At 45.0% G+C, this 404,942-nt stretch overlaps 2 protein-coding genes, 4 long non-coding RNA genes, 1 other non-coding gene and 15 pseudogenes across 26 annotated transcripts, besides 13 other annotated features; 8 read left to right on the top strand and 14 right to left on the bottom strand.

Moving 5' to 3' along the window:
* Positions 1-14,875: 14,875 nt before the first annotated feature.
* On the top strand, positions 14,876-76,141 carry ALG1L1P (ALG1 like 1, pseudogene; annotated as a pseudogene). Of its 4 annotated transcripts, NR_171194.1 has the most exons (7): positions 68,234-68,515; positions 70,867-70,977; positions 71,717-71,838; positions 72,704-72,763; positions 73,661-73,775; positions 74,784-74,856; positions 75,846-76,141. The product of NR_171194.1 is annotated as an ALG1 like 1, pseudogene, transcript variant 1 (transcript). The 4 variants fall into 4 exon arrangements; NR_171196.1 differs by lacking the exons at positions 68,234-68,515; positions 70,867-70,977 and adding an exon at positions 14,876-14,991 and having other exon boundaries at positions 73,658-73,775; NR_171195.1 differs by lacking the exon at positions 70,867-70,977.
* On the bottom strand, positions 21,959-36,235 carry ROPN1B (rhophilin associated tail protein 1B). 4 transcript variants are annotated; one of them, XM_006713513.4, is made up of 8 exons: positions 36,013-36,235; positions 35,262-35,374; positions 34,251-34,296; positions 33,243-33,370; positions 29,733-29,850; positions 28,248-28,409; positions 22,968-23,143; positions 21,959-22,159 (listed from the first exon to the last, which is right to left on the bottom strand). In XM_006713513.4, the coding sequence occupies exons 4-8, from the start codon at positions 33,356-33,358 to the stop codon at positions 22,093-22,095; spliced, it is 639 nt and encodes a 212-aa protein (XP_006713576.1). In that variant the 5' UTR covers positions 33,359-33,370; positions 34,251-34,296; positions 35,262-35,374; positions 36,013-36,235; the 3' UTR covers positions 21,959-22,092. The 4 variants fall into 4 exon arrangements, with proteins under 4 accessions (XP_006713576.1, NP_001295242.1, NP_001012337.1 ...); NM_001308313.2 differs by lacking the exon at positions 35,262-35,374; NM_001012337.3 differs by lacking the exons at positions 34,251-34,296; positions 35,262-35,374.
* On the bottom strand, positions 44,143-47,052 carry FBRSL1P1 (FBRSL1 pseudogene 1; annotated as a pseudogene).
* Positions 68,412-68,912: an enhancer, noted in NCBI's record as "H3K4me1 hESC enhancer chr3:125655344-125655844 (GRCh37/hg19 assembly coordinates)". NCBI's record gives its function as "activates a minimal SCP1, AML or CMV promoter by ChIP-STARR-seq in primed H9 embryonic stem cells {active_cell/tissue: H9 hESC(primed)}" and the evidence as "EXISTENCE:reporter gene assay evidence [ECO:0000049][PMID:30033119]".
* Positions 73,221-73,721: an enhancer, noted in NCBI's record as "H3K4me1 hESC enhancer chr3:125650535-125651035 (GRCh37/hg19 assembly coordinates)". NCBI's record gives its function as "activates a minimal SCP1, AML or CMV promoter by ChIP-STARR-seq in naive H9 embryonic stem cells {active_cell/tissue: H9 hESC(naive)}" and the evidence as "EXISTENCE:reporter gene assay evidence [ECO:0000049][PMID:30033119]".
* Positions 73,722-74,222: an enhancer, noted in NCBI's record as "H3K4me1 hESC enhancer chr3:125650034-125650534 (GRCh37/hg19 assembly coordinates)". NCBI's record gives its function as "activates a minimal SCP1, AML or CMV promoter by ChIP-STARR-seq in naive H9 embryonic stem cells {active_cell/tissue: H9 hESC(naive)}" and the evidence as "EXISTENCE:reporter gene assay evidence [ECO:0000049][PMID:30033119]".
* On the bottom strand, positions 75,389-88,812 carry FAM86JP (family with sequence similarity 86 member J, pseudogene; annotated as a pseudogene). 2 transcript variants are annotated; one of them, NR_024251.1, is made up of 5 exons: positions 88,596-88,812; positions 86,487-86,549; positions 84,508-84,588; positions 80,298-80,447; positions 75,389-76,918 (listed from the first exon to the last, which is right to left on the bottom strand). The product of NR_024251.1 is annotated as a family with sequence similarity 86 member J, pseudogene, transcript variant 1 (transcript). The 2 variants fall into 2 exon arrangements; NR_024250.1 differs by having other exon boundaries at positions 88,694-88,812.
* Positions 88,478-89,068: an enhancer, noted in NCBI's record as "H3K27ac-H3K4me1 hESC enhancer chr3:125635188-125635778 (GRCh37/hg19 assembly coordinates)". NCBI's record gives its function as "activates a minimal SCP1, AML or CMV promoter by ChIP-STARR-seq in naive H9 embryonic stem cells {active_cell/tissue: H9 hESC(naive)}" and the evidence as "EXISTENCE:reporter gene assay evidence [ECO:0000049][PMID:30033119]".
* Positions 88,519-88,718: a silencer, noted in NCBI's record as "silent region_14671". NCBI's record gives its function as "represses an Ori minimal core promoter by ATAC-STARR-seq in GM12878 lymphoblastoid cells {active_cell/tissue: GM12878}" and the evidence as "EXISTENCE:reporter gene assay evidence [ECO:0000049][PMID:35858748]".
* Positions 88,976-102,587, top strand: LOC102723696 (uncharacterized). 8 transcript variants are annotated; one of them, XR_007096051.1, is made up of 6 exons: positions 89,608-89,760; positions 90,646-90,993; positions 94,475-94,611; positions 96,539-96,631; positions 96,853-96,976; positions 97,159-97,938. It is a non-coding gene; the product is annotated as an uncharacterized LOC102723696 (long non-coding RNA). The 8 variants fall into 8 exon arrangements; XR_007096049.1 differs by lacking the exons at positions 89,608-89,760; positions 97,159-97,938 and adding an exon at positions 100,312-102,587 and having other exon boundaries at positions 89,767-90,993; XR_007096048.1 differs by lacking the exon at positions 89,608-89,760 and having other exon boundaries at positions 89,767-90,993.
* Positions 89,279-89,548: a silencer, noted in NCBI's record as "silent region_14670". NCBI's record gives its function as "represses an Ori minimal core promoter by ATAC-STARR-seq in GM12878 lymphoblastoid cells {active_cell/tissue: GM12878}" and the evidence as "EXISTENCE:reporter gene assay evidence [ECO:0000049][PMID:35858748]".
* Positions 89,569-89,618: a silencer, noted in NCBI's record as "silent region_14669". NCBI's record gives its function as "represses an Ori minimal core promoter by ATAC-STARR-seq in GM12878 lymphoblastoid cells {active_cell/tissue: GM12878}" and the evidence as "EXISTENCE:reporter gene assay evidence [ECO:0000049][PMID:35858748]".
* On the bottom strand, positions 95,999-157,190 carry ENPP7P4 (ectonucleotide pyrophosphatase/phosphodiesterase 7 pseudogene 4; annotated as a pseudogene).
* Positions 114,092-114,987: an enhancer, noted in NCBI's record as "NANOG hESC enhancer chr3:125609269-125610164 (GRCh37/hg19 assembly coordinates)". NCBI's record gives its function as "activates a minimal SCP1, AML or CMV promoter by ChIP-STARR-seq in primed H9 embryonic stem cells {active_cell/tissue: H9 hESC(primed)}" and the evidence as "EXISTENCE:reporter gene assay evidence [ECO:0000049][PMID:30033119]".
* LINC02614 (long intergenic non-protein coding RNA 2614) lies at positions 119,336-178,176 on the top strand. Of its 2 annotated transcripts, NR_125395.1 has the most exons (5): positions 119,336-119,533; positions 130,247-130,339; positions 131,568-131,672; positions 133,160-133,340; positions 177,958-178,176. It is a non-coding gene; the product is annotated as a long intergenic non-protein coding RNA 2614 (long non-coding RNA). The 2 variants fall into 2 exon arrangements; NR_125396.1 differs by lacking the exons at positions 130,247-130,339; positions 133,160-133,340.
* Positions 157,084-249,221, bottom strand: LOC112267908 (translation initiation factor IF-2-like). Its single transcript, XM_047449437.1, has 4 exons — positions 248,986-249,221; positions 247,668-247,686; positions 238,595-239,032; positions 157,084-157,160 (listed from the first exon to the last, which is right to left on the bottom strand). Exons 1-4 carry the CDS (start codon positions 249,219-249,221, stop codon positions 157,143-157,145), a joined length of 711 nt encoding a protein of 236 aa, XP_047305393.1. The 3' UTR covers positions 157,084-157,142.
* Positions 189,126-189,897, top strand: SNRPCP11 (small nuclear ribonucleoprotein polypeptide C pseudogene 11; annotated as a pseudogene).
* LOC105374312 (uncharacterized) lies at positions 207,460-230,699 on the bottom strand. Its single transcript, NR_153417.1, has 2 exons — positions 230,506-230,699; positions 207,460-207,638 (listed from the first exon to the last, which is right to left on the bottom strand). It is a non-coding gene; the product is annotated as an uncharacterized LOC105374312 (long non-coding RNA).
* RPS3AP14 (RPS3A pseudogene 14) lies at positions 209,484-210,331 on the bottom strand (annotated as a pseudogene).
* On the top strand, positions 214,861-215,009 carry MIR548I1 (microRNA 548i-1). The gene has a single exon (NR_031687.1). It is a non-coding gene; the product is annotated as a microRNA 548i-1 (primary transcript).
* On the top strand, positions 217,163-217,765 carry RPS24P9 (ribosomal protein S24 pseudogene 9; annotated as a pseudogene).
* Positions 219,119-223,077, top strand: LOC124909424 (uncharacterized). 3 transcript variants are annotated; one of them, XR_007096054.1, is made up of 2 exons: positions 219,119-219,765; positions 222,593-223,077. It is a non-coding gene; the product is annotated as an uncharacterized LOC124909424 (long non-coding RNA). The 3 variants fall into 3 exon arrangements; XR_007096053.1 differs by lacking the exon at positions 219,119-219,765 and adding an exon at positions 221,387-221,716; XR_007096052.1 differs by lacking the exon at positions 219,119-219,765 and adding an exon at positions 221,387-221,716 and having other exon boundaries at positions 222,590-223,077.
* Positions 238,160-238,804: an enhancer, noted in NCBI's record as "H3K4me1 hESC enhancer chr3:125485452-125486096 (GRCh37/hg19 assembly coordinates)". NCBI's record gives its function as "activates a minimal SCP1, AML or CMV promoter by ChIP-STARR-seq in naive H9 embryonic stem cells {active_cell/tissue: H9 hESC(naive)}" and the evidence as "EXISTENCE:reporter gene assay evidence [ECO:0000049][PMID:30033119]".
* Positions 242,140-242,648: an enhancer, noted in NCBI's record as "H3K4me1 hESC enhancer chr3:125481608-125482116 (GRCh37/hg19 assembly coordinates)". NCBI's record gives its function as "activates a minimal SCP1, AML or CMV promoter by ChIP-STARR-seq in naive H9 embryonic stem cells {active_cell/tissue: H9 hESC(naive)}" and the evidence as "EXISTENCE:reporter gene assay evidence [ECO:0000049][PMID:30033119]".
* Positions 247,060-247,260: a silencer, noted in NCBI's record as "peak4810 fragment used in MPRA reporter construct". NCBI's record gives its function as "represses an SCP1 promoter by STARR-seq MPRAs in K562 erythroleukemia cells {active_cell/tissue: K562}" and the evidence as "EXISTENCE:reporter gene assay evidence [ECO:0000049][PMID:32103011]".
* OR7E97P (olfactory receptor family 7 subfamily E member 97 pseudogene) lies at positions 257,314-258,284 on the bottom strand (annotated as a pseudogene).
* On the bottom strand, positions 270,265-270,920 carry OR7E53P (olfactory receptor family 7 subfamily E member 53 pseudogene; annotated as a pseudogene).
* Positions 279,809-280,979, bottom strand: OR7E93P (olfactory receptor family 7 subfamily E member 93 pseudogene; annotated as a pseudogene).
* On the bottom strand, positions 292,334-293,278 carry OR7E29P (olfactory receptor family 7 subfamily E member 29 pseudogene; annotated as a pseudogene).
* On the bottom strand, positions 301,066-302,028 carry OR7E130P (olfactory receptor family 7 subfamily E member 130 pseudogene; annotated as a pseudogene).
* Positions 323,283-324,688, bottom strand: MYLKP2 (MYLK pseudogene 2; annotated as a pseudogene).
* LOC100419966 (uncharacterized) lies at positions 324,312-324,826 on the top strand (annotated as a pseudogene).
* On the bottom strand, positions 325,632-325,840 carry YTHDF3P1 (YTHDF3 pseudogene 1; annotated as a pseudogene).
* Positions 333,555-334,229: an enhancer, noted in NCBI's record as "H3K27ac-H3K4me1 hESC enhancer chr3:125390028-125390702 (GRCh37/hg19 assembly coordinates)". NCBI's record gives its function as "activates a minimal SCP1, AML or CMV promoter by ChIP-STARR-seq in primed H9 embryonic stem cells {active_cell/tissue: H9 hESC(primed)}" and the evidence as "EXISTENCE:reporter gene assay evidence [ECO:0000049][PMID:30033119]".
* Positions 372,030-372,109: an enhancer, noted in NCBI's record as "active region_20434". NCBI's record gives its function as "activates an Ori minimal core promoter by ATAC-STARR-seq in GM12878 lymphoblastoid cells {active_cell/tissue: GM12878}" and the evidence as "EXISTENCE:reporter gene assay evidence [ECO:0000049][PMID:35858748]".

Raw genomic sequence — 404,942 nt, 5'->3', positions numbered from 1 at the left:
CTACTAGGAGAGATAGTCAACATCACACAAGTATTGAAAGTCCAGCTCTGATAAGTCTTGCAAAAGACAAGCATGTGATGCTACTGAAGCATGTAATGAGAGCTAAGATCTATCAAGCATCTTCTGTGTGTCTGGTTGTATCCTAAACATTTGACGTGTAAACTCTGATAACCTCACATTAAGTGATGCAGTACATACCACTCCCATTTGTAGATGACTGAAGCATTGTGAGGCTTCTTAACGTTACCAAAGCCCTATGGCTAGTGAGTGGTGGACTGATTTGAACAGACATTTGGGCTCAGACCCAAGCGATGTGTGTGCCAAAGAGGTTTGACCAACACCGTGTTACAAGATCCTAGAGGTGTTGCTTTTCCAGCCAGAAACCTCTGTGGCCAGTGGTGCCTTTGCCTGAGTTTTGCTCAGGCCCACTGGGCTTGTTCTGTCCACTCGGCCTGGCAGGCTGCGCTCAGCTCACGCTACCAGCCTGGGATCCCACACCTGCCAAGGGTGAGCCAGGCATGGAGTAATGAGGGGTATGTGAGCGAGTGAGCATGAGGTCCAACCACTGCACACAGCCAGGCACCCCAGCTGCTGTGGCAGGGCAGGCAGCTCCAGGCACTGGCACAGGCGCCGGCTCCATGCAAGGCTGCAACTGGATCAGATGTACCACAAGCAGCTTCCACTGCAGTTACCCACATCTGGACAAGGGGAACATGGTGGTGCCCAGAAGCTTGGAGACACCAGGTACCGCAGAGCCCCAAAGAGGGTGTCACAGCTCTGGCCTGGGGAGCTCTAAGGTCTGGGCTCCCAGAAGGGCTACAGCTCTTCTCTCCTTCTCATCGCCTGCCACATGGCAAGTGGGGGGCATGTTTCAGCCCTGTATTACAGCTGTTTGAGTCTTGCCATTCAGCGTGTCCCGAGTTTTTGTCCTGCCTCCAGGAGGAATGAGGTATGCAGACAACTGGAGGGTGAGCAAGACAGAGGGGAGCTTCACCAAGTGACAAAACAGCTCTCAGGAGACCCGGAGTGGGTAGCTGTTTTCCACAGGCAGGTCGTCCCAACAAGTGTGAGTCTGCCTGAGTCCAGGGTTTTTAATGGGCACAGAAGGGAGGAAGTGCATGCTGATTGGTCCATGAATGGCCATGGGTGGGCCTGGAAAAAGCACCATAAGTTCTCACTCCGGGCTGCCAACTCCACCCTGAACTGGCAGCCCGGTCCCCAGGCTTCAGGCCATTCCTGGATCGAAGTGGGGGTTTCAACAAGACCCCACCCCTTTCTGCCCAGGAACCTGTCTGCCTCCTGCTACCGACCTGCTGTCCATGGTATGGTGCCCAGGCTGTTTGTGTCAAAGGGCACCTGCAGGCCTGTGCCAAGCTGCCCCTAACCACCTCCCAGCCTCCCTCCCAAAGGAGGGGACCCAAAGTTGGCACCCAAAGCCCAGAGAGGGGTGAGGCAGTGGTGGGGCTGGCATGTCAATGCCACCCTGAGTGCACACAAATTCGGCTGGGTTATGACAGTATCATCTGGGCTTGGCTTCCACTTTGCTCTGAAATTATAGTGGGTGCCAGGAGTAGGGAGAGGCCAGGGAGTGGGAGCAGGCACTTCTGAGCCTGCAGGGGCAGGGGGGCTTCTGGGGCCCTGAGAGCACAGGGATGCCTGGGTCCAGAGCCACGGCTGGGTGGCTGCAGCTGTGCCCAGGAGCGCAGGGCTCTTGCCCCACCAATTAAGTAGGGCACGGGGCCCTCGCCTGTTCCTGGCTCCTGCCGGCCCCGTGGAGTATGCAAACCCAGCTGTGTCTCCCCCACTGCAGCTGGCATGTTCACATCTGCTGCTCCAGATGGGCCGCCTCTGCCATCAATCCCCCCTCTGAAGAGGTACATCTGCCATTAGGATAGGAACAATGACTGTTCTTAACTGCTTCATGTTGACAAAGGGCATTGTTTTGGGAAAAGTTGCAGTCAAGAGATTCTCTCAGAGGCCTATCTAGGGTCCCCAGTTAAATGGAGCCGTTGTCCGAGACTCCCTTTGAATGACCATTTGGACTTTGATGGCCTGAAGGTGAGAAGAGACAAACCAGGTTATTAGAAGACATGGATCAAAATGAAACAAGGGGATAGGGACAGCTAAAAAATCCCGAGGCTGCCAACACACCCAGATAACTGGTGGCTACAGTTGTAGTATATATAGGTGGCTAAGATTTGGGTGCATGGGGTATGACTCTAGTTAGCTCCTTTTGTCTCTTTCCCCAAAAAGGAGACCTCTGGGTTATGGGCACCCTGTTTATCCAGATGATGATCTGGCACGATTTGCAGGATAATTACCCAGAATTAGAATATTGATCCAGATTTTTACATTACTCATCCCTTTTGTATCTTCTGAGCTGCAGCCAGAGTTCAAGTTCAAAGTCATGAGAATATGGGCCTTAAAGTGACAGGGATGTTAAATGAGAAGTAGATCTGAATTAGTGTCCAGGTGAAAATGGAAGTAAAATTCAAGCACAGTTTCAAGGTCTAGGTCAAGTTAAAGGTTAAGGTAAGTTCTAGGAAATTTCAAGCTTGAATTTCAGTCAGGAGCGATATGAAGGTTAAGTTCAAAGGCCAAGGTCTAAATCAAGTTCAAGTTCAAATCAGAGCTACACTTGCTGTGCATGTGAAGTGGTCCAAAGGTTTTCATCAAAATCAAGGAGAAATTTAAGGTACCGGTCAACTTCAAGTGTGCACATAAGGCTACATCTGGTAGATGGTAATAATAAAAGGATAGGAAGAAAGTCTTAACCGGTCAATAAAAGATCAAAATCAGTGCCAAAGTCAAGTCAAGATTATATTCAACTTTGCAATTAGTGCTGTATATGATCTGGTTATTGTTCAAAAATAGGATGAGTGTTAGAACTACAGCAAAGCTCAAGGTCAAGATTAGTGTCAAGTTAAAGATCAAGTTCCAAATTTGTGCTAGACATGGCCTAGACATAAGGTGGGAAACAGGATTTTGTTTGAGTTGAGATCAAGTCAAGGTCAAGGTAAAATTTAAAGTCAGCATCAAAGGGAAGATCAACACCAATGTCATATAAAAATCAAGGCCAAGTTCAAGTAAATGTGAAAGGAATGTCATCTAGATGGTGGAGAATGAGTGTACAAAGAGTGATTGTCAAGTACACAAAATTTGGTGTCACAGAAGTTAAAGTTAGATGAGAGAACAAATATGCAAAAAGTGACTGCTGGATTACACAGTAAGTGTACATGAGCGGAGGTTCAATAGCACCTAGTAAGTTTGACAGGATTTGTTGAATGACACAGTGAGTGTGCAAAGCATGAAAGTTGTAAGGTGCTGAATGAGTTTAATTTTTTTTTATTATTATACTTTAAGTTCTAGGGTACATGTGCACAACGTGCAGGTTTGTTACTTAGGTATACATGTGCCATGTTTGTTTGCTGCACCCATTAACTCGTCATTTACATTAGGTATTTCTCCTAATGCTATCCCTCCCCCTGCCCCCTACCCCATGACAGGTCCCCGTGTGTGATGTTCCCCGCCCTGTGTCCAAGTGTTCTCATTGTTCAATTCCCACCTATGAGTGAGAACGTGCGGTGTTTGGTTTTCTGTCCTCCTAAGTTCTTTGTACATTCTGGATATTAGCCCTTTGTCAGATGGACAGATTGCAAAAACTTTCTCCCATTCTGTAGGCTGCCTGTTCACTTTGATGCCAGTTTCTTTTGCTGTGCAGAAGCTCTTTAGTTTAATTAGATCCCATTTGTCTATTCTGGCTTTTGTTGCCATTGCTTTTGGTGTTTTAGACATGAAGTCTTCGCCCATGCATGTGTCCTGAATGGTATTGCCTAGGTTTTCTTCTAGGGTTTTTATGGTTTTAGGTCTTAGGTTTAAGTCTTTAATCCATCTTGAGTTAATTTTTGTATAAGGTGTAAGGAAAGGGTCCAGTTTCAGTTTTCTGCATATGGCTGGCCAGTTTTCCTGACACCATTTATTAAATAGGGTATCCTTTCCCCATTGCTTTTGTCAGGGTTGTCAAAGATCAGATGGTTGTAGATGTGTGGCATTATTTCTGAGGCCTCTGTTCTGTTCCATTGGTCTATGTATCTGTTTTAGTACCAGTACCATGCTGTTTTGGTTACTGTAGCCTTGTGGTATAGTTTGAAGTCAGGTAGCATGATGCCTCCAGCTTTGTTCTTTTTGCTTAGGATTGTCTTGGCTATACGGGCTGTTTTTTGGTTCCATATGAAATTTAAAGACGTTTTTTCTAATTCTGTGAAGAAAGTCAATGGTTGCTTGATGAGGAGAGCGTTGAATCTATAAATTACTTTGGGCAGTATGGCCATTTTCACAATATTGATTCTGTCTATCCATGAGCATGGAATGTTCTTCCATTTGTGTCCTCTCTTATTTCTTTGAGCAGTGGTTTGTAGTTCTCCTTGAAGAAGTCCTTCACAGCCCTTGTAAGTTGTATTCCTAGGTATTTTATTCTCTTTGTAGCAGTTGTGAATGGGAGTTCACTCATGATTTGGCTCTCTGTTTGTCTGTCATTGGTGTATAGGAATGCTTTTGATTTTTGCACATTGATTTTGTATCCTGAGACTTTGCTGAAGTTGCTTATCAGCTTAAGGAGATTTTGGGCTGAGACAATGGGGTTTTCTAAATATATAATCATGTCATCTGCAAACAGAAAACTTGACGTCCTCTCTTTCTATTTGAATACACTTTATTTCTTTCTCTTCCTTGATTGCCCTGGCCAGAACTTCCAATACTATGTTGAATAGGAGTGGTGAGAGAGGGCATCCTTGTCTTGTGCCAGTTTTCAAAGGGAATGCTTCCAGCTTTTGCCCATTCAGTATGATATTGGCTGTGGGTTTGTCATAAATAGCTTTCATTATTTTGAGATACATTCCCCATCAATACCTAGTTTATTGAGTTTTTAGCATGAAGGGGTGTTGAATTTTATCGAAGGCCTTTTCTGCATCTATTGAGATAATCATGTGGTTTTTGTCATTGGTTCTTTTATGTGATGGATTACATTTATTGATTTGCATATGTTGAACCATGCTTGCATCCCAAAGATGAAGCCAACTTGATAGTAGTGGATAAGTTTTTTGATGTGCTGCTGGATTCAGTTTGCCAGTATTTTATTGAGGATTTTCACATTGATACTCATCAGGGATATTGGCCTGAAATTTTTTTTTGTTGTGTCTCTGCCAGGTTTTGGTATCAGGATGATGCTGGCCTTATAAAATGAGTTAGGGAGGAGTCCCTCATTTTCTATTGTTTGAAATAGTTTCAGAAGAAATGGTGCCAGCTCCTCTTTGTGCCTGTGGTAGAAATCAGCTGTGAATCTGTCTGATCCTGGGCTTTTTTTTGGTTGGTAGGCTATTAAATAATAAAATAAAAACGTGTTATTGGTCTATTCAGGGATTCAACTTCTTCCTGGTTTAGTCTTGGGAGGGTGTATGTGTCCAGGAGTTTATCCATTTCCTCTAGACTTTCTAGTTTATTTGCATAGAGGTGTTTATAATATTCTCTGATGCTAGTTTGTATTTCTGTGGGATCAGTGGTGATATCCCCTTTATCATTTTTTATTGTGTCTGTTTGATTCTTCCCTCTTTTCTTCTTTATTAATTGGCTACCAGTCTATTTTGTTGATCTTTTCAAAAAAAACAGCTCTTGGATTCATTTTTTAAAGGTTTTTTTGTGTCTCTATCTCCTTCAATTCTGCTCTGATCTTAGTTATTTCTTGTCTTCTGCTAGCTTTTGAATTTGTTTGCTCTTGTTCCTCTAGCTCTTTTCATTGTGATGTTAGAGTGTCGATTTTAGATCTTTCCTGCTTTCTCTTGTGGGCATTTAGTGCTATAAATTTCCCTTTAAACACTGCCTTAGCTGTGTCTCAGAGATTCTGGTATGTTGTGACTTTGTTCTCAGTGGTTTCAAAGAACTTATTTATTTCTGCCTTAATTTCATTATTTCCTAGCAGTCATTCAGGAGCAGGTTGTTCAGTTTCCATGCAGTTGTGTGATTTTGAGTGAGTTTCTTAATCCTGAGTTCTAATTTGATTGCACTGTGGTCTGAGAGACTGTTATGATTTCCATTCTTTTGCATTTGCTGAGGAGTGTTTTACTTCCAATTATGTGGTCAATTTTAGAATTAATGTGATGTGGTGCTGAGAAGAATGTATATTCTGCTGACTTGGGATGGAGAGTTCTGTAGATGTCTATTAGGTATGCTTGTTCCAGAGCTGAGTTCAAGTCCTGAATATCCTTGTTAATTTTCCATCTCATTGATCTAATATTGACAGTGGGGTGTTAAAGTCTCCCACTATTATTGTGTGGGAGTCTAAGTCTCTTTGTAGGTCTCTAAGAATTTGCTTTATGAATCTTGTGCTCCTGTACTGGGTGCATATATATTTAGGATAGTTAGCTCTTCTTGTTGCATTGATCCCCTTATCATTATGCAATGCCCTTCTTTGTCTTTTTTGATCTTTGCTGGTTTAAAGTCTGTTTTATCAGAGACTATGATTGCAACCCCCTTTTTTTTTTCTTTCCATTTTCTTGGTAAAGATTCCTCCCTCCCTTTATTTTGAGCCTATGTGTGTCTTTGCATGTGAGATGGGTCTCCTGAATGCAACACACCGATGGGTCTTGACTGTTTATCCAATTTGCCAGTCTGTGTCTTTTAACTGGGGCATTTAGTCCATTTACATTTAAGGTTAATATTGTTATGTGCGAATTTGATCCTGTCATTATGATGCTAGCTGGTTATTTTGTCCATTATTAGTTAATGCAGTTTCTTCATAGTGTCGATGGTCTTTACAATTTGGTATGTTTTTACAGTGACTGGTACCTGTTGTTCCTTACCATGTTTAGTGCTCCCTTCAGGAGCTCTTGTAGGGCAGGCCTGGTGGTGACAAAATCTCTCAGCATTTGCTTGTCTGTAAAGAATTTTATTTCTTCTACATTTATGAAGCTTAGTTTGGCTGGATATGAAATTCTAGGTTGAAAATTCTTTAAGAATGTTGAACATTGGCCCCCACTCTCTTCTGGCTTGTAGGGTTCCTGCAGAGAGATCCACTGTTGGTCTGATGGGCTTCCCTTTGTGGGTAACCTGACCTTTCTCTCTGGCTGCCCTTAATATTTTTTCCTTCATTTCAACCTTGGTGAATCTGACAATTATGTGTCTTGGGTTGCTCTTCTCAAGGAGTATCTTTGTGGTGTTCTCTCTATTTCCTGAAATTGAATGTTGGCCTGTCTTGCTAGGTTGGGGAAGTTCTCCTGGATAATATCCTGAAGAGTGTTTTCCAGCTTGGTTCCATTCTCCCTGTCACTTTCAGGTAGATCAATCAAACATAGATTTGGTCTTTTCACATAGTCCCATATTTCTTGGAGGCTTTGTTTGTGCCTCTTTATTCTTTTTTCTCTAATCTTGTCTTCTCACTTTATTTCATTAAGTTGATCTTCAATCTCTGATATCCTTTCTTCCACTTGATTGATTCGGCTATTGACACTTGTGTATGCTTCAGGAAGTTCTTGTGCTGTGTTTTTCAGCTCCATCAGGTCGCTTATGTTCTTCTCTAAACTGGTTATTCTAGTTAGCAATTCGTCTAACCTTTTTTCAAGGTTCTTAGCTTCCTTGCATTGGGTTAGAACATGGTCCTTTAGCTCAGAGGAATTTGTTATTACCCACCTTCTGAAGCCTACTTCTGTCAGTTTGTCAAACTCATTCTCCATCCAGTTTTGTTCCCTTGCTGGTGAGAAGTTGTGATCCTTTGGAGGAGAAGAGGCATTCTGGTTTTTGGTATTTTCAGCCTTTTTGCACTGATTTCTCCCCATCTTTGTGGATTTATCTACCTTTGATCTTTGATGTTGGTGACCTTTGGATGGGATCTCTGAGTGGACATGCTCTTCCTGTTTGTTAGTTTTCCTTCTAACAGTCAGGCCCCTTTGCTACAGGTCTGCTGGAGTTTGCTGGAGGTCCACTCCAGACCATTTGCCTGGGTATCACCAGCAGAGGCTGCAGAACAGCAAAGATTGCTGCCTGTTCTTTCCTCTGGCAGCTTCGTCCAGGGAGGCACCTGCCAGATGCCAGCCAGAGCTTTCCTGTATGAGGTGTCTGTCAGCCCCTACTGGGAGGTGTCTCCTAGTCAGGATATGCGGGGGTCAGGCACCCACTTGAGGCAGTATGACCCTTAGCAGAGCTCGAATGCTGTGTTGGGAGATCCACTGCTCTCTTCAGAGCCATCTGGCAGAAACATTTAAGTCTGCTGAAATTGCGCCTACAGGCACTCCTTTCCCCAGGTGCTCTGGCCCAGGGAGATGGGAGTTTTGTCTAAAAGTCCCTGACTGGGGCTGCTGCCTTTTTTTCAGAGATGCCCTGCCCAGAGAGGGCAAATCTGGCAGTCTGGCCACAGCAGCCTTGCTCAGCTGCAGTGGGCTCTGCCCAGTTTGAACTTCCCAGTGGCTTTGTTTACACTGTGAGGGTAAAACCGCCTACTCAAGCCTCAGCAATGGCGGATGCCCCTCCCTGCACCAAGTTCAAGTGTCCCAGGTTGATCTCTGACTGCTGCTGTGCAGGCAGCGAGAATTTCAAGCCAGTGGATTTTAGTTTGCTGGGCTCCACAGGGGTGGGACCACTGAGCCAGACCACTTGGCTCCCTGGCTTCAGCACCCTTTCCAGGGGAGTGAATGGTTTTGTCTCACTGTCTCACTGGCATTCCAGGCACCACTGGGGTATGGGAAAAAACAAACAAACAAACAAAAAACCTTGTGCAGCTATTTCGGTGTCTGCCTAAACGGCCACCCAGTTTTGTGCTTGAAACCCAGGGCCCTGGTGGGGTAGGCACTGGAGGGAATCTCTTGGTCTGCAGGTTGCGAAGACCATTAGGAAAAGTGCAGTATCTGGGCCAGAGTGCACAGTTCCCCAGGTTCAGTCCCTTACAGCTTCCCTTGGGTAGGGGAAAAAATTCCCCGACCCCTGGCACTTCCAGGGTGAAGCAACACCCCACCCTGCTTTGGCTCGCCCTCCGTGGGCTGCACCCACTGTCCAACCAGTCCCATTGAGATGAACCAGGTACCTCAGTTGGAAATGCAGACATCATCCACCTTCTGCATTGATCTTGCTGGGAGCTGCAGACTGGAGCTGTTCCTATTCAGCCATCTTGCCAGCAATCCGATGTCATTTTTTTCTTTTATTCATCTTCTCAAACTGAAACTCTGTACCAATCAAACAGTACCTTTCCATCCCCTCTTCTCCCTGACCCTAACAACTACCATCCTAGTTTCTACGAATTTGACTACTCTAGAAACTATATAAATGGAATAATACAATATTTGTCCTTTTGTGACTGGCTTATTTCACTTAGCATAATGTCTTCAAGCTTCATCTATATTGTAGCATGTGTCAAAATGTTTCTTTCTGAGGCCAAATAATATTCCATTGTATGTATGTACCATATTATTCACTGTTTTAATTAATATGACACATCCTAAAAATCCACAATTAGAATTTAATTCATATATTAAATTTATTTTATGTAAAATGTCAAGCAAACAATACATATTTGCTTAATATGTGTCTACTTAAGGTGTCACCTTAAGTCTACTTAAGGTGAAAAAGAAATTGAGATATTTTATACCAGAAGTAACTACTACACTAAGTTCAGACTATATTAATCCCCTAAACATGTTCTATAGTCCCAAATTCTTTGAAATATACAAGTTAATTCAAGATACAGAACAGAGTTCTTAACTCTGGTTCCTTTTATGTACATTCTTTAGAATGCCTGATTAGACCAGCAAATAAAAACTCTACCTTTCTCTTTATCTACATCTCATTGTCTTAATCTTTCTCTTTAGACTTACATAGCACTGTTGTTTTCTTAATTTTTTTTTTGTTTTAAAAGTGACATGATGCATTACCTTTTGTGTAGAAAAACAGGAAAAAATAGGCATTTGTTTTTACCTGCATCCAATATCTTGGGAGTTATGCCAGAAACAGTTAATCACGGTTGCCTCTGGGGAGAGAAACTGAGTATCTGGGGGACAGAGCAAGAAGGGACACTTTCCATGGTATACTATTTTATATCTTAATAACTTTATATCAGATAAATATAATCTCTATTCAAAATAATTTTAAATAAACATGAGTTAAAGTCCCTGATTCCCCCTAGTTCCACCCTCCAGATGTAGTCACTGTTGGCAGTTTCATTTATAATTTCTCTTGACATATTTACATATTTCATCTCAAGATAGCTTTGAGCAGTAACTACCAAACTTTCTGAAGTTATATATTCTATTATATGCTTGAATATGTGCTCCATCCTTCTAAGAATGTCACTGAGAATACATTTTTTAAAAATTGGGTTGATAAGAGTTATACTTCTTGAGATAACTTGGATTATGATGGAGGGTCATGAAGCCAGCAGTGAGAACCAACAATGTAGGAAATAAGACCTTGTGTAACATCACTCCACTGGTCTCTGTGTCACACTCTCAGGGTCTTTCCCTTTGGTATATCTATGTCAATGTCCTCGCTGGAATTATAATAAAAAATCCAAGCCATGACACTATAATACTACACCCTGGATCGAGTCCAAAAACAACTACCACAATTATTCTTTCAAAAAAAAAAATTTTTTTTTTTGAGACAGAGTTTCGCTCTTTATTTTGCCCAGGCTAGAGTGCAATGGCGCAATCTCAGCTCACCGCAACCTCCACCTCCTGGGTTCAAGCAATTCTCCTACCTCAGCCTCCCGAGCAGCTGGGATTACAGGCATGCGCCACCATGCCTGGCTAATTTTGTATTTTTTAGTAGAGTCAGGATTTCTCCATGTTGGCCAGGCTGGTTTTGAACTCCCGACCTCAAGTGATCCGCCTGCCTCAACCTTCCAAAGTTGCTGGGATTACAGGCATGAGCCACCGCACCCAGCTGAAAAAAAATTTTTTTAAAGTACACTGTCTAAGGTACATGTCTGGCATAACTATAAGATTATATATGGCGTTTCTCAAAAAAATATACACAAGGCTATATTATAGAAAATCTGGTAAAGAAAATTACCCATGATAAAAGCACCTTGAGACAGTAGCTATCATATTGGAACAATTCCTTTCCCTTTTTTTTGTAGTTTCTACTATGAAATAATAGAACAAAGAAGTCCTATATATGCTTCACTCAGATTCCGTGACCCTTGACATTTTCCATTTTCCATGTTCTCTCTCAATATATATACACAGCATTACTTTTTGCCTGAACCATTAGAGTTAAGTTGCAGATATACTACTCCTTTACGCCTAAATAGTTCCTAAAAACAAGGCCATTCTCTAATATAACCACAGTATAATTATCAAAACCAGGAAATTAACATTGATACAGAATTATGATCTAATGTTTAGACCTTATTCGCATGTTGCCAATTATCCCAATACTGTCCTTTACCAAAAAAAAAAAAAAAAAATCCCTCTGGTTCACGCCAAATCCAGGATCACATGTTGCATTAAATTGTCATAGCTCTTTAGTCTCCTTTAATCTATAACAGTTCCTCAGGCTGTCATTCATTGTCTGTTATAACCTTGACATATTTAAAGAGAATAAGCCAGTTATTTTGTACAGTGTCCCTCTGGACATTTAGATTTGTCTGATGTTTACCTATGATTAGACACAGGTCATGCATTTTTGGCAGGAATCCACAAAAGAGGTATGTTCTTCTCAATACAATAAATAGACACATGTCAGTTTGTCCCATTATTGATGATGTAAACTTTATTACCTAAGATGGTGTCTGCCAGGTTTTTTATTGTAGTTTCTACTTTTATCTTTGTAGTTGTTAAGCATTTTGTGAAGAGACACTTTGAGACTATATAGATATCCCAATCATCAAACTTTCACCCCATAGTTTTAGCATCCATTGATGATTCTTGGCTGAATCAATTGTTTGACAAATGGTGATTTTCTACCTATGTAATTCCTTCTACATTTATTAGTTGGCATTCAACTTTAGGGAAGCACTTTTTCTTTCTTCCTTGTTAGTGGGGACTCACTGATTCCTATTTTCTTCAGTGGGTTATGATCCCTTATTATCACTTTATTTTGATGCTCAAATTGTCTCAAATTTGGTCACTGGGAGCCCCTTGAAGTTGACTCCTGTATCATTTTAACATGCCCCCATTACTTTTTGAGCCGTTCCTTACTTTCTACAACAAGGTGCTCCCAGTTCATCTTTTTTTTTTTTTTAATAATTGCCACAAGGGTATTTAAAATGAGATCTACCTTCTCAACAAAATGTAGTATTAACTATAGACATGATATTGTTCAGCAGATCTCAAGAATTTCTTCATCTCACATAAATGTAACTTTATACTCGCTGAATAGCAACGCCATCTCTCTCTTCTAACAGCCCCTAGGAACCACCATTCTATTCTGTTTCTATGAGTTTTAACTATTTTAGATACTTTATATAAGTAAAATCATGCAGTATTTGTCCTTCGGTGACTAGCTTATTTCACTTAGCATAATCTCTTCAAGGTTCATCTCTATTATTGCATATGACAGCTATTTCCTTCTTTTTAAAGGTTGAATAATAGTCCATTGTATGTATATACCATATTTTATCTATTCATCTGTAGATAGACATTTACGTTGTTCCTACATCTTGGCTATTGTGAATAGTGCTGCAATGAACACAAGAGTGCAAATATCTCTTCTATATCCTGATGTCAATTCTTTTGGATAAATGCCCAGAAGTAGAATTGCTGGGTGATATAGTTCTATTTTTAATTTGGTGAGGAATCTCCATATTGTTTTCCATAGTGGCTATACCATTTTACATTCCCACTGACAGTGTACAAGGGTTCCAATTCTTCCAAATCCTTGCCAATACTTGTTTTTGTTTTTGCAATAAGTCATCCTAACAGGTGTTAGGTGATAGCTCATTGTGGTTTTAATTTGCATTTCCTTGATGATTAGTGATGTTGAGCATCTTTTTATATACCTGTTGGTCCTCTGTACGTCTTCTTTGGAAAAATGTCTATTCAAATCCTTTTTTCATTTTTTAACCAGATCATGTGTTGTTCTGCTTTTGAATTACAGAAATTCCTTATATGTATTTTGGATATTAATTATTTATCAGATACATGGCTTGGATTTCTCCCATTCTGTAGATTGCCTTTTCACTCCATTAATCATTTCCTGTGCTGTGCAGAAGCTTTTTAGTTTGATGTATCCATGCTCTTGTTATATTACCCCTGCTCAGCCCTGGAGTTGGTCATTTCTCCAAGACACCATGACTCCTGAGTGGACAGTGGTACTTGGAAACCAAGATCTAGGTAATAGATGTGTTCTTTGCTATTGGGGCTTCCAATCTTTTTTCATATGCATTTTTTACTTAGTCATATTAACTAGATATTTGCAATTTTGAATCTTGTGTTTTCTACTTTTAAATCTTTTTCATATTAATACTCAAAAATGTTTAATGGTTGTATAATATTTCTTTCAGTGGAAATAATATAATATGGTCTTGGTTTGTTTCATATTTTTCATAATTAAAAAAACCTGGAATAAACCTTTCTACCTCTTGAAAATAGCCTTCTCATATTTAGGATTAAAAGGAAAATTATTTGGTGAAAGGTTATTGGCAATTTAATAACTCTTGATACAAACTGCAAAGCTGCCCTCCAAAAGGAGTGTCCTGATCACAATACAGGAGAATCAGTTTGCTTTATTTTACACTTACTTCTATGGGGTTATTATCATTAAACTTTTAATTTTGCTATTTGAGAATCATATAAGCATTTCTTGGTAGTCATATCTCCTACCAAGAAGTACAAGATAATACTGCCCTTGTAGAATGACTTAGAGTGTACTAAGGTCTTTCATTTCCACTTAATCCATACCCTGTTATTATTTCTGTGAGGTAGGAACCTAAATTTCAGGAAAGTGGTTTGTTCAAAGTCATACATCTACTAGGTAAAATGTCTAAAAGAAGAATGGACTCTGGCATCAGCTTTGTGAGTCTGAATCTTGATTCCACAGCTGTGTAACCGTTAGGAAGTTATTTGAACCCTCCAGCCCTCAATTTCCTCATGTGTAAAAGACGGATAATGGTACCTACCTCATAAGGATATTGCGACTATGAAATGGGTTATTCTATGTAATACATAAAAGCACTTAAGAGTAGTATCTGCCACATAAGTCCTATCTAAATGTTAGCTGCTGTTATCATTAAGACGGTGGCAAACTACGTGTTTTCAAAGGAACTAAATTCTGTTGCATGTCTACGCCAATTGTGTGATGGATGTTTTTACCGGGTTCTCTCATTTAACCTTCCCAATTCTTTGAGACAGAATTTTATGCTTGTTTCTGCCTATTTTGCAGCTTAGGAATAGTAAGTTCCGAGAAGTAAAAAGTAGTGGAATCCCAATGTGCAAATACCTGAAGCTAAGAGAGCTTAAGTCACTGGACCCAGCGGCGAAGGCTGGGACTTGAACCCCGGCCTGACCCGAAAGCCGGCGCTCTAGAGGGCTACGACGATTTAAACAGAAACACATCTAGAGACCAAGCGGCTGTGTTACGAAGGTAAGATTAGGTGTTTCCTGCACCTCTGTCCCAGCACTTAAATGTCGCCGCACGGTCTCTTTTTTCGAGCAGAGTTTTACAAGTTTCTGGCCCGAAAACCCCCCTGTCCCTCTCCATCCCCACAGTGGACTCCTCAGGTCCTCAGCCCTCACCCGGCCCAGTTGAGATCCGGACATGACCATCTCTCGCAGCCTCAGAGAAGCCCAGACCGAGGTAAGTGAAGCCTCACAGAAAAAACAACCGCCGTGGGCTCCCGGACCTTCTTGGCCCGCCCCCCGAGCTTCCGCTTCCGGAAAGGATCACGCCGAAGGCCGCACTTCATAGTCTCCGACGCACCTCCAAACCCTTTCTCCTGCTCTAGGCCCAGCGCCTTGGACGTGCACAGTAGATCCCTCCCGGCTTCCCGGCTTCCCGTCTCGTCACCCTCTGGTAGGGGATGGGAGAAGCCAATAGCCGGCAAACGGGGCGGGGGCGAGGCATGGCTGGGGCGGGGCCGGGGCGGAGCCGCCGAGAAAAGGGTTAAGAAGCCGTTCCAGGGCTTGCGGTGGGGGTTCGGGACGAGGACCCGCCAGCGCCAGAGGAAGGGACAGGAGTAGGAGGCGGATAGGTTTCAGAAGGAATTGCGCGCAACTTTTTGGATTTTCGCTCTTTATTTTTAGTTTGGCATCGTGTGCCTTTTGGATGATTTTGTTCTTGATATTCTATAAAAATAAGACCTCCAGGTTGTTATCTTGCGTAGATGTGATGCCAATTTCAGAATTATTCCCTGTGGCCACTGATCTCAGAACGATGCTCGTTAGTTGGGATTTTGGGTTTACTTCCATGCGTACTTGTCTCCTCTTGTGTTGAGGTAATTACTTTTGATGAAGAATGACACAACATTCTTAGTATTGGCATGTGCACTCATTTTAATGAGGATTTTAGTCATTGGTTTTGGGGTTTAGGAATTGGGTTTTGGGTTGATGATTTAAATCAAGTTGAAGAGGGAGAACTCAGTTGATTCCATTTCAACTGTCGCCCAGGCTGGAGTGCTGTGGTGCCATCGCAGCTCAATGCAACCTTCGCCTCCCGGTTTCCAGCGGGATTCTCCTGCCTCAGCCTCCTGAGGAGCTGGGATTACAGATGCGCTCCACCACAGGCGGCTAATTTTTGTATTTTTAGTAGAGACGGGGTTTCACCATGTTGGCCAGTCTGGTCTCGAACTCCTGACCTCAGGTGATCTGCCCACTTTGGCCTCCCAAAGTGCTGGGATTACAGGCGTGAGCCACGATGCCCAGCCTCGTTTCTTTTTAATGGAGAAAAGAGCTACCCTTTAAAAATCTGTTACAATTAATGTCAAAGCCCAGGAACTAAAATATGTCCACCAATATATCACACACTTATCCTGAGTGATTTTAGGAAACTTGAGTATTTCACAGATTTAGTTTTGAATTAGATCAAACTGTGAAAACCTCTCCTTTCCTTCCCCAGCCCTCACATAACTTCATAACTTTCTAACATATTCACCTGAAATTAAGGGGTTTTTTTTTAGTTGTTGGTTTTTAAAAATTCATGTTGACTTTTCTTAATACATGTTTATTTTAGAAAATATAGATAAGCAAAAAAGGAAAAGACCACCCATAACCCCATTGCCCGTGAGTTATCACTCTGAACAGCTTGGTGCATTCCCTTCAAGATTTTTTCCACCTACGTATATATGTATAAATGTATTACAACAATATGAAATAATAGGTATTACTGTAACATGAGTGTTTTCTCTTAATATCTAATCAACATTGTTTCTCATTAATCTACAGTTATAAAATGGCTGCCTGGTGTTCCATGATTCATTTCCCTAGTGTTGGGAATGTTATGCCCCCACCCCACTTTTCATTTTGTTATTTGCTATTATAAATAATGTTGCAGTGAGCTGAGATCTGCAAATGAACTAGAGAGTGGAGAGCAGAGTATTCTAAAGATGTGGAGACAGCATGATGCTGAGAAAGAGAAACCCAGAGAGGCTCTTGCTGCTGAAGTATAGACAGTGGGGATGGAAATGTATGTAGGGCCAGACTATACAGTCCTCATAGGCTACATGATTTGGCTTATTATCCTAAGGCCATTGGGAATATGTAAAAGTTCAAGCAGGGGGCACAGTGAACTGACTGGGGTTTTACAAAGATCCATGGCTGTAGTGTAGAGCAGGAATCTGAAATCTACAGTCCCTGGCTAAATTCAGTCTGCCATTCTTGGATACAGCCTGAGAACAATTTTCACATTTTCAAGTAGTTTTTTTTAAGTGAAAGGAATAATATTTTGTGATGTGAAAAGTTACCTGAAAATCATCTCAGTGTTATAAAGTTTTATTGGAACACAGTCACACTAATGTGTTTACACATTATCTGTGCTACAACTGCCAAAGTTGAGTATTTGTGATAGAGACCACCTAGCCGGCCAAGCCTAAGATATTTACTATCTGTGCCTTTACAGAAGTTTGCTGATCACTAGCATAGAGGATGCTTGAGGGAAAGGCAAGTATGGGTGTGAGCAAGTTCTCTCCTCCTGCATCCATTCTCTGTCCTCCCCTTGGACCGACATCAGTCAGACATGCCCTCCAGCTTCAGGTTCTGTTTAGTCGATAGAAGAGGGAGAGAATGGGATATTCCTGCTATCTCAGCACCATTTGGCTGATGCACTGGCCCTCTGCATCATCAGGGGAGCCCCTGGAGCTCCAGTCTTCTCACACTGTAATAACATGTCCTTCTCTTTGTCTCTTCAGTCTTAGGGATGATAACGGTTTGCTAGTCCCTGGGTGCCTCAACCCCCTTGTTGTTTTCCTTGTCCATTCTGTAAAACTTTTAATTATCTTCAAAACTCTAGATTGTCTTCTGTTCCCTTTGAGGACCAGATTGATAGAAAGTCCAGATGAAATATATTGGTTGCTGGGAGGGGATGAGGGGACCTAAGGGAGGTGGTGGTGAGGGAAAGTGAAGAGGACATATTTGAGAGATGCATAGGAGATAAAATGGAGAGGACTTGGTGATAGAGTTGGAAAGTAAGGCAGGGGGAGGTATTTGTTGACCCTGGTTTCTGGGTTTTGTATCTTGGCAGATGGTGGGAGAGGTCCACATTTAGTAAGGAAGCTTATGAACTCATTTCTCTCCAACATTTTATTATGAAAAAAATGCAAACCAGGAAAGTCATTTTTGGATTTGTTAAATTAGGGAGTACTTTGGCGTCATCCAAGAAAAGATGTCAAGTTAGCTACTGTATAGTTGAGTCTGGAGCGTGGCAAAGATGTGTGGGCTGCAAATACACCTTTCTGAGTTGCCTGTGGCTTCCGAACTTGCTCTCAAATTACTTCCTCAAGAAAGCTTCTCTATCCTGCCCCTGCAAACTAGCTGTGTGCCCCATGCTTCTACGTAGTAGCATCGTTTCTCACAATTATAAACTTGTGTTTAGTTATGTAATGTCTGTCTTCCTAAGTATAATTTAATCTCTCTAAAAGCAGGGACTTCACCTTGTTCAGAGCAGTATCCCCAGTGCCTAGCACAATCCTTGCACTTGTAGGAATTTCTGAATTATTTGTTGAATAAACCAATGAATCAACTATTGTTTGGACTGCTTTGGTGCATTGGGGCTGACAGCTACTTGAATGTCCGAGGCTCGGGATTATCCAGGACTAGCCCTTTGAGCTTGGTCCGGAGGTTTAGTCCTTCTAGTATCATGGATACACAACTCTGCTTGTCTATCCAGTCTTTCATAATTCAGCACATTGAACCAATTACTTTGCCAATTGGCTCACCTCTGAAGTGTGAAAGTCTCTGTTCAGGTTTGACCATGTTCCAGTTTATAGGAAATGACCAAAGTTGAAAGTATATGAAGATCTAAACTAAAAACACCGATTTATGGCCAGGATCTAAGATTCAAAAAGTAAGAGGCTGTGGATAAGAAGTCACATGTTGGGAGCGTGAGCTCAGTTCTGCTTGGAAAGATCTGAGAGACTGTGCTGTTGTCTTTCCTCAAGCCATTTAGTGCTCTCTGGGGCTATTTTGAACCCAAAGGTTCTTGGCCTTTTGAGATAATATACAACTTTGAGAAATTGCTCAAAGCCTTATAATTTTTTCTTCAGAAAAATGCTAATGAGCACATTTTGGAGACATGGTTACATATATAATGTTATCAGAGGCACTCAGGAGCCTCTCCAAGGATTTCAGGTTAAGATTCCTATTCTAACCTAATTCAAAACCAGCCTTCCACATTGGGGTGTCCAGCTCCTTCTGTTGCAGGGCCCTGGTGATCCTGGAAGTAGTTGGTTAACTAGGGATGGTAGGTCCCTGATGGAATAGCATCAAGGAGAGGAAGGGCATGGAGCATAGAGAAAATGGAATTGGGCCATAATCTTTGCATTTCCCACTGAAGCTTATATATCTGCAGTCTTCACTTTAATCAAAATAGCTTAATTTAGGAAAGAAAGAGCCCACTGTTTTTGCTTTATAAAATCCTGATTTTATTGCTTCCTGAAATTTTTTTTAAAGGAGAAATACAAACCATACGTTGCAAGGGCCTTCGTTTGACAGTTTAACTGGGGTCATGCTAGGACTGTATAGATATTGCTGATTATGATAGGAAAGCCAGTGGGATGGGTCTGACAAGGATCTGTTGGCAGCAAGAATCAAGGGACCCCCTTTGGAATGATCCCATCACAAGGAAGAAATGGTTGGGGACAATGTGTCATGTTTGTGAGTCAGTTGTGAATTTTAATACAGCACAATGATGGTCACTTATTGCCCTGCAGACCCTGAAGACTTCTGCGTGACCCAAAGAAAGAAACATTAATAGTGATTAAAAAATGTTAAAACTTTGTTGTATTAAAATATCTGTAAGGCAGTGTAGCAGATGCAGGTGGCTTCTTATTGTGATCATCTATGACTTCCTGGCCGAGAGCCTTTTTCCTGGAGCAAAAGAAGCAAGCTGAGGCAAGCTGGAAAGGCAGAACATTAATTCACCTGGAAGAAGCCCTCAGTCAACGACAGGTGGGGATTATCCAGTGATGGATGAAGAGCTTCCTCACCCTTCGATTGGGATAACTCTGAGATGTGTTCTATGCTGTCTCCCAGAGTTCCCCAGCAGTATTGGAGTACAGGGGTAACTGGCTGGATAACACACCATTTATTAGCTTTCTTCCCATCACTATAATATCTTACTTTTCCTATCCCTATTCCCTGTTCCTGGGATCGCCTCCTAAAGAAACTATTTGCATGTAAATCTCTGTCTCAGGGATTATTTCAGGCTGGGGGTGGGAGGAATCCCATACCTAGACAGGCACTGAGGATATATACAAGGCATCATAGGTTTGGAGTCAGATCTGGATTCAAATTCTTTCTCACCAGTGACATTGAACAACTTAATTTATCTAAGATTGTTTGTTAGAGATAATGACACTGACCTCATAAGGTCATATTGTAAGGAAAAATTTGAGAATGTATAAAGCCGTGTACACAGTGGCTTACACATGGTAAGTGCTTAATAAATGTTGGGTATTATCATTAATACAGTATTTATAATATTGTTAATACAGCATAGCCCAGGTAGAGGGCAAAGCACAAAGCTGTTTTCCATCCTTGGGGTGACTGCAGAAGCAGGTTGATTTGGCAGATGTGCTGTAGATACTGTGTCCCTAGTGAGCAGCTGTGGCATAGCAATATCAATAGCTTAGAGCAAGCATTGCCCCAGTGAGCCAGGGCAGGAGAGGAGGAAGGTGGTGCACACCAAGTGGTGGCTCAAAAGATGAGCAATTGGCAGTGAACAATGGTATTGCCAATTGTGCTTAGTCTCAGTAAGCACGGATAGCTACAGCACCAATAACTTCATGTCTGTGTCTAGTATACACTTGGGTCGTTGGAATTTCATTAGCCTCACTCTTGAGGGATTATGTTCAAGGCTACCAAGACTAAGTTTCTGATTTCAACCTGTTTTCCCAAATGTACAAGGGACTCTTGCTTTTGTTACATTTATGAACCTAATTTGTTATTTTAAGGTCTTTCAAATTGGAGCTGTCTCTTCTGTCCCCCTTTATTCCCTATTTGCAGACAAGACCATATTTCAGTTCTTTGGCCACAGTGAAAGAGAAACTGAGACACCAAGAATCTGAGGCAGGTTAAAGGATTTCACTCGTTCTCTAATCCTGATTAATTACAGTGTCAGGTTTCACCTGTAGTGCTTCAGACTTCTCAAACAGCCTTAGGTTCCAGAGCAGATAGAAATGAGGGGCCACTCACATGTATACATATGTAACAAACCTGCACGTTGTACACATGTACCCTAGAACTTAAAGTATAATTTAAAAAATAAAGAAATGCGGGGCCACTTTGGCTAGGAAGGCAGACAGCAGGTAGCATTAGTTGTTGCCCATCCCCTGCAGGTGCAGCCCAGTGCTATGGGGGAAGAATTTGTTTCAGTCTCTTTTATTGTTTCACTCGAGTCAGAAATCAAGGACCATGGTAACATCCAATCACAATCTCCTCTTACCTTTAGACACTAATAGACAGATTTCTCCTCAATTGATGTAGAGAGACATATGCATGTAACATAACATGATTTTTGACCAAAAGCAACTTTTAAGAGGGGATAGTATTACAAATACAAGGGACTGACCCAGCGACCTTGGCACACCTGACATTAAGAACCAGAATCACAGTCTATTAATCTCATCTGTTTCCTTCGAGAAAGGAAAATGTTTAAGACCTTGTCAGAAGGTCTTAGGCTCATGTAGGGGATTTTCTCTAGTGGGTTCCATGACATCTGTATATGGTTTCAGAAAAATCCATTGACATTGACACTTTCTGGAATACTGTTAGTTCTTCTCAAGGCCATTTGCATGAAAGTAATGTATGTTCATGGCTTTTCTTATGTTAGACTGTGAGCTCCTTGAAGGCAGAATTCAGATATTATTTGTATCTGCTCAGAAGCCAGCATAGTTCCTGGAATGTTGCCATGTTTAGCAAAAAACAAAACAAAACATTTGCTGTTTGTCTGAAATTCAAATTTAACTGGGTGTCCTGTATTTTTTCTGGCAACCCTATTCCTGGCACATAGCTAACCTCAATAAATATTGATGAGTGAGAGGATGAATGAATGACTAACACAGTACCAACAAATGGAGAAATAAACTGGTAAAAACTTCAATTGACCATATAAAAGACACTCATCTAAATTATGCCTAACAATCACAGAACAACACTGTGTCTGGTTAACATACTGCTTTTTAAAATCTGACAGTCTGGCTTTAATGGGAAATGCATTTTCTATCCATGCTTTGTCACCCACTTTTACTCAGGGTCCATGTGGGAAGAATACTAATCTCCTGGTAATGAAGGTGTTTTGTTCCAACAATTTCACATCTTAATTCCGCACATTTCTGATCTCACATGTTTGTTTATTAGTGTGTACCAGTTGTACAAGAAAATTGATTTTAGGTGGTATATGGGTTTATCATTCTGAAGTACAATCACCTCTGTATCTTCCTTTAAAATTGCCAAAATTGTGCTGTTACTCCAGCCAAACCCTGGGGTTTTGGGTAAAGTCATTCACCGTGATTAAACCATCAGGACCAATTCTGTTTGGATAAAGGTATATCTGCAGTTAGTTCATTGACAGTTAATCTTAAGAAAGACAATATGCAAACAACTCTCATTTCACATTAATTCTGCTGTTGCTCCTTTTTCTCTTAACTTTGTTTTTCTGAGACAGGGTCTGGCTCTGTCGTCCAGGCTGGAGTAAGTGATGCAATCTCGGCTCACTGCAACCTCTGCCTCCTGGGCTCAAGCCATTCTCCCAATTAACTGATACAGACACACACCACCACGCCCAGCTAATTTTTGTATTTTTAGTAAAGATGGGGTTTCACCATATTGCCCAGGCTGGTCTTGAACTCCTGAGCTCAAGCCATTCACCCACCCTAGGATTACAGGTGTGAGCCGCCATGACCAGCCCTCTTTTCCTCTTAACTCTTGACTTGCTGCTCCTCCTCTCATCCTCCTCCTCCACTTCTGTTCCACTGGTCATAGCTAAGCATGAGTCAGAGTTACTGGAGGGGCTTATAAATACGCAGATTCCTGGGCTCCACCCCTAACAGTTTATGATTCCATGGGTCTAGGGTGTAGCCTGAGATTCTGCATTTCTAACATGTTCTCAGGTGCCGCTGCCGCTACTGCTAGCCTCAGTAGCACTCAAAGAATTATTGTCCTATATCATTCTTTTCCTTCCTCTTCTCCTTCCCTTTCTCCTTTTCTTTCAGATCGATATTTCATGTCCTCACTTTTCTGTTCCCAGAGCAGTATAATACAATAATCTCACTCTGTCTTGGCCCCATAGATTTGTTTTCCTGGTATTCTTTCACCTCCAATTGGTAAAAGTTAACTTACACTTCCTGTTCAATGTAGTTTAGCATCCTGCTGACATGTGATGCACAGATCTCCCCATCCACTTCGGCAATATACGTGTAGAGAAACTGGAAGGTGCTGAATGGGATTCGGGGCAACCCACCATTGTGGTCACATGATAAGACCTCACACACTATCTTGAGAGTTTTGGTAATAGTCTATAAAAGTTACATAAAATGAGGAGAAAGTTACTCTTCCAGGCAATATTCCTGAGATCCATTTAGATACAAGAAAGAAAACAAAAATATTGCTCTTATAAAATGAAGTGGGAACAATTTAAGATTCTAGAAAGCTTGAAATTTTTACATTCAAATGTCACTAATTCATTCTAAAAAATATTGAGTATTGGGTATCTTTATTTTTCTTTCTTTGTTAGAAGACTACTCAAGGAATTAAATTTATAAATTCCTAAATACTTTAAGATATTTGTTACTTTAGTCTGAATACCCTCACTAAAGGAGGGAAGTTGATTTGCATTCTATATAATTAGAATTATTTCTTATTACCCTCCAATCTTATCTCTAAAGGGCTGAGATAAATGGTCTAGCCTATATACTCCAGCAAGACACAGTAGAGGAGAAGAAGGTAAGAGAAGGATAATTTCCCCAGGAAAATAGAGTCCCAGGAAGATACTGGAAAAAAGGTCTTGAACATCAAGATAAACCTTCCTCCAAAGCATCTGGGTCCATCTAAATAGAATCACCTAGTGCTTTATTTCATTTTACGTAATACTAACCCTTTTATTGCTGGGGAAATATTGGTTGAGAATGAGTGCCAGGAATTTTAACAGAAGGGTTACTACAGAAGCAAACCCTCCTTACAATGAAACTTGAACATTAAAGGAGCATGCTCAGAACTCATCTCATGTCTTTAAATAACCCACCCTTTGAATAAATGTTACAAGCAAAAGAGTTGTGAAATGAAGCTCAGCATACAGATCTTGGTGGTTTACTGAAACTGGTGATGTACGGATCATCCTGACACACTCTTCCAGGGATCAGTGAAAGATCAGTCCTGAGTGGTGACTTAGGGTGAGTGAAAAAGCAGCTGCTGTATCTTCCCACATGATTAGTAGAGGAGACTTGTCCTGCCTTAGCAGTTGATGTCTGCTGTTCTCCTCTCATCCTCTCCCAGAACAGAATGATTGCCTAGATGAGGCTTCTCTAACTGTGGTATGTGTTACCCAGGAGCATAAGTCTATGTCAGGAGGTACTGAGGATGTGAATAAACTCTTCCTTGAGTGATAGTTTTACTTGATGGCAAGTAATTTAAACATAATTTATAATAATTATTAATTTTAATTGAGTTAATATTTAAAATTTGTTTCTTTACATTTAGTAAGCATTGTTATTTTATGAAACAGAATCTTCAATAAACCACACGATGTCAAAAAAAAATGAGTTTGAGGCAGGCCACCTTCCTTTCCTCTCCTCTGTCCCTGGGGGTCCTATCATGGAAATCATTGTGAAACACTGCATCTTCTAGGCACTTCCACTTAATTCAGAGCAGGTGGGAGGGCAGGCATGGGGCTAACAAGTATATATGCGGCTATCTGGGAGGATGGTAAGTCATGCTTGTGAGTGGGAGAATGCTTTGGGGTAGATTTGCAAGCACACTCTGAACTTTATAATTTCCACCCACAGCTCACCCGTTTCTGTAAAAAACAAACAAACAAGCAAACAAAAACAACCCTCTGCACCCCTAATGCTTTGTTCTGTTGCCCTCTCCATGGGGTGGTGGTATGGGCTGAATTGTTCCCCCTAAAATTCATATGTCAAAGCCTTAACCCCAGAACTGGAGAATGCAATTGTATTTGAACATACGACCTTTAAAAAGATAAGTTAAAATGAAGTCAGTAGGGTGTCTTTTTAAGAAGAGGAGTTAGGACATAGAGAGAGCCACCAGACATGTAGGCACAGAGGGACACAGTTCGAGAAGCTGGCCATTTTTAAGCCAAGGAGAAACGTCTCAGAAGAAAGCAGTCCTGCTGACAGCTTGTTCCCAGAACTTCTGTCCTCCAGAACTGAGAGACAACAAATTTCTGTTGTTCAAGCCACCAAGTCATGGCAGCCCTAACAAACTAACATAGGGGCTTTCAACTCTAAACATCATCTTTTATTGATTATTCAAACAATAACCCTTCAAATTCTATTGCCTCGTAAGATTTTTAAATATTTTTAAAGATTTAATAAATGGATGAGTGGATAAATAACTGTACTAGAGCTATTTGGTAAACTGACATAAATCTAAAGGAAACAGATCTTCATTCTCTTGCACAATATTTTTTTGGGGATCCACTTCACAGAGGTAGTCTTTAAACATCTTGCGAGCTTCATTTTCAAAGTCAGAGGTGAAAGCCTTGAAATGTGAATAATTTGCTAAAAAAAAGTCATTCTTTCCAGTGAACATGATTATTTTCTACATACGTGATCTCTTCCTTTTTTAATAATCAGTTCAGTGGAACAGGAGGTGGCATAGGCCAGTCCAGAGGAAGGAGTGCTGAAGGGGGGAGGAATACAGGTCTGTGTGCCATCGCATTCTGAATAATGTGTATTCGACGCAGAGAGCTCAAGATGGAGTAAATGTACCTATTACCTACCGGAGTAAAAATTCCTGTTACTAGACTCTTCTACAAGGAACAAACTGGCTTTTCTAGATGACACAGAGATCCTGTCTTGCCGTTGAATTCGCAAAGGAAAGAGAAACTCTGGGCTTGCCTCTAAGGATATATGAATTAACTAGGATGCAAGGTCTCCACCAGATGGTGACCCCTGACTTAGTCTCAGCTATAATAAAATACCTTAGACTGGGTAATTTATAACAACAGAAATTTATTGCTCACAGTTTTGGAGTCTGGGAAGTCCAAGACCAAGGTGCCAGCAGATTTGCTCTCTGGTGAGGGCCTGTTCCTCATGAATGATGCCTTCTATGTGTCCTCACTTGGTGGAGGGGCAACTTTTATAAGGGCACTAATCCCATTCATGAGGGCTCCACCCTCATGACCTAATCAACTCCCAGAGGCCCTACTTTTAAGGCCATCATCTTGGAAGTTGAGATTTCAATATATGAATTTTGGGAGGACACAAACATTCACACTGTACCACTGACCAACCCCACATTTAAGATCCCAGAAACAGTCCAGCATGATAGAAATGAATATAAGGGTATTGATTACTGGATTCATAGGGCACCCCTTATTTACAGACTTAACCTCCAGGCTGACTTTACCTCTAGGGGTTCTTTGACATGGGGATGATGAGGAGCAAAGTCAGATATGTCAAGGCCTCTTAGAATTGGAGGAGCTCACTGTTATTCAGAGGTAGGCCTGAGGGTGTCTCAGAGGAAGCAGAGAAGTGGGGATAGAATCACAGGATGTCAGAGGTAGATGAATCTCATGGAACATTGAATCCCACCTCCTTGTTTTAGAAGGGAAGTAGAAAGATCCAATTCACCTCATGATTTCCCCTCTCTAGTTTGGGAGGCAGGTACATCAGAAGAAACTTAGCATCTACACGGTGGGCTAAGCAGAGGGAGGGTTGGAATTTGACTTTCCAAAGTCACTCTTTGTTACTCTGAGGTATGGGGATAAGGGAAGGGCTCAGACACATCACACACTGGTGAGGGGCTGTGAAGTAGACCACCAGAGCCAGGGAGCAGATAGCACACCCTGGCGGACTCAAAGAGGCCCTTGACACCATTGAGAACTGAAATGAGCCAGCTCGGGAGGCATCCTCAGACTTTCACCAATCTGGGAGAGACGAGACCAAAAACTTAAGCTGCAAGCAGCTAGCGACCAGACAGATAGGCATTACCATGGAGACCAGAGATGCCAGAGAAGACTGAGGGATGTGAGAAACGACTGCTCTGTGGTCCTCTTTCCATCTACATTCAACTGCCATCTTGGAGAAGAGAGCGTGGTGAGGAAAAACCTGAGATACTGGGAAATGTACCTTTAGGCTGTTTCAGTTACTGCATCAGACTAAAATTTCAGGATTGGATTGAATTTATTTATTTTCTTATTTGACCCTTTGTGGGTGGGGTAGACAAGATCAGAATTAACTGCAGATAAAATTTTAAAGGTACATTTTCCCCCAAAACGTCTCCAAATGTGGTGTGAAAAAAATCTGTAAACCTATGAAAATTTAATAAAATGTGTTCATTTTTTTATCTTCCCGTTTGTGATTTTCCCGTCCTGATTGACAACTCATAGGCCTCTGCTGCTTACTTTCCTTTCCTCCTCAGAGGATAGTGATTTATTCAGTAATAAATGCTATAAAGGACAATGAAGAAAAAAAGCCACAAATGTCCTCTTGTTCACTTCTCTTTAAAGCAATGATAAACATTGTAGGGGAAGCTATAGGAAAAGTTGGACTACAATATTTCTGCTAAATTTTCTCAGAAACAAACGTGTCAAATATGCATTCCAAGCATATTTGAGAAGAACAAGATTATGTTTAGATATGCTGAATGATTCAGACTACCTTTTCATACCATTTGTTTTTGGCAGAGGCAATTATTTTCTCAATAATTTTCAAACTTTTATGTATCTCAGGGATTCTTTTTAAAAACCATGTTTTTGATTCATTTTATTTTAACAATGTTTAACAATGTAAGTCCACATATAAGATACCCAAGCTTTAAATATCTATACATATAAACTGATTTCAACATCTTTGGCTTCAAAACAGTAAAATTGTTTTTCCAATATCAAACAAGTCAAATTTGGAAAAGGCATAAATCTGTATGAACATCCTGTATCCATGGAGATGTCATGACTAAATTCAGAAATAGCCTCATCTCTCTTTGTTTTTGCTTTCTTATGTCTGAGTTCTGCATCCAATTCTGTTTATTACATAGTTTTCTATAAGATTGTACCCCTTTTAAACAGTGTCTATTGATATATATTCTAGGTGTCTGGAAGTCTTTTTCTACAGTCGGCTCTTGGTTGTCTCTGGGAATATGAATGGAAGGAGCAGAGTGAAAATAAATCTGAGGGCAATATTCATAAATAATCCAAGAGCTACACTGTAGTCAACTCTCCCCAGAGCCTGACCACAGTGTTTCCCTCTCTCCTCCTCCCAACCCCTGCCACTGCCTGACGAGCACAGAAATGACCTTGCTTTAGAGAGGAGAAGGACAATAGGAGAAGAGGCATGTTTATCATCAGCCCTGCAGAGTTGACCGCGTGTATAGATGCACTGCCCTTCCAGGCCCAGAGGGAGATTTCCCCTTCAGGAACAAAAAACAGTCAAGCTAACTTACAACTCCCAGAGCGCTGCAAGCAAGGGCTAAAAACTTCAGCCACTCGATCTCCTCCGTGAAGCGACCCACATTCATCACACTATTAAACAGATCTGTTGGGAGATTCACCACTTTCCACATCTGGGCCAGCTCCTCTGCACGGATGATCAGTCTGCCAGCAACCTGCAGGGCAGGGGACAGACACAACACAGAGGTTGTGGGAGAAGTTGAGACAAGGCCCTGAGAAACACCCTGTCCCCAGGCCAGGTCCACATCTCCCAGCACATGGCAAGGGGCGGGAGGGGGTGTTAGGAAGGTAAAGATGGCTCTGTGTGGCAGTTACCTTTGCAAATCCTAGTGAAGAGCATGCTGAAATATAATTTATTAATTGTCAAACTTTAGGTGTCAGAATTATGCAAAAGATATACATTTATATTACATTTTAATTTCTGGTGATGCTTTTATCTGCTATTGTATTCCTAAATTGTTTTATTCCTTATATGACAGATAGAAGAGCCTGAAAACAAAACCAAGGGGTAGAGGGCTTACCTGAGACCACTAATTAACGGTAAAATTAGAACAAGACATAGGTCTGTTTCTTCCCGATTGCACTGAGTTCTTAGCTCTAGACCTCAAGTGCATCCCTCATGCTTTCCCAGGAATGATATGGGGTATGTGGCTGACCCACGGGGATTTGATCTGGCTGCCTAATGTTACTTGATCCCAGGTATTTTAGAGCTCTGTCATGTTCACTGCACAAGGTGCTTGGTGGACAAAAGGAGAGAAGATGACTGGTTGTTGGCCACCAATGCAACAAGAGCACAGATGCCCGATGAAGTGCTCCAACACCTTTCCTGACTGTCTGATTCTAGTGAAATGCTAAGCCTCTGGGACCAAGGTGGTTAGCCAAGCCAGTCCTAAATCACCCCAAACCGCTCTGTCCTGGATCATAAAGCAGGGTTTGGTGGTGCTCAACCATATTTCCTGGGAATTGGCCAAACCACAAACTTTCTCAAGCCGGACCCTCCTCATGCATTCATTCACCAGGCAGCTCCCAGGATGATGTGGCTATGAAGAGGCTCACAGCCTCTCCCTAAAAGCTAAAAGCAATGTCTGGACCTGGGATAACTGGGGAGCTAAAATATGCCCTTCCCCAAACTGTGATTGGCATCATATTATGGTCTTGATCAGTAAGGAGACACTGTCGAGTGACTGAGGACCTGCACTTTTCTGGAGAGACAAGATTAGCATTGCATTGAGCCCCTGTACATTCTGCCAGCTTCAAGGAAATCTGGGATGACCCCACCAATGACTCAGCCTGCAGCCTATTTCAAAATTATTCCCATTTCCCCAAGGGAAGATTTACTTTCAGTCCACGGTTTAGTGTATTTTAGGGTGGTGCTAAGTGGTCAGCTGACTGGCAGGAGAACAGAGGGCTTTCGTCTGTACCCACCCAGCCTCAACACTGTCCCTACATTCTCCTCAATGCTGCAGCAGGGCCCTTACCTGAGAATGCAGGATCTTTAACAGCTCAGGTGTTAGCTCTGCCCAGTTACACAAAGCGACTCGCTCAGACCGCTCTCTCACCGGAGGCGTCTCTCCACGGGACAGGGCCTCAAAATAACTACAAGAAAAAAAGTCAGAGAGTAGGAGGATCCTATACACCAGTGGCCTCTGGCTGTTCTAGCAATCCTTCCCCCTTCTTCTGAGGGAAGGAGGTAGAGAAAGGAACCTTTGTAAAGTGGCTTCTATGTGTCATTGTGTTTAGTTCACTTACATATGGGAAAAGTCTGAATGTGTTACTCTCCACTTAGGGCACAGAGAATGCTTAGAGAATACAAAGCTTTGTTCTTCTCTAAGGATGAGGAAGAACCAAGAAAAGTTTGGGTATGCAATTCCCTGGAGCATATTGGGTTCAGGGTTTTTTTCCAGTCATCTCTGAATGTTTTATACACACAGATATATGTTACATGTGTATATATAATCTTGGGAAGAGAAGTTGGAAGAGAACTAAAAAGTAATGTACGTAAGAAAGGGGAAGGCAGCACAGGAATGGTGGCTACGGCCTGTAATCTGGCAACTGCAGAGCCTGAGCCTGGAGGACCACTGAGCCCAGGAGTTTGAGGAGGCAGCGAACTATAATTGTGCCACTACACTCCAGACTGGGTGACAGAGTAAGACCCCCATCTCTGAAGAAATGAAAAAGGAGGAAAGGGAAGAGATGGAAGCATCCTGGGGTGAATCAGGAAGGATTTCTGGCCGTATGTAGTGAGGCTTGGGGCTTCAAGAGGGAAGGGAGAGAGGGTTGGCAGGGCACTGTGCAAGGCTCAGGAGAGAAGAGAAGCCAAAGAAGGTTTGAGACAACCTTAAGCTATATGGTGCCTGTAAAATAAAACTGTTTCTCCATCTTCCCTCAAAATTTTCAGTGAAATCTGCCTGCTCCTCAATGTTTTGTGGAGTGGACTTTGTTTGGGGGCATTGTGGAACAAGTACTGAGTTCTGTTTCAGGACTGGCATAAGATGAAAAGAGGCTGCCTGCAGCAGGGAATGGACATGAGCCGCTGACATGTGGGTCACCAAAGCAGCATGGCAGGGTCTGTCTCCATCAAAAGCCTGGTTATTGACGATCCATGAACCACAAATTTCTGTTCCGCCCTGCTTTTTTCCCTCCATTACTTCCTCCAGATCCAGGTAGTATGAAAATAATATAGAGGGAATTTTGTAAAAGCCCACTTTAGGGTCAAGCCATACAATGATGGGCTAACGATTGCCTGTCTCTAAGCCACATAGCAAGGCAGAGTGAAAGCTACATGGACTAAAGGAGTAACTGCCGGTCACCACTTGGAGGTCATCAGCAGGAAGGGCACCTTTAACAATGTGCTTGAGAAATCTCTGCACACAGATCAGTGTTGGGGTGGGCGGGGTGTGGGTGCACTGTGACAACAGGAGCAGGGTGTGGACTCAGGCTTTATAAACCAGACTTCCAGACTTGGGTGGTATAAATGGGAGGGACAGAGACACACAGCACCTCATTCCACAGAAGTGCTGCCCGGGTAGAGTAACACTCAGCAGCAACATCTCTGGACTTCTTGTGGAATTGGTTAGACAACATGGAAGCAAAGCTGTAATCATGGATTTCATTCTTTGGGTTATTGAGCTTCATTTGCAAGTGATCAGGTCCATGGTTATACACATATATTGCAAATTTGAGTTGTAACACATGCCTACCAGAGGACAAATAAGTATATGTCCTGCCAATACCTGGTAAGAGGTTTCTTCATTGACAACACATATGTAGGGAAATTCTTACTTGCAATGGATTAAAAACGTATTTTGTCTTGGAAACACTTTGCAGAGTTTTATTCTCTAAAATGCTACAGGTTTTAAGTAAGTCACATACAACCATCTGAGCAGTGCTTTTCATGTCTGGATAGAATGGAGGGGGCTCTTAGGTCATGCCCTCCTTTTTCATTGTGGTTAAACTACAAACTAAGTTTTCATGGATGTCTAAAAAAATTATAGCACGTGATACAATACGAGAGCAAGCAGTCTACAATAGTGGAATGCCTCTTCCATAAATGTCAGGGACAATACTAAGCAATGTCATTTTGCTTACTATAAAACGGCAGCACAAGAACAATCAAATGGGTTTGAAACTAACGTATAAGATAAAGTCTGTCTATCTGACTATGCCAAAATAAATTAGTCTTCTGAAGCTAAAGTTCAATCTTAGAGGCAATATATAAAATTTAGAATGGAAAACTAAACAGGGCTTATTACTAGGCAAAGCAACCCCCATTTATGTTTCTTTTTATGAGCACCACTGGCCTATTTTCCTTCCAATTGTAAAAGCTGCATCCTAATCCAGACCAGGAGCACAACACTGGCCCAGAGACTCCGAAAGGCCCCTCTTAGGTGCCATTTTGTGTCTTCTCAAAGGTGTCCACACTCTCCCCACCATCTGCCCAGGACACCCACTCACAACCTCAGCCTGAGGACATCTTCCCTTCCCCAACTCACTGGCTTTCTCTCAACGGCCTCTCTCACTCTCACTTTCCCACTGAAACCCTCCTAAGCAGGGAATCATCAAACAGTAAAAATAGCCTGAAAATGGTCCGTGAGGTCTAGTTATCTTCCAACTCCTGTCTCAAGTCCTGGTTCCCCAGTTTCAAGCAGGCAAGTTTGTCCAAGGAGCAATTTCATAGCTGAGAGGCTTTCTGTGCAAAGCTACTTCAATCCAGGCCCGCAGCGATTGTTGTGTAAGCTCCATCTACTGAGCAGCCTCTGGAGGTCTCTCCTGAAAGAAGGCACCCGTGTTTGAGGCACACTGTTTTCAGCCATGCCTGAGGACCCCATCACTCTGCCTGGCCTTTCCCCAGAATGCAGTGTGTACTGTGAGGACATCATTATGTTGGCAGAACAAATCAGTTCAGAGAAACACCAAAGAAAATAACAATAATTTCCTCAAAGATACAAAGCCTCTTTGGTTGGGTCCAAGTATGAGTTTTAACAGCAGGGGAGGAAGTGTCTCCTTAAAGGAGTGAACTAGCAGGACTGGTCCCACCCCATCCACCCAGGGCTGTCGCTTCCCTCCCCCGGCTGCACTGCTGCCATCTAGTGGTGAGACAGGAGAATGAAGAAAGGCAGATTAAGCTGCGGAGATTCCCAGCCCTTCTTTCCACCGAGAGTGGGAAAAGGCGTGCAGGGAGGAGGTGGGTGTGCATACGCTGGTGTGACGCGGTCATCTAACTTGCTGCTTGCCCCAGGACACGGCCTATTGACCTGGCGTCCTACTGCTCAATCTGGCTCGCTTAGGGGAGGCATCCCATCCTTGCCCGGCTAGATGTAGTATTTATGTGTGGATTTTAAAGCATCAAAGCAATGCAAGAGCTAAAACAAAGACGATGCCAGTTAGTCCCGACCCCCTGGCTGCAGCCATGACAACCTCCGCGGTTTTACAGGACCCTCTCTCCCCGCCCGTCCTCCAAGAGATGAAGGCGAGAAAGGAGCACGTACTCGGCCCCCCACTGGATGAGGTCCTGCGGCTGCGCCCGAATGGCGGCTTTGGCAAACTCCTTCAGCATTTTCGGCAGCTCCGGCGGGATGCATGTTGGCTTATCTGTCTGAGCCATTGATTGGTTGACCTATTCTCAGGAGAAAAAATACATAAGATGAAAACTTGGACTCATAAGATGAGAGCAATCCTGGACAGGAGGTCACCCAGCCTCTGTTTGACACTCAATTTTGGGGACTCCGCAAGACAAATGCATTCTATTGTTACACAACGGCAAGGTTAGAAAGCCGTCTGCTAACCCCTACTTTTTGTTGTAAATAGTTATATCCTTTACGTAAAAATTACACAGTCCTTTTTTATTTAAAAAGTGGAAGTCAACAAAAAAATCCCTAATGGTATCACCCTAAAATATTGGATGTCTCCTTCCAGAATTTTTCAGTATAAATATATATGTTTGTAAAACAAAAAAATAAGATTATGCAAAACAGCTTATTTACTCAAAAGTATATCATGAACATCTTTGCATGTCATCCAGCTCTTATTAGCTAGGTAAGAATTGTAGCAAAATTTACTCTGAACCCTCTATGAATTAACATTAGGTTATTTCCATATAAAAATAGTCATTAAACAGCCATTTGATGAGCGTCTCTGTTTATAGCTGCATGTTTTTTCAACTCTAATTGTCAGGCGGAAAACTCGTACATTTTCTCTCAAAAAGTTCCAGGACAAATTGAAACAAAACATGAACATCCATAAAATATATACAATTCCATCCACAAATAAACAACAGATCAAAAGATTTTTTTCTGCTTTTAGTAGAGAAAGGGACAGACTAGATATGCTAAAAAGCTGTCCCTCTTCAAAACACCTAGAGGCCAGACAAATCTCAGTACAAGCCTTTCACATTGCCTTGCTGGGCTTGCAGTGAAGTGAGAGAAATCTTCCAGTGGCCAATGAGGTGAGGAAAGGGGAACCCGCAGTGCTGGGCAAATGAAGAAACTAGGGCTCACCTGGGCACATGTAGATGGCAGGAACTTGAAGCTTTGAGATAAATTGCTAGGCAGGGTGGATAGAGACCAAGGATTAGGCTCACAAAAGGCAAATGTCTGGACTAAAGGACTCCCCTTCTGACCTAAACTTGAGACCCGCCCAGGGACTACACCCTCAGCGTGAAAAGGTGTGGCTGAAAATATCTGCCTACAGGCTGGGGTAAGCAACAAAGAAACCTGTCTCCATTGCTGCTTCTAGTCAGGAGAGAAACAGTCCCCCAGGAGTTGGTAGCCACAGACTAGTTCTAAGTTTTCCATTTATACCAACACCAGCATGGCTCGGAAATCCCAAGACAAGAAACTAAAGTGGTCTTAGATTGGTGGGACTTCATGACCTTTTACTTTATTTATGTTCTTTTATTTGGAGGAAAAGGATGATAAAATAATGATTAATTTTAGACTTTGCAAAGTATTAGAAAAGTTTTAACAGTAATAACCACTAAATCTGTACAGAGGAAAAAAGGATTTTTTAAAATTTTTTTAGTATTTATTGATCATTCTTGGGTGTTTCTCGGAGAGGGGGGAAGAAAGGAATTTTTAAAAAACACAAAAAAGCAAACAAAACATGCCTCCCAATGTGAAATGGCAGCCCAACGTATACCTGCCAAGTGCTGAAGAATGTAGGTCTTAAAATAGACTGTATAGTCTTGTTTCAGGGATTTCTCACTTGTTTTTATTGGTATGGGCTAAACAGGGCTTCCATTTCATAAATGAAAGTCTCCATTACATGAATGAAAGGCTCCAGGGCAGAATCTCAGAGGGTTTCTATGAGCGGCTTGGAACCAAGCACAGACAACTGCACATCCCTGTTTGGGTTCGGAATTGGAGGTGGTGGGTTTGGGATGTGGTTACTCTTGTTTGGAATGCATTCTCCTCCTCTTAACAGGTTGATTCTTCCTTTGGAGGTCTGCTTAACCTTCCCTGATTACCCTGTCAGTTCCATTGTACATACCCTTCCAGAGCATCACTTACCTATCCTTAGTGTGATTCTTTGAGTAACATGTGTCTCCCCCAGCAAACTCCACGGCAGGACTGGTCAGTTTTTGCTCACCACACCATCCCAGTGCCTAGCCCAGTGCCTGGAACTTAGTGTTCAATAGGTACTAGTAAAAATGAATGCGTGATAGCAGTCTATGAAGTGCTAGCTATAAAATGAACACGTGATAGGAGTCTATGAAGTGCTAGGTATAAAATAATGCGTGATAGGAGTCTATGAAGTGCTAGGTATAAAATAATATGTGATAGGAGTCTATGAAGTGCCAGGTATAAAATAATGCCTGACAGGAGTCTATGAAGTGCTAGGTATAAAATAATGTGTGATAGGAGTCTATGAAGTGCTAGGTATGCCCATTGGTCCACATGACAATTCACCCAGAGGTATTTTTATATCCCTGTCGCTGATGAAAAAGCAGAGGTGTGGCTCCTCGGTGGAGGGCTCTGATTCCAAACTCTTGAGCCTCCCAACCACTGTCCTCCGGGTAAGAAACCGTATAATAGTATTCTGGGTACAAAATACGCACACAAATTGGCCAGAAAGCCATAATCCCCCACAGTCACATTCTCTTGAAGATCCCCTTGCCTTCCCCTTGCCCTCCCCTTGCCCTGTGAACAAGGAGAGGCTCAGAATCCAGGGGGCGTCCGGCAGGGCTCCTCCCTCAGACCAGCGCAGCCCTCGGGGCGCTCAGAGCCCTGCCCTCCCTCCACTTCCCCTCGGGGTGGCTACCTCAGGCTCGCTCCCAAACCGGCTGTCTGGCTTCAGGCGACACCTGGCGCCTGGCCTCAGGCGAGAGGTGTGGGGAGAGACCGAGTGCCTCCCACCCTTCTTAAGAAGGAGAGCAGTAGAACCTCGGCGGGGAGGGCAGCAGCGGCCGGGGGTGACAGCAGCGGCGGGGCACGACCGCCGTTAGCGTTAGACGTTAGCGCTCCGCCTTCGCCTGGCAAACCCTGCGCGGGCTCCGCTGCCAGGTCACCAGGGGTAGCGCCGGGCGCGACGTCACAGAGCCGCCCCGCCTCTCCTGCAGCGGCGGGTTCCCAGGGTCCCGCTAGGGCGCTGCTAGGGGACGCTGAAAGCTGTTTTGGGCTTTGCTGGTGGTGGAAGGACCAGACGGCCTGGAGGGTTAAGGACTGGGCTGGGGACGTTAGGAAACCCGGGCTGGGGGCGTTGGGGGTGGGGCGGAATGTGTAGCCATTGACGGTGCGCTTTTGTAGGTGAGAGGGCAGAAGTGGAGCTTGATCTTTCGGCTTGTGGAAAGTGGACAGGTGAGAATTCCTCAGGAATCATAGCAACAACACCTCTTACAATGCGTTTTTGGTGCCAGGAATTGTTCTAAGTGCATTACACACATGAACTCATTTCATCCTTACTGTCACCCCATGAGGCAAGTACTATTGTTATCCCCATTTTTACAGATGAGGGAACTGAGCACAGAGAGGTTAAACTTGTCCAAGATGACAGTCAGCAAGTGACAGAGTCAGGATCTGAATCTGGGTTGCGTGGTCCCAGATTCCTCACTCTTGACCTTATAATGCTAAGAAAGGGGCATGGAGTGGATAGGAACAGAGCCTGAGATGCCTGGGGACAACAGGGAAAGATAGAAAATATTTATAGGGTAGAATGTGGTCACTGTGCCAGGGCACTTTTACAAACATGATGACATCAAAGTTTCACAGTAAACTCTGAAGGTAGATATTACCTTCGTTTTAGAAAACAGGCTCAAGGCTTCGAGTAATTTTGCCTGTGATCAAACAGCTGGCAGTAGGGCCCAGGGCCCAACTTGTCTCCAGGTCTTCTGATTTCAAGACTGTTGTTTTTGTTTTGTTTTGTTTTGCTTTGCTTTGTTTTGAGACAGAGTCTCACTCTGTTGCCCAGGTTGGAATGCAATGGGGTAATCATGACTCACTGCAGCCTCAATCTCCTAGGTCTAAGCAATCCTCCCACCTCAGCCTCCCAAGTAGCTGAGACTACAGGTGTGTGCCACCACACCAGGCTAATTTTTATATTTTTATAAACAGGGTTTTGCCGTGTTGCCCAGGCTGGTCTTGAACCCCTGGGCTCAAGTGATCCACCCCCCCTTGGTCACCCAAAGCACTGGGATTACAGGTGTGAGCCACCGCACCTGGCCTCAAGACTGTTCTTTTTAAGCACCCAAAGAGGCAAGAAAAGCCCCATCTTTCTCTGCTACACCCCGTGTCACTTCACACCCATATGAAAGCTGCTCATTGCATCATGTAATCCTTCAGTCCATTTATACTACAGTGTGTATTAGTCTAAATCAATTAATTCACCCAGGGTCTTCAGAGCTTTCTCTGGTTGTGAGATGAAAGCCTTTGTCTCTCCCTAAAGCAATTTTAAGCATCAGTGAACAAGTGGGGGAACTAGATTTTTGGCTTATGCATGCAGAAAGCTTTTCACAGCCTGTTGTCATCCATTTGTAAAGAGGCCACTCTGCTGGCATTTGTCAAAATCCTGCAGGTCCTTGCACACCTGGAGAATCCTGGATGGTCTGGGGACGGCCACTGCCCACAGGGCAAGATCTGGGGATGAAAGAAACCTAGTCACTAGCTATCACCTATCTTTCTGAGGCCTCTGTGGAGGGGCTACCAGGTGTTGGTACAGGCACCTGACCAACAGAGTGTGCCTTAGGTTGGGAGGGGGAGGCTGGAGGCTTGAGGGCTGCAGGTGCATCTTCCAGGATAACAAGAATGCTCTGGCCACTGGAGTCTGTTCTGTTGTATGCACATGAGATGAAGGTGTGCCAATCTCTTCCTGCTTTCATGCTGAGTAAATAATACTGACAGGAATGAATAATAATGATCTTTGTGCAGAAGAACAGGTTTTTCAGACAAAGCACTAACAGCTGGAGATGGAAGATGAAATAAAATAGAATTTTAGAGTAGCAGGTTAAACACAAGGGAGGAATTTCATAGCACTGTCTGACTGAGGTGATTTGATGTCTGTCTGTAGGAGGCCAGGTTGAGAGGCGTAGGTTAGATTATCCTTGATCTATCAGTCAATAAATAACAGGATACAATAAATAACAGGATACAGTCAAGAGAATATAATTTTACAGGGAAACGATAATAACACAATTCAGGAAAGTTGCTTTCTTCTAAAACAGAGGTAAGAGTAGAGAGGGAGGAGCACATAGATGTTACCGGTAGTGGTCCAGCTCTTGGGGTGGATGGTGGGTTCATGGGTGTTTATTATGTTTCAGTAAAAAAATCTGTCTTATATATTACAATAAAAACTTTTATTACATAAAATCTTTTATCAAGTAGGTTACATTGTTTTCTGCTATTTTCTTGTACAAATGAATATCCTTTCTTATCATTTCCCTTGTTCTACTAGATAATTCCCATCAATATACAAACATGCTCTAATTTCTCCCATCATTTTCCTCTTCAGCTTTCACCCATTTCTCTGCTTCCCTTTATTGCCAAGTTCTTTAAAGAGTTGCCCATACCTGCCACCGCTAATTTCTCTCTTCCAAATCTCTTTTTAATCTACTTGAACCAGGCTTTCATCCCCATCACTCCACTGAAATGACTTGTGTCAAGGTCCCCAGTGACATGCTGTTAAATCCAACATCATCTCTCAGCCTCGGCTCAACCTATCAGCAGCATTTGATCCTGTTGATCACTTTCGCATGATTGAAACACTTTCTTTCCTTGGATTCCAGGACATCACACTCTTGGTTTTTCTCCTTTCTCATTGGCTGTTCTTTTGCTTGTTCTTCCTCCTCTCCCTGACACTTTAATCTTGGAGTGCCCCAGGATTTACACTTGGACTTCTCTATCTACATGCACTCTCTTTTTTATCTCATTCAGTTTCATGTTTTGGATATTACATTTATGTCTTCAGCCCTAATCCTTCCCTAAACACCACAGTAGAACATCCAACTGTTTACTCTGCACCACTGGATGTCTAATAGGCTTCTCAGACTTAATACACCCCAACTGCACTCCAAGATTCCTCTCCAAACCAGCTCCTCCAGGCTTCCTCATAGCAAAATATAGCAACTGTAAATTCTAGTTGCCCAGGCTAAAAACCTTGGCATTATCCTTGGCTGCTTTTTCTCTCACACCTTAAATCCAATCAGAGCAAATGCTATTGGCTGTATCTCCATAAGTCATTCAGAATTGGAGCACTTCTCTCCACTTCCATCACCTTGGTCCAAGCAAACCTCATCTCTCACCCGGACCACTACAATGGCTTCCTAACCCATCTCCCTGTTTCCGCCCTTCCCTTCCGATGGTCTGCTCTCATCACAGGTGCCCAATCAAATTACTGAAAACCTAAGACTGATCATGTCATTCCTCTGTTTAGAACCCTCAGTGGCTGCCACATTATGCAAGTAAAAGTCAAAGTAACCCACAGGCCCTTAAACTCTCTGAACCCATCATTTCCTCTTTTCTCCTTCCTCACTTCCCTCCAGCCATGCTGGCCATCTTATTATCCCTCAGAAAGGCCAGACCCTCTCCTGACTCAAGACTTGTGCACTTGCATTTTGTCTGCCTGGAACATGATTTCCTCAGGTATCCACAGGCTTCACTCGTTAGCACCTTTAGTTTTGTATCCAAATGTGACCTTCTAAGGGAGTCTTATCTGACTCTTTTAAGTTGAACACCAATATCCCTTCCAACTCCTCCCTTGCTTTACAATCATTACATACTATGTATTTTTAAATTTTTGTTTTATTGATTTCTCTATATTTTTTCCCTGGAGTGCATGGGATTCTGTTTGTTTTAGTCACTGATGTATTTCGGGAGCCTAGAACAGAATTGTGCACATAATGGGCACCATAAATATTTGTTTACTGAATTAAATTCTCCTTTTTTTCTCTCCTTCCACCTTGCTTCCCTTTCCTTCCTTCTTCTAAGAGGCCCTTCTGAAAAATGATACTTCAGTGTCCATTGAGATTTGCATGTTCAGTATCTTAGGGACCAAAGTTCTATTTGGCCAGGTGACGACCGGTCTGGCACCAGAGAGTGGGAATCCTGACGGTCTTCTCTACCATCTCAGCCTTATACTAAGTATCAACTGTCTCATACTAGCTATGAGCTCAGAAAATCAGTTCTCCCTATCCTGTGTGTCTTATACTGTGGCTCACTTCCCCCAGATCTTAAGTGTGCCATTTCATAGGAGGAAACGAGAGTGACCCTGTCCCACCTGCTGCTTGGATCATGGTGAGGCTGGGGCTGAGCAGTGATGATGGGTACACCATACTCGGGACCTTGGCTCAGGTTCAGCACAATTCTGTGATTTAACTGTGGGGTGTGGTTGTTAGACTCCCCATGGAGCCAATCAACCCTGTGTACATAAACTCCTTTCACATATACATTTGTTTTCTTTTGCTGCATTGCAAATTACCACATACTTAGCAGCTTAAAACAACACAGATTTCTGATCTCAGTTTCCACAGGGCAGGAGTCTGGGTGGGTTAGCTGGGTCCTCCGCTAAGGGTCTTGCCCAGCTAAAACCCAAGTGTTGGCTAGGGCTGTGCTCTCATATGAGCCTTAGGGTCCTCTTCCATATTCATTGGTTGTTGACAAAATTCAGTTCCTTGGGGATGTAGGACTGAAGTCCCTGTTTTCTTCCTGGATTTTGGCCAGGGATTGCTCTCAGCTCCTAGAAGCCACTTTCACGTCGCAGTTCCATGGCCCCGGAATGGCAGTTTATTGATGTTTGCTTTCTTCCAGGCCAGCAGAGGCATCTGTTGTTGTTTCTTTTGTCTGTTTTTTAAGGCTCACCTGATGATGATTAGGTCAGATCCACCCTTTTGACTAACTCAGAGTCAACTGATTAGGGACCTTAATTATATCTGAAAGTTCTCTTTTGCCACATAATATTAATTACAGGGGTGATATCTCCTCATATTCACAGGTCTCACCCACACTTACAGGGGTGATGAGATTATACAGGGCACATACACCAGGGGGTGGAAATGTTGGAGGCCATCTTAGAATCCTGCCTACCACAATATGCCCCTTTGTGAGAGAAAATGATGAGGTTTGTCATCTCTCCTCAGAGTTGGAACCATTGAGACGACAAGCACAGCTACTCATTGTGGTTCTGGATCCCCTCCTCTTCCTGCTACCTCTGTGTGTAGTCTTTTTTCAGAACCTAGGAGAGCAACACCTCCTATAACCACTCAGTTATGAGAAACAAACCACAAAATTCCACATAAATGAAAATGTCTACCTAATCAAAGTCTACTTCTTTAAGGACTTGAGTGATTGAGGGGAAAAAAGGAGAATTTTACCACTGGGAGGTGGGGTGAGTTGTGTGGACAAGGTTCCTCCCTTCTTGACACCTGTGTCTTCTGTGGCCACCCTGATTCTCCTCAGGACTGCCCTAGCCTTTATGGCACCTTTGCATACATTAGAAGGGGGCAGACATAGCCCCTTGGGCATATGGCCTGACAAGCAGGGTAGGAGCTGAACTTCAGCCCACTCTCACCCCTCAGAAAACTGCCTGGTTTTCCTGCCCCCAGAGCCTTCTATTTCTATCCCACATTATTCATCTTCTAAATATCCACAACACTCCTTGCTGCCCACCATCACCAAAAACAACAACAACAACAAACTTCAGTACTTGGTTTTCTATCTTCCCTTCATGAGAACTACTATCCTCCTATGGATACAAGTTTGCCAGCTAGTTCTCTGCGTGGATGACTCAAATCTACACCTAAAGTCTCAACCTCCCTGCTCAACTCAGTCCCTTGTCCAAATGTCCTGGACCTCATTCAAACAAGTTCACAAAGGGCACATCATCTTCCCCAGGGCCAGCCTCAGACATTCATAGTGCTGTCAGTGGAGACATCCTCCTCCCTCTTATCCCACTACAAACCTAAGAATCACCCTTAGCCACTCCCCTCTGCCTCTCCTCACACAGCCCATATGCTTCTCACCTACAGGCACCGTGCCTTTGTCCATTTCTTGCCGGTCTCACTGCTCCACACTGATCTAAGCCCTTAGCATCTTACATTCACCCTGTGTTTCAGTGGTTTTCTGATCACGGTCTCCTCTGTTTCCTCTCCCAGTGGTTCTCAACTTGGGGGTAGTTTTGCATCTCTAGGGTACATGTGGCAATGTGTGATGACATTTTTGGTTATCACAAGTGGGAGTGTGATAATAGCCTGCTGTTAGCATATGGAGGGTAGGGGCCAGGGCTGCTGCTAAACATCCTACAAAGGAGAGGACAGTCCCCCCAACAAATAATTATCCTACCCCAAATGTCAGTTGTGCTGGGATAAAGAAACTCTGACCTATGTCAATTCCTCCAAGCTTCCTGAATGATATAGCCTTACTCTTCTTAAGAAAATGCACTGTGCGCATATTGCCTCCTCACTGGAAAAACATTATTTCCCATTTCCTATATGCACATGTCTACTTCTGCTTAAGATGATCTCCCCCTTCCTTTTCTATGCCAATATATCTTCCCTTTCTCTTAAAGCCTTGCTGGATAGCAAGCCCTCCAGCCTGTGTGCTGGGCTAGCCTCCATTTGTCCTGCTAGGTCCACTCTGCAGTCTTCTCTAACCTGGTGTCTGCACCAGAATTGTGTCGCCTGGGCTTCCTTGCTCTCTAGTAGCTGGATTTGGCCTATTGGAGGTATCAGCAGGTGATCAGACATTGGGTATTTATTTCCCAACTCCCAAACTGAGCTTCTTGCCTTGCCTCCATAGCCTCAGCTACTGTCTAGCACCCCATTTTCCATGGAACCAGTTCTCATTGGCTCCAATAACATCCTTTCCTCCCTTGCCCTTTCAGGTCTAGGGGTGGTAACAGCTTCCCACAATTGCTAGTCCCTAAGTTCACCACTGTGTTTGGTTCACTCAACTCTGCCCATTCTTCAGTAAATATTTCCTTAGTTAAACTCTCTAGTGTGTGCCATCTGCTTCCTGCTGGATCCTCAATGATGCTCAGTCACTTGAGGATTTTCTCCTCTTGGCTCTCATACAAAACTTACAGTTGGGACCACTCCTCTGTCATTCAGCATGTACGCCTTGATATTGCTGTGATCCACTTACATCCAGTATTTTCATGGTTTCTAACCATGTTGCGAACTCCTGTGGGTCAGGGCTATTTAATACAACATTTCCACTCTCTTCACATAGTGTTGTGCTCAATCAATGTTTGCCAATGAAAATTACAATAAAATGCTGCATAAGGGACTCTAAGTAAAACTGGGGATTTCTCTACTGGCTTCCTACCTTGAAACCTGTATTCCGTCCCTTCAAAGCCCCTTGCTGCGTTATGCTATGCCTCGTCTGCAGGGAGCAAATATTCTATGTGCTCCCTACGTCTAAAGCCCGCTGCTGCATCAAACATGTGCTTCATAAATGCCTTTCTGTTCCACGATTCACTTCAATGAGTTTTTATTTAAATATTTAATGACATAGTAAGTGGTGTAAGTACCTCCTTAGGGAATCTTGGTAAAGTACAGGGATGTAATCAAATGGTTTGCAAATTGTACTTATTTATTTATAACTCTAATTTTTTTGTTATAAAAAATGGTGCCATGGCACTTTTTATTTTCTTTAATCAGAAAAATAACCCCTGCACTTCTGGGATGGAGGCCCCAGGTGAGCACCGGAGGAAGGGGCCTGGATGAGCAGGGAGTGAGGGGGCCTGGGGCCCAGGGCCCAGAGCAAATGCTGCACCAGAGCCTGGTCAGGACCCAGGAGGGCCTGAGGGAGTGGGGTCCTCATGAGCAAGTGCTGGGGTCTGGAGGTCAGCAGCTGCCTGGCCTGGAAGCCAGGAACACCCACTTCCTGACACCTGCGGTCGCCCAGCTGGGCGAGATCAGGCCTGCGCGGCCAGGACCTCTGGTCACAATGCAGGGGTTCAGGTGGCCAAAGCTGCTCTCTGGAGGGCCTCTGGCTGCAGCCCACCCAGTTCCCCTGAGGTCTGGAGACTCAGAGCACCCCCATAAAACACCCCCTCCCTTTTGGGCCAGTGGCATGCCTCGGACTCCAGAAGACTTGAGTGGGGCTCCCTCCAGACCAGGGCCTGAGGGGGTGGCAAACCCTGACCACAGATGGGGGGCGTAGAAGGAGCGGGAATGGGCCCAGGGACAGCTTTGTAGTGTGAGGTCTGCCCGACTGCATCTAGGTCAACAGCCAGACAGGATGCTGCAGGGGACTGTGGGGAAGCCAGGAGAAGGTGCTGCCCATCCTGCAGGCTCCCCCTCATCTGGAGACCCTGCGGGCAACCCTTCAGTGTGTGCCCACGGGGGTGGCGGAGGCAGAGTCCTGAGAGTAATGTGGGAGCCTCCGGGCCCCCTGCAGCTCCTGACCCACCAGATGGGCCTGTGTTCCCCCTGTAGCTTGGGGGCCCTGGAGGTGGACACCAGTACCACCTGACTGCCAGAGAGAGGGGCTGGACTGAAACCCACACCTTCACCATTCACCACTGGGCGATTCTGCCTGAGGGCAAGAATTGCATCTTGGCCAAAGGGGTGGGGCCTGTGAAGAGCAAGGCCTGCAGCAACCACCCCCACAGATCCTTCATGCCCAGCACACCACTCACTCTCACACCCACTCTTGCACACAAGCATACACTCACAGGGTGCATACACCATGCTCACGCACTCTACAAAGGTGGCACAGCTGGGACAATCATGCACGGAGACTCAGAGATGCAAGGACAGTACTGGCAATTTAGAGACACAGACGCTGAGGGGCACCTAGCAAGCTCCCGGCCCTCAGGGGCTGTGTTCCCTTCCCAGGGCATGCACACCACAGGCAGCACACGCAGGTGGGGGCACTGTGACACCAGTGGGAGAGGGCATGGTGGGGTGGCAGGAAGATGCCGGGTTCATCTCTCCTCCTGGCGTGGCGGGCCTCTGCCTGATCACTGCACTGCAGGGGCTCCCGCCTCAGGCTGAGCCTCAATTTCCAAAGGCAAACAGCCTGGCCCTGTCTAGAGAAGGCCTCGAGCTAGTCCGGCAAAGCATCTCTGGCCCGAAGGGTGAGGCGGCCTTGGCTCTCGGGGCCCTGCCAAGATGCAGCTCTAACTGGGGTGGCCTGGAAAACGCATCCGGGAAGAGGCCCGCAGGCATCACGCTCCAGGGCTCACAGATGGGGGCTCCAGGGCTCACAGATGGGGGCTCCGGGGCTCACAGATGGGGCCTGACAGACCACCCCAGGGGCACAGGATCGGGTTCGCCGTGACCTCAGGGGCCAGCAGGGATGGCCCAGGACAAGGAGTGAGAGCCGGGGCTGAAGGGGCCGGCACCAGATCCAACAGGGACTGCAGTGGCTGGCACAGGGGCCCCTGAAGAGGCCGGCAGGGTGCGCCTGGGTACCCCAGGAGCGAAGGGCGATCGGGAATGGGGAGCAACGGCTGGGGTTTGCAGGCTTTGTTGGGGTCCATGAGCGGCCGCAGGGACTGGCAGGGCTGCTCCAGGCCCATGAGCCGCCGCTTGGGTGGGCAAGGCTGCTCCACGCCCATGAGCGGCCGCTTCTGCTGCCTTGGCTGTCCCGGGCCCAGGAGTGAAGGCGTGAGTGGGCCCTACAGCTCTGGGGCTTCCACTAACCACTGGGGCTACCTGAGGCGCAGCAGCGACCGCCGGGGCGGCTGGCCTGGCTCAGCAGGGACCTTCGGGGCTGGCCGTACTGACGTGGGGCTAGGAAGGCCCACCGGGGGCAGCAGCACTGTCCTGGGAGGAAACTGGCGGGCCGTCGCCGTGGTCAGAGGGTGTAGAGTGGCCGTGGGGGCTGGTACCCCCGGCACTGGGCTAGCAGTGACCACAGGGGCCGGCTGCGCTGTCCTGAGGATGCCCTACCAGGCTGGCCACAGTGACACGGGCTGGCCCACGGCCGCAGGGGCCGGCAGCGGTGCCACAGGGTCAGCAGAGACCGCAGGCGCCTGCAGCGGTGCCTTGGGGCCAGGAGGAACCGCAGGCGCCGGCAGTAGAGGCAGGGGTCCAGAAGGGACCGTGAGGCCAGGAGGGACCTGGGAGTGCCCAATGCGGCCGGCAGGGCTGAGCCAGGCGTGACTGTTGGGGCTGGCAGAGCTGATCTGGGCCTGGAAGGAGCCGCTGGGGCCGGCAGGGCTGACCGGGGCCCAGAAGTGACCGCCAGTGCTGGCAGGGCTGTTTCAGGCCCCGAAGTGACCGCCAGGGCCAGCTGCGCTGACCCAGGAGTGGCCGCTGGGAGGGCTGGCAGGGCTGCCAGGAGTAGGGCTGGGAGGGACCCCTGGGGCTGGCCGGGCTGGCTGGGCTGGAGCTGTTCCTGGCGCTGGGCGGGGCTCTTCTGGTCCCAGTGGCTAGCTGGGAGCGGCCCCCCTTCTGGGGAGCACACCTGCTTGGAGGACTGCAGCGGGACCTTCCTCGCCCCATGGCAAGCGGGCTCGAGGTCCTGCCGGGGGCTGCCTGCCTCCAGGGTCCGCCTGGTCTCACTCGGCTCCGCAAGGAGGCAGGTTTCCAACTCCCGGGGTTCTTGATAAGGCGACGTTCCCATTTCTCCTTCCGCTCCTGTGGCTCCAGGGCCATATCTTTCTCAGGGCCTCCAGGGTGCTGAAGCTGGGTATGGCGAAGCCGTCCATGACCTCCTCCTCCTGCGAGTTGAACTTCCGGCCGTCGTGGCGCTAGGTGGGTGGGTGGGGGGGCGCGCGGCACGCGTTCTCCTTGCCTGGGCTGGGCTCGGACTCGTTGCCGGATGAGGGGCTCTGGGCGCGGGCGTGGCGGGTGGCCTCCAAGCGCCGGTCACTGTCTCGCTGCGCACGCGCGGGCGCCGGCTCGGAGGGTACCTTGGCCTCCGTGGCGCTGCGTGCGCCCTGTCGGGCCGGTGACCTTGACGCCCAGCGCCTAGCTCGCGGCAGCCGGGCTTCCTCGGCTACGCGGCGCCGCGGGGCTCGGGCCCTGGGCGGAGGCAGGCGGCGGCCCCCTCGCCGGCGGGGCACGCTGGGCGCGGGGTACGGCTCAGCCCCCGCCCGGCGCAGCCTGGGATCGCTGGCGCCCACAGCTGGGCGTATCAGCGGGGGCGGGCCCGGCGCTCAGCGGCCCCAGGCCGCCCCACGCCCCACGCCCCGCCCTGGGGGGGGGGGCGGGGGGCGCCCCATGCGCGCTGGCGCCGTATTCTGGCCTAGCGGGAGGCGGGCTGATGGGCTTCTGGGCGCCTGGCTCATGAGAATATAACTCTAATTTTAAAAGGACCAGGGTTATGAAAGGGATGTTCACATTTCACAGAAATATTATCCTAAGGAATGAGGGACAATTTTTCCTAGGAAAAGGGGGCAATGCCAGATCATTTCATAGAGTTATTGCGTCTTATCCATCAGTATTGTAATGGTTTTTGTGGGAGCAATTTAAAAAGCTTTTTCTATTTTTGCAATCTATCCATCTGACAAAGGGCTAATATCCAGAATCTACAAAGAACTTAAACAAATTTACAAGAAAAAAACAACCCCATCAAAAAGTGGGAGAAGGATATGAACAGACACTTTCAAAAGAAGACATTTATGCAGCCCAACAAACATGGAAAAAAAGCTCATCATCACTGGTCATTAGAGAAATGCAAATAAAAACCACAATGAGATACCATCTCACACTAGTTAGAATGGTGATCATTAAAAAGTCAGGAAACAACAGATGCTGGAGAGGATGTGGAGGAATAGGAATGCTTTTACACTGTTGGTGGGAGTGTAAATTAGTTCAATCATTGTGGAAGACAGTGTGGTGATTCCTCAAGGATGTAGAACTAGAAACACTATTTGACCCAGCAATCCCATTACTGGGTATATACCCAAAGGATTATAAATCATTCTACTATAGAGACACATGCACATGTATGTTTATTGCAGCACTGTTCACAATAGCAAAGACTTAGAACCAACGCAAATGCCCATCAATGATAGACTGGTAAAGAAAATGTGGCACATATACTTCATGGAATACTATGCAGCCATAAAAAAGGACAAGTTCATGTCCTTTGCAGGGACGTGGATGAAGCTGGAAACCATCATTCTCAGCAAACTAACACAAGAACAGAAAACCAATCATAAGTGGGAGTTGAACAATGAGAATGGACACAGGGAGGGGAACATCACACACCGGGGCCTATTGTGGGGTGGGGGGCTAGGGGAGGGATAGCATTCGGAGAAATACCTAATGTAGATGACAGGTCGATGGGTGCAGCAAATCACCATGGCACATGTATACCTATGTGACAAACCTGCACATTCTGCACATGTACCCTAGAACCTAAAGTATAATAATAATTTTTTTAAAAGTTGTTTCTTCTGCTCTCTGCCAAATATGTCTCCATCTGCCTAATTCTACTGTGAGGGTCTCTGTTTTATCTCATGGCTCTGGTTATTTTCATGCCAAAAATCTACACCCAAAGTCTGTTTCCTCTTTACCAGAATGATGAAGAAGATGATTAGAGAGGAATAGTAGACATTTTGGTTCATAATCCACCTTGATGATTTCATGGAAGGGCGTAGAAAATACGAAGCTGAAATATAGGCTAAGTGACCAGGGCCATGTTGTGATTTTTGTGGGCAGTAGGCGCTTTTGCCTTCTTGGACCTTTTCCTCCATTAAAAAAATGAAAAATCATATTTTATGACTGTTTTGGAATAATGACAAACACATGAATATAATATGTTAAAACATCTTGTGTACCCCTAACAGTATTTTGGTCCCTAGCTACTGTGTCTCCTGTGCCTAATGAATGAGTTGGCCCTGTTTGCAAGCAATGGGAAAAGAATGTAGCTTAACTCCTTTCTCAGAGTCTGAAGATACCAAGGTTCCAATATGTTCTGAATGATGGCTGAGTTGGGAGGTTATAATCATAAATAAGGCAAATTCCTGTTCTTCCTCTGAGAGGCTTTGGGGGGCTTTGGAGGGGTTGGCAGCTATGGACCACAAAGCTTGGGCACCTCCCAAACATGGGCTGCTCATCTCTTCACCTTGTCCTAGAGTGACATCACCTTCTCCATATGTGACAGATAGTGTTACAGTCTCTACTCTAGGAGGTCCAGAGTGACTGTCCCCATTCCATAGATGGGGAGCCTCAAGCATGGTGAGATGAGCCTGGGTAGCTTGCTCTTCTGCCTTGATTCAGATTCTAATGCCTTGCTGCTTTCTTGGCAGCAGGAAGGAAACATCTTTAAAATATTTTTTTTCTGACTGTGAAAGTGACACTGGTTTATTATGAAATTTTGAAAAATATAAGAAATTGAGAGATTTTTAAAAAACAACAACTCCCTTGATCCTTCCTCCCAGAGCCAACTACTGCCAACTGCCTCATGAGGTTGTATAAATGGGTGCACCATACCATGGGTGGGATAGGACTATTTGACTTCCCGGGAGCCAGCCCAGGAGTTCCTGTCATTGCTGCTATTTCTGCCTGATGGCACCTCAACTGTAAAATGGCTGGATTTTATAATATCCTCCCCTCAAATGCTTACAAGCTACAATGTTAACTGGAAAAGGCAGATTGCAAAATGTTTATACAGTATGATCTCAATTATGGAGAAACATGCATAAAAAATTGAGGAAGGTAATAGATAATTATATCAACAGTGGTATTAGCTGTCCCTCAGCCATGGGAGCTCCTGTATGGGTGAGGAACAGCTTTTTGGGGAGATGGTAGTTTTCCAGCACCACATAACATCCCCCAGAAGGCAATTTTCTCATTTTCCTTTGAATAAAATTCCTCCTGTTTTCACTCCTTAGAAGAGGGCAAGAGGAACTGTGATGCCTCCATGCCTGAACCTCAGACCTTTGGAGGTTGTTGTCCTCTTTCATCTCCTCTTCCCTGTGCCCACCCATGAAGCAGCAGCTTCTGCAGACTCCTATTTGTATTCGAGGCTAGCAGTGGGTTTTCCCAGCCATCCTCTGGGGAATATGAATCTATTCTCTACATAAAAGCAAAGATACAATTAAAGCTATGCATCAGAGAGCAATGAAGGGAACTAACAACTCCACATTACCATGGAGAGGATGCTATAGAACAAGGTCAGTTTCTGCTAGGAGACTTTTTCTTACTATTGCCACAAATGCAGAAGAACAGCTCCTGGTGCCTCTGCAGCCACTCAAGCCTGGCTTATCCGAGAGTGACGGGCATCTGCAGACAAAATATTTTGTCTTCCTCAGCAGCTTGATCCAGTGTTTTACCATGTTTCCCTTAGCTCATACCTACATCTTGCCTAGTAAAGTCATCATCCCATGTCTGTTTTCCCTGATGAAGACAAGACAGAGAACATTGGCCTGTGCATCTCCACAGGATAACCTTCCAAAACTTGATGCTGGGTTGCTTCTAAAGTGTCTATATCAAGCCCTGAATATTAGCATACTACCAGATTAAGGAACTTTGAGTCTAAATGGTACATTCAATAATTTAATTCAACAACTATTTGTTTGAACATCTACTATGTGCTAAGCAGGAAAGAAATAGTCAAGGGGAACACAGTCTGCACCAGAAGTCATCAGCATGTGCTACATCAGATGCCGTGTTCAAAGATCCCACGTCCTCTTTTGGTTTTTAAAGTGAGCTTTGAAGTCAGATAAACTTGGGTCTAATTCATTTTTTGCCACTTACTTCTTCTGTTACCTAGGCTAAGCTACACAACTTGCATGAGTCTCAGTTTTGTTGCCTATAAAGTGGGGGATAATAATACCTATTTCACAAGTTGTAGAATAAATAAAATTATTTAAGCAAAGCACAATTCCTAAAGTGGAAGTTACTCTGCAAATGTTGCTCCTTCCGTCAGGTTTTATGATTTGGTGATGAGGACATCAGAGATATTGAATGTCATATAAAATTGGTTTTTAATTTGAAAATGTAAATTTTTACATGTATTTTTTATTTTGTGGATTAACTATAATTCCAAATTGGCTTCCCACAAACTCAGGTTATGACTTATCATTTAATATGCTAGTATTCATTTGTTTATCCAACAAATATTTAAATATCTTTTGTGGCACAGTCAATGTATGTGTGGGGAATAAAAACTGCCTTTGATATAAGCTTAGTCCAGACATGATCAGGAAAGGAAATCTACCATGAAGAAAATCCTGTATGGAAGGCATTTTCAGGACAGTAGAAGATGGGTTCAGAGAAGCAGGGCTACCAGCAGAGACACTCCTCAAATGCTAGCAGAAAAAACCCTAACAAATGCCTGACTGCAGAAGAATCCTGGGAGCCTGGATTTGCCTCTCATTCTTGAATTGCATTTATTCTGGGAACTAAGCAGAGTGCTGTGTCAATCTGCTATGAGGGAGGCAGAATTATAAACAGAATATGTGCTAGAAATAGAAAATGAGACGAAAGATGGCATTTTGGGGCTTTCACGACTTCCCCCAGCCCCCCGCCCTCCTTCAGCAGAGGGAGAAGTCATCCAGTTTTGGTGAAGGCAAAAAATTCAAAAGCCATCATTCCAAGAGCAGTGGAAGGAAGGGAGGAAGTAGAAAGTATGAAAGTGGTGAAAAGTATAGAAGTGGGAAGAGTTGAGTGAGATGTGAATAGAGGGGTGGGAGGGTAAGCTGGCCTCCCGGGCAGATGAGAGGAAACCAAAGAGAAAAGCCCAGGGCTAGGACACAGAATGAAGATTTACCCAGCTGGAGAGAAACTTGAAATAACAAGATAGTAACAACACATGGCCAGACAGGGATTGTGTTGGAAAAGAATTAAAAAGCTTAAACCCGGCTGGGTGCAGTGGCTCACGCCTGTAATCCCAGCACTTTGGGAGGCCGAGGCGGGTGGATCACGAGGTCAGGAGATCGAGAGCATCCTGGATAACACGGTGAAACCCCGTCTCTACTAAAAATACAAAAAAATAGCCGGGCATGGTGGCAGGCACCTGTAGTCCCAGCTACTCAGGAGGCTGAGGCAGGAGAATGGCGTGAACCCGGGAGGCGGAGCTTGCAGTGAGCCAAGATGGCACCACTGCACTCCAGCCTGGGCAACAGAGCAAGACTCCATCTCAAAAAAATAAATAAATAAAATAAAAAATAAAAATAGAAAAAGCTTAAACCCTAAAAATGGAATTAGGTGGGAAGGCTAATGTGACTGTGAGATAAAAGACCCAGGCCTGATCAGTAACATTCCCAGGTAGCTCCATTTACCCTTTTCCCCAAAGCAGACCTTGACCTTCAGCTTTCAAGGTGAAACTTGGCCTTCACCTTTCAAGGCGAATATCTTCAAAGGTATTTTTGAATCTGTAATGAGGTGTCATTTCATCAGGTATGGGGAAGTGTTCTAGCTGTGGTTGAGGAAGGCTTAGTGGGAAAAAGTCTTGAAGTTGGAGGTGGGTTCTGGTCCCAGCATTGCCATCAACTAGATATGTGACCTCAAACAAGTCACTTGACTAGCCTCTGTGAGCTGGGTTTGGATATCATCTCATCCATGAACTGCCTGTTTAATCTTGGTCTATTTACTTCCTTTATCTGTAGGCTTTCACAGCTTTCTTCCCTTCAGCAGAAGGAGAAAAGCCATCCATCCAGTTTTGGTGGAGGCAAGAAATTCAGGAGCCATCATTCCAAGTTAAGTGAAAGGGAAGGAGGAAATAAAAAGTATGAAAGTGGTAAAAAGTATAGAGGTGGGAATGCGATGTAAACAGAAGGGTGGGAGGGTAAGCTGGCTTCCTGGGCCTTCATAGCTAGTCTTCATTTTTTTTCAAATCCACAAAATGATGGGTATTAGACTCTATGTTTTAAAAGCTGCTGCCTGATGTAAAGTCCTACACTTTAATACTTGAATGAATACTTAGGGTGAGAGAGAATAGTGACTCCCTAACTGAATTTGTTCTACAATAGGAAACAGCTCTCATGGAGGTCATTCAGCTGAGATGCTGGATGAATTGACAGCTTTAAGTCCTGCTATAGTCAGAATATGTCTCCTCTCCACCTGCCAGAGATCCATGCCTCCCACCATTGCTCTGTTGCAGGGGTACCAACTTTGGATCTGTGCTGCTGGAGTGGGGGAGCTCCCACAGTGTTTGTTCATACAAGAGGGTTTTTAGCAGCTACCCACCCAGAATAATTTGGGAAGAAGGCCTATAGATGCCATAAAATGGAGGTTCCTCAAGGAATTCTCAGGGGAAATGTTACAACAGCACTCTGCCGAGGAGATGAGATGCACCTGGTTATTTTGTAAGTAGAAGGTGTGGAACTGCAGGTATGGTTCTGCTTTGTTGCCCCACAGTGATCAAAGTTTTGCAGCCCAAACAAGGATTTGGGGAAGTCACAGCTCAGAGAACACCCAAGCACATCAATGTTCAAAAGTGTAGTATGAAGTGGTACTGCCCAAACTCATTAATCAGGAACAGCCACGTGGTATATATAGGAACTTGCATTCTTTTACCTTACAGATTACATTATCAATTCACCTTGATGCAATAATGTGTCCTCCCATTGGTCCTTGAGCTTTACTAAGATAGTTTCTTTGGCCAGAGTCCCTTTGAGGTTGCTATAAAGAGAACCCAACTTACCTATGGAGATTCTATTGCTTCTGCTCTGTCTTCTGCTCATCTATTATTTCTCAGCCCTAATGGAACTAGTATGCAAAACACTAGTAGGGAGATAATATTGAATCTTGTCAGCCTTTATAACTTGATCTAGTAAGGTACTCCTCAAATAGCTCAGGTAATCTGTCCCAATATAGTCCTGATTTTCCCCAATCAAATACACTTCTGACAATAGATATGAATTCAGACACTGGGCCACTGAGTCACACTGTCTGGGGGGCATCAGTCTTGGAGGTTAGGAGTCCTGGCCGGGGAAACAGGAGACTGACTATCCTATCATGGATTGTATACAGCACACCCATATGTGGGGATGGATGTGGGTCTTGGTCAGAAACCATCCTTGTGGGAAACCGAGGGCATTCCTAGTAGATGAAGTATCCTCTCTGCTGGGGGTATTTTGTCACAGTGACAAAGTATGGTGTTTTGCAAAGCTAGTTGACTACCGTCACCTCTTAGAAGGAGGTAAACCCATCATAAAGATTGATTGATGGCAGGGTCAGACTGACTATGGCTTACAATTGGAGCTCTGGTTGAGTTAGGGTCTTGCTCCCTAACTCAAACAGAAGTGCAGCCCTGGACAGGTAGCATTAGCATCATCTGGAAGTTCGTGAAAAAGCAGACTTAGGCCTCATGCCAATCCTACTGGATCAAAACTCAATTTGACAAGATTCCCAGGCAATTTATATGCCCATTAAAGTTTAAGAGGCCCTGGGTTAGGGTGCTTCTTTTGAAAAGAAGGTAAGTATCTCTTCTAGAGGCCAGTCATTTACACTGTAGTAAGAAAGCTTAATCGGAATACTTCTCATTTATCCTTTAGCTAAAATATGCCAGAATGGGAATTTTTGTTGCAAGGAGGGAACATCACCAAACCCCCAACTCCTGACCGCTGCTGTAACTTCAGCTCTTACCATGGGGATCTAGCACACAGTAGCATCAACATATCTTTTGTCATTTGGCTGAATAACTCATTCACAATGAGAAAGAATATGTGGCTTTGTGTTTTTCAGTATTTGACTCATGCTCAGGTGTGGTGGGCAGAATAACAGACTACAAATGTCCATGTCATAATCCCTAGAACCTGTGAATATGTTACCTTACACAGCAAAGGGGAGTGGAGGTTGCAGATAAAATTAAGGTGGCTAAGCAGCTGATTTTAAGATAGAGAGAGTGTCCTGGGTGATCCAGGTGGGCCCCATATAATCACAAGTGTCCTGAAAAGTGAAAGAGGGAGGCAGAAGAGAAGGTCAGAGTCAGAGAAGGAGATGTGAGAAGGACTAGCGCTGCCCTTGCTGGCTTTGAAGACAGAGGAGGAGGGCCCTGAGTTGAGAAATGTGAGTGATTTCTAGAAGCTGGAACAGGCAAGGAAACTCTCCTAGAGCCCTCAGAAAAGAATGCAGTGCTACCAACACGTTGATTTTTGCCCAATAAGACATGTGGTAGACTTTTTACCTATGGAACTGTAGGACAATAAATTTATGTTGTTTTAAGCTATTAAGTGTATAGTAATTTGTTATGGCAACAATAGAAAACCTGTAAAACAGGAAACAGTTCCTTTGTTTTGAATGTGAAAAACAGACAAAATGCTAGAATTATGTCTTTTTTTTCTTTTTTATATCTTTTGGAATTCACCTGCACATGTTTGAGGTAATCCTGCTTCTCAGTTCGTGGAATATTATCATTTATTCATAGAAGAACCAACCTTTTTGTGAAAACATTTTTTTAAGGTTTATTGTTTTTTTCCCTTCATCTATCATTCCTAATCCCACTGCCCTCCTTGCACAGGTATCCACTCTAATACATGTAATATAGTTCTTCCAATCCATCCAACAGATGTTTATTTAGATATATGAGCGTCCTTACAAAAATACACAAGGCTGCTTTATGTGTGTGTTTGATAGATAAATGGAATTGTGCTATAAATCCCATTCTGTTTTTGCTTTTTTACTCTTAACTCCATTTTTGAGATCAATCCAGGTTTCTAAATGAAAATATAATTTATTATCCTATTGTATACACAAACTATATTTTACCTGTACATTCCTTGGACATAGACACCTAGGTTGCCTCCAGCAGAGTGATAGTGAAGCTTGTTAGGAACATCTTGTGTTCCCTGGGAAGAATTTCCCCGGGTGTATACCCAGGAGTGGGCTTGGTGGATTTAAGGTGCACAATTGTCCTTCAGAACGGCTGCATCTGCAGTGGGTGAGGGCTCTCTTTCCCCACCTTTTTGCCAATGCTTGGTAATATCTGACTTAAAAAGTGATATGCAATGGGCAACAAATAGCTGTGAAAGGAAGTGCTATATAGATGACTTAGTGGAAACCATGCTGTAAATGCAGAATGAGCAGGGAAAAGTTAAAAAATAATTCTTGGAGGAAGAGCATCTTACCAGCAGGACAGATGTGGCTGGGAAGAGGAAAGCCCTCGAGGCAAGAAGGTTGTGTGTGTGGTTCACCATTGAGTGGTCTTTATCACCAGTGAGATCACCCTTCTTCTGACTACAGCTATCTGGAACTCAGTCTAGTCTATTTCCAGCCTGAGCTTTTTGCTAACCTTCCCCGGACACGTGAGGGACTCTCTTGACTCAGCTTCCAACTCATTCTCTGCTTTAACTTCCTCTTTGCCACTTTACAAATTTGTGTGATTTAATGACTTTTGACAGACACATGCCCCTGGGAAAGCACCATTATTACCACATGAAACATTTCCATCATTCCAAAAAGTTCCTTTGTATATGTTTGCAGTCCATCCTGCCTCCTGCTCTTAGCATCATAGAACTACTGATTTGCTTTCTGTCACTTCAGGGAAGTTCACATTTTCCAGAATTTTATATAAATAGAATTGTTTAGTATGCACTCTTTTGTGTCTGGCTTTTTTCCACTCAGCATAATTATTTTGAGTTTTACTCATTTTATTGACATATCAATAATTTATTTGTTTTTACTGCTGAATAGTATTCTATTGTATGAATATATGGCATTTTGTTTCTCTTGTTGAGGGACATTTGTTTTGGGCTATTATTATTAAAGCTTCTATAGACATTCATATATAAGCTTTTGTGTGGACATATGTTTTAACTTTCTTGGATAAATACTTAGGAGTCCAATGGCTGGGTCATATGACAGGTGTATGTTTAACATTTTAAGAAACTGCTGGCCTGGTGCAGTGGCTCACGCCTGTAATCCCAGCACTTTGGGAGGCTGAGACAGGTGGATCACCTGAGGTCAGGAGTTCAAGACCACCCTGGCCAACATGGTGAAACCCCGTTTCTAATAAAAATACAAAAATTATTACGGTGTGGTGGCACACACCTGTAATCCCAGCTATTTGGGAGGCTGAGGAAGAAGAACTGCTTGAACCTGGGAGGCAGAGGTTGCAGTGAGCCAAGATCGCACCACTGCACTCCAGCCTGGGTGACAAGAGCAAAACTCTGTCTCAGAAAAAAAGAAAGAAAGAAAGAAAGAAACCGCCATACCCTTTTTCAAAGTGGTTGTACCATTTTACATTCTGAACAGCATTATAGGAGAATTCCAGTTGTTTCCACATTCTTGTCAAGGGTTGGTAGGGTCAGTCTTTTAAATTTCTTGCCATTTTAGTGACTGTGCATTGGTATTTCATTGTGGTTTATTTGCATGATGACTAATGCTCAACACCAATTAATCATGTTGAGTACTTTTAATGTGCTTATTTGCCATTCATATATCTTCTTTGGTGAAGTGTCTCTTCAAATATTTTGCCCATTTAAAAATTGTGTTGGTTCTTGTTATTGAATTGTAAGAATTCTTTCTATCCGGATATAAATCCTTTGCCAGATATGTGTATTACAAATGTTTTCTCCTAGCCTTCCACCTCAGCCTCCCAAGTAGCTGGGAATGCAGGTGTGCACCAACACTCAGGTTTTTTTGTTTTTGTTGTTGTTTTTGTTTTTTTTTCTGTAGAGACAGGGTCTTGCCATGCTGCCGAGGCTGCTCTCAAACTCCTGGGATCAAGCAATCCTCCTGCCTCAGCCTCCCAAAGTGCTGACATTACAAGCATGAGCCACTGTGCCTGGCTAACTTTTCATCTTTTAAAGTAGTGTCTTGCAAAGAACAACATTTTAATGAAGTCCAATTTATCAACTTTTTGATTCATTGTCCATGCTTTTTGCATAGTAAGAAATCTTTGCCTGCCTCAAAATTGCAAAGCTTTTCTTCTATGTTTTCTTCTAGAAATAGTTTTAGATTTTTACATCACTTGTGCTTATTCTTAACTTCCTCATTTGGTCTCTTGGATCCTTGGGTCCGTGGAGCTATTCTGGAAGGGTTACTAGTATCTCTTTTTGCTTGTAATGGGAGCAAACCTTAGGACCTAACTGGAGTCCTTTGATTACATCATCAGCCATTTGGGCTTGCAATCACATAAACATACTGAAGAAAATTCCACTAGGAGAGTGTTCTCTCCTACTTAGGTACTATAATAGAGAATAAGACTAGTTATCCTTTTGGGAGCCTAAATTGGATTTATATCCCTCTGAAGAAAAGTAGGTGGAGTGCCAGGAGCTGATTTGGCTAAATGAAGAGGGAAGGTGTTCTTGCTGAAATGCCTGGGGAGAAGAGGGGGATCAGGAGGCAACAAGGTGTCTGTCCCGGATATTTATGATGAGCCAAATTCTAGCAAGTCAAGCAGAAACTGAAGTATGTGATTTCATAACCGATGTTGTGAGACAGAAGAGCACAAAGGTGCTGCATTGGCACCTGGAGGGAAAGTGTCCTAAGGGGGAGGAATAAGACACTTTTCCCCACTTCATGTAGACTCAGCATGATTTTAGCCAGAAAACACTCTGGGAAGTCTAGGGCCACTTTGGCACCATGGGAGTTTGCCCCTCTGGTTGCTCCAAGAACACAGATATTAATGTAGCACAGATATTAATATTAATATTAATTAGCACAGATATAAATGTAGTCACAGAAAGAAAAAGAGGTGAAAAAGAGACAGGTTCTTCAGTGCATGAGAGACTCCCTTTGGGATCTCTCAGAAATGTGGAAGCAGAGGCTATAGCACAAGCCTGGGTTATTGCTAGTAGCAAGACAGAAAATAAGGCTTGGGTAAGCTGTAGTTATAGTTACAATGGAAATGACTGGCCCAAGAGAGTGCTACAGATTACATAGCAGCCACTAAGAAAAAGGACAGGCAGAAGGGGTAGGCAAGACATGTTCTCTGGCTGTTGCAGCCACCAAAAAGCCAGGATACAAAGGCAGGGAGTTATCTGAACTGCCTTCCTGGAGGGTCATGCATTTAGGATCTGACTCATTGACTCTTTTCCTTAATTTTGCTCTGTACATTTCTCTAAGAGGGCTAACCAGTGTCAAGGTTTGATAATATCTGAAATGGTATTCTGGTGCCAAAGTATCATCTCACAAATTATTTAGAAATTGCAAAAGAGAAAATGTACTTTATAATCCAGATATCTGGCAGTTATCCACGTGATCAAATTTAGCATCAGTGACAGTAGGACAACTAGATATTATATACCTCTTGCTGTAATATATTATGAAGTACACAACATCAACTATGAAGGTTTTTTTTTTTGAGATAGGGTTTTGCTCTGTCACCCAGTTTAGAGGGCAGCTGTGCAAAGCTCACTGCAGCTTTGACCTCCCAGTCTCAAGTGATCCTCCCACCTCAGCCTCCCTAGTAGCTGGGACTACAGATGTGTGCCACCATACCTGGCTAATTTTATACATATTTTTTGTGGAGATGTTGTTTCACCATGTTGCACAGGCTGGTCTCGAACTCCTGTGGGAGTTCTGCCTGAAAGTGCTGGGATTATAGGCGTGAGCCACTGTGTCCAAACTATGAAGTATTCTTGCCAAAATAGATTAACCTAAATCTAATCAAGCTTCTAGGTCAGAAGTGTCCAATAGCAATATAATGTCAGCTGCAGCTACATGTAATTTCAAATTTTCTGGTTGCCACCAAAAGCACAAAAAGAAAAAATAGATAAATTGGACTACATAAAGATTAAATACTTCCGTGCATCAAAGGACACAATCAACACAGAGAAAAGGCAAACCACTGAAGGGGAGAAAATATTTGCAAATTGATATTCATAATATGCGAAGAATCCTTACAACTGAACAACTACAAAATAATTAACAGATTGAAAAATGGGGAAAGGAGTTGAATAGACATTTCTCCAAAGAAGATGTACAACTGGTCAATAAACACACAAAAAGACTAATTATGAGGGAAATGCAAATTAAAACCACAATGAGATCAAACACATTAAGTTGGCTATTATAAAAAAAAAAAAAAAAAAAAAAGAAAGTGCCAGGCACAATGATGCTGTAGTCCCAGCACTCAAGAGGCTGAGGTGGGAGAATTTCTTGAGACCAGGAGTTAGAGGCTGCAGTGCACTAAGTGTGAATAGCCACTGCACTCCAACATGTGCAACACAGCAAGACCCCATCCCTAAAATAAAATAAGATAAAATATAAGGCAACAAAAAATAACAAGTATTGGTAAGGATGTGGAGAAATTGGAACCCTCGTGCATTGCTGGTGGGTGTGTAAAAAGGTATGGCTGCTGTGAAAAATGGGATGGCTAATCCTCAAAAAATTAACCACAGAATTACTATATGATCCAGCAACCCCACTTCTGCATATACACTCAAAAGAAGTAGAATCAAAGACTCAAACAGGTATTTGTACCCCCCGTTCATAGCAGCATTATTTACAATAGCCAAAAAGTAGAAGCAATAAAAGTGTTCATCAATGTATGAATGGATAAACAAAATGCGGCATATACATGCAGTGGGATATCATTCAGCTTTAAAAAGGGAGGAAATTCTAACACATGCCACAACATGGATAAACCTAGAAGACATTGTGCTAAGTGAAATAAGTCAGTCACAAAAGCACAAATACGGTGTGATTCTATTTACATGAAGTACCAGAGTTGTCAAATGTATAGAGACAGAAAGTAGAATGGTCGTTGCCAGGGGCTGAGGAGTTAGTATTTTACTGGATGCAGTTTCAGTGGGGTAGATAAAAAAGTTCTGGAGGTGGATGGTGGTGATGGTTACACAACAATCTGACTGTACTTAATGCCACTGAAGTGTACATTTAAAAATGGTTAAAATGGTACGTTTTATGTTATGTGTATTTTGGCACAATGAAAACAGCTATAAAAGGCATTCTTGAAACAACTGGGGATATCTGATATTCTGGAATTATTATTACTTTTCTTAGGTGTAATAAAAGTATTGTGGTTATATACATTATATAAAAAGAGGATAATGTCCTTATTCTTAGGAGATGCTTTCTGAACTATTTGGGGATAAAGTGCTCTGTAATATCTGCTCTGTGAAGACAGACCTTAGGGAGGCTTTTCCTCTTTATTATACTTCAGGCACCATACTTGGCTACCATACTCATCACATGACCCAGCAATTGCCTGGACTTTGCAGGCTCCAGATAGTCTTCCCACATGTTAATCCTCACAACAACCCCAAAGATAGGTCTTATAGATCCCTATTTAGTACGTAGGGAAACGAAAGTTCCGGTGTTTTCCCAGGATCACTTGGTGGTACGTCCCTGCAGGCCAACTGGAACTTGAAGCAAGTGACACAAGCTGGAGACTCTTATTTTCTCTACAGGACTGAAGTTTCAGTAAAGAGTCAGTTAACACAGTGGATTTTTCCAAGACTTTGGGGTTTGAAAGGTCACTGGGACAGGCCAGAAAAGAGGAAGCAGAAAACATATCAATTCTTAGAGTGTGATATGTGAGATTCTTCCAAATGCTCTGTGGTCTGGGTCTATTGCCCCACAGAAGGTAGATGGCATCCTGGATAAGATCAGGTCTTCCAAAGCAGACTCGGGGTTGGAATTTTTGCTCCATCATTTACCAGCCGTGCTACTTGGGGTAAATTACTTAAACAGTCTGAACCTTAGCTTCCTCATCTGTAAAACAGAAATAATAATAATATTTCTCATGGGGCTGCTGTGGGGATAAAATTAGATAATGTACCCAAAGCTCTTCACACAGAAAAGCCTTCCCCTGCTGGATCTCTCATGTACCCCCTGGATTTTCTAGGAGAGTGTGGCTTCTCCAGCAGCTTCTCAAACAGCTGTTGAGAATCACTGTTTGTAATGAGAAATATTATGAATGTGGAGCCAGAAAAAGTCTGACAGCCTTTGTAGCAGGGGGATGAGGAGGAGGTGGTTGTGTGTGTCCTCAGCTCAGTGGTAGGTGCTGGGCATGTGGTAGGAATGAGAAAGTAAAAGTAGCTATTATTAGTAGAATAGTATCTATAACTTTTATTTTTTGGCATAAATTAACAATTTAACAAAAGCCAGACATTATTTTTGTTGGTGCTTTACTAGAAACATTGCTGTTTTCTAATGACTTCTGGTAGTATTTCATTATTATTTTCTCTTTTTGGTTTTATTTTGTGTAAAAGGACTAAGTGAGATGGGTGTTTGCAATTTTTTTCTTTCCAACTGACTAGCTAGTCAATGCTCTTTTGGACCCCAGCCCACCCCCCTGAAAAAAAGGAAAAAGAACAAATTGAGAACTTATGAAACCACAACCCAGAAACCTGAATGTTTTTCATTTTAACTTTTCTTGGAAAAATTTGATGAAAAGCCTGTGCTGTGGTTTTAAACGGCATTGGGATGTCCATCTCCTGTCCCTATTCCCAACCCCCTAAACGTGATTTATATTGCCCTATTTTAAGCTAGTGCAGATTTATGAGACTTTAAACACCATGGATGGAGTTACTGGAGGTTTAAAGGGATTAAGCAGCACCTGGAGGTGTATAAGTTGTTTAAAAGATTTATCAGCATTTCCATGTTAAAATACACTTCTCAAGGATTCTCATATCCTGGATATGAATCTATTTTGGGCAGAGGAGTAAATTTTTAGGATGTCTCATAAATGGAGAAAAAAATCATCCCTCTATCGCTTCTTGCTTTGTTTTTTGTTTTTTTTTATTTTTATTTTTACTTTTTATTATACTTTAAGTTTTACGGTACATGTGCACATTGTGCAGGTTAGTTACATATGTATACATGTGCCATGCTGGTGCGCTGCACCCACTAACTCGTCATCTAGCATTAGGTATATCTCCCAATGCTATCCCTCCCCCCTTCTCCCACCCCACCACAGTCCCCAGAGTGTGATATTCCCCTTCCTGTGTCCATGTGATCTCATTGTTCAATTCCCACCTATGAGTGAGAATATGCAGTGTTTGGTTTTTTGTTCTTGCGATAGTTTACTGAGAATGATGATTTCCAATTTCATCCATGTCCCTACAAAGGACATGAACTCATCATTTTTTATGGCTGCATAGTATTCCATGGTGTATATGTGCCACATTTTCTTAATCCAGTCTATCATTGTTGGACATTTGGGTTGGTTCCAAGTCTTTGCTATTGTGAATAATGCCGCAATAAACATACGTGTGCATGTGTCTTTATAGCAGCATGATTTATAGTCCTTTGGGTATATACCCAGTAATGGGATGGCTGGGTCAAATGGTATTTCCAGTTCTAGATCCCTGAGGAATCGCCACACTGACTTCCACAATGGTTGAACTAGTTTACAGTCCCACCAACAGTGTAAAAGTGTTCCTATTTCTCCACATCCTCTCCAGCACCTGTTGTTTCCTGACTTTTTAATGATTGCCATTCTAACTGGTGTGAGATGGTATCTCATTGTGGTTTTGATTTGCATTTCTCTGATGGCCAGTGATGATGAGCATTTTTTTCATGTGTTTTTTGGCTGCATAAATGTCTTCTTTTGAGAAGTGTCTGTTCATGTCCTTCGCCCACTTTTTGATGGGGTTGTTTGTTTTTTTCTTGTAAATTTGTTTGAGTTCATTGTAGATTCTGGATATTAGCCCTTTGTCAGATGAGTAGGTTGTGAAAATTTTCTCCCATTTTGTAGGTTGCCTGTTCACTCTGATGGTAGTTTCTTTTGCTGTGCAGAAGCTCTTTAGTTTAATTAGATCCCATTTGTCAATTTTGTCTTTTGTTGCCATTGCTTTTGGTGTTTTGGACATGAAGTCCTTGCCCATGCCTATGTCCTGAATGGTATTGCCTAGGTTTTCTTCTAGGTTTTTTATGGTTTTAGGTCTAACGTTTAAGTCTTTAATCCATCTTGAATTGATTTTTGTATAAGGTGTAAGGAAGGGATCCAGTTTCAGCTTTCTACATATGGCTAGCCAGTTTTCCCAGCACCGTTTATTAAATAGGGAATCCTTTCCCCATTTCTTGTTTTTCTCAGGTTTGTCAAAGATCAGATAGTTGTAGATAGGCAGCGTTATTTCTGAGGGCTCTGTTCTGTTCCATTGATTGATATCTCTGTTTTGGTACCAGTACCATGCTGTTTTGGTTACTGTAGCCTTGTAGTATAGTTTGAAGTCAGGTAGTGTGATGCCTCCAGCTTTGTTCTTTTGGCTTAGGATTGCCTTGGCGATGCGGGCTCTTTTTTGGTTCCATATGAACTTTAAAGTAGTTTTTTCCAATTCTGTGAAGAAAGTCATTGGTAGCTTGATGGGGATGGCATTGAATCTGTAAATTACCTTGGGCAGTATGGCCATTTTCACGAATTGATTCTTCCTACCCATGAGCATGGAATGTTCTTCCATTTGTTTGTATCCTCTTTTATTTCCTTGAGCAGTGGTTTGTAGTTCTCCTTGAAGAGGTCCTTCACATCCCTTGTGAGTTGGATTCCTAGGTATTTTATTCTCTTTGAAGCAATTGTGAATGGGAGTTGACTCATGATTTGGCTCTCTGTTTGTCTGTTGTTGGTGTATAAGAATGCCTGTGATTTTTGTACATTGATTTTGTATCCTGAGACTTTGCTGAAGTTGCTTATCAGTTTAAGGAGATTTTGGGCTGAGACAATGGGGTTTTCTAGATATACAATCATGTCATCTGCAAACAGGGACAATTTGACTTCCTCTTTTCCTAATTGAATGCCCTTTGTTTCCTTCTCCTGCCTAATTGCCCTGGCCAGAACTTCCAACACTATGTTGAATAGGAGTCGTGAGAGAGGGCATCCCTGTCTTGTGCCAGTTTTCAAAGGGAATGCTTCTAGTTTTTGCCCATTTAGTATGATATTGGCTGTGGGTTTGTCATAGATAGCTCTTATTATTTTGAAATATGTCCCATCAATACCTAATTTATTGAGAGTTTTTAGCATGAAGGGTTGTTGAATTTTTTCAAAGGCCTTTTCTGCATCTATTGAGATAATCATGTGGTTTTTGTCTTTGGCTCTGTTTATATGCTGGATTACATTTATTGATTTGTGTATATTGAACCAGCCTTGCATCCCAGGGATGAAGCCCACTTGATCATGGTGGATAAGCTTTTTGATGTGCTGCTGGATTCGTTTTGCCCGTATTTTATTGAGGATTTTTGCATCAATGTTCATCAAGGATATTGGTCTAAAATTCTCTTTTTTGGTTGTGTCTCTGCCCGGCTTTGGTATCAGAATGATGCTGGCCTCATAAAATGAGTTAGGGAGGATTCCCTCTTTTTCTATTGATTGGAATAGTTTCAGAAGGAATGGTACCAGTTCCTCCTTGTACCTCTGGTATAATTCGGCTGTGAATCCATCTGGTCTTGGACTCTTTTTGGTTGGTAAACTATTGATTATTGCCACAATTTCAGCTCCTGTTATTGGTCTATTCAGAGATTCAACTTCTTCCTGGTTTAGTCTTGGGAGAGTGTATGTGTCTAGGAATTTATCCATTTCTTCTAGATTTTCTAGTTTATTTGCGTAGAGGTGTTTGTAGTATTCTCTGATGGTAGTTTGTATTTCTGTGGGATCAGTGGTGATATCCCCTTTATCATTTTTTATTGCGTCTATTTGATTCTTCTCTCTTTTTTTCTTTATTAGTCTTGCTAGCGTTCTATCAATTTTGTTGATCCTTTCAAAAAACCAGCTCCTGGATTCATTAATTTTTTGAAGGGTTTTTTGTGTCTCTATGTCCTTCAGTTCTGCTCTGATTTTAGTGATTTCTTGCCTTCTGCTAGCTTTTGAATGTGTTTGCTCTTGCTTTTCTAGTTCTTTTAATTGTGATGTTAGGGTGTCAATTTTGGATCTTTCCTGCTTTCTCTTGTGGGCATTTAGTGCTATAAATTTCCCTCTACACACTGCTTTGAATGCATCCCAGAGATTCTGGTATGTTGTGTCTTTGTTCTCGTTGGTTTCAAAGAACATCTTTATTTCTGCCTTCATTTCATTATGTATCCAGTAGTCATTCAGGAGCAGGTTGTTCAGTTTCCATGTAGTTGAGCGGTTTTGAGTGAGATTCTTAATTCTGAGTTCTAGTTTGATTGCACTGTGGTCTGAGAGATAGTTTGTTATAATCTCTGTTCTTTTACATTTGCTGAGGAGAGCTTTACTTCCAAGTATGTGGTCAATTTTGGAATAGGTGTGGTGTGGTGCTGAAAAAAATGTATATTCTGTTGATTTGGGGTGGAGAGTTCTGTAGATGTCTATTAGGTCCTCTTGGTGCAGAGCTGAGTTCAATTCCTGGGTATCCTTGTTGACTTTCTGTCTCGTTGATCTGTCTAATGTTGACAGTGGGGTGTTAAAGTCTCCCATTATTAATGTGTGGGAGTCTAAGTCTCTCTGTAGGTCACTCAGGACTTGCTTTATGAATCTTGGTGCTCCTGTATTGGGTGCATATATATTTAGGATAGTTAGCTCTTCTTGTTGAATTGATCCCTTTACCATTATGTAATGGCCTTCTTTGTCTCTTTTGATCTTTGTTGGTTTAAAGTCTGTTTTATCAGAGACTAGGATTGCAACCCCTGCCTTTTTTTTGTTTTCCATTTGCTTGGTAGATCTTCCTCCATCCTTTTATTTTGAGCCTATGTGTGTCTCTGCACGTGAGATGGGTTTCCTGAATACAGCACACTGATGGGTCTTGACTCTTTATCCAATTTGCCAGTCTGTGTCTTTTAATTGGAGCGTTTAGTCCATTTACATTTAAAGTTAATATTGTTATGTGTGAATTTGGTCCTGTCATTATGATGTTAGCTGGTTATTTTGCTCGTTAATTGATGCAGTTTCTTCCTAGTCTCGATGGTCTTTACATTTTGGCATGATTTTGCAGCGGCTGGTACTGGTTGTTCCTTTCCATGTTTAGTGTTTCCTTCAGGAGCTCTTTTAGGGCAGGCCTGGTGGTGACAAAATCTCTCAGCATTTGCTTGTCTCTAAAGTATTTTATTTCTCCTTCACTTATGAAGCTTAGTTTGGCTGGATATGAAATTCTGGGTTGAAAATTCTTTTCTTTAAGAATGTTGAATATTGGCCCCCACTCTCTTCTGGCTTGTAGGATTTCTGCCAAGAGATCTGCTGTTAGTCTGATGGGCTTCCCTTTGAGGGTAACCCGACCTTTCTCTCTGGCTGCCCTTAACATTTTTTCCTTCATTTCAACTTTAGTGAATCTGACAATTATGTGTCTTGGAGTTGCTCTTCTCGAGGAGTATCTTTGTGGCATTCTCTGTATTTCCTGAATCTGAACCTTGGCCTGCCTTGCTAGATTGGGGAAGTTCTCCTGGATAATATCCTGCAGAGTGTTTTCCAACTTGGTTCCATTCTCCCCATCACTTTCAGGTACACCAATCAGATGTAGATTTGGTCTTTTCACATAGTCCCATATTTCTTGGAGGCTTTGCTCATTTCTTTTTATTCTTTTTTCTCTAAACTTCCCTTCTCACTTCATTTCATTCATTTCATCTTCCATTGCTGATACCATTTCTTCCAGTTGACTGCATCGGCTCCTGAGGCTTCTGCATTCTTCACGTAGTTCTCGAGCCTTGGTTTTCAGCTCCATCAGCTCCTTTAAGCACTTCTCTGTATTGGTTATTCTAGTTATACATTCTTCTAAATTTTTTTCAAAGTTTTCAACTTCTTTGCCTTTGGTTTGAATGTCCTCCTGTAGCTCAGAGTAATTTGATCGTCTGAAGCCTTCTTCTCTCAGCTTGTCAAAGTCATTCTCCATCCAGCTTTGTTCCATTGCTGGTGAGGAACTGCGTTCCTTTGGAGGAGGAGAGGTGCTCTGCATTTTAGAGTTTCCCATTTTTCTGTTCTGTTTTTTCCCCATCTTTGTGGTTTTATCTACTTTTGGTCTTTGATGATGGTGATGTACAGATGGGTTTTTGGTGTGGATGTCCTTTCTGTTTGTTAGTTTTCCTTCTAACAGACAGGATCCTCAGCTGCACGTCTGTTGGAATACCCTGCCGTGTGAGGTGTCAGTGTGCCCCTGCTGGGGGGTGCCTCCCAGTTAGGCTGCTCAGGGGTCAGGGGTCAGGGACCCACTTGAGGAGGCAGTCTGCCCATTCTCAGATCTCCAGCTGCGTGCTGGGAGAACCACTGCTCTCTTCAAAGCTGTCAGACAGGGACATTTAAGTCTGCAGAGGTTACTGCTGTCTTTTTGTTTGTCTGTGCCCTGCCCCCAGAGGTGGAGCCTACAGAGGCAGGCAGGCCTCCTTGAGCTGTGGTGGGCTCCACCCAGTTTGAGCTTCCCAGCTGCTTTGTTTACCTAAGCAAGCCTGGGCAATGTCGGGTGCCCCTCCCCCAGCCTCACTGCCGCCTTGCAATTTGATCTCAGACTGCTGTGCTAGCAATCAGTGAGACTCCGTGGGCGTAGGACCCTCTGAGCCAGGTGCGGGATATAATCTTGTGGTGCGCCGTTTTTTAAGCCGGTCCGAAAAGCGCAATATTCGGGTGGGAGTGACCCGATTTCCCAGGTGAGTCCGTCACCCCTTTCTTTGACTCGGAAAGGGAACTCCCTGACCCCTTGCGCTTCCCAAGTGAGGCAATGCCTCTCCCTGCTTCGGGTTGCGCACAGTGCACGCACCCACTGACCTGCGCCCACTGTCTGGCACTCCCTAGTGAGATGAACCCGGTACCTCAGATGGAAATGCAGAAATCACCCATCTTCTGCGTCGCTCACGCTGGGAGCTGTAGACCGGAGCTGTTCCTATTCGGCCATCTTGGCTCCTCTCCTTGCTTTGTTTTTTGGGCTGTGCCTGTGCCCCCTCACCTCTCTGTCTTGCATGTCTAGCTAGTTCTGTTTCTGCGGTTTTCCTTCTCTCTGTTCCTGAGCGGTTGATCTCTTAGTGTTTCTCTGTGTTCACAAACTCAGCCTTTGACCTAGGAACCTAACAGCCAGAGGGAGCCTGAAGCTTTCTTGCCTGCCCTTGGCTCCTTGTGGTCCAGGGAGGGCTGCAGTGGGTGGGAATGCCTGACACAGGGTGACTAGTCTCTGTGTTTACACCAGGGGGAGCAATGACTCCGTGGCTGAGAGGGGCTGGCTAGAGTCTGGAGTTTCCAAATGTCCATTCAAGGCAAAACACAATTCCTAGGTAGTTAAATTTAGGAGACTCTGTATTGAATGACCTTGAAAATAGGTTCAGGGCACAACATGGGCACACCGCTTTGTCATATTCTACAAATACTGGGGAGAGCCAACATTCTTCTCATTGCCAATAATTATGCTCATCAGCCTCCACGTCTTGCCTCTCACGTTTCTTCCATGTCCCAGCTCTGCCCACCGTGTTAAATCAGTGTGGATGTAGGGAACATGAACACATTTTAATATCAGCCTAAACCAGACATCACTGGGAAGGAGATTGGAGAAACTAAAACCCTAGAAAAGACAAATCTAATCTATAGTGACAGAAAGCAGACTGGTGGTTGCTTGGGGCCAAGGTAGGGCCAGATTGGCTGAGATGGCACAAGAAAACTTTTTGTGATGTTGAAAGTATGCTATGCCTTGATTGTGGTGATGGTCAGACAGTTATATAAAGCTGTAAACACTCACTAAAATGTACAATGAAAATGGGCATAAACTATGCCTTGGTTTTTAAATGTCTCTGTTGTACATTCACACCAGCCTTTACCTCCGTTAGCACAGACAATAGGAAGCTGTGTGTGAGTCTTAGAATGCTCCCCAATCCAGGGATGGTTGTTCAACCAGCCTATGCCGTGTATCCATAGAGGGCACGGATAATCCAAAGCAGCAGATAAAACACCTAATTAGTTCTAATTGACTCTGGACTTTTTCTGTGCATTTACATTCCCTGAGTACAACCTGACTGACAGGAGCGGGGAGAGTAGGCAGCCAAGAAATGTGGCAGGGGAGGCCAGATTAAACAATTACAAGGGAGGGACAACAAAAGGGTGACTGACCACGCAGATGATAAAGAATTGTTGACTTTGTAATGAGAACCGCACATTGCGCAAAGCAATTGGTGGGGTGGAGCAGATGTGCATTAGAAACGAAACCAACCACCCGGAATGGTCATGGTCTCTGGATAACAGTAGCTTCATCAACTCCGTCTTTTCCACATGTCTAAAATTTTGATATTACTTAAGTCAGGCACACTGCTCTATTCATTCTGACATCTGAATATCCATTTTAAAGTGGGCTAGGCTCACCCAGAGGATGATACAACTAGATTAAGAAAATGAAATGAAGGATGAAAACTCCTGGTTCGTGCTTTCGCCACATCCACAGGAGCAACAGACTAAGACATTCCTCCACACAATAACAGACCCAGGCAGTGCAGAGCCATGTGTGTCTTATCTGTCCTGTTGTCCACAGTCTGGTTTTATCTTAGACCTAGCCTGGTGCAATCCATGTTGTGTATTGGCACTCCACTTAAGTTTCCTGTTTGTAAAAAGCCCCTTTCATTCGGTGATTCCTCAGGGCTTTAGGGGAACTTTCTGGAAACCAGGAAGAAGGAAATAAAGGTTGTTTTACTGAGGATGGGTGACGTTGGGCGCGGGACCCAAATGAGTGGTTTGAGCAGAAAGTAGCCTCCACGCTGGACTAATGCTTGGCAACATAATGGGAAAATTTGGGGAAGCCGGGAGAGGAGGGGGCAGAGTTTCTTTCCCAACCAGCCAGGGGGTCCAGGCAGTTTTGGTCCTAGGACGTCTCCCTGTGCATTCCCAAGTGATTGCAAGGCTTCTTCTTGTCATCGTCTGAGACTTGGATTCCCCAAGCGTCCTTCTTTTCCTGGAGCCTCTGAGTCCTCTATTCCTGAGGCCTTTCTTCAGCCCTCCCAATAGCCCTGCCATGATTTCATTGCAGGGCTGTGACCATCTATGACAAGCCGGCATCTTTCTTTAAAGAGACACCTCTGGACCTGCTGCACCGGCTCTTCATGAAGCTGGGTGGCACTCACTCTCTGTTCAGGGCCTGGTAGGCCTCCCCTCCTCAGCTGCCTTCTCTCCTGCTCGCCACTGCCCTGGCCTCTCCCCTTCTCACTGCAGACCTGGGAACCCACTCATCCAGGGGTTGGCAAACTAAGGCTACAGGCCAGTCTCCTGCTTTTGTAAATCAAGTTTCACTGGGACACAACACACTCATTGCCTTCTGAGTTGTCTACAGCCGCCTTTGAGCTACAATAGCAGAATCACGTTTTGCAACAGAGAACCTGTGGCCTGCAAAGCCTGAAGTATTTACTCTCTGGCCCTTTAAGAAATGTTTGTGGACCCCTACGCTGTCTTACTCTCCTGCCAGTGGGTTCCCAGGCCTGTGGCAGATCTGTGGACCTGTGTGTCCCCTGGGGTGTCTCACGGGGCTAAAGAGGGGACCTTTGTGCAGGTCCACACACCCTAAGGTGGGCCCCTGGGTAAGCTGGGGTGGTGTGGGATGGCGTCCCTGCACGCTCATCTTGAGTCCAGGGGATGACAAGACAGTAAGTCCCGTGGAGAAAAGGAATGAGTCAGTCTTGTTTGCTGTTGTAACCTTAGCACCCAGCAACAATATTAGAGAAAGCAAGCCCAGGCCTCGGATGGCAGGGGTGGCCTGGTGCTGCTGATGTGGCCGGGCACCCCAACCTTTGGGAGCCTGCAGGCCTTGCCACGGCAGGAGATGCCCGTCCTGGGTCCTGGGCCTGCTCTGTGGCCTCTCACAGGCTTTTTTCCTGCTCTTTCAGCTCAGAACCTGAGGACGCAGCCATGGAGCGGTCGGCCTTCATGGAGCTGGATGCTGGGAGCAGGCTGGTGATGCATCTCCGCGAGTGGCCAGCCCTGCTGGTCAGCAGCACGGGCTGGACAGGTCTGCACGACCCCTGGAACACTTGGGGTTGGTGTGACGGGCACCTGGCCAACCTGTGTTCTCCTCACCCCTACCAGTCCTGCATGCCCCCACCCCACCACAGTCTCAATGAGAAGGGGAGGGCATGTGAGCTGGAAGAGGGGTGTCTAGAAACAGGCCCCTGATATTCAATTCTCTTCTCATAGAGGATGAAGACTTCTCCATCCTGCTGGCAGCTTTAGAAAGTAGATGTGTAGCTGCGGTGAGGAGCTCCGGGCTTGTCGGGGGCCACTGAGCTGTGAGCTGCTTGCCTGGCCTGCAGCATGTTGCTGTCCCCGGCCACTGGGTGGGGCAGCCTGGGGACAGCAGGGGTGGTGGAGGTGGGCCGCCCTGAATCCTCAGTTGGGTCATTGAGTGACCAGGCCCTCAGGCTGAAATGCCCCCTCCAGGAGAGTATCTCACAGAGGCTGGTGGCCTCCCCACCAGAGCAGTGCTCTTTCTCCACCTGACCAGGTGACTCTGGCTACTGTTTATTTAAAACGTTTTTTCTGAATGGGCATGGTGGCTCACACCTGTAATCCTAGAACTCTGGGAGCCCGCGGCAGGCAGATTACCTGAGGTCAGGAGTTCGAGGCCAACATGGCAAAACCTGTCTCTACTAAAAATACAAAAATTAGCTGGGTATGGTGGTGGGCGCCTGTAATCCCAGCTACTTGGGAGGCTGATGCACGGGAATTACTTGAACCCAGGAGGCAGAGGTTGCAGTGAGCTGAGATCACGCCACTGCATTCCAGCCTGGGTGACAGAGCAAGAGTCTGTCAGAAGAAAAAAAAAAAGAAATTCTATCAGAAATTCCATGTAGAATTGTTTCTTTTTTTAAACACAGAGTTTGAACAACTTACTCTTGATGGACACAACCTTCCTTCTCTTGTCTGTGTGATAACAGGTACCGCCTAGGACCCTGGGTGTCTGTTTGGTTGGGGGATGGTGGAGGGGGAGGGGCACACAGCCTTTACCCTGTGCTTCCCACGATCTTGTCTCCTTAATCTTCACTGCAGCTCTCTGCTATAGGGTCTTATACTGCTTGACATGGGGGAAACTGAGGCTCAGAGGGTTTCACAGCAGGGCAGGGAGCCCAGATTTGAATCTGTAGATACCAAGCTTTCTACTTTTTCAGTAGTTCCCAAGCATCTTTTTTTTTTGTTGTTGTTACGTCATTGGTGTCTTTTTTTCTTTTTTTCTTTTTTTTTGAGACAGAGTCTCTGTCGCCCAGGCTGGGGTGCAGTGGTGTGATCTTTGCTCACTGCAACCTCCGCCTCTCACATTCAAACAATTCTCATGCCTTAGCCTCCCGAGTAGCTGGGACTACAGGGGCCCACCACACTCAGCTAATTTTTGTATTTTTAGTAGAAACAGGGTTTCACCATGTTGGCCAGGCTGGTCTTGAACTCCTGACCTCAGGTGATCTGCCCGCCTTGGGCTCCCAAAATGCTGGGATTACATACGGGAGGTGAACCTGGGAGGTGGAGGTTGCAGTGAGCTGAGATTGTGCCACTGCACTCCAGCCTGGGTAACAGAGTGAGACTCTGTCTCAAAAGGAAACAAACCAAAACAACAACAACAAAAATAAATTGTGGTTAAGTAGAAAAAGTGTCAACTTACATTTTCAGATGTCCCAGCCAGGCTATGTGGCTGCTTGGCCAGCTTAAGCCACTTGTGCTTGGGGCTGTCGGGGGTCTTATCCGATTTTCACTCCCCTCGGGATGTTGCCTCACTGTGCTGGGAAGATTTGTGTTCCCAGGGCAGAGACCAGCGCTCTGACTGCACCCCTCTTGCCTAGCAGGGTCGGTGGACCTGGGTGTCTGTCTGCACATGTCCTCCAGTGGCCTGGACCTGCCCATGAAGGTGGTGGACATGTTCGGGTGCTGTTTGCCTGTGTGTGCCGTGAACTTCAAGTGGTAGGAGCAGAACCCGAATCTTTCTGGGGATAGCTTCACAGATCCACCGCTGAGGAGGAAACAGTGCAGAGCGAGCTGCCCACAGTGAGGCCCTGCCCCTCGGTCAGTCCAGCACACACTGGAGGCCACGAGGAGGAGCCCTGCGGTTACTGTGGCTGGGCTGAGCCTCACTGAAGTAGTTGCTTCCATTTAGAGCTCATGTTATATTTAGGTTGGTACAAAAGTAATCACGGTTTTTGCCATTAAAGGTGGCAATTACTTCTGCACCAACCTAGTATGAAAGAAAAGCATCCCAAATACTAGAACTCCACTCGGGGCTTTTGCTCCTAGAGTAGAATTGGCGGGAATTGCCTGCAGGCTTACATGGTTTTCTTTGTTTCTTTCTCTCCCACCATGTCCCTTTTGGCCAAGCTCACCTGGTGGGTTTGAATCAGTTAAACGATTGTCATGCTGTGGCCTCACTCCACCCAGCATAGATGGCTGTTTGGAAGGGCGGCGTTAGAGGAGATTCTAGAAGCAGTAGCCCCAGCACAAGCTGAGCCCTTGGCCCCTGCTCAGGAGCTGGCTCCTGGATGGGATTCAGGGATGTGAGCCCCTCATGTGAACTGAGCTCAGGAAATGTCGGGATCAAACCTGGTGCCCTAGAAAAGTCATCTTTTATGTGCTGAGCCAGTCCCCAGGGTGTTGTCTTTACTTGTTCCATGGCCATGGAATTAAGAAAAACATGCAAAAATAATTCTTCAGTCCTTGAAGAGCATCCAGCACAGAAGGTACAAACCCTCCTTAAGGCTCCCTCCTCAAATCAGTTTGTCCATTTTGATGTGCACCCCCCCAGGCCTTTATACCCTTCAGATGCCAAGTCTAAGAACCAGCTCCTGGAAACCACACCCCCTGTTCCAACCCCCAGACTGGCTTGAGCATGCGGTGGTGGGGGGAGCCCAGGTGGGCACCCCAGGGGTCTGGTGTCTTCTCCAGGCAGCTCTCAGGCTCCCTTGGTTCTCTCTGCAGTTTACATGAGCTGGTGAAACATGAAGAAAATGGCCTGGTCTTTGAGGACTCAGAGGAACTGGCAGCTCTGCAGGTAGCCACATCTGCCACCACGCCAGGGTGGGGAGGGTTCTGGAGACTGGCACTGAGCCACACTCCCTGATCCCTGCTTCCCACAGCCAGGGTGGGACCATGTGGGATCTGGCGGAAAAGCTAGGGAGGGAGCAGAGGTCACAGAGGCCGGCCCACTCTGCTGTCCCGTTTCGGTACAGTAGGCTCGGGAAAGTTAGGACACACCCCCACCTGCCCTCTGGATTTATGGAGCTGAGACTCCACAAATGATGCTGGAGCCAGGTGGGCCGGGCTGCAGTTTAGGAAGTGATCAGGATCAGGTAGGTGGGCGGGCAAAGGGAGCTTCTGGGACCAGCCTTGAAAGATGGGTGGAATTCTGCAAAGGTTACTTGTTTCTTATTGCTAAAAGTAATACATCATTCTTGCCAACAGAATGATTGGCAGGATTTTCAGTAAAGGTCCAGGTCAGAAGTCATTTAGACTGGGTCCCCCAGTCTCTGTCAGAACCATGGTACTCTGTTGTGGTGTGAAAGTAGCCACAGATCATCTGTAGATTAAGGGGTGTGGCTTTGTTCCAATAAAACTTTATTTACAAACACAGGCTGTGGGCTGGATTTGGCCTGCAGGCTGTAGTTTGTGATCCTTGATTCAGAGAGTTTAGCAAGGCTGAAAAGAACACCGACACCCCCTTGTTACCCACAGATGGGTGGGACTTGGCCAGAGGCCAAGAGGAGGGTGCTCGCAGGGGAACATACAGCACGTTAGAGGCCGGGAGGTGCTCCAGGGCACCAAGTGTGGGAAAGTGGGACATACGGGGAAGTTTCCAGAAAGCATGATGTCAAGTTGGAGGCGGAGCGCTGCTGGGGCGTGAAGAGTCTCGAGTCCAAGTGAGAGAGTTAGGAACTTGGGAGGGGTTGTTGTTGGGTCGGGGACCTGGGGTCAGCCAGGTGGTGACCTGGGATGGGGTGGGGACAGGCAATGAGGTAAGCTCTGCTCTTTATTTTTTTGCAGATGCTTTTCTCAAACTTTCCTGATCCTGCAGGCAAGCTAAACCAGTTTTGGAAGAACCTGCGGGAGTCGCAGCAGCTCCGATGGGATGAGAGCTGGGTGCAGACTGTGCTCCCTTTGGTTATGGACATACAACTCCTGGGCCAGAGGCTAAAACCCCGGGACCCCTGCTGTCCTTCCCGCAGCTTCTTCTCGGAGTCTCAGGGCAAACCCTTTTGAGCAGCGCCTCCCAGTGGCCAGAAGCTGAAATGACGGCAGTGGTGCCGCCTGGTGAATGAATTGGTTCTGTGACCCGGGAAGCTGTGCTTGGCTCTGATTTCTTTTCCGGAGGCTCGGAAACACTTCCTCTCTTCTTCTGTTCTTCATGCCCCATGCCCCTGCTAGCGTATTACTGTTCTGTGACTTCCCTGTGACCTCTGCAGTACTCCTTATCCTGCGTTTGGTCTCCAGGTGTCACCTTTCTGCCGTGTTCCTAACATTTTGATTCCTGTCTTGAAAAAAGCACCTGCTGCATCGTAAGCCCAGGGATGTGGCAGCTGCAGCGGGCTTGGCTTTGTGAAGAACTGAGTGTGTCCGCGGATGTGGCAGCTGCAGCAGTCTTGGCTTTGTGAGGAACCAAGTGTGTCCAGGGATGTGGCAGCTGCAGCAGGCTTGGCTTTGTGAGGAACCGAGTGTGTCCACATACTTGATACACACGTTTTTATTTGCACAAAGAAAATGCTATTTTTGGAGCCAGAGTTTTCATGTCTGAGTGATGGCGATTTCCTTAAGAACCAGAACTGCTGGCAGAAAGGGAGCACCCACACGCTTAGATAGCCGATGTCTTATTAGAGGGCAGTTTGTAGTTCCTGATTTGGAAATTAACATTCTCCAAACATTCCAGTCCAGTGAAAGTTTTATCAGCTTTCCCATATGAAACCTCTTCCCTTGAGAGTGACTTGATTCTCACAATCCCATTGGAGTCGTGTGTGAGTCCTACAGTGTGAGGTTCAGCATTGCCATCTCCAAGTGCTCTTCATAGGGAAACAGTTTCTGGTCATGACGAGGTTCCACTTCCCATCTGATCCTGGCCTGGCCTGGAAACAGAGCACATGTGTTTCAGGATGGCAGTGTTTGGGGACAGGACATGAGCGTATTGTGTGGGGCTGCTAGGACAGGCCTGGCGGGGTGGGGGGGCGGTGTCCAAGTCAGTTTACTTGGTTCACAGGTTCCCAGGCCCACCCAGGTGCCTAGAATTGGCCTCCAGGATGGGACCAGAAATCTGGTTTTGCATAGAAATGGCTAGCAGCGGGCACCATGCCGCTGTCCACTCTCTACCCGCATCTGCCCCAGCACTTGGCACAGCAGGACAGAAGCAGAGATCTGAACCCACATCTACCTGGCTGCTCCGTCAACCCACTCTTCACAAAGCTTAGAAAGCGGCCAGGCACAGTGGCTCACACCTGTAATCCCAACAGTTTGGGAGGCCAAGGCGGGTGGATCACTTTAGTTCAGGAGTTCGAGACCAGCCTGGCCAACATGGTAAAACCCATCTCTACAAAAATACAAAAATTAGCTAGGCACGATGGCGGGTGCCTGTAATTCCAGCTACTTGGGAGGCTGAGGCAGGAGAATTGCCTGAACCCAGGAAGCGGAGGTTGCAGTGAGCCGAGATTGTGCCACTGCACTCGAGCCTGAGTGACAGAGTGAGACTCCATCTCAAAAAAAAAAAATCACACACAGACACACACACACACACACACACACACAGCTTAGAAGGGGCTGGTGTTCTCATAAGCACAGATGTCTGAAGAGCCGTTAGCCAGAATGATCCTTTTTTTTTTTTTTTTTTTTGAGATACGATCTTGTTTTGTCACCCAGGCTGGAGTGCAGTGGCACAGTCATTGCTCACTACAGCCTCGACTCCTGGGCTCTAGCAATCCTCCCATTTCCTGAGTAGCTGGGATGACAGGTGTGTGCCACCATGCTAGTAATTTTTTTATTTTGTAGAGATGGGGTCCTGAATTCATGGCCTCAAGTGATGCTCCTGCCTCAGCCTCTTTTATTATTTTTTTTTAGACAGAGTTTTACTCTGTTCCCCAGGCTGGAGTGCAGTGGTGCAATCTCAGCTCACTGCAATGCCTCCCAGGTGATTCTCCTGCCTCAGTCTCCCAAGTAGCTGGGATTATAGGCATGCACCACCACGCCTGGCTAATTTTTGTGTTTTTAGTAGAGATGGGGTTTCACCGTGTTGGCCAGGCTGGTCTTGAACTCTTGACCTTAAGTGATCCCCTCACCTCAGCCTCCCAAAGCCTCAGCCTCTTACAGTGTTGGGATTACAGGCATGAGACACTGTGGCCCGGGATGATTTTCAGTCACAGTTTTTTGTTACGAGTGGAAAATGCGTATTTATAAAAATGAAATAGTACAGACATGAACGTGTAGAAGTCTCTATAATCCTGCCATCCAAGGATGGCACCTGTTAACGTGTATATCAGGGATGTCCAATCTTTTGGCCTCCCTGCACCACACTGGAAGAAGAAGAATCGCCTTGGGCCACACATAAAATACACTAATGCTAGCAATAGCTGGTGAGCTAAAAGAAAAAAAAATCACAAAAAAACCTCATACTGTTTTAAGAAAGTTTACAGATTTGTGTTGGGCCGCAGGTTGGACAAGCCTGCTCTATATATATTCCAGGTTTTCCCCTATAGGTATACTTATGTGAAAATGATTATTGTGATAATTTTTTTTTGAGATGAAGTCTTGCTATGTTGCTCAAGGGGGCCACAAACTCCTGGGCTTAAGCCATCCTCCCGCCTCAGCCTCCTGAGTAGTTGGGAATATAGGTACTCATAACCATGTGTGGGTGATTATTATTATTTTTTAAACAAAAATGGGGCTGGGTGCAGTAGCTCATGCCTGTAATCCTAACACTTTGGGAGGCTGAGGCAGCAGATCGCTTGAGGTCAAGAGTTCAAGACCAGCCTGGCCAACATGGCGAAACCTCGACTCTACAAAAAATACAAAAATTAGCCAGGCGTGGTAGCACGCACCTGTAGTCCCAGCTACTCAGGAGGCTGAGATGGGAGGATAGCTTGAACCTGGGAGGTGGGAGGTTGCAGTGGGCCGAGATGGCACCACTGCACTCCAGCCTGGGCAATACAAAGCCAGACTCTGTTTCAAAAAAAAAAAAAAAAAAAAAAGGTGGGTGGGGGCTTCTACTATGTGTGCTGCTTGGCACTGTTTTTTTCACTTAAAAGATATTGCAGGTATTTTTTCACGTAAGTATCTGAAGAAAAACTTCCTTTTTTTTTTTTTTTTTTTGCCTTTTTGAGACAGGGTCTTGCTCTGTTGCCTAGGCTAGAGTGCAGTGGTGAGATCAGGGCTCACTGCAGCCTCCACCTCCTGGGCTCAAGCCATCCTCCCACCTCAGCCTCCCGAGTAGCTGGGACTACAGGTGTGCGCAACCATGCCCGGCTAGTTTCTGTATGTTTTGTGGAGATGGGGTCCCACTATATTGCCCAGGTTGGTCTTGAACTCCTGGTGTCAAGAAGTCCTCCTGCCTTAGCCTCCTAAACTGCTGGGATGACAGGCCTGAGCCCCGCGCCCGGCCAGCCTCCTGTGCGAGGTTGTGAGGGACTCTGTCATGGAACCTAGTGTGTCTTCGTGTGCTGGCTTGTTTGTTGGCTCTGTAGTTAACGGGCTGCCCCACGTGGACAGGCATTGGACCCGTGTCTGTGTGTGCAGGCAGAGGCTCCTGCGCGTGCATCTGTGCACATGGCTGCCAGGAGGGGCTGTGCTCAGGGGGAGCTGGGGCAAAGGCTGGTGGCAATGGGGGGCTTGGGTGTAGTGTGGAGGCACGAGAGCCAGGTGGCCGGGCTGCAGTCTGTGGGAGCTCGGGGGTTGCTTAGCCTCTGTGTGTCCTAGTGTCTTTGTCGGTGAGATGGGACAATGATAGCACACTCTCACAGGTGCTGGGGGCTGACAAATGTCAGGTCTGAGGACAGTGGCTGGCCCACTACGGGGTCAATTCCCCTTCTCTATAGTCACCCTGCTCGTCTTCCATCAACTGGGTGCTCAGGACAGTGGCATGGTGGATCCGCCCGTACAGCCTGTGTTCCAGCGTCCTGCAGGCCACAGCTGTGTCCAGCCCTGACCCCGACTGCCCCTCCCACCACCTCCATTTTATAGATGAGGAAACTGAGGCCCAAGGGCTTAGGGAACCCTGCTCTGAAGCACACAGTAGGGCTGCTGGGCTCAGATCCTCCCTCCCTGTGCTGAGCTGCCCTCCTCCTGCCACAAGCCCCCAGCCCCGAGCCCACCCTGCTCACCGGCCTCTGCCCTAGTTCCCCGCATGGTGTGGGAGTGTGGGGCATCCTAGCTTTTCCCCAGCCCCCAGTTCTTTCACTTCCACTGGAGTCCCGCAGGGACAGCTCGGGGACCATGCAGGCCCGGGTGGGCATGGGGGCTCACCTAGCTCGGTGGTGAACAGCTGGCATGTCTCTGGGTTGCGGACAGTAAAGGCCACATAGACCTCAGGAGCCCGCTGGTGCTCCCGGCAGGCAGCCAGCCTCAGCAGGACCCCGACCAGCAACACGATGGCTTCTGGGCAATACAGCACGTCTACGGTGAAAGTTTCAGGTTACTGAAAGGGACCAGCGGACAGTCCCAGGTCATGCTGACCTCAGCAGCAGGGCGAGCCAGAGAGGCAGTGGTCATATGAGACTATTAGATGCCATTTGACCATTTTGGCCATTAGATGGAAAGGCAATTACTTGGGTGAAAAAGGAGAACCCTTAGTAGAGAAAGCTGCAAAAGACCGAAGCAAAAGAAAAAAATCTCCAGACTCACTGGTGTTCCTTAAAAAACGAGCTCTGGTTCTCAGCCTATCTAGAGGGCTGTGAATGACACAAAGCCTGACCCTGCCATGAACTTCGTGTTTCAGGCGTCTGCCGATTTGTCTGCTGGCTTGCAGGGGTGGGCCTGTGTCCCTGGCCACCGCTGGACCTGTGGTTTTCAGGGCTGGGACCCAGGACAACAGGCACAGCTCTGTTCGACCAGAGAGGAGACTGAGTGTGCTGGCAGGGGCGAGGGGTTTTTGGCGGCCCAGCCAAACACCACCTTCTCTCAAGGGCCCTGTCCTCATCCCAGAAGTGGTTGTTTTCCTCCTGTGGTCTCTGAAAGACACAAGCATGGCTCTGGGACAGAGCCATGTGGTGACGACTGTAACGGGAGTATGCCTGTCTCCAACAAGAGGGCTGTGGCTTGAAGGTCACCTTAAGAGGCACCCCTGTCCTTTGATGTCACCCTGGAGGCCCAGAGTAACTCTTCTGGAAGTTCCATCATGTCCATGCCCGATAGCATCCATTGTTCCCTTTTCCCAGAGCCAAGAGCTGGGTAGAGCTGCAAGGACACCGCCTGCACAGGGTGCCCGGGGCTGGGCATTACCTGCTGCAATGACAACATCTGGCTGGATGGCAGAGAGCTGATGGACCATCGCGATGTCCCAGTCCAGCTGGGCCACTGTCACTCTGGGGCTAAGTTGGCAGTGATGTCTGCCTCTAATGAGAGGCCATTGAGAAGGACATTCCCTCGGAGCTGTTTGAGGACCCGGCTGTGACAGTCGCTGAAGATGTATGCCCGGGGGCGGCACATCTTGCAGATGGCCAGGGCTGTGAGGCCAGCACCACTGCCAAGCTCTAGGACAGTCCTGGCGGGAGGAAAGGGGACCATGTCTGCGACTGCACCAGGGTAAGCCTGCCTCGGTCCCCTGCCCTGCACCCCAAGGTCACCTATGAGTGAAGGCTGCCGGGTTCTCGATGGCCCATTCTGCAAGGTAGAGGGTAGCATCCCATGTGACCAGGCCTGTGATGCCTGGGAGATGATGGCTGTGCTCTAGGAGAGTGTGACTGAGCCTCCTGAGGGCTGCACCAAGAGAGGGCGAGAGAGTCATTCCAGCAATCAGAAGGCAAGTGGCTTAGAAGACAAGTAGCCATCCACCACATGGCTGAATAAACCATGACAGGACCAATCGCCACTCAGCAATGAGAAGCAGCTAACTGTTGACATGCCAACAGCTTGTACAGGCCTCAAGGGTGTCACGTGGCATGAAAGACACTCACCTCAGGCCACACAGGATTCCATTCATTGAACATTCCTGAGACAATGGAATTCTGGCGATGGAGCACAGGTCAGTGGTGGCCAGGGGCCAGGTGTGGCTATGAAGGGGTGGCTGCCTTGTGATGATTCAATATGCTATGTTTTTCCTTTGTGGTTTTCTGTATCTATGTTTTATCTTATTTTTTTTGAGCTCTGTTCCCCAGGCTGGAGTCAGTGGCACAATCTTGGCTCACTGCAACCTCTGCCTCCTGGGTTCAAGCAATTCTCCTGCCTCAGCCGCCCAAGTAGGTACGACTACAGACATGTGCCACCATGTCTGGCTAATTTTTCTACTTTTTTTTTAGACAGAGTTTCACTCTCTTTGCCCAGGCAGGAGTGCAATGGCGCGATCTTGGCTCACTACAACCTCCACCTCCCGGTTTCAAGAGGTTCTCCTGCCTCAGCCTCCCGAGTAGCTGGGATTACAGGCGCCCACTACCACACCCCGCTAATTTTTGTATTTTTAGTAAAGACAGAGTTTCACCATGTTGGCCAGGCTGGTCTCAAACTCCTGACCTCAGGTGATCCACCCGCCTCAGCCTCCCAAAGTGCTGGGATTACAGGCATGAGCCATCACGCCTGAACCTGCCAAGTATTCTTTGAGGACTGGGCACCAGGTCCTTGTGAAGCAGGTAGAGTGTGTCACCTATTGGACAAATGCCCAACGACCCCATGAGACATGCTGTTGTTGTTGCAGTGCTTGATTTACAGACAGGGAAACTGAGGCTAAAGAAGGTTGATGGACCTCATGTCTAAGACTGCAGAATGGGTGAGTCAGGATTTGAACCCACACCCACGTTTTCACTTTGTCTGTGCAGGAAGGGTATCTGGGCTGTGAGGGGGAGGAGGGTACCCTTCTCATACCAGCAAATAGCTCCAGTGGCCCTGAGTGGACTCCTTGGCCATCAGGGTCTCCACCAGCACCTCATACAGCTCGTCCAAAGGCTCCGTGTGGACAGCCTCGTGCTGGGGGCAGACAGAGTGAGAGCTTGTTTGCTTTCGTTCTAATCTGTAAAAATGGCCAGATGATTTTCACCAAGTTTGGAGGGGAGATTTGGGATGGAATGGTGTAATACCGGCCAGCTGGCATATAAAATATTCACTTCGTTGGGCGTGGTGGTGTGTGCCGAATAGTCCCAGCTACTCTAGAGGCTGACATGGGAGGACTGCTTGAGCCCAGGAGTTCGAGGACAGCCTGGGCAAGAGACCTTGTCTCTAAAAAAAAAATTCACTTGGTAGGGAAACCTGGATGGGAGGGCCTTCAATGAGAGGTGTTGAGAGGGTAGAGTTAGGTGTAGTTTAGGGCAGGAGACAAGGATTCCGTGAGAGCTGCCACATGACCATGACAGAGAGCAGGAAAACAAAAGGTGCTTTTAAGTGAGCCCAGGCAGAACTGTGAGGGCGGCCCATGCTGCAGGCTGTGGCTGTCAGCAGGCTGCTTCTCCAGGGCTGGCCCCATCCTAAAATTCACAGGGCAGCAGCAGGGTATACTGGGTGACTGCTGCCCTCTCCTGGTGGCACAGGGCAGACCTGCTGGTGACCACAGATGCACCCTTTTGGGGAGGACTAGGGAGAAAGCAGGTATTGGAGAAGCAGGGGATTGTTTATTTGCTAAAAGTGTGGCCCTTTCACTCAGCAGGTCTGCTACTGCCTACTGAGGAACGGCCTCTCGACATCCTTATGTCGAACCCTGCATGTTTGGGCCCATCTTTAAAATCCACCCTAGGCCAGGTGCGGTGGCTCATGCCTGTAATCCCAGCACAATGGGAGGCCGAGGCAGGCGGACCACCTGAGGTCAGGAGTTCGAGACCAGCCTGGCCAAAATGGTGAAACTCTGTCTCTACTAAAAATACAAAAATTAGCCAGGCATGGTGGCATGTGCCTGTAGTCCCAGCTTCTTAGGAGGCTAGGCACGACAGTTGCTTGAACCCAGGAGGCAGAGGTTTCAGGGAGCCGAGACTGTGCTACGGTAATCCAGCCTGGGCAACACAGTGAGACTGTCTCAAAAAAATAAAGAAGTAAAAAATAAAATCCATCCTGTATCAGTCAGGAAAGAGCTCATTCTAGCAGGATCAATGCAGAGAATTCACCAGAGGAACTAGTTCCAAAGGTATGGCAAGAGCTAAACCTTCCAAGAGGGGCCCATGGGGCAACCCAGAGACAGACAAGAGCAGGAAACTCCAAACCCTTCGGCGGGCAGGACAGAGGGTGTGGGTGAGGGTTCCAGTGCTGTGGGCTGGGCCAGCCTGGTAGGAATGAGAATCCATATGCTGGGAGCTGGGGCCCCAGAGAAGCAGCTGCTGCGGAAACCCCAGGAGGCAGAGTGAGGGAGAGACGCTGACCTCCCCTTCTTCCCGCCCTGCACTGTCTCCCATGGGTCACACGTGGCTGCAGCCAGTCGCCTGGGGAGGCCCCTGCCATGCTGGGGTTTGCAAAGCAGGCCCAGGGCCTGGGAAGGATGGGGGCTCTAGCACGCAGGTGGCTATGCTGTCTGGCTACTGGGCAGACACTGCCCATAACTGACCTTTTTGATGAGTTCTGAGAGAAAGCACCGGGCATACTTGACTGACGGCGGGTGCGTCACACACACAGGATGCTTCACAGTCTACAGCAAAGGACAGAACATTGGTTGCTCGAGAGCCCGTCTTAAGTCTCCTATGAGCTTCAAGCCAACACAACAGAGGGCAAACTCCAGGCTACCCCATCTCTCAGCAAAGATGTATGTAGATGGACACAGCATTCTGGCCCCATGCATCTGAAGTTTGTCTGAAGATATAACCCGTTTCCTAAAAATGCTTCCACTGCAGTGGCACAGGCTGTGGCAGCATTTCTAATGCCCATTCTGAGCGGGAACACAGGGCACGTGGGCCCAAACCACCTCCCTCCCAGGGGAGCCAGTGTGAACCAGGGCTTGCAGTAAGGACAGTCGCCAACTGTCTGGCTCTATGGAAGAGGCGGGAAGGCCCACTCGGCAACTGCTCTCTGGGAGTGTGTGTCCCTGGGGACAGGATGGAGGGGAGGGGACGCTCAGGGTGACACTCCAGCTAAAGCCAAGAGAAGCCAAGTGCAGGATGAGCAAGTTCCAGGCAGTGGCAACAGCTGGTGCAAGCTCTGAGGTGGCCACGGGCTGGCACTTGGAAAGGAGGGCAGAGGGACTGGTGCAGCAGGAGTGGGGACGGTGGGAAAACAGGAGCCTGGAGGGAGAGGGAGGAGACAGTCCGCAGTGCCTGCTGGCCGGGAGGGATGCAGATTCTGCCCAAGGGCAGCAAAGTACCCCACACAATACACAGGCTCTTCAGGCTGGTGCTGGTTTTTCATTTTTTCTGACACAGAGTCTCGCTCTGTTGCCCAGGCTGGAGTGCAGTGGCCTGATCAAGGCTCACCGCAGCCTCTGCCTCCTGGGTTCAAGCGATTCTCCTGCCTCAGCCTCCCAAGTAGCTGGGAATATAGGCGTGCACCACCACGCCCAGCTAATTTTTGTATTTTTAGTAGAGATGGGTTTTTGCCATGTTGGCTAGGCCGGTCTTGAAGTCCTGACCTCAGGTGATCCGTCCACCTCAGCTTCCCAAAGTCCTGGGATTACAGGTGTGAGCCAGTGCACCCAGCCTTGTGCTGGGTTTGAAAGCAGCTATCCCTACATTTCATGCTTCACCACCTACAAGAGTGAGGCTAAGGGTGCAACTCAGAGCAGGGTGCGAGATAACTTCAGGTATCTCCATGCTCGAAGCCCTGACCTACTGTATTGCCCCGAAAGTCTTCCCTGCTGTGGCTGCATCTTTTCCACATGGATAATCTTGGTTCACCTCTAGCACAGGAATTCTTCACTGGGGCTCCTAGGATGGGCTGGTTGGGTGGGGGTGGAGAATGTCTGCCTCCAGAGTTTGTATGGAAAATGTATTCTTCTGGTGCACTTCTTTCTGGGACGGAGTCTACTGCTTTGTCTTTTCAGAAGGGCTCATGGCCCTTCACAGGTGAAGACCCAGGATGCAGGGTGATCTGCACTTGGCCCTCAAGGCCAAGGTCAGGCTGTGGCTGGGCCTGGTGGTGATCCTGCCTCTCACCTGCATGCAGATGCTCTTGAGTCCAAACCCCACCCTGGGCAAAGTAAGGGCCCATTTAGGTCTAGAAGAGACAGGAGTGGGCAGGACAGGCCTCATGAATGCAAAAAAGAAAGTCTCTGAGCATCTACCAAATGCTAGAAGCTGTTTTGCACCTGTCATCTCTGTTTTTGCTGTGGATGGTTTAAAAAACTTTCCTTAGATTTCCCCCTCTCATGCAGATTTTTGTATATTCTGATGTCTTTGTCTAAGTCTTAGATAGAAAATGAAAGAGCTGGAGCTGTCAGAGGTGCCAACACCCACCTGCAGTGCTGACTCAATGTTCAATGTTCTTTGAACAGGGGTGTTTTTAAAGGGTACAAGCACACCTGTGGTTCTTCTCTCAGGTCTTCCGGAGAGATTCAGGAGACAGGGTCATGAGTCCCAGGGACTCTGGGATTCTTACCTTCTGCAAAATATCCCGCAGAAGCTCAGAATCTGATGAGTCTGTTAATTTTGCTTCTAAGCTCTGTGTGGACGGGAGAGAGAGAAATCTCAAGGGCGCATTCACAGGAACATTAAACACGCAATAGAATGTGTTGGCAAAGCGCTGTGTGATCTCTCCCTGGGGACGTGGAGCCAGTTGGAAGTGGAAGCCACAGCAGCTGAAAGCCTGACCTTCAGATGTCACAGGGTGCACCTGGATGAGTCACAGGAAGAAGGCTAGAAGACTGACTCTTGGCCACATTAGTCCTGGCTACTTAGCGGCCACCTGGGTCATGGGCCAGCTCCCTGGTTGCACTGGTCAGCCAGGAATTAACAGGGCAGCCATGGCACCAAGGTTTGATGGGCTTGCCATCTGAGTTTAAGTGGAAATGCAGAATGTGCCCATACCAGCCTGGGTTACATTGTCCTCTCACAGGGGCCTCAAGCCCAGCAGCAAACTTTGGCTCCCGAGTTAGGCAGACTGTCTCAGCTGGTATGTGACACAGGGCAAGGCACTTCATTGCTTCAGAGCTCCTTCCATGCTGTAAAAGGCCTTACAAGACCTGGTCCTAATCCCTCTCTCTGGCCTGTTCTCCCTCACCCCTGGCCCACACTGCTCACTCCACTCCAGCCACACTGGCTGCCTTGCTGTTGTTCCTCAACCACAGCTGGCTTGTTTCCACCACAGGGCCTTTGCATATCCTGTTCCCCAAGCCCTTCCCATGGCTGGCTGCTTCACCACTCAGGCCCCAGTTCAAAAGCCACCTCTTTGGGGAAGGCTTCCCTGATTCCCCGACTTTGGTGACTTTTCTCCCCAGTTGCTCCATTCACCATTTCCCTGTTTTATTGGCTTTAAAGCCACTCTCATCTGGTCTTTTCTTGTTTATTTATTTATTTGTTTATTCTCTGGCTCTCCCATGCAAGCAGAGCCTCATCTGTCATGGGTACTGCTGATCCATGGTGCCTGGCTCACGGAAGGCATTTATTAAACATTTTGAGACTGAATAAAAACACTAGCTAACACCGACATGCATTTACCATGAGCCAGGCACTGATCCACAGGCTTTTGTACTCAACCCTGACAACAACCCTAAGAGGTAGGTATCATTATATCCCCCATTTTATTAATAAGAAAACAACAGCACAGAGAGATGTAGTCACTTGCCCAAGGTCACACAGGGCCAGGGGTTGGGACAGGATTTGAAGCAGGCAGGCTGTCTCCTGGGTCTGAACTCTCAACTACTGCACCCTAATCAAACAATCCCTCTGGTCAAATGTGAGTGATAATAATAGTACCCACCTCATGGGTGTTGAGGGTGAGCCCAAGTTAGCATTCAGCGTGGGCATGTGAACAATTATAGCCAATATTGAATGGAGACCTATGATGCTTTTATGAAGGTTTCTATTTTGGGTTAAAAATGCACAAATTTCTCCTGACCAGAAATGATCTCTGAGTGCTAAATATTTCATATCAATGGAATAACGCAAATGATTAAGCAACACCCCATAAAATTCCAGGGAGGAATATATATCCAAACTGACTCATCCCAGTGAGCTCACTGCACATGAATTACAAATGGGGCCGGGTGCATTAAGCCCCTCTACTGGCAGAAGGGAGGCTGCTGCCTGCCATGTGCCTGTGCTGAGAATGGTAGGTCCCCAGGGAGACGAGAGGCCACCCCCTTCTCTGTCTCTTCCATCACAGGTGTGAGAGCCTCAGAGCATGAGCCGATTCTGTGCAGTTCTCAACATACAGATGAGAACACTGAGGCACGAGGGGACAGCCTGTGACCTGGTCACCGCGCTCAGGAGGACGTGGTTACCCGCGGTCCTGAGGGCGCTGACTTTTTAGAATGGGCGAGGGCAGCTGTGTCCCAGTGACCAGAACGATTACTGCCTTTAAAAAGTCGTGAAAATGATCGTGAACTGTATCCCACAACGAGTGCGCCTCTGCCCCCTAAGACGGTGGAGAGGCCCCCAGCTTATGCCGCCAGCCCGCGGGGCAGGAAGGGTGTGAGCGACTCTGGCCAGGCCCCAGGGATGGGGACCGGGTCGCGCGGACCTGACTGGCGGGAGCCCAGGCACTCACGTGGCGGGCGTGTCGGGGGCTTCTGCACGGAGACCCATCCCGTCTGCCCCTGGACTCCCGCGAGCCCTGCGGGCCTCTCCGCTCGCCCCGCCGCCCACCTGCCAGGGGAAGGAGCGCAGCGCGCGCGCCGCCAGAAAGCGGCGCTGCAAACTCTGCAGCAAGAGTTAGGTCCCAGCGTTCTCCTCGGGCGCCATGACGTGGGCGGGGCCGCAGTGTTGCCGGGAGACCGTGCGGAAGCCGGGCCTGGACTGAAGACGGGGCGGGCCCAGGGCAGTGCGCGGGGGCAGAGAGGGGGCGGGGCCTGCGGGTAGGGTCAGGAGGAGAGTCGTGGGGGCGGCTCTAGGGCGGGGCCAGGATGAGCGTTATGAGGCGGGGGCTTGGGGTGGGGCCAGGATGAGCGTCATGAGGGCGAGGCCTGGGGTAGGGCCAGGATAAGCGTCGTTGGGGCAGGTCCTGGGGAGAGTTCAGGTTGGCGGGTCCTGGGGCGGGGCCAGGACAGGGCGATCCTGGAAGCGGGGCTTCGGAAGCGTCCAGGTTGGAGGCGTCCTGGAGGCGGGGCCTTGCGTGGGGGCAGGATAAGAGTCCTGGAGGCGGGCGTTAGGGTGGGGGTAAACGATGATTGGGTTCAGGAGGCGAGAGTCGGAGCAGAGCCCAGGAGACAGGTCTTAGGGCGGGGCTAAGGCCAGACCCAGAGAAGGGCTCAGGAGGCGGGGCCAGGGCGGGGCGTTGACTATGTCGTAGCACGTTGCCAGGCACTGCTCGAACTCTGGGAGGCGGATCTTAGGACAGGCCGACGTGGGGAGGGGCCCAGGGTCCGGGAGGCGGGGCCGAGTCTAGGCTGCGGGCTGCGCTCAGGAGGCGGGCCCTGGGAGGCGGAGCTTAGGGAGGGTCCGGTGTTGGCAGGGACCAAGGGACTGGGAGGCGGATCGGGGCTGGGCTCAGGGGCCGAGAGGGAGCTGGGCTTGGGGCGGGGCCGAGACGGAGCGAGGGGTCCAGGGTGTGAGAAACGGGGAGGGGTTTGAGGAGGGGATTGGAGTGTGGCTCAAGTTCGGGAGGCGTTACCTGCGGAGGGTTTGAGGCAGGCCCAGGAGCGAGCCCACGGTCTGCCGACGCGGGGCCAGCGGCGGGCCCCAGGATCCGGAGCTTCGGGCGGGGCCGAGTCCAGGTTTGGGGCCCGGGAGGTGGGGCCGGTTAGGGCGAGGGTCCCCGGGATCGTAGTGTCAGGCCTTGGGCCAACGTAGGCACTCGCAGTTCCTCCGCCTTCAGGAAGGTCTTTTTGGCAGGGGCCTTACGGGTGCGCGCTTCGGTCCTGGAGGCGTTATCCTAGCCTCCTCTCCATCAGCGCCACCCGTCTGGGGCCCGATAGGAGGGAGCTTTCTGTCTGTCCCCCAGCCTTTGGACTGTCACCAAACAAGCCATCCGTTCACCAAATACTTATTAAGCGCCTACCATGTGTCTGGCAAGGGAGGTGTAACAGTGAGAAAAACTAGGTGTGGTCCAGGCCCTCCAGGGGCTCAGGGGCTCGTGGAAGAAGTGGACATTGAAGTACTTACCACACAAATGAGCATGAAAGTACAATAGCAATATCTGCCACGAAGGCGAGCAGACAGAGCTAGCAGGGCTTCCAGGAGGAGTTTTGATCTTGCAGGGACAGGAAGGAGGAGTTAGCTCCTGGGGGGCGGGATTGGGGGTGGTGGTGATATAGACGTGGGGACAGAGTGGAAAACAACAAAAATATAATTATTTTAGTTCAAAGTTATTGTGTCTTGAGTTGAAAGGCAGGGCAGTTAGCGACACGGTTCAGATTTCAGTACTGCCCCTGAAATCTGAATTGTGTTCAAAGTCTAAAACGTTTACCTTAGCAAATCCCTCATAAAACTCCATTTGGAAGAGTCCCGAGAGCTAATTTGTTAAGTATACTTGCAGAAGGTAGATGAGGAGACAGATTAAATCTTATTACCTCTTTCAGATGAGAGGCACTTGAGCCCTGCTCAGCCGTGAGAATAAGAGGGGGAATTAATTCTAATTGAATACACTTGTTCTCTCACAGCTGTTGTTCCCCACCAGAACCAAATGAGCGCAAGATCTGACAAAGAAAAAAAAAGGTTCATCTTTTATTCCGCCAAACACTTTCATCTAAATCAAGAGGGTGGGATGTGGTTATTGCTGTGTTTTTAGACAGAATCAACAGTTTCTGGGTCTGAGATATTGCATACACCCTCTCAGTCCCTGTATCCTCAGATGGAGTCACCTGAGAATCCACAGCAAGTCCTAACCGGGGATGGGTCTGGGTGGTTAAGGAAGGTTGGCCTCAGAACTGGGCCAGGGGCACTGCTTTGCTTTTGCTGTTTTGATCAGCTCTCTGCCCGCAGGAGACAAGGAAAACCAATGGGAACAGGTTAGTTACACTCATAAATCCTGGGCTTATTTTATTAACTCACATAATAGCTATTAATTGCCTTTCCTCCAAGGAGCAAAAGGGCATATACGGTCAATGCTATAATAAGTAACACTGTATTATGTTATACTAAAATATTAATAAATCTAGGTTGGTTCAGTCTTTCCTGATTCCATAGATTGGAAGCGGATTGAGGAAGGACCCTAGCGGACCACAGAGCTGAGCCATGCACACAGAAGAAATCTTTTCTTCTTTTTTTTTTTTTTTTTTTTTTTTTTTTGAGACAGAGTTTCACTCTCTTGTTGCCCAGGCTGGAGTGCAATGGCGCAATCTCGGCTCACTGCAACCTCCACCTCCCGGGTTCAAGCGATTCTCCTGCCTCAGCCTCCCAAGTAGTGGGATTACAGGCGTGAGCCACCATGCCGGGCCATGTTTGTATTTTTAGTGGAGACAGGGTTTGAACACGTTGGCCAGGCTGGTCTCAAATACCTGACCTCAGGTGATCCGCCCGCCTCTGCCTCCCAAAGTGCTGGGATTACAGGCATGAACCACCACGCCCGGCCAGAAGAAATCTTTATTTTGGTGTGCGGGCTCGGATGAGGGCCAAATGTCATCTATCTTGGATCTGAATCTGGAAGGATCAAGGCACTGAAGGGATTTTTTTGTTTCAGAGAGTCTCCCTCTGTTGCCAGGCTGGAGTGCAGTGGCATGATCTCGGCTCCTGCAACTTCTGCCTCCCAGGCTCAAGCGATTCTCCTGCCTCAACCTCCCGAGTAGCTGGGACTACAGCCACGCGTCACCACGCCCAGCTAATTTTTGTATTTTTTAGTAGAGACAGGGTTTCACCATGTTGGCCAGGAGTGTCTCAATCTCTTGACCTCATGATCCATCTGCCTTGGCCTCCCAAAGGGCTGGGATTACAGGCGTGAGCCACCATGCCCGGCCTCACTGAAGGGATTTTTTTTAATGTCACGTGGCTCTCACAGGTGCAGTGTGTTCAGGTGCAAGTGAAGATTAGGACTGATGCTTAAAACCAAACGTAAAATTCCAGGTGGTGTTACTATGGGGAAGAGCATTAGGACAATCTGAATGGTTTCAGTTGCAAGAGTGTGCGTATACGTGCAAGAACTACAGTCAAGATTCAACTTCTGGCTTTGAGGGTCTCTTTAATAACAGTAATAACAACCTAAGGCAGTTTAACAGTATGGAATGGTTGCCTTTTAGAAATTAAGCTATGGGCATGGAAGTTCAGTCAGTACATTGAAGTTTTTCCTTTATCTCTCCTATGGTTAATGGTTTCTGCAGAAAAGGACCAATTGATTTCTTTCTAAAACGTTGCTTCAGGGTGTAGGGACCTTTATAGGTCATGTTTCAACTTACAGAAAATTTTATAGTTCAAATATAAATTACGTTCAATGTGGACTTTGTAATAGAATTTAAGGTTAAGTAAAGTTTCTGCTTTCCTTAGGCTGTTTGCAGTGCCCAGCAGGCCCCATGATATTGAGATGGAAGTTATGTTAAAGGAGGAGATCGGTCAGGGATGGGCAGAATAAGGACTATGGGCAGCTCAGGCTAATGATACAATGATTGAGGTGTAGAAAGAGGGCCAGGCACGGGATAACGCCTATAATCTCAGTGCTTTGGGAGGCCAAAGCAAGAGGATCACTTGAGGTCAGGAGAGCAGCCTGGTCAACAGAGTGAGACCTAATCTGTACAAAAAAAAAAAAATAGTTGGGCATGGTGGTGTGCTCCTGTAGTCTCAGCCACTTGGAAGGCTGAGGTCAGGGGATCCCTTGAGCCCAGGAGTTTGAGGCTGCAGTGAGCTATAATGACATAACTGTACTCCAGCCTGGGGGATAGGGTGAGGCCCTGACTCAAAAACAATTGAGTCAGGGAAAAAATTGGAAATCTTAATCCTCCGTAGCCAGGAATGTGACCTTATTTGGAAATAGGGTATTTGTAGATATAATCAAGTAATGATGAGTCATACTGGATTGGGGGCTGCTGGTAAGGAGGCAGATGCAATGACTGGTGTCCTTGTAAAAGGAAAGAATGAGGGCTGGGCATGGTGGCTCATGCCTGTAATCTCAGCACATTTTGGGAGGGTGAGGTGGGCGGATCACTTGAGGTCAGGAGTTCGAGACCAGCCTGGCCAACATGGTGAAACTCCATCTCTACTAACAACACAAAATTAGCACTGCGTGGTGGCGGGCGCCTGTAATCTCAGCTACTCAGGAGGCTGAGGTGAGAGAATCGCCAGAACCTAGGAGGCGGAGGTTGCAGTGAGCCAAGATTGTGCCACTGCACTTCAGCCTGGGTGACAGAGGGAAACTCCATCTCAAAAAAATAAAATAAGAGAGGAGAATGTCAGGTGAAGACAGAGACAGAGGGAGATGGCAGCCATGTGATGAGGGAGGAGAGATTGGAGCGATGCATCTACAAGGAACACCAAGCATTGCCAGCGGCCACCAGAAGCCAGGAGAGGCAAGGAAGTATTCTCTCTTACATGTTTCAGAGGAAGCGAAGCCCGGCCGACACCTTGATTTTGGGCTTCTAGCATCCAGGCCTGCGAGACAATACATTTCTGTTGTTTTCAGCCACATGCAGGGCCCTCGTTGTTGTTATGGTTTTTTTTTTTTTTTTTTTTTTTTTGGAGTTGGAGTTTCACTCTTGTGCCCCAGGCCGGAGTACAATGGCACGACCTCGGCTCTCTGCAACCTCCTCCTCCCAGGTTCAAGCTATTCTCCTGCCTCAGCCTCCTGAGTAGCTGGGATGACAGGCATGCACCACCTTGTCCAGCTAATTTTTGTATTTTTAGTAGAGATGGGGTTTCACCATGTTGGCCGGGCTGGTCTCAAAATCCTGACCTCAAGTGATCCGCCTGCCTCAGCCTCCCAAAGTGCTGGGATTACAGGCATGAGCCACCGTGCCTGGTCTTGTGGATTTTTTTTAGACAAGATCCCGCTGTGTCATCCAGGCTGGAGTGCAGTGGTACAATCTCAGCTCCTGCAGCCTTGACCTCCCTGGGCTCAGGTAATTTTCCCATCTCAGCCTCCAAGTAGCTGGGACTACACGCTTGGCTAATTTTTGTATTTTCTGTAGAGATGGGGTCTTGCTATGTGGCCCAGGCTGGTCTCAAACTCCTTGGGCTCAAGCCATCTGCCTGCCTTGGCCTCCCAAAGTGCTAGGATTACAGGCATGAGCCACTATCCCTGGCCACCCTTGTTAAAAAATAAAGAATTTCAAGATGGTGATGGCAGATTATTAAACCACAGTGGGGACTCTTCTGTGTCCCTGTGGGACTGTCCAGGTTGCAAGCCCATGAATCCGGCCCTGGCTGCTGGGCTCTTGGAGTGCTGGACCTCCCGTGGCATGTGGCAAGGAGTTGTCATGGGTTATCAAGACATATGATGATCAACTACGGGAGACTCAAATACCACTCAGTCCTTTTTCCATTGAATTGCTGTGTATGTCACACTAGTAACAAACAGAACCGCAAGAGCTCCTGTGACAATGCTGAGCCTGATCACTGCGCCTTGCAGAGCAGATGCCCTCTGCACCTCCGCTCCTGTTAAGAAACCAGAGGGTTTTTAATTGTCTGTTCCCATCTAGCCGCTAGTGAGTATTAATTATGGAAATGAAGTGTACATTTAACCCAAGAAAATGCTCACTCTAGAGAAATCTCATAGGGGAAGTCGTTGAAAGCCGATTTACTAAATGACCTCTTCGCCAAATGACCCATTTGCCTAATGACCACTTTGCCAAATGATCAGTTTGCTGAAAGCCAATTCGCTGAAAATCTGTTTGTGGGATGTCCTGCTTATCAGTAACTGACAGTCAGACGCAGATTATCCCAGGCTCCCAGTGGGATGTGGGACAGGGGAGGGGCTACAAAATAGTTGTAGCAAAACTCCAAAACTTAAAAAGAAGAAAAATCCTCCATAATTTGGTGAATTGGTCATTCATTTAATTAGTTTTCTACAAAAGGGACTGCTTTCTGTATGTTCACAAGGAGATCATGGGCAGTGGCTTACAAGAAGAGAAAGGATGTATATCACCCCTGCCCTCCCTTCTTTTCCTTTTTTTTTTTTTTAAGGCAGGAATCGGAGTGCCGTAGTACAATCACAGCTCACTGCAGCCTCAAACTCCTGGGTTCCAGCGATCCTCCCGCCTCAGCCTCCCCAGTAGCTGGGGCTACAGGCATGTGACACTACATCCAGCTAATTTATTGTAGAGACAGGGTCTCACTATGTTGCCCAGGCTGGTCTCAAGCTCCTGGCCCCAAGTGATCCTCCTACCTCATCCTCCCAAAGTCCCAAGTATGAACCACGGTGCCCAGGCCATTACTCCTTTTTGCATGTAATTGCTTTAAGTGCTCGTTAGATCACTGGACAGTATCCAAGTCTCTCCTGGGAAAAGGAAAGATAGCCAGTGTTTGTAAACAACCCACAAAAGAAGGCAACAGCAAATTCTGAGATGATTTTATTCTTCCTTTGTATTACCCAGATTGAAGGGGTTTGAAGTCTTGAGAATTTGCAGTCTCGTTTCAGACTCTCCCCTCTCCTTTTTTCAGTATCGAGTGAACAGCAGGGTTTTGCTCCTCCACTATGAAGAGCTTTCTGTGCTATTGAAGGAGGGCAGATTTCCGTATCTGGAAGGGGCATCTTGGGGGCAGTCTGTACACAGTGATTTCCTTAGGACCGGAAGGATTACAGCCCGACTTTCTCTATAGAGCAACTTCCCTTTGCCTAAAAGGCACTATGTCAAATGTTACCAGCAGGTCGAGGGATTCCCTACCTCCCGTGCTATCTGTTTGGAGCTATTGGAATCTTGTTCCTGGGGCTCCAAAGCTGCTGGGAAACAGGATTGTTCTGCTTGAATTCCCTCCTCCCCACCATGAGACCACTTTTTGATTCTTTTCTATCTCAGGACAGAGCAGACTCTGCTGACAGTTTTCTGGCAGCTGCTTTTGTGTCTCACCTGGCTGCTGGTCATAAGAGCTCATGAGCATTTCCTGGGTGACTGCCAGGGAGCCGTTGTGGGTTTGGGGGTGACTCCCAGGAGCTTACACACGAATGGGTAGATGTGGATGCTGTTAAAAGGCTCGGCCAGGCGATTCCTCTTGAAATCTGGCCCGAAATCTCTGAAGATGGTCTTTATATCCATGAGGACATTATCAAAGCCATGGCTGCCTTTGTTGAAACACATTATAATTCTCTGAAAAATAATAACAATAAAAAAGCCATTTTAGATTCCAATCCGCTGAAAGAAAACTGTCCCTTAGTTAATGTCATGCTTGTTGGATCCATGAAGTCTTTGAGAATTTAAACTACAAGGACACTGCTCTCTGTGGTGGTGGAGGGAATACCAAGGATTTAAAGGTCTTTAAGAAAGAGAATGTAGAAAGCGTACCCATTGGAAACAGCAAGATGATGATAATCGTACTGACAGTAATAATAAGCTCAAATATATGGAGCTTACTATGTATCATGAATTGTTCTGAATGCTTCATAAATATACGTTCCCTCCTTTACCCTCATGGCAGCCCAGTAAAGGCGCCATTCCCCATTTTACAGCTGGGGAAACTGAGTTACAGAGCTTGTCTACACTGAGTCAACAGGAGCAAATGCTAGATCAGGTAATTGAACCCAAGCAATCCGGTTCCAGAGCCAAATAGATGTATTTTTTTATGGTATAAATACACATACATACATTTTTAGGGGAAGGGTGGGGGTAGGATGGGATGAGGATTCTGGGTAATTGCTTGGTAAATGCCAAAAACCTTTCTTGTCTCTCCCTCTTTTCAAATGATAAAGAAATGTCAATTGCAACACTTTTTTTTTTTTTTTTTGAGACAAGGTCTAGCTGGAGTACAGTGATGCAGTCATAGCCCACTGCAGCCTCAAAATTCCTGGGCTCAAGCAATCCACCCACATCAGCTTCCCAAGTAGTTGGGACTACAGGCCCACACTACTATACCCAGGTAATTATTTTAATTTTTGTAGAGATGGCAGGTGGCGGTGAGGGGCGGGCAGTTTTGCTATGTTGCCCAGGCTGGTCTCAAACTCGACCTCAAGTGAACCTCCTGCCTCAGCCCCACAAAGCTCTGGAATTATAGGCATGAGCTACTGTGGCTGGCTACAACACTATTTATTTATATTTTAGACCAACAGATATTCTAGCATATAAGAAATGTGATGCTCTCTGTACATTGAAGAGTTGGTCTAATATTTGGCCTGGTGGATACAGAAATTGCCTGTCTGCTCCGCTCTGGTTGAAGAAACCAGTCCGACTGTCTCTGAGGCTATGGAGCAGTCCATCAAGAATGAAAGCCCTCGGCTGGCACGTTGGCTCACACCTGTAATACCAGCGCTTTGGGAGGCTGAGGCAGGTGGATCACTTGAAGTCACGAATTCGACACCAGCATGGCCAACATGGTGAAACCCTCTCTCTACAGAAAATAGAAAAATTAGCTGGGCCTAGTGACGTGTGCCTGTAATCCCAGCTACTCAGGAGGCTGAGGCAGGAGAATCACTTGATCCTGGGAGGCAGAGCTTGCAGTGGGGAGCTGAGATCACACCACTGCCTTCCAGCCTGGGCGACAGAGTGAGACTCTCTCAAAAAAAAAAAAAAAAAAAAAAAAAAGAAAGTCCTCATGATGGCCTCAAGCACATTGGTCCCTGAAGAGAGTCAAGGAAGGCCCACTTTACTCTGCACTGCAAAGCAGGCAGGTGGACAGGATGAGAAGTGGATTCAGTGAGAGGCATTGACTCAAAGGATTTTCTGCCTAATGGTCGGTTCAGCAGAAGATTAAACTGAGCACAGCATCCTGTTCCCTCAAACTATCTGGTTGGTCAGTGGGGAATGTTCTTGTCTCATTAAATGTCCTCATGCTACTGTCAAGATATCCTGTTACAAAACATCATAAATCAGGTTTACAAATAGGCCAGGTGACTGCGGAATTTCTCCTTGGCAAGGCCTTAGCTATGGGCGTGCGATTGGTGTGCAGTAATCACAGTGTTCCGGGCCACTTGAGGGATAAAATATACCTTAGGTGATAAACCATTATATTTTAATGTGAATATTTCCACCAACATTAAACAGTAACCCCATGAGTTTTCTCATACCTGTTACACTCTGGAGTTGCAACAAGCTAACATGAAGCAAGTTGCAAACAGAATTATCGCATTTGGCCCCTATTCACAGCAAGGGTTCTTCAAGCTGTACCTGGGACAGTCTTCCCTCACATGAGGTTTATAGCATCATTTATTTAATTATTTATTTATTTTTTGAGATGGAGTTTCTCTCTGTCGCCCAGGCTGGAGTGCAATGGTGCGATCTTGGCTCACTGCAACCTCCGCCCCCCCGGGGTTCAAGCGATTCTCCTGCCTCAGCCTCCTGAGTAGCTGGGATTATAGGCACCTGCTACCACGCCTGGCTAATTTTTGTATTTTTAGTAGAGATGGGGTTTCACCATGTTGACCGGGCTGGTCTCAAACTCCTGACCTCAGGTGATCTACCCGCCTCAGCCTCCCAAAGTGTTGGGATTACTGGCGTGAGCCACGGTGCCCGGCTATAGCATCATTTAAACTTTGTTTCTGCCATGAATTGTTAGTTGGTAGTTAACAAAAAATAGACCACCTCATTTATGTCTCACAGTTAGCATTGGTTTTTGTGTTTTCTTTAGGCTTGTCTTTTAACTGTTTTTAAAATTGTGAAACACGGCCTTGTTCTGTTGCTGACGCCAGAGTGCAGTGATACAATCTTGGCTCACTGCAGCCTCAACCTCCTGGGCTCAAGCAATCCTCCCCCTTTAGCCTCCTGAGTAGCTGGGACTACAAACACGGGCCACCACCGCTGGCTAATTTTTAATTTTTTTTTTGAAATGGAGTTTCGCTCTGTCACCCAGCAGGTTGGAGTGCAGTGGCGTAATCTCGGCTCACTGCAACCTCCACCTCTCGGGTTCAAGCGATTCTCCTGCCTCAGCCTCAGCATCCACAACCATGCCTGGCTAATTTTTAAAAAATATTTTTAGTAGCGACAGGGTTTCACCATGTTGGCCAGTCTGGTCTTGAACTCCTGACCTCAAGTGAACCACCTGCCTTGGCCTCCCAAAGTGCTGGGATTACAGGCGTGAGCCACCGCGCCAAGCCTAATTTTTAAATTTTTTGTAGAGACCAGGTTTTGCCATATTGTCTAGGCTGGTCTTGAACTCCTGGGCTCAAGTGATCCTCCTGCCTTGGCTTCTCAAAGTGCTGGGATTACAGGCATGGCCCTTATGCCTGGCTCTTAAAGCTGCTTTTTAATAACAGGCTTACTAAAAGATAATTCACATACCATACAATTTACCCATTTCAAGTGTACAATTTGGCCGGGCATGGTGGCTCACACTTGTAATCCCAGCACTTTGGGAGGCTGAGGTGGGAGGATCGCTTGAACCCAAGAGTTTGAGATGAGCCCGAGCAACATGGCAAAACCCTGTCTCAACCAAAAATACAAAAAAATTAGCTGGGCATGGTGGGTGTGTCTGCAGTCCCAGCTACTGAGGAGGCTGAAGTGGGAGGATGGTTTGAGTCCGGGAGGTGGAGGGTGCAGTGAGTTGAGATTGCACCACTGCCCTCCATCCTCGGCAACAGAGCCAGACCCTGTCTCTAAATAAATAAATAAAGTGTATAATTCAGTGGTTTTTAATATATTCACAGAGTTGTGCAGCCATCACCACCATCAGTTTTAGAGATTTTAATTACCCGAGGAGAAACCCTGTATCTATTAGCAGTCACCCTTTATTTCCCCCTGACTATCCCCACCCCTGGCTCCTGGCAACCATTAATCTACTTTGTTTCTTTGGATTTTCATATTCTGGGCATACATACATATATATGTGTGTGTGTGTGTGTGTGTGTGTGTGTGTGTGTGTATATATAGAATCAGCTACTATTTGTCTGGCTTCTTTCACTTAGCCTAATGGTTTCAAAGTGTATCCAGGTTGTAGCATGAATCAGCTCTTCATTCCATATTTTGGCTGATTAATGTTCCATCCATCACACGGGTAGACTGTACTTGTTTGCCCATTCATCTGTTGTTGATAGGCATTTGTGTTGTTGCCACCTTTTGACAATTATGAATAATTTTGCTACGAGTATCTGTGTGTGTCTTTGTATGAACAGGCTTGCATATTTTTTGATATGGGCAAATGAGTACTAGTGGCGGGAGGCCTTTGTGGTGAATTTTTTGGTGATCTTTGTGTACTCTGTATAATGATCACCCACGCAGGCTTGAGGGCAGCACTAAACCTTAAATTTCTTTCTTTTTTTTAAGATAGGATCTCTCTCTCTCTGCCACCCAGGCCAGAGCGCAGTTGATGCAGGTCAGGGGAGCCCCCCAGTGGAGCATAGTGTGTCCAGAACTGGTGGGTTGTTGGTCTCACTGACTTCAAGAATGAAGCCACGGACCCTCGGGGTGAGCGTCACAGTTCTTAAAGGCGGTGCGTCCGGAGTTTTTTCCTTCTGATGCTCGGATGTGTTCAGAGTTTCTTCCTTCTGGTGGGTTGCTGGTCTCACTGGCTTCAGGAGTGAAGCTGCAGACCTTCAAGGTGAGTGTTACAGCTCACAAAGGCAGTGTGGACCCAAAGAGTCAGCAGCAGCAAGATTTATTGCAAAGAGCAAAAGAACAAAGCTTCCACAGTGTGGAAAGGGACCCCAGTGGGTTGCCACTGCTGGCTTGGGCAGCTTGCTTTTATTCTCTTATCTGGCCCCACCCACATCCTGCTGGTTGGTCCATTTTACAGAGAGCCGATTGGTTTGTTTTACAGAGAGCTGATTAGTCCATTTTGACAGGGTGCTGATTGGTGTGTTTACAATCCCTGAGATAGACACAAAAGTTCTCCAAGTCCCTACTAGATTAGCTAGATAGAGAGTGTCCATTGGTACACTCACAAACCCTGAGCTAGACACAGGGTGCTGATTGGTGTGTTTACAAACCTTGAGCTAGATACAGAGTGCCGATTGGTGTATTTACAATCCCTTAGCTAGACATAAAGGTTCTCCAAGTCCCCACCAGACTCAGGAGCCCAGCTGGCTTCACCAGGTGGATCCCGCACTGGGGCCGCAAGTGGAGCTACCTGCCAGTCCCGCGCCCAGCGCCGGCACTCCTCAGCCCTTGGGTGGTCGATGGGACTGGGCGCTGTGGAGCAGGGGGCGGTGCTCACTGGGGAGGCTCAGGCCTTGCAGGATCCCACAGTGGGTGGTGGGGAGGCTCAGGCATGGTGGGCTGCATGTCCCAAGCCCTGCCCTGTGGAGAGGCAGCTAAGGCCCGGTGAGAAATTGAGCACAGCAGCTGCTGGCCCAGGTGCTAAGCCCCTCACTGCCCAGGGCCGGCGGAACTGGCTGGCCGCTCCGAGTGTGGGGCCTGCCGAGCCCATGCCCACCCGGCACTCGCGCTGGCCCGCAAGCGCCACGCCCAGCCCCGGTTCCCGCCCGTGCCTCTCCCTCTACACCTCCCCGCAAGCTGAGGGAGCCGGCTCCAGCCTCGGCCATCCCAGGAAGGGGCTCCCACAGTACAGCGGTGGGCTGAAGGGCTCCTCAAGTGCTGCCAAATTGGAAGCCCAGGCAGAGGAGACACTGAGAGTGAGCTCCAGGGCTGCCAGAACGCTGTCACCTCTCAATAGCACATGAGGGTTCTTGCCTTTGCCCAGGAAAGAATTCAAGGGCAAGCTGGAGGTATAGAAGAAAACAGCTTTATTGAAGAGGCAGCGTTACAGCCCTGTGACTGCTCCTGTAGGGCAGGGCTACCCTGGAGGTGGAGAGTAGCGGCAGAGAGTTTGCAATCACATTTATACCCACTTTTAATTGCATGCAGATTAAAGGGCAGTTTATGCAGAAATTTCTAGAAAATTGGTAGTAACTTTTGAGTCATTGGGTCATTGCCATGGAAAGGGGCAGTAACTCCCGGGTGTTGCCATGGCAATAGTAAACTCACATGGCACACTGGTGAGCATGTCTGATGGAAAGCTTCTTCTGTCCCAGCCCTGTTTTAGCTAGTCCTCAATTTGGTCTGGTGTCCAAGCCCTGCCTGTGGAGTCAAGTCCTGCCTCCTATCTTACAGTGGCGTGATCATGGCTCACTGCAGCCTCAACACCCCCAGGCTCAAGCAATTCTCCCACCTCAGCCTCCTGAGTTGCTGGGACCACAGGCACGTGCCACTGTGCCCAGCTACATTTTTTTGCATTTTTTGTAGAGATGGTGTTTCACTGTGTTGCCTAGGCTGGTCTCAAACTCCTGGGCTCAAGCAATCTACCGACCTTAGCCTTCTAAAGTGCTGGGATTACAGGTGTGAGCCGCTGCACCCAGCCCAACCTTCCATTTTTAATCTCAAGTCACTTCTTTCTAGGTTTTGATTTCTTCTTTAAAATGGTGGAACTAAGAACATCTATTTTATAGGGTTGTTGGGAAGACAAAAATGAAAGCACTGCTATTCAATGTTTAGTGAAGCACTATGCACAATTTTGAATAATGAAGTTGGTGTTTATTTTTTATTATTTGTTTATTTCTTAGAGACGGGGTCTTGCTCTGTTGCTCAAGCTGGAGTGCAGTGGTGCAATCACAGCTTACTGCAGCCTTGACCTCCTGGGCTCAAGAAATCCTGCCACCTCAGCCTCCTGAGTAGCTGGGACTACAGGCATGCATCGCCATGTCTGGCTATTTATTTATTTGTTTGTTTTTTATAGAGATGGGGTCTCCTTATGTTGCCCGGGCTGGTCTTGAACTCCTCGCTTTAAGCAATCCTCCTGTCTTGGCCTCCCAAAGCACTGAGATTACAGGTGTGAACCACCATGGCCAGCCTTATTTTTATTTTTAAATCAGCCTTGTCAAGTTGAATTGGTCATTAATCTTGTATAATGGTAATTTGGGGCAGCATTGGTTGGGCGGGGGGTGGGGAACATTTAGGACCCTGTGGGCTACAACTCGTAGTGTGTGCACTTATTTTATTTTATTTTATTTAGTTTTGTTTTGTTTTATTATATTATATTTTTTTGAGACAGGGTCTCACTCTGTTGCCCAGACTGGAGTGCAGTAGCATGATCTTGGCTCACTGCAACCTCTGCCTCCCAGGTTCAAGCGATTCTCCTGCCTCAGCCTCCAGAGTAGCTGGAACTACAGATGCACGCCACCACGCCTGGCTAATTTTTGTATTTTTAGTAGAGATGGGGTTTCACCATGTTGGCCAGGCTTGTCTCAAACTCCTGACCTCAGGTGATACCCACCGTGCCTGGCTGTGCACTTATGTTTGATTTTTGCAGAACCACCCTTCCCTAATGGTTGTCTCCTAGTTCCAAAGTGACTTTATTCATTTTAGAATGAACTTACCCCATTGATACTGTAACCACAGTTGGCATACATCATGATTGGCAGAACTTGGTCATGTTTAGCGAGATGGAAGTCTTCTGGAAACTCCTTCTTGTAGACGTGGAGGTCAGGGTGCACATTCTTCAGTGCCTGGTAAAGGGCTTCCTCTTGCCCCAATTTGGTTAGGGGCATCCCAAAGCCACCGTAGCCCACAATATCAAACTTGACACAGTCCCTGAACTTGATGTAGTTGGACAAGGGATCTTGTTGACATTGGGTCTCTTCTTCACGGTGGTCATCCCATGGTCTCATGTGATGATGACGCTGAGGTGCTCTGCAGGCTGTGCTTCTCAGTGGCTCCCACCAGATACCCGATGGTCCTGTTGATTTGCTGAATCATCAACTTCCTGTTCTCTGCCTCTGGCCTGAATCGATGTCCCATGTTATCTGGCTCTCTGTAGTACAGAGTCACAAAGTCAAATTCTTCCTTGGTGAACCAGTTCAATACGGTATCGATGTTCTCCCTCCGCTCTGTCTCCTTGCTGTTCGGGTGAGTGTAGGACTCCACCAGGGACCGCTTGACAGCCTCACCCTCATATTTAGCACCTCCCCTGGAATAGTGGGATGATGCTGCTTTGTTCCCCTGCAAGTACAAGAAGAAAATTCCATCAGGGCCATTTCTCATACCTTTCTCACAATCAGCAAAGCTCGAGTTGTCTACATTTGTACCCCAGTCCAAAGACGTAGAAAATATGTGGTCTTTGGAGTCAGACAAGGTGGAGTTAGATTCTGGGCTTCCCCAGGATCTCATAGCATCTACAACACTGTTAGTTACAAGATGTGCTATTATTTTATGGGCTACTAAGCAGAAAAATGCTGCCAACGAGACCGTGACATTCCAGTGATTGTAAGGTGTATTCCAACTTCAGAGATGGCAAAATGAAAAATGATTCCTTAGAATAGAGGGAGACGGTAATTTCTGAGTTGGTGGTGGTGAATCCGTGCATGTGTGTTTTTTATATATATACACACATATATATACACACACATATGTATAGATATGTGTATATATAGACATACCTATATACATACACATATATATGTGTGTATATATAGTGGTGCAGTGGTACAATCATAGCTCATTGCACCCTTGAACTCCTGGGCTTAAGCGATCCTCCCACCTCAGCCTCTTGTGTAGCTGGGGCCACAGGCATGTACCACCATACCTTTTTTTTTTTTTTTTTTGAGACACGGTGTCACTCTCTCACCTAGGCTGGAGTGCAGTGGCACGATCTCAGCTCGCTGCAACTTCTGACTCCTGGGTTCAAGCAATTCTCTTGCCTCAGCCTCCCAAGTAGCTGGGATTATGGACACGTGCCACTATGCCCAGCTAAGTTTTGTATTTTTAGTTGAGATAGAGTTTTGTCGTGTTGGCTAGGCTGGTTTCGAACCCCTGGGCTGAAGTGATCCACCTGCCTTGGCCTCCCAAAGTGCTGGGATTACATGTGTGAGCCACCGCACCTAGCCCTAATTTTTTTTTTTTTTTTTAGTGTTTGTAGAGATGAGGTCTCGCTAATTTGCCCAGGCTGGTCCTGAACTCCTGGGTTCAAGTAATTCTGCCTCAGCCTCTCAAAGTACTGGGATTACAGGTGTGAGACACCGCTCCTGGCTGGTGGTGAGTTTTAGCATTTTCCAGTGTCTCAGTGTTTCTACCTGTAGAATGCCAAAAAGTAGATGGCATCTTTGCGAGGATTAAGCCAACTAGCTTTTTTTTTTTTTTGGAAACAGAATTTCTCTCTTGTCACCCAGGCTGGAGTGCAATGGCGTGATCTTGGCTCACTGCAACCTCTGCCTCCTGGATTCAAGTGATTCTCCTGCCTCAGCCTCCCAAGTAGCTGGGATTACAAAGCCAGCTAGCTTTAAGATACAGTGTTGGGTATCACATTTTGGCACAAAGCAGGCAATCTTTTCTTTGACCCCAGGTGGGACTAAGCCACCGCAAGCCTTCCCTGGTGTGTGCAGTGAGTGATGAATGCTTTCCTGCTCAGCACCCACTACACAGTGGGCTGGGTCTCATTACTCTGACTCCTCCTTGAGCTTCAGTCCGTGCCTGGTTCTAGATGTATTGACTCAACTCGAGGATCCAGAAGTGGGATGTGGCTCTGGCCTGGCCAGAGGACAGAGGATGCTGCATGCCATGGCTACAGCAACTGGTTCAGTTTGGGCTCATGTCCTAGTCAGAGCCAATGAGATATAATCTTGGGATATCTGCTGGGCTGTTGGGAAAGGGACAGGCTGCCCTGTTCATCCCCATTCCTGATGCTGAGGGATCTGAGAAAATCACTTGTAAAATTTGGGGGTGTTTGGAAGAAGGGGAGACTGATGTCTCCTTCTCTCTACAGGCATCTGATCAGCTACAGAGCTTGACTGACCTACCCAGAGGCAGAATGATATGGTGGTTAAAATTGTGCTCTGGGCCTGTAGGGGTGGGTTGCCTTTCCACACCTGTGGGTGTTCCTCGAAGAGGGGGATGTGTCAGGGTCACAAGACAATTGTGGGGAGAGGGTCAGCAGACAAACACGTGAACAAAGGTCTTTGCATCATAGACAATGTAAAGGGTTAAGTGCTGTGCTTTTAGATATGCATACACATAAACATCTTAATGCTTTACAAAGCAGTATTGCTGCCTGCAGGTCCTACTTCCAGCCTTAAGGCGGTTTTTCCTTATCTCAGTAGATGGAGCATACAATCGGGTTTTATACTGAGACATTCCATTGCCTAGGGACAGGCAGGAGACAGATGCCTTCCTCTTGTCTCAACTGCAAGAGGCATTCTTTCCTCTTTTACTAATCCTCCTCAGCACAGACCCTTTACGGGTGTCGGGCTGGGGGACAGTCAGGTCTTTCCTTTCCTACGAGGCCATATTTCAGACTATCACATGGGGAGAAACCTTGGACAATACCTGGCTTTCCTAGGCAGAGGTCCCTGCGGCCTTCCGCAGTTTTTGTGTGCTTGGGTACTTGAGATTAGGGAGTGGTGATGACTCTTAAGGAGCATGCTGCCTTCAAGCATCTGTTTAACAAAGCACATCTTGCACCGCCCTTAATCCATTCAACTCTGAGTTGACACAGCACATGTTTCAGAGAGCACGGGATTGGAGGTAAGGTCACAGAATCTCAAGGCAGAAGAATTTTTCTTAGTACATAACAAAATGGAGTCTCCTATGTCTACTTCTTTCTACACAGACACAGTAACAATCTGATCTCTCTTGCTTTTCCCCACATTTCCCCCTTTTCTTTTCGACAAAACCACTATCGTCATCATGGCCTGTTCTCGATGGTCGCTGTCTCTTCGGAGCTGTTGGGTACAGCTGCAGACTAACAACAGACAAAACAGGCACACAAGGATTAATATGAGATTTATAATTGTAGTACTTCCGATGGTCTTAAGTGACAGGGTTAAGATTTGCGAGGCCATCAGCAACTCCTGCAATTGCCTCAGTTCCTGGCACTAAATTTAAATGGGCTTTTGATGCTTCAAAAATTTGTTCTTTTAATTTGGAAATGTCTAAAGTGAGATTATCTTCTCTTCCTTGTAGATGGCGTCTAACTATGTCCTAGTGATGCTCAGACTCATTATAAATTTGGGGTGTAATACAAAAATCTGACGTATTCCAGTCACATTGTAACGTGAAACGATGTTCTAAGCTCATGAGTCTGTCTCCTATCCAAATGACAGTTTTTTTAAGATCATTAATTTGATTTGCCAATTTTTGATCAATACTAGATTGTGAATTCCACAATCTTGTAGAATTTTTTTGCCAATCATTAACAAAGTTTACTGACTGAACAGAAGAGTGCAATGCAACTTCTGCTACAGCAGCCGTAGCTGTGACTGCAATTAATCCTATAATCACTGCAATTAAAGTAAAAATGAATCTTTTGGATCTATTTAAAACACCTTTTAATACTTCAGTCAAAATATAGACGCATGGCGAGGCCTCCTACGGTCGGTCCATGGACACAGGGATCCACACGCCCTCTCTTGCTCTCACTAGCAGAATACGGTGTTGCCAATTAAAAGTTGAATCAATGCAAGTAAGCAATCTACAATTTTCACAGGTTATAGTCTGGGAGTCTGGTTTAATAACTATATTTCCTACAACTAGCATATAAGGGGGCTTTACGCAACTTTGTAAAGGAAGTGTTAGACTGGAATTTAGGTCGATAGTATAAAATGGCTTATGATCTCTTGTTTCTAAAGTTTGATTTCCAGACCAAATTCTAATGTGGTGTGAGGCCACAGTAAGCCTCCATAATTCTGGATGTTCAGGACCAGAAACAGGACTTATTATTTTTGGTCTTGGGGTAGAGATTCCTTTTTCTCCTCATTCCTAAGGGTAGAAAGACTGCAATTTTTTATGCTTATGTTTGTCTAAACTTTCTGTTAAGTCGCTATCAACAGCTGGACTCACTTGTGCACTTGGACACGGCTGAGTTTGTCCTGAGCAATTGTGGTAGAATTGACCTCGAGGTGCCTAATCTATAATAGTTCCGAATTCATTGTTTTGTAATATCACCGCACTATTGGCCACACATTCTTCCTAAACTAAAACTTCTGTATTTTTTGATTCTTTGGGAATTTCCTTGAGGCAAGGTTTCCTTTTAGGTCTAAATTTTAATGATCTTTGATAAGAAAAGTCTTGTAAATAATTTACCTGTGGCCTGAGTGACATCCCGCTTACCATGTGATAAGTGAATCTACTGATGGGACTGACAGTAGGTACTTCTACTAACCAATTTTGGACTGCAGGCATTAAACATCCTGGTGCTCTCCCTAGGCAAATAGGAGGATAACGATACCCAATGGAAATATTTATCATCATCCTTTCTTCCTCAGGTTTGGCAGGGCAGCGATCATCTGTGGGGCCAGGTACCCATACACTATCATTAACATATACTTCTATAGGATTATCCATCCATGTGACTGCCCAAATTAAGGGCGGGAAAGGCACTTAGGCCCAGTAGGTATAGTTAGCTGCAGCTGCTCCTGCAGGCATAGGGAGACTTACCACCATTGATACAATCATCAAGGCTGCAAGCAGCATACTCTCTGGGGTTTGTGTCACCTTTGTGTTCTCTAGATATTTTGTAGCTAACTGTGTCAGCTTCTTTAGTTGTGCCCAAGTCGGTGGCTCTGCCTTCTTGGTGGATGGCAACTTCATCTCTTCTTCTGACGTCACCATTTTGTTCATCTTGTGAGTCAACGGTGCTCGATTGTGGTGTCTCCGTCTCCACGGATGTGCTTTTCTTTGCATCTCTGATGAGTTCATTGTAGAACTTCAAATGTCTAGTGGGTATCCAAACAGGAAGCTGATTTTCTCCTGGTGAAACACAAGCAAAACCTCTCCCCCACATTATCACCTTCCTTATTTCCCATGTCTTATTTTTATTATCTTTCCACCAAATTAGTTTTCCTTCATGTGGGCTGTTCTTTTTAGCAGTAAGATGTTGTTCTGCAGAAGTAGTAGTCTAATTTCTATAAATGTTTAAAAAATGTAAAGTATAGAGTGCTAGATTAAGTTGCATCTGAGGAGTGGTACACTCCTTACTGTCTCCCCCTTCTTTTTGTTTAACTAATTGAGTTTTGAGTGTTCTATTAGTTCTTTCAACTATGGCCTGTCCTTGGGAATTATAAGGAATTCTTGTTGTATGTGAAATTTTCCACTGACTTAAGAACTTTTGGAAAGCTTTACTACAATATCTTTGTCCATTGTCAGTTTTGATTTTTTCTGGAACTCCTATTACAGCAAAATAAGACAATAAATGTTTTTTAACATGGGAAGTATTTTCTCCTGTTTGGCAAGTTGCCTATATGAAATGTGAATAAGTATCAACTGTTACATGAACATATGATAATCTTCCAAATGAAGGAACATGCGTGACATCCATTTGCCATAATGCATTAGGACACAGACTTCTGGGATTAACTCCTGCCTCTTGGGTGGGCAGGTGTAAGATTTGACACTGGGTGCAATGTTGTACAATATCTTTTGCCTGTTTCTATGTGACATCAAATTTGTTTTTTAATCCTGCTGCATTTACATGAGTCAAAGCATGAAGTTCTTGTGCTTTTATGAATGCAGATGATACCAGTAAGTCAGCTTGTTCATTTGCTTTAGTCAAAGGCCTTGGTAAATTAGTGTGTGCTCGAATATGAGTAATATAAAATGGGAAATTTCTTTTTCTTACAATTTGTTGTAATAAATTGAATAGCTGGTTTAACTGATCATCCATGCTATATTTAATTAGAGCTGTCTTAACATCCTTTGTAACCTGTACTACATATGCAGAATCTGATATAATATTGATAGGTTGGTCAAAATCTTGTAACACTGTAATGACTGCAACCAACTTTGCTCTTTGAGTCGGTTGATATGGAGTTTTGATTACTCGTTCTTTCGGCCTTGTGTAAGCTGCTTTTCCATTGCTGGAACCATCAGTAAATACTGTTAGAGCATTTTCTAAAGGTTCACATCTGGTAATTTTAGGTAGAATCCAAGTAGTCAATTTTAAGAACTGGAAGATTTTTGTTTTTGGGTAATGATTATCAATAATTCCTACAAAATTAGCAAGACCAATCTGCCATGCACCAGAATTGATAAAGGCTTGTCTAACTTGTTCCTTGGTTAAAGGGACAACTATTTTGTCTGGGTCATTTCCACATAATTTTATTATTCATAATCTTGTCTGACCAATTAATGTAGCTATTTGATCCAAGTACAATGTAAAAGTCTTAACTGTACTGTGAGGAAGGAATGACCACTCCACAAGATCAGTATTTTGAATAATGATGCCTGTTGGAGAATGTGCAGTGGCAAAAATTAAAAGATGGAGTGGGGCTAAGGGATCTATTCTATTTATTTGCGCTGACTGAATTTTTTCTTCCACTAATTTAATTTCTTTTGTTGCCTCTGGGGTTAACATTCTTTTACTATTTAAGTCTGAGTCTCCTCTTAAGATAGAGAACAAATTTGACATGGCATAAGTAGGAATGCCTAGAGTTGGCCGAATCTAATTAATATCTCCTAGCAATTTTTGAAAATCATTTAGTGTTTTTAATGTGTCTTTTCTTATTTCTATTTTTTGTGGCTTAATTTTTCTATTTTCTATCTGCATTCTTAAATAATGAAAAGGAGTAGAGGTTTGGATCTTATCAGATGCTATTGCCAGACCTGCATTGGCAACTTCTGCTTGCAGAAATGTATAACAGTCAATTAATTTATCTTTCGTTTCTGCAGCACATAAAATATCATCAATATAATGAATAATATAACAGTCTGAAAACTTTTCTTTAACTGGTTGAAGAGCTCGACCTACAAAAGTCTGACAAATAGTTGGACTATTAAGCATTCCTTGAGGTAACACTTTCCACTGAAACCTGGTGGCTGGTTCTTTATTATTTATGGCTGGTATAGTAAAGGCAAATTTTTCACAATCTTGCTCCACCAGAGGGATGGTAAAAAAGCAATCCTTTAGATCAATTATAATTAAAGGCCAGTCTTTTGGGATCATGGCCGGAGAGGGCAACCTAGGTTGGAGAGGCCTCATGGGTTGAATTACGGCATTTATGGCCTTTAAGTCAGTTAACATACGCCATTTGCCTGATTTCTTCTGAATTACAAACACAGGAGAATTCTAAGGCAAGAATGAAGGCTCAATATGACCTTTTTCTAACTGTTCATTTGCTAATAAATGTAAAGCCTCCAGTTTTTGTTTTGGTAGCGGCCACTGATTTACCTACACCAATTTTTCTGTTTTCCAAGTTAATGGTATGGGTTTAGGAGGCTCTACAGTGGCCGCCCCTAAAAAGGATACCCTATTCCTTCTCTTTTTTGATTTATTTTAGCCTCAACTGGAACTTTAATGCCATCTTCATTTTTCCTTAGTCCTTTTCCTGGTATATATCCTATCTTGGTCATGATTTTTTGACTCGTGGGGCTATATAATGGAGCGGGCATGGTGATTTCTGCACCCCATTGTTGTAATAAATCTCAACCTCACAGATTAAGAGGAATTGAAGTAATCATTGGCTGAACAGTACTTTCTTGATTATCTGGCCCTAAGCAATGTAAAATCTCAGTACTTTGATACACTTCTGAGGCTGTGCCTATGCCAACAAGTCCTGTAACAGCCTTTTGTTTAGGCCAATTTTTTGGCCACTGATTTAAAGCAATGATGGAGACATCTGCTCCAGTGTCTACTAACCTTTCAAACTGTTTTCCTTGAATAATGGCCTTACACACAGGTCTGTTCTCTGAGACCTGACTTGCCTAATATGCAGCCTTTCCTGTTGGATCAGTGCTTCTAAACCCTCCTATTCTTTTTATTTCACTATTTCCACCCTTAATATATGGCAGGAGTAATAATTGAGCAATCCTGTCTCCTGGACTGGCACCTCAAGGAATTGAAGAGCTAATAACCAATTGAATTTCGCCTTTATAGTCTGAATCAACTACACTAATATGAATTTGAACTCCTTTTAGATTTAGACTTGATCTTCCTAAGATTAGTCCTACAGTCCCCTCAGGCAGTGGGCCATATACCCCTGTGGGGATTTTTTGTGGGGACTCCCTTGGAAGCAGAGAGACTGCTTGTATAGTACATAAATCTACTGCTGCACTGCTGCTTGTGGCGGGGGACAATTGTTGTATTGTGGTAACTGGCTTATTCCTTGAAACACTTGGGACAGGGGGGGTTGTTGTCCCTGAAAACTTTGAGGAACAAATGGCTGAATTGGGAATGCCCCAGTTTGTTGTGGGGCCTGAGGCTGGCCTCTTTGCTCGTTTCCTGACAATGGTTGCCTATTTTTATCAAATTTAGAATGACATTGACTAGCCCAATGTTTTCCTTTTTTACATCTTGGACATAAGTCAGGTGGCTCTCTACCTGTTGTAGTTGCTTGAATAGTTATATTCTGTTTGTTTAAGACTGGGCAATTCTTTTTTAAGTGACCAATTTGACCACAATTATAACATTTTCTTCTAAATGTTCTAACTTGTCCTCCTAAAACAACTCCTGTTATTGCTTGAGCCATAAGCATAGCTTTATGCATATCTCCTCCGATTCCATCACAGGCTTTTACATATTCTGAGATTACATCTGATCCTGTAGGAACCTTTCCTTTTAATGGCTTAATGGCTGATTGACACTTAGGATTGGCGTTTTCATATGCCATCAACTCCACTATGACCTTACGGGCTTTTTCATCGGCAATTGACTTTTGAGCAACATCTTGGAGCCTTGCCACAAAATCAGGGTAGGGCTCTTTCGAACCTTGTCTTACTGTATTAAATGAGGGGCAGGCGCTTCCTGGGTCTTGGATTTTTTCCTAGGCTCTAAGGCAGATAGCTCTAACTTGCTCAATGGCCTCATTTTGCATTAATGCTTGTTGACTAATAGTACTCCAATTTTGACCTGTTCCTAATAGTTGATCTGCATCTATGTTAACTGGAGGATTGGCAGCCCTATTTCTTCGGACCTGTTCTTGTACTCTATCAATCCACCAAGTCTTAAATTGTAAAAATTGAGAGGGTGAGAGAGACGATTTTGCCAGAATCTCCCAATCATAAGGAATGAGTCTATGTCCATGAGCAATGGAATCTAATAATGTCCTCATATAAGGGGAGTTGGGTCCATACTGTTTTACTCCCTCTTTCATATCTTTTAGCATTTTTATCGAAAAAGACTTGTATCTGGCCTCAACTGTGGGAGGCTCTCCCTCTTGGGCTCCTTCTCCAGTTGGCATCGGTTCTAATGTTACTGGGAATTGCCACGCCTCAGTATCTCCTTCCTTTCTTGATTTATCAATAATTTCATGTAATTCACTACCCTGTCTACTAGGTGGTGCCATAGGATTAAGTCTCCTAGTGGGCAGCTGAGGGTATGGCGCCCTGCCCTGTGGTGCTGGGGGCATTCCTGGATATCCATACTGACTTTCTGGGGGTGGCCGATACTGAAGTTCAGCCGGCGGCCAGTATTGATAAGCTTCTGGCGGTTGGGTCTTATTTTCTTTAACCTGCATTTGAGGTTGTAATGTTACAGGCACCTGACCTGCTGGAAGAGGACTTGTGCCTCATGGTTTAGACTCTGATGGCCCCACTAATTCTGGACCTTTTCCTTCTAATTTTAACGTTTCAGGTTATATCACCTCTTGTAATTGATTATAGTCAACATTTTGCGTTGACTGAGCCATTACCGGCTCTGCTACATATTCGCAATGTAAACTTTCCGTTTCTTTCTGGGATTTTTTCCTTGTCTTTTCATTACAATCTATTAAACAGCTTCCAGGGGCATCAGAAACTGAAACGCTATCTTCTTCTGTTTGAAATGGTTCTAAAGCTGCTTTAATAATGGCCCAATCATTCCATACTGTAAGTGGAATGATATTACCCTTCCTACCTGCTTGTTTTAGTTCCTTACCAATTCTTTTCCAATCTTTTAGATCTAAAGTTCCTTGTTCTGGAAACCATGGGCAAAATTGTTCTATTATTTGAAATAGCTTGATTAGATTTTTTGTAGATACTTTAACTCCCCCTCTTTTTAAAAGAATTTTAATAAAGCTGAGATGAGAGGCATATTTACTTTTAATTTTACTTTTAGTTTGCCCCATTATCACCTTAGCTTCTTCTGAGCACACAAGCTTACCGTAAGGCTGACTGTAGACGTACTTGGGATCTCTCGTCGACTTGTCCTCAATGACCACGCTCGAGCGTACCTTCACCCTAGAGAAAAGCCCCACGTTGGGCGCCAGATGTAGGGGTGGGTTGCCCCTCCACACCTGTGGGTGTTCCTCGAAGAGGGGGATGTGTCAGGGTCACAAGACAATTGTGGGGAGAGGGTCAGCAGACAAACACGTGAACAAAGGTCTTTGCATCATAGACAATGTAAAGGATTAAGTGCTGTGCTTTTAGATATGCATACACATAAACATCTCAATGCTTTACAAAGCAGTATTGCTGCCCGCAGGTCCCACCTCCAGCCCTAAGGCGGTTTTTCCTTATCTCAGTAGATGGAGCATACAATCAGGTTTTATACTGAGACATTCCATTGCCTAGGGACAGGCAGGAGACAGATGCCTTCCTCTTGTCTCAACTGCAAGAGGCATTCTTTCCTCTTTTACTAATCCTCCTCAGCACAGACCCTTTACGGGTGTCGGGCTGGGGGACAGTCAGGTCTTTCCCTTCCCATGAGGCCATATTTCAGACTATCACATGGGGAGAAACCTTGGACAATACCTGGCTTTCCTAGGCAGAGGTCCCTGCGGCCTTCTGCAGTTTTTGTGTCCTTGGGTACTTGAGATTAGGGAGTGGTGATGACTCTTAAGGAGCATGCTGCCTTCAAGCATCTGTTTAACAAAGCACATCTTGCACCGCCCTTAATCCATTCAACTCTGAGTTGACACAGCACATGTTTCAGAGAGCACGGGGTTGGGGGTAAGGTCACAGAATCTCAAGGCAGAAGAATTTTTCTTAGTACATAACAAAATGGAGTCTCCTATGCCTACTTCTTTCTACACAGACACAGTAACAATCTGATCTCTCTTGCTGTTCCCCACAGGGCCGAGATCTTGCCACTGCACTCCAGCCTGGGTGACAGAGTGAGACTCCATCTCAAAAAAAAAAAAAGTGTGCTCTGGGCTGGGCGCAGGGGCTTACAACTGTAATCCCAGCACTTTGGGAGGCTGAGGCAGGAGGATCGCTTGAAGTCAGGAGTTTGGGATCAGATCCTATCTCTAGAAAAATGATTTTTAAAAATTAGCTGGGTTGGTGGTGAATGCCTGTAGTCCCAGCTACTCAGGAGGCTGAGGCAGGAAGATTGCTGGAGCCCGGGAGTTCAAGGCTGCAGTGAGCTATGATCAGGCCACTGCACTCCAGTTTGAGGGACAGAGAGAGATCCCATCTCCCTAAAGAACAAAAAAGTGTGCTCTGGTGCCACACTGCCTGGTTAGATCCTTTGTCCACCACTTAGATGCATGTTATATAAATGCTGTCTTCAATTTCCTCATCTGTAACTTGGGGATGATAATGCTGTCCCATGAAGTGGTTGTGGGGACTAAATGTACGTGGGCACATTGGTAAGTATTCAACAAGCTTGATTTTTCCTGGAGAGGGAGAAAGAGCATACAGTGAAGTGGCATGGTCAGGTGCATTGGGGCAAGGATTATTTCCTCTGGCTTCTGCCTCCTGGGAGGTACTAAGGATGGATCTGAAATGTGTCTGCAGACCCCAGAGTTGGGGACTGCAGAGGGAAATTGAGATCAGGGACCCCAGTCTGGCAGAAATGGGTGCAGCATGGGGCATTGGGTTCCTTCCATCAGAGGCATGGGGTGTGTTGCAGACAGTCATGAGATGTGGCTGAATCTTGCAAGGGAGCCACTGTCCTAGGGTTGCTGCTTGAGACAAAGACCACTGTCAGTGGAACCTGGTGACCTTCACCCTTCTGTGTCAGGCTGCAGACAGCAAGAGATGGCAGCAGATTACACCCAACAGGAAAAGGGCCATTGCTATCCCACAGGTTGCCATAGGAGGGGATGATATCTCTTCCCTCTCCTCCTCCAGCAGTGTCAGCTGGGGAAGAGGTGGGTTGGTGTGCACAAAAGAGTAGACCGCAGACCATGCTGCTTCTCCTCCAGTCTGCTGGGGCCCCAAGAGAGTCTGCAGCCCTTGGCCAGGGACCGGCTGACACAGGAGAACAAAAGATCTCAGGCTGGGATAACATGGTGGTGCAGTTCATCCTCTGGAGCTCCCTGTGAGATCAGACTGGAGCCAGTCTCCAGCTGAGACCACATCTCACTTAGCTCCTTCCCTGCCATATCCTGTTTTCCTTACTCCTATCTCCTGAGAGTCCTGAATGAATTACATGCACTCAATCCGTGCCTCAGGCTCTGTTTTTCGGGAACTTGACCTAAGACAGATATCTTAGTACTAAATACTTTGCAAGGCTTCAGAAGCTCTGCTATCCACAGGCAGGTGAGATATTACCTTCCCTACCACCTGGCAGTCATAGTCTATGATGCAACTCAGCTTTGTGGAAGTGCTTCTCTAAAGAACTTCCCCCAATTTAAGATGATCTTAATTTGCTTACTTGTTTACTGTCCATTCAGCTGCTCTAAAATGTGAGCTCCAAATCAGGGACCATGTCTGGTTGGTTACCCATTTCCTGGGACCTAGAACGGGCCTAGCTCAGAGCAGGTGCTCACTATTGATGGAATGCATGTTGAAAGAATGCATGAATCTCATCTCCTTTTGTGGGTGAAAATCTCATCCTATTCTCACTCCTGATTAACTTTCTTTCTTTTTTTTTTTTCAAAACGGAGCCCTGATCTGTCACCCAGGCTGGAGTGCAATGGTGCCATCTCAGCTCGCTGCAACCTCTGCCTTCTGGATTAAAGCAATTCTCCTGCCTCAGCCTCCCGGGTAGCTGGGATTACAGGTGCACACCACCACGCCCGGCTAATTTTTTGTATTTTTAATAGAGACAGGGTTTTGCCATGTTGGCCAGGCTGGTCTCAAACCCCTGACCCTGTGATCTGCCCGATTTGGCCTCCCAAAGTCCTGGGATTACAAACATGAGCCACCGTACCCAGCCACTCTTGATTAACTTAATGGAAATATTTAGAGATTCTTTCTTTTCTGGGTTCTAGAGTCTTCTCTGTAACCTCTGCAGGTAATACATTTTCCTTCCTGATAAAGCATTTCTATGGTTGCTTTCACTTGCAAATCCTCTAATACTTATTTATTCCATTTCTGATTGGCATTAGACATAATTCTCAATTTTTAGTGACAGCACTTTTGTTAACTTACATATAAATCGACTTTGCCTTGAAATGTGACATTGACTAGAAGGACGACACTTCTAACATGTTGTAGAACATAGTTTGACTGGCTAATTTATTATTTAGAAGAAGCTAATATTGCCATTATGAGGGACTTAGGTGGCTCTGAAGAACAAGTTGTATTTCTGATGTTTGCAATGTTAAATCACAGATATTGCCAATGTGAAATAGTTTCCGTATGCTGTGTTCTCAATACACACCTTTTCCAAGGATATCCCAAGCTGTAGTCTTAGGAAACTGTGATTTTTCTTATTTGGTCTCATAGGAATTTGGGGAGCTATGCGGGATCTCCATAAAATGAGCTCCAGAAAGACACATGTGTGCGCGCACACACACACACACACACACACACACTCACACATGTACCGCACCACAATTGAATCTGTTTATTTGGGACCCATGATTATTTTCAACAAACACTTCTGAGAAATAATCTGAACACTTAATTGGATGCAAAAGAGTGAGTATTTACTATTCTACCCTTTAATTAGCATAATCAATGTTTCCAGCAGCAAAAGCAATTGGAAAATCGCTAGTTTTATTAGGTTCATTATTCTCCCTTAGCGTAGTGTGGCATCAGCATGGCTATTATTCTTAAATTGCCTCCTTAAAACAAGGGCTGGTGCTTCTTACAGGCCATTCCTAACTCTTGGGTTTTGTAGAGAGTCCAAAACTCTTTAGAACCTATAATTCAAGGAAAGGCTCCACTTTGGTTTTGCATTTTGTCTGGTCTCTTTGGCTGACAGAATTTATGTCAAAAGGTGCACATGTTTGTGGGAGGCTCATGGACAGCCCATCACGTTTGTGCTTTGGTAGGAAGTACGTGCCATTAAGGGGAAGGAGTTAGTTACTGATTCTAGGGAACAATTGGGTAGAAAGAGATGGACTCCCTGTGTTTGAAATTCAGAACTCAAGCTTGGCTCTAAGTGTTTCCTTGCTTTGCTGTGCTCCAGGGGAGTCCTTGAGCAGAAGGAAGCAAGTTGCCTGAGATTCTTCAAAGCCCGCAGCCCTTTTGGAGGTTAGATGGTTATTCTCAGAGCCTTTATGATGCATAATAAAGACCTAGCTTGGACCAATATTAGGATGAGTTATCTTGCTATTAACATTCTTTTAGGTAGAAGTTGCTGGTCCCATCTTGCTCACAATCCTCCAAAGTTTGAAAGTTATTTTCCAGGAGACTTGGCTTGCACTGAGAGCTGCCCTCCCACCCTCTCTCCAAATTTCCTCTTGGGGGTAGCCTAACAAGGTGCTGTCACAGACCCTTGTCGGCCACGATGACCCCACCCAGACCATCCCTCTGCTGTTTCACTCTTTGATAGTCTCTGGAGCTCTCTGGGGAGGGGTGAGACCTGCCGTCTAGTTTGTATGGTTTGCCCAGGTCTTACAGTCATGGCTGGCTGCCTCTCTCTGAGAACTAGAACTCCTGAACTTGGTGAAAGACCTCAGCCATCGATCATGTTGAATTATCGGGGACACTCATTTGAAATCCGAGCCTGTTCCAGATAGACTCTCTCTCTTTCTGCCCTGACCGTGAGAGAAGCCCTGCTGGACGGTGGAGACACTCGTGGGCTGTGAGCAAGGGATGCAAAGGCTGCCGGGAATCCCATCTTTCCAGCATCATCTGCCAAGGCACATTAGTTCCTGGGTATCTGGATGGGTTCTAGCAGCATTACTGTCATTGAAGGAAAAATTTTAGCCATATTAAAGGTTAATGCAGCAATCTCCACATAGGCTGCCTGGAAGGGAAGCAGGACAAGGTTAGGTTTTCCTTGTGATGGACAGGAGGCAGGCGGCCCTCCCACAGCCCTGCCTGGCAATACAGATGTGTCCCCAAAAGGCACTGGGGGCCAGCTGGAGTGCTATGCCGAGGCGGACTGACCCGGGCCGTGGGTTCACTCTGCTGGCAGCGGTTTCCCGCCAGCTCCTTGCAGAGTTGGCAGATGGCCCAGCCCCACAGCAGGAGCCGGGAATGGCAGAACGAGACACAACAATTTGATATCCACTTGCCAGATGAGCCGGGTGTCATCAGTCGCCTGGCTCTATGCCCAACCTCTTTTTGCATAAACACTTATGGATTCAGCCAAGAGGAAAAGCACTCTGATTATGAATTGAGCAGAAGGAAACAAAGTTCTGCAGATAAACACCAATGAAACAAAAAACCACGAATAAGAAAAATGACAGAAAAGGAGAACCTTCCCAGAATCCTCCTGCCAGTGAACGGTCACCAGAGCAAGAGCATGGAGTCCCTGGGTTTTGAACTGTGAGATAAGGAAGATGATGAAAACCTCCCTAGCAGCCAGGTAAGCACAAGATTCCTGTGAAATCCAGGTCTAAGTGTTTTGACCACAGAAGTAATATTATGTCATAGGTGAGAGCTGTGAGTTGCTGAACCCAAAGTGAGTTCAAATCCGAGTTCTGTCTCCTGCAAACTGTGTGACTTTGAGAAGTTCCAGCACCACTTTGTGCCTTAGTTTTCTCATCTGTTGAATGGGTGTAATCACAGCTCCTGCCTCAGAGTTGTTGTAAATTAATACATGTAAAGCACTGAAATCAGCCTGGTATACAGTAAGTGTTATGAATGTTACTTTCTTGGAAGGACAGAACTTATTTTCATGGTCTAAGCCTGAAAATCTAAAAAATGTGAGAGAAGAGGAAAGAATCTAGAGTGTCACCATGAGGGGGAAAAGTCAACTTGAAGCAGGACAGGGTCATTGACAATTTCCTGTGATTCTACAGCTGCCTTGTACACTATGGTAGCTCCTAGCCACTTGTTTAGATTTTGTGATTTAGAAATGAATTAAGGCTGGGCATGGTGGCTCACACCTGTAATCCCAGCACTTTGGGAGGCCAAGGTGGGCAGATCACCTGAAGTCAGGAGTTCAAGATCAGCCTGGCCAACATGGTGAAATCCCATCTCTACAAAAATACAAAAATTAGCTGGCCATGATGGCGGGTTCCTGTAATCCTAGGTACTCAGGAGGCTGAGGCAGGAGAATTGCTTGAACCTGGGAGATGGAGGTTGCAGTGAGACGAGATTGTGCCACTGCACTCCAGCCTGGGGAATAGAATGAGACTCTGTCTCAAAAAAAAAAAAAATTTTTTTTGTTAAAATAAGAGAAAATTGAAAATTCAGCTCTTCATTCTCACCAGCCACATTTCAAGGGCTCAACAGCCCATGTGGGTGGCTAGCAGCTCCCATGTTGGACAGTGCAGAGTAGAGCAAGTCCGCCATTGCAGAATGTTTGATTGGACAGTGACCGAATAGTCTATTGCAGTGGTCCCCAATTTTTTTTTAGCACCAAGGACCAGTTTCCATGGATTTTTAGGGGGAAGTTTCGGGATGATTCAAGTGCATTACATTTACTGTGTACTTTATTTCTATTGTTATGAACATTATAATATACAATGAAATCATTATACAACTCACCATAATGTAGAATCAGTGGGAGCCCTGAGCTTGTTTTCCTGCAACTAGATAATTCCATCTCAGGGTGGTGGGAGACAGTGACAGATCATCAGGCATTAGATTGTCATAAGGAGCACACAACCTAGATCCCTTCCACATGCAGTTCACACTAGGGTTGGTGCTCCTATGAGAATCTAATGCCACTGCTGATCTGATAGGAGACAGAGATCAGCCAGGGGGATCAGCTGTAAATACAGATGAAGCTTCACTCACTAGCCCGCTGCTCACCTCCTTCTGTGCAACCCAGTTCCTAACAGGCCACAGACCACTACTGGTCAGTGGTCTGGGGGCTGGGGACCTCTGGTCTATTGGATAACACTGGCTTGGAGCATACTGATCATCCAAAGAAGAGCTGAGATGATTTGGCCTCCATTAGTAAGAATGATGGACTTTTTTTTTTTTTTTTTTTTTGTGAGACAGAGTTTCACTCATGTTGCCCAGGCTGGAGTGCAGTGGCACCATCTCAGCTCACTGCAACCTCTGCCTCCCAGGTTCAAGTGATTCTCATGCCTCAGCCTCCCAAGTAGCTGGAATTACAAGTGCCTGCCACCGTGCCTGGCTAATTTTTGTATTTTTAGTAGAGTCGGGGTTTTGCCATGTTGATCAGGCTGGTCTTAAATTCCTGACCTCAAGTGATCCGCCTGCCTTGGTCTCCCAAAGTGCTGGGATTACTGGTGTGAGACACCGCACCTGGCCAGATGGACTTTTTTTGAGCATTTAGTTCCAAGCACCTTCCCTGCACTTTCTCAGTTAATCCTCCCAGTGACTCTTTGAAGCAGGGACTATGACAATCTTCAATTCCCAGATGGAGCAACTCAGGCACAGAAAGCTAGTCATTGGCCACGGTTGCCCAGCTGAGGAAGGATGGAGCCAGCTGAGATCCTGTTCTGGGGATCTAACTCTGCAGCCTGCATTCTGGGCTGTTGTATTCTCCCATGTTGCTATCTGACGAGCACAGCATGGGCTCAGAGTACAGAGAGGAGGAACCAGGTGACAAGGATAGGTCTGGGGTGAAGGCTGGTGCCTTGGGGAAGGAGAGAGAGGCCCCATTCTAAAGGGATGCCATTGGAAGCTCATAGTGATAAAGCAAAGCCGACAGGTTTTGGGGCTGGGAGTTAAACACACAGCTCTGGTTTCTGCCTTTTCACAGTGGTGATGAATGGGCACTGAGACCCTCTCAAGCTAAAGTTGTCATCACTGATCTTCATAGTCTGAAGGTGCATGAAATGGTCAACTTTCTTCCAAAAGGCTTTTATGCCTAAGTCTGTGGTTAGTGTATAAACAGATATTTACTGAAGTCCTGCTGGGTGCAGACACTGTGGCCAGCCCTGAGGCTACAGTCGAGATGAAGCCAGTTTCTGTCCTCATGGAGACCTGTCTATTGATAAGAGAAAGCTCACTGAGCATTGACCCTGTGCCCACTGCTTTTGATGCATCTCTCATTTAATCCTTCTATCAAATCTGTGAGATAAACACATCACCATCATCCCTATTTCACATTTAGGGAAACATATGCTTAGAGAGGGTAAGTAACTTGGTCAAGGTCGCACAGCTTCGAACTCTCATCCCACAGGTGCAGGAATGAGAGGCAGCAGCCAGGGAAGCCAGGGTCTCCGGAAGTCCTTGTCTCTGGGTGGTTATACAGAGAGAGAGAGAGAACACGATTGTCTCAGCAATGGGTCTTCTTCTGAGTCTTGAAGGAGCACTTCCAGAGCCTCTCGGTGTTAAACATCATGTTGTGAATGACTCCGTGAGCTCTGGCCCAGTGATCTTGGGGATAAAGGAGGGGAGGTACAGATAAGCTCTTCGAATGGATGTTGCCGGGGTGTCAGTGTTCTTTGAGGGCACAGACTATGTGTCACCAAGGAAAGAGCCCAGTGCCTTTTCTCATTGCTCAAGAGATTGAAGGGGTAGGAAGAAAAGATGTTAAGTTATAAATACGTTTCAGTTTTGGTACCAGTTGAACCAATTTACGTTTTGAAGAGGAGAGTCTTGCCTACAAAGTGACCCCCCGGGTTTTCCTTCTGCTTATGGAATCCAGGCAATGGGCAAAGAGAAAAAGAAAACTAAGGAATCAGCCAGGTGCAGTGGCTCGTGCTTGTAATCTTGGCACTTTGGGAAGCTGAGGCAGGTGGACTTCTTGAGTTCAGGAGTTCAAGACCAGCCTGGGCAACATAGTGAGACCCCGTTTCTACAAAAAATACAAAAAAGTTGCTGAGCGTGGTGGCATGCACCTGTAGTCCCAGCTACTTGGGAGGCTGAGGTGGGAGAACTACTTCATCCCAGGAGGCTGAGGCTGCAGTGAGCCATGATCGTGCCACTATACTCCAGCCTGGGTGGCAGAGTGAGGCCCTGTCTCAAAAAAAAAAACCCAAAAAGTTAAGAAAAAGAAAACTAGGGAATCTAGACAGAATAAGTTTATATATATAATAAAGAACTGAGCTAGAACTGGGTTGACTGAGTAATTATTTGAATTGCTTTTGACTGAATTTTTCCTATTGCAGTCTACCTTTGTTTTTGTGTGTGTGTGTGGTTTGTTTTGTTTTGTTTTGTTTTGTTTGGTTTGGTTTGGTTTGGTTTAGTTTCGTCTTTGTGTTTTTTTGAGACTGGGCCTTGCTCTGTTGCCTAGGCTGCTGGAGTGCGGTGGCGTGATCTCAGCTCACTGCAACCTCTGCCTTCTGGGTTCCAGCAATTCTTCTGCCTCAGTCTCCCCAGTAGCTGAGACTGCTGGGCATGCACCACCAAGCCAAGCTAATTTTTGTGTTTTTAGTAGAGATGGGGTTTCACCATGTTGGCCAGGCCTGGTCTTGAACTCCTGGGCTCAAGTGATCCGCCTGCCTCGGCCTCCCAAAGTGCTGGGATTACAGGTGTGAGTCCCTGCGCCCAGCTAGAGTCTACCTTTCTTTGAATTCACTGCAGTGCAAAGACTGAGGCATGTGGAACTCCAGGTGTGTATGGGTTACATAGAGATGCTAGGGGCTGATTAAGGAAGGAAAGATATGAGAAGCCTGCAGAGCATGCTTTCCCAGACTGTATGGGCCCTGGGAAAGGAGAAGTGGACAGAAAGGGAACACTGGATGCCCTGGAAGAGAAGATTCATCCAAGTCATCAGGGAAGTTACTAATGCAAGGGAAGAAATGCAGAGACAGGGCCAAACACGCTTCTTCCAAGTCCTTTCTGTCCGCTCAGTCACCTCTATGCTTATTTTTCTTCTTTCCTGTAAATAGTGTCATGCGTTTTCTTCCCATTCCTAGTCACTCCTAGTCAACTAACTCCTCTCTTTACCGTCTTTTCACCAGAACTTGAAACCTCCTCTCCTTCATGTATTAGTGATCATGTTTCTCCATAATACTGCTAGAAAGTAGAATTGAAACCTGGAAACCCTGCATTTGAGTACCAGATCTGCCTCTGCTAGCTATTTGAGAAGTTATTTTTTTCCATTCTTTTTGTTCTTGTTGAAACAGGTTGTCACTCTGTCACCCAGGCTGGAGTGCAGTGGTTCAATATTGGCTCACTGCAGCCTCAACCTCCTGGGCTCAAGCAGTCCTTCCACATCAGCGTCCTGAGTAGCTGGGACTGCAGGTGTGTGCCACCACACCTGGCTAATTTTTAATGGTTTTTTTTTGGTTATTTATTTCTTTTTGTAGAGATGGGGTCTTGCTATGTTGCGCAGGCTGGTCTCAAACTCGTGGGCTCAAGCGATCCTCCTGCCTTGGCCTCAGATAAAATGGGAAAAGTTCCCTTGTCCCCCTCGAAGGGCATGTGATGGGGGTGTGGTTCGCTTCATCAGTGCCCCACTGCTCAAACCTCTAGGGGAGCATACAGACAGGCAGGGAGCCCCATGGCAGGGTCTAGGGGTGAATGTTTGTAGTTGAAGCCCCAGTGGGCGTGTGTTACAGGGTGCTCTTTTAGTTTAGCCGTCCGTAGGTAGCTTGTGTTAGTCGGCTCAATTAGACCCCCACCTTATTGCAAAGACAGAGGGCTCTCTTTGTCCTGGGGTTCTTGCCTTGGTGTACCGGAAGCGGTGTGATCTCAGCTCACTGCAAGCTCCGCCTCCTGGGTTCACGCCATTCTCCTGCCTCAGCCTCCCAAGTGGCTGGGACTACAGGCGCCCGCCACCACGCCTGGCTAATTTTTTTGTATTTTTAGTAGAGATGGGGTTTCACTTTGTTAGCCAGGATGGTCTCGATCTCCTGACCTCGTGATCTGCCCGCCTTGGCCTCCCAAAGTGCTGGGATTACAGGAGTGAGAGTGCAAGGTTTTATTGAGTGGAAGTAGCTCTCAGCAGATGGGGGAGCCAGAAGGAAGATGGTTTTCCCCTGGAGTCAGGTGAGTGGCCCGACTCTTCTCTGACTGTCCCAGCCAAACTCTGCTTGTTGTGCCAGTCAGTGGCCTGCAGTGTGCCGGTGCCTATTGGTGTGTTCCTCTTGACGTGCAGCACCCATGTGTTCCTCCACTGATGTGCTCCTCTCGAAGTCCAGCCGCCTGTGTGTCTGCCTGCTAGGGTCTCAGGGTTTTTATAGGCACAGAATGGGGGTGTGGCAGCCAGGGTGGTCTTGGGAAATGCAACATTTGGGCAGGAAAACAAAAATCCCCATCCTCACCTAGGTCCGTGGGCACAGGCCCTGGGTGGAGCACTAGCCAGCGACAACACCCTCCTCTACCCAGTACTTCCCTTCTTCACTTCCATATCATTTAAAGGGACCACATTCTTCCCTTCCGATCACTTCCCTTCTGTATCACAAAGTGCTGGGATTATAGGCATGAGCCACTGGTCCCAGCCAATTCCGTTCTTTTAATGCAAACTAGAAAATAGGTGTTCAGAAAGGCCTGCCCTATCCACCTCAGGGAGTTGCTATGAAGATCAAATTAGATCATGTGCAACAGAAGTTTAGAAAAGATTCCAAAAGCACTGCACAATGGGAATGTATTTTTAAACTCCACTGAGTGGACTTAAAACTATGTTTTTTACTTTCTTTTTTTTTTGTTTGAGACAGAGTTTCACTCTTGTTGTCTAGGCTGGAGTGCAATGAAGCCATCTTGGCTCACTGCAACCTCCGCCTCCCAGGTTCAAGTGATTCTCTGCCTCAGCCTCCCAAGTAGCTGGGATTACAGGCACCCACAACCATGCCTGGCTAATTGCTTTCTTTCTTTCTTTCTTTCTTTTTTTTTTTTTTTTTGGCTTTTTAGTAGAGATGGGGTTTCACAGTGTTGGCCAGGCTGGTCTCGAACTCCTGACCTTAGGTGATCCACCCACCTTGGCCTCCCAGAGTGCTGGGATTAAGGCTTGAGCCACCGCACCCAACCTGTGTTTCTTTTTTAAGCAAGAAAACAAATGCCTCTCCCCAGCACTCACTAAACCAATCCCTCTTTTTTTTTTTTTCCATAGGATTCTTATCCTTCTTGCCCCAGTGCAAACAATCTATTTTCTTTTGGCCCCTCTGTCCATCTGTGAAAGGGTCAGGCTTTCTAGCTAATCCTTAATCAAATATTTTTGATGACCACAGTCAAGACAGTACTTATTATTTTTTTTTGAGATGGAGTTTCGCTCTTGTTGCCCAGGCTGGAGTGCAATGGCGCAATCTCAGCTCACTGAAACCTCTGCCTCCAGGGTTCAAGAGATTCTCTTGCCTCAGCCTCCCAAGTAGCTGGGATTACAGGTGCACAACACCACGCCCAGCTAATTTTTGTATTTTTAGTAGAGATGGGGTCTCTCCATGTTGGTCAGGCTGATCTCGAGCTCTTGACCTCAGGTGATCTACCCACCTCAGCCTCCCAAGGTGCTGGGATTACAGGGGTGAGCCACCCTGCCCGGCCAAGACAGTGCTTATTAATGCCTGAAATGCATTCAGGAGCACATGAGCTGGCTGTGGCTGTTCTAACAAAGTTCCCCAAATGGGTGGCTCAGGACACCAGAAAGTCATTCTCTCCAGTTCTGGAAGCTTGATGTCTGAAACCCGGCAGGGTCATGCTCCCTCTGAAGGCTCTAGGGATGAATCCTTCCTTGCCTCTTGTGGCTTCTGGTGGCTGCTGGCAATCCTTGGCTTGTGGCCACATCATTCCATTCTCTTCCTTCATTCTCATGTGGCCTTCTCCCCTGTGTGTCTCTGTCTCTTCTTCTCTTCCCGTGAGGATGTCATTATTACTCCATTTAAGGTCCACGCTATTCCAATATGACTTCTTTGTAATTATATCTGCAGTGACCCTATTTTCTTTTCTTTTTTTGAGATGGAGTCTTGCTCTGTTGCCCAGGCTGGAGTTCAGTGGCACAATCTCAGCTTGCTGCAACTCTGCCTCCTGGGTTCAAGTGATTCTTCAGCCTCAGCCTCCAAAGTAGCTAGGGTTACAGGTGCATGCCACCATGTCTAGCTAATTTTTATGCTTTTAGTAGAGACAGAGTTTTGCCATGCTAGCCAGGCTGGTCTCGAACTCCTGACCTCAAGTGATCCTTCTGCCTCAGCCTCCCAAAGTGCTAAGATTACAGGCATGAGCCACCATGCCCCACCCCTATTTTCTAATAAAGTCACATTCTGGGATTCCTGGTGAATGTGAATTTTTGGAGGACAGTATTCAGTCTAGCGAAAGGCAGGGCATCCTCATTTTCTTCCCTACTTCAGAAATAAGGAAGTTAACTTCAATCCTTGGAGAGAGAGAGAGACTTCCTGAGCTTCCAACAATCAATTATCCAAATATTAGTCGCAGAAGAGCACTAAGGGTTGTGCACAGCACGTTGCCAGCCCGTTCTCCGAGTCTCAAGTTTAAGGTGAACGCTAATCCTGAATGAGTTTTAAAATGTGTTTGGCATTTCCTCGTCATTGTAAAATGTTCTCACATCGTGATGGCTGGGCCTTCCCTCTCAGGTGTAATCTGCGAAGTCAGACGTGACATAGCCTGGGTGAGGTGGGCCAAGCTGGGAACTGGGTTAGGAGGGAAGCTGGGGAATGAGCGCCAAGGTCTCAGATCCCAAAATGGCTTTAGCCTGATTCGCCCAGAGGGACCTGGTAAAAAATACACATTCCAGAGCCCACCAAGGACCTAATGAATCAGAATTACCTGGGAAGGAGCCTGGGGAGCTCTGTTTTCAGAAGCAGCCCAGCAGAATCCTACCGTCAGACAGGGCTAGGAAACCGAGCTCAGTCTAGGGCAGTAGTTCCCAAACTCGTCTGTGCTTCAAAAAATACAGATGCTGATGGCCAGGCATGGTAGCTCAGGCCTGTGATCCCAGCAATTTGGGATGCTGAGGCGGGAGGATCACTTGAGCCCAGGAGTTTGAGACCAGCCTGGAGAACATAGGGAGATACTGTCGCTATAAAAAATTAAAAAATTAGCCAGGCATAGTGGTGCCCGCCTGTGATCCCAGCTACCCTGGAGGTTGAAGTGGGAGGGTTGCTTGAGCCCAGGAGTTGGAGGCTGTAGCGAGCTATGATTGTGCCCCTGCACTCCAGCCTGGGTAACAGAGTGAGGCTCTGTCTCAAAAACCAAACAGAACAAAAAACAAAAAACAGATGCTATGTCCCATTCCAGAGGTTGAGGTTTAGTTATTCTGGGGTGGGGTGTGGCCTGGGTTTTAGAACACTTAGAAAATCCCAGGTGATCCTAAAGTGTAGATGAGTTTGGAAAGCACACATCTAAGGCACACTTGAATGGGGGAGCAGTGAGGTGGTGTGGGCTAGCCGGCCAGAACCCAGGGGTGGGGCGGTAGGAACCAGCATAGCAGAGGCCATTAAGGCTGGGAAGCATAGTGTCTGGGGCCCATAACAGTGCTTGAACGTGAATGCTTTAGACCTAAGACAATTGGCTCCTAAATGTGAAAACTGCAAGCCTGAAATGAATGCATGTTTAATGCTTTGCAACATTGTCAAGTGGTTAGCTGCCACTCCGTTCTGAGGGCATGATGCCTGAGATATGCCTGTAATGGAGGTTGATTTTAATGAATTTAATATGGTGTGGAGTGGGACCTTCAAAAGTAAAAATGTCCATTCTAAGTTGGTTGCGGGGGTCTGGGCAAAGGTCTTAAAACACTGTGGTAAACACCCCAATTTTAAAACAGGGCCTTTTTTCCAAGAGACTTTTTGAAAATAGCTCCTATTTTGAGGGGAGGAACCCTGTCAGGAGAGAGCCAGAGTTAAGCCCAGCTGAGAGGGGGTTGGCAGGCAGGGGTCTGCCTGGTCCTCACTGAAGCTTGCTACTCAGGGTGAGCTTCCTAAACCAATGCAGATTTGCTGGCCCACTGAGCCTCCCAGCTGAGAACATGCATTTCAACAAGGTCCTCAGTGCAGCAAAGTTTGAGATATACTGGGCTAGAACACCCAGGGGACACAAAGGTTCTTTGAAAACTAAGGAAAATAGGCAGGGTGTGGTGGCTAATGCCTGTAATCCTTGTATTTTGGGAGGCCAAGGTGGGTGGATCACTTGAGGTCAGGAGTTCGAGACCAGCCTGGACCAACATGGTGAAACACCATCTCTACAAAAGATACAAAAATTAGCCAGGTGCAGTGGCAGATACCTGTAGTCCCAGCTACATGGGGAGCTGAGACAGGAGAATCGATTGAACCTGGGAGGCGGAAGTTGCAGTGGCCCGAGATCGCACCACTGCACTCCAGTCTGGTGACAGAGTGAGACTCCATCTAAAAAAGTAAAAAATAAAATAAATAAAAATAAATACTGGGCTAGAAGACCCAGGAGACCCAAAGATTACCTCAAAACTAAGGAAAATAATCTAGGTCACAAATATATTCTCTTTCTCCTTCTCCCCATTGCCCCCCTCCACCAGTAATCTTTATACACTCAAATAGAGTTGATGTTCTATAATCAATTCTAGTGACTTTTATTTATATTTATTTATTTTAGAGATGGGGGTCTCACTATGTTGCTCAGGCTGGTCTCAAATTCCTGGGCTCAAGTGATCCACACACCTCGGTCTCCCAAAGTGCTGGGATTACAGGAATCAGCCACTGCACCTGGCCATCACTTTTATTTTTGATGTTCAAATTCTAAGCTAATGTCTGTGAGACCATAGATTCTTTTTATGCACTCAATACATTTTTGTGTTTACCTTACATTTTTATTATGGAAAAGATTCTGTTTTTTCCAACTTGTTTCTATTTGATAATGAAGCTCTCTGTGCCTATCACCAGCCTCAGCCGCCATCATCTCATTACCAAGCTGGGTTATTTTGAAGCAAATATCTTCAATATTTAGCCAGTCTTCAAATTTCCCCAACCATCCTAAATGAGTGTTTAGAATAGTTATTTCATTGGAAACAAGGTCAAAACAAGTACATTTTACATTTTTAGGCCAGTCTTGAAAGTAAGGATAAAACCATGTGTGGGGTAGGAGGTGGGACTAGCCTCTCAAGGTGGGGCCTGGATACCAGACCCAATTGAGGACTAGCTAAGACAGATTCCACAATGAATAACACCAGGAGGTGGGAATATTAAGGTCTATTGCAAAGGTTGTCTACCACAATTATTTGATCAACTAGTTATCAACCCTGACTGCAGCTGAGAGAGATTTGTTTTTGCTTTTTTTTTTTTTTTTTTTTCAGAGACAGGGTCTTGTTGTGTTGCCCAGGCTGGACTCAAACTCCTGGGTTCAAATGATTCTTCTGCCTCAGTCTCCCGAGTAGCTGAGACTACAGGTGTGTGCCACTGTGCCCAGCAAGATATTAAAAAATACTTATGCGAGGACACCACTCTAAACCAACTAAATCAGAATCAGATATAGTGAAGTCATTAATCATTTTGCTCCTGGGTCTTTATGACAGTTTTGCTCCTAGGAAACTCCTGGGAATGTGGTAGAGAGAGAGAAAGAGATGGGAAAATAAGATTTTAAGAAGTGTTGCTATGCATTTTGAAAATAGTTTTTCTTTGGTGTTTGTCTTGAGGGACGGCGGTAAACATTTCAATTGCCTTTAAGTATGCTTGCATGCTGGAATGATGGCTCTTTGAATGCGGCATCGAACTGGGATTGGGCCACATGGCAGCCAGCATGAGCCTTTATGCCACATTTATAAAACATGAATGTCATGAGCCCACTCTCAGGGACCTTACAATTTGGAGGATTAGGTCAGATCCACAAGTCTCCTCTATCTCATGGTAAAGGAAACCTGGCATGTAGCAGGAGATGGTGTGAAACAATATCATATTGCATAATCAATATTTGTATTCTTCTTAGCAATATTAAACTTTTTGACCCCCTCCATTGTGTCATCAATCTGCTTAATACAGTTTCTGCTTCAGCGTCGGTTTTTCGGCCTGGCATAAGCTGTTTGAAACCCAGGCACGTACCCTGCCCATCATCTTTGGCCTAGTTAACACCTCCCCTCCCTGAGTGGTGGTTTGGAGAACCTGCTTGTTCCTCATCCCACTGATCCCAAACCCAGGACACCCCACAGCTGCTGACCAGGATTAAACGTAACGGAGATTTAATGCCTTTCTTCTGATTCTCAGGGACTGACATTCATTCACTTAAATACTTGCAGAGTCAGCCAGGCATGGTGGCTCACACATGTAATCCCAGCACTTTGGGAGGCTGAGGTGGGTGGATCACGAGGTCAAGATTTCGAGACCAGCCTGGCCAACATGATGAAACCCCATCTCTACTAAAAATACAAAAATTAACTGGTGTAGCAGTGCGTGCCTGTAATCCCAGCTACTCAGGAGGCTGAGGCAGGGGATTTGCTTGAACCTGGGAGGTGGAGGTTGCAGTGAGCCAAGATTATGCCATTACACTCCAGCCTGGGCAGCAGAGTGAGACTCTGTCTCAAAAAACAAAAAACCCAAAAACTTGCAGAGTGAATTTAAGAAACCATGAAGTCCAGAGTTTGATCCAATCTCTTCCTTTTTCTCTTTCTCAAATATTTTCAGCCAGGTACTATTCTAGATTGTCTTGTGATATTTACAATCTAGGAGAAGGCAGGAGAGAGAACTAAGAACAGAGAGCATGTTCTGAGATGTCTGCTGTGTTTGCAGGTACCTTCCCTCAATTTCCCTACTCATTGGCCATGCTAGAAAGCAGGTCTTGGCGCCATATTTGTACCATGGTACTTCCCCTCCCTATACTCAATTGGTTGGCCAGAAGCCCAATTGTCATTCTCTCTCTCTCTCTCTCTCCCTCTCCCTCTCTCCCTCTCCCTCCCTCCCTCTCCAAGATATCCAGTAACTGACTGATCAGCTGGTGGTGGGTTCTGCTGGCTGCCATGATGGGCCACCAGCAAAAAGGGAAAATTGGTTGTGAGTGAGAGAAGCGGAGATAAGAAAGGCCACAGGGCTGAAAAGAAAGACCATGGGCTGCCGGGTGCTGTGGCTCAAGCTTGTAATCCCAGCACTTTGGGAGGCCAAGATGGGCGGATCATGAGGTCAGGAGATCGAGACCATCCTGGCTCACACGGTGAAACGCCATCTCTACTAAAAATACAAAAAATTAGCCAGGTGTGGTGGCGGGTGTCTGTAGTCCCAGCTAGTTGGGAGGCTGAGGCGGGAGAATGGCATGAACCCCGGGAGGTGGAGCTTGCAGTGAGCTGAGATCGCACTACTGCACTCCAGCCTGGGCGACAGAGCAAGACTGCGTCTCAAAAACAAAAACAAAAAAAAAGGAGACCATGGGCTTCTGAGAGCCAGAAAGAGGCATTTTGGTTTCTGTAACTGCTGTTTCCATTCTCTCATGGCCTCTCATTTATTTCTCGTGCTCATGAGTTTGCCTGTTAGAGATAAGGTATGCTCCTTTCCCTCCAGCTCATGCAAATGGATTTGTTTCTTACAATCATTGTTCCCAGATATGGATGGTGAATGATGCTCTACTAAATGTTGAAAAAAAGCAGAGTGGAAGCACAGAAAAGAGGGCTTCTCTGAGGAGGTGACGTTGGAGCCCGGTTGGAAGGCAGGAGTAAATGTGCACCATGATTTTTTAGGATTAAAACGAAGTATCTCACTGCTTGGGCACATGCAGATAGATGTGATTTAACAATAAACTGTCCCAGTTGTACCCATTGTCAGTTACCTCACCACAGGGATTATGTAGCCCTGAGTTTGCTTAGTGCTTATTTATTTTAGGTTGTTGTTTATCCAAACCTCTTAAATGATATGCGTTTGGAACAAGTGACAGCATCATTCATTGATGTCGTGGACAAACCACTATTTTATTACTCAAGACTGGGTAATTTTAAAGAAAAAGAGATTTAATGGGCTCACAGTTCCATGTGGCTGAAGAAGCCTCCAAATCATGGTGGAAGGCAAAAGGCACATCTTACATGGTGGCAGACAAAAGTGATGAGAGCTATTTTGGTCATTGTTCACTGGCCATAGAATTTACTTCTATATTTTGAACTAAGACAAGAGCCAGGCACACTAGATGGGTACAGGTCTGTCTTTTGTTTTTGATGATGATGATGATGATGATGATGATGATGATGATGAAATGGCTGACATGGTTGATGACTTGCTTTTTCTCATCATCTCAGACTTAGATTTTTGGCTGGACTATTGGCTTGGGATAGATGAAAATCATTCCTTGTATCCCCTGATCTTAAAGTCAAGACTGAACCAGCCTCCAGATGCAAGCCTTCATGGGGCTTCAGATACCATGAGGAATGGGCGTCCCTGCAATATTGTCATGGCTGTCAAAAGTGTTATTGGAGCTGGGCAAGTGGGCGCTCTCCTGACATTCCATCCTGCTTAGATTTCCCATTCAACATCAATCTTATTTCCTTTTTTTTTTTTTTTTTTTTTGACAGAGTCTCACTCTGTCTCCTAGGCTGGAGTGCAGTGGTGGGATCTCGGCTCACTACAATCTCCACCTCCCAGGTTTAAGTGATTCTTGTGCCTCAGCCTCCCAAGTAGCTGGGATTGCGGGTGCACACCATCAAGCCTCTCTCTCTTTTTTTTTTTTTTTTTTTTTTTTTGGATTTTTAATAGAGACAGGGTTTCGCCATGTTGGCCAGGCTGGTCTTGAACTCCTGACCTCAAGTGATCCACCTACCTTGGCCTCCTAAAGTGCTGAGATTACAGGTGTGAGTCACCCTACCTGGCCCCATTTCCTCTTATACCATAAGTCATTGCCTGCAGATGTGTTTTCTCCATTAGTTTGCAAAAGCTTCCTGAGAGTAGGTCTGTGCCTCATTTATTCTGGAATCTTCCTGGCACAAAGCACAGGGCTTTATCCTCAGTAAGCATTCAACAAATGTTTAATTTCATTCAACAGCTCCTCTTACCACTGCCCCCACCTTATTTGCAGGTGGCTAAGTACAATCAGAACAAGTAGGTATCATAAGATTTAGTCCAGAATCAATTTGGGAAGAAATTACTTTAGTGATATGAAAAGAAACCAAGCTATTTAGTCGGAATACTTCTGAGAGTATCCCCTGTCCAAGCATTTGCTGAATTTCGATCTACTAATTTTCAGGTGGAACAGTATGGTTGCAGAGAGTCCATTTGGACATAGATACACTTTCATGCATTCATGTCTTCAACAATAATTTGTGGCCCTACTGTGTTTGTTCACTAACTCCTTCGAAACTACCATATAAGCTATATCTTTATTTTCCTTGTAATTTGGGAGGTCCAGTGCTTCATTAAGCTCACATGCCTGAAACTAATGAAGAAAATAGCTCGTTAACCAGCTAGTATAAAAATAGCCACCAAAACAAGTCAATCACCCACCTTAAATCAGCCCAGTACTCCCATCTTGAGCGGAGAAGCCCATTCTGAATCACAGTCAAGACAGTGATGGAAAAACAGCTCTCTCTGGGTATCAAAACCACGCTCGCCCCAAATCCTCCTCCCCAGAGTTCTACTCATTGCTCACCCACTGAACCCAGAACAAACCAGAAGTGCTTGAAATGAGGACGAGTAGCTCCGTGTACCAATCGGAATTTAAAACAATCAAGTCCTGCTATAGACGTGAGGCTTCTCCCCAGCACCAGCATTCCATGAAGGCAGCCCTTTTCTAGATGGAGAAAACAGAACCTGAAGGCACCCGTTTCCCTAAACTGCTCTCACTCATGTGTAAGTACAAATGAAAAATGCTGACGCTGCTTCTGTTGGCATTGATTTTTAATTATGGCCATGAATAAATCATTTTATCCTTGAACAAGACTTGAGAATGGCCCGAAGGCAGAGGCACGATTCCTTAGGAATTAGGCCAACAGAGAATGGGCTATCTCTCTTCCCACCCCTTCTTTTTTTTTTTTTTTTTTAATACTTTAAGTTTTAGGGTACATGTGCACTTTGTGCAGGTTAGTTACATATGTATACATGTGCCATGCTGGTGTGCTGCACCCACTAACTCGTCATCTAGCCTTAGGTATATCTCCCAATGCTATCCCTCCCCCCTCCCCCCACCCCACCACAGTCCCCAGAGTGTGGTATTCCCCTTCATGTGTCCATGTGATCTCATTGTTCAATTTCCACCTATGAGTGAGAATATATGGTGTTTGGTTTTTTGTTCTTGCGATAGTTTACTGAGAATGATGATTTCCAATTTCATCCATGTCCCTACAAAGGACATGAACTCATCATTTTTTATGGCTGCATAGTATTCCATGGCGTATATGTGCCACATTTTCTTAATCCAGTCTATCATTGTTGGACTTTTGGGGTTCTGCTGACACAGTTTTACCCCAGCCTGCCTTGATGGCCACTGCCACACAAGCTGCATCTGTTCTTTCTTCTGCGCCTTTTGTTACTTCGTTGTTTTTCTTCTTTCTAGTGTAGTGAGCTGAATGGTGGCTTTGCACAAGATATATCCAGATCCTTGTGCCTAGAATCTGTGGAGGTGGCATTATTTGGAAAAAGGGTCTTTGCAGATGTAATTAAGTTAAGGATCTTGAGATGAGATTCTCCTGGAGTATTTTAGGTAGGCTGTACATCTAAAGACAAATGTCCTTATAAGAGGACACTTTTGTCCGGGCACAGTGGCTCATGCCTGTAATCCCAGCACTTTGGGAGGCTGAGGTGAGTGGATCACCTGAGGTCAGGACTTCGAGACCAGCCTGACCAACATGGAGAAACCCCATCTCTACTAAAAATACAAAATTAGCCGGGCATGGTGGCGCGTGCCTGCAATCCCAGCTACTGGGGAGGCTGAGGCAGAAGAGTTGCTTGAACCCAGGAGGAGGAGGTGGCAGTGAGGTGAGGTCATGCCATTGCACTCCAGCCTGGGCAACAAGAGTGAAACTCCATCTCAAAAAAAAAAAAGAAAAATGAAGGACACTGTTTTTCACGTGCATCCGTGTGAAGAGACCACCAAACAGGCTTTGTGTGAGCAATAAAGCTGTTTATTTCACCAGGGTGCAGGCAGGCTGAGTCCAAAAAGAGAGTCAGTGAAGGGAGATAGGGGTGGGGCTGTTTTATAGGATTTGGGTAGGTAAAGGAAAAAGGGGTTGTTCTCTGGCAGGCAGGAGTGGTGGGGGTCACAAGGTGCTCAGTAGGGGAGCTTTTGAGCCAGGATGAGCCAGGAGAAGGAATTTCACAAGATAATGTCATCAGTTAAGGCAGGAACAGGCCATTTTCATTTATTTTGTGGTGGAATGTCATCAGTTAAGGCAGGAACCGGCCATCTGGATGTGTACGTGCAGGTCACAGGGGATATGATGGCTTAGCTTGGGCTCAGAGGCCTGACGTTCCTGTCTTCTTATATTAACAGGAAAAATAAAACGAAATAGTGGTAAAGTGTTGGGACGGCGAAAATTTTTGGGGATGGTATGGAGAAGTAATGGGCGATGTTTCTCAGGGCTGCTTTGAGCGGGATTAGAGGCAGCGTTGGAACCTAGAGTGGGAGAGATGAAGCTGAAGGAATATTTTGTGGTAAGGGGTGATATTGTGGGGTTGTTAGAAGAAACATTTGTCATTTAGAATTATTGATGATGGCTTGGATACAGTTTTGTATGAATTAAAAACTAAACAGAATAAGAGAAGGAGAAAAGCAGGTATTAAAGGACTAAGAATTGGGAGGACCTAGGACATCTAATTAGAGAGTGCCTAAGGAGGTTCAGCATAGCCTTGCCAGCAAAGATTATTTAAGAGTTAAGAGTGGCGGTTTGGGCATAGCACCAGGAGCTATCAGCTGCGATGGCTTGGAGAAACAGTGTAAACTGGCAGTGTAAACAAGAGCAGGGCATGTATGAGTAGTTGAGAACGGTGAATAGGAGTATGACTAGAGAGAAGATAGTAGGGATGACAAGTTTTTTGGGGCACATTCCAAGTTGGTGTGGTGTCTGGAATGAGACTGGGGCCTAATAAAAAGGAGCATCTATACAGGAGCTTAAATGGGCTGTACCTTGTAGCATTCCAAGGACAGGCTTGAATTCTGAGAAGGGAAAGTGGTAAAAGTATTGTCCAGTCCTTTTTAAGTTGGTGGCTGAGATTGGTGAGGTGTGTTTTTAAAAGACCATTAGTCTGTTCTACCTTTCCTGAAGACTGAGGACTGTAAGGGATATAAAGGTTTCACTGAATACTAAGAGCCTGAAAAACTGCTTGGCTGATTTGACTAATAAAGGCCGGTCTACTATTGGATTGTATAGAGGTGGGAAGGCCAAACTGAGGAATTATGTCTGACAGAAGGGAAGAAATGACCGTGGTGGCTTTCTTAGGCCCTGTGGGAAAGGCCTCTACCTATCCAGTGAAAGTGTCTACCTAGACCAAGAGGTATTTTAGTTTCCTGACTCAGGGCACGTTGAGTAAAGCTAATTTGCCAGTCCTGAGTGGGGGCAAATCCCTGAGCTTGATGTGTAGGGAAGGGAGGGGGCCTGAATAATCCCTGAGGAGTAAAAGAATAGCAGATGGAACACTGAGAAGTTATTTCTTTGAGGATAGATTTCCACGCTGGAAAGGAAATGAGAGGTTCTAAGAGGCGGGCTAGTGGCTTGTACTATAGGATAGCCTGCCTTTGCTGGTGTGTGGCAATTAGGCCTGGTGGAACTGCCATCAATAAACTAAGTGTGATCAGGGTGAGAAGCAGGAAAGAAGGAAATGTGGGGAAATGGGGTGAATGTCAGGTGGATCAGAGAGATACAGTCATGAGGGTCAGGTGTGGTATCAGGAATAATGTGAGAGGCTGGATTGAAGTCCGGGCCAGGAACAATGGTAATTGTGGGAGACTCAACAAAGAGTGAGTACAGCTGAAGGAGCCAGGGAGCAGAAAGTATATGCGTCAGGTGTGAGGAAGAAAATAGATTTTGGAAATTATGAGAGCTGTAGAGAGTGAGTTGAGCATAGTTTGTGATTTTAACGACCTCTAAAAGTATTAGGGCAGCAGCAGCCACTGCACAGAGACATAATGGCCAGCCTAAAACAGTAAGGTCAAGTTGTTTGGACAAAAAGGCTACAGGAAGCAATCCTGGTCCTTGTGTAAGAATTTCGACTGCACAGCGCTGCACTTTGGCTGTGTGTAATGAAAAGGGTTGGGATGAGTCAGGGAGAGCTAGGGTAGGGGCAGTCTTTAAAGCTGTCTTCAAGGAACTGAAAGAGGAGTGGGGAAAGGATTTAGGATCTATGGAGTAAGCTAGGTTTCCTTTTTTGAGTTTATATAATGGTTTTGTTAGGGTGGCAATACCAGGTATCTAAAGGCAAAAGTATCCAACCATGCCCAGGAAGGAAAGGAGTTGTTGTTTTGTAGCTGGGGTTGGGGTTTGAGAGATTAGTTGGACACGATCGGCAGGGAGAGCATGTGTGTTTTTATGAGAATTATGCTGAGATAGGTAATAGATAAGGAAGAAATTTGGCCTTGACTGAAGTAATAGGGGCTGTCTGTGAAGCTCTGCGGCAGTACAGCCCAGGTAATTTGCTGAGCCTGATGGGTGTCAGGGTCAGTCCAAGTGAAAGCAAAGAGAGGCTGGGATGAAGGGTGCAAAGGAATAGTAAAGAAAGCATGTTTGAGATCCAGAACAGAATAATGGGTTGTGGAGGGAGGAATTGAGGATAGGAGAGTATATGCATTTGGCACCATGGGGTGGATGGTTTTAGGACAGGTAAAATGGGGGAATTGTAAGGAGAGTTTATAGGCTTTAAAAGGCTATGCTGTAGCAGGCAAGTGATAACAGGCTTTAATCCTTTCAAAGCATGCTGTGGGATGGGATATTGGCATTGAGCGGGGTAAGGGTGATTAGGTTTTAATGAGATGGTAAGGGGTGCATGATCGGTCGCCAAGGAGGGAGTAGAGGTATCTTCTACTTGTGGGTTAAGGTGGGTGGCAATGAGATGTAGCTATAGTCCAGGAATAGTCAGGGAAGCAGATAATTTAGTTAAAGTGTCTCAGCCTAATAAGGGAACTGGGCAGGTGGGGATAACTAAAAAGGAGTGCTTAAAAGAGTATTGTCTAAGTTGGCACCAGAGTTGGGGAGTTTTAAGAGGTTTAGAAGCCTGGCTGTCAATAACCACAACAGTTATGGAGGCAAGGGAAACAGGCCCTTGAAAAGAAGGTAATGTGGAGTGGGTAGCCTCCATATTGATTAAGAAGGGGACGGACTTACCCTCCACTGTGAGAGTTACCTAGAGCATCTGTGATGGTCCTGTAGGCTTCCGAAGTGATCGATCAGGCAGTGTCAGTCTTCAGCTGCTAAGCCAAGAAGATCTGGGAAGGAGTCAGTCAGAGAGCCTTGGGCCAGAGTTCCAGGGGCTCTGGGAGTGGCTGTCAGGTGAGTTGAACAGTCCAATTTCTAGTGGGGTCCCACACAGATGGGACATGGCTTAGGAGGAATCCCGGGTTGTGGGCATTCTTTGGCCAGATTTCTGGCACTAGTAGCAAGCTCCTGGGGGAGGCGGTTCTGGAGGAACACCTGGCCACTGCACTTTAGGCGTTTGGAAGTTCTTGTGTGCTGGAGATGTGGCTGGGGTTTGTCTCACAGTGGAGGCAAGGAATTACAACTCAGAAATATGTTGCTACTTTGCTGCCTCTACTCTATTATTGTACACCTTGAAGGCGAGGTTAATTAAGTCCTGTTGTGGGGTTTGAGGGCCGGAATTTAATTTTCAGAGTTTTATTTAATATTGGGAGCAGATTGGGTAATACAATGTATATTGAGAATAAGACGGCCTTTTGACCTTTTAGGGTCTAGGGCTGTAAAGCATCTCAGGGTTGCTGCCAAATGAGCCATGAACTGGGCTGGATTTTTATATTTGATGAAAAAGAGCCTAAACCCTATCTGATTTGGGATAAAGAAAAAGGAGCATTAACCTTGACTATGCCTTTAGCTCCAGCCACCTTTTTCAGAGGAAATTGCTGGGCAGGTTGGGGAGGGCTAGTCATGGAACGAAACTGTAAGCTGGACCCGGTGTGAGGAGGGGAGGTGATAAAAGGATTATAGGGTGGAGGAGCGGAGGCTGAGGAAGAATTGGGGCCTAGCTTGGCCTGGTGAGGAGGGGAGAGGTCAGATTGGTCTGTAGAAAAGGAAGATTACAAAGACTCAGTGACGCTTGGGGTTGGGACTGAGGGGACAGGTGGGAGGGAAAGAAGGAAGATTTGGGATGAGTTGCACTGGGAACAGACTAGGGAGGGACCGATGTGTAAAAGAATGCCTGGGCATCAGTCACCTCAGACCGTTTGCCCATTTTACGACAAGAATTATCTAGATCTTGTAGGTTGGAAAAATTGAAAGTGCCATTTTCTGGCTATTTGGAACTACTGTTGAGTTTGTATTGGGGTCAAGTGGCATTGTGGAAGAAAATAAGGCATTTAGGTTTTAGGTCAGGTGTGAGTTGAAAAGATTTTAGGTTTTTAACACAGGCTAGGGGAGAAGAAGGGGGAATGGAGGGCAGAAGCTTGCCCATAGTGAAGGAGGCAAGCCTAGAGAAAAGAGAGAGTAGAGACACAGAGAGAAGGGGTGGGGGGTTCTTGCCTTCCCGAAAAGTGGGAAAGGGGTCAGTGTGCAGAAATAAAGGGTTGTGATGCAGAGCTAAGAGGTCAGGGCACAGAAATAAGGGGTTGGGGTGCAGAGATAAGAGGTCAGGTCGTGGAAATAAGGGATTGGGTCACAGAGATAAGAGGTTGGGGCATGGAAATAAGGGATCGGGCCACAGAGATAAGAGGTTGGGGCACAGAAATAAGGGATCGGGGCACTGAGATAAGAGGGGGTTCCTTCCCCTCCCCCAGAAAAGTGGGACTTGCTGCTAAGGGTGAAGGAGAAGGGGTTGAGGGGTTCTTGCCCCTTCCCCCAGAAAAGTGGGACTTGCCACTAAGGGTGAAGGACAAAGGCAGGCATCCCTGCGTGGTCTGACACCTCTGAAACCTGGGTGAATAATCACAGAGGTGTCCCTGCAATGATTAAACACCAAGGAAAAGCTGCCTTCCCTAGTCCGTGACAGGCGCCAGAGTTTTGGGTCCACGGATAAAATGTGTCTCCTTTGTCTCTACCAGAAAATGAAAGGAATTGAAATTAAGAGAAGGGAGAGATTGAAGTGTGGCATCAAGATTGAAAGGAGAAAGAGGTTGAGGGATAGTGAGGGAGGTTGGAGAAGAGAGTAAAAAGAAGCTGCTTACCGGATTGGAAATTGGTGAGATGTTCTTGGGCTGGTCAGCCTGAGGACTTGAGGTTGTAGGTGGATCTTTCTCACAGAGCAAAGAGCAGGAGGACAGGGGATTGATGTCCCAAGGTAGGTCCCCCGATCCGAGTTATGACACCAAATTTCACATGGGTCCGTGTGAAGAGACCACCAAACAGGCTTTGTGTGAACAATAAAGCTGTTTATTTCACCTGGGTGCAGGTGGACTGAGTCTGAAAAGAGTGAGCGAAGGGAGATGGGGTGGGGCCATTTTATAGGATTTGGGTAGGTAAAGGAAAAAGGGGGGTTCTCTGGCAGGCAGGAGTGGGGGTCACAAGGTGCTCAGTAGGGGAGCTTCTGAGCCAGGATGAGCCAGGAGAAGGCATTTCACAAGATAATGTCATCAGTTAAGGCAGGAACTGGCCATCTGGATGTGTACGTGCAGGTCACAGGGGATACGATGGCTTAGCTTGGGCTCAGAGGCCTGACACTCTTCCTCCAGAGGAGGAGACCCATACAGAAGAGGAGAAGAGGAGGAGGCAAGGTGATCACAGAGGCAGAGATTGGATCATGCAGCCACAAGTTGAGGAAATCTAGTAGCCTCTACAAGCTGGAAGAGGCAAGGAATGGATTCTCCCCTAGAACCTCTGAAGGAGCATAGTCCTGCTGACATTTGATTGATTTTGGACTTCTGGCCTCCAGACATTTTTTTTTTCTTTTTTTTTTTAGAAAGAGCCTTGCTCTGTTGCCCAGTCTGGAGTGCAGTTGCACGATCTTGATTCACTGCATCCTCCACTTCCTGGGCTCAAGCCATTCTCTTGCCTCAGCCTCCCAAGTAGCTGGGCTACAGGTGCCTGCCACCATGCATGGCTAATTTTTGTATTTTTAGTAGAGATGAGGTTTTGCCATATTGGCCAGGCTGGTCTTGAATTCCTGGCCTCAGGTGATCCACCCACCTCAGCCTCCCAAAGTGCTGAGATTATTTAGGTGTGAGCCACAGCACCAGGCCCAGACATTGTTTGAAGCCACCCATTTCATGGTTCTTTGCTGCAGTGGTTGTGGAATATGAATGCACTCATGCTGTTGGTTGGACTTTGTTGACCTTGTTTCTGTTATTCCCTGGCAGTTCTACAGGGCCTGGAGCTGATACGAAAAACCTCCCTTCTTTCCCAAATGGTCCCCAGCTTCCCCGTTCACTGAAGGCCCTGCAGTCGGGAACAGTCAGGACTTTGCACCCAGTTGTTGTGGGTGTTTGGCCAACCCTTCCTCTTGTGTGATTCATGGACCTGCAGCATTGCGTCACCTGTGAGCTTTTGGAATTGAAGACTCTCAGGGCTCACCCGGGAGGACCTGCTGGGCCAGAATCTGCATTTTAACAAGATGCCTGGGTGATCTGCATACACGTTCAGATCTGAGAAGTGCTGGTAGGAGAGGCTTTAAGGTGGTAATTAGATCTTTTCTCCACCTACAAGAATCTTAGTTTCTTCATGTTAAATCTATTAACTGTGGCAATGGCATGGGGGTTATAAAACAAAACAAAACAAAACCCTTACATCAAGAATGCACCCTGGTGTGTTATGGATGTGGGTGAAATGAAATGTCTGGAATTTGCTTTAAAATATTGTAAAATAGCAAGAAGGAAAAGAAAAGCGGGAACTGGAATGAGATTGGCGAGATGTTGACAAGTTCTTGCAGTGGGATGATGGGTGAATGGGGGTTCATGGTGCAATTCTCTCCCTGCTTTTTGTGCCTATGGGAAATTTCCATAACGAAAAGTTAGAGGTCAGGCACGGTGGCTAATGCCTGTAATCTCAGCATTTTGGGAGGCTGAGGTGGGTAGATCACTTGAACCTAGGAGTTCAAGACCATCCTGGACAACATGGCGAAACCCCATCTCTACTAAAAATGCAAAAATTAGCCAGGCATGGTGACAACATGCCTGTAGTCATGTTGAGGCACAAGGTCGAGGCATGAGAATCACTTGAACCCAGGAGGCGGAGGTTGCAGTGAGCCGAGATCGCACCATTACACTCCAGCCTGGGCGACAGAGTGAGACTTGGTCTCAAAAAATTTTTTAATTTTCTTTTTTCTTTTATTTTTTGTTTTGAGATGGAGTCTTGCTCTTTTGCCCAGGCTGGAGTGCAGTGGCATGATCTTGGCTCACTGCAAACTCCACCTCCTGAGTTTACTCCATTCTTCTGCCTCAGCCTCCAGAGTAGCTGGGACTATATGAACCCACCACCATGTCCGGCTAATTGTTTGTATTTTTAGTACAGATGGGGTTTCACTGTGTTAGGATGGTCTTGATCTCCTGACCCCGTGATCTGCCCACCTTGGCCTCCCAAAGTGCTGAGATTACAGGCATGAGCCATTGTGCCTGGCCTTAATTTTATTTAATTTTTTTCTTTGTTGAGACAGGATCTCACTCTGTAGCCCAGGCTGGAGTGCAGTGTTGTGATCCCGGTTCACTGCAGCCTCTACCTCCTGTGTTCAAGCAATCCTCCCACCTCAGCCTCCTGAGTAGCTGAGACCACAGGCATGTATCATCACACCTGGCTAGTTTTTTCCCTTTTTCTAGAGGCAAGGTCTTGCTATGTTGCCCAGGCCGGTCTTGAACTCCTGAGCTCAAGCAATCTTCCCGTCTTAGCATGGGAGTAATCCCAAAGTGCTGGGATTACAGGTGTGAGTCACTCTACCCAGCCTCAACTGTTTTTTGTGACTCCACTTTTTCTCCCCCTTGGAAATGAGTAGTCTTTGAGGGAATGTCTTTTTTGTCTCAATCTCTGGTTTCTTTGCTCAGTGCACCTGTGTCTGGCGCTTTGTTGATCTCCAGGCCTTTTTCAGCAGCTTTGTCCCTGGAGAGCAGGATGGCAGCTGATGGCTTCTCAGCATTTTTTAACTCAGTTTAAGATGACTATCAACAACATCTAGTCAGCATCTGTTGCTCTCGGCAGCTGGGACTCTATTTCCTTTCTCTTTCTCCACCTCTCTAACCTCTTTAAGACTCTGGCTTTGTCATGGGTACAGCATCACCTGTGTGGCCCTTAGGCTCTCTTACTTACATGTGATCTGCGTATTATGTCTGGCTTCTCAACCAGGGTGTGATTTTGCTCCCCAGAGAACATGTGCCCATGTCTGGAGAGTTTTGGTTGTTGCAGCTGGAGGAGGTGGTGCTACTGGCATCTAATGGGTAGAGGCCACGGATGCTGCTAAACATCCTACAATGCCCCGGACAACTCCCACTAAGACAAAGTAATGATCCAGCCCCAAATGTCAATAGTGCTGAAAGTGAGAGACCCTGATTCCATCTTAGAGCTTAGAGATCATCCAAGCACATTTGGCCAAATTGTTTTTGCTACTGTCCCATGAAAAAAAGACAGACTCATGACTGATGGCAACATCGATGGGAATTTTGTTTACCTCTTCTTGGTGGACTTTGGGATACCATCACTTACCATTTATGCAAGTTGTACATTGCACACCTCCAGGGGGCGCCACCCACATATTTATGAAAATGCCGCCCCAGGAATTGCACAGTACACAGTCTGTGGCTTATGGCTATAAGCAGTTGCTCTGGTTTTGGGGTTGCCCTGGGGTGCTCTGAAACTGAGAGGAACTTTATTTCTGGCCATTAGAGGCCCTGAGCATGACATTGAGTATCCTTTCAAGAAAGGAGAAAGGTTGAACAGAGAGGACCTCATTTTTATAACTCTTGACCATCATCTAGTTACGGAGCATCCACTTTTCACCCCTGGGCCATATCCATTTGACGGATGTAAAATGATTAAATTATAATATCATGGTTTACACTTTTGATAGCTTCTGCCCGGAACATGGCGGTAAGATCCTCTCATTTTCAATTGATTCATTGGGGGAGAAAATATACACGGCTGCCCTAAGACTTTCTATTACACACCATTTGCTTGACGGGATTTCTTTAGTTTCTGTAGCATAACTTATTCTAACTGGTCCTCAATCACTTTGCAATAAAAAGTGAGATTGTGAAAATGTTCATTGTCATTACCAGTGATGGAGCAGTAAGTACAGAGTTCTGGAGAGGGAAGGAATCGAGAGATTTAAACTAGCGGAATGAGCCGCTCACCCTCAGAATTGCTTTTATTCTTGGTGAGAACTGAGGGGAATTTCGACAGGGTTCAGCGGGACTGCAGGGAGTGGGGCTGGGAGGTGGCTGTTTGCACGTGTGGTCAGCACATCCAGTGAGGGGGTCCATGTACTGTGGGCAGCCCCACAGATGGAGTTGGGATTGCCCTGGACTGAGTACTGGGTCATCAGACTGCAAACTGCCATTCTCAAGACATCGAGTCCCAGGCTGGTGCAGGAGATACATTGCAGTGTGTCAGCCTTTCTTCCATCGCTCCTCTCCAATGACAGTTCCCGATTTTCCACCGAGGAGTCACTAGTACCCCACGGCATGTGTGCGACTGGCCACTCCCCACCCTGATCTGGGGCTGGGGCATGTGGTCCCAGCCTGGATGTCAATATCCTTCCACCACCCTGGCCACAGCGATTGGGTCTGAGAAGCAGATTAGCCAAAGGAGAGACAATCTTGGAAATTTCATGTTCATGCTTAAGAAAGTAAAATGGAAAGCGAGGGGAGGGTGAGGGGTCATTCTGATGATACAGTTTGAGGACCTGGATGTAGCCACACCTGTAGCTGTCAACTCTGTGCCATAGTACTGCTTTTTATTTTTTTTCCTTCAAATTTAAATACTTTCTAGAGGCAAGGTCTTTCTATGTTGCTTGGGCTGGTTTTGAAAAGTCTCTTTTGGGGGGATGCTTTCACTGCTTCACTTCCTTTCTATGACAGCTCAGGGAATCAGAAGACAAGGGAGATGACTTTTTTTTTTTTTTTTGAGACAGGGCTTGCTCTATTGCCCAGGCTGGAGTGCAGTGGTGCAATCACAGCTCACCACAGCCTTGATCTTCTGGAATCAAGCGACCCTCCTGCTTCAGCCTCCTGAGTAGCTGGGCCTGTAGGCGGGTACCACCATGCCCAGCTAATTAATTTTTTTTTTTTTTTTTTTTAAGAAATGAGATCTCAGTATGTCACCCAGGCTGGCCTCAAACTCCTGAGCTCAAGCGATTGCCCTGCCTTAGGTTCCCAAACTTACAGGTGTGAGTCCCCACACCAGTCAACACTGTGGTCTTATGCACCCGGTGTCCCCATAGGCCCTGAGCAATGATCCTCCTGCTTCAACTTCCCGAAATACTGGGATAACAGATGTGAAGCACCATGTGTGGCCCACATAGTATTCTTATGGGTTAAATTGAGTCCTCCTCAAAAGATGTTGAAATCCTAAATTCTTGTAGCTGAGAATGTGATCTTATTTAGAAATACTTATTGCAGGCCGGGCATCGTGGCTCACACCTGTAAACCCAGCACTTTGGGAGGCCGCTGTGGGTGGATCACCTGAGGTCAGGAGTTTGAGACCAGCCTGACCAACATGGAGAAACCCCGTCTCTACTAAAAATACAAAATTAGCTGAGTGTGGTGGTGCATACCTCTAATCCCAGCTACTCAGGGTGCTGAGGCAGGAGAATCACTTGAACCCAGGAGGTGGAGGTTGCATTGAGCTGAGATCATGCCATTGCACTCCAGCCTGGGCAACAAGAGTGAAACTCCGTCTCAAAAAAAAAAAAAGGAAGAAAGAAAGAGGGTTATTGCAGATGCTATTGATTAGGATGAAGTCATCCTGGAGTAGGGATGGCCCTAAGTCAATGACTGGTGTCCTTATAAAAGAGGAGAGGACACGCTGAGTCATGGAGACACAGGGAAGAAGGCCATGGATCAGACAGAAGATTGGACTGATGCGTCTGCAAACCAAGGAACACTGAAAACTGCCAGGAGACCACAGGAAGCTAGGAAGAGGCAAGGCAGGACTCCCTGACAAGTGCAGGAGAGAGTGTGGCCCTGCTGGCACCTCCATTTCAGACTGCTGGCCACCAGAGCCACAAGACAATCAATTTCTCTTGTTTCAAGTCACCCAGCTTGTGGTACTTGGTTGTGGCAGCCCTAGAGAATGAATATAAGTACTTTCTTTTTTTTTTTCTTTTTTTGAGACGGAGTTTCACTCTGTTGCCCAGGCTGGAGTGCAGTGGCGCGATCTCGGCTCACTGCAAGATCTGCCTCCCAGGTTCACGCCATGCTCCTGCCTCAGCCTCCCGAGTAGCTGGGACTACAGGCACCTGCCACCAAGCCCTGCTAATTTTTTGTATTTTTAACAGAGACGGGGTTTCACCGTGTTAGCCAGGATAGTCTCCATCTCCTGACCTCGTGATCCACCTGCCTCAGCCTCCCAAAGTGCTGGGATTACAGACGTGAACCACTGTGCCCGGCTAAATATAAGTGCTTTTAAATTAACTCTCCTCTTCTCTCCATCTTCTTCTAAATCATCATTTTTGCCTGAGCAACAGCTAGGGTCTAATACGGATGTGATGATTCACTTCAAAGTGGGGGAAGCCAGTCCCCATGTGCGCCCAAAGCTCCTGCTGCCTTGGCCCTGGGCTCAGAGACTGGACCATCATTCTGGAGGCTTGCTGAAGATCTGAGACAGGGCAGCATTCTCTGTTGCCTTTAAACAAAGGCTGGTGCTCGCCCAGGCATTTGAGCTCCACCGAGGATCTATTTGGAAGGCAGAATTCTGAGATGACCCCTTAGCTTCTTGCCCTGGATAAATGCCAGGTGTAATCTCCTCTCCCTTGGAGTGTAGGCAGGACCCGTGGCTTGCTTCTAATCTATACCTATGGAAAAGTTGAAGGGATTTTGCAGATGTAACTAAGCCCCTAATCTGTTCGCTTTGAGTTAATCAAAAGGGAGATTATTCAGGGTGGGCCTGACATCTTCAGGTGAGATCTTCAATGAGGGTCTGGAGGAGAGAGACTCCTTCCTCCTGGTTTTTGGCTTTTGTTTGTTTGCTTGTTTTTGAGATGGAGTCTCACTCTGTTGCCCAGGCTGGAGTGCAGTGGCACGATCTCGGCTTACTGCAACTTCTGCCTCCTGGGTTCAAGTGATTCTCCTGCCTCAGCCTCCCAAGTAGCTGGGATTACAGACATGCGCCATCATGCCAGGCTAAGTTTTGTATTTTTAGTAAAGATGGGGTTTCACCATATTGGCCAGGCTGGTCTCGAACTCCTAACCTCGGGTGATCCACCTGCCTCAGCCTCCGAAAGTGCTGGGATTACAGGCGTGAGCCACCACACCCGGCTGGTTTTGAAGAAGCCACATGAGTTCCACAGTTGCATGGAAATAAATTCTGCCAACAACCATGTGAGGTTGGGAGAAGACCCTAAGCCTCATATGAGACACTAATTGCAGCCGACACCTTGATCACAACCTTGTAAGTACCTGAGCAGAGGACCCAGCTGAAGCTGCAACCCCAGACTCCTGACCCACAGGAAAGGAGAGGTAATAGATGGATGTTTTAAGCTGCTAAATTTGTGTTGATTTGTTATGTAGCTTAGAAAATGAATACATCATTCCATTTTTTAAAAATCATAAGCTAATCACACCATTCGATTTTTTTTTTTTTTTTTTTTTTTTTTTTTTTTTTTGAGGCAGAGTCTCACTCTGTCACCCAGGCTGGAGTGCAGTGGTGCAATCTCGGCTCACTGTAACCTCTGCCTCCTGGGTTCAAGTGATTCCCTTGACTCAGCCCCCCAAGTAGCTGAGACTACAGGCATGCACCACCACACCCAGCTAACTTTTGTATTTTTAGTAGAGATGGATTTTCACCATGTTGGCCAGGCTGGTCTCGATCTCCTGACCACAAGTGACCTGCCTGCCTCAGCCTCCCAAAGTGCTGGGGTTACTGACATGAGCCACCGCACCCGGCCCGACACACCATTCAATTTTAAGGAACTTCCAGGTGCTGTGGTCAAGCCCCTCTTGTGTGGCATGGAGGTGGGGAGAGATGGGTTGGAAGATGACTGGATACGGGCACGGAGCTAGGTGGGAAGAGGAAAAGTGTCTTGAAGGAAGTAAGTCCCTTCAGATAAGGGAGGAGGAAGAAGCTTGATCAATATGCAGACTTGCACAGTCCTTCAGTCCTGGGGATATTGGAGGAGAGAAAGGTCTTGCCTTGTATTTGAGAGTTACCATCCCAGGCAGAGGCCCTACTTCCACCTTCTTGCAGGTGGGGCTGGAGTGCAAATACTTAGAGGAGAAATGAACACCCTTTGTAAGCATGTGAAAAGTTTCTGGAGTGGAGAGATGATGAAGCAGGATATTTGGAGTCAACAGCCAATGTTTTTATTTTATTTTTTATTTTTTATCATGCTTTAAGTTTTAGGGTGCATGTGCACAACGTGCAGATTTGTTACATATGTATACATGTGCCATGTTGGTGTGCTGCACCCATTAACTCGTCATTTAACATTAGGTATATCTCCGAATGCTATCCCTCCCCCCTCCCCCCACCCCAAAACAGGCCCCCGTGTGTGATGTTCCCCTTCCTGTGTCCATGTGTTCTCATTGTTTAATTCCCAGCTATGAGTGAGAACATGCAGTGTTTGGTTTTTTGTCCTTGCGATAGTTTGCTGAGAATGATGGTTTCCAGCTTCATCCATGTCCCTACAAAGGAAAGGAACTCATCATTTTTTATGGCTGCATAGTATTCCATGGTGTGTATATGCCACATTTTATTAATCCAGTCTATTGTTGGACATTTGGCTTGTTTCCAAGTCTTTGCTATTGTGAATAGTGGCACAATAAACATACATGTGCATGTGTCTTTATAGCAGCATGATTTGTAATCCTTTGGGTATATACCCAGTAATGGGATGGCTGGGTCAAATGGTATTTCTAGTTCTAAATCCCTGAGGAATCGCCACACTGACTTCCACAATGGTTGAACTAGTTTACAGTCCCACCAACAGTGTAAAAGTGTTCCTATTTCTCCACATCCTCTCCAGCACCTGTTGTTTCCTGCCTCTTTAATGATCGCCATTCTAACTGGTGTGAGATGGTATCTCATTGTGGTTTTGATTTGCATTTCTCTGGCCAGTGGTGATGAGCATTTTTTCATGTGTCTTTTGGCTGCATAAATGTCTTCTTTTCAGAGGTGTTTGCTCATTTCCTTTGCCCACTTGTTGATGGGGTTGTTTGTTTTTGTCTTGTAAATTTGTTGGAGTTCATTGTAGATTCTGGATATCAGCCCTTTGTCAGATGAATAGATTGCAAAAATTTTCTCCCATTCTGTAGGTTGCCTATTCACTCTGATGGTAGTTTCTTTTGCTGTGCAGAAGCTCTTGAGTTTAATTAGATCCTATTTGTCAATTTTGGCATTTGTTGCCATTGCTTTTGGTGTTTTAGACATGAAGTCCTTGCCCATGCCTATGTTCTGAATGGTATTGCCTAGGTTTTCTTCTAAGGCTTTTATGGTTTTAGGTCTAACATTTAAGTCTTTAATCCATCTTGAATTAATTTTTGTATAAGGTGTAAGGAAGGGATCCAGTTTCAGCTTTCTACATATGGCTAGCCAGTTTTCCCAGCACCATTTATTAAATAGGGAATCCTTTCCCCATTTCTTGTTTTTCTCAAGTTTGTCAAAGATCAGATAGTTGTAGATATGTGGCATTATTTTTGAGGGCTCTATTCTGTTCCATTGGTCTATATCTCTGTTTTGGTACCAGTACCATGCTGTTTTGGTTACTGTAGCCTTGTAGAATAGTTTGAAGTCAGGTAGCATGATGCCTCCAGCTTTGTTCTTTTGGCTTAGGATTGACTTGGCAATGTGGGCTCTTTTTTTGGTTCCATATGAACTTTAAAGTAGTTTTTTCCAATTCTGTGAAGAAAGTCATTGGTAGCTTGATGGGGATGGCATTGAATCTATAAATTACCTTCGGCAGTATGGCCATTTTTACAATATTGATTCTTCCTACCCATGAGCATGGAATGTTCTTCCATTTGTTTGTATCCTCTTATTTCGTTGAGCAGTGGTTTATAGTTCTCCTTGAAGAGGTCCTTCACTTCCCTTGTAAGTTGGATTCCTAGGTATTTTATTCTCTTTGAAGCAATTGTGAATGGGAGTTCACTCAGGATTTGGCTCTCTGTCTGTTATTGGTGTATTAGAATGCTTGTGATTTTTGCACATTGATTTTGTATCCTGAGACTTTGCTGAAGTTGCCTATCAGCTTAAGGAGATTTTGGGCTGAGATGATGGGGTTTTCTAGATATACAATCATGTCATCTGCAAACGGGGACAATTTGACTTCCTCTTTTCCTAATTGAATGCCCTTTGTTTCCTTCTCCTGCCTAATTGCCCTGACCAGAACTTCCAACACTATGTTGAATAGGAGCACTGAGAGAGGGCATCCCTGTCTGGTGCCAGTTTTCAAAGGGAATGCTTCGAGTTTTTGCCCATTCAGTATGATATTGGCTGTGGGTTTGTCATAGATAGCTCTTATTATTTTGAGATATGTCCCATCAATACCTAATTTATTGAGTTTTTAGCATGAAGCATTGTTGAATTTTGTCACAGGCCTTTTCTGCATCTAATGAGATAATCATATGGTTTTTGTCATTGGTTCTGTTTATATGCTGGATTATGTTTATTGATTTGTGTATGTTGAACCAGCCTTGCATCCCAGGGATGAAGCCCACGTGATCATGGTCAATAAGCTTTTTGATGTGCTGCTGGATTCGGTTTGCCAGTATTTTATTGAGGATTTTTGCATCGATGTTCATCAGGGATATTGATCTAAAATTCTCTTTTTTTGTTTTGTCTCTGCCAGGCTTTGGTATCAGGATGATGCTGGCCTCATAAAACAAGTTAGGGAGGATTCTCTCTTTTTCTATTGTTTGGAATAGTTTCAGAAGGAATGGTACCAGCTCCTCCTTATACCTCTGGTAGAATTCGGCTGTGAATCCATCTGGTCCTGGACTCTTTTTGGTTGGTAAGCTATTAATTATTGCCTTAATTTTAGAGCCTGTTATTGATCTATTCAGAGATTCAACTTCTTCCTGGTTTAGTCTTGGAAAGGTGTATGTGTTGAGGAATTTATCCATTCCTTCTAGATTTTCTAGTTCATTTGCATAGACGTGCTTATAGTATTCTCTGATGGTAGTTTGTATTTCTGTGGGATTGGTGGTGATATCACCTTTATCATTTTTTATTGTGTCTATTTGATTCTTCTCTCTTTTCTTCTTTATTAGTCTTGCTAGCGGTCTATCAATTTTGTTGATCTTTTCAAAAAACCAGCTCCTGGATTCATGGATTTTTTGAAGGGTTTTTTGTGTCTCTATTTCCTTCAGTTCTGCTCTGATCTTAATTGTTTCTTGCCTTCTGCTAGCTTTTGAATGTGTTTGCTCTTGCTTCTCTAGTTCTTTTAATTGTGATGTTAGGGTGTCAACTTTAGATCTCTCCTGTTTCTCTTGTGGTCATTTAGTGCTATAAATTTCCCTCTACACACTGCTTTGAATGTGTCCCAGAGATTCTGGTATGTTGTGTCTTTGTTCTCATTGGTTTCAAAGAACATCTTTATTTCTGCCTTCATTTCGTTATTTACCCAGTAGTCATTCAGGAGCAGTTTGTTCAGTTTCCATGTAGTTGAGTGGTTTTGAGTGAATTTCTTAATCCTGAGTTCTAGTTTGATTGCACTGTGGTCTGAGAGTTTGTTATAATTTCTGTTGTTTTACATTTGCTGAGGAGTGCTTCACTTCCAAATATGTGGTCAATTTTGGAATAAGTGTGGTGTGGTGCTGAGAAGAATATATATTCTGTTGGTTTGGGGTGGAGAGTTCTGTAGATGTCTATTAGGTCCTCTTGGTGAAGAGCTGAGTTCAATCCCTGGATATCCTTGTTAACTTTCTGTCTCGTTAATCTGTCTAATGTTGACAGTGGGGTGTTAAAATCTCCCATTATTATCATGTGGGAGTCTAAGTCTCTTTGTAGGTCTCTAAGGACTTGCTTTATGAATCTGGGTGCTCCTGTATTGGGTGCAGATATATTTAGGATAGTTAGCACTTCTTGTTGAATTGATCCCTTTACCATTATGTAATGGCCTTCTTTGTCTCTTTTGATCTTTGCTGGTTTAAAGTCTGTTTTATCAGAGACTAGGATTGCAACCCCTGCCTTTTTTTGTTTTCCATTTGCTTGGTAGATCTTCCTCCATCCCTTTATTTTGAGCCTATGTGTGTCTCTGCACATGAGATGGGTTTCCTGAATACAGGACAGTGATGGGTCTTGACTCTTTATCCAATTTGCCAGTCTGTGTCTTTTAATCAGAGAATTCAGCCCATTGACACTTAAGGTTAATATTGTTATGTGTGAATTTGATCCTGTCATTATGAGGTTAGCTGGTTATTTCTCTCGTTAGTTGATGCAGTTTCTTCCTAGCCTCGATGGTCTTTACAATTTGGCATGTTTTTGCAGTGGCTGTAACGGTTTTTCCTTTCCATGTTTAGTGCTTCCTTCAGGAGCTCTTGTAGGGCAGGCCTGGTGGTGACAAAATCTCTCAGCATTTGCTTGTCTGTAAAGTATTTTATTTCTCCTTCACTTATGAAGCTTAGTTTGGCTGGATATGAGATTCTGGGTTGAAAATTCTTCTCTTTAAGAATGTTGAAAATTGGCCCCCACTCTCTTCTGGCTTGTAGAGCTTCTGCTGAGAGATCAGTTGTTAGTCTGATGGACTTCCCTTTGTAGGTAACCCGACCTTTCTCTCTGGCTGCCCTTAACATTTTTTCCTTCATTTTAACTTTGGTGAATCTGACAATTATGTGTCTTGGAGTTGCTCTTCTCAAGGAGTATCTTTGTGGCATTCTCTGTATTTCCCGAATTTGAATGTTGGCCTGCCTTGCTAGATTGGGGAAGTTCTCCTGCATAATATCCTGCAGAGTGTTTTCCAACTTGGTTCCATTCTCCCCCATCACTTTCAGGTACACCAATCAGACGTAGATTTTGTCTTTTCACATAGTCCCATATTTCTTGGAGGCTTTGTTCATTTCTTTATATTCTTTTTTCTCTAAACTTCTCACTTCATTTCATTCATTTCATCTTCCATCACTGATATCCTTACTTACAGTTGATCAAATCAGTTACTGAGGCTTGTGCATTTGTCATGTAGTTCTCTTGCCTCGGTTTTCAGCTCCATCAGGTCCTTTAAGGACTTCTCTGCATTGGTTATTCTAGTTAGCCATTCATCCATATAGTTAGCCATTCATCTAACCTTTTTTCAAGGATTTTAACTTCTTTGCCATGGGTTTGAACTTCCTCCTTTAGTTCGGAGTAGTTTGATCGTCTGAAGCCTTCTTCTCTCAACTCATCAAAGTCATTCTCTGTCCAGCTTTGTTCCATTGCTGGTGAGGAGCTGCATTCCTTTGGAGGAGGAGAGGCTCTCTGATTTTTAGAGTTTCCCATTTTTTCTGCTCTGTTTTTTCCCCATCTTTGCGGTTTTATCTACCTTTGGTCTTTGATGATGGTGATGTACAGATGGGGTTTTTTGTGTGGATATCCCTTCTCTTTGTTAGTTTTCCTTCTAACAGTCAGGACCCTCAGCTGCAGGTCTGTTGGAGTTTGCTGGAGGTCCACTCCAGACCCTGTTAGCCTGGGTATCAGCAGCAGAGGCTGCAGAACAGTGGATATTGGTGAGCTGCAAATGTTGCCGTCTGATTGTTCCTCTGGAAGTTTTGTCTCAGAGAGTACCCAGCCATGTGAGGTGTCAGTCTGCCCCTACTGGGGGGTGCCTCCCAATTAGGCTACTTGGGGGTCAGGGACCCACTTGAGGAGGCAGTCTTCCCATTCTCAGATCTCCAGCTGCATGCTGGGAGAACCACTACTCTCTTCAAAGCTGTCAGACAGGGACATTTAAGTCTGCAGAGGATTCTGCCGCCTTTTGTTTGGCAATGCCCTGCCCCCAGAGGTGGAGTCTACAGAGGCAGGCAGGCCTCCTTAAGCTGCAGTGGGCTCCACCCAGTTCGAGCTTCCCAGCCACTTTGTTTACCTACTGAAGCCCAGGCAATGGCGGTCGCCCCTCTCCCAGCCTTGCTGCCTCCTTGCAGTTTGATCTCAGACTGCTGTGCTAGCAATAAGTGAGGCTCCGTGAATGTAGGACCCTCTGAGCCAGGTGCGGGATATAATCTCCTGGTGTGCCATTTGCTAAGACTGTTGGAAAAGCACAGTATTAGGGTGAGAGTGACCCGATTTTCCAGGTGCCATCTGTCACCCCTTTCTTTGACTAGGGAAGGGAATTCTCTGACCCCTTGCACTTCCCGGGTGAGGCAATGCCTCACCTTGCTTGGGCTCATGCTCAGTGCACTGCACCCACTGTCCTGCACCCACTTTCTGACACTCCCCACTGAGATGAACCAAGTACCTCATTTGGAAATGCAGAAATCTCCTGTCTTCTGTGTCACTCATGCTGGGAGCTGTAGACTGGAGCTCTTCCTATTCGGCCATCTTGGCTCCACCCCCACTATTATGATTCTTACACAGAGTCCTTTGCCTTCCAGCAGCCTCCTCTCCATCCTTTTTAGGTCAGAATCCCTCTATTTTAGTGGCCACTGGGATTCTGAAATGACCAGGTCTTTGTCTCAAAGACCTCACACATGCTGTTCCCTCTGCCTGGAACACTTTTCCTTGCTCTGGTCCCCTGAGATATCTTTCAGCTCAACTGCCCCATGCTCAGAGAGCCCCTTTCTCCCTCTCTAGTTTTAAGCCAGTTTACCCCTGTAGTCTGTGCCTGGAAAACTCGTTTTCCTCCTTGGTGCCTCCCGAGTTGTCCTGGGATGTATGTGCCTGTTAGGGTGTCTGTTGTCTGTCTCCCCGACTGGACTGCATGCTCCTAGTGAGCTGGAGGGACTGGACTAGCACAGGCCAAGTCCCTGGGGCTGGAGGGAGCAGGGCAGAAGGCACAGGCAAAAGGCCTTTGTGATCTGGAGGGAAGTGAAGGAGAGGGAGAGAGATGAGAGAGGCTGGCAGAAGATGGGCCAGGGGCCAGGCTGTGTGGGATCTTTTGGGCCACAGAAAGACATTTGAATTCTCATTTAAGAAAACCAGGACACCATTGGAGGGTATGAGTCACGTCATCTAACTGAGCTCTGTAAATGTTAATATTTTATTATTTTTATACAATTCTTTAAAAGTGATTTTAATTATTTACCTTTTTATTTTTATTACTTTTATTTTTTCTTTTTTTGAGACAAAATCTTGTGCTGTTGCCCAAACTGGAGTACAATGGCATGATCTCAGCTCACTTCAACTTCCACCTCCTGGGTTCAAGTGATTCTCCTGTATCAGACTCCCGAGTAGCTGGGGTTATAGGCGTCTGCCACCAAGCTCAGCTTATTTTTGTATTTTTAGGAGAGACGACGTTTCACCATGTTGGCCAGGCTGGTCTTGAACTCCTGAACTCAGGTGATCCACCCACCTCAGCCTCCCAAAGTGCTGGGATTACAGGGGTGAGCCACCATGCCCGACCTTATTTACTTTTTTAAAAAAGATCAGGCCAGGCACGGTAGCTCATGTCTCTAATCTCAGCACTTTGGGAGGCTGAGGCGGGATGATCACTTGAGGCCAGGAGTTCAAAACCAGCCTAGGCAACATAGTGAGACATCCCCTGCCCCAATCTCTAAAAAAATGAGAAAATTAGGCACGGTGGTTGGTCTGTATCCCCAGCTACTGGGGAGCCTGAGGTAGGCAGGACTGCTTGACACCAGGAGATTGAGGCTCCACTGAGCTGTGACTATGCCATTGAGCTACAGCCTGGGAAACAGAGTGAGACCCTGGAGCCGCCTCAGCCTCCCTAGAGCTGACCGAGCTCTGCTTCTTATTCCAGGAATGACGGACGCTGGGGCTTTGATGGGCACCGGGTGAAATGGGCAGAGTGGCGCTTACCCGGGATGGCGGTGAAGCGGGACCGGGAGGTCATCGTGACAAAGGGTGGCATGAGGTACCTGGCCTTGACGCCCTCCCCGGCTAGACGGTCCAGATTGGGGGTGTCCACATCCTGATCCTAGTCCCAGCGGAAGCCCTGGAAGGAGATCAGCAGCAGCTGTGAGTGCTCTTCCTCCCTGGGACGGGGTGGCTACTCAGTAGGACAGGCGGCAGCAGCTGGAGGGCCCCGAACCCTGTCATCCCATGAGCACCTGTCATGCACTCCTCACAGAGATCGTGGGCTTCTCCCTCTTTAATCCGTTGTTGAACAACGTCCACATTAATAATTCAGCCCAGCTCTGTTGTGGGACAAACAACCCGGAGTGTAGCAAGGTGCCGCATATTTGCAGGACAGGATGAAAGCGTTCTGGAGATGGATGGGGGACATGGCTGTACAATGTGGTGGATGCACTTAACACCACTGAATTTTTCCTTTGAAAATGGCTAAAATAATAGATTTTGTATGTATTTTACCACAATAAAAAAATTAAACTGGCCTGGCGTGGTGGCTTACACCTGTAATCCCAGCACTTTGGGAGGCCGAGGCGGGTAGATCATTTGAGGTCAGGAGTTCGAGCCCAGCCTGGCCAACATGGAGAAACCCCATTTCTACTAAAAATGCAAATATTAGCAGGGCGTGGCGGTACATGTCTGTAATTCCAGCTACTTGGGAGGCTGAGGCAGGAGAATGGCTTGAACCCGGGAGGTAGAGGTTGCAGTGAGCCGGGATTGTGCCACTGCACTCCAACCTGGACGATGGAATGAGACTCCGTCTCCAAAAACAAAAAAAATCAAACCATGTGAAATATTTTGGGCCCTTATACTAATTCCAACATTTTGAAGATCTGGGGAGAACAAACTAGATTGGTGCTTTCCTTGGCTTAGTATGTCCTGTTTTTATAGGGAGAGCAAATTACTGTTCACCAGCACTATTAAAATAGCTACAACAGGATGGGCATGGTGGCTCACACCTGTAATCCCAGCACTTTGGGAAGCTGAGGTGGGAGGATCGCTTGAGCCCAGGAGTTCAAGATGTCAGCCTGGGCAACATGGCGAGACCCTGTCACTACCAAAAATACAACAACAACAACAAAAATAGCTGGGTGTGGTTGCGTGCACCTGTAGTCCCAGCTACTTGAGAGGCTGAAGTGGGAGGATCACTTGTGCCCAGGAGGTTGAGGCTGCAGTAAGCTGTGATTATGCCACTGTACTCAGCCTGGGTGACAGAGTGAGACCCTGTCTCAAAAAAAAAAAAAAAAAAAAAGCTGCAGTGGACTCAGTGATCATGAGCCAGGCACTGTACACATATACATCACCTCATTTAATTTTTTCTCTTGTTTAAAATTATTTTTTCCTCTAATCCCCATGTTGATCAACATTTTCTTAATCCTAGGAATTTATTAGTTGAAAATTTCACATAAGAATTAAAAATTGCCTGGTGTGATGGCTTACATCTGTTATCCCAGCACTTTGGGAGGCTAAGATGAGAGAATCGCTTGAAGCAAGGAGTTTGGGCCAGTCTGGGTAATATAGTGAGAATGCAACTCTATAAAAAAATTAAAAACCCTGGGTGTGGCAGCGTTCACCTGTAGTCCCAGCTACTTGGAAGACTAGGTGGGAGGATTGCTTGAGCCCAGGCGGTAAAGGCAGCAGTGAGCTATGTTTGTGCCATTGCACTACAGCCTGGGTGATGGAGTGAGACTCTATCTCTAAAATAAATGAATAAAATTGTGGTATAATATATGCAACATTTACCATTTTGTGCATCGGAAAGTGTACAATTCAGTGACATTTTGTACATTAATCATGTGCAATTATCACCACTACCTAGTTTCAGGGCTTTTTCAACACCTCAATTGGAAGCCTCATATCCATTCAGCAGTCACTCTGCATACCCCCTCCTGCAGCCCCTGGAAACCTCTCATCTACTTTCTATCTCTGTCGATTGGCTTAGTCTGAACATTGCATATAAATGGAATTGTACAATATATGACTTTTCATGTCTGCTTCTTTCACTGAGCATGTTTTTAACGTTCATCCATATCACAGCATGGATAAGTTTTATTTTCTTTTTAGACACTATCTAAAAAGAAAAAAAAGTTGTAAAACAAAAAAAAGTATATAGGATGGAGATCAGATGTGTCCTGCAAAGCTGATAATAGTTACTATCTAGCACTTTACATAGAAGCTTGCCTACCTCTGAATGATATGCAGGTACAGGGATGACATTTATCTTGGCACTTATAGAAAGACCTGTAAGTTGTATAAAGATGTCATCCTTGGATTTCCAGTAACAAGAAGCGGCAAGACATGACGGTGTGTCCAGGTGTTCAGGCGAAGTTTAGGGATGGTCTTGTTTTGACGAGGTCGGATGTGAGACCCAGATGAGATAACCCCATTTCCCCTGCTGAAATTGCCTGAGAATTTCGTTCCAGTTATTTGTGTGGGTTGATTCTTTCAGTGGGGGGTGGGGTGGGTGAGGAGGTGAAGTGTCAGGGGAGTTCTATTGTGTATTTGCACAACTTGGCTTTCTTTTCACTTGGTGTGGTGTTTTGCTGTATGAGGAATTTCATAGAATTTTGTAATGAGTATGCAGCATAGTGGTTTGAATCCTGCCAGGCTAAGGGTCATATCTCAGCTCTGCATCTCATTATCTCTGATGCCTTGGGGCAGGTCCCATAACTCTCCAAGACTCTGTTCTATATTCCATGGGGTTGTGAGGTTCAGATGAAATAATGCATGCTGGCAGGAATGGTTACTGCTCATGGGATTTCCATGTGCTCCCCATATTCCCCAGACCCCCAGTAGTTAGATGGATCCATGCCAGGGTCCAATGCTCTATAAGTGGAAGTCACTGACATCACCTCTAGTCTACGGCTTTTGAGGGCTTGGGAATAACTATCTCATCCTCTCATCTCCTGGTGCAGTAACTATGGGAGAATCCCTGCATTAAGATGGTAGAATTTCCATTATTCTAGGTCTTTGAGTGGCCATATGGAGCACACCATACCCAGCCAACCCATTGTGGACATGGAATGTAAGAAATCAACCTTGGTTGCTAAGCTGCTGAGACTCTGGGGTTAATTTGTTACTGTAGCATAACCTAGTCCATCCTGACACATGCAGCATGCAAACCACTTACGTTGACCCTTAGCCATGGTAAGTGCTCCACAGATGTTAGTTACTTTTGGTAGGAAGATAGATTGCCTCTGAAAGTTTTGTTAGCTGATCTCATGATGCCAATGTTGCTACTTTGTAATTGGATAAATTGGACTTGGCTCTCCTTCCAGCATGTGGGAGAGACAGATGACTGAGAGACAATAAAGCACTATTATCTTCAGTTTGTGCCCTTGGATACCCTTGGTGGCAATGAACAATGCATGCTCCTCTGAGAAAACTGGACCTAAAGGAGAATGGAAGGTGATACCAGAATTGGGAATGTCCAAGGCCCAAGGCATTCCCTGGTCTGGAGACCACTTTGAGTCCATGGTTGGGAAGATTCTCCAAGGGAACATAAATGCTTTTACTATCTAGTTTGTCTCTTTGAGAATTAAAACTCTTTTTTTTTTTTTCATTCCAGTAGCTTTTGGGGTAGAGTTTGGCTCTTTGAGAATTGCATACTAATTAATTTTAGGGGTGATTTGTACATCATCTCTATATTCCTGAAACACAGTAGAAACAGCCAGCAGTCAGGCAACCATCTACCATGACCATTAAAACATCCCCAAAGTGAAACACCAGATGTGATCTGCTAGATTTAGTGGAGGCGGCTGGCTCGAGAGTTGATTATATTCATTATCGTCACTGTGGTGATTATGGCCACAACATTGTGATGCGTCTTGGTCTTCTTCTGGTGAGTTGCAGTTTGGAAGGAATAAATCCATTGTTCTTTTTTCTTTCTTTTTTTTTTGAGTCTCGCTCTGTCGCCCAGGCTGGAGTGCAGTGGTGCCATGTCAGCGTACTGTAAACTCTGCCTCCCAGGTTCAAGTGCTTCTCCTGCCTCAGCCTCCCAAGTAGCTGGGATTACAGGCGCCCACCACCACACCTGGCTAATTTTTATATTTTTAATAGAGACGGGATTTCGCCATGTTGGCCAGGCTGGTCTTGAACTCCTGACCTCAGGTGATCCACCTGCCTCAGCCTCCCAAAGTGCTGGGATTACAGGTGTGAGCCACCACGCCCGGACCCATTATTCATTTAACCAATATCTATTGAGCACGTTGGGTATGGTGGAGGATGAACTGCAGGGGAGGGGAGGAAGCCTTCTCCTGCCACTATGTTTTCAAGTTGTGCTAATACTCCACCATGGGACATGCAGGCTTGTGGTTCCCAGAGCTCCAGAAGCATCTCCCAACCATACCATCCTGACCCAGGTTCTACTGAAAAATACATGAGTCTAGCAGAGCCATCTCTGACACTTCCCTTCTTTTGAATGGCTGATCTGTCAGTCATGGGGATCCCTTATGAAAGTGCAGTGTGCTTTGTGAAACTTGAGGCTGATCAAAGAATACCATTAAACTTTGTTAAGAAATCTACAGATTGATGACATACGCAGTGGGATGGAGGTGGGGAAATTCCCAAATACATTTTAGAAATTATCTCAGAAGGAGGTAATAGTCAGACTCTTGGTTGCCAGTGACAGAAACTCATCTTACTAGTGTGGAGTGGAAAAGGGATCATGTTTTGGTCTGCACTCCCCAACCCCAACCCCAAGCAGATCCTGAAAGAGGGACAGGATTGCAAGTGGATTATTTAGGAGATGATTCCAGGGAACACCAATAGGGGAGTGAGGAACTGATTCATGACAAGGCAGGAGGCCACACAGGAGGCTTCAGTGAGCAGCTTACCACTCCAGGCAACTAGGATTTGACCCCACTGGGGACCTCTGGGAAGTGATGTGGAATACATTTCAAAGTTGTTCCATCCAGGGGGGGAAATATTGAAGCATTTATAGCCTGGCTCCCATCCGTCACTGGCTGAGGACTGGTCCCAGGGCATCAACTCTCTGGCTTTTCTTTTCTCTTTTTTTGGTGGGGGACATAGTCGTGCTCTGTCACCCAGGCTGGACTGCAATGGCATGATCTCGGCTTACTGCAACATCTGCTTCCCAGGTTCAAACGATTCTCTTGCCTCAGCTTCCTGAGTAGCTGGGATTACAGGCGCCTGCCACCATGCCCTGCTAATTTTTTTATTTTTTGTAGAGACGGGGTTTTGCCACGTTGGTCAGGCTGGTCTCGAACTCCTGACCTCATGATCCACCCGCCTTGGCCTCCCAGTGTTGGGATTACGGGCATGAGTCACTGCACCCAGCTTCTGTGGCTTTTCTGACATATTCCCTGCCTGACTTTGAAAAAACTCTCAAGTGAAAGTCTTGGTTGTATGCAGTAGCAAGCATGGACTAGATTGATAAATACCAAGGGGCCTACCACAAGATCTCTCTTTCAATCTCTGGGTGGAGACACCTCAGAGCTGTCTCTCTATCTCTGTCTCTAGCTTTGTCTGCATACTGGCTTAATTTCTTCTTACTCAAGCCTTTTCTCCATAAGGTGAGATATGTGGCCACAAAAGCTCCTGTATTTCTCACTACACACAGTTCCTGTCATCACAGAGAATGATTAACTTGTTCTGGTTCCAGTTTGGAAAAATATTCAAGGGAAGAATTCTGATTGGCCAATTTAGGCCAGATGTTCATCCCTGGACCAATCAACTGAGGCCAGAGGGGTGGAGTCATATGAGAACATGGCAGCCCCCATGAGAGCCCCGTGACTGGAGTAGGAAGTGTGAGTCTCCATAGAGGGGAGGGCTGCTAGGCTGAAAAGGCAATAGATGTCTGCAGTGAAAGGAATAGATTAGGGGATATATTCTGTTAAACCTGTTAATTGTTAAAAAAAGAAACTTTCAATATACAGTTACAGTGTACGTGAGCCGGTGGCTCACGCCTATAATCCCAGCACTTTGGGAGGCCGAGGTGGGCAAATCAGAGGTCAGGAGTTCGAGACAAACCTGACGAACATGGTGAAACCCTGCCTTGTGCACCTATAATCCCAGCTACTCAGGAGGCTGAGGAAGGAGAATCGCTTGAACCCGGGAGGTGGAGGTTGCAGTGAGCTGAGGTCACGTCACTGCACTCCAGCCTGGGCAACAGAGTGGGACTCCCTCTCAGAAAAAAAAAAAAAAAATGTTACCTTGTTGTTCCTTCAGCATGATTTATTAGAAAGGAAAAACTTACCATATGCATATTTCCTATGCACAGGCTACTGCTATGAATTCAAATTCTTAAATTCCAAAGATTAATTACAATGTTTCTCAAGACACAGAAACTGTGTTAGAATCTGCTTATAATGAGGCTGAAGTTGAGTAAGAATAGAACTGGCATTTAGTACACTACTTTCCTTCTGTGGAGTACTGTCAAGTTTAGGTTCTGCCTGGAAGTAGATGCACCTCAAGGGAGGGTTACATGTAAAGGTGTGTGTGTGTGTGTGTGTGTGTGTGTGTGTGTGGTAGTTTCCGAAGATGGGTACAACTTTCTGCAAACGCTTGTGCAGTGTAATTGAACCAATCTTTCCTTTAAGAGGTAGAGTTTATATTCCTCTACATGAATCTGGGCTGTTTATGACTTGCTTTGGCCAGTGGAATGCTGCCAAAGTGATGGTGACCAATTTCTAGCCGTGAAAGGAAAATAAACCTTGGGCCCCCAAGATCAGTAAGCTAGGCCGGGCTCAGTGGCTCACGCCTGTAATCCCAGCACTTTGGGAAGCTGAGGCGGGCAGATCACCTGAGGTCAGGAGTTCAAGACCAGCCTGGCCAACATGATGAAACCCCCATCTCTACTAAAAAATATGAAAATAAGCCAGGTGTGGTGGCAGGCGCCTGTAATCCCAGCTACTCGGGAGGCTGAGGCAGGGAAAATTGCTTGAACCCTGGAGTTGGAGGTTGCAGTGAGCTGAGATCGCACCACTGCACTCCAGCCTGGGCAACAGAGTGAGACACTGTCCCAAAAAAAAAAAAAAAAAAGTTACTAGCTAAAGAGAAAAGTCAAGCTGGGAACTGCTTAGGGCAAACCTGCCTCCCATTCTATTCAGTCACCCCTTTGCTCACTGAGATAAATGTATATCTGATTGCCTCATTTGGAGAGGCTAATCAGGAACTCAAAAGAATGCAACCATTTGTCTCTTAACTACCTATGACCTGGAAGCCCCCTCTCCGCTTCGAGTTGTCTCACCTTCACCTTCACCTGGAGTTGTCCCGCCTTTCCAGACTGGACCAATGTATATCTTGCACATATTGATTCATGTCTCATGTCTCTCTAAAATGTATGAAACCAAGCTGTGTCCCTACCACCTTAGGCACATGTTGTCAGGACCTCCTGAGGCTGTATCACAGGCGTGCATCCTCAACCTTGGCAAAATAAACTTTCTGAATTAACTGAGACCTCAGATTTTTGGGGTGCATATAGTCTTAGGCCTTGAGAACCCTCTCGTAGTTTCCATATTTTTGCCCTCTTGGATGCTGGCACCAATCAAGCCTTGGCTATCCTGCTTAAAGGGCCATTTGGAGAGGGGCTCTGGAGGGCTAGGGGCCACATGGAGGAAAACAAGGTTCCCCGGCTGACAGGCAGCACCAACTGCCAGGCACACACGTGAGGCTGTCCTGGATGTTCCGCCCACCTGGCCCTCCAGCTGCAGGTAGCCACACAAATGAGCCCAGATTAAACTAGACAGGAAGTCCCCATGCAACTCACAGGGTCATGAGCAATAATGACTTGTGGTGGTTTAAAGTTTCTAATTTTAGGGTGCAATAGGTAACTGAAATAGCCCACAAGGGTGTGAACCTGTGGAGGGTGCATTTCCCACTTGTTGAAGCTTCTCAATTCCCAGGATCCAATCCGGATAAGACTGTTGTTCTCAGTGTCCTTGATGGAAATGGCAATGAACTTTTTGCAGATTGGACCATCTCAGGGGAATCCCAAAGATGGGAAACTATTTTCTTTCTTAGAAACTTCCACACAGCATTGAGCCTTAGGAATTTCTACGAAGGATCTGAAATGAAAAAAAATCTTTTGAAAAGGTATTTGTATAGCTTCACTTCAGCAAGATTCATGGTGGGTGTTAGACTAAGTGCTGGTGTTAAGCCAAACCATGTTTTTCAAAGACTCATCTGGCCTCAAGGTTGGCGGGATCACAGTGGCCTCCCAGGATCTATCACATCCTCAGAAGAGTTGGTTCAACTGGCATGTACCCAGATCTCTTTGAGCTAGTATGATACTCCCTTGAGTCAAAGGCTGCCACATCACATCTCCTTTAAGTCCCCCTAAGTACGACCCCAGAAGCATTGACAAAGTGTGCTATTACTGAAGATTTCAGGAGGACATAAATGAAGAGATTAAACTGCAAGGTACCAAAACTTCCATCTTTGCTGAAGACCCTCATCCAGGCTGGGTGCGGTGGCTCATGCCTGTAATCCCAGCACTTTGGGAGGCCAAGGCAGGCGGATCACCTGAGGTTGGGAGTTCAAGACCAGCCTGATCAACATGGAGAAACCCCGTCTCTACTGAAAATACAAAATTAGCCAGATGTGGTGGCACATGCCTGTAATCCCAGCTACTAGGGAGGCTGAGGTAGGAGAATCCCTTGAACCTGGGAGGTGTAGGTTGCGGTGAGCTGAGATCGTGCCATTGCACTCCAGCCTGGGCAACAAGAGCAAAACTCCATCTCAAAAACAAACAAACAAACAAAAAACCCTTATCCAATGGTCATGCCACTCTATCTGGCCATGTAATTTCTCCTCCTGGCTTTCTGTAGCAACAGCCTTCTGAGGAACCTCACTCTGCCTTACAAAACCCCTTCAACTTGTACCCTTCATCAGCAAAGTAGCTCAACATGTATGCCTCTGGGGGAACTCATCCACATGCCATTTAAGGGTATTTCCAGCAACATCATCTTTACTACCCCAGGACAGCATTTTAGAGTGGATTACGTGCCTGCTAGATGTGTTGTTCTTGAGCGAGCTAGAGAACACGCTACACTTTGAGATGAATTAAGAGTCTGTTTATTTAGCCGGCGGCTAAGAAACGGCTAACGTTTAAAGTTCTCTCGGCTTCGAAGAAGGGGCTAAGATTTTCTTTTATACTTTGGTTTAGAAAGGGGAGGGGGGTCTAGTTAAAACAATTTTACATAAGTAAAGTAGGCAAAAAAGTTAAAAGGATAAATTGTTACAGGAAAGTAAACAGTTCTAGGTCTAGGGCCTTTAAGACTATTATAAGGTGATAGACTCGGGGCTTTGGGCGTTATCAACCAGATGAATTCCTGGGAACTGTGGATATTGCTCACCACAGTATCTTATCAGTTAATTGCATTCTTCGATGTGCTGGGAGTCAGCTTGCACAAGTTAAGTCCTTGAGGAAGGGGCTGCCAGTGAAAGAGCCAAGATGGAGTCTGTCTGGCTCTCTTAGCTAAGGGAGAGTCAATTCAGGTGGAAACAAGGCTAGGTCATTAAAAGAAAGGGAGAGTCTAAAAACAGAGTTAGTAAAAACAAGGTTGGGCATTACATTCCTCATTTGTGTTTTTGGGGAATCAAATCGTTGATTCTTCAGTTATAAAAAGGGGGTTATATTGAGTCTTAAGATACATAAGTTTGACAGAAGCTATGCGTTGTTTTACAAAATTAAGAAACTAATTTAATATACAAGGCCCAAATATTAGACTTATTAGTAGGACGGGGAGGGGGTCTGGCTAACTTAGTAATTAGAGTGGTTAGCTATGGGTTCTAGTTGAACATGCTTTGATACTAGGGGATGTTATTTTCTTGTTCTTGTTGGCGCTTGTCTAGATTTTCTTGCACTTTTTGGCGTGTATCTTTTATGACTAAGAAAGGTGGAGGAACAGTCAAATCAACTTTGTCAGGGTGTTTCTGGAACATAGGGTTACTTAGATCAGTTAAAGATCTGATTGGCTTGGGTGGGCTTTATGAGACTAGGGTTTTTTTGGATGGTGAACATAGACTTAACATTAAATCCTGGGATATAAAATCTTAATCTTCATGACATGCCATGCCATGATACTATTGAGATGAATTAAGGTCATGGACAGTTACAGTAAGAGGATTACAATTTTTTCTAGTACATAATTTAGGATGAGAAGCACGACTTATGGAAACAGTTGAAGATCTGGTTGATCTTTTAGAGTAGGTGGCTAAAGTTACACATGTCTAATCAGGGCAGAAAAACTGATAAGCATCTTGACAGCTAGTGTCAGGGTGATTTCTAGGACAGAGGTAAAAGTCAATATTTTGGAGTCTTTTTTCTGCACTTTTGGAGCTCCTACATTTAGTTTGGCTCTTGGAGTGTCTGAATCTTGCTGCAAGGTCGACACTTCCTGCTCCTGGGACTGACAGATTGTGTTGCTTTTCATGGGTATGGGCTGGCTTTGGGAACAGTACAAATAAATCAACTGCAAAGGAGACTTCCTTGGAGGTACTGGCCTTCCAAGTGGTGTTTGCAAATACACGTCCTGTTGTGAAAGAGGTGAGGAGAAAGGAGTAGGAAGGCACGGAGGATGTAACTGGCAAAAACAAATAAGTGAGGTAGATAAAAAGAATGAATCTAATGGCTTCACCTGACTTAGGTGCAGTTTTAAGGGGCCTGACTTAGGCCTGGGGACTTATGTTTTTAGCTGGGCTCTGTTGGCCTTTTTGATGCGGGAGTGATGAATCTAAGCAGGAAGGCTGTCTACTTTCAGAGCAGTTGGAGTCGTGAGGATGACGGTGTGAGGTCTTTTCTAAGCAGGAGTGAGTCTTTCTTCTTGGAACTTTTTAACAAACACTAGGTCTCCTGGCTGGAATGAATGGCAGGAATTTGTCTGGTCAGGAATTGGATTGGGATGGGCTCCTCGAGCAAGTGGCAGGATGATCTCTTGTACCTGTTGGAGAGACTACAGGTACTGTAATAAATTAGTTTGTGATAATTCTGCTAATTTGGTATCTCTTAGCTTAGGCAAGATAGGCAGCGCCTTCTTATACATGATTTCAAAGGGTGAGAACTTAGCCTAGTAAGGGGTGCACCTTACTTTAAGTAGGGCTAAAGGAAGGAGACTTACTTAATTTACACTGGTTTTTAAGATTAATTTTGTAAGAGTGTTTTTTAGGGTGTGGTTCATGCGTTCTACTTGCCTGGAGCTCTGGGGTTGATAGGCACAATGGAGCTTCTATTGAATGTTTAACGCCTTACTGACTGACTGAGCTATAGGCGAGGTAAAGGCTGCTCTATTATCAGACTTTATAGCAGCAGGCAGCGTATATTGGGGGTTGATTTCATTGCGTAAAAACTTAACTACTGTGTTGGTAGTTTCGTTTTCAGTAGCAAATGCCTTAGTCTATCTGGAGAAGGTGTCTACTAGTACTAGAAGGTATTTGTACTTAGCCCGGTGTGGTTTTACTTCTGTAAAGTCAATTTCTTACTTTTTTCTTGGCGAGTTTTTTCAGAGACAGTGGCCTAGGCTGGGTTTAGGACTTTGTTTGGCATTTACTTGGGCGCAGGTTGTGCACTGGAGAGCTGCTTAATCTGTTAGGCTTTGAAGATGGGGGATCTTAAAATGGCTCCTGAGGAGCTGAGGTAGCTTTGCTCTTTTTAAGTGGGTGGTAGACTGTAGGTGACTGATTAAAGTTTCTTTAAGAGTTCAGGATATGAAGATTCTAGAGTCAGGAAGAATCTACTAACTTTCCTGATTTTTATTGGCTCTGAGATCTGAAGCCAGTTTTTTTTTGTTGTTGTTGAGTATACGGGATTGTCAGGCAGATCTGGCTGTGGAAAGGAGACTATGGGCAGCAAGTTTAGAGGCATGACTGAAGTTGCGCTGCGACCTGAGCTGCTGAATCAGCTTTCTGGTTACTATGGGCAACGGCCGTATTTTCTTTTTGATGTCCTTTGCAGTGGATCACAGCTACCTGCTGAGGTGAGTAGCCTGCCTTCCTGGTAGATGGCTTTACGTACATGCACAGTAGCAAAGGCATACTTGCTGTCACTGTAAATGTTAATACGTTTATTCTACTTTATCGGAGAGCCTGAGTGAGGGTGATCAATTCAGCCTTTTGTGCTGAGGTGTTCGCTGGTAAAGCGTGAGCTTACAACACATCTGTCTCCATGGTAACAGCTGCACTGGCTTTTCATACTTCCTGCTTGAGGAAGCTGCTACTGTCTGTGAACACGGCGGCATCTGCCTTTTCTAGGGGCACATCTTGAAGATCAGATGGGCCAGTTTGGATAGTTTCTAACAGTTCTTGACAGTCATGAGCAGGAATAGTGCAGTCTGGGTCAGGAAGTAGTGTGGCTGGATTGAAACACTTTGTGGGAGAGAAAGTCAAACGAGGCTGATCTAACTGACACTGCAAGATGCGAGCATTTGACATCTATTTGCCAGAAGCACTTCGTAGTAAGGTCTTTACAGCATGAGGAGCTGTAAGGGTTAAATTTTGGCTTAGAGTTAACTTATCATCTTCTTGGACTAGGCTTGCTGTAGCCTCTACGGCTCGCAGACAACTTGGCCATCTAGAGGCCACAGGATCTAGCCTCTTAGATAAATAGGCCACTGGGCGTCTTTAGGGTCTTAAAGCCTGAGTAAGCACCTCTTTAGCAACTCCTTGGTTTTTATGGAGATATTAGGGAGGGCTAAAGCAGGGGCTTCAGTTAATGCTAAATTAACGGGATATTTCATTCTGTACTTCTTGGATAGCCGCCACTAAGATTTTTGTTTGTCTTTTGAATGCTTTATCAGCGGCCTTTTCAGCTGCCTGTGTTGCTTGTTTTTGTTTTTTAACCTTTTGATGGTCAAAAGCTTTTTGGGCTATTTCTAAAAGCTGACTGATATTTATTCTAGCAAATCTTTCTAGTTTTTGGAGTTTCTTTTTTAATATCCGGGGCTGCCTGAGCCACAAATGCTAAATTAAGAGCACGGCTATTTTTGGGAGCTGCCGGGTCAAAAGGGGTGTAAATCCGATAAGCCTCCTGGAGGCGCTCTAAAACGTTCTTGGTGACTTATCGGGCCTTTGGACAACTTCGGTGGTCTTAGACAAGTTTATGGGTTTCTGAGTGGCTCTTTTAATACTTGCGAGGAGATACCGGTGAAAATCGTCTAAAGCTCTCTTTCTACTTGAGGAATTTGGGTCCCAGTTAGGCCGGGTAGAGGGAAAGACCTCCTCAAGGAGGTCTCTAGCTTCTCCTTCCGGTCCATTGGCTGATGTGAGGAAGTACTTTTTGGCTTCTTTTTGGATACGTTCTTTCTTTTCAGAGGTGAAAAGGGTTAAAAGGAGCTGTTGGCAATCATCTTAGGTGGGCGGGTGAGTCCGGAGTACGGACTCTATCAGAGAGGTCAAAGCCTGGGGCTTTTCAGAGAAGGGAGGATTATGGGTTTTCTAATTATATAAGTCAGAAGTAGAAAAAGGGACATAAACTAAGAAGGGGGCTGAGCGCTCGTCACCTGGAGGGACTTGTGCCTCTCTCAGTGGTAGTAGAGGGGCTACTTCTTCCTGTCACGGTCGCGATTGAGAGGCAATGGGTGGCGAGTCTACAGGGGACGTCGTCGAGGAGACATGGGATAACTTTAAGGGAGCAGGCTGGTTGTAAGGCGGTGGGACTGGGTGAGGGAGACTCCCCCCTTCTTCAGAGGGAGGCAGTACAGGAGAAGCCAAACCGGCTGAGGGTCGAGATGAAAAGGCGGTATGGCTTAGGAGGACCTTGGAGGTAGAATTATGAATGGCGCATGAGCGGAGCCATGGAGGGGGCTCCTGACTAAACTTAGCTATTGATCAATGTAGGGAAACTGATCAGGGTGGCTAGGAGTTTTAGTAACAACCGGCCACACAGCTTGAACAATTGTGAGGTTCAATGACCCTTCAGGGGGCCACTGGACTTTAAACTTTGGCCATTTTATTTTGCAGAGTGTCTGGAGCTTGCCTGTTTCAAGGCGGACTTTATAATCCTCTGAGAAACTGAGAGGAAAATTCTGCAGCACACATTGGAGAGGGCTTTAACTTTTACAAGTCTGGGAGGAAGTGTTTCTTTTTTTTTTTTTGAAGGCAATTTAATAAGATTTGAGCATAAATATTAAACCTAACATGGACAGAGAAACTTATTTCTTGGGGGACTGGAGTATTGAAAGAACAGAATCAACATGACTAGAAAGAGCAGAAAAACTACAACAGCTCATACTACTTGCTACATTACTGTAGCTTTAAGATTGAGGGAGGAGGACTAGAGCCAGCCTGAGATCTTCTGGGTCAGTTTGATCTAGGCGTTCTTCTTCTTCTAGATCTGTACTTTAAATACTTCTGGTGTCTTTATGACTTAAAGGCAAATAGCTTAGGCTTAGCTTTTTCTTTTAAGGGTTTAAGGAGTGAGAGCAGAGCAAAGTCATGGAGATGCTGAACTTGCTGTCACACCGGAAAATGAGATGTGCAGGGTAGGGGGCAGGAACGACGCGTAAAGGACTACTCAGATCATTTTTAAGATGGGAGAGTAGCCACAGAGGAACAGAGTAAGAATCTCGATGAAGTAAAGTAGTACGGGTGTGCGTTCTATTTCAGGGCACAGGAAAAGTTACAGAATGACAAAAGAGGTGAGCAAGGAAATCTGCAGGGTGGCTGTTTTGAACTTACTACTGGTTTAGATTAGAGGAGGTCTAATCACTTGGATGTAGGGTGTGACAATCTAAATACTTACAACTTTCATGGTGCTAGAAATCTTAATCAGGCAAATGTTTTTCACTCTTGTTCTTGTAACAACACTTGACTTGCTTCTGGCAGAAAAGACAGGACTGTGGTGGCCAGCCTAAACGATTGATGAGAAATTTAACCTCCTGTGACAAAAAAATCAGCACTAAGGACTTTGAAGAAGTTTTTACTTAGATGTCTTGGGCAATATCAACGTCTTGACATGCAAAACTTTGACAACTACTAACAAGACAGTAGACACTGAACAGAACAATCAACATAAACAATTGACTTTAGGGCATGTAAACAGTTATGAAAGTTTCTTCCTTTTTTTTTTTTTTTTAGACAGACAAGGGGAGGGGGTCCTGTGATGGGATCAGTCAGATGCCTGCCTGGCCGCTCCCCCTGAGGGGACTTGGGCTCCTCTTAGCATTGGCAGCCCGGTATAAACTTCCGGCTCAGATCGAGCTATGCCTGATGCTGTCCTTAAGCCTTAAGAGGTCGCCACGGAATCGCAGGTGAGGGCCCACTTGAACTCCGTAGCTTTCGCCGTGGAGCTACAAACTGGAGGACAAGCGCAAGCCCTTGTCCTCCCTCATTCATTCATTATTCACACAGAGTTTAAAACAGTTTTTTTTTCTTTCTTGGAGATTCTTCAAGAAACTGGAACAAGAGAAAGATGAGAGATAGAAAAAGAGAGCGAGAGAGAGAGTGACCGGTCTGCCAGAAACCAGGACTCAGTCCTCCAGCATCCTGGGATGTGGACTGAGTCAAGGGAGGGCCCCTATCAGGGCCACTTCCCTCCTAGACAGAGACACAGAGGTGCCTAACAGAAAACCAGGGCTCTGCCTTCTAGCGTCCTAGAGAAATGGGCAGAGTCAAAAGAGGGATGCCCTCATAAGGGCCGCTTCCCTCTTACTAGAACTGAAGTCAAATCTGACCTACCTGACCTCAGGGTCAGAAGTTGAGGACTCAGAGGTGGAATTTTTGTGGGCACCCACACGGTAGTCGATCCGCTTTCCTCTGGAAGACGGTCACCTTTCAGGGACCTGAAAATTTTTTTTCAAGTGGCGCCCCCACTACAATCCGGCCGTTCTTCCGGGGGGGGCCGGAGCAAGCCTGGCTCTCGCCTGGTGGCGTTTCTCACTGGGGCCTCCAAATGTTGTACTTGAGCGAGTTAGAGAAAATGCCACACTTTGAGACGAATTATGAGTCTATTTAGCCGGTGGCCAAGATACAGCTAATGCTTAAAGTTCTCTCGGCCCTGAAGAAGGGGCTAGATTTTCATTTATACTTTAGTTTAGAAAGGGGAAAGGGGTCTAGTTAAAACAATTTTACAGAAGTAGGCAAAGAAGTTAAAAGGATAAATTGTTACAGGAAAGTAAACAATTCTAGGTCTAAGGGCTTTAAGACTATTACAAAGTGATAGACGCGGGGCTTTGGGTGTTATCAATCAGACAAATTCCTAGTAACTGCGGATATTGCTCGTCCCACAGTATCTTATCACTTAATTGCATTCTTAGAGGTGCTAAGAGTCAGCTTGCACAAGTTAAGTCCTTGAGGAAGGGGCTGCCAGTGAAAAAGCCAAGACAAAGTCTATCTAGCTCTCTTAGCTAAAAGAAAGTCAATTCAGGTAGAAACAAGGCTAAGTGATTAAAAGAAAAGGAAAGTCTACCAACAAAGTTAGTAAAAACAAGGTTAGGCATTACAGATGGGGTCATCCTTATATTCAGCACAGTGTTTGTTCTGAAACTTCAATGGAGTGCTCCTAGTTTGATAACTTGGGCCATGCCAAATAAATTGAATTTCTCTTTCTTAACAACAGATGTTTGAATACAGCCCCGTGTCCCTCTCTGCTCCTTCCTGCCTTCCTCCTCTCCTCTTCCTTCCATTCCTTTTCAAGAGCAGGCTTTGCAAACTTTCTTGAAAGCATCAGATAGTAAATATTTTACAATTCTTGGGCCATACAGTCTCTTGTAGTAGTTACTCAACTCTGCCACCCATAGCATGAAAGCAGCTGATATAGGTTGAATATGTGTCCCCGCCCAAATCTCATGTTGCAATGTAATACCCAGTTTTAGAGGTGGGGCCTGGTGGGAAGAGATTGGATCATGGGGGTGGATTTCTCATGAATGATTTACCATCATCCCTTTGGTCCTGTCCTTGCAATAGTAAGTGAGTTCTTGCAAGATCTGGTTGTTTACGAGTGTGTAGCACCTCCCTCCTCACTCTCTTGCTCCCACTTCACCTTCTGCCATGATTGTAAGTTTCCTGAGGCCTCCACAGAAGCTCAGCTGATGTCAGTGTTATGCTTCCCTGTACAGTCTACAAAACTGTGAGCCAATTAAACCTCTTTTCTTTATACATTACCCAATCTCAGGTATTTCTTTATAGCATGAGAGAACAGCCTAATCCAGCAGCCATAGACAATATGTAGCAAATGGGCATAACTGTGTTTCAATAAAACTTTATTTACAAAAACATGTGCATGCAGGTCAGATTTGGCCATGGGCCATAGTATCCCAACCCCTGCTCTGGAATATTCTCTTCAGCCTGGATGGACATTTCTAGGTTTTTTGTTTTTTTTTTTTCCAGACAATGTCTCAATGTTGCCCAGGCTGGAGTGCAGTGGTGCAATCTTTGCTCACTGCAACCTCTGCCTCCTGGGTTCAAGCAATTCTCCTGCCTCAGCCTCCCAAGTACCTGGGATTACAGGCACCTGCCACCACACCTGGCTAATTTTTGTATTTTTTAATAGAAATAGGGTTTTACCATGTTGGCCAGGCTGGTCTCAAACTCCTGACATCAGGTGATCCACCCACCTCAGCCTCACAAAATGCTGACATTACAGGCTCCCACCACCACACCTGGCTAATTTTTGTATTTTTAGTAGAGATGTGATTTCACTATGTTGCCCAGGCTGGTCTTGAACTCCTGATCTCAAGTGATCCACCTGCCTCGGCCTCCCAAAGTGCTGGGATTACAGATGTGAGCCACTGCAGCTGCCCTCTAGATTTTTTTTTTTGACCATTGCTTATTTGGTTTGACTTTCATTTTCTTCCCCATTGTGGTAGCCCTTTTCTGAATGTCTGTTAGTTTGTCTGTCTCTCTCCTCTGTAGTCCCTAGAGTCAGATGAACTCCTCTGCAGGTGCAATGGTGTAACACTCTCTAGTGCTGAATTTTGAGCAGGAGAAAGAGAGCAAGAGTGACCAGCACTCTTGGAAACTCTGGCCTCTTGAGAATTTGGTGTCTTCTCTGCAAAGGCTGCAAACCTGTTAACCCACAGGCCAGAGAGAGAGAGAAGCCAGAAGCATGATCTGTTAAGCTTGAGTTTCATATTTGATGCACAGAGATCACTGTTTTTTGATGAGAATTAGAGGGGGAGACACGGCCACAGAGAACAATTTCTATCCCCAGGTGAGGATTCAGGAGATAATTCTGTGAACAGAACTTCCTGAGAACTGAGATGGGGGAAAATCACTGGTGTTAGAAGGGTGAAAAGGTCACTAATTAAGGCTATGACTATGCTCTGAGAGGCGAAAGAAGAAAATGAGACTGCCAGGCATGAATAATGAGAAATCTTTGATGGAATTAGCCATGCAGAGCAGATATTAAATGCATCCTCATTCCTTTCATAGTCAAAAGTTTTTGCTTAAGCTGGATGGGAAAAAGAGAATCCCATTTCACTAAGTATAAAAGAGGGGATTTTAAAGACGGTCTCAGAAGAATAAGATGTGGGGGTTTGGTGAAACTCACCAGAGGCTGAACCCTCTCCAGCATAACACAGGGATTGGGAGGAGTGGGGTGGCATTAGGCCAGGTGCATGGCCCAGTGCTGCTCTCTCTGGACTTTCTGCTCTCTCTGGACTTGTTTGCTAGCTGAGCTCATCCCTTTGCATAATTTTCAGTGCCATTTCTCAGCTTATGAGTCCTGAACTTTTGTCTTGAGGCTAGACTTCTCCTTCAAACAGCAGTCTTAAACACTCAACTTCTTTCTTGTTTTTTCCACTTGTGAACTCATGAACACCTCCATCTTGTTACATCCAAAGCCAAACTCATGGCTTGGAGTGGTAGGTGATGGCTGTAACCCCAGTGCTATGGGAGGCTGAGGCAGGAGGATTACTTGAGGCCAGGAGTTTGAAGCCAGCCTGGAAAACACAGTGAGACTCCCTATCTACCAAAAAAAAAAAAAAAAAAAAAAATTAGCTAGGCATGGTGAAGTGCATCTGTAGGATCTGTAATCCTGCTACTTGGGAGGCTGAGGCAGGAGGATCACTTGAGCCCAGGAGTTTGAGGCTGCAAAGAGCTATGATCGCACCAATGCACTCCAGCCTGGGTGACAGAGCCAGAGACCCTGTCTTAAAAAAAAACCCAAAGCCAAACTCTCTTTTTCCTCCTCCTTCTCCATGGGCTCTGTCCATGCCATCTCTGTTCTGTAAATGGCACCACCCCCTGCTGAGCTGCTCAAGGTGGTCATAACTCATGTGTTGTGCTAACTCTGCTTTTGCCCTCTTCTCCAGTCAGCAAGTCCTGTGATTCTAAACTTTACCCAACTTGTCCACTCTCTTTAACTTCACTGTTGTTATCTTTGCCTAGGGCACTGCTATCCCAGCTGGGCTACAGCAGCAGCCTCCTAACTGGTCTTAACTGGTCCTCTGCACCTACTCTTGATGCTCAGCAATCCATTTCCCACCTGGCAGCTTCAGTGATCTTAAGGTGTCCATTGAGTCTCACCCTTGCCTTTCCTGCCCATGGCACATAGAATAAAATCAAGACCCTGAGTCTTCTGCCTGACCCTGCCGCCTCTCCAGCCCTCTCCTATCTCCTCCCCTTGGCCTACTCTATTTCAGCCACTCTGGCCTCCTTTTGTTTTGTTGGACTTTCAAACCTTTTTCCACAACAGGGCCTTTGCACTTGCTGCTTCAGCCTGGAATGATTTTCCTCTGCACCTCCCCAAATTAGACCATCCTTTAGGTCTCAGCTAAAATGGTGCTTCCACAGAGAGCTCTTTCCTGACCCCTTTATAAAGTGGACTTCCCTGCTCTTCTCCACCTTAACCTCTTATTATTTCTTGTTGTGGGAAGTCAGGGACCCCAAATGGAGGGACTGGCTGGAGCTGTGGCAGAGGAACATAAATTGTGAAGATTTTATGGACATTTATCAGTTCCCAAATAATACTTTTATAATTTCTTATGCCTGTCTTTACTCTCTTAATCCTGTTATATTAATAAGCTAAGGATGTACATCACCTCAGGACCACTGTGATAACTGTGTTAACTGTACAAATTGATTTTAAAACATGTGTGTTTCAACAATATGAAATCAGTGCACCTTGAAAAAGAAGAGAATAACAGTGATTTTTAGGGAAAAAGGGAAGACAACCATAAGGTCTGACTGCCTGCAGGGTCAGGCAAAAAGAGCCATATGTTTCTTCTTGCAGAGAGTCTATAAAAGGATGTGCAGGTAGGAGGGATATCACTAAATTCTTTTCCTAGCAAGGAATATTAATACCCTGGGAAAGGAATGCACTCCTGGGGGGAGGTCTATAAATGGCCGCTTTGGGAATGTCTGTCTTACACAGTTGAGATAAGGACTGAGATACGCCCTGGTCTCCTGTAGTACCCAAAGCCTTACTAGGGTGGAGGAAAACTCTGCCCTGGTAAATCTGTGGTCAGACTGGTTCTCTTGTTTTCTGTTTTCTGTTGTTTAAGATGTTTATCAAGACAATACATGCGCCAATGAACGTAGACCCTTATCAGTGGTTCTGCTTTTGCCCTTTGCTTTGTGATCTTTGCTGGACCCTTATCAGTAGTTCTGCTTTTGCCCTTTGTCCTGTTCCCTCAGAAGCATGTGATCTTTTTTAGACCCTTAGTAGTAGTTCTGCTTTTTGCCCTTTGACGCATGTGATCTTTGTACCTACTCCCTGTTCTTACACTGCCTCCCCTTTTGAAACCCTTAATTAAGAACTTGCTGGTCTGAGACTCAGGGGACATCATGGTCCTACTGATATGTAATGTCACCCCCAGTGGCCCAGCTGTAAAATTCCTCTCTTTGTAGTGTCTCTCTTTATTTCTCAGCTGGCTGACACTTATGGAAAACAGAAAGAACCTACATTGAAATATTGGGGGGCAGGTTCCACCAATACTTCTTTCATGGATTTACTTATTTTTTGTTTGTCTCCCTCTGTATCCTAGAAACTCCTGGAGGGCAGAGCCATGCCTGCCATTTTCATCATTGCATTACCACCACCCAGCACAGTGCCTGGTACAAAAGAGTTGCTCAATAAATAAATCAGGATGAATGGACAAATACACGGATAGGCACTTTGAACTACAGATGAGCTTAAATACTTTGTGTTTTTCTTAGTCAAACATGTGCAATTAAGCATGTGATAAATTATATGATGACCACACCTGTGTCTTGCCTGATGTTCTTTGCAATCACTAAACAAAGTCAATTTTGCCTGTTTTGACAGTTCTGTTTTCAACCTAATGATCCGTTTCTTTTAACTTCTGGCTGTTGGCTTTGTTTGGGTTTGTTAGCCTGACAAAGTGGCAGATATTGGTATTTGCTCTTTTGTTTAAATGTCACGAACTTTAAAAATGCCTTTGCTTTTGGTAAGAAACCCTAGTTAGGACAGTCTAGTGGTCAGGATGATTTGGGTTCTGATGCAGTAACAACAACCCCCAAATCTCAGTGGCTCCATGCGGTGAGGTATTTGTTAGTTTTTGAGACAGGGTCTCACTCTGTCACCCAGACTAGAGTGCAGTGGTGCAATCTCAGCTCACTGCCACCTCTGCCTCCCAGACTCAAGTGATTCTCTGCCTCCTGAGTGGCTGGGATTACAGGCCCGTGCCACTACTGTCTGGCTAATTTTTTTACTTAGTAGAGACAGGATTTCACCATGTTAGCCAGGCTGGTCTTGAACTCCTGACCTCAAATGATCCACCTGCCTTGGCCTCCCAAAGTGCTGGGATGACAGGTGTGAGCCACCATGTCTGGCCACAATGAGGCTTATTCTTGGTCATGTTGCATGTCTGGGCTGTGTTAGGGCATTGTGGGGTGGTCTGTTCATTGTGTTCACTCAGGGATCCAGGCTGACAAAAGCCCCATCTCTGCATGTGTCCTTGATCACCACTTCAGGGGAAAGGGAATGTGCTGGATCACAGAGCCTCTTAACACTTCCACCTGGAGGTGACTCAAGTTGCTCCTGCTCATGGTTCATCGGACAAAACGGATCACAGAGTCATGGGCAACTTCTCTGTGCCTGGAAGGGGAACCAAAATATGAATAGCTACATTGATTTTCCCTAGCTATTACACAGAAGGCCTCATTTAAACACAGTTACTTATTTGTGTTTTGAAGCTAATTGTAGTCCATCAACCTTCACAGAAGATATGTGCACTTCTAAGCTATTATTAAGCACAGTTTTTTTTTTCTTTTGAGACAGAGTCTCACTCTCTTGCCCAGACTGGTGTGCAGTGGCATGATCATGGATCACTGCAACTTCTGCCTCCTGGGTTCAAGTGATTTTCATGCCTCAGCCTCCCAAAGTGCTGGGATTACAGACACCCACCACTGCACCTGGCTAAGTTTTGTATTTTTAGTAGAGATGGGGTTTCACCATGTTGGCTTGGCTGGTCTGGAACTCCTGACCTCAGGTTATCCACCTGCCTTGGCCTCCCAAAGTGCTGAGATGACAGGCGTGAGCCACCGCACCCGGCCTTGAGTATGATTTTTGATTGGGAACGTCAGAGTTACGGTTTTAGTCTGAGGACAGTATGACGTGAAGGTGAAAAGTAGAGCTTGGCTGTGAGTTTGCTGGGATTCCTGTGCTACTTCTACAGTTCTTCGGCTGTGTGACCATCACCTTTGGCAAGTTCCTTTACCTTTCTATGTGTTGGTTTCCACATCAATAAAATGGAAAAGAAAATCATAATCATAATATCTATTGGTGTTGGGATAGCCCAGTGGTTGACACATAAGGACTCAAAAATAGTTGTTTTTTTTTTTTTTTTTTTTAAGATGGAGTCTTGCTCTGTTGCCAGGCTGGAGTGCAGTGGTGCAATCTCGACTCACTGCAACCTCTGCCTCCTGGGTTCAAGCGATTCTCCTGCCTCAGCCTCCTGAGTAGCTGAGATTACAGATGCCACCACTCCCAGCTAATTTTTGTATTTTTAGTAGAAACGGGGTTTCACCATGTTGTCCAGGATGCTCTCAATCTCTTGACTTCATGATCCACCCACCTCAGCCTCCCAAAGTTTTGGGATTACAGGCATGAACCACCATGCCTGGCTCAAAAATACAATTATCAATTTTGGGGTGGAGTTACTATATTTTGTGAAAATCAGAATTCAGTACCTTGTAACACTGGGTTGGGATCTATCCCTGAAGGAACAGGCTTCTAAACAGGAAGGCATGGAGAGAGGGGCAAAATTTTAGTGGAAGTTGTAATGACTTTAGGTATATGGACCTGGGGTTAAGTTCTAGCTGCAGCCACCAGGTAGCAAGGTGGACTTTGCTAAATTCTATCACTTTCCTGGGCCTCAGACTCACTTGTTACAAATGGGGTTAAAGCATCCCTCTTTCAGGGCTAAGATAAAGATGATTAAGTAAGAGGGAATGAAAGCAACTTCCATCAATGCTCAAAAGTATTCGTTTAACATTTTTTTTTTTTTTTTGAGATGGAGTCTCTCCCTGTTGACCAGGTTGGAGTGCAGTGGCATGGTCCCGGGTCACTGCAACCTCCACCCCCTGGGTTCAGGTGATTCTCCTGCCTCAGCCTCCTGAGTAGCTGGGACTACAGGTGTGTGCCACCACACCTGGCTAATTTTTGTATTTTTAGTAGAGGTGGGGTTTCACCATGTTGGCCAGGATGGTCTCGATCTCTTGACCTTGTGATCCACCTACCTTAGCCTCCCAAGGTGTTGGGATTACAGGCATGAGCCACCATGCCCGGCCCACTTAACTTCTATATTACTTTCCTGTTGGTGGATTTACCAGTGCAAACTGAGCAGCTTAAACACCACCCAGTTATTATCTCTTTTCATGAGCCAAGGGTCTGGGCAGGGTTTAACTGGGCCTTCTATTCAGGGTCACAATACTGCAACCAGAGTGTCAGCTGGAGCTGGGCTCTCATCAGATGCTCAGGGTCCTCTTCCAAGCTTATTCAGTTTGTGGACTGAATTCAATTTCTTGCAATTGTTGAACGAAGGCCCTCAGCACCTAGAGCTGCCACCTCCAAAGACAGCTCACAGCATGGCCATTTGTGTCTCCTTGGAGGCTAAGGGTTGAATCTCTGAAACCTCACCTTTAAAAGGCTCATATGATTAGGTCTGGCCCACCTAAGATCATCCTGCTTTGGATGAACTCAAAGTCAGCTGAGCAAATGTGCTTAACAAAGCAAGTGTGACCATAATCACATTTGCAAAATTCCTTCCCCTTGGCCAAATCACAAGCTCTGGACACACTCAAGAAGAAGAGATGATACAGGGAGCAGATATAAGGGAGTGGGTCTCTTAGGGGCTGTCCTAGAATTCTGCCCATTACAACTTCCTTTCTCAAGGAACAGCAGGCCTGAGGAGAGATGATCACAGATGAGCACAGCCCACAGGTGGTGAGCACCTGGTGCTGCGGTAGGATGCAGGAGCCTGTGAAGCAAGTATGAAAAGCCTTCTCTGGGCTGGGTGCAGTGGCTCACGCCTGTAATCCCAGCACTTTGGGAGGCCGAGTTGGGCAGATCACGAGGTCAAGAGATCGAGACTATGCTGGGCAACCAACATGGTGAAACCCCATCTCTACTAAAAATACAAAAATTAGCTGGGCATGGTGGCACACGTCTCTAACAACCCAGCTCCCCAAGTGAGAAATTCCTGTCCCTTTTAAGGGCTCACAACTCTAAGGGGGTCCGTGTGAGAGGGTCGTGATCATAAGAGGGTTGTGATCGATTGACCAAGCAGGGAGTATGTGACTGGGGGCTGCATTCAGCAAACCCCAACTCTACTAAAAATACCAAAATTCAGTAATATCTCAGATACAAAATCAATGTACAAAAATCACAAGCATTCTTATACACCAATAACAGACAGAGAGCTAAATCATGAGTGAACTTCCATTCACAATTGCTTCAAAGAGAATAAAATACCTAGGAATCCAACTTATAAGGGACATGAAGGACCTCTTCAAGGAGAACTACAAACCACTGCTCAATGAAATAAAAGAGGATACAAACAAATGGAAGAACATTCCATGCTCATGGGTAGGAGGAATCAATATCATGAAAATGGCCATACTGCCCAAGGTAATTTATAGATTTAATGCCATCCCCATCAATTTACCAATGACTTTCTTCACAGAATTGGAAAAAACGGCTTTAAAGTTCATATGGAACCAAAAAAGAGCCCGCATCGCCAAGGCAATCCTAAGCCAAAAGAACAAAGCTGGAGGCATCATGCTACCTGACTTCAAACTATACTACAAGGCTACAGTAACCAAAACAGCATGGTACTCGTACCAAAACAGAGATATAGACCAATGGAACAGAACAGAGCCCTCAGAAATAATGCCACACATCTACAACTATCTGATCTTTGACAAACCTGAGAAAAACAAGCAATGGGGAAAGGATTCCCTATTTAATAAATGGTGCTGGGAAAACTGGCTAGCCATATGGAGAAAGCTGAAACTGGATCCCTTCCTTACATCTTATACTAAAGTTAATTCAAGGTGGATTAAAGATTTAAATTTTAGACATAAAACCATAAAAACCTTAGAAGAAAACCTAGACAATACAATTCAGGGCATAGGCATGGGCAAGGACTTCATGTCTAAAACACCAAAAGCAATGGCAACAAAAGCAAAAATTGACTAATGGGATCTAATTAAACTCAAGAGCTTCTGCACAGCAAAAGAAACTACCATCAGAGTGAACAGGCAACCTACAGAATGGGAGAAAATTTTTGCAATCTACTCATCTGACAAAGGGACCTATGACTTTCTTATAACCAAGAGAATATGGCAGAGGTGATGGGATGTAGTGATTATGTTAGATAGGATGTGAAGTTGTCTTGCTAGGAGGCTGTCTTGCTGGCTTTGAAGATGTGAGCTGCCATGTCATGAGTGGCCAGATGGAGAGGCCCACGTGGCAAGAAGCTGAGGGAAACAAGAAACTGGGGCCCTGAGTCAACCTGCAAGGAACTGAATTCTGCCAACAACCAGATGAGCCGGGAAGCAGATCAATCACCAGTCAAGCCTCCAGATGAGAACCGAGCCCTGGCTGACACTATGGCTGCAGCCTTGCACTGAACCCAGCTGAGTCACGCCTGGTTTCCTGACCCACAGAAACCACGCAGTGATAACTGTGTGCTGTCTCAAGCCACAAAGTTTGCAGTAATATTGTTGCACAGCAACAGATAACTAATATAAAAACTGTCTTACATCATGTACATTTCTGAGGGAAATGTAGAACCTGGATTTGAGCTCTGATTTCAGAGTTGTGGTCTCAGTCTCCCCAGGGAGACCTGTCCTGGGAGACAGTTATGCCAGGCTGTGATGCTGTGATGATTGTTCTCTTCCTACCCAGAAGCTTTCAATAGGCATGTCAAGCATGTGACCCCAGCTACATATACCAAATGTATTTCTGACAAATGCCAGGACATCGTGAACTTTCTTGTTTTACTGAGAGCTCCATAAAGGAAGGACCATCTCTGTCTTTTTTTTTTTTTTTAAGAGTCTCACTCTGTCACCCAGGCTGGAGTGCAATGGTGTGATCTCGGCTCACTGCAGTCTCTCCCTCCTGGGCTCAAGGGATTCTCCAGCCTCAGCCTCCTGAGTAGCTGGGATCAAAGGCGTGCATCACCACACCCAGCTAATTTCATATTTTTGGTAGAGATGGGGTTTTGTCATGTTGGCCAGGCAGATCTTGAACTCCTGGCCTCAAGTGATCTGCCTACCTCAGCCTCCCAAAGTGCTGGGATTACAGGCGTGAGCCACTGCACCTGGCCTGTCTTTTTTATGCTATGTCCATGCGCGACGGCCCAGTGGTCAGCACACAAAGGGGTCCAAATGTGAAAGGAAAGGGCAAACACAGGGGAAACCTAGGGGTGTTCAGAAATAGTTCCCAGGTCACTGCCTGTTTCAATATGTACAGTCCTTGGCCCCACCCACAAGATTCCGACTTGGCAGGTCGGAGTTGGAGATGCGGAGCTACCTGGTTACGAGGGATCCCAGTGCATTTTGAGGCAGCTGGTTGTTAGACTGCATTATAAAAATTACCCCCAAAGATGTGAAGGGAAACAGAAAGGCAAAGCCAGGCTAGAAAACAATACAAGTAAAACATGAACAAGTTCATTCCAGAAGGAGATTCTCAACCACAGCTGCACGTCAGAATCAGCTCGGGAGATTTTAAAAACCCAGTGCCCAGGCTCTGCATCCCAGATCAATTATTACAGAATCTCCTGGGGATGAAACATGGGCATCAGCATTTTGTGTGTGTGTGTGTGTGTGTGTGTGTGTGTGTTTTTGAGATGGAATCTTGTCATGCAGGCTGGAATGCAGTGGTGCGATCTCAGCTCACTGCAAACTCTGCCTCCTGGGTTCAACGCATTTTCCTACCTCAGCCTTCCGAGTAGCTGGGATTATAGGCATGCACCTCCACGCCTGGCTAATTTTTGTATTTTTAATAGAGATAGGGTTTCACCATGTTGGCCAGGCAGGTCTCAAACTCCTAGCCTCACGTGATCCTCCCGCCTTGGCCTCCCAAGTGCTGGGATTACAGGCATGAGCCATTGCTCCTAGCAGTATTTTTTTAATGAGGCAAAATTCACATAACATACAAGTCCCTGTATGAAACCATACACTTCAGTATCATTAAATACATTCACAACGTTAAGCAATCATCATCTCTGTCTAGTTCCAAAACATTTTCATTAACACCCTCTGCCCCCCCAAAAAATAACCCTGTATCCATCAAGCACTCTCCATCCCCTCCCCTTTCCCCCAGCTCCTGGCAACCACTTACCTGCTTTCTGCCTCTATAGATTTGACTATTCTGGACCTTTCACATAAATGGAATCATGTAATATATATAATAAGCAAAAGGTAACAACAACCAAGCTGGCAATTTGGTTGATGAATGAATAAACAAAATGTGCTGTATCCATACAGTGGAAATATTGGTGCCTACTACATGTGGATGGACCTTGGAAACATCATGCTGAGTGAGAGAGAGCCTTGGTATTGTCTCATCTCCCCAGGAGATTCCAAGGTGCAGCCAAGGTTGAGACCCACTGACAAGCAATGGATATGGTTGGGTGCAGATGAAATAAGGCAGCCAGGGGCAGGAGGGATGTCTCATTGAAGATGACTGTTTGTGGATGCCTAGCAGGGGTGGGGATGAGGTATGATAACAGCAACCCCAATCTCAACACAGCGTGACCGATTTTATCTTCAGTCAGCTGATACACCTCATGGGGTGTGGACACAGGACACCTCTGCCTCCCAGGTTCAAGCGATAATTCCTGCCTCAGCCTCCTAAGTGGCTGGGATTACAGGCATGTACCACCACGCCTAGCTAATTTTTATATTTTTAGTAGAAACACGGTCTCGTCATGTTGCCCAGATTGGTCTCAAATTTCTGGCCTCAAATGATCCACCCACCTCAGCCTCCCAAAGTACTGGGATTACAGGCATGAGCCACAGTGTCCAGCCTCCAAATTCTATTTGAAGTTTGACTTTCCACCTCCAGAAAATCCAAACCTTTGCCCAAGTCACAGTGGGACACCCCGGAGTTAATTTGAGAGAAATGTGTTTTTAAAAACGACTCCAGGCCAGGCGCAGTGGCTCACACCTGTAATCCTAGCACTTTGGGAGGCCGAGGTGGACGGATCACGAGGTCAGGAGATCAAGACCAACCTGGCTAACACGGTGAAACTCCGTCTCCACTAAAAATACAAAAAATTAGCCGGGCATGGTATCACATGCCTGTAAGCCCAGCTACTCAGGAGGCTGAGGCAGGAGAATCGCTTGAACCAGGGAGTCAGAAGTTGCAGTGAGTCGAGATCGCGCCACTGCACTCCAGCCTAGTGACAGAGACAGATTCCGTCTCAAAATTAATAAACAAATAAAACCCTCCGATATGAACACCAAACTAGAATCACTCCATTGACTTCCCTCTGCCAAGCAGGGGGAGTGATGGTGATGTTGCATGAGTGTCTATTTGCATTGAGTCTTAATGGAAAATAAGGTTGTGTCACTCAAAGGAAAAACAAATCACAGCCCAGACTGGAGCTGTGGATGAATAACATGGCTGAGTGTTGGTACAGGCTTTCCACAGCAATATTAAAACTGAAAAAATCAGCAATGAAGCTCCCAGCCACATTTCTGCCTAATGATTTGGGGGAAAACAACAGAGGCACGCCTCAACTTTTCCTTCGCTGCACAAAGTGGGTTTGGCTGGAAATGCCAAATGTGTTTGTTGCTGGGATCTTTCAAATGAAAGCAAGCTGGGAGTCAACCTCCTGCAGCCGCAGGCCAGAAATGGGTTGAGACCAAACTATTATAGTCACACTGGTGCACATCTAAACAGATTTAACTCCCTCACAACAAGCTAGATTAATTTAATATGCTTTCTTAGTGGCATTCCGCATTTCTCATTAAAGCAAATGAACGTCCATCTCTCTGTGATAAATTAGGGCAAAAAAAATTCATATGTTTAGGGCATAGGGAAGGAGGAGTTGTTGGCTGGTAAAAAAAAAAAAAAAAAAAAGTACTGCAAATGGCCTTTCAAAGTCTAGACATCTTCATCATAAACACAAACATTCCTCTTCACAAAGGACCTCAAGTAACCTTAGGCTGGAGGGCCCACCTGCGTATGTTTTTCTTCTCATTCTTTCTTACCTTCCCTCCAGCCCACCCAGCCCACATTCAGTGACCAAGTCACGTGGGTTTTACCTCCTAAATCTTTCTCAGATCCGTTCACTGCTCAGCCACTCTCCTGACACCACCATAAACCAAGCCACCATCACCTCCAGCTGTCTGACTGCAAATGCCTCCTGACTGGCCTCTGTTTTCCCCTGGCCCTGTGACATTCTGCACTCCTCACAGGGACCAAAGCAATCACTTCAGAAGGTGCATCTAAACAGATCACTCACTTTCAATGGCTCCCACTGCTCTGTGGGTTAACAATGATAAAAGCTTGGCCAGGCGCAGTGGCACATGCCCGTAATCCCAGCACTTTGGGAGGCCGAGGCGGGTGGATCACGACGTTAGGAGATCCAGACCATTCTCGCTAACATGGTGAAGCCCGTCTCTACTAAAAATACCAAAAAATTAGCCGGGCGTGGTGGCGGGCGCCTGTAGTCCCAGCTACTCGGGATTCTGAGGCAGGAGAATGGCGTGAACCCGGGAGGCGGAGGTTGCAGTGAGCCGAGATCGCGCCACTGCACTCCAGCCTAGGCGACAGAGTGAGACTCCGTCTCAAAACAAAACAAAACAAAACAATGATAAAAGGTCACCTTTACTGAGCACACACTATCTCGGTCCATCCCTACATCAGCCCTTTATTTCACCAGTGGGGAAGCTGGGACACAGAGTAGTTACGTGGGATGCCCAAGGTGGGACCACTCCTATGAAGTTTCAACACCCTAATGTGAGATCCTCCATGACCTAGCCCCTCTCTTTCTCCAGCCTCATTTCCTGATTCTCTCGCTTGCCCTGCAGGCTTCAACCACACAAACTTCTTGAAAGTACCTTAAATCTGGCTGAGCGCAGTGGCTCATGCCTGTAATCCCAGCACTTTGGGAAGCTGAGGCGGGTGCATCACCTGAGATCAGGAGTTCAAGACCAGCCTGGTCAACATGGTGAAACCCCATCTCTACTAAATATCCAAAAATTAGCTAGGTGTGGTGGAGGGCGCCTGTAATCCCAGCTACTCGGGAGACTGAGACAGGAAAATCGCTTGAACTCAGGAGGCAGAAGTTGCAGTGAGCCAAGATCACACCACTCCACTCCAGCCTGGGCGTCAAGAGCGAAACTCCGTCTCAAAAAAAAAAAAAAAATTAAAAGTCCCTTAAATCTGCTCTATGCCTATCAACCTCAGGGACTTCACTATGCTGTTCCTCACCCTGAAATGCTGTTCCTCATTTTCTGCCTAGTGAACTCATCCCACCCCCTACGCCTCTCCTTAAGTGTCATCTCTTCAAGGAAGATTTTACTTTTTTAATATAACTATTAAAATATAATTCGGGTACTGTATGATTTGCCCATTTAAAGTGAACAAATCAATGGTTTCAGTGCATTCACAGAGCTCGGCAACCACCATTATGATCAATTTTAAAACATTTTCATCACCCCAAAAAGAAACCCTGTATCCATGAGCAGGTACCTGCCATTTCCTCCTCCCACTAAGCCCTGACAATCTACTTTTTTTGAGATAGAGTCTCTGTCACAGGCTGGAGTGCAGTGGCACAATCTCGGCTCACTGCAACCTCTGCCTCCTGGGTTCAAGCAATTCTCCTGCCTCCCAAGTAGCTGGGATTACAGGCTTGTGCCACCACACCCATCTAATTTTATATTTTTAGTAGAGACAGGGTTTCTGTCTTCATAGATTTGCGTGTGCTGGACATTTCATATAAATGAAATCTTATAATATGTGACATTTAGTGACTGGTTTCTTCCACTTAGCATAATATTCTCATGGTTCATCCTTGTTGTAGCACGTGTTAGTACTTCATTCCTTTTGATGACTGAATAATATTCCATTGCATAGTCAAACCATGTTCTACTTCTCCACTCATCAGTAGACAAGCATTTGTGTTGTTTTCACTTTGGCGTTATTGTGAATAATGCTGCTATGAGCATTTGTGTACAAGTTTCTGCATAGACATATATTTTCATTTCTTTCATAAACTGGAGTGGAAGTGCTGGGTCATAGAACTCTGTGTTTAAGCTTTTGAAGAAATGCCAGACTGTAAGAAAGAAAGCCTTTCCTGACCCTGCGAGACTGAGCTCCCTCTCTCCATTTATACGTTCTCTTTATGCCCTTTGCTTCTCTTTCAGAGCAATTCACGTTGATCTGGGTCACCCTCAACTTAAGGCTCATAACTCCCCTAGACCCTCAGGGCCCACACTAAATGTGATGAAATAGGATGCAAGCCACATATTTACTTTTGCATTTTGTAGTAACCATATTTTAAAAAGTAAAACAAAAGAAGTGAAGGTAATTGGAATAATATCACAGATTTAAATAAATCTATCCAAAATACCAGGTCTACATGTATAAACTATTTTAACATTAACACAATGTTTTCTTTTTATATTAAGGCCTCACAATCTAATGTGTATCTGACACTTCTCACACATCTCAGTATGATGGCAGCACCCCATATGGGAGGCCCTCCCATGATGCCAATGATGGGCCCTCCTCCTCCTGGAATGATGCCAGTGGGACCTGCTCCTGGAATGAGGCTGCCATGGGAGGCCACATGCCCATGATGCCTGGGTGCCCAATGATGAGACCTCTTGCCCATCTCATGATGGTGCCCAGTTAGCCCAGAATGACTTGACCAGACAGATAAGGATAGAGGGGAGGCCTCATTACATCAGTGTTGTTTTTTTGTTGTTGTTGTTGTGTGTTTTTTCTTTTGTTTTGTTTTTGAGACAGAGTCTTCCTCTGTCGCCCAGGCTGGAGAGCAGTGGCACGATCTCAGCTCACTGCAACCTCCACTTCCTGGATTCAAGTGATTCCCCTGCCTTAGCTTCCTGAGTAGATGGGACTACAGGCATGCGCACCATGCCTGGCTAATTTTTTTTATTTTAGTAGAGACAGGGTTTCACCATGTTGGCCAGGATGGTCTCAATCTCCTGACCTCATGACCTGCTTGCCTCAGCCTCCTAAAGTGCTGGGATTACAGGCGCGAGCAGCTGCGCCCGGCCTATATGACTTTATATTTACCTGCTCCCTTCACCAGGAGATCATGGGCTGTGATGCTGGGTTTTCTTAACAGCATAAGGAAGACTTGCCCCCTTGCCCTATCAAAGAGAATAGTTTTGGAGGGGAGAAGTGGGACCAAAAAAGATGCAGTTTTCATTTGTATTGGGAAATGTGAAAATAAAATTGTCAATTCTTTTAGTTAAAAACAAAAAAAAAAAGAAAAGGAAACAAGATGTGGGGCTGCCATATGCAATACCATGGATTCCAAGGATCTTCTACTCTGGAGGCAAAGATTATCTTTGCTGAAGCCAGACCAACCTGACCCAAAGACCTTTTGTTTTTTTAAAGTGACTGTGTTTTATTTTACAATGTGTAATTCACTTTAGAAGGGCAAAGTACCTGTCTGGGAAAGACTATTTAATTTCCTGCATTTATTTAGAATGTTGGCTGATATTATTATGAAGGGAAACAGCTCTAACAAGTGAGTGCCCCCCACATAGACACAGCTCATGAGTTCACGGGGCAAAGGAATTGAACAGCAGCTTCCTAATAGCCGGCCTTCTTTGTGGTATGGAAATAATTATCAGCATGTAAAAGACTATACATATATTCAACAATTCTGACCCCCTGCAAAATTCAAATCTACAACTGATTTGCTTCCTGGGCTCCTGAAAACAACTTTGTCAAAATTGTTCAGAAATAAAATCAGCCAATCGTTGCCCCTTGGGGACGCAGGACAAAGCAAGTCAGCCATGACCAATGTGGAGTCGGCCGTACACAATTACATGCAGACCTGCAGGACATCGAGTCCCTGCTATGGTCCCTCCCCAGTCAGGCCCCCATTGCCTGGGCTGCAGCCAGAAGGATTCAGGCACAAGTGCATTCAACAAATACTTATTTAATTGTATTGGTGGTTAGAGTGTTGCCGTTGATTAAGGTACATTAATGGATCCATGTCCTCCCTGTAACCAAGACTCTGCCATTTGTCTCTGCAGCTCCTCCCACTGAAGAATTGGAGTATATTTCTCCAGCCCCTAATGTTGCATTTAGTCACATGTCTAGCTTTGGCCACTGGAATATTAATCTACATGACCAAAAACTTGGAAAGTGTGCATTCATTTGTGCTCACTCACTCCTGCTATCACCAAAAGAACAAGCCCAGGCCAGACTGCTGCTTCCAGCAGAAGATAAGAGACACCAAGAGCAAAGTCAAGCTTCCCAGACACGCTCATGCCAGATTAACCAATCCTCAGCTGACCCATAGATCCATGAAAATAAACAATTGTTGTATTAAGCCACTGAGATTTGGAGTGACTTGTTATGCAGCATTTTGTGACAACAACTAACTGATACAAGGGTCACCATCCTTTATCTCTGTAGATTTTAACCAATTTTTAATAGCTAATTGGAGATCTTCTAGTTGCCTTTATTTATAATGAATACGACTGTAGAGCTAGTTTGGCCTGACACTACCAGTAACCTACCCAGAAATTCAGAAATACTTTCTTCTCCAACCTCCCCAACCAACCTTTTTGTTTGTTTGTTTGTTTCTGGGTTCTCCCCCTTTGCCTAGGCTAGAGTAGAAGTGGTACAGTCAGAGGCAAACAGTTTGCCACTGTAACCTCAAAATCCTGGGCTCAAGTGATCTTCCCCTTCAGCCTCCTGTCTAGCTAAGACTACAGACATGTGCCACCATGCCTGGCTAATTTTTTTATTATTTGCAGAGACAGGGTCTCACTATATTGCCCAAGTTGGTTTCAAACTCCTGGCCTCAAGCAGTCCTCCTGCCTCATCCTCCCAAAGTGCTAGGATTATAGGCATGAGCCACCACACCCAGCCTCTTCTTCTTTTTAAATAGAAACCCTATTTTATTCTGACAGTGGGTTGCTTTCTTTTTTTTTTTTTTTTTAAGAAAAAGTTGGCCCAGCCCCAGGGAATAAATCGTGACTGTTCTAAACAGGGTTGGCAAACTATAGACCAAGGGCCAAATCTGGCCCTCTGACTGTTTGTATAAATTAAGTTTTACTGGAATAAACCCAGGTCCATTCATTTATGCCTTGTCTACATATGCTTTTAGGCTATGATGGCACCACTGCGTCACTGCAACAGAGGTTATCTAGACCAAAAGCCTAAAATATTACCGTTTGCCTCTTTATGGAAAAAGTTTGCCATTCCCTAGTCTAAGGTTTAGATTCTGAGCTTATCATTTTAGCCTAATCCCCCTTACCAGTGACTGGCTCAAAACAAGTCTGTGATTCCATTCTGACAGTTCTACTGAGGGAATTCCCCCTTCTTCTCATGCAGAGCTGATGAGGGCAGTTTGTATTAATAGGACATATGCTCAGGTTTTCTGAAAAATACTTTTATCTAGAAATGCATAGGAATATGCTGAGGCCTGAGTGTACCATCTGGGGGCCTAGAGATTGACTCACCTGCCTCCAGAGCTAGCGCTCACACTTACTACTGAGAGGCCTGAGTAAACACCTGTCTACCCACCACCAGAACCTGCACACATCACCTGGAGAACTATAGATCAGACTGCCACACACGCCACCCAGGAGCCCAGTGGCGCACCTGCCCGCCTGGCCCAGTGCTGCCACTGCCAGCAACCAAAGAAGCCACCTGGGGGCCCAAGGATTGGCCCACGTAGACAGGCTATCATCAGTGCCCATATACACTGCCCATGGTCCCTAGTATTGACAAACCTGGTCCACCACCACTACCACTGATGCTGAAGGACAAGACTTCCTGGCATCCCCATCCTCAGCAAAGCCTCATCACAGCCTCAAATAACAACTGCAGTCTGGCCAGGTGTGGTGGCACACGCCTGTAATCCCAGCACTTTGAGAGGCCGAGGTGGGTAGATCGTGAGGTCAGGAGTTTGAGACCAGCCTGGCCAACATGGTGAAACCCCGTCTCTACTAAAAATACAAAAATTAGCTGGGCATGGTTGCACATGCCTGTAGTCCCAGCTACTCAGGAGGCTGAGGCAGGAGAATCACTTGAACCCAGGAGGCAGAGGTTGCAGTGAGCTGAGATTGTGTCACTGAACTCCAGCCTGGTGACAGAGCTAGACTCCATCTCAACAACCACACACAAAAAAAAAAAAAAAAAAACACAAAACTGCAGTCTAAGCCACTGAATGACTCACAGACACCACTCATGCCAATTACAGCTGAAGAAATCATATGCAGACTATGCCACTGTACCCACCCAGAATCAAAGCCAAAGTGTGATATCCAATGAATACTGTAGCTACAGCTATAAGAAAAGGTTTTCCCATATAAAAGCCAATCCATAAAATTGGAAGAAGTGACTGTTATGTCAAAGGCACAGATAGTCACATAAGGATGCAAGAAAGATGAAAAAGGAAACATAACATCTCCAAAGAAGCACAATAATTCTCCAGCAACAGATTCCAAAGAAAAGAAAATCTATGAAATGACTGAGAAAAATTCAAAATAATGTTATTAAAGAAAGTCAGGGAGATACAAGAGAACACAGATAATGAATATAAAAAGTCAGGAAAACAATTCATGATCTGAATGAGAAATTCAACAGAGATAGACAGCATAACAAAGAACCAAACACAAATCCTGGAAAAGAATAAATCATTGAAAGAAATACAAAAGATAATTGACAGCTTTAACAATAGACTAGATCAAGCAAAACAAAGAATTTCTGAACCTGAAGCCTAGTCTTTTAAAATAATCCAGTCAGACAAAAAGAAAGAAAAAAGAATGAAGGAAGGCTACATGATATATGGGACACATATGTGACCAAAAACTGAAATTCTGGGAGTTCTGGATGGAGACGAGATGGGTAAAGGCATAGAAAACCCATTTAATAAAATAATAACTGAAAACTTCCTGAAAGCTTCCAAATACAGGAAGCTCAAAGATTACCAAATAAATACAACTCAAAGAGATCTTCTCCAAGGCACATTATGGTAAAATTGTCAAAAGACAAAGAGAAAATGCTGAAAACAGCAAGAGAAAAGCATGAAGTCACTTAGAATCTCCATCAGGCTAACGGGATTTCTCAGCAGAAACCTTGCAGGCTAGGAGAAAAGGGGATGTATACTACAAGTAAAAAAAAGAAAAAAAAAATGTAAGCCAAAAATACTATACCCAGCAAAGATATCCTTCACAAATGAAGGAGCCTGGCACAGTGGCTCACATCTGCAATTCCAGAGACTCAGAAGGCTGAGGCAGGAGGATTATTTGAGCCCAGGAGTTCAAGGCTGCAGTGAGCTATGATCATGCGACTGTACTCCAGCCTGGGTGACAGAGTGAGACTCCATTGCTAAAAAAAGAAATACATAAATAAAAGAGAAAAAGAGTATTTCCCAGATAAGAAAAAGACTGTTTGTTTGGGTCTTGTTTGTTGTGGTCCTAGAAGAAATGCTTAAGGGAGTCCTACATTGGGAAGCAAGAGAACAATATCTACCATCAGGAAAATACATGAAAGTATAAAATTCACTGGCAGAGCAGACACACAAAGAAGAAAGGATTCAAACAACACCACTACAGAAAACCACCGAACTGCAACCATAAATAATGAGAGAAAAAAAGAACAAAGGTGTATTAGTCTGTTTTCACACTGCTGATAAAGACATACCTGACTGAGACTGGGCAATTTACAAAATAAAGAGGTTTAATGGACTTACACTTCCACATAGCTGAGGAAACCTCACAATCAAGTTGGAAGGCAAGAAGAAGCAAGTCATGTCTCACATGGATGGCAGCAGGCAAAGAGAGAGCTTCTGCAGGGAAACTACCCTCTTTAAAACCATCAGACCTTGTGAGATGTATTCACTATCATGAGAACAGCATGGGAAAGACCTGCCCCCATGACTCAATTGCTTCCCACCAGGTCCCTCCCACAACATGTGGGAATTCAAGATGAGATTTGGGTGGGGACACAACCAAACCATATCATTCTGTCCCTGACCCTTCCCTAATCTCATATCCTCACATTTCAAAACTAATCATGCCTTCCCAACAGTCCCCCAAACTCTTAACTAAGTTCAGCATTAACTCAAAAGTCCACAGTCCAAAGTCTCATGTGAGACAAGGCAAATCCCTTCTGCCTATGAGCATGTAAAATCAAAAACAAGTTAGTTACTTCCTGGATACAATGGGGGTATACGCATTGGGTAAACACAGTCATTCCAAATGGGAGAAAATTGCCAAAACAAAGCGGCTACAGGCCCCATGCAAGCCCAAAATCCAGTAGGGCAGTCAAATCTCAAAGCTCAAAAATGATCTTCTTTGACTCCATGTCTCACATGCAGGTCATGCTGATGTAAGAGGTGGGCTCCCATGGCCTTGGGAGAAAAAAGGCCACAGCCCCACTCCTGTGGCTTTGTAGGGTATAAACCCCCTCCTGCCTCCTTTCATGGGTTGGCATTGAGTGTCTGCAGCTTTTCCAGGCACACAGTGCAAGCTGTCAGTGAATCCACCATTCTGCGGTCTGGAGGATGGTGGCCCTCTTCTCACATCTCCACTAGGTGGCGCTGCAGTAGGGACTCTATGTGGGGGCTCCGACCCCACATTTCCCTTCTGCACTGCCCTAGTAGAGGTTCTCCATGAGTGCCCTGTCCCTGCAGCAAACTCCTGCCTGGACGTCTAGGCATTTCCATACATCTTCTGATATCTAGGCAGTGGTTCCCAAACCTCAATTTTTGACTTCTGTGCACCCACAGGCTCAACACTATGTGGAAGCCGCTAAGGCTTGGGGCTTGCACCCTCTGAAGCCACAGCCCATGTTGTACCTTGGCTCCTTTTAGCTGCAGCTGGAGTGGCTAGGACTCAGGAACCCTAGGCTGCTCACAGCAGGGGGGCCCTGGGTCCAGCCCACAAAACCATCTATTCTTCCTCTGGGCCTTTGATGGGAGGGGCTGCCATGAAGATCTATGACATGCCATGGAGACATTTTCCCCATTGTCTTGGGGATTCACATTTGACTCCTCCTTACGTAAACAAATTTCTGCAGCCAGATCGAATTTTTCTTGAGAAAATGGGATTTTCTTTTCAATTGCATTTTCAGGCTGCAAATTTTCCAAACTTTCATGCTCTGCTTCCCTTATAAAACTGAGGGCCTTTAACAGCACCCAAGTCATCTCTTGAATGCTTTGCTGCTTAGAAATTTCTTCTACCAGATACCCTAAATCATCTCTCTCAAGTTCAAAATTCCACAAATCTCTACAGCAGGGGCAAAAAGCCACCAGTCTCTTTGCTAAAACATAACAGGAGTCACCTTTGTGCCAGTTCCTGACAAGTTCCTCATTTCCATCTGAGACAACCTTGGCCTAGACTTTATTGTCCATATAACCATCAGCATTTTGGGCAAGTCTCTAGGAAATCTCTTCCAAATTTTCCCACATTTTCCTGTCTCCTTCTGAGCCCTCCAAACTGTTCCAACCTCTGCCTGTTTCCCAGTTCCAAAGTCACTTCCACATATTCAGGTATCTTTTAGCAACATCCCACTTCTGGTACTAATTTACTGTATTAGTCCATTTTCACACAGCTGATAAAGACACATTCAAGACTGGGAAATTTACAAAAGGAAGAGGTTTAATGGACTTACGGTTCTACATTGCTGGGGAGGCTTCAAAATCATTGCAGAAGTCAAGGAGAGGCAAGTCACATCTTACAGGGATGGCAGCAGGCAAAGAGAGAGCTTGAGCAGGGAAACTCCTCCTTTTAAAACCATCAGATCTCACGAGACTTATTCACTATCAAAAGAATAGCATGGGAAATACCTGCCTCCGTGATTCAACTACTTCCCACTGGGTCCCTCCCACAACACATGGGAATTCAAGATGAGATCTGAGTGGGGACACAGCCAAACCATATCAAAAGGATATACAAAATAACCAGAAAACAATGAACAAATTGACAGGAATAAGTCTTCACCTATCAATAATCACTTTGAATATGGGTTAAATTACCTACCTAAAAGATAGAGAGAGGCTTAATGGATAAAAAATGACCCAACAACGTCTACAAGAAACTCACTTCACTTGTAAAGACACACACAGACTGAAAGTGAAGGGATTGAAAAAGATATACCACACAAACAGAAATCAAAAGTAACCAGGAGTAGCTAAACTTACATCAGATAAAACAGACTTTAAGTTAAAAACTGTAAAAAGGACAAAGAAGGTCATTATATGGTAATAAAGGGATCAATTCTGCAACAAAGTATAACAATTCTAAATATGCATGCAACCAACACAAGCACATCCAGACACACATAGCAAATATTATTAAATCTACAGGGAAAGATAGAGTCCAATACAATGATAGTTGAGAACTTCAATATCCTACTCTCAGCATTGGACAGTTCATCTAGACATAAAATCAACAAAGAAACCTCAGATTTAAGCTGCACGTTAGACCAAATGGACCTAACAGATATTTTCAGAATATTTCATCCAGCGGCAGCAGAATATACAATCATCTCATCAACACATGGAACATTCTCCAGGAAAGACCATATGTTAGGACACAAAACAAGGCTCAACAAAATTTTAAAAATTAAAATCATATCAAGTATCTTCTCAGACCACAATGGAATAAAACTTGAAATCAATAAGAAGAAGAAATTTGGAAACTGTACAAATACATGGACATTAAACGTGCTATTGAATGATCATTGGATCGATGAAGAAATTAAGATGGATATCAAAAAATTTTTTTAAACAGAAAATGGAAACACATCATGCAAAATCTATGGGATACAGCAAAAGCAGTACTACAAGGAAAGTTTATAGCAATAAATGCCTACACCAAGAAAGTAGAAAGATTTCAAATAAACAACCTAATGATGAACCTCAAGGAACTCAAATAGCAAGAACAAACCAAACACAAAATTAGTAGAAAGAAAAAATAATAAATAACATAGCAGAACCAAATGCAACAGAGACAAAATAGAAATGCAAAGAATCAACAAGATAAAAGTTGGTTTTTTGAAAAGTTAAACAAAATTGAAAAACCACTAGTGAGGCTAACCAAAACAAACAAACAAACAAACAAACAAAAACAAAAAAGGAGACCTAAATAAATGCAATCAGAAATGAAAAATGAGACATTACAACTGTTACTAAAGAAATAAAAAGGATCATTAGAGGCTATTATGAACAACCATATGCTAACAAATTGGAAAACCTAGAGGAAAGGGATAAATTCCCAGACATACACAGCCTACCAAGATTGAACTAGGAAGAAACAGAAAACCTGAAATGACACAAAATGAATAGCAGGTTTGAATCAGTAACAAAAAGTCTCCCAAAAGAGAAAAGCCCTAGACTAGGCTTTTATGCTGATTTCTACCCAATTTATAAAGAAAAACAAACACCAATACTTCTCAAACTATTCCCAAAAATTGAAGAGGAGGGAATTCTTCCTAACTCATTGTATAAGGCCAGCATTACCTTGATATCCAATGAAGACAAGGACACAACAAAAAGAGAAAACTACAGGCCAATATTCCTAATGAACACAAATGGAAAAATTCTCAGCATAATACTACCAAGCCAAATCTAATGATGAATGAAAAAGATAATATACCATGATCAAGTGGGATTTATCCCAGGAATGCAAAGATGGCTCAACATACACAAATCAATACATGTGATACATCACATCAACAAGATGAAAGTCAAAAACTATCTGATCATCTCAGCAGATGCAGAAAGAAAAATCACTCGGTAAAACTTACCATGCCTTCATGATGAAAACTCTCAACAAATTATGCATAGAAGGAACACTTCAACATAAGAAAAGGCATATATGACAAATCTACAGCTAACTTCCTACTCACTGGGAAAAATTGAAAAGCCTTTCCTCTAATAACTGGAAGAAGACAAGGATGCCCACTTTCACCACTCTTATTCAACACAGTATGGGACATCCAAGCCAGAGTGATAAGATAAAGAAATAAAAGGCATCCAAAATGGACAAGAGGAAGTCAAATTGTCTCACTTTGCAGATGACATAATCTTATACTTGTAAACAGAAAAACCTAAAGACTCCACCAAAAAACTCTTAAAATGGGTAAATTAGGCTGGGCATGGTAGCTCATGCCTGTAATCCCAGCACTTTGGGAGGCCAAGGTGGGCGGATCACCTGAGGTTGGGAGTTTGAGGCCAGCCTGGTAAACATGGTGAAACCCTGTCTCTAATAAAAATACAATTAGCCAGACATGGTGGTAGGTGCTTGTAATCCCAGCTACTTGGGAGGCTGAAGCAGGAGAATGGCTTGAACCCGAGAGGTGGAGGTTGCAGTGAGCCAAGACTGCACTACTGCACTCCAGCCTGAGCAACAGAGTGAGACTCTATCTCAAAAAATAAAAAATAAAAAATTTTGTAAAGAACGGATGTATAATTCAGTAAAGCTTCAGGACACAAAATCAACATACAAAAATCAGTAATGTTTCTATATACCAGTAACAAACTAGCTAAAATAGAAATCAAGGAAGAAATTCTATTTACAATAGCTACAAAAATAAAATGCCTAGGAATAAACTTAACCAAGGATGGGGAAAAAAAAAACCAAAAAAACTCTACAATGAAAACCACAGAACACTGATAAAATAAATTGAGAAGGACAGGAACAAATGGAAAGGGATCTCATGCTCGTGGGTTGGAATAACTAATACTGTTAAAATGACCATGCTACCCGAAACAATCTAGAGATTCAGTATAATCCCTATCAATTATATTCTTCACAGAAACAGGAAAAAAAATAACCCTGAAATTCATATGGAACCACAGAAGACCCCAAGTAGCCAAAGCAATACTGAGCAAAAAGAACAAAGCTAGAAGCCTCACACTACCTGATTTAAAAATATACTGCAAAGCGGCCGGGCGCGGTGGCTCATGCCTGTAATCCCAGCATTTTGGGAGGCCGAGGCGGGTGGATCACAAGGTCAGGAGATCGAGACCATGCTGGCTAACATGGTGAAACCCCGTCTCTACTAAAAAAAAAAAAAAAAAAAAATTAGCCAGGTGTGGTGGTGGGTGCCTGTAGTCCCAGCTACTCGGGAGGCTGAGGCAGGAGAATGGCGTGAACCCGGGAGGCAGAGCTTGCAGTGAGCCAAGATCGCGCCACTGCACTCCAGCCTGGGCGACAGAGCAAGACTCTGTCTCAAAAAAAAAAAAAGTGTATATATACACACGTATATATATACGTGTATATATATACTTATATGTGTATATATACGTGTATATATATATGTGTGTGTATATATATATATACACACACTGCAAAGCTATAGTAACCAAAAAAGCGTGTATTGGTATTAAAACAGACACAAAAACAAAGGAAACAGACTAAAGAATCCAGAAATGAATCCACATATTTACAGCTAACTGATTTTCAAGAAGCTGTCAAGAACATACATTGAATAAAGGACAACCTCTTCATTAAATGGTGCCAGGGAAACTAGATATCCAAACACAGAAGAATAAAACTAGACCCTTATCTCTCATCACTTACAAAAATAAACTCAAAATCAATTAAAGACTTAAATGTAACAGCCACAACTATGAAACTACTAGAAGTAAACACAGGAGAAACGCTTGAGAACAAAGATTGTATGGCTAACACTTAAAAAGTACAAGCAACAAAAACAGACAAATGGGATTATATTAAACTAAATACCTTCTGCATATCAAAGAAAGCAATCAACAGAGTGAAAAGACAACACCCCTCCCTTACACCATACTCAAAAATTAACTCAAGATGGCTTAAAGACTTAAATGTAAAACCCATAACTATAATAACGCTGGAAGACAACTTAGGCAATACCATCCGGTACATAGTGATGGGCAAAGTGTTCATGGTGAAGATGCCAAACGCAATTGCCACAAAAGCAAAAATTGACAAATGGGATCTAATTAAATGAAAGAGCTCCTGCACAGCAAAAGAAACTATCAAAAAATAAACAGACATTTCTCAAAAGAAGATATACAAATCACCAAGTTTATGAGAAAATATTCAACATCACTAATCATCACGGAAATGCAAATCAAAACCACAATGAGATATCATCTCACACTTGTTAGAATGGCTATTATGAAAAAGACAAAGCACAACAAATGCTGGAAAGCATGTGAAGAAAAGAAAATTATTGTATGTTGTTGGTGGGAATGTAAATTAGTACAGCCATTATGAAAAAAAGTACAGAGATTTCTCAAAAAACTAAGAACAGATCTACCATATGATCCAGCAATCCCACTCCTGGGTATGTATCCAAAAAAAAGGATATCAGTGTATCAACGGGATATCTGTACCCCCATATTTACTGCAGCACTATTTACAATAGCCAAGATATGGAGTCAATCTAAGTGTCAATCAATCAATGGATGAATGGATAAAGAAAATGGGAACATATGCACAATAGAATAGTATTCAGCCATAAAGAAAATGAAATCCTGTCATTTTCAGCTAAATGGATGGAATTAAAGGTCATAAAGTTAGGTGAACTAGGCCATGCACAGAAAGAAAACTATTGCATGTTCTCACTTATATGAGCAGTTTATGCTCCTGGAAATCAAAGCGGGGGCCATGTTTCAGGTCAGTAGGGTCAGGGAGAGAGACCGCAGTTATGGACTTGTGTGCCCTGGAGCTATATAAAATTGATATCATGGAGATAAAGAGTAGAATGATAGTTAACAGAGGCTGGGAATAGGAAGTTGATTAATGGGTATAAAAAGAGGTTGATTCATGGGTATAAAAATATATAATAGAAGGAATAAGATCTAGGGTTCATTATCACAGAAAGTGACTACAACAATTTGTTGTATATTTCTTTTTTTTTAATTTCAATAGTTTTTAGGGAACAGGTGGTATTTGGTTACATGGAGAAGTTCCTTAGTGGTGATCTCTGAAATTTTGGCGTACCCATCACCAAAGCAGTTTACTCAGTGTATAGTCTTTCCTCTCTCACCCCCTCCCACCTTCCCCCTGAGCCCCCAACGTCCACTGTTTCATTCTTGTGCCTTTGCATCATCATAGCTTAGCTCCCACTTATGAGTGAGAACATGCAATGTTTGGTTTTCCATTCCTGAGTTACTTCATTTAGAATAATGGTCTCCAACTCCATCCAGGTTGCTATGAATGCCATTATTTCATTCCTTTTTAAGGCTAAGTAGTATTCTATGGTGTGTGTGTGTGTGTGTGTATATATATATATATATATATATATAACACATTTTCTTTATCCACTAATTGATTGATGGGCATTTGGGCTGGTTCTATAGTTTTGCAACTGTGAATTTTGCTACTGTAAACATGTGTGCAAAAGTATCTTTTTCATATAATGACTTCTTTTCCTCTGGGTAGATACCTAGAAGTGGGGTTGCTGGATCAAATGGTAGATGTACTTTTAGTTCTTTAAGGAATCTCCATACTGCTTTCCATAGTGGTGGTACTAGCTTACATTCCCACCAGCAGTGTAAAACCGTTCTCTTTCACCACGTCCATGCCAACATCCATTTTTGCTTTTTTTGTTTTTTGTTTGTTTGTTTGTTTTTGTTTTTTTTGAGATGGAGTCTCGCTCTGTCACCCAGGCTGGAGTACAGTGGTGCAATATCAGCTCACTGCAACCTCTGCCTCCCGGGTTCAAGCAATTCTCCTGCCTCAGCCTCCTGAGTAGCTGGGATTACAGGTAACCACCACCATGCCAGGCTAATTTTTGTATTTTCAGTAGAGACTGGGTTTCACCATGTTGGTCAGGCTGGTCTCAAACTCCTGACCTCCTGATCTGCCCACCTCGCCTCCCAAAGTGCTGGGATTACACGCGTGAGCCACAACGCCCGGCCCTATTTTTGTTTATTTTACACGTGGTATTGCATTGTGGTTTTGATTTGCATTTCCCTGGTAATTAGTGATGTTGAGCATTTTTTCATATGTTTGTCGGCCATTTGTATATCTTCTTTTGAGAATTGTCTATTCATGTCCTTGGCACACTTTTTGATGGGATTATTTTTTTCTTGCTGATTAGAGTTCCCTGTAGATTCTGGACATTAGTCCTTTGTCAGATGCAGTTTGTGAAAATTTTCTCCCATTCTGTGGGTGATCTGTTTACTCTGCTGATTATTTCCTATGCTGTGCAGGAGGCTTTTAGTTTAATTAAGTCCCATCTATTTATCTTTGTTTCTGTTGCATTTGCTTTTGGGTTCTTGGTCATGAACTGTTTGCCTAAGCCAATGTGTAGAAGCGTTTTCCAAAGTTATCTTCTGAATTTTTATGGTTTCAGACCTTAGATTTAAGTCTTTGACCCATCTTGTGTTGATTTTTGTATAAAGTGAGAGATGAGAATCCATTTTTATTCTTTTACATGTGGCTTGCCAATTATCCCAGCACTATTTGTTGTATAGGGTGTACTTTCCCTACTTTGTTTTTGTTTACTTTGTCGAAGATCAGTTGGCTGTTAAGTATTTGGCTTTATTTCTAGGTTCCCTACTCTGTCCCATTGGTCATGTGCCTATTTTTATACCAGCACCATGCTGTTTTGGTGACTATAGCCTTGTAATATACTTTGAAGTTGGGTAATGTGATGCCTCTAGATTGGTTCTTTTTGCTTAGTTTTCCTTTGGCTATGCAGACTTTTTTAGTTCTAAATGAATTTTGGCTTTTTTTTCTAGTTCTATAAAGAATGATGATGGTATATTGATAGGAATTGCATTGAATTTGTAGACTGCTTTTGGCAGTATGGTCATTTTCACAATATTGAGTCTACCCATCCATGAGCATGGAATGTGTTTCCATTTGTTTGTGTCATCTATTTCTTTCAACAGTGTTTTGTAGTTTTCCTTGTAGGGGTCTTTCACCTCCTTGGTTAGGTATATTCCTAAGTATTTTATTTTTACAGCTATTATAAAAGGGTTTGATTTGATTCTCAGCCTGGTAGATGTTGGTGTATAGCACTGCTACTTATTTGTGTACATAGATTTTGTATCCTGATAAATGGATTTATTGTATATTTCTAAATAGCAGTAAGATTTGAAATATTCCCAATACAAAGAAATGATCAATGTTTGAGGTGATTAATATCCTAAAGACCCTGATTTGATCATTACACATTGCGTGCATGTACCAGAATCTCACATGGACCCCATAAATGTGTACAATTATTCTCTATCTAAAACATTTTTTTAAGAAACATGCAGGAATACACTGTACCTCTTCCTTGCTGTCTCTGGATATTGTCACATGAGGACTTGACATGCGGATTGTGGCAGCCTCTGTGACCAAGAGCAGAAGACAATAGCAGCATGGAAACCTCAAATGAAAAACCTAACATCTCAAGCTACTAATTTAGCCAACCTTGGCATCAGCTATCTCTGGTCTTAGTACATGAGGTGATAAGCCCCCACTGTTCAAGTTGGGTGGACATCAATTGCTGCAGAATAGAAGTTAATGAGGTTTCCTCCTCCTGGATCCCCTACTAGACCCTGACATACCCATTCAGTCACAGGCAGAAAGGGAAGCAAAGGATAAGGAGACCTGGCTGGCTGTGCCAGACGCAGATTTTACCTGTCCTGCTTAAAACACTCAAAGCTCAATTGGTTAAACAAAAAAAGGAAAAAGACAGTAAGGAGTATAACACTACCCAGATGCAACTTAATCTAACACTCTATACTTTAAACTTTCTAAACATACATAGAAATCAGACCGCTACCTCTGCAGAACATTTTACTGGTAAAAAGAACAGCCCACATGAGGGAAAACTGATTTGGTGGAAAGACAACAAAAACAAAACATGGGAAATAGGGAAGGTGATAACATGGGGAAGAGGTTTTGCTTGTGTTTCACCAGGAGAAAATCAGCTTCCTGTTTGGATACCCACTAGACATTTGAAGTTCTACAATGAACCCATCAGAGATGCAAATGAAAATGCCTCCGCAGAGACAGAAAACCCGCAATCGAGCATCGTCGACTCGCAGGGTGAACAAAATGGTGATATCAGAAGAACCAATGAAGTTACCATCCACCAAGAAAACGGCACATGTGGAGAGCCAGGGAGAAGAATAGAAAGAAAAAGAGACAGAGATCAGAGACAGACACAGAAAGTGAGACTGGGGAGAGAGATAGTATAAAAGAGAGAGACTGTAAGAGAAAGGAGACAAAGAGATAAAAGGTGCGAGTGAACAGGTGAGGAGAAAGACCGAAAACTATGAGAAACAGCAACTAAGACACAAAGGAGGTGGGAGACTGCCTGGGTACTGCAGCACCCACACCGTCCTCTTGCCCCCTGTCACTTGGGTTAAAACCACTGGAAATTGCACTGTTGCAAATTTTGTATTAATCCTTGTATGTCTGTCCTTTCTATTGGTAGTTTACAGGTGTATCCAGCAGCTCCAGAGAGACAGCGACCAGCGAGAAGGGGCCATAATGATGGTGGCGGTTTTGTCAAAAAGAAAAGGGGGATATGCAGGGAAAAGAAAGAGAGATCAGACTGTTACTGTGTCTACATAGAAAGGGAAGACATAAGAGACTCCATTTTGAAAAAGACCTGTACTTTAAACAATTGCTTTGCTGAGATGTTCTTAATCTGCGGCTTTGCCCCAGCCAGTTTGACCAAACCACTTTGACCCAACCTGGAGCTAACAAAAACATGTGTTGTATGAAATCAAGGTTTAAGGGATGTAGGGCTGTGCAGGACGTGCCTTGTTAACAAAATGTTTACAAGCAGTAGACTTGGTAATACTCATCGCCAATCTCTAGTCTCAATAAACCAGGGGCACAATGCACTGCAGACAGTTGCAAGGACTTCTGCCCTTGAATGCTGGGTATTGTCCAGGGTTTCTCCCCATGTGATAGTCTGAAATATGGCCTCATGGGATGAGAAAGACCTGACGGTCCCCCAGCCCGACACCCGTAAGTCTGTGCTGAGGTGGATTAGTCAAAGAGGAAAGCCTCTTGCAGTTGAGACAGAGGAAGGCCACTGTCTCCTGCCTGTCCCTGGGAACTGAATGTCTTGGTATAAAACCCGATTGTACATTTGTTCAATTCTGAGATGGGAGAAGAACCGCCCTAAGGTGGGAGGCAAGACATGTTTACAGCAATGCTGCCTTGTTATTCTTTACTCCGCTGAGATGTTTGGGTGGAGAGAAACATAAATCTGGCTTACGTGCACGTCCAGTGATAGTAACTTCCCTTGAACTTCATTATGACATAGATTCTATTGCTCACATGTTTATTGCTGACCTTCTCCTTATTATCACCCTGCCCTCCTACTACATTCCTTTTTGCTGAAGTAATGAAGATAATAATCAATAAAAACTGAGGGAACTCAGAGACCGGTGCCAGTGCAGGTCCTTGGTATGCTATGCGCCGGTCCCCTGGGCCCACTGTTGTTTCTCTATACTTTGTCTCTGTGTCTTATTTCTTTTCTATCTCTCATCCCACCTGGTTAGAAATACCCACAGGTGTGGAGCGGCAGGCCACCCATTCATTATGAGATTACAGGCATGAATAACCCCACCTGGCCACCTAACTCACTCTTGAGAGGCCAGAAGTGATGCTGGAACTCTCTTCCTCTGTGGGTTAAAAAGGGAAAATTAGGGAGAACACAAGGCATGAGAGATGCAGCGATGGATATGTCTATATGGAGCTTCTGTCTGCATCCAGTAGAAAATGCATATGTAGGCACCAGGTTTAAGAGCGAAAACCTGGAGTCTTGTCTGTTAGCATTCTCCTTCCCCACAAACCTGAGAGGGAATACATTTGCTCCAGCACACCCGCATGTAGGAAATGTCACATTCCTATTTCTGTAACTTCAGTTAAATCTGCTCTGAGTCCCTGGATGCCTGGCAGGTGGAGAATTCAATCTTGTCGTTACCAGCATTCCTTCCACTTCTCCATGGGCTTATGTAAGAATTCTGGGCTTACACACTGTTGGAAAGCCAGGTAGGAACTACATCCCCCGAACTCTCCGTTCTTCCAGCTGCTCATGATCCATCAGCCTTTTTTGGGCTATCTTGCTATAACAAGACCCTCCTCACAGCATCATTCCACTGACCCACAGGCTCAGCCCCAGGGACCCACACTATAACAGGTCTCCACTATGCCTAGGAACTCACAAAAACCTTCTCTTCATCTTGGCTTCCTCTGATATCCAGCCACTCCCCCGCTTCTCACCTTAAACACAGATGGCAGCTCCTTCCCATCATTCTAAACCTTGGGGATTGTCCAGCCAAATTCTCTTCAGACACCAAAGCTTCACCCGCCCTCTTCAGGGAGATGATGCAAGGGCATCTGAGATCTTTGGAAGCCCAATTCTGGCCTCTCTTTGGGGTGGGCTGAGATTGGGAACTGGACTCTCTTTTCCAAGTGCCATGTTTATCTTATTCATCATAATATTATCTCCAATGCCTGGTACATAGTAGGCACTACAGACTGACACATAGTAGGTGCTATTAGTGTCTGTATAATGGGACTCTTGAGGTTGAAGCTATTAGCAGAAACCTGCCAAGCAAAAGGATGGAAAACCGACCACCAAAAAAAAAAAAAAAAAAAAAAAAAAATGAAAACAATCGTGGCTTTGAGCTCTAAACACACAAGGCACCAGCCCAAGTTTGGGCAATTTTAATACAACAGCCATTTTGCCTCCAAACAAACTGGCACTGGAAACCTCCCTCTGCCTCTTAAAGAGAACCAGTTTCTGTTTCTCTAAGTGGGCAGCATTTCTCCCCAGTGGCAGTACCCAGCCCACTGCCACCAGCAAAGGACTGCAGCCAGGAGCCAAGAGCTTGATAGTTTAAAGAATATATTTTATAGGGAAAAACAAAGTAACATCCACATAAATCTGGAACTACCACCACTTTCCAGAGGCCGAATCCCATTTGTGGAGTCTCTTGCATCTCAAGCACCTTGCAGTCAGCTCAACTACATACTTTTGGGATTCATTGCAGAGAAGAGTGAAGGTTATCTGCAAAATAAAGGAACCAGGGCTCAGAATTCCCAGAGCAATACATGACAGGGGAGGTGAGTAGAAAAGGGAAGGGTGAAGCCAAAGGAGAGAAGTCAATGAGTTGGCCAACACCAAGCAAGGATCATGGGACCCTCTCTATGGCCCCACATCTCAAATGAAGTCAACAAAACCCATCAATGCTTGGTGTAAGTGTTGTATGCTCCCGGAAATGAAAGCAGGGGCCACATTTCAGGTCAGTAGGGTTGGGGGTAGAGGCAGCAGTCATGGACTTGTGGGCCTTGGAGGATGGGATGATTCTGAGACATTGAATCCCTACACTGATCTCAGTAGAAATCTCAGGTAGGGCTTCAACATTCATGGACCAAGGACTCTGCAGGCCTGAGAGCAACAGCCTTGGTGCATGTCCCAGCTCCATCAATCTCAACTGGGGCTTTGAACAAGTTACTTATTTTTTTAACTAACGTTATTTTAATTGACAAATCATAATTGTACACATTTATGTGATGTTTTGATATGTGTATACAATGCGGGATGATTAGATCAAACTAATTAATATGTAGATCCCCTAATTTACTGACAATTTTTATGATGAGACATTTGAAATGTACCCTCTTAGTTATTTTGAAAGATACATTATTATTGACTATAGTCACGCTGCTGTGCTATAGATTTCAAAGCATATAATCCAACAACCCAACTTCTGGGTATAGACAAAAAAAATCGAAATCAATATGTCGAAGGGATCTCTACGTTCCTATGTTCACTGCAGCACTATTCACAATACCCAAGATGTAGAATCAACCTAAGTGTCCATCAATGGATGAAAGGATAAAGAAAATGTACTATATACACACAATGGAATACTATTAACCCTTAAAAAAGAAAGAAATCCTGTCATTTTCAACAACATAGTGAACTTGAAAGACATTCTGTTAAGTGAAATAAGCCAGGCACAGAAAGACAAATACTGCATGATTTTACTTATATGTGGAATCTAAAGAAGTTGAACTCACAGAAATAGAGAGTAGGACAGTGGTTATCAGGGGCTGGGGTGGAGGAAAGGTAGGGGATAGGAGACACTGGTCAAAGGGTACAAAGTTTCCAATAGGAAGAGTAAGTTTTGAACAAGCTAAACTCCTCTGAAAGCTCAGTTGCTCATCTGTAGAGCAGGGACACATCATTAACCTTCTAAGGATGTTGCTGTGAGAGTAAGAGATGATGTTCAGCACAATACCTAATGCACAGTCAGGTCTCCTTAAGCTTGAACCTGCATCGCCATGACCTCTACATCTCAGGACAGAAAGGCTCACAGCCAGTGTCTCAGTTCCCAGTGAAAAGTGGATCCCAGACCAGGCTGAACAGTAGGATCCCTAGGGGATACCCCACCCTACTGAGTCAGAATCACCAGAGGTAGAGCCTGGGTATGTATGTACGTGTGTGTGTGTGTATGTATATATATATATGTATGTATATATGTATGTATAAGAGACAGGGTCTTGCTCTGCAGTCCAGGCTGGAGTGCAGTGTCACAATCATAGTTCACTGCAGCCTCAAATTACTCCTGGCCTCAAGCTATCCTCCCACCTCAGCCTTCAGAGTAGCTGAGACTACAGGCGCATGCCACCAAGCCTGGATACTTTTTTTTTCTTCTTTCTTTTTGGAGAGAGTCTCACTCTGTTGCCCAGACTGGAGTGCAATGGTGCAATCTTGGCTCACTGCAATCTCTGTCTCCCAGGTTCAAGTGATTCTCATGCCTCAGCCTCCTGAGTAGCTAGGATTACAGGCATGCACCACCACACCAGGCTAATTTTGCTTTTTTCATTGTTGTTTCTTGTTTGTTTTTCACAAATAGGACTTCTTCTTTGCCACTGTTTTAAGTCTGAACTTTAAACGATTCTTGAACTGGTGGTTCATATCCATCAGCTCATTCAACTTTAGCATGTGTCTTGTCCCTAGTGGGTTTTCCAGAACTACTACCGTCACCACGAAGCTCCATGCCTTTCAAACCCAGGGTTCTCCAGCATTTTTACTTTTCTAATGAAGACATCATGGAGAGGATAAATTGGCAAGCCTTTTCTACATCTTTTCCAATGTTGTCTGGAATCAATTTATTGACCACTTCTTTCAAGTCATTTGTCTGCACCTCTCAAGTCATGATTTCCATCATATTCTTCTGGATTTGGCGGACTGTTAGTGCTGAGCATAAGACGTCTTCAGTATCTGATTGTTGTGTTTTTTAGTAAAACCAACACAAAACAGATGAAAGAAGTAACCATCGGTAGTCTTGACATCAACATGAGCTTCAATCATTGTTGAACAGTTTTCAAACATGGAACATATTTTGTCACAGGAAAGACCCATGCCATAGAAGTTAGTCAGGCAGTTTTTGCCCTGAACATCTTCAGTAATCAGCTTGAGTTTTCTAAATGCAACTTCATCATTCTGCACATCAGCAAGACTCACTTCAAACACAAGACCCTTGAGACCATCAGATGCAATTTGGGTTCCTTGGGTCCTGGTGACCAAGTCTTTCCAATATTTCCTATATTGAACATAGCAGGTGCTTTCACATCATACTGATCTTTCTTAGAAAATGGATCAATTATTTTCTTCTTAACTCCCTTTTTGCCACCTTTCATAAGGCACTTGTTCTTAACAACTGCCATGGTGCTGCTCAGAGTACCAAAAGGCTAAATTTTATATTTTTGGTAGAGACGGGGTTTCACCATGTTGGCCAAGCTGGTCTTGAACTCCTGATGTCAGGTGATCTGCCCGCCTCAACCTCCCAAAGTGCTGGGATTACAGGTGTGAGCCACTGCACCCAGCTGATATTTATTTTTTCTTTTTTTGTACAGACAGGGTCTTGCCATGTTGCCAAGGCTGGCCTGGAACTCCTGGCCTCAAGCAATCCTCCCACCACAGCCTCCCAAAGCACTGGGAATTCAGGTGTGAGCCACCATGCCCAGCCTGGAATCTATTTTTAAAGCCAATTAAGTGTTGAATAAAATTGCAACTTGGGCTGTTTTTTCTTTGCATTTTTTACATTTCAATGGTTTTTAATATATTCAGAGATATACACAAACATTACCAGTCAATTTTAGAACATTTCATGACCTCAAAAAGAAATCTCATACTCTTTAGCTAACACCCCCTATCCTCCCATGCCCCTACCAGCCCTAAGCAACCACTAATCGACTTCCTATTTCTATAGATTTCCATCTGAATGAAATCATGTAGAATGTGATCTTTCAGCTGTTTGAAGGTTCATCCACGCTGTAGCGTATGTAGTTTCCTCCTTTTTGTGATCAAATAATATTCCACCATGTGGGTAGACAACAATCGGTGTATCTCTTCATCTGGTGATGGGCATTTGGATTTTAGCAAAGTCCATTTAGAAAGCTCAATGCTTTGGGCTTCCACTTGCTTTGCTGCCTCTCTCCTCAGAAGGAGGCTTCATCCTTCCATGTAACCAGCAAATCCTTTATGCAGAGATGTACACAACACACTCCTCTCCTTGGCTATGACACCTTGAAAGGCTCCTCTTGGTGGCCCCTGGTGCTCATTTCAGAGTAGTTCTAATTAAGGTGATCAGCTTTCATGCCAATCACTCTACAAATCACTCTTATTATGACCAATTTTTCTAAATGCTTTATTGAATTATTACTTAAAGAAATGTGCACATAGAAGAAGTCAACACAGTACTTTTCTTACAAACTGAACATATTGCCCAGGCGCAGTGGCTCATGCCTGTCATCCCAGCACTTTGGGAAGCCGAGGTGAGCAGATTGCTTGAGCCCAGGAGCTCGAGACCAGCCTGGGCAACATAATGAGACCCCCTCTCTACAAAAAATAAATAAATACAAAAATTAGGCAACAGTGATGGCACATGACTGTAGTTCCAGCTACTCAGGAGGGCTGAGGTGGGAGGGCTGCTTGATCCCAGGAGGCAGAGGCTGCAGTGAGCCATGACGGTGCCACTTGCTCCACCCTGGGTGACAGAGCAAGATCCTGCCTCAAAACAACAACAACAACAAAACCTGAACATCTCCATATTTCCGACACTCAATTCAAGAAACAAAATATTAGAGCCCCTTCCAGGATATTCCTGGGGTCTCTTCCATCTCTACTAACCCCTGACTACAAACAGCCTCCACCTATTTCACCTGACATTGTACTTTATGAAAGCAGCAGTTCTCAGATGGGGCTATTTTGCCCCCTGGGGACATTAGGCAATATCTGGGGACAATGCGGTTTGTCTCTACTTGGGGGGGGTTGTGTTACTGCATCCAGTGAGTCCAGGGATCCAGGGATGCCGTTCAACATCCTAAAATGCACAGGGAACCCCCACACATAGAACAGAGAAATTGCTGAGCCAAAATGTCAGCAGTGTCACAGCTGACACGCTGACATACACACAATCACACAGTATCTGCTCTTTCGTGCTCAGGATCTCTTTCATTCTAATCATCTCATAGGAAACAGAAATGTCATTTGGAGGTAGGTAGAGTCCAAAACAAAGAAGATCCAGAGTTTTTTTTTTAATCAGCCTGGTGCCTTTAGAGCTAGGATTTATTTTCCATTCTTTCTGTCTCATTTTCAAGTGATTTTTCTTCAAATGGCATCTGCTGGGCTCAACACCCAGAGATCCCCACAAAGCTGAGATTCACATGGGAATTTTGTACACACCCACACAGGTATACACTGCCATTTACATGCAGACATCCACCCACAGATACACACATCCGGAGACCAAGACAGAAAGCAAACTCCAGCATAAAAGCATGGTTCCCCGAACAGGAGAAATGCACCATTCACTCCAGGGAGGTACCTATTTGTTTAATTCAGCCTCTGATAGTCAGGCTGTTGCCAAGCCCAGCTCTGAAAGTCTTCCCCTCTAGGAAAGAGAGATGGATTTTTTCTTTACTCAATAATATAGATCTAAAAAAAACAAACACTTCTGCATCTCAAAGCAGGCTCTACCTCCTGAGCTACACATATTGATCAGCATTTTATTGTCAATTTTCTTTTATTTGAACTGGAGAAAAATATAACCTAATTATGTTCTTACTGACACTTTGGAATCAGTTACACTAAATCCAATTCTCTGGGTTCTCATGCTTAATGTGTTTAATTTGGGGGACAACAAAGCAAAAGCATTGGTCGTGTTTTAATATAATCAGTACAGGATATATCTAAGGGGTTCAAGTATCACTGTAGCAAGAAGCTCATTCTGCAGTAAAAGGGGGATTCTGCCACTAGGATTGAGTTAGGGTGGTTCATGGCTGCACCATTTCATCAATGTCTCTTCAAGGGTCCATGGAATGTGGAATGGGAAAGACTGAAATATTCCAAGTCTTGGCTAAGCTTTTCTTAAGGGGTGTTAGGAGCTGATAAAATAACCTGGTCTTTATAGACATCCCACACTGTAGTTCTCTAAGCTACAGATTCTCAGATTTTTCTATTTTATAAACCAGTAAAAATATTTTTTTAATTTGAGAACCAACATAAGGTTGCAATTTTTTTTTCTTTTTGGTAAGAAGGAAATTTTTTAAACTACCAGTTTCACACACACACACACACAGAAATTCCAACATGATTGGTCAGAATAGGTGAGGTTTTGCTGCAATAACAAACAACTCCTAAATCTTGGTAACTTCAAACATCAGAAGTTGTTTTTCTCACTCATGCTACATCTGCAGGGAGGTATGGGATGCTCTGTTTTCCATCAAACCTGCCCTAAGACTAAGGCTAATGGGGGTTGCATTACCTCGAGTATCACCAAGCAGGGAACAGAGGGAGAAGAATGCTAGAGAGTCTTGTACTAAGAATTAAATGACCCAGGCTAGAAGTCTCACACTGCACCTCTGCCCCCAGCCTCTTGGCCAGTGCTAGCCACATCCCCTCCCCCACCACAGGGCAATGCATGAAGACAGGAGAATTGGATACATTACAAATTTCTACCCCATGGCATTTCATAAAAGAGAAAAAATGCAAATACAAAAATGTTTTAATAGAATAGAATATATACATTTTTAGAATACAGAACAATCCTCCAAAAAGGACAGCTGGTGGTCTTTCACCAATGGACACATTTCTGTGACATTTTCTCTGTTTTTCCATTTTATACTTGACCTATGAACATTTTGTACAGATGGTCCAAAGAACACCATTTGGGGACCACTGCTCTAATCAGGTGATGAAAACGGCCCCAAGAACAGAGCACAGTCTCTTTAGCAAAGACCCAGCAGGGCCAGGGTGACCATACTCTCACCATCAATGTGCAGATATCCACCTGCAGCATCCTCACATCCCATCAAACAGTGGCTCTTTATAGCTTGATTCTGATGTCCTTTGATCTTCATAATCATTGTAAAGCTCTCTGGCCCCAAGATCTAACATCGCCACTCTAGCTACATCCTGCAACTGTTCACCACTCCTGCCTCCTCATCCCTCTAGACTTCTCTTCACAACCTCATGTTTCCTTCTTGCTTTACTTTCCTGCTCAGCCTGGACCTTACAGTCACCTTCCTGTAATGTGCTCCTAAACTCTTTCTTCCCTGCTTTCAACCACACCCACCTGGAAAATTTCCATACCCCACTGATGACTTGCCTTGCAACTGCCCAAGGGCTGCTGAATGATACTGGAAAGAATCACAACATGGATCTGGTAGTTCCACTAAATAATCTCACCATCCAACTCTAGGGTAGACTTCACTTCTGTTCAGCAATATTTTTAAGCATTACAAATAAATTCCGAACCATATTTGCTATAACAATTGACTTTAAACCTCTTCCATATCTCAAAGTCCCCCAAACCCATCCCTAGGGGTTTCAGGGCCCAGAGTTGAGTTCTCTCAACTCACTTCCATCTCACCCCTAGATCACTGTATCTTGACCCTCTTCCTCTGCCTTTCCCATCTTATAAGGAGAAGCATCCTTCTCCTTTCCCAAGCTACCTTCTCCACTTGTGCCTCATTTGAGACCTCCCTTTATCACCCGTTTCCTTGGAACTCCCATGACTCACCACCTTCACTTGTCATTTCACTCATAAATATTTTGCACCATGTATGTGCCAGGCGTTTAACATATAATCATGCTAAAGTCTCCACATGCTAACAAGAAAAACCTTGATTATCCCTGCTATGCCCTCAAGTCATTACCCTCCCCGCTCCTTTCCTGTGTTCCCAAACTTTGTTGATCTTCATCAATCCCTCTGATGCAGATGGCTCTGAAGTTTGCACCCTATTAGGTTGGTGCAAAAGTAATTGCGGATTTTGCCATTAAAAGTAATGGCAAAAATAGCAATTATTTTTGTACCAGCCTAGTATCTTTTCTCCTTCTACCAAACTTTGTCCCTGAGCCATCTCATCACCTATAACTACCTCCTCCATGCAGTTGATTCCCAGATCTGTATTATTCTACTGAAAATCCATTCCCCAACTTTCTTGGCTAGAATAACAGAAGCCCAGTTAGAATTCATGATACCAGTTTCCCACCACCACCACCGTCGCCCTGCCATTGTTAGCAAAACCATCTCTTGAGTGGAGCTCAAAGATTTGTAATCCCCCACTCCCCAGAAAGATAACTTCAGACTCAGCCTAGAAGTAAAGATCCTCCAGATATGGCCTCAACTACCCTCCAACCCATGTCCCCAGTGCATCCCTTTGATGCCCACTTCGGTGGAGTTAAAACGGAGTGAGTGTTTTTCTTTTCACATACTCCTGGTGTTCTTCCACAAATACAATTTTCACCTCTTGAATATTTTCAAGGATTCTCTATGCTACACACAGTGAAATCCAAACTCCCCATCAGGACCCCAGTCTTCCCAAATGCTCTTTGCACTTTTCCACCTCCATGCTTTTCCTTGGATCATCCTCTTCTCTAATATAACCTTGTGTATTACTCTAGGTTCTCCAGAGAAAGAGCAGAGAGATAGAGGTAGAGCTATACACATAGAGAGAGACAGATTGTTTTGTTGTAAGGGATGGCTCACATGGTTATGGAGGCTAAGGAGTCCTGGAGTCTGCAGCCAGCAAGCTGGAGACCCAGGACAGCCAATGATATAGTTCCAACTCGAGTCCACATCTAAAGTCAGGAGAAGATTGATGTCCCAGCTCAAATATAATCAGGTAAAAAGAGCAAATTCTCTGTGACTCTACCTTTTTGTTTTGTTCAGGTCTTCAGTGGATTGGATGAGGCTCACCCATATTGGGGAGGACAATCTGCTTTATTCAGTCTACCAATTAAACATTATCCTCATCCAGAATACCTCAGAGACACACCCAGAATAGTGTGTAGCCAAATATCTAGGCACCCCACAACCCAGTCAAATTGATACATAACACTAACCATCATGTCTTGCTTCTACTCTCTCCCCATTACTGCATGTCCAAATCCTTCCCTTATTTCAAGGCTTAGTTCAAATGTTACCTCTTAACTAAGCCTTCCCTGCAAACCCCAAATATTAATAGAATTGGTTTCTCCCTTCTCTGATATCTCAAAATACGTTGTGTGTTTCTCTTTTACTGTATTTATTACAAACTCCCTTATAAATCAAGACAATGATTCCCAGACAAATTATCAGAAGAGTATAAAAGAAGTCTTCTTTGAGTGTGAAATATCTCATGGAATATAGCACATGGCCTCTTCACGAAGAAACTACTAGAAGAGAAGAAGACAAGCTGGAAGAGGCCAGGGAAAGGGGGTTAGTACAAAACACAATGAGGCTGGGCTCATACAGTGGCTCACCTGTAATCCCAGCACTTTGGGAGGCCAAGGCCGGCAGATCACGAGGTCAGGAGATCGAGACCATCCTGGCTAACATAGTGAAACCCCGTCTGTACTAAAAATACAAAAAAGTTAGCCAGGCATGGAGGCAGGCACCTGTAGTCCCATGTACTCGGGAGGCTGAGGCAGGAAAATGCTGTGAACCCGGGAGGCAGAGTTTGCAGTGAGCCGAGATTGCACCACTGCACTCAAGCCTGGGTGATAGAGCAAGACTCCATCTCAAAAAAAAAAGAAACACAATGAAATGTCAGTGGATGGGTGCCTATAATTTCTAAGGGAAATAGAGTATAATCCAAGAATTTTATAGCCAGGTAAATTATTGCCCAATCAAAATAGGCAAAAGACACTATCACATGTTCAAGAACTTAAAGAATACAGTATTTCTGAGCTCTTTAAAAAAAAAAAGTCTTCATAATAAAATTTAGTCAGCCAAGAAATTACAAAATAAGCAACTTGTGAATTGAATGACCATGACAAAAGGCTAGTGATGAGAGGTGAATCCATTTAAAAATAGGACTACTATTGCAGAACAGAAAGAAAAGGTGGTCAACCTTAACAACATAAAACAACCTAGAAATAACTAGTTTCCAGAGGTAAAGGGAGGGACTGTAGGAAGTAGAAGTGCTAATGCCCTTTATTAAGCCAATTAATCAGGTCTAAAATTGAAACGTGGTTTCAAATATATAACTTCTTTTTTATTTTCCTCCCTAACTACCTGAGGATCAACCACCATGATGAATGACACAGTAACTATCGGGACCAGGAAGTTCGTGACCAATCGACTGCTACAGAGGAAACAAATGGTCATCAATGTCCTTCACCCCAGGAAGGCAACAAAATGTACAAGACCACAATGGGTGTCATCTTAATAGTCGGACTCAGAACCCATTTTGGTGGTGGTTAAACAATGGGTTTTGGCATGTTATCTGGTTCTTTGAATTATGCAAAGAAAAATGAACTCAAACATAGACTTGCAAGACACGGCTGGCATGAGAAGAAGATGACCTCAAAAAAACAGCAAAAGGAATGCAAGGGCAGAATGAAGTCAAGAGACTGCAAAGGCCAATGTCAGTGCTGGCAAAAAGCAAAAGGAGTAAAGATTTTGCAATGACTTTATTTGCAGTGACTGTACAAATTTTTCATGAGATGATCAGTCAACTGTAAAGACTTCTACATATATATAATACATCTTAATATTTTTCATCATCTTTGATTTCTTAGATGTTCTAGAAACTGATTTTTAGTGAGGAAAAACTACATTTATCTGAGTTGACCAGTTCGTTCAGTTTCACTTCCATTTCTTTTTCTTCTGATAAATTTACACAGCATTCAATTTGCTACTTCTTGTTTTTAAAATCTCATTTTGTGTGATCAGAAGTATCTGTTCATGTCTCTAGCCATCTTTGTGCATAGCAAGGAATGCTGTTCACTTAATATTATGGAGGTTTATTTCTTGGGGTCATGAGATTTGGGGTGATTTCTCTCCCTTTTTGTACTTTTCGGTATTAATTTTTTGAGACAATGTCACCAATGTCCTTCATATTAATATTTGGACTCAGAATCCCTTTTGGTGGTGGTTAAACAATCATCACCCACATTGGAGTGCAGTGGTACGATCTCAGCTCACCAAACCTCTGCTTCCCAGGCTTAAGCGATTCTTCTGCCTCAGCCTCCCCCGTAGCTGGGATTACAGGAACGCACCACCACTGCCTGGCTAATTTTTATATTTTTAGTAGAGATGGGGTTTCACCTTTTGGCCAGGCTGGTCTTGAACTCCTGACCTCAAATGATCCACCCGCCTTGGCCTCCCAAAGTGCTAGGATTACAGGCATGAGCCACTATGCCCAGCCTTTTCTGTATTAAATTTTTTAAAACACAACATTTAAAATAATCAAGTCATTCTTTTTGAATCTACTTTGTATTATAGGTATCCAAATACTCACCTATTCTCTCTCACATGATGACAAACTTGTTGAAATGTCATTTCATTTTGTGGCTCCAGCCCCAGGGATTCTGACTCTGATTCTAAAGGGTCTGCATGCAGAGCGAGCAAGCTGCCTGGATGATTCTCTTGCAGGTGTTTTAAGGGCAGGAGTTTGAGACACCCTGATGCAAAAGAACGAACCCTCAAGGAAGTTGGCTGTACATGTATTTTCCTTCCTAGCACAGGAAATGACAGAGAGATTATCCAATCAGTACCACTCATAGCACCTGATTATACGTGCATGAGGAATTCAGAAATGGTTTGATCAAGGTTGAAGACCTAAAAAGAGGCTTTTCTCTTGGACACCAAGTCCCCATCTCATGCGTGGTTGAGTTAGTAGAAACTGAGGATGATGCTTCTTCCTCCAGCATTGGTATCCCATGGTTTTTGTTCAGTTGATGAAGTACCTCCATCCCCCAACACCCCCAAGCTCAATCCCAGTTTCCTCACATACACTTTTTTTTTTTTTTTTTTTTTTTGAGACAGAGTCTTGCTCTGTCACCCAGGCTGGAATGCAGTGCAGTGGTGCAACCTCAGCTCACTGCAACCTCCATCTCCCAGGTTCAAGTGATTCTCCTGCCTCAGCCTCCTGAGTAGCTGGGATTACAGACATGCACCATCATGCCTGGCGAATTTTTGTATTTTTAGCAGAGATGAGGTTTTATCATGTCGTCCAGGCTTGTCTCAAACTCTCGGCCTCAAGTGATCCACCCACCTCAGCCTCCCAAGTGCTAAGATTACAGGTGTGAGCCACCGTGCCCAGCCTCCTCGCTTACACTTTTACAGAAGATCTGATCATACCCACTCCGCAGAAGTCAGAATGGCCCCCACGTGGTGTTGAACGGGAGTGAAAATTTGAGTTCCATCAACTGACGGTGACACAGAAACATTTCCCCCAAGATGCTTTTGGCAGCTCTGCTGATCCATAACCTGGCTCCATTTCAGGGCAAGAACTCCACTTAAGCTGCACTGGCTTCCACTAGAGTAAATCACATTAACTCATGGAAAACACAACTGAAGGGCAAAAAGATTCTTTTTAAAATGATTTTTGTCTCTCACTTACCAACACACGCTGGCCTCCCTATTGCCTGACTCCATTCAACACCTGTTCCACTGAGCACCCACTGAAAGCTCAGCTCATGAGCTGAGATGACCCAGACATCAAGGAGTTTACAATCCAGGGGAAGAACAGACCTGAATACAAGTGATGACAATACAAGATGGAGTCAAAGAGCCCAACTTGAAGTTTCAGCAGAATAGCACCAAAGACTAGTTCCCAACCCAGCTCCCAGAGCCAGAGCCAGAGCCAGAGCCAGGCTGGCTGCATGAGATCAGCTGGGAGCTTTTGCAAACGTAGGTCCTAGCTGAGCCCCTAATCATCACACTGGGAGTCACTGGGAGTGAGCTCCAGGAACTGGTTTATTTAATAAGCACCCACACACACATGATTCTGATGTTCCTAAGGGTTGTAGAAACATGGAACTATAGAAAACACTAAAAAAAAAAAGGCACTAAAAGAAACCTATAAATATTCACTACCATCCCAGGCATCATGAGGACTCTCCAAGTGCACTATTTACAATACTTAGAATAACCTGGAAGGGAAGCATTCATTCATGACGATGGGCTTTATCGGGATCAGAGCCAGCCCTGGGAATGCTTCAACCTGTGCTGAAGGTCACCCCCTCCTCCCCACAGGAGGGGGCTAACATTAAGGAGCAGGGCCCAGATGGGAAATGGAGTGTCCTTTTATTATGAGACCACAGTGAGAGACTTTTTTTTTTTCCACAGTGTCATTCTTGCCACCCAGGCTGGTGTGCAGTGGTGCAATCTCAGCTCACTGCAACTTCCGCCTCCTGGGTTCAAGCGATTCTCCTGCCTCAACCTCCTGAGTAGCTGCAACTATAGGCGCCCGCCACCATGCCTGGCTCATTTTTGTATTTTTAATAGAGACAGGGTTTCACTATGTTGGTCAGGATGGTCTTGATCTCTTGACCTCATGATCCACCTACCTTGGCTTCCCAAAGTGCTAGGATTACAGGTGTGAGCCACCACGCCTAGCCTGAGACTTTCAAGTAAAGCCACAATGGACCACAGAGCTTAGACATCAGGGCTAACATGGAATCTCTGTCATTAAATCTTGAGCTCTTATTATCTTTGCTCAAAAAAAAAATAATCACAATTGACATTTTGAGGACAAGACATCTGAATGTAAACTTGATCTTAGAGGATATTAAGGAATTACTGGTGATTTGATTAGGTATGACAATGATCATATAAAGAATGCCCTCATGTTTTTAGAGGGAAAGTAAATTATGTAGGGGTGAATATCATGATGCAATTACATAACTATTGTAAACAATTTTTTAAATACTTCAGAAAAAATGGAGTAAATATTGCACACTTTAATAGTTTTTAAACCTATGTGATGGGTATATGGTAGCTCATTAAACTAGTCTCTCTACTTTTATGTATATTGAAAATTTTTCATAATAATAATAATAATAAAAACCTTGGCCAGGCACAGCAGCTCATGCCTGTAATTCCGGCACTTTGGGAGGCCGAGGTGGATGGAGGACTGCTTGAGCCCAGGAGTTTGAGACCAGCCTAGACAACATGGTGAAACCTCATCTCTACAAAAAATAGACAAATTAGTCAGGCATGGTGGTGTGCACCTGCAGTCCCAGCTACTCAGGAGGCTGAGGTGGGAGTATCACCTGAGCCCAGAAGGTCAAGGCTGCAGTGAGCCAAGGTCATGCCACTGCACTCCAGCCTGGGCGACAGACCCTGTCTCAAACAAACAAGCAAACCAAAACCCTCTTGATCCCATTTCCCAAAAAAATGATTTTGAGATCTTACCATCTCCTGGCTTGGTGCGGAGTACAGGAAATCAAGACAAAGTACAGCACACAAGGAATAAGGAGGGAGGGAAGCGTGGGGGAGGCTGACACTGTGGACTCTCCCAGCTCAGTCGACCCATGCACCTTGCTTCATGGAAGAAAGGAATGGAAGATGAATCATGCCTTTCACACACAGTGACCTTCCTCACTAGTAAATGTGCCTCCAGAAGTGTCCAAGAACTCAGTGCCAGAGCCAGGCTGGCTGCATGAGAATCACCTGCGAGCTTTTGCAAACATAGGCCCCTACTGGGTCCAGATGTATTCATCTCTTGGAGAGGAGGAGAGAGGCAGAACAAAGAAAAGGATGGGAAGAAACCAGCCCTGTGCACAGGAGGATCCTGGGATTCCTCCTGCACGTTTAGTGCAATGCAGCCTATTTTACAAGGTCACAGAAGCTCAGAGAGGTAAACCTGCCCAGGTTCTCATAGTTTGTAACTGGCAAAACCTGCCCAAATCTCTGTCTAGAGATATTTCCACTTGCTTCAACTCTGGAGCTGTCTTAGTTGTAAAGATGAGAGATTCCACTCATCATTCACTTTTGTTTGCAGATATTGCCTAAGGTACCTTGTGAATATTTAGGTCAGGGCTGTTTTTTTGAGTTTTTTGTTTGTTTGTTTCTTGGTTTTTTTACAAAGCAATCTTGTGGATAGAACCCAAAGTGGCTCCGCCATTTAAGACCCTGTAAACAGGGAGACCAGAGTCTGGAGTCCTGGTCTGGTTTCCACACCTTCCTTAGATTTCCCTGTGTGTAAAATCCAACAACAATCTTTGACAAATTGCCTCCCCTACGGGAGAGATGGAGGAAGTGTTAACTTCGCTTTTTTTTTTTTTTTTCTGTTTTCAGACAGAGCCTCGCTCTGTCACCCAGGCTGGAGTGCAGTGGCGCCATCTCAGCTCACTGCAACCTCTGCCTCCTGAGCTCAAATGATTCTTGTGCCTCAGCCTCCTGAGCTGCTGGGACTACAGGTAGATGACACCACACCTGGCTAGTATTTGTATTTTTAGTAGAGATGGAATTTCACATATTGGCCAGGCTGGTATTGAACTCCTGGCCTCAAATGATCCGCCCCCCTCAGCCTCTCAAAGTGCTAGGACTACAGGCATGAGCCACCATGCCCAACCACTTTGCTATTTTTTTTTAATAGACAGCTTCGAGGTCCAGCATGAGTTCATAGCTTAGGAAACATCACAGGCAAAGAAGAACACTTTGCATTCAAATAGCAGAATGTTTTCATTTTCAAAGAGCTCTCACCTGCCATCTAATCTTGTCTTCCTAGCAGTCCTGGGAGAGAAGCAGACGTGGTTTCCAATCCCACTTTCCAGAAGAGGAGACTGAGGCAGAGGCTTTGCAGATACACAGAGGACATGTGAGGACAGGTGAAGGTCATGATCATTGTCAGCCCCCTCCCCCAACTTGACATTCCCAGATCTGGTGGACTTCCAGCCAGAGGAGAAAGAAGGATTGGATCACTCAACTCTGCCATGGGTGCCAGGACCAAATTTTTCCCTGGCTAACTCGGTCACATCCTGTCTGGGATCTCCAACTACTACCCATCCCACAAGTCTCAGCTAAAACAGCAATTCAACGAGGAACTTTTTTCTGAGGCTCCAGGATTGGGCCAGGCCCTCTCCATTGCTCTCTGCCCTTCCCCTACTGCAGAACTTAGCACCTGTATGTCACTATTGGTTCAAACATGTGTCTTTCGTATGCTCTCCACGTTATCTGCAGCATCTGCCAAGAATAATAATGGATGGTAAAACCTAATCTCTATTGAGTGTCGATGATGCACTTTTAACGTGACATCTTATTTAATCCTCACTATATCTGCAAGAGTAGAAGCTATTAATAGCCAATTTTCAGATAAGAAAATCAAAGCACAGTTTCTATAACTTACCCAAGCAGCTAGCTAGGAGGCAGCTCAGTTTGAGCCCAGGGAATCATATTCTAGAGACCGTGCTCTCAATTACTAGAGCAGGTACCTCCCCAGAATCTAGCAGGTGGTTAACGAGTCTTTGTGGAATAAATGAACAGAAGGACAAGCAGATGGATGGATACATAGGTGGGTGGGTGGATAGATGGGTGGATGGAAAGATGGGTGGGCGGGCAGGTGGATGAATGAATGGATGGTTGAGTCGGTGAAGGGATGGCTGAGTGGGTGGAGAAATGGATGAGTGGGTGAGGGGGTGGAGGGATAGATAAATGGATGCACAGGTGGGTGGATAGATGGGTAGATGAGTGAATGGGTAGATAGATGCATGGGTGAGTGGATGGATAGATGGGTTGGTGGGTGGGTAGGTGGATGATAGCTGGGTGCATAAAAGAGTGGGTTGGATGGATAGATGGGTGGGTGGTGGGTGGATAGATGGTAAGGTGGGTGGATGGATGTATGCATGTCTGGATGGATGGATGGATGGAATGGTGGATGGATGGATGGACAGATGAACAGATGGACTTGAGCATTTATTCAGGGTCCTCCAAAGAATTGAATGATTTCCTAGGGTGTGTCATCACCTGCAGGTGGGTGGGCAAGGGGGCTTGCCTCTGTAATACTCATGATTATGGGTAGTGCTCAGCCTTAGTCACCACTCTCAGAACACTTTATTGACTAGGAAAGTCAAAACTGGCATTGACAACTAGTGCAAATTACAGCTATAACTAACAGAAGATGTTGAGTGATGACAGCTGGGCAACCAATAATCAATAACTTGGCTGTGTCATGTTGCTGCCATGCTGGACAGGTAGAGCCACGGGTTCCTTGATCCTTCCATCACATTGAGGATGCTTATCAAGACTTCCCCAACCATGGAGACAGGGATCTTATCAAATTCTTGCAGTTCACCCCAAAAGGCTCACCCTCTTCGTTCCACCTGCACATGACCTTCAGCTCAAAGACATTTCCAGTCCCCCAGGTCAGCCCTTCTTCCAGCCTTTGAATTAACCCTGATGTCTGCCTGCTCATTAGGTATCTTCACCTTTCATCACACAGCCTTTTCCAAGGCTTTCCTTCAGTCCAGCCCTCACTAAACGCTGGAACTGTTGTTGACAAAATCCAGAACAAGCTGGCTGGGGGATACAGGTGGGAAGCAGGCTGTAGTAATGGGGAAAAATTCTAAGCAATCTCAAACACAGAAAAGAAACTGAACAGGTAAGAGAGAGGCAGACAAGAGGAGAAGTGTGAATTTTGCATAACTGAAGCTGAAGAAGAGCGGGGGGCATGGCAGACCACAAGGTAAATATGATATAGACTCCTTTTTAAAAAAATATAAACACCCACCCTTTCCTACAGACAACTGTGCTTCAAATATTGCTAAGGTCTTTACTAAAGGTGAGTCAGAAAAACTGAGTATTTTATGCAATACAGTAAGAAGGCCCATAGGCAAGCATGTTCCTGACACCACCTTCTAGGATAACCCCTGGGATTCTGGTTACACCTGTCCTAAAGTTGTCTCTCACTCCTGCTGTTGGAGAGCTACCATGAGAGAAGAACCATAGTGAAGTGGTTAAGAGTGTGCACCCAGCGACCAGCCAGATCGCTTCAAACCATCACTATCTAATACCGAGCAAGTTACACAATGTTCTTGAGCCTCAACTTTCTCATCTGTAAAATGGGTATGCCGTCATTCATTAATCAAATTCTAGGTAAGCATATACTAAACACCAGAGACACAAATGAGAATCAGGAACAGGCATGGCCCTGGCCCTCACGGTGACCACAGTCTTGAAGGGGAAGGATGACACGCACAGAAACAGGAAGCCGTAGCTGAGCTAGTGTCTACCACAGAGAGGCACCTGGTGTCATGAAAGCAGATAACAGGGGGTTGCTGTGACTGAGTCAGTGTGGCCAGACGTCCCTGAGGATGTAGTGACTCCACTGTCAGATGAGACCGTGACCAGGTGAAGAGGCAGGGAGAGGGAAAATCTTTCCAGGCAGAAAGAGCAGGATGTGCAAAGGCCCTGCGGCAGGAAAAGAGCAAAGGAAGTGCAAGAGCCTGAAAATGGCCAGAGAGAACAAGTGAACATGTGGATAATCACAGCACCGACCTCATACAGGACTGCTCAGGATACCCAGGACAGAGTCCTAGATGCTTGAAGTCATGATAAGTATCCAGAATGACACAGAATTCCAGCCAGGCATGGTGGCTCATGCCTGTAATCCCAGCACTTTGGTAGGCCGAGGTGGATCACCTGAGGTCAGGAGTTCGAGACCAGCCTGGCCAACATGGTGAAACTCCCTCTCTACTAAAAATACAAAAAAAAAATTAGCCGGGTATGGTTGTGGGTGCCTGTAGTCCCAGCTACTCAGGAGGCTGAGGCAGGAGAATCGCTTGAACCTGGGAGGCAGAGACTGCAGTGAACCGAGATTGCACCATTGCACTCCAGCCTGGGCAACAAAAGTGAAACTCCGTCTCAAAAAAGAAAGAAAGAAAAAATAATGACACAGAGTTTGCTAAAGGGGGAGAAAAGGCTTTCTTCCAAAGCTGGGCCTGGTTTCTACAGAGAGTCTTTCAGATGAAAATTAAGCAACTCTTTGCAAGCAGCTCTTTGCAAGCACCTCAGAGGAGAACCCCTCACCCTGATGAATCAGGCACACAGATGGATCCAAGACAATTGGCTGCGTGCATGTGAACAAGCCCATGGTGGAAATGCAGTGCTTTATTTGTTTGGGGTGGTTTAATCACCAGGAGGGTGAAGCTTCTAAAGCAGCATTCAGAAGTGGCTGTTGACTGGGTTTTCTGGAAGGGGGAGGTGGTGAGGATGAGGGCTTCCATTTCATCTGCAGGCCCCTTGCAGAAGGAGCTGGGGAAAGCTTTGCAGCCATCTGCACACTGTTTGCCATCTTGTCTGGCTGGGCAGCCGAGCTCCAAATGGGGGCGGATGGGATAGCTCTTGCCACTGTATTTGGAGAGAGATGGCAGGGAAGTCAGCCCCCATGAAGAAGACAGGAGCACACAGGTGCTGGACAGTGCTGTCTAGACCCCTGGGGCTGAAGTGCCCAACCCCACAGCCTCTAGGTGCCACTAAAGGGGCCCAAGGGGATCTTTTCTGTCCATCTCCATCTTGGCACCTACAGACACTTGGAGAGAGTCCTTCACATGGGAACTCACAAATGCACACTGATAACCCCCACACGGAACTCTCATATGTAGCAAGTGAAAAGACAGGATGCCAGTTTAACTTGAATTTCAGACAAACAACAAATCATTTTTAGGGTAAGCAGGTCCCAAATATTTCATGGGATATATTTGCACCAAAAAAAAAAAGTGGTTAATGAGAAATTCAGGTTTAATTGGACTTCCTGTATTTTACCTGGCAAGCCTAACCCTGCATAAACACAACCCCGAGCTTGAAACTCACAGAGAAGCCATGGCTGTGATCACACACGTGCACAAACCCATATGCCTTACAGAGTCAAGGGCTGTGACGAGGGGGTCCCCACCCTTGCACACTTCCCTGTCCTCTGTCTGGGTTCAGAGCAAAGAGGGGGTCAGCTGGCATCCACATCTAAGCTGGGCTTGGAGGTGTCCTAATGAAGCAGGATGCTGACCTGCACTTCCCCAGCTCAGCGGGGGCTGCAGCCAGGCCTAGCTTCCAGTCTCGGGCCTAGAACACACAGCACAGCCCCAGACCTTGGCAAGAAGTCTTCATCTCAAGGGCCACTGTCTCAGGACCTATTAGAAGCCCCACTTCTTTCCTCTGTTTCTGCTGCCATTGCCCCAGTCTCTGACCCTGACACTCAATCACTCTATAAACACGGCAGGTACTAGGGGTGGCTCTGGGCTCGGCACTAAAGACAATGCCCCTGGTAAAGCCACAGTCTACCAATGACAGTCAACCACGTATCAGCAACAGCCCTGCCCCACAGGTGCTGACTGCGCACAAGGCCGGCGCTGTGAACTTGCTCTCAACAGTGATCTCACTGAACCCTCATGGCAGCTCTAGGATGCAGACAGTAGCATCACATTATCCCCATTTTACTTTTGAGGAAACTGAGGCCTGAAAAAGACAAATGCAGGCCTCGAGATTTGCAGTAACATTGCCAGGAATGTTTGAGAAAGCAGACTTCTCCAGAGTGAGGCAGTCTGCCAGAGCTCAGAAGCCAGAGTCCCTGTTAGCAGGGGCTGGGGGGACGGTGGGGTGTGGGCAGACAAGCAGGTAGGGGCTGGACCCCCCAGGACACCAGGGTGCAGACTGGTGTGAGTAAAAGAAAGAGAGGCGGTCATGCCATCATCTGCAGAAGATGATGTCTACAGAGGACAGTACCATGTGAGCCCTTGGGGAGCCGGATGACTGGATGGAATTTTGCACAGGATGCAAATTAAGCACAGATCCGCCTCTGACCTAGACAGCCCACCTCCAGGAACATCTCACAGAAATGCAGGCACAGAGCACCAAGTGGTGTGTGTAAGGAAATTCATCAGAACACCGTCTGTGATTGGGAAAAGGCGGAAACCATCCAAAGACATATAGGTGCAGGGCTGGTTAAACGAAGCATGGTGCATCCACACATCAGAATACCTGCTGGGAGAAGAAGGTAGTACCCAGGTTCCAACGTGAGACAATGTCAAAGACATGCTGCCTGAAAAGCAAGCTTTCCAAAGAATAAATGTAGCATTATTCCATTTTTACTTTTTAAAAAAGGTTACAATAAACACTTACGTGCAAATACATGTGCTTGAGTGCACAGAGGAAAAAGGTGTGGACAGGAACAGAAAACCAAACTCTGCGGGTTCTCACTCATAAGTGGGAGTTGAAAAATGAGAACACATGGACACAGGGAGGGGAACATCACACACCGGGGCCTGTCGGGGGTGAGGGACAAGGGGTGGAAGAGTGTTAGGACAAATACCTAATGCATGCGGGGCTTAAAACCTAGATGACGGGTTGATAGGTGCAGTAAACCACCATGGCACATGTATATCTATGTAACAAACCTGCACATTCAGCACATGTATCTCAGAATGTAGAATAAAAAATAAAAAGAAATCAAAGAAAAAGGTGTGGAGAGGTATACCCCAACCCTTGCCAGTGTTACCTCTGAGAAGCAAGATCAAGAAAAGCAAATCAAGAGGATGTTTTGTTTTTTCTTTTTATATAAATTTTTTTTTTTAAACATAGTCTCGCTCTATTGCCCAGTCTGGAGTCCAGGGACACAATCTCGGCTCACTGCAACCTCCTCCTCACTGCAACCTGCTCCTCACTGCAACCTGCTCCTCACTGCAACCTGCTGCTTCTGGGTTCCAGTGATTCTCTTGCCTCAGCCTCCCAAATAACTAGGATTACAGGTGTGCACCACCAAGCCCGGCTAACTTTTGTATTTTTTGTAGAGACAGGTTTTCACTATTTTGGCCAAGCTGGTCTCGAACTCCTGGCCCACACGCCTTGGTCTCCAAAAGTGCTGGGATTACAGGTGTGAGCCACCATGCCTGGCCTGCATTGCTTGAATTCTCAGACCACATGGACCCTCTCATCTGGTCCAATTGCAAGAGTCCAAGGCAGGAAAGGCAGAAGGCAGGGGCTTACCCCTCCATCAGGACAACTTAGAACAGAGTCGAAAAGAAAAACATGAATGGATCAGTCAAGAGGGCTGTGCCCATGACTTCCCAGGCACCTACACCTTGCAACTTAAGCCGACAAGCTTTCAAGCCAGAGTCTTCCTTCCTAGAGACTAGCAAGGACACAAGCCCTGGCCAGTCCCCTCCAGGAGGATGGTCTGAGGGATAAGGTGGGGGGCACAGTCAGGGGTGGCAGGAGGAAAGGTGGACACGAAGCCAAGGAAACCAGGGCACCCCATGCTTCCTGAAGGCCACCAGAACAGGGCGCCACACAGAGCCCCTGTGTACCTGTTTCTACAACAGCCTGAACACAAGGAAAAGGAAAACAAGGAAAATACACAAAGCCCAGCCTCACCTGGAGCAGGTTAAATAAAGGTGTGTGACTTCATGTCCTTTGGAATTGGAAATCCAAGCTTCCTCTTCTGTGCCTTTAAGGTCCTGGCTGCTGCCCCAAAGCTCCCTTCTCTTCCCTCCTCCTCTTGTCCTGACTTTTTTGAGATGGAATCTTGCTCTGTTGCCCAGGCTAGAGTACAGTGGCACAATCTCAGCTCACTGCAACCTCCACCTTCTGGGTTCAAGCAATTCTCATGTCTCAGCTTCCCGAGTAGCTGGTATTATAGGTGTCACCATGTCCAGCTAATTATTGTATTTTTAGTAGAGACAGGTTTTCGCCATGTTGGCCAGGCTAGTCTCAAACTCCTGGCCTCAGGCGATCCGCCCACCTGGGCCTCTCAAAGTGCTGGGATTACAAGTGTGAGCCACCATGCCTGGCCCTCTTGTCCTAACTCTGCCATCTCTTTGCAGTCTCCCCTGAGCAGCTTTTCCTGGGCTCGCCCTGCCCCCCTCCAGAGCTGCACTCTCAAACCACCCCCCAATGCCCCCTGGCCCTGGCTCCTGCCCCGGGGCTCTGATCCTCAGCTGGTGAGGTCTAGAGGGTCAGAGGGAGCCAGACTCCCTAGAGAAGCTAAGGCAGGAGCCCTGTGCTTAGGCAGGAGCTAAGCTAAGCTAAGGCAGGAGCCCTGTGGGTAACCTGCCCCCTTCCAGCTGGGGCCAAATAGAAGGGGGAAAGGCTGCCCCCAGAATACAGGGCTCTCAGGGGCCCTGGGGATCTGTGCTGGCAGTCAGGAGGACTGTCACCTCAGTGCAGTTGCCTGCAAGGAGGGCTGTGCAGGAAGCTGCATGTTGCTCAGAGAACAAAAAAAAAGGAAATTAAATGCACCATCTGGTTATTGGCAAGAGCCTTTGAGACAGACACTTAAATATGCATGCCTAGACATTATAAAACTTGGGGGAAACGTTAATTTCAATAACGCCACTTCTTGTGCTTGCAGACACCATTCTTTTATCTCCCTTCCTAGTAATTTGGGGGCTCCATCCCTCAGAGTGGCAGCGCCAAGACAGCTGGCCTCACTGGGTTTTGTAAGCTGTGCAAGGTGAGATCCCAAGCCCTTACCTGGAGACCCATCTTAGGAAAATGTTAGAACAGGGCAACAAGTTGCCATTTCCTCCCTCCTTTCTCTTCCCCATACAAAAATCAGAAAGCACACTAGCCCAGTGCCCAGCCACAGTGGTGAGGAAACCCCACTCAAAATCCTGGGTTGTGCCCCTGATACCAAAGACCTGCAAAATTGGGACTCACCTGCTGCAACCCTAGCCCAGACTTGTGTACATTTCAGGGGTGGCTGGACTCACGGCCGCCTGGGACGTCAGGGTGGTACAAAGTCCTCTTAATCTAAGACTGTCGCGGTACAAAGATAAGCATTTTTTTTTCCCTTTTCTTGAGAGCCAGATGGTAAATAGTTCAGCTTTGCAGGCCATAGGTCTCTGTCCCAACTACTCAACTCTCCATTGTAGCAGGAAAGCAGCCACAGACAATATGCACTGAAATGGGTGTGGCTGTGTTCCAATAAAACTTTATATGTGTGAACAGGCAGGGGGCTGGTTGTGGCCTGTGGGCTACAGCCTGCCTCCTCTGCTACAGCGTGATCTCCAAGGACCGATCCATCTTGTAGACCAGCAGCTGGCACACAGGAGCTGCTCAGATACTTGAAGGAGGAATGGAGAAGGCAAGCAGCCCCCAGTGTGCAGACATGAGGGTCTCCCAGCAGCACCATCCTTTGCCATCTCATGCTGAGGGACAAAGCCAGAGCAGGGCTCTCCACCAAGGCTGGATTCTCCTCCAAGGAAATGTGATAAGAGGACAGAAAGCACTGTGGAAGGATAGGGGCTTTGGAGTCCCACAAACCACAGTTTGCAAGACCAGGAGCATCCTACACTTCCTTGCACACATCCTGGGTGGGTGCTGGAGCATCTAGACTTAGAGTGAATCTTTTCCCCCTCCTCCCCCAATTGGCCTCCATTACACTTCCAGCAACAATGTAGTGTACGTACACAATGGAATACTATTCAACCTTCAAAACGAAGGAAATCCTGCCATTTGAGAAAACATGGATGAGCCTGGAGGATATTATGTTAAGTGAAATAAGCCAGGCACAAAACGACAAATACCACATGATCTCACTTATATGTGAAATCTAAAAAAGTTGAACTCGGCCAGGCATGGTGGCTCATGCCTGTAATCCCAGCACTTTGGGAGGCTGAGGCCGGCAGATTGCTTGAGCCCAGGAGTTCGAGACCAGCCTGCATAACATAGCAAGACCCCATCTCTACAAAAAAATACAAAAATTAGTGGATCGTGGTGGTGCATGCCTGTACTCCCAGATACTCAGGAGGCCGAGGTGGGAGGATTGATTGAGCTTGGGAGGTCAAGGCTGCAGTGAGCCAAGATCACACCCCTGTACTACAGCCTGGGCAATAGAGTGAGATTGTCTCAAAAAAAAAAAAAAAGAAAGAAAAAGAAAAGAAAAAAGTTGAATTCACAGAAGCAGAGTAGAACGATGGTTGCCAGGGTGGGGAAGTGGGCAGATGCCAAAGGACAGAGAATGTCATTTTTAGAGAGGAAGAATAAGTTCAGGATATCTATGGGACAACATGGTACCTACAGTTAATAACAACATATCATACACTTGGAAATCACTAAGAGAGTAGATTTTTTAAGTGTTCTCACCATAAAAAAATAAGTCTGGGAGGTGATATGTTATTTAGCTTGATTTAGCCATTTTGTAATGTATACATACTTGAATCACATCATGTTGTACCCTCTTGTACATAATTTTTGTCAATTCAATAAATTCAACAACTCCAAAAAACAAGACATTCTTTTTATAAAATAATTATTAAAAATAAAATTCAGAATTCTATTTTATTTATTTATTTATTTTTGAAAGTCTCGCTCTGTCACCCAGGCTGGCTGACGTGCAGTGGTGCGATCTCGGCTGACTGCAAGCTCTGTCTCCCGGGTTCAAATGATTCTCCTGCCTCAGCCTCCCAAGCAGCTGGGATTACAGGTGTGTGCCATCACACCTGGCTAATTTCTGTATTTTTAGTAGAGACAGTTCCGCCATGTTGGCCAGGCTGGTCTCGAACTCCTGACCTTAGGTGATCCGCCAGCCTCGACCTGCCAAAGTGCTGGGATTACAGGTGTGAACCACTGCGCCTGGACAGAATATAAAAGATTGTTTAATTCAACTAAAACATTAAAACATAGATTATTTCTATAAGTGGTAATTGTTCTAACATGTTTTGGTCAAAATAGTCTCCTTACTCATCCACAATTAAATGGTTAATTGACATTTGATTGGATTTTGATAAAGTTTTCAAATCATGATTGACTTTTCCAATGTACAGTAAAATGTTTGAAAATATTTCATAAAAATTAATATTTAAAAATGGTCAGGCATGGTGGCTCATGCCTATAATCCCAGCACTTTGAGAGGCCAAGGTGGGCCGATCACTTGAGGTCAGGAATTTGAAAGCAGCCTGGCCAAACCTCATCTCCACTAAAAATACAACAGTTAGTCGGGCATGGTGGTGCACACCTGCATTCCCAGCTACTTGGGAGGTTGAGGGAGGAGAATCCTTTGAACCTGGGAGGTGGGTTCCCCAGGCTTAGAGCAAAACACCCATCTTGTCTGTCTCCACTCTCATTCCAGGCAATCGTGGTCATTTCCACAGCCTCAACCACTGCCTACCTGGGATGCATCCCCAGCCCAAGTCTCCAGCCCAAACCTGCCTTCCTAGCCCCAGACCCATCTGTCCTGGCACACGTTGCCCCCTGGGTCCCAAGCAACCTCAGCCAATGAGTCCAACGTCAACTTCCTGTCCTTGCCTGACACTGTCAGCCCTGAGGTCAGACTTGACCATTCACCTCCAGTACCTGATAGGTCCATCAGTCCTTTGGAACATATCCCACGAATATTCCCCAAACCAGGCACCGGACTCCACACATCAACACCGTCATGTGAGTCACCAGCATCCCTGGCAGGGACCCCTGTCCCAGCCGCCAACTCATCTCCTTCCTGTCCCTTGAGTTCTGTGTCACATTCCAGAGGCCACAAGAAGAAAAATGACAACCTTAATGAAATTAAAAGAATTGAGAAGACATTTCCCTATGGTCCAAAGTCTTTCCAACTGAGAAACACATATCAAGATCCAGCCTGCCAACCCTGCGGTTAAATGTTCCTGAAATAATTAAAGCCCAGGGCAACACAGCCCCCACTCCACAAGTACTCCTAGCATAGTAAGACTTGCTTCTCTGGAGGGGCTTGAAATCTCCAGTGTGTACCCTGCCCCTCTCTGTCATAGCTAACAGGAATGTGTTCCGTGTCTTCTTCCTGCTCAAAGGACCATCCACAAATCTGCGCAGGCAGCACTTTCGGCCAAGCGGGGGGATGCGAGAACTTCCCACCATTTCCCACTTACGCACTGCATTCGTCAGGAGCCTCCCTCACAAATTACAAGAGCGCCACGGCAGACACACGACGTTCCAGTGGGTGGCCATGTCTTCATGTCAGCTTGAAAGATCATCACCAGGGAAATATCTATATCTCGGCAGAGAGAGCTTCAGCCTGTGTAGTCCAGCTGTGCTCAAATGGAAATCCAGAAACCCAGATGTTGGTCCAAACAACCTGTCTCGGACAGCCAGCTCTGCAGGTCCCCAGCGTGGGAGTGAACTGGGTGGGCCACCTACCCTGCCTGCCCACATCCCTGCCTCCTGGAATCCTGGACCCTGAGAACCAGGGGGATGTGGTGGGGAACAGGCAAGTCTTGTGCAGAAAGCCAAGATGCCACCCAAATCCATTCTGCAGTCTAGGTGGGTGATATTCTGGTCTGCACCACACCAGTGCATGAGGGGATGGAGGATGGAGTCTAGACAAGCCAAATGTAAAAAGATATTGCCCAAGTATTTTGTGCTTTGTCTGTGTTACAATGCTATGCCCAGCCCAGCGTGGTGGCTCACACCTGTGATCTCAGCACCTTGGGAGGCCGGGGCAGGAGGATCACCTTAGGTCAGGAGTTCGAGACCAGCCTGGCCAACATGGTGAAACCCCATCTCTACTAAAAATACAAAAATTAGCCAGGTGTGTTGGTGGGCACCTGTAATCCCACCTACTCGGGAGGCTGAGGCAGGAGAATCACTTGAGCCCAGGAGGTGGAGGTTGCAGTGAGCGGAGATCATGCCACTGCACCCCAGCCTGGGCAACAGAGTAAGATTAGGTCTTTAAAAAACATAAAAATAAATAAATGCTATGCCCAGCATTTTTCATGTACTGTCTTTTTTTTTTTTTTTTTTGAGACGGAGTCTCGCTCTGTCGCCCAGGCTGGAGTGCAGTGGCGGGATCTCGGCTCACTGCAAGCTCCGCCTCCCGGGTTCACGCCATTCTCCTGCCTCAGCCTCCCAAGTAGCTGGGACTACAGGCGCCCGCCACTACGCCCGGCTAATTTTTTGTATTTTTAGTAGAGACGGGGTTTCACCGTTTTAGCCGGGATGGTCTCGATCTCCTGACCTCGTGATCCGCCCGCCTCGGCCTCCCAAAGTGCTGGGATTACAGGCGTGAGCCACCGCGCCCGGCCATGTACTGTCTTATTATCTCAGTAAATCCCATATAACCTTCCTATGAAAGTGTATCTCATTTATCTCCATTTTATAGATGAGAAAACTAAGGCCCCTGGAGTCGTATTAATTTTCCAAGATCGCATTGCTCATAAAGGGTACAGCAGGGACCCGAGCTCGACACTCTCACCCTCAAACATTTCCACAAGTGTAGACCAATGGCTCTCAACTGGGGTGGTTTTGCTCATGTACCACTCCCTTGTCCCACAGCATTTGAAAGCATCTGGAGACATCTGGGGTAGCCATAGCTGGGAGGGTAGGATGGCACCTAGAGGATGGAGACCAGAGATGCTGCTAACCATCCTACAATACACAGGACGCCCCTCCCACCACCACCACGAATGGTCTGACCCCAAGTGTTGTGACTGTGCCAAAGCTGAGAAACCCAGGTTTCTCCTCAGCAAGAAGGGAAAATACCTGCAACGTGGATGCACCTCTACAGGCGCCCCAGGCTGACAATAACCTTCCTGATCTGGTTTCAACCCTGGATGCTTTTACCTGGTGCGTCCATCAGGGATTTCAGGGACTCCAGTGAGTTATCACCCTTGAATGCTCGGTTCTGCCTGACGACCCAGAAATCTCTGCCAAGATGCCTGGTCTTGGGGAAGGCTCAGCAAGTGGTTGAGGTTGATAACCAAATACCTAGGAGAGACTTTTCTCTCCCTCCAGGAGGAGCTGTGGGTCAGACACACCCTGGGATCATTCACAAGCGGTCAATAAAGACTTGGCGAGGGCCAGGTTTTCTAGGCCTTCTCAATGGGATGGGTGTTTGTGGATACACAAGAAGCCTGTGAAACTTCTGATATTGGCAGGAAATCAATGTCCCCCACCCTCCACCCCCCCACATCCCCAACATAAACACATGCCCTGCAGCAGGACTTGGCACTCAGGGGCTCCTGGGGTCCCGATTTATCTGCTAAAACGTCCTCTAGCCACCACCGAATAAAGCAACCCCTTGCCACCCAACCACAAGAGCACAGCCTGGGAGCCACTCCAAGGGACACCAAGTCACAGTAAAACCTCAGCCATCCAGAGCACCAGGCCTGGTGATGAGAAAGAACATTTTATCCTTAAAAGCATCTGAATGCCTATGCTGCTTCTTGCAGAGAAAAGTCCAAAATAATCTGCTATTAAAGAACGAGGATGGTTTTGACATTTTTACCAAGCTAATGGTCTACGCAGACAAAATCTCATAAAAGGGCACTCTGTTCTTCTTGATCCACTCAGACATGGCCTGTGAGTGAAGAAACGGGCTCTCCTCCTCAAAGAAATCACTGCTGGTCCTCACACCAGCCTGACACTGCTTCATGGGTTCTTCAAAGAGAGTATTCCCATAGAAACTAAAAGGGAAGAGGAATGTGTCTGGCGGCCATTGCGGGCAGCAGTGGGCTTTGGGCCAAATTTTAAGTTTGAAAATCCAGATTCCCTCTTTTCGAGGGGCCGCCAGACTGAGCAGATACAGGCACCGTGAAAAGAGCGTGCCATGTTCAGATTAAGGAAACAAGGATGGTTTCTGTTCAGTTCCTCCATCATGCCTCAGGTCATGCGATTCCCATTTCCCTCTGTGGACCAAACAATTCAGTGGGGTTTCTGCCTTTTAAATATTTCATTATCAACATATCATCCTTTTAGCCTCCAGAAAGCATTTTAACATGGAGATTCTGGCTTAAGACTCTTGTGGGTCTGTCTGTCTGTCTCTCTCTCTTTTCCTTGAAACAGTCTCACTTTGTGACCTACGCTGGAGTGCAGTGGCAAGATCCCAGCTCACTGCAGCCTGACCTTCCAGGCTGTAGCAATCCTCCCACCTCAGCCTCCAAAGTACTTGGGACTACAGGCACACACCACTATAACTGGCTTTTTTTTTTTTTTTTTTTTTTTTAGGTAGATATGAGGCTTCACCATGTTGCCCAGCTGGTCTTAAATTCCTTGGCACAAGTGATCCTCCCTTTTCAGCCTCTCAAAGTGCTGGGATTATTGGCTTGAGCCATCATGCCCAACCAAGAACCTTGTCTCTTTTGATGCACCCCAGAACAAAACATCACTGCAAAAACACACCAAGGCATGAGTTTTAGTCCTAAGTCCCATTTATCCACCATACACTATGTGCCAGGCACAAGGCTAAGTGCTTCTATGGACGAGCTTCCCTTAATCTCAGCAGTAACAACCCCAGGCAATGGGGCCTGTTGACAGATCCATTTGCCACTGAAGACAGTAAGGCTCAGAGAGGGTAAGTGGCTTGTGCCATGTCAGCCAGCTAAGGAGGGGCAGAACCAGGATGCAAACCCCAGCCGCCTGGCTCCAGACTCGGGTTCCCAAGGTCCCACTACACTTGGTCACTCCACTGCATTCTGGTATCCTGGTCTTTGGCAGAGTCCACGTAAAAGAGGGAGGTAGAGGGAGTGAGAGGGACTTCATGCAATAAAGTGTCCCGGCGTTACACTGCCACCGTAATTGTGTCCCGACCAGGACCTCTCCCCTCTCATCCTTTCCGTGATCGGCCCTGGAAAACCTTCCACAGAACTATCCTCCTTCTCCCAGGATCTCAGAGAGAATTCATCTGAGTTCAGTGTCCAGGTGACCCAAGCTCTGAATGCGGTAACGTGCACGGAGAGATGAGGATGTCACCATGAGCAAGCCTCCCAGACAGCATCCGGGAGCAACCCCAAGACTGTGCAGGGGGGGGCTCTGATGCCGCCCACGGCGAGGAGGGCCGCCCGTGCTGCCTAAATGGGTTCAGAATGAAGGCCACCCTCTCGCCCATGTGGGGCTCATTCACCACGAATCCAATTATTAAGACAAGTTCAGCTGAGCAAATGGTCAAACATAAAAACATGTGGAAGGAACAAAGAAGTCAACCCCATTATCCATCAAAAACCGTCAAGGTGGCGGCCCTCACTGAGGGTTACAGCTCTCCAGTGGGACCTCATCTGCCCTCCAAACCCATGTGCCTCCTCAGTGGAAGGCCAGCAAAGCCACACAGGAAGAGTTGGCGTAGGAAAGCAGAAAGTGAACCCCAGGAGGACAGGCTGGCCACGGAGCCCCATCCCACACACACAGACCCAGTGACTCAGGGGCCCACGTGTGCAGGACACCGGGAGCTCACAGGGACAGCGCCCCGGGGGATGGAAGGAACTTTGCCTCCCTGTCCCTCTCTGTAGGGATGGAAAGAGGAGAGCGATTTCTGGGATGGAAGCCATCTGCCTTCTCTCAACTCTCGCTGCCCAACCAGAAAGGGAAGAAAAACAGGAAGATGAGGGACAGGTGAGGAGCTGGGTGAGCGCCGCCAGCCCGCAGCCCAGCAGAGCAGGGCTTGGCCAAGCATGGCAGGGACTTCCCCCCTACCCACACCACAGGCCCCTCGCCAGGTGAGAGGCACCAACAGAGTCCCAGACAGATGCCCCAGACAGGATGCCCAGCGCAACCCCCGCCCCTTCCGCTAGGGGCCCCCAGGACGCGGGGCTCCCCCTCCCCTTTTGGCCAGCCGCAGAGTCCAGCGGGTCTCCCGGCCAGGGACGTCGTGGGAGAATCAGGAAGTCGAAGCCACACAGCCGAGAAGGGGCAGCTGGCGTCTCGGAGGCCGTCACGAGCTGTCACTCCGCGCCCGCCGGAGTTGCCGCTCAATTACCAACTTTAACCCAGGGCCGGCCACGGAGCCTCCCGCCGCCCCTACCCCGCGCCCCTGGCACCCCCGGACCCCCGCGCCAACGTCACTTACTCCTCTGCCGTCGCCACCTGTCTGGGTGCCGGTCTTCTTCCTGCCTGGCCGCGGCGCGTCCTCCCCGTCCTCGCAGTCCTCGGGCTGCGCGCTTCCCCTCTCCAGCAACAGCCGCAGCCTCTTCTCTTCGGGAGGGACGTCGTCCTCCTCCCTCCTGGGCCCGCCATCCCTGCCTCGGGGCTTGCCAGTGGCTTCGGAGCTGCCGGAAGGGCTGGCCATGGCTCTGGGGGCTCTGCCTGCACCTGGGGAAGAGGAAGGACCCGGCGCGAGCGGCCTGTCGGCGGAGCTGGGGCGTCTGAACGCGGGCTCGGTGGGTCCGCGCGGCGCGGAGCTGGGCATCAGGGCGGGCGCGGACTCCTCCGCGGGCCGCTCCTGGCTCTCTGGCGCCCTCTGCTGGCCGCCCGCGCTCACCGCGGACACGCCGGGCCCTGGCCTGCGCTGCGCTCACCTGCCCAGGCCCAAGCAGTCGCTGTCCCCTGCCTGTGGCCAGGCCCGCTCTGGCCAGGCCCTGCACCTCCTCCCCGCCCCAGCCAGGTTGCACCCCGATGGTCTCCCTGCCCAAGGAGGAGAGAAGAGAAGGGACGCCCCGAGAGGGTGGACATCGGCCACAGCCACCTTGTCTTTGCTCTTACCCTGCGTCTTCCATGATTTGGAGGTGGTGGGAAAACTGAGGCTGCTCAAAACTCGTGGAGAATTCCGCCTGCAGGATGACATGAATGCACCTTCGCATTGCCTACCAACAGATCTTTTTTGAGCATCTCTGTGGACCAGGCGTGGTGATGGGGGAGGGGATATTGTGGTGAACATGACAGGCGTTGCCTTCACCCAGTGGGGCTCAGTGCTGGGTGAGAAGGCATTGAGAATGGACATTGTCAATTGGGCCAAAGGAGGCCAAGAAGAAGTGCTGGGGGCATGGGAACTAAAAAAGACAGGAGGCTCAGCAGGTCTTGGAGCTGGGAGAGGGCCAGCAGCAGCGGCTATTCCAAAGGAAACAACAGCTGAGAGAGGTCTCAGAGAGTTGTTCTCAGCCCAGTGGAGGGTGTTCAGGCAGAAGGAACAGCGTGTGCAAAAGCCCAGAGGCTGGGAAAGAAGCAGAAAGAGGACTGTGGGGCTGGAGCATGGTGGGCAAGGTGAGAGAGGTGTGGTGGGGGGACAGATTGCCTGGGACCCAGCTGTGCAGGGGCAGAGGAGATAGGGGATCCTTGCAGGCCCCCAGCCAGGGCTGAGGCACAGAGACAATGCAGGTGGGCAAAGGGAGGAGACGTGGAGAAATATTTTGGAGGCATGCCCTGATGAATGAGCCCAGGATGCACCCTTAGTGTCAGTGTGGAGCTCCTTCCTTGGTTGTGTGATGAGCTGAAGCCGGGGGTATTTTCTGGACATCGAAATGCTACACCCAGAGTCCAGGACAGGCTAAGTGAACACCAGCATCTCCTGGCCCACCTCAAAAGCAGGAGAGACAGGGGAGACTGGGGAGGGCCGGGGTGGAAGGGGAAGCCAGGAAGGCAGGAGAGGCCAGGGAAGCAGAGGAGGCCAGGGAGGCAGTGGAGGCAGTAGAGGCTGGGGAGGCTGTGTCCTTTCCATGATTCTGCCCAGGATCCTAGGTCCCTGTACTCCCTGAGCTTCCCCACCCCAAGCTCTGGAAACATGTTGCACAATGGTCTCCCCACTAAGCTCCTGATTGCAGCCCCTACCCTGCTGTGCTCCCTATTTCAACCCTAACAGCTCTCACAGTGGGCAGCACATAGTAGGTGCTCAGGAATCACTGGTGGGGGAGCACATGGGTCTGCTCAGCACCTTCCTCTCTCCTCCAGCTCTCCCCTGTCACGAAATAATTCTGATAAGAACACATGGGCTTTGAGTCCCTCTTCTATTACTTTCCATATGCTAATCCATCTATACCTCACAGCAGCCCTGGGGGTAGGTGCAATGAGGATGCCCATTTTATAGAGAAGGAAACTGAGGTATAAAGAGGGTAAGTGACATAGGCACACTACAGAGGCTGGGGCCAAGTGATCAGAGCACTCAATCCCCAAAGGCAAGGTGGATGAAGTTACCATAAAAGACAGCAGAGTCAAAGCTGCAGCCAGAATAGCCTGACTCGCAGAGACATATGGTGCCAGCTGATCATGGCATTCCTAGAAGTGAAATAGATAAGAAGCCTGCCACATTTTTACTGGATCTGTGTTTGCAGAAGAATTCTAGGTCAGGTGAGCAGAAGTCTAATCTGAATCATAAAAACAGAGTCACAGTCCCCAGTCAATTCCCAGACATAAGCCAGTTCACAGACCCAGAGTCCCTTGTCTGAATGGGAAGCCAGGTCCCCTCCAGAAAGGACTCTGCTCCAATGCCACAAATTAATACTGTCAATCTTTCTCCCAGCCTGCCCCCAAGGGAATACACAGCCTTTTACCAGGATGACTGAATAGTAGAAAAGGAACTAATGGGACCTGTGCAGGATCACTGGACACAGGCTCTGAACTGGCACTAGGGCGAGACTAGGGTCTACCAGTCAGAAAAGACATTTTGGAAGTCAGGTGAATGTTGGTGCAAGTTCATGTCATGGTAGGTCCATTGGGTCCCCAAATCCATCCTCTGGTTATATACAAAATGGCTATGTTGAGATTTAAATTCAGGGTATCCAACTTAGAGGCTGTGCTCTTACTCATGAAACATTCTGACACTAGTAACCAATTTAAAAATGCAAACACCTCCTGGAGCTAGCGAGAGTCCTCCAAACAGTCATGTAAATTGGTTCTGTCAAGGATTTCCTCCTAACCCCCCCACCCCCCCGCTGAGAGCCAGTTGCAAGGAGAGACTAGGGAAGGTCATTGGTTAACTTTGTTGCTAAAAGCTCCTCTGGATAAAGAAGAGCTTTATCCAGAAAAAAAGAAGCAAAATAGAGTTCAGCAGAAGTTGAGAAAAGAAGCAAATAGAGTTCAGCAGAAGAGGTAAGAAAGTAAGTTTATGTTTGACCAGGCACAGTGGCTCACGCCTGTAATCCTAGCACTTTGGGAAGCCAAGGCGGGCAGATCACGAGGTCAAGAGATCGCACCATCCTGGCCAACATGGTGAAGCCCCGTCTGTACTAAAAATTCAAAAATTAGCTGGCCATGATGGCACACCCCTGTAGTCCTAGCTACTCGGGAGCCTGAGGCAGGAGAATCACTTGAACGCAGGAGGCAGAGGTTGCACAGGGCCGAGATCATGCCACTGCATTCCAACCCGTTGGTAGAACAAGACTCCATCTCATAAAACAAAACAAAACAAAACAAACAAAAAAACCTAAGCTTATTTTTAAGCCTGAACAAGTGTAGTGGTTTAGGGGTTCTGCAAACACGGCCCCAGTCAGGCTACAAGATGTTGTGGCAGCAACATTTACACCCAGTCACTCCTGGCCGGCTGAGCCACTTTTCAAAACACCCTTGCACGGCTGTGCAGAGCGGATGGCTCCACTGGCAGCCGGCAAAGCCATAACTCACACTGTCACCACTGCCCTCAAACCCCTTCAGTAAGTACTTTGTTTTTTTGAGACGGAGTCTTGCTCTGTCATCCAGGCTGGAGTGCAGTGGCACAATCTCGGCTCACTGCAAGCCCTGCCTCCTGGGTTCATGCCATTCTCCTGCCTCAGCCTCCCAAGTAGCTGGGAATACAGGCGCCCGCCACCATGCCCGGCTAATTTTTTGTATTTTTAGTGGAGACGGGGTTTCACCGTGTTAACCAGGATGGTCTCGATCTCCTGACCTTGTGATCTGCCTGCCTCGGCCTCCCAAAGTGCTGGGATTAGAGGCGTGAGCCACCGCGCCCGGCCTGGTAAGCACTTTTAATCAATGCAACAGGAATAAACATTTGCTGCAGAGTGGCAATGTGCAGGGAGGAAAATGCTTCCACTCAGGCTCAGAAAGCAAAACCTCCTGGCTGTTTGCATCTGTGCAAGAGCTCGCAGGAAAAGCCCTCTGTGTGGCTGCCAGCCTCACACATTCCCCCCAAGGGGTGAGTTTCTCTTTCCATATTAATCTATGCTGTGACGTGCCATCTGTCAACCACCACACCATTCTCAGTTGCCATTTCAAAGCATCTTTGCCCTGTGAATGGTAACCAGCCCTGCCCTGCAATCCCCCAGGTGACATTGAACTTAAATGAGAGAGAAAACAGGTTCCAGGGTGGATTTCAGTTCAGCATCTTGGAGTCTCTGTGTGGACATGAAATCTGTCTCCCCAGCTGTGGGCTGCATCTTTGTTTGTCATCTGGTTTGGTTCTTGGGGACTTGGAAACTCGTGGGCACCTTTGCAATTTGTCAAGAAGCTGCACGGCCCTTCCAACAAAAGCGAGGAATAGGAACAGAAGCCCAAGGCTTCAGATCAATGTGCAACTTAAAGGAGACTCAGTGTAAAAGCAAACAAGAGTCAGAGGGATGCCTAAGGCAGAGTCTAGTCCCCAGGGCAGCTATAAGGCAAAGAGAAAGAGAGAGAGATAGACAGAGACAGAGACAGAAAGACAGAGGGAGATGGGAGGAGACATGAGGCACCCAGCCCTCTGCATCAAAATCTGTACAAGAGGGGCCTCCTAAAAATGCAGGAGGCTGAGGTGGGTGCACACAGAAGTTCAAGACTAGCCTGTGCAAAATAGCAAGACCGTGACTTTACAAAAAATACAAAAATTAGCCGGGTGCGGTGGTGTATGTCTGTGGTCCCAGTTACCCAGGAGGCTGAGGTAGGAGGATGGCTTGAGCCTAGGAGGTAGAGCTGCAGCGAGCTGAGATAGCACCACTGCACTCCAGCCTGGGCAACAGAGTGAGACTTCATCTCAAACAAATTTAAAAAAAATTTTTAAAGGATCACCCTGGCTACTTGAATGGGTAATAAGAAGGTAACAGCAGAAGCAAGGAGACCAGCAGGGAGATTCTGCAGGTGGGAGTCCACAGTGGCTCAGACCAGGCTGGCGCTGAAGACTGCCTGAATTCTGTACATATTTTGATGATGAAGCAACTCACCGACTCTTGAAGAGTGGGCTCTAGGAGACTGTATTTTTAATAAGCTCTCAGAGGAGTCTAATGCAGGCTGAAGTTGAAGAACTGATTTAGGTGAAGCTTCTGTTTCATTCTTGGGGAAGTACCTACTGACTTTTCTCTAAGCCACCTCAAAAGAGGTGCTAGATAAGATGTGCTCCAATGTCTGAACATGTGTGCACAGCTCTAAAGCCAACCTCAGGACACTGAGTCAAAGGTTAGGAGTACAACAGTGAACAACCACTGTCCTCTTTTCAATGAGCTTTGCATTTAATGAGAGAAATAAAAAGAAAAAAAATCATTTTCAACTCAGAATGGTAAGAGTTATGGTGACAGTATGCCTGGGGCAATGGGAGCAAATAGAAGGGGCACCCGATTGGCTAGGTGCAGTTGTTCTTGCCTGTAATCCCAGCACTTTGGGAGGCCAAGGTGGGTGGATCACTTGAGGCCAGGAGTTCGAAAACAGCCTGGCCAACATGGTGAAATCCTGTCTTTACTAAAAATACAAAAAAAATTAGCCAGATGTGGTGGTGGGCACCCGTAATTCCAGATACTCAGAAGGCTGAGGTGGGAGAATTGCTTGAGCCCGGGAGGCGGAGATTGCAGTGAGCCAAGATCGCGCCACTGCACTCCAGCCTGCATGGTCAGAGCGAAACTCCGTCAAAAAAATAAATAAATAAATAAATAAATAAAAGTCCGGAGGTGGGTGGACATGCAATCTCTATCAGGTGGTGAGAAATCTTTCTCCACCACAGGACTCCTCAGTTGAAGACTAGAAAATGGTAGGAATTAGCCAGGTCGATAGGAGAGGTGTGGAAGATCATTCCCAGCAGAGGGAAGAGCACGTGCAAAAATCAAGACGTGAGAGGGTGAGGAGCTGAGAGATGTTCATATAATTCTAAAAAGTGACTAATATAGAGGTAAGTTGGAGCCAAATCTTAAAGGCTCTTTGTCGTGTTTATCCTGTAGACAAAGGGAGACAGTAGATGTTTTTAGGCAGGGGAGTAATGATCCACTTTGTGCTATAAAAAGAGCAGTCTGGCTGGAGGAGAGTGGGAGGTGAGTAGACCAGGTAGGAGGCTGCAATACGCCAAGTGAGACAAGATGGTTGGCTGGACCAAGGCTGTGGCAGTGAGGATGGAGAGGAGACAGTAGACTAACTTGACTGAGAAAGAGGGAGGAATGAAGGAGGAGGCCCAGGTGTTTTGGAAGCTGGGTGGATGGTGGTGTGAATCTGAAGTGGTGAGCCCAGGCAGAAGAGGAAATCAGGAGAGGCAAGGTAAGATGAGGTCAATGCAAGAAAGACAGCCAAGTGGAGATAACAACTGGGCCGTTGGATTCATCAGCCTGGAGTTATACAGAGAGCTCTGGAATGGAAATAAAGAGGAAAGGACTTTGGGAATAGGTGAATCCTCCCAGAATAATGTGTAGAGAAAGGAGAATAGAACACAGAGGACAGAAAAAGGGAAGAGATTCGTTATTAAAACCAACCATCCATCAGACATCTTCCAATAAAACACTTGTTAGAGGTTTCCTCAGTGTGAGTTATTCAGGACCAGAGCTAAAGACCATATTCCCAATGAAATCACTGCGGGGAAGGTCTTCATGAAAACATTGAATGCTGCTTTTAAAACAACAACAACAACAAAAAGGCTTTAGCTACTGCACAGACCCTGGAGCAATTTTTCGGCAAGAGTCTATCAAAAACGAATGTGATCTGACGCAAAGAGGTGTCATATCTAGTGTAAAAATCCAATTCCAATGTCCATAACAGCCTTTCTGCCAGGTACAAGACCCTAATCCAGTTGAAGTGATTTTCTATTGATTAATAGGCTGGGAATACACAGGTTGTTGGTTTTTGAGATTTCCCTCCCTGTACCTTCATGCCAGCTGTGAAAGAGTCAAAAGGCTCCTAACTGTCAAAATAAAAATGACACTTGGTCACAGAGGAAACAGATTATAGGTCAATCACATTGATGACTTTTTAACTATGAGAAGCCATTAATGTTACTGAATAAGCAAATCTGTTTGCATAACCAGATTTTTATAGGCTACTGGGAATAAAGGTTTTCCTAAGTGGGTGATTTGTATAACGATAGCCTTTGGGTCTCTGATGGAACAGCTCTGATGAGGAAATGTTCCTTTAATTATGTGGAAGGCCAATTACCACGTTATAGCCACATTGTTTTGCAGATTGCATATAATTTCACCATTTCCATAGCTTCAGCACTATAATTCTGGAGAAAATTCAGGCACCAAGGAGACACTTGAGGCACACTATGCTGGAGACAAAGATGTTTTAGAGAATTCAATATAAGCTTCAACATTATTTTGTTGAATAAAACATAATGCAATAATGAGCTTGTGTATGTCAACTCTATAGTGGAGGTAATAATAGCTAGAGAGAGCATGTCCCGTCTCCTCTTTTTAATGCTCATTCGAGTAATACATAATGCTATAGAGAGAAACTTTCTCTAATATGCGCTTCATCTCAGGCTAAGCGTGTTTTGGGCAACTGTGCTTCATGAAAAAAAAAAGTAAAGGATCTAATTTGGGAGCCATTCACAAAAGTACTACCAGTTGATGTTTTTTTATACTCTGAGATTTCTTATTCCCAGTGCCTACCAGGAATGGACTTTCTGGAGAAGCTCAGATTAATCACTCCTTATGAGAGGTGACAGCATGCTGGCAGCCCTCACAGCCCTCGTTCGCTCTCGATGCCTCCTCTACCTGGGCTCCCACTTTGGCGGCACTTGAGGAGCCCTTCAGCCCGCAGCTGCACGGTGGGAGCCCCTTTCTGGGCTGGCCAAGGTCGGAGCTGGCTCCCTCAGCTCGCAGGGAGGTGTGGAGAGAGAGACGTGAGCCGGAACCGGGGCTATGCGCGCTACTTGTCTGCCGGCTGGAGTTCCGGGTGGGCGTGGGCTTGGCAGCCCCGCACTAGGATCTGCAGGCCAGCCTGGCCAGCCCGGGCAGTGAGGGGCTTGGCACCTGGGCCAGCAGCTGCTGTGCTCGACTTCTCGCCGGGCCTTAGCTGCCTCCCCGCGGGGCAGGGCTCGGGACCTGCAGCCCGCCATTCCTTAGCCTCCCCCCTCCGTGGGCTCCTGTGCGGCCCGAGCCTCCCCGACGAGCACCGCCCCCTGCTCCATGGCACCCAGTCCCATCGACCACCCAAGGGATGAAGAGTGTGGGCACACGGAGAGGGACTGGCCGGCAGCTCCACCTGCAGCTCCTGTGCGGGATCCACTGGGTGAAGCCAGCTGTGCTCCTGAGTCTGCTGGGGACTTGTAGAACCTTTATGTCTAGCTAAGGGATTATAAATACACCAATCGGCACTCTGTATCTAGCTCAAGGTTTGTAAACACAACAATCAGCACCCTGTGTCTAGCTCAGGGTTTGTGAATGCAACAATCAACACTCTGTATCTAGCCATTATGGTGGGGACTTGGAGAACCTTTGTGTGGACACTCTGTATCTAGCTAATCTAGTGGGGACGTGGGGAGCCATTGTGTCTAGCTCAGGGATTGTAAACGCACCAATCAGTGTCCTGTCAAAACAGACCACTCAGGCTCTCTGTAAAATGGACCAATCAGCAGGATGTGGGTGGGGCCAGGTAAGAGAATAAAAGCAGGCTGCCCGAGCCAGCAGTGGCAACCTGCTGGAGTCCCCTTCCACACTGTGGAAGCTTTGTTCTTTTGCTCTTTGCAATAAATCTTGTTGCTGCTCACTCTTTGGGTCCACACTGCCTTTATGAGCTGTAACACCGAGAAGGTCTGCAGCTTCACTCCTGAAGCCAGCGAGACCATGAACCCACCAGGAGAAATGAACAACTCCAGACGTGCAGCCTTAAGAGCAGTAACACTCTCCATGAAGGTCTGCAGCTTCACTCCTGAACCAGCGAAACCACAAACCCCACCAGAAGGAAGAAACTTCAAACACATCCGAACATCAGAAGGAACAAACTCCAGACACGCCACCTTTAAGAACTGTAACACTCACCAGGAGGGTCTGCGGCTTCATTCTTGAAGTCAGTGAGGCCAAGAACCCACCAATTCTGGACACACTTACACACTTGGCACTGGGAGGTCTGTATGGAGCAAATGAAGAAATCAGCAGAGTGAATATAGAGGGAGAACAACATGATGGGGGAAGGCAAAGTTACTGCCATGTTGGTTTCAATTCTGCCACTCATGAGAGAGACCCATGATCTCCTCTCTCTAGGACTCTGTTGTTCTTATCTGTAGAGTGGAGGAATAGAAGGGCCTTTTAAAGTATTAACATTTCCTGACCAATTTGTAAAACACTTTCATTCAAACTGATGGGAATCTTGACTACTTTGCCAAGAGGACATAATAATCATCAAGCTGAATGCACCAAACAACATTGCCTGAAACTATCTAAGCAAAAACTGAGAAAGTTACACAGGACAGACAAACCTCCTATAAGAGTAAGAACTCTTTAGCACATACTTAGTGTGTCAAAGACAATGCTATGTTCACACCATTCCTCTTCCTGGGCATGCAGAAAGACTACATTTCCCAGCCTCACTTGCAGTTAGTTTGGAACCATGTGACTGCATTTCCGCCAATAGGAATGTAAGAAATCCCTTCTGGGCCAAGGTTATCAAAGGCAAGTGTGAGCTATGTTCCCTCTCTTCCTATCCATATGGCTACAAGTGAAAAACTCTGAGATGGCAGACTAAAAGATGGAAACCTCCAGAATCTCTGAATCACTATTGGACAAGGGCCCCCAAGGAGAACCCCTGCCCTGCACCAGACTATGCTATGGGTGTCAACCCACTGAGAGTTCAGGGTTTATTCGTCTCAGCAGCAGTCTATTCTTACACTGACTAACATCCTAAGGTTTGAGAGATCTAGCATATTGTTAATTGAAGCTAGATTTCAATTACACTGAAAACCTTATCTATTTAAAAATAAAAACTCTCCAAAAAAACCCAAATAATCCACATTCCTTTTAACCACATGTGGCAAATTTGCAAAAAAAAAAAAAAAAACTGGCCACATATTAGGCCATAAAGAAGTCTCAACAAAATCCACTATACGATTGACATTGTCCAGACCACATTTTCCTGACCATAATGCAACAAAATTAGAAGTCAACAGCAAGAAGATAGCTAAACACAAGCATACATTTGGAAAATTAAAAATATCTTTTCATGAGTTAAATGAAAAATCACAATAGAAATTACTAAACATTTACAACTGAACAAAAACACATCTTGATATATATATACATATATATATGTATTTTTTTGTGAGTCTTCCAACTTTATTCTCTTTTATAAGGTTATTTGGTAAATTCTGGGTCTCCTGCAATTCCTCATACAGTTTTATGCTGTTTGTCAATTTCTGTGGCGGGGATGAACTTATCGTAGTTCTCATAGACCAGGGTTTGCATGTCGCTGTCTAGAGCCCGGATCTGCTGCACCATGTCCGTCTCACTGTCCATCAGCTGGGCCAGAGGGCACTCTCTAGGCAGCTTGTCTAGGTAAACTTCCGGGTTGAAGTGTGCCCCGTTCAGATCAGTGGGGTCCAGGGGGTCGGTCCCCGCGAGGAGTCTCACCGCCTCCCCTTCCGAGAGGCCGTTGTAAAGCTTTAACATCCTGTGTGCCTTCCGCCGACGCTCCGTGAGCCTCCCCCTCGGGCCCTTCTGGGGAGTCCCCAGGTCCACACCCCGGGCTAGGCCCAGTGACAGCTGCCGCCGCCATAGCTCCAACTGCAGCCGACGGGCGTAACTTTTTATATTTTTACGTTGGATACATGAAGATACTTGGCTTTTGCTTTCATCACATCGTTGAGGAAAGAGGTGGTTGCTTATGGTACCCCTGTTTTTACTGCAACCTGTAATGGATGAGAACCTCCCTGTTGCAGAGAGCAAAACACTGAACTAAATTGTGTTGTAAAACAGCCCTTTGTTGGGGGATTGGGAGTGATCATGCAAACGCTTGCAAATTTGCACAGTGACAGAGACAATCGTTTGGGCAGCTGTTCACTATATGAAAACGCAATTGACCAAAAGTCAGTTACTGAGCTATCTCAATACTTTCATTTTATTTTAACTTTTGGCAGCAGGGTGCAATTAAAGGAGAGAAAGAAAACAAAGCGATAAGTGTAAGATAATGTACACACATGTGTAAAAGAAAATGACAAGACAGGATGACTATTTGTCTCTTGGTTAGCTCCTTGTGCTCTATGTCTCCTTCCTCAGAGAAAATCGTTTTCCTTTGTCCAGATTTGTTAGGGTGGATAATCCAGGCGCCTGCTCCCCCATGATGGAAGCCAAAGACGTCCCTGGAGCCGCCTCCCGCTGCACCCTTTCCTGCACTGCCCACATGGACACAACTCAGCCGATTAGACTTCCTCTCAGAACTTTAGTCTTGAGCAAAGGGATTAAAGGGCGAAGTGACTGAAGGTATGCCCTTCCAAAGTGGTATGTGAGCTAATGGCTAAAGTTTGCCAAGCCCATCCAATCACTTTTTTTCATAATTTTTATTTATTTATTTTTTTGAGACAGAGTCTTGCTCTGTTGCTCAGGCTGGAGTGCAGTGGCATGTTCTCGGTTCACTGCAACCTCTGTCTCCCGGCTTCAAAGGAGTCTCCTGTCTCAGCCTCCCCAGTAGCTGGGATTACAGGCATACGCCACCATTCCTGGCTAATTGTGTGGGTGTGTGTGTGTATTTTTAGTACAGACAGGGTTTCACCATGTTGGCCAGGCTGGTCTCGAACTCCTGACCTTGTGATTCGCCTGCCTCAGCTTCCCAAAGGGCTGGGATTACACGTGTGAGCCATCGCGCCCAGCTTCAAGAAGTTTTAAGCAGAGCTCAGAGGTCTTAACCACAGACACCTCGGAGGAACATTTTTGAAACACTTTCCAGCTTCCTCAATAGGAATGGAAGCCAAACTCCGAATTGATGACTCCTTTGAGGAAGTCGAGAGCTGTACAGAAAGCCAGGAACAGGGGAAAGGGAGAGATGCGTCCCGAATGATCCTGTGCCAATTCTTTCTGGAATCCTCGATGTGATCTCAGCTGTCCTTTCCATACTTGACACAGTGATTGTGGCACCCACTGGTCTAGCTGTGGTCTACAAGGAACCCCCAAAGGGAGGGGCACAGTGAGCAGGGGCAACCGCCTGAGTGACTAGAATTTGAGAGGGCAGGTTGGTTGCAGGGAGAGGACTGCCCAAATGCCATGTGTCTGGACTTAGACTGCTCGGTTCAAATTGGACTTCACCTTTTTTGACTTCGTGATTTGGTACAAGCTACATGAAAATCCGTTGCGCCTTTTCTAGTCTGTAAAATAATCATGAAATGTGCGCTAATAACATGGAGACTATGCAGATGAAATGAAACAAGCTGCATAGAGCACAGAGCTCAGAGCCTGGCCTTCAGGAAGCCCTCAGTAAGGGTTCATGATGCCATGGTGTCTGTCGTCATCCTCTTTATCCTCATCATCACCTTCATAATCTTTTTGTTGTTCTTAGGGAATAGTTTAGAGGGACTGATTCCCTGCTATCATGGGTGAGATGTCTATGAAAAGGACAACCAGTGGGGGAAGAAAGCAAAATTTTGAATAAGATTTCTGAGACCCCCACCACAACCAAGAACAGAAACTCCACACTCTGCTGAGCAGAGAGTTGCACATTGGTCTCCTTACATCTGCCCACCGCAGTCTCTTGTTTGTCCTGAGGATGAGGAAACAAACAAGGCCCCCAACCGTCCCTCAGCACTCACTTGAAGGGGTGGCCTGCCTCTCCACACCTGTGGGTATTTCTAGTCGGGTGGGACGAGAGACCGAGAAAAGAAATAAGACAGAGAGACAAAGTATGGAGAAACAACAGTGGACCTAGGTGACCAGCACTCAGCATACCAAGGACCTGCATCAGCACAGGCCTCTGAGTTCCCTCAGTTTTTATTGATTATTATTTTTATTATTTTAGCAAAAAGGAATGTAGCAGGAGGGCAGGCTGATAATAAGGAGAAGGTCAGCAAAGAACATGTAAGCAATAGAATCTTTGTCATAAGGAAGTTCAAGGGAAGGTACTATGACTGGACATGTACGTAAGCCAGATTTATGTTTCTCTCCACCCAAACATCTCAGTGGAGTAAAGAATAACAAGGCAACATTGCTGCAAACATGTCTCGCCTCTCACCATAGGGCGGTTTTTCCCCCATCTCAGAATTGAACAAATGTACAATCGGGTTTTATACCAAGACATTCAGTTCCCAGGGGCAGACAGGAGACAGCGGCCTTCCTCTGTCTCAACTGCAAGAGGCTTTCCTCTTTGACTAATCCACCTCAGCACAGACCCTTTACGGGGGTCGGGCTGGGGGACGCTCAGGTCATTCTCCTCCCAAGAGGCCACTTTTCAGACTATCACATGGGGAGAAACCTTGGACAATACTCTGCTTTCAAGAGCAGGGCTCCCTGTGGCTTTCCACAGTGCATTGTGCCGCTGGTTTATTGAGACTAGAGAATGGCGATGACTTTTACCAAGTCTACTGCTTGGAAACATCTTGTTAACAAGGCATGTCCTGCACCCCTAGATCCCTTAAACCTTGATTTCATACAACACATGCTTTTGTGAGCTTCATGTTGGGTCAAAGTGGTTGGTTCAAAGTGACTGGGGCAAAGCTACAGATTAACAACATCTCAGCAAAGCAATTGTTGAAAGTACAGGTCTTTTTCAAAATGGAGTCTCTTATGTCTTTCCTTTCTACATAGACACAGTAAGAGTCTGATCTCTCTTTCTTTTGCCTACACTCGCTGAACTGCCCCTACTCTCTGCTGGGACATGACCACGGAGAACAGGTCCACTGTCCTACCTGCTTGGTGCACCATGGAGGCTCAGACTCTGTCCTCAAGGCTGGCAAGAAGACAGGGTGAGAGATGAGCCCCCGATACAGGTGACGGGAGTGGAGCCCACAGGACTGCAACCTCACACTGCAGGGCTGGAGGCACAGACGGAGTATTTACTATTCTGTGGCCTGGGGGCTCAAGGCACAGAGCTCCTCATTAGCCTAAGTCGCCCAAGTTCCCCAACCTCTAAGGATTTCCTCATAATATTGCAAGAAGAACAGAAAAGTGAGCGTCCACAGAAGCATTGGGGCTCTCCCTCTAATCAGGAGAAAGCTGGAGTGTATTCTTCGCTTCTTTCTTTTCTTTTTAAACATCCAACTGCTTTAATTTTCATCTTTTATTATGGGAAAATATACCACGTATAAATATTAAAAATTGTAAATATGTATTAGTTCATATAGAATGGCCAGTATACACATTTACAATTTCCACTGTTTTTCAGTTTACAGTTTAATGACATTAAGTACATTCACATTGTTTAGAACCATCACCGCCATCGTCTCCGGAACAGTTTTATCTTTCAAAATGGAAATTCTACCCATTCACCAAGCTCTCCATTCCTCTCTCTCGCCCACCCCTGGGGGCCACCTTTCTAGTTTGCAACTCTATGGGTTTCACTACTCTAGACACTTCATAGAAAAGTGGAATCATACCGTGTTTAATTTTTTTGTTTTGGAGACAGAGTCTTTCTCTGTCACCCAGGCTGGAGTGCAGTGGCGTGATGTCACCTCACTGCAACCTCCACATCGTGGGTTCAAGCGATTCTTGTGTCTCAGTCTCCCGAGTAGCTGGGATTACAGTCGTGCGCCACCACGCCCAGATAATTTTTGTATTTTTAATAGAGACGTGCTTTCATCATATTAGCCAGGCTGGTCTCGAACTCCTGACCTGAAGTGATCCGCCTGGCACAGCCTCCCAAAGTGCTGGAGTTACAGGTGCGAGCCACCGAACATGGGCCTGTTTATCCTTTTGGGATTTATTTATTTCACTGACGATAGTGTCTTCAAGGTTCATCCATGTTGCCGCCTGCGTCAGAAGTGCCTCTCTGTGTTTTTTTTGTTTTTTGTTTGTTCGTTTGACTTTGTTTTGTTTTGTGTTTCCATGGAGTCTCACTCTGTCGCACAGGCTGGAGTGCAGTGGCACAATCTGGGCTCACTGCAACCTCCGCTTCCTGGGTTCCAGAGATTCTTGTGCCTCAGCCTCCCGAGTAGCTGGGACTATAGGCACACACCACCACGCTCATCTCATTTTTTGCATTTTGAGTAGAGACAGGGTGTCACCAAGATGGCCAGGCTGGTCTTGAATTCCTGACCTCAGGTGATCCGTCCACCTCGGTCTTCCAAGACGCTGCGATTACAGGCGTGAGCCACCGCACCGGCCAGAAGTGTCTGCCTTTTCAAGGCTGAATAGTCTTCCATTGTATGAAGGAACTGCAGTGTGCTTTTTCATTCATCTGTCCACAAACCCTTGGGTTGCTTCCACATTTTGGCTGTTGTGAATAATGCTGCTATGAATATGGGTGTACACAAATCTGTCTTCCACTCCTGGCTTCTAATTCTTTTTGGTAGGTACCCACAAATGTAACTGCGGGAACATCTGATCATTCTAATTTTTCCAGTACATGCCATGCCATTTTCCCCATTCCTTCATGGTTTTACATTCCCTCCGATCATATTCGAGCATTCCTATTTCCCTCTAGTCTCTCCAATGCTTGTTTGTTTATCATATCCATCCTAATGTTTGGTAACACATTCTTGGTTTGATTTGCGCTTCCCTAGGATGAGTGATTTTGAACATCATTTTAGATGCTTATTGGCCATTGCAATATCTTCTTTAGGGACACGTCTACTTGAGTCTTCTGACCATTGTTGATGGGATGCTTTGGGTTTCTTGTTTAGTTCTAGCTGTTCTTTATATATGATGGATATCAACCTCTTTTCAGATATATGCTTTGCAAATATTTTTCCTAATTCATGGGTTATCTTTTCACTCAGTTCGCAGTGTTTTTTGCTGCACAAAAGTGTCTGTCATGTAGATGTAATCCAAGGAATATAATTTTCTTTGTTGCCTATGCTTTTGGTGTCATATCCCAGAGAACATTGCCCAATCTGATGTCATGAAAGCGTGGCCAATGTTTTCTTTAAGGCATATGACACTTTTAGCGCTTGGGGTGAGGTCTTTGATCCAGTTTGTGTGAATTTTTGCACCTGGTGTGACATAGGGTCCACCTTCATTCTTCTGCATGTGGAAATCAAGTTTCTCCAACACCATTTCTTGAAAAGGCTGCTTTTCCACCAATGAGCTTTCTTAGCACTCATGTGAAAAATCATTTGAACATATAGGTGGGAAGGTATTTCTGGGCTCCAAAACAAACAAACAACAATAGACAACAGATAAGGATACAGCATGGGCAGGGCGCGGTCGCTCACCCCTGTAATCCCAGCACTTTGGGAGGCCGAAGCTGGCAGGTCACCTGAGGTCAAGAGTTGAAGACCAGCCTGACCGACAGGGAGAAACCCCCGTCTCTACTAGAAATACAACATTAGCTGGGCGGGCTGGCACATGCCTGTAATCGCAGCTACTCGGGAGGTGGAGGCAGGAGAATCACTTGAACCCAGGAGGCAGAGGTTGCGGTGAGCCAAGATTGCACCATGACACTTCAGCCTGGGCAACAAGAGCGAAACTCCATCTCAAAACAAAAAAAAAAAACAAGCATGATTTCAAGAGCAGAAAGAGAAGAGCTTAAAAAGAAGCATAATGAGAAAGTTAGGAAGTTTCTTACCAAACCATCTGGAAATATGCAAGAAATTCTTGTGAACTAAAATTTTCATACTGTACTATCAAACGCTAGAACTCACTTATTCCATCTTTCTGTATTTCGGGACCCAATTATCCACTTGTCTTCATTCCCCATCCCACCCCTTTTCTTCGTAGCGCCTGCTAACCACGTTTATACTTTCCACCTTCCTCAGATTCCTTTTGTGTGTAGGTGTATGATGGAGTCTCTTTCTGTTGCCCAGGTTGGAGTACACAGGCACAATCCGGGCTCCCTGCAAGCTCCGCCTCCCGAGTTCAAGAGCTTCTTGGGCCTCCGCCCTCTGAGTAGCTGAGACTACAGGCACGCGTCACCAAGCCCGAGTAATTGTTTGTTTTTTCCGTAGAGACGGGGTTTCACCATGTTGGCCAAGCGGGTCTCGAACTCCTGGACTCAAGTGATCCGTGCGACTCGGCTTCCCACAGTGCTGGGATTACAGGCCTGAGCCACCACACCTGGCCAAGGTTTCCTTTTTTCTTCCTACGTAGAAGTGAGGACAGGAAATATTTGTCATTCTGTGCCGGGCTTCTTTCATTTAATATACAGACCTGCAATCTCATCCATTTTGTCTGCAGCAGAGAGGATGTTCTTCCTTTTTAGGCTGAATAATACTTCATTGGGTGTGTATACCACAGTTTCTTCATTGAAACAAATTTCTAAAAAGCACATATTTTTAAAGACTTGGAATGTGAAACTTCACGGATACTGTGCCTATTTTATTCTTTTCTATTTCCCATCTTATGTATATGCAAGTGTATAACAAAGCAGGAATCAATGTGTGTATAAATCTATAACTTCCACAAATGTAAAATGTAAATGCTAAGTGGTGGCTGGGCGCGGTAGCTCATGCCTGTAATCCCAGCATTTTGGGAGGCGGAAGCGGGCAGATCACCTGAGGTCGGGAGTTCAAGACCAGCCTGACCAAAATGGAGAAACACTGTCTCTATTAACAATACAAAAAAAAAAAAAAATAGCCAGGCCTGGTAGCGCATGCCTGTAATCCCAGCTACTTGGAAGGCTGAGACAGGAGAATTGCTTGAATACGGGAGGCAGAGGTTGCAGTGAGCCGAAACCGTGCCATTGAATTCCAGCCTGGGCATCAAGAGTGAAACTCTGACTCAAAAAAAAAGGAAAAGAAAGAAATAGAAAATGCGAAATGGTAACAAAAAACAGCATAATAAACATTTGTATGGTGTTGATGGACAATGCATTTGAACATAATATTTGAAGAAATCATATAACAATTAATTTCTATTCTTACTCATTGGAGCTTCATGCCTCTAAAAACTTCGTCATTGGAACCACCTCTGGGGCTTTAAAAGAAAAAAAAAAAATCCGCATACTCACACAGGTTCAAGGAAATCAGAATCTCAGGTATTGAGACCCAGGCCTCATCATGTGTAAGCTCCCCAGGTGATTTGACTCAAAGCCAAGATTGAGGAACGGCGACATGGATCTCTACACATAACCTGCCTAAATAGATTCTCTAGAAGCAGTTTGTAAAGTAATTCCACATGAACTGTGGAAGAGGATATGAATTTGATGTACAGTATGTCCTCACTTAACATCTTTGAAAGTCTCTTGGAAACTTCAACTTGAAGCAAAATTATGTATAGTGAAACCGCTTATTTTTCATCAACAGTATAACTACACAACTGTGAACAACCAATACTGTTGGAGGACCTCCTGTACATTGTTTCCATAAAGTCAGTTTTCAGGGAATTCCAAAACGAAGTGAGGACTTCGTGTATATAAAAAGATGGTAGTGATTCCACCTGGATGACAGGGTTATTGCTCAGAAACTAAAAGAGGCCGCCTAGGTAGAGAGGATTCTGTCATGAGGTTTCTGCTAAACAAAGGATCACAGAATCCTCACCCATTCCAGTTAAAGGCATAACGAAGAAAGCAATATTCACAAAGGAAATGCGGAAAGGAATAAAAGCCATCAAGCCACAAAAATAATGTGACTAAGGGGCAGGATTTGCAGATGTAGAGATTCAATGTGGTTGCCCTTTCTCACCCACACCAGAAAAAGGATGGAACAGATCATGAGATTCGACTGTTCTGCTGCGCAGCCTCCGCAGGGCACTTTGTATGTCCCTGTTTCTCAGGCTGTAGATGAAAAGGTTCAGCATGGGGGTGACCACAGCTTACATCACTGACACCACCACACCATTCCTGGGGGTTGGTGACATAGCTGAAGCCAGGTACATGTCAATGCCTGTTCCATAAAATCAGCAAACAAATGCTAGGTGAGAGCCATAGGTGGAGAAAGTTTTATACTTCCCATCTGACGATGACATCCTTAGAATGGAGGGGACAATTTTATAGTAAGATGAAAGGATCCCTGAAATAGGAAGAAAACCAAACATTGTACTATCGAAATATATGAATATGCTATTGATGACGCTGTCATAAGAGGCAAGTTTGAGAAGTTGAGAGGGGTCACAGACAAAATTAGAGATTTCCACATTCTTGATGATGGTGAATTGTAACACAATCCAACTGTGCAGCTGGGAATCCAACAGGCTAAGGAAAAAGGACACCAAAACAAAGAAGACACAGAGATGAGGATTCACGATGACTGGGTAGTGCAGAGGGCGATAGATGCCTACAAAGCAGTCATAGGCCATTACAGTCAGGAGCATGCCTTCTATACATGCAAAAAGGACCAAGAAAGACATCTGTGTCAGGCAGCCCGCATGAGAGATGACTCTGCTATACCACTGCATGTCCACAATCATCTTGGGAACCGTGGCCGAGGTGAAACCGATGTCAGCCCAGCACAGGATGGAGAGGAAGAAGTACGTGGGGGTGTGGAGGTGGGAGTCAGAGCTGACAGCCGGGATGCTGAGCAGGTTCCTCAGCACTGTGACCAGATACATGGACAGGGACAGGGACAGCAAAGCGAGGACCGGCTGCAGTTCTGGATCCTCTGAGAGTCCCAGGAGGAGGAATTCTCAGACACCTGTGAGATTCCGTGGCTCTGTGTGTCTTGGACACCTTGAGAAGGAAAGAGGATTGGAAAAATAAAAGATAAAAACCAGCCCTTAATGCTGGATGCAAGCAATTCACAAGGAACATCTTGACACTTGCGGACCATACACCGCCAGCAATGTTTCTCAGCTGTGACAATTCCAAAAATCTCAGAATTATTACATGATTTACTTTTTTGCTATACAAGGCTTTCTGTACACACTACTTTAGAGAAAATCCACTGGAGAATATTAGAAGACCGAAACGTCATATATAACAAATCCGTGATCTCAGTAAAATACGGCCTACTCTTTTCAGAAAAAATACAATGCAATGACAATGTCCTTCTCTCTTTAAGAAAAAGATCTCAGTCTAATTGAAAGAAATTAAGAAACCGTGAAATACACTCTACTTTATTCTGACACGGTGCTACAACTTCCATTGATGTAGAATATGTAAAAGGACGACTCAAGAGGTAGTACCCCATTATGTGAAAACGAAATCGAACCTTATAATTCTCAATCGGAAGACCTTTTCACATGCCTGTTACTTTTCATATTTATTATCATCCTTCGGTTTTCTGACATCATTTCTTCATAAAAGTACATGCACACTCAAAGATGGGAGCTGTGTTTCCAAATGAATAGAATCTAGAACTCTTGGCCCAGCACCATGGCTCACACCTGTAATCCCAGCACTTTGGGTGGCCGAGGCTGATGGATCACCTGAGGTCAGGAGTTCCAGACCAGCCTGGCCAACGTGGTGAAATCCCGTCTAGCCTGGCGTGGTAGCGGGTAATCCTAGCTACTCGGGAGGCTGAAGCAGGAGAATCCCTTAGAACCTGGAAGGCAGAGATTGCACACCCTGTGATAGGATTTTTGATATCCTAGGGAGATATTGCTCCTGAGAGTAGAGTGGGCGTACACCCTGTGATATTATTTGTAATATCCTAGAAAGATATTGCTCCTAATATCACCGTGGCTCTACACCCTGTGATCTTAATTGTAATATCCTACAGAGATATTACTTCTAATAATACAGTGGGTGTACACCCTGTGATATTATTCATAATATATTACAGAGATACGACTCCTGATATCACAGTGTGTGTACACCATGTTGGTACACCCTGTGATCATATTTGTAACAACTTAGAAAAATATTACAGCTAATATCAAAGTGGGTGTACACCCTGCGATGTTATTTGTTATCTACTAGGTAGATATTACTCCTAATATCACAGTGAGTGTACACCATGTGTGTACAGACTGTGAAATTATACATAATACCCTGGGAAGATATTACTCCTCATATCACAGTGGGTGTACACCGTGGGTGATTTTTTTTCCTAATATCCAGCGGGGGAGAGGATGATATTGCTTCCAATATCACAGAAGGTGTACAACCCCCTGTGATATTGTTCCTAATATCCAGGGAAGGAGAGGATGACATTATTTGCAATATCACTGGGGGTGTACCACCTCCCGCCGGGATATTGTTCTTAATATCCGGAGGTGGAGAGAATGTTACTCCCAATATCACAGGAGGTGTACACCACCCCTATTTGTAAACACCCCCTGTGATATTATTCCAAATGGCCTGTGAAAGAGTAACCATGACTCCCTTTATCGCAGGGGGTGTTCAGCCCTGATGATATTGTTTTCTAAAATCCACGGAAGGAGAGTATGCTATTACTCCCAATATCGAAGGGGTTGTACACCCTTTTGTGTTTTTGTGCCCAATATCCAGGAAAATAGAGGATGATATTACTCCCAATATCGAAGTAATCGTGCAGCACCCCTGTGATATTCTTCCTAATATCCAGAAAGGAAAAGAATGATATTACTCCCAACAGGGTAGGAAACGTATACCCGCGCTGTGATATCTTTCCCAGTATCCAGGTGGGGAGAGGATCATATTACTTCCAATGTCGCAGGGTGTGTACACCCCCTCTGTGATCTCGTTGCTAACATCCAGGTTTGGGGAGGACGACATTACTCCCAATATCGCAGGGGGAGTACACTTCCCCGTGACCATGTTAGTCATTTCCTGGGTGGACAGGGTGATCTCACTCCCAATATCGCAGGGGGGTGTACACACCCCTGTGAAAATCTTCCTTATATCCAGAGGGAGAGAGGATGATATTACTCCCAGTACCGCAGGGGGTTTACACAGCCCTGTGATACTCTTCCTAATATCCACAGGGAGAGAGGATGATATGACTCCCAATATCGCAGAGAGTGTACACAACCCTGTGATATTGTTCCTAATATCCAGAGCGAAAGAGGATGACATGACTCTCAATATCGCAGAGGGTGTACACCCCTCCTGTAATATTGTTCTGAATACCCTGGGAGGGAGAGGATAAGGTTACGTTGAATATCGCAGGGAATGTACACCCACCCCCTCTGATACTCTTCCTAATGTCCAGGGGAAGAGAGGAAAATTTCACTCCCAATATCACAGAGGCAGTACACCCCACCTGTGATGTTGTTCCCAATATGCAAGGGGGCAGAGGATGATACTACTCTCAATATCGCAGGGCTGTTCACATCCCCAGTGACATTTTTTCCTAATATCTACGGGAGAGACAATTCTATGACAGCAAAGGTCTCAGGGTCTGTACATCCCTTCCTGATATTGTACCTAATATCCAGGGGAGAAGAGGATGATAAAAAATATGAAAGGGGGTGTGCATCCCCCACCCCTACTATATTGTTCTTAATAATTGTGAGGGGAGACGATGATATTACTCCAAATATCGCAGGGTTTGTTCACAACCCCCTGTGATATTGTTTGTGATATCCAGGAGGGGAGAAAATCATATTACCTCCAATATTGCAGGTGGTGTATACCCCACCAGAAATATGGCACCGAATATCCAAAGAGGGAGAGGATGGTATTCATACCAATATCGAAGTGTGTGTACACGCCCCTTGTGATATGGTTTTTAATATCAGTGGGCGGGAGGATGATATTAGTCCCAACATCCCAGAGGGTGTACACTACCCCTGTGATATTGTCCCTAACTTCCAGAGGGGAGAGGATGATATCACTCCCAATATCTCAGAAGTTTTACATCCCCCGTGATATTGTTCGTCATATCCAGGGAGGCGCAGGATGACATTCCATTGAATTTCGCGACAGGCATACACGCACAGTGTGACATTGTTCCTAATATCCAAGAAGGCAGAGGATGATATTACTCCCAATAAAGCAGTGGGTGTACATCACCCTTGTGTTATTGTCTCTAATATCCGGGGCCGGGGGAGGTGGGGAGAGGATAACATTCCCTCAAATTTAGCAGGTGGTTTGACGCCCCTTGTGGTGTTGTTTTAAATATCCAGCGGGGAAGACAACAGTACTATTTTTGATAGTCAGATTCATCCGCTCCACCTTTCCAGAACTCTGAGGCCGGGAGGCGGCATGCAGTTTCCGTGTGATCCCCAATATCTTTGCCGTCTTCTGTACCAAGGCAGCCAAAAACGCAGGCCCGTTGTCTGAGCCGATCCGTAAGGGCGGTCGAAATCTAGGAATCACATCTCAAAGAAGCACAGTGGTTACTTCACGAGTTTTCTCAGTTCGTGTTGGATAGGCCTCCACCCACCCAGAGTAGGTACGCCCAAGAACTAGTACATACTTGTTACCTCCAAACATTGGCACCTCTGTGAAGTCCACCTGGAGACCTTCAAAGAGGGCTGCTCCCTAAGCTCATATGCCGGGCGGAACGGCTGGACCTTGCCTCGCATCATGCTGTCAGCAGGTAACACACCTCTGCCTCACCGTTATGGCAAGGGCTGACAGAGGCGAGATGTAGAAATACCAGCCTAACAAATTTCCAGTGACTCCTGACCTCAATGGGTGGTTTCTTGCACAGCCAGTACAACTGCAGCTCCTAGCAGCTGTGGCACAGCTAGTCTCCCATCTGGTAACCGAATCCATCCTTCCTCCATCACTTGTCCTTCCCTCTACCTGGAGAAAGTCCTTTTCTTCTTTAGAAGAAGTAGGTCCAAGATCAGGTGCTTGAGGGAACACTGATGCCCAGAAGGGGGCAGATGCTGCTTTTCGAACCTCTGAGTCAGAGTGGGAATTCCCCAAACCCAGCAAGATGGAAGCTCTCTGGTGTCCTCTGCAATGCATAACTGCCACCTTGTGGGGTTTCAATACTGCTTCTCATCATTGCAAGATTTCTTGTTGATATTTTCTGTCTTTTCCCCCAGAGTTCAGTAGGCCCTTTTCTATCATGCTCCATGCACTTGAAGAGTTGAAAAGACATACCGAGAATCAGTGTAAGTATTGACAGTCTCACACCCACTGAGTTCTAAGGCCCGAATGAAAGCAATGAGTTCAGCCTTCTGGGCTGAAGTGGTCTGGGGCAACGATCTGGCTTCAACAACAGGGTCCAGAGTTATCACTGCATACCCTGCACCTCTCTCTCCTTGGGGGTTGAAGAAGCTGCTCCCATACACGTATAGTTCCCAGTCTACTGATGCCCAAGCTTGGTCCCGGAGGTCAGGTCTGCTAGAGTCAACTGAATCCAACACTTCTACACAATCAGGCTCGACAGGGCTCTCTGATACCGGGAGCAAGGAGGCGGGGTGTAGGGTGTTGCAAACTTCAATGGTTATACAGGGATTTTCGCAGAGCAGTTTGGTACTTGGTGAGTCTGACATTCATTAGCCAATTGTGTCCTTTAGTATTCATTAAAGTCACCACAGCACGGGAGGCCTTTATGTTCAGGTTTTGCCCAAGAGTCAGCTTATTTGCTTCTTGTAGTGGCAGGGCAGTTGCTGCCAAGGCCCTCAAACAGGGGGGCCATCCTTTAGAAACCCCGTCTAGTTGTTTAGAGAGGTAGGTCACCGGCCTCAGCCAGGGCCCCACAGTTTGGGTTCAAAGTCCAGCTGCCATCTTTTCTCTCTCTGATGCATACAATGGAAAAGGCTTTGTCAGATCAGGTAGCCCCAGGGCTGGGGCTGCCAGAAGTTTTTCCTTTAACTCATGAAAGAGTTGCTGTTGTTGGGATCCACATTCCAAAGGTTCCCGGTCCCCGCCCCCTTGGTGACCTCATACAAAGGCTTAGCTAATACTGCAAAGTTTGGGATCCACAGTCTACAAAACCCCACAGCTCCTAAGAATTCTCTCACCTGCTTTCTGCTCTTAGGCTCAGCTAGATGGCAAATGACCTGCTTTCTTTCTGATCCTGGGCTGTGTTCCGACCCCTGTTGGATAGTCAATCCCAAGTAACTTACCTGCCATCGGCAGATCTGAGCTTTCTTCTTGCACACCTTCTACCCACAGTCCTCCAGGTGCCGGTGTAGGGCATCTGTTCCCTTGGCACACCCGACTGCCGTGGGGTGTCCCAGCAGAAGGTCATCAACATACTGGAGCAACACGCAGCCTAGGTCTCTGGTGGGAAACTTCTGGGGGTCTCGAGCCAACGCCTCCCTGAAGATGGTGGGGGAGTTCTTGAACCCTTGGGGAAGCCCGGTCCAAGTGTACTGAGTAGTGACACCTGACTCCGGATCTTCCCACTGAAAGGCAAACAGCTTCTGCCTCTCAGGGGCTAATCTGATAGGAAAGAAAGCGTCTTTCAGGTTCCAGAAGGTGAACCAGCTGTCTTCAGCTGGCGGCAACACCAATAATGTGGACGGGTTAGGTACTGTTGGATGTAAAGTCAGTGTAGCTTGATGGAGCAAGCGCAAATCCTGTACCGGCCGGTAGTCCTTGGTCCGTGGCTTGGGAACAGGCAGGAGGGGAGTGTTCCATGGAGACTGACAAGGAACAATAATTCCAAAAGTTCTTAGGTGCTTGAGACGCACCTGGATACCTTGAAGGGCTTCTCTGGGGACCAGGTCCTGTTTTCGCCTCACCGGCTGGGCCCCAGTCTTAACTGGCCAATCCCGGAGGGTTCTCTTCTGCCCGTACTCTTGGCCACCGCTTAGCCAGAGCTGGTCTTCTCTCTTGGCCTGGCTCAGTTAAGAAAACTCTCCATTCCTCATCTCCGGGGACCATAAGGGTCATAATGACTCCTGTTCCGGGTAACTTTAGCAGCAAAGAGCCGTGGTCTGTCAAACACATAGTGGCTCTCAGCTTGCTGAGCAAGTCCCTTCCCAAAAAGGTCAAGGGACAGTCAGGCATGTACCAAAACTGATGAATGACTTTATGTCCTCCTACAGTACAAGTCCGAGGCAAGCAGAAAGCTTGCTTTGCTGAAACCCCTGTGGCTCCGATGACATCAATAGTCTTTTTGGATAAGGGGGCGACCGGGGCGGTTACTAGCAAATGTTCAGCACCGCTATCTACAAGAAAGTCAATGTCTCCACCCCCAACTGTCATTCTGAGCAGAGGCTGTTTGGGTACGCTTGAGCCGGGTCTCCCTCAGTCCAAGAACCCTTCTGCCAGGTTGAGCAGGGCCCCTTCCTCCTTGTCCGGGGCCTCCTGCTCTGAGTCACCTTGTTTTCTTTTGAGCTGAGGGCATTTGTTCTTCCACTGTCCTATTTCTTTACAATGAGCACACTGGTTACACTGCAAACTCTGACAGCCAAGCTGAGTTTCTTTCCCAGGACCCCCCTTCCCTTGCCTCTTTGGGGGGGCCCCTCTGATTGCTGCAGCTGACAAACAGGTCGGCGTGTCGCCAGGCCTGACCTCCATTCTCTTTGCCGTTTTCCTTATGGCTTACTGTATCCTTGTTTACAAACACCTGGCTAGCTATTTCTGGTAATTGTGATGGATTCATCCCTGCAAGCCCAGCCTGTTTCTGCAGTTTTCTTCTCATGTCTTCTGCGCTTTGACGGACTAAAGCCATGTGAATCATGCGCTGATTTCAGGGCTATCAGGATCAAAGGGAGTATACATACGATAGGCCTCACACAATCTCTCGTAGAATTGTGCTGGACTTTCTTCTTCTCCCTGAATGACCTCAGAGAGCTTGTTAACATTTGTGGCCTTCTGAGCTCCCCTCATTAATCCTTCCAAGAGAGCTTCCCTGTCTCGGTTTAGCCTTTGCATCTCCTCTCTTTCATGTGGGTCCAACTGGGGGTCGGTTCCTGGCAACTGGGTCCTTCCATACTCTTGGGGGTTTTGATAATCAGCTGGTGCATGTTCCTCTAGCCACTTAGTTGCTGCTTGGAGGACTCTCCGCCTTTCTTCGCTGTTAAAGAGGAACATGAGCAACTGGCGCCAATCAGCCCAGGTGGGGTTGTGGGTCTGGATAACAGCTTGGAGCAAATCAGTTAGGGCTTGTGGCTTTTCGGTATAGGGCGGTGTATTGTTTTTCCAGTTGAGAAGGTCGACGCAGGTGAAGTGCTGGTACCAAAAAACATGCCTCTCTACCACGTGACCAACCTCATCTATCCCAGTCTACCGCTGCTCTCTCAGGGGCATCTGTGTCCCCGTTTAGGGTCATAAACGAGCTGCCGAGGGAGGGGTGTAATGGCGCAGGGCGACTTACGGCAATTAATAATCTCAATTATTAATTGACACTAATAATTATAAATATTAATAACCCATAATATAATTTTTAAAATCAATACCGATAATAATGATAACTGATATTAAATAGTTATACTAACGATAACAATACATGATTAATATTAATGATTAATGACGCCTGATATTAATAACTGATAATGATCTTATTCATTAGAAAACAGTAATATTAACTCCTAATAATTCATATTAATATTAATAATCTGAAAACTTTTTATTAGCAATTATTTCTTAATAATAATATTAATATCGGTCATTCATATTCCTGTTAATAATAAATGAGGAATAATTCATACAAATATTACGCAGTAATACCTCAGTGGGTGTACACCCAGCTGCGATATTGCTCCTAATGTCCAGGGAGGGAGAGAGCATGATATTAAGTTCAATATCGCAGTAGGTGTACACACAGCCCGTGATATTGATCCGAATATAATCTCCAGGGGGTGGAGTATGACGTTACTCCCAATATAGCACTGGGTGTGCATCCACCACCCGGTGATTTTGCTCCTAATATTCACGGAAGAAGAGAATGCTATTACTCCCAACATCGCAGGAAGTGTCCACCCCCGTGTAAGATAGTCCTTAAAAATATTCCAAGGCGGAGGGGGTGATATGACTACATATATGGCGGAAAGTGGACACCCCCAAGGATATCCTTCCCATGATCCTGGAAGGAAGAGGATAATATTACTTTCAATATCACAGAAGGTGGACTCGCCCCCAATGATATTGTTTCCAATTGCAACGTGGGAGAGAAAGACATGACACTCGATATCCCAGGGAGTAGAAACACCCCAGTGATACTGTTCCTAATATTCAGGCAGGAAGAGGATGATATGACTCCCGATACAGACAGGTGTACAACTTCTGTACACCCAGGGTGTACACAGGTCTGTGAAACAGTTCATAATCTGCAGAGGGGGAGATGATATTACTCACAATATGATAAACAGGCTGTGAGTCCACCGCGGATCCTAAGAGCCAGGCGGGCAAGAGGGACTGGCTCTTACTCCCCGCATCGCGGGGGGCGCCTCGCCCCCCTGCGATGGGGGTCCTAAGAGCCAGGCGGGCAAGAGGGGCTGGCTTTTACTCCCAGCTTCGCGGGGGGAGCCTCGCCCCCCTGCGATTTGGATCGTAATATCCGGCGCGGGGGAGAAGCGGGTGATATTACTCCCCGCATCGCGGGGGGCGCCTCGCCCCCCTGCGATTTGGATGGTAATATCTGGGGGGGAGAGGCGGGTGATATTACTCCACGCATCGCGGGGGGCGCTCTCTCCCCCCTGCGATGTGGCTCGTAATATCCAGGTGGCGAGAGGGGGTGATATTACTCCCTTTCTCCTAGTATGTTTTCTCTACTGCCACACTTGGTTAACACCCTGGGACATTATTTTCCATATTCTAGGAAGGTGTCACTGTTTAAGTTCCAGGGGGTATACACCCTGTGATATTATTCATGTTATTGTAGCGAAATGTGAATCCTGATATCACAATTCTCTACACACTCTGATATTATTCGCAATACCCTAGCGGGACGTTAATAATAATGTCACAGTGTGTGTACAGCTTGTGCTATGATTCTTAATCTCCTAAGGGGGGGTTGATTTTTTTGTCACACGGAGTATTTTCCCTGTGGTATGATTCGGAATATCCTGGAGGGATGTCACTCCTTATGTCACAGGGTTTGTATGCCTTTTCAAATTACTCGTATTACCCTTGTGAGATATCACTCCTCATATCACCGAGGGTATACACTCTGTGATATTATCGTCATATTCTAGGGAAATGTTGCTTTTAATGTCACAGATGTTGCTCACCTTGTGAAATTTTTCATTATAGTTTTCTGGGATGTGACTCCTAACGTCACACAGGGTGTACACACAGTGATATTACGTGTAATCTTCTATAGAAATGTTACTCGTAAATCACAGGTCCTGTACACCCTTTAATATTCTTCGTCATATTCTCGGAAAACGTGACTACTAATGTGTCAGGGCGTGGAGACCCTGTCAAAAAATTCGTAATATCCCAGCGGGAGTTCACTACTAATTTCACAATGCGTGTACACCCTTTGATATTGTTCGTATTATCCTAAAGAGATGTGACTCCTGATGTCCCAGTGCATGTACATTCTCTGATATTATTCGTTATATCCTCGGGGGATGTGACTTCTAATGTCACACGGCGTGTACTCCCTGTGTTCTATTTCATAATATCCTAGGGCAATTGTACTGTTAATGACACGGGGGTGTACACATTCTGATATTATTCATGATATTCTAGAAGGATGTTACTCCTAACGTCACAGGGGTGTACACCCTGTGATAGTATTCATAATTTCCCAGGGGTCTATACTCCTAATGTCACAGAAGATAGCACCCTATGACATTATTCGTAATATTCTGATGAGATGATTCTCCTAATATCACAGGGGGAGTACACCCTGTGATAGTATTCTTACTATTCTAGGGGGATGTCACTCTTAATGTCACAGGTGTGTTACTTCTGTGATATTATTGAAAATATGCTAGCTGGATACTACTACTAATGTCACAATGCGTGTACACCTTGTGATATTATTAGTAATATTCTGGGGGGATGTTACCCCTAACGTTACAGGGGGTGTACAGCCTTCGATATTATTTGTAATCTTATAGAGAGATATTACTTTCATGATCACAGTGGGTGTACACACATGGGCTACACCCACTGGGATATTATTTGTAATATCTGAGGGAGATATAACTCCTAATATCACAGTGGGTGTACCCCATGTGTGTACATCCTGTGATATTATTTGTAATATCCATGGTAAACACTACTTCTAGTATCCCACAGAGGGTACACCCTGTGATATTTTTCATAAAATCATAGGGAGATATTGCTTCTAATAACACAGTGGGTGTACACCATGTGTGTACACTCTGTGATGTGATAGCTTATATCCTAGGGAGATATTCCTTCTAATATCACAGTGAGTGTGCACCCTGTGATATCATTTGTAATCTCCTAGAAAGATGTTGCTGTTAATATCACAGAGGGTGTGCCCCCAGTGGCATCATTCGAAATATCCTAGGGAGATGTTACTCGTAATGTCACAGGAGTTGTACACCCTGTTATATTGTTGTAATATTCTAGGGGGGTTGTTACTTTTAAAGTCACAGGAGTGTACACTCTGTGATGTTATTCGTAATACCCTAGGAAGGGGTTACTCCTAATATCACATGGGTTATCCTAGGAAGAGGTTACTCCTAATATCACACCCTGTGATAGCATTCGGAATATCCAAAAGGGATGTTACTTTTAATGTCACATGGGGTGTACACCCTTTGATAATATTCGTAAGATCCTAGGGACAGATGACTTCAAATATCACTTTGGGTGTACACACATGGGGTACACATTGTGTGTGAACACCTCCTGTGATATTATCCATAATATCCTAGGAAAATGGGACTCCTAATATCACGGTCAGTGTACACCCTGTGATATTATTGGTAATATCCTAAAGAGATGTTACCACTAAGGTCACAATGTATGTACGCCCCCTGATATTATTCGTTATATCCTCGGGGGATGTTACTCCTAATGTCACATGGGGTGTACTCCCTGTGACATTATTCGTAATATCCTAGGGGGATGTTACTTTCAATGTTGCCGGGGGTGTATATCATGCATATTCAACGCCTGTGATACTTTTCCTAATATCCTAGGGGCATGTGCCTCCTAATGTCACATGGGGTGAACACCGTATGTGTACACCTGCTGTGGTATTATTCGTAATATCCTAGAGGAATATTACTGCTGATGGCACAGGAGATGTACACCATGTGTGTCAACCGCCTGTGTCATTATTCGTAATACCCTAGGGGGATGTTTCCTTGAATGGCACAAAGTGTGCGCAAAAGGTCACAGAAGGTGTACACCTTGTGATGTTATCTGCAATACCCTAGAAGGATGTTACTCCTAATATGTCACAAGGGTGTACATACTTTGATATTATTTGTAATCTCATAGAGAGATCTGAGTTCAAATGTCACAGTGGATGTTCACACATAGTGTATACCCTGTGATATTATTCGTAATATCCTAGGGAGATGCAACTCCTGATATCACAGTGCGTGTACCCGGTGTGTGTACACCCTTGATACGAGTCGTGATATCCAGGGTAAATATGACTCCTCATATCACACAGTGTGCACACCCTGTGATATTTTTCATAATATTTAAGGGAGATAGTGCTTCTAATATCACCGTGGGTGTACCCCATGTGTGTGTACTCTGTGACAGTATTTTTTATATCCTAGGGAGGTATTACTCTTAATGTCACAGTGGGGTGTTCACCCTGTGATATCATTCTTATTTGACCTTGCTGTCTTTGTTAACCCACCCTACAAAAGGAATGGAACAGATAAGAAGGTATTGAGATGAGACTGTGCTGCCTTGCGGCCGCCGCAGGACACTTTTAATATCCCCGTTTCTCAGGCTGTAGATGAAGGGGTTCAGCATGGGGGTGACCACCGTGTACATCACTGAGGCCACTGCACCCTTTCTCGGGGAAGATGACACATCTGAACCGAGGTACTCTCCAACGCCTGTTCCATAAAATCAGCAAACAACTGACAGGTGGGACCCTCAGGTGGAGAAGGTTTATACTTCCCACCTGATGATGAAACCCTCAGAATGGAGGAAACCATTTTACAGTAAGAGAAAAGGGTCCCCGAGATGGAAAGAAAACCAAATACGGCAGCAGGGAAATACATGCTGATGTTCCTGGTGAAGGTGTCACAACATGCAAGATGGGGGAGTTGAGAAGGTTCCCAGAAGAAATTAGGAATTTCCACATCCTTGAAGCAGGTCATTTGTAAGGCAATCAAGTTGTGCAGCTGGGAGTCTAAAAGACTGAGGGAAAAAAAAAAAAGACAACAAATCTAGGAAGCCACAGAAACACGGGTTCAAGATGGCTGAGCGATATAGAGGGTGACAGATGGCTACAAACCGGTCATAGGCCATCACACTCAGGAGCATGTCTCTCTTCCATGCCTCCAAAAATGGCAAAGAGAGACATCACAGTCAGGCAGCCTGCATAGATGACTCTGCTGTGAGACTGGATGTCCACAATCATCTTGGGGACCGTGGTGGAGGTGAAACCGATGTCAGGCAAGGACAGGTTGGAGAGGAAGAAGTACATGGGGGTGGGGAGGTGGGAGTCAGGGCTGACGTCCAGGATGATGAGCAGGTTCCCCAGCACCATGACGAGGCACATGGACAGGAACAGCCCAGCGACGACCGGTTGCAGTTCTGGATCCTCTGAGAGTTCGAGGAGGAGGAATATAGAGACATCTGTTATACTCTGTGGGTCTGTATCGTTTGGATACAACCCTCTTTTGCCTGGAAAAGATGGTTGCAAAATCGGAAACAAGTAAACCAATACTCAGCATTGTGTCTGCATTTTGGATATAAGCAATACACAAGTCATGTTTTCAGATTTCCGAGCAATCCACACTCCATAATATTTTGTAGTTCTGACAAGGTCAATTGCCTTATAATGCTTTCAACATCCATTGCTGTGTTATTCACGTCTTGCTGTACACACCTGCCTTAGAGACATTAGCTTCAAGAACGTTCCAAGAGCCAGATCATCATATATAGCACATTCGTAATTGCTAGAAAATACAGCCTATCTTTTCTGAAGAAAAAGATGTAATAAAACCATTGTCTTCACTTTAAGAAAAAGGTTATCCTAATTAAAGGAAATTAAGAACTCAAATATTTTATTTATTCTACTAGATTGATACAAATTCCCTTGATTTAGAACATTCGTAAACACTGTATAACAGCTGAGACCATGCCATCTGGAAATGAAATGAAAGTTGATAGTTCATAAGCAGAAAATAGTTCCACATGCCAGTTAGGTCCTAGTGATTTCATCATTCTGTTTTCGGACTTTTCTCCTTCGAGAGAGTAATTGCTTACTCAAATCGGTGGGTCTTGTTTTAAAATTCATGGAAGCTCTGACTCCTGTCCTTGGCTTAGGTGGACTTAGGTTTCATCAGAACGTTTGGCCGGATGCGGTGGCTCACGCCTGTAATCCCAGCACTTTGGGAGGCCGAGGAGAGCGGATCACGGGGTCAGGAGATCAAGACCATCCTGGCCAACATGGTGAAACCCCGCCTCTACTAAAAATACAAAAACTTCGCCCGGTATGGTGGCGCGCGCCTGTAGTCCCAGCTACTCGGGAGGCTGAGGCAGGAGAATGGCTTGAACCTGGGAGGCAGAGACTACAGTGAGCCGAAATCACACCACTGCACTCCAGCCTGGGCAACGAGAGCAAAACTCCGTCTCAAAAAACAAAAAACAAAAAGCATCAAGTAAGTCAAAGTCACGCTGATGACAGCCAATTTTGGTGAAGCAAGGAAGTGTCAATTCAATCATTAACATACATTTTGACTTTTGCTGTCTCCTAGGTGCCAAGCAAGATATAGGCTCTGGGGAATCAGAAACCAAAGAGACTCACTTGTTCCTCTCACAGTACTCAGTCCTTACTGAGAGAAGGACACAACAAAATGTCCTGTCTGGAATGCAGGGAAAGCAGAACTTCAGGTCAGGGGATATTTCCATTGAACTGTGTGGAGTTGAAGCTGAACATCTTAAGGAATGTATCTAAAATTCACTTTGCCTTTACTTTATGCATCCGTCACCTAGAGATCACGCAGCGGGCACCCACGATCGGCTTAATCATCACTCACTTCCATCGCATCCACTGGAAATCAAGTCAGATGAGAGTGCTGAGTCTCAGAGGATGGACGTCTCACCCCTTGCCATACAGAGAAGTAGAAAGCGTGGTATTCAAAATTCATGGCCAGACTCGAAGTCCCGGGTGCTATACTTCCTGGTCTTCCAACTCTCAAAAAGTTGTGGGTTTCTTTGGTTTTTGTTTTTGTTTTTGTTTTTGTTTTTGTTTTTGTTGTTTTGAGATGGAGTCTCGTTCCGTTGCCTAGGCTGGAGTGCAGTGGAGTGATCTCGGCTCACTGCAACCTCTGCATCCCAGGTTCAAGCTATTCTCCTGCCTCAGCCTGCCAAGTAGCTGAGATGACAGGCACCCGCCACTATGCCTGGCTCATTTTTTTCTATTTTGAGTAGAGACGTGGTTTCATCATGTTGGCCAGGCTGGTCTCGAATTCGTGACCTTGTGATTCGCCTGCCTCAGCCTCCCAAAGGGCTGGGATTACAGGCGTGAACCACCGCTCCCAGCTTCCAAAAGTTTTAAGCAGAGCTCAGAGGTCTTAACCACAAGCACATCAGAGGAGCATTTTTGAAACGCTTTCCAGCTTGCTCAATAGGAATGGAAGCCAAACTCCGAATTGATGACTCCTTTGAGGAAGTCGAGAGCTGTAAGGAAAGCCAGGAACAGGGGAAAGGGAGAGATGCGTCCTGAATGATCCTGTGCCAATTCTTTCTGGAATCCTCGATGTGATCTCAGCTGTCCTTTCCATACTTGACACAGTGATTGTACACCCACTGGTCTAGCTGTGGTCTACAAGGAACCCCCAAAGGGAAGGGCACAGTGAGGAGGGGCATCCACCTGAGTGATGAGAATTTGAGAGGGCAGGTTGGTTGCAGGGAAAGGACTGGCCAAATGTCATGTGTCTGGACTTAGACTGCCTGGTTCAAATTGGACTTCACCCTTTTTGACTTCATGATCTAGTACGAGTTATCTGAAAAGGCGTTGCTCCTTTTCTAGTCTGTAAAATCATCCTGAAGTGTGCACTAATAACGTGGAGACTAGGCAGATGAAATGAAACGAGCTGCATAGAGCACAGAGCTCAGAGCCTGGCCTTTAGGAAGCCCTCAGTAAGGGTTCATGATGCCATGGTGTCTGTCGTCATCCTCTTTATCCTCATCATCACCTTCATAATCTTTTTGTTGTTCTTAGGGAATAGTTTAGAGGGACTGATTGCCTGCTATCATGGGGGAGATGTCTATGAAAAGGACAACCAGTGGGGGAGGAAAGCAAAATTTTGAATAAGATTTCTGAGACCCCAAGAACAACCAAGAACAGAAACTGCACAGTCTGCTGAGCGGATAATTTGCACAGTGGTCTCCTCCCATCTGCCCACCGCACTCTCCTGTTTGTCCTGAGGAGGAGGAAACCAAACAAGGCTCCCGACCGTCCCTCAGCACTCACTTGAAGGGGTGGCCTGCCCCTCCACACCTGTGGGTATTTCTAGTCGGGTGGGATGAGAGACTGAGGAAAGAAATAAGACACAGAGACAAAGTATGGAGAAACAACAGTGAGCCCAGGTGACCGGCGCTCAGCATACCAAGGATCTGCACCGGCACTGGCCTCTGAGTTCCCTCAGTTTTTATTGATTATTATTTTTATTATTTTAGCAAAAAGGAATGTAGTAGGAGGGCAGGGTGATAATAAGGAGAAGGTCAGCAATGAAGATGTGAGCAATAGAATCTATGTCATCATGAAGTTCACGGGAAGGTACTATGACTGGACGTGTACATAAGCCAGATTTATGTTTCTCTCCACCCAAACATCTCAGTGGAGTAAAGAATAACAAGGCAGCATTGCTGCCAACATGTCTCACCTCCCACCATAGGGCGGTTTTTCCCCCATCTCAGAATTGAACAAATGTACAATCGGGTTTTATACCGAGACATTCAGTTCCCAGGGGGAGGCAGGAGACAGCGGCCTTCCTCTGTCTCAACTGCAAGAGGCTTTCCTCTTTGACTAATCCACCTCAGCACAGACCCTTTACTGGTGTCCGGCTCGGGGACGGTCAGGTCTTTCTCCTCCCACGAGGCCACTTTTCAGGCTATCACATGGGGAGAAACCTTGGACAATATGCCGCTTTCAAGGGCAGGGCTCCCTGCGTCTTTCCACAGTGTATTGTGCCCCTGGTTTATTGAGACTAGAGAATGGCGATGACTTTTATCAAGTCTACTGCTTGGAAACATCTTCTTAACAAGGCACGTCCTGCACAGCCCTAGATCCCTTAAACCTTGATTTCATACAACACATGTTTTTGTGAGCTTCAGGTTGGGTCAAAGTGGCTGGGGCAAAGCTACACATTAACAACATCTCAGCAAAGCGGTTGTTGAAAGTACAGGTCTTTCTCAAAATGGAGTCTCTTATGTCTTTCCTTTCTACATAGACACAGTAAGAGTCTGATCTCTTTTTCTTTTCCCTACACTCACTGAACTGCCCTTCCCCTCTGCTGGGCCATGACCACGGAGAACAGGTCCACTGTCCTCCCTGTGTGGTGCACCATGGAGGCTCAGACTCCGTTCTCAAGGCTGGCAAGAAGACAGGGTGAGACGTGAGCCTCCTGATACAAGTGACAGGATTGGAGCCCACAGGACTGGAACCTCACACTGCAGGGCTGGAGGCACAGACTGACTATTTACTATTCTGTGGCCTGGGGGGCTCAAGGCACAGAGCTCCTTATTAGCCAAAGTCACCCAAGTTCCCCAACCTCTAAGGATTTCCTCCTAATAATGCAAGAAGAAGAGAAAAGTGAGTGTCCATAGAAGCTTTGGGGCTCTTCCTCTAATCAGGAGAAAGCTGGTGTGTATTCTTCGCTTCTTTCTTTTCTTTTTAAACATCCAACTGCTTTAATTTTCATCTTTTATTATGGGAAAATATACCACGTATAAATATTAAAAATTATAAATATATATTAGTTCATATAGAACGGCCAGTATAAACCTTTACAGTTTCCACGCTTTTTCAGTTTACAGTTTCATGACATTAAGTACGTTCACATTGTTTAGCAACCATCACCGCCATCGTCTCCGGAACAGTTTTATCTTTCAAAATGGAAATTGCACCCATTCACCAAGCTCTCCACTCCTCTCTCTCGCCCACCCCTGGGGGCCACCTTTCTAGTTTGCAACTCTATGAGTTTAACTACTCTAGACACTTGATAGATAAGTGGAACCAAACCGTGTTTAATTTTTTTGTTTTGGAAACGGAGTCATTCTCTGTCACCCCGGCCGGAGTGCAGTGGCGTGATGTCCCCTCACTGCAACCTCCACATCGTGGGTTCAAGCGATTCTTGTGTCTCAGTCTCCCGAGTAGCTGGGATTACAAGCGCCTGCCACCACACCCAGCTAATTTTTGTATTTTTAATAGAGACCATATTGGCCAGGCTGGTCTCGAACTCCTGACCTGAAGTGATCCGCCTGGCTCAGCCTCCCAAAATGCTGGGGTTACAGGTGCGAGCCACTGAGCCTGGGCGTGTTTATCCTTTTGGGATTTATTTATTTCACTGACGATAATGTTTTCAAGGTTCATCCATGTTGCGGCCTGCGTCAGAAATGCCTCTCTGTTTTTTGTCTGTTTGTTCGTTTGACTTTGTTTTGTTTTGTGTTTCCATGGAGTCTCACTCTGTCGCACAGGCTGGAGTGTAGTGGCACAATCTGGGCTCACTGCAACCTCCGCCTCCCGGGTTCCAGCCATTCTCGTGCCTCAGCCTCCCGAGTAGTTGGGACTATAGGCACACGCCACCACGCTCGTCTCATTTTTTTGCATTTTGAGTAGAGACAGGGTTTCACCAAGATGGCCAGGCTGGTCTTGAATTCCTGACCTCAGGTGATCCGTCCACCTCGGTCTTCCAAGACGCTGCTATTACAGGCGTGAGCCACTGCACCGGCCAGAAGTGTCTGCCTTTTCAAGGCTGAATAGTCTTCTATTGTATGAAGGAACTGCAGTGTGCTTTTTCATTCATCTATCCACGAACCCTTGGGTTGCTTCCACATTTTGGCTGTTGTGAATAATGCTGCTATGAATATGGGTGTACACAAATCTGTCTTCCACTCCTGGCTTCTAATTCTTTTTGGTAGGTACCCACAAATGCAACTGCGGGAACATCTGATCATTCTGTTACTAATTTTTCCAGTAGACGCCATACTATTTTCCCCGTTCCTTCACGGTTTTACATTCCCTCTGATCATATCGAGCATTCCTACTTCCCTCTAGTCTCACCAATGCCTGTTTGTTTATCATATCCATCCTAATATGTGGTATCACATTCTTGGTTTGATTTGTGCTTCCCTAGGATGAGTGATGTTGAACATCATTTTAGATGCTTATTGGCCATTGCAATATCTTCTTTAGGAACACGTCTACTCGAGTCTTCTGACCATTGTTGATGGGATGCTTTAGGTTTCCTGTTGTTTAGTTCTAGCCATTCTTTATATGTGATGGATATCAGCCTCTTTTCAGATATGTGCTTTGCAAGTATTTTTCCTAATCCATGGGTTATCTTTTCACTCAGTTCGCAGTGTTTTTTGCTGCACAAAAGTGTCTGTCATATAGATGTAATCCAAGGAATATAATTTTCTTTTGTTGCCTATGCTTTTGGTGTCATATCCCAGAGAACATTGCCCAATCTGATGTCATGAAAGCGTGGCCAATGTTTTCTTTAAGGCGTATGACACTTTTAGCGCTTGGGGTGAGGTCTTTGATCCAGTTTGTGTGAATTTTTCCACCTGGTGTGACATAGGGTCCACCTTCATTCTTCTGCATGTGGAAATCAAGTTTCTCCAACACCATTTCTTGAAAAGGCTGCTTTTCCACCAATGGACTTTCTTAGCACTCATGTGAAAAATCATTTGAACATATAGGTGAGAAGTTATTTCTGGGCTCCAAAACAAACAAACAACAACAGACAACAGATAAGGATACAGCATGGGCCGGGCGCGGTTGCTCACGCCTGTAATCCCAACACTTTGGGAGGCCGAGGCGGGCGGATCACCTGAGGTCAGGAGTTGAAGACCAGCCTGACCGACAGGGAGAAACCCCCTTCTCTTCTAGAAACACAACATTAGCTGGGTGGGCTGGCGCATGCCTGTAATCGCAGCTACTCGGGAGGTGGAGGCAGGAGAATTGCTTGAACCCAGGAGGCAGAGGTTGCAGTGAGCCAAGATTGCACCATGACACTCCAGCCTGGGCAACAAGAGCGAAACTCCATCTCAAAACAAAAAACAAAAAACCAGCATGACTTCAAGAGCAGAAAGAGAAGAGATTAAAAACCAGCATAATGAGAAAGTTAGGAAGCTTCTTACCAAAACATCTGGAAATATGCAAGAAATTCTTGTGAACTAAAATTTTCATACTGTACTATCAAACGCTAGAACTCACTTATTCCATCTTTCTGTATTTCGGGACCCAATTATCCACTGGTCTTCATTCCCTATCCCACCCCTTTTCTTCCTAGCGTGTGCTAACCACCTTTATACTTTCCACCTTCTTGAGATTCCTTTTGTGTGTAGGTGTGTGATGGAGTCTCTTTCTGTTGCCCAGGTTGGAGTATACAGGCACAATCCGGGCTCACTGCAAGCTCCGCCTCCCGAGTTCAAGCGCTTCTTGGGCCTCAGCCCTCTGAGTAGCTGAGACTACAGGCACGCGTCACCACGCCTGGCTAATTGTTTGTGTTTTCCGTAGAGACGAGGTTTCACCATGTTGGCCAGGCGGGTCTCGAACTCCTGGACTCAAGTGATCCGTGCGACTCGGCCTCCCACAGTGCTGGGATTACAGGCCTGAGCCACCAAACCTGGCCAAGGTTTCCTTTTTTCTTTCTACATAGAAGTGAGGACAGGAAATATTTGTCATTCTGTGCCGGGCTTCTTTCATTTAATATACAGACCTGCAATCTCATCCATTTTGTCTGCAGCGGAGAGGAGTTTCTTCCTTTTTAGGCTGAATCATACTTCACTGGGTGTGTATACCACAATTTCTTCATTGAAACAAATTTTTGAAGGGCAAATATTTTTGAAATGTCTCGGAATGTGAAACTTCAGGGATACTGTGCCCATTTTATTCTTTTCTATTTCCCATCTTATGTATATGCAAGTGTATAACAAAGCAGGAATCAATGTGTGTATAAATCTATAACTTCAACAAATGTAAAATGTAAATGCTAAGTGGTGGCTGGGCGCGGTCGCTCATGCCTGTAATCCTAGCATTTTGGGAGGCGGAAGCGGGCGGATCACCTGAGGTCGGGAGTTCAAGACCAGCCTGACCAAAATGGAGAAACACTGTCTCTATTAACAATACAAAATAAATAAATAAATAAATAAAAATAAAATTAGCCAGGCATGGTAGCGCATGCCTGTAATCCCAGCTACTTGGAAGGCTGAGACAGAAGAATTGCTCGAATATGGGAGGCAGAGGTTGCAGTGAGCCGAGACCGTGCCATTGAACTCCAGCCTGGGCAACAAGAGCGAAACTCTGACTCAAAAAAAAGGAAAAGAAAGAAATAGAAAATGCGAAATGGTAAGAAAAAACAGCATAATAAACATTTGTATGGTGTTGATGGACAATGCTTTTGAAGATAATATTTGAAGAAAGCATATTACAATTAATTTCTCTTCTTACTCATTGGAGCTTCATGCCTCTAAAAACTTCGTGGTTGGAACCACCTCTGGTGCTTTAAAAGAAAAAAAGAAATCCACGTACTCACACAGGTGCAAGGAAATCAGAATCTAGGGTATTGAGACCCAGGCCTCATCATGTGTAAGCTCCCCAGGTGATTTGACTCAAAGCCAAGATTGAGGAACAGCGACATGGATCTCTACACATACCCTGCCTAAATAGATTCTCTAGAAGCAGTTTATAAAGAAATTCCACAGGAACTCTGGAAGAGGATATGAATTTGATGTACAGTATGTCCTCACTTAACATCTTTGAAAGTCTCTTGGAAACTTCAACTTGAAGCAAAATTATGTATAGTGAAACCGCTTATTTTTCATCAACAGTATAACTACACAACTTTGAACAACCAACGGTGTTGGAGGACCTCCTGTACATTGTTTCCATAAAGTCAGTTTTCAGGGAATTCCAAAACGAAGTGAGGACTTCGTGTATATAAAAAGATGGTAGTGATTCCACCTGGATGACAGGGTTATTGCTCAGAAACTAAAAGAGGCCGCCTAGGTAGAGAGGATTCTGTCATGAGGTTTCTGCTAAACAAAGGATCCCAGAATCCTCACCCATTCCAGTTAAAGGCATAACGAAGAAAGCAATATTCACAAAGGAAATGCAGAAAGGAATAAAAGCCATCAAGCCACAAAAATAATGTGACTAAGGGGCAGGATTTGCAGATGTAGGGATTGAATGTGGTTGCCCTTTCTCACCCACACCAGAAAAAGGATGGAACAGATCATGAGATTCGACTGTTCTGCTGCGCAGCCTCCGCAGGGCACTTTGTATGTCCCTGTTTCTCAGGCTGTAGATGAAAAGGTTCAGCATGGGGGTGACCACAGCTTACATCACTGACACCACCACACCATTCCTGAGGGGTGGTGCCACAGCTGAAGTCAGGTACACGCCAATGCCTGTTCCATCAAATCAGCAAAAAACTGCTAGGTGAGAGCCATAGGTGGAGAAGGCTTTATACTTCCCATCTGACGATGAAATCCTTAGAATGGAGGGGACGATTTTATAGTAAGACAAAAGGATCCCTGAAATGGGAAGAAAACCAAACATAGTACTACCAAAATATATGAAGATGCTATTGATGACGCTGTCAGAACAGGCAAGTTTGAGAAGTTGAGAGGGGTCACAGACAAAATTAGAGATTTCCACATTCTTGATGATGGTGAATTGTAACACAATCCAACTGTGCAGCTGGGAATCCAACAGGCTAAGGAAAAAGGACACCAAAACAAAGAAGACACAGAGATGAGGATTCACGATGACTGGGTAGTGCAGAGGGCGACAGATGCCTACAAAGCAGTCATAGGCCATCACAGTCAGGAGCATGCCTTCTATACATGCAAAAAGGACCAAGAAAGACATCTGTGTCAGGCAGCCCGCATGAGAGATGACTCTGCTATACCACTGCATGTCCACAATCATCTTGGGAACTGTGGCTGAGGTGAAACCGATGTCAGCCCAGCACAGGATGGAGAGGAAGAAGTACATGGTTGTGTGGAGCGGGGACTCAGAGCGGACAGCCAGGATGCTCAGCAAGTTCCTCAGCACCGTGACCAGATACATGGACAGGGACAGGGACAGCAAAGCGAGGACTGGCTGCAGTTCTGGATCCTCTGAGAGTCCCAGGAGGAGGAATTCTCAGACACCTGTGAGATTCCGTGGCTCTGTGTGTCTTGGACACCTTGAGAAGGAAAGAGGATTGGAAAAATAAAAGATAAAAACCAGCCCTTAATGCTGGATGCAAGCAATTCACAAGGAACATCTTCACACTTGCGGACCATACACCGCCAGCAATGTTTCTCAGCTGTGACAATTCCAAAAATCTCAGAATTATTACGTGATTTACTTTTTTGCTGTACAAGGCTTTCTGTACATACTACTTTAGAGAAAATCCACTGAAAAATGTTAGAAGACCGAAACGTCATATATAACAAATCCGTGATCTCAGTAAAATACGGCCTACTCTTTTCAGAAAAAATACAATGCAATGACAATGTCCTTCTCTCTTTAAGAAAAAGATCTCAGTCTAATTGAAAGAAATTGAGAAGCCGTGAAATACACTCTACTTTATTCTGACACCGTGCCACAATTTCCTTTGGTGTAGAATATGTAAAAGGACGACACAAGAGCTAGGACCCCATTATCTGAAAACGACATCGAACCTTATAGTTCTCAATCGGAAGAACTTTTCACATGCCTGTTACTTTTCATATTTATTATCATCCTTCGGTTTTCTGACATCATTTCTTCATAAAAGTACATGCACACTCAAAGATGGGAGCTGTGTTTCCAAATGAATTGAATATAGAACTCTTGGCCAAGCACCATGGCTCACACCTGTAATCCCAGCACTTTGGGTGGCCGAGGCTGATGGATCACCTGAGGTCAGGAGTTCCAGACCAGCCTGGCCAACGTGGTGAAACCCCGTTTCCAGTGAAAATTAAAAAAAAAAAATCAGCCGGGCGTAGTGGCGGGTAACCCTAGCTACTCGGGAGGCTGAAGCAGGAGAATCCCTTAGAACCTGGAAGGCAGAGATTGCACACCCTGTGATAGGATTTTTGATATCCTAGGGAGATATTCCTCCTGACAGCAGAGTGGGCGTACACTCTGTGATATTATTTGTAATATCCTAGAAAAATATTGCTCCTAATATCACCGTGGCTCTACACCCTGTGATCTTAATTGTAATATCCTACAGAGATATTACTTCTAATAATACAGTGGGTGTACACCCTGTGATATTATTCATAATATATTACAGAGATACGACTCCTGATATCACAGTGAATGTAAACCATGTTTGTACACCCTGTGATCTTATTTGTAACAACTTAGAAAAATATTACAGCTAATGTCAAAGTGGGTGTACACCCTGCGATGTTATTTGTTATCTACTAGGTAGATATTACTCCTAATATCACAGTGAGTGTACACCATGTGTGTACAGACTGTGAAATTATTCGTAGTACCCTAGGAAGATATTACTCCTCATATTACAGTGGGTGTACACCGTGAGTGATATTTTTTTCTAATATCCAGCGGGGGAGAGGATGATATTGCTTCCAATATCACAGAAGGTGTACACCCCCCTGTGATATTGTTCCTAATATCCAGGGAAGGAGAGGATGACATTATTCGCAATATCACTGGGGGTGTACCACCTCCCGCCGGGATATTGTTCTTAATATCCGGAGGTGGAGAGAATGATGTTACTCCCAATATCACAGGGGGTGTACACCACCCCTGTTTGTAAACACCCCCTGTGATATTAATCCAAATGGCCTGTGAAAGAGTAAACATGACTCCCATTATCGTGGGGGGTGTTCAGCCCTGATGATATTGTTTTCTGACATCCAGGGAAGGAGAGTATGCTACTACTCCCAATATCGCTCGGGTTGTACACCCTTTTGTGTTTTTGTGCGCAATATCCAGGAAAATAGAGCATGATATTACTGCCGATATCAAAGTAATTGTACAGCACCCCGTGATATTCTTCCTAATATCCAGAAAGGAAAAGAATGATATTACTCCCAACAGCGTAGGAAAGGTTTGCCCGCGCTGTGGTATCTTTCCCAGTATCCAGGTGGGGAGAGGATCATATTACTTCCAATGTCGCAGGGTGTGTACACCCCCTCTGTGATCTCGTTGCTAACATCCAGGTTTGGGGAGGACGACATTACTCCCAATATCGCAGGGGGAGTACACTTCCCCGTGACCTTGTTAGTCATTTCCTGGGTGGACAGGATGATCTCACTCCCAATATTGCAGGGGGTGTACACGCCCCTGTGAAAATCTTCCTATTTCCAGAGGGAGAGAGGATGGTATTACTCCCAGTACTGCAGGGGGTTTACACAGCCCTGTGATACTCTTCCTAATATCCACAGGGAGAGAGCATGATATGACTCCCAATATCGCAGGGAGTGTACTCAACCCTGTGATATTGTTCCTAATATCCAGAGCGAAAGAGGATGACATGACTCTCAATATCGCAGAGGGTGTACACCCCTCCTGTAATATTGTTCTGAATACCCTGTGAGGCAGAGGATAAGGTTACGTTGAATATCGCAGGGAATGTACACCCTCCCCCTCTGATACCCTTCCTAATGTCCAGGGGAAGAGAGGAAAATTTCACTCCCAATATCACAGAGGCAGTACACCCTACCTGTGATGTTGTTCCCAATATACAAGGGGGGAGAGGATGATACTACTCTCAATATCGCAGGGCTGTTCACATCCCCAGTGACATTTTTTCCTAATATCTAGGGGAGAGACAATTATATGACAGCAAAGGTCGCAGGGTCTGTACATTCCTTCCTGATATTGCTCCTAATATCCAGGGGGGAAGAGGATGATATCAAATATGAAAAGGGGTGTGCATCCCCCATCCCTACCATATTGTTCTTAGTAATTGTGAGGGGAGACGATGATATTGCTCCAAGTATCGCAGGGGTTGTTCACAACCCCCTGTGATATTGTTTGTGATATCCAGGGGGGGAGAAAATCATATTACCTCCAATATTGCAGGTGGTGTATACCCCACCAGAAATATGGCACCGAATATCCAAAGAGGGAGAGGATGGTATTCATACCAATATCGAAGTGTGTGTACACGCCCCTTGTGATATGGTTTTTAATATCCAGTGGGCGGGAGGATGATATTAGTCCCAACATCCCAGAGGGTGTACACTACCCCTGTGATATTGTCCCTAACTTTCAGAGGGGAGAGGATGATATCACTCCCAATATCTCAGAAGTTGTACATCCCCCGTGATATTGTTCGTCATATCCAGGGAGGCGCAGGATGACATTTCATTGAATTTCGCGACAGGCGTACACGCACAGTGTGATATTGTTCCTAATATCCAAGAAGGCAGAGGATGATATTACTCCCAATAAAGCAGTGGGTGTACATCACCCCTGTGTTATTGTCTCTAATATCCGGGGCTGGGGGAGGTGGGGAGAGGATAACATTCCCTCAAATTTAGCAGGTGGTTTGACGCCCCTTGTGGTGTTGTTTTAAATATCCAGCAGGGAAGACAATAGTACTATTTTTGATAGTCCGATTCATCCACTCCACCTTTCCGGAACTCTGAGGCCGGGAGGTGGCATGCAGTTTCCGTGTGATCCCCAATACCTTTGCCGTCTTCTGTACCAAGGCAGCCAAAAATGCAGGCCCGTTGTCTGAGCCGATCCATAAGGGCGGTCGAAATCTAGGAATCAGATCCCGAAGAAGCACAGGGGTTACTTCACGAGCTTTCTCAGTTCGTGTTGGATAGGCCTCCACCCACCCAGAGTAGGTACGCCCAAGAACTAGTACATACTTGTTACCTCCACACTTTGGCATCTCTCTGAAGTCCACCTGGAGACCTTCAAAGGGGGCTGCTCCATAAGCTCGTATGCCGTGTGGAACGGCTGGACCTTGCCTCGCATCATGCTGTCGGCAGGTAACACACCGCTGCCTCACCGTTTTGGCAAGGGCTGACAGAGGCGAGATGAAGAAATACCAGCCTAACAACTTTTCCAGTGACTCCTGACCTCGATGGGTGGTTTCTTACACAGCCAGTACAACTGCAGCTCCTAGCAGCTGTGGCACAGCTAGTCTCCCATCTGGTAACCGAATCCATCCTTCCTCCATCACTTGTCCTTCCCTCTACCTGGAGAAAGTCCTTTTCTTCTTTAGAAGAAGTAGGTCCAAGATCAGGTGCTTGAGGGAGCACTGATGCCCGGAAGGGGGCAGATGCTGCTTTTTGAGCCTCTGAGTCAGCGCGAGAATTCCCCAAACCCAGCAAGGTGGAAGCTCGCTGGTGTCCTCTGCAATGCATAACTGCCACCTTGTGGGGTTTCCATACTGCTTCTAATCATTGCAAGATTTCTTGTTGATATTTTCTGTCTTTTACCCCAGAGTTCAGTAGGCCCTTTTCTTTCTATCATGCTCCATGCACTTGAAGGGTTGAAAAGACATACCAAGAATCAGTGTAAATGTTGACAGTCTCACCCTCACTGAGTTCTAAGGCACGAATGAAAGCAATGAGTTCAGCTTTCTGGGCTGAAGTGGCCTGGGGCAAGGATCTGGCTTCAAAAACAGTGTCCAGGGTTATCACTGCATACCCTGCACCTCTCTCTCTCCTTGGGGGTTGAAGAAGCTGCTCCCATACACGTATAGTTTCCAGTCTCCTGATGCCCAAGCTTGGTCCCGGAGGTCAGGTCTGCTAGAGTCAACTGAATCCAACACTTCTACACAATCAGGCTCGACAGTGCTCTCTGATACCGGGAGCAAGGAGGCGGGGTGTAGGGTGTTACAAACTTCAATGGTTATACGGGGATTCTCACAGAGCAAAGTTTGGTACTTGATGAGTCTGGCATCCGTTAGCCAATGATGTCCTTTAGTATTCATTAAAGTCACCACAGCACGGGAGGCCTTTATGTTCAGGTTTTGCCCAAGAGTCAGCTTATTTGCTTCTTGTACTAGCAGGGCAGTTGCTGCCAAGGCCCTCAAACAGGGGGGCCATCCTTTAGAAACCCCATCTAGTTGTTTAGAGAGGTAGGCCACCAGTCTCAGCCAGGGCCCCACAGTTTGGGTTCAAAGTCCAGCTGCCATCTTTTCTCTCTCTGATGCACACAATGGAAAAGGCTTTCTCAGTTCTGGTAACCCCAGGGCTGGGGCTGCCAGAAGTTTTTCCTTTAACTCATGAAAGACTTGCTGTTGTTGGGATCCACATTCCAAAGGTTCCCGGTCCCCGCCCCTTTTGTGACCTCATACAAAGGCTTGGCTAATACTGCAAAGTTTGGGATCCACAGTCTACAAAACCCCACAGCTCCTAAGAATTCTCTCACCTGCCTCCTGCTCTTAGGCTCCGCTAGATTGCAAATGACCTGCTTTCTTTCTGATCCTGGACTGCGTTCCGACCCCTGTCGGATAGTCAAACCCAAGTAACTTACCTGCCGTCGGCAGATCTGAGCTTTCTTCTTGGACACCTTCTACCCACAGTCCTCCAGGTGCCGGTGTAGGGCATCTGTTCCCTTGGCACACCCGACTGCCGTGGGGTGTCCCAGCAGAAGGTCATCAACCTACTGGAGCAACACGCAGCCTAGGTCTCTGCTGGGAAACTTCTGGGGGTCTCGAGCCAACGCCTCCCCGAAGATGGTGGGGGAGTTCTTGAACCCTTGGGGAAGCCCGGTCCAAGTGTACTGAGTAGTGACACCTGACTCCGGATCTTCCCACTGAAAGGCAAACAGCTTCTGCCTCTCAGGGGCTAATCTGATAGGAAAGAAAGCGTCTTTCAGGTCCAAGCAGGTGAACCAGCTGTCCTCAGCCGGCAGCAACCCCAACAATGTGGACGGGTTAGGTACTGTTGGATGTAAAGTCAGTGTAGCTTGATGAAGCAAGGGCAAATCCTGTACCGGCCGGTAGTCCTTGGTCCGTGGCTTGGGAACAGGCAGGAGGAGAGTGTTCCATGGAGACTGACAAGGAACAATAATTCCAAAAGTTCTTAGGTGCTTGAGACGGACCTGGATACCTTGAAGGGCTTCTCTGGGGACCGGGTCCTGTTTTTGCCTCACCGGCTGGGCCCCAGTCTTAACTGGCCAATCCCGGAGGGTTCTCTTCTGCCCGTACTCTTGGCCACCGCTTAGCCAGAGCTGGTCTTCTCTCTTGGCCTGGCTCAGTTAAGAAAACTCTCCATTCCTCGTCTCCGGGGACCATAAGTGTCATAATGACTCCTGTTCCAGGTAACTTTAGCAGCAAAGAGCCGTGGTCTGTCAAACACATAGTGGCTCTCAGCTTGCTGAGCAAGTCCCTTCCCAAAAAGGTCAAGGGACAGTCAGGCATGTACCAAAACTGATGAATGACTTTATGTCCTCCTACAGTACAAGTCCGAGGCAAGCAGAAAGCTTGCTTTGCTGAAACCCATGTGGCTCCGATGACATCAATAGTCTTTTTGGATAAGGGGGCGACCGGGGCGGTTCCTAGCAAATGTTCAGCACCGCTATCTACAAGAAAGTCAATGTCTCCACCCCCAACTGTCATTCTGAGCAGAGGCTGTTTGGGTACGCTTGAGCCCGGTCTCCCTCAGTCCAAGAACCCTTCTGCCAGGTTGAGCAGGGCCCCTTCCTCCTTGTCCGGGGCCTCCTGCTCTGAGTCACCTTGTTTTCTTTTGAGCTGAGGGCATTTGTTCTTCCACTGTCCTATTTCTTTACAATGAGCACACTGGTTACACTGCAAACTCTGACAGCCAAGCTGAGTTTCTTTCCCAGGGCCCCCCTTCCCTTGCCTCTTTGGGGGGGCCCCTCTGATTGCTGCAGCTGACAAACAGGTCAGCGTGTCACCGGGCCTGACCTCCATTCTCTTTGCCGTTTTCCTTAGGGCTTACTGCATCCCTGTTTACAAACATCTGGCTAGCTATTTCTAGTAATTGTGATGGATTCATCCCTGCAAGCCCAGCCTGTTTCTGCAGTTTTCTTCTCATGTCTTCTGCGCTTTGACGGACTAAAGCCATGTGAATCATGCGCTGATTTTCAGGGCTATCGGGATCAAAGGGAGTATACATACGATAGGCCTCACACAGTCTCTCGTCGAATTGTGCTGGACTTTCTTCTTTTCCCTGAATGACCTCAGAGAGCTTGTTAATGTTTGTGGCCTTCTGAGCTCCCCTCTTGAATCCTTCCAAGAGAGCTTCCCTGTCTCGGTTTAGCCTTTGCAACTCCTCTCTTTCATGTGGGTCCAACTGGGGGTCGGTTCCTGGCAACTGGGTCCTTCCATACTCTTGGGGGTTTTGATAATCAGCTGGTGCATGTTCCTCTAGCCACTTAGTTCCTGCTTGCAGGACTCTCCGCCTTTCTTCGCTGTTAAAGAGGAACATGAGCAACTGGTGCCAATCAGCCCAGGTGGGGTTGTGGGTCTGGATAACAGCTTGGAGCAAATCAATTAGGGCTTGTGGCTTTTCGGTATAGGGCGGTGTATTGTTTTTCCAGTTGAGAAGGTCGACGCAGGTGAAGTGCTGGTACCCAAAAACATGCCTCTCTACCACGTGACCATCCTCGTCTATCCCAGTATACCGCTGCTCTCTCAGGGGCATTTGTGTCCCCGTTTTGGGTCGTAAACGAGCTGCCGAGGGAGGGGTGGAATGGCGCAAGGCGACTTACCGCAATTAATAATCTCAATTATTAATAGACACTAATAATTATCAATATTAATAACCCATAATATAATTTTTAAAATCAATAACGATAATAATAATTACTATTAAATAGTTATACTAACGGAAAAAATAAATGATTAATATTAATGATTAATGACATCTGATATTAATAACTGATACTGATCTTATTCATTAGAAAACAGTAAAGATTAGCTCCTAATAATTAATATTAATATTAATAATGGGACACTTTTATTAGCAATTATTTCTTAATATTAATATTAATATCGGTCATTCATATTCCTGTTAATAATAAATGAGGAATAATTCATACTAATATTACGCCCTAACACCTCAGGGGGTGTACACCCACCTGTGATAGTGCTCCCAATGTCCAGGGAGGGAGAGAGCATGATATTACGTTCAATATCGCAGTAGGTGTACACACAGCCGGTGATATTGATCCGAATATCACCGAATAATCTCCAGGGGGTGGAGTATGACCTTCCTCCCAATATAGCACTGGATGTGCATCCACCCGGTGAATTTGCTCCTAATATTCACGGAAGAAGAGAATGCCATTACTCCCAACATCACAGGAAGTGTCCACCCCCGTGTAAGATGGTCCTTAAAAATATTCCAAGGCGGAGGAGGTGCTATGACTACATGTATGGCAGAGAGTGGACACCCCCAAGGATATCCTTCCCATGATCCTGGAAGGAAGAGGATAATATTACTTTCAAAATCACAGAAGGTGGACACGCCCCCAATGATATTGTTTCTAATTGCAACGTGGGAGAGGAGGACATGACACCCGATATCCCAGAGAGTAGAAACCCCCCTGAGATACTGTTCCTAATATTCAGGGAGGAAGAGGATGATATGACTCCCGATACAGACGGGTGTACAACCTCTGTACACAAAGGGTGTACACCGGTCTGTGAAACGGTTCATAATCTCCAGAGGGGGAGATGATATTACTCACAATATGATAAACAGGCTGTGAGTCTACCGCGGATCCTAAGAGCCAGGGGGGCAAGAGGGGCTGGCTCTGACTCCCTGCATAGCGGGGGGCGCCTCGCCCCCCTGCGATGGGGGTCCTAAGAGCCAGGGGGGCAAGAGGGGCTGGCTCTGACTCCCCACATCGCGGGGGGCGCCTCGCCCCCCTGCGATGTCCATCGTCATATCCAGGGGCGAGGGGGTGGTGATAAGCCTGCCCGCATCTCGGGGGCGCCCGCCCCCCTTCCATGTTGATCGTCATATCCCAGGGGAGAGAGTGGGGTGATATTACTTCCCATGTCTCTGGACGCGGCCGCCGCCCTGCGATGGGGATCGTCACATCCAGCTGTGGATCGGGGGGTGGTATTACTCTCCGATTTGTCCTAGGATCCTTTCTATACTGCCCCCCTCTGTTCACACCCTGGGACGTTATCTTCCATATTCTAGCAATATGCGGCTGCTAAAGTCGCAGGGGGTATACACCCTTCAATATTATTCGTAATTTTGTAGGGGAATGTTCAACCTGATGTCACAGGACTCTGTACACTGTGATGTTATTCCCAATATCCTAGTTTTACTTTAATAATAATGTCACATTGTGTGTACACCTTGTGGTGTTATTCTTATTCTCCTAAGGGGAGGTTGCTTTTATTGTCACACGAGGTATGTTCCTTTTGATATTATTCATAATGTCCTAGAGGGGTGTCACTCCTTCTGTCACAGGGTTTGTACACCTTTTCAAATTACTCGTATTATCCCCATAAGATGTCACTCCTCATTTCACAGAGGGTGTACACCCTGTGAGATTGTCGTCATATTCTAGGGAAATGTTATTTTTAGTGTCACAGAGGGTGCACACCTTGTGAAATTATTCGCTATAATTTTGTGGGATGTTACCCCTAATGTCAGACGGCGTGTACACACAGTGATGTTATGTGCAATATGCTATGGAAATGTTACTCGTAATTCACAGTTCCTGTACACCCTTTAATATTCTTCGTATTCTTCTAGGAAAACGTTACTGCTAATATCACAGGGTGTGTAGACCCTGTCATAAAATTCCTAATATCCTAGTGGGAGTTCACTACTAATTTCACAATGCGTGTACACCCTTTGATATTATTCGTATTGTCCTGAAGAGATGTTACTACTGATGTCCCAATGCAGGTACATTCTCTGATCTTATTGGTTATATCCTCGGGGGGTGTTACTTCTAATGTCACACGGGGTATACTCCCTGTGTTCGATTTTGTAATATCCTAGGGCAATTTTACTTTTAATGACACAGGGGGTGTACACATTGTGATATTATTCGTGATATTCTAGAAAGATGTTATTCCTACTGTCACAGGGCTGTACACCCTGTGATACTATTCATAATTTCCCAGGGGTCTATACCCCTATTGGCACAGGCGATAACACCCTGTGACATTATTCGTAATATTCTAGTGAGATGATACTCCTGATGTCACAGGGGGTGTACACCCCTTGTTATTATTCTTACTATTCTAGGGGGATGTTACTCCTAATGTCACAGGGATGTACACCCTGTGATATTATTCATAGTGTACCAGAGGGATATTTGCAGTAATGTCACAATGCGTGTACACCTTGTGATATTATTTGTCATATCCTAATGTCACAGGGGCTGTGTTCCGTGTGATAGTCTTCCTAACATCCTAGAAGGATATTGCTCCTAAGGTCACAGGGTGTGTACACCTTGTCACATCATTCATAATATCCTAAAACTATGTTATTCCTCAGGTCACAGGGGGTGTTCACCCTGTGATATTTTTCGTCATAGTTTTGTGGGATGTTACTCCTAAAGTCACACGGGGTGTACACAGAGTCACACAATGATATGAGTTGTAATATTCTATAGACATGTTACTAGTAAATCACAGGGGCTGTACCTCCTGTGATATTATTCGTAATATTCTAGGGGAATGTTGCTACTATTGTCATGGGGGTGTACACCCTGTGATATGACTCATCATATCCCAGCGGGATGTTACTACTAATGTCACAATGCCTGTACACCCTGTGATATGATTTGTAATATCCTAAAGAGATGTTACTACTAAGGTCACAATGCATGTACACCCTCTGATATAATTCGTTCTATCCTCGGGGTATGTTACTCCTAATGTCACACGGGGTGCACTCCCTGTCATATTATTCGTAATATCCAAGGGGGATATTATTTTTAATGTCACCGGGGGTGACATTACGCATTAAAAATGTGTATTAAAAGCCTGTGATACTATTCCTAATATCCTAGGGGCATGCTCTTCCGAATGTCACATGGGGTGTACAACATGTGTGTACACCTGCTGTGATATTATTTGTAATATCCTAGGGGAATGTTACTCCTGATGACACAGGCCGTGTACACCATGTGTGTACACCTCCTGTGTTATTATTCATAATATCCTAGGGGGATGTTTCTTTTAATGTCACAAAGAGTGTACAAAACGTCACAGAAGGTGTACACGTTGTGAGGTTAACTGTAGTACCCTAGAATGATGTTACTCCTAATATGTCACAGGGGTGTACACGCTTTGATGTTATTTATAATCTCATAGAGAGATGTGACTTCAAATATCACAGTGGGTGTACACACATAGTGTATATCCTGTGATAGTATTCATAATATCCTAGGGAGATGCAACTCCTGATATCACAGTGCGTGTACCCTGTGTGTGTACACCCTTGATATTAGTCATAATATCCAGGGTAAATATTACTCCTCATATCACACAGTGTGCACACCCTGTGATATTTTCCCTCATACTTTAGGGAGATATTGCTTCTAACACCACAGCGGGTGTAGCCCATGTGTGTATACTCTGTGACAGTATATTCTATATCCTAGGGAGGTATTACTCCTAATATCACAGTGGGGTCTTCACCCTGTGATATCATTCTTATTTGACCTTGCTGCCTTTTTTAACCCACCCTACAAAAGGAATGGAACAGATAAGAAGATATTGATATTAGACCTTGCTGCCTTGCGGCCGCCGCAGAACACTTTTAATATCCCCGTTTCTCAGGCTGTAGATGAAGGGGTTCAGCATGGGGGTGACCACCGTGTACATCACTGAGGCCACTGCACCCTTTCTCGGGGAAGATGACACATCTGAACTGAGGTACCCTCCAACGCCTGTTCCATAAAATCAGCAAACAACTGACAGGTGAGACCCACAGGTGGAGAAGGCTTTATAGTTCCCACCTGATGATGAAACCCTCAGAATGGAGGAAACAATTTTATAGTAAGAGAAAAGGGTCCCCGAGATCTGAAGAAAACCAAATATGGCAGCAGGGAAATACATGATTATGTTATTGGTGAAGGTGTCACAACATGCAAGATGGGGGAGTTGAGAAGGGTCACAGAAGAAATTAAGAATTTCCACATCCTTGAAGCAGGTCATTTGTAAGGCAATCAAGTTGTGCAGCTGGGTGTCTAAAAGACTGAGAAAAAAAAAAGACAACAAAACTAGAAAGCCACAGAAACACGGGTTCATGCTGGCTGAATGACATAGAGGGTGACAGATGGCTACAAACCGGTCATAGGCCATCACACTCAGGAGCGTGTCTCTCTTCCATGCCTCCAAAAATGGCAAAGAGAGACATCTGAGTCAGGCAGCCTGCATAGAAGATGACTCTGCCGTGAGATTGGATGTCCACAATCATCTTGGGGACCGTGGTGGAGGTGAAACCGATGTCAGGCAAGGACAGGTTGGAGAGGAAGAAGTACATGGGGGTGGGGAGGTGGGAGTCAGGGCTGACGTCCAGGATGATGATCAGGTTCCCCAGCACCGTGACCAGGCACATGGACAGGAACAGCCCAGCAAGGACCAGCTGCCGTTCTGGATCCTCTGAGGTTCTAGGAGGAGGAATATAGAGACATCTGTTAGATTCTGTGGGTCTGTAGAGATTGGGCACCTTTTGCCTAGAAAAGAGGGTTGAGAAATCGGAAACAAATAAACCAACACCCAGCATCGTGTCTGCATTTTGGATAGAAGCAATTCACAAGTAATGTTTTCAGATTTCAGAGCAATCCACACTCAGCAATATTTTGCAGTTCTGACAAACTCAATTGTCTTCTAATGCTTTCATCATTGATTTCTGTGTTATTCACTTCTTGCTGTACACACCTGCCTCAGAGACACTGGATTCAAGAATGTTCCAAGAACCAGATCATCATATATAATAAATTCGTAATTGCTAGAAAAGACAGCCTATCTTTACCGAAGGAAACTATGTAATAAAACCATTCTCTTCACTTTAAGAAAAAGGTTATCCTAATTCAAGGAAATTAAGAACTCAAATATTTTATTTTATTTGAATAGATTGATACAAATTCCCTTGATTTAGAACATCTGTAAACACTGTATAACTGCTGAGACCATGCCATCTGGAAATGAAATTAAAGTTGATAGTTCATAAGCAGAAAATAGTTCCACAGGCCAGTTAGGTCCTAGTGATTTCATCATTATGTTTTCTGACTTTTCTCCTTCAAGAGAGTAATTGCTTACTCAAATCGGTGGGTCTTGTTTTAAAATTCATGGAAGCTATAACTCCTGTCCTTAGCTTCGGTGGACTTAGAGTTTTCATCAGAACGTTTGGACGGACGCGGTGGCTCACGCCTGTGATCCCAGCATTTCGGGAGGCCGAGGAGGGCGGATCACGGGGTCAGGAGATCAAGACCATCCTGGCCAAAATGGTGAAACTCCGCCTCTACTGAAAATACAAAACTTTGCCCAGTATGGCGGCGCGCGCCTGTAGTCCCAGCTACTCAGGTGGCTGAGGCAGGAGAATGGCTTGAACCTGGGAGGCAGAGGCTACAGTGAGCTGAGATCACACCACTGCACTCCAGCCTGGGCAACAAGAGCAAAACTCCATCTCAAAAAACAAAAAACCAAAAAGACACGCTCTGTCACACTGACGTCACACTGATGACAGCCAATTTTTGTGAACCAAGGAAGTGTCAATTCAATAATTCACATAGATGTTTACTTTTGCTATCTCCTTTGTGCCAAGCAAGATATAGGCTCTGGGGAATCAGAAACAAAAGAGACTCACTTGTTCCTCTCACAATACTCAGTACTTACTGAGATAAGGACAAAATAAAATGTCCTGTCCGGAATGTAGGGAAACCAGAACTTCAGGTCAGGGGACATTTCCGTTGAACCGTATGGAGTTTAAGCTTAAAATATTAACGAATGTATCTAAAATTCACTTTGCCTTTACTTTACGCATCCGTCACATAGAGATCACGCAGCGGGAACCCACGATCGGTTTCATCATCGCTCACTTCCATTGGATCAATTAGAAATCAATCAGATGAGAGTGCTGAGTCTCAGAGGATGGATGTCTCACCCCTTGCCATACAGATAAGTAGAAAGGGTGGTATTGAAAATTAATGGCCAGACTCTAAGTCCCAGGCACTATATTTGATGGTCTCCCAACCCTCAAAATGTTGTGGGTTCTTTTTTGTTTTTGTTTTTGAGATGGAGTCTCGTTCTGTTGCCCAGGCTGGAGTGCAGTGGAGTGATCTCGGCTCACTGCAACCTCCGCATCCCAGGTTCAAGCTATTCTCTTACCTCAGCCTGCCAAGTAGCTGAGATGACAGGCGCTCGCCACTACGCCCGGCTAATATTTTTCTCTTTTTAGGAGAGGCGGGGTTTCACCATGTTGGCCAGGCTGGTCTCGAACACCTGACCTTGTGATTCACCTGCCTCAGCCTCCCAAAGTGCTGGGATTACAGGCGTGAGCCACCGCGCCCAGCTTCCAAAAGTTTTCAACAGAGCTTAGGGCTCTTAACCACAGGCACATGGGAGGAGCATTTTTGAAATGGTTTCCAGCTTCCTCAATAGGAATGGAAACCAAACCCCGAATTGATGACTCCTTTGAGGAAGTTGAGAGCTGTAAGGAAAGCCAGGAACAGGGGCAAGGGAGAGATGCATCCCGAATGATCCTGTGCCAATTCTTTCTGGAATCCTTGATGTGATCTCAGCTGCCCTTTCCCTACTTGACACAGTGATTGTGGCACCCACTAGTCTAGCTGTGGTCTACAAGGAACCCCCAAAGGGAAGGGCACAGTGAGCAGGGGCATCGGCCCGAGTGACAAGGATTTGAGAGGGCAGGCTGGATGCAGGGAGAGGACTGGCCAAATGCCATGTGTCTGGCCTTAGACTGCCTGGTTCAAATTGGGCTTCACTCTTTTTGACTTCATGATCTGGTACAAGTTCTATGAAAATGTGTTGCTCCTTTTCTAGTCTGTAAAATCATCAGGAAATGTGCACTAATAACTGGGAGACTACGCAGATGAAATGAAACAAGCTGCATAGAACACAGAGCTCAGAGTCTGGCCTTTAGGAAGCCCTCAGTAAGTGTTCATGATGCGGTGGTGTCTGTCATCATCCTCTTTATCCTCATCATCACCTTCATCATCTTTTTGTTGTTCTGAGGGAATAGTATAGAGGGACCCATTCCCTGCTATCGTGGGTGAGACGTCTATGAAAAGGACAACCAGTGGGGGAGGGAAGCAAAATTTTGAAGAATATTCCTGAGAGAGACCCCCCCCACCACAACCAAGAACAGAAACTCCACAGTCTGCTGAGCTGACAGTTTGCACGTTGGTCTCCTCCCATCTGCCCACGGCACTCTCCTGTTTGTCCTGAGGATGAGGAAATGAACAAGGCTCCCGACGGTCCCTCAGCACTCACTGAACTGCCCTTCCCCTCTGCTGGGCCATGACCATGGAGAACAGGTCCACTGTCCTCTCTGCGTGGTGCACATTGGAGGCTCAGACTCCATCCTCAAGGCTGGCCAGAAGACAGGGTGAGACATGAGCCTCCTGATACAGGTGACAGTTGTGGAGCCCACAGGACTGCAACCTCACACCGCGGAGCTGGAGGCACAGACTGAGTTTTTACTATTCTATGGTGTGGGGGGCTCAAGGCACAGAACTCCTCATTAGCCAGAGTCGCCCAAGTTCCCCAAGCTCTAAGGATTTCCTCATCATCATGCAAGAAGAAGAAGAGAAAAGTGAGTGTCCATAGAAGTTCTGGGGCTCTTCCTCTAATCAGGAGAGAGCTTGTGTGTATTATTCGCTTCTTTCTTTTCTTTTACAAGATCCAAGTGCTTTAATTTTCATCTTTTATTGTGGGAAAATATACCACGTATAAATGCTTAAAATTATAAATATATATTATTTCATATAGAATGGCCAGTATAAACATTTATAATTTCCACTATTTTTCAGTTTACAGTTTAATCACATTAGGTACATTCACATTGTTTAGCAACCATCACCGCCATCATCTCCAGAACAGTTTTATCCTTGAAAATGGAAATTGCACCCATAAACCAAACTCTCCATTCCTCTCTCTCTCGCCCACCCCTGGGGGCCACCATTCTATTTTGCAACTCTATAAGTTTAACTACTCTAGATACGTGATATAAGTGGAATCATACCGTGTTTAATTTTTTTGGTTCGTTTGTTTTGGAGACAAAGTCTTTCTCTGTCGCCCAGGCTGGAGTGCAGTGGCGTGGTCTCAGCTGACTGCCACCTCCACATCGTGGGTTCAAGCGATTCTTGTGTCTCAGTCTCCTGAGTAGCTGGGATCACAGGCGTGTGCCACCACGCCCAGCTAATTGTTGTATTTTTAATAGAGACGAGCTTTCACCATATTAGCCAGGCTGGTCTCGAACTCCTGACCTTAAGTGATCCGCCTGCCTCAGCCTCCCAAACTGCTGGGGTTACAGGTGCGAGCCACTGAGCCTGGTCATCTTTATCCTTTTGGGATTTATTTATTTCACTGACAAGAATGTCTTCAAGGTTCATCCGTGTTGCAGCCTGTGTCAGAAGTGCCTGTCAGGTTGCTGGGGTGTTTTTGTTTTTTTTTTTTTTTTTTTGGTTTTGTTTTGTTTTGTGTTCACATGGAGTCTCACTCTGTCGCACAGGCTGGAGTGCAGTGGCACAATCTGGGCTCACTGCAACCTCCGCCTCCCGGGTTCCAGCGATTCTTGTGCCTCAGCCTCCCGAGTAGCTGGGTCTATAGGCACACGCCATCATGCTTGTCTAATTTTTTGCATTTTCAGTAGAGACAGGGTTTCACCAAGATGGGCAGGCTGGTCTTGAATTCCTGACCTCAGGTGATCCGCCCACCTCGGTCTTCCAAGATGCTGGGATTACAGGCGTGAGCCACCGCACCGGCCAGAAGTGCCTGCATTTTTAAGGCTGAATAGTCTTCCATCGCATGAATGAATTGCAAGTGTGCTTTTTCATTCATCTGTCCACGAACCCTTGGGTTGCTTCCACATTTTGGCTGTTGTGAATAATGCTGCTATGAATTTGGGTGTGCAAATCTCTCTTCCACTCCTGCCTTCTAATTCTTTTTGGCAGGTACCCACAAGTGCCACTGCGGGAACATCTGATAATCCTGTTTCTACTTTTTCCGGTACACGCCATACTATTTCCCTGTTCCTTCACGGTTTTACATTCCCTCCAATCAGATTCGAGCATTCCTACTTCCCTCTAGTTTCACCAATGCTTGTTTGTTTATCATATCCATCCAAATGTGTGGTATCACATTCTTGGTTTGATTTGCGCTTCCCTAGGATGAGTGATTTTGAACATCATTTTAGATGCTTATTGGCCATTGCTGTATCTTCTTTAGGAACATGTCTACTCGAGTCTTCTGACCATTGTTGATGGGATGTTTTGGGTTTCTTGTTGTTTAGTTCTAGCTCTTCTTTGTATATGATGCATATCAGCCTCTTTTCACAGATATGATTTGCAAATATTTTTCCTAATCCATGGGTTACCTTTTCACTCAGTTCACAGTGTTTGCTGATGCACAAAAGTGTCTGTCATTTAGATGTAATCCAAGGAATATAATTTTCTTTAGTTGCCTATACTTTTGGTGTCATATCCCAGAAAGCATTGCCCAATCTGATGTCATGAAAGTGTGGCCAATGTTTTCTTTTAGGCATATTATACTTTCAGCACTTGGGGTTAGGTCTTTGATCCAGTTTGTATTAATTTTTGCACCTGGTGTGACATAGAGTCCACCTTCATTCTTCTGCCTGTGGAAATCAAGTTTCTCCAACACCATTTCTTGAAAAGGCTGCTTTTCCATCAATGGACTTTCTTAGCACTCATGTGAAAAATCATTTGAACATATAGGTGAGAAGTTATTTCTGGGCTCCAAAACAAACAAACAACAACAGACAACGGATAAGGATGCAGCATGTGCCAGGCACCATTGCTCATGCTTGTAATCCAAGCACTTTGGGAGGCCGAGGTGGGCGGATCAACTGAGGTCAGGAGTTCAAGACCAGCCTGACAGACAGGAAGAAACCCTCGTCTCTACTAGAAATACAACATTAGCTGGGTGTGCTGCCGCATGCCTGTAATCCCAGCTGCTCGGGAGATGGAGGCAGGAGAATCGCTTGAACCCAGGAGGCAGAGGTTGCGGTGAGCCAAGATTGCACCATTACACTCCAGCCTGGGCAACAAGAGTGAAACTCTCTCTCAAAACAAAAAACCAAAAACAAAAATCCAGCATGATTTCGAGAGCAGAAAGTGAACAGCTGAAAAACCAGCATAATGAGAAAAGTAGGAAGCTTCTTACCAAAGCATCTGGAAATATGCAAGAAATTCTTGTGAACTAAAATTTTCATACTGTACTATCAAACACTAGAACTCACTTATTCCATCTTTCTGTATTTTGGGACCCAATTATCCACTTCTCTTCATTCCCCATCCCACCCTTTTTCTTCCTAGCGTCTGCTAACCACCCTTATACTTTCCACCTTCCTGAGATTCCTTTTGTGTGTAGGTGTGTGATGGAGTCTCTTTCTGTTGCCCAGGTTGGAGTATACAGGCACAATCCGGGCTCACTGCAACCTCCGCCTCCCGAGTTCAAGCGCTTCTTGGGCCTCAGCCCTCCGAGTAGCTGAGACTACAGGCACGCGTCACCACGCCTGGCTAATTGTTTGTGTTTTTAGTAGAGATGGGGTTTCACCATGTTGTCCAGGTGGGTCTCGAACTCCGGGCCTCAAGTGATCCGTGCGACTCGGCCTCCCACAGTGCTGGGATTACAGGCCTGAGCCACCACACCTGGCCAAGATTTTCTTTTTTGTTCCTACATGGAAGTGAGGATATGAAATATTTGTCATTCTGTGCCTGGCTTATTTCACTTAATATAAAGACCTGCAATCTCATCCATTTTGTCTGCAGTGGAGAGGATTTTGTTTATTCCTTTTTAGGCTGAATAATACTTCATTGCGTGTGTATACCACAGTTTCTCAATTGAAACAAATTTCTAAAAAGCAAATATTTTTAACATGTCTCGGAATGTGAAACTTCAGGGATACTGTGCCCGTTTTATTCTTTTCTATTTCCCATCTTATGTATATGCAAGCGTATAACAAAGCAGCAATCAAAGTGTGTATAAATTTGTAATTTCAACAAATGTAAAATGAAAATGCTAAGTGGTGGCTGGGCGCGGTCACTCACGCCTGTAATCCCAGAACATTGGGAGGCGGAAGCGGGCGGATCACCTGAGGTTGGGAGTTCAAGACCAGCCTGACCAATATAGAGAACCACTGTCTGTACTAAAAATACCAAAAAAAAAAAAAAAAATTAGCCAGGCATGGTAGCGCATGCCTGTAATCTCAGCTACTTGGAAGGCTGAGACAGGAGAATCGCTTGAATACGGGAGGCAGAGGTTGCAGTGAGCCGAGATCGTGCCATTGCACTCCAGCCTGGGCAACAAGAGTGAAATTCTGCCTCAAAAAGAAAAAAAAAAAAAGAAAAAGAAAAAATAGAAAATGCTAAATGGTAAGAAACAACAGCATAATAAACATTTGTATGGTGTTGATGGACAATGCATTTGAACATAATATTTGAAGAAATCATATTACAATTAACTTCTGTTCTTACTCATTGGAGCTTGATGCCTCTAAAAACTTCGTCATTGGAACCACGTCTGGTGCTTTAAAAAAAAAAAAAAAAAAAAAAAAAAAAAACCCACATACTCACACAGGTGCAGGGAAATCAGAATCTCAGGTATTGAGACCCAGGCCTCATCATTTGTAAGCTCCCCAGGTGATTTGACTCAAAGCCAAGATTGAGGAAAGGTGATATGGATCTTTACACATAACCTGCCTAAATAGATTCTCTAGAAGCAGTTTATAAAGAAATTCCACAGGAACTCTGGAAGAGGATATGAATTTGATGTACAGTATGTCCTCACTTAACATCTTTGAAAGTCTTTTGGAAACTTCACCTTTAAGCAAAATTAGGTAGAGTGAAACCACTTATTCCTCACCAACATTATAACTACATGACTTTGAACGCACCAGTGGTGTTGGAGGACCTGCTGTACATTGCTTCCATAAAGTCAATTTTCAGGGAATTCCAAAATGAAGTGAGGACTTCCTGTATATAAAAAGATGGTTGTGATTTCACCTGGATGACAGGGTTATTGCTCAGAAACTAAAGGAGGCCGCCTAGGTAGAGAGGATTCTGTCATGAGGTTTCTGCTAAACAAAGGATCCCAGAATCCTCACCCATTCCAGTTAAAGGCATAACGAAGAAAGCAACATTCACAAAGGAAATGCGGAAAGGAATAAAAGCCATCAAGCCACAAAAATAATGTGACTAAGGGGCAGGATTTGCAGATGTAGGGATTGAATGTGGTTGCCCTTTCTCAACCACACAAGAAAAAGGATGGAACAGATCATGAGATTCGACTGTTCTGCTGCACACCCTCCACAGGGCACTTTGAATGTCCCTGTTTCTCAGGCTGTAGATGAAAGGGTTCAGCATGGGGGTGACCACAGCGTACATCACTGACGCCACCATACCATTCCTGAGGGGTGGTGCCACAGCTGAAGTCAGGTACACGCCAATGCCTGTTCCATAAAATAAGCAAACAACTGCCAGGTGACAGCCACAGGCTGAGAAGGCTTTGTACTTCCCATCTGATGATGAAATCCTTAGAATGGAGGGGACAATTTTATAGTAAGACAAAAGGATCCCTGAAATGGGAAGAAAACCAAACATAGTATTATCAAAATATATGAATATGCTATTGATGACGCTGTCATAAGAGGCAAGCTTGAGAAGTTGAGATGGCTCACAGACAAAATTAGAGATTTCCACATTCTTGAAGAAGGTGAATTGTAACACAATCCAACTGTGCAGCTGGGAATCCAACAGGCTAAGGAAAAAGGACACCAAAACGAAGAAGACACAGAGGTGAGGATTCACGATGACTGGGTAGTGCAGAGGGCGACAGATGGCTACAAAGCAGTCATAAGCCATCACAGTCAGGAACATGTCTACTATACATGCAAAAAGTACCAAGAAAGACATCTGTGTCAGGCAGCCCCCATAAGAGATGACTCTGCTATGCGACCCCATGTCCACAATCATCTTGGGAACCGTGGCCAAGGTGAAACCGATGTCAGCCCAGCACAGGTTGGAGAGGAAGAAGTACATGGGTGTGTGGGGGTGGGAGTCAGAGCTGACAGCCAGGATGCTGAGCAGGTTCCTCAGCACCGTGACCAGATACATGGACAGGGACAGCCCAGCAAGGATGGTCTGCAGTTCTGGATCCTCTGAGAGTCCCAGAAGGAGGAATTCTCAGACACCTGTGAGATTCCGTGGCTCTGTGTGTCTTGGACACCTTGGGAAGAAAAGAGGATTGGAAAAATAAAAGATAAAAACCAGCCCTTAATGCTGTGTGTATATTTTGGATGCAAGCAATTCACAAGGAACATTTTCACACTTGAGGACCATACACCGTCAGCAATATTTCTCAGCTGTGACAAACCCAAAAATCTCAGAATTATTACATGATTTACTTTTTTCTATTCAACTCCTTCTGTACATACTACTTTGGAGAAAATCTACTGAAGAATGTTAGAAGACCAAAATGTCATATATAACAAATCCATGATCTCAGTAAAATACGGCCTACTCTTTTCGGAAAAAATAAAATGCAATGAAGATGCTCTTCTCTCTCTAAGAAAAAGATCTCAGCCTAATTGAAAGAAATTAAGAAGCAGTGAAATACACTCTGTTTTATTCTGACACCGTGCGACAAATTCCTTTGATGTAGAATATGTAAAAGGATGATACAAGAGCTAGGACCGCATTATCTAAAAATGAAATCGAAACTTAGAGTTCTTAATCGGAAGACTTTTAAACATGCCAGTTACTTTTCATATTTATTATCCTCCTTACATTTTCTGACATCATTTCTTCATAAAAGTACATGCACACTCAAATATGGGAGATGTGTTTCCAAATTAATTGAATATATAACTCTTGGCCGAGCGCCATGGCTCACACCTGTAATCCCGGCACTTTGGGCGGCCGAGGCCGACGGATCACCTGAGGTCAGGAGTTCCAGACCAGCCTGGCCAACGTGGTGAAACCCCGTCTCTAGTGAAAATAAAAAAAAAATAGCCAGGCCTGGTGGCGGGTAACCCTAGCTACTCGGGAGGCTGAAGCAGGAGAATCCCTTAGAACCTGGAAGGCAGATATTGCACACCCTGTGATATTATTTTGGATATCCTAGCGAGATATTGCTCCTGACATCAGAGTGGGCGTACACCCTGTGATATTGTCTGTAATATCCTAGAAAGATGTTGCTCCTAATATCACAGTGGCTGCACACCCTGTGATATTAATTGTACTATCCTACAGAGATATTACTCCTAATAATACAGTGGGTGTACACCCTGTGATATTATTCATAATATATTACGGAGATACGACTCCTGATATCACAGTGAGTGTACACCATGTTTGTACACCCTGTGATATTATTTGTAACAACTTAGAAAAATATTACAGCTAATATCAAAGTGGGTGTACGCCCTGCGATGTTATTTGTTATCTACTCGGTAGATATTACTCCTAATATCACAGTGAGTGTACACCATGTGTGTACACACTGTGAAATTATTCTTAGTACCCTAGGAAGATATTACTCCTAATATCACAGTGGGTGTACACCCTGTGATATTATTTGTAATCACCTAGGGAGATACGATTCCTAATATTCCAGTGGGTGTACCCTGTGCGATGTTGTTTGTAACATCCTAGGAAGATATTATTCCTAATATCAAAGTGGATGTACACCATGTGTGTACACTCTGTGATATAATTCATAATATCCCAGAGAGATATTTCTCCTAATATCACAGTGGGTGTACACTCTGTGATATTATTCATACTATCCTAGAGAGATATTGCTCCCCGTATCACAGTGGGTGTACGCCCTGTGATATTATTCATCATATCCTAGAGAGACATTACCTCTAATATTACAGTTTCTCTACACCCTGTGGTATTATTCATAATATCCTAGGGAGATATTTTTCCTAACATCACAGTGCGTGTACACCATGGGTGGACACCCTGTGATGTTTCTCGTCATATCCTAGGGGGATATTACCCTTAATGTCACAGTGGGTGTACGCCACGTGTGTACACACTGAGATGTTACGCGTAATATCCTAGGGAGAAATTACGCCTAAAGTTACACTAGGTGTACACCATGTGTTTATATTCTCTGATGCTATTCGTAATATCTTAGAAAGTTATTAGTCCTAGTGCCACAGTGGGTGTATACCATGTGTGTACACTCTGTGATGTTCTTGGTATTATCCTAGGGAGATAGTTCTCATAACACCACCATGGGTGTACATCATGTCTTTACTCCCTGTGGTGTTATTGGTTATGTCCTGGGTTGATATTACTCCTAATATCACCGTGAGTGCACACGTGGGGGTACACGTGGGTGTACATTCTGTGATGTTATTCGTAATATCCTAGGGAGATATCACTCCCTGTGTCATAGTGGGTGTACGGCCTTGTGATATTCTTGGTAGTATCCTTGGGACGTATTACTCCTGTTATCACACTGGGTGTACACCCTGTGATAGTATTTGTCATATCCTAGGGAGATATTACTGTATACCTTGTGATATTATTTGTGATATTTTAGGGAGCTATTTCTCCTAAAGTCAGAGTGGGTGTACACCCTGTAATATTCTTCCTAATATCACAGTGGGTGTACACCATGAGTGATATTTTTTCTAATATCCAGCGGGTAAGAGGATGATATTGCTTCCAATATCACAGAAGGTGTACACCCCCCTGTGATATTGTTCTTAATATCCAGGGAAGGAGAGGATAACATTATTCCCAATATCACTGGTGGTGTACCATCTCCCGCCGGGATACTGTTCTTAATATCCGGAGGTGGAGAGAATGATGTTACTCCCAATATCACAGGGGGTGTACACCACCCCTGTTTGTAAACACCCCCTGTGATATTGTTCCAAATGGCCTGTGAAAGAGTAAATATGACTCCCATTATCGCGGGGGGTGTTCAGCCCTGATGATATTGTTTTCTAACATCCAGGGAAGGAAAGTATGCTATTACTCCCAATATCGCAGGGGTTGTACACCCTTTTGTGTTTTTGTGCGCAATATCCAGGAAAATAGAGCATGATATTACTCCCAATATCGAAGTAATTGTACAGCACCCCTGTGATGTTCTTCCTAATATCCAGAAAGGAAAAGAATGATATTACTCCCAACAGCGTAGGAAATGTATACCCGCGCTGTAATATCTTTCCCAATATCCAGGTGGAGAGAGGATCATATTACTTCCAATGTCACAGGGTGTGTACACCCCTCTGTGATCTTGTTGCTAACTTCCAGCTTTGGGGAGGACGACATTACTCCCAATATCGCAGGGGGAGTACACTCCCCCGTGACCTTGTTAGTCATTTCCTGGGTGGAGAGGATGATATTACTCCCAATATCGCAGGGGGTGTACACTTCCCTGTGAAAATCTTCCTCATATCCAGAGGGAGAGAGAATGGTATTACTCCCAGTACCGCAGGGGGTTTACACAGCCCTGTGATACTCTTCCTAATATACCCAGGGAGAGAGGATGATATCACTCCCAATATCGCAGGGGGTGTACACAACCCTGTGATATTGTTCCTAATATCCAGAGCGAAAGAGGATGATATGACTGTCAATATCGCAGAGGGTGTACACCCCTCCTGTAATATTGTTCTGAATACCCTGGGAGGGAGAGGATAAGGTTACGTTGAATATGGCAGGGAATGTACACCCTCCCCCCTCTGATACTCTTCCTAATGTCCAGGGGAAGAGAGGAAAATTTTACTCCCAATATCGCAGAGGCAGTACACCCCACCTGTGATGTTGTTCCCAATATACAAGGGGGGAGAGGATGATACTACTCTCAATATCGCAGGGCTGTTCACATCCCCAGTGACTTTTTTCCTAATATCTACGGGAGAGACAATTATATGACAGCAAATATCGCAGGGTCTGTACATCCCTTCCTGATATTGTTCCTCATATCCAGGGTGGAAGAGGATGATATCAAATATGAAAGGGGCTGTACACCCCCCACCCCTATGATATTGTTCTTAATATTCATGAGGGGAGACGATGATATTACTCCAAATATCGCAGGGGTTGTTGACACACCCCTGTGATATTGTTTCTGATATCTGTGGGGGAGAAAATCATATTACTTCCAATATTGCAGGTGGTGTATACCCCACCTGAAATATGGCACCGAATATCCAAAGAGGGAGAGGATGGTATTCATACCAATATCAAAGTGTGTGCACACGCCCCTTGTGATATGGTTTTTAATATCCAGTGGGCGGGAGGATGATATTAGTCCCAACATCCCAGAGGGTGTACACGACCCCTGTGATATTGTCCCTAACTCCCAGAGGGGAGAAGATGATATCACTCCCAATATCTCAGAAGTTGTACATCCCCCGTGATATTGTTCATCATATCCAGGGAGGCACAGGATGACATTCCATTGAATTTCATGACAGGCCTACAAGCACAGTGTGATATTGTTCCTAATATCCAAGAAGGGAGAGGATGATACTACTCCCAATAAAGCAGTGGGTGTACATCACCCCTGTGTTATTTTCTCTAATATCCGGGGCTGGGGGAGGTGGGGAGAGGATAACATTCCCTCAAATTTAGCAGGTGGTTTGACGCCCCTTGTGGTGTTGTTTTAAATATCCAGCAGGGAAGACAACAGTACTATTTTTGATAGTCCGATTCATCCGCTCCACCTTTCCAGAACTCTGAGGCTGGGAGGCGGCATGCAGTTTCCGTGTGATCCCCAATACCTTTGCCGTCTTCTGTACCAAGGCAGCCAAAAATGCAGGCCCGTTGTCTGAGCCGATCCATAAGGGCGGTCGAAATCTACGAATCAGATCTCGAAGAAGGACAGGGGTTACTTCACGAGTTTTCTCAGTTCGTGTTGGATAGGCCTCCACCCACCCAGAGTAGGTACGCCCAAGAACTAGTACATACTTGTTACCTCCACACTTTGGCATCTCTCTGAAGTCTACCTGGAGATCTTCAAAGGGGGCTGCTCCATAAGCTTGTATGCCGGGCGGAACGGCTGGACCTTGCCTCGCATCATGCTGTCGGCAGGTAACACACCGCTGCCTCACCGTTTTGGCAAGGGCTGACAGAGGCGAGATGTAGAAATACCAGCCTAACAACTTTTCCAGTGACTCCTGACCTCAATGGGTGGTTTCTTGCACAGCCAGTACAACTGCAGCTCCTAGCAGCTGTGGCACAGCTAGTCTCCCATCTGGTAACCGAATCCATCCTTCCTCGATCACTTGTCCTTCCCTCTACCTGGAGAAAGTCCTTTTCTTCTTTAGAAGAAGTAGGTCCAAGATCAGGTGCTTGAGGGAGCACTGATGCCCGGAAGGGGGCAGATGCTGCTTTTTGAGCCTCTGAGTCAGCGGGGGAATTCCCCAAACCCAGCAAGGTGGAAGCTCTCTGGTGTCCTCTGCAATGCATAACTGCCACCTTGTGGGGTTTCCATACTGCTTCTAATCATTGCAAGATTTCTTGTTGATATTTTCTGTCTTTTCCCCCAGAGTTCAGTAGGCCCTTTTCTATCACGCTCCATGCACTTGAAGGGTTAAAAAGACATACCAAGAATCAGTGTAAATGTTGACAGTCTCACGCTTACTGAGTTCTAAGGCATGAATGAAAGCAATGAGTTCAGCTTTCTGGGCTGCAGAGGCCTGCGGCAAGGATCTGGCTTCAACAACAGTGTCCAGGGTTATCACTGCATACCCTGCACCTCTCTCTCTCCTTGGGGGTTGAAGAAGCTGCTCCCATACACATATAGTTCCCAGTCTCCTGATGCCCAAGGCTGGTCCCAGAGGTCAGGTCTGCTAGAGTCAACTGAATCCAACACTTCTACACAATCAGGCTCGACAGTGCTCTCTGATACCGGGAGCAAGGTGGCAGGGTGTAGGGTGTTACAAACTTCAATGGTTATACGGGGATTCTCACAGAGCAAAGTTTGGTACTTGATGAGTCTGGCATCCGTTAGCCAATGATGTCCTTTAGTATTCATTAAAGTCACCACAGCACGGGAGGCCTTTATGTTCAGGTTTTGCCCAAGAGTCAGCTTATTTGCTTCTTGTACTAGCAGGGCAGTTGCTGCCAAGGCCCTCAAACAGGGGGGCCATCCTTTAGAAACCCCATCTAGTTGTTTAGAGAGGTAGGCCACCAGTCTCAGCCAGGGCCCCACAGTTTGGGTTCAAAGTCCAGCTGACATCTTTTCTCTCTCTGACGCATACAATGGAAAAGGCTTTGTCAGATCGGGTAGACCCAGGGCTGGGGCTGCCAGAAGTTTTTCCTTTAACTCATGAAAGAGTTGCTGTTGTTGGGATCCACATTCCAAAGCTTCCTGATCCCTGCCCCCTTTGTGACCTCATACAAAGGCTTGGCTAATACTGCAAAGTTTGGGATCCACAGTCTGCAAAACCCCACAGCTCCTAAGAATTCTCTCACCTGCCTTCTGGCCTTAGGCTCCGGTAGATTGCAAATGACCTGCTTTCTTTCTGATCCCGGGCTGCCTTCCAACCCCTGTCAGATAGTAAATCCCAAGTAAGGTACCTGCTGTTGGCAGATCTGAGCTTTCTTCTTGGACACCTTATACCCACAGTCCTCCAGGTGCCGGTGTGGGGCATCCGTTCCCGTGGCACACCCGACTGCCGTGGGGTGTCCCAGCAGAAGGTCATCAACCTACTGGAGCAACACGCAGCCTACGTCTCTGGTGGGAAACTTCTGGAGGTCTTGAGCCAACGCCTCCCCGAAGATGATGGGGGAGTTCTTGAACCCTTGGGGAAGTCTGGTCCAAGTGTACTGAGTAGTGACACCTGACTCCGGATCTTCCCACTGAAAGGCAAACAGCTTCTGCCTCTCAGGGGCTAATCTGATAGGAAAGAAAGCGTCTTTCAGGTCCAAGCAAGTGAACCAGCTGTCCTCAGCTGGCAGCAACCCCAACAATGTGGACGGGTTAGGTACTGTTGGATGTAAAGTGAGTGTAGCTTGATGAAGCAAGTGCAAATCCTGTACCGGCCGGTAGTCCTTGGTCCGTGGCTTGGGAACAAGCAGGAGGGGAGTGTTCCATGGAGACTAACAAGGAACAATAATTTCAAAAGTTCTTAGGTGCTTGAGACAGACCTGGATACCTTGAAGAACTTCTCTGGGGACTGGGTCCTGTTTTTGCCTCACCGTCTGGGCCCCAGTCTTAACTGGCCAATCCCAGAGGGTTGTCTTCTGCCCATACTCTTGGCCACCACTTAGCCAGAGCTGGTCTTCTCTCTTGGCCTGGCTCAGTTAAGAAAATTCTCCATTCCTCCTCTTGGGGGACTGTAAGGGTCATAATGACTCCCGTTCCAGGTAACTTTAGCAGCAAAGAGCCATGCTTTGTCAAAGACATAGTGGCTCTCAGCTTGCTGAGCAAGTTCCTTCCCAAAAAGGTCAAGGGACAGTCAGGCATGTACCAAAACTGATGAATGACTTTATGTCCTCCTACAGTACAAGTCCGAGACAAGCAGAAAGCTTGCTTTGCTGAAACCCTCATGGCTCCGATGGCGTCAATAGTCTTTTTGGATAAGGGGGTGACCAGGGCAGTTACTAGTGAATGTTCAGCACCGCTATCTTCAAGAAAATCAATGTCTCTACCCCCGACTGTCATTCTGACCAGAGGCTCTTTGGGAATGCTTGAGCCCGCTCTCCCTCAGTCCAATAACCCTTCTGCCAGGTTGAGCAGGGCCCATTCCTCCTTGTCCGGGGCCTCCTGTTCTGAGTCATCTTGTTTTCTTTTGAGCTGAGAGCATTTATTCTTCCACTGTCCTATTTCTTTACAATAAGCACACTGGTTACACTGCAAACTCTGACAGCCAGGCTGAGTTTCTTTCCCAGGGCCCCCCTTCCCTTGCCTCTTTGGGGGGCCCCTGTGATTGCTGCAGCTAACAGGTCAGTATTTTGCCGGCCCTGACCTCCCTTCTCTTTGCTGTTTTCCTTAGGGCTTACTGCATCCCTGTTTACAAACACCTGGCTAGCTATTTCTAGTAATTGTGATGGATTCATCCTTGCAAGCCCAGCCTGTTTCTGCAGTTTTCTTCTCATGTCTTCTGCGCTTTGATGGACTAAAGCCATGTTAATCATGCGCTGATTTCAGGGCTATCAGGATCAAAGGGATTATACATAAGATAGGCCTCACACAGTCTCTGGTAGAATTGTGCTGGACTTTCTTCTTTCCCTGAATGACCTCAGAGACCTTGTTAACGTTTGTGGCCTTCTGAGCTCCCCTCTTGAATCCTTCCAAGAGAGCTTCCCTGTCTCGATTTAGCCTTTGCATATCCTCTCTTTCATGTGGGTACCACTGGGGATCGGGTCCTGGTAACTGGGTCCTTACACACTCTTAGGGGTTTTGATAATCAGCTGGTGCATGTTCCTCTAGCCACTTAGTTGTTGCTTGGAGCACTCTCCGCCTTTCATCTCTGCTGTAGAGGAACATGAGCAACTGCTGGCAATCAGCCCAGGTGGCATTGTGGGTCTGGATAATAGTTTGGAGCAAATCAATTAGAGCTTGTGGCTTTTCGGTATAGGACGGGGTGTTGTTTTTCCAGTTGAGAAGGTCGGCAGAGGTGAAGGGCTGGTAAACAAAAACACGCCTCTCCACCACGTGACCATCTCATCTATCCTAGGATACCGCTGCTCTCTCAGGGGCATTTGTATCCCCGTTTTGGGTCGTAAACGAGCTGCCAAGGGAGGGGTTTCTCCGGAGTCTTCACCTCCTCTCTTGTCTACTCTGGGGGGCCTAGGGATATGCTTGTCTCGCGGAGGCAAGCACTGTGGGCTCAAGAGTGGGGAGCCTCTTGCCCTGGTAAGGGTAGAGCACCACTGGGATGTCTGGTGCCATCTCCTGCAATGGATCTTCTGATGTTGGGTCGAAGAGAACTTCAGGAGTTGATTTCCCTGGGCGGGTGGAGCGGGATCGTTCCTTAGCTATCTGTCCCTTTGCTACTAGTATTGCTGCTGCCTGCCCTCTTAGCCACTGTGGGGGGTCTAGCACCAGCTGTCACCAAGTGTCTATGTATGGGAACTGCTCTAGGTATCCTTTACCAGTTACCTTGTGCCACACCTTAGAAACAAGGGACCTGTCCAGGCTTCCTTCTGATGGCCAACCCACTTCTAATGGTAGGCAATCTATTTCGCACAAGGTTCTAAGTTCCCCTGGTGGTCTATCGGTTAGGATTCAGACCTCTCACCACTGCTACCCATGCTCGATTCCTGGTCAGGGAACCAAGAAATGGAGCAGGAAAACTTCTCAGACAGCCCATTAAAGAAAGAAGAGGGTTTTTTATTCGGCCAGGAGGAGCGTCGGCAGACTCCCATCTTAAGAGCCCAGCTACCCTAAGAAAGAGAGTTCCTGGCCCCTTTAAGGGCTTAAAACTCTAAGGGGTTCCACGTGAAAGGGTCGTGATGGATGAAGTAATGTCACCGTCTACCCTGGCTATCAGGAAGAACATCACTGGGGGGTGTATATTTTCTGCGATATTGTGAGGAACGTCGCAATATTTCTTATCGCAATTAATATCAATTATTAATTGACACTAATAATTATCAATATTAATAACTGATAATATAATTTTAAACATCAATACCAAAGATAATGATAATTAATATTAAATAGTTATACTAATGATAACAATAAATGATTAATATTAATGATTAATAACACCTGATATTAATAACTGATACTGATCTTATCATTAGAAAACACTATTAGCTCCTAATAATTTATATTAATATTAATAATATGAAAAATTTTATTAGCAGTTATTTCTTAATATTAATATTGGTAATTCATATTCATGTTAATAAATGAGTAATAATTAATACTCATACTACGTCTAATACCTCAGTGGGTGTACACCCACCTGTGATATTGTTCCTAATGTCCAGGGAGGGAGAGAGCATGATATTACGTTCAATATCGCAATAGGTGTACACCTACGCGGTGATATTCATCCGAATATAACATCCAGGGGGTGGAGTATGACGTTACTCCCAGTATAGCAGTGGGTGTACATCCACCCGGTGATATTGCTCCTAATATTCACGGAAGAAGAGAATGCTATTACTCCCAGTATCGCAGGAAGTGTACACAACTTCTGTGATATTGTTCCTAATATCCGGACGGGGAGAGGGTGATATTACCCCCAATATCGCAGGTTGTGTACAGCCACCCTGTGATATTGTTCCTAATAGCCAGGAAGGGAGAGGACGATATGACTCCCCATACAGCAGGAGGTGTACACCCACCCTGGGATATTATTCCTAATATCCATGGAGGAGAGGCTGATATTACTCCCAATATCGCAGGGGTTGCACATCCATTCTGTGATATTGTTCTCAATATTCAAAGGCCGAGAGGTTGATATTACTCCCAATATCACAGAAAGTGTACAAACCCGTGTGATATTGTTGCTACTATCCAGAAGAAGAAGAGGATATTACCCCCCATATCGCAGGAGGTGTACACCCACTCTGTGATATTTTTCCTAATAAGCAGGACGGGAGAGGACAATATTCTTCTTAATAGCGCCGGGTGTGTAGAGCCCCCCTGTGATATTGTCCCTAATATTCCAAGGCGGAGAGGATGATATTACTCCCAATACCGCAGAAAGTGTACACCACCCCAGTCATATTGTTCCCATGATCCAGGCGAGAAGCGGAAGATGTTACTTTCAATATGGCATGGGGTGGACACGCCCCCAGTTATATTGTTCCTAATTTCAACGTGGGAGAGGATGATACTACACCCAATGCCGCTGGGGGTAAAAACAGTCCTGTAATATTGTTCTTAATATCCATGGGGAAGAGGATGCTATTATTGCAAATAGTGCAGAGGATGTACCCCCGACTGTGATATAGATGGTAATTTCCAGAGAAGGAGAAGATATTACTGCCAATAAGGTAAACACGCTGTGTGACCACCGTGGACCGCAACATCCAGGGGAGCAGAGAGGTGAGGATATTACTCCCCGCATCGCGGGGGCGCCCGCACCCCTGAGATGTGGATCGTAATATCCAGGGGGGGAGAGGGGTGGGATATTACTTCCCGCATCGCTGGGGGCGCTGGGCCCCTGTGATGTGGATCATAATATCCAGGGGGGGAGAGGGGTGGAGATATTATTCTATTACTCCTTGAGTCTTTTCTCTTCTGCCACACTTGATTAACACCCTGGGACATTATTTTCCATATTCTAGCAAAATGCCATTACTAAAGTCACAGGAGTATTCACCCTGCGATGTTATTCGTAATATTGCGTGGAATGTTAATTCTGATGTCACAGGACTCTACGCACTGTGATATTATTTCCAATAGCCTAGCGGGACACTAATAAGTGTGTCACAATGTGTGTACAACTTGTGGTGTTATTCCTAATCTCCTAAGGGGAGGTTACTTTTATCGTCAGTCGGGGTATATTCTTTTTGATATTGTTCATAGTATCCTAGTGGGATGTCACTCCTTATGTCACAGGGTTTGTACACGTTGTCAAATTACTCTCATTATCCTTATCAGATGTCACTTCTCATATCACAGAGGTTGTACACGCTGTGATATTACCGTCATATTCTAGGGAAATGTTACTTTTCATATCACAGAGGGTGTACAACTTGTGAAATTATTCGTTATAGTTTTGTGGGATGTTACCCTAATGTCATACGGGGTGTACACACAGTGATACTACGTGCAATATTCTATCAAAATGTTACTCATAAATCACAGGTCCTGTACACCCTTTAATATTCTTCATAATATTCTGGGAAAACCTTCCTAGTAATGTCACAGGGCGTGTAGACCCTGTCATGAAATTCGTAATATCCTAGCAGGAGTTCACTACTAATTTCACAATGTGTGTACACCCTTTGATATTATCGTGTTATCCTGAAGAGATGTTACTACTGATGTCCAAGGCAGGTGCATTCTCTGATATTATTCGTTATGTCCTCGGGGGATGTACTTCTAATGTCACACGGGGTGTACTCCCTGTGTTCTATTTCATAATATCCTAGGGCAATTTTACTTTTAATGACACAGTGTGTGTACACATAGTGATATTATTCGTGATATTCTAGAAAGATGTTTCTCCTAATGTCACAGGGGTGTACACCCTGTGTTAGTATTCATAATTTCCCAGAGGTGTATACTCCTATTGTCACACTAGATAATCCCCTGTGACATTATTTGTAATATTCCAGGGAGATGATACTCCTAATGTCACAGGGGGTGTACACCCCATCATATTATTCTTACTATTCTAGAGAAATGTTACTCTTAAAGTCACAGGTGTGTTCCTTCTGTGATATTCTTGAAAATATGTTAGCAAGATATTACTACTAATGTCACAATGCGTGTACACCTTGTGATATTATTAGCAATATTCAGGGTGTTGTTACTCCTAACGTTACAGGGGTGTACACCGTGTGATATTGTTCCCAATATTGTCGGTGGATGTTTCTCCTAATGTCACAGGGGGTGTCCCCTCTCGATATTATTTGTAATCTTATAGAGAGATGTTACTGTAAATATCACAGTGGGTGTACACACATGGGGTACCCCCACTGGGATATTATTTGTAATATCTTTGAGAGATATAACTCCTAATATCACAGTGGGTGTACCCCATGTGTGTACACCTTGTGATATTATTTGTAATATTCATGGTAAACATTACTTCTAGTAACCCACCAGAGAGTACACCCCGTGATATTTTTCATAATATCATAGGGAGATATTGCTGCTAATAACACAGTGGGTGTACACCATGTGTGTACATTCTTGTGATATGATAGCTTATATCCTAGGGAGATATTCCTTCTAATATCACAGTGAGTTTACACCCTGTGATATAATTCATAATATCCTAGAAAGATGTTGCTGCTAATATCACAGAGGGTGTGCCCCCAGTGACATTATTTGTAATATCCTAGGGAGATGTTACTCCTAATGTCACAGGGGGTGTACACCCTGTTATATTATTCATAATATTCTAGGGGGGTGTTACATTTAAAGTCACAGGGTTTTACACCCTGTGATGTTATCCGTAATATCCTAGGAAGAGGTTACTCCTACTATCACGGGTTATCCTAGGAAGAGGTTACTCCTCATATCACACTCCTAATATCACACCCTGTGATAACATTCAGAATCTCCAAAAGGGATGTTACTCTTAATGTCACATAGGGTGTACACCTTTTGATATTATTCGTAAGATCCCAGGGACATATTACTTCAACTATCACATTGGGTGTACACACATGTTGTACACATCATGTGTGAACACCTACTGTGATATTATTCATAATATCCTTGGGAAATGGTACTCCTAATATCACAGTGAGTGTACACACTGTGATATTATTAGTAATATCCTATGGGAATATTACTCCTAAACCAAAGGCCTGTGTACCCCCTATGATATTATTCATAATATTTTAGGGAGATGTTATTCCTAATGTAATATCACAGGGGTGTACACCCTGTGATATTATTCACAGTATATGAGAGGGATATTAGCACTGAAGTCACAATGTGTGTGCACCTTGTGATATTATTCATAACATCCTACGGGGATGTTACTCCTATTGTCACAGGGGTTGTGTTCACTATGATAGTATTTGCAGTCTCCTAGACGGATATTACACCTAATGTCACAGGGTGCGTACATCTTGATATATTATTCGTGATATCCTAAAGAGACATTACTCCTCATGTCACAGGGGCTGTATATACCCTGTGATATTATTCATAATATCCTAGCGAGATGTTACTTTTAATGTCACAGAGGGTGTGCACCTTTTGAAATTATTCATCACAGTTTCGTGGGATGTTACTCCTAATGTCACACGGAGTGCACACCGAAGGATACTACTTGTAATATTCTATAGAAATGTTACTCATAAATCACAGGTGTTCTACACCCTGTAATGTTATGGGTCATATTCTAGGGGAATGTGATATAAATTAATGTCACCCGGTGTGTACACCTTGTGATATTATTTGTAACATCCTAGCGGGATGTTACTACTAATGTCACAATATGTGTACACCCTCTTTCTTATATCCTCATGGGTTATTCCTCCTATGTCACATGGGGTGTACTCCCTGTGACATTATTCAGAATATCTTAGCGGGATTTTACTTTTAATGTCACAAATGGTGTACACATTGTGATATTACTCATGATGTTCTAGAAAGATGTACTCCTAATGTCACAGGGGGTGTACACCCTGTGATATTACACAGGCTAACCCCCTGGGGCATTATTCTTAGTACTTTAGCAGGATGATACTCCTAAAGTCACAGGAGGTGTATGCCCTGTGATATTATTCAGAATATTTCAGGGGGATATTACTCCTAAAGTCACAGGTGCGTATACCCTGTGATAGTATTCACACTAGCGGGATATTACTACTAATGTCACCGTGTGTGTACACCTTCTGATATTATTTGAAATATCCTGAGAGGATGTTACTCCTAGCATCACAGGGGTGTATACCCTGTGTTATTATTAGTACTATTCTAGGGGGATTTTACTTTTAAAATCACAGGGTGTGTCAACCCTGGGATCTTATTCATAATATCCTAGGAAGCTGTTACTCGCAATGTCACATGGGGTGTACACCCTGGGATATTATTTCAAATATCCTAACGGGATGTTATCTTAAGGTCATAGGGTGTGTACACCCCTTGATCTTATTAGTAATATCGTAGGAAGGAGTTACTCACAATGTCACAGAGGGTGTACACCCTGTGAAGTTATTCATAATAGTTTTGGGGTCCGCTACTCCTAATGTCACCCGTAGTGTACAAACAGTGATATTATTCCTAATATTTTATGGAAATGTTACTCCTAATATCACAGGGGCTGTACACCTTGTAATATTATTCATAATATCCTAAGGTAATGTTACCTCTAATGTCATGGGGGGTGTACACCGTATGACATGGCTCCCAATATTGTAGGGAGATGTTACTCCTAATATCACAGGGGGTATTCACACTGTGATAATATTCGTAATATCCTAAATGGATGTTACTGCTAATGTCACAACACTTGTGCAGCCTCTGTATTTGTTCCTTATATCCTTGGCTGAGGTTACTTCTACTGTCACACGGGGTGTACTCCCTGTGATATTATTCATAATATCCTAGGTGGATGTTACTCCTCGTGTCACAGGGGCTGTGCATCTTGTGATATTATTCACAATATCCTAGAAAGATGTTACTCCTCAGGTCACAGGGGATGTACACCCTGTGGTATTATTCATACTATCCTAGGGGAGTTACTCCAAATGTCACAGAAGGTGTATACTCTGTGATATTACTCGTAATGTGTCAGGGAAATGTACTCTTAACACCACAGGGCATGTGCACCATGTGTGCACAGCCCCTGTGATGTTGTTTGTAATATTCTTGAGGGATGTTAATCCTAACATTCCATATGATGTTAACCATGTGCGAACACCTTTGTGGTATTATTCCTAACATACTAGGAGGATGTAACTCTTAACATCACATGGGGTATACGCCATGTGTGTACACATTCTGTGATATTATTCATAACATTGTAGGGAGATGCTACTCCTAATTTTACAAGGTGCGTACATTATATGTGTACTCCCCCTCTGATGTTATTCGTAATATTCTAGGGGAATGTTGCTGCTAATGTCACAGGGACAGTACACCATGTGTATGCAACCCTGGTAATATTATTTCTAATATCTTGGGGGAATGTTGCTCCTAATGTCACCTGGAGTGTACACCATATGTGTACACCTTCTATGATATTATTCATAAATCACAGAAAAAGATTACGCCTAATGTAACAGGATGTGTACACCGTGTGCGTCAACTGCCATTGATATTATTCGTAATATACGAGGGGGATGTGACTTTTAATGTCACAAAGGGTGTACAAAATGTCACAGAGTGGGTATGCCTTATGATATTATTCCTGATATCCAGAAGGATGTTACTCCTAAGGTCACAGGGGGTGTACACCCTTTGATACTATTTGTAGTCTTATAGGGAGATATTACTGTAAATCTACAGTGGGTGTACATTCACTGTGATATTATTTGTAATATCTCAGAGATATTACAGAGTTATAGCTCTCTGTGTTATATTAGAGAGTTTTGTCTCTCTAAGACAATATGAATAATACCACAGTGCGTGTACCTCATGTGTGTACACCCTGTGATATTATTTGTAATATCCATAGTAAACATTACATCTAATATCACAGAGAGTGTACTCCCTTTGATATTTCTCATACTATCATAGGGAGATATTGCTTCTAATATCACAGTGGGTGTACACCATGCGTGTACATTCTGTGATATGATACCTTATATCCTAGGGAGATATCTCTCTGAATATCACAGCGTGTGTACACCTTGTGATATTATTCATATATCATAGAAGGATGTTACTCCCAATATGACAGAGGGTGTACACCCAGTGATATTCTTCATAATATCCTAGGGAGATGTTACTCCTAATGTCACTCGGGGTGTACACCCATGATATTATTCGTAATATTCTAGGGGGATGTTACTTTAAAAGTCACAGGGGGCGTACACCCTGTGATGTCATTCGTAACATCCTAAGAAGATGTTACCCTTAATGTCACATGGGGTGTACACCCTGTGATATTACTCAGAATATCTTATGGGGATGCTACTCCTAATGTCACAGGCTGTGTACACCCTGTGATATTATTCAGAATATCCACAGAGATGTTACTTTTGATGTCACAGACGGGGTCCACACTTTGATATTTTTTGTCATATCTTAGGGAGATATTACTTCAAATATCACAGTGGGTATATACCCACTGTGATGTTATTTGCAATACCCTATGGAAATATAACTTTTAATATCACAGTAGGTGTACACGCTATTTGTGTACACCTTCTTAGAGTTTAAAGGCTTGTGGACAGATGTTTTGAATAAACTAAGCTTCTTAATATATATAAAAAAGGCAAGTTAAAACTGGTATTTATTCTTCTTCAAAATATTTTTCTGTAGTCAATGTAAGTATTTAAGAAGTTGTCAGCGTTTTTAATCTTAAGGAAGTCGGTTGGGGTCCATACCTTATGTCAACTGCACAGATTGTATAGTGTCCAAAGTACCTGTGCATAACATGGGAAGACAAAGGAGGTGGCTCCAGGCTGCCCCGCAGAGTGCCTGGTATTAATCTGAAAACAAACTGTGCCTCTACTCATCGCCAAGCAAACGCTGACTTCACTGGTGCCTGTTGTCTTCATTAGAAGCTCTGCATCAAAACAAATACTCTAATAAATATGCTTGTTATATTTTATTATCTATTCTAGAGATCATCTTTTCATCTTTTTAACTTACCCACATTTTATGTCCTTTGATGCCTTTAACAGGCCCACCAGGGTTTCAGTTAAATAAACAAACTGTTAGGCTGAGAAACTATGTCAAATGGGCACAACTGGCAGGCTATTAATAAATCTAGACACTTAAGAATTTTAGCCTTGACAGAGATACTCCAGTGGGAAATAAACTTAAAATATTCTAGCCCAAAGAAGCCCCCAGCAATGACTCAGTCCAAATAGCGTGAAATATATAGTGTATTTCAGATCTTCCTGGGCTCTGCAGGAATTTGAATTAATCATCTTTTAGACTCATCCTGGGTCAGGAGGAAAGACATTCATTGCTTGGTTAACTATCTGGGAATTTTTTTTCCCTAGCCTGTGTTGGGGAAAGAAGGAATATTTGTTGAGGGACTCTTTTTTTTTTTTTTTTTTTTTTTGAGACAGCGTCTTGCTCTGTCATCCAGGCTGGAGTCCAGTGGTGTGATCACAGCTCACTGCAACTGCAGTCTCGACCTCACAGGCTCAAGCAATCCTCCTGCCTCAGCCTCCTGAGTAGCTAGGACTAGAGGAATGGGCCACCACACCTGGCTAATTTTTGTGTTTTTTGTCGAGACAGTGTGTCGCCATGTTGCCCAGGGTGGTCTTGAACTCCTGGACTCAAGCGACCCACCCGCTTTGGCCTCCCAAAGTGCTGGGATTACAGGCATGAGCCACTGCACCCAGCCATGTTGAGGGACTCTTGAAGTTAATTTGCAGATTTCCTGCACACCCTAATGGGCACTGAGCCCCCAGAAAAGCGAGGAATTCTAAGGAATGCCTCCCTGCACTGCAGGGGAGGTTCGGCAACCTCTGTGCTCTCATCCATTCAGGGAATGCATGCTCCCAAGGCAGGCCTGGCTCTACACACAGTACAATATGGTCCCTCCCTGCAGGGAGCTTACAGTCTGGAGAGGAAGATAATTAAGCAAGTAGAGTAAAAAGAGTGAATTTTCACGGAGTAAATTGTTTTCTCCTCACCTCCAGAGGCCTGGCATGGTGAGCCCCCGCATTCTGAACTCACTTTCTATCACACTGCCCCGTCTACTTTGCTGCAGCCACAGAGGCTGCCATCTTGCTGCTCCTCAAATGAGTCAACCTTGCTCCTGACTCAGGGCCTTGCACTTGCTGTGCTGCCTGCCTGGAGCTCTCTTTCCCCAGGCCATGGACACCTCTGAGGCTTCCTCACAGCACTAAAGATACACCCTCTCACCCTCCTCGATTCACACACCCCACTCACTGGCTTTTTCTCTTTATAATTATTCCTTTGTGACCTGCTCATGTTCTTAACAGCACGTGCCAGCATTTGAAATGAGGCCAGGTGCTGATTGCTGCTGGCATCCCCATCAGAATGTAAGCACCCTGCAGGCAGGGCCCTCAGCTGTCCTGTCTACTGCAATTTCCCCAGAACAATGCCTGGCACTGATCAGTATAGGCGCGCAGTAAAGACTTGTTGATAAGTAAGTGTAATACTAGAAGCACACGGTGTTCAGGGAACGCATTCTGGGGTGATTAGGGTAGGCTTCCCAGAGAAAGTGATATTTGTGGGAGTTTCCAGGATTTGGAGAAGAAGAGAGTCACTAAGGAGGGGAGGCAGAGAAAGCATGAAGGGCTGGCTGCAGAAATCGCATTTGAGGGCTGCACCAGCAATCTCGATGATCGCAAAATATCGGCAAAAGGCGAGAGGTGAGAAAGAGCCCCTGCATCTGGCCTTTGGCACAGTATCTGCTGAGCTCTCAGAATAAGCTTGCTTGCAGCAGAGCTGCCCCTCAACCACCCCTGAGAGAAGACAACTGGAGGGACACGCGTTGCTCCATGGCGCCACTTTGTGGCCAGAGCCCTTGGAAGCAGGCGCGTGTGTTCATCGCTTGTGTCTGGCTGGACATCTCCCTCCTCTGATTTTCTGATGGCCAAACAAACACACAATACTGTAGCAAAGTGGATCCTTTGGGAAAACCCCTCCTCAGTCTTGGCATTTGTAAGGATTGTATCTTGTTTAAAGGTGGGCTCTGCTGGACAATCATAATCACAGCACATACCTATGGAGGGTATGTGCTATCCTATGCTCTGGGGATACTTTGCACATTCATTCACTTAATCCTCACAGTACCGTGACTGTCAGCATCTCCATTTCACACAAGAGGAAGCTGAGGTCTGGAATGCTAAAATGCCAGGGTGCAGGGCTAGTAAGTGGCAGAGCAGGACTCACACCCAGGCCGCTGGCTCCACATCCATGCTCCCCACCATGGCCTGGTGCCACACTAAGGGCAAGAGAGGGCTGGACCTGGACAGCTAAGGGAGGGGTGAAGCAGCCATCAGTGCAGTAGGGAACAAACACCTCCACTGTGATCATCTCTCCCAGCCCAGGCTGTCCCCCAAGGACCCAGAGCCAACGGGGCTGCCAATCAAGTCAGAAAAACTCCACAGTGGAGGACAGTGCAGGGAGCAGCCCCGAGCCTCCCGAGTGTCTCAGGGCACCATGCCAGGGGGTGTCACTCTGCCAGGCTCACCCTGCTCCAATCCTGTGCCAAGAGAGCCCAAATGCTGCCGGGCCTGAGAGTGCAGCTGCGTTCTCAGCCTTGTTCACCATTTATGGTATCTGAGCCTGTCTGGTCTTTATAGCCCAGTACATCCCCCACACTGGGAGGGGGTTCTCTCATGCAGGCCTCTTCTCAGAACAAATCCAAACTTACTTGGCAGAGTTTTTGCCTGGGACCTCTCTGTGCCTTTTTTTTTTTTTTTTTTTTTTTGTGGATGGGTGGTGATCCTTCAGGCCCCAGCCCCCACAGGCCCAGGAGTCAGGAGAATGGCCCTAAAGAGTTCTTGATCTTTCGCCTGGGACTCCCACCTCCAGGGGACTCTTAGCTCAGCTGGGTCACTCTAATCCAATCTAAACACAGGCAAGCCAGGACAGACATTGGATTAGCCCTTGGCTGTGGCTGTGGAGGGAGAGTCTCAGAAAACAGAGGGCTGAGCCATGTGGCTCTACGTGTAGCATTCTGACTCTTGCTGCCCCTTACTCGACTCGGGTTGGCCATGCTGGCCTCCAAGAAGAGCCCCCAGGTGGAAGGTGAGTCCTGCTCCCTGACCCTCAGAGACAAGGTTCTCAGCAGTTCAGGTTTCCTCTGAAATCTCATTATCACAATTTCCTGAGCTCCCCACCTGGCTCCCAGGGAGTCATGAAGTTAGAACTATGAGGATAAATGAGTAAGTTTGTAAACCAGAATCTGGCTGCAAATTCCCAGAGGCCAGAGTTGGGCTCTGAGCCCAGTGTGATAGGTTTCCTGGAAGGAAGAGGTGGACCAGTTTCCCAATAACGACTCTATGCTGAGGCATCTCTTCAGTTAGAGCACCCAGAGAGCATGCTCACTCCTGGCAGAGAGCTTCACGGAGCCAGGCTCGGCCACATTCTCCATCAGTGCCAGTTCCTTCATCCCTAAGGGACTGACACTGCCCAGCCCACAGTGGCCAGTCTTCCCCTTTGGGCCAGGGGACGTGCCCTCTGAAAAAGGTCAGGGCATAGGAATGAGTGCAGACTTGAAAGTCACAGGCTGTGGGCTCCAGGGTCCAGATTTGCAGACTAGTGTGATGTGCTTAGGCAAGTTACATTCACTTCCTGAGACTTCCAGAGCCTTCCATCTGAAATCAGGACAGCATCCTTGTCCCCTAGGCTACTGAGGTCTCAGTGAGAGAATACGGGTGAGGTGAAAGTATTTAACACAGTAAGCCACAAATGTTTCTTCCCCTTTCCTTTTCTGCGAAACTTCCTCCTGCAGCCTCCCAGACAGTGGCTACTCATACAACACGGAGATGTTCCTGACAGGCCTGAGCCCCAGGGAATGGAGAGATGTATCCTCCTGCTTGTCTGATGGGAGACCAGTCACGCTGCACTCAGTGCTAGCACCAGAGGACCCAGTCATGCACAGGAGCCGGGGGCGTAGGCTCAGGGTGATGGTGGGATCAGGCTTACCTGAAAGCCCTGGACCCAAGAAGCACTTCCGTGGGAACTGTCACCAGGCCTGCTGATACCACAGCCCAGACAGATCTGTCTTGAGTCTGTGGCTCCCTGCAATTCCCAGGGACTAAGTGCTTGGCTGATGAATGGATGACCATGATAATCAGATTACTGGAGACCAGGCTGCTGATGTGTAAAAACAAGCCTGGGCCCGTGAGTAGAAAGGGGGCAGAAAGGGGACAACCTGTGACCCTCTGGAAGCCTCAGTGTGCACTCTGTGACCCAGGGTCCCCCAGCATGTAAGGGGTCACTGGGAGGCCACTGACTGCTCAGGGAATACGTGAGTGCTCTCCCAAGTCCTTTTGTAGTGTGCGAGGTTTTCTTCTGACCAGACCTGGAGCTTCTGGAGCTAAGGGAGCCCTATCTCTTTCCCCCATACCTTTCCATGGCCCCAGTGGAGAGAGGGGGTGAGGAAAAGGCCACCTCTGATGACACCCTTGTCGCTGTGAACTCCTGGAGGTCATCTCCCTCACTTCCTACCTGCAGGTGCAGCACTTTTTAAGGACCCTCTCCTCTGTCCCTAAGAGGTTGCAGCAGCCACTCCTCTGTCACGGCACCTGCCGCTGCCAGTGGTGTGGAGTAGTGCCATGTGCACCTCTGCTCCCTGGATTTTAGCTCATGATACCATTTTCTACAAATGTGCCCTTCTTCCAAAGCAGAAGTGTCTGCAGGAAAGGTGCTTCTACTCGGGTGACCAGAGGCTCCTACCACGGACGGTGACCCGGGCGCTACAGGACACCTGCCCCAAGGCATTCTCAGCCAGGCAGGTGTAGGTGCCATGGTCCTCCGGCAGGGCATCCTGGATGTGGAGCTCAGCCACGCCGGCCTCGCAGGTGGAGCGAGCATACTGGATGGGCTGCCCTGTGGAGGAAGCACAGGGAGGCTCAGGCCAGGCAGCACTGGCAGTAGGGATGGGAGCCCTGTCCTCAGCAGGGCTGCTGCTGTCATGACGCTGAGACTTGTCATGCTTGCTCAGATCCATTGAGGGCTAACAATGTGTCATGCACATCTCCAGCTGGGCTAGGTTTGATATCCACTTGGGGCCTGATGCCTACCTTGGGCACGATGTCCATCTAGTGCCTGGTGTCCACTTGGGACCTGGGTATTGACCTGGGGCCTAGGTGTCCACTTCAGGTCTGACGTCCTTTTATCACCCCGGGCCCTGATGTCCACCTCGGGACTGGGTATCCATCTGGGGCCTGATGTCCACCTTGTGTCAGATGTCAATCTGGAGCTTGATGTCTACCTGGGACCTTATGTCCACCTCAGGACTGGTATACACCTTGGGCCTGGTGTCCACCTGGGGTCTGACATACATCTGCAGACTAGGTATGAACATGGGGCCTTGTGTCTACCTGGAGCATGAGTGTCAACCGAGGGCTTGATGTTCACCTACAGTCCAGTGTCCTCCTTGGGCCTATGTCAAATTGAGGCTGGGTATTTACCTGGGGCATGGTTGTCTGCTTGAGGTCTAATGTTGACCACCTAGTTCATGGTGTCAGCCTGGGGCTGGTGTTCACCTGAAGCCTGATGTTCACCTGGGGCCTATTGTCCACCAGAGTCCTGGCATCTGCCTTGAGCCTGATGGCCCCTGGTGACAGGGTATCCACCTTGGGCCTGATGTCAAACTTGGGCGTAGGTATCCACTTAGGAATTAGTATTGACCTGGGGCCCGATATCTACCTAGGACCAGATGTTCAGATGGGGACTGGAGTTCTCTTGGGTCTGGTGTGTACCCGGGGCCTGGGCATCATCCTGGGGCTTGAGGTGCCTCTTGGGATGTCCACCTGGCGCCAAATGTCCACTTGGTGCCTGATGTCTACCTGGGGCTTGGTGTTCACCTGAGTCCTGATATTCACCTGGGGCCTGGGTGTCCATGTGGAACCTGATGTGTGGCTGGGGCCTGGGCTTCCTTCTGGGGCTGGGTATCAACCTGGGGCCTGATGTTCACCAGGTGCCTAGGTATCTACCTGAGGCCTGGGGCCCATCTAGGGCCGGACGTACACCTGGGGCCTAGGCATCCACCTGGGGCCTGATATTCTTCTGGGACTTGAAGTTCACCTGGGTCCTTGTGTCCAGCTACAGCCTGATGTCCACCTAGGGCCTGGTGTTCACTTGGGGCCTGATGTAACCCGGAACTTAGGTGTCCACCTAGGGCCTGGTTTCCACCTGGGGTCTGATATCCACCCAGAGTCTGGTGTTCACCTGGGGCCTTTTGTTCCCCTGAATCATGGGTGTTTACTTGGGGCCTGATGTCTACTGGAGTCCAGCATCTACCTGGGGCCTGATGTTCACCTGGAGCCTGGGTGTCCACCTGGATCCTGGTGTCAACTGGGGACCTGGGTATTTACCTGATACCCGAGTGTAAACCTGTGGCCCATGGACCAGGGGAATATGGAAATTCAGAGGATGGGGCATAGTGACAGGCATGCATGGCTCTGACCATGGATGGAGGGCTGTCACTCTGATTTGTCTGGCTACTTGTGTGGCTCCAAATCATCATTTACAGCATCTTTTTGATGAATCCAACCATTCTGTACTGAAACTTTATTTCTCTGCTTGTTAGGTCTCTAAACCACGCTAGTGGCTGACATTCTTCACTGCAACCCGAGAGCCACCACCTTCTCCCCAAGTGTCTCCCCATGGGTGCACAACAGGTGGCCCTTGCCGAGGGATTGTTCCTGCTGTCACTGCTGCTCACTGAGAAGCCAAAAGGAGGGAAGTCTAGAAGTAACAGAGAGCTCCACCAGCAGGTGGGGAAAGAGAGAAAGGACCTTCAGGACTATCCTTTAACAAGGTCCATGGGCATTATCCCTTGGGCTTTCCTGCAAGGTGTTGGAGATTGGCTGGCTTACAGAAAACACATGTGAAGATAAACTTATTTCCACGACCCTGGTCTTGACCATTAGGTTTTATCATGGTCAGCAGTTGTGGAGAGTGTCGGGTTTAGGGTCAGTGGGATGAAGACCAAACAGGGTATATGGCAAACAACCACAGAGGTGGACAAAGTTGTAACTAGGCAAAAGGAGATGAGGCACACTGGATTTCAAACAACTTATGCCAGGCCTGAAAATGGAAGCCAAAGCAGCAACCATATTAAATACATTTATGACACCAATTGAAGCAGATGTGGTGGCTATTTCAATGTTCACCGATAATTATTACATTTAGGAAAAATTTAGTGGAGATAGCTTTTCACAGAAAGAGTCCTCTGAAACTTTACCAAAAAGTATACAGAAGATAGAGTATTTATATAAAAGGGCCAGTTCTCATTGAAAGGCAAGCTCTGCCATGGAATGGGTTTTCTTTAATGGGTTTATAATGAGCTGCAGGCGGTCATCTAGAGCTATGTTGAATTATGAGGTTATTAATGGTATTGAGGGAAGAAGCAAGTAATCAGCAGTAGAGTTTAATAGCTCTTTAAAAATGCCCTTGACCTGGCACAGAGGCACATGCCTGTAATTCCACACTTCGGAAGGCCGAGGTGGGTGGATCACCTGAGGTCAGCAGTTCGAGACCAGCCTGGAGAACATGACAAAACCCCGTCTCTACTAAAATTACAAAAAAATTAGCTGGGCGTGGTGGCTGGCACCGGTAATCCCAGCTACTCAGGACGCTGGGGCAGGAGAATCCCTTGAACCTGGGAGACGGAGGTTGCAATGAGCCGAGATCGCACCATTGCACTCCAGCCTGGACAACAACAGTGAGACTCCAGCTCAAGAAAAAAAAAATGCCCTTGACCTCAATGAACTGTTTCAAATGTATCTTTTTTTTTAATTCTCTTTTTTTATTTTTAAAATTTTTTATTTTTAAGTTTTGTGGGTACACAGTAGGTATATAAATTTATGGGGGACATGAGATGTTTTGATACAGACATGCAATGTGGGATGTGTATATGTGTATGTATATGTGTATACACAGTTGGCCCTCCACATCCATGGTTTCTGTATCCATAGATTCAACTAACCTTGGGTTGAAACTATTTGGGAAAAAAGGATGGTTGTAACTGTGCTGAACATGTAAAGACTTTCTATTGTTATTATTTCCTAAACAATACAATATAACTGTAACTTACCATTTACATAGTATTATGTATTGTTGGCAATCTACAGATGATTTAAAGTTACAGGATGATGTGCATAGGTTATATCAAATACTACACCATTTGATATAAGGCAACCTCTACCTCCCGGGTTCAAGCAATTCTCCTGCCTCAGCCTCCCGCCATTCCCTATGCCCCGGTGTGGGTGAAGGCAACCGACGAGGGAGGAGGGTGACACCCGCTGGGGGCCGCGTTGCATAGGCCACCTGTGTGTGTGTGGGTGCCCTGCCACCCTGGCCTGGATGCCTGGCCCTTCGATTCTGAAATTAGCTGGGATTACAGGCATGCGCCACCATGCCCAGCTAATTTTTTGTATTTTTAGTAGAGATGGGGTTTCACCATGCTGGCCAGGCTGGTCTCAAACTCCTGACCTTGTGATCAGCCTGCCTGGGCCTCCCAAAGTGCTGAGATTACAGGCGTGAGCCACCGCGCCCAGCCAACCTCATCTTTCTTCTGTGGATAAATCCTTCTCACTCTCTTTCTAGCCTTTCTACCAAATAGAGCAAACTGATTCCTCTTTCCAGTTACTCCAAGTACTCTTGCCTTCATTTGCATGTTTTATTTTCATTATAATTACATTAGCATTAAAACAGGCATCTTATTTTCAGTACAACCAGAAATGGTGCATGCACTTTTTCTGTTACTGAGATGTCAACTCTATTTGTTTAAATTCTATGTTTTTGGCTCATTTCATTTCTGTGACTACAAAAATATAAACATTCAACAGTTTCTACCTTCTTGTTGTGCCTGTTTATCCTCATGGTTTTATTGATTCATACATGTTTTCCCGAACTCAACGACTTCTCAGATTCTATTTCTACTAAGAAATATGATACTGTGAACACCCTCAATACAAAGAGTCCCTCTTCTAATCAGTCCTGCACACTCAGCTTATCAAACACTTTGTGACTCACAGATAGATACACAATCTTGAAGACTCTACAGAGTTTGAAGACAGTGGATATCCTGAGCTTTATTCCCTGCTACCAGCATTATAAATGCTAGTGGGCCCCAGAGTGAATCCACAGAGGAGTACTGAAGAGTCCCCAAAAACCCATGATAGGGACTTTTAACCAATTTATCCTTTTTAAAGGGCTTTACTACCTAACAGATCTTCTTATCCAACGCATCTATAATTAACACTGCCCCCAAATTACTTTCCTATAAGGTTATGTATTTCCCATCAGTTATCTATTTTGTAAACCAACAACATTTATAGATGTTAAGCAAGTAATTGAAAACTCACGGCCAGGTGTGGTGGCTCACGCCTGTAATCCCAGCACTTTGGGAGGCCAAGGCAGGTGAATGACTTGAGGCCAGGAGTTCGAGACCAACCTGGCCAACATGGTGAAACCCCATCTCTACTAAAAATACAAAAAGTAGCCAGGCTTGGTAGCATACACCTGTAATCCCAGCTACTCAGGAGGCTGAGGCAGGAGAATCGCTTGAACTGTAGAGGCAGAGGTTGCAGTGAGCTGAGATCATGCCACTGCACTCTAGCCTGGGCAACAGAGTGAAACTCTGTCTCAAAAAAAAAAGAAAAGAAAAGAAAACTCACAATGCTTTAGATCAGGTTCTTTGCATTAAAAATTCAAAACATGAGCAGAAAATGATATATGTTTGTTCAAATAGAAGCAGTCATAAAATAATTAAATGTAAGTTATCATTGCATAATCTGCTCAAAGGGTACATCTGTCTAAGTTCTAATGACATTCAAAGTCCCAAATTTTAGGTTCCCCCACAGGTCCTTTACAATTTTCTTTGAAGATAGAATATTTTTTAAAAATTATTTTATGATAAAGACTAAAATTATGATATGAAAACATGTGGTATATATTATATTAAGGAAACAAGCTTGTTGCAGGCTTTGGATGCAAATTTACTCTGAGTCTCCCAGCAAGCAACAACAGAGGGTCGCAAACAGCAGTGTTTTATTTTAGGCTCAGCCATGGTGCAGCCTCCTTGAGGTAATGCTCTGAATGTTGACAGGCGGCATTACCTCTTTGGGTGGCTTAGAAACTGCCACAGGATGGCCATCATGCCACATTCCATGATGCCGAGGGTCCCAGCAGTGAGATGGCAGTGGCTAATCTCTGAGTCACTGAGCTCCTTCGGCCTGCTCTCTTGTCACCCTTGTTTCTATATTTCAACTGCTCAGAGCTGGATTTGCTTTATGATTTTGGTGATGTGTGAAGAAAATCAGTGTAGCAGATGGAAAGAATTCAAGCCATTTTTTTTAGCAAATGCCACATTTCTGCCAATTATGTATTTTGTTTCTTGTAGTAAAATCCCCAACATGTCATTTTTCAGCATGTCAGGTAAGCCTTATCACTTGCTTGTTTAAGTAATATCAGGTGTACTATTTCCTTGCAGAGGAGAAAGGCCTCCACATTTGGTTTTTATGTTCACAACAACTTGGTTCATGGCTTACAACAAACAGAAAGAAACAGTTCTTTAGAGCACAGCCAGAGGCAGAGGCCACAGCCTTGCTTGAGCTTCTACGGTTAGAGACATGACAGGCCGGGAGCGGTGGCTCATGCCTGTAATCCCAGCACTTTGGGAGGCCGAGGCGGGCGGATCATGAGGTCAGGAGATCGAGACCATTCTGGCTAACACGGTGAAACCCAGTCTCTACTAAAAATACAAAAAATTAGCCGGGTGTGGTGGTGGGCGCCTGTAGTCCCAGCTACTCAGGAGGCTGCGGCAGGAGAAGGGCGTGAACCCGGGAGGCGGAGCTTGTAGTGAGCCGAGATCGAGATCGTGCCACTGCACTCCAGCCTGGGCGACAGAGCGAGACTCTGTCTCAAAAAAAAAAAAAAAAAAAAAAAAAAAAGAGACACGATTGAGACCCTGACACTGACAGCAGCTACAGGTGATGCAAGGAGCCAGTACTGAGCTTGGAGCAGACCCTCAACTCCAGTCCTGACTCTGCCAGCCTGTTACTCCAGGTCACCAACAGCTTCTCATAGCCTGAGTTGCTGCAATAGTAAAATCAAAATAAGGCAGACCTCAAAAGATTTAATTAGGAATAAGTGAGATTATGAATATAAACTTGTTGGTATGTTAAAAGGCATCTTATAAGGGGTTGTGATGCTCCTATTATGAGTTGTAAATGTTTTTGCCAATTTTGTCTACTTAAAGTTAGTAATTAAGTCACTGGTATCATGTGGATTTAAAATTTTTCACATATTTTTGTGTCTGACTTTATGCCAAAAGTCCAAATAAAGAGTATTTAGCTAATAATCTGGATAGCATAGCAAACACACATGTCATTAGATTATAGACAAAATAGCTATACTTCTGAGAGAGTTTTAAAATTGCTGTTTACCATTATGGAAACTGAGATGAAGAAAGTCTTTGTAAATTGTACCTTGTAACCTAAGCAATCTAGTAGCTAAGTTATCAAATACCAAATTTATGTAGAATGTTAAAACAACAATTCTCATTAAAAATCTAAGCACAAATGGTTTGGAGTCATCATCCAAATAAGTAGTCATCGTTGTCTCTTTATACACGTATTTATGTATACATATACTAGTAAGACAGAAAGAGCTACAACCATATAAAGAAATGAGATAATAATATGTTTTATAAAAATATGAACACATACACCTATGTACTGTACATATATATAATTACATATACATATGTATTGCATATATATGAATACATATACAGGTATATTGTGTATACATACACATACACATCTTCATGAGACCAATGCCAGGTCTCTATCCCAGAACAATTATGTTGGAATATATAGGGTGACTGCAACACTCGTGCCTAGTAAAAAGCTCCCGGGTGATCTTAACCAGGGCTGAGAACCACTGCTATACCTCTGCATCTGAAAGTCCTCTGAGTAGCTCATATTCTGTATGCACTTAAGTTACACTGGCCCATATGTGTCTATTCAGACTAGAATGATAATACTTATGGCAACATGAAAAGTCTTCCTCTGATAAACTAATTCACTGAACTTTTCATTGCCTCCTAGGAAGGGACAACTGACATCAGTTACCTCCTGGTTTCCATTGTGGTGGGTGGAAACACAGTATACTTTATGACGCCAACAAATGGTGTGATGGAGGGCCTTTCCACTTTTACCCAGTCTCTATGTTGCTTTTCATCTTTCTCATAGCCACATACTAGACCTCTCCAAGTCTGGACTGACAAATTTTATTTTTAGGTATTTATTTGTAGTTCTTGAGACTCTAAGCCCTCATCATCTTCCACGGCTACTCCTGAAATTCTAACCTTCTTAGTGGTCTAGAGTCCAAGGGAGCCTTTGTGAGTTATGACTCCCCACACCTGTCTCTTCTCTGGGACTGTGTAAGCTTTGGTGGTCTGGAAGATAGGAGGTCTATGCTGCAGCTGAATTCAGCAGGGGGCAGGACACAGGAGACACAAGGAGGGAAGAGAGAGTTTATTCCCAAGTAAATGCCACAGCATTGGCTCGTTAAAATTTCCACTCCCCTTATATTGTAGAAGATTTAGAACTACTAATAAATGCTAATTCCCATGGAGTTCTCACATTAATGGAAAACTCAAAATGAAATATTGATTGGATATATGCTAACATGTTGGTGGTCATCACACAGATTTCAAACTAAAAAGTACTGTTTTGATTTCAAATTACCAGTTTCCCGCCTTTTATACCTAGAAAGAATAAAATGTGTCATAGGTAAACGGTTTTTATTTATGTGTCTAAATGGCATTTATGCAGCTTCCCACACGCTAGGTTTTGTGCTAGGCACAGTCACCCAGTGGCAAATTACAGACATTGCCCTTCTGAGACTCTGTTTTGTGAACTAAACACAGAGAATAAAACCGATTGCCGGGGCTGAAAATAATCGAAAACTTTTCACAATGTATCCAGAGTCCCAGCAGACAAATCATATTTAAATTAGGTAAAGGAAAAAAGAGAAGAAATGATCAGTTATTGATCACACTGAAAACACATACATCATCTGAGAAAACCTGAAGCTTTATTTCAGGATCTGTTTGGGTGTAAGAACGTCTCATTTCAAAACGGAGAAGTGTGTACACATATAAAATAGGCCACCCTAAAAAAGGCATGGTGGCCAAGCGCCGAGGCTCACATCTGTAAACCCAGTGTGTCCAGAATTGGTGGGTTCTTGGTCTCACTGACTTCAAGAATGAAGCCTCAGACCCTGGCGGTGAGTGTTACAGTTCTTAAAAGCAGTGTGTCAGGAGTTTGTTCCTTCTGATATTTGGACATGTTTGGAGTTTCTTCCTTGTGATGGGTTGCTGGTCTCACTGGCTCAGGAGTGAAGCTGCAGACCTTTGTGATTACTGTTACAGCTCATAAAGGCAGTGCGGACCCAAACAGTAAGCAGCAGCAAGAGTCCTTGCAAAGAGCGAAAAAACAAACTTACCACACCGCAGAAAGGGACCCCCACTTGGTTGCTGCTGCTGGCTCGGGCAGCCTGCTTTTATTGCCTTATCTGACCCCACCCACATCCTGCTGATTGGCCCATTTTTCAGAGAGCTGATTGGTCTGTTTTACAGAGAGCTGATTGGTCCATTTTGACAGGGTGCTGATTGGTGTGTTTACAATCCCTGAGCTAGACACAAAGTTCTCCAAGTCCCTGCTAGATTAGCTAGACACAGAGCACTGATTGGTGTATTTACAAACCTTGAGCTAGACACAGAGTGCTGATTGGTGTATTTACAATCCTTTAGCTAGACATAAAGGTTTTCTAAGTCACCACCAGATTAGCTAGATACAGAGTGCTGATTGGTGCATTCACAAACCTTGAGCTAGACAAGAGAGTGCTGATTGGTGTCTCTACAATCCGTTAGCTAGACTTAAAGGTTTTCCAAGTCCCCACTAGACTCAGGAGGCCAGCTGGCTTCACCTAGTGGATCCCCCACAGCGGCGGTAGGCAGAGCTACCCACCAGTCCCACACTGTGTGCCGGCACTCCTCAGCCTGGCAGTCGATGGGACCCAGCGCCGCAGAGCAGGGGGTGGCGCCCATTGGGGAGGCTCGGGCCATGCAGGAGCCCATGGCAGTGGGGAGGCTTGGGCCATGCAGGAGCCCACGGCAGTGGGGAAGCCGGGGCCATGCAGGAGCCCACGGTGGTGGGGAGGCTCAGGCATGGCGGGCTGCAGGTCCTGAGCCCTGCCCCGCGGGGAGGCAGCTGAGCCCGGCAAGAATTCCAGCGCAGAGCCAGCAGGCCAGCACTGCTGGGGGACCCCATGCACCCTCTGCAGCTGCTGGCCCGGGTGCTAAGCCCGTCACTGCCTGGGGCCGGCGGTGCCAGCCAGCCGCTCCAAGTGCGGGCTGGCCCAGCCCACGCCCACTCAGAACTCGCGCTGGCCCGGGAGCGCCATGCGCAGCCCTGGTTCCGGCCTGCGCCTCTCCCTCCGCACCTACCCACAAGCAGAGGGAGCTGGCTCTGGCCTCGGCCAGCCCAGAGAGGGGCGCCCACAGTGCAGTGGCGGGCCAAGGGGCTCCTCGAGTGCGGCCAGAGTGGGCGCCAGCGAGGCCGAGGAGGTGCCAAGAGCCAGCAAGGGCTGCCAGCATGCTGTCACCTCTCACCAGCACTTTGGGAGGCCAAGGCAGACAGATCATGAGGTCAGGAGATCAAGACCATCCTGGCCAACATGGTGAAACCCCATCTCTACTAAAAATACAAAAATTAACCAGATGTAGTGGTGCACGCCTGTAGTCTCAGCTACTCAGGAGGCTGAGGCAGGAGAATTGCTTGAACCCGGGAGGCAGAGGCTGCAGTGAGCGGAGATTGCACCACTGCACTCCAGCCTGGGTGACAGAACGAGACTTCCTCTCAAAAAAAAAAAGGCATGGTTCCCACATAAATGTGTGAAATCATGTGACTGATGGTGATAAGATTCTGGCAACATGTTTGTGTCTGACAGACACCACCACTCATCCCCTGATTTTGGCATCTGACAAATCTCACCCTCCCTCACACTGGTCGCTCATGTCCTGAGATACCTATCTGAGTGGCACTTTCCCCAAAGCCCAAATGCAGACATTTAAGGTGCCAATTTTCAGCCTGGGGTCCAATTTGCAAAACAGAATATTTCTTCATTTAAAAAAAAAACAAGGAAAACAGAGTCATATCAGGTAAGCACTTGTTCAGGGAAAATATGATTTTAAATTTGTTGTAAATGGACTTGAAAAGGCTCCTTTGAATTAGGCAGGCTTTTGTGAAAAGTCCTAACATTCACATAGTTGAAGGATTTAGCTGTGCATAACAATATATGATAATGAAACCTTAGCAGACTGTGTTCACTAACATTGTTTGTAAATAGCACACTTTTACAAAGTATTAGTGTATTGTTACTTAATCTATCTACATTTGTACAAAGTAAAGCTTTCCCCTTACCCTTTTGCGTATATGAATCCTCATGAAGGATTTTTTTTACATAACTATGTATATGGTCTTCCCTTCTTATCTAAAAGAGTTTTTCATGATGGACTGTGAACTTCCCTCACCTCCAATTATCATCAGATTGATGTGTGTTGTCATCTTCACTGTTCTGGCTCAAATCAAAAAGTTTTATGCCAGAAACAAAAAGAGTAGGAGACATGAGGGCACATGATTTGGCTAAAAGATCTGAAAAACCTCACCATATAATAAACAAAACATTTCAAAATCTTCACTGAGTCTATAGATTGTTTTGTTTGTCTTTATTTTTGTATTTAGGAACATTTGTATTTTGTTTGTTTGTTTTCTTCTTGTCCATTTGTTTAAGTTCCTTGTAAATTCTGGGTATTAGACCATTGAAAAATTATAGTTTCTTTTGCTGTGCAGAATCTCTTTAATTAGGTCCCATTTGTCAATTTTTGCCTTTGTTGCAATTGCTTTTGGCATTTTCATGATGAGATCTTTGCCAGTTTCTATGTCCAAAATGGTATTTCCTGGGTTATCTACCAGTGTTTTTTTAGTGTTAGGTTTTGCATTTAGGTATTTAATCCATCTTGAGTTGATTTTTGTGCATGGTGTAAGGAAGGGGTGCAATTTCAATCCTCTGTGTACCGCAAGCCACTACCCTGGCACAATTTATTGAATAGGAGGTCCTTTCCCAATTTATTGAACAGGGAATCCTTTCCCTATTTCCCTGTTTCCCTGTTTCTGTGAAACAGCTGTGAAATATGCTGTTTTATATCACTAAATAGCCCTGTATTTTGATTCAAAAGGTTCCAAACACACTTTTCATAGAATCTAAGAAAGGACATTTCTGAGCCCATCGAGCCAATATAGGAACATACAAATATCTAGCCATCAAAATTAAAAACAGGAAATCTTTAAGAAAACTTTGTGATGTGGTGTTTCATATCACTGAATGGAACTTGTGTTTTCATTACAAAGAATCCAAAGTCATGTTTTGTAGAAACTGAAAAATGACGTTTCAGAGAATTCTAGGCCTATTTAAGAAAATACTAATATCCAAGCTAGGGCCTGGCACAGTGGCTCACGCCTGTAATCCCAGCACTTTGGGAGGCTGAGGAGGGCGGATCACAAGGTCAGGAGATCTAGACCATCCTGCCTAATACGGTGAAACCCCATCTTTACTAAAAATACAAAAAATTAGCTGGGCGTGGTGGCAGGTGCCTGTAGTCCCAGCTACTCAGGAGGCTGATCAGGAGAATGGCATGAAGCCAGGAGGCGGAGCTTGCAGTGAGCCGAGATAGTGCCATTGCACTCCAGCCTGGGTGACAGAGCAAGACTCCACCTCAAAAAAAAAAAAAGAAAAAGAAAATACTAATATCCAGGCCTAAGAACTATAAACAATCTCTGTGAGTGTATGCTTTGTGATGTGCTCTTTCCAATCACTGAGTGGAAGCAGTGTTTTGTTTCAACAGGTTCTAAACACACGTTCTATAGAATCTAAGAAATGACATTTCTGAGCTCATTACACCATTATAGGGGCATACAAATATCCAGCCCTAAAAAGTAAAAAGAAGCTATCTGTGAAAAAGCTTTGTGATGCTGTTTTATATCACTGAATGGAACATGTGTTTTGATTGAACAGGTTCCAAAAACGCTTTTTCTGAAATCTAAGAAGTGACATTTCTGAGCCCATTGAGCACTTACAGGAACATAGAATATCAAGCTCTAAAAAGTAAAAGGAAGCTATCTGTGAAAGAACCTTGTGATGTGCTGTTTTATATCACTGAATTGAAAAGGTGTTTTGATCAACATGTTTGAAACACAGTTTTTGTGTTATCTGTGAAGAGACATTCCTGAGCCCATTGAGCTCTTAAAGGAATATACAAATGTCCAGCCCTAAAAACTAAAAACAAGCCATCTGTGAAAACCCTTGTGATGTGCTTTTTTATATCACCAAATGGATCTTGTGTTTTTGTTCCAAAGATCCAAAGGCTTGTTTTGTAGAATCCAAGAAATGACATTTCAGAGCGTTTTAGACCTATATGTGAATATATGCTTATCCACTCGTAAGTACTCCAAACAAGCTCTGTGCAAATATGGTTTGTGATGTGCTGTTTTCTATCACTGAGTGGAGCCTATGTTTTGATTCAACAGGTTCTAAACACACGTTCTGTAGAATATATGAAATTTCTGAGCCCTTATAGAACATACAAATATCCAGCACTAAATATTAAAAAGAAGTTATCTGTGAAAGAGCTTCCTGATGTTATGTTTTATATCACTGAATGGAACATGTGTTTCATTCAACAGGTTCCAGAAACACTTTTTGTAGAATCTAAGAAGGGACATTTCTGAGCCCATTGAGCCCTTGTAGAAGCTTACAAATATCCAGCCCTAAAAAGCAAAAAGAATTTCTCTGTGAAAGAACTTTGTGATGTGCTGTTGTATATCACTGGATGCAGCCTGTGTTTTCGTTACAAAGGATCCAAACACATGTTTTCTAGAATCCAGAAAATGACATTTCAGAGGTTTTTAGGCCTGTATAGAAAATACGAATATCCAGCCTTAAAAATTACGAACAAGCTCTGTGCAAACATGCTTTGCAATGTGCTGTTTCCTATCACTGATTGGAAACTCTGTTTTGATTCAACGGGTTTTTAACACACATTCTGTGGAATCTAAGAAGTGACATTTCTGAGCCCATTGAGCCCTCATTGGAACATACACATATTTAGCCCTCAAAACTAAAAACAAGCAATCTGTGAAAAACCTTTGTGATGTGCTGCTTTACATCACTGAATGGAACATGTGTTTTCATTACAAAAGATCCAAACTTCTGTTTTGTACAATGCAAGTAATGACATTTCAGAGGTTATTAGGCCAATATAGGAAAATACGAATATCAAGCTGTAAGAACTACAAGCAAGTTCTGTGTGAATATCCTTTGTGATGCACTGTTTCTTATCTCTGAGTGGAACCTGTGTTTAGATTCAACAGGTTCTAAACCCACATCTTGTAGAATCTAAGAAATGCCATTTCTGAGCCCTTTGAGCCCTTATGGGAATATATGAATATCCATCCCTAAAAAGTAGAAGTTATCTGTTTAAGAGTTTTGTGATATGATGTCTTATATTACTGAATAGAACCTATGTTTTGATTCAACAGGTTCCAAACACAGATTTGTAGAATCTAAGAAGGGACAATTCTGAGCCCATTGAGCCCTTATAGGAACATAAGAATGTCCAGCCCTAAAAACTAAAAAAAAGCTATCTGTGAAAACCCCTTGTGATGTTCTGTTTTATATCAATGAATGGAACTTGTGATTCCATTACAAAGGATCCAGACTCTGTTTTTTAGAATCCTATAAATGACATTCCAGAGGATTTTTGGCCTATATTAGAAAATGTGAATACCCAAAAATCAAAACTGCAAACTACTCTTTGAGTATATGCTCTATGATGTGCTGTTTACTATCATTAGTGGAACCTGTGTTTTGTTTCAACAAGTTCCAAACACACTTTTTCTAAAATCTAAGAAGAGACATTTCTGAGCCCATTGAGCCCTTACTGGAATGTACAAACATCAAGCCCTAAAAAGCCAAAATAAGTTATCTGTGAAAGAGCTTGTGATGTGCTGTTTTATATCGCTGGATGAAACTTGTGTTTTTATTCAACAGGTTTCAAACACACTTTTTGTAGACTCTAAGAAGAAACACTGCTGAGCTTTTTGAGCCCTTATAGGAACATAAGAATGTCCAGCCCTCAAAACAAAAAACAACAATCTGTAAAAAAAAACTTTGTGACATGCTATTTTATGTCACTGAATGGAACCTGTGTTTTGATTCAACAGATTCTAAACACTTATTTTATAGAATCTAAGAAGTGACATTTTTTGAGCCTATTGAGCCCTAGTAGGAACATATGAAGATCCTGCCCTCCAAAAATTAAAAACAAAAAACAAGAAACAAACAAAAAAAAACAGGCAATTTGTGAAAAACTTTTGTGATGTGCTGTTTTATATTATGGAATGGAACTTGTGTTTTCATTACAAAGGATCCAAACTCATATTTCACAAAATCCAAGCAATGACATTTCAGAGGTTTTGAGGCCTATGTAAGAAAATATGAAATTCAACCCAAAGAACTACAAGCAAGGTCTGTGTGAATATGCTTTGTGATGTGCTGTTTTCTATCACTGATTGGAACCTGGGTTTTGATTCAACATGTTCTAAACACACATTGTGGAGAATCTAAGAATTGATATTCCTGGGACCATTGAGTCCTTACAGGAATATATGAATATCCAGCCCTAAAATATAAAAGGAAGCTATTTATGAAAAAGCTCTGTGATGTCCTCTTTTATATCAGCAAACAGAATGTGTGTTTTGATTCAACAGTTTCCAAACACACTTTTTGTAGAATCGAATAAGGGACATTTCTGAGCCCAATGAGCCCTTTATCCAGCCTTCAAAACTAAAATCAAGTGACCTGTGTAAAACCTTTGTGATATGTGTTTTGTATCATGGAATGGAACTTGTGTTTTCATTACAAAGGGTCAAAACACATGTTTTGTAGAATCTAAGCAATGACCTTTCACAGGTTTTTAGGCCTATATAAGAAAATATGGGCCAGGTGTGGTGGCTCACGCCTGTAATCCTAGCACTTTTTTGGCAAAGAGTGAAACTCCATCTCAAAAAAAAAAAAAGAAGAAGAAGAAGCTATCTATAAAAGAGCTTTGTGATGTGCTGTTTTATATCACTGAAAGGAATCTTTGTTTTGATTCAAAATGTTCCAAACACACCTCTTGTAGATCTAAGAAAGAATATTTGTGAGCCCATTGAACCCTTATAGGAACATACAAATATCCAGCCCTCAAAAATAAAAACAAGCAATCTGTGAAATCCTTTGTTATTTAATGTTTTTTTATTTTTTATTTTATTTATTTATTTATTTGAGACAGAGTCTCGCTCTGTCATCCAGGCTGGAGTACAGTGGCATGATCTCAGCTCACTGCAAGCTCTGTTTCCCAGGCTCAAGCAATTCTCCTCTCTCAGCCTCCTGAGTAGCTGGGATTACAGGTACATGCCACCACACCCAGCTAATTTTTGTATTTTTAGTAGAGACAGGGTTTCACCATGTTGGCCAGGCAGGTCTCGAACTCCTGAATTCAAGTGATCTGCCTACCTGCCTCAGCCTCCCAAAGTACTGGGATTACAGGCGTGAGCCACTGTGTGCCACCTAATTTGCTGTTTTATATCACTGAATAAAATGTGTTTTCATTATAAAAGATCCAAGCTTAAGTTTTGTATAATCCAAAAAATGATATTTTAGAAGTTTTTAGGCCTATTCAAGAAAATACAAATATCCAGTCCTAAGTACTACAAATAGGCTCTGTGCGAATATGCTTAGTGATGTGCCATTTTCTATCACTGAGTGGAACCAGTGTTTTGATTCAACAGTTTCCAAACACACTTTTTGTGAAATCGAAAGAGAGACATTTCTGAGCCCATTCAGCACTTACAGGAACATACCAATATCAAGCCCTACAGAGTAAAAAGAAGCTATCTGTGAAAGAGCTTTTGGATGTGCTGTTTTATATCACTCAGTGGAAACTGTGTTTTGATTCAATAGGTTCCAAACACACTTTTTGTAATTTTCATTACAAAGGATCCAAAGTCATGTTTTGTAGAATCCAAAAATAACATTTCAGAATTTTTTAGGCAGATATAAAAAAATAAAAATATCCAGCCCTAAGAACTACAAACAAGCTCTGTGCAAATATAGTTTGTTATGTTTTGTTTCCTATCACTGTATGGAACCTGTGTTTTGATTGAACAGGTTCTAAACACAGGTTCTGTGGAATCTAAGAAATGACATTACTGGCCAGGTATGGTGGCTCACACTAGTAATCCCAGCATTTTGGGAGGCCGAAATAGGCGGATCACCTAAGCTAGGAGTTCCAGACCAGCCTGGCCAACATGGTAAACCCCGTCTCTACTAAAATTTCAAAAAAATTAGCCAGGCGTGGGGGTGAGTGCCTGTAATTCCAGCTACTCGGGAGGCTGAGGCGGGAGAAATGCTTGAACCCGCAGGCAGAGGTTGCAGTGAACCAAGACCGCGCCATTGCACTCTAGCCTGGGCAACAAGAATGAAACTCCATCTCAAAAAAAAAAAAAAAGAAAAGAAAAGAAATGGCATTACTGAGCCCATTGAGCACTTAAAGGAACATGCAAATATCCAGCCCTAAAAAGTAAAAAGAAGCTATCTGTTAAAGAGCTTTGTGATGTGCTGTTGTATATCACTGAATGGAACCTGTGTTTTGATTCAACAGCTTCCGGCCAGGCACGATGGCTTACACCTGTAATCTCAGCAATTTGGGAGGCCAAGGAAGGCAAATCACCTGAGGTTAGGAGTTTGAGACCAGCCTGGCCACCATGGTGAAACCCCTTCTCTACTAAAAATAAAAAAAAAAATTAACCAGGCATGATGGCGTATGCCTGTAGTCCCGGCTACTCCGGAGGCTAAGGCAGAAGAATCACTTGAACCTGGGAGGTGGAGGTTGCAGTGAGCCAAGGTTGTGCCACTGCACTCCAGCCTGGGCAACAGAGTGAGACTCCTAAAAAAAAAAACCACAGTATCTGTACAATCTAAGAAGGGACATTTCAGAACCAAATGAACTTTCATAGGAACATAACAAACATTCATCCCTCAAAACTAAAAATCAGCAATCTGTGAAAAAGCTTTACAATATGCTGTATTATATCACTGAATGGATATTGTGTTTTCATTACAAAAAATCCAAACTCATGTTTTGTAGAAACAAAAAAATGACATTTCAGAGGTCTTTAGACCTATTTTGAAAATACAAATATCCAGTCCTAAAAACTACAAACAAGCTCTTTGTGAATATGCTTTGTGATGTGTTGTATCCTATCACTGAGTGGAACCTGCATTATCATTCAACAGGTTCTAAACACACGTTCTGTAGAATCCAAGAAATGACATTTCTGAGCCCATTGAGCCCTTATATTAAGATAGGAATATCCAGCCCTAAAAAGTAAAAAGAAGCTGTCCTTGAAAGAGCATTGTGATGTGCTGTTTCATATCACTGAATGGAACCTTGTTTTGATTCAACCAGTTCCAAACACACATTTTGTAGAATCTAAGAAGGGACATTTCTGAGGACATTGAGCCCTTATAGGAACATATGCATATTCAGCCCTCAAAACTAAAATCAAGCTATCTGTGAAAAACTTTTGTGATGTGCCACTTTATATTACTGAGTGGAACTTGTATTGTCATTACAAATGATCCAGATACATATTTTGTAGAATCCAGAAAATAACATTTCAGAGGTTTTGAGGCCTGTATGGAAATATGAATATGCAGTTTTAAAAATTATAAACAGGCTGTGTGTGAATATGGTTTGTGATGTGCTGTTTTCTATCACTGAGTGGAATCAGTATTTTGATGGAAGAGGTTCTTAAACACGTGTTCTGTAGAATCTAAGAAATGACATTTCAGAGCCCATTGAGCTTTTAGAGGAACATACAAATATCCAACCCTAATAAGTAAAAAGAAGCTATCTGTGAAAGAGCTTTGTGATGTGCTGTTTTATATTTTGGGACTGAACCTGGGTTTTCATTAAACAAGTTCCAATCACTCTTTTTGCAGAATCTAATAAGTGACATTTCTTAGCCTATTGAGCCCTTATAGGAACATTCGAATATACAGCCCTAAAAACTAGAAACAAGCTATTTGAGAAAGTGCTTTGGAATGTGCAGTTTCGTAATACAAGATTGATCTTTGGTTTTGATTAAACAGGTTCCAAACAATTTTTTTTAGAATATGTAAGAAGTGACATTTCTGAACCTATTGTGCCTTTCTTAATAGGAACATATGAATATCCAGCCCTAAAATTTACAAACAAGCTATCTGTGAAAACACTTTGTGATATGCTGTTCCATATCACAGTATAGAACCTATAATTTGATTAGACAGCTCCAAGTACACATTTTTTAGAATTCATGAGGTAACATTTCTTAGCCTATTGACTAATTAGAAAAACATGCAAATATCCAGCCCTAAAAACTAGAAACAAGGTATCTGTGAAAATGATTTGTGATGTCCTGTTTTATATCACAGAATGGAACATAGGTTTTGATTCAAGAGGTTCAAAACAATTTTCTTTTAGATTAAGAAGTGACATTTCTGATATTATTGAGCCATTAGAGGAGCATATGAATAACCATCCCTAAAAACTAGAAAGAAGCCATCTGTGTAAAGACTTAGTGATGTGCTGATTATATCACAGAATAGAACCTGTGTTTTGATTCAACACGTTCAAAACACTAATTTGTAGATTCTAAGAAGTGGCTTACATTCTTTTTGAGCTTATTGAGCTCCTGAGTAGCAGGGATTACAGGTGCATGCCACCATGCCCAGCTAATTTTTGTAGAATCTATGAAGCGACATTTCTGGGCCCATTGAGGCCTATTAAAAAGAAATGAATATCCAACCCTGAAAACTAAAAATAAGCTATCAAGGAAAACAATTTGTGATGTGTTGTTTCATATCACAGAATGGAACCTGTGTTTCAATTCACTGAGTTCCAAACATTCTTTATGTAGAATCTACGAACTGACATTTCTGAGCCCATTGAGGACTATTAGGAAATAACAAATATCCAGTCTTAAAAACTAAAAACAAGGTATCAGTGAAAAAACTTTTTTATGTGCTGTTTCATGTCACAGAATGGAACCTGTGTTGTGAGTCCCCAGAGTCCAAAAACTCTTTCTGTAGAATCTACGAAGTGACATTTCTTATCTCATTGAGGCCTATTAAGAAAATATGGGGCCGGGCACAGTGGCTCATGCCTGTAATCCCAGCACTTTGGGAGGCTGAGGTTGGTGGATCACTTGAGGTCAGGAGTTTCAGACCAGCCTGGCCATCATGGTGAAACCTTGTTTCTATTAAAAATACAATTAGCCAAGCGTGGTGGCAGGCAACTGTAATCCCAGCTCCTCAGGAGGCTGAGACAAGAGAATTGCTTGAACCCAGGAGTCAGAGGTTGCAGCGCACCAAGATCACACCACTATACTCCAACCTGGGTGATATAGCAAGACTCAGTCTCAAAAAAAAAAAAAAAAAAATATATATATATATATATATATATATATATGTATAACCCTAAAACTAGAAAGAAACTGTCTTTGAAAATCCTTTGCAAGGCTGGGCACAGTGGCTCATGCCTGTAATTACAGCACTTTGGGAGGCTGAGGCGGGTGGATCACCTGAAGTCAGGAGTTCAAGACCACCCTGGCCAACTTGGTGAAACCCTGTCTCTACTAAAAAATATATTAAAAAATTAGCCAGGCGTGGGGGTGCATGCTTGTAATTCCAGCTACTTGGGAGGTTAAGGGAGGAGAATCACTTGAACCAGGGAGGTGGAGGTTGCAGTGAGCCGAGATAGCACCATTGCACTCCAGCCTGGGTGACGAGAGTGAGATTCCATCTCAAAAAAAAAAGAAAAAGAAAAGAAAATCCTTTGTGATGCACTTTCTATTATAACAGAATGGAAACTGTGTTTTGATTCACCAGGTCCCAAACACTCTTTTTGTGGAATGTACAAAGTGACATTTCTGAGCCAATTGAGACCTATTAGGAACAAATGAATATCCAGCCCTAAAAAGTAGAAACAAGCTATCTGTGAAAATGCTTTGTGATGTGCTTTTCAATATTACAGAATGGAACCTGTGTTTTGATTCACCACACCTGGTTACAAACACTCTTCTTGTAGAATATACAAAGTGATATTTCTGAGCCCATTGAGGCCTATTAAAAATATATATATCCAGTCCTAAAAACTAGAAAAAAGCTATCAGTGAAAACACTTTGTGATTTGCTGTTTCATATTGCAGAATAGAACCTGTGTTTTGGTTCACCAAGTTCCAAACGCTCTTTTTGTAGAATTTACGAAGTGACATTTTTCATCTCATTAAGGCCTGTAACAAACCTGCATGTTGTGCACATGTACCCTAGAACTTAAAGTATAATAAAAAAATAAATAACATAAAATAATATGAATATACAACCTAAGAACTAGAAACAAGCTACCTGTGAAAAAGCTTTGTGATGTGCTTATTTATATCAAAGAATGGAACCTGTGTTTGGATTCATCAGGTTCCAAACATGCTTTTTGCAGAATCTCTAAAGTAACATTACTGAGCTTATTGAGGCTAGATAGGAAAAAGTGAATACTCAGCCCTAAAAAGTAGAAACAAACTATCTGTGAAAATGCTTTGCAATGTGCTGTTTTATATCACAAAGTTGAACCTGTGTTTTGATTCACCAGGTTCCAAACTCACTTTTTGTAGAATATACTAAGTGATATTTCAGAGCCCATTGAGGCCTATAAAGAAAAAATTGAATATCCAGTCCTAAAAACTAGAAACCAGCTAACTGTGAAAATCTTTTGTGATGTGCTGTTTTATATTACTGAATGGAAACTGTGTTTTGATTCACCAGATTTGAAGCACTCTGTTTGAAGAATCTCTGAAGTGACATTTCTAAGCCCATTGAGACCTTAAAAGAACATGTGAATATCCAGCCCTAAAAATTAGAAACAAGCTATCTGTGAAAACACTTTGTGATGTGCTGTTTTGTATCACTGAAGGGAGCATCTGTTTTGATTCACCAGGTTCCACACACTTTTTTTGTAGAATCTACAAAGTAATATTTCTGAGCTCTTTGAGGCCTATTAAAAAGCAATGAATATCCAGCTCTGATTGTTTTCTCACCTAGCTTGTTTTTCATTCTCAGAGCTGGCAAGAAAATAAGTTGTGATGTGCTGTTTCATATCACAGATGGAACCTGTTTTTCAATTCGTCGAGTTCCAAACACTCCTTATGTAGAACCTACAAAGTGACATTTCTGAGCACATTGAGGTTCTATAGGAACAGTGAAATAACCAGCCCTGAAAACTAGAACCAATCTATCTGTCAAAACGCTTTGTGATGTGCTGTTTAATATCAAAGAATGGAATTTATGTTTCAATTTACCAGGTTTGTGCACTCTTTTTGATAAATCTATGAAGTGACATTCTTAAGCTCATTGAGGCCTTACAGGAACGTATGATTATCGAGCCCTAAAAGCCATAAACAAGCTAGCAGAGAAAATGATTTGTGAGGTCCTGTCTCATATCACAGAATGGAAGCTGTGTTTTGATTCACCAGGTTCCAAACACTCTTTTGTAGAATCTACAAAGTGACATTTCTGAGTCCATTGAGTCCTATTAGGAAAAATGAATATCCAGCCCTAATAACTAGAAACAAGCTCTCTGTGAATATGTTTTGTGGTGTGCTGTTCCACATCTAAGATTGAAACCTGTGTTTAAATTCACCAGGTTCCAAACATTCTTTTTGCAGTCTATGAAGTGCTATTACTGAGCCAATTGGGGCCTATTAGGAAACAACTAATATCCAGCCCTAAAAACAAGAAACAAGCTATTTGTGAAACCACTTTCTGATGTGCTCCTTAGTATCACAGAATGGAACCTGTGTTTTTATTCACCAGATTCCAAACACTCTTATTGTAGAATTGATAGAGTGACATTTCCAAACCCATTGAGGCCTATTAAGAAAAAACAAATATCCAGTCCTAAAAAGTGGAAACAAGCTATCAGTGAAAATGCTTCCTGATGTGCTGTTTCCTATTACAGAATGGAACCTGTGTTTTGATTCACCAGATTCCAAACACTCTTTTTGTAGAATCTACCAAGTGACATTTCTGAGCCCATTGAGTCCTTATTAAGCCCTAAGAAGTAGATACAAGCTATCTGGGAAAATGCTTTGTGATTTGCTATTTCATATTACAGAATAGAACATGTGTTTTGATTCACCAGGTTCCAAACCTGCTTTTTGTAGACTCCATGAAGTGACATTTCTGAGCCCATTCAAGCCTACAAAGAAAAAATGAATATCGAGTCCTAAAAACTAGAAACAAGCTCTCTGTGAAAACACTTTGTCATGTGCTATTCCATATCTCAGATTGGAATCTGTGTTTTAAGTCACCAGGGTCTAAACACTCTTTTGGTGGAATCTACAAAGTGATGTTTCTGAACCCACTGAGGCCTATTAGGAAAAAACAAAAAATCCTAAAAGCCAGAAGCAAGCTACCAGTGAAAACACTTTTGGATTTGCTATTTCATATCACAGAATGAAACATGCGTTTTGATTCACCATGTTCCAAACACTCTTTTTGTGGAATCTAAGAAGTGACATTTCTGAGCACATTTAGGCTTTACACAAACAAATATCCAGTACTAAAAACTAGAAAAAAGCTGTCTGTGAAAATGCTTTGTGATGTGTTGCTCCATATCACAAATGAAACCTGTGTTTTCATTCACCAGATCCCACTTTTTTTGCAGAATCTAATAAATGACATTTTTGAGCTGACAGAGACCTATTAGGAAAGAAGAAATATCCAGCCCTAAAAACAAGAACAAAACTATCTGAAAATGCTTTTTGATTTTCTGTTTCATATCACAGTAGGAAAACTGTATCTTGATTCACCAGGTTCCAAAAACTCTTTTTGTAGAGTCTATGAAGTGACCTCTCTGAGCCCATTGAGGTCTTATAGGAACATGCAAATGTCCAGCCCTAAAGAGTAGAATCAAGCTATCTGTGAAAAAGGTTTGTGATGTGTTGTTCTTATCACAGAATGGAACCTGTGTTTTGAATCACCAGGTTCCAAACACTCTTTTTGTAGAATATATGAAATGGCATTTCTTAGCCCATTGAGGCCTATTAGGAAAAATGAATATCCAGCCCTAAAAACCAGAAACAAGCTCTCTGTGAAAACACTTCATGATGTGCTGTTTCATATCACAGAATGGATGTTGTATTTTGATTCACCATGTTCCACACTTCCTTTTTATAGAATCTATGAAGTGACATTTCTGAGCCCATTGAGGCCTTATAAGAACATAAGAATATCCAGCCCTAAAAACTAGAAACAAGCTGTCAGTGAAAACACTTTGAGATGTGCTGTTTTATGTCACTGAATGGAACCTACATTTTGATTCACCACGTTTCAAACACTCTTTTTGTAGAATCTACAAAATTATATTTCTGAGCCCCATTGAGGCCTGTTAAAAAAAAACAAATATACAGCCCTAGAAACAAGCTATCTGTGAAAGTGCTTTGTGATGTGCTGTTTTATATTACAGAATGTAACCTAGGTTTTGATTCAGTAGGTTTGAAGCACTGATTTTGAATCCCTGAAGGGACATTTTTATACCCATTGAGTCTTCAGGGGAACATACAAATATCGAGCCCTAAAAACTAGAAAAAAGCAATCTGTGAAAACGCTTTGTGATGTGCTGTTTCATATCACAAAATAGATCGGTTTTGATAGATCGGTTCCAAACACTCTTTTAGCAGAATCTACAAAGTGAAATTTCTGAGTTCATTGAGGCCCATAGGGAAAAATGAGTATTCAGCCCTAACAATTAGAAACAAGCTATCTGTGAATATGTTTTGTGATGTGCTGTTCCACATCTAAGATTGGAACCTGTGTTTAAATTCACCATGTACTAAAAACTCTTTTTGCAAATTCTATGAAGTGACATTACTGAGCCGATTGCAGCCTGTTAGGAAAAAGCTAATATTCAGCCCTAAAAACAAGACACAAACAATCTGTGAAAATGCTTTGCAATTTGCTGTTTCATATTACCAGATTGGAAGCTATATTTTGATTCACCAGGTTCCGAACAATTTTTTTGTAAAATCTACAAAGTGACATTTCTAAACCCATTGAGGACAATTAGGAAAAAATGAATATCCAGCCCTAATAGCTAGAAACAAGCTATATGTAAATATGCTTTATGATGTGCTGTTCCATATCCCAGATTGGAACCTGTGTTTAAATTCATCAGGTTGCAAACATTCTTTTTGTAGATTCTTCCAAGTGACATTACTGAGCCGAATGGGACCTATTAGGAAAAAATGAATATCCAGCCCTAAAAACAAGAAACAAACTATCTGTGAAAATGCTTTTGGATGTGCTGTTTCCTATCACAGAATGAAACCTGTTTTTGATTCACCAGATTCCGAACACTTTTTGTAGAATCTGTGAAGTGACATTTCTGAGCCCATTGAGGCCTTATGGGAAAAAATGAATATCCAGGTCTAAGAAACAGATACAAACTATCTGTGAATATGCTTTGTGATTTGCTGTTTCATATTACAGAATGGAACACGTGTTTTGAATCAACATGTTCCATCCCTTTGTAGAATCTACGAAGTGACATTCCTGAGCCCATTGAGGCCTATTAGGAAAAAAAAAATATCCAGCCCTAAAAACTGGAAACAAGCTATCAGTGAAAACTCTTTGTGATTTGCTGTTTTATATCACAGAATGGAGGTTACACTTTGATTGAACAGGTTCCAAACACTCTTTTTGTGGAATCTACGAAGTGACATTTCTGAGCCCATGGAGGCTTTATAGGAACAAACGAATGTCCAGCCCTAAAAACTAGAAACAAGCTATCTGTGAAAACGGCTTGTGATGTGCTGTTTTATATCACAGAATGGAGCTTGTGTTTTCATTCACCAGGTCCCAAACCTGCTTTTTGTAGAATCTATGAAGTGACATTTCTGAACCCATTGAAGCCTACAAAGAAAAAAATGAATATCCAGTCCTAAATACTAGAAACAAGCTCTCTGTGAAAATGCTTTGTCAGATTGGAACCTGTGTTTTAATTCACCAGGTTCCAAACACTCTTTTTGTAGATTCTATGAAGTGTCATTACTAAGCCAATTGGGGCCTATTAGGAAAAAAACAAATATCCAGCCCCAAAAACAAGAAACAAGCTATCTGTGAAAATGCATTCTGATGTGCTATTTAATATCTCACGTTGGAACCTGTATTTTGATTCCCCAGGTTCCAAACACTCTTTTTGTAGAATCTAAAAAGTGACATTTCTGAGCACATTGAGACCTCTTAGGAAAACACAAATAACCAGCCCTAAAAATTAAAAAGAAGCTATCTGTGAAAACACTTTTTGATATAGAGATATATGTGTCAAAATTATTCCATAATTTAAAATATATATTCATTTCAAAAAAAGGTTTCTGCATAGTTTTACATCTTGAAACCAAGTATTTTATCTTTTTTTCCCACCTACCATAGGGCCATAAGTATTTTTTGTGTGTATATTATTAGACTTTATGTGGATTTTTCATGATACTTATTTAAAATTCCTCCTACTTCCTTTTTGGTTTACCGAAGAGATGTCTATCTCCATGTATCCCCTGTACTCCATGGTCAATAAAAGACACTTTCCTCTTTATTCCTTTGCTAAAACAGCAAGGAATGCCCTGATAGAAAGGGAGAAGACATACGCCTTTTTTTTTTAATTATAGAAGAAATTCACTAATTACAATGTGCTATCCTGAAATGGATCTTGGAACAGAAAAAGGATATAAGTGGAAAAACTGGTGAAATCCAAGCAAGATCTGTAGTTTAGTTAATAGTATTGTACAGATGTTAATTTCTTGGTTTTCATAAATGTACCATGGTTATGTAAGATGTCAAAGTAAAGGATATATGCAAGAATTGTCAGTACTACCTTTGTAACTCTTCTGTAAATTTGAAGTTATTTCAAAATAAAAGTTTAAAATAAGTAAAGGAAAATCATACTTGTAGAAAATTTAGAAGATACATAAAAGCATAAAGAAATAAAAATTACATACTTAAATGGAACACTTTTCATATTTTGCACATCTATTTCCCATGGAAAGTAACAGTCAGCAACTATCATATAGTATATACTTAATAAAGTTTAGGTCCTTTGCACTTAAGGCCAAATTCCTTTGAGAACTGGACAAAATGAGTTGTTCCATGAAATAACCAAAGATTTAGAAAGGACTTGGCAATGAAGATTCCTAAGGGGAATATTTTGGCTTCTGAAGATCTTCACCTAGCAACAACAGCCTGGCTTCCTTTCTCCTTTCTCTGTTTTCCTTCTTTGCCCTTTCTTTTTTTTTTTTAGACAGAGTCTCACTCTGTTGCCCATGTGTAGTGGTGCAATCTTGGCTTACTGCAACCTCTGCCTCCCAGGTTCAAGCGGTTCTCCTGCCTCAGCCTCCCAAGTACCTGGGATTACAGGCGCCTGACACCACACCTGGCTAATTTCTATATTTTTAGTAGAGACGGGGTTTCACCATGTTGGCCAGGCTGGTCTTGAACTTCTGACCTCAGGTGATTCATCCACCTTGGACTCCCAAAGTGCTGGGATTTCAGGCATGAGCCACCACGTCTTTCTTTGCCCTTCTTTGCACCTTTCTTTGCCTTTCTTTGCACCGTCCTTCTTTGCCCTTTCAACTCCTAGTCCCTTTCTCAGAAGAAAGAAAAAAATAGTAATAATTTGGATGCTTTTTCCAGAGCAGTCATTACCAGTTGTGGCCTCGTTACCTTTACTTGTTTTGTTTTGTTTTGTTTTGTGAGATGGAGTCTAGCTCTGTCACCCAGGCTGGAGTGCAGTGGCATGATCTTGGCTCACTGCAACCTCTGCCTCCCAGGATCAAGCGATTCTTAGGCCTCAGCCTGCCGAGTGGCTGAGATTACAGGCATATGCCACCATGCCTGGCTAATTTTTGTATTTTTAGTAGAGATGCGGTTTTGCCATGTTGGCCAGACTGGTCTTGAACTCCTGACCTCAAGGGATCCACCCACCTTGGCCTCACAAATTGCTGGGATTATAGGCATGAGCCACCATGCCCGGCCACCTTCACTTGTTTTGATGCCTAGCTTCTCACAAATCAGAAGAGACAACAGTTTTATGACACCAGCGTTCTCAAAAATTGCCTGGTTAAAAGGGAGGCAGATGCCAGTATTAGAGGAAGGACAGAATCCAAAATTAGGACAGAGGAAAGAAAAGATAGAGAGGAGGAAACACAAAACCCCTCAAAGTTCACCAGCACAATCTTCTGCTCACTGTGAAGACAAGAAGCATATGTACTCCCAATCACATAGCCCATGTGCCCCATCAGCCTCCTCCAAGCCTTACTGTCTCCCCTTAGCTATTTTAGATACTGAAGTCCCCCCATTTCAGTCTACCCCTGGGAGTCTCAAAGTGTGGTCCCTGGACCAGTTGCATTGAAAATGCAAATTCTTGGGCACCACCCTATGCCCACTGAATCAAAACTTCTGTTTTAAGGCCAGGCGCGGTGGCTCATGCCTGTAATCCCAGCACTTTGGGAGGCTGGGGCGGGCAGATCACTTGAGGTCAGGAGTTCGAGATCAGCCTGGCCAACATGGTGAAACCCCATCTCTACAAAAAATACAAGAAAAACTAATCCAGACGTAGTGGTGGGTGCCTATAATTTCAGCAGGAGGTTCACTTGGACCCAGAAGGTGGAGGTTGCAGTGAGCCGAGATCACGCCACTGCAATCCAGACTGGACAACAGAGCGGGACTCTGTCTGAAAAAAAAATAATTTTAGCTGTTTTAAGAAATCTGTTTTAAGGAGTCCTCCAGGTGATGCAGTTGCAAACTCAAGTTTGGAAACCCTGCCGCAAATTCTCTTGTGTGTCTTAACTGGCAAAATCCCACCTGTGGATAAACCCAGCGCTCTGCCTCTGCCTTACTTACACCTTGGCAGCTAAGCCCTGCTTGAGAAAAGCACTTGGCTGGGTATTAGTTGGTATCATAAATTCAGTCACCAGCCTCAACTAAGTTCTGCCCAGCAAGCTTACCTTTTTCAAGATGCTTATTCTCTTATTCTCTTAGGGTGGCCAGATTTAGGGAAGACAGAAAAAAAAAAAAGGATACCAAGTCAAATTTGAATTTCAGAGAAACATACTTACCCTAAAAAATTATTTCATGTTAAACTGAAATTCAAATTTGCCTGGCCATCCAGATTTTTAGTTGCTAAATCTGGCAACCCTCACTAAGACACGTAGTCCTCAGGGCAGGCCATTTGGAGGAAAGCTGGAGGTGACATGGAAGAAAACCAGCATGGACCACAGGGAGGGAATGCAAGCCCTGTCAATCCTTGTGGCTCTGACCTTGACGGTGTGGATATCCTGCTGAAGCTGAGACCTTTCGTCACAGAGCTAAACACATACACCTAGCCCAGAAGTCAGAGATGCTGGAGGAGAAGTCAGAGGCAGCTGCAGGCCTGGCTTTGGCTCACACCAGTGAAGCAGGCCAGCAACTCAATGACAAAGTGTGTGAGCTACACAATGACTGCTGCTTCACTTCTGCCCTCAAAGTCTCCCACAAAAATCTCTCTGCAGACCATCCTAACTGGAAACATGCCGGGAAGGGAATTTTGGGAAATGTAGTTCAATCTAGGCAAGGTGACACATTATAATGTCACCACACCTATTACTCATTTTAAAAAGAGACTTGAGGTCAAGTGCCAGGGAAAAATGAATAATTTGCACAGAAGAAATAGCTACACTTGGGCCAGGCGCAGTGGCTCACACCTGTAATCTTAGCACTTTGGGAGGCCGAGGCGGGCAGATCACGAGGTCAGGAGTTCGAGACCAGCCTGGCCAATATGATGAAACCCTGTCTCTACTAAAAAAAAATACAAAATCAACCAGGCATGGTGCACACCTGTAATCCCAGCTACTCAGGAGGCTGAGGCAGGAGAATCGCTTGAACCCGGGAGGCAGAGGTTGCAGTGAGTTGAGATCATGTCACTGCACTCCAGCCTGGGTGACAGAGCGGGACTCTGCCTCAAAAAAAAAAAAAAAATTAAATGCTACCCTTTGTTGAATGCATATACATTCAACACTTCTCATATATAAAATACACTTTACATACATTTTGCTTATATAGATGATCTCATTTAGTTGTAACAATGTTTCAATGCTGGTATTATTAAGAGCATTTTATAGATGAAGGAACTAAGAGAGAAGTGGGAAAATTTGCCCATGAACGTACAAGCAAGGGGGAGAGCTATGATTTGTAGTCAGGTCTCTCTAAAACCTATATTTCTAACCACTGTACACTGTGTTATCCAGACTACCAACAAACTATAGACTTCCATTTCATAAGCATTAAGTCTGCAGTCTCCAGGCCACCTGGGAAACCTTCGCACATTGCCACTCCTCTGCAATTTTTACTTGACACCACTGGTTTGGGAACAAGTTCTTGAAGTGCTCATTACGCTCCCTGAGAACTCCCTTAAGTTGGAATCCCAGCCCTTCCACTTAGTAGTTGGATGGCCCTGGGTGAGTTACTTAACTTTCATCAGCCTCACCCTCCTCATGAGGGCAGTTAATTCCTACCTTATGAGATCGTAGGGAAGATCAGATTACGCTAATGCCAAGAAAACATCTGATACAGCCTGACTATCCTAGACACTCCACAGATAAGAGTTTTCCCCATTCCTTAATGGATTCGCCACCACCTCCTATATCCAGGCTGAAGACCCTTTAAATTATACCTTTCATCCTAATTCTTATTCTTCCTCCCGGTCTGTATTTCCTGTTTCCCACTCGGAGACATAGCAAGCCCCCAATCATCTTACATCTGAGCCGTGATTCCCAGTTCTTTGTACTCTCAATGCCACCTTTGATGCCGTCTTTTAGTCTTTCAGCTTACTTCCTTAAAATCATCTCCATTTCTTTCTCCCTCTGCTTTGCTCAGACATAATGCATGCAGCATGACTGTCTTTCCTGAGCCACTGGAAAAAAGAGCTTTCCATTTCTAGTGCCATATTTTTAAAAGAATGTTGGAAATCAGAGCAGATTGATCAGGATGATGGGAGCCTGGAAACTGGCATATGAGAGAATGAGTTTGGTGGTCGTTTTTTTTTTTTTTTTTTTTTTTTTTTTTGCCTTAAGAGCAGAATTCTAAGGTTTGTCAGTGGGAAGAGAAGGTCCTTTGCTCTGTGTCCTTCAAAATGCAGACCTGATCCATAGAAAGTGAATTTCTGTTCAACATAAGGAAATGTTGAGGATGAGAGTCCCAGCCAGTGAGGCGAGTGTGATCACATGAGGGTCTCTATCTTCCTCACCTACTTTGCTCATCCCATTTAAATGTATGAGGCTCTCAGCAAAGACCTATTCACCATCTGCTATAAATAAGAATTAAAGAAACAACTCACCAAGCTTCAAGCATGTGCATAGCAGCACCTTTATTAAATGACCCTAGACCCTCTAGAATCATATGCAATCCATTTTGAATCTGTTTGAAAGCAATCTTGCCAACACCAGTGATGTGTGGCCTAAAGGCCACCAATGGCAAAGAGGAGTTTACAGTTCCTCTCTGAGCCAAGCAGAGACTGAACTCATAATATTGCCTTAAATAATAGTCTACTTCTTTGCTGTAGCTATAGTGCTTTCAATGTTCAGCTTGGATAGCCCCAGTTTCAGACCATTCTTTTTGTTTGTTTGATTTGTTTTTTTTAAATAGAGATGTGGGTCTCACTATGTTGCCCAGGCTGGTGTTGAACCTGGTCTCAAGGTATCCTCCTACCTTGACCTCTCAGAGTGCTAGGATTACATGTGTGAGCCACTGTCCCTGGCCCAATTTCAGACTGTTAATGGTAGTTATATTAGTCAGCTTGGGCTGCCATGACAAAATACTACAGAATGGGTGGCCTAAACAACAGAAATGTATTTCTCGCAGTTCTGGAGGTTGGAAGTCTGAGATCAAGGTGCCAACTGATTTAGTTCCTGATGAGGGCTGTCTTCCTCGCAAACAGCTGCTTTTTTCCTGTGTTCTTACATGGCAAAGAGAGAGAAAGTGCACATATGTGAGTAAGCTCACCTCCCAAAGGCCCCATCTCCAAATACCATCACATTGAAGGTTAGAGCTTCAAACATGAATTTGTGGGGAGGGGAAAAAATATTCAGTCTATAACCATGGTCTTTCTTTTCTTTCTTAACCAAAGTCATATTAGGCTGGGTGCAGTGGGTCATGCCTGTGATCCCAGCATTTTGGGAGGCAAAGGTGGGCAGATCACTTGAGGCCAGGAGTTCAAGACCAGCCTGGACAACATTGTGAAACCCTGTATCTACTAAAATACAAAAATTAGCCCGGCGTGGTAGTGCGTGCCTGTAGTCTCAGCTACTTGGCAGGCTGATGCATAAGAATCACTTGAACCTGGAGGCAGAGGTTGCAGTGAGATGAGATTGTGCCACTGCACTCCAGCCTGGGTGACAACATGAGACTCTGTCTCAAAAAAAAGCAGAGTAATATTAGTAAGACAGAGTTTTGTCTTTTTTTTTTTTTTTGACAGGGTTTTGTTCTGTCACTCTTGCCAGAGTGCAGTGAAACAATCGGGGCTCACTGCAGCCTTGAACTCCTGAGCTCAAGGGACCCTCCTTCTTCAGCCTCCTAAGCAGCTGGGACTACAGGCACATGCCAGAGTGCCCAGGTAATTTTTTAATTTTTTTTGTACAGATAAGATCTTGCTATATTGCCTAGGCTGGTCTTGAACTCCTGGCTTCAAATCATCCTCCCATCTTAGCCTCTTAAAGTGTGGGATGACAGGCATCAACCACCTCGCTGATGTACATGAGCCACAGGAAGTTGGTGTGCTTCACACAGGCCAGAGTGACCAGCAGCATCTTCATTCTGGCTATTGCATGCCAGGGGCTGGTGATGGTGCCTGTCTCCTGGATCATATTCAGAAAGGGTTTCCTTATGGACATTGCCAGCAACGTTGGCATCATGTGGCCACATGATCCAGCAGACCTGGAGGGTGGACAGTATCTCAGCTGGAGGAGAATGCAGGTGTCTCCAAGCCTTATCTTTTCTTTTTCTTTATTTTTACTTATTTATTTATTTATTTATTTATTTATTTATTTATTTTTGGTCACCTTTATTCTACATCTATGCCTATGCTTACCCAAGGCCTTATCTTTTATTCCTTTTGATTTTTTTGTTTTTTGTTTTGTTTTGTTTTGTTTTGTTTTGACATGAAGTCTCTCTGTGTCACCCAGGCTGGAGTGCAATGGTGCGATCTCGGCTCATTGCTACTTCTACCTCTCAGCTCAAGCAATTCTTGTACCTCAGCCTCCTGAGTAGCTGGGACTACAGGTACTTGCCACCACGCCTGGCTAATTTTTGTATTTTTAGTAGTGACAAGGTTTCACCATGTTGGTCACACTGCTCTCGAACTCCTGGCCTCACGTGATCCGCCTGCCTTGGCCTCCCAAAGTGCTGGGATTACAGGCATGAGCCACTGTCCCTGGCCCCAAGGTCTTGTCTTATAAATGGCCCTTCTGCTCTTAAGAATGTGAGAACTGGGTCAAAGGGACTTAGCTGACTTAGTTGCGAATGTGAAGGGTAGACAGATCCCACAATTCACGACCTGGGACCTCAGGCAAATGCAGATTGCTTAACCTCTATTGCCTCATCTATAAACTGGGGCCAATAATGTTCATGTGGCTGTTTGAGGGATTAAATGACTTAATAAATTTAAAGCAATTAGAGTAGCCTAGCATGAAGAAAGCCCCCCAAAATGTTAGCAATCATTACTTCCTTCAGATGAGAAGTTGGCCTTGGATAGCTTCTAATGTCCACCCTCTACGATGTTTTTGATAATGTTGTGATTTTTTTTCCCTTTCCCCTCACTTTGTGAGCCTGCCCTTTCCTATCCATTTCCGTAGCTAGTCCCCTGGTCCAGGGTTACATTCTTAGGCTTTTTGGGAAGAAACAAAGGAGAGCTTCCCATTGTCCCCCAAAGGGGATGTCTTGAACACCCCTACGTTTGCAGCCCTTTCTCTTAACGTCTCCTTTCAGCTCCTCCAACTCCCAGACTGTGTGGTTCTGCACAACAGTGAAGAAAATGTCAAGGAACCGAAACAAGCTGAGGCAGGTAAGGTCCCACCCCCTCCTCCTGACGCCACTCTTATGCCGGAGGCCTGACTCACCAGTCAGGCTGGTGCGCCTGCAGCACCTGCCCTGGGTTTGCCTTTGATCCCTCCCCTGCAGCCTGGCCACCAGGAAACAAAAATCTCCTCTCTGGGTTTTCTAGGCCTTACCTTTTGATTCAGGGCAGACCAGAACCCAGGAAACCCTGAACTCCAGATAGACATCTGAAGGGAGAGATGTCTTCACTCTGCCTCCAGGTCAGGTCTTCAGAACTATGCTTTGTCCTAACCTCACCTGACTGGTGGAGCACATCCAGCCTCGTGCTCCTTGTTTTCTGGACAGTTTCCTTTTGTTGTGTTTGATTTCCTTCTCTCAAGTAGTCACTCGGTTTCCATAGTGAATCCTGACTGGCATGCTAGAGTATACAAAAAATCTCTGAGCCTCCCAAGGTGAGTTCTAGCAGGCCTGAACACACACTTGAAAGGTTATGCTTCCCTTGCCTCCTGTTCCAGCTTCCTACCATCCAGACTACACAAATCAGCAAGTACCTCTTTCTAAATGTGTTTTTTTAATTATCAGGGTCTCTCTCTGTTGCCCAGGCTGGAGTGCAGTGGCACAGTCATAGCTCACTGCAGCCTCCAACTCCTGGGCTCAAGTGATCCTCCCACCTCAGCCTTCCAAGTAGCTGGGACTACAGGCGCATGCCACTACACCCAGCTAATTATTAAACTTTTTGTAGAGATGGGATCTCATTATGTTGCCCAGGCTGGTCTTGAACTCCTGGGCTCAAGCAATGCTCTCACCTCACCCTCCCAAAGCACCGGGATTATAGATGTGAGCCACACTGTGCCCAGCCCACATTTTGAAGGGTAATCAAGGTGTGGAATCCTAATTAGGGAAAAGGAGTCAGGCTGGTGGAATCAGGAGAAAGCAAAAAGAGAAAGCAGATAAGCTACAAGTCTGCCTTTCTTCACAGTCTAGGACACATAGCCCTCCTATGCAGATAACTCACACTCTTCCTGTGCCCAGCTATCACCAGACCCTTGGCTGATAGAAAATTGCAAGTTAGCTCACTGCAGCCTTGGCATTATCAGTATTGCACAAAGCCCTCTTCAGCCTACAGCATAAACACTATCCTATAAAACATCCAGCAAGCCTTTGTTTCTTTGTAGTCAGCTCCTCTCTTCCTGGCTGCCCATTGCTTTCTTGCAACGTATTTTCATACTTTCTCTAATAAATCTGCCTTTCTTTTCCTACAACTGTCTTGGCAAATTATTTTTCCCCCATGCCACCAGCCCAGATAGTTGTCACTCACCCATGACACAAGGTACTAAATTTTTCATCTTACAGGTAGTTGTGACCTTGGAGTTCTATGATTTATACAAACTACACTTTGAGTAGCATCCCATGAGAGTTTGTTAGAAATATAAATTCTCTGGTCAACCCCAGATCTATTGAATCCATTTTGGGGCCTGGAGCCCAGCAATCTGTTTTCATAAGCATATTAGAATTTGAAAAGTGCTATTTGTAGACAACATTGATGAGCATCGCTGTTATTCTTCTCCCTTCCCCAACCTTCAATAGCATGTCAGTTCTCTGAAGACAGGCCCTTTATTCTTTTATGTTCACTTTTACATCCCTACTACCTAGAATGTGTTTGGTACAGAGTCAGTGCTTAATAAATAATTTGTTCAAATAGGAATTTAGAAATTAACCACACCCCTCTCCCTAAGGTTTGTGTCTTCACTGATTGGCCAGACTTTTAAGTAGGGGGCTGGTGGGTGTGGAAAGGAAGAACTCATCCAGACTAAATTTTTGGTTCAGCTTTGCAAATGAAGGGTGTGTGATCACAAAAGTCTGGGAGAGTTGGTTGGCCCATAGGCTTCTGAAATGTTGGCCATTTTATACCCCAAACCCGAAGCACATCAGTCAAAATGAGCTGTTCAGGCAGTGTGAGCAGCAAGCAGAAGAGATGCTAGACCACTGAAGCCTGTGGGTGGCCCCAAACCCACACAGCCCTTCTCCATGATACAACTTCTTCCCAGGGTTCCTCAAAATAACTTCATCTCATGCTTGTCCCCAGACTACCTCTAGAGGAGACAACAGGACAGGGCAGACAGAAACAAAGAACTTATGTTTAGGGGCCCCGCTAGAATGATTTAGTCCATTGATGTATCCCAGAGCCAAGATCATTTTCTGCCACAAATTAGGTGTTCAATAAATGTTTTTCTTTTTTTTTTAAGAGACAGGGTCTTGCTCTGTTGCCCAGGCTGGCCTCGAACGGGCTCAAGGGATCCTCTCGCCTCAGCCTCTTGAGTAGCTGGGACTACAGGCAAGTGCTACCACACATAACTTTTTATTTTTTGTAAAGGAGGGGTCTCACTATGTTTCCTAAGCTGGTCTCGAACTTCTGACCTCAAGCAATCCTTCTGCCAAGGTCTCCCAAAGTGCTAGGGTTACAGGTGTGAGCCACTGTGCCTGGCCTATATTTCTGAAATGTTTGAAGAAAAATAGCAAGATACCTTTGCTTTATAATGCTTGTGCTAAAAAGCCAATATCCTCTAGAATTGATATACTTCCTTAGTCCTGTCTTTCGAGGACATCCTGGATTCTTTTTTTTTTTTGAGACAGGGTCTCACTCTGTTGCCCAGGCTGAAGTGCAATGGCATGATCTTGGCTCACGACAGCCTCCGCCTCCCTGGTTCAAGCGATTCTCGTTCCTCAGCCTCCTGAGTAGGTGGGGTTACAGGCACCCACCACCATGCCTGGCTTTTTGTATTTTTGTAGAGACAGGGTTTCACCATGTTGCCCAGACTAGTCTCGAACTCCTGGACTCAAGTGGTCTGCCCACCTTGGCCTCCCAAAGTGCTGGGGTTATCAGCATGAGCCACCATGCCCAGCCTCATTCTAGTGTCTTGAAAAGACTCCACATGAGTCCAGAATGCTATCTGTGACCGAAACATGCATCTGAGCCAAGTGCCCAAGGCGTTAACCTTCAGGATAGCTCCTTAATTCTCTCTTAGTGAGGCAGCTGGGTTGTGGGGCCTGCCGCGTAGCTCATACTCAATAAACCAGCTCAGCATAGGCATAGGGAGGTCACCATGCTGATTCCAGGAATGCTTGCATGTCACTGAGAGCCATTGCCTTTATTTCTCACTGGAATCCCACGAACTCCCATCCCACTGAGAAGCTCAAAAGACAGACAATTACCCAGTATATAAAACCTGGCTTGGGGATTACTGAACAGTCCTTGGAAAGGGGTCAGTGTTGACCTAGGATTGGCAAAGCAGCACTCGCTCCATGGTTACCGAAACACACATCATCAAATAAGGGTGCAATCACAGTTATTGCACAACTTAGCAAAGCAAGAGCAAATCAACTATACTGAAGGAGAGGTCAAAGCTTCCAGGCTTCGCATGAGCCACCAGCTGTGTGCCTGTGGCCCAGATGCAATTCAGAGGGGTGACAAACACAAGGATATTGCCATTGGCTATGGCCTCACAGGCATCAGAAAAATATGCCTTTCCTAGAATCAGAAAAAGCAGCCTTTAGCTGTGTCTTCTGTCAGTCACCCTTTTCCCCACACACAGTGTGGCCTGTCCCTGGATTAGGGATTCAGACCCTAGCTCCCGGCTTGCTCAGGTGCCTAGCTTCTGACTCAGGTTCTGTATGAGGTCCCTTCATCACAGAGTCCATTCAGAGTTCTTCCACCCACCCTCTTGCTTCCTGGAGGCTCACTGCTAAATGATCCAAGAGAGACATTTAGACATTTTACTTTCTTTTTTTTTCTTTTCTTTTCTTTTTTTTTTTTTGAGACGGAGTCTCACCCTGTCACCCAGGCTGGAGTACAGTGGTACCATCTCAGCTCACTGCAACCTCTGCCTCCTGGGTTGAAGTGATTCTCCTGCCTCAGCCTCCCGGGTAGCTAGGATTACAGGCATGGACTACCACACTCAGCTAATATCTGTATTTTTAGTAGAGATGGGGTTTCACCATGTTGGCCAGGCTGGTCTTGAACTCCTGATCTCAGGTGATCCGCCTGTCTTGGCCTCCCAAAGTGCAAGGATTATAGGCATGAGCCACCGCACCCGGCAAATATTTTCATTACCAGATATCCCCAGGGTAATTTTTATTTTATTACAAAAGACATTTTATATAGCACACAAGCTTATGGATTAACTTTACTTATTTATAATCCTTTTCCCCACACATAAGCAAAAATTCCACCTGGAAATACTAAATTTTATGATTTGCCATGATTCTTTAGCAAGCAGTGACTTCTGCATGTTGCTCAGAGAGTCTCAGCCTTTCCCTGTGCACTCCCTAATGCATCAGATCACAAGGACACTCCATCCCCACTTGTCTCAAGTTCCAGACAGATGGAAGATATAACATCTCCCCACATTTTTCTCTCTTGCTTTGCTTCATTAAGCCCTAAGATCAGTAGCTTGTGAAACAATTTCACATGTATCAGTTCCAGGTCTTCCCCCAAGGCTGATAAGATTTAATAAAACTAGTTTATTACGCTACAAAGGCCTCAGTATTTGTCTCCACCAGGCCCCTGTAATTAACTATTGTGCCCTTCATAAATCTTGGGATTAACAGGACTTTTGCTGTTCACCCCATGACAGTGTTGATTCACTGAAAGCTTTTTTTTTTTTTTTTTTTTGAGAGTCTTGCTCTGTCACCCAGGCTGAAGTGCAGTGGCACGATCTCAGCTCACTGCAGCCTCAACCTTCCAGGTTCAAGCGATTGTCCTGCCTCAGCCTCCTGAGTAGCTGGGACTACAGGCGAGCATCACCATACCTGGTTAATTTTGGTACTTTTAGTAGAGATGGGGGTTTCACCATGTTGGCCAGGCTGGTTTCGAACTCTGGTCCTCAAGTGATCCGCCTGCCTCTGCCTCCCAAAGTGCTGGGATTACACACGTGAGCCACTGAGCCCAGCTGAAAGCTCTTTTTTTCCTGGCAAAAAGTTCATGGTTTATTTATTTATTTATTTTACTCTTTTAAAAAATTGCAGGCTGGGAAACATAGTGAGACCTTGTCTCTACGAAAGAATAAAAAAGTTGGACAGCACATGATGGCTAATGCCTGTAATCCCAACAGTTTGAGAGGCCAAGGTGAGCTAATCACTTGAGGTCAGGAGTTCAAGACCAGCCTGGGCAACATGGTGAAACCCCGTCTCTACCAAAAACACAAAAAATACCCAGGTGTGGTGGCACGTGCCTGTAATTCAAGCTACTTGGGAGGCTGAGGCAGGAGGATCACTTGTACTCAGAAGGCCGAGGCTGCAGTGAGCTGAGATTGCACCATTGTACTCCAACCTCAGCAACAGAGACCCTGTCTCAAAAAATAAAAAAAGAAAAAGAAAAAAAAGATGTAAAATATATATAATATAAAAGTCACCATTTCAATAATATTCTTTTCTTTTTTTTTTTTTTAGACAGGATTTCACTCTGTTACCCAGGCTGAAGTGCAATGATATGATCGTAGCTCACTGCAACTGCAACTTCAAGCAGTCCTCCCCCGTCAGCCTCCCAAGTAGCTAGGATTACAGGTGTACACCATCACTGCACCCAGACAATTTTTTAAAACTTTTTTGTAGAGATGAGGTCTTGCCATGTTGCCCAGGCTGGTCTCACACTCCTGGCCTCAAGCCATCCTCCTGCCTCAGCCTCCCAAAGTGTTGAGATTACAGGCACTAGCCACCATGCCCAGCCAACCATCTGGTTCAGTGGCATTAATTACCTTTACCATGTTGTGCAACAATCACCACTATCTATTTCCAAACATTTTCATCACCCTAGACAGAAACTGTGTAGGCATTAAGCAATAATTCTCCATTCTCTCTTCTCTGCATGCCTTGGTAATCTCTATTCTACTTTTTGTTTCTGTAAATTTGTATACTCCAGATATTTCATGTCAGGCCTCTGAGCCCAAGCTAAGCCATCATATCCCCTGAAGCAATTGAAGATCCACGAAAGAAGTGAAAATAGCCTTAACTGATGACATTCCACCATTGTGATTTGTTTCTGCCCCACCCTAACTGATCAATGTACTTTGTAATCTCCCCCACCCTTAAGAAGGTTCTTTGTAATCTCCCCCACACTTAAGAAGGTTCTTTGTAATTCACCCCACCATTGAGAATGTACTTTGTGAGATCCACCCCCTGCCCACAAAACATTGCTCCTAACTCCACTGCCTATCCCAAAACCTATAAGAACTAATGATAATCCCACCACCCTTTGCTGACTCCTTTTTTGGACTCAGCCTACCTGCACCCAGGTGCAATAAACAGCCTTGTTGCTCACACAAAGCCTGTTGGTGGACTCTCTTCACACGGACGCGTGTGACATTTCACAAGTGGAATTATACAGCATTTGTTGTTTTGTGTTCGACTTCTTTCACTTAGCATAATGTTTTCAAGATTCATCTGACTTAGCATGTGGCACAACTGCATTCTATTATATGACTATACAATATCCCATTGTATGCATATATCACATTTTATTTACATTCATCTGTTGATGGACACATGAGTTGTATCCACCTTTTGGCTATTGTGAATAATGCTGCTGTGAACACTGGTGTATAAATATCTGTTTGAGTCTCTGATTCCAGTTCTCTTAGGTATACACCTAGGAGTGGAATTGCTGGGTCATATGATAACTCTATGTTTAACTTTTTTTTGTCTTAAGACTTTATTTTATTTATTTTTGTAATTATTATTATTTGTAATTATTTTATTTTAGATTCAGGTGGTACATGTGCAGGATTGTTACATGGGTATACTGTGTGACACCGAGGCTTGGGCCTAATGATCCCATTGCCCAAGCAGTGAACATAGTACCCAGTAGTTAGTTTTGCAGCCCTTCCCCCACACCTTTGGAATCTCCAGTGTGTGTTGTTCCCATATTTGTGTACATGTGTATTCAATATTTGGCTTCCACTTGTGAGAACATGTGATATTTGGTTTTCTGTTTCTGCTTTAATTCACTTAGGATAATGGCCTCCAGCTGCATCCATGCTGCGGCAAAGGAAATAATTTCACCCTTTTTTATAGCTGTGTAGTATTCTATGCTGTATATATAACCACATTTTCTTTATCAAGTCCACTGTTGATGGATACCTGGGTTGATTCCCTGTCTTTTTCTTTTTCTTTTTCTTTTTTTTTTTGAAATGGAGTCTTGCTCTGTCACTAGGCTGGAGTGCAGTGGTGCCATCTTGGCTCAGTGCAACCTCCGTCTCCCTGGTTCAAGCGATTCTCCTGCCTTATCCTCATGAGTAGCTGGGATTACAGCCAGGCACCACCACACCCAGCTAATTTTTGTATTTTTAGTAGAGAAGTGGTTTCACTATGCCGGCCAGGCTGGTCTCAAACTCCTGACCTCAGGTGATCTGCCTGACTCAGCCTTCCAAAGTGCTGGGATTACAGGAGTGAACCACCACACCTGGCATTTTTTAGTTTAGTTTTGTTGTTGTTTTTGAAACAGGGTCTCACTTTGTCACCCAGGCTGGAGTGCAGTGGCGCGATCTCAACTCACTGCAGCCTCGACCTCCCAGGTTCAAGTGATCCTCCTGTACCCAAGTAGGTGGGAATACAGGTGTGCACTGCCACGCCTGGCTATTTTTTGTACTTTTACTTTGTAGAAATGGGGTTTTGCCATGTTGCCCAAGCTGGTCTCAAACTCCTAAGCTCAAGCGATCCGCCTGCCTTGGCCTCCCAAAGTGTTAGGATTACAGATATGAGCCTCTGTGCCTGGCCTGACTCCATGTCTTTGCTGTTATGAATAGTGCTACAATAAACATGCGAATGCAGGTGTTTTTTGGTAGAATGATTTAGCTTCCTTTGAGTATACACACGTAATGGGACTGCTGGGTCAAATGGTAAATCTTTTTTTAGTTATTTGAGAAATCTCCAGACTGTTTTCCATAAGGGCTGAACTAATTTGCATTCCCACCAACAGTGTAAAAATGTTCTTTTTTCCTCCAAAACCTCACCATCATCTGTTATTTTTTGACTTTTTAATAATAGCTCTTCTAACTGGTATGAGATGGTATCTCATTGTAGCTTTGATTTGCATCTCACTGATGATTAGTGATCTGAGCACTTTTTATAAGTTTCTTGGCCACTTGTTTTTTGTTGTTGTTTTGTTTGTTTATTTTGAGACAGAGTCTCTCTCTGTCGCCCAGGGGGGAGTCCCGTGGCCTGATCTTGGCTTACTGCAACCTCTGCCTTCTGGGTTCAAGCAATTCTCCCACCTCAGCCTCCCTAGTAGCTGGGATTACAGGCTTGCACCACCACACCTGGCTAATTTTTGTATATTTTGTAGAGATGGGGTTTCGCTGTGTTGCCTAGGCTGGTCTTGAACTCCTGAGTTCAAGCGATCCACCTGCTATGAACTCCCGAACTGTTAGGATTACAGATGTGAGCCACTGTGCCCAGCCTGACTCCAAGTCTTTGCTATTATGAATAGTGCTGCAATAAACATATGAGTGCAATGTTTTTTGGTAGAATGATTTATTTTCCTTTGAGTATATACACAGTAATGGGATTGCTGAGTCAAATGGTAAATTTTTTTTAGTTATTTGAGAAATCTCCAGACTGCTTTCCATAAGGGCTGTACTAATTTGCATTCCCACCAAATAATAGCCATTCTGACAGAAATGAGATGGTATCTCATTGTAGCTTTGATCTGCATCTCACCGATGATTAGTGATCTGAACATTTATTATGTTTGTTGAACTTTTTTTTTTTTGAGACAGAGTCTTGCTCTGTCTCCCAGGCCAGAGTGCAGCGGGACATTCTCGGCTCACTGCAACCTCCACCTCCCAGGCTCAAGTGATCCTCCCACCTCAGCCTCCCACGTTGCTGGGATCACAGGACTGTGCCACCACGCCTAGCTATTTTTTGTATTTTAGTAGAGACAAGGTTTTGTTATGTTGACCAGGATGGAACACTTTACTAGACACTTGTATGTGTTCTTTTGGGAAGTGTCTATTCATGTTTTTTGCCTACTTTTTAATGGGTTTTTTTTCTTGTTGATTTGTTTAAGTTCCTTATAGATTCTGGATATTAGTCTTTTGCTGAATGCATAGTTTGCAAATGGTTTCTTCCATTCTGTAGGTTATCTGTTTACTCTGTTGATTGTTTCTTTTGCTGTGCAGAAGCTCTTTAGTTTACTTAGGTTCCAACTGTCAATTTTTGTTTTCGTTGCATTTGCTTTTGAGGACTTAGTCATAAATTCTTTGCCTAGGCCAATGTCTAGAAGAGTATTTCCTAGGTTTTCTTTTAGGATTTTTTACTTTTAAGTCTTACAGTTAAGTTTTTAATCCATCTTGAGATAATTTGTGTACATAGTGAGAGGTTGGGGTCCAGTTTCATTCGGCACATGGCTAGCCAGTTTTCTCAGCACCATTTATTGAAAAAGGTATCCTTTCCCATTGTTTATTTGTGTTGACTTTGTAGATCAGTTGGTTGTAGGTGTGTAAGTTTATTCCAGGGGTCTCTATTCTGTTCCATTAGTTTTGCTTAGGATTGTCTTGGCTATTCAGGCTCTTTTATTGTTCCATATGAATTTTAGAATTTTTTTTCTGATTCTATGAAAAATGACATTGGTAATTTGATAGGAATAGCATTGAATCAGTAGATTGCTTTGGGCAGGATAGAGATTCTATATGTTTAACTTTTTGAGAAACAACCAAACTGTTTTCCACAATGACTGCACTATTTTACATTCCCACCAACCATATACGAGGGTTCCAATGTCTTCACATCCTCACCAACACATATTTTTATTTTTTATGCTTTGTTTTTTGTTTTTGAGATGGAGTCTCGCCCTGTTGCTCAAGCTGGAGTACACTGGTGTGATCTTGGCTCACTGCATCCTCCGTCTCCCTGGTTCAAGCGGTTCTCCTGCCTCAGCCTCCTGAGTAGCTGGGACTACAGGTGTGCACCAACACGCCCAGCTAATTTTTGTATTTTTAGTAGAGACGGGGTTTTGTCATGTTTGCCAAGCTGGTCTTGAACTCCTTACCTCAGGTGATACACCCGCCTCAGCCTCCCAAAGTGCTGGGATCACAAGCATGAACCATTGCACCTGGCCTTATTTTTATTTTTCAAATATAACATCCTAGTATGTTGGGAGCAAGCCCCCCAAAATCTGGCCTTAAACTGACCCCAAAACTGGCCATAAACAAAATCTCTGCAGCACTGTGACATGTTCATAATGGCCCTAATGCCCAAGCTGGAAGGGGAATGAGGGTAAGGAACACCAGGCCCGCCCAGGGCGGAAAACCACGTAAAGGATTTCTTAAGCCACAAACAATAGCATGAGCAATTTATGCCTTAAGGGCATGTTCCTGTTGCAGTTAACTAGCCCAACCTATCCTTTAATTTGGCCCATGCGTTTGTTTCCCATAAGGGATACTTTTAGTTAATTTAATATCTATAGAAACAATGCTAATGACTGGTTTGCTGTTAAGGCTGTGAGACCCCTGATTTCCTACTTCACACCTCTATATTTCTGTGTGTGTGTCTTTAATTCCTCTAGCACCCCTGGGTTAGGGTCTCCCCGACCAAGCTGGTCTCGGCACTAGTAGGTGTGAAATAATTTCTTAATTGTGTGCTGTTGTTTTTTTTCTGAGACAAGGTCTCACTCTGTTGCCCAGGCTGGAGTGCAGTGCTTGCTGAAGCACTGACCTCCCAGGATCATCCCAGGATCAAGCAATCCTCCCTCATCAGCCTCCTGAGTAGCTGAGACCACAGGCATGCACCATCATGCCAGCTAATTTTTTAACTTTTTGTAGAGATAGGGTCTCGCCATGTTGCCCAGGCTGGTCTCTAACTCATGGGCTCAAGCAATCCTCTTGCCTTGGCATCGCGATTATTGGGATTTTGGTTTGTATTTCCCTAATGACTAATGAAATTGAGCATCTTTTCATGTGTTTATTGGTCATTTGTTTAATCATCTTTAGAAAATATCTATTCAAGACATTTGCCCATTTTTAACTAGGTAGTTTGCAGTTCATTTTTAACTTAGAGTTTTGGAAGCCTCACCACTGTAGGTTAGTCAGCCTGCACATTTTTTCTTTTCCATTTTATTTCTTTTTGAGACAGCATGAACCATGACACCCAGCCTCAGTCTGTACTTTTAAGAATTTATTTACAACCTAGAGTTCCATTCAACCTTAGATGGCAGACTCTAGTGGCAAGGGTGGTGCCTTTTTAAATTCAGGACCAGGCCAGGCATGGTGGCTTACTCCTGTAATCCCAGCACTTTGGGAGGCCAAGGCAGGTGGATCACTTGAGGTCAGGAGTTCGAGACCAGCCTGGCCAATATGGTGAAAACCCGTCTCTACCAAAAATACAAAAATTAGATGGGCATGGTGGCACGTGCCTGTAATCCCAGCTACTCTGGAGTCTGAGGCAGGAGAATCGCTTGAGCCTGGGAGGCAGACGTTGCAGTGAGCTGAGATCATGCCACTGCACTCCAGCCTGGGCTACAGAGCGAGGCCCTGTCTAAAAATAATACTAATAATAACAATAATAAATTCAAGACCAAATGGAGAAGCAGATTGCTCAACCACGGAACTGGTCCTTCCCAGTTCCATCACATTTTAGGATAGAGCAATCAAAAACTAAAATGAAAATGAAAACAAATGAAAGCAGAGGATAAGATTTTTAGTTTAGTTTACTATTCCTCACTCATTAGTTTAACAAAGGTTTTTGTTTTTGCTTTTGTTTTTTGAGATAGAGTCTTGCTCTGTCACCCAGGCTGGAGTCAAGTGGTTCAGTCTCGGCTCACTACAACCTTCACCTCCCGGGTTTAAGTGATTCTCCTGCCTCAGCCTCCTGAGTAGCTGGGATTATAGATGTGCATCACCACGCCTGGCTGATTATTGTATTTTTAGTAGAGTTGGGGTCTTGCCATATTGGCCAGGCTGGTCTCGAACTCTTGATCTCATGTGATCTGCCAGCCTCAGCCTCCCAAAGTGCTGGGATTACAGGCATGAGCCACTGCACCTGGCCAAAGCTTTAAGTTAGTACCTTTACATTGTTTTAAGCACTAAGCTGGGGTATTTTGTCACAACAGCAATAGGAAACTAATACAGTTTCTCATCACCTTTATAAAGCACCCTGCGGTATTGGCAGCAGCCCTCAGAGGACCAGGGTCTGACTGTGTGCTGGGTCCACAGAAGCTGCGTGGCTTGGGGCAACAGACTGTGTCATGCTGAGACTCACCCATGTGTAGCAAATGGGGACAGCAATGTTTGCCTCAAAAAGCTGTGAGAATTAGAGATAAACTGTGTCAAACAGCCGTGAGATAGTAGGCTCTTAGTAAGGGGAAGCTATGTTTACTATGATCTGTGTCATCACTATTTATTTACTTATTTTTCAAACACTTTTCTTAGCCTGGGAAACATGGTGAGGCCCCATCTCTACTAAAAGTAAAAAAATTTTAAAAAAAATTACCCGGTCCTGGTGGTGCACAGCTGTGATCCCAGCTATTGGGAGGCTGAGGCTGAGGTGGGAGGATCACTTGACCCTGGGTGGAGGGGGGGGCGGAGGCTGCAGTGAGCCAAGATCATGCCACTGCACTCCAGCCTGGGTGACAGAGAAAGACTCTGCCTAAAATACATACATACATACGTACATACATACATACACACATACATAAAATGCTTTTCTTTAACTAGGAAGTGGATGGCAGACAGGGACCTCGTTTAGAATCAGGATGCAGGGAGGGAAAGGGATCACAGGATGCCATGGAGGAGGAATAAGCTCTATTCTAGGGAGCAAGGCAGCGGCCCTGGCTGCCCTCCCTCTCCCCTTTCCCCTTTCTCCACCAAGCTCCTCAACCATTAGCTACCACACTCAGGAATTCTCCCTGCCCCATCTTCCTTCTCCCCACCAAGCCCTGCGTTTTCTCTGTCTAAACCCACCCATAAGCCAGGGGTTTTGTTTCTCCTTCTCCATCATGATTCAGGTCTCTTTGGTTATATTTGCTTGTGTTTGGTCATTCTGGCCTTCCTTGTGCAACATAGATGTCCAGTCTAGATTGGTCTTGAGTCCTCGGTCACACACTGTAGTGAAGTGTGTCTTTGCTCATGTTAGGCTGGGCCCCAGAAACCACTTCTGCACTGTGTACCTCATTTCCCATGGCTGTAAGGAGTTCATTGGCTTAGGCTGGACACCTTACGCAAGCCAGGAATTGGGATTTGTGACCTAGACAGCCCCACTCTGAACTGGTTGGAACCATACACTCCCTCAGGAGTGTTCACCAGCTATATTCCATCAGGTGAGGGGGAGGGAGGAGACAAGAACCAGCAGGCATCTAGGGAAATGGCTCAGTGGTTTCGTGGTTCCCTGATGCAATGTAGCCCCCACCAGCCCCCACCTCCCCACCTCCCTTTTTTTTTTTTTTTTTTTGGAGCTCTGTCACCCAGGCTAGAGTGCAGTGGTGCAAACACAGCTCACTGAGGCCTCACCCTCCCGGTCTCAAGCAATCCTCTCACCTCAGCCTCCCAAATAGCTGGGACTACAGGCACACACCACCATGCCTGGTTAATTTTGTATTTTGGGTTTTTTATAGAAATGGGGTTTCACCACATTACCCAAGCTGGTTTTAAACTCCTAGGCTCAAGTGATCCACCTGCCTCGGCTTCCCAAAGTGCTGGGATTACAGGTGTGAGCCACTGCACCTGGCTGATTTGTGAGTTCTTATTGTCTGCACTAGGCCAATTCACTAAACCTACCAGATGTTTTCACAGTCAGTATCCTCATAGGAAAGGACCAATGAATTGGGACGGAGACTAGTACATGCTGAGTGCCTGCTTTGGCCAGGCACTTGGCTTCTAGTCATTCCTCACAGTCATCCAATGAGGCAGGTGGTATTTTTCTCATTTGATAGATGAAGAGCCAAGGTTCAGTCAGAGAGGTCAAGTAACCTGCCCAATATCTCACAGGTAAATTGTAGTGGATTCCTTCTCATTCTAGAGCTCGCCTTAAAATTAAAATAAAGGCCAGGAGCTGTGGCTCATGCCTGTAATCCCAGCACTTGGGGAGGCCAAGGTCAGCCTGGCCAACATGGCGAAACCCCATCTCTACTAAAAATACAAAAATTAGCTGGGTGTGCTGGCATGTGCCTGTAATCCTGCTACTCAGGAGGCTGAGGCAGGAGAATTGCTTGAATCTGGAGGGTGGAGGTTGCAGTGAATGTGGTGCCATGCACCCATAGTCCCAGCTACTAGGGAGGCTGAGGTAGGAGTATCACTCAAGCCTGGTAGTAGTTTGTAGTTGCAGTGAGCTACGATTGCACCACTGCACTCCAGCCTGTCTCAAAAACAACAAGAAACTACAAAGAAAAAAGAAAGGAAGGAAGGAAGGAAAATGTAAAAAAAAAAAAAAATGAGTTTAATTAACACAGGCTACCCATGTTGTAAATGGGAGTTTATTACTAAAATCAGTCTCCCCAGGAACTCAGAGGTCAGGGCTTTTATGGATAATTGGGGCAGAGGTGCTGCTGATTGGTTGGGGATCAAATCATAGGGTGTGGAAAGCAGTCCTTCTGCGCTGAGTCAGCCTCTGAGCAGGGTCAGGAGTCATGAGGCTGGGTGGAGTCAGTCAGTTGCCAGAAAGCAGAAGTCATCTTAAAAGACTGATCATAGGTTCTACAATCATGGTGTCATCTACAGGAGCAATTGGGGAAGTAACAAATCTTGTAACCTCTGGCCACATAACTCTTGAGCAGTAAGGCATTATAGAAAGGCAAACCAGAGAACAATGGCTGATTATAGGTTAACTATGCCTACATTTTAGCAGAATTCAGGCCCCTCGCATAATCCTAATCTTGTAGCCTTTCTTCAGTCTCACAAAGGTGGTTTCAGTCCCTGAACAAGGAGGGGGTCCGTTATAAGGAGGGACTACTATTGTCCTTGCTTCCAAGTTAAACTGTAAACTAAATTCCTCCAAAGGTTAGCTTGGCCTATGCCCAGGAATAAGAGAGGACAGCCAGCCTGTGAGGCTAGAAGCAAGATGGAGTCAGCCATGCTAGGCGTCTTCTATGGTCATAATCTTTGCAAAGGTGGCTTCATAACTGAAGTTGTTAGTCCAGTGCAGCTGACTCGATGGCACTATGGTCACTTAGGAAACACTGTTCTAGAGGTCACTGCAGCCATTCCATGGAGGATGTGGGCTTCAGAGGAATCACCAATGAATACACACTGTCAATATTGTTCCGACTCTTTATCTAGGTAGATACTTGGTCCACTAGGAGATGGCCCAGGGGCCTACCAGAGGAAAAATGATTTTCTGAATTGCAACATGTCTTCCTCTCCCAACCCCCAGAAGATTAGCTATTTTTAACTTTCACCTAAGGATAACTGTCCCCTGTAATCCTTAGATGGTCATCAGTGATTCTTTTCTTCATAGAGCACAGGCTTCAAGGGGAAGAGTATGGGTCTTAGGAAAAGCATGATCACAAGGACTGCCACAATCTAGCTCCTGACTACCACATCTGCCTCAACTCCATGCCTATACTGATTTTGTGTTCCAGTGACTCCAGACTGTTCGTGGACCTACACTCACAATGCTGCTTTATTTTATTTATTTATTTATTTATTTTTTGAGACAGGATCTTGCTCTGTTACCCAACTGAAGTGTAGTGGCATGATCTCAGTTCACTGCAACCTCCCTGGCTCCCAGAATCCTCCCACTTTAGCCTCCTGAGTAGCTGGGACTACAGGCGTGCACCACCATGCCTAGCTAATTTTTGTCATTTTAGTAGAGACGGGGTTTCACCATGTTACCCATTCTGGTCTTGAACTCCTGGGCTCAAGCAATCCTCCTGCCTCAGCTTCCCAGAATGCTGGGATTACAGGTATGAGCCTCCGCACCCTACCTTCATAACGCTGCTTCTCATCTCCAAGCCTCTGCTTGTGCTGTTCCCTCCCCGTGCCCAGGACACATACTCCTACCCTTGTCCAAACATTTTTGAGCAGCTTAATGCTTACTCATCATCCAAGATTCACTTAGGGAGTCATGTCCTCTGGGAGTCTCCTCACTCCTGGGCTGGTCAGATTCCACTATCTGAGCACCCATGATGTTTTTCCTTACAATTATCTCTCATTTACCAAATCAAATTATGAAATCTGTTTAGTGGTCCATGTTTGTCTTTAGACCATGAGCCTTTGAGTACAGAGCTACTTCTCATACATTTCATTATTTCTAGTGCTTATTCCAGTACCTGGCACATACTAGAGGCTCAATAAATGTTTATTTATTTATTCATTTTCAGAGATGGGGTCTTGCTGTATCTCCCAGGCTGAAGTGCAGTGGCACTATCATAGCTCATTGTAGCCTCCAGCTCCTGGGCTCAAGTGATCCTCCTGCCTCAGCCTCCCGAGTAGCTGGGACTACAGGCGCAAGCCACTACACCTGGATAATTTTTGTTTTGTTTTGTTTTTGGGTGGTTTTTTTGTTTTGAGATGGAGTCTCACACTGTCGCCCAGGCTGGAGTGCAATGGTGCAATCTTGGCTCACCACAACCTCTGCCTCCCGGGTTCAAGCGATTCTCCTGCCTCAGCCTTCTGAGTAACTGGGACTACAGGCACTCACCACTACGCCTGGCTAATTTTTGTATTTTTAGTAGAGACGGGGTTTCGCCATGTTGGCCAGGCTGGTCTCAAATTCCTGACCTTGTGATCCGCCCACCTCAGCCTCCCAAAGTGTTGGGATTACAGGCGTGAGCCGCTGCACCTGGCCATTTTTAAAATTTTTTAAGAGACAGAGTCTTACTATCTTGCCTAGGCTGATTCCAAACTTCTGGCCTCAAGCAATCCTCCCACCTTGACCTCCAGGGTATCTGGGATGATAGGCAGGAGCCACTGTCCCCAAAAATAAATGTTTATTAAATGAATGAGATTTAACTGCTTGGGACCTGTGTGACCTTGTCAAATCACTTAACCTTCTGGAGTCTAAGCTTTCTTTATGTGCGCGATAAGGTAATGATACCTCCTCCCTAAGACTGGCATGAGAATAAAATGAGATAATGTATATAAAAGCATTTAGCGTGGCACCTGGCTAATAGGAGATGACCGATAATTTTTTAAGAGCTAAAAGAGGATTCAAGAAGTTATCTCAAAAACGAAATCAAGGTGGAAATTTAAAAATTATTTGAACTGAATGACAGTAATGACACAACCTATCAAAACCTCTGGGATACAGCAAAGGCAGTGCTAAGAGGAGAGTGCATAGCCCTAAACGCCTACATCAAAAAGACTGAAAGAACACAAACTGACATTCTAAGGTCACACCTCAAGGAACTAGAGAAAGAAGAGCAAACCAAATGCAAACCTAGCAGAAGAAAGTAAATAAGCAAGAGCAGAGCAGAACTAAATGGAATTGAAACAAACAAACAAAAAAATACAAAAGATAAATGAAACAAAAAGCTGGTTATTGGAAAAGATAAATAGAATTGATAGACCATTAGCAAGATTAACCAAAAAAAGAAGAGATAAAATCCAAATAACCTCATTAAGAAACAAAACAGGAGACATTACAACTGACACCACTGAAATACAAAAGATCATTCAAGGCTACTATGAACATCTTTATGCACATAAACTAGAAAATCTAGAAGAGATGCATAAATTTCTGGAAAAATACAACCCTCCTAGCTTAAATCAGGAAGAATTAGATAACCCTGAACAGACCAATAACAAGCAGTGAGATTGAAATGGTCATTTAAAAATTACCAACAAAAAAAAAGTCCAGGACCAGATGGATTCACAGCAGAATTATACCAGACATTCAAAAAAGAATTGGTACCAATACTTTGACACTATTCCACAAGATAGAGAAAGAAGGAGCCCTCCCTAATTCATTCTATGAAGCCAGCATCACCCTAATACCAAAACCAGTAAAGGACATAACCAAAAAAGAAAACTACAGACTGATATCCTTGAGGAAACATAGATGCTAAAATCCTTAACAAAATACTAGTTAACCAAATCCAAGAACATATCAAAGCTAAATTGATATTTTAAAAATACTAGCTAATCAACTTCAACAACATATCATATTCATCCCTGGTATGAAACCCTCCATGATCAAGTGGGTTTTATACCAGGGATGCAGGGATGGTTTAACATATGCAAGTCAATAAATGTGATACACCCCATAAACAGAATTAAAAACAAAAATCACATGAGCATCTCAATAGATGCAGAAAAAGCATTCAACAAAATCCAACATCCTTTATGATTAAAATTCTCAATAATCGGCATACAAGGGACATACCTCAATGTAATAAAAGCCATCTATGACAAACCCACAGCCAACATAATACTGAATGAGGAAAAGTTGAAAGCATTCCCTTTGGGAACAGGAACGAGACAAGGATGCCCACTCTTACCACTCCTCTTCAACATAGTACTGGAAGTCCTAGCCAGAGCAATCAGACAAGAGAAAGAAATAAAGAGCACCCAAATTGGTAAAGAGGAAGTCAAACTGTCACTGTTTGCTGATGATATGATAATTTACCTTGAAAACCCTAAGGACACCTCCAGAAAGCTCCTAGAACTGATGAAAGAATTCAGCAAAGTTTCTAGATACAAGATTAATGTACACAAATCAGTAGGTCATCTATACACCAACAGCGACCAAGCAGAGAATCAAATAAAAAACTCAACCCCTTTTAAAATAGCTGCAAAAAAAAAAAAATAAAACACTTAGGAATATACCTAACCAAGGAGGCAAAAGACCTCTACAAGGAAAACTACAAAACACTGCTAAAAAAAAATCACAGATGACACAAACAAATGGAAACACATCCCATGTTCATGGATGGGTAGAATCAATATTGTGAGAATAATTATACTGCCAAACGTAATCTACAAATTCAATGCAATCCCCATCAAAATACCATCATTCTTCACAGAATTAGAAAAAAAAATTATAAAATTCATATGGAACCAAAAAAAGAGCCTGCATAGCCAAAGCAAGACTAAGCAAAAAGAACAAATCTGGAAGTATCACACTACCTGATTTCACACTATACTATAAGGGGATAGTCACCAAAACAGCATGGTATAAAAATAGGCACAAAGACCAATGGAACAGAATTAAGAACCCAGAAATAAACCCAAATCCTTACAGCTAACTGATCTTCAACAAAGCAAATGAAAACGAAGTGGGAAAGGACACCCTTTTCAACAAATGGTGCTGGGAAAATTGACTAGCCACTGTAAGGTCCTCTGAACTGGCCGCACCATGGTCAAGCCATCATGACATTCCCCCGTCCTTGTGATAATGTACTTTGTGATATTCCCCCCTGCCCCCCACCTTGTGAATGTACCTTGTAATATTCCTCCCGACTCTTGGGATAATACATCCTCCCCGCCCTTGTGAATGTACTTTGTAACATCCTCCCCAACCTTGAGAATGTACTTTGTAACATCCATCCCCTGCCAGCAAAAAATTGCTCCTAACTCCACCACCCATCCCAAACCTATAAGAACCAATGATAATCCCACCACCTTTGCTGACTCCTTTCTCAGACTCAACCCACTTGCACCCAGTGAATAAACAGCCTTGTTGCTCACACTAAGCCTGCTCAGGTGGTCTCATACAAATGCCGTAATAGCCACATGTAGGAGAATGAAGCTGGATCCTCATCTCCCACCTTATACAAAAATCAATTCAAGATGGATTAAGGACTTAAATCTAAGACCTGAAACTATAAAAATTCTAGGAGATAACATTGGGAAAACTCTTCTAGACATTGGCTTAGGCAAGTATTTCATGATCAAGAACCCAAAAGCAAGTGCAATAAAAACAAAGATAAATATTTGGGACTTAAAGAGCTTTTGCATGGCAAAAGGAAGAGTCATCAGAGTAAACAGACAACCCACAGAGTGGGAGAAAATCTTCACGATCTATACATCTGACAAAGGAGTAATATCCAGAATCTACAACAAACTCAAATGAATCAGTAAGAAAAAAAAACAATCCGATCAAAAAGTGGGCTAAGTACATGAATAGACAGTTCTCAAAAGAAGATATACAAATGGCCAACAAATGTCAAAAAATGCTCAACATCACTAATGATCAGGGAAATGCAAATCAAAACCACAATGCGATACCATCTTACTTCTGCAAGACTGGTCATGACCAAAAAATCAAAAATCAGTAGATCTTGGCGTGGATGCAGTGATCTGTGTACACTTCCACACTGCTGGTGGGCGTATAAACTATTACAGCCACTATGGAAAACAGTGTGGAGATTCCTTAAAGAACTAAAAGTAGAACTACCATTTGATCCAGCAATGCCACTACTGGGTATCTACCCAGAGGAAAAGAAGTCATTATTCGAAAAAGATACTTGCACACACATGTTTATAGCAGCACAATTCACAATTGCAAAATCGTGGAACCAACCCAATTGCCCATCAATCAACGAACGGTTAAAGAAACTGCGAGATATGTGTGTGTGTGTGTGTGTGTGTGTGTGTGTATGTGTGTATACACACATACACACACACACACACACATATATATATATGATGGAATACTACTCAGCCATAAATGAATTAACAGCATTTGCAGTGACCTGGATGGGACTGGAGGCTATTATTCTAAGTGAAGTAACTCAGGAATGGAAAACCAAACATCATATGTTCTCACTGATAGGTGAGAGCTAAGCTATGAGGATGCAAAGGCATAAGAATGATACAATACCAGCCTGGCCAACATGGTGAAACCTTGTCTCTACTAAAAATACAAAAATTAGCCGGGCATAGTGGCAGGCTTCTATAGTCCCAGCTACTCAGAAGGCGGAGGAGGGAGAATGGTCTGAATCCAGGAGGCAGATGTTGCAGTGAGCCGAGATCACACTACTGTACTCCAACCTGGGCAAGAGAGTGAGACTCTGTCTCAAAAAAAAAAATGATACAATAGACTTTGGGGACTTGGAGGGAAGAACGGCAGGGGGATGAGGAATAAAACACAACAAATATGATGAAGTGTACACTGCTCGGGTGATGGGTGCACCAAAATCTCACAAATCACCACTAAAGAACTTACTCATGTAACCAAATATCATCTCTACCCCAATAACTTATGGAAAAATAAAAATAAATAAATAAATAAATAATAAAAATTTAAAAAAGAAGTTATCTGCTCCAGCCTCCTGCTTTCATCATCATCGAAAAGCATTCAGCCAGTCTCTCATGCTCCAGGTCTTAGGTTGAAAGAAGATGGTAACCGCAAGGTGGCTCCTTCTGGGGATGCATATTAGATTGTGTTTCAGTCCAAAAAACAACCCTCTCAAGGGCAAGGTCTCCAGAGCACATTCTGCCTGGCTATGCCTAAGTAAGTCAGCAAAGTTTGCATATAAAACCAAGTCAAAGGATCCTTTCACTCAGACTCTCTCGGAACAATAAACACTCCAGACTTCCACCACTCTCTAAATCAGGAAATAAAAATGAAACAGAATCAATGGTCTCAGACTGATTATGTTCCAGAGATAGGATGCTATTTCTAAATTCTCACCCATCAATCCTTTTTATTTTCCACCCTGTAGATATCCATTTGCCCTTGTAATTGGGAGTGCAGGAAGGGTAAGCAGGCATAGCAGAGGGAAAGAGAGCAGTCTGAATAAACTGGCTGTTGTTTCATTGTAATGACTTGAGTAAAATCAAATCAACATACTATATTAGTATCTTTCTGACTCTAAATTTGCCCTTGAAATACGGGTGGAATCCATAGAAAGTTTTAACATCTGGACACATGAGCCCCCTCAAGTCTCATTTAGGACTGGAGGTTTGTAAACCAAAGGTGGCTGCCGAAACCCAGAAGATAGAGGGTCCATCCTCAAGGGGCAAGACTCTGGACAGTTAGTTCAACTCATACTTCCTGCCTACCTTGGGCCAGGCACTGTGCTAAGAGCTGGGGAGATGGATGCCAGTAAGACGCTGTGCCTGCTTTATAACTATCCTCATTTTACGGATGAGAAAACTGAGGCATAGACAGGGTAAGTAACTAGCTAAAGATCACAAAATAGAAAGAGGGAGAGCCAGCCGGGTTCAGTGGCTCACACCTGTAATCCTAGCACTTTGGGAGGCCGAGGAGGGCGGATCACCTGAGGTCAGGAGTTCGAGACCAGCCTGGCCAACATGGCAAAACCGCGTCTCTACTAAAAATACAAAAATTAGCTGGCTTTGTTGGCAGGTGCCTGTAATCCCAGCTACTCAGGAGCTTGAGGCAGGAGAATTGCTTGAACCCGGGAGGCAGAGGTTGCAGTGAGCCAAGATCCTGCCACTTCACTCCAGCCTGGGTGACAGAGTGAGGCTCTAAAAAAAAAAGAAGAAGAAGAAGAAGAAAGAAAGAAAGAGGGAAAGCCAGAATTCAAAGCCAGGAAGTCTATTTTCAGAGCCCATCCTGGTAACCATGAAGCTACTGCTCAAAGCTTTTCTAGGTGCTAAGGCACACAGAACTGCTGGACTCAGAGACAGACCCCACTGACTAAGGCTTTGGGTCTGTCTAGAGTGTGTGTGTGTGTGTGTGTGTGTGTGTGTGTGTGTCTTGTTTTGTTTTGAACACATAGGGTCTCACTCTGTTGCCCAGGCTGGAATGCAGTGTCACAATCATAGCTCACTGCCACCTTGAACTCCTGGGTTTAAGGAATCCTCCTGCCTCAGCCTCCTGAGTAGCTAGAACTACTACAGGCATGTGCCACTGTGCCTGGTTAATTTTTTTGTATTTTATAAAGACTGGGTCTTGCTATGGTGCCCAGGCTGAGGTCTTGAACTTCTGGCCTCAAGCAATCCTCCTGCCTCAGCCTCACAAAGTACTGGGAGCCATCATGCTCCCAGGTGTGAACCATTATGCCTGGTCAGTTTATATTTTTGTCTTAAAAAAGGCAATGGTGGCCAGGCGCGGTGGCTCATGTCTGTAATCCCAGCACTTTGGGAGGCTGAGGTGGGCAGATCACCTGAGGTCAGGAGTTCGAGAACAGCCTGGCCAACATGGTGAAACCCTGTCTCTACTTAAAATACACAAATTAGCTGGGCATGGTGGTACGCACCTGTAGTCCCAGCTACTTGGGAGACTGAGCCAGGAGAATTGCTTGAACCCGGAGGTGGAGATCACGCCATTGCACTCCAGCCTGGGAGACAAGAGTGAGACTTTGTCTCAAAAAAAAAAAAAAAAAGGCAACGGTGGAAAGACCTACTGAGTTTGTGAATATAAAGGCTGACATCATATTTAAACTATTTGGCAAAGAATCTGACTCTTGAAAATGTCTTATCAGATACCAGAAATGGAGTTAGAGATCACTTGACTAAGTAGTTTAGATCTTTCTGACTAAACAATATACAGTGGGGAACATTATTAAAGTTCACAATCCATTTCATTTCTTTCTTTTTTTTTTATTTTTTTATTTTTGAGAGAGGCTGTCACTCTGTCACCCAGGCTGGAGTTCAGTGGCGCGATCCTAGCTCATTGCAGCCTTGACCTCCTGGGCTCAAGCAATCCTCCTGCCTCAGCTTCCTCTGCAGCTGGGACTACAGGCATGTGCCACCATGCCCGGCTAATTTTTGTTGTTGTTGTTGTTGTTGCTCAGGCTGGTCTAGAACCCCTGGGCTCAAGTGATCCTCCCACCTCAGCCTCCCGAAGTGTGAGGATTACAGGTGTGAGGCACTGTACCTGCCCCACTATCCATTTCTAAAGTGATTCTACAGAGATTGAGGCACAGGTTTAAAAATTTAAAAAGAAAAGAAGTCAAACTTATTAATGAGCCATAGTAAACAGGCTGACATTGGTAACCCTTTTAAAAGAGTGCCTGGTACCTCTTAAGCATTACGAAGTGTTTGTTAAATAAATAAAATACAGCTGGTCCTCTGTATCTGCATCTGAGATTCCACCAACTGCAGATTGAAAATATAGTATTTGAAAAAAAAACCCAAACGATAAAAAATAACAATACAACAATAACAAATGATACAGATTTTTAAAACAATACAGTATAACAACTATTTACATAGCATTTACATTGTATTGTATTAGATATGATGAGTAATCAAGAGATGATTTAAAGTAGATGGGAGGCCAGGCCAGGCACAGTGGTTCACACCTGTAATCCCAGGACTTTAGGAGGCCAAGGCAGGCAGATCATCTGAGGTCAGGAGTTCGAGACGAGCCTGGCCAACAGGGTGAAACCCCATCTCTACTAAAAATATCACCAGGGTGTGTTGGTGTGTGCCTGTAATCCTAGCTACTCAGAAGGCTGAGGCACAAGAATCGCTTGAACCTGGGAGGCGGAGGTTGCAGTGAGCTGAGATCACATCACTGCACTCCAGCCTGGGCAACAGAGTGAGACTCTGTCTCTAAATAAATAAATAACTCTATGGGAGGCCAGATATGCTCACGCCTATAATCGCAGCACTTTGGGAGTTTGAGGCGGGCAGATTGTCTGGGCTTAGGAGTTTGAGACCAGCCTGGGCAACATGGTGAAACCCTGTCACTACAAAAAAAAAAAAATTAGCCAGGCATGGTGGCATGCACCTATGGTCCCAGCTATTGGGGGGCTGAGATAGGAGGATCATTTGAGCCCTGGAGGTAGAGGCTACAGTGAGCCGAGATCATGCCACTGTACTCTAGTGTCTCTAATATATATATGTAAAATAAAGTATATTGGAGAGTTGGGCACTGTGGCATAGGCCTATAATTCCAGATACTTGGGAGGCTGAGGCAGGAGAATCGCTTAAGCTCAGGAGTTCAAGACCAGCCTGGGCAACATAGTGAGACCCTATCTCAAGAAAAAAATCTAATGAAATATATTGGAGGATGTGCATAGGATATATGCAAATACAACGCCATTTTATATCAGCGACTTGAGCAATCATGGATTTGGGTATCTGAGGGGGAGAGGAGTCCTGGAACCAAGCCCTCATGGATATTAAGGGAGAACTGTATAGACAACTAGCTGTGGGAGGAGACATGAAGACATGTCATTTGTAAGCTATAAAACACTATAAGAATGTCATTAGTATTCCTATTAGTTATTATTCAAAATGCCTGAGAGTGAACGGACTGGAAAGATGTCATGAGACAGAGAATCAAACTTCTGGTTCTGCTGCTCAAACATTATGTGCCCTTCTCCCCAGCACCCTTCCTGGAACAGCCCCTCACCCCAGCTGCCCGTCCAGCCAAGTAGGGAGCAGGGGAGGGCTGTGTCCCTGGCACCCAGAGTTGGAACACAAAGTACCCTCTCTGTCTCCCTTTCAGAATCAAGCTCGTGCAGTTACTGGGAGTAGCAACAGTACACCTCGTGCAGCAGATTGGCAACATTCTGGATTAGATGGACTTTCGTAGGCTGCCCTGAGAACCCGATGACCAGTGGTAACCTCATTTCTGTGGGAACTGGCATTGGGAGTTTCAAATGACTGGCTTTGTAAACACTCTTTAATACATAGGCTATTCCAGAAGTGGGGACTACTTGTAAAGAACCAAATAGAACTGCTAGAACTATGGCAGGTACTTCAGAAGAGAACACACAGCTGTAGCAGACCATTACTATAAACTGTGAGATATCACCCCACACAGAATCCCTTTTCACTTTTTTTTTTTTTTTTTTTGAGACAGAGTCTCACTGTGTCACCGAAGCTGGAGTGCAAGCGGTGTGTTCTTGGCTCACTGTAACCTCCACCTCCCGGGTTCAAGCAATTCTCCTGCCTCAGCCGGGTGCCACCACACCCAGCTAATTTTTGTATTTTTAGTAGAGATAAGGTTTCACCATGTTGGCCATGGTAGTCTCAATCTCCTGGCCTCAAGTGATCGGCCGGCCTCAGCCTCCCAAAGTGCTAAGATAACAGGTATGAGCCACCAGGCCCCACCTCTTTATTTCTTTTCTATAAATTTAAATTTTTATTTTATTTCATTATTTACTTCTTATTTGTTTAGATGGAGTCTTGCTCTGTCTTGCCCAGGCTGGAGGGCAGTGGAACGATCTCGGCTCACTGCAGCCTCCACCTCCCAGGTTCAAGCAATTCTCTTGTCTCAGCCTCTGCAGTAGCTGGGACTACAGGCTCCCACCACCACACCCAGCTCATTTTGTATTTTTAGTAGAGATGGGGTTTCACCATGTTGGCCAGGCTGGACTCAAACTCCTGACCTCAAGTGATCCACCTGCCTTGGCCTCCCAAAATGCTGGAATTATAGGCATGAGCCACAGCGCCCGGCCCTTTTTTCTTGCTTTTACTGCTTAGGAGAGAGTCATAGTTGAGTATTGATATGTCTCTAGGATCAAGTCAAGGAGAAAATGAAAGTGATTCATCAAGAATATGTGAAAGACAAAACTCCATGATGCCATGGAGGAATTATCTGCCACAGATGCTAAAAAGCAATATAAAGGCCGGGTGCGGTGGCTCACGCCTTTAATCCCGGCACTTTGGGAAGCCAAGGCAGGTGGATCACTTGAAGTCAGGAGTTTGAGACCAGCCTGGCCAACATGTTGAAACTCCATCTCTACTAAAAATACAAAAATTAGCCAGGCATGGTGGCAGGTGCCTGTAATCCCAGAAACTTGGGAGGCTGAGATGGAGAATCACTTAAGCTCAGAAGGCAGAGTTTGCAGTGAACCAAGATCGTGCCACTGCACTCCAGCCTGGGCAACAGAGTGAGACTCTGCCTAAAGAAAAAAAAAAAAGGCAACATAAAGCCACTAAGGAAAAGTGCAACTGAACAAGGAGGAAATGTTCATAGGAAGCATGAGTTCCAGAGGAAAGCAGAAACCTGCAGGCAAATGGGAACCCTTTGTGCAGACAGCTTTTAAGCAACTTTCCAGTATGCCATCAATAGCAGGGCTTCAATGCATTCTATCTAGAAATATTCACACCAGGTTTCTTTACCTGAAACAAGGTGAGAAAGTAACTAACATCAGAAATTAATCCATGTTCATTCCCTATAACTGCAGCAGGTAAGTAGTATTATCCACATTTAATAGATAGGAGAACTGAGTCTTTGGGATGATATATAGTTAGCCCAAGGTCATGCAACTATTAGATGGTGAAGCCATTTTAGGATCATCTGACTCTAGACCAGTGGTGTCCGATCTTTTGGCTTTCCTGGGCCACACTGGAAGAATTGTCTCAGGCCACACAAAATACACTAACACTCCTGATAGCTGATGAGCTTTAAAAAAAAAAAATCACAAAAAAACTCAATGTTTTAAGAAAGTTTATGAATTTGTGTTGGGCCACATTCAAAACCATCCTAGGCTGCATGTGGCCCGTGGGCCACAGGTTGGACAAACCTGCTCTAGTCCATGGTCTTTTTTTTTTTTTTTTTTTTTTGAGATGGAAGTCTCACTCTGTCACCCAGGCTGGAGTGCAGTGGCATGATCTCGGCTCGCCGCAACCTCCATCTCCCAGTTCAAGCAATTCTCCTGCCTCAGCCTCCTGAGTAGCTGGGATTACAGGTGTGCACCACTATGTCCAGCTAATTTTTGTGTTTTTAGTAGAGACATGGTTTTGCCATATTGGCCAGGCTGGTCTCGAACTCCTGACCTCAGGTGATCCACCCACCTCGGCCTCCCAAAGTGCTGGGATTACAGGCGTGAGCCACCGCACCCAGCCAGTCCCTGGTTTTTCAATCACACCTTGTTGTCTCCACCACATAGCCATATGAAAGAGCCACACTACTGAACTTCCAAAAGGTAGAAAGGTAGATAAGAAGAGAACATTTGGTTCTCATATATTTAGGAGGAACATTCAGTTCACCTTGGAATGATATCTTTATCTACCTGACAATTGATGGGTTTTTTGTTTTGTTTTGTTTTTTGTTTTTGTTTTTGTTTTGAGACAGAGTCTCTGTCACCCAGGCTGGAGTGCAGCGGCACAATCTTGGCCAACTGCAACCTCCACCTCCCAGGTGCAAGTAATTCTTGTGCCTCAGCCTCCCAAGTAGCTTGAACTACAGGCATGCACCACCATGGCCAGCTATTATTTTTGTATTTTTTGTAGAGACAGGGTTTTGCCATGTTGGCCAGGCTGGTCTCAAAGCCCTGGCCTCAAGTGACCCACCCGCCTCAGCCTCCCAAAGTACTGGGATTACAGGTGTGAGCCACTGTGCCCATCCCAACTGATGGATATTTTATCTGGCAGATGCTGGTCTTTATGGTTCACTTATTCACAGAAGAATCATTCATTTATTCAACATATGTTTATCATACCATGAATTTTTTAGGCACTGATGATAGGAGGACAAGAAATAGTGCAATGCTCCATAACTCTGACATATGTTTTATACATATTCTTTTCTATGTATCAACTGTTATAGAAAAAAGAAGCCTACCTGCCCCATGGGGCTTACTTTCCAGTGGGGCGGTAGAGGACTAATTGTAAGTGCACTTCAGGTACTGTACTAGCAGTATTGAGGGGCACAGAAGGGTCAGTGCTTTGCAGCTTAAGCAATCACTTCTGAGGCAAATTCACATACATTTGCAGATAAAGCATCTGTATTAGTCAAGGTTCTCCAGACGGACAGAACTAATAGGATATATGCATATATGAAAAGTAGTTTATTAGGGAGAATTGGCTCACACGATTACAAGGCGAAGGGCACAATAGGACATCTGCAGTCTGGGGGAGAAGCCGGTAAGTGGCTCAGTCTGAGTCCAAAAGCCTCAAAATGAGGGAAGCCAACAGTGCAGCCTTCAGCCTGTGGCTGAAGGCCCGAGAGCCCCTTACAAGCCACTGGTGCAAGTCCCAGAGTCCAAAGTCCAAAGAACCTGGAGTCTGATGTCCAAGGGCAGGAGGAGTGGAGGCAAACATCCAGCATGGGAGAAAGGAGGCAGCCAGAAGACTCAGCAGACAAAGCTTATCCCACCTTCTTCACCTGCTTCATTCTAGCCACACTGGCAGCAGATTGTATGGTGCCCATCGACACTGAGGGTGGGTCTCCCTCTCCCAGTCCACCGACACAAATGTCAATCTCCTCTGGCAACACCCTCACAGACAACCCAGAAACAATACTTTACCAGCCATCTAGGATCCTTCAATCTACTCAAGTTGACACCTAATATTAACCAACACAAGCCCACCGCTTGTCAACTTGGCATTCACACACATCTCCTGAAATCATACTTAATCTACAAATAAATACAATAAGGTCATAATTACGCCTAACATAATGCAACTATCCTTCGTACAGCCGGAAGCGCACCCGTCCTTAACCTAAATATTATTACATAAAGTAGCAACACTTAAATGCTGATATAAAGTCAACAAATCTTACGTTACATGACAAAGGAAAAAGAAAGGAAATAAAACAGATTTTCTTAGTAAAGGTGTGTACATGCACAAACATATTCTTAACAAAATAAGGAGGAAATATTCATGACAATTACAGTCATTTTTTCTGCAACCAGTCACGTGATCATAGTTGGTCTTGATAACTACCTTCTTCTAATATCCATTCTGTATTCCCTTTGCCTTCAACAAGCCCCTCGGCTGGTCATGTTTTTTCGCCTGGTGGACCCAAACCTTCATTCCTGACGGGTCAGCCATTTGTAGTCCTGCCTGGATTGGGTTGTTGTACTTTCCCGTTGACCTTAATCACAGGGCATGGTAATACTAAGAGACACCCTAAGGGATCTCCTGTATTCCACGCATACTCTTCCTTACCTCCATTGTGGGGTAGTAGTCTGATTTCATCCTGATAGTCAGTCACCCCAGCCAACACTGTAACTCCTTTCTTAGCCTGTTGACTTAGAGGAAGGAGGAGCCAAAAGTGTTCAGGTGGCAATCTTAACTTCCAGTTTGATGGAATCATTGTTGTGTCTCTTGGTGGCAGCATTCCTCCCTCTGGAACTAAGACCTCTAGGTCAGCAGAACAAAATGTCATGGGAACAGAAAGCAAAAATTTTGCTAGCAGGTCACTAGGGGTGATGGTGAGTGGTGCCACTTTCACTTCCACCCCTTGATTCCTGGACCTGTGAATACTGGCTATGGGAGAAATAGTACCATATTTATATTGGATGCTGATTCAGAGCATACACAGCCTTCTGGAGAACTTTGCCCCAGTCCTGCAAAGTATTATCACCTAGTCGGTGTTGTAATTGTGACTTCAAAAGGCCATTCCACTGTTCTATCAATCCAGCTGCTTCAGGATGTTGGGGAACACGGTAAGACCAGTGAATTCCACGAGCATGAGCCCACTGCCGCACTTCTTTAGCCATTAAGTTAGTGCCTTGGTCAGAGGCAATGCTGTACTGGAATACCATGATGGTGGATAAGGCATTCCATGAGTCCACGGATGGCAGTCTTGGCAGAAGCATTGCATGCAGGATAGGCAAACCCATATCCAGAGTAAGTATCTATTGCAGTGAAGACAAACCTCTGCTGTCCTTTCCATGATGGAAGAGGTCCAATATAATCTACCTGCCACCAGGTAGCTGGCTGATCACCCCGAGGAAGGGTGCCATATCAAGGGCTCGGTGTTGGTCTCTGCTGCTGGCAAACTGGGCACTTGGCAGTGGTCGTAGCCAGGTCAGCCTTGGTAAGCGGAAGTCCTTGTTGCTGAGCCCATGAATAACCTCCATCCCTGCTACCATGGCCACTTTGTTCATGGGCCCATTGGGCGATGACAGGGATGGCTAGGGAAAGAGGCTGAGTGGTGTCCACAGAACGGGCCATCCTATCCACTTGGTTATTAAACTCCTCCTCTGCTGAGGAGCACTCACATGGGATACAAGTATCCTCAGTTTTTGACCACTCAGACAGGTTCATCCACATACCTCTTCCCCACATTTCTTTGTTACCATTTTCCAATCGTGCTTCTTCCAAGTCCCTGACCATCCAGCCAAACCACTGGTTACAGCCCATGAATCTGTATATAATCGCACATCTGGCCATTTCTTCTTCCATGCAAAGTGCACAACCAGGTGCACTGCTCGAAGTTCTGTCCACTGAGATGATTTCCCCTCACCATTGTCCTTCAGGGATGTTCTAGAAAGGGGCTGCAGTGCTGCAGCTGTCCACTTTCAGGTGGTGCCTGCATATTGTGCCCTAGTCTTCTCTTCCTCTGTCAACTGATCATAGGGAACACCCCATGAGGCCATCAGTGCAGACTGGGTAAGAGAAGGCAGGGTGGCAGAAGTGGGGACCATGGGCATTTAGGCCACTTCCTCATGTAATGTGTTTGTGCCTTCAGGACCTGCTCGAGCCCAGTCATGTATATACCACTTCTATTTGATGATGGAGTGCTGCTGTACATGCCCAACTTTATGGCTAGATGGGTCAGAAAAGACCCAGTTCATCATAGGCAGTTCAGGTCACATGGTAACTTGGTGACCCACAATCAAACGTTTGGTTTTTACCAAGGCACAGTAACAGGCCAAGAGCTGTCTCTCAAAAAGAGAGTAGTTATCTGCAGAAGATGGTAGGGCCTTGCTCCAAAGTCCTGGAGGTCTCCACTATGATTCACCTATGGGGGCCTGCCAAAGGCTCCAAACAGTATCCCTATCTGCCACAGACACCTCAAGCATCATTGGATCTGCTGGGTCATATGGCCCAAGTGCAAAAACGTAAATGGGCCGGAGTAACACACCTGAATGAGGAATGTGCTGCCTCCAAAATCCAAATAGGCCCACTAGTTGTTGTACCCCTTTCTTGGCTGTAGGAGGGGCCAAATGCAACAACTTACCCCTTACCTTAGAAGGAAATTCTCTACAGGCCCACACCACTGATCCCTAGAAATTTCCCTGAGGTAGAAGGTCCCTGAATTTTAGTTGATTTATTTTTTCTTTCTTTCTTTCTTTCTTTCTTTCTTTCTTTCTTTCTTTCTTTCTTTCTTTCTTTTCTTTCTTTCTTTCTTTCTTTCCTTCTTTCCTTCTTTCTTTCTTTTCTCTTTCCTTCCTTCCTTCCTTCTTTCTTTTCTTTCTTTCTTTCTCTCTCTCTCTCTCCCCCGCACCGTTCCTTGCTTGCTTCCATGGAGTTTCACTCTTGTTGCCCAGGCTGGAGTGCAATGGCAATATCTCGGCTCACTGCAACCTTCGTCTCCCAGGTTCAGGCAATTCTCCTGCCTCAGCCTCCCAAGTAGCTGGGATTACAGGCATGTGCCACCACACCTAGCTAATTTTGTATTTTTTTTAGTAGAGACAGGGTTTCACCATGCTGGTCAGGCTGGCCTTGAACTCCTGACCTCAAGTGATCCACCCCCCTCAGCCTCCCAAAATGCTGGAATTACAGGTGTGAGCCACCACACCCAGCCTTAGTTGATTTATTTCCCATCCCCTGGCATGCACATGTCTCACTAATAAGTCCAGAGTGGTTGCTCCTTCTCACTCCCTGGGCCCGGAGCTTTGGTGCAGGTCCCAGAATTCAAAGTCCAAAGAACCTGGAGTCTGACATCCAAGGGCAGGAGGAACAGAAGGAAACATCCAGCATGGGATAAAGATGAAAGCCAGCAGATTTAGCAAGCCAGCTTATCCCATCTTCTTCTGCCTGCTTTGTTCTAGCCACACTGGCAGCCGATTGGATGGTGCCCACCACATTGAGAGTGGGTCTGCCTCTCCCAGTCCACTGACTCAAATGTCAAACTCCTCTGGTAACATCCTCACAGACACACCCAGAAACAATACCTTACCAGCTACCTGGGCATCGTTCAAGCCAATCAAGTTGACACCTAATATTAACCATCACAGCATCCTAGAGGAATTCATTTTCACTATGTTTGAAATATTTTCATATTTCAAAATTGCTTGTGCAGGATCTGGATTTTAAGCAAACTTTTTTTTTTTAATTTTTTTGAGAAAGAGTCTCGCTTTGTTTTCCAGGCTAGAGTGCAGCGGCACGATCTTGACTCACTGAAACCTCTGCCTCCCAGGTTCAAGTGATTCTCCTGGCTTGCTGGAGTATCTGAGACTGAGTAGCTGGGACTACAGGCATATGCCACCACGCCCAGCTAATTTTTCTATTTTTAGTAGAAACAGTTTTTCACCATGTTGCCTAGTCTGGTCTCAAACTCCTGACCTCAAGTGATCCACCTGCTTTGGCCTCCCAAAGTGCTAGGATTACAGGCGTGAGCCATTACACCTGGCCAAATAAATATTTTTTAAAAATTGCTTTGGCAACGGGTTCATACAGTAGAGACTTGTGCCAGCCTGAGGCAAAACCTAATGAGAAGAGTGAGGTGGACAGATTACAGGGTCAAAGTGATATGTGTCTAATCCTCCAAAGACAGGATATCCCAGTGAAGTTCCCAAGGCAAAAGACTTCAAGGGCTGAGGACTACAGATGGGCTTTATTACTGTGAGCAGGCCAGATCATCTTTAGAAGGGTTGGGCCTTAGATGGAGCATTTTGTTTTTTGTTTTTTTGTGCAGTTTTTTTGAGTCATGGTCTTGCTCTGTCACCCAGGCAGTGGCACCATCATAGCTCACTGCAGCCTTGACCTCCTGGGCTCAAAAAATCCTCCCACCTCAGCCTCCCCAGTAGCTGGGAGTACAGGTACGTGCCACCACACTCAGTCTCACCATACTCACTACACTCAAAATATTTTTTTGGTAGAGATGGGGGTCTTACTATATTGCCCTGGCTGATCTCAAACTCTTGGCCTTAAGCAATCCTCCCACCTTAGCCTCCCAAAGAACAAGGATTACAGGCATGAGCCACCATGCCTGGCCGAGACTGAACATTTTGTATGGGACCTCTCTTCCACCAGTCCAACTTTTTTGCGTGTGGAAGAGATGGGATCTCATCATGTTGTCCAGGCTGGTTTTGAACTTCTGGGCTCAGGCAATCCTGCCTCAGCCTAGCAAAGTGCTGGTGTTACAGGCGTGAGCCGCCGTGCCTGGCAGCCCAATATTTTTTGTGTGTGAATATGATTTAAATGATTAAGTACAGGCTAGAGCAAACAGAAGGAACTCGTAGATATAATCATTAGAAGGGTCGTACAGCTATTCGTTTTTCATTTAGCATAATGAAATACTTTATTCATTCAGCATTTAATTACTAGTAGGGTTTGTGCTTCAGTGGAGAATACAGACATCAAAACACCTCTTAGCTTCAAGAGCACACATTCTAGTGGAGAAGACAAAGTTGACAAGGCATGAACACAGACAGCTTTGTGCAGAGTGTGCCAAGAGCCCAGAGGGGCTGTTGGAACATATTAGGGTGGACTTAGCTTTTCTGAGGGTGGAGAGGGACAGTAATGCTTGAGTTTGAGTTTGATTTTGGAGAAGGAAGGTACTGAAAGCAGACAGCAGAGCACATGCAAAGCCAGGTAGTTGTGAAAGAAGCCACTTGGTTCAGAGGTTAGAGTGATGCAGAGTTGAAATGTATAGTTGGAAAGTAGAGTATGGGCATGATAGATGAGGCTGCAGAAGGGAGCAGGAACAGCTCGTGAAGGGCTGCCACACGTGCACTGAGGCACTTGGAATGTGGTGAATAAACAGTGAGAAATAAACCATAAAAAAGCTTTAGGGCTGGGCATGGTGGCTCATGCCTGTAAGCTCAGCATTTTGGGAGGCCGTGCTGGGAGGATCACTTGAGCTCAGGCGTTTGAGACCAGCCTGGGCAATATGGCAAAACCTCACCTCTACAAAAGATACAAAACTTAGCCAGGTGTGGTGGTGCGTGTCCCACAGCTACTCTGGAGGCTGAGGTGGGAGGATCATCTAAGCCTGGGAGGTCGAGGCTGCAGTGAGCCATAATAGTGCCACTGCACTCCAGCCTGGGTGACAGAGCAAGACTTCGGCACACACACACAAAAAATCCGTTAGGCCTAGAAATGCCATAATCATATTTGTATTTTAATAGATCACCAAGAATGCAGTGAGAATGATTATAAAGGGCAAGAACAATGAAGAGGGACTACTAAGAAGGCCGGAGCCATCACTTGGCATAAGTCATATGAACGCATTTCCATTATGAACAATTTAAATAGTTGAGAAGCTATTCCAGAAGGAACACATTAGCCTATGAATGGATATTTAGATTGTTTCCAATTTTCTTCTGTTACAAACTATGAATATGCTTGTACAGTTGCTCAATTGCTTCCAAAAAAGATGACTTCTTAAAATGGTCTTAAAAGGCTAGATGACCATTCTCTTGGCACAGCTAACAAGATTTTTCCAGGAGTTAAGGGAAGTATAAGATGGTAAAAGTGCATTAAGATTACTTCAGACCCAATTAATATCAGCCACAGCATGACTGAGCCCAGCACTGTGAAGATTAGCACTGATTCTATTAGAATCCAGTCTGACACTGGCACTCATATGTTGAGCACAGCATTATTTACAATAGCAAAGTCATAGAATCCACCTAAGTGTCCAGTGGATTGGATAAAGAAAATGTGGTACATATACATCATGAAATACTGTGCAGCCATAAAAATAATGAAATCATCTCCTCTGCCCCAGTATCTCCCAATATACGCATGTAACAAATATGCACATGTATCCTCTGGATCCAAAATAAAATTTAAAAGCAAAAAAGAATGCAGTGCGAGAGGGGAAGAACTCTCGAAGCTCCCAAGGATAGGCTTGGGAAGAGTAGGTGAATGAGATGGAAATGTGCTCTATTTTTCCTTCCTTGGAAAGTCTGGCCTTAAAGAGGAAACTGGTGACAAGGGAAAATCAGGCTGAGGCTTTCAGAGCAATTCAGCACGTGAAGCTGATGGTGCAGGAGATGGTGTCTGGCCCCACACCCCACCACCACTGCTGCTGTTGGCCAGCTGTCAGTGGTTGGTCATGGAAGGCTATTTGATATGCAAAGCTTAAAACAAGTGGCCTCCACTCTACCCTTTCTGCGGCAGCTCTCTTCCTAGTTCACCTGTTAATCACTGAAACAACTGAAAGCCTTCCAAGGTCTAAGATCAGATTTGTTTGGGGTCATACCTTCCTTAGGTTCTGTTCCAACACCATCTGTGACAGACTGATGCTGATGTTAGTTCTCAGCAGAAATCAGCAAGGATCAAGAATTCACATTATTGGCCAGGCGCAGTGGCGCATGCCTGTAATCTCAGCGCTTTGGGAGGCCGAGGTGGGTGGATCACTTGAGGTCAGGAGTTCAAGACCAGCCTGGCCAACATGGCAAAACACTGTCTCTACTAAAAATACAAAAACTAGCTGGGCATGGTGGCACACCTGTAATCCCAGCCTCGGCCTCCCAAAGTGCTATTATTATACGCATGAGCCACCACGCCTGGTCACCCCCAGTATTTTATTTATTTATTTTTTATTTTTTTGAGACAGAGGCTCACTCTGCCATCCAGCCTGGAGTGCAGTGGCACGATCTCAGCTCACTGCAAACTCTGCCTCCTGGGTTCAAAAGATTCTCATGCCTCAGCCACCCGAGTAACTGGGATTACAGGTGCATGCCACTTCACCCAGCTAATTTTTTGTATTTTTAGTAGAGACGGGGTTTCACCATGTTGGCCAGGCTGCTCTCGAACTTCTGACCTCAGGTGATCTGCCCACTTCAGCCTCCCAAAGTGCTGGGATTACAGGTGTGACCCACTGCACCTGGCCCACCCCCAGTACTTTAGAATGTGCTTTATTTGGATAGAGGATCTTTAAAGATGTAATTAAGTTAAAATAGGTTATTAGGGCCAGCCCTAATCCAATATGAGTGGTTTCCTTTGTTCAACAGAAATTATGGCAGGTGGCCAGGCATGGTGGCTCATGTCTGTAATCCCAGCACTTTGGGAGGCTGAGGTGGGCAAATCACTTGAGGCCAGGAGTTCAAGACCAGCCTGGCCAACGTGGTGAAACCCTATCTCTACTAAAATACAAAAATTAGCTTAGTATGGTGGCACACGCATGTAGTTCCAGCTACTCGGGTGTCTGAGGCAGGAGAATCACTTGAACTTGGGAGGTGGAGGGTACAGTGAGCCAAGATCATGCCACTGCACTCCAGCCTGGCAACAGGGCAAGATTATGTCTAAAAAAAGAAAAAAAGAAGAAATTACGGCAGGCCATTGTTTTGTACTGAGTTTCTGCTCTAGGACCCAACAGACCAGACCAAATCAAAATGGAGTCACTCATGCTAAATGTCACATAATCAAACTAAAACTTTAAGGAAGCAAATAGATTCCCAAATAGCCTAGTTTTTCCTGAAAATAGGAGATTCCAGTCAGCATAATAAGGAATTCCGCTCTGCTTTAAACTTTAGAAAAAAAGTAACCTGAAGTAATCTGTTGTTAACCAATCAGTTTTGTTTTGTGTTTCTGAGACAGGGTCTCACTCTGTCACCTAGGCTGGAGTGCAGTGGTATGATCAAGGCTTTCTGCAGCCTCAACCTCCTGGGCTCAAGTGATCCTCCCACCTCAGCCTCCCAAGTAGCTGGGACTACAGACACATGCCACCACGCCTAGCTAATTTTAAATTTTTTTGTGAAGATGAGGGTCTCCTTTTGTTACGCAGATTGGTCTCAAACTCCACCTCAGCCTTCCAAAGTACTGGGATTACAGGCATGAGTCACTGCACCTGGCAACCAATCCGTTTTTTTCTATTATTCTGTTTCCTTGTTCTCACTTTACGAAACTCACTGTTCTGACTTTGTCCAGTGGGAGCTCTCATTCTGTTTTGTAGAATGGAGGCTGCCTTGATTCACGAATTGTGAATAAAAGCCATTAGATCTATAACTAAGTATGTTGTAATTTTGTCTTTTGATACCACATAAGAAAAGGAAAATAGGACACAGACAGGTACAGATAGAAGACCATGTGGAGACACAGGGAAAAGACAGCCATCTACAAACCAAGGAGAGAGGACTTACAAGAAACCAACCCTGCTGATACCTTGATCTGACTTTTATCATCCAAAATTGTGAGAAAATGAATTTCTGTTCCTTCAGACACTCAGTCTGTGGTACCTTGTTATAACAGCCCTAGCAAAATACACCTGCATTTTCACTCTTCTTTGCCCCTACATATGGCCGGGAGAATACAGTGGTGCAATCTTGGCTCACCGCAACCTCTGCTTTCCAGGTTCAAGCGATTCTCCTGCCTCAGCCTCCTGAGTAGCTGGGACTACAGGCACGCACCACCACGCTCAGTGAATTTTTGTATTTTTTTAGTAGAGATGGGGTTTTGCCCTGTTGGCCAGGTTGGGCAGGCTGGTCTCAAATTCCTGACCTCAGGTGATCCACTTGACTCAGTCTCCCAAAGTGCTGGGATTATAGGTGTGAGCCACTGCCCTTGGCCCTATAAAGGCACTCATAAGATTTATACTTAGATGTCATCAGTCCCTCTCAGAAATATGATGCTTTTTCTCCGGTTACAGATTTCACAACTAGAACAGACTCTAGACCAGAGATCCCAAACTGGTACCTATGGGTTGAATCTGGTCACAAACATTTTGTTTTGGTCCCCACAATATTTAAAAAAAAATTTTAGGCCGGGCATAGTGGCTCATGCCTGTAATCCCAGCACTCTGGGAGGCCGAGGTAAGCGGATCATGAGGTCAGGAGATCAAGACCATCCCAGCTAACATGGTGAAACCCTGTCTCTACTAAAAATACAAAAAATTAGCCAGGCGTGGTGGCAGGCACCTGTAGTCCCAGCTACTCAGGAGGCTGAGGCAGGAGAATGGCGTGAACCTGGGAGGTGGAGCTGGCAGTGAGCCGAGATCGTGCCACTGCACTCTAGCCTGGGCGACAGATCGAGACTCCATCTCAAAAAAAAAAAAATTTAATGGTGGTGAACATTTAAAACTTGAGGGCAGCCAGGCATGGTGGCACACACCAGTAATCCTAGCACTTTGTGATCCACCTGACTCGGCCTCCCAAAGTGCTAGGCTTCTCTTAGAAAACAAGCCTTGGCTTCACTAGGCCTATCTGGCAACAGCCTGTTGTAGTGAAGTAGTCGTACTCTCTGTAGAAGGAGCACATACCCTCCACTAACCTACAGTCTCCATCCGGCCTACTGTTCATCATCTGCATCTATGACTCTTGTCAACTAAAAAGGACCAAAATGTGTTCTCCTCCCTTCAGAATGTCTTCTCAATAGCAAGAGATATGGAAGTTATGATTGTGATATTTCCTTTGAATTTTGTTCAACTACCACATTTGATATTTTACCTGATTAAAAGCTGAGCATGAAACTGAGAGCGTGATACCATGAGAAAGTGTCACTGAAGCGTGGAGAGCTGAGGCTTAGGGAAGACTGAAGACTGAAAGTCAGAGGACTAGCTGACCTTAGCCTCTGGCAGCCTGATCAAACGTTCCAAGTAATTAGCAGCTTGGCATGCCAATAGTATTGCATCTACCAAGGGTAACTTAAATTGCCAAAGGCAATGAGGAAATATTGCCTCAAGTTCTCCAGGACTGAAAGCAAGTAGAATCAGGCACAGTGCATGGCAGAGGACACTGTCTCTCTGTCATGCTTCTCTGAGATGAATTGATACTACTGGGCCGTGGTCTGCATGAAATACGTTCATCTGTTCATTTCCTAGAACATGTGAAAAATTTGTTTAAGATCTGACCAGTTATTTCTAAAACATTAGGAATGGCTCAGAAGAGCTAAAATAGTTTTTTGTTTTTGTTTTTGTTTTTGTTTTTGTTTTTGAGAGAGAGAGTCTCGCTCTGTCACCCAGGCTGGAGTACAGTGGCAAGATCTTGGCTCACGGCAACCTCTGCCTCCCAGGTTCAAGGAATCCTCCTGCTTCAGCCTCCCAAGTAGCTGGGACTATAGCGTGCACTACCACGCCTGGCTAATTTTTGTATTTTTAGTACAAACAGGTTTCACCAAAACCCCATGTTGGGCAGGCTGGTCTCAAACTCCTGACCTCAGGTGATCCACCCACCTCAGCCTCCCAAAGTGCTGGGATTACAGGCATGAGCCACTGTGCCCAGCCAGAAGAGCTAAAATAGGTTTTGTTGCAGGTCAGAGGGCTATGACTTGCAAGACATGAACAACTATAATTGCCATGAAAAGAACAGTTTATGAGGAGCCAAAATGGCCTCACAGATGGAAGGAAAGGGCAGAATGTCCTTTTACGCCATGCCCATTGTACTGAGCAACTTTTCACCAAGTCATATTGTGTCCAGAGTTTGTTCCTTCCGGTGGGTTCGTGGTCTCGCTGACTTCAAGAATGAAGCTGCAGACCTTCACAGTGAGTGTTACAACTCTTAAAGGTGGCACGGACCCAAAGAGTGAGCAACAGGAGATTAACACTGAGAAGGCCCCACCAGTGTCCAGGAGGAAGTCAATTTCCTGGCCCTCAATGGTTAAACATACCCAGGGCTCAGTGAGGGTGATGACATGAGCTGGTGCTTGCCCCAGGCACCCTCAGTCCTGTTGTTGGATCATCTGGTTGGGGGCTTCTGGCCCAGAGAACCTTTGTCCTCTGGGGCAGTGTGCCTTCCAGTGATTGCCTCGGCATAGTGGACATGGGCGAGGGGGCGGCTTGTTTCTCAATGGACAACTTTTTTTAAGGTGTCCTTGCAAACCACACTGGTGAAAAGCCCTACTGGGTTATTGGCCTGCTCCATTTTCTGTCCTCTCTGAACCACCAAGGTTTGTTTGTCTGAGGGTCATGACTAAGGCTGTGGCCTTTCTCTGATTTCACTTTTCCTTCTCAGCCTATTCCTCTTGGTCCCTATTATAGAACACCGAGGTTGCTAGGTTTAATAATGCCTCCAGATTTTGTTCAGGGCCCAGGGCTCGCTTTTGGAGCTTTCTCCTGGTATCTGCGGCTGATTGGGTAATAAACTTATCTTTGAGGATCAATTGACCCTCAACGGAGTTGGGTGACAGGGGAGTATATTTTCTTAAGGCCTCCCGTAGCCACTTGAGGAAGGGGGAAAGATTTTCTTCCTTTCCTTGAGTTATGGTGGATATCATTAAATAATTCATGGGCTTTTTCCTAATTCTCCTTAACCCTTCTAGAACACAGGTCAGCAGATGTTTGTGACTCCAGTCTCCATGATCTGAGTCAAGGTCCCAGTGGGGATTCATACTGGGGACGGCTTGCTGACCGGTAGGGAATTTGTTCCTTTCTTCAGCTGTCATTCTATCGTTTACTTGACTAAGATGCCAGGTATCTCCAAACTCTCAGGCTGCAGCCAAAGCTGCATTCTTTTCGTTAAAGGCCAGGGTTTGATCTAACAATAGCATGACATCTCTCCAAGTGAGGTTGAAGGTTTGCCCTAGACCCTGTAAGACATCTATATACCTATCAGGATCATCCAAAAACTTCCCCAGGTCTACCTTGATCTGCTTTAAAGCAGAGAGGGAGAAAGGGACATGTACCCAGGTTGGGCCAAATTCCCCTCCCCCTACAGATTGAAGGGGACATGACTGATAGCCTGGGGGTTTTTGTGGTCCCTTAGAGATTTCTTTGCTTGTTTCTTCCTGGGCAGGGGAGATTAGAGGAGGCTTATCATTAATAGGAAGGGGAGCTGTAGGGTGGCCAGGATATGGAGGTAAGCTGAGAGGTCCTCCTGTGAAATGTAAATTGCAAGTTTTGCATAGTTGTGGATTATTCTTCAATGAAAAGAAAGCTTGGACATAAGGTATTTCACTCCATTTGCCTTCCCTCTTACAGAAAAGGTCAAGCTGCAGGATAGTATTGTAATTTATACTTCCCTCAGGTGGCCATTTTTCCCCATCAGAGAGAGAATATTGGGGCCAGGCCACAGTGCAGAAAAAAATAAGCTGCTTCTTTTTCAGGGTTTGTGGGTCAAATTGGTCCCAATGGCTTAAGATGCATTTCAAGGGTGAGCCTGAGTGTTTCCCATCTGAAAGAAAAAACCACCCGTGGTTTTGGTTTGTTTGTTTCCCACCCCCTGCCCCACCCAAGAACCCGCAACGGTCCCTGGGCCCTGCTGATTGGAATAGTTGCACTCACCGATGCAGCAGCAGATTCCCCTCTTGCCCAAGAACTCTCAACTGTCCCTGGACCATGCTGATCAGATTAGTTGCGCTCACTGAAGCAGTAGCAGAAACACTAGTTTTCCTCCTAGACCACAAAGAGGACCGAGGAAGGTCAGATTTAGTGGCCCTTACCGATGCATTTTCGAAAACCTGCACTCTTGCTCTTCCTCTTAGACTACAAAGAGGACCGAGAAAAAATCGGATTTAGTGGCCCTTACCAACACATTCTCAAAAACCTGTTAAAGAGTCCTAAGCATTTTCTCCTGTTAGCATTGGGACCTTAACCTTGTCCTATAAAGATTATATGCCTCAAAATGGAGTGGAGGGCCATACCCTGAGAGAGGGAAGAGATCTCCAGGGTTAGAAGAGTGACTCCTTTTGTTTTCACTTCTCATCAAATGAATAGGAAGGATATAATTTCTGAGGCTCCCCGTATCCTAGCTTCGGGAATAGCTTTTGTTAGACCTGCTAGTCTGAGGAGGGATCCTAAAATTCCAGATAGTGCCCCCTCCCCGATGGGGCTTTGGGCGAAAAAGTATGTCTTTCTGATTGGTGAGCCCGGGTACCTAAAGAAGGGAACAGAGTCCTGAAATTTATACTAGAAATCATTCTTATAGGAGAAACTAGAAAAGCACCAGAGACAGGGAGTGGTTTTTAGAAGGGGGGACTAGCCTTGGAGAAGAGAGGCAGGAGGAAGTTTGTCTGACTGATGTTAGGACCCAGGAGGGAAGGGTCAGGATAGATAGGATAGATGGGCGACTCTTACTTGGGTGATGTGACTTTGAGAGTTCTGCTCACATCTACAGGGTCAACCAACTTTTTGTCAGGACCCTGGAGCTGAATGGCTTTCCTCTCTGTCGTCCCTCAGCTCAGCCTGGAAATACAGGAAAAGTGGAAGCTGGTTCCATGCAAACCAATGCTCCCAACTCCAAAGAGTTGGGGATTGTTAGAGAGCCCTTTCCCAGAAAGTCTGACACCCGTGTCTTTAGTCCAGTGGCTGTGCTAGTCACTTTAAACTGGCCGACAGGTGCCCAGTGTTTAGCCCCTGAATTCTAAGGAAAAATAGGACAGAATAGCAAGCAAAAGGGGTCCGATGGTACTGACCATGTGGTGAAATCCCCAACAAGCCCCCAGGATGTGTTCGGAGTTTGTTCCTTCTGGTGGGTTCGTGATCTTGCTGACTTCAAAAATGAAGCTGTGGACCTTTGCAGTGAATGTCACAGCTCTTAAAGGTGGCACAGACCCAAAGAGTGAGCAGCAGCAAGATTTATTGTGAAGAGCAAAAGAACAAAGCTTCCAAAGCATGGAAAGGGACTCGAGCAGGTTGCCACTGCTGGCTAGGGTGGCCAGCTTTTATTCCCTTATTTGTCCCTGCCCATGTCCTGCTGATTGGTCCATTTTACAGAGTGCTCATTGGTCCATTTTACAGAGTGCTCATTGGTCCATTTTACAAACCTCTAGCTAGCTACAGAACGCTGATTGGTGTGTTTTTACAGAGCACTGATTGGTGCATTTTACAAAACCTCTAGCTAGCTACAGAGCACTGATTGGTGTGTTTTACAATCCTCTTGCAAGACAGAAAAGTTCTCCAAGTCCCCACTCAACCCAGGAAGCCCAGCTGGCTTCACCTCTCAGTATGGTTGTCCAATTCCATTTTAAAGCTGTAGTGGCCAAGCATGGTGGCCTATGTCTGTAATCACAGCATTTTGGGAGGTTGAGGCAGGAGAATCATTTGAGCCCAGAAGTTTGAGACCAGCCTGGGCAACATATCAAGACCCCATCTCAGCTAGGCATGGTGGCTCATACCTGTAATCCCAGCACTTGGGAAGCCGAGGCGGGTGGATCACCTGAGGTCAAGAGTTCGAGACCAGTTTCACCAATATGGTGAAATCCCATCTCTACTAAAAATACAAAAAATATAAAAATTAGCCAGGTGTGGTGGCACATGCCTGTAGCTACTCAGAAGGCTGGGACAGGAGAATTGCTTGAATCCAGGAGGCAGAGGTTGCAGTGAGCCGAGATTGTGCCACTGCACTCCAGCCTGGGCAACACAGCGAGACTCCCTCTCAAAAAAAAAAAAACAAAAAAACACACACAAAAAGCATTTCTACAAAGTAAAAAAATTAGCTGCATAGAGCCTTCCAAGGTGCAGTTCCTTCCCTGCCAGGGGCTTTCTGGGCACATCCTTCTATCTCCTTTATGAAGATTCATGATGCACATTAGCACAGTAAATTCCCCAAGAAATTCTGCAATAAAGGAACCAGTCTCACTTAAAATAAAATTAGTGTTTTTCAAATGTATGAAATCACAGCAAGAAAAATTTTAAATCAAGTAACACCTACTAATACCCCACAATATTGTGTGGAGTACATATTGAAAAGTGCTCCCCTAGTGTTTGCCTTTTTTTTCTTTTGGTAAAGGGATGCAGTTTTTTCAAAAGAAATATTGGCACATGCCCTCTCACATTAATCAACGTTCTCCGTCAAATGAGTCATTTCATGGAAACAATACACTCACATACCATCTCAAAAGCTGATCTACATGAGCGCTCCCCGGAATTCATAACCCTGACATTTCATGCTAGTAAGCATTAGTTGCCTTCTCTCTCCTTTCCCATGGCAACCCCTGGCATTCCCCACTTGACGATGGAAAGGTCACGTGACTGCAGTTAAATCTGTGCATTTTATTGAAACTGTGAGCAAAATACTACCTGCACTAGCCAAATGAGTCTAAAAACGGACAAAAAGGACACATAGCTTTAAAATAAATGCGTTCTCATTTTATAATACAGTTTTAAAGGCTCCAGTGAAATACTTTTAAGTTCAATAGGGATTCAAGGGAAAGTTGTGGAGAGAAGCAAACAATGGGAGGGAAGTTTCATTTTATCAAAATCGGAATAAAATAGACTCTTTTTCTCCTTTCCCATCCTTCATTCCTCCTCTCAAATAAAAACACCAACTGTGTCTATTTCTTTCACTCCCACTACAAGCTTTGAGCTTGGCAGGGGAGTGTTTGAAGAGAAATGCTGCTCTCTTGGAGCCCTTTAGCTGAATCACTCCATCAGAGTGGGAAATCACAAAAGGATTTCTGCCTAAACTGCAGGCGAGTGTGGTGGGAGGTAGAGGATCTCTTGATTAATTGAAACTCTGTTTCAGCAAAGTAGTAAAACCTATTATCAATGTGAACACTTTGTCTTCTCAGAATGTCTTTCTTCCTTTTCTTTCTTTTTTTTTTTTTTTTTCTTTTGAGACGGAGTTTTGCTCTTGTTGCCCAGGCTGAAATGCAATGGTGCAATCTTGGCTCACTGCAACCTCCGCCTCCTGGGTTCAAGCGATTCTTCTGCCCCAGCCTCCTGAGTGGCTGGGATTACAGGCATGCGCCACCACGCCTGGCTAATTTTGTATTTTTAGTAGAGACGGGGGTTTCCCCATGTTCGTCAGGCTGGTCTCGAACTCTGGACCTCAGGTGATCCACTCACCTTGGCCTCCCAAAGTGCTGGGATTACAGGTGTGAACCGCAACGCCCGGTCTCGTTTTCTTTTTTTAAGAAATTCTGGGTTCACAACCTTATTCTCAGTGGGAACTTTTTTCCTGGCTGCATTCCTCCCTGTGTTGCCCTCCTCTCATGGGATTAGCACTGTTTCCCGCACCCCTGCTCCCTGCTACCCTGCCCCGAGTTTCTCTGTGGCCTATCCTCCCATTCATTCCAGCTGCGGGTTCTTGTGCTTCAAGGAAACTAATCATACTTCCCTTTCTTGCATGTCAGGGTTAGAGAGAGAAAATAAAAACAGGCAGCATTTGTTCTAGTGCACTAGACATCAGGCACTCTTTTTTTTTTTTTTTTTTTTTTTTTTTTTTTTTTTTTTGAGACAGGGTCTCGCTCTGTCACCCAGGTTAGCTAAAGTGCAATGGCACAGTCTTGGCTCACTGCAACCTCTGACTCAAGCAATCCTCCCTCCTCAGCTTACCTAGTAGCTGGGACTACAGGCACATGCCACCTCACCCAGCTAATTTTTTTTTTTTTTTTTGAGATGGAGTTTCGCTCTGTCACCCAGGCTGGAGTGCAGTGGTGCGATCTCAGCTCACTGCAACCTCCTTCTCCTGGGTTGAAGCAATTCTCATGCCTCAGCCTCCCGAGTAGCTGGGACTACAGGTGCATACCACCATGCCCGGCTAGTTTTTGTATTTGTAGTAGAGATGGAGTTTCACCATGTTGGCCAGGCTGGTCTCAAACTCCTGACTTCAAGTGATCCTCCCTTCTCGGCCTCTCAAAGTGCTGGGATTACAGGTGTGAGCCACCACTCCTGGCCCCATAATTTTTGTATTATTTTGTAGAGATGGGGTTTCACCATGTTGTCAAGTCTGATCTTGAATTTCTAGGCTCAAACAATTACCTGCCTTGGCCTCCCAAAGTGCTGGGATTACAGGTGTGAGCCATCATGCCTGGCCTTCTACACGTTTATTTCATCCTATTTTTCCATTTTACAGATGAAAAAACTGAGGCTTACCAAGGCAAGTAACCTCCCCAGGATCACGTGCACTAAGTGGCAGAGCCAGGATTTGAAGGCTTGTGCCAAAGTTCATGTTCTTAACCACTGTAATAAATTCATCCACTCATTCAACAAATGTGTCAAGCAATGGTCAAGTATTGGGGACACTGTAGTGGGGAAAAAAAAGAACCAAGTCTTTCTTCACAGAGCTTACATTCTAGTAAGGAGACAGACAATGCATAACAAAGCATATAATGTTGGCCAGGCGCAGTGGCTCAGGCCTGTAATCCCAGCCCTTTGGGAAGCCAAGGCGGGTGGATCACCTGAGGTCAGGAGTTCGAGACCAGCCTGGCCAGCATGGCAAAACCTCGCCTCTACTAAAAATACAAAAATTAGCCGGGCATGGTGGCGGGTGCCTGTAATCCCAGCTACTTGGGAGGCTGAGGCAGGAGAATGGCTTGAACCCAGGAGGCAGAGGTTGCAGTGAGGCAAGATCATGCCATCACACTCCAGCCTGGGCAACAGAGGAGACTCCCTCTCAGAAAAAAAAAAAAAAAAAAAAAAAAAAAATGTCAAGTGCTATGAAGAAAACTAAAGCACAGTAAAGGGATAGAGTGTAATGGGTAGGAACTGCTACTCTGTATAGAGTGGTCAGGGAAGGTCTCTAGGAGGAGATGACACTGAAGCAGACATGGCCTTAGGTATCTACATTTTCACACTGACACCCACAAACTGGGTGATTTCAGGTAATGTTCTTAGAATTCTACATTTATTGTACATACTCTGATGGGTCTCTTTTGATTAGAATTCCTAACTTGAAAACTCCATTGCATTTGGGAGACAAAGCTGGCATTCTCCCACAGAAATATGTTGAATGTCTTCAGAAATATGTTGTTTGATGTGTCTTCAGAGATGTCCCTAGCAGAAGGGTGCCCTCACCAAACACCAACATTCGTTTTACTTAGCAGGTAGCCCTACCCTTCTAAACAATGGCTAACA

This window comes from Homo sapiens, chromosome 3, assembly GCF_000001405.40.
Source record: "Homo sapiens chromosome 3, GRCh38.p14 Primary Assembly".
Lineage (NCBI taxonomy): Eukaryota > Metazoa > Chordata > Mammalia > Primates > Hominidae > Homo > Homo sapiens.
The sequence above is the reverse complement of the archived record's forward strand: the minus strand, read 5'-3'. Positions and strand labels throughout refer to the sequence as shown.

Bases quoted from the DNA above. Each gene is read 5' to 3' on its own strand.
- ROPN1B (XM_006713513.4), bottom strand. From the start codon at position 33,358: ATGGCTCAGACAGATAAGCCAACATGCATCCCGCCGGAGCTGCCGAAA. The intron at 29,851-33,242 runs GTACGTGCTCCT...TTTTTCTTGTAG, and splicing joins CTCATCCAGTGGGGGGCCGA to TTATTTTGAGGCCCTGTCCC. The intron at 23,144-28,247 runs GTAAGTTAGCTT...TAACTTTTATAG, and splicing joins CTTGCAGCGCTCTGGGAGTT to ACTATTACCAAAACTCTCAA.
- LOC112267908 (XM_047449437.1), bottom strand. From the start codon at position 249,221: ATGTTAAAGCTTTACAACGGCCTCTCGGAAGGGGAGGCGGTGAGACTC.